This window comes from Melospiza georgiana, chromosome 11 (assembly GCF_028018845.1).
Source record: "Melospiza georgiana isolate bMelGeo1 chromosome 11, bMelGeo1.pri, whole genome shotgun sequence".
NCBI classification, from domain to species: domain Eukaryota; kingdom Metazoa; phylum Chordata; class Aves; order Passeriformes; family Passerellidae; genus Melospiza; species Melospiza georgiana.
The window spans coordinates 20,468,873-21,045,588 of record NC_080440.1 but is presented as its reverse complement, the minus strand read 5'-3'; the positions used below and the strand labels follow the sequence as shown (position 1 = coordinate 21,045,588).

At 47.1% G+C, this 576,716-nt stretch overlaps 3 protein-coding genes across 10 annotated transcripts; all 3 read right to left on the bottom strand.

Moving 5' to 3' along the window:
- Positions 1-157,570: 157,570 nt before the first annotated feature.
- ACAD9 (acyl-CoA dehydrogenase family member 9) lies at positions 157,571-171,875 on the bottom strand. Its single transcript, XM_058032200.1, has 18 exons — positions 171,794-171,875; positions 170,182-170,275; positions 168,760-168,861; positions 168,478-168,584; positions 167,639-167,739; positions 166,911-166,989; positions 165,828-166,002; positions 165,162-165,235; positions 163,889-163,964; positions 163,128-163,198; positions 162,679-162,798; positions 161,955-162,083; positions 161,119-161,198; positions 160,468-160,594; positions 159,683-159,760; positions 159,067-159,195; positions 158,261-158,333; positions 157,571-157,812 (listed from the first exon to the last, which is right to left on the bottom strand). Exons 3-18 carry the CDS (start codon positions 168,779-168,781, stop codon positions 157,712-157,714), a joined length of 1,542 nt encoding a protein of 513 aa, XP_057888183.1. The 5' UTR covers positions 168,782-168,861; positions 170,182-170,275; positions 171,794-171,875; the 3' UTR covers positions 157,571-157,711.
- A 7,213-nt stretch (positions 171,876-179,088) lies between these two features.
- IQSEC1 (IQ motif and Sec7 domain ArfGEF 1) lies at positions 179,089-480,174 on the bottom strand. Of its 8 annotated transcripts, none has more exons than XM_058032105.1 (16): positions 479,847-480,174; positions 421,234-421,263; positions 343,450-343,536; positions 220,647-220,926; positions 218,825-220,089; positions 206,111-206,272; positions 204,701-204,823; positions 203,782-203,948; positions 201,362-201,501; positions 200,075-200,104; positions 198,913-199,038; positions 197,474-197,573; positions 194,125-194,298; positions 191,265-191,441; positions 185,069-185,118; positions 179,089-181,708 (listed from the first exon to the last, which is right to left on the bottom strand). In XM_058032105.1, exons 1-16 carry the CDS (start codon positions 480,110-480,112, stop codon positions 181,670-181,672), a joined length of 3,216 nt encoding a protein of 1,071 aa, XP_057888088.1. In that variant the 5' UTR covers positions 480,113-480,174; the 3' UTR covers positions 179,089-181,669. The 8 variants fall into 8 exon arrangements, with proteins under 8 accessions (XP_057888088.1, XP_057888089.1, XP_057888091.1 ...); XM_058032106.1 differs by having other exon boundaries at positions 194,137-194,298; XM_058032108.1 differs by lacking the exons at positions 343,450-343,536; positions 421,234-421,263; positions 479,847-480,174 and adding exons at positions 318,511-318,555; positions 353,028-353,541 and having other exon boundaries at positions 179,089-183,648.
- Positions 480,175-528,266: 48,092 nt separating this feature from the next.
- Positions 528,267-576,458, bottom strand: NUP210 (nucleoporin 210). The gene is made up of 40 exons (XM_058031935.1): positions 576,307-576,458; positions 568,756-568,892; positions 567,903-568,034; positions 566,980-567,076; positions 565,339-565,489; positions 564,877-565,009; positions 563,966-564,124; positions 563,443-563,511; positions 563,039-563,145; positions 561,893-562,033; positions 560,570-560,707; positions 557,340-557,495; positions 555,568-555,766; positions 554,846-554,991; positions 553,732-553,953; positions 552,341-552,514; positions 551,171-551,363; positions 550,811-550,917; positions 548,580-548,684; positions 548,352-548,453; positions 545,550-545,678; positions 544,759-544,886; positions 544,070-544,205; positions 543,699-543,761; positions 542,599-542,778; positions 541,142-541,222; positions 540,780-540,911; positions 540,451-540,609; positions 539,831-539,922; positions 539,011-539,185; positions 536,161-536,336; positions 534,990-535,207; positions 534,378-534,514; positions 533,537-533,660; positions 532,492-532,638; positions 530,492-530,742; positions 529,643-529,862; positions 529,413-529,508; positions 529,207-529,287; positions 528,267-528,367 (listed from the first exon to the last, which is right to left on the bottom strand). Exons 1-40 carry the CDS (start codon positions 576,456-576,458, stop codon positions 528,267-528,269), a joined length of 5,646 nt encoding a protein of 1,881 aa, XP_057887918.1.
- Positions 576,459-576,716: the final 258 nt, after the last annotated feature.

Here is a 576,716-nt window from a genome sequence, read left to right as displayed (position 1 = left end):
GCAGGAGGTGGAGGCGACTCCTGAGCCGGACACCGTTTGCCTCATCTGCCTGGAGCCTGTGGAGGACAGAAAGACCTTCACAACCCTGGTGTGCCCAACGTGCAAAAGGGCCTGGTTCCACAGGGACTGCATCCAGGTAGGAGCCCTCCCCTCAGCCCCGGGGCACAGCAGGTGCTCAGCAGCAGCAGCAGGGCCTCGCTCACCCTGCCTCTGTTTGCCCTGCAGGGACAGGCCTTGTGCGCTGGTGCTTTGTATTTCCAGTGCCCCCTGTGCAGAGATAGTGAGGAATTCCCTTTTGAAATGCTCATCTTGGGGATCCGAGTCCCCTTCAGGTTGGTGTCCTTCTGCCTGGCCCACCAGGCAGGAGGGTGCAAGTGCCGTGCTGTGCCAGGCCCTGACCCAGGAGCCCTGGTCCTGCCCTGTCCCGTCAGTCTGGGCTTCAGCTTCACATGCAACTTGGAAAAGCTCTGGAGAAATAGCTGGGGCACCCTGGACCTCCGTGAGGGAGAGCAGCAGAAATTCATCATCTCTTCCTTTCTCCATCAGAGACCCAACATGGGAGGACAATGATGCCTTCGCAGATCTAGGAGTGAGGCACGGCCAGTGCAACGCCAGGGATTGCCTTTACCCTGGGGGCAGGGAGGAGGCAGAGGAACAGGGGTAAGTTGGGAAGCTGCACCTGGGGCTCTGCAGGGAACCTGTGTCTCGGCAAGGGCGAAGGTCTCAAAGCGGGAAGAACCAGAAGCGCTTGGCCAGACAACCACGTGCTGGTACACTTTGTTCTCAGTGCTATGAGCCTGTTTGCCTCCCCAGGCCCTGGCAATTGCTCCTGTGCTCCTCCTGTGCTGCTGAGGGCACACACAGGCGCTGCTCTGGCCTGAGGAACAGCACACAGAGTTGGGAGTGTGACAGCTGTGCTGGGCTCGGAACATGTATGAGTCAAAGTCCCCGGTGTCCCTGGGCTGGGGGCAGTGCCCAGGCTGGGCTTGGCAGAGCACAGCATCCACTGCTGGAGGGCTGGGGGCACTGCTCTGGCCTGGCCTGGCCGGGGCCTGGGCGATCTTTGACATTCCTGCTTGCCCTTACAGCCTCCAGGGATGAGACAGAGCTCAATGGCCCCAGGCCGGCCAGACAGTCAGGACGACAATCTGCTCGTGGCTGGTCAGAATCTGAGGCCATCAGCCCCAGCTCCCACAGCCCTGTGCCATTGGTGCTGGTTGCCCCGTCTCCATCTCCAGAGACGGGCAGCCACAGCAGGCCCCACCACGCAGCATGGCAGCAGGCACTGCCATCTTCCTCACTGGACACCAGCAGCATCAGCAGATCAAGGGCAACACGCAGCACGTCCCCTGACCCTGAGGACAGGGTCCATTCCAGACATGCTGGGCCCAGCCGCAAACGAAGCTGCTCTCGCCGGCAAAGTCGTGCCCAGAGTCCACCTGTCCGGTCCAGGAGTCGCCGTGACAGGAGCAGTGGGACAGGGCCAAGGGCTGAGAGGCCCAGGCGGAGGGAGACACCATCACCGACATCCCCCAGACGCAGGTGCTCCCGCCAGCAAGGCTGGGCCCAGAGTCCACCTGTCCGCTCCAGGAGTGTCTGTGACAGGAGCAGTGGGACAGGGCCAAGGGCTGAGAGGCCCAGGCGAAGGGAGACATGGCCAGAGCCATCCCCCAGACGCAGGCACTCCCGCCAGCAAGGCTGGGCCCAGAGTCCACCTGTCCGCTCCAGGAGTGTCTGTGACAGGAGCAGTGGGACAGGGCCAAGGACTGAGAGGCCCAGGCGAAGAGAGACATGGCCAGGGCCATCCCCCAGACGCAGGCGCTCCCGCCAGCAAGGCTGGGCCCAGAGTCCACCTGTCCGCTCCAGGAGTGTCTGTGACAGGAGCAGTGGGACAGGGCCAAGTTCTGAGAGGCCCAGGCGTAGGGGGACATGGCCAGGGCCATCCCCCAGATGCAGGCGCTCCCGCCAGCAAGGCTGGGCCCAGAGTCCACCTGTCCGCTCCAGGAGTGTCTGTGACAGGAGCAGTGGGACAGGGCCAAGGACTGAGAGGCCCAGGCGTAGGGGGACATGGCCAGGGCCATCCCCCAGACGCAGGCGCTCCCGCCAGCAAGGCTGGGCCCAGAGTCCACCTGTCCGCTCCAGGAGTCGCCGTGGCAGCAGCAGCAGGACAAGGCCAAGGGCTGAGAGGCCCAGGCGAAGGGACACATCATCGGGAACGCCCCCCAGACGCAGCCGCTCCCGCCAGCAGCGCCGGGCCTCGCCTCAAACTCTGCGGTCCAGGAGTCGCCAGGACAGGAGCAGGAGGACAGCAGCCAGTGCTGAGAGGCCCAGGCGCAGGGGGACGTGGTCGGGGACATCGCGCAGGAGCAGCCGCTCCCACCAGCGACGTCGGACCTCAACTGGGACCTCCAACAGCAGCACATAGCGCCGTCATCTTTTCTTTCTAGGCCGTGTGTTCCTTGCCGGAAGTGAAGGTGAGAACGGTCAGTGCAGGGACCCTGAGCTGTGCAGCTCTGTGTGCAAACCCGATTAGCTCTTGATGTTTCTACTGGCAGGAAGAAGTCTGTGCTAAATACCTTGATTTCTGTGTAACCGTGAAGTCAGTGAAAAGTCACTTAAGGATGTGGCTAATTAAAAAGGACTCTTGTTCCTGCCTTTACACTCCAACCTCAGATGTCTCCCCAGTGCTTACCCTTGATAATGAAGCACTCCTTAATGGGCTTGGATATGCTTTGGGAGACATTCAGAGCAAGGTGGCTCTTAGGGAAGCTGTGTCTGAAAAGGACGTGTGCTGTGTTGCTATCCTTGAACAATCTCATTTCAGTAAAGCCAAAAAAAGAAGAAAGAGAGTGAGACACTGCCTCAAGTGTCTGAAGACAACTTCTACAGCATTGCTGCGGATTTGAAAGAGGCCTTTCAAGGAACAAACCAGAATAGGCGGTATTTCCTCCGTCTATTCAGGTTTGTTCTTTGAAAGACCTTTGAAGAACAAACTAGAACAGACTGAGGAAAATCCCTGGGACAAAGAGGATGCACAGGACTCTGCCCCAGACCACCATTTGGGACCTTTGCCTGAGGACGACGCAACTCAGGAGACGAATTCTTTCAAGTTTTCCTTCTTTGGAGGCACAGAGGAGTTGGGCATCAAAGAAGGTAACAGCAGAACCCTTCTAACAGTGCCATTGCTAAGGAAGAGCTTCTGGCAGGCACTGTAGGGCAATATGGTGTAAAGAAGGTCAGGATGCAGGGGATTTTCAGCAACAGAAGTCAGTAATTAGGCAGAAGCATTTTGATCTTCATTTCTGCTTGCCGGGGCTGTGGTAGATTAATGAGAGGTGCCTCATGCTTCCATCTCAGGAATTCTGAAAGGCGTGCTTTGAGAAGGCATTGGGGTTTTGGCCGAGTGGTGAAAAAGCTTGTTCTCATGCCCTGAATTCCTCAAACAGGGAAAAAGGTGACACACCAGTCATATCAAGTTTCATAGGACCTCACAAGGCTTTTAAGGAAATGTGCGCTAATGTAGAGGGAGGAGCAAAGTCCGAGAGCTGGCCCCAAGATCCATGAACATTCTGTTTGTTACTGAATTCTACTCTTGGACCTTTAGAAAAAGGAAATGGAATGACACATGATCATTGGGGTGTCCTAACCTTAGGTAAATTGGGGCCGTCTGAAATGAAGATGAAACAACATTAACTCGAGTCCCAGTCATGTAGGAGAGAAAAGAAACCCCATGAAGTTATCCAAAATATTAAAAAACCCAACGCAACAGCACAAAGCAACGAGCCCCCCAGACTTGTGCTGAACTGAGAAGGTATTCAGTGTCTTCTGAATGCAATGAGAAATGTTTAAGAATACATAAGGGATCCCTGGAACAAAGTGGAAAATACTGGAGCAGAAATGTAGCTTAGAAAATCTGGCAGGGTCAGATTCTTTCCTTCCTAAATCTCTCTTCTCCACTGTAAGTATTTCACGTGAAAGGAAGAATTTTTCCTGACGGGTAGAGGAATAATCTGGTTTTGGCTTTTTTCTCTATTGGTGCTGTCATTGCAGAGCCTCACGCGCTTGGGACAATAAAGCCGGTAAAAGCCACGTGGCAAGAGGATCCACGTTTCCAGGACAGCAGTTCTGAGGGTGACGATGAGCCTGAGATGACAGAAATGGAACAGGACCAAGAAATGCAAGTTGCATTTCTCTTTGTTGTCTACATGGCTGTAGTAGTTGGATGCTGTGGGAATATTAATAGCAGCACTCAGGGAATGGGAAACTGACATTGCACACCTCTGAGCAATGAAAGTGGTCTTGGAAAACCGTTCATGCTGCACAGAGTCAAAACTCCCAGCAGCCCATTGGATGTGAATGTGAATATGGAAAGAAAGAGTAGAGCACAAGAAACTAACAGGGTCATTTTGGTTTGACCAACTCCAAACTGAGTTTGGTCAAAAGCCAAGACACAGTCAGTTTCCTATTTAAAAGAGGGTTTATTAAAATAAAAAGCTCTACTCGGTTCCTAGGGAATAAAGCTTTACAATGGATGCCATTTCTCTGAAGCACTAGAGGTTTAACTTGTGTTCATGGAATTTGATAGTACTATTTAGGATGCTCAAATCCCTTTGTCCTTTTCTAGGTTTCTTTTTTTTACCACGCACAGGAAGTGCTAGAGTTTTTTTTTTCTTCTCCAAAGATGATGAACGCCTTAGAGGTATGACAGAATTTCTTTACCATTTTTTATATTTTTTTTTCCTTTTAAACCCTTCCTGTAATTCAGTGAGGAGGAAAAAATGCTGCCTAGTTATCCAAGTTTTCTAGTCAAAATTTGCCACCCTCACTTGTGATCCAAGTTGTGGCAGAATCCTGTGAGAAAGTCCTGGCAAAATGAAGGTCAAGCAAATTTCTGGCTTTCTTTTCTTTCAGACAATTACCGAATAGGAATCTGGACTTTTAGAGTTTACCAAAAACTTAGTCACTTGACAGCTTACATAGACAGTTTGGATCCTTTCAGGTATTTAAATCATCTTTGTCTTTTTCCTCTCTTTCTGGTGTTACCGTTAGGAATGTTGAGTGTTCTTGTCAGCCACATATGTCCCTGTGGTTCTTTGTCCTAATGAATCTGGGGCTTTGTCTTCTGAATGCAGTCAATTTTGTGTTTAGAAACAAAGAAAACAACATCCAAAGGAAATATGCACAGTCCCCAAAACCTGCACAGGCCACCAAAACAATTGCTGGTTAGATTTTGTAGAATAGAATCGTAAGACAAGCATAAAGGATGTGCCTTCCACGAGATTGATTCCATAACTCTGCTGAAATGCACTGCTGTGTTCACACAGTTCCCGGCCTACAATCTTCCAGGCAGCCTGATTTACAGGGTGTGTTGAAATGGAGAGCTCAGGCCTCAGTTCTGGGGGTGCTGGTGCTGAGCTTCTAATGCAACAGCTGCAATTTCAGTGCAATTCAGATTGCAGCATGTTGAGGGAAAGTGCTGCTGCCTTTGATTGTTCTTAGCACACCAGGCTGCAGTAGGGAACATTTCTGCTGGAGCCAAGGTGTGGTGGGGGCAGGAGAATAGGAAGGGTGTGAGAATTGATTTCTGATTTTAGTGCTGTGTTGGACATGATTGTTAGAAGCAGCTGCACAATCACACGTGTTTAAGGCTATTAATTGGATGTTTCTTTTGTGCAGAGGGTCCGCAGTTATTTTGTAGATTAGTAGAAGTCAGTGAGGAAAAAGAGGGTTAGGAAGACAGACGTAGATTATTGCTTGAGGTGAGTATGGAACATCTGTTCCCTGGTAAGTCTAGGTGAAAGCTGAGCATGGGGAGGGATTGCAGGTATGAATGTGCATGCAAAATTAAGTCAGGACCTCGAGAAGAGATTCAAATTTGTAATGAACAGGGACGAGAAGTTTTGTAGTGTAGCGGTGTGTATAAAACATCATGTTGTGTGGTCCAGTCAGGTTAACCACTCCATCTTTGTGTGTTACAGGAGCAGCTTCTTAACTGTATGTAAGGATAGTGAATGTAGAGACTTCTCCTCATAGTGGATTCAGGAACTTCTCTTTAGAATTTGTTAGATTTTCATTGTTTTCTGGAACGCCAAAGGAAGCATTAGGATACCCTATAGGAAGTGCAAGCAAACCAATAAAGTTTTTACCGATTAGAAGCGAGTCCCGTTTGTTCCTTGAAAGTGTTGCCAGACAAGGTTACTTTGAAAATGCTTTCAAAGCTCTGACAGGGATCAATATCAGCAAAGCCTGTTAGGCCGTGTTTGGGAGCTGGGGCTGAGGCTCTCGTGCCCTGGGGAGCCACGGGAAGGCTCCAGGCCTGAGTGTGCGGCCAGGCCGGGGCCATTGAGCTGCAGCCCATCCCTGGTGGAGGCAAGGGCAAGCAGGAATGCCAAGGGAGCCCAGGGCCGGGCCAGACCAGGCCAGAGCAGTGCCCACAGCCCTCCAGGAGCGGACGGGCTCTGCCAAGCCCAGCCTGGGCACGGCCCCTGGCCCAGAGCCCCGAGGGGCTCCCTCTGGTAACTGGGCAGCCACGTCCCTGCCCTACTTTCTCCTCCCGTTGTCAGGTCGCACTGACACTCGGCCTGAGCCCAGCCTTCCCTTTTGGGGCCAAGGGAAATCTCTGCTCCTGCCTCTGGCACAGGGCGCTCTGCCAGCAGGTCAGGGAAGGAGACAGCCCCGGAGAGAGGCATGAGCAGTGGAGGAAAGCCAACATCACTGCAGTCTTGCAAAAGGGCACCAAGAAGGAGCCAGGAAACTGCAGGCCCATCAGCCTCAGCTCCATCCCCAGAAAGGTGACAGAACAGCTCCTCTTGGATGCCATCTCTAAGCCTGTGGAATAACAGGAATGGAAACCATGCTTGACCAATCCCCATGGCACCTGTGCTGCAGTGCCTGGTTGGGCTTGTGAGGGGAGAGCAGTGGTTGTTGTCAGCTGGAACTTCAGCAAGGCTTTGTCCCTGCCTCCCATAACAGGCCCCTGAGGCAGCTCAGGGACAGTGGGGCAGAGAAGTGGACAGGGGAGCTCCAAACTCAGGTAGCTGTGATCTCAGGGGGCCGTGCTGGGCCTTGTTTGCCTTATTCCCCAGGGTCCTGGCAGAAGGGACGGAGCGCTCCCTCAGCATTTGCTGATGGGACAGAACTGGGAGCAGGGCCTGAGGCACCACAAGGCTCTGCTGCCCTTCAGTGAGACCTGGACAGACTCGAGAGTTGAGCAGAGAGGAACCTAATGAAGTTGCACTGGGAAAAGCCTCTAGAAGAGCTTCAGGCTTTGTAATGACCAGGCAACAGAAGTGTTTTAGTAACGTGGAGTTTATAACGTTGTCTTGTAATGTCCAGTGAGGGAAACCACTGCTTCTCTGTATGTTATCCGACCAGTCCCTTGTATGTATGTGAAGAAAGTCTTTGAGAGAAATATGAAGGAGTTCAGAAACTTTCCCTGATATTATTTTGGATTTTCACGATTTTCTGGAATGCAGGGATAAGTGTAAGGATGCCAAAGAAAGGGAAGTGAAAGCAAATCAATAAATCTTTAAAAACTCAGAAGCCTCTCCTGTTTGTTCCTTGAAGAAGTTGCCAAACAAAGTCACTTTTGCAATCTTTTGAAATATCTTGCAGGAGAAAGCATTGGCCAAAAGTCCTGGTCTGTTTCTGAACAACAACTTGCATTTTGTGTTGATGCAAGGTCTGTACCAGGGCTTGATGCAATGTCTGTACCAGGGCTTGGGTTTTTGTGTGTGTATGCTTTGAATGAGAGTCTTTGCAGGACTATTAATAATTAGACCATGTACTGAAGAGAACATGTTACTGTGTTGTGCTGTCCAGTGCTGAAGAGGGTTGAGACAGAGCAGGTAGCTCTGTGTCTGTGTGTAACTTGCATGAGCAGCACAGGAGCAGTGCCCAGGGCCTGGAGAAGCAAACGGGTTCCCAGTGCTGAGGACAAGGTGTCCAGAGCTCAGGATTGTCTGGCCAAGCTCTTCTGGCTCCTTGTGCTTCGAGCCCTGGCCGGGAGCCCTGCAGAGCCCCGGGTGCAGCTTCCCAACTTCCCCCTCTGCCTCCTCCCTGCCTCCAGGGTAAAGGCACTCCCTGGCATTGCACTGGCTGTGCCTCCCTCCTAGAGCAGTGAAGGGATCGTTTCCCAGCCAAGGTGGCTCTGCCATGGAGACAGGAAAATGGACAAACTCCTGCTGCCCCAGCATCAGGCAGCTGCAGGGTGTCCCTGCCTGTCAGCCCCTGCCCTGCTGCCCAGAGATGCCACTGATTGTTCTAGAAGTCATGGATCTGGATTTCCAGGAGCATGTTTGCAAAGACACGAAAGAGAAAAACTGACAAGAATTGTTTGTGCTTCTCTTGCTGAATTTTTCCAATGTATTTTCTAGTAGGAAAGCACGGACCAAACTGGCAATGTTTATATAATGAAGGAAAAGCATCCTCCTGTATTTGACTTGAGTGGAGGACAGTTGCAAGCTCTCCTGTCAAATGTACACACAAAATTCTCAGTGCATTTTGTGTCTTTCCACTGAGTCAGTATCAAAGATGACCTTTTTCAGAAGTTTAATACTAATTTTTCCATTTATATGAAATGTGAAAGTTGTTAGTTCATAGGATGACAGATAACTGAGGTCTGGAGGCAGCTGTGGTGGTGTCCAGGTTTATCTCCAGTACCCAATGGTGATCAGCAGTAGCATCAAATCAGGTTCATCTTAGTTTTCTGCAGACAGATGTTGAGGAAAACATCAGTTCACCTAGAGCAGGGTTTGAATCCCTGCAGTGCAGCTGACTCCACACAGGCTCTCTGGGCCACCGCCTGCCAGGGGCAGGAGCAGAGATTGACCTTGGCCGGGGCCAGAGCCCTGGTGCGGCAGTGCCTGAACAGCACCTCCCTGCCCACAGTGCCACCCTGGCTGGCTGCCCCAGGGCCTGGCATTTGACCCTGCACTTGCTGCCGGATTCCCGGCCGTGCTTCCACCCTGAGCAAACGCTCGGACCCATCTCAGAAGCTCGGTGCCCGAGGGGGCCGCCACAAGTGGTTGCCAGGGACTTGAGGCCACGGCTGCCCCGATTTTGGGTACACGGCTCTGACGTCAGAGTGGCCATTGTGACCTGTGCCACCAAGGCCACAAAAGGGGACGCTGGGCTCAGGTCAAGCGTCAGTGCGACCTGACACCGGGAGTAGAAGGTAGGGTGGGGACGTGGCTGCCCAGGGACCAGAGGGGCCCCACACCTCGGGGCTCTGGGCCTGTGCTGCAGCCTCAGCTGCCTCTCCCTTTCCAGAATCAGCGGAGGAACAGCCAGGACACTGCGGTGTTCCTCAGCGCGACGACGGGAGGAGAAAGCGGACAGGAGCAGGGCTCACGCAGGCCTGAGCAGGGAGTAGAGCCTCGTGGTTCTGGGCCTGTTCGGCAAACTCCCCCCCCTTCTTTCTCCCCTAGACAGAGAGTATCTGCACCTCGCAGCGACAACGTCCCTCGAGGACTGCGACGCAGGAGACACGGCCGCCATGTCTGACAGCAAGCAGGAGGGCCCTGGTGCCAAGGAGCCAGGTGAGGACAAAGCAGCCCTGTGACAGCCTGGCCCAGGGGCTCTTGTGGCAGCAGGCAGCGTGGGGATGAGAGCAGAGGCAGGGGGAGGCAGGAGCTGCTCGGCCGTGCCGGGGCTGGGAGCCTCCTTCCTGCCCAAGTGGGGCCCAGCTGGGCCAGGGGGCAGCTCCTGGGACAGCCGTGCCCACAATGGCCCCTGCTCTGCAAGGCCTCCAGCCCTGCCCATCAGCCAGGCAGGGACAGAGCAGCCTCGGGGCTGATGCTGCTGCAGGCTCTGAGCCCCGCAGAGCTGCTCGTGCCCCGTGCCATTGGCTCTGTCCCCTGCAGTCTGCATGCTGTGTCGCCGTGCCGAGGCTGACCCGGACATGTGCGGTGACAAACTGCAGAAGGGTGGGCTCTGTGCCCACGTGTTCTGCCTGGTGAGTGGCTCCGGTGTTCCCTCCACCTTTGCAATGGGCAGCTCCTGCCGCCCTCTCCTCATCAGCTCCTCCCCTTGCCTGCAGTTTTTCGCCACTCTTCTATTTCGGCAAGAGAACTGCTACGATGGACTCATAGGCTTTCTCGCACGAGATCTCCAAATTGCGGCCTGTCGGGCAGCACAGAAGGTGAGAGCCTGACAAGAGCAGGGAGCTTTGTGCCTGGCGAGGTTTGCCAGAGCTTAGCCCAGACAGCAGGAAAGAAAGGCCGGCCCAGCAGCCGGGACAAAGTCTGGCTCCCAGCAGCTGTGGCACAGAGGCCCTGGCACAGGAGCCTCCCTCCTCCAGCAGGCGGCTCTGTGGGCTGGGAGCCGGCAGCGGCCACGTCCTGTGCCCTGCCCGGAGCCCTGCGGCTGCCCGGGGAGGCCTCGATGCTGCTGCTGCTGCTGCTGATGCGGCTGCTTGGCTTTTTCCAGCGCTGCTGCGTCTGCGGCCAGAGCGGGGCAACCATCATGTGCTGCACGGAGGACTGTGACAGATGGTTCCACCTGCCCTGTGCCAAGGAGGGCGGCTGTGTCAATGTATACATTACTCCGTTCAGGTACCTCATCTCTCTTTATGGTCACCCCTGGGGAATGATCCAGCATTTCTCACTTTCCCCATCCATTTTCCTCCAGGTCCTTCTGCCCTGAGCACCGTCCAGAGCAGGAGGTGGAGGCGACTCCTGAGCCGGACACCGTTTGCCTCATCTGCCTGGAGCCTGTGGAGGACAGAAAGACCTTCACAACCCTGGTGTGCCCAACGTGCAAAAGGGCCTGGTTCCACAGGGACTGCATCCAGGTAGGAGCCCTCCCCTCAGCCCCGGGGCACAGCAGGTGCTCAGCAGCAGCAGCAGGGCCTCGCTCACCCTGCCTCTGTTTGCCCTGCAGGGACAGGCCTTGTGCGCTGGTGCTTTGTATTTCCAGTGCCCCCTGTGCAGAGACAGCGGGGAATTCCCTGTTGAAATGTTCATCATGGGGATCCGAGTCCCCTTCAGGTTGGTGTCCTTCTGCCTGGCCCACCAGGCAGGAGGGTGCAAGTGCTGTGCTGTGCCAGGCCCTGCCCCAGGAGCCCTGGCCCTGCCTTGTCCCGTCAGTCTGGGCTTCAGCTTCACATGCAACTTGGAAAAGCTCTGGAGAAAGAGCTGGGACACCCTGGACCTCCGTGAGGGAGAGCAGCAGAAATTCTTCATCTCTTCCTTTGTCCATCAGAGACCCAACATGGGAGGACGACGATGCCTTTGAAGATCTAGGAGTGAGGCACGGCCAGTGCAACGCCAGGGATTGCCTTTACCCTGGGGGCAGGGAGGAGGCAGAGGAACAGGGGTAAGTTGGGAAGCTGCACCTGGGGCTCTGCGGGGAACCTGTGTCTCGGCGAGAGCTCAATGCGGGAAGAACCAGAAGCGCTTGGCCAGACAATCACGTGCTGGTACACTTTGTTCTCAGTGCTATGAGCCTGTTTGCCTCCCCAGGCCCTGGCAATTGCTCCTGTGCTCCTCCTGTGCTGCTGAGGGCACACACAGGCGCTGCTCTGGCCTGAGGAACAGCACACAGAGATGGGAGTGTGACAGCTGTGCTGGGCTCGGAACATGTATGAGTCAAAGTCCCCGGTGTCCCTGGGCTGGGGGCAGTGCCCAGGCCGGGCTTGGCAGAGCGCAGCATCCACTGCTGGAGGGTTGGGGGCACTGCTCTGGCCTGGCCTGGCCGGGGCCTGGGCGATCTTTGACATTCTTGCTTGCCCTTACAGCCTCCAGGGATGAGACAGAGCTCAATGGCCCCAGGCCGGCCAGACAGTCAGGACGACAATCTGCTCGTGGCTGGTCAGAATCTGAGGCCATCAGCCCCAGCTCCCACAGCCCTGTGCCATTGGTGCTGGTTGCCCCGTCTCCATCTCCAGAGACGGGCAGCCACAGCAGGCCCCACCACGCAGCATGGCAGCAGGCACTGCCATCTTCCTCACTGGACACCAGCAGCATCAGCAGATCAAGGGCAACACGCAGCACGTCCCCGGAACCTGAGGACAGGGTCCGTTCCAGACGTGCTGGGCCCAGCCGCAGGCGAAGCTGCTCTCGCCGGCAAAGTCGTGCCCAGAGTCCACCTGTCCGGTCCAGGAGTCGCCGTGACAGGAGCAGTGGGACAGGGCCAAGGGCTGAGAGGCCCAGGCGGAGGGAGACACCATCACCGACATCCCCCAGACGCAGGCGCTCCCGCCAGCAAGGCTGGGCCCAGAGTCCACCTGTCCGCTCCAGGAGTGTCTGTGACAGGAGCAGTGGGACAGGGCCAAGGTCTGAGAGGCCCAGGCGAAGGGAGACATGGTCAGGGCCATCCCCCAGACGCAGGCGCTCCCGCCAGCAAGGCTGGGCCCAGAGTCCACCTGTCCGCTCCAGGAGTTTCTGTGACAGGAGCAGCAGGACAAGGCCAAGGTCTGAGAGGCCCAGGCGTAGGGGGACATGGCCAGGGCCATCCTCCAGACGCAGGCGCTCCCACCAGCAAGGCTGGGCCCAGAGTCCACCTGTCCGCTCCAGGAGTCGCCGTGGCAGCAGCAGCAGGACAAGGCCAAGGGCTGAGAGGCCCAGGCGAAGGGACACATCATCGGGAACGTCCCCGAGATGCAGCCGCTCCCGCCAGCAGCGCCGGGCCTCGCCTCAAACTCTGCGGTCCAGGAGTCGCCAGGACAGGAGCAGGAGGACAGCAGCCAGTGCTGAGAGGCCCAGGCGCAGGGGGACGTGGTCGGGGACATCGCGCAGGAGCAGCCGCTCCCACCAGCGACGTCGGACCTCAACTGGGACCTCCAACAGCAGCACGTAGCGCCATCATCTTTTCTTTCTAGGCCGTGTGTTCCTTGCCGGAAGTGAAGGTGAGAACGGTCAGTGCAGGGACCCTGAGCTGTGCAGCTCTGTGAGCAAACCCGATTAGCTCTTGATGTTTCTACTGGCAGGAAGAAGTCTGTGCTAAATACCTTGATTTCTGTGTAACCGTGTAGCCAGTGAAAAGTCACTTAAGGATGTGGCTAATTAAAAAGGACTCTTGTTCCTGCCTTTACACTCCAACCTCAGATGTCTCCCCAGTGCTTACCCTTGATAATGAAGCACTCCTTAATGGGCTTGGATATGCTTTGGGAGACATTCAGAGCAAGGTGGCTCTTAGGGAAGCTGTGTCTGAAAAGGACGTGTGCTGTGTTGCTATCCTTGAACAATCTCATTTCAGTAAAGCCAAAAAAAGAAGAAAGAGAGTGAGACACTGCCTCAAGTGTCTGAAGACAACTTCTACAGCATTGCTGCGGATTTGAAAGAGGCCTTTCAAGGAACAAACCAGAATAGACAGTATTTCCTCCGTCTATTCAGGTTTGTTCTTTGAAAGACCTTCAAAGAACAAACTAGAACAGACTGAGGAAAAACCCTGGGACAAAGAGGATGCACAGGACTCTTCCCCAGACGACCATTTGGGACCTTTGCCTGAGGACGACGCAACTCAGGAGACGAATTCTTTCAAGTTTTCCTTCTTTGGAGGCACAGAGGAGTTGGGCATCAAAGAAGGTAACAGCAGAACCCTTCTAACAGTGCCATTGCTAAGGAAGAGCTTCTGGCAGGCACTGTAGGGCAATATGGTGTAAAGAAGGTCAGGATGCAGGGGATTTTCAGCAACAGAAGTCAGTAATTAGGCAGAAGCATTTTGATCTTCATTTCTGCTTGCCGGGGCTGTGGTAGATTAATGAGAGGTGCCTCATGCTTGCATCTCAGGAATTCTGAAAGGCATGCTTTGAGAAGGCATTGGGGTTTTGGCCGAGTGGTGAAAAAGCTTGTTCTCATGCCCTGAATTCCTCAAACAGGGAAAAAGGTGACACACCAGTCATATCAAGTTTCATAGGACCTCACAAGGCTTTTAAGGAAATGTGCGCTAATGTAGAGGGAGGAGCAAAGTCCGAGAGCTGGCCCCAAGATCCATGAACATTCTGTTTGTTACTGAATTCTACTCTTGGACCTTTAGATAAAGGAAATGGAATGACACATGATCATTGGGGTGTCCTAACCTTAGGTAAATTGGGGCCGTCTGAAATGAAGATGAAACAACATTAACTCGAGTCCCAGTCATGTAGGAGAGAAAAGAAACCCCATGAAGTTATCCAAAATATTAAAAAACCCAACGCAACAGCACAAAGCAACGAGCCCGCCAGACTTGTGCTGAACTGAGAAGGTATTCAGTGTCTTCTGAATGCAATGAGAAATGTTTAAGAATACATAAGGGATCCCTGGAACAAAGTGGAAAATACTGGAGCAGAAATGTAGCTTAGAAAATCTGGCAGGGTCAGATTCTTTCCTTCCTAAATCTCTCTTCTCCACTGTAAGTATTTCACGTGAAAGGAAGAATTTTTCCTGACGGGTAGAGGAATAATCTGGTTTTGGCTTTTTTCTCTATTGGTGCTGTCATTGCAGAGCCTCACGCGCTTGGGACAATAAAGCCGGTAAAAGCCACGTGGCAAGAGGATCCACGTTTCCAGGACAGCAGTTCTGAGGGTGACGATGAGCCTGAGATGACAGAAATGGAACAGGACCAAGAAATGCAAGTTGCATTTCTCTTTGTTGTCTACATGGCTGTAGTAGTTGGATGCTGTGGGAATATTAATAGCAGCACTCAGGGAATGGGAAACTGACATTGCACACCTCTGAGCAATGAAAGTGGTCTTGGAAAACCGTTCATGCTGCACAGAGTCAAAACTCCCAGCAGCCCATTGGATGTGAATGTGAATATGGAAAGAAAGAGTAGAGCACAAGAAACTAACAGGGTCATTTTGGTTTGACCAACTCCAAACTGAGTTTGGTCAAAAGCCAAGACACAGTCAGTTTTCTCTTTAAAAGAGGGTTTTTTAAAATAAAAAGCTCTACTCGGTTCCTAGGGAATAAAGCTTTTCAATGGATGCCATTTCTCTGAAGCTCTACAGGTTTAACTTGTGTTCATGGAATTTGATAGTACTATTTAGGATGCTCAAATCCCTTTGTCCTTTTCTAGGTTTCTTTTTTTTACCACGCACAGGAAGTGCTAGAGTTTTTTTTTTCTTCTCCAAAGATGATGAACGCCTTAGAGGTATGACAGAATTTCTTTACCATTTTTTATATTTTTTTTTCCTTTTAAACCCTTCCTGTAATTCAGTGAGGAGGAAAAAATGCTGCCTAGTTATCCAAGTTTTCTAGTCAAAATTTGCCACCCTCACTTGTGATCCAAGTTGTGGCAGAATCCTGTGAGAAAGTCCTGGCAAAATGAAGGTCAAGCAAATTTCTGGCTTTCTTTTCTTTCAGACAATTACCGAATAGGAATCTGGACTTGTAGAGTTTACCAAAAACTTAGTCACTTGACAGCTTACATAGACAGTTTGGATCCTTTCAGGTATTTAAATCATCTTTGTCTTTTTCCTCTCTTTCTGGTGTTACCGTTAGGAATGTTGAGTGTTCTTGTCAGCCACATATGTCCCTGTGGTTCTTTGTCCTAATGAATCTGGGGCTTTCTCTTCTGAATGCAGTCAATTTTGTGTTTAGAAACAAAGAAAACAACATCCAAAGGAAACATGCACAGTCCCCAAAACCTGCACAGGCCACCAAAACAATTGCTGGTTAGATTTTGTAGAATAGAATCGTAAGACAAGCATAAAGGATGTGCCTTCCACGAGATTGATTCCATAACTCTGCTGAAATGCACTGCTATGTTCACACAGTTCCCGGCCTACAATCTTCCAGGCAGCCTGATTTACAGGGTGTGTTGAAATGGAGAGCTCAGGCCTCAGTTCTGGGGATGCTGGAGCTGAGCTTCTAATGCAACAGCTGCAATTTCAGTGCAATTCAGATTGCAGCATGTTGAGGGAAAGTGCTGCTGCCTTTGATTGTTCTTAGCACACCAGGCTGCAGTAGGGAACATTTCTGCTGGAGCCAAGGTGTGGTGGGGGCAGGAGAATAGGAAGGGTGTGAGAATTGATTTCTGATTTTAGTGCTGTGTTGGACATGATTGTTAGAAGCAGCTGCACAATCACACGTGTTTAAGGCTATTAATTGGATGTTTCTTTTGTGCAGAGGGTCCGCAGTTATTTTGTAGATTAGTAGAAGTCAGTGAGGAAAAAGAGGGTTAGGAAGACAGACGTAGATTATTGCTTGAGGTGAGTATGGAACATCTGTTCCCTGGTAAGTCTAGGTGAAAGCTGAGCATGGGGAGGGATTGCAGGTATCAATGTGCATGCAAAATTAAGTCAGGACCTCGAGAAGAGCTTCAAATTTGTAATGAACAGGGACGAGAAGTTTTGTAGTGTAGCGGTGTGTATAAAACATCATGTTGTGTGGTCCAGTCAGGTTAACCACTCCATCTTTGTGTGTTACAGGAGCAGCTTCTTAACTGTATGTAAGGATAGTGAATGTAGAGACTTCTCCTCATAGTGGATTCAGGAACTTCTCTTTAGAATTTGTTAGATTTTCATTGTTTTCTGGAACGCCAAAGGAAGCATTAGGATACCCTATAGGAAGTGCAAGCAAACCAATAAAGTTTTTACCGATTAGAAGCGAGTCCCGTTTGTTCCTTGAAAGTGTTGCCAGACAAGGTTACTTTGAAAATGCTTTCAAAGCTCTGACAGGGATCAATATCAGCAAAGCCTGTTAGGCCGTGTTTGGGAGCTGGGGCTGAGGCTCTCGTGCCCTGGGGAGCCACGGGAAGGCTCCAGGCCTGAGTGTGCGGCCAGGCCGGGGCCATTGAGCTGCAGCCCATCCCTGGTGGAGGCAAGGGCAAGCAGGAATGCCAAGGGAGCCCAGGGCCGGGCCAGGCCAGGCCAGAGCAGTGCCCACAGCCCTCCAGGAGCGGACGGGCTCTGCCAAGCCCAGCCTGGGCACTGCCCCAAGCCCAGGGACAGGCGGGTGCTTTGTCCGAGGGCTGGGCCCAGAGCAGCAGAGCTGTCACAGCCCCAGCTGGTTCTGGTCTGCGTGAGGCCTGAGCAGGGCCCGTGGGTGCTCTGGGCTGCGCAGGAGCAGCACAGGAGCAGTGGCCAGGGCCTGGGGAGGCACAGGGCTCAGCCTCGGCACGGCGACACAGCATGCAGGCTGCAGGGGACAGAGCCAATGGCACGGGGCACGAGCAGCTCTGTGGGGCTCTGGGCCTGCAGCAGCTTCGGCCCCGAGGCTGCTCTGTCCCTGCCTGGCTGATGGGCAGGGCTGGAGGCCTTGCAGAGCAGGGGCCATTGTGGGCACGGCTGTCCCAGGAGCTGCCCCCTGGCCCAGCTGGGCCCCACTTGCGCAGGAAGGAGGCTCCCAGCCCCGGCACGGCCGAGCAGCTCCTGCCTCCCCCTGCCTCTGCTCTCATCCCCACGCTGCCTGCTGCCACAAGAGCCCCTGGGCCAGGCTGTCACAGGGCTGCTTTGCCCTCACCTGGCTCCCTGGCACCAGCGCCCTCCTGCTTGCTGTCTCAAAGGGCATCTGTCATCAGTCAGTCCCTGTCCCTTGAATGATGTGGTCACTTTGAGGTGCTGATACTCTCTGTCTATGTGAGCCCTGCTCCTGCCCACCTTCTCCTCCCCTTGTTGCATTGAGGAACACTGCAGGGTCCTCTGGCTGTTCCTCTGCTGATTGTGGGGTGAGGCAGGTGAGCCTGCAGGACAGGCCCAGAGCCTCGAGGTTTGGTTCGTGTTTTAACCTGCATGGATCTCCTTTAAACATAGGTGGAGAAGAAGGAGCAGGCATCTCAAGTTGCTTCAGTTTCTACCAGTAAAAGCAATGAGTTTGTACCTGCTACCAGCAGAAAAGACATGTTTTCCAATAGCCTATAACTAAAAATTTGCCTTTCCATTGAACCAGCACGAACGCATCAGGGATCAGCATCTATTGGCAGAACGATCACTTCTTTAACTAACTACTTACTACAGAACTACTAAAAACCACAACACTGCATTTACTAACGGATGGCTTCCATCGAATCTAAGCACTCAGCTCTCTTTATGAGGGGTATTTGAGGGACAACTGTAACAAATCCCATTATTAAATTCATAGCACTGGACAAAGGAATACCTGACTGCTTTTTAAGACTTTAATGTACTAGCAAAACTACACAGCTGAAACATTCAATTGTCAAAACTTTTAGAAGGTATTTTCACCCTCATGTTTCTGATGATATAGTTGAGATTATATAAATAATTAAAATCTGTATCTTTTCAGTTTTCCCATTCATGCCCTGAGTATTTTGGTACACCTTCATTTTCTTTTCAATTCAATGGTTTCCCTCCGGTGTTTTAAATCAGATGTTTTAATATTTTGCTATCTGTGCTGCCACTCCGTCGATCTACTGAAGAGGGCCAAGCAGTGCCAGTCTGCCGGCAGGTCCCAGAGATCGCTCCTTCGGGCGGCCCCGGGGCAGGAGCGGCCCCGGCGCTGCCATGGCCGGGCTCCCCTCAGCTGTCGGCACTGCCAGCCCGGCGCTGCCATGGCCGGGCTCCCCTCAGCTGTCGGCACTGCCAGCCCGGCTCTGCCGAGCGGCCCCGGCACGGCCATGGCAGGGCTTCCCTCAGGAGCTCGCAGTGCCAGCCCGGCTCTGCCAGGGACTCTGGCACTGCCACGGCGCACGGCAGCTCTGGCACTGCAGCCTCGGCCGGCAGCCAGCTCTGAGGGCTGGGACCCCGCAGCGGCCGCACGCTTCTCCCAGAGCCCGAGCAGCGCCTGCACGCTCCCAACACCGAGCCGGGAATGCGCCCAGGAACAGCGTGGGCTCGGCTCTGGGCACGAACCGCCCCGCCCCTCACACCCGCCCGCCCCTTCCCGCCCTCCGGCCCCGCCGCGCGGCGCCCGCGCTGTCATGGCGGCTCTCGCCCACAAGGCGGCGCCCTGAGCCCTGCAACGGCGCCGCCAACCTTCTGGCGCTCTGGAAGGCGCGGGCCGGGACCCGTTGCAAACTGGGCCCTACGTCCCATTTCCTGAAGAAAACATGTCCTGTCATGCCTGGCCTTTACACACTTCCAAGCCTGATCAACAGGAAGAGACGTTTAACCTGTGACACACATAGCAGCCTACAAGCTCGAAGTGATGGCCAGGGGTTAGAAAAGCAAAGTACTTGTTGCTAGAATTGTCTTCCAAGACTCCAGGCTGGGCACGTTTCACTGATCTCAAACCCAGAGGGAGGTTGACAAAGCTTGGGAAGAAGGATGCCCACTGATAGTGGACACAAAGGATGCAGAATTTCACTTGCTTTAATGTTTTAAAAGTTTAATAGTAATAAATTAGCTATAAAAATAAAAATAAAAATTAGAGAAAAAATAATTTGGACAATTAGAGGTAGGACAATAAAGGGCAATTAAAAAAGCAAAGAATTGCAGATGTCTGGGTGCTCTGCTCTGCCTCAGAAGACACCACTTTGCTAACAAAGGATTAACCCTTTACAGTAATAGCCTGTTGCATATTCATATATCTCATACATGATGCCAAAATTCTTTTCAAACAATGGGTGTTTTCTTGTTCTTGTCAACCCCTCCTTCATCTTGTAAATCAATTGTCTTGGTCCCTCAAAGTCTGGTTCTTCCCGATAAGGAGGCAATATTTCTTTCCTCAGAGTTTTGGTGTCTTGTTACTGTTATCTCTCCATGAGCTATTTAGAAAAAGTATCTTACATCACAGAGTTTCTGTAGCCTAAAACTATATTCACCACACTACTTTAAAAGTTTAGGATAGCACTACAAAAAAGGATGAATACAACATAACTTTCCAACATAACACATATAGTATTAATTTTAATATTTGCGAAAAGCCAATCATATAATATGCATTTTCCACACCTTCTCTGCTCCTTCTTCTTCTCAAAATATATTGTCAACCTGACTAAAAAAACTAGTTCGAGCCACGGTCAGTGCCTTATTCTGAAAACTTACAGCTGACTAAAAGGTTTAGTGCCTTACTGAGCAGGTTTGAGGCCCTGGAACTGGAGGGACAGACAAGTGATGAAGTGGGCAAAAGTCCTTCTGGAATAGAGGGGCACCTCGGGCAAGTCAGGCAACACCATGCATGGTGACCACCTCTGTTCCAAGGGAAGGCAGGATGCTTGCAGGCCTTCCCAAAAGCATCTCAAGGGAAGGTTTCCATCTGCCCTGCCCTGTTTGCTTGACTTTAGCTGAATCTTTCTCTCTCTGAAAGACAGGAAGCTCAGGTGTGTTAGGAGAACACTGTGAGCATTGGCAGAGGTGAACGGTCAGGAATCCGGAGGCTTGTGAAACTCTCTTCCATAGGGAGTCCCTTGTTGTATATTTCCAACAAAGCGCAGCTTAAATGGCAAGTCAGCGATTGGGGAAATGCAGCACTGAGACAATAAAGCTGTAACATGCCTTGTTTTGCGAGGGACAAGTAAGACAACCAATGTTCAAACAACACATACTGAGAAGATGAAGAAGAAAACCTAATTTTTCTAAGGTTTTCTAATGTTTATTTTCTTCTCTGTGCCTTTTGAAGACTGCCTATATCCTATTTTCATTGTTTTCTTTTTTCCTGTCTTGAGAATGAATTTTGCATTCTGGATATTTTAAGTCAGACATAAGAAAAGTTCCATATTGTTTGACAATCATGAAAAGGTAAGTTTAGAGGTAACATCCATTGTCTTTGATGATTGGATCAGACTCAATTTTAAATACCCTTGTATGTCCCGCTCATATGCAAAGATGCTAGATTAATCTTGGAAGGGCATTAAACCAAGAAACAAGTACTTCAAAATCTCAGGAGGTGGCTGCCATGGTGAGTTCCCAGATGTGTCACGGCCCCAGCCCCGCTCCATGGCCGGGTTTCCTGCTCACTTCGAGGTGCTGTTCCTCTCTCTGTGGAGAAAGTACAGGCCAGGGAGCTTGCAGAGTAGGCCCAGAGACACGAGGGCTCTACTCCCTGCTCAGCCCTGTGTCAGCCCTGCTCCTTCCCGCCTTCTCCTCCCGTTGTCAGGTCGCACTGACACTCCGCCTGAGCCCAGCCTTCCCTTTTGGGGCCAAGGGAAATCTCTGCTCCTGCCTCTGGCACAGGGCGCTCTGCCAGCAGGTCAGGGAAGGAGACAGCCCCGGAGAGAGGCATGAGCAGTGGAGGAAAGCCAACATCACTGCAGTCTTGCAAAAGGGCACCAAGAAGGAGCCAGGAAACTGCAGGCCCATCAGCCTCAGCTCCATCCCCAGAAAGGTGACAGAACAGCTCCTCTTGGATGCCATCTCTAAGCCTGTGGAATAACAGGAATGGAAACCATGCTTGACCAATCCCCTAGGCACCTGTGCTGCAGTGCCTGGTTGGGCTTGTGAGGGGAGAGCAGTGGTTGTTGTCAGCTGGAACTTCAGCAAGGCTTTGTCCCTGCCTCCCATAACAGGCCCCTGAGGCAGCTCAGGGACAGTGGGGCAGAGAAGTGGACAGGGGAGCTCCAAACTCAGGTAGCTGTGATCTCAGGGGGCCGTGCTGGGCCTTGTTTGCCTTATTCCCCAGGGTCCTGGCAGAAGGGACGGAGCGTTCCCTCAGCATTTGCTGATGGGACAGAACTGGGAGCAGGGCCTGAGGCACCACAAGGCTCTGCTGCCCTTCAGTGAGACCTGGACAGGCTCGAGAGTTGAGCAGAGAGGAACCTAATGAAGTTGCACTGGGAAAAGCCTCTAGAAGAGCTTCAGGCTTTGTAATGAGCAGGCAACAGAAGTGTTTTAGTAACGTGGAGTCTATAACGTTGTCTTGTAATGTCCAGTGAGGGAAACCGCTGCTTCTCTGTATGTTATCCAACCAGTCCCTTGTATGTATGTCAAGAAAGTCTTTGAGAGAAATATGGAAGAATTCAGAAAGTTCCCCTGATATTTTTTTGGATTTTCACGATTTTCTGGAATGCAGGGATAAGTGTAAGGTTGCAAAAAAAAAAAAAGTGAAAGCAAATCAATAAATCTTTAAAAACTCAGAAGCCTCTCCTGTTTGTTCCTTGAAGAAGTTGCCAAACAAAGTCACTTTTGCAATCCTTTGAAAGATCTTGCAGGAAAAAGCATTGGCCAAAAGTGCTGCCCTGTGTTTCTGAACAGCAACAAGCATTTTGTGTTGATGCAAGGTCTGTACCAGGGCTTGGGTTTTTGTGTGTGTATGCTTTGAATGAGAGTCTTTGCAGGACTATTAATAATTAGACCATGTGCTGAAGAGAACATGTTACTGTGTTGTGCTGTCCAGTGCTGAAGAGGGTAGAGACAGAGCAGGTAGCTCTGTGTCTGTGTGTAACTTGCATGAGCAGCACGGGAGCAGTGCCCAGGGCCTGGAGAAGCAAACGGGTTCCCGGTGCTGAGGACAAGGTGTCCAGAGCTCAGGATTGTCCGGCCAAGCTCTTCTGGCTCCTTGTGCTTCGAGCCCTGGCCGGGAGCCCTGCAGAGCCCCGGGTGCAGCTTCCCAACTTCCCCCTCTGCCTCCTCCCTGCCTCCAGGGTAAAGGCACTCCCTGGCATTGCACTGGCTGTGCCTCCCTCCTAGAGCAGTGAAGGGATCGTTTCCCAGCCAAGGTGGCTCTGCCATGGAGACAGGAAAATGGACAAACTCCTGCTGCCCCAGCATCAGGCAGCTGCAGGGTGTCCCTGCCTGTCAGCCCCTGCCCTGCTTCCCAGAGATGCCACTGATTGTTCTAGAAGTCATGGATCTGGATTTCCAGGAGCATGTTTGCAAAGACACGAAAGAGAAAAACTGACAAGAATTGTTTGTGCTTCTCTTGCTGAATTTTTCCAATGTATTTTCTAGTAGGAAAGCACGGGCCAAACTGGCAAAGTTCCTAAAACGTAGGAAAAGCATCCTCCTGTATTTGACTTGAGTGGAGGACAGTTGCAAGCTCTCCTGTCAAATGTACACACAAAATTCTCAGTGCATTTTGCGTCTTTCCACTGAGTCAGTATGAAAGATGACGATTCTCAGGAGCCTAATAATAATTTTTCCATTTATATGAAATGTGAAAGTTGTTAGTTCATAGGATGCCAGATAACTGAGGTCTGGAGGCAGCTGTGGTGGTGTCCAGGTTTATCTCCAGTACCCAATGGTGATCAGCAGCAGCATCAAATCAGGTTCATCTTAGTTTTCTGCAGACAGGTGTTGAGGAGAACATCAGTTCACCTAGAGCAGGGTTTGAATCCCTGCAGTGCAGCTGACTCCGCACGGGCTCTCTGGGCCACCGCCTGCCAGGGGCAGGAGCAGAGATTGCCCTTGGCCTGGGCCAGAGCCCTGGCGTGGCAGTGCCTGAACAGCACCTCCCTGCCCACAGTGCCACCCTGGCTGGCTGCCCCTGGGCCTGGCATTTGACCCTGCACTTGCTGCCGGATTCCCGGCCGTGCTTCCGCCCTGAGCAAACGCTCGGACCCATCTCAGAAGCTCGGTGCCCGAGGGGGCCGCCACAAGTGGTTGCCAGGGACCTGAGGCCATGGCTGCCCCGATTTTGGGTACACGGCTCTGACGTCAGAGTGGCCACTGTGACCTGTGCCATCAAGGCCACAAAAGGGGACGCTGGGCTCAGGTCAAGCGTCAGTGCGACCTGACACCGGGAGTAGAAGGTAGGGTGGGGACGTGGCTGCCCAGGGACCAGAGGGGCCCCACACCTCAAGGATCTGGGTCTGTGCTGCAGCCTCAGCTGCCTCTCCCTTCCCAGAATCAGCGGAGGAACAGCCAGGACACTGCGGTGTTCCTCAGCGCGACGACGGGAGGAGAAACCAGACAGGAGCAGGGCTCACGCAGGCCTGAGCAGGGAGTAGAGTCTCGTGGTTCTGGGCCTGTTCTGCAAACTCCCCCCCCTTCTTTCTCCCCTAGACAGAGAGTATCTTCACCTCTCAGCGACAACGTCCCTCGAGGACAGAGACGAAGGAGAGACAGCCGCCATGTCTGATAGCAAGCAGGAGGGCGCTGGTGCCAGGGAGCCAGGTGAGGACAAAGCAGCCCTGTGACAGCCTGGCCCAGGGGCTCTTGTGGCAGCAGGCAGCGTGGGGATGAGAGCAGAGGCAGGGGGAGGCAGGAGCTGCTCGGCCGTGCCGGGGCTGGGAGCCTCCTTCCTGCCCAAGTGGGGCCCAGCTGGGCCAGGGGGCAGCTCCTGGGACAGCCGTGCCCACAATGGCCCCTGCTCTGCAAGGCCTCCAGCCCTGCCCATGAGCCAGGCAGGGACAGAGCAGCCTCGGGGCTGATGCTGCTGCAGGCTCTGAGCTCCGCAGAGCTGCTCATGCCCGGTGCCATTGGCTCTGTCCCCTGCAGCCTGCATGCTGTGTCGCCGTGCCGAGGCTGACCCGGACATGTGCGGTGACAAACTGCAGAAGGGTGGGCTCTGTGCCCACGTGTTCTGCCTGGTGAGTGGCTCCGGTGTTCCCTCCACCTTTGCAATGGGCAGCTCCTGCCGCCTTCTCCTCATCAGCTCCTCCCCTTGCCTGCAGTTTTTCGCCACTCTTCTATTTCGGCAAGAGAACCGCCGTGATGGACTCATGGGCTTTCTCCCACGAGATATCCAAATTGCGGCCTGTCGGGCAGCACAGAAGGTGAGAGCCTGACAAGAGCAGGGAGCTTTGTGCCTGGCGAGGTTTGCCAGAGCTTAGCCCAGACAGCAGGAAAGAAAGGCTGGCCCAGCAGCCGGGACAAAGTCTGGCTCCCAGCAGCTGTGGCACAGAGGCCCTGGCACAGGAGCCTCCCTCCTCCAGCAGGCAGCTCTGTGGGCTGGCAGCCGGCAGTGGCCACGTCCTGCGCCCTGCCCGGAGCCCTGCGACTGCCCGGGGAGGCCTCGAGGCTGCTGCTGCTGCTGCTGATGCGGCTGCTTGGCTCTTTCCAGCGCTGCTGCGTCTGCGGCCAGAGCGGGGCAACCATCATGTGCTGTGTGCCGGACTGTGACAGATGGTTCCACCTGCCCTGTGCCAAGGAGGGCGGCTGTGTCAATGTATACATTACTCCGTTCAGGTACCTCATCTCTCTTTATGGTCACCCCTGGGGAATGATCCAGCATTTCTCACTTTCCCCATCCATTTTCCTCCAGGTCCTTCTGCCCTGAGCATCGTCCAGAGCAGGAGGTGGAGGCGACTCCTGAGCCGGACACCGTTTGCCTCATCTGCCTGGAGCCTGTGGAGGACAGAAAGACCTTCACAACCCTGGTGTGCCCAACGTGCAAAAGGGCCTGGTTCCACAGGGACTGCATCCAGGTAGGAGCCCTCCCCTCAGCCCCGGGGCACAGCAGGTGCTCAGCAGCAGCAGCAGGGCCTCGCTCACCCTGCCTCTGTTTGCCCTGCAGGGACAGGCCTTGTGCGCTGGTGCTTTGCATTTCCAGTGCCCCCTGTGCAGAGACAGCGGGGAATTCCCTGTTGAAATGTTCATCATGGGGATCCGAGTCCCCTTCAGGTTGGTGTCCTTCTGCCTGGCCCACCAGGCAGGAGGGTGCAAGTGCTGTGCTGTGCCAGGCCCTGCCCCAGGAGCCCTGGTCCTGCCCTGTCCCGTCAGTCTGGGCTTCAGCTTCACCCCCAACTTGGAAAAGCTCTGGAGAAAGAGCTGGGACACCCTGGTCCTCCGTGAGGGTAGGGCAGCAGAAATTCTTCATCTCTTCCTTTCTCCATCAGAGACCCAACATGGGAGGACAATGATGCCTTCGCAGATCTAGGAGTGAGGCACGGCCAGTGCAACGCCAGGGATTGCCTTTACCCTGGGGGCAGGGAGGAGGCAGAGGAACAGGGGTAAGTTGGGAAGCTGCACCTGGGGCTCTGCAGGGAACCTGTGTCTCGGCAAGGGCGAAGGTCTCAAAGCGGGAAGAACCAGAAGCGCTTGGCCAGACAACCACGTGCTGGTACACTTTGTTCCAGAGCTATGAGCCTGTTTGCCTCCCCAGGCCCTGGCAATTGCTCCTGTGCTCCTCCTGTGCTGCTGAGGGCACACACAGGCGCTGCTCTGGCCTGAGGAACAGCACACAGAGATGGGAGTGTGACAGCTGTGCTGGGCTCGGAACATGTATGAGTCAAAGTCCCCGGTGTCCCTGGGCTGGGGGCAGTGCCCAGGCCGGGCTTGGCAGAGCGCAGCATCCACTGCTGGAGGGCTGGGGGCACTGTTCTGGCCTGGCCTGGCCGGGGCCTGGGCCATCTTTGACATTCCTGCTTGCCCTTACAGCCTCCAGGGATGAGACAGAGCTCAATGGCCCCAGGCCGGCCAGACAGTCAGGACGACAATCTGCTCATGGCTGGTCAGAATCTGAGGCCATCAGCCCCAGCTCCCACAGCCCTGTGCCATTGGTGCTGGTTGCCCCGTCTCCATCTCCAGAGACGGGCAGCCACAGCAGGCCCCACCACGCAGCATGGCAGCAGGCGCTGCCATCTTCCTCACTGGACACCAGCAGCATCAGCAGATCAAGGGCAACACGCAGCACGTCCCCGGAACCTGAGGACAGGGTCCGTTCCAGACGTGCTGGGCCCAGCCGCAGGCGAAGCTGCTCTCGCCGGCAAAGTCGTGCCCAGAGTCCACCTGTCCGGTCCAGGAGTCGCCGTGACAGGAGCAGTGGGACAGGGCCAAGGGCTGAGAGGCCCAGGCGGAGGGAGACACCATCACCGACATCCCCCAGACGCAGGCGCTCCCGCCAGCAAGGCTGGGCCCAGAGTCCACCTGTCCGCTCCAGGAGTTGCCATGACAGGAACAGAGGGACAGGGCCAAGGACTGAGGGGCCCAGGCGAAGGGAGACATGGTCAGGGCCATCCTCCAGACACAGGCGCTCCCGCCAGCAAGGCTGGGCCCAGAGTCCACCTGTCCGCTCCAGGAGTGTCTGTGACAGGAGCAGTGGGACAGGGCCAAGTTCTGAGAGGCCCAGGCGTAGGGGGACATGGCCAGGGCCATCCCCCAGACGCAGGCGCTCCCGCCAGCAAGGCTGGGCCCAGAGTCCACCTGTCCGCTCCAGGAGTCGCCGTGGCAGCAGCAGCAGGACAAGGCCAAGGGCTGAGAGGCCCAGGCGAAGGGACACATCATCGGGAACGTCCCCGAGACGCAGCCGCTCCCGCCAGCAGCGCCGGGCCTCGACTCAAACTCTGCGGTCCAGGAGTCGCCAGGACAGGAGCAGGAGGACAGCAGCCAGTGCTGAGAGGCCCAGGCGTAGGGGGACGTGGTCGGGGACATCGCGCAGGAGCAGCCGCTCCCACCAGCGACGTCGGACCTCAACTGGGACCTCCAACAGCAGCACGTAGCGCCATCATCTTTTCTTTCTAGGCCGTGTGTTCCTTGCCGGAAGTGAAGGTGAGAACGGTCAGTGCAGGGACCCTGAGCTGTGCAGCTCTGTGAGCAAACCCGATTAGCTCTTGATGTTTCTACTGGCAGGAAGAAGTCTGTGCTAAATACCTTGATTTCTGTGTAACCGTGTAGCCAGTGAAAAGTCACTTAAGGATGTGGCTAATTAAAAAGGACTCTTGTTCCTGCCTTTACACTCCAACCTCAGATGTCTCCCCAGTGCTTACCCTTGATAATGAAGCACTCCTTAATGGGCTTGGATATGCTTAGGGAGACATTCAGAGCAAGGTGGCTCTTAGGGAAGCTGTGTCTCAAAAGGACGTGTGCTGTGTTGCTATCCTTGAACAATCTCATTTCAGTAAAGCCAAAAAAAGAAGAAAGAGAGTGAGACACTGCCTCAAGTGTCTGAAGACAACTTCTACAGCATTGCTGCGGATTTGAAAGAGGCCTTTCAAAGAACAAAATAGAATAGATGGTATTTCCTCCGTCTATTCTGGTTTGTTCTTTGAAAGACCTTTGAAGAACAAACCAGAACAGACTGAGGAAAAACCCTGGGACAAAGAGGATGCACAGGACTCTGCCCCAGACCACCATTTGGGACCTTTGCCTGAGGACGACGCAACTCAGGAGACGAGTTCTTTCAAGTTTTCCTTCTTTGGAGGCACAGAGGAGTTGGGCATCAAAGAAGGTAACAGCAGAACCCTTCTAACAGTGCCATTGCTAAGGAAGAGCTTCTGGCAGGCACTGTAGGGCAATATGGTGTAAAGAAGGTCAGGATGCAGGGGATTTTCAGCAACAGAAGTCAGTAATTAGGCAGAAGCATTTTGATCTTCATTTCTGCTTGCCGGGGCTGTGGTAGATTAATGAGAGGTGCCTCATGCTTGCATCTCAGGAATTCTGAAAGGCATGCTTTGAGAAGGCATTGGGGTTTTGGCCGAGTGGTGAAAAAGCTTGTTCTCATGCCCTGAATTCCTCAAACGGGGAAAAAGGTGACACACCAGTCATATCAAGTTTCATAGGACCTCACAAGGCTTTTAAGGAAATGTGCGCTAATGTAGAGGGAGGAGCAAAGTCCGAGAGCTGGCCCCAAGATCCATGAACATTCTGTTTGTTACTGAATTCTACTCTTGGACCTTTAGATAAAGGAAATGGAATGACACATGATCATTGGGGTGTCCTAACCTTAGGTAAATTGGGGCCGTCTGAAATGAAGATGAAACAACATTAACTCGAGTCCCAGTCATGTAGGAGAGAAAAGAAACCCCGTGAAGTTATCCAAAATATTAAAAAACCCAACGCAACAGCACAAAGCAACGAGCCCCCCAGACTTGTGCTGAACTGAGAAGGTATTCAGTGTCTTCTGAATGCAATGAGAAATGTTTAAGAATACATAAGGGATCCCTGGAACAAAGTGGAAAATACTGGAGCAGAAATGTAGCTTAGAAAATCTGGCAGGGTCAGATTCTTTCCTTCCTAAATCTCTCTTCTCCACTGTAAGTATTTCACGTGAAAGGAAGAATTTTTCCTGACGGGTAGAGGAATAATCTGGTTTTGGCTTTTTTTCTCTATTGGTGCTGTCATTGCAGAGCCTCACGCGCTTGGGACAATAAAGCCGGTAAAAGCCACGTGGCAAGAGGATCCACGTTTCCAGGACAGCAGTTCTGAGGGTGACGATGAGCCTGAGATGACAGAAATGGAACAGGACCAAGAAATGCAAGTTGCATTTCTCTTTGTTGTCTACATGGCTGTAGTAGTTGGATGCTGTGGGAATATTAATAGCAGCACTCAGGGAATGGGAAACTGACATTGCACACCTCTGAGCAATGAAAGTGGTCTTGGAAAACCGTTCATGCTGCACAGAGTCAAAACTCCCAGCAGCCCATTGGATGTGAATGTGAATATGGAAAGAAAGAGTAGAGCACAAGAAACTAACAGGGTCATTTTGGTTTGACCAACTCCAAACTGAGTTTGGCCAAAAGCCCAAGACACAGTCAGTTTCCCCTTTAAAAGAGGGTTTATTAAAATAAAAAGCTCTACTTGGTTCCTAGGGAATAAAGCTTTACAATGGATGCCATTTCTCTGAAGCACTAGAGGTTTAACTTGTGTTCATGGAATTTGATAGTACTATTTAGGATGCTCAAATCCCTTTGTCCTTTTCTAGGTTTCTTTTTTTTACCACGCACAGGAAGTGCTAGAGTTTTTTTTTTCTTCTCCAAAGATGATGAACGCCTTAGAGGTATGACAGAATTTCTTTACCATTTTTTATATTTTTTTTTCCTTTTAAACCCTTCCTGTAATTCAGTGAGGAGGAAAAACTGCTGCCTAGTTATCCAAGTTTTCTAGTCAAAATTTGCCACCCTCACTTGTGATCCAAGTTGTGGCAGAATCCTGTGAGAAAGTCCTGGCAAAATGAAGGTCAAGCAAATTTCTGGCTTTCTTTTCTTTCAGACAATTACCGAATAGGAATCTGGACTTGTAGAGTTTACCAAAAACTTAGTCACTTGACAGCTTACATAGACAGTTTGGATCCTTTCAGGTATTTAAATCATCTTTGTCTTTTTCCTCTCTTTCTGGTGTTACCGTTAGGAATGTTGAGTGTTCTTGTCAGCCACATATGTCCCTGTGGTTCTTTGTCCTAATGAATCTGGGGCTTTCTCTTCTGAATGCAGTCAATTTTGTATTTAGAAACAAAGAAAACAACATCCAAAGGAAACATGCACAGTCCCCAAAACCTGCACAGGCCACCAAAACAATTGCTGGTTAGATTTTGTAGAATAGAATCGTAAGACAAGCATAAAGGATGTGCCTTCCACGAGATTGATTCCATAACTCTGCTGAAATGCACTGCTATGTTCACACAGTTCCCGGCCTACAATCTTCTAGGCAGCCTGATTTACAGGGTGTGTTGAAATGGAGAGCTCAGGCCTCAGTTCTGGGGGTGCTGGTGCTGAGCTTCTAATGCAACAGCTGCAATTTCAGTGCAATTCAGATTGCAGCATGTTGAGGGAAAGTGCTGCTGCCTTTGATTGTTCTTAGCACACCAGGCTGCAGTAGGGAACATTTCTGCTGGAGCCAAGGTGTGGTGGGGGCAGGAGAATAGGAAGGGTGTGAGAATTGATTTCTGATTTTAGTGCTGTGTTGGACATGATTGTTAGAAGCAGCTGCACAATCACACGTGTTTAAGGCTATTAATTGGATGTTTCTTTTGTGCAGAGGGTCCGCAGTTATTTTGTAGATTAGTAGAAGTCAGTGAGGAAAAAGAGGGTTAGGAAGACAGACGTAGATTATTGCTTGAGGTGAGTATGGAACATCTGTTCCCTGGTAAGTCTAGGTGAAAGCTGAGCATGGGGAGGGATTGCAGGTATCAATGTGCATGCAAAATTAAGTCAGGACCTCGAGAAGAGCTTCAAATTTGTAATGAACAGGGACGAGAAGTTTTGTAGTGTAGCGGTGTGTATAAAACATCATGTTGTGTGGTCCAGTCAGGTTAACCACTCCATCTTTGTGTGTTACAGGAGCAGCTTCTTAACTGTATGTAACGATAGTGAATGTAGAGACTTCTCCTCATAGTGCATTCAGGAACTTCTCTTTAGAATTTGTTAGATTTTCATTGTTTTCTGGAACGCCAAAGGAAGCATTAGGATACCCTATAGGAAGTGCAAGCAAACCAATAAAGTTTTTACCGATTAGAAGCGAGTCCCGTTTGTTCCTTGAAAGTGTTGCCAGACAAGGTTACTTTGAAAATGCTTTCAAAGCTCTGACAGGGATCAATATCAGCAAAGCCTGTTAGGCCGTGTTTGGGAGCTGGGGCTGAGGCTCTCGTGCCCTGGGGAGCCACAGGAAGGCTCCAGGCCTGAGTGTGCGGCCAGGCCGGGGCCATTGAGCTGCAGCCCATCCCTGGTGGAGGCAAGGGCAAGCAGGAATGCCAAGGGAGCCCAGGGCCAGGCCAGGCCAGGCCAGAGCAGTGCCCACAGCCCTCCAGGAGCGGACGGGCTCTGCCAAGCCCAGCCTGGGCACTGCCCCCAGCCCAGGGACAGGCGGGTGCTTTGTCCGAGGGCTGGGCCCAGGGCAGCAGAGCTGTCACACCCCAGGTGGTTCTGGTCTGCGTGAGGCCTGAGCAGGGCCCGTGGGTGCTCTGGGCTGCGCAGGAGCAGCACAGGAGCAGTGGCCAGGGCCTGGGGAGGCACAGGGCTCAGCCTCGGCACGGCGACACAGCATGCAGGCTGCAGGGGACAGAGCCAATGGCACGGGGCACGAGCAGCTCTGCGGGGCTCAGAGCCTGCAGCAGCATCAGCCCCGAGGCTGCTCTGTCCCTGCCTGGCTCATGGGCAGGGCTGGAGGCCTTGCAGAGCAGGGGCCATTGTGGGCACGGCTGTCCCAGGAGCTGCCCCCTGGCCCAGCTGGGCCCCACTTGGGCAGGAAGGAGGCTCCCAGCCCCGGCATGGCCGAGCAGCTCCTGCCTCCCCCTGCCTCTGCTCTCATCCCCACGCTGCCTGCTGCCACAAGAGCCCCTGGGCCAGGCTGTCACAGGGCTGCTTTGCCCTCACCTGGCTCCCTGGCACCAGGGCCCTCCTGCTTGCTGTCTCAAAGGGCATCTGTCATCAGTCAGTCCCTGTCCCTTGAATGATGTGGTCACTTTGAGGTGCTGATACTCTCTGTCTATGTGAGCCCTGCTCCTGCCCACCTTCTCCTCCCCTTGTTGCATTGAGGAACACTGCAGTGTCCTCTGGCTGTTCCTCTGCTGATTGTTGGGTGAGGCAGGTGAGCCTGCAGGACAGGCCCAGAGCCTCGAGGTTTGGTTCATGTTTTAACCTGCATGGATCTCCTTTAAACATAGGTGGAGAAGAAGGAGCAGGCATCTCAAGTTGCTTCAGTTTCTACCAGTAAAAGCAATGAGTTTGTACCTGCTACCAGCAGAAAAGACATGTTTTCCAATAGCCTATTACTAAAAATTTGCCTTTCCATTGAACCAGCACGAACGCATCAGGGATCAGCATCCATTGGCAGAACGATCACTTCTTTAACTAACTACTTACTACAGAACTACTACAAACCACAACACTGCATTTACTAACGGATGGCTTCCATCGAATCTAAGCACTCAGCTCTCTTTATGAGGGGTATTTGAGGGACAACTGTAACAAATCCCATTATTAAATTCATAGCACTGGACAAAGGAATACCTGACTGCTTTTTAAGACTTTAATGTACTAGCAAAACTACACAGCTGAAACATTCAATTGTCAAAACTTTTAGAAGGTATTTTCACCCTCATGTTTCTGATGATATAGTTGAGATTATATAAATAATTAGAATCTGTATCTTTTCAGTTTTCCCATTCATGCCCTGAGTATTTTGGTACACCTTCATTTTCTTTTCAATTCAATGGTTTCCCTCCAGTGTTTTAAATCAGATGTTTTAATATTTTGCTATCTGTGGTGCCACTCCGTCGATCTACTGAAGAGGGCCAAGCAGTGCCAGTCTGCCGGCAGGTCCCAGAGATCGCTCCTTCGGGCGGCCCCGGGGCAGGAGCGGCCCCGGCGCTGCCATGGCCGGGCTCCCCTCAGCTGTGGGCACTGCCAGCCCGGCGCTGCCATGGCCGGGCTCCCCTCAGCTGTCGGCACTGCCAGCCCGGCGCTGCCATGACCGGGCTCCCCTCAGCTGTGGGCACTGCCAGCCCGGCGCTGCCATGACCGGGCTCCCCTCAGCTGTGGGCACTGCCAGCCCGGCGCTGCCATGGCCGGGCTCCCCTCAGCTGTCGGCACTGCCAGCCCGGCTCTGCCGAGCGGCCCCGGCGCGGCCATGGCAGGGCTTCCCTCAGGAGCTCGCAGTGCCAGCCCGGCTCTGCCAGGGACTCTGGCACTGCCACGGCGCACGGCAGCTCTGGCACTGCAGCCTCGGCCGGCAGCCAGCTCTGAGGGCTGGGACCCCGCAGCGGCCGCACGCTTCTCCCAGAGCCCGAGCAGCGCCTGCACGCTCCCAACACCGAGCCGGGAATGCGCCCAGGAACAGCGTGGGCTCGGCTCTGGGCACGAACCGCCCCGCCCCTCACACCCGCCCGCCCCTTCCCGCCCTCCGGCCCCGCCGCGCGGCGCCCGTGCTGTCATGGCGGCTCTCGCCCACAAGGCGGCGCCCTGAGCCCTGCAACGGCGCCGCCAACCTTCTGGCGCTCTGGAAGGCGCGGGCCGGGACCCGTTGCAAACTGGGCCCTACGTCCCATTTCCTGAAGAAAACATGTCCTGTCATGCCTGGCCTTTACACACTTCCAAGCCTGATCAACAGGAAGAGACGTTTTACCACCTATGTGACACACATAGCAGCCTACAAGCTCGAAGTGATGGCCAGGGGTTAGAAAAGCAAAGTACTTGTTGCTAGAATTGTCTTCCAAGACTCCAGGCTGGGCACGTTTCACTGATCTCAAACCCAGAGGGAGGTTGACAAAGCTTGGGAAGAAGGATGCCCACTGATAGTGGACACAAAGGATGCAGAATTTCACTTGCTTTAAAATTTTAAAAGTTTAATAGTAATAAATTAGCTATAAAAATAAGAATAAAAATTAGAGAAAAATTAATTTGGACAATTAGAGGTAGGACAATAAAGGGCAATTAAAAAAGCAGATGTCTGGGTGCTCTGCTCTGCCTCAGAAGACACCACTTTGCTAACAAAGGATTAACCCTTAAAAGTAATAGCCTGTTGCATATTCATATATCTCATACATGATGCCAAAATTCTTTTCAAACAATGAGTGTTTTCTTGTTCTTGTCAACCCCTCCTTCATCTTGTAAATCAATTGTCTTGGTCCCTCAAAGTCTGGTTCTTCCCGATAAGGAGGCAATATTTCTTTTCTCAGAGTTTTGGTGTCTTGTTACTGTTATCTCTCCATGAGCTATTTAGAAAAAGTATCTTACATCACAGAGTTTCTGTAGCCTAAAACTATATTCACCACACTACTTTAAAAGTTTAGGATAGCACTACAAAAAAGGATGAATACAACATAACTTTCCAACATAACACATATAGTATTAATTTTAATATTTGCGAAAAGCCAATCATATAATATGCATTTTCCACACCTTCTCTGCTCCTTCTTCTTCTCAAAATATATTGTCAACCTGACTAAAAAAACTAGTTTGAGCCACGGTCAGTGCCTTATTCTGAAACTTACAGCTGACTAAAAGGTTTAGTGCCTTACAGAGCAGGTTTGAGGCCCTGGAACTGGAGGGACAGACAAGTGATGAAGCGGGCAAAAGTCCTTCTGGAATAGAGGGGCACCTCGGGCAAGTCAGGCAACACCATGCATGGTGACCACCTCTGTTCCAAGGGAAGGCAGGGTGCTTGCAGGCCTTCCCAAAAGCATCTCAAGGGAAGGTTTCCATCTGCCCTGCCCTGTTTGCTTGACTTTAGCTGAATCTTTCTCTGAAAGACAGGAAGCTCAGGTGTGTTAGGAGAACACTGTGAGCATTGGCAGAGGTGAACGGTCAGGAATCCAGAGGCTTGTGCAACTCTCTTCCATAGAGAGTCCCTTGTTGTATATTTCCAATAAAGCAGAGCCTAAATGGCAAGTCAGCGATTGGGGAAATGCAGCACTGAGACAATAAAGCTGTAACATGCCTTGTTTTGCGAGGGACAAGTAAGACAATCAATGTTCAAACAACACATACTGAGAAGATGAAGAAGAAAACCTAATTTTTCTAAGGTTTTCTAATGTTTATTTTCTTCTCTGTGCCTTTTGAAACTGCCTATATCCTATTTTCATTGTTTTCTTTTTTCCTGTCCTGAGAATGAATTTTGCATTCTGGATATTTTAAGTCAGACATAAGAAAAGTTCCATATTGTTTGACAATCATGAAAAGGTAAGTTTAGAGGTAACATCCATTGTCTTTGATGATTGGATCAGACTCAATTTTAAATACCCTTGTATGTCCCGCTCATATGCAAAGATGCTAGATTGATCTTGGAAGGGCATTAAACCAAGAAACAAGTACTTCAAAATCTCGGGAGGTGGCTGCCATGGTGAGTTCCCTGAGGTGCCACGGCCCCAGCCCCGCTCCATGGCCGGTTTCCCTGAGGTGTCACAGTCCCAGCCCCGATCCATGGCCGGTTTCCCTGAGGTGTCACGGCCCCAGCCCCGCTCCATGGCTGGGTTTCCTGCTCACTTCGAGGTGCTGTTGCTCTCTCTCTGTGGAGAAAATACAGGCCGGGGAGCTTGCAGAGTAGGCCCAGAGACACGAGGGCTCTACTCCCTGCTCAGCCCTGTGTCAGCCCTGCTCCTTCCCGCCTTCTCCTCCCGTTGTCAGGTCGCACTGACACTCGGCCTGAGCCCAGCCTTCCCTTTTGGGGCCAAGGGAAATCTCTGCTCCTGCCTCTGGCACAGGGCCCTCTGCCAGCAGGTCAGGGAGGGAGACAGCCCCGTAGAGAGCCATGAGCAGTGGAGGAAAGCCAACATCACTGCAGTCTTGCAAAAGGGCACCAAGAAGGAGCCAGGAAACTGCAGGCCCATCAGCCTCAGCTCCATCCCCAGAAAAGAGGCAGAACAGCTCCTCTTGGATGCCATCTCTAAGCCTGTGGAATAACAGGAATGGAAACCATGCTTGACCAATCCCATAGGCACCTGTGCTGCAGTGCCTGGTTGGGCTTGTGAGGGGAGAGCAGTGGTTGTTGTCAGCTGGGACTTCAGCAAGGCTTCGTCCCTGCCTCCCATAACAGGCCCCTGAGGCAGCTCAGGGACAGTGGGGCAGAGAAGTGGACAGAGGAGCTCCACATTCACGTAGCTGTGATCTCAGGGGACCGTGCTGGGACCAGCCTTGTTTGCCTTATTCCCCAGGGTCCTGGCAGAAGGGACGGAGCGTTCCCTCAGCATTTGCTGATGGGACAGAACTGGGAGCAGGGCCTGAGGCACCACAAGGCTCTGCTGCCCTTCAGTGAGACCTGGACAGGCTCGAGAGTTGAGCAGAGAGGAACCTAATGAAGTTGCACTGGGAAAAGCCTCTAGAAGAGCTTCAGGCTTTGTAATGACCAGGCAACAGAAGTGTTTTAGTAACGTGGAGTCTATAACGTTGTCTTGTAATGTCCAGTGAGGGAAGCCACTGCTTCTCTGTATGTTATCCGACCAGTCCCTTGTATGTATGTCAAGAAAGTCTTTGAGAGAAACATGAAAAAATTCAGAAACTTCCCCTGATATTATTTTGGATTTTCATGATTTTCTGGAATGCTGGGATAAGTGTAAGGATGCCAAAAGTAAAGTGAAAGCAAATCAATAAATCTTTAAAAACTCAGAAACCTCTCCTGTTTGTTCCTTGAAGAAGTTGCCAAACAAAGCCACTTTTACAATCCTTTGAAAGATCTTGCAGGAAAAAGCATTGGCCAAAAGTGCTGCCCTGTGTTTCTGAACAGCAACAAGCATTTTGTGTTGATGCAAGGTCTGTACCAGGGCTTGGGTTTTTGTGTGTGTATGCTTTGAATGAGAGTCTTTGCAGGACTATTAATAATTAGACCATGTGCTGAAGAGAACATGTTACTGTGTTGTGCTGTCCAGTGCTGAAGAGGGTTGAGACAGAGCAGGTAGCTCTGTGTCTGTGTGTAACTTGCATGAGCAGCACGGGAGCAGTGCCCAGGGCCTGGAGAAGCAAACGGGTTCCCGGTGCTGAGGACAAGGTGTCCAGAGCTCAGGATTGTCCGGCCAAGCTCTTCTGGCTCCTTGTGCTTCGAGCCCTGGCCGGGAGCCCTGCAGAGCCCCGGGTGCAGCTTCCCAACTTCCCCCTCTGCCTCCTCCCTGCCTCCAGGGTAAAGGCACTCCCTGGCATTGCACTGGCTGTGCCTCCCTCCTAGAGCAGTGAAGGGATCGTTTCCCAGCCAAGGTGGCTCTGCCATGGAGACAGGAAAATGGACAAACTCCTGCTGCCCCAGCATCAGGCAGCTGCAGGGTGTCCCTGCCTGTCAGCCCCTGCCCTGCTTCCCAGAGATGCCACTGATTGTTCTAGAAGTCATGGATCTGGATTTCCAGGAGCATGTTTGCAAAGACACGAAAGAGAAAAACTGACAAGAATTGTTTGTGCTTCTCTTGCTGAATTTTTCCAATGTATTTTCTAGTAGGAAAGCACGGACCAAACTGGCAAAGTTTATATAATGTAGGAAAAGCATCCTCCTGTATTTGACTTGAGTGGAGGACAGTTGCAAGCTCTCCTGTCAAATGTACACACAAAATTCTCAGTGCATTTTGTGTCTTTCCACTGAGTCAGTATAAAAGATGACCTTTTTCAGAAGTTTAATACTAATTTTTCCATTTATATGAAATGTGAAAGTTGTTAGTTCAAAGGATGACAGATAACTGAGGTCTGGAGGCAGCTGTGGTGGTGTCCAGGTTTATCTCCAGTACCCAATGGTGATCAGCAGTAGCATCAAATCAGGTTCATCTTAGTTTTCTGCAGACAGGTGTTGAGGAAAACATCAGTTCACCTAGAGCAGGGTTTGAATCCCTGCAGTGCAGCTGACTCCGCACGGGCTCTCTGGGCCACCGCCTGCCAGGGGCAGGAGCAGAGATTGCCCTTGGCCGGGGCCAGAGCCCTGGTGCGGCAGTGCCTGAACAGCACCTCCCTGCCCACAGTGCCACCCTGGCTGGCTGCCCCAGGGCCTGGCATTTGACCCTGCACTTGCTGCCGGATTCCCGGCCGTGCTTCCACCCTGAGCAAATGCTCGGACCCATCTCAGATGCTCGGTGCCCGAGGGGGCTGCCACAAGTGGTTGCCAGGGACTTGAGGCCATGGCTGCCCCGATTTTGGGTACACGACTCTGACGTCAGAGTGGCCATTGTGACCTGTGCCATGCGACCAAGGCCACAAAAGGGGACGCTGGGCTCAGGTCGAGCGTCAGTGCGACCTGACACCGGGAGGAGAAGGTAGAGTGGGGACGTGGCTGCCCAGGGACCAGAGGGGCCCCACACCTCAGGCCTCTGGGCCTGTGCTGCAGCCTCAGCTGCCTCTCCCTTCCCAGAATCAGCGGAGGAACAGCCAGGACACTGCGGTGTTCCTCAGCGCGACGACGGGAGGAGAAAGCGGACAGGAGCAGGGCTCACGCAGGCCTGAGCAGGGAGTAGAACCTCGTGGTTCTGGGCCTGTTCTGCAAACTCCCCCCCCTTCTTTCTCCCCTAGACAGAGAGTATCTGCACCTCGCAGCGACAACGTCCCTCGAGGACTGCGACGCGGGAGAGACAGCCGCCATGTCTGAGAGCAAGCAGGAGGGCGCTGGAGCCAGGGAGCCAGGTGAGGACAAAGCAGCCCTGTGACAGCCTGGCCCAGGGGCTCTTGTGGCAGCAGGCAGCGTGGGGATGAGAGCAGAGGCAGGGGGAGGCAGGAGCTGCTCGGCCATGCCAGGGCTGGGAGCCTCCTTCCTGCGCAAGTGGGGCCCAGCTGGGCCAGGGGGCAGCTCCTGGGACAGCCGTGCCCACAATGGCCCCTGCTCTGCAAGGCCTCCAGCCCTGCCCATCAGCCAGGCAGGGACAGAGCAGCCTCGGGGCTGATGCTGCTGCAGGCTCTGAGCCCCGCAGAGCTGCTCGTGCCCAGGACCATTGGCTCTGTCCCCTGCAGCCTGCATGCTGTGTCGCCGTGCCGAGGCTGACCCGGACATGTGCGGTGACAAACTGCAGAAGGGTGGGCTCTGTGCCCACGTGTTCTGCCTGGTGAGTGGCTCCGGGTGCTTCCTCCACCTTTGCAATGGGCAGCTCCTGCCGCCCTCTCCTCATCAGCTCCTCCCCTTGCCTGCAGCTCTTTGCCAGTCTTCTATTTCGGCAAGAGAAACGCCACGTTGGAGTGATGGACTTTCTGCCACGAGATCTGCTAATTGCAGTGCGGCGGGCAGCACAGAAGGTGAGAGCCTGACAAGAGCAGGGAGCTTTGTGCCTGGCGAGGTTTGCCAGAGCTTAGCCCAGACAGCAGGAAAGAAAGGCCGGCCCAGCAGCCGGGACAAAGTCTGGCTCCCAGCAGCTGTGGCACAGAGGCCCTGGCACAGGAGCCTCCCTCCTCCAGCAGGCGGCTCTGTGGGCTGGGAGCCAGCAGCGGCCACGTCCTGTGCCCTGCCCGGAGCCCTGCGGCTGCCCGGGGAGGCCTCGAGGCTGCTGCTGCTGCTGCTGATGCGGCTGCTTGGCTCTTTCCAGCGCTGCTGCGTCTGCGGCCAGAGCGGGGCAACCATCATGTGCTGCACGGAGGACTGTGACAGATGGTTCCACCTGCCCTGTGCCAAGGAGGGCGGCTGTGTCAATGTATACATTACTCCGTTCAGGTACCTCATCTCTCTTTATGGCCACCCCTGGGGAATGATCCAGCATTTCTCACTTTCCCCATCCATTTTCCTCCAGGTCCTTCTGCCCTGAGCACCGTCCAGAGCAGGAGGTGGAGGCGACTCCTGAGCCGGACACCGTTTGCCTCATCTGCCTGGAGCCTGTGGAGGACAGAAAGACCTTCACAACCCTGGTGTGCCCAACGTGCAAAAGGGCCTGGTTCCACAGGGACTGCATCCAGGTAGGAGCCCTTCCCTCAGCCCCGGGGCACAGCAGGTGCTCAGCAGCAGCAGCCGGGCCTCGCTCACCCTGCCTCTGTTTGCCCTGCAGGGACAGGCCTTGTGCGCTGGTGCTTTGTATTTCCAGTGCCCCCTGTGCAGAGACAGCGGGGAATTCCCTGTTGAAATGTTCATCATGGGGATCCGAGTCCCCTTCAGGTTGGTGTCCTTCTGCCTGGCCCACCAGGCAGGAGGGTGCAAGTGCTGTGCTGTGCCAGGCCCTGCCACAGGAGCCCTGGCCCAGCCTTGTCCCGTCAGTCTGGGCTTCAGCTTCACATGCAACTTGGAAAAGCTCTGGAGAAAGAGCTGGGACACCCTGGACCTCCGTGAGGGAGAGCAGCAGAAATTCTTCATCTCTTCCTTTCTCCATCAGAGACCCAACATGGGAGGACGACGATGCCTTTGAAGATCTAGGAGTGAGGCACGGCCAGTGCAACGCCAGGGATTGCCTTTACCCTGGGGGCAGGGAGGAGGCAGAGGAACAGGGGTAAGTTGGGAAGCTGCACCTGGGGCTCTGCGGGGAACCTGTGTCTCGGCGAGAGCTCAAAGCGGGAAGAACCAGAAGCGCTTGGCCAGACAACCACGTGCTGGTACACTTTGTTCTCAGTGCTATGAGCCTGTTTGCCTCCCCAGGCCCTGGCAATTGCTCCTGTGCTCCTCCTGTGCTGCTGAGGGCACCCACAGGCGCTGCTCTGGCCTGAGGAACAGCACACAGAGATGGGAGTGTGACAGCTGTGCTGGGCTCGGAACATGTATGAGTCAAAGTCCCCGGTGTCCCTGGGCTGGGGGCAGTGCCCAGGCTGGGCTTGGCAGAGCACAGCATCCACTGCTGGAGGGCTGGGGGCACTGCTCTGGCCTGGCCTGGCCAGGGCCTGGGCGATCTTTGACATTCCTGCTTGCCCTTACAGCCTCCAGGGATGAGACAGAGCTCAATGGCCCCAGGCCGGCCAGACAGTCAGGACGACAATCTGCTCGTGGCTGGTCAGAATCTGAGGCCATCAGCCCCAGCTCCCACAGCCCTGTGCCATTGGTGCTGGTTGCCCCGTCTCCATCTCCAGAGACGGGCAGCCACAGCAGGCCCCACCACGCAGCATGGCAGCAGGCGCTGCCATCTTCCTCACTGGACACCAGCAGCATCAGCAGATCAAGGGCAACACGCAGCACGTCCCCGGAACCTGAGGACAGGGTCCGTTCCAGACGTGCTGGGCCCAGCCGCAGGCGAAGCTGCTCTCGCCGGCAAAGTCGTGCCCAGAGTCCACCTGTCCGGTCCAGGAGTCGCCGTGACAGGAGCAGTGGGACAGGGCCAAGGGCTGAGAGGCCCAGGCGGAGGGAGACACCATCACCGACATCCCCCAGACGCTGGCGCTCCCACCAGCAAGGCTGGGCCCAGAGTCCACCTGTCCGCTCCAGGAGTTGCCATGACAGGAACAGAGGGACAGGGCCAAGGACTGAGAGGCCCAGGCGAAGGGAGACATGGTCAGGGCCATCCCCCAGACGCAGGCGCTCCCGCCAGCAAGGCTGGGCCCAGAGTCCACCTGTCCGCTCCAGGAGTGTCTGTGACAGGAGCAGCAGGACAAGGCCAAGGTCTGAGAGGCCCAGGCGAAGGGAGACATGGCCAGGGCCATCCCCCAGACGCAGGCGCTCCCACCAGCAAGGCTGGGCCCAGAGTCCACCTGTCCGCTCCAGGAGTGTCTGTGACAGGAGCAGTGGGACAGGGCCAAGGTCTGAGAGGCCCAGGCGTAGGGGGACATGGCCAGGGCCATCCTCCAGACGCAGGCGCTCCCGCCAGCAAGGCTGGGCCCAGAGTCCACCTGTCCGCTCCAGGAGTCGCCGTGGCAGCAGCAGCAGGACAAGGCCAAGGGCTGAGAGGCCCAGGCGAAGGGACACATCATCGGGGACGCCCCCCAGACGCAGCCGCTCCCGCCAGCAGCGCCGGGCCTCGACTCAAACTCTGCGGTCCAGGAGTCGCCAGGACAGGAGCAGGAGGACAGCAGCCAGTGCTGAGAGGCCCAGGCGTAGGGGGACGTGGTCGGGGACATCGCGCAGGAGCAGCCGCTCCCACCAGCGACGTCGGACCTCAACTGGGACCTCCAACAGCAGCACGTAGCGCCATCATCTTTTCTTTCTAGGCCGTGTGTTCCTTGCCGGAAGTGAAGGTGAGAACGGTCAGTGCAGGGACCCTGAGCTGTGCAGCTCTGTGAGCAAACCCGATTAGCTCTTGATGTTTCTACTGGCAGGAAGAAGTCTGTGCTAAATACCTTGATTTCTGTGTAACCGTGTAGCCAGTGAAAAGTCACTTAAGGATGTGGCTAATTAAAAAGGACTCTTGTTCCTGCCTTTACACTCCAACCTCAGATGTCTCCCCAGTGCTTACCCTTGATAATGAAGCACTCCTTAATGGGCTTGGATATGCTTAGGGAGACATTCAGAGCAAGGTGGCTCTTAGGGAAGCTGTGTCTCAAAAGGACGTGTGCTGTGTTGCTATCCTTGAACAATCTCATTTCAGTAAAGCCAAAAAAAGAAGAAAGAGAGTGAGACACTGCCTCAAGTGTCTGAAGACAACTTCTACAGCATTGCTGCAGATTTGAAAGAGGCCTTTCAAAGAACAAAATAGAATAGATGGTATTTCCTCCGTCTATTCTGGTTTGTTCTTTGAAAGACCTTTGAAGAACAAACCAGAACAGACTGAGGAAAAACCCTGGGACAAAGAGGATGCACAGGACTCTGCCCCAGACCACCATTTGGGACCTTTGCCTGAGGACGACGCAACTCAGGAGACGAGTTCTTTCAAGTTTTCCTTCTTTGGAGGCACAGAGGAGTTGGGCATCAAAGAAGGTAACAGCAGAACCCTTCTAACAGTGCCATTGCTAAGGAAGAGCTTCTGGCAGGCACTGTAGGGCAATATGGTGTAAAGAAGGTCAGGATGCAGGGGATTTTCAGCAACAGAAGTCAGTAATTAGGCAGAAGCATTTTGATCTTCATTTCTGCTTGCCGGGGCTGTGGTAGATTAATGAGAGGTGCCTCATGCTTGCATCTCAGGAATTCTGAAAGGCATGCTTTGAGAAGGCATTGGGGTTTTGGCCGAGTGGTGAAAAAGCTTGTTCTCATGCCCTGAATTCCTCAAACGGGGAAAAAGGTGACACACCAGTCATATCAAGTTTCATAGGACCTCACAAGGCTTTTAAGGAAATGTGCGCTAATGTAGAGGGAGGAGCAAAGTCCGAGAGCTGGCCCCAAGATCCATGAACATTCTGTTTGTTACTGAATTCTACTCTTGGACCTTTAGATAAAGGAAATGGAATGACACATGATCATTGGGGTGTCCTAACCTTAGGTAAATTGGGGCCGTCTGAAATGAAGATGAAACAACATTAACTCGAGTCCCAGTCATGTAGGAGAGAAAAGAAACCCCGTGAAGTTATCCAAAATATTAAAAAACCCAACGCAACAGCACAAAGCAACGAGCCCCCCAGACTTGTGCTGAACTGAGAAGGTATTCAGTGTCTTCTGAATGCAATGAGAAATGTTTAAGAATACATAAGGGATCCCTGGAACAAAGTGGAAAATACTGGAGCAGAAATGTAGCTTAGAAAATCTGGCAGGGTCAGATTCTTTCCTTCCTAAATCTCTCTTCTCCACTGTAAGTATTTCACGTGAAAGGAAGAATTTTTCCTGACGGGTAGAGGAATAATCTGGTTTTGGCTTTTTTTCTCTATTGGTGCTGTCATTGCAGAGCCTCACGCGCTTGGGACAATAAAGCCGGTAAAAGCCACGTGGCAAGAGGATCCACGTTTCCAGGACAGCAGTTCTGAGGGTGACGATGAGCCTGAGATGACAGAAATGGAACAGGACCAAGAAATGCAAGTTGCATTTCTCTTTGTTGTCTACATGGCTGTAGTAGTTGGATGCTGTGGGAATATTAATAGCAGCACTCAGGGAATGGGAAACTGACATTGCACACCTCTGAGCAATGAAAGTGGTCTTGGAAAACCGTTCATGCTGCACAGAGTCAAAACTCCCAGCAGCCCATTGGATGTGAATGTGAATATGGAAAGAAAGAGTAGAGCACAAGAAACTAACAGGGTCATTTTGGTTTGACCAACTCCAAACTGAGTTTGGTCAAAAGCCAAGACACAGTCAGTTTCCCCTTTAAAAGAGGGTTTATTAAAATAAAAAGCTCTACTTGGTTCCTAGGGAATAAAGCTTTACAATGGATGCCATTTCTCTGAAGCACTAGAGGTTTAACTTGTGTTCATGGAATTTGATAGTACTATTTAGGATGCTCAAATCCCTTTGTCCTTTTCTAGGTTTCTTTTTTTTACCACGCACAGGAAGTGCTAGAGTTTTTTTTTTCTTCTCCAAAGATGATGAACGCCTTAGAGGTATGACAGAATTTCTTTACCATTTTTTATATTTTTTTTTCCTTTTAAACCCTTCCTGTAATTCAGTGAGGAGGAAAAAATGCTGCCTAGTTATCCAAGTTTTCTAGTCAAAATTTGCCACCCTCACTTGTGATCCAAGTTGTGGCAGAATCCTGTGAGAAAGTCCTGGCAAAATGAAGGTCAAGCAAATTTCTGGCTTTCTTTTCTTTCAGACAATTACCGAATAGGAATCTGGACTTGTAGAGTTTACCAAAAACTTAGTCACTTGACAGCTTACATAGACAGTTTGGATCCTTTCAGGTATTTAAATCATCTTTGTCTTTTTCCTCTCTTTCTGGTGTTACCGTTAGGAATGTTGAGTGTTCTTGTCAGCCACATATGTCCCTGTGGTTCTTTGTCCTAATGAATCTGGGGCTTTCTCTTCTGAATGCAGTCAATTTTGTATTTAGAAACAAAGAAAACAACATCCAAAGGAAACATGCACAGTCCCCAAAACCTGCACAGGCCACCAAAACAATTGCTGGTTAGATTTTGTAGAATAGAATCGTAAGACAAGCATAAAGGATGTGCCTTCCACGAGATTGATTCCATAACTCTGCTGAAATGCACTGCTATGTTCACACAGTTCCCGGCCTACAATCTTCCAGGCAGCCTGATTTACAGGGTGTGTTGAAATGGAGAGCTCAGGCCTCAGTTCTGGGGGTGCTGGTGCTGAGCTTCTAATGCAACAGCTGCAATTTCAGTGCAATTCAGATTGCAGCATGTTGAGGGAAAGTGCTGCTGCCTTTGATTGTTCTTAGCACACCAGGCTGCAGTAGGGAACATTTCTGCTGGAGCCAAGGTGTGGTGGGGGCAGGAGAATAGGAAGGGTGTGAGAATTGATTTCTGATTTTAGTGCTGTGTTGGACATGATTGTTAGAAGCAGCTGCACAATCACACGTGTTTAAGGCTATTAATTGGATGTTTCTTTTGTGCAGAGGGTCCGCAGTTATTTTGTAGATTAGTAGAAGTCAGTGAGGAAAAAGAGGGTTAGGAAGACAGACGTAGATTATTGCTTGAGGTGAGTATGGAACATCTGTTCCCTGGTAAGTCTAGGTGAAAGCTGAGCATGGGGAGGGATTGCAGGTATCAATGTGCATGCAAAATTAAGTCAGGACCTCGAGAAGAGCTTCAAATTTGTAATGAACAGGGACGAGAAGTTTTGTAGTGTAGCGGTGTGTATAAAACATCATGTTGTGTGGTCCAGTCAGGTTAACCACTCCATCTTTGTGTGTTACAGGAGCAGCTTCTTAACTGTATGTAAGGATAGTGAATGTAGAGACTTCTCCTCATAGTGCATTCAGGAACTTCTCTTTAGAATTTGTTAGATTTTCATTGTTTTCTGGAACGCCAAAGGAAGCATTAGGATACCCTATAGGAAGTGCAAGCAAACCAATAAAGTTTTTACCGATTAGAAGCGAGTCCCGTTTGTTCCTTGAAAGTGTTGCCAGACAAGGTTACTTTGAAAATGCTTTCAAAGCTCTGACAGGGATCAATATCAGCAAAGCCTGTTAGGCCGTGTTTGGGAGCTGGGGCTGAGGCTCTCGTGCCCTGGGGAGCCACGGGAAGGCTCCAGGCCTGAGTGTGCGGCCAGGCCGGGGCCATTGAGCTGCAGCCCATCCCTGGTGGAGGCAAGGGCAAGCAGGAATGCCAAGGGAGCCCAGGGCCAGGCCAGGCCAGGCCAGAGCAGTGCCCACAGCCCTCCAGGAGCGGACGGGCTCTGCCAAGCCCAGCCTGGGCACTGCCCCCAGCCCAGGGACAGGCGGGTGCTTTGTCCGAGGGCTGGGCCCAGGGCAGCAGAGCTGTCACAGCCCCAGCTGGTTCTGGTCTGCGTGAGGCCTGAGCAGGGCCCGTGGGTGCTCTGGGCTGCGCAGGAGCAGCACAGGAGCAGTGGCCAGGGCCTGGGGAGGCACAGGGCTCAGCCTCGGCACGGCGACACAGCATGCAGGCTGCAGGGGACAGAGCCAATGGCACGGGGCACGAACAGCTCTGCGGGGCTCTGGGCCTGCAGCAGCATCAGCCCCGAGGCTGCTCTGTCCCTGCCTGGCTGATGGGCAGGGCTGGAGGCCTTGCAGAGCAGGGGCCATTGTGGGCACGGCTGTCCCAGGAGCTGCCCCCTGGCCCAGCTGGGCCCCACTTAGGCAGGAAGGAGGCTCCCAGCCCCGGCATGGCCGAGCAGCTCCTGCCTCCCCCTGCCTCTGCTCTCATCCCCACGCTGCCTGCTGCCACAAGAGCCCCTGGGCCAGGCTGTCACAGGGCTGCTTTGCCCTCACCTGGCTCCCTGGCACCAGCGCCCTCCTGCTTGCTGTCTCAAAGGGCATCTGTCATCAGTCAGTCCCTGTCCCTTGAATGATGTGGTCACTTTGAGGTGCTGATACTCTCTGTCTATGTGAGCCCTGCTCCTGCCCACCTTCTCCTCCCCTTGTTGCATTGAGGAACACTGCAGGGTCCTCTGGCTGTTCCTCTGCTGATTGTGGGGTGAGGCAGGTGAGCCTGCAGGACAGGCCCAGAGCCTCGAGGTTTGGTTCGTGTTTTAACCTGCATGGATCTCCTTTAAACATAGGTGGAGAAGAAGGAGCAGGCATCTCAAGTTGCTTCAGTTTCTACCAGTAAAAGCAATGAGTTTGTACCTGCTACCAGCAGAAAAGACATGTTTTCCAATAGCCTATTACTAAAAATTTGCCTTTCCATTGAACCAGCACGAACGCATCAGGGATCAGCATCCATTGGCAGAACGATCACTTCTTTAACTAACTACTTACTACAGAACTACTACAAACCACAACACTGCATTTACTAACGGATGGCTTCCATCGAATCTAAGCACTCAGCTCTCTTTATGAGGGGTATTTGAGGGACAACTGTAACAAATCCCATTATTAAATTCATAGCACTGGACAAAGGAATACCTGACTGCTTTTTAAGACTTTAATGTACTAGCAAAACTACACAGCTGAAACATTCAATTGTCAAAACTTTTAGAAGGTATTTTCACCCTCATGTTTCTGATGATATAGTTGAGATTATATAAATAATTAGAATCTGTATCTTTTCAGTTTTCCCATTCATGCCCTGAGTATTTTGGTACACCTTCATTTTCTTTTCAATTCAATGGTTTCCCTCCGGTGTTTTAAATCAGATGTTTTAATATTTTGCTATCTGTGGTGCCACTCCGTCGATCTACTGAAGAGGGCCAAGCAGTGCCAGTCTGCCGGCAGGTCCCAGAGATCGCTCCTTCGGGCGGCCCCGGGGCAGGAGCGGCCCCGGCGCTGCCATGGCCGGGCTCCCCTCAGCTGTCGGCACTGCCAGCCCGGCGCTGCCATGGCCGGGCTCCCCTCAGCTGTCGGCACTGCCAGCCCGGCTCTGCCGAGCGGCCCCGGCGCGGCCATGGCAGGGCTTCCCTCAGGAGCTGGCAGTGCCAGCCCGACTCTGCCAGGGACTCTGGCACTGCCACGGCGCACGGCAGCTCTGGCACTGCAGCCTCGGCCGGCAGCCAGCTCTGAGGGCTGGGACCCCGCAGCGGCCGCACGCTTCTCCCAGAGCCCGAGCAGCGCCTGCACGCTCCCAACACCGAGCCGGGAATGCGCCCAGGAACAGCGTGGGCTCGGCTCTGGGCACGAACCGCCCCGCCCCTCACACCCGCCCGCCCCTTCCCGCCCTCCGGCCCCGCCGCGCGGCGCCCGCGCTGTCATGGCGGCTCTCGCCCACAAGGCGGCGCCCTGAGCCCTGCAACGGCGCCGCCAACCTTCTGGCGCTCTGGAAGGCGCGGGCCGGGACCCGTTGCAAACTGGGCCCTACGTCCCATTTCCTGAAGAAAACATGTCCTGTCATGCCTGGCCTTTACACACTTCCAAGCCTGATCAACAGGAAGAGACGTTTTACCACCTATGTGACACACATAGCAGCCTACAAGCTCGAAGTGATGGCCAGGGGTTAGAAAAGCAAAGTACTTGTTGCTAGAATTGTCTTCCAAGACTCCAGGCTGGGCACGTTTCACTGATCTCAAACCCAGAGGGAGGTTGACAAAGCTTGGGAAGAAGGATGCCCACTGATAGTGGACACAAAGGATGCAGAATTTCACTTGCTTTAATGTTTTAAAAGTTTAATAGTAATAAATTAGCTATAAAAATAAGAATAAAAATTAGAGAAAAAATAATTTGGACAATTAGAGGTAGGACAATAAAGGGCAATTAAAAAAGCAAAGAATTGCAGATGTCTGGGTGCTCTGCTCTGCCTCAGAAGACACCACTTTGCTAACAAAGGATTAACCCTTTACAGTAATAGCCTGTTGCACATTCATATATCTCATACATGATACCAAAATTCTTTTCAAACAATGGGTGTTTTCTTGTTCTTGTCAACCCCTCCTTCATCTTGTAAATCAATTGTCTTGGTCCCTCAAAGTCTGGTTCTTCCCGATAAGGAGGCAATATTTCTTTTCTCAGAGTTTTGGTGTCTTGTTACTGTTATCTCTCCACGAGCTATTTAGAAAAAGTATCTTACATCACAGAGTTTCTGTAGCCTAAAACTATATTCACCACACTACTTTAAAAGTTTAGGATAGCACTACAAAAAAGGATGAATACAACATAACTTTCCAACATAACACATATAGTATTAATTTTAATATTTGCGAAAAGCCAATCATATAATATGCATTTTCCACACCTTCTCTGCTCCTTCTTCTTCTCAAAATATATTGTCAACCTGACTAAAAAAACTAGTTCGAGCCACGGTCAGTGCCTTATTCTGAAAACTTACAGCTGACTAAAAGGTTTAGTGCCTTACAGAGCAGGTTTGAGGCCCTGGAACTGGAGGGACAGACAAGTGATGAAGTGGGCAAAAGTCCTTCTGGAATAGAGGGGCACCTCGGGCAAGTCAGGCAACACCATGCATGGTGACCACCTCTGTTCCAAGGGAAGGCAGGGTGCTTGCAGGCCTTCCCAAAAGCATCTCAAGGGAAGGTTTCCATCTGCCCTGCCCTGTTTGCTTGACTTTAGCTGAATCTTTCTCTCTCTGAAAGACAGGAAGCTCAGGTGTGTTAGGAGAACACTGTGAGCATTGGCAGAGGTGAACGGTCAGGAATCCGGAGGCTTGTGCAACTCTCTTCCATAGAGAGTCCCTTGTTGTATATTTCCAATAAAGCAGAGCCTAAATGGCAAGTCAGCGATTGGGGAAATGCAGCACTGAGACAATAAAGCTGTAACATGCCTTGTTTTGCGAGGGACAAGTAAGACAACCAATGTTCAAACAACACATACTGAGAAGATGAAGAAGAAAACCTAATTTTTCTAAGGTTTTCTAATGTTTATTTTCTTCTCTGTGCCTTTTGAAGACTGCCTATATCCTATTTTCATTGTTTTCTTTTTTCCTGTCTTGAGAATGAATTTTGCATTCTGGATATTTTAAGTCAGACATAAGAAAAGTTCCATATTGTTTGACAATCATGAAAAGGTAAGTTTAGAGGTAACATCCATTGTCTTTGATGATTGGATCAGACTCAATTTTAAATACCCTTGTATGTCCCGCTCATATGCAAAGATGCTAGATTAATCTTGGAAGGGCATTAAAACAAGAAACAAGTACTTCAAAATCTCAGGAGGTGGCTGCCATGGTGAGTTCCCAGATGTGTCACGGCCCCAGCCCCGCTCCATGGCCGGGTTTCCTGCTCACTTCGAGGTGCTGTTCCTCTCTCTGTGGAGAAAGTACAGGCCAGGGAGCTTGCAGAGTAGGCCCAGAGACACGAGGGCTCTACTCCCTGCTCAGCCCTGTGTCAGCCCTGCTCCTTCCCGCCTTCTCCTCCCGTTGTCAGGTCGCACTGACACTCCGCCTGAGCCCAGCCTTCCCTTTTGGGGCCAAGGGAAATCTCTGCTCCTGCCTCTGGCACAGGGCGCTCTGCCAGCAGGTCAGGGAAGGAGACAGCCCCGGAGAGAGGCATGAGCAGTGGAGGAAAGCCAACATCACTGCAGTCTTGCAAAAGGGCACCAAGAAGGAGCCAGGAAACTGCAGGCCCATCAGCCTCAGCTCCATCCCCAGAAAGGTGACAGAACAGCTCCTCTTGGATGCCATCTCTAAGCCTGTGGAATAACAGGAATGGAAACCATGCTTGACCAATCCCCTAGGCACCTGTGCTGCAGTGCCTGGTTGGGCTTGTGAGGGGAGAGCAGTGGTTGTTGTCAGCTGGAACTTCAGCAAGGCTTTGTCCCTGCCTCCCATAACAGGCCCCTGAGGCAGCTCAGGGACAGTGGGGCAGAGAAGTGGACAGGGGAGCTCCAAACTCAGGTAGCTGTGATCTCAGGGGGCCGTGCTGGGCCTTGTTTGCCTTATTCCCCAGGGTCCTGGCAGAAGGGACGGAGCGCTCCCTCAGCATTTGCTGATGGGACAGAACTGGGAGCAGGGCCTGAGGCACCACAAGGCTCTGCTGCCCTTCAGTGAGACCTGGACAGGCTCGAGAGTTGAGCAGAGAGGAACCTAATGAAGTTGCACTGGGAAAAGCCTCTAGAAGAGCTTCAGGCTTCGTAATGACCAGGCAACAGAAGTGTTTTAGTAACGTGGAGTCTATAACGTTGTCTTGTAATGTCCAGTGAGGGAAACCACTGCTTCTCTGTATGTTATCCGACCAGTCCCTTGTATGTACGTCAAGAAAGTCTTTGAGAGAAATATGGAAGAATTCAGAAAGTTCCCCTGATATTTTTTTGGATTTTCACGATTTTCTGGAATGCAGGGATAAGTGTAAGGTTGCAAAAAAAAAAAAAAAGTGAAAGCAAATCAATAAATCTTTAAAAACTCAGAAGCCTCTCCTGTTTGTTCCTTGAAGAAGTTGCCAAACAAAGTCACTTTTGCAATCCTTTGAAAGATCTTGCAGGAAAAAGCATTGGCCAAAAGTGCTGCCCTGTGTTTCTGAACAGCAACAAGCATTTTGTGTTGATGCAAGGTCTGTACCAGGGCTTGGGTTTTTGTGTGTGTATGCTTTGAATGAGAGTCTTTGCAGGACTATTAATAATTAGACCATGTGCTGAAGAGAACATGTTACTGTGTTGTGCTGTCCAGTGCTGAAGAGGGTTGAGACAGAGCAGGTAGCTCTGTGTCTGTGTGTAACTTGCATGAGCAGCACAGGAGCAGTGCCCAGGGCCTGGAGAAGCAAACGGGTTCCCGGTGCTGAGGACAAGGTGTCCAGAGCTCAGGATTGTCCGGCCAAGCTCTTCTGGCTCCTTGTGCTTCGAGCCCTGGCCGGGAGCCCTGCAGAGCCCCGGGTGCAGCTTCCCAACTTCCCCCTCTGCCTCCTCCCTGCCTCCAGGGTAAAGGCACTCCCTGGCATTGCACTGGCTGTGCCTCCCTCCTAGAGCAGTGAAGGGATCGTTTCCCAGCCAAGGTGGCTCTGCCATGGAGACAGGAAAATGGACAAACTCCTGCTGCCCCAGCATCAGGCAGCTGCAGGGTGTCCCTGCCTGTCAGCCCCTGCCCTGCTTCCCAGAGATGCCACTGATTGTTCTAGAAGTCATGGATCTGGATTTCCAGGAGCATGTTTGCAAAGACACGAAAGAGAAAAACTGACAAGAATTGTTTGTGCTTCTCTTGCTGAATTTTTCCAATGTATTTTCTAGTAGGAAAGCACGGACCAAACTGGCAAAGTTCCTAAAACGTAGGAAAAGCATCCTCCTGTATTTGACTTGAGTGGAGGACAGTTGCAAGCTCTCCTGTCAAATGTACACACAAAATTCTCAGTGCATTTTGCGTCTTTCCACTGAGTCAGTATGAAAGATGACGATTCTCAGGAGCCTAATAATAATTTTTCCATTTATATGAAATGTGAAAGTTGTTAGTTCATAGGATGCCAGATAACTGAGGTCTGGAGGCAGCTGTGGTGGTGTCCAGGTTTATCTCCAGTACCCAATGGTGATCAGCAGCAGCATCAAATCAGGTTCATCTTAGTTTTCTGCAGACAGGTGTTGAGGAGAACATCAGTTCACCTAGAGCAGGGTTTGAATCCCTGCAGTGCAGCTGACTCCGCACGGGCTCTCTGGGCCACCGCCTGCCAGGGGCAGGAGCAGAGATTGCCCTTGGCCTGGGCCAGAGCCCTGGCGTGGCAGTGCCTGAACAGCACCTCCCTGCCCACAGTGCCACCCTGGCTGGCTGCCCCAGGGCCTGGCATTTGACCCTGCACTTGCTGCCGGATTCCCGGCCGTGCTTCCGCCCTGAGCAAACGCTCGGACCCATCTCAGAAGCTCGGTGCCCGAGGGGGCCGCCACAAGTGGTTGCCAGGGACCTGAGGCCATGGCTGCCCCGATTTTGGGTACACGGCTCTGACGTCAGAGTGGCCATTGTGACCTGTGCCATGCCACCAAGGCCACAAAAGGGGACGCTGGGCTCAGGTCAAGCGTCAGTGCGACCTGACACCGGGAGTAGAAGGTAGGGTGGGGACGTGGCTGCCCAGGGACCAGAGGGGCCCCACACCTCAAGGATCTGGGCCTGTGCTGCAGCCTCAGCTGCCTCTCCCTTCCCAGAATCAGCGGAGGAAGAGCCAGGACACTGCGGTGTTCCTCAGCGCGACGACGGGAGGAGAAACCAGACAGGAGCAGGGCTCACGCAGGCCTGAGCAGGGAGTAGAGTCTCGTGGTTCTGGGCCTGTTCTGCAAACTCCCCCCCCTTCTTTCTCCCCTAGACAGAGAGTATCTTCACCTCTCAGCGACAACATCCCTCGAGGACAGAGACGAAGGAGAGACAGCCGCCATGTCTGAGAGCAAGCAGGAGGGCGCTGGTGCCAGGGAGCCAGGTGAGGACAAAGCAGCCCTGTGACAGCCTGGCCCAGGAACTCTTGTGGCAGCAGGCAGCGTGGGGATCAGAGCAGAGGCAGGGGGAGGCAGGAGCTGCTCGGCCGTGCCGGGGCTGGGAGCCTCCTTCCTGCGCAAGTGGGGCCCAGCTGGGCCAGGGGGCAGCTCCTGGGACAGCCGTGCCCACAATGGCCCCTGCTCTGCAAGGCCTCCAGCCCTGCCCATCAGCCAGGCAGGTACAGAGCAGCCTCGGGGCTGATGCTGCTGCAGGCTCTGAGCTCCGCAGAGCTGCTCATGCCCGGTGCCATTGGCTCTGTCCCCTGCAGCCTGCATGCTGTGTCGCCGTGCCGAGGCTGACCCGGACATGTGCGGTGACAAACTGCAGAAGGGTGGGCTCTGTGCCCACGTGTTCTGCCTGGTGAGTGGCTCCGGTGTTCCCTCCACCTTTGCAATGGGCAGCTCCTGCCGCCTTCTCCTCATCAGCTCCTCCCCTTGCCTGCAGTTTTTCGCCACTCTTCTATTTCGGCAAGAGAACCGCCGTGATGGACTCATGGGCTTTCTCCCACGAGATATCCAAATTGCGGCCTGTCGGGCAGCACAGAAGGTGAGAGCCTGACAAGAGCAGGGAGCTTTGTGCCTGGCGAGGTTTGCCAGAGCTTAGCCCAGACAGCAGGAAAGAAAGGCTGGCCCAGCAGCCGGGACAAAGTCTGGCTCCCAGCAGCTGTGGCACAGAGGCCCTGGCACAGGAGCCTCCCTCCTCCAGCAGGCGGCTCTGTGGGCTGGGAGCCGGCAGCGGCCACGTCCTGTGCCCTGCCCGGAGCCCTGTGGCTGCCCGGGGAGGCCTCGAGGCTGCTGCTGCTGCTGCTGATGCGGCTGCTTGGCTCTTTCCAGCGCTGCTGCGTCTGCGGCCAGAGCGGGGCAACCATCATGTGCTGTGTGCCGGACTGTGACAGATGGTTCCACCTGCCCTGTGCCAAGGAGGGCGGCTGTGTCAATGTATACATTACTCCGTTCAGGTACCTCATCTCTCTTTATGGTCACCCCTGGGGAATGATCCAGCATTTCTCACTTTCCCCATCCATTTTCCTCCAGGTCCTTCTGCCCTGAGCACCGTCCAGAGCAGGAGGTGGAGGCGACTCCTGAGCCGGACACCGTTTGCCTCATCTGCCTGGAGCCTGTGGAGGACAGAAAGACCTTCACAACCCTGGTGTGCCCAACGTGCAAAAGGGCCTGGTTCCACAGGGACTGCATCCAGGTAGGAGCCCTCCCCTCAGCCCCGGGGCACAGCAGGTGCTCAGCAGCAGCAGCAGGGCCTCGCTCACCCTGCCTCTGTTTGCCCTGCAGGGACAGGCCTTGTGCGCTGGTGCTTTGCATTTCCAGTGCCCCCTGTGCAGAGACAGCGGGGAATTCCCTGTTGAAATGTTCATCATGGGGATCCGAGTCCCCTTCAGGTTGGTGTCCTTCTGCCTGGCCCACCAGGCAGGAGGGTGCAAGTGCTGTGCTGTGCCAGGCCCTGCCCCAGGAGCCCTGGTCCTGCCTTGTCCCGTCAGTCTGGGCTTCAGCTTCACCCCCAACTTGGAAAAGCTCTGGAGAAAGAGCTGGGACACCCTGGTCCTCCGTGAGGGTAGGGCAGCAGAAATTCTTCATCTCTTCCTTTCTCCATCAGAGACCCAACATGGGAGGACGACGATGCCTTTGAAGATCTAGGAGTGAGGCACGGCCAGTGCAACGCCAGGGATTGCCTTTACCCTGGGGGCAGGGAGGAGGCAGAGGAACAGGGGTAAGTTGGGAAGCTGCACCTGGGGCTCTGCAGGGAACCTGTGTCTCGGCAAGGGCGAAGGTCTCAAAGCGGGAAGAACCAGAAGCGCTTGGCCAGACAACCACGTGCTGGTACACTTTGTTCCAGAGCTATGAGCCTGTTTGCCTCCCCAGGCCCTGGCAATTGCTCCTGTGCTCCTCCTGTGCTGCTGAGGGCACACACAGGCGCTGCTCTGGCCTGAGGAACAGCACACAGAGATGGGAGTGTGACAGCTGTGCTGGGCTCGGAACATGTATGAGTCAAAGTCCCCGGTGTCCCTGGGCTGGGGGCAGTGCCCAGGCTGGGCTTGGCAGAGCACAGCATCCACTGCTGGAGGGCTGGGGGCACTGCTCTGGCCTGGCCTGGCCGTGGCCTGGGCGATCTTTGACATTCCTGCTTGCCCTTACAGCCTCCAGGGATGAGACAGAGCTCAATGGCCCCAGGCCGGCCAGACAGTCAGGACGACAATCTGCTCGTGGCTGGTCAGAATCTGAGGCCATCAGCCCCAGCTCCCACAGCCCTGTGCCATTGGTGCTGGTTGCCCCGTCTCCATCTCCAGAGACGGGCAGCCACAGCAGGCCCCACCACGCAGCATGGCAGCAGGCGCTGCCATCTTCCTCACTGGACACCAGCAGCATCAGCAGATCAAGGGCAACACGCAGCACGTCCCCCGACCCTGAGGACAGGGTCCGTTCCAGACGTGCTGGGCCCAGCCGCAGGCGAAGCTGCTCTCGCCGGCAAAGTCGTGCCCAGAGTCCACCTGTCCGGTCCAGGAGTCGCCGTGACAGGAGCAGTGGGACAGGGCCAAGGGCTGAGAGGCCCAGGCGGAGGGAGACACCATCACTGACATCCCCCAGACGCTGGCGCTCCCACCAGCAAGGCTGGGCCCAGAGTCCACCTGTCCGCTCCAGGAGTTGCCATGACAGGAACAGAGGGACAGGGCCAAGGACTGAGAGGCCCAGGCGAAGGGAGACATGGTCAGGGCCATCCCCCAGACACAGGCGCTCCCGCCAGCAAGGCTGGGCCCAGAGTCCACCTGTCCGCTCCAGGAGTGTCTGTGACAGGAGCAGTGGGACAGGGCCAAGTTCTGGGAGGCCCAGGCGGAGGGGGACATGGCCAGGGCCATCCTCCAGACGCAGGCGCTCCCGCCAGCAAGGCTGGGCCCAGAGTCCACCTGTCCGCTCCAGGAGTCGCCGTGGCAGCAGCAGCAGGACAAGGCCAAGGGCTGAGAGGCCCAGGCGAAGGGACACATCATCGGGAACGTCCCCGAGACGCAGCCGCTCCCGCCAGCAGCGCCGGGCCTCGACTCAAACTCTGCGGTCCAGGAGTCGCCAGGACAGGAGCAGGAGGACAGCAGCCAGTGCTGAGAGGCCCAGGCGTAGGGGGACGTGGTCGGGGACATCGCGCAGGAGCAGCCGCTCCCACCAGCGACGTCGGACCTCAACTGGGACCTCCAACAGCAGCACGTAGCGCCATCATCTTTTCTTTCTAGGCCGTGTGTTCCTTGCCGGAAGTGAAGGTGAGAACGGTCAGTGCAGGGACCCTGAGCTGTGCAGCTCTGTGAGCAAACCCGATTAGCTCTTGATGTTTCTACTGGCTGGAAGAAGTCTGTGCTAAATACCTTGATTTCTGTGTAACCGTGTAGCCAGTGAAAAGTCACTTAAGGATGTGGCTAATTAAAAAGGACTCTTGTTCCTGCCTTTACACTCCAACCTCAGATGTCTCCCCAGTGCTTACCCTTGATAATGAAGCACTCCTTAATGGGCTTGGATATGCTTAGGGAGACATTCAGAGCAAGGTGGCTCTTAGGGAAGCTGTGTCTGAAAAGGACATGTGCTGTGTTGCTATCCTTGAACAATCTCATTTCAGTAAAGCCAAAAAAAGAAGAAAGAGAGTGAGACACTGCCTCAAGTGTCTGAAGACAACTTCTACAGCATTGCTGCGGATTTGAAAGAGGCCTTTCAAAGAACAAAATAGAATAGATGGTTTTTCCTCCGTCTATTCTGGTTTGTTCTTTGAAAGACCTTTGAAGAACAAACCAGAACAGACTGAGGAAAAACCCTGGGACAAAGAGGATGCACAGGACTCTGCCCCAGACCACCATTTGGGACTTTTGCCTGAGGACGACGCAACTCAGGAGACGAGTTCTTTCAAGTTTTCCTTCTTTGGAGGCACAGAGGAGTTGGGCATCAAAGAAGGTAACAGCAGAACCCTTCTAACAGTGCCATTGCTAAGGAAGAGCTTCTGGCAGGCACTGTAGGGCAATATGGTGTAAAGAAGGTCAGGATGCAGGGGATTTTCAGCAACAGAAGTCAGTAATTAGGCAGAAGCATTTTGATCTTCATTTCTGCTTGCCGGGGCTGTGGTAGATTAATGAGAGGTGCCTCATGCTTGCATCTCAGGAATTCTGAAAGGCATGCTTTGAGAAGGCATTGGGGTTTTGGCCGAGTGGTGAAAAAGCTTGTTCTCATGCCCTGAATTCCTCAAACGGGGAAAAAGGTGACACACCAGTCATATCAAGTTTCATAGGACCTCACAAGGCTTTTAAGGAAATGTGCGCTAATGTAGAGGGAGGAGCAAAGTCCGAGAGCTGGCCCCAAGATCCATGAACATTCTGTTTGTTACTGAATTCTACTCTTGGACCTTTAGATAAAGGAAATGGAATGACACATGATCATTGGGGTGTCCTAACCTTAGGTAAATTGGGGCCGTCTGAAATGAAGATGAAACAACATTAACTCGAGTCCCAGTCATGTAGGAGAGAAAAGAAACCCCGTGAAGTTATCCAAAATATTAAAAAACCCAACGCAACAGCACAAAGCAACGAGCCCCCCAGACTTGTGCTGAACTGAGAAGGTATTCAGTGTCTTCTGAATGCAATGAGAAATGTTTAAGAATACATAAGGGATCCCTGGAACAAAGTGGAAAATACTGGAGCAGAAATGTAGCTTAGAAAATCTGGCAGGGTCAGATTCTTTCCTTCCTAAATCTCTCTTCTCCACTGTAAGTATTTCACGTGAAAGGAAGAATTTTTCCTGACGGGTAGAGGAATAATCTGGTTTTGGCTTTTTTTCTCTATTGGTGCTGTCATTGCAGAGCCTCACGCGCTTGGGACAATAAAGCCGGTAAAAGCCACGTGGCAAGAGGATCCACGTTTCCAGGACAGCAGTTCTGAGGGTGACGATGAGCCTGAGATGACAGAAATGGAACAGGACCAAGAAATGCAAGTTGCATTTCTCTTTGTTGTCTACATGGCTGTAGTAGTTGGATGCTGTGGGAATATTAATAGCAGCACTCAGGGAATGGGAAACTGACATTGCACACCTCTGAGCAATGAAAGTGGTCTTGGAAAACCGTTCATGCTGCACAGAGTCAAAACTCCCAGCAGCCCATTGGATGTGAATGTGAATATGGAAAGAAAGAGTAGAGCACAAGAAACTAACAGGGTCATTTTGGTTTGACCAACTCCAAACTGAGTTTGGTCAAAAGCCAAGACACAGTCAGTTTCCCCTTTAAAAGAGGGTTTATTAAAATAAAAAGCTCTACTTGGTTCCTAGGGAATAAAGCTTTACAATGGATGCCATTTCTCTGAAGCACTAGAGGTTTAACTTGTGTTCATGGAATTTGATAGTACTATTTAGGATGCTCAAATCCCTTTGTCCTTTTCTAGGTTTCTTTTTTTTACCACGCACAGGAAGTGCTAGAGTTTTTTTTTTTCTTCTCCAAAGATGATGAACGCCTTAGAGGTATGACAGAATTTCTTTACCATTTTTTATATTTTTTTTTCCTTTTAAACCCTTCCTGTAATTCAGTGAGGAGGAAAAAATGCTGCCTAGTTATCCAAGTTTTCTAGTCAAAATTTGCCACCCTCACTTGTGATCCAAGTTGTGGCAGAATCCTGTGAGAAAGTCCTGGCAAAATGAAGGTCAAGCAAATTTCTGGCTTTCTTTTCTTTCAGACAATTACCGAATAGGAATCTGGACTTGTAGAGTTTACCAAAAACTTAGTCACTTGACAGCTTACATAGACAGTTTGGATCCTTTCAGGTATTTAAATCATCTTTGTCTTTTTCCTCTCTTTCTGGTGTTACCGTTAGGAATGTTGAGTGTTCTTGTCAGCCACATATGTCCCTGTGGTTCTTTGTCCTAATGAATCTGGGGCTTTCTCTTCTGAATGCAGTCAATTTTGTATTTAGAAACAAAGAAAACAACATCCAAAGGAAACATGCACAGTCCCCAAAACCTGCACAGGCCACCAAAACAATTGCTGGTTAGATTTTGTAGAATAGAATCGTAAGACAAGCATAAAGGATGTGCCTTCCACGAGATTGATTCCATAACTCTGCTGAAATGCACTGCTATGTTCACACAGTTCCCGGCCTACAATCTTCCAGGCAGCCTGATTTACAGGGTGTGTTGAAATGGAGAGCTCAGGCCTCAGTTCTGGGGGTGCTGGTGCTGAGCTTCTAATGCAACAGCTGCAATTTCAGTGCAATTCAGATTGCAGCATGTTGAGGGAAAGTGCTGCTGCCTTTGATTGTTCTTAGCACACCAGGCTGCAGTAGGGAACATTTCTGCTGGAGCCAAGGTGTGGTGGGGGCAGGAGAATAGGAAGGGTGTGAGAATTGATTTCTGATTTTAGTGCTGTGTTGGACATGATTGTTAGAAGCAGCTGCACAATCACACGTGTTTAAGGCTATTAATTGGATGTTTCTTTTGTGCAGAGGGTCCGCAGTTATTTTGTAGATTAGTAGAAGTCAGTGAGGAAAAAGAGGGTTAGGAAGACAGACGCAGATTATTGCTTGAGGTGAGTATGGAACATCTGTTCCCTGGTAAGTCTAGGTGAAAGCTGAGCATGGGGAGGGATTGCAGGTATCAATGTGCATGCAAAATTAAGTCAGGACCTCGAGAAGAGCTTCAAATTTGTAATGAACAGGGACGAGAAGTTTTGTAGTGTAGCGGTGTGTATAAAACATCATGTTGTGTGGTCCAGTCAGGTTAACCACTCCATCTTTGTGTGTTACAGGAGCAGCTTCTTAACTGTATGTAACGATAGTGAATGTAGAGACTTCTCCTCATAGTGCATTCAGGAACTTCTCTTTAGAATTTGTTAGATTTTCATTGTTTTCTGGAACGCCAAAGGAAGCTTTAGGATACCCTATAGGAAGTGCAAGCAAACCAATAAAGTTTTTACCGATTAGAAGCGAGTCCCGTTTGTTCCTTGAAAGTGTTGCCAGACAAGGTTACTTTGAAAATGCTTTCAAAGCTCTGACAGGGATCAATATCAGCAAAGCCTGTTAGGCCGTGTTTGGGAGCTGGGGCTGAGGCTCTCGTGCCCTGGGGAGCCACGGGAAGGCTCCAGGCCTGAGTGTGCGGCCAGGCCGGGGCCATTGAGCTGCAGCCCATCCCTGGTGGAGGCAAGGGCAAGCAGGAATGCCAAGGGAGCCCAGGGCCAGGCCAGGCCAGGCCAGAGCAGTGCCCACAGCCCTCCAGGAGCGGACGGGCTCTGCCAAGCCCAGCCTGGGCACTGCCCCCAGCCCAGGGACAGGCGGGTGCTTTGTCCGAGGGCTGGGCCCAGGGCAGCAGAGCTGTCACAGCCCCAGCTGGTTCTGGTCTGCGTGAGGCCTGAGCAGGGCCCGTGGGTGCTCTGGGCTGCGCAGGAGCAGCACAGGAGCAGTGGCCAGGGCCTGGGGAGGCACAGGGCTCAGCCTCGGCACGGCGACACAGCATGCAGGCTGCAGGGGACAGAGCCAATGGCACGGGGCACGAACAGCTCTGCGGGGCTCTGGGCCTGCAGCAGCATCAGCCCCGAGGCTGCTCTGTCCCTGCCTGGCTGATGGGCAGGGCTGGAGGCCTTGCAGAGCAGGGGCCATTGTGGGCACGGCTGTCCCAGGAGCTGCCCCCTGGCCCAGCTGGGCCCCACTTGGGCAGGAAGGAGGCTCCCAGCCCCGGCACGGCCGAGCAGCTCCTGCCTCCCCCTGCCTCTGCTCTCATCCCCACGCTGCCTGCTGCCACAAGAGCCCCTGGGCCAGGCTGTCACAGGGCTGCTTTGCCCTCACCTGGCTCCCTGGCACCAGGGCCCTCCTGCTTGCTGTCTCAAAGGGCATCTGTCATCAGTCAGTCCCTGTCCCTTGAATGATGTGGTCACTTTGAGGTGCTGATACCCTCTGTCTATGTGAGCCCTTCTCCTGCCCACCTTCTCCTCCCCTTGTTGCATTGAGGAACACTGCAGTGTCCTCTGGCTGTTCCTCTGCTGATTGTGGGGTGAGGCAGGTGAGCCTGCAGGACAGGCCCAGAGCCTCGAGGTTTGGTTCGTGTTTTAACCTGCATGGATCTCCTTTAAACATAGGTGGAGAAGAAGGAGCAGGCATCTCAAGTTGCTTCAGTTTCTACCAGTAAAAGCAATGAGTTTGTACCTGCTACCAGCAGAAAAGACATGTTTTCCAATAGCCTATTACTAAAAATTTGCCTTTCCATTGAACCAGCACGAACGCATCAGGGATCAGCATCCATTGGCAGAACGATCACTTCTTTAACTAACTACTTACTACAGAACTACTACAAACCACAACACTGCATTTACTAACGGATGGCTTCCATCGAATCTAAGCACTCAGCTCTCTTTATGAGGGGTATTTGAGGGACAACTGTAACAAATCCCATTATTAAATTCATAGCACTGGACAAAGGAATACCTGACTGCTTTTTAAGACTTTAATGTACTAGCAAAACTACACAGCTGAAACATTCAATTGTCAAAACTTTTAGAAGGTATTTTCACCCTCATGTTTCTGATGATATAGTTGAGATTATATAAATAATTAGAATCTGTATCTTTTCAGTTTTCCCATTCATGCCCTGAGTATTTTGGTACACCTTCATTTTCTTTTCAATTCAATGGTTTCCCTCCAGTGTTTTAAATCAGATGTTTTAATATTTTGCTATCTGTGGTGCCACTCCGTCGATCTACTGAAGAGGGCCAAGCAGTGCCAGTCTGCCGGCAGGTCCCAGAGGTCGCTCCTTCGGGCGGCCCCGGGGCAGGAGCGGCCCCGGCGCTGCCATGGCCGGGCTCCCCTCAGCTGTCGGCACTGCCAGCCCGGCGCTGCCATGGCCGGGCTCCCCTCAGCTGTGGGCACTGCCAGCCCGGCGCTGCCATGGCCGGGCTCCCCTCAGCTGTCGGCACTGCCAGCCCGGCGCTGCCATGACCGGGCTCCCCTCAGCTGTGGGCACTGCCAGCCCGGCGCTGCCATGACCGGGCTCCCCTCAGCTGTGGGCACTGGCAGCCCGGCACTGCCATGGCCGGGCTCCCCTCAGCTGTCGGCACTGCCAGCCTGGCTCTGCCGAGCGGCCCCGGCGCGGCCATGGCAGGGCTTCCCTCAGGAGCTCGCAGTGCCAGCCCGGCTCTGCCAGGGACTCTGGCACTGCCACGGCGCACGGCAGCTCTGGCACTGCAGCCTCGGCCGGCAGCCAGCTCTGAGGGCTGGGACCCCGCAGCGGCCGCACGCTTCTCCCAGAGCCCGAGCAGCGCCTGCACGCTCCCAACACCGAGCCGGGAATGCGCCCAGGAACAGCGTGGGCTCGGCTCTGGGCACGAACCGCCCCGCCCCTCACACCCGCCCGCCCCTTCCCGCCCTCCGGCCCCGCCGCGCGGCGCCCGCGCTGTCATGGCGGCTCTCGCCCACAAGGCGGCGCCCTGAGCCCTGCAACGGCGCCGCCAACCTTCTGGCGCTCTGGAAGGCGCGGGCCGGGACCCGTTGCAAACTGGGCCCTACGTCCCATTTCCTGAAGAAAACATGTCCTGTCATGCCTGGCCTTTACACACTTCCAAGCCTGATCAACAGGAAGAGACGTTTAACCACCTATGTGACACACATAGCAGCCTACAAGCTCGAAGTGATGGCCAGGGGTTAGAAAAGCAAAGTACTTGTTGCTAGAATTGTCTTCCAAGACTCCAGGCTGGGCACGTTTCACTGATCTCAAACCCAGAGGGAGGTTGACAAAGCTTGGGAAGAAGGATGCCCACTGATAGTGGACACAAAGGATGCAGAATTTCACTTGCTTTAATGTTTTAAAAGTTTAATAGTAATAAATTAGTTATAAAAATAAGAATAAAAATTAGAGAAAAATTAATTTGGACAATTAGAGGTAGGACAATAAAGGGCAATTAAAAAAGCAGATGTCTGGGTGCTCTGCTCTGCCTCAGAAGACACCACTTTGCTAACAAAGGATTAACCCTTAAAAGTAATAGCCTGTTGCATATTCATATATCTCATACATGATGCCAAAATTCTTTTCAAACAATGAGTGTTTTCTTGTTCTTGTCAACCCCTCCTTCATCTTGTAAATCAATTGTCTTGGTCCCTCAAAGTCTGGTTCTTCCCGATAAGGAGGCAATATTTCTTTTCTCAGAGTTTTGGTGTCTTGTTACTGTTATCTCTCCATGAGCTATTTAGAAAAAGTATCTTACATCACAGAGTTTCTGTAGCCTAAAACTATATTCACCATACTACTTTAAAAGTTTAGGATAGCACTACAAAAAAGGATGAATACAACATAACTTTCCAACATAACACATATAGTATTAATTTTAATATTTGCGAAAAGCCAATCATATAATATGCATTTTCCACACCTTCTCTGCTCCTTCTTCTTCTCAAAATATATTGTCAACCTGACTAAAAAAACTAGTTCGGGCCACGGTCAGTGCCTTATTCTGAAAACTTACAGCTGACTAAAAGGTTTAGTGCCTTACAGAGCAGGTTTGAGGCCCTGGAACTGGAGGGACAGACAAGTGATGAAGCGGGCAAAAGTCCTTCTGGAATAGAGGGGCACCTCGGGCAAGTCAGGCAACACCATGCATGGTGACCACCTCTGTTCCAAGGGAAGGCAGGGTGCTTGCAGGCCTTCCCAAAAGCATCTCAAGGGAAGGTTTCCATCTGCCCTGCCCTGTTTGCTTGACTTTAGCTGAATCTTTCTCTGAAAGACAGGAAGCTCAGGTGTGTTAGGAGAACACTGTGAGCATTGGCAGAGGTGAACGGTCAGGAATCCAGAGGCTTGTGCAACTCTCTTCCATAGAGAGTCCCTTGTTGTATATTTCCAATAAAGCAGAGCCTAAATGGCAAGTCAGCGATTGGGGAAATGCAGCACTGAGACAATAAAGCTGTAACATGCCTTGTTTTGCGAGGGACAAGTAAGACAATCAATGTTCAAACAACACATACTGAGAAGATGAAGAAGAAAACCTAATTTTTCTAAGGTTTTCTAATGTTTATTTTCTTCTCTGTGCCTTTTGAAGACTGCCTATATCCTATTTTCATTGTTTTCTTTTTTCCTGTCCTGAGAATGAATTTTGCATTCTGGATATTTTAAGTCAGACATAAGAAAAGTTCCATATTGTTTGACAATCATGAAAAGGTAAGTTTAGAGGTAACATCCATTGTCTTTGATGATTGGATCAGACTCAATTTTAAATACCCTTGTATGTCCCGCTCATATGCAAAGATGCTAGATTGATCTTGGAAGGGCATTAAAACAAGAAACAAGTACTTCAAAATCTCGGGAGGTGGCTGCCATGGTGAGTTCCCTGAGGTGCCACGGCCCCAGCCCCGCTCCATGGCCGGTTTCCCTGAGGTGTCACGGCCCCAGTCCCGCTCCATGGCCGGTTTCCCTGAGGTGCCACGGCCCCAGCCCCGCTCCATGGCCGGTTTCCCTGAGGTGTCACAGTCCCAGCCCCGCTCCATGGCCGGTTTCCCTGAGGTGTCACGGCCCCAGCCCCGCTCCATGGCTGGGTTTCCTGCTCACTTCGAGGTGCTGTTGCTCTCTCTCTGTGGAGAAAGTACAGGCCGGGGAGCTTGCAGAGTAGGCCCAGAGACACGAGGGCTCTACTCCCTGCTCAGCCCTGTGTCAGCCCTGCTCCTTCCCGCCTTCTCCTCCCGTTGTCAGGTCTCACTGACACTCGGCCTGAGCCCAGCCTTCCCTTTTGTGGCCAAGGGAAATCTCTGCTCCTGCCTCTGGCACAGGGCCCTCTGCCAGCAGGTCAGGGAGGGAGACAGCCCCGTAGAGAGCCATGAGCAGTGGAGGAAAGCCAACATCACTGCAGTCTTGCAAAAGGGCACCAAGAAGGAGCCAGGAAACTGCAGGCCCATCAGCCTCAGCTCCATCCCCAGAAAGGAGACAGAACAGCTCCTCTTGGATGCCATCTCTAAGCCTGTGGAATAACAGGAATGGAAACCATGCTTGACCAATCCCCTAGGCACCTGTGCTGCAGTGCCTGGTTGGGCTTGTGAGGGGAGAGCAGTGGTTGTTGTCAGCTGGGACTTCAGCAAGGCTTTGTCCCTGCCTCCCATAACAGGCCCCTGAGGCAGCTCAGGGACAGTGGGGCAGAGAAGTGGACAGAGGAGCTCCACATTCACGTAGCTGTGATCTCAGGGGACCGTGCTGGGACCAGCCTTGTTTGCCTTATTCCCCAGGGTCCTGGCAGAAGGGACGGAGCGTTCCCTCAGCATTTGCTGATGGGACAGAACTGGGAGCAGGGCCTGAGGCACCACAAGGCTCTGCTGCCCTTCAGTGAGACCTGGACAGGCTCGAGAGTTGAGCAGAGAGGAACCTAATGAAGTTGCACTGGGAAAAGCCTCTAGAAGAGCTTCAGGCTTTGTAATGACCAGGCAACAGAAGTGTTTTAGTAACGTGGAGTCTATAACGTTGTCTTGTAATGTCCAGTGAGGGAAGCCACTGCTTCTCTGTATGTTATCCAACCAGTCCCTTGTATGTATGTCAAGAAAGTCTTTGAGAGAAACATGAAAAAATTCAGAAACTTCCCCTGATATTATTTTGGATTTTCATGATTTTCTGGAATGCTGGGATAAGTGTAAGGATGCCAAAAGTAAAGTGAAAGCAAATCAATAAATCTTTAAAAACTCAGAAACCTCTCCTGTTTGTTCCTTGAAGAAGTTGCCAAACAAAGCCACTTTTACAATCCTTTGAAAGATCTTGCAGGAAAAAGCATTGGCCAAAAGTGCTGCCCTGTGTTTCTGAACAGCAACAAGCATTTTGTGTTGATGCAAGGTCTGTACCAGGGCTTGGGTTTTTGTGTGTGTATGCTTTGAATGAGAGTCTTTGCAGGACTATTAATAATTAGACCATGTACTGAAGAGAACATGTTACTGTGTTGTGCTGTCCAGTGCTGAAGAGGGTTGAGACAGAGCAGGTAGCTCTGTGTCTGTGTGTAACTTGCATGAGCAGCACGGGAGCAGTGCCCAGGGCCTGGAGAAGCAAACGGGTTCCCGGTGCTGAGGACAAGGTGTCCAGAGCTCAGGATTGTCCGGCCAAGCTCTTCTGGCTCCTTGTGCTTCGAGCCCTGGCCGGGAGCCCTGCAGAGCCCCGGGTGCAGCTTCCCAACTTCCCCCTCTGCCTCCTCCCTGCCTCCAGGGTAAAGGCACTCCCTGGCATTGCACTGGCTGTGCCTCCCTCCTAGAGCAGTGAAGGGATCGTTTCCCAGCCAAGGTGGCTCTGCCATGGAGACAGGAAAATGGACAAACTCCTGCTGCCCCAGCATCAGGCAGCTGCAGGGTGTCCCTGCCCGTCAGCCCCTGTCCTGCTTCCCAGAGATGCCACTGATTGTTCTAGAAGTCATGGATCTGGATTTCCAGGAGCATGTTTGCAAAGACACGAAAGAGAAAAACTGACAAGAATTGTTTGTGCTTCTCTTGCTGAATTTTTCCAATGTATTTTCTAGTAGGAAAGCACGGACCAAACTGGCAAAGTTCCTAAAACGTAGGAAAAGCATCCTCCTGTATTTGACTTGAGTGGAGGACAATTGCAAGCTCTCCTGTCAAATGTACACACAAAATTCTCAGTGCATTTTGTGTCTTTCCACTGAGTCAGTATAAAAGATGACCTTTTTCAGAAGTTTAATACTAATTTTTCCATTTATATGAAATGTGAAAGTTGTTAGTTCATAGGATGCCAGATAACTGAGGTCTGGAGGCAGCTGTGGTGGTGTCCAGGTTTATCTCCAGTACCCAATGGTGATCAGCAGCAGCATCAAATCAGGTTCATCTTAGTTTTCTGCAGACAGGTGTTGAGGAAAACATCAGTTCACCTAGAGCAGGGTTTGAATCCCTGCAGTGCAGCTGACTCCGCACGGGCTCTCTGGGCCACCGCCTGCCAGAGGCAGGAGCAGAGATTGACCTTGGCCGGGGCCAGAGCCCTGGTGCGGCAGTGCCTGAACAGCACCTCCCTGCCCACAGTGCCACCCTGGCTGGCTGCCCCAGGGCCTGGCATTTGACCCTGCACTTGCTGCCGGATTCCCGGCCGTGCTTCCACCCTGAGCAAACGCTCGGACCCATCTCAGAAGCTCGGTGCCTGAGGGGGCCGCCACAAGTGGTTGCCAGGGACTTGAGGCCATGGCTGCCCCGATTTTGGGTACACGGCTCTGACGTCAGAGTGGCCACTGTGACCTGTGCCATGCCACCAAGGCCACAAAAGGGGACGCTGGGCTCAGGTCGAGCGTCAGTGCGACCTGACACCGGGAGGAGAAGGTAGAGTGGGGACGTGGCTGCCCAGGGACCAGAGGGGCCCCACACCTCAGGCCTCTGGGCCTGTGCTGCAGCCTCAGCTGCCTCTCCCTTCCCAGAATCAGCGGAGGAACAGCCAGGACACTGCGGTGTTCCTCAGCGCGACGACGGGAGGAGAAAGCGGACAGGAGCAGGGCTCACGCAGGCCTGAGCAGGGAGTAGAACCTCGTGGTTCTGGGCCTGTTCTGCAAACTCCCCCCCCTTCTTTCTCCCCTAGACAGAGAGTATCTGCACCTCGCAGCGACAACGTCCCTCGAGGACTGCGACGCGGGAGAGACAGCCGCCATGTCTGAGAGCAAGCAGGAGGGCGCTGGTGCCAGGGAGCCAGGTGAGGACAAAGCAGCCCTGTGACAGCCTGGCCCAGGGGCTCTTGTGGCAGCAGGCAGCGTGGGGATGAGAGCAGAGGCAGGGGGAGGCAGGAGCTGCTCGGCCGTGCCGGGGCTGGGAGCCTCCTTCCTGCGCAAGTGGGGCCCAGCTGGGCCAGGGGGCAGCTCCTGGGACAGCCGTGCCCACAATGGCCCCTGCTCTGCAAGGCCTCCAGCCCTGCCCATCAGCCAGGCAGGGACAGAGCAGCCTCGGGGCTGATGCTGCTGCAGGCCCAGAGCCCCGCAGAGCTGTTCGTGCCCCGTGCCATTGGCTCTGTCCCCTGCAGCCTGCATGCTGTGTCGCCGTGCCGAGGCTGACCCGGACATGTGCGGTGACAAACTGCAGAAGGGTGGGCTCTGTGCCCACGTGTTCTGCCTGGTGAGTGGCTCCGGGTGCTTCCTCCACCTTTGCAATGGGCAGCTCCTACCGCCTTCTCCTCATCAGCTCCTCCCCTTGCCTGCAGCTCTTTGCCAGTCTTCTATTTCGGCAAGAGAAACGCCACGTTGGAGTGATGGACTTTCTGCCACGAGATCTGCTAATTGCAGTGCGGCGGGCAGCACAGAAGGTGAGAGCCTGACAAGAGCAGGGAGCTTTGTGCCTGGCGAGGTTTGCCAGAGCTTAGCCCAGACAGCAGGAAAGAAAGGCCGGCCCAGCAGCCGGGACAAAGTCTGGCTCCCAGCAGCTGTGGCACAGAGGCCCTGGCACAGGAGCCTCCCTCCTCCAGCAGGCGGCTCTGTGGGCTGGGAGCCGGCAGCGGCCACGTCCTGCGCCCTGCCCGGAGCCCTGCGGCTGCCCGGGGAGGCCTCGATGCTGCTGCTGCTGCTGCTGATGCGGCTGCTTGGCTCTTTCCAGCGCTGCTGTGTCTGCGGCCAGAGCGGGGCAACCATCATGTGCTGCACGGAGGACTGTGACAGATGGTTCCACCTGCCCTGTGCCAAGGAGGGCGGCTGTGTCAATGTATACATTACTCCGTTCAGGTACCTCATCTCTCTTTATGGCCACCCCTGGGGAATGATCCAGCATTTCTCACTTTCCCCATCCATTTTCCTCCAGGTCCTTCTGCCCTGAGCACCGTCCAGAGCAGGAGGTGGAGGCGACTCCTGAGCCGGACACCGTTTGCCTCATCTGCCTGGAGCCTGTGGAGGACAGAAAGACCTTCACAACCCTGGTGTGCCCAACGTGCAAAAGGGCCTGGTTCCACAGGGACTGCATCCAGGTAGGAGCCCTTCCCTCAGCCCCGGGGCACAGCAGGTGCTCAGCAGCAGCAGCCGGGCCTCGCTCACCCTGCCTCTGTTTGCCCTGCAGGGACAGGCCTTGTGCGCTGGTGCTTTGTATTTCCAGTGCCACCTGTGCAGAGACAGCGGGGAATTCCCTATTGAAATGTTCATCATGGGGATCCGAGTCCCCTTCAGGTTGGTGTCCTTCTGCCTGGCCCACCAGGCAGGAGGGTGCAAGTGCTGTGCTGTGCCAGGCCCTGCCACAGGAGCCCTGGCCCAGCCTTGTCCCGTCAGTCTGGGCTTCAGCTTCACATGCAACTTGGAAAAGCTCTGGAGAAAGAGCTGGGACACCCTGGACCTCCGTGAGGGAGAGCAGCAGAAATTCTTCATCTCTTCCTTTGTCCATCAGAGACCCAACATGGGAGGACGACGATGCCTTTGAAGATCTAGGAGTGAGGCACGGCCAGTGCAACGCCAGGGATTGCCTTTACCCTGGGGGCAGGGAGGAGGCAGAGGAACAGGGGTAAGTTGGGAAGCTGCACCTGGGGCTCTGCGGGGAACCTGTGTCTCGGCGACAGCTCAAAGAGGGAAGAACCAGAAGCGCTTGGCCAGACAACCACGTGCTGGTACACTTTGTTCTCAGTGCTATGAGCCTGTTTGCCTCCCCAGGCCCTGGCAATTGCTCCTGTGCTCCTCCTGTGCTGCTGAGGGCACCCACAGGCGCTGCTCTGGCCTGAGGAACAGCACACAGAGATGGGAGTGTGACAGCTGTGCTGGGCTCGGAACATGTATGAGTCAAAGTCCCCGGTGTCCCTGGGCTGGGGGCAGTGCCCAGGCTGGGCTTGGCAGAGCACAGCATCCACTGCTGGAGGGCTGGGGGCACTGCTCTGGCCTGGCCTGGCCGGGGCCTGGGCGATCTTTGACATTCCTGCTTGCCCTTACAGCCTCCAGGGATGAGACAGAGCTCAATGGCCCCAGGCCGGCCAGACAGTCAGGACGACAATCTGCTCGTGGCTGGTCAGAATCTGAGGCCATCAGCCCCAGCTCCCACAGCCCTGTGCCATTGGTGCTGGTTGCCCCGTCTCCATCTCCAGAGACGGGCAGCCACAGCAGGCCCCACCACGCAGCATGGCAGCAGGCGCTGCCATCTTCCTCACTGGACACCAGCAGCATCAGCAGATCAAGGGCAACACGCAGCACGTCCCCCGACCCTGAGGACAGGGTCTGTTCCAGACGTGCTGGGCCCAGCCGCAGGCGAAGCTGCTCTCGCCGGCAAAGTCGTGCCCAGAGTCCACCTGTCCGGTCCAGGAGTCGCCGTGACAGGAGCAGTGGGACAGGGCCAAGGGCTGAGAGGCCCAGGCGGAGGGAGACACCATCACCGACATCCCCCAGACGCTGGCGCTCCCACCAGCAAGGCTGGGCCCAGAGTCCACCTGTCCGCTCCAGGAGTTGCCATGACAGGAACAGAGGGACAGGGCCAAGGACTGAGGGGCCCAGGCGAAGGGAGACATGGCCAGAGCCATCCCCCAGACGCAGGCGCTCCCGCCAGCAAGGCTGGGCCCAGAGTCCACCTGTCCGCTCCAGGAGTGTCTGTGACAGGAGCAGTGGGACAGGGCCAAGTTCTGAGAGGCCCAGGCGTAGGGGGACATGGCCAGGGCCATCCTCCAGACGCAGGCGCTCCCGCCAGCAAGGCTGGGCCCAGAGTCCACCTGTCCGCTCCAGGAGTCGCCGTGGCAGCAGCAGCAGGACAAGGCCAAGGGCTGAGAGGCCCAGGCGAAGGGACACATCATCGGGAACGTCCCCGAGACGCAGCCGCTCCCGCCAGCAGCGCCGGGCCTCGACTCAAACTCTGCGGTCCAGGAGTCGCCAGGACAGGAGCAGGAGGACAGCAGCCAGTGCTGAGAGGCCCAGGCGTAGGGGGACGTGGTCGGGGACATCGCGCAGGAGCAGCCGCTCCCACCAGCGACGTCGGACCTCAACTGGGACCTCCAACAGCAGCACGTAGCGCCGTCATCTTTTCTTTCTAGGCCGTGTGTTCCTTGCCGGAAGTGAAGGTGAGAACGGTCAGTGCAGGGACCCTGAGCTGTGCAGCTCTGTGAGCAAACCCGATTAGCTCTTGATGTTTCTACTGGCAGGAAGAAGTCTGTGCTAAATACCTTGATTTCTGTGTAACCGTGTAGCCAGTGAAAAGTCACTTAAGGATGTGGCTAATTAAAAAGGACTCTTGTTCCTGCCTTTACACTCCAACCTCAGATGTCTCCCCAGTGCTTACCCTTGATAATGAAGCACTCCTTAATGGGCTTGGATATGCTTAGGGAGACATTCAGAGCAAGGTGGCTCTTAGGGAAGCTGTGTCTGAAAAGGACGTGTGCTGTGTTGCTATCCTTGAACAATCTCATTTCAGTAAAGCCAAAAAAAGAAGAAAGAGAGTGAGACACTGCCTCAAGTGTCTGAAGACAACTTCTACAGCATTGCTGCGGATTTGAAAGAGGCCTTTCAAAGAACAAAATAGAATAGATGGTATTTCCTCCGTCTATTCTGGTTTGTTCTTTGAAAGACCTTTGAAGAACAAACCAGAACAGACTGAGGAAAAACCCTGGGACAAAGAGGATGCACAGGACTCTGCCCCAGACCACCATTTGGGACCTTTGCCTGAGGACGACGCAACTCAGGAGACGAGTTCTTTCAAGTTTTCCTTCTTTGGAGGCACAGAGGAGTTGGGCATCAAAGAAGGTAACAGCAGAACCCTTCTAACAGTGCCATTGCTAAGGAAGAGCTTCTGGCAGGCACTGTAGGGCAATATGGTGTAAAGAAGGTCAGGATGCAGGGGATTTTCAGCAACAGAAGTCAGTAATTAGGCAGAAGCATTTTGATCTTCATTTCTGCTTGCCGGGGCTGTGGTAGATTAATGAGAGGTGCCTCATGCTTGCATCTCAGGAATTCTGAAAGGCATGCTTTGAGAAGGCATTGGGGTTTTGGCCGAGTGGTGAAAAAGCTTGTTCTCATGCCCTGAATTCCTCAAACGGGGAAAAAGGTGACACACCAGTCATATCAAGTTTCATAGGACCTCACAAGGCTTTTAAGGAAATGTGCGCTAATGTAGAGGGAGGAGCAAAGTCCGAGAGCTGGCCCCAAGATCCATGAACATTCTGTTTGTTACTGAATTCTACTCTTGGACCTTTAGATAAAGGAAATGGAATGACACATGATCATTGGGGTGTCCTAACCTTAGGTAAATTGGGGCCGTCTGAAATGAAGATGAAACAACATTAACTCGAGTCCCAGTCATGTAGGAGAGAAAAGAAACCCCGTGAAGTTATCCAAAATATTAAAAAACCCAACGCAACAGCACAAAGCAACGAGCCCCCCAGACTTGTGCTGAACTGAGAAGGTATTCAGTGTCTTCTGAATGCAATGAGAAATGTTTAAGAATACATAAGGGATCCCTGGAACAAAGTGGAAAATACTGGAGCAGAAATGTAGCTTAGAAAATCTGGCAGGGTCAGATTCTTTCCTTCCTAAATCTCTCTTCTCCACTGTAAGTATTTCACGTGAAAGGAAGAATTTTTCCTGACGGGTAGAGGAATAATCTGGTTTTGGCTTTTTTTCTCTATTGGTGCTGTCATTGCAGAGCCTCACGCGCTTGGGACAATAAAGCCGGTAAAAGCCATGTGGCAAGAGGATCCACGTTTCCAGGACAGCAGTTCTGAGGGTGATGATGAGCCTGAGATGACAGAAATGGAACAGGACCAAGAAATGCAAGTTGCATTTCTCTTTGTTGTCTACATGGCTGTAGTAGTTGGATGCTGTGGGAATATTAATAGCAGCACTCAGGGAATGGGAAACTGACATTGCACACCTCTGAGCAATGAAAGTGGTCTTGGAAAACCGTTCATGTTGCACAGAGTCAAAACTCCCAGCAGCCCATTGGATGTGAATGTGAATATGGAAAGAAAGAGTAGAGCACAAGAAACTAACAGGGTCATTTTGGTTTGACCAACTCCAAACTGAGTTTGGTCAAAAGCCAAGACACAGTCAGTTTCCCCTTTAAAAGAGGGTTTATTAAAATAAAAAGCTCTACTTGGTTCCTAGGGAATAAAGCTTTACAATGGATGCCATTTCTCTGAATCATTAGAGGTTTAACTTGTGTTCATGGAATTTGATAGTACTATTTAGGATGCTCAAATCCCTTTGTCCTTTTCTAGGTTTCTTTTTTTTACCACGCACAGGAAGTGCTAGAGTTTTTTTTTTCTTCTCCAAAGATGATGAACGCCTTAGAGGTATGACAGAATTTCTTTACCATTTTTTATATTTTTTTTTTCCTTTTAAACCCTTCCTGTAATTCAGTGAGGAGGAAAAAATGCTGCCTAGTTATCCAAGTTTTCTAGTCAAAATTTGCCACCCTCACTTGTGATCCAAGTTGTGGCAGAATCCTGTGAGAAAGTCCTGGCAAAATGAAGGTCAAGCAAATTTCTGGCTTTCTTTTCTTTCAGACAATTACCGAATAGGAATCTGGACTTGTAGAGTTTACCAAAAACTTAGTCACTTGACAGCTTACATAGACAGTTTGGATCCTTTCAGGTATTTAAATCATCTTTGTCTTTTTCCTCTCTTTCTGGTGTTACCGTTAGGAATGTTGAGTGTTCTTGTCAGCCACATATGTCCCTGTGGTTCTTTGTCCTAATGAATCTGGGGCTTTCTCTTCTGAATGCAGTCAATTTTGTATTTAGAAACAAAGAAAACAACATCCAAAGGAAACACGCACAGTCCCCAAAACCTGCACAGGCCACCAAAACAATTGCTGGTTAGATTTTGTAGAATAGAATCGTAAGACAAGCATAAAGGATGTGCCTTCCACGAGATTGATTCCATAACTCTGCTGAAATGCACTGCTATGTTCACACAGTTCCCGGCCTACAATCTTCCAGGCAGCCTGATTTACAGGGTGTGTTGAAATGGAGAGCTCAGGCCTCAGTTCTGGGGGTGCTGGTGCTGAGCTTCTAATGCAACAGCTGCAATTTCAGTGCAATTCAGATTGCAGCATGTTGAGGGAAAGTGCTGCTGCCTTTGATTGTTCTTAGCACACCAGGCTGCAGTAGGGAACATTTCTGCTGGAGCCAAGGTGTGGTGGGGGCAGGAGAATAGGAAGGGTGTGAGAATTGATTTCTGATTTTAGTGCTGTGTTGGACATGATTGTTAGAAGCAGCTGCACAATCACACGTGTTTAAGGCTATTAATTGGATGTTTCTTTTGTGCAGAGGGTCCGCAGTTATTTTGTAGATTAGTAGAAGTCAGTGAGGAAAAAGAGGGTTAGGAAGACAGACGTAGATTATTGCTTGAGGTGAGTATGGAACATCTGTTCCCTGGTAAGTCTAGGTGAAAGCTGAGCATGGGGAGGCATTGCAGGTATCAATGTGCATGCAAAATTAAGTCAGGACCTCGAGAAGAGCTTCAAATTTGTAATGAACAGGGACGAGAAGTTTTGTAGTGTAGCGGTGTGTATAAAACATCATGTTGTGTGGTCCAGTCAGGTTAACCACTCCATCTTTGTGTGTTACAGGAGCAGCTTCTTAACTGTATGTAACGATAGTGAATGTAGAGACTTCTCCTCATAGTGCATTCAGGAACTTCTCTTTAGAATTTGTTAGATTTTCATTGTTTTCTGGAACGCCAAAGGAAGCATTAGGATACCCTATAGGAAGTGCAAGCAAACCAATAAAGTTTTTACCGATTAGAAGCGAGTCCCGTTTGTTCCTTGAAAGTGTTGCCAGACAAGGTTACTTTGAAAATGCTTTCAAAGCTCTGACAGGGATCAATATCAGCAAAGCCTGTTGGGCCGTGTTTGGGAGCTGGGGCTGAGGCTCTCGTGCCCTGGGGAGCCACGGGAAGGCTCCAGGCCTGAGTGTGCGGCCAGGCCGGGGCCATTGAGCTGCAGCCCATTCCTGGTGGAGGCAAGGGCAAGCAGGAATGCCAAGGGAGCCCAGGGCCGGGCCAGGCCAGGCCAGAGCAGTGCCCACAGCCCTCCAGGAGCGGACGGGCTCTGCCAAGCCCAGCCTGGGCACTGCCCCCAGCCCAGGGACAGGCGGGTGCTTTGTCCGAGGGCTGGGCCCAGGGCAGCAGAGCTGTCACACCCCAGGTGGTTCTGGTCTGCGTGAGGCCTGAGCAGGGCCCGTGGGTGCTCTGGGCTGCGCAGGAGCAGCACAGGAGCAGTGGCCAGGGCCTGGGGAGGCACAGGGCTCAGCCTCGGCACGGCGACACAGCATGCAGGCTGCAGGGGACAGAGCCAATGGCACGGGGCACGAGCAGCTCTGCGGGGCTCTGGGCCTGCAGCAGCATCAGCCCCGAGGCTGCTCTGTCCCTGCCTGGCTGATGGGCAGGGCTGGAGGCCTTGCAGAGCAGGGGCCATTGTGGGCACGGCTGTCCCAGGAGCTGCCCCCTGGCCCAGCTGGGCCCCACTTGGGCAGGAAGGAGGCTCCCAGCCCCGGCATGGCCGAGCAGCTCCTGCCTCCCCCTGCCTCTGCTCTCATCCCCACGCTGCCTGCTGCCACAAGAGCCCCTGGGCCAGGCTGTCACATGGCTGCTTTGCCCTCACCTGGCTCCCTGGCACCAGGGCCCTCCTGCTTGCTGTCTCAAAGGGCATCTGTCATCAGTCAGTCCCTGTCCCTTGAATGATGTGGTCACTTTGAGGTGCTGATACTCTCTGTCTATGTGAGCCCTGCTCCTGCCCACCTTCTCCTCCCCTTGTTGCATTGAGGAACACTGCAGTGTCCTCTGGCTGTTCCTCTGCTGATTGTGGGGTGAGGCAGGTGAGCCTGCAGGACAGGCCCAGAGCCTCGAGGTTTGGTTCGTGTTTTAACCTGCATGGATCTCCTTTAAATATAGGTGGAGAAGAAGGAGCAGGCATCTCAAGTTGCTTCAGTTTCTACCAGTAAAAGCAATGAGTTTGTACCTGCTACCAGCAGAAAAGACATGTTTTCCAATAGCCTATTACTAAAAATTTGCCTTTCCATTGAACCAGCACGAACGCATCAGGGATCAGCATCCATTGGCAGAACGATCACTTCTTTAACTAACTACTTACTACAGAACTACTACAAACCACAACACTGCATTTACTAACGGATGGCTTCCATCGAATCTAAGCACTCAGCTCTCTTTATGAGGGGTATTTGAGGGACAACTGTAACAAATCCCATTATTAAATTCATAGCACTGGACAAAGGAATACCTGACTGCTTTTTAAGACTTTAATGTACTAGCAAAACTACACAGCTGAAACATTCAATTGTCAAAACTTTTAGAAGGTATTTTCACCCTCATGTTTCTGATGATATAGTTGAGATTATATAAATAATTAGAATCTGTATCTTTTCAGTTTTCCCATTCATGCCCTGAGTATTTTGGTACACCTTCATTTTCTTTTCAATTCAATGGTTTCCCTCCAGTGTTTTAAATCAGATGTTTTAATATTTTGCTATCTGTGGTGCCACTCCGTCGATCTACTGAAGAGGGCCAAGCAGTGCCAGTCTGCCGGCAGGTCCCAGAGGTCGCTCCTTCGGGCGGCCCCGGGGCAGGAGCGGCCCCGGTGCTGCCATGGCCGGGCTCCCCTCAGCTGTCGGCACTGCCAGCCCGGCGCTGCCATGGCCGGGCTCCCCTCAGCTGTGGGCACTGCCAGCCCGGCGCTGCCATGGCCGGGCTCCCCTCAGCTGTCGGCACTGCCAGCCCGGCGCTGCCATGACCGGGCTCCCCTCAGCTGTGGGCACTGCCAGCCCGGCGCTGCCATGACCGGGCTCCCCTCAGCTGTGGGCATTGCCAGTCCGGCGCTGCCATGGCCGGGCTCCCCTCAGCTGTCGGCACTGCCAGCCCGGCTCTGCCGAGCGGCCCCGGCACGGCCATGGCAGGGCTTCCCTCAGGAGCTCGCAGTGCCAGTCCGGCTCTGCCAGGGACTCTGGCACTGCCACGGCGCACGGCAGCTCTGGCATGGCAGCCTCGGCCGGCAGCCAGCTCTGAGGGCTGGGACCCCGCAGCGGCCGCACGCTTCTCCCAGAGCCCGAGCAGCGCCTGCACGCTCCCAACACCGAGCCGGGAATGCGCCCAGGAACAGCGTGGGCTCGGCTCTGGGCACGAACCGCCCCGCCCCTCACACCCGCCCGCCCCTTCCCGCCCTCCGGCCCCGCCGCGCGGCGCCCGCGCTGTCATGGCGGCTCTCGCCCACAAGGCGGCGCCCTGAGCCCTGCAACGGCGCCGCCAACCTTCTGGCGCTCTGGAAGGCGCGGGCCGGGACCCGTTGCAAACTGGGCCCTACGTCCCATTTCCTGAAGAAAACATGTCCTGTCATGCCTGGCCTTTACACACTTCCAAGCCTGATCAACAGGAAGAGACGTTTAACCTGTGACACACATAGCAGCCTACAAGCTCGAAGTGATGGCCAGGGGTTAGAAAAGCAAAGTACTTGTTGCTAGAATTGTCTTCCAAGACTCCAGGCTGGGCACGTTTCACTGATCTCAAACCCAGAGGGAGGTTGACAAAGCTTGGGAAGAAGGATGCCCACTGATAGTGGACACAAAGGATGCAGAATTTCACTTGCTTTAAAATTTTAAAAGTTTAATAGTAATAAATTAGTTATAAAAATAAGAATAAAAATTAGAGAAAAATTAATTTGGACAATTAGAGGTAGGACAATAAAGGGCAATTAAAAAAGCAGATGTCTGGGTGCTCTGCTCTGCCTCAGAAGACACCACTTTGCTAACAAAGGATTAACCCTTAAAAGTAATAGCCTGTTGCATATTCATATATCTCATACATGATGCCAAAATTCTTTTCAAACAATGAGTGTTTTCTTGTTCTTGTCAACCCCTCCTTCATCTTGTAAATCAATTGTCTTGGTCCCTCAAAGTCTGGTTCTTCCCGATAAGGAGGCAATATTTCTTTTCTCAGAGTTTTGGTGTCTTGTTACTGTTATCTCTCCATGAGCTATTTAGAAAAAGTATCTTACATCACAGAGTTTCTGTAGCCTAAAACTATATTCACCATACTACTTTAAAAGTTTAGGATAGCACTACAAAAAAGGATGAATACAACATAACTTTCCAACATAACACATATAGTATTAATTTTAATATTTGCGAAAAGCCAATCATATAATATGCATTTTCCACACCTTCTCTGCTCCTTCTTCTTCTCAAAATATATTGTCAACCTGACTAAAAAAACTAGTTCGAGCCACGGTCAGTGCCTTATTCTGAAAACTTACAGCTGACTAAAAGGTTTAGTGCCTTACAGAGCAGGTTTGAGGCCCTGGAACTGGAGGGACAGACAAGTGATGAAGCGGGCAAAAGTCCTTCTGGAATAGAGGGGCACCTCGGGCAAGTCAGGCAACACCATGCATGGTGACCACCTCTGTTCCAAGGGAAGGCAGGGTGCTTGCAGGCCTTCCCAAAAGCATCTCAAGGGAAGGTTTCCATCTGCCCTGCCCTGTTTGCTTGACTTTAGCTGAATCTTTCTCTGAAAGACAGGAAGCTCAGGTGTGTTAGGAGAACACTGTGAGCATTGGCAGAGGTGAACAGTCAGGAATCCAGAGGCTTGTGCAACTCTCTTCCATAGAGAGTCCCTTGTTGTATATTTCCAATAAAGCAGAGCCTAAATGGCAAGTCAGCGATTGGGGAAATGCAGCACTGAGACAATAAAGCTGTAACATGCCTTGTTTTGCGAGGGACAAGTAAGACAATCAATGTTCAAACAACACATACTGAGAAGATGAAGAAGAAAACCTAATTTTTCTAAGGTTTTCTAATGTTTATTTTCTTCTCTGTGCCTTTTGAAGACTGCCTATATCCTATTTTCATTGTTTTCTTTTTTCCTGTCCTGAGAATGAATTTTGCATTCTGGATATTTTAAGTCAGACATAAGAAAAGTTCCATATTGTTTGACAATCATGAAAAGGTAAGTTTAGAGGTAACATCCATTGTCTTTGATGATTGGATCAGACTCAATTTTAAATACCCTTGTATGTCCCGCTCATATGCAAAGATGCTAGATTGATCTTGGAAGGGCATTAAAACAAGAAACAAGTACTTCAAAATCTCGGGAGGTGGCTGCCATGGTGAGTTCCCTGAGGTGCCACGGCCCCAGCCCCGCTCCATGGCCGGTTTCCCTGAGGTGTCACAGTCCCAGCCCCGCTCCATGGCCGGTTTCCCTGAGGTGTCACAGCCCCAGCCCCGCTCCATGGCCGGTTTCCCTGAGGTGTCACGGCCCCAGCCCCGCTCCATGGCTGGGTTTCCTGCTCACTTCGAGGTGCTGTTGCTCTCTCTCTGTGGAGAAAGTACAGGCCGGGGAGCTTGCAGAGTAGGCCCAGAGACACGAGGGCTCTACTCCCTGCTCAGCCCTGTGTCAGCCCTGCTCCTTCCCGCCTTCTCCTCCCGTTGTCAGGTCTCACTGACACTCGGCCTGAGCCCAGCCTTCCCTTTTGGGGCCAAGGGAAATCTCTGCTCCTGCCTCTGGCACAGGGCGCTCTGCCAGCAGGTCAGGGAAGGAGACAGCCCCGGAGAGAGCCATGAGCAGTTGAGGAAAGCCAACATCACTGCAGTCTTGCAAAAGGGCACCAAGAAGGAGCCAGGAAACTGCAGGCCCATCAGCCTCAGCTCCATCCCCAGAAAGGAGACAGAACAGCTCCTCTTGGATGCCATCTCTAAGCCTGTGGAATAACAGGAATGGAAACCATGCTTGACCAATCCCATAGGCACCTGTGCTGCAGTGCCTGGTTGGGCTTGTGAGGGGAGAGCAGTGGTTGTTGTCAGCTGGGACTTCAGCAAGGCTTTGTCCCTGCCTCCCATAACAGGCCCCTGAGGCAGCTCAGGGACAGTGGGGCAGAGAAGTGGACAGAGGAGCTCCACATTCACGTAGCTGTGATCTCAGGGGACTGTGCTGGGACCAGCCTTGTTTGCCTTATTCCCCAGGGTCCTGGCAGAAGGGACGGAGCGTTCCCTCAGCATTTGCTGATGGGACAGAACTGGGAGCAGGGCCTGAGGCACCACAAGGCTCTGTTGCCCTTCAGTGAGACCTGGACAGGCTCGAGAGTTGAGCAGAGAGGAACCTAATGAAGTTGCACTGGGAAAAGCCTCTAGAAGAGCTTCAGGCTTTGTAATGACCAGGCAACAGAAGTGTTTTAGTAACGTGGAGTCTATAACGTTGTCTTGTAATGTCCAGTGAGGGAAGCCACTGCTTCTCTGTATGTTATCGGACCAGTCCCTTTTATGTATGTCAAGAAAGTCTTTGAGAGAAACATGAAAAAATTCAGAAACTTCCCCTGATATTATTTTGGATTTTCATGATTTTCTGGAATGCTGGGATAAGTGTAAGTATGCCAAAAGTAAAGTGAAAGCAAATCAATAAATCTTTAAAAACTCAGAAACCTCTCCTGTTTGTTCCTTGAAGAAGTTGCCAAACAAAGTCACTTTTACAATCCTTTGAAAGATCTTGCAGGAAAAAGCATTGGCCAAAAGTGCTGCCCTGTGTTTCTGAACAGCAACAAGCATTTTGTGTTGATGCAAGGTCTGTACCAGGGCTTGGGTTTTTGTGTGTGTATGCTTTGAATGAGAGTCTTTGCAGGACTATTAATAATTAGACCATGTGCTGAAGAGAACATGTTACTGTGTTGTGCTGTCCAGTGCTGAAGAGGGTTGAGACAGAGCAGGTAGCTCTGTGTCTGTGTGTAACTTGCATGAGCAGCACAGGAGCAGTGCCCAGGGCCTGGAGAAGCAAACGGGTTCCCGGTGCTGAGGACAAGGTGTCCAGAGCTCAGGATTGTCCGGCCAAGCTCTTCTGGCTCCTTGTGCTTCGAGCCCTGGCCGGGAGCCCTGCAGAGCCCCGGGTGCAGCTTCCCAACTTCCCCCTCTGCCTCCTCCCTGCCTCCAGGGTAAAGGCACTCCCTGGCATTGCACTGGCTGTGCCTCCCTCCTAGAGCAGTGAAGGGATCGTTTCCCAGCCAAGGTGGCTCTGCCATGGAGACAGGAAAATGGACAAACTCCTGCTGCCCCAGCATCAGGCAGCTGCAGGGTGTCCCTGCCTGTCAGCCCCTGCCCTGCTTCCCAGAGATGCCACTGATTGTTCTAGAAGTCATGGATCTGGATTTCCAGGAGCATGTTTGCAAAGACACGAAAGAGAAAAACTGACAAGAATTGTTTGTGCTTCTCTTGCTGAATTTTTCCAATGTATTTTCTAGTAGGAAAGCACGGACCAAACTGGCAAAGTTTATATAATGTAGGAAAAGCATCCTCCTGTATTTGACTTGAGTGGAGGACAGTTGCAAGCTCTCCTGTCAAATGTACACACAAAATTCTCAGTGCATTTTGTGTCTTTCCACTGAGTCAGTATAAAAGATGACCTTTTTCAGAAGTTTAATACTAATTTTTCCATTTATATGAAATGTGAAAGTTGTTAGTTCATAGGATGACAGATAACTGAGGTCTGGAGGCAGCTGTGGTGGTGTCCAGGTTTATCTCCAGTACCCAATGGTGATCAGCAGCAGCATCAAATCAGGTTCATCTTAGTTTTCTGCAGATAGGTGTTGAGGAAAACATCAGTTCACCTAGAGCAGGGTTTGAATCCCTGCAGTGCAGCTGACTCCGCACGGGCTCTCTAGGCCACCGCCTGCCAGGGGCAGGAGCAGAGATTGCCCTTGGCCGTGGCCAGAGCCCTGGCGTGGCAGTGCCTGAACAGCACCTCCCTGCCCACAGTGCCACCCTGGCTGGCTGCCCCAGGGCCTGGCATTTGACCCTGCACTTGCTGCCGGATTCCCGGCCGTGCTTCCACCCTGAGCAAACGCTCGGACCCATCTCAGATGCTCGGTGCCCGAGGGGGCCGCCACAAGTGGTTGCCAGGGACTTGAGGCCATGGCTGCCCCGATTTTGGGTACACGGCTCTGACGTCAGAGTGGCCACTGTGACCTGTGCCATGCCACCAAGGCCACAAAAGGGGACGCTGGGCTCAGGTCGAGCGTCAGTGTGACCTGACACCGGGAGGAGAAGGTAGAGTGGGGACGTGGCTGCCCAGGGACCAGAGGGGCCCCACACCTCAGGCCTCTGGGCCTGTGCTGCAGCCTCAGCTGCCTCTCCCTTCCCAGAATCAGCGGAGGAACAGCCAGGACACTGCGGTGTTCCTCAGCGCGACGACGGGAGGAGAAAGCGGACAGGAGCAGGGCTCACGCAGGCCTGAGCAGGGAGTAGAACCTCGTGGTTCTGGGCCTGTTCTGCAAACTCCCCCCCCTTCTTTCTCCCCTAGACAGAGAGTATCTGCACCTCGCAGCGACAACGTCCCTCGAGGACTGCGACGCGGGAGAGACAGCCGCCATGTCTGAGAGCAAGCAGGAGGGCGCTGGAGCCAGGGAGCCAGGTGAGGACAAAGCAGCCCTGTGACAGCCTGGCCCAGGGGCTCTTGTGGCAGCAGGCAGCGTGGGGATGAGAGCAGAGGCAGGGGGAGGCAGGAGCTGCTCGGCCGTGCCGGGGCTGGGAGCCTCCTTCCTGCGCAAGTGGGGCCCAGCTGGGCCAGGGGGCAGCTCCTGGGACAGCCGTGCCCACAATGGCCCCTGCTCTGCAAGGCCTCCAGCCCTGCCCATGAGCCAGGCAGGGACAGAGCAGCCTCGGGGCTGATGCTGCTGCAGGCTCTGAGCCCCGCAGAGCTGCTCGTGCCCAGTGCCATTGGCTCTGTCCCCTGCAGCCTGCATGCTGTGTCGCCGTGCCGAGGCTGACCCGGACATGTGCGGTGACAAACTGCAGAAGGGTGGGCTCTGTGCCCACGTGTTCTGCCTGGTGAGTGGCTCCGGTGTTCCCTCCACCTTTGCAATGGGCAGCTCCTGCCGCCTTCTCCTCATCAGCTCCTCCCCTTGCCTGCAGTTTTTCGCCACTCTTCTATTTCGGCAAGAGAACCGCCGTGATGGACTCATGGGCTTTCTCCCACGAGATATCCAAATTGCGGCCTGTCGGGCAGCACAGAAGGTGAGAGCCTGACAAGAGCAGGGAGCTTTGTGCCTGGCGAGGTTTGCCAGAGCTTAGCCCAGACAGCAGGAAAGAAAGGCTGGCCCAGCAGCCGGGACAAAGTCTGGCTCCCAGCAGCTGTGGCACAGAGGCCCTGGCACAGGAGCCTCCCTCCTCCAGCAGGCGGCTCTGTGGGCTGGGAGCCGGCAGCGGCCACGTCCTGTGCCCTGCCCGGAGCCCTGTGGCTGCCCGGGGAGGCCTCGAGGCTGCTGCTGCTGCTGCTGCTGATGCGGCTGCTTGGCTCTTTCCAGCGCTGCTGCGTCTGCGGCCAGAGCGGGGCAACCATCATGTGCTGTGTGCCGGACTGTGACAGATGGTTCCACCTGCCCTGTGCCAAGGAGGGCGGCTATGTCAATGTATACATTACTCCGTTCAGGTACCTCATCTCTCTTTATGGTCACCCCTGGGGAATGATCCAGCATTTCTCACTTTCCCCATCCATTTTCCTCCAGGTCCTTCTGCCCTGAGCACCGTCCAGAGCAGGAGGTGGAGGCGACTCCTGAGCCGGACACCGTTTGCCTCATCTGCCTGGAGCCTGTGGAGGACAGAAAGACCTTCACAACCCTGGTGTGCCCAACGTGCAAAAGGGCCTGGTTCCACAGGGACTGCATCCAGGTAGGAGCCCTCCCCTCAGCCCCGGGGCTCAGCAGGTGCTCAGCAGCAGCAGCAGGGCCTCGCTCACCCTGCCTCTGTTTGCCCTGCAGGGACAGGCCTTGTGCGCTGGTGCTTTGCATTTCCAGTGCCCCCTGTGCAGAGACAGCGGGGAATTCCCTTTTGAAATGTTCATCATGGGGATCCGAGTCCCCTTCAGGTTGGTGTCCTTCTGCCTGGCCCACCAGGCAGGAGGGTGCAAGTGCTGTGCTGTGCCAGGCCCTGCCCCAGGAGCCCTGGCCCTGCCTTGTCCCGTCAGTCTGGGCTTCAGCTTCACCCCCAACTTGGAAAAGCTCTGGAGAAAGAGCTGGGACACCCTGGTCCTCCGTGAGGGTAGGGCAGCAGAAATTCTTCATCTCTTCCTTTCTCCATCAGAGACCCAACATGGGAGGACAATGATGCCTTCGCAGATCTAGGAGTGAGGCACGGCCAGTGCAACGCCAGGGATTGCCTTTACCCTGGGGGCAGGGAGGAGGCAGAGGAACAGGGGTAAGTTGGGAAGCTGCACCTGGGGCTCTGCAGGGAACCTGTGTCTCGGCAAGGGCGAAGGTCTCAAAGCGGGAAGAACCAGAAGCGCTTGGCCAGACAACCACGTGCTGGTACACTTTGTTCCAGAGCTATGAGCCTGTTTGCCTCCCCAGGCCCTGGCAATTGCTCCTGTGCTCCTCCTGTGCTGCTGAGGGCACCCACAGGCGCTGCTCTGGCCTGAGGAACAGCACACAGAGATGGGAGTGTGACAGCTGTGCTGGGCTCGGAACATGTATGAGTCAAAGTCCCCGGTGTCCCTGGGCTGGGGGCAGTGCCCAGGCTGGGCTTGGCAGAGCGCAGCATCCACTGCTGGAGGGCTGGGGGCACTGCTCTGGCCTGGCCTGGCCGGGGCCTGGGCGATCTTTGACATTCCTGCTTGCCCTTACAGCCTCCAGGGATGAGACAGAGCTCAATGGCCCCAGGCCGGCCAGACAGTCAGGACGACAATCTGCTCATGGCTGGTCAGAATCTGAGGCCATCAGCCCCAGCTCCCACAGCCCTGTGCCATTGGTGCTGGTTGCCCCGTCTCCATCTCCAGAGACGGGCAGCCACAGCAGGCCCCACCACGCAGCATGGCAGCAGGCGCTGCCATCTTCCTCACTGGACACCAGCAGCATCAGCAGATCAAGGGCAACACGCAGCACGTCCCCGGAACCTGAGGACAGGGTCCGTTCCAGACGTGCTGGGCCCAGCCGCAGGCGAAGCTGCTCTCGCCGGCAAAGTCGTGACCAGAGTCCACCTGTCCAGTCTAGGAGTCGCCGTGACAGGAGCAGTGGGACAGGGCCAAGGGCTGAGAGGCCCAGGCGGAGGGAGACACCATCACCGACATCCCCCAGACGCAGGCGCTCCCGCCAGCAAGGCTGGGCCCAGAGTCCACCTGTCCGCTCCAGGAGTTGCCATGACAGGAACAGAGGGACAGGGCCAAGGACTGAGGGGCCCAGGCGAAGGGAGACATGGTCAGGGCCATCCCCCAGACGCAGGCGCTCCCGCCAGCAAGGCTGGGCCCAGAGTCCACCTGTCCGCTCCAGGAGTGTCTGTGACAGGAGCAGTGGGACAGGGCCAAGTTCTGAGAGGCCCAGGCGTAGGGGGACATGGCCAGGGCCATCCTCCAGACGCAGGCGCTCCCGCCAGCAAGGCTGGGCCCAGAGTCCACCTGTCCGCTCCAGGAGTCGCCGTGGCAGCAGCAGCAGGACAAGGCCAAGGGCTGAGAGGCCCAGGCGAAGGGACACATCATCGGGAACGTCCCCGAGACGCAGCCGCTCCCGCCAGCAGCGCCGGGCCTCGACTCAAACTCTGTGGTCCAGGAGTCGCCAGGACAGGAGCAGGAGGACAGCAGCCAGTGCTGAGAGGCCCAGGCGTAGGGGGACGTGGTCGGGGACATCGCGCAGGAGCAGCCGCTCCCACCAGCGACGTCGGACCTCAACTGGGACCTCCAACAGCAGCACGTAGCGCCATCATCTTTTCTTTCGAGGCCGTGTGTTCCTTGCCGGAAGTGAAGGTGAGAACGGTCAGTGCAGGGACCCTGAGCTGTGCAGCTCTGTGAGCAAACCCGATTAGCTCTTGATGTTTCTACTGGCAGGAAGAAGTCTGTGCTAAATACCTTGATTTCTGTGTAACCGTGTAGCCAGTGAAAAGTCACTTAAGGATGTGGCTAATTAAAAAGGACTCTTGTTCCTGCCTTTACACTCCAACCTCAGATGTCTCCCCAGTGCTTACCCTTGATAATGAAGCACTCCTTAATGGGCTTGGATATGCTTAGGGAGACATTCAGAGCAAGGTGGCTCTTAGGGAAGCTGTGTCTGAAAAGGACGTGTGCTGTGTTGCTATCCTTGAACAATCTCATTTCAGCAAAGCCAAAAAAAGAAGAAAGAGAGTGAGACACTGCCTCAAGTGTCTGAAGACAACTTCTACAGCATTGCTGCGGATTTGAAAGAGGCCTTTCAAAGAACAAAATAGAATAGATGGTATTTCCTCCGTCTATTCTGGTTTGTTCTTTGAAAGACCTTTGAAGAACAAACCAGAACAGACTGAGGAAAAACCCTGGGACAAAGAGGATGCACAGGACTCTGCCCCAGACCACCATTTGGGACCTTTGCCTGAGGACGACGCAACTCAGGAGACGAGTTCTTTCAAGTTTTCCTTCTTTGGAGGCACAGAGGAGTTGGGCATCAAAGAAGGTAACAGCAGAACCCTTCTAACAGTGCCATTGCTAAGGAAGAGCTTCTGGCAGGCACTGTAGGGCAATATGGTGTAAAGAAGGTCAGGATGCAGGGGATTTTCAGCAACAGAAGTCAGTAATTAGGCAGAAGCATTTTGATCTTCATTTCTGCTTGCCGGGGCTGTGGTAGATTAATGAGAGGTGCCTCATGCTTGCATCTCAGGAATTCTGAAAGGCATGCTTTGAGAAGGCATTGGGGTTTTGGCCGAGTGGTGAAAAAGCTTGTTCTCATGCCCTGAATTCCTCAAACGGGGAAAAAGGTGACACACCAGTCATATCAAGTTTCATAGGACCTCACAAGGCTTTTAAGGAAATGTGCGCTAATGTAGAGGGAGGAGCAAAGTCCGAGAGCTGGCCCCAAGATCCATGAACATTCTGTTTGTTACTGAATTCTACTCTTGGACCTTTAGATAAAGGAAATGGAATGACACATGATCATTGGGGTGTCCTAACCTTAGGTAAATTGGGGCCGTCTGAAATGAAGATGAAACAACATTAACTCGAGTCCCAGTCATGTAGGAGAGAAAAGAAACCCCGTGAAGTTATCCAAAATATTAAAAAACCCAACGCAACAGCACAAAGCAACGAGCCCCCCAGACTTGTGCTGAACTGAGAAGGTATTCAGTGTCTTCTGAATGCAATGAGAAATGTTTAAGAATACATAAGGGATCCCTGGAACAAAGTGGAAAATACTGGAGCAGAAATGTAGCTTAGAAAATCTGGCAGGGTCAGATTCTTTCCTTCCTAAATCTCTCTTCTCCACTGTAAGTATTTCACGTGAAAGGAAGAATTTTTCCTGACGGGTAGAGGAATAATCTGGTTTTGGCTTTTTTTCTCTATTGGTGCTGTCATTGCAGAGCCTCACGCGCTTGGGACAATAAAGCCGGTAAAAGCCATGTGGCAAGAGGATCCACGTTTCCAGGACAGCAGTTCTGAGGGTGACGATGAGCCTGAGATGACAGAAATGGAACAGGACCAAGAAATGCAAGTTGCATTTCTCTTTGTTGTCTACATGGCTGTAGTAGTTGGATGCTGTGGGAATATTAATAGCAGCACTCAGGGAATGGGAAACTGACATTGCACACCTCTGAGCAATGAAAGTGGTCTTGGAAAACCGTTCATGTTGCACAGAGTCAAAACTCCCAGCAGCCCATTGGATGTGAATGTGAATATGGAAAGAAAGAGTAGAGCACAAGAAACTAACAGGGTCATTTTGGTTTGACCAACTCCAAACTGAGTTTGGTCAAAAGCCAAGACACAGTCAGTTTCCCCTTTAAAAGAGGGTTTATTAAAATAAAAAGCTCTACTCGGTTCCTAGGGAATAAAGCTTTACAATGGATGCCATTTCTCTGAAGCATTAGAGGTTTAACTTGTGTTCATGGAATTTGATAGTACTATTTAGGATGCTCAAATCCCTTTGTCCTTTTCTAGGTTTCTTTTTTTTACCACGCACAGGAAGTGCTAGAGTTTTTTTTTTCTTCTCCAAAGATGATGAACGCCTTAGAGGTATGACAGAATTTCTTTACCATTTTTTATATTTTTTTTTTCCTTTTAAACCCTTCCTGTAATTCAGTGAGGAGGAAAAAATGCTGCCTAGTTATCCAAGTTTTCTAGTCAAAATTTGCCACCCTCACTTGTGATCCAAGTTGTGGCAGAATCCTGTGAGAAAGTCCTGGCAAAATGAAGGTCAAGCAAATTTCTGGCTTTCTTTTCTTTCAGACAATTACCGAATAGGAATCTGGACTTGTAGAGTTTACCAAAAACTTAGTCACTTGACAGCTTACATAGACAGTTTGGATCCTTTCAGGTATTTAAATCATCTTTGTCTTTTTCCTCTCTTTCTGGTGTTACCGTTAGGAATGTTGAGTGTTCTTGTCAGCCACATATGTCCCTGTGGTTCTTTGTCCTAATGAATCTGGGGCTTTCTCTTCTGAATGCAGTCAATTTTGTATTTAGAAACAAAGAAAACAACATCCAAAGGAAACATGCACAGTCCCCAAAACCTGCACAGGCCACCAAAACAATTGCTGGTTAGATTTTGTAGAATAGAATCGTAAGACAAGCATAAAGGATGTGCCTTCCACGAGATTGATTCCATAACTCTGCTGAAATGCACTGCTATGTTCACACAGTTCCCGGCCTACAATCTTCCAGGCAGCCTGATTTACAGGGTGTGTTGAAATGGAGAGCTCAGGCCTCAGTTCTGGGGGTGCTGGTGCTGAGCTTCTAATGCAACAGCTGCAATTTCAGTGCAATTCAGATTGCAGCATGTTGAGGGAAAGTGCTGCTGCCTTTGATTGTTCTTAGCACACCAGGCTGCAGTAGGGAACATTTCTGCTGGAGCCAAGGTGTGGTGGGGGCAGGAGAATAGGAAGGGTGTGAGAATTGATTTCTGATTTTAGTGCTGTGTTGGACATGATTGTTAGAAGCAGCTGCACAATCACACGTGTTTAAGGCTATTAATTGGATGTTTCTTTTGTGCAGAGGGTCCGCAGTTATTTTGTAGATTAGTAGAAGTCAGTGAGGAAAAAGAGGGTTAGGAAGACAGACGTAGATTATTGCTTGAGGTGAGTATGGAACATCTGTTCCCTGGTAAGTCTAGGTGAAAGCTGAGCATGGGGAGGCATTGCAGGTATCAATGTGCATGCAAAATTAAGTCAGGACCTCGAGAAGAGCTTCAAATTTGTAATGAACAGGGACGAGAAGTTTTGTAGTGTAGCGGTGTGTATAAAACATCATGTTGTGTGGTCCAGTCAGGTTAACCACTCCATCTTTGTGTGTTACAGGAGCAGCTTCTTAACTGTATGTAACGATAGTGAATGTAGAGACTTCTCCTCATAGTGCATTCAGGAACTTCTCTTTAGAATTTGTTAGATTTTCATTGTTTTCTGGAACGCCAAAGGAAGCATTAGGATACCCTATAGGAAGTGCAAGCAAACCAATAAAGTTTTTACCGATTAGAAGCGAGTCCCGTTTGTTCCTTGAAAGTGTTGCCAGACAAGGTTACTTTGAAAATGCTTTCAAAGCTCTGACAGGGATCAATATCAGCAAAGCCTGTTGGGCCGTGTTTGGGAGCTGGGGCTGAGGCTCTCGTGCCCTGGGGAGCCACGGGAAGGCTCCAGGCCTGAGTGTGCGGCCAGGCCGGGGCCATTGAGCTGCAGCCCATCCCTGGTGGAGGCAAGGGCAAGCAGGAATGCCAAGGGAGCCCAGGGCCGGGCCAGGCTAGGCCAGAGCAGTGCCCACAGCCCTCCAGGAGCGGACGGGCTCTGCCAAGCCCAGCCTGGGCACTGCCCCCAGCCCAGGGACAGGCGGGTGCTTTGTCCGAGGGCTGGGCCCAGGGCAGCAGAGCTGTCACACCCCAGGTGGTTCTGGTCTGCGTGAGGCCTGAGCAGGGCCCGTGGGTGCTCTGGGCTGCGCAGGAGCAGCACAGGAGCAGTGGCCAGGGCCTGGGGAGGCACAGGGCTCAGCCTCGGCACGGCGACACAGCATGCAGGCTGCAGGGGACAGAGCCAATGGCACGGGGCACGAGCAGCTCTGCGGGGCTCTGGGCCTGCAGCAGCATCAGCCCCGAGGCTGCTCTGTCCCTGCCTGGCTGATGGGCAGGGCTGGAGGCCTTGCAGAGCAGGGGCCATTGTGGGCACGGCTGTCCCAGGAGCTGCCCCCTGGCCCAGCTGGGCCCCACTTGCGCAGGAAGGAGGCTCCCAGCCCCGGCATGGCCGAGCAGCTCCTGCCTCCCCCTGCCTCTGCTCTCATCCCCACGCTGCCTGCTGCCACAAGAGCCCCTGGGCCAGGCTGTCACATGGCTGCTTTGCCCTCACCTGGCTCCCTGGCACCAGGGCCCTCCTGCTTGCTGTCTCAAAGGGCATCTGTCATCAGTCAGTCCCTGTCCCTTGAATGATGTGGTCACTTTGAGGTGCTGATACTCTCTGTCTATGTGAGCCCTGCTCCTGCCCACCTTCTCCTCCCCTTGTTGCATTGAGGAACACTGCAGTGTCCTCTGGCTGTTCCTCTGCTGATTGTGGGGTGAGGCAGGTGAGCCTGCAGGACAGGCCCAGAGCCTCGAGGTTTGGTTCGTGTTTTAACCTGCATGGATCTCCTTTAAATATAGGTGGAGAAGAAGGAGCAGGCATCTCAAGTTGCTTCAGTTTCTACCAGTAAAAGCAATGAGTTTGTACCTGCTACCAGCAGAAAAGACATGTTTTCCAATAGCCTATTACTAAAAATTTGCCTTTCCATTGAACCAGCACGAACGCATCAGGGATCAGCATCCATTGGCAGAACGATCACTTCTTTAACTAACTACTTACTACAGAACTACTACAAACCACAACACTGCATTTACTAACGGATGGCTTCCATCGAATCTAAGCACTCAGCTCTCTTTATGAGGGGTATTTGAGGGACAACTGTAACAAATCCCATTATTAAATTCATAGCACTGGACAAAGGAATACCTGACTGCTTTTTAAGACTTTAATGTACTAGCAAAACTACACAGCTGAAACATTCAATTGTCAAAACTTTTAGAAGGTATTTTCACCCTCATGTTTCTGATGATATAGTTGAGATTATATAAATAATTAGAATCTGTATCTTTTCAGTTTTCCCATTCATGCCCTGAGTATTTTGGTACACCTTCATTTTCTTTTCAATTCAATGGTTTCCCTCCAGTGTTTTAAATCAGATGTTTTAATATTTTGCTATCTGTGGTGCCACTCCGTCGATCTACTGAAGAGGGCCAAGCAGTGCCAGTCTGCCGGCAGGTCCCAGAGGTCGCTCCTTCGGGCGGCCCCGGGGCAGGAGCGGCCCCGGCGCTGCCATGGCCGGGCTCCCCTCAGCTGTCGGCACTGCCAGCCCGGCGCTGCCATGGCCGGGCTCCCCTCAGCTGTCGGCACTGCCAGCCCGGCTCTGCCGAGCGGCCCCGGCACGGCCATGGCAGGGCTTCCCTCAGGAGCTCGCAGTGCCAGCCCGGCTCTGCCAGGGACTCTGGCACTGCCACGGCGCACGGCAGCTGTGGCACTGCAGCCTCGGCCGGCAGCCAGCTCTGAGGGCTGGGACCCCGCAGCGGCCGCACGCTTCTCCCAGAGCCCGAGCAGCGCCTGCACGCTCCCAACACCGAGCCGGGAATGCGCCCAGGAACAGCGTGGACTCGGCTCTGGGCACGAACCGCCCCGCCCCTCACACCCGCCCGCCCCTTCCCGCCCTCCGGCCCCGCCGCGCGGCGCCCGCGCTGTCATGGCGGCTCTCGCCCACAAGGCGGCGCCCTGAGCCCTGCAACGGCGCCGCCAACCTTCTGGCGCTCTGGAAGGCGCGGGCCGGGACCCGTTGCAAACTGGGCCCTACGTCCCATTTCCTGAAGAAAACATGTCCTGTCATGCCTGGCCTTTACACACTTCCAAGCCTGATCAACAGGAAGAGACGTTTAACCACCTATGTGACACACATAGCAGCCTACAAGCTCGAAGTGATGGCCAGGGGTTAGAAAAGCAAAGTACTTGTTGCTAGAATTGTCTTCCAAGACTCCAGGCTGGGCACGTTTCACTGATCTCAAACCCAGAGGGAGGTTGACAAAGCTTGGGAAGAAGGATGCCCACTGATAGTGGACACAAAGGATGCAGAATTTCACTTGCTTTAAAAATTTAAAAGTTTAATAGTAATAAATTAGCTATAAAAATAAGAATAAAAATTAGAGAAAAATTAATTTGGACAATTAGAGGTAGGACAATAAAGGGCAATTAAAAAAGCAAAGAATTGCAGATGTCTGGGTGCTCTGCTCTGCCTCAGAAGACACTTTGCTAACAAAGAATTAACCCTTTACAGTAATATCTTGTTGCATATTCATATATCTCATACATGATGCCAAAATTCTTTTCAAACAATGAGTGTTTTCTTGTTCTTGTCAACCCCTCCTTCATCTTGTAAATCAATTGTCTTGGTCCCTCAAAGTCTAGTTCTTCCCGATAAGGAGGCAATATTTCTTTCCTCAGAGTTTTGGTGTCTTGTTACTGTTATCTCTCCATGAGCTATTTAGAAAAAGTATCTTACATCACAGAGTTTCTGTAGCCTAAAACTATATTCACCACACTACTTTAAAAGATTAGGATAGCACTACAAAAAAGGATGAATACAACATAACTTTCCAACATAACACATATAGTATTAATTTTAATATTTGCGAAAAGCCAATCATATAATATGCATTTTCCACACCTTCTCTGCTCCTTCTTCTTCTCAAAATATATTGTCAACCTGACTAAAAAAACTAGTTCGAGCCACGGTCAGTGCCTTATTCTGAAAAACTACTGCTGACTAAAAGGTTTAGTGCCTTACAGAGCAGGTTTGAGGCCCTGGAACTGGAGGGACAGACAAGTGATGAAGTGGGCAAAAGTCCTTCTGGAATAGAGGGGCACCTCGGGCAAGTCAGGCAACACCATGCATGGTGACCACCTCTGTTCCAAGGGAAGGCAGGGTGCTTGCAGGCCTTCCCAAAAGCATCTCAAGGGAAGGTTTCCATCTGCCCTGCCCTGTTTGCTTGACTTTAGCTGAATCTTTCTCTGAAAGACAGGAAGCTCAGGTGTGTTGGGAGAACACTGTGAGCATTGGCAGAGGTGAACAGTCAGGAATCCAGAGGCTTGTGCAACTCTCTTCCATAGAGAGTCCCTTGTTGTATATTTCCAATAAAGCAGAGCCTAAATGGCAAGTCAGCGATTGGGGAAATGCAGCACTGAGACAATAAAGCCGTAACATGCCTTGTTTTGCGAGGGACAAGTAAGACAATCAATGTTCAAACAACACATACTGAGAAGATGAAGAAGAAAACCTAATTTTTCTAAGGTTTTCTAATGTTTATTTTCTTCTCTGTGCCTTTTGAAGACTGCCTATATCCTATTTTCATTGTTTTCTTTTTTCCTGTCCTGAGAATGAATTTTGCATTCTGGATATTTTAAGTCAGACATAAGAAAAGTTCCATATTGTTTGACAATCATGAAAAGGTAAGTTTAGAGGTAACATCCATTGTCTTTGATGATTGGATCAGACTCAATTTTAAATACCCTTGTATGTCCCGCTCATATGCAAAGATGCTAGATTGATCTTGGAAGGGCATTAAAACAAGAAACAAGTACTTCAAAATCTCGGGAGGTGGCTGCCATGGTGAGTTCCCTGAGGTGCCACGGCCCCAGCCCTGCTCCATGGCCGGTTTCCCTGAGGTGTCACAGTCCCAGCCCCGCTCCATGGCCGGTTTCCCTGAGGTGTCACAGCCCCAGCCCCGCTCCATGGCCGGTTTCCCTGAGGTGTCACAGCCCCAGCCCCGCTCCATGGCCGGTTTCCCTGAGGTGTCACAGCCCCAGCCCCGCTCCATGGCCGGTTTCCCTGAGGTGTCATGGCCCCAGCCCCGCTCCATGGCTGGGTTTCCTGCTCACTTCGAGGTGCTGTTGCTCTCTCTCTGTGGAGAAAGTACAGGCCAGGGAGCTTGCAGAGTAGGCCCAGAGACACGAGGGCTCTACTCCCTGCTCAGCCCTGTGTCAGCACTGCTCCTTCTCCTCCCGTTGTCAGGTCTCACTGACGCTCGGCCTGAGGCCAGCGTTCCCTTTTGGGGCCAAGGGAAATCTCTGCTCCTGCCTCTGGCACAGGGCGCTCTGCCAGCAGGTCAGGGAAGGAGACAGCCCCGGAGAGAGCCATGAGCAGTTGAGGAAAGCCAACATCACTGCAGTCTTGCAAAAGGGCACCAAGAAGGAGCCAGGAAACTGCAGGCCCATCAGCCTCAGCTCCATCCCCAGAAAGGAGACAGAACAGCTCCTCTTGGATGCCATCTCTAAGCCTGTGGAATAACAGGAATGGAAACCATGCTTGACCAATCCCATAGGCACCTGTGCTGCAGTGCCTGGTTGGGCTTGTGAGGGGAGAGCAGTGGTTGTTGTCAGCTGGGACTTCAGCAAGGCTTTGTCCCTGCCTCCCATAACAGGCCCCTGAGGCAGCTCAGGGACAGTGGGGCAGAGAAGTGGACAGAGGAGCTCCACATTCACGTAGCTGTGATCTCAGGGGACCGTGCTGGGACCAGCCTTGTTTGCCTTATTCCCCAGGGTCCTGGCAGAAGGGACGGAGCGTTCCCTCAGCATTTGCTGATGGGACAGAACTGGGAGCAGGGCCTGAGGCACCACAAGGCTCTGTTGCCCTTCAGTGAGACCTGGACAGGCTCGAGAGTTGAGCAGAGAGGAACCTAATGAAGTTGCACTGGGAAAAGCCTCTAGAAGAGCTTCAGGCTTTGTAATGACCAGGCAACAGAAGTGTTTTAGTAACGTGGAGTCTATAACGTTGTCTTGTAATGTCCAGTGAGGGAAGCCACTGCTTCTCTGTATGTTATCGGACCAGTCCCTTTTATGTATGTCAAGAAAGTCTTTGAGAGAAACATGAAAAAATTCAGAAACTTCCCCTGATATTATTTTGGATTTTCATGATTTTCTGGAATGCTGGGATAAGTGTAAGTATGCCAAAAGTAAAGTGAAAGCAAATCAATAAATCTTTAAAAACTCAGAAACCTCTCCTGTTTGTTCCTTGAAGAAGTTGCCAAACAAAGTCACTTTTACAATCCTTTGAAAGATCTTGCAGGAAAAAGCATTGGCCAAAAGTGCTGCCCTGTGTTTCTGAACAGCAACAAGCATTTTGTGTTGATGCAAGGTCTGTACCAGGGCTTGGGTTTTTGTGTGTGTATGCTTTGAATGAGAGTCTTTGCAGGACTATTAATAATTAGACCATGTGCTGAAGAGAACATGTTACTGTGTTGTGCTGTCCAGTGCTGAAGAGGGTTGAGACAGAGCAGGTAGCTCTGTGTCTGTGTGTAACTTGCATGAGCAGCACGGGAGCAGTGCCCAGGGCCTGGAGAAGCAAACGGGTTCCCGGTGCTGAGGACAAGGTGTCCAGAGCTCAGGATTGTCCGGCCAAGCTCTTCTGGCTCCTTGTGCTTCGAGCCCTGGCCGGGAGCCCTGCAGAGCCCCGGGTGCAGCTTCCCAACTTCCCCCTCTGCCTCCTCCCTGCCTCCAGGGTAAAGGCACTCCCTGGCATTGCACTGGCTGTGCCTCCCTCCTAGAGCAGTGAAGGGATCGTTTCCCAGCCAAGGTGGCTCTGCCATGGAGACAGGAAAATGGACAAACTCCTGCTGCCCCAGCATCAGGCAGCTGCAGGGTGTCCCTGCCTGTCAGCCCCTGCCCTGCTTCCCAGAGATGCCACTGATTGTTCTAGAAGTCATGGATCTGGATTTCCAGGAGCATGTTTGCAAAGACACGAAAGAGAAAAACTGACAAGAATTGTTTGTGCTTCTCTTGCTGAATTTTTCCAATGTATTTTCTAGTAGGAAAGCACGGACCAAACTGGCAAAGTTTATATAATGTAGGAAAAGCATCCTCCTGTATTTGACTTGAGTGGAGGACAGTTGCAAGCTCTCCTGTCAAATGTACACACAAAATTCTCAGTGCATTTTGTGTCTTTCCACTGATTCAGTATAAAAGATGACCTTTTTCAGAAGTTTAATACTAATTTTTCCATTTATATGAAATGTGAAAGTTGTTAGTTCATAGGATGACAGATAACTGAGGTCTGGAGGCAGCTGTGGTGGTGTCCAGGTTTATCTCCAGTACCCAATGGTGATCAGCAGCAGCATCAAATCAGGTTCATCTTAGTTTTCTGCAGATAGGTGTTGAGGAAAACATCAGTTCACCTAGAGCAGGGTTTGAATCCCTGCAGTGCAGCTGACTCCGCACGGGCTCTCTGGGCCACCGCCTGCCAGGGGCAGGAGCAGAGATTGCCCTTGGCCGTGGCCAGAGCCCTGGTGCGGCAGTGCCTGAACAGCACCTCCCTGCCCACAGTGCCACCCTGGCTGGCTGCCCCAGGGCCTGGCATTTGACCCTGCACTTGCTGCCGGATTCCCGGCCGTGCTTCCACCCTGAGCAAACGCTCGGACCCATCTCAGATGCTCGGTGCCCGAGGGGGCCGCCACAAGTGGTTGCCAGGGACTTGAGGCCATGGCTGCCCCGATTTTGGGTACACGGCTCTGACGTCAGAGTGGCCATTGTGACCTGTGCCATGCCACCAAGGCCACAAAAGGGGACGCTGGGCTCAGGTCGAGCGTCAGTGCGACCTGACACCGGGAGGAGAAGGTAGAGTGGGGACGTGGCTGCCCAGGGACCAGAGGGGCCCCACACCTCAGGCCTCTGGGCCTGTGCTGCAGCCTCAGCTGCCTCTCCCTTCCCAGAATCAGCGGAGGAACAGCCAGGACACTGCGGTGTTCCTCAGCGCGACGACGGGAGGAGAAAGCGGACAGGAGCAGGGCTCACGCAGGCCTGAGCAGGGAGTAGAACCTCGTGGTTCTGGGCCTGTTCTGCAAACTCCCCCCCCTTCTTTCTCCCCTAGACAGAGAGTATCTGCACCTCGCAGCGACAACGTCCCTCGAGGACTGCGACGCAGGAGAGACAGCCGCCATGTCTGAGAGCAAGCAGGAGGGCGCTGGAGCCAGGGAGCCAGGTGAGGACAAAGCAGCCCTGTGACAGCCTGGCCCAGGGGCTCTTGTGGCAGCAGGCAGCGTGGGGATGAGAGCAGAGGCAGGGGGAGGCAGGAGCTGCTCGGCCGTGCCAGGGCTGGGAGCCTCCTTCCTGCGCAAGTGGGGCCCAGCTGGGCCAGGGGGCAGCTCCTGGGACAGCCGTGCCCACAATGGCCCCTGCTCTGCAAGGCCTCCAGCCCTGCCCATGAGCCAGGCAGGGACAGAGCAGCCTCGGGGCTGATGCTGCTGCAGGCTCTGAGCCCCGCAGAGCTGCTCGTTCCCCATGCCATTGGCTCTGTCCCCTGCAGCCTGCATGCTGTGTCGCCGTGCCGAGGCTGACCCGGACATGTGCGGTGACAAACTGCAGAAGGGTGGGCTCTGTGCCCACGTGTTCTGCCTGGTGAGTGGCTCCGGGCGCTTCCTCCACCTTTGCAATGGGCAGCTCCTGCCGCCCTCTCCTCATCAGCTCCTCCCCTTGCCTGCAGCTCTTTGCCAGTCTTCTATTTCGGCAAGAGAAACGCCACGTTGGAGTGATGGACTTTCTGCCACGAGATCTGCTAATTGCAGTGCGGCGGGCAGCACAGAAGGTGAGAGCCTGACAAGAGCAGGGAGCTTTGTGCCTGGCGAGGTTTGCCAGAGCTTAGCCCAGACAGCAGGAAAGAAAGGCTGGCCCAGCAGCCGGGACAAAGTCTGGCTCCCAGCAGCTGTGGCACAGAGGCCCTGGCACAGGAGCCTCCCTCCTCCAGCAGGCGGCTCTGTGGGCTGGGAGCCGGCAGCGGCCACGTCCTGTGCCCTGCCCGGAGCCCTGCGGCTGCCCGGGGAGGCCTCGAGGCTGCTGCTGCTGCTGCTGATGCGGCTGCTTGGCTCTTTCCAGCGCTGCTGCGTCTGCGGCCAGAGCGGGGCAACCATCATGTGCTGTGTGCCGGACTGTGACAGATGGTTCCACCTGCCCTGTGCCAAGGAGGGTGGCTGTGTCAATGTATACCTTATTCCGTTCAGGTACCTCATCTCTCTTTATGGTCACCCCTGGGGAATGATCCAGCATTTCTCACTTTCCCCATCCATTTTCCTCCAGGTCCTTCTGCCCTGAGCACCGTCCAGAGCAGATGGTGGAGGCGACTCCTGAGCCGGACACTGTTTGCCTCATCTGCCTGGAGCCTGTGGAGGACAGAAAGACCTTCACAACCCTGGTGTGCCCAACGTGCAAAAGGGCCTGGTTCCACAGGGACTGCATCCAGGTAGGAGCCCTCCCCTCAGCCCCGGGGCACAGCAGGTGCTCAGCAGCAGCAGCAGGGCCTCGCTCACCCTGCCTCTGTTTGCCCTGCAGGGACAGGCCTTGTGCGCTGGTGCTTTTTATTTCCAGTGCCCCCTGTGCAGAGACAGCGGGGAATTCCCTGTTGAAATGCTCATCATGGGGATCCGAGTCCCCTTCAGGTTGGTGTCCTTCTGCCTGGCCCACCAGGCAGGAGGGTGCAAGTGCTGTGCTGTGCCAGGCCCTGCCCCAGGAGCCCTGGCTCTGCCCTGTCCTGTCAGTCTGGGCTTCAGCTTCACATGCAACTTGGAAAAGCTCTGGAGAAATAGCTGGGGCGCCCTGGACCTCCGTGAGGGAGAGCAGAAGAAATTCATCATCTCTTCCTTTCTCCATCAGAGACCCAACATGGGAGGACAACGATGCCTTCGCAGATCTAGGAGTGAGGCACGGCCAGTGCAACGCCAGGGATTGCCTTTACCCTGGGGGCAGGGAGGAGGCAGAGGAACAGGGGTAAGTTGGGAAGCTGCACCTGGGGCTCTGCAGGGAACCTGTGTCTCGGCGAGGGCTCAAAGCGGGAAGAACCAGAAGCGCTTGGCCAGACAACCACGTGCTGGTACACTTTGTTCTCAGTGCTATGAGCCTGTTTGCCTCCCCAGGCCCTGGCAATTGCTCCTGTGCTCCTCCTGTGCTGCTGAGGGCACCCACAGGCGCTGCTCTGGCCTGAGGAACAGCATACAGAGATGGGAGTGTGACAGCTGTGCTGGGCTCGGAACATGTACGAGTCAAAGTCCCCGGTGTCCCTGGGCTGGGGGCAGTGCCCAGGCCGGGCTTGGCAGAGCGCAGCATCCACTGCTGGAGGGCTGGGGGCACTGCTCTGGCCTGGCCTGGCCGGGGCCTGGGCGATCTTTGACATTCCTGCTTGCCCTTACAGCCGCCCGGGATGAGACAGAGCTCAATGGCCCCAGGCCAGCCAGACAGTCAGGACGACAATCTGCTCGTGGCTGGTCAGAATCTGAGGCCATCAGCCCCAGCTCCCACAGCCCTGTGCCATTGGTGCTGGTTGCCCCGTCTCCATCTCCAGAGACGGGCAGCCACAGCAGGCCCCACCACGCAGCATGGCAGCAGGCGCTGCCATCTTCCTCACTGGACACCAGCAGCATCAGCAGATCAAGGGCAACACGCAGCACGTCCCCGGACCCTGAGGACAGGGTCCATTCCAGACGTGCTGGGCCCAGCCGCAGGCGAAGCTGCTCTCGCCGGCAAAGTCATGCCCAGAGTCCACCTGTCCGCTCCAGGAGTTGCCGTGACAGGAGCAGTGGGACAGGGCCAAGGACTGAGAGGCCCAGGCGAAGGGAGACATGGTCAGGGCCATCCCCCCGACACAGGCGCTCCCGCCAGCAAGGCTGGGCCCAGAGTCCACCTGTCCGCTCCAGGAGTGTCTGTGACAGGAGCAGTGGGACAGGGCCAAGGTCTGAGAGGCCCAGGCGTAGGGGGACATGGCCAGGGCCATCCCCCAGACGCAGGCGCTCCCGCCAGCAAGGCTGGGCCCAGAGTCCACCTGTCCGCTCCAGGAGTGCCTGTGACAGGAGCAGTGGGACAGGGCCAAGGACTGAGGGGCCCAGGCGAAGGGAGACATGGTCAGGGCAATCCCCCAGACGCAGGCGCTCCCGCCAGCAAGGCTGGGCCCAGAGTCCACCTGTCCGCTCCAGGAGTGCCTGTGACAGGAGCAGTGGGACAGGGCCAAGGTCTGAGAGGCCCAGGCGAAGGGAGACATGGTCAGGGCCATCCCCCAGACGCAGGCGCTCCCGCCAGCAAGGCTGGGCCCAGAGTCCACCTGTCCGCTCCAGGAGTCGCCGTGGCAGCAGCAGCAGGACAAGGCCAAGGGCTGAGAGGCCCAGGCGAAGGGACACATCATCGGGAACGTCCCCGAGACGCAGCCGCTCCCGCCAGCAGCGCCGGGCCTCGACTCAAACTCTGCGGTCCAGGAGTCGCCAGGACAGGAGCAGGAGGACAGCAGCCAGTGCTGAGAGGCCCAGGCGTAGGGGGACGTGGTCGGGGACATCGCGCAGGAGCAGCCGCTCCCACCAGCGACGTCGGACCTCAACTGGGACCTCCAACAGCAGCACATAGCGCCGTCATCTTTTCTTTCTAGGCCGTGTGTTCCTTGCCGGAAGTGAAGGTGAGAACGGTCAGTGCAGGGACCCTGAGCTGTGCAGCTCTGTGAGCAAACCCGATTAGCTCTTGATGTTTCTACTGGCAGGAAGAAGTCTGTGCTAAATACCTTGATTTCTGTGTAACCGTGTAGTAAGTGAAAAGTCACTTAAGGATGTGGCTAATTAAAAAGGACTCTTGGTCCTGCCTTTACACTCCAACCTCAGATGTCTCCCCAGTGCTTACCCTTGATAATGAAGCACTCCTTAATGGGCTTGGATATGCTTAAGGAGACATTCAGAGCAAGGTGGCTCTTAGGGAAGCTGTGTCTGAAAAGGACGTGTGCTGTGTTGCTATCCTTGAACAATCTCATTTCAGTAAAGCCAAAAAAAGAAGAAAGAGAGTGAGACACTGCCTCAAGTGTCTGAAGACAACTTCTACAGCATTGCTGCGGATTTGAAAGAGGCCTTTCAAGGAACAAACCAGAATAGACGGTATTTCCTCCGTCTATTCTGGTTTGTTCTTTGAAAGACCTTTAAAGAACAACCCAGAATAGACTGAGGAAAAACTCTGGGACAAAGAGGATGCACAGGACTCTGCCCCAGACGACCATTTGGGACCTTTGCCTGAGGACGACGCAACTCAGGAGACGAGTTCTTTCAAGTTTTCCTTCTTTGGAGGCACAGAGGAGTTGGGCATCAAAGAAGGTAACAGCAGAACCCTTCTAACAGTGCCATTGCTAAGGAAGAGCTTCTGGCAGGCACTGTAGGGCAATATGGTGTAAAGAAGGTCAGGATGCAGGGGATTTTCAGCAACAGAAGTCAGTAATTAGGCAGAAGCATTTTGATCTTCATTTCTGCTTGCTGGGGCTGTGGTAGATTAATGAGAGGTGCCTCATGCTTGCATCTCAGGAATTCTGAAAGGCATGCTTTGAGAAGGCATTGGGGTTTTGGCTGAGTGGTGAAAAAGCTTGTTCTCATGCCCTGAATTCCTCAAACAGGGAAAAAGGTGACACACCAGTCATATCAAGTTTCATAGGACCTCACAAGGCTTTTAAGGAAATGTGCGCTAATGTAGAGGGAGGAGCAAAGTCCGAGAGCTGGCCCCAAGATCCATGAACATTCTGTTTGTTACTGAATTCTACTCTTGGACCTTTAGATAAAGGAAATGGAATGACACATGATCATTGGGGTGTCCTAACCTTAGGTAAATTGGGGCCGTCTGAAATGAAGATGAAACAACATTAACTCGAGTCCCAGTCATGTAGGAGAGAAAAGAAACCCCGTGAAGTTATCCAAAATATTAAAAAACCCAACGCAACAGCACAAAGCAACGAGCCCCCCAGACTTGTGCTGAACTGAGAAGGTATTCAGTGTCTTCTGAATGCAATGAGAAATGTTTAAGAATACATAAGGGATCCCTGGAACAAAGTGGAAAATACTGGAGCAGAGATGTAGCTTAGAAAATCTGGCAGGGTCAGATTCTGTCCTTCCTAAATCTCTCTTCTCCACTGTAAGTATTTCACGTGAAAGGAGGAATTTCTCCCGACGAGTAGAGGAATAATCTGGTTTTGGCTTTTTTTCTCTATTGGTGCTGTCATTGCAGAGCCTCACGCGCTTGGGACAATAAAGCCGGTAAAAGCCACGTGGCAAGAGGATCCACGTTTCCAGGACAGCAGTTCTGAGGGTGACGATGAGCCTGAGATGACAGAAATGGAACAGGACCAAGAAATGCAAGTTGCATTTCTCTTTGTTGTCTACATGGCTGTAGTAGTTGGATGCTGTGGGAATATTAATAGCAGCACTCAGGGAATGGGAAACTGACATTGCACACCTCTGAGCAATGAAAGTGGTCTTGGAAAACCGTTCATGCTGCACAGAGTCAAAACTCCCAGCAGCCCATTGGATGTGAATGTGAATATGGAAAGAAAGAGTAGAGCACAAGAAACTAACAGGGTCATTTTGGTTTGACCAACTCCAAACTGAGTTTGGCCAAAAGCCCAAGACACAGTCAGTTTTCTCTTTAAAAGAGGGTTTTTTAAAATAAAAAGCTCTACTCAGTTCCTAGGGAATAAAGGTTTTCAATGGATGCCATTTCTCTGAAGCTCTACAGGTTTAACTTGTGTTCATGGAATTTGATAGTACTATTTAGGATGCTCAAATCCCTTTGTCCTTTTCTAGGTTTCTTTCTTTACCACGCACAGGAAGTGCTAGAGTTTTTTTTTTCTTCTCCAAAGATGATGAACGCCTTAGAGGTATGACAGAATTTCTTTACCATTTTTTATATTTTTTTTTCCTTTTAAACCCTTCCTGTAATTCAGTGAGGAGGAAAAAATGCTGCCTAGTTATCCAAGTTTTCTAGTCAAAATTTGCCACCCTCACTTGTGATCCAAGTTGTGGCAGAATCCTGTGAGAAAGTCCTGGCAAAATGAAGGTCAAGCAAATTTCTGGCTTTCTTTTCTTTCAGACAATTACCGAATAGGAATCTGGACTTGTAGAGTTTACCAAAAACTTAGTCACTTGACAGCTTACATAGACAGTTTGGATCCTTTCAGGTATTTAAATCATCTTTGTCTTTTTCCTCTCTTTCTGGTGTTACCGTTAGGAATGTTGAGTGTTCTTGTCAGCCACATATGTCCCTGTGGTTCTTTGTCCTAATGAATCTGGGGCTTTCTCTTCTGAATGCAGTCAATTTTGTATTTAGAAACAAAGAAAACAACATCCAAAGGAAACATGCACAGTCCCCAAAACCTGCACAGGCCACCAAAACAATTGCTGGTTAGATTTTGTAGAATAGAATCTTAAGACAAGCATAAAGGATGTGCCTTCCATGAGATTGATTCCATAACTCTGCTGAAATGCACTGCTGTGTTCACACAGTTCCCGGCCTACAATCTTCCAGGCAGCCTGATTTACAGGGTGTGTTGAAATGGAGAGCTCAGGCCTCAGTTCTGGGGGTGCTGGTGCTGAGCTTCTAATGCAACAGCTGCAATTTCAGTGCAATTCAGATTGCAGCATGTTGAGGGAAAGTGCTGCTGCCTTTGATTGTTCTTAGCACACGAGGCTGCAGTAGGGAACATTTCTGCTGGAGCCAAGGTGTGGTGGGGGCAGGAGAATAGGAAGGGTGTGAGAATTGATTTCTGATTTTAGTGCTGTGTTGGACATGATTGTTAGAAGCAGCAGCACAATCACAAGTGTTTAAGGCTATTAATTGGATGTTTCTTTTGTGCAGAGGGTCCGCAGTTATTTTGTAGATTAGTAGAAGTCAGTGAAGAAAAAGAGGGTTAGGAAGACAGACGTAGATTATTGCTTGAGGTGAGTATGGAACATCTGTTCCCTGGTAAGTCTAGGTGAAAGCTGAGCATGGGGAGGGATTGCAGGTATCAATGTGCATGCAAAATTAAGTCAGGACCTCCAGAAGAGCTTCAAATTTGTAATGAACAGGGACGAGAAGTTTTGTAGTGTAGCGGTGTGTATAAAACATCATGGTGTGTGGTCCAGTCAGGTTAACCACTCCATCTTTGTGTGTTACAGGAGCAGCTTCTTAACTGTATGTAAGGATAGTGAATGTAGAGACTTCTCCTCATAGTGCATTCAGGAACTTCTCTTTAGAATTTGTTAGATTTTCATTGTTTTCTGGAACGCCAAAGGAAGCATTAGGATACCCTATAGGAAGTGCAAGCAAACCAATAAAATTTTTACCGATTAGAAGCGAGTCCCGTTTGTTCCTTGAAAGTGTTGCCAGACAAGGTTACTTTGAAAATGCTTTCAAAGCTCTGACAGGGATCAATATCAGCAAAGCCTGTTAGGCCGTGTTTGGGAGCTGGGGCTGAGGCTCTCGTGCCCTGGGGAGCCACGGGAAGGCTCCAGGCCTGAGTGTGCGGCCAGGCCGGGGCCATTGAGCTGCAGCCCATCCCTGGTGGAGGCAAGGGCAAGCAGGAATGCCAAGGGAGCCCAGGGCCGGGCCAGGCTAGGCCAGAGCAGTGCCCACAGCCCTCCAGGAGCGGACGGGCTCTGCCAAGCCCAGCCTGGGCACTGCCCCCAGCCAAGGGACAGGCGGGTGCTTTGTCCGAGGGCTGGGCCCAGGGCAGCAGAGCTGTCACACCCCAGCTGGTTCTGGTCTGCGTGAGGCCTGAGCAGGGCCCGTGGGTGCTCTGGGCTGCGCAGGAGCAGCACAGGAGCAGTGGCCAGGGCCTGGGGAGGCACAGGGCTCAGCCTCGGCACGGCGACACAGCATGCAGGCTGCAGGGGACAGAGCCAATGGCACGGGGCACGAACAGCTCTGCGGGGCTCAGAGCCTGCAGCAGCATCAGCCCCGAGGCTGCTCTGTCCCTGCCTGGCTGATGGGCAGGGCTGGAGGCCTTGCAGAGCAGGGGCCATTGTGGGCACGGCTGTCCCAGGAGCTGCCCCCTGGCCCAGCTGGGCCCCACTTGGGCAGGAAGGAGGCTCCCAGCCCCGGCATGGCCGAGCAGCTCCTGCCTCCCCCTGCCTCTGCTCTCATCCCCACGCTGCCTGCTGCCACAAGAGCCCCTGGGCCAGGCTGTCACATGGCTGCTTTGCCCTCACCTGGCTCCCTGGCACCAGGGCCCTCCTGCTTGCTCTCAGACATGGCGGCTGTCTCTCCTGCGTCTCTGTCCTCGAGAGACGTTGTCACTGCGAGGTGCAGATACTCTCTGTCTAGGGGAAAAGGAATTGGGGGGAGGATTTTGCAGGACAGGCCCAGAGCCGCTGCCGGCTCCCAGCCCACAGAGCTGCCTGCTGGAGGAGGGAGGCTCCTGTGCCAGGGCCTCTTTGCCAGAGCCACTGGGAGCCAGACTTTGTCCCGGCTGCTGGGCCGGCCTTTCTTTCCTGCTGTCTGGGCTAAGCTCTGGCAAACCTCGCCAGGCACAAAGCTCCCTGCCCACCTTCTGTGCTGCCCGCCTCACTGCAATAAGGAGATCTCACAGGAGAAACTCCACGAGTGTAACGTGGCGTTTCTCTTGCCGAAATAGCAGACTGGCAAAGAGCTGCAGGCAAGGGGAGGAGCTGATGAGGAGAGGGCGGCAGGAGTTGCCCATTGCAATGGTGGAGGGAGCGTCCCGGAGCCACTCACCATGCAGAACACGTGGGCACAGAGCCCACTCTTCTGCAGTTTGTCACCGCACATGTCCGGGTCAGCCTCGGCACGGCGACACAGCATGCAGGCTGCAGGGGACAGAGCCAATGGCATGGGGAACGAGCAGCTCTGCGGGGCTCAGAGCCTGCAGCAGCATCAGCCCCGAGGCTGCTCTGTCCCTGCCTGGCTCATGGGCAGGGCTGGAGGCCTTGCAGAGCAGGGGCCATTGCGGGCACGGCTGTCCCAGGAGCTGCCCCCTGGCCCAGCTGGGCCCCACTTGCGCAGGAAGGAGGCTCCCAGCCCCGGCACGGCCGAGCAGCTCCTGCCTCCCCCTGCCTCTGCTCTCATCCCCACGCTGCCTGCTGCCACAAGAGCCCCTGGGCCAGGCTGTCACAGGGCTGCTTTGCCCTCACCTGGCTCCCTGGCACCAGCGCCCTCCTGCTTGCTGTCTCAAAGGGCAGCTGTCAGCAGTCAGTCCCTGTCCCTTGAATGATGTGGTCACTTTGAGGTGCTGATCCTCTCTGTCTATGTGAGCCCTGCTCCTGCCCACCTTCTCCTCCCCTTGTTGCATTGAGGAACACTGCAGGGTCTTCTGGCTGTTCCTCTGCTGATTGTTGGGTGAGGCAGGTGAGCCTGCAGGACAGGCCCAGAGCCTCGAGGTTTGGTTCATGTTTTAACCTGCATTGATCTCCTTTAAATATAGGTGGAGAAGAAGGAGCAGGCATCTCAAGTTGCTTCAGTTTCTACCAGTAAAAGCAATGAGTTTGTACCTGCTACCAGCAGAAAAGACATGTTTTCCAATAGCCTATTACTAAAAATTTGCCTTTCCATTGAACCAGCACGAACGCATCAGGGATCAGCATCCATTAGCAGAACGATCACTTCTTTAACTAACTACTTACTACAGAACTACAAAAACCACAACACTGCATTTACTAACGGATGGCTTCCATCGAATCTAAGCACTCAACTCTCTTTATGAGGGGTATTTGAGGGACAACTGTAACAAATCCCATTATTAAATTCATAGCACTGGACAAAGGAATACCTGACTGCTTTTTAAGACTTTAATGTACTAGCAAAACTACACAGCTGAACCATTCTATTGTCAAAACTTTTAGAAGGTATTTTCACCCTCATGTTTCTGATGATATAGTTGAGATTATATAAATAATTAGAATCTGTATCTTTTCAGTTTTCCCATTCATGCCCTGAGTATTTTGGTACACCTTCATTTTCTTTTCAATTCAATGGTTTCCCTCCAGTGTTTTAAATCAGATGTTTTAATATTTTGCTATCTGTGGTGCCACTCCGTCGATCTACTGAAGAGGGCCAAGCAGTGCCAGTCTGCCGGCAGGTCCCAGAGGTCGCTCCTTCGGGCGGCCCCGGGGCAGGAGCGGCCCCGGCGCTGCCATGGCCGGGCTCCCCTCAGCTGTCGGCACTGCCAGCCCGGCTCTGCCGAGCGGCCCCGGCACGGCCATGGCAGGGCTTCCCTCAGGAGCTGGCAGTGCCAGCCCGGCTCTGCCAGGGACTCTGGCACTGCCACGGCGCACGGCAGCTCTGGCACTGCAGCCTCGGCCGGCAGCCAGCTCTGAGGGCTGGGACCCCGCAGCGGCCGCACGCTTCTCCCAGAGCCCGAGCAGCGCCTGCACGCTCCCAACACCGAGCCGGGAATGCGCCCAGGAACAGCGTGGGCTCGGCTCTGGGCACGAACCGCCCCGCCCCTCACACCCGCCCGCCCCTTCCCGCCCTCCGGCCCCGCCGCGCGGCGCCCGCGCTGTCATGGCGGCTCTCGCCCACAAGGCGGCGCCCTGAGCCCTGCAACGGCGCCGCCAACCTTCTGGCGCTCTGGAAGGCGCGGGCCGGGACCCGTTGCAAACTGGGCCCTACGTCCCATTTCCTGAAGAAAACATGTCCTGTCATGCCTGGCCTTTACACACTTCCAAGCCTGATCAACAGGAAGAGACGTTTAACCACCTATGTGACACACATAGCAGCCTACAAGCTCGAAGTGATGGCCAGGGGTTAGAAAAGCAAAGTACTTGTTGCTAGAATTGTCTTCCAAGACTCCAGGCTGGGCACGTTTCACTGATCTCAAACCCAGAGGGAGGTTGACAAAGCTTGGGAAGAAGGATGCCCACTGATAGTGGACACAAAGGATGCAGAATTTCACTTGCTTTAAAATTTTAAAAGTTTAATAGTAATAAATTAGTTATAAAAATAAGAATAAAAATTAGAGAAAAAATAATTTGGACAATTAGAGGTAGGACAATAAAGGGCAATTAAAAAAGCAAAGAATTGCAGATGTCTGGGTGCTCTGCTCTGCCTCAGAAGACACTTTGCTAACAAAGGATTAACCCTTTACAGTAATATCTTGTTGCATATTCATATATCTCATACATGATGCCAAAATTCTTTTCAAACAATGAGTGTTTTCTTGTTCTTGTCAACCCCTCCTTCATCTTGTAAATCAATTGTCTTGGTCCCTCAAAGTCTAGTTCTTCCCGATAAGGAGGCAATATTTCTTTCCTCAGAGTTTTGGTGTCTTGTTACTGTTATCTCTCCACGAGCTATTTAGAAAAAGTATCTTACATCACAGAGTTTCTGTAGCCTAAAACTATATTCACCAGACTACTTTAAAAGATTAGGATAGCACTACAAAAAAGGATGAATACAACATAACTTTCCAACATAACACATATAGTATTAATTTTAATATTTGCGAAAAGCCAATCATATAATATGCATTTTCCACACCTTCTCTGCTCCTTCTTCTTCTCAAAATATATTGTCAACCTGACTAAAAAAACTAGTTTGAGCCACGGTCAGTGCCTTATTCTGAAAAACTACTGCTGACTAAAAGGTTTAGTGCCTTACAGGGCAGGTTTGAGGCCCTGGAACTGGAGGGACAGACAAGTGATGAAGTGGGCAAAAGTCCTTCTGGAATAGAGGGGCACCTCGGGCAAGTCAGGCAACACCATGCATGGTGACCACCTCTGTTCCAAGGGAAGGCAGGGTGCTTGCAGGCCTTCCCAAAAGCATCTCAAGGGAAGGTTTCCATCTGCCCTGCCCTGTTTGCTTGACTTTAGCTGAATCTTTCTCTCTCTGAAAGACAGGAAGCTCAGGTGTGTTAGGAGAACACTGTGAGCATTGGCAGAGGTGAACAGTCAGGAATCCAGAGGCTTGTGCAACTCTCTTCCATAGGGAGTCCCTTGTTGTATATTTCAAACAAAGCAGAGCCTAAATGGCAAGTCAGCGATTGGGGAAATGCAGCACTGAGAAAATAAAGCCGTAACATGCCTTGTTTTGCGAGGGACAAGTAAGACAACCAATGTTCAAACAACACATACTGAGAAGATGAAGAAGAAAACCTAATTTTTCTAAGGTTTTCTAATGTCTATTTTCTTCTCTGTGCCTTTTGAAGACTGCCTATATCCTATTTTCATTGTTTTCTTTTTTCCTGTCTTGAGAATGAATTTTGCATTCTGGATATTTTAAGTCAGACATAAGAAAAGTTCCATATTGTTTGACAATCATGAAAAGGTAAGTTTAGAGGTAACATCCATTGTCTTTGATGATTGGATCAGACTCAATTTTAAATACCCTTGTATGTCCCGCTCATATGCAAAGATGCTAGATTGATCTTGGAAGGGCATTAAACCAAGAAACAAGTACTTCAAAATCTCGGGAGGTGGCTGCCATGGTGAGTTCCCTGAGGTGTCACAGTCCCAGCCCCGCTCCATGGCCGGTTTCCCTGAGGTGTCATAGCCCCAGCCCCGCTCCATGGCCGGTTTCCCTGAGGTGTCACAGTCCCAGCCCCGCTCCATGGCCGGTTTCCCTGAGGTGTCACGGCCCCAGCCCCGCTCCATGGCCGGTGTCCCTGAGGTGTCACGGCCCCAGCCCCGCTCCATGGCCGGTTTCCCTGAGGTGTCACAGTCCCAGCCCCGCTCCATGGCCGGTTCCCCTGAGGTGTCACGGCCCCAGCCCCGCTCCATGGCCGGTGTCCCTGAGGTGTCACAGCCCCAGCCCCGCTCCATGGCCGGTTTCCCTGAGGTGTCACAGCCCCAGCCCCGCTCCATGGCCGGTGTCCCTGAGGGCTGACAGCCCCAGCCCCGCTCCATGGCCGGGTTTCCTGCTCACTTCGAGGTGCTGTTGCTCTCTCTCTGTGGAGAAAGTACAGGCCGAGGAGCTTGCAGAGTAGGCCCAGAGACACGAGGGCTCTACTCCCTGCTCAGCCCTGTGTCAGCCCTGCTCCTTCCCGCCTTCTCCTCCCGTTGTCAGGTCGCACTGACACTCGGCCTGAGCCCAGCCTTCCCTTTTGGGGCCAAGGGAAATCTCTGCTCCTGCCTCTGGCACAGGGCGCTCTGCCAGCAGGTCAGGGAAGGAGACAGCCCCGGAGAGAGGCATGAGCAGTGGAGGAAAGCCAACATCACTGCAGTCTTGCAAAAGGGCACCAAGAAGGAGCCAGGAAACTGCAGGCCCATCAGCCTCAGCTCCATCCCCAGAAAGGAGACAGAACAGCTCCTCTTGGATGCCATCTCTAAGCCTGTGGAATAACAGGAATGGAAACCATGCTTGACCAATCCCATAGGCACCTGTGCTGCAGTGCCTGGTTGGGCTTGTGAGGGGAGAGCAGTGGTTGTTGTCAGCTGGAACTTCAGCAAGGCTTTGTCCCTGCCTCCCATAACAGGCCCCTGAGGTAGCTCAGGGACAGTGGGGCAGAGAAGTGGACAGAGGAGCTCCAAACTCAGGTAGCTGTGATCACAGGGGGCCGTGCTGGGACCAGCCTTGTTTGCCTTATTCCCCAGGGTCCTGGCAGAAGGGACAGAGTGCTCCCTCAGCATTTGCTGATGGGACAGAACTGGGAGCAGGGCCTGAGGCACCACAAGGCTCTGCTGCCCTTCAGTGAGACCTGGACAGGCTTGAGAGTTGAGCAGAGAGGAACCTAATGAAGTTGCACTGGGAAAAGCCTCTAGAAGAGCTTCAGGCTTTGTAATGACCAGGCAACAGAAGTGTTTTAGTAACGTGGAGTCTATAACGTTGTCTTGTAATGTCCAGTGAGGGAAACCACTGCTTCTCTGTATGTTATCGGACCAGTCCCTTGTATGTACGTCAAGAAAGTCTTTGAGAGAAATATGAAAGAATTCAGAAACTTCCCCTGGTATTTTTTTGGATTTTCACAGTTTTCTGGAATGCAGGGTATGTCTAACACTGCAGCTGGTGGATGGTTTAGCTTCAAATTTTCGGATGCTCAGAATTTAAACCAACCTAAAGAAACATGGACCACCCTAGATTCATCCCTGAATGTGAGTGAATTCTCTCCACAGCATTACAGTCAATGTATCGGCACAAATATCACGGCACCAATGAAATTACCCACAGGAATATTTTTGATTTGTGGAGACAGGGTGTGGAATGGTATACCAGCTAAACCACAGGGTGGACCCTGTTTTTTGGGAAAATTGTCATTGTTTCACCCTAATGTATCCTTGCTAATGCAACTGAGTCAAAATTCAAACAGGAAAAGACGCAGCATACATGACTTAGACTGCAGCCAGATAGGAGATCCACAGTTTTGGGGTACATTCAAACAAGTGGTGGTTTCAACTATCTTGCCAAGACGATCTGCCAGTAAAGCCATGAATTTAGCAAAACAATTAGGATGCTGGGCAAAGGATGAGCTGAACAAGACATCACAAATTCTAGATATGCTAACCGCAGATGTGCAAAGTGTTAACCATGCTGTTTTGCAAAATAGAGCTGCTGTAGATTTTTTGCTCTTAGCACAAGGGCATGGATGTGAAGAGTTCGAGGGAATGTGTTGCATGAATCTGTCTGATTATTCGGTGTCCATTCACACTAAGATAAAAGAACTGCAACAGGGACTTCACAATCTCAAGGAAGAAGAAGGTTTAGGAATTGACAAATGGCTTAAAGGCTTAGGACTTGGACCATGGCTGAGGAACCTTGTGATCTATGCTATAGGACTACTGGGTGTAATTTTACTGTTCTTGCTTATTTTGCCTTGTATCTTTAACTGTATTCAAAACATGGTCAGCCGTAAAATAGCAAAAACTTGGCAGACTAATCTCCTTGCTCAAGAAGAAAACGGGGAAAATGTGGAGAGTTTTATTAATAGTTGGTTAGCTGAGAAAGGCCATACTGACATAATGCCACTGGTTAAGCTGAGAGAGGGAAGTCAGCAGTCAGTAAGCTGAAAGGAGAAGTCAGCAGTCGGTGACCAATGACAGGCAAGGACACAATGCCCTTGCCGCAACATGAGGATAGGAAAGAGAGATTCTCCCTGAGAATATGTAGAAAGTATCAAAAGTAGAACCATAAGATTGCAGAAGTAGACGTAGTTGCTGATATGTAACTAACCAATCCTGAGCTCAACTTTTGCAATATGTATGAAGCTCATTATGAACTGTATTTAACCTGCTGTACTAATCAATAAAATTGGGCCTGTGATGATCTAATTGATGTCCTGGTCTCCTTCCGTCGACAGGGAGAAGCATAAGGAAGGGAATACAGTGTTTAAACCAATTGGGAATTACAGGGGAGGGGAAGAGGGTAAACAAACCAATGAGACCTCAAGGGATACAAAAATGACAGGGAAGTTTCTGGAGAAAGGGGCAGGCATGAGGAGGGATTGACATTGCTCCTCCTAGGAGAAGGAACAGGGAACGTTGAGGAACAAAGGGCAGGTCTTTGGGAAGATGGAAACCCAGGGCAAAACCAACAAGAGAGGTGCAAAGGAACAATCCATTAAGGATAAAATATGGTATAACAATAGAAGACACTGGGAGGGGGGGGTGGATTTTAGAACTGACCATTGAAACTGAATTGCAGTTGAAAACACAATAGAGACACACCGCAACACCCCAGTGTGCTGGTCTGTTATTTTACAGTTTGTTCTCTGTAGTAAGTTTTAAATATTCCTTGTTATATGTTTGTAATGTTTCATTCCACTTATCCCACTTGGTTTCTCTGGTGGTTCAGTCCTGAGTTGTTTATTCACCAAGTATATGTCAATGCCCCTGTCCATCAAAGACAGCACAGCCTTTTGTTCTGGTGTGTACCCTGTAGTTCATCCCTCCCTCAAAGCAAGATTGGATTTCAAGGTTTGCTCCTTCCCCTTGTTGGTTTCTATTGGATAGCCCTTGCCCTGCACTCCTTCCCCAATGCCTTCCCCTTGGTAAAAGGTTGTGTCACTCCCCTTCTTCCCTCCCTTCCTTAAAAATCAGTGTTTTGCCCTCAGTTATTGTCACTTGTCCCTGACTCCTCTGGTGACATAAACCTTCCTTAGAACTCAAACAAGTGATGTCTCTCGGTTCCTTCGCCTCGGTCCCTCGTACTGGGTTGCTGCTGTGTCACCCGTGCCACAGGTGTCGGCTGCAGGGAGCTGCGAGCCCCTGTACGCACCGCCAGCCGGGAAGGTCCCTGTAGGGATCCAGGGGCAGCCTCTCTTGTGACTGTCCGTGGGACTCAGGCAGTGAGCTGGCCAGAGAACATATTGCCTGTGGCTGCAGCCACGAAGTTACACCCCAGTGCACAAGGGAAGAGCTAGAGATGGCACCACTCTGGACTTCTGCCATGCCCTGGACACATCAGCCCTGCCCTGCATCCTTGTCCCTCCTTTGGTGAGCTATGGATCTGATGGAGGCACAGTTTGGAGAATGAGCAATTGCCTGGCTGGTCACATCCAGGGGGTTGTGGTCAATGGCTCAGAGGCCCGATAGACGTCAGTGACCAGTGGTGTCCCTCAGGGTGACAGCAGAAGCTCCCTGGAGACTGGGGACTCAGTGTCCTGGTGGTGCTGCTGGACAAGAGAGCTGGAGGGGCCTCCAAAACAGAACTGTTGTGATTGCCCAAGTCTTTCAGACTTGCTCAGTGAATGAGCAGCTGATTGAAGTGAAAAGATACTGAGAAACCACACAGTCCCTTCCCTGGGAAGAAACGTCTCCCCATCCAAACTTCCTCTCCCTGTCTTTATCCCACTCCAAGAGGAACAGACATGTATATACATCTATCTATCTATCTATCTATCTATCTATCTATCTATCTATCTATCTATCTATGTCTGTCTTAGTTATTTAACTATCTAGCGATCTAAGTACCTCCCTATCTTCCGATATATCTACCCATCTATCTATCTGACAAAATAATTTCAGCTTTAAATTAAATCTCTTTATTTATCCTTATCCTATGAAGTAGTGTTTAGAAAGAAGTTTTATTTTGTACAATTACATTGATTAAAGACAGTAAATAACAGATCATTTTAAGCTGTCAAATATGGAAACTGCAGCAAATTCCTCCCTGACTGACAGTGATGAGTGCCTGCTGTCAGGGAGGGATCAGAAGGTCCTGTCCAGAGGGTGGGAGCAGATGTATGCCCTCTTCTCCAGGATCTGCTTTGCAGCTTTTTTAATGCAATCATCCCGGTTTTCATCGGCATCTCTGGAGAAAGAGAGAAAAGTCATCTAAGGGAGCATAAAGAGCCGTTGTAAATTTCTTTCAAGAAGTGGTTTTGAGTACAAATGCAAGAGTGAGTGCCAGGAAGAAACTGAACATTGTCTTCTGAAAGAGATTGATTATTACAGACTGAGATTCGCAGAGCCAATGCACAGCTGGTCAGTACATCCCAAAGAGTCCAAATCCCTCATATCTATCAGTCACTTGACAGGAGTCTACACATAAAATATAGATTTTATATTGCTCAATAAAGAACCCAAGCTGTTTTCTTTAGCAATGAAGTGAAGAGACTCTTCTCAACAGGTTCCGTCTGTGCTGCTTGTTTGAATTAAAAGCAGAGAAAAACTCTTCTGTTGGTCACAATGAGACAGAGTAAAGATCCATTCTGAATTAGGTGAAGTGTCTAAGAAAGGTGAAATGTCTGTGAGACCAAAGCTGAAAGAAAAACTCGCATGCCGAGACAGCAAGGAGACAGAGAAAGAAAAACTGAGAAGACCACAAGGTCGATTTGCCCCCGACTTAGAAATTCCTTTGATAAAGAAGAACTGGTGCTAAATTTCACGCGGAATGAATATGTATGAACTTATTGTGAAACTGTATGCATATGCCTTTGGAAGGGGGATAAAAGAAGACCTGAGGTCTTCAGAGGTACGCATGCCTTTTTGGGGGCTTGCGTCCGGCGCGCATCATAATAAAAGCATACCGGGCTCTACAACTTTTACAAAGTTGTGATGTTTCTTCTTTTCTCCGCAAAACATTATGGCAAGCCAGGCAGGAGTTCTCTGTCCCCGCAGGGGAAGGGGGGATAGACGGACCTCCAAGGCGCACCCTAGGATTTTTTCCTGTGGGGCTCCGCTCGTCTCAACTTGCCACCTGCGAGGACAGACAAGGACCTGCTGGCCTGCGGAGGAAGATACGGTATGTACTGAGATGCCCCTGGGGGAGGGAAAGGAGAGCAAGGGAATAAACCACCCAGAGACGTCTGGGTTCAGCTGATAGAGCAGCTGTATTAGAGACGGAGTTCATCGTTCTGATAGAGCAGACCGCAAGCGGTTCTGGGGGTGAGCCGGGTGAACCCGTGTATGTGTGTGTTGGGGGTTCATTGTTCTGATAGAGCAGAACTGCTAGAGGCTCTAGGGGTGAGCCGGGTGAACCCGTGTATGTGTGTTGGGGGTTCATAGTTCTGATAGAGCGGAACTGTTGAGCCTGTGTGTGCTTTGTATGTGTGTGTGTGATGTCCGGACGCTGTGTTGCTGTATGGTTAATGTGTGCATTGTGTGGTCAGTGCACTGTGTTTCTAATCGTGCAAGTGTATAAGTGTATGGTGTATAAAAGAGAGTAGATCTACAGTGCCGTACAGTGCGGGGGGGTGAGTACTACCCGTGTTTGAAGCAGCTGAGTAAAGCCTGAGGCGCCGCCTGCAGCAGGCTACGGGGGCAGGGAGAGAAGTGCCCTGCGGAGAAGCGAGTGGAGGAATGTCAGTGATGGTATTTATTGTGTTTAAATGTAGTGATTTGTGTAGATTTAGTACATTTTAACCGTGAGTATGAGCTCAGAGAGTTCCTTTGCCTTGGATGTTTGTATTTGATCTCTAGACTGTGTGCTGTTATTTTGATTGTGTCCAAGAAAAATTGATGTGAGTAAATGCTGAATTATGGTATGCTCTGTTGTGTTGAGAAAAGTGAGCACTTTGAGAGATATGCCCTTTCCCAGTGATTTTGTGTGGTGATTTTCTTCCGCTGCATTGTGGTAATTTGATTCTCAGATTGTATAGTAGTGTTGGTGAGATTTTAAGCTTTTCTTGCAACAGGAGTAGCATTTTACATAGGAGAACTATAGTACAGTGATTTATGCTTAACTACGATAAAGCGAATTAAAGGAATTCCAGGAATTCTCCCCCTCACAGCAATTCAAGTCTTGGCTCTAGTGAATTTGAGATAAAGGGGGGGTGTGGGTGCATGTGTCCGTGTCTGTGGGCATATCAGAGTTTCGGCTGTGACTAGCACAGCCTTTTTGCAAAGCAGTAAAACAAGTGTAAGTAGGCACAGTACTTAATTAGATTGTGCAAGAAGAGAACTAGAAAAGACATATTTTGTTTGATCAGAACATAGTGTCTATGTCATGTTTTTGATTAGCATGCTGTGTGAGGTGACAGTGGCTGTCCCCTGGGCACAGGGACAGCTCTGGCTGCCCCGTCTCCCCAGGGAACACGGGAATGGCCTGTGAGCAAAAGCTGGATGTGCAGGTATTATTGCAGTGCGGTGTTTATGAGAATCACTGGTATTACTGTTTTGCTGACAGGGCACATGCCCCGAGTGTAAATTAGAGGTTTCTGGTCAAGCGGATTCAGAACCTAAGGTCTTAGAGCTTGTGTGGGAGAACCACATCTGATACCTGCCACCTGGAGCTGTGTGTATAGGAGGAAAGTTGAGAAACTACTGTGAAAGTCTGTAAAAAGGTTTGAGTGGAAGCGAGATAGGGCAAGGAGAAATAAATAATGAGAACTGACCGGAGCAAACAGGTTCCTAAATTAGCCCCTTTTGGGAGGGGCTCGCCGGGAGGAGGTTGCCAGTAAGAGCAGCTCAGAAAATAAAAAGATTTATAATACTTCATTGCTGTTAGTACTGTTTTATAATAGGAAGATAAATGGATAAATGGGATAGATGTTTTGTATGCTGAATGTCTTTTTCTTTTAAGAAATCACCCAGAATGAAAAAGAGACTGTAAGATCAGACCGCCCTCTGGTCTTGGCCCTTGAAAAAGGAAAACAAGGCAAAGAGAAAGCAAATCAAACATGTTGTTCAGCATGCAGCATAAGATAGCAACGTATGAAATCAGGCAAAGATTATCATGCTGAAATGCAAAGCAGTCTGAGAAGGCATACTTGTGCAAACCTTTAAAGTAACATGTGTACTATGTGTACCTAAAAGCTTTTGTACAATTAGCCCAATTTGCTAAACATTCTCAAATGAGAAAGGTTACTCTGGAGGCAAATGATACAAAGAGGTTAGGCTTAACATTAACAGACACTGAAATTAAAGACATTAGTAAGGAAATATTGGAATAAGTAAACAAGTTTTCAAGTAAACAAGTTTTCAAGGGTATGGGCCTCTGCTGTACCAGGGAGAGTGAAAGATGCTCCCCCATGAGCATCAAGCTTAAGGAAAGAACACAACTAGTGAGAACTGAGTAGTACCCTCAAAAGGAAGATAAGGAAGAAATTAGCCAAATAACTGATAGTACTGGATTAAGGGCTGTCAATAAGATAACACAGAATTTATACCCTGTGGTAGCAAATCCATATACCTTACTAACTTGTTTAACATCTGAGCTAACCTAGTTCCCTGTTTTAGGCCTAAGAGATGCCTTCTCTTGCCTCCCTATCCACGAAGCCAGACAGAAAATTTTTGCATTCAAACACAAGCTCACATAGTCCGTGTGCCTGAAGGCTTCAAGATTCCCCACTCCGATTGGAGAACAGCTTGCAAAGACCCAGAGTCCCAGGAAGCTCCACAAGAGGAAAGGAGGCTGTTGCAGTATGTAGACGATCTTCTAGTAGCCACTCGGACGAGGGAAGCAGGAGAAGCCTGGACGGTAAGCCTTTCGAATTTCCTAAGACTCCAAGGACACAGAGTCTCAAAGAAAAAGGCACAGGCAGTGAAACAGAAGGTAATCTACCTGGGGTAAGAAGTGAGTGCGGAGCAGCAGACTTTAAGGCAGGGAAGCCATATGCCAAACCTTGAAACCCGAGACAACGAAGGAACTCTGAACCTTCTTAGGCATGGTAGGGTAGTGCCAGCTGTGGGTTTATAATTATGGACTGTTCGCCAGACCCCTCTATGCTCTTATTGCCAATGGAAACAGATCTCCAGTGGACAAAAGACGCCACACGGGCCTTTCACCAGCTAAAGAGTGCCCTCATGTTGGCTCCAGCTTTGAAACTTCCAGACATAAGTAAAGCACTTTTTCTATTTTTCCACGCAAGGAATGTCCCAGGGAATATTGGCTCAGGACTTGGGTCCATATCAGAGGGCAGTTGCTTACCTCTCCAAGCAGCTAGATGCAACAGCCAAAGGATGGCCAGGTTGCCTCAGAGCTGTAGCAGCAGTCCTGCTGAATATTCAAGAGGCACGCAAGTTTACCCTGGGACAAAAATGGCTGTGCTAGTGTCCCACACAGTGTCCGCAGTACTGGAAGCAAAGGGTGGCCTCTGGCTTTCACCACAGAAGTTTCTGAAATACCAGGCCATCATGGTAGAGCAAGATGATGTAGAGATAGTGGTGACTAATATTGTAAACTCAGCTTCTTTTCTCAGCGGAAATCAAGGAGAAGCAGTACACCACGATTGCCTGGAGACCATTGAAGCTACCTACTCCAGCCGCCCAGACCTAAAGGACACTCCTCTGGACGATGCAGAGACCTGGTTCACTGACGGGGGCAACTACATTGGCAATGGGAAGCGACATGCTGGGTATGCAGCGACCACCTACAGAGAGGTAATCGAGTCTGGACCCTTACCAACAGGTACCTCTGCGCAGAAGGCTGAGATAATTGCCCTGACCCGTGCCCTGGAAAGGGCAAAAGGGAGGAGAATAACCATCTACACAGACCCAAGGAATGCATTTGGAGTCATACATGCACATGGAGCCATCTGGAAGGAGACGGGACTGCTGACCTCACAGGGAAAGAAGAGACAATCCAGCTGCTGGAAGCAGTTCAGCTACCTGAAAAAGCATATTAAGGCACACCAGAGAGTGAGCTTAAAATTGGAGGAAAGAAATGAGCTGGCAGATGGAGAGGCAAAGAAAGCAGCAAAGGGTGAGGTACAGATTTTCCTCGAAGGTAAGCCATAATACAATAATACTAATCAAAAGAGATGTACAAGTGCAAGGGGTGGGCTACCATTGAAAGAGAGCTAGCAATCCCTTCCCATTTTCGTGGTTACAAGTGAAGGAAGGGCACTGGAAAGCACACTAGGGCCGAACTACTTAAAAGCCTTTTATAGAGTGTGGCTCCTTTTTCGAAATGACTGAGGCTGCGAGTGATACAGAGTGCATTGAAATGAAGTGTTGACTTTGAAGCAGTAATTTCCACAGGCTTTCTAGAACACACATCTGATTGAAACAATCGTTGTATCGTTGTCAGGAATTTATATGCCACCTATCACTCAGGTAAGCCGACAATGTGATCCTTGCCTCCAGACTAACCCCAAAATACCCCCCCAGCCAAAACTCGGTCAGACTGGGAGAGGCCATGGGCCTGTACAGCAGTGGCAAATTAACTTTTCAGAACTCCCAAGGAAAGGGGGGTATCAGTATTTACTGGTATTGATAGATACATTTTCAGGGTGGCCAGAAACATTCCCCACCAGAACTGTCAAAGCTCAAGAGGTGACCAGATTATTTTTATAAGGAATAATACCATGCTTCAGAGTTCCAGCTACGATATCCTCAGATAAAGAATCACATTTCATTTCCAAAATAGTGCAACAGATTAGTAGCCATCTGGGCATAGATCAGGAGCTTCACACCCCATACCACCCCCAATCAAGCGGCCAGGTGGAGAGAATGAATCATTTGATTAAGCAGCAAATCATAAGACTGGGGCAAGAAGTTAATCTACCCTAGCCCAAGCTCTTCCACTAGCACTATTGCAAATTCAAACTAAACCCTGAGCTAAAGGAATGCTGAATCCTTTTGGAATGCCTTATAGAAGACCATATAGAATAGAAGGGTAATGTCCAGAATGTCCATCTACATGGTGGCATTAAGCAAACAGCTCAGAGTAATTGAGAAACATGTGGCTGGAACTCGGAGCAGGGAGTTAGATAGCCTGGGGATGATGTATATGTTAAGTCTCTTACAGAGAAGACTTCAGAACCACAGTGGGAGAGACCACTGCAAGTACTTCTCACCACCTTCACTGCAATCAAAATCAAGGAGCAGAATGCCTGGATCCATCACTCTCTGGTGAAGAAGGTCCAGAAGCCCCTTCAGGAGTGACACCAGGAGACAATGAACTGAGACTAAAACTTAGTTGGGCAAAATGAGTATATTGCGGTCGGGAGTAGTTCATACTTTAGTTTACAGAATTGCTTTGTATGTAATTATAACTGAAGTTTTAAAACTAGAGAGTACCTCTATCCAAAGCAATGCTGAATGGCCTTGGTCCCAGGCATTTAATCAGTATACTGGATCCATGGGAAAACCTTCTGAGATAAAAGATTTAAACATATCTACTGTAGTAATCCACGAGAATCAGGTATGTGAGGAGCAAGAATGGCAGGAACAGGAACTGTGGACACTTCAAAGAATCTGAGGAGAAGAAATCAAAGTAAAGTGCTGGGTCATCAATAGGAGGGCTTATGAGAGACCAGATGTAATTAGTGTCTGAACCTCCCCTGGTGTATATGAACACCAGGAAGTCTGTGATAGCCTAAGTGAATCAGACTGTTGGTGTAATTTCACCTTGATACAGCCTGCAGAAGTGACCTGCCTTTGAGCTCAAATTACTATTCAAAGTGGACACTGCACTTTTTACCACAGCAGGGCCTTATACACCCCATACTAGTTCAGACTCTACCCAAACTCCAAACTTGAACCTAACGTAGTAAAGAATGTGACTGAACAACAGCTATTATTCAATCCAGAATGGTCTCTCAAACATCTAGAGCTGATAATGCAAATTAACATCTCAAAAATCCAACCAGCCTGCCCATCTTTCCTAAAACTTCCTTTGAGGGCTGGACAACATGGTTACAAAAACAGGCATATCTCAGGAGCAGAACAAGAAAGGAAGGAGCCAGCTCTCCTGGTGCTTAAAACCAGGAACACCAAGAAATCAGTTTCCGTAAGTCATTTTCTAAGCTGGTTGGCTGAACACCCAGGCAATGGCTGGTAAAGGGTGTTGAACTGCAGCATTATTAACCCAAGCAAGGAAGGTGATTTTCTTTATTTATAGCTATCCCTTTTCCTACTGAGATTTGGATCAGTGATTGTCCCAGTCTGAGGCGGTTGGATTCTGTTTAAAAGAGGTAGAGAGAGACACCCCCTCAGAGCTCAGTAGCAGGCTGTAGGATTTTGAGCATCACTTTTGTGCTGAGTGTTTCAAGTAGCAGAAACCTGATCCCAGTTTCTTCTGAGGCGCTGCAATGAATTTAGGCTCTTCTCTCAGACTTCCCCTTCATTATTTACTTGAGGCTTGGACCTGCCCTGAACACCATCCACAGCTTGATCTTAGCTAGGGGCAAGGTGGGTGAAGTTTTGTAGACCAGGAGAGACATTCCTGCTTGCCACACATCTGGGAAATCAGGTGCTTTGGAGAGGGAAGGAGATTCCCTGAGGTCTCTACATTTCAGAACAAACATCTGCCTCAAATATGACCTAAACCTCTGTCAGATACGCTTGTGAAGTGTGTCTGAATTTGCAGTGTGAGCCCCTCTGGCAGGGAGGGATGGTCATGGACAGAAAGCAGTTCCTGTTCCCCATAACAAACATCTAACTGGCATATTAGGGACAAGATTAGGAGTTTTAAATGGAATTGATTCAGAAATACTGGTGAATAAACTGGCCACTGCAGCAGGTAGCCTAACAAAATTGAAGCAGCCTTTATAGTAATCTCTATTGGCATTAGGAACTAGCCGGTGACAGATTTCAAAAGTACTGCCAAAGTAAGGAAGTATGAAAAGGCCGGGGACCAAGACCACAAGTTGATAGTAGAAGCACTTAGTATAGTTCAAGATAATGTGTCTTTAGCTTTCGGTTGTATACAAGCACAGTTAAGGATATAAGCAACAGCAGCTCTGATCATATGAGAAAGGGGTGAAGGTAATTTTCCAGCTGAAATTCAAGAAATTGTGTGGGATAATGCAATTGATATTGAAAGGAAGTTTCAATCCTGGCGGACTATGGTGAATTTCACCTATGATCCTGTTTCTAATGTGGCAACTGCCTTTGTGCTTACCATACATAATGCCACTGTTTATGTTATCCATCCCATCGTTGCCCTAGAATTAAACCATGAAAAAACAATACTCTATCCTTCAGAACATAGAGTGTGGGAGCGAAAGATGAATGGAAAGTGGCAGACAGTAAACTTGGAATCCTGCATTACTAGAGAACAGATGGGATTCATTTGTGAAAGCAATACTATTAATGTGCAGGATGCGTGTTTGGACACTGAACAGAGTATTTGTCACTTTGAAATTCATCCAGTCACTGACCAGAAAACTGTGCTCGTATATACTGGAAAAGGGTGTATGCTTGAGAACTGCTTGTGCTGCTGTACAAATTGATAGCAATGATGTTATTCTGTCTAGTAGAAACCATTCTAATCTCTGGTTTTGTAATTTTGTTAAGATTATTGGGTGTGATTTTTCGTATTTAGTACCAGTAACATCCCACCAGCTGATTTAAGCCAATTACACAATGTATCACAGACTACCACCTACCCCTATTGGGATGAACCTTACATTGGTAAAACAATTAATTAAGCACCAAGACCTATTGGAAGGCTTGAAAGGAATCCAAGGAAGTGGAAAGAAAACCTTAATTACTGTCCAACATGATACAAAGGAGATAAGCAGAGTTCTACAAAGAATAAAACAAAATATGGATCATCACTGGTGGGATGTGATCTTTGGGTGGTCACCAACTGCGAATGGAATCTTTAATAAGTTGTGCCACCCCATTGTAGTTTTACTAATATTAGTTGGGATAAGTTTAGGATTATCTATTACATTGTTAATTTGGAACTGTAGAATGCTACAACAAATAGCTGTACTAACCTCTTTGTCAAACGTCATGGTGAAGCGTTAAAAGACACTTACTGTAGTGGAGGTTTACCTTAAGTAAAAGAATTTGCTAATTTCCTAGGAAAGGGGGGAATGAGACAGAGTAAAGATCCATTCTGAATTAGGTGAAGTGCCTAAGAAAGGTGAAATGTCTGTGAGGCCAAAGCTGAAGGAAAAACTCGCATGCCGAGACAGCAAGGAGACAGAGAAAGAAAAACAGAAAAGACCACAAGGTCGATTTGCCCCCGACTTAGAAATTCCTTTGATAAAGAAGAACTGGTGCTAAATGCAACGCGGAATGAATATGCATGAACTTATTGTGAAACTGTATGCATATGCATTTGGAAGGGGGATAAAAGAAGACCTGAGGTCTCCAGAGGTACGCATGCCTTTTTGGGGGCTTGCGTCCGGCGTGCGTCGTAATAAAAGCATACCGGGCTTTACAACTTTTATAAAGTTGTGAGGTTTCTTCTTTTCCCCGCAAAACAACATCACCCTACCAAAAGTTTCATAAGTCTGTGAAAGACATAAGACCAGAAAAATGATTCCATTTTATAGTACTTACAGTCTTCTAATTCAGCCATGGGATAATTAGGCCATAATTCATTACACCAAATAACGGTATAAAGCACTGGAAAAGAAGTTATATTTAAAACTAAGTTTTAAAATAGTGAATGAATTTCATAAAGAAAACCACGTTTTAACATTGAACTGGAGAAAATTTGCTTGTGCTGAAACACCACTCTTCCCATGAAACTTTTCATGAGGCAATAAATAAGCACTGTCCTGTCCTGAACTGTGCTGCCCAAACACTGCTGAGAACTTGCTGTGCCTCTGCCCTGTGCCCCTGGGGCTGCTCTTGGCCAGGCAGCCTCAGTGGGAGCCAGCACTGGCTGCAGCCCCAGTGGGCCCACCAGGACAAGGCCCAGCAATTAAGAGGCCAATGAAAGCTCAGGGCAGCAGCAGAACCATCAGCAGAGTTCTTTGGACAACCATGGATTGGCCACTCCTCGACAGCAGCATGACTACGAGTCAGGCCAGCAATGCTATGGAGCACAGTTATAAGAAAACTGTGGAGAAAAATCAGCAACTGACCGTCTGATCTCATACAGCTTGCGAATGCCAAGATAGCAGCCTAGCAGCACAAGTGGCACAGTGCACACTATCACCACTGTGCCTATCATGCATTTCCTGCGCACATCCTGGGGGCAGACAATTCTTGGGAGGCGCACTGGATCCGGGCCATATATTCCTGCTTCAGTGATAACGTCTGTGGGAGCAATGGGGAGCGTCAGCCCGTGCTGTGCTGCGCTGCTGAGCTGGCAGCACGGTGGATGCGGGCAGGACGTTCTCCGTTTGCCCCAGAGCTGGGGCCTGCAGGCACCTTGCCGCCCCTTGGCACAGGCTGTGCCACCCAACAAAGCCCAGCAGGCCGGGAGGAGAGCCCGGGGGCAGCGCAGCTGCTTGGGCAGTGGCTGCTTGGAGGGACAGGGGCCAAAGCCATCCCTGAGCAGCCACTGCCAGCCCTGGCCCTCCCTGCCCCGTGACAGCTCCCCCAGCCCCAGGGCACAGAGTCAGGCCCTCTAAAAACACAATGGAGCCTTGCTCTCTCCCTCTGCCCTTTCCCCACCATGGTCACCCCATGCAGTCGCTCCCAGGTTTCAGGACATGTCCCACATGGGGGGACCCCAGCAGAACTGCCCAGACCGGCTGAGCCTGGCACAGCAATCACCTTCTGTGGCACTGTCTGGCATCTCCTCACTTCCTGTATCAGTGGCTAGCACGGGTACATTGCGTCCTCCAGGATGTGCAGCCTTCAGGAAAGACTTTTGGTCCATCTCTGGAGAAAGGAAAAGGGAGAGCTGGATCAGGTGGAGCCACTCCCCATGGGGGAGGTGGCATCTTCAGGAGATACCACTTGTGAAAGACATGGATAAGGACCATGGAAAGGCCAAGGCTCTTGGGGCTGCCACAGGACCCTCCCTCCTCCAAAGATCTGCCACTCCGGATCTGCCCAGAGAATGGGAAAACCCAGGCTCATGGTGCAGTTTGAACTCCCTGTCAGTTGATGCCCAATGCCTTCCTGCAGAGGCTGGGGAGAAGCTGCAGCCAGGCCAGGCTGGCAAACAGCCCTGCAGGGCGTGGAAGCAGCAGCGGGGCAGCGAGGCTGCCATGGATCCCTTCTGGCTGTGCCGGGCACGGCGTGTCCAGATGTGCAGCCAAAGCCCCCGGCTGCTGAGCCCCAGGACAAGGCTGAGGGAAGTGCACCTACAACGGCATCTCTCCAGATCAAGCAGGATTTGGTCCAGTTGTTTGGATTCCTCCATGGGCACATTCTGTTTTGTAGGTTTTTTCCTCCCTCTCAGAGCACCTTAAGAGAAAGTATTTTTATTTCACCAGGAATAGATCCCACAGATGCAGGGCTCAGCTCGTGGGGTCAGCAGGGACACACTACTCACCCCTGCGATGGGAGCTGGGCTTGTGTGCAACATCCACCAAAGGACCTGGGAAGATCCTCCCTGCAGACACACCTGTAACTCAAGAGCCACAGAAGCTTCTGTCACCTGGTTCCTGCCAGGTTGTCAATGATTATTCTCTCAGAACATACCTGCAGAAGCTCCGAAGTGCTCCAAACCATCTTCCATCCCAGCTGCTGGCAAAGCAATGGCACCACTCTCATCTGGAAGGGAGCACAGACCAGACCCATTTCCATGGTGTGCTGGGATCTCCCTCTGCCTATGGGAACTGGGTACTGCAAGGGGATCGGGTAAGGCTGTGGGAGCCAGATGTGAATGGACAAGGCCAAAGCTGCACAGGGGCCTGGGGAGCTCTGGGCTGGCTCCTGGTCACTCTGCACCCTCTTTGCAGGGCCTGTCTGACATCCCTGGAGGGCAGGCACTGACGCACAGCCAAGATGGCAGCTCAAGCCTCAGCAGGGCTCAGGCCCAGAGGGACACCAATTACCTCCTGTGACTGTGCTGGGCATCACCTCCCTTCCTGCAGCAGAGGCTGCCAATGAGCCCCTGCTTCCTGCAGGAAATGCTGTTTTCGGCACAGCCTTTCGGTTCATCTATGGAGAAAGAAAAAGAGACAGCTAAATTAGTTGTGTATGTTCCCCTTTCTGGGAGGTGGCATCTTCAGGAGGCACTACTGGTCAAACTGATGGATAAGGAGCAAGAAATCGTAAAAACTTCTGGGATTGGCCAGGATTTGCCCTTCTCAAAACTGCTGTCATTCCTGATCTCCCCATGGTCCAGGCAATTGCAGGGGATCTCAGGGCATGTATGAACCATGTTGCGGTTTGAGCTCTCTGTCTGCAGATGCCAAATACCTTTCTGTGGAGGCTGGGGAGAAGCTGCAGCCAGGCCAGGCTGGCAAACAGCCCTGCAGGGCGTGGAAGCAGCAGCGGGGCAGCGAGGCTGCCATGGATCCCTTCCCGCTGTGCCGGGCACGGCGTGTCCAGATGTGCAGCCAAAGCCCCCGGCTGCTGAGCCCCAGGACAAGGCTGAGGGAAATGCACCCACCACGGTGCCTCTCCAGGTCACTCATCACCTGGTCCAGAAGTTTGGCTGCCTCCAGGGATTTCTTGTCTCCTGTCCCTTGGTTCATCGAACTAGGAGGACCTTAATAGAAAATTGTTCCATTTCTGCTTCCTGCCGGAGTGGCAGTGAGGGCACCTGGGTGATTGGTGCCCTTCCAGGCACTCCCTCGGCTCTGCCTTCCACTCAGGAGCAGGGCCAGGGGGAGCTCGTGCCTGCAGTTGCCCCACACTGGGATGGAAGGAGCCCCTTGCAGGGCAATTGGGCAGAAAGGACTCCCTGGAGCTGCCAGAAGCTCCAAACACAGCCCCAGGCAGGGCCAGGGCTTGGTAGTTGCAGCAGGAGCAGCTCAGGCTCCCTGGGGCCGGCAAAGGAGCTGAGAAAGGCTCAGCCCCGGGGCACAGTCCTGGGCCCAGCCCCTTCCCTCTCTGCTCTTCTCTGTGGCTGCACAGAGCACACGGAAGGACACAGTGGCGTTGCACACGGGAGGAGGATGGAGAGATAAATGATCCTTTTTCTCAATGACAGCGATCCTGGGGGATTTTGCAGCCTGCATTGCTGCTAGTAAAGTGCAAGGTAAAGAAGCAAAAAGGGCCTTTGCTAAATATCCGCAGATGTTTAATTCAGCCAGGCGGTGAAATATTCAGGTCCCAGAAACAAACACACAGTGGGTCCAGCTTTCTCTCTCTGGGGGCCCGAGGCCTGACGTTGGTCTCAGGGCACTACAAAGGGCCAATCAAGGAAATGGGAGGCAATGGCTCAGGAACATAAGAACAGTGGGGGGAGCCAATGGGGTGTAACTTAGGGGATACCCCCCAGGGCCTCCAGAGTGGGATCGCTCAGGCTCCAGAAGGGACCAGGGAAAGGTTACTAGATTCCTTAAACCCTGAAATGATATTAACCTAAAGGGTTCATGAGTGACCTCTTCACGCATGGACATGGATAATTTTGTCAGGAAAGGTAAAGAGAGAATTTACCTCCAGCATTCTCCAGGAGTTTCAAGCTATCATCCGATTGGGCATCCAGATAATCTATGACGCCATCCCAATCTAGAATGGAGCACAAACAGACCCATTTCCATGGTGAGCTGGGATTCCCCTCTGCCTTAGGGAACTGGGCACTGCAAGGGGGTCGGGAAAGGCTGTGGGAGCCAGATGTGAATGGACAAGCCCAAAGCTGTACAGGGGCCTGGGGAGCTCTGGGCTGGTCCTGGTCACTCTCCATCCTCCTTGCAGGCCCTGGGACACATCCTGGGAGAGGAAACAGGGCCAGCCCAGGGCCCATGGAGATTCTCTCCTTCCCCCAGAGGAAACCCTCCCTCAAGGCCTGGGGAAAACCATCCCCAGCGCTTCCCGGGGAGCAGGGAGCGCTGTCCCGGGAAAGGGGAGCCAGGCTGCCGGCTCACCTGCTCGCCGCGCTTGCAGCGGAGCAGCCTGGGCAGCCCTGGCAGGCAGGGCCACGGCCAGGAGGAGCAGGAGGAAGAGGCGCAGAGCAAGGGCCATGCTGCCTTGCCCTCTGCCAGTCCCGCAGCTCTTGCTGCCACCGCTGTCCTGACACCGCTGTCCCAATGTCAGCACCACTGCTGCCACCGCCGCTGCTGCTGCCGCAACAGTTGTGCTCAAGCACTGACTGCTCGCTCCTTGTGCTGCTGTGCAACCATGGGGCTCTGGCACCTCTGTGACCTCAGAGCCTGCTGTGACCTCATGGCCTTAGCTATACCCCCAGATTGCACCCCCACCAAGGGGCCAAAGCGCACACACAAAGTAGAAAAATTCCAAAGTTCAGTCATGAGGAAGACCACAGTCTTCCGCCTCAGAGATCACTAAGACGATCACTGTGCGAACACCACAGCAAACAATGCATGCCCAGAAGGACCTGGATCTGATTACCATGCGAGGCGAGGACAGGAGGGGCCAGGGGTTGAATATGCATGGCAAGGTTATGCAATGTAATGAACATGGAACATCTTTGAGAATGAAGATGTGGGTCAGACTGAGGCTCAGGGCACAAGTTTTCACGAGAGCTATCTCGCTTGTGTCGGCTGCTGACAATACGTACCCACTTCATAACTTCATCAGACTGTGGAGTCTAATTATTTTGCATATCGCTTCAAGAGCACACAGTTTTCAAAGACACAGGGCCTTGCAGGTCTGAGATTACTTTAAAAACAAAAACAACCTTTATGTGCAACACCTGTGTATCAAAACTTCACAATACAAATAACAAGCTGATTTTTGCTGTTAAGGGGATAAAAAAACACCAAAAACCAATAGCAAAACTGTGACCAAATAGAACAGGCAAACAAAACAACCACCAAGAAAAAAAATCAAAACCAACAAAAAATCCTCAAAAATCCAGAAAAAGATAAAAATCAGGTGAAGGAGGCAGAGATCCAAGAGCAACAAATGGGCAGAGGAACTACAGGACTACAGAAAGGACAGATAATAAGAAAGAAGAGATAATAAGTGGCTATGGCACCAACGCACCCAGGGGATCTGAGATACTGTTCTCACCCTTCTGAAAACTATCTGAAACCAAAATAAACTGAAAATCAATGATTATGACTGTGATCATGGGAACCTCCATGTTTAGCTCTAATAAATCCATTGTGTGTGAGTTCTGTTTTCCTTGTTAAGTCACATCATCCTGCAAGGGGGCTTTTCTGTCCAAAGAAAGACACTGCAGTGGAAAAGGTGGCCAACTGGAAAACATAAGGAACAAGAGCTACAAATAAAGTACTTTTCAAAATATGTTGTTTGGTAGGTTTGCTGTTTGTTTATGGGGTTTGGGTCTGTCTTTGAAAGCAGCCCCTTAGATGTTAATGCTCACACAAGTCCTTTCTAAAGGGCTGTCTTTGCAAAAACCCTTCCAATTTGGTGATGCAAGACAGAAACAGCTTCCCTTGGGCTACAGCTGGAAGGCTTGGAAATGTGTTCCAGAAACTCATGACGGGACAAAGTCTGATTAACACAATTTAATGTCATGAAGTGCAGGATTGTGAAATACCAAGCTGTGTTATGTGTCAGGTACATATAGGCAACGTATGTATTTGTCATTGTGATATGTGGGGAAACCAACCATGGGACAGTTATAAAGACAAATTCTAACAATAACTGAGGAAAGTAAAGCATGGGAAAAGGCCTTTGAACCTATCTTTTGTTCGCAATTAACCTTTATGAGTCTTAAGTTGATTTAGGAGCATTTGAATTAAAGCATTAAGGATGTTCCTGTTTGACAGGAACTTTCTGCTTGTAGCTAAGCCTTAAAGAGTTTTGCAATATTAACCTTTTAATTTTAGCATAAATTAAGTATAATTTTAGAATATTGCTTGTTGTAAGGATCTTGGAAACTACAGCTTTAGAATATATAAAAAGGAAGAAGGCTTATCTCAGGCCTTAACAAAACAGAGAAAAGCAGCTTGAGAAAAGAAGATGAACATCAACTCAAGGATTAATAGTTTTGACCAAGGGAAGCTGGACATCACTGTGATGTGATTTATAGTCCTTGCAATTAAAAGTTGGACACACATCTGGAGACCTGGACCTCACCAGATGGGATACTTCTTCCTTATTTCGGAAACCGGACCACCACCACCTGGGACACTCCTTTTCTGGGATACATCCTGAGAAGAACTAAATCACAATAGTGTATAGAATTGTGACACAAAATTGGGAATAAAAACTGCTGATGAGTAAAAATTGAAATAGAAACTCTTGAGAAAGCTTATGAATACCCCTTTTAAATACCTGTAAGCCTCAACTATCGGTGGGCAGTGGGAGGGAAAACTTCCCCCACTGTACCTACCACTGTATTGCTCATACTTTACCATATTATTTAATAAATTGATTGCTGCTTGAATATTGGCCTAGTCAAGCTTCACATTTATAACAAGGTGTAAGTTATCCAATAAAATAATTACAGTATTTAAATGACAAGCAGCGGGAAAGGGCTGTGCATTGGAATGACAGGAAACAGACACATAGGCATGATAGAGAAGTGTCCCAGCTGTTATGTTTACCCAATCATCCCATCATAAAATAACCAAACAATATTAAAAATAGTAACAAGTTTAATTGAATAGTTAAATAAAAAAATATATAAAATTGGATACAATATAATTTGATTAAAATAAGGGATAATTTGGTTCCAATAATAGTGCATAAGCAAAAGATAACCGTGGGGTACGGAGTGCAGGGCTCTTGGACCCTTGCCACATCACATACAAGCTTGCCAAGAGATAATCACCCTTATATGCCATGTGTCAATACCATCTCTTCCCATTTTTGGTTTGTCATATCTCTATCTCTGCTTTCATTACCACTTTTACCACGCATGCGCCACTACTCGGTTTGGTGGTCACACAAGTCTTTGGGGGTCGTCACTGATGAAGGCTCTGTAGTCTTCTTCTTTGTCCTTTAATTCATCTTTGGGTTACACATGCGCATCAAGCCAGTACAATATAAGCCAAGAATAACATATCACTATATCTATATAACAAGGCAATAAATCCCTTATAATTAGCAATTTCTGGGACCCAACCAGGTTTTGCTTCCTTTCTGCTCATTTTTAGAAACTGTATCTTCAGCTTCTTTCCTCCTGTCCTTGTGAACATCTGCCGGGAGGGGGGTAGTGGAGCCCCTCCTCTCCCTCTCTTCTCTGGCACTACAACTTTAAACTATTTTATTATTCCTAAATATTGATTACTGTATCAATATTGATTACTGTTTCAATTTTCATCAGCACAAATCACACCTATTTATCACACCAGCCCAACCAGACCAGAAGCACTGGGAGCACAAATGGACACAGCCAGGAGGCCCAGCAGCTCATTGCTGAAGGTCCATTTCATGCAAGAGCTGACAATCAGAATATTAAACAAAATAGAAATAAAAGGGTGGGAGGAGGCAGAAGTGAGGTGGCCTCACAGGTTCAACTCTGCATTCTGCTTTTGTCACCAGCATTATCCAAGTTCCTGTACTTTTTTCCTGGAGAATTTGCAGTCAACAGAGCTTCAGTCCCTTTCATCAAATCAGTCTTAAGGCCAGCTTCGGGCTGGGTCATTCATTTAAACTCAAGCACTGACTGGGGTCCAGGCAAAAAAGAACATTAGCTGCAGGCCACCCTTGCAGCTTTTCATATTAATGAGCACAAAGCCTTTATTTCTGCAAACTCAGGGATGCTGGGGGGATCTTTTCACCATCAGGCCCAGGTAGACGTCTTGGGATCCTCCAAAGGAACAGAGCCAGCCCCCTTGAGTGGGAGAAGGCACGACCTCAGTTGCAGCCCCGGGTGCCTCCTGTGGGCCAGGGCACGGCCCTGGCTGTAAATGTGTTGGGCTGCAGCACAGGGCCAGGGCGGAGCTCAGCAGCCTCATCAGAGCCCAGGGCCACGGCCCTTCCCTGCCGGGCCCCGAGCCTGGCCCGGCCCGGCCCGGCCTGAGCAGCCCGGCCTGGCCCCAGGGGATGGGCTCTGTCCGCCCGCTGTGCCCGCAGGCCGGGCCCAAGGCTTTGCAAGAGGCTTTCTCACAGCATTGCAAAACCTCGGCCAAGTGACCCTTTGCTGTGCTGAGAAGAGTAAAAAACCCCTCAAATGTAACCCCACTGCACACCTCATGAGGAATCCCTGCACACTTTAGGAGAGGCCATCAATACTCCTTTGTGATTCATGAGTGACCCCAGCATCCCTGAGCAGGGACCCCAAAATATCCATGCCTGCCTCATGGGGCACAGGCCCAGCTGATGCCAGGGAAGGAAATGTGCCCTCAGCGCAGGGACGCTCAGCATGGGCTCCCCCAGCCCTGGGGGCCCTGCCGCTGGTCACAGCAGCCCCTGCCTGGCTCCTGCCTGCCCACACCGTGGGCATCCACGGCTGCTCCTGGCCATGGAGTTTGGCCTGTGCTGCTGCTGGGTGGGCTTTGCTGCTGCTACCACCTGGACAGTGAGGTTACAGCTTCATCTCTTTATTGCAACAAAAAAGCTGGGCAAGGCTCTGGAATGTAGACGTGGCGTGGGGGACAAAAGCACCTTCAGTGTCATTTGGAAGACAGGTCAGATGATTTTGGGAGGAGGGGGATGTGGTCGTCTCAGCTGGGTACGGAAGCTGCTGAACTGGTTTTGGGGTCGCCGCACAGATTGGGATGCACTGGAGGATGGTGAAGGCATATTGGTGATCCCTGTGAGGAGTGGAGGAGGCTCAGGGATTCCTGCAGGGAGTGGAGGAGGCTCAGGGACTCCTGCAGGGAGTGGAGGAAGCTCAGGGATTCCTGCAGGGAGCGGAGGAGGCTCAGGGATTCCTGCAGGGAGTGGAGGAAGCTCAGGGATTCCTGCAGGGAGCGGAGGAGGCTCAGGGATTCCTGCAGGGAGTGCAGGTGGTACTGGGATCTCCACAGGAATCGGCTGCTTCCTCCTATATGGCAGCTGTTCTGGAGTTGTCTTCTGAGAGCTTTTGTTGGCGCTACCCAGGTCCTCACCACTGCTGGAGGAGCTGCTCAAGGTATCTGGGGGTGAGATCCTGTCACTGTCCTTCCGCTACTGTAGAGAGGTGTGACTGTGGAGAGAGGAGGTGGCTGAGGCCCCAAGTGCCAGGGGCACACAGGGAGCCTCCTGCACAGCAGGGCCCAGAGCTGGCAAGGCTCCCCAGCACGGCTGGAGCTGCTGGCACAGCTTGGCCCAGCTGCACAGCTGCCCCTCAAGGCCCTGGCGAGCAGGGCACGGCTCTGGGCAGGCTCCCTGGCCAGGAGCGGGCCCCAGAGCGCCTCTGCCTTTCAAGGGCAATCTCGTCCCTGCTCTTTCTCCTCCCCACCATGCTTTGCCACTGCCCTGTGGCCCTGGGGCTGCTCTTGGCCAGGCAGCCTCAGTGGGAGCCAGCACTGGCTGCAGCCCCATCGGGCCCCCCAGGACAAGGCCCAGCAATGAGGAGGCCAATGAAAGCTCTGGGCAGCAGCAGAACCGTCCCCACCATTCTTTGGACAACCATGGACTGGCCACAACTCCACTGCATCCTCACTGGAAATGTTCCCTGCCTATGAGAAGCATTTAAAGGAAGCTGTTTGATGTAGAGATGAGCACAACTTACTGTTTCTTTTCCTTCTACCACTGGAACCCAGCATAGCACAGCACCATGGAAATTGGCACAGTGAACAGTGTCACTACCATGCCAATCATGCAGGAGCTGCGCACATCCTGGGGGCAGATAATTCTTGGGGTGTTCCATGGATTCTGGGTGTTTGTGTCTGACTTGCCAAGCACTTCTGTGGGAGCAATGGGGAGCGTGAGCCCGTGCGGTGCTGCGCTGCTGAGCTGGCAGCACGGTGGATGCGGGCAGGACGTTCTCCGTTTCCCCCAGAGCTGGGGCCTGCAGGCACCTTGCCGCCCCTTGGCACAGGCTGTGCCACCCAACAAAGCCCAGCAGGCCGGGAGGAGAGCCCGGGGGCAGCGCAGCTGCTTGGGCAGTGGCTGCTTGGAGGGACACGGGCCAAAGCCATCCCTGAGCAGCCACTGCCAGCCCTGGCCCTCCCTGTCCCGTGACAGCTCCCCCAGCCCCAGGGAACTGACTGACAAAAACTCTACAGCCAGCAAAGAGATTGTCTCAGTGATTTCTGCTTTTCTTCCCTGCAGCTGGTCTCAGAAACATCCCTCACACTGCTCTAAATGCACACACATGGGCTGACCAGCCCCTATGCCTTTCCAGTCTGCTCTCAGAAATTTTTCAACAAATCCACCAATAAATTCCAGGTTACCTCTGTGAATTGCACTCTGCAGTTTCCTTCATTTTTTTTCCAATAGCTGGAAGTTCCTGCATATGGTAATGGTCTTGAGGATCTCCAATTCTTTTCAGTAATTTTTTTGTATTGAGACAGATGAAAGAGCCTTATTGGTTTTAGTTTTTGCAGCACTGGTTTTTTTCTTAGAGTGATGGTTTACTTATTATCTACATGTAAACTTATTTTTATTTATGTTTTTTTTTGTTTCCCATGCAATTATTTTGACAATATGTCATTCACTTCTTAGGTAATGTTCCGTATATGAACCCCCCAGTGTGTTTGCTGCTGCAGTCTCCTCAAAATTCTCCTGGTAAAACCTTCAGAGGCTAGTTCTCTCCCATCCAGTAGTTTCCACTTACCTTCCTCCAATTTTTCCCCAATCTTCTCATAACTTTCAATCTCCTTTGGGGGGAGGATGGAGGAGGGTCATTTGGGACCTCGATCCCTTTGATCTCCGGGGTACTTACCATCATCAATGCTGCGGTTTTTGCCTCCTGGTCTGCCAAGTGGTTTCCCCAGGAACTGCCTGATGTCCCTTCACATGGACAACCGATATTTCCTCTGGCTCCGTTATCGCTTCCAGAATTTGCCGGATCAATTCCCTGTGCATCAGTCCCTGTCCCGGGGTGTTGATCGTCCCCCTTTCTTCTCAAATTTTCCTAAAGGTGTGAACCTTCCCAAAGGCATACCTAGAGTCTGTAAAAATTGTTCCTTTCTTTCCCTTCAGTTCTTTCAAGGCTCTCGGAACTGCATACAATTCACAAGCCTGTGCTGACCAACCCGCGTTCAGGAGGCCTGCTTCTGTCACTTTTCCTGTTTGCCTGTCGACGACTGCATATCGTGACTTCCTTTTCCCTTCAATCACTCTGCTTGAGCCATCTACAAGCCCTTTTCCTCCTTCGTCTAATTCCTCTTCTTCCAAATCTGCTCTTTGTCTGCAATTCGACTGCTTCCACACAATCATGGATGAGTTTTTCCGAAGCTTCCCCAAACAAAAACTGAGCCAGGTTTTGCGCGGTTGATGTCCGCAATTCCAAGTCCAGTGAGTGAATCAAAGTGGCTTCATACTTCAGCAATCTAGCATCCATGAGCCATTTATCTGCCTTTTGTTGTAGTATGCCCCGCACATTGTGCAGTGCAAATACTACCAAAGGTACTCCAAAAGTTACTTTCTTGGCTTCCTCCAGCAACAATGCTACAGCTACGATCGCTTGCAAGCACGCGGGCCAGCCCCTGCTTACAGGGTCCAAAAGCCTAGACAAGTAAGCACCCGGTTTCCTGACCCCTGCCCAGTCCTGTCTCAGCACACCATGTGCTGTGTGATTGCTCACATCCATAAACAACTGGAATGGCCATCTCACATCGGGGAGCCTCAGCACTGGTACTGCTGTGAGCACTTCCTTGACTCCCCTAAATTCTTCCTCATCCTTTTCTGTCCATTTGATTCTGTCCGTGGTGAGATTTTCATACAAAAACTTCACCTTCTCACTCTATCCTTCGATTCCACTGCCGACAATATCCCAACAACCCCAGAAGTTGCCTAACTTCTCTTTTTGTCCATGGGGGTGGTAGGGCAATAATCCCCCAACCCTTTCAGGATCCAACTTCTTTTTCCCTTTTGCTATCCTATGTCTCAAATATCTGACCTCTGGCTCTGTGAACTGCAACTTTGACTTACACACCTTCAATCCTTTTTCCCCTAAAAAGTTCAAAAGTTCAATGGTACTTGTCCTCACATCCTCCTCCCTCAGACCTGCAATCAACAAATCATCTACATATTGTAGCAATTGTGTTCCCTCTATTGGTACAAAATGACTCAGCACTTGCTCGAGTGCTTGCCCAAAAAGTTTGGAGAATCAACAAAGCCCTGAGGCAACGATGTCCATCTGAGCTGCTGCTTTCTGTTTGTTTCTGGGTCTTCCCACTGAAATGCAAAGTAATCTCTGCTGTCCTCTGCTAAAGGACAGGTCCAGAAAGCATCTTTCAAATCGATCAGACTGTACCATGTGTCCTCGGGAGAGATGTTATTCAGCAGGGTGTAAGGATTTGAGACTGTGAGGAAAAGTGTCTTAGTCCTTTGATTCACAGCCCTTAAATCCTGCACTAGCCTGTGGCTACCGTCCGCTTTTCACACTGCCAAAGTCGGGGTGTTGTGTTGGGGCATGCATGGCTCCAACGTTCCCTTTTTCATCAATTCATCAATCACCGGTTTCAGCCTCCTCCTCCCTTCCATGGGGATTGGGGTACTGTTTGACCTGAATGGGGTCTTCTGGCCTTTCAATTTCAACATGGATTGGCTCTATGTCCAACTTCCCGGCCTCCCCCTGGACATACCAAACCTGTGGATTAATCATCTCCTCATCCTGGGTGGTGAGTTTATACAATCTCACTTTGAGCTGGGAATCTTGCACTGCTAAACCCATTTCCAATGCCACCATCAAATACCACCCCACCAAATTAAAGTCTGCATCTTTTATCAATAACATTTTTCCTTTACACTTTTTACTTTCTGTCTCTATTTCAACATTCTTTATGATCGGAACCTTAAAAGGTTCCCCTTTGCTCCAATTACCATCATTGCATCATCGCTTAGAGAGCACCCTCGCAGTAACTGCTGCACCATGGTCCGTTCAGCCCCAGAATCTACTGAAAACCAAATTTCCTGCCTTTGAGGTCCAACTCACAATTTTATCAAGGGCTCCCTTGGTGTTCCAGACCCCAAACTGAGAAGCCCCTGACACCCCTAATCTTCCTGAAACATAGTTTGATCCTTGACCTTGTTGGGACAATTCCTCTGAATGTGTCCCCTTGGCTTGCAGTAGTAGCACCTGAAGTCCTTTTTCTGGCTGTTTGAACCTTTTCTTTGGGAAGGATTTTATTTCTTCACCGGCACTGTTTTTGCCAAGTCTCTGACCTGTTCCTGTTCTTGTGCCTCCCTCACTGCAGCCACTAGCACTTTCGCCTGAATCTTTTGCTTTTTTTTGTCTCTTCTAATGTAGATTTTTCTGGGCTTCTCAGAGCAATTCCTGCAGTTCCCTGTCCTGCCATCCATCTATCTTTTCCAATTTCTTCCTTATGTCTTCCCATGGTTCACCACAAATTGGGTCTTCAGCAAGACCGCCCCAATCGGAGATTCAGGGTCCATCCCGGAATACATTCTCAAGCTCTTTCAGAGCCTTTCCAGCCATTCCATGGGGGTTTCATCTTTTCCCTGGCATTCCCTGAGTACTTTGCTCATGTTTTGTCCCTTTGGCACTGCCTCCCTGATACCTTCTATTATCATATTTCTCAAGTTTATCCTTTTCTGCCTCCCTTACTCCATTTGGGCATTCCAAGATGGCCACATCTAATCTCCTCGCTCCCCCTGGGGATTCCTGTTCTCCCAATCCCTGATCACGGCTTGTCTGATCATTTCTCTTTCCTCATTGTTGAACAGTGACCTCAGGATTGCACTGAGATCCTTGTACGTGTAGGTGCTGGTTCCTAGAAATTCATCTAGTCGTTCTGCCACCGCCAAAGGATCATCCATCAACTTCCCCATCTCTTTCTTGAAAGCCCTCACATCCCCGGTGTCGATCGGTGTATGTACGAAGCCAATAACCCCTGGAGCCGTCGGTACTTCCCGTAAAGGGAAGAGTCCAGGCTTTTCCTCGTCGTCATCACTATCTCCAGTGGTTGCCCTCCTCATCCTCCACCTTGTTCAATGGGCCGGAGGAGAGTTTGCTTTCTTTAGGGAAATTATCTGTTTCTCCTTGATTTTGGGAAGGGTCAGTGGCTGGGACTGCTCGCATGGGAGTGGAGGCGCCAATACCTGCTCACATGGGAGAGAAGGTGCCGCGGCCATCTCCGGTGGGAGCAGCGGTTCCGAAGCCTGTCCCCGTGGGATCGATGCCTTGGGAGGCAACGTGGGCACCTGAGGTACCTGGGCTGGCACGGGTTGGGGCGAAGGGACAAGGTAGGGCGGTGGAAGGTTTTCCAGCAGTTCCCACTCCTTGCCCTGGTTTGCCAAGCATCTGAGAGCTCTGATTGGGTGTAGTCCCAAACAAGCGTATTTCCACATCTCAACATACTCAATTTCCTCAAAATCCTTGAAAGTGCCCAACACCGGCCAAACCGCATATTTTGCAATCTCCTTTCCCCCCCACTTTTCCATACAAAAATGTATCATCTTTTCCTTGGACTTTCCCACCCTCCTGGGGCTGTCATCCCAGTGTTCTAATATCCATCCCAATGGGCTTCCCCTCAAGATTACAGGCATAACCTTCCCGGGATCTTGGGGAGGTTTTTCCTGGGGCTTTTTCCAGCACTTACACTTTTTCAATCCCATTTTCCCAAAAACCCCGTTTGCTAATTTTCTCACCTTGTGTCCTTCAGCTGGGATTCTCAACGTGAGTCCCAAGTCTTTGTCCAATGTTGATTTCCTAAGTCTGTGAAACACTACTACTCAGCCACATGGAGAACCCTTCTGCGGGTCTTTTGACTGGTATCAAGCTCTCTTACCTGATTCTCTAGATCAGAAGGCAGACTGGCTCCCAAAATATTTCGGGAACGTTCTTTCCCCTCCTGACCCCAACCATGATTGACCCCCTGAACTCACAATAAGTCCCAGGTCCCACGTGTGACAAGAAAAAGCACTTGCTTCCCCTTTCACCAACCACTTTCCCCGCCGGAGAGGGGAACTGCAATTGTGGTATTCACACTTGCTTCATGATAAAATCACGTCTCACACACGCTCAATCACACCCCGCTCAACCACATGGTACTCACGATTCCTTTTCCCAGGTGGATTCCTTCCGCACGTCAATTTTCTGAGTGAAGAAAAAGCACCACGGCCTTGGAGATCCCTCTTCGGATCGTTCTGAATTTCCAAGAGCTCTGGGCTCATTTTATCCATCTTTGGCTGTGGTTCTGGCTTCGGTTTGGTATTTGATTGGTATCGCCGGCCAGGGGCTGTGTACAAATCACAAATGGGACAGGACTGCTGTGGAACATGCCTTGAGCTGTTTAATTTTTCAGCATCAGTCTCATTACATGGTTATGACAATGGGAAGATGCCACCAGCTCACATCCCAGGCAGCAAACAAAGAACTTAATAAGACAACTTACTGTATATGTTTTTTGACCAATCACACAAAGCAAAAACATATTGACAGTAGTTCTATCCAACCACTATAAGCACACGTACCTTTGGTTAAAACAATGCTTGCTTATTTCGAATAAAATACCTGCTTGTAAGCCTGAAAACACAATGCACAGAGCTCCATTATTAAGCTTAAACTTTCTAATATCTTGTTAGATAAACTTTTCTGTAGCTTAGAGAGTTATTCTAGACAAGCCTTAATACACAGACCATTGTTCTATTTGTCCTTGCCTTTCTACTTTTCAAATAATTTTGCTGCTGACCTATCTAGTGACTGCTGCTTAGGTCTAATCACAGTTCTACTGTCTCTGAGGCCTGCCTTTTGCAGCTTTCCCAGAAGCCTTTAATTTTTGTGGATTCCCACAGATTGGTTTTGTGAACTCCCAATCCCATCACCCTGCTGATATCAGCGGGGAGCCTCCTGACAGGAAAGGGGTGCCCAAACCCAAAATTCAAATCACATCAGGGTGGCCCTAATTGTTATAAATGATCAATTGAAAGTCAAATTATCAAAAAATGCATAAAGATTTATTTATCTTTTTCCGCAACCAAAATACGGTCCTCAAAACCACCACAGCCAAAGAGCCTGGGTTGAGCTCTGGGTGAACATGGATCTAACCTCTATCACATCAGATTCCCCCTTGTTCACAAGAGCCGCCTCTAGCAAGGATGTTTTATACAGTTTATTGTGCCAGAGGTGAAGGAGTTCAAGTTTCTTTTCTAACTCTGCATATTCATAGTTGGCTGTTTCACTGTGCAGAGCCGGACAAAGGCTGTCTCCTGGCTGATAGCCAGCATTGACTGAGTTCAGGGAAGCCATGTATTCACATAAATCTTCATGGGGTCCCTGCCTATCTTGATGGATGTTATCAACAGGGCGATGATCACTCTTAGGCGGTTTCCAATGGCTCAGGGTGGTGCTAAAATGCCGATCGTTATCCTGCCTCCTTCAGGAATTTCAGAGTTTAAATAGATGTCTGCTTCTTGGGCTGCCTGTGGTCAGAGACTGGTTTGGATTTCACAATGTTTATAAAATACAATCTTTTATAGCATGAATTATTTCTAACATATATTACATTGCTGACGGGACGAGCCTTGGCTTGTCTGGCCCCTGCAGCTGAACTAAATAGCAGCAACTGTGATGTTCCACCCCAGAGACACTTGCGGCCAGCTGGATGTTGCAGCTGGGCTCGTGGGGACAAGTGCAGACATGCCGGGACTCCGGTGCCAGCGGGATGGAGCTTCCTCCCCTGGAGGGTCTGCTCCTCAGGCTTCCCTCTGCCAGAGAAGCTTTAAGGCGGTAGTGAAGGAAAGGAGTCGGTTCTGATGGAGGGTTTTAATTCAGAGCTTTATTCTGGCCCACAGGCCACTGAATCCAGCAACTTCTCCAATGGAACTCCTGGACCACATGGTTACTCGCCCTTTTGCCCGAGGGAGTGGAGGAAGGAAGGGATAGGGAACCCACCAACCTGAGACAGGAGAGGAGATCTCAAGGGACAAATGACACCTGGATGGCCCAATGCCCCCCCCACCCCGGGTAGAGGGCATCTTTTGAATCTGCCAATCACTCAATGCCCTTCTGGAATTGCAGGATTGGCAGACAGTGCTCAACAGGGGTCAGGGTGGGAAAAGAAGGGGTGATGGACACACCTGGGAGGGAATCTTCAGGGGAGAAACCCGGGGTTCTGGGGTAAACCATGAAATCACACTGCAACACTCCTGGAGCACACAGTCTGTTATTTGCAGACTTCCCTGCCCAGCCAATGAATCCTCTCAGGGCCAATTGCTAAAGGACACAACTACCAAAATACAGGTGCCACATAATCACCCCAGCACTAATCCAGCACTGCTTTGATGGTGCCCAGGAGCACAGAATGGCTTGGCTTGGAAGGGACAATTAAAGGCCATCTAGTCCAATGCCCTGCAGTGAGCAGGGACACCTTTAAGTAGGTCAGGTTGCTGAGAGCGTGAGCTTGAATGTCTGCAGGGATGGATGTCCACCTCTCTGGGAAACCTGTGCCAGGCCTTCCAGACCTAGTGTAAAAAATGGGTTTCTTTTGTCCAGTCTGAATCGACCATCTTTTGGACTAAAAGCATTCCCTCTCGGTCTGCTCACAAAAGGCTCTACTAAAAGTGCTGTCCCATCTCTTTTACAAGCCTCCTTAAGGTACTGAAAGGCAGCAATCAGGTCTCCCTGGAGTCTGCTCCCTTCCAGGCTGAACGCCACCAGCTCTCCCAGCCTGTCTCCAAAGCAGAAGGGCTCCAGACCTCAGAGCAATTTGTCCCTCCTCTGGACTAGATCCAACAGGACCATGGCCTTCCTGTGTGGGGAGCCCAAAGATGGATGCATTACTCTGTCGTGGTACAGACAGAGACAGTACAAAGCAACACACTCCGTTTCCAGAAGGCTTCAAACACTCTTTTTATTCTAGCATGCATGCTCGTTCTACATTCTTACAAAGCTCATAATTTGCATTTTATTCACTGGTCATGAGAGACAAGCAAGGTGCTTTTTGAAATAAGCAGTTACAAGTTACACTTATTTATCCTTCTTTCTTTTTCGGTTTCTATGTCAACAACCTTGGTACGAAATCCTTTCAGGGTAAACATGGATTTTCATGTCAAACTTCTCAATGACTCACAGAGGTTGATGTAAAACCTCTTCCAGAGTACTCCACGAGGGGTGTCACCAAAACAGAGGGGTGGAATCACCTCCTCCAAGCTGCTGGGCACTCTCCTTTGGATGCACATGGCTGGCTCATGTGCAGCCTCTCATCTAGCAGCACCCCCAAGTCCATCTTGGCAGGGCTGCTCTCCATCCCTTCATGGCCCAGCCTGTGAGATCAGCTGGGCTGGGACTGTGTCACAGCCCTTGCACAGGGCAGCTGGGCAGGACGAGCTCCCTGCCAAAGAAGGCAGATCCCACTCCCCACACAACTCCACCCTGGCCATGAGGTCACAGCAGGCTCTGAGGTCACAGAGGTGCCAGACCCGGTGGTTGCACAGCAGCACAAGGAGCGAGCAGTCAGTGCTTGAGCACAACTGTTGCGGCAGCAGCAGTGGCGGTGGCAGCAGTGGTGCTGACATTGGGACAGCGGTGTCAGGACAGCGGTGGCAGCAAGAGCTGCGGGACTGGCAGAGGGCAAGGCAGCATGGCCCTTGCTCTGCGCCTCTTCCTCCTGCTCCTCCTGGCCGTGGCCCTGCCTGCCAGGGCTGCCCAGGCTGCTCCACTGCAAGCGTGGGGAGCAGGTGAGCCGGCAGCCTGGCTCCCCTTTCCCGGGACAGCGCTCCCTGCTCCCCGGGAAGCGCTGGGGATGGTTTTCCCCAGGCCTTCAGGGAGGGTTTCCTCTGGGGGAGGGAGAGAGAGCCCCCACGGGCCCTGGGCAGCCCCAGTTTCCTCTCCAGGCATGTGTCACAGGCCCTGCAAAGAGGGTGCAGAGTGACCAGGAGCCTGCCCACAGCTCCCCAGGTCCCTGTGCAGCTTTCGCCTTGTCCATTCACACCGGGCTCCCATGGCCTTACCAACCCCATTGCAGTGCCCAGTTCCAAAATGCTTTGGGACATTCCATAACACCATAGAAATGGGTCTGATGTGTGCTCCCTTCTAGATGAGCATGCTTGGAAGGTTTCTCAGGCACCTTGGCTCCATGAAGATTTCCAGCCTCTAAAGCCTCCTGCAGGTTTGTTGTCAATGTTCCCCTCAGAGGATAATCCTTGACAACCTGGCAGGAACCAGGTGACAGAAGCTTCTGTGGCTGTTGGGTTACAGGAGTGTCTGCAGGGAGGACTTATCAAGCTCCTTTCCAGGTTGATGCACACAAGCCCAGCTCTCATCACAGGGGTGAGTAGTGTGTCCCTGCTGACCCCACGGGCTGAGCCCTGGCATTGAGGGATCCATTCCAGGGAAATGCAAATACTTCTCTTAAGGTCCTCTGAGAGGGAGGAACAAACCTGGAGGAGACAGTAAGTCCCTAGAGGCAGCCAAACACATGGACAGGATCCTGAGTGACCTGGAGAGGCACCGTGGTGGGTGCATTTCCCTCAGCCTTGTCCTGGGGCTCAGCAGCCGGGGGCTTTGGCTGCACATCCGGACACGCCGTGCCCAGCACAGCGGGAAGGGATCCATGGCAGCCTCGCTGCCCCGCTGCTGCTTCCACGCCCTGCAGGGCTGTTTGCCAGCCTGGCCTGGCTGCAGCTTCTCCCCAGCCTCCACAGAAAGGCATTGGGCATCTGCTCACCGGCAGCCCAAACTGCACCATAGGCCCCGCACATCCTGAGATCTCCTCCAAATTTTCTGGTCTCCAGACAGATCAGGAGGGGTGGTGGTTTGGAGAAGGGAAAGCCCTGGCCCATCTCCAAAGTTTCATTGACTTCCAGAAACTTATGAATGTCTTTGACAAATATTCCTGCAGAAGAGGCCACCTACCCACTGGGGAACAGCCCCACCTGATCCAGCTGTCCATTTTCTTTTCTGCAGAGATGGAAGGAGAGGCTGCGCAGAAGGCGGCATTTCCCGGAGGAAGCAGTGGCTCACTGACAGCCTCTTCTGCTGAAAGGGACGCGATGCCAGGCACAGCCACAGGAGGTAATTGCTGTGCCTCTGGGCCTGAGGCCCTGCTGAGGCTTGAGCCGCCCTCTCTGCTGCTTGGCACTGCGGGCACAGCCCGGACAAGACGGGCACAGCCCAGAGGAATTGTCCCGAGCAGGCTCAGGGCACTCGGGTACTGAGCTGTCCTGCTGGGCTCCCTCCGTGGGAGACACGTCCCGAAACCTGGGAGCGGCTGCACGGGGTGCCCATGGTGGGGAAAGGGCAGAGGGGCAGAGCAAGGCTCCACTGGGTCCTGACAGGGCCTGGTCACGTGCCCTTGGGATGGGGGAAGCTTTCCTAGTAGTAGGAGGGACAGAGGTAGTAGAGGGAGAAATAGTTGTGGCACTGCCTGCTGCAGTTTTCCCCAAGGATTTAGTGAGGGTTTCCGGTGTGGCACTGGGAGAGCCCTCACGGGCCCTGGGCTGCTCCAGCTGCCTCACTAGGGATATGGCACAGGAACTGCAAAAAGTGTGGAGAGTGACCAAGAGCTGACCAGAAGTGACCAGAGCTCCCCCGGCCCCTGTGCAGCTTTGGCCTTGTCATTCACATCTGGCTCCCACAGCCTTACCCCACACTTCCAGTTCCCTAAGGCAGAAGGGGATCCCAGCAAACTATGGAAATGGGTCTGATCTGATCTGTGCTCCCTTCTAGATGAGCATGCTAGGAAGGTTTCTCCAGCAGCTTGGCTCCATGAAGATTTCCCTCTTAACCCTCCTGCAGGTTTGTTGTCAATGTTCCCCTCAGAGGATAATCCTTGACAACCTGGCTGGAACCAGGTGACAGAAGCTTCTGTGGCTCTTGTGTTACAGGAGTGTCTGCAGGGAGGACTTTTCAGGCTCCTTTCCGGGTTGCTGCTCACAAGCCCAGCTCCCATCACAGGGGTGAGTATTGTGTCCCTGCTGACCCCACGGGCTGAGCCCTGGCATTGAGGGATCCATTCCAGGGAAATGCAAATACTTCTCTTAAGGTCCTCTGAGAGGGAGGAACAAACCTGGAGGAGACAGTAAGTCCCTAGAGGCAGCCAAACACATGGACAGGATCCTGAGTGACCTGGAGAGGCACCGTGTTGGGTGCATTTCCCTCAGCCTTGTCCTGGGGCTCAGCAGCCGGGGGCTCTGGCTGCACATCTGGACACGCCGTGCCCGGCACAGCGGGAAGGGATCCATGGCAGCCTCGCTGCCCCACTGCTGCTTCCACGCCCTGCAGGGCTGTTTGCCAGCCTGGCCTGGCTGCAGCTTCTCCCCAGCCTCCACAGAAAGGCATTGGGCATCTGCTCACCGGCAGCCCAAACTGCACCATAGGCCCCGCACATCCTGAGATCTCCTCCAAATTTTCTGGTCTCCAGACAGATCAGGAGGGGTGGTGGTTTGGAGAAGGGAAAGCCCTGGCCCATCTCCAAAGTTTCATTGACTTCCAGAAACTTATGAATGTCTTTGACAAATATTCCTGCAGAAGAGGCCACCTACCCACTGGGGAACAGCCCCACCTGATCCAGCTGTCCATTTTCTTTTCTGCAGAGATGGAAGGAGAGGCTGCGCAGAAGGCGGCATTTCCCGGAGGAAGCAGTGGCTCACTGACAGCCTCTTCTGCTGAAAGGGACGCGATGCCAGGCACAGCCACAGGAGGTAATTGCTGTGCCTCTGGGCCTGAGCCCTGCTGAGGCTTGAGCTGCCCTCTCTGCTGCTTGGCACTGCGGGCACAGCCCGGACAAGACGGGCACAGCCCAGAGGAATTGTCCCGAGCAGGCTCAGGGCACTCAGGTACTGAGCTGTCCTGCTGGGCTCCCTCCGTGGGAGACACGTCCCCAAACCTGGGAGCGGCTGCACAGGGTGCCCATGGTGGGGAAAGGGCAGAGGGGCAGAGCAAGGCTCCACTGGGTCCTGACAGGGCCTGGTCATGTTCCCTTGGGCTGGGGCAAGCTTTCCTAGTAGTAGGAGGGACAGAGGTAGTAGAGGGAGAAATAGTTGTGGCACTGCCTGCTGCAGTTTTCCCCAAGGATTTAGTGAGGGTTTCCGGTGTGGCACTGGGAGAGCCCTCACGGGCCCTGGGCTGCTCCAGCTGCCTCACTAGGGATATGGCACAGGAACTGCAAAAAGTGTGGAGAGTGACCAAGAGCTGACCAGAAGTGACCAGAGCTCCCCCGGCCCCTGTGCAGCTTTGGCCTTGTCATTCACATCTGGCTCCCACAGCCTTACCCCACACTTCCAGTTCCCTAAGGCAGAAGGGGATCCCAGCAAACTATGGAAATGGGTCTGATCTGATCTGTGCTCCCTTCTAGATGAGCTTGCTAGGAAGGTTTCTCCAGCAGCTTGGCTCCATGAAGATTTCCCTCTTAACCCTCCTGCAGGTTTGTGTCAATGTTCCCCTCAGAGGATAATCCTTGACAACCTGGCTGGAACCAGGTGACAGAAGCTTCTGTGGCTCTTGTGTTACAGGAGTGTCTGCAGGGAGGACTTTTCAGGCTCCTTTCCGGGTTGCTGCTCACAAGCCCAGCTCCCATCACAGGGGTGAGTAGTGTGTCCCTGCTGACCCCACGGGCTGAGCCCTGATTCTGTGGGGTCCACTCTTCTGACATGCAAACACTTCTCTTAAGGTCCCCCAAGAGGGAGGAACAAGCCTGGAGGAGACAAAAAGTCCCTGGAGGTATCCAAAGACCTGGCCAGGATCCTGAGTGACCTGGAGAGGCACCGTGGTGGGTGCATTCCCTCAGCCTTGTCCTGGGGCTCAGCAGCCGGGGGCTTTGGCTGCACATCTGGACACGCCGTGCCCGGCACAGCAGGAAGGGATCCATGGCAGCCTCGCTGCCCCGCTGCTGCTTCCACGCCCTGCAGGGCTGTTTGCCAGCCTGGCCTGCAGCAGCTTCTCCCCAGCCTCTGCAGGAAGGCATTGGGCATCTGCTGACAGGGAGATCAACCTGCACTATGGGCCTGTGATCCCCTGCAATTTCCTGGCTTCTGAGCACATCTGGAGGGGCAGCTCTTTGGAGGAGGGAGGACCCTGCAGCAGCCCCAATAACCTGATCTTTCTCCTGAATCTTATCCATTACTTGGACAAGCAGTGCCTCCTGCAGATGCCACCTTCCCATTGGGGAACAGCCCCCCTGATCCAGCTGTCCCTTTTCCTTTCTGCAGAGATGGAAGAAGAGGATTTGCCGAAAGCTCAGTTTCCCGGAGGAAGCAGGGGCTCATTGGCAGCCTCTGCTGCAGGAAGGGAGGAGATGCCAGGAACAGCCACAGGAGGTAATTGCTGTGCCTCTGGGCCTGAGCCCTGCTGAGGCTTGAGCTGCCCTCTCTGCTGCTTGGCACTCCTGGCACAGAGCATTACCTGACTCCCTTCCAGTGCTGGGTTCACTATAGAAGGGGATCCCAGCACAGCATGGAACGTTTCCCATCTGTGCTCCTTTCTAGACTGGGATCCTGATTTGCATCATTTGGGAATAGTGGTAAAGCACGGCATAAGGATGTTGGAGCTTGGTGAAGGTAGGCTACCAGCAACCCTTCCCTAACAGAGTAATCATTGTCCAAGTGAAATCCTCGTCCAGAGTAATATTCCTGTGTCATTCTCCTTAAGATCCCCTGAAGTTTGATGGATTTTGGGAATCCTGGCCTCCAAATTTCACCTCTTGTGCCCAACAGTGATCCTACAGGATCGCTGTCAGTGGGAGGAAGGAGCATTTATGTGTCTATCCTCCTCCCGTGTGCAATGCCAGTGTGTCCTTCTGTGTGCTCTGTGCAGCCACGGAGAAGAGCAGAGAGGGAAGGGGCTGGGCCCAGGGCTGTTCCATGGGGCTGAGCCTTTCTCAGCTCCTTTACCGGCCCCAGGGAGCCTGAGCTGCTCCTGCTGCCACTGCCAAGCCCTGGCCCTGCCTGCGGCTGGGTTTGGAGCTGCAGCAGCTCCAGGGAGTCCTTTCTGCCCCAATTGCCCTGCAAGGGGCTCCTTCCATCCCAGTGTGGAGCCACTGCAGGCACGAGGTGCCCCTGGCCCTGCTCCTGAGTGGAAGGCAGAGCCGAGGGAGTGCCTTGGAGGGCACCAATCACTCAGGTGCCCTCACTGCCACTTGGGCCTGAAGGAGAATCTTCAGCAGTGTCACAGGAGCCGTTCTGTCCTGCCTTTGCAGATGAATCTGATGATGAAGATTATGCTGATGATGAAGATTATCCTGATGATGACGATGATCTGGATTCCCAACCCATACCCATTACTAATCCTCTGGGAGATGGTGAGGGTTGGTCAGTGCCTTTCCCTTGGGAGAGCTGCCAGCTCAGAGCCCAAAGCTCGGCCAGGGGGGCATCGCTGCAGGTGCCAGGACAGAGCCATGCACGTGTGTGCCCTCGCCCTGCGCGATCCCCTCACTGCTCCTGCGGCTCAGTGGTGCCCGTGCAGCTGAGCAGAGACGGCAGAAGCTTCTGTGGCTGTTGAGTTACAAGGGTGTCTGCAAGGGAGGGCTTTTCCAGGTCCTTTGGTGGATGTTGCACACAAGCCCAGCTCCCATTGCAGGGGTGAGCAGTGTGTCCCTGCTGACCCCACAGGCTGAGCCCTGCTTCTGTGGGATCCATTCCTGGGAAATGGAAACATTTCTCTTAAGACCCCTGAGAATGAAGAACAAACCTATAGGAGGTAGTAAGTCCTTTGAGGAATCCAAACATTGGAACAAAAACGGAGTGATGTGGACAGCCAGCATAGTGGGTGCATTTCCCTCAGCCTTGTCCTGGGGCTCAGCAGCCGGGGGCTTTGGCTGCACATCTGGACACGCCGTGCCCGGCACAGCTGGAAGGGATCCATGGCAGCCTTGCTGCCCCGCTGCTGCTTCCACACCCTGCAGGGCTGTTTGCCAGCCTGGCCTGGCTGCAGCTTCTCCCCAGCCTCTGCAGGAAGGCATTTGGCATCTGCTGACAGGCAGCCCAAACTGCACCATGGGCCTGAGATCCCCTGCAATTTCCCTGTCTCTGGGTAGATGCAGAGAGGCAGCTGTTTGCAGGGTGTAGGGCACTGGAGCAGCTCCAAAACCCTGGGCATTTTCCTTGTTCTTGTCCATGCCTTTGACAAGTATTGTCTGGAGCTGAAGGGCACAGCAGAGAAGGAATTATGTCATGCAGGCTCAGGGGTTTGGGTACTGAGCACTCCTGTGCCAAGGGGCAGCAAGGTGCCTGCAGGCCCCAGCTCAGGGGGAAACGGAGAACGTCCTGCCCGCATCCACCGTGCTGCCAGCTCAGCAGCGCAGCACAGCCCGGGCTGACACTCCCCATTGCTCCCACAGATGCAACTGGCACCTCAACACGTGCTGACAACACCTGGAGAAGAGTTTTCTGCTGGGGAGCATCTTGTCTGATCAAGTGGATGGCCATCGTGGCTGGTGCAGCACTTTTCCTGTTGATTTGCTGTGCTGCAATCTGGTATTGCTCAAAGAGAAAATCGTGAGTGTTTTGTGATTCTCTACCTCAAACAGTTTCCTTTAAAGACTGCTCATAGTCAGGGAACATTCCCAGTGAGGCTGCAGTGGAGCTGTGGCCAGTCCATGGTTGTCCAAAGAACTCTGCTGAGGGTTCTGCTGCTGCCCAGAGCTTTCATTGGCCTCCTCATTGCTGGTACTTTTCCTGGAGGCTCCGCTGGGGCTGCAGCCAGTGCTGGCTCCCACTGAGGCTGCCTGGCCAAGGCAAACCCCAGGGGCACAGGGCAGAGGCAAAGCACGGTGGGGAGGAGAAAGAGCAGGGACCAGATTGCCCTTGAAAGGCAGAGGCGCTCTGGGGCCCGCTCCTGGCCAGGGAGCCTGCCCAGAGCCTGCCCTGCTCGCCGGGGCCTTGAGGGGCAGCTGTGCAGCTGGGCCAAGCTGTGCCAGCAGCTCCAGCCGTGCTGGGGAGCCTTGCCAGCTCTGGGCCCTGCTGTGCAGGAGGCTCCCTGTGTGCCACTGGCAGCCGGGGCCTCAGCCACCTCCTCTCTCCACAGGTGCTCCTGTGCATCTACAGAAGAGGAGCCTAAAACCTCAGTCAAAGTGCTCCCCACCTGTTATCCCACCTGTCCACGTCTGCCCCCATCTCCCCTGCCACAGCTTCAATCCCATCACAAGGCCTGCCCAAAACCCACCCCTCCTAAACGAGCCCCTCTGCCCCAGAGCCCCCTGGTCCTGGTCTCCAGCCACAACTGAAGCTGGGCAGGCCCTATCGGCCAGGGGAGGGATTGTCCCCAGTTTTTTGTTCAAATAAAGTAATGGAGATGTCACAGCTCTGTCCAGGTGGTAGAATCAGTAAAGCCCACCCAGCAGCAGCACAGGCTGAGCTCCATGGCCAGGAGCAGTCGTGGATGCCCACGGTGTGGGCAGGCAGGAGCCAGGCAGGGGCTGCTGTGACCAGCGGCGGGGCCCCCAGGGCTGGGGGAGCCCATGCTGAGCGTCCCTGGGCTGAGGGCACATTTCCTTCCCTGGCATCATCTGGGCCTGGGTCTCGTGAGACAGATAGGGATATTTTGGGGTCCCTGGTGAGGGGTGCAGGGGTCCCTCATGAAGAACAAAGGAGTATTGATGGCCTCTCCTAAGGTGTGCAGGGTTCCCTCATGCGGAATGTAGCAGGGGTACACTTGAGGGGTGTGATAAATGCGTATTTCATGATTGGCTTTTTGCAAATATTAAAATGAATATTTTATGTGTTGTGTTAGAATTTAATGCTGTATTAATTATCTTAATTAGTGTGGTAAATATAGTTTTAGGTTAAAACAAAATGTTAGAATAGAAACTGCACTATGTAGGATACTTTTTTTCCTAAAAATGTACTAGCACTGAGATAGCAGCGACAGGACACCTAAATCTTTCAGAGAAAGAGAATTTATTGCTGCCTCACACAACCAAGGCGACACCATTAGGCTTATGAGGAAGAAGTTGATGATGACCAGACAGAATCCTGTGTTTGAATGGAATTTATGCATCATGTACGAGATGTATGAATATGCAACAGGTTATTGATTTTAAGGGTAAATTTTCTGTTAATGTGGGTCCTTTTTCGGGCTTATGCTGCCCAGAAAATGGGTACCCAGACATCCGTAACTCTTTGTTTCTATTGACTCCTATTGCCCTAATCCAAATTGTCCAATTTATTACTACTCTAATTGTATTACTATTTTTATAACCATTTTATTATTATTACACTTTTAAATTTTTAAAAACAAGTGCTGGGGCCCAGGCAGGGAAGGGCCGTGGCCCTGGGCTCTGATGAGGCTGCTGAGCTCCGCCCTGGCCCTGTGCTGCAGCCCAACACATTTACAGCCAGGGCCGTGCCCTGGCCCACAGGAGGCACCCGGGGCTGCAACTGAGGCCGCACCTTCTCCCAATCAAGGGGGCTGGCTCTGTTCCTTTGGAGGGCACAGCTTGGATCCCCGTTACCTTTGGGAACCTGCCGGGAAATGTTGAGGGGCAGAGAGTTCCAACCCTTCTCACTGGGAAGTGTGCCTGATGGTGTGGGGATTTTTAATTTTTTGCCCTCTGAATTTGTGTCCTGGTAGAAGGTTAAGTTTGCTTACTCTCAGTAGGGCCCTTTTCTCCTTGGTGGTCAGTGGGGCTGCAATGCAGCCAGGGCTGAAGGAGGATCTCTGGCCGCTTGGGCCATGGTTGTGGGACACCTTGGCTTCATCCTTCCTTGGGCTGTGGTTTGCAGTGGTGCTTGTGCAGGCATTTTACAGTAACTGGCTTCAATTTGTTCCTCTTGTCACCAAAAATTGAGAATAAACGTCTTTAACACCACTGTAGTATTAAGAGGCAGGCCTTACTTTCTTGAATTGCTGGATGCACAGGCCATTGGGATCACAGGGCCTTCTTGGTGGGGTCTTCAGGTACCCTGGTGGCCACTGAAAAAGGAAGCTGATTCTTCTGGAAAAAAGATTGTTTCTCATGTGTGGAAGAGAATAACCTCTCACTTCCCCATCCCTTTCCATACAAAGTTATGCAGGCAAGTGCATTCATATGTCTCTATCTGACTTGTCTGTCTGTCTATCTATCTATCTATCTATGTATCTATCTATCAAGTTTATCTATCTATCAAGTTTATCTATCTATCTATCTATCTATCTATCTATCTATCTATCTATCTATCTATCACTATCTAACTATCTATCTATCTATCTTAATAATTATGAAATATTTCTATGCATGATATTTTGTTTATTTGTAAACTATGACACATCTATTGAGAGCTGGAAAACAATACCATCCATCTTTGATACAGCAAAGTTGGGTTTAGGAGCAGACATGAACTGTGATTTCCTTCTTGCTAGATATGTGCTGGCTTGTTTAGATTGACTTTGAACTGAAACCCTGCAAAGCTGGGAAATGACTGGTGGCCATCGCTCTGATATCCTTAAAAGCCATTTTTTCGTTTTAATTTTTTCATCTTTGCTGGTTGGTAAATACCTATTTTCCTTAAGCTATGTACTGGCAATATTGGAGGTAGAAAATAACATAATAGTGCGTATTTTAGGTACTTGATAGTTTTCTTGTGAAATTTTATGATACTATCTCCTGCCTAAAACTGCCTCAAAACTAAACCAGCAGGTCAGCTACTGAGCACAACTTACTGCATAGATGCAGCTCATGTTGGTACAGTGGAAGTGGCTTTTTGTTCTTCTGCATGTGTATGAAACACTACAAATTGAAAGGCTGCTTACAGAGGAAAGAGCCTTGTTTAGTGTAGCCTGGACTTTGGGAAGGTGGTAGCTGTTAGATCAATACCCAGCAAACTGCCTACATTATTTTTTGTGACTACTCTCTCATTATTTTTGCCTGGCTTCTTTAGGAGGTTCATTTTTCATTTAGAAATGGCACAAAAAGACTCAGTGTGCTTGTGGAGCCAGTGCTGTCACAGGACAGATGGAGCTGGGACAAATGGCCCATTGATTTTGATCTCAACCAAAAGCCACCTGAGCTCCTCATGACAGCAACCCCGTGGACTGGTAATGGATCCATTAAAATTAACTTATCACAGAGCTTTTAACTTGATGCTCTGACATATGGAGCTTGTTCAGTTCTGCCATGGAGGAAGGTAGTTTAAAGACAAAGAGGTTTGGCAAGGAGATCCATGCACAGCAAAACTGTTTTTATTTTAGCAAATTAAGTATCTTAGGATGTAAAACCTCAACCATACTCCAGTTTTATTTCTCCATTTACCCAAATTCTTGGTCTTAATTCCTTTGTCAGTAGGAAAATATGACAGGGAAGTGTAGATCCTCCTTTTTTTCTTGAGCTGGGCAGCTTGTAACCTTGCCTTCTCCCACAAACAGGAACAGACAAACTGGAATTTTGTCATGAAACCATATTTTGGAAAGTTTGCCCTGTGTTTGTTTTCGCCCAGAAGTAACTGAGATTCGCTGGAGTATTTGCAAGCCATAAATGATGGATTTATTGTGGTTGCAAGAATCTTTCATATTTTACAACTTCTCTGCTGCACAAGAGCCTGGCACTTGCAGAACTCTTGCCCCATGCACTTCTCCAGTGCTTCTTGCAGAGAAGCTTTGGGAAGCACTCAGGATAAGTGCCATGTTCATGTGTAGTTTATGGAGCCCACAGGACAGGGAAATGTATTTGCAGTGTGCACTGGCTTTTATTCCAAAGAATTGTCATTGCTGTGGGCACTGGCTGTTATTCCAACACCCGTGTCATTTATTCTGCTGGAATCCTTGTGAGAAATGTTGTTCTTTGCCACCGAGATTTTTAGCTGGTATCTTTTTATCTCAAACAGCCAGAAGTTTTCCATCTCACTGGTTTCTGATGCTGGTGTTTCCTTTCCAGTCTGTTGTTGGCCCACAAAGATGCTGCTTAGATTCTGCAGACCCCATGCATGGGTACCAAGCTGAAAGTTTTCTGCTGCTCCACAGCAGCCCAGTTATCCACACGTGGGCCAAGAGCAGCTCCAGAAGCTCCAAGGGATTCTAACAGATGAATTTGAACTGAAACCCTGCAAAGCTGGAAAATGACTGGTGATCCTCACTCTGATGTCCTTAAAAGCCCTTTTTTCATGTTAATTTTTTTCATCTGTGCTGGTTGGTAAATACCTATTTCCTTAAGTTATGTGCTGGCAATATTGAAAATAGAAAATACCATAATACTGCATATTTTAGATACTTGATAGTTTTCTTGTGAAATTTTATGATTTTATGAAGGCAGGGCTGGTTCTGAAGTAGAGGGTCTGACCCTGCACCCATCTTTGCATGGCAGCAGCTTGTCCCACACTTTGTGGAAGGCACATAACATGTGACACTCTTAATTCAGCACTGGCACAGTTGGTCTTACAAAGCTCTTTAAAAGAAATCAGCCTGGGCAAAAAATTACTTGTATTTTAGTTGGTTGGTTTTTTGTTTTGTTTTTGTTGTTTTTTTCCTTGGTTCTTTGCTTTGATGCTCAGAGATAATGGAGGAAGGGGCAGATTTTCTGTTCCACTTGTCTGTCAGTGTGCAGGGGGTGAGAAAAGAAGATCAGTTTTTCACCAGCTGGTTTAGGAGCTCTAAAAGCAATTGTGATGTCCCTAATCAGGGCCTGGGGGCATTGCTAACAGCCCGAATTGTCCCCACCTGTATTCCCCTCTTTACCACAATGCTGTGTTGATCCCAAGCCTTGTACCTCGGCCTGATGGTGCAAAGATCCCCCCAGCATCCCTGAGTTTGCAGAAATAAAGGCTTTGTGCTCATTAATATGAAAAGCTGTATGGGTGGCCTGCAGCTAATGTTCTTTTGTTGCCTGGACCCCAGTCAGTGCTCGAGTCTAAATGAATGACCCAGCCTGAAGCTGGCCTTAAGACTGATTTGATGAAAGGGACTGAAGCTCTGTTGACTGCAAATTCTCCAGGAAAAAAGTACAGGAACTTGGATAATGCTGGTGACAAAAGCAGAATGCAGAGTTGAACCTGTGAGGCCACCTCACTTCTGCCTCCTCCCACCCTTTTATTTTTATTTTGTTTAATATTCTGAGGGCCAGTTCTTGCATGAAATGGGCCCTCAGCAAGGAGCTGCTGGGCCTCCTGGCTGTGTCCGTTTGTGCTCCCTGTGCTTCTGGTCTGTTTGGGCTGGGACACTTGTCCATCATGCCTCTGTGTCTATTTTCTGTCATTCCAATGCACAGCCCTTTCCCACTGCTTGTCATTTAAATACTGTGATTATTTTATTGGATAACTTATATATTGCACTTCATGACAATAAATTGTGTTAATCAGACTTTGTCCCGTCATGAGTTTCTGGAACACATTTCCAAGCCTTCCAGCTGTAGCCCAAGGGAAGCTGTTTCTGTCTTGCATCACCAAATTGGCAGGGTTTTTGCAAAGACAGCCCTTTAGAAAGGACTTGTGTGCATTAACATCTAAGGGGCTCTTTCAAAGACAGACCAAAACCCCATGAACAAATAGCAAACCTACCAAAAACTGTATTTTTAAAAAGTACTTTATTTGTAGCTCTTGTCTTCAATGTTTTCCAAGCTTTTCCACTGCAGTGTTTTTCTTTGGACAGAAAAGCCCCCTTGCAGGATGATGTGACTTAACAAGGAAAACAGAACTCACATACATTGGATTTATGAAAGCTAAACATGGAGATTCCCATTATCACAATCATAATCAATGATTTTCAGTTTATTTTTATGACACATTATTTCAGAAGGGTGAGAACAGTATCTCAGATCCCCTGGGTGCGTTGGTGCCATAGCCACTTATTATCTCTTCTTTCTTATTATCTGTCCTTTCTGTAGTCCTGTAGTTCCTCTGCCCATTTGTTGCTCTTGGATCTCTGCCTCCTTCACCTGATTTTTATCTTTTTCTGGATTTGTGGTTGTGTTGGTGCTGGTTTAGGTTTTTTCATTCACTTAACAACAGAAATCAGCTTGTGATTTGTATTGTGAAGTTTTGATACACAGGTGTTTCACATGAAGGTTGTTTTTGAAGTCATCTCAGACCCACAAGGCCCTGTGACTTTGAGAACTGAGTGCTCTCAGACAGCAAATTGTGCATGAATAGGAAACTTGTAGTTCCTGTCTCCATTACACATGACAAAATGTAAAGTGGTTGGAATGATACCAATCCCAGCCTTTATTTTGCCTTCCTTTGCTGCCATGCATAAAACTGTGTCAGATTCATCAATGAACTGGGTTCTTCCAGGATGGGGCGTGCAAGGATGATCCCTCAGCTCGTGTGTGGACCTGGTGTGCACCAGGCCAGAGATGTCATCCATAGGCAGCCCCTGTCTGCAAAGAGAACAGGGAGCTGCAGCTCTGCGGAACTCAGGGCTTAGGGAGCAAACAGCCCAAATCCCTAGTTTATAGCTGGTACTTGTCTGGAGTGGTTACTGCTGAGAGATTTTGATCTTCCTGCCCAGAGCTGGAGAACAAGAACCCTGGCTGTTTGCTTTAGCTGTGAAGAGACTCTTTTCAACAGGTTCCAGCTCTGCTGCTTGTTTGAATTAAAAGCAAAGCAAAGCAAAACTCTTCTGTTGGTCGCATCAAACCAATATAAGTTTCATGAGTCTGTGAAAGACATAAGAGTGTAAAAATTATTCCATTTTATAATACTTACAGACTTCTAATTCTACCATGGGATAACTAGGCTATCATTTACTATATCAAATAACTGGGAAAAGCACTGGAAAATAATTGTTTTTAAAACCAAATTCAGAAAAAGTGAATGAATTTCATAAAAAAGAAAACATGTAGAAATAACACAGTCATTTAAGCTTCTCAAAGCCCTTTGATAATGAAGCCCTAATGCCCAGTCATGTGCAGTGCAGCCTGAGCTGTCCCTTTGAGGCCAGAACTGCCCCAGGCCCATGGGGTCTCTCTCCCTCCCCCAGAGCAAACCCTCCCGCAAGGCCTGGGGAAAACCATCCCCAGCGCTTCCCGGGGAGCAGGGAGCGCTGTCCCGGGAAAGGGGAGCCAGGCTGCCGGCTCACCTGCTCGCCGCGCTTGCAGCGGAGCAGCCTGGGCAGCCCTGGCAGGCAGGGCCACGGCCAGGAAGGAGGAGCAGGAGGAAGAGGCGCAGAGCAAGGGCCATGGTGCCTTGCCCTCTGCCAGTGCCTCCAGTCTGCCTGGAGACAAGTGCCACATTCCCTCCTGTCAGCAGCTTCCCAGCTGGAAATTTGGCACCTTGGGGAGGCCATGGCTAACACAGTCCTTTGGCTTCATAGGAAAGGTGAAGCCTTTACTTCACCTTTTGCTCTTCATGTGCAATTTAAGGCACTGCTTCCTCTTGTGGTCCTCAAAGGACACAGTGAATAAAACAGGAGGGAAAACCACCCAACCTCTTCAATGCTTGAATTTGTCAAAGGAAACCTTGAGGAGCACAGGGTGGGTCTGTGCTGCCTGACCAAGCCAGAGCCCTTCCATGATGGAGTGGCTGCCTCAGTGCACAAGGGAAGAGCTAGAGATGGCACCACTCTGGACTTCTGCCATGCCCTGGACACATCAGCCCTGCCCAGCATCCTTGTCCCTCCTTTGGTGAGCTATGGATCTGATGGAGGCACAGTTTGGAGAATGAGCAATTGCCTGGCTGGTCACATCCAGGGGGTTGTGGTCAATGGCTCAGAGGCCCGATGGACGTCAGTGACCAATGGTGTCCCTCAGGGTGACAGCAGAAGCTCCCTGGACACTGGGGACTCTGTCCTGGTGGTGCTGCTGGACAAGAGAGCTGGAGGGGCCTCCAAAGCAGAACTGTTGTGATTGCCCAAGTCTTTCAGACTTGCTCCGTGAATGAGGAGCTGATTGAAGTGAAAAGATACTGAGAAACCACACAGTCCCTTCTCTGGGAAGAAACATCTCTCCATCCAAACCTCCCCTCCCTCTCTTTATCCAGCTCCAAGAGGAACAAACATATATATACATCTATCTATCTATCTATCTATCTATCTATCTATCTATCTATCTATCTATCTATCTATCTATCTATCAAAATCAATTCAGCTTTAAATTAAATCTCTTTGTTTATCCTGTTCCTATGAAGTAGTGGTTAGAAAGAAGTTTTATTTTATACAAGTTACATTTAGTAAAGACATTGAAAACATGGTTTTTATGTGTCAAATTCTGCAACTGCAGCAAATCCCTCCCTGACTGACTTTCATGAGTGCCTGCTGTCAGGGAGGGATCAGAAGGTCCTGTCCAGAGGGTGGGAGCAGATGTATGCCCTCTTCTCCAGGATCTGCTTTGCAGCTTTCTTAATGGAATCATCCAGATTTTCATCGGCATCTATGGAGAAAGAGAGAAAAGTCATCTAAGGGAGCATAAAGAGCTGTTGTAAATTTCTTTCAAGAAGTGGTTTTGAGTACAAATGCAAGAGTGAGTGCCAGGAAGAAACTGAACATTCTCTTCTGAAAAAGATTGATTATTACAGACTGAGATTCACAGAGCCAATGCACAGCTGGTCAGTACATCCCAAAGAGTCCAAATCCCTCATTTCTATCAGTCACTTGACAGGAGTATATGCATAAAATATAGATTTTATATTGTTCCATAAAGAACCCTGGCAGTTTGCTTTAGCTATGAAGTGAAGAGACTCTGCTCAACAGGTTCCAGCTCTGCTGCTTGTTTGAATTAAAAGCAGAGAAAAACTCTTCTGTTGGTCACATCAAACCCAACTTCTTTTGATCACTGTCTGAAAGACAGAAGAGTGTAAGAATTATTTTATAGTACTTACATTTTTCTAATTGAGCCATGGCATAATTATTCTTGAAATACGCTTCTGTGCAGAAGATATTTGTAAGAAGCACCTGGAAAAGGAGTAAATATGATTTAAAAAATAGTGAATGAATTTCATAAAGAAAACCATGTAGAAAAAATACAGTAATTTAAACTTCTCAAAGCCCTTTGATAATAGAGCCCTGATTCCCAGTCATGTCCAGTGCAGCCTCAGCTGTCCCTTTGAGGCCAGAACTGCCAACGCTCAGGGCTGGGATGAGCCTTCACCCAGAATTGGCTCCAAGACTGATTGGGAATCAATCCAGAACAGGGCTCACACAAAGAGCAAAGTTTCACGGCCAAATCCAAACCTTCATAAGGTTGGATTTGTTTTAACACTGAACTGGAGCATATTTGCTTGTCCTGCAACACCACTGTTGCCATTAAACTTTACATGAGCTACAAAATAAGCATTGCCCTGTCCTGAACTGTGCTGCCCAAACACTGTTGTGCTTATATGTTATTATTAATGATTATATGGAAAGAGCTTGGGAAGAACTGCATGGTGTTAACAGATTTGAGAGAATGTGCAGGGTTGTGGTGAGGTTCTAAATGTCTGTGTATGTGTTAAAGAAGTATTTTAAACATGTTGAGAGTGTGCAGCTCAACAGGCAGAGCCCCTGAGAGGCTTCTGCACTCTGGCAGGTTTAGCCACATTCTGCTGCACTATTATGGGAGAGTTTGCTCTAATTGCCCAGAGATGCAGCCTGCCTGCTCCCAGGAGCACAGCCTGAGGGGGAATGGCTGCTGCTGAGGGACACTCACCTCGTGGTCGTGGTTCCTGAGCCCGATGCTGATGGAGCGGCTGGCCCGGGAGATGGCTGCAGTCATTGCATACAAATTAATCACCACATCTGCCACTCTCTTCAGCACCAGCTGCTCCTCCACTATTGTCTGGGAGAGGGAAAATCATTATTAGCTTGTGGTTTGTCAGTTCAAAACTTCAACCAAATATCACTGTCCGTACTCCGTGTTTAGGTCCAGCTTTACTCTGCATAAACAGGTTCTAGACTAGGTCAGAAATTATCAGTTAGTTTTGGGCTTACTAAGCTGCACCTTTTAACAGTCTGCTTGTAAAACTGTAATTCTGATGTGTGCCTTAAACCACTCTGCTAAATGCCTGCAACAGCAGGATTTGTGCTTATATGAGGAGAAGAAAACAAGCAATTCCCTGAGGGTGCTGGTGCTTTGGTTTTGGCTCTAACAACGTAACTTCTCCATTACACTGAGGTACAGAATGTCAGTGTGCTTTCTCACACCCAGTGAGAAGGTGTTGTGTGAAGGAAGTGCTGGTCCTGCCACACTCAGTCCCCTACAGGTTCCAGTGGGGCCCCCAGGATAAACTATTCAGTAACAAAGACAACAGTTTATAAATAGTTACCTTGCCAAACCTACTTAGCAGGCCCCTGACTGTAGTTCCAAAATAATGAACGTTTTCTTCAAGTTTCTTGGCATTCTCCTGTAAAACAGAACACAAAATAGAACAATTTGAGTAGTCTTATAACAGGAAAGGAACATACCCCCATCCCATTTAAAGAGGACACTGGATTTTCTCATTTTAACATTCATCCACGTTGCTGCTGAAAGCCAGACAGGCACTATTTTTTCTCTCAAACATCCATTAAAATTTTCTGGAGTTTACTCTTGGTAACTTTCAATATAGGCTCACACTGACAAAAGTAACTAACAGAACAGCCCATGAAAAATATACCTTATATTTTTGCTATTAACAGAGCATTCATTTTTGGTCATAAAAACCTTTTCCTAAGTGATTAAGCAAGTATGTGTAGGTGTAATTCACAGAAATTCTTACCTGGAACTCTGTTCCAATTAAACAGGAAAAACTCCTGTTTTGTAACTAGCCTTACAACAAAGGGCAGCTATTACAGACACTTTAATATGGTGAAGCCTCAATTTATACAAATTATCTAAATTTGTTTGGATCTAAACCTGGATTTGGTATACACACAGGCTTAGAGCAGCCTTCATCTTCTCTTGATTCCTAGACAATAACCTGTAACATCCTACCCTGTCATGGTGCCAACATCTGCTTACCCTGGGAAATCCCACTGCCCCTAAGCACACATTTTGGTTTGCAAAACAGGAGAGGAAATGTGGCAAGCAGCAAAGGGAACACACAGGAGAGCTCTGCTGCTTGGCCCTTACCTGGAGGCTGGGGTGCACCACCCCATGGTGACCTACAAGCCCCAGATCCACCTTCCTGCCCAGGCTGTCCTGCAGCCTGGTCATGAACTCCCCCAGCGCCACTCCCACGTTTCCTTTCTTGATTGCTCTGAAATGATGGGGAAAGAATGGCTGTTAAAAATTCCAGGAGATTCAGACACAACCAGTTGGAATTCCAAATGCTTTAGCAAAATGCCTGCAGCTTGTCCATGAATTACCACGTCCTGATCCATTACTGCATTACTGTGAAGTCTGGAGAACAACTGTGGAGCCTCAAGAGTCGTCAGCTGCTCTCAAAGACACCCACAAGGAGCTCCAGAGACCAGTACTCAATATGCACAACGCAGCTGTTGTGCCAATACAACTTCATTCAGACACAAAATATTCATTACTGGTCTTGAAAGAAATAATTACTGCTTGTGTAAAAGTCCAAGATAAAATGCATTAAATGCTTCAACTCCTAAATCTATGAACCATCCCATTAAAAAGACAAAGAGCCCCTGTGACACTGAACTTTTACAGACAATAAATATAAAATACTGCAGGTTTTCCCTGCAGTTTCTTCTCTCATCTATAAAGTTATCTGATTCTGTTTAGTTTATTTAAATCTATTAACAATAAATAAGAACATACTTAATTTTGTCAGTTAAGATCTTCCCTGCATGCTGCATGCCTGTCAGTGCAATGTACATTCTCAGGATTTCATTGGTTCCCTGGAAAAAGCAGAAGAGAAAGTGAGACAGGTGAGTAACCAGAGTTTACAAGAGTGAGTGTTTTCCAAGCAGGTCTGTTGTGCCCCTGTGCCCTTCCCACTGCTGCAGTATCACATGTTGACTCTCCTCACCCATAAACTGCTGCCTTTTGCTTTATCTCAGTTTTAATTCTGATTTCATGGGGCATTGCAGAAGTCAAGCCCCTCATCATTAAACACACAAATATACCCCAATGAAAAAGAAACCAGACTAAATGCATTTTGATTAAAAATGTTGTGCACCGTTCCAGTGAAGGAACATTTGAACAGTTGTAGAACTACTCAAAATGAGCTGAGTTAAAATCAAGTCTGGCAATGACTCTGATGTGCACACGATGGGCCACTGACAATCCAGCTTGGAAAGAGAACAAGCTTCAGAACCAACCCTTCTTTTAATTTACATGTCCTTCAATAAGTTAATTAAATGTCCAAGTTATCTTTTCTGAGTTTCCCTGCTTCACTTGTGAGAAGCACACAAGAGGAAAGGTCACTGCTGTGACTCACACTGTGGTCAGTCTGTAAAAGCCATCATAGCTTATTTTACTACAGGGAACTATTACTGATATTCCAAAGAAAACAAGGTTAGTCCTGCAGTCTTACTGTACAGACTTTGCAGCTGAAGGAACAAAGTCCTGATCAATCAAACCTGAGGTTTCTGCTCACCTTTACAGGAGGTGTGAGCTGCAGTCTGCAGTGAAAAGGGGATGCTGGTACTTGCCTCAAAGATGAGCAGGATCCTGGTGTCCCTGAGGTAGCGCTCGTAGGGATAATCCTTCATGTAGCCAAGGCCCCCAAGGATCTGCAGAGCCTCACTCACACAGGCCCAGGCACCCTCAGAGCTGAACACCTGCCACGGAACAGGGTTTGACCAGCGGTGAGTCCATAATAAATCAGCAATAAACACAGGATGCCCTGCTCTGGGGTTGTACCCACAGGACACTGCTGCAGTGTTTTCTGTGTTACACCAGTCCTGGAGCTGTGTCCCTGCAGCTCAGGGGTTTGCTGCTGCCAAATTCAGTGATGCAACCACAGGGCACTCTCCAAAAGGGCACATTCCAGGGACAGGGGCACCCCACACGGGCAGAGCAGCTGCTTGGCTGGAGCCCAGAGCAGGAGTTCTCTGCAGTGACCACGAGGGACACCCTGGCAGCCACAGCCTGGATATTCCAAGGGTTTGTTGTGCCACCAGCTCCCTGGGAAAGCTGGCACAGCAGCAGCCTGGCCAGTGTAACTGAGCGTCCCTGTGCTCGTGTGAGGCCTCCTCAGACCCCAGCTCAGAGGCTGTGACATTCCCAACCTCCTCCCTGCAGGTTTTGTTTTGCACAAGTGTGAGCCTGTGGGATACAGACAGAACAGCACCTGTCATTTCCCCTGGCTGCAGTGCTTCTGTCATCTGTCCAAATGCAGCCCTGAGCCCTCAGCCCTCTGCCAGCCCTGGGTACCTTGACCATGGCAGCCTCCACGGAGCAGTCAGGGAGGCCTGGCCTGTCCATCATGCCTGCAGTCAGGTAAGCCATGCTCTCCATCACGTAGGCTTTCACAGCCATCAAACAAAACTTCTCCTGCCACACAGCAACGGGAGGAATCATACAGAAATTCAGATGCAAAAGTCCACAATCAACCTTCAAACTTTAAAAAACCTGCAGTTTTTATGTGTTTTACATCATCAAATTAATCAATCAGTAAAAAGTACCACTTCAAAACAACAATAAATAGAAAATACTTTTATACATTTATCATTCTGGACATTTCAAAGACTGGTGTACAGAAGTCAACACCAGGTTCACAAAAATTTCTAGCAAATCCTTTAAACGAATACAGCCAAAATACCCCCGATGCAATCTATGTCCTGGCACCTAGCATAGAGATTTAGGTGTTTCATTTTTGTTACCTGAATTAATCCAAACTGGCTGAGTTTCTTATTGAATTGTTTCCTGGTGCAAGCATACTCTGATGTCAGCTCTTTAAAGAAAGAAAAACAAATCAAATCTCAGAGGGGCTGTGACAAACCCTTCCAGCTGCTGGTGTCCTTCCCTGGATGGTGACACTCCAGTCCATGCCCAGGAGCCCCCTGGCTGCTCCCAAGCAGCACTTTGTGAAAATCACCCTCACACTGATGGTGTTGATCAAGTCTGGGACCAGCCTGTCAAAGGCTTTTGAACCAGAAGTGTGAACTTGTACTCTTAGGGAAGTAATCAATTTTGGTGCTAATTGATTAGACAGACTTCTGTTACTGTTTTGGTTAATTATTGGCAGAAAGCAGCTTTAGTCCTAATTACTGTGTGCAGCTGTGAGCCAGTTATTCAGGTGGGAGGTTCTAGGGGAGATTACACCTTCTAAAAACAAATAGTACAGAGGTTTTTTTCTTGGGAAGAGCATTTTACCTCAGGGAAGTCCGACAGAGGCAGTAACCTCCCCCTCTATGAACTGAACCTACACTGTACAAAAGGAGAAAAACTTTTATTTCAAAACCTCTACCAGCAAGCTTTTAGTAACTATTTTTCAAAACCATATTTGAGTGTTTTAAGGATTTCAAAGTGTGTTATGACAAGGTCAAGACTCCTGTTCCCACTCTGAATGTCCTGCATGATCTGCCTCAGGCAGAGCAGTTTCTGCTGGCACCCAGCCATGCAGAGCACCCAATTCACCCACCTATCAACTTCTTAATCATTCCAGCAGATGCACTGCCCATGCTAAATCTTCCACTGTTGAGGATATTCATGGCAACCTGGGAAGAAACAGATGGGGTTCAGGCCACACTGTCCCTAGGCCACGCTGGTCACTGCTTGGGTGTTCCCTGGATTTCACTCCTCACTGGGACACACTGCCAGTCCTGGGAAGTGTCCTCACACCAGCCACCACAGCTCTCAGCATCCCAAGGAAAATGCTTCAAAACTGGGCTTTTCCTGCCACTCATTACATCCAATTTTATATCTGAACTTGGAAATAATCTCTATTCTAATTACATGAAGGTAAAATGTAGATAAAAATGCATTTATCTGCAGCTGGTAAATAACATTTCAGCTGGACAGCACTGTTCCAGTTCATCAGATGAAGAAAACCACAATATTTCCCCCTGCAGCTGACCTGTGATGGCTGCTCTCTGCCTCAGATGCCTTTCAGCAACACATCACAGAAGGGACAAGAATGGAGGTGTAGAAATGAAATACAGACCAATAATGTACAAAAATAGATTCTGGAGTCTGGTGTCTGCACTGTTGTTTCTCAACATGGGTGACTCAGGTCAAAGCCTGTTAGGAAAGAAGTCACTGTCCTACATTTTAACTTGTCAGAAGACACCATAACAATCTTCTTTTAATCTCTACTACATTAAGGGAAATTATTTCATTTGGCATTTAGGCCTGGACTTGCCTGCTACAGCAGGAGTAGGAAATGAGCAGGAGTAAGAGCAGTTTTGCAAATGCCCAGGTCACACTCTCAGAGAAAGGTTACACAGCAAGGCCATGTGTGGTTTTCTCTGCTGGGGTGCTGCCAGCATTTCCTTGTGCCACAGTGCAGCCCTGGGGCAGCAGCTGCCAGCCAGGGCACCTTGGAGCTGGGCACGCCCCCAGCACTCCCTGGGCACTCTCTGCTCTGTCTCCCTTCCCTCAAGCTGCTGTGGAACCAGCAGAGGACCTGTCCCCCATTGAGGGCAGAAGGGCAGCTGCAGTCACTCCCTTTTCTGAGGGGACACAACCAAAAACAACCAAAAGCCCAATAAGAAGAAGAAAAACACAGAAATCTGAGGTGATGGCACACTGTGCACTGTGCAGTGACACCAATTTACAGATCAGTGGGGGACTCTGTCCTCCTGTACCCTGCAGTGTGGCAGTGCCCACACCACCCACGAGGAAACTTCAGCACAGGGGCAAACAGCCTCCCTCAGGCTTCTACAAATCACCAGTAGCAATTCTCCACTGCTTACCTTAAATCCCTCTCCAACTTCTCCAATTACATTCTCTATAGGCACTTTGGTGTTTTCAAAATGCACTTCACAGGCTGAAACAGAGAATTGACACTTGATCAAATATGACACAGAAATATTTAAAAGACATTCAGGAACTTAAGTTACTATTTGTAGCAAGAAATGAAGTCTTCCTAATGGATTGCTTATGACAGAATTATACATGCTTTGCCAAAGAAGTGAGAATGTGGGAAAAGTTGAAAAGTTTTACATCAATTACTGATGTAAAATGTTTAAAATGTTATGAATAGACACTGTGTAAACAGAGAACTACAGTTTGGTCTTTATTTTTACTTCTAAGGAACTGACTGAACAGTCACCAAGATGGTGAAAAGATGTAATCATTACAAAGCTTAGAAGAGCTGAAGAAATTGGACTTCTAGATAAAATCTAATGGTCACTGAATCTTCTGAATGATTTCTTTCACTGCACAGTGAATTAACTCCACAAAATGGATTTCTTATTTCAGACCCTGTGTCAGGAAGGACTCCTAGGAAAAGCCAGCTAAAGAAACATGAAACTTAACTGTAACATTGAATAGGTATTGATTTGCCTCTGAATTCAGATGATCAAACCAAAACAAAACTATTAAAACAATTTCTGCTAAAAACTTCAGGTGGCTCTTACTGTTGGAGCCTCGAATGCCCAGTTTATCCTCGGGCTTGCCGTGGCTGACGCCGCCGAAGTCCCGCTCCACGATGAAAGCTGTGATTTTATCCTTCACCTGCCCGTCCTTGTCCACAACCTCTGTCCTGGCAAACACTGTGAAAATACTGGCCAGGCCACCATTGGAGATCCAGACCTGTTTTGAGAGAGGGAAGATGTGTAAGAAGTGTAACTGTGCTGATTTTGTGAGCACAGCTCTCCGGGGTTTTGTAACAGGCTGAGCAAAGAACAGAGTGCTGAAAAAATTGCTGCTCCTTCCCTTCACTTCTAATGAGGGTGAGCACATTTCTGAGGAGAGCTGACCACACATGCTAAGTTTAGAGCAACTTTAAAACCAGAATGTAGTATCAAAATGCATTAAATTAAAATCCACAGTGCATTTCCACAAACGCTGGTGCCTCCTGCTGCTGATGGCACGTGAAAGATACAGGGGCAATGCAGACTGGACAAAGCCTGTGCCCAAAAATTAACTCTGACGAGAAATTCTCTGATCAGCCTCTCCCCCAGGGTGGGTCTCTTCACATCACAAATGGATCAACAACTACAGAGCCAGTCTGCAATGCATCCGATACTGCTGCACCCAGGACATCTCTGATTTCTTCAAAACTGGCTTTTGTCACTGTTTCCTTTAACAGAAAGGTTCCAATTAGACCTATTTCTAATTAAATATCAAGTTTTCTTTTAAAATCTAGCCTGAAGAATGAAGAGATGCCAAATACAGGTTTAGGCTCCCTTTTACCTAAGCTGCCATGGAAGGGGCTGATTTGCCAACTAACCAACCCTCCCTGAAGCTGAACACATAAGTGGGCAATAGAGAAGAAACCTGGGGTAGTTTTCTATTTTTCTTACCAGGAGTTTAATGCAGTAATTCTCTAACAATAATTTTCTGTTCCTTTTGTGCCTAAACCAACAAGGGTTATCTTTCTGACAGGGTTGTTCTCCTCTAGCTTGGAAACCTCCCAATTCCAGACTGATGCAAAAGTCAAGGATAGTTCCTACACTGGGAACAATGTCCTTCCCTGTTCCCAGTCTGTGAGTGGGTACCTTGGAGCCATTTAACAGGAAGTGTTTCCCATCTTCACTCAGGGTTGCTCTTGTCTGGATGGATGCAGCATCACTCCCACTAGAAAACAAACAAGTTATTAATGTTTAAAGACATAAACATGCTTTAAAAAAACAAAACTGCATATTCCCCCTCTTCCCATTCTGTGAAAAGGAGCCAGTCTTAAATAGCAGCATATCAATTTTGGCTTTTAACTAACTAGATTGAACAGCTCTAAAAGTTACCTGAGGGGACAATTCTTATCATACCATATTATCAGGGTTATGACCTGACCAGAATGTGCAGAATGGCACAACAGCAACATTTTGGAACTACACTTTGAGATATGTGAATACACAATGAGCCTCTCACTTAAGTGACGCCAAAAATTCTTCCTTTTGGTTTTGGTAGCTCCTTCAAAACAGACTTTTATATTTTGAACAAGAACTGAAAGCATCCTAGAACAGTCACAGCACATTATTCCTGACATAGCACAAAGCATCCTTTCAATTCATGGAAAAAATTAAGCAAATGAATTCCTGGGATGGGAACAATAAGAGTCAGGGATTTCATGGACACTGCCAAAAGCAGCACGTTGGGGAAAGAGTAATGGGAGTGTTTCTTTAAAAACGAAAACTAAACCACAGATGTATATACTGAAAGCATGGGCCCCAAATAATGAAGATCAAGGTGTGAAGCAGTGCAGGCAAGGCAGTGAGGGGAGCAGCACCTGCCAGGCTCGGTGAGGCAGAAGGCAGCAATGTGCTCCCCCGAGGCCAGGCGGGGCAGGTACTTGGCCTTCTGCTCCTCGGTGCCAGCTATGAGGATCCCCTGCAGAAACAAGCACAGGAAACTTTGCAGCATCACCCTGGGGAAAAGAGAGGGAGCTGAGAAGCTCCAGCATGTTCAGAAAGCTTCATCTGCAAGTATTATGGCACAGCAAGACACAGTTTAATAAACATCAGACTGTATTATTTTTCAGTTGTTTTTCATTTCAGTATTTTTTCATTTGCACTCTGTGCTCAATTCCACGAGGAATTTTCTCTTGCTATAACAAACTGAGTGTGGTTTCAAGCTTCTTTCTGCCATCCATCCACCACTTAAAGGTAAAAACCTATGGCTGTATTCAAGTTCAAAACTGACACACTTGCCCTCAGATGAATTATCTCCTCTAGGCCCCCCAACACGCAGCCCCAGCCAGCCAAAGTTGCTCTCTTCTGAATTCTTTCCTTCCTCATCACCTGAGCCTCCCTGATGTTCTACCTCAATTCTATTTATTCTAGCTACTTCAAACAAATTTGGTCAATTGGACAAAAAAAAAAATCACCACTTAGACTCATTTAAAGTAGTTTTCCTAAGAATAATTATCCAAATAGTAACTTTCTTGTCTGCTTCCTATCCAGCCTTTCTGTCTCACACTGAACCAGTGGCAGAGGCTGCTGGGGACACCTACAACCTGATTTATGCTTCCCCAGTAACTCTGATTTGCTCCCTCCAAGCCCCACATTTTTCACTTCACCTTTTCTGTGCAATCTGAGCAGAATCCTGGCCCCAGAGCAGCAGCATTACCTTCAGCCCAATGGCCTGATGAGCTGCCAGGGTCACTGCAATGGAGCCATCCAGGGAGGTGATTTCTCCCAGCCGTGCATACATGGTGTTTGACAGGCCCAGCCCACCTGGAACAGGCACCAGGTTTTATTTTAGTGCATTTTTTGTGCCCCTCTCCCCCCCAAAAAAACCCACTTCAAATACAGAAATACAGGAATGCAGCAGCTTTAACTGGAGAGCTACAAAAGTGGCACAAAATGCACCCCTAAATGCTCTGGGTGCTCTTTTGTGGCATTTACTCACCATATTCCTCTGGAATCTGCATGCCAAACAGACCCAGGTCCTTCAGTCCTTGTAAGGTTTCAGGTGGGATTTTTGCATCTTGATCAATTTTCTTCGAGTCCACTGCAAATACAGAATTTTTCTCATTTAACACTATGATTCCCAGTGCCCCAGGATTCCCCCAGCAGGGCCAAGGTCACTCATGAGACTCCTCATCCTCAGCTTCACAAGAATTTCTTCTTTCTAGCTTCAGCCTGACTCTCCTGTTTGTCCTTAGAACATTCAGGAAAAAGACTTGGAAGTGGGAAAAACCCAGCATTTATTTCATTTTCTCAAACATTTCTACTGGTTCTGCATGCCAGCAGATTCCAAGACTGTAATAAGCAAAGCATTTCCAGGATTTTCTATCTGAACCAACTCTAGGTAGTTGAATACAAGAAAAAAAAAAAAAAACCAACATAAATGAGGTAGTTAGAGAACCTTGCTCTTAGGAGTTTTTAGATTCTTGGGGGATTAAGAGAGCTGTTCTGTACCAGGGCAGTGAAAACAAACAGGAATCCTATTTTCTCCAGACTCTGTAATTTGACCCTTTTATTCCTTCCCTAAACTTCAGGCTGTTTACTCCATAAATCACGTTCCCTCACAGAGGTAAAGAATTAAAAAATGTAATTTGAATAAATTCTTTATTTACTTGTCAGTGAGCAACACTACAATTTTACAGTTAAAATCACCTGGACCTCCCAAATTGTGACAATCACTGGCTTCTCCAAACTCCTGCAGTGTTTGGAAAACCTCTGTCAATGGGAAGTCTGAGACAATGCTATTTAACTGCCCCAGAAATTGCTGTCTGTGCCAACCAATATTCTGCAATTGCTCTGGAATTGGCTTATCCATGGCAGCACTAATGGAAGGAACACCCTGCAATGCTCTCTGGAATGCAGATGGGTAATAAGGCCTTTCCCAAACAGAATTATTACTCTAATGCTGAAAAATCAGAACTGCTTTTGATTTTTCCTAACTCCTCAATGAGCCAGCAATTTTGAGTATCTCTGCTGCCTCCTGCCACTGTCAGTTTTAGCAGAGTAGGACAGTTTAAAAGTTCTAGGAGTCAGAACTAGGAATAAAAAATCACAATATATTAAGTGGTTAGAAACACAATTCAGCTGAGCTAAAACCAATTTCAAATCCTATCTTTATCCCAGAATTCTTTTACATCCTTGGCTTTTTTCCTGTTTTGGAGATTTAATTCTTCTGATCAGCACCGAAATACTTCCCAAAAAAGCCATAAATGGACATGCCACAGAATCAGCATCACTATGTGAGCAGCAATAAATGCATAAACTAAATTAAATGTTTTAAGTGTAATAATCTTATTCAACTGCTATAGCTAAATCATTCTGTAATTACTAAATCACTTGCATGGATAAAAACACAATAATATACCTTCCTCATTGAAGAACTTTTCAACAGGCCCCACAAACTGGTTGATTTCTGCCAGTTCTTCATTGCTAATTTCTGGGTAAGGAAAAACTTCTTCCTGAAATAGGAGAATTATTTAATAACTTTTAATACACGAACCATGCAGCTGAAATAAAAGTCATGGGAGACATGCTTTGCAAAGACTCTAAAATACTGTGCAAATTAAGAATTGTGGAAAATGTTCTACAACAGAAAGAGAGCTCCTCAGGACCCAACTTTATTACCCACCAAAACCAGACCAGAGGGTGTTACCTGAACAACAGAAATATGAGGGAGAAATTGAGAGATCTTTTAAGAACTACAAAGACCCAAAAATGCTTCATTGCCCACGAGCTTCAACGCTATTTAGGGATTGATAAAAAATGAGTTTAATGTTTACAAAGCTCAGCCTGTGAACAGTGTCCCTTGCAAACACCCAGCACATTTCACCTGTAATGTCTCGAGGACAAAGGTGAGTGAGTCCCACCACTCCTTATCATCCCAGGGTGTTCTGGCCACGAACTGGGAGCAGCACAGCCTGACAGGTTTGAATTGGTAAAAAAATCCGGGCAAGGAACACAAGGAGTGGGAGGCTACACTTCTGATTTTTACTGCCTTTCCCCTTTCAAACAGAAGAATTTATCTCTGTTCATAGAAATCTGTTCGTGATAATCTGAGTAATAATATTAGCATCAAAAATTGAGGACCTGGGAAATGCTAGAAGTTTTCAGAAAGCTGTTGTATTGAAACTTGAGAGAAAAAACACCCCAGACATATCTGAAGAGGGGTTTAACACAGTGGAGCCTGAGCGCTGCCTGTTGTAACACCTTACCTGACAAGCTCTGCTGCAGGAGACTTTCCTGCTCAACTCATTTCAGTGTATTTGAGTTATTCCTTCTTTTCCTTTACTTCACCCTGCAATCTCTGATAAATGCACACTCTAAGCCTTACAGTAACAAGCTCTGCTTTATACAGCGTTCTGTCTCAGACTTTAACTTCTTTGTCCAGTTAAAGGCACCACAAGAACTTCAATCTTTCCTATCAAACCTGTAGGCTAAGATTTACATGAAACTCTACATGAAGCCTCGATCCTTAAGTACAACCAGAGGATGAAGCGATCCAGGTTTAGCGGCGTGCCCAGAGTGTGCCCAGCGCCACGCGTGTGTGCGGTGACCTGCAGGGCCGGCAGGCACAGGGGGCTGCGGCTGAGCTCTGCTCTTGGCCTGATGGTTGTTGGGGTCACTCTGAGCCCCATCGCGGGTTTTGTGTGCAAAGGGTCCCTTCAGTTAACCCGGCTCCAGCTGAGGGCACCGGGACACACAGAGACGCCTCCCGTCCCTCCGGAGCTCTGCAGAGACCCATGGGCTGCGGGACAGCCAGGCCGGGGCCGGGCCCTGCCGCGGGCTCACACCAGGGCCCGCAGGCCCGGGCTGGGAGGAGCAGCTGGAAAAGGCCCTGGCGGCGCTGCGGAGGTGCCCAGGCGGGCGATGCCCCCGGTCTGTGCCAACCCCTCCGCCCGCCGGTGAAAGGGCAGCGACCCCCGGTCACGGCCGGCCCCGGGCCGCCCCCATGGCCACCCGCACGCCCGCGGACCCACCTTGCGCAGGGTGCCGAGGAACAGCTCCTTGGCGAAGGCGCGGCGGGGCGCGGCCGTGCGCAGGCCGCGGGCTGAGGGGCCGGCCCGGGGCTGGGGCTGGGGCCGGGGTCGGGGCCGGGCGGCGCGCAGGGCCCGCAGCAGCAGCAGCACCGCGCTCATGGCCGCGCTCGGCGCTCCGTGACGGCACCGCCGAGCGCCCGGCCCGCCCCGGGGCGGGACACGGCCCCACCGCCCCACCGCCCCACAGCCCCACCGGGCGGCGCTTGGCTCGCAGCGACCGCGGGGACAGGGACACACCCCATCAGGGCTGGTCTCACCCGGGCCCGCAGCTCCGGGGCCCCGCGGGGCGGCGCTCGGCAGTAACGCCGCTCACGGCTTCTCCCGCCCGGCCCCGGCCCCGGTTCGGGCCGCGGTGCCCTCCCCTCCCCTCGCCGGCCCGGCAGCTCCTGCCTGAGCCGCACGGTGCCCCCAGGAAACAGCTCCTGGTGCGTCCAGGGTGCCTGTGTCGCCTTCCTGAGGCGAGAGCTGCGGCGCAGGCCAGGCAGGGAGCAGCACCACAGGCAGGGAGCGCTACATGCCCGCCTCCAGTTGCGGGACACGCTGAGCTGCAAACCCAGCGCGTGGAAATCGCCCCAAAAATCTCCTAAATCCGAGCCTAACTCCCCTGTTCCGTGTGTCAGGGGCCGGAGCAGGATGGTGTGGGCAGCTCCAGCTCTCCCCGCACTCCTGCAGGCTTTTCCACACGTAAATAAGTGTCTAAGTCCTATCTGCTCACTGTGCCCTGCGGAGAGCACTGCCCTGCACCGAGCATTCCCCCCTCCTCTTTCGCTTTTCCTGCCATCCCTCTGGCAACAGGCTTTGTCTTTTTTAAAAACCTAGGTGCCAAAGTCGTGTGAATTTACTGATATTCAGTGAAATCTGGCTGAGGTGCACTCGCTGCTCCCCTCCCGTACGAGCGGTCACGGTCAGGTCTGTGACACCGTCACCCCACAGCCGCTGCCTCACCTGCAGGTGCCTGGGACTCCTCACCGGCACAGAAGGGCTTTCTGCGTGCTAAGCTTCGTTTACTCAAGGGTAGAATTAATTTATTTGAACTATTTCTTTCAGATAAAACAAGCCCTCTAAAAGCTGCTGCTGCTGCTCTCTCATTTTACGCATATCCATGTCCACCTGCCTTCCCTTTGCTTTGGTCTGTGTGGAGCTGCAGGATGTGACAAAGTGGCATTTGCAAAAAGAACAAGTAAACACAGGCTTAATGAACTCACTTATTTTGCTTGCTTTGCTTATGACTCGTAAAATGAAAAACCTTTAATCTTGTGACCCAGATAAATTGCCATGTTGGTTGCCTCTCGACTGTACTGCAAGTAGGAAACAAGAAGGGCTGAGAGTGAGGGATCAGGAAAAGGTAAGGATGTGCTCAGCTCTGGTTAAGTGACATTGTCCTGCTTCTTTTCATTTTGAAGGGTAGAAATGCAAGAGGTGATGTGTGATCCTACCAGGCAGGGAACAATGGGTGGGGAAGGCTGAGCTGGGTGCAGCACTTGGCAATCTTTGGGGTGCAGTGCTGAGGTGCCAGTGCCTCCAGAGGGTATCCACAGGTGGTTGATGGTGTGGATAGAAGGGAAAAAGGGTTAATGGGGCAGAGCCACACCATGTCCCTCTGAGGGTGGCACTGCCACACCAGTGCCACATCCCAGCTCTGGGCAGGAGAGGTAAAAAATGATAAAAAATGAGGTTTTTTTATCTTCCTGGAGGTCAGGAGAGGTGTAGGTCCCACAACACCTCCCAAACTGAATATCAGGGATGAAAGGGCTGAACTGAGGCCACCCTCTCCTGAGACAAGTCAGGCAGGTTCTGGTGATGTAGGGGTGATGTGGCAGCTTGAAAGAAAGGATAAACAGAGCTTGAAGAAAATGATCCAAAGAGTGAAAACAAGGCCGGGCAGTTGGGAAGCACAGGGAAAAGATGCCTCATCAGGAAGTTCACAAGAAGTGAGGCAGCAGCCAGCACACCCCACCCTGTGTGCTCACTCAGCAGGCATGAGGATGGCATTGGGAGTGTATCCTAAATAAATAAACACCTGGGGTTTGCAGTCACAGGGGGTGATATCACACCCACAGCACGAAACTGCAGGTGGGCCATCACTGGCACAGAGAATCCTCTGTCCCTGCCCTGGCATCAGGGCTGCCACACCACAGATCTTGTCCCATCCAGTGCTGTGTGTAACCACAGCTCTTGGGACCTGCAGTTTTCTGCAGAATCCTTCCACCCTGACCTGGCATATCTTCAGATTGCCTTGCACAGAACTGCAGCATCTACTGAAAAAAAGAAAAATAAAAATCAGTATTTTTGTCTTTTGCTTCAGCAACATGCCCAACCTCTTCCTTTCCCTGCTTTTATTTATGATTCCTCTCTGCTGTCTCCGCCACTGAGGTATTCATCCACGTGTTCCATCATCTCAGATTGCCTTCCTGTGTCAGCTAATCCCTCAGCTGTTACAGCTCCTCATAGCTCACATTTTGTGAACCACCACAACTCCCACAGTGATGTCCATTGCAGCCCATTCCACACAGAAGTGGAAGAATTCCTTCCGGAGAAGGAGTGAATTAATGCAAGAGAAGTAGAGATCAGTAAAGGACTACAATAAAATTACCCTTCAATTTTCCTTTTTATTCTTCCATATTTTTCCAACAGCTGCTTAAAAACTGGTATTCAATAATAAAATGACCTGATAACATTTAGCTCTTTGAGACATAGATATTTTATTTACTGAAAAAGTGTCACTAAATTACTTTACAAAAACATTCACCAGGCTTTGCAACACTTCCAGGAAAATATATAAAATAAAATACATAAAATTTCTCCTCTCTTTATGCAATCATTGTTTGCTCCTGACAGATGGTATGAAAGTTTTGCTCTTGACATCCATAATTATCTTTCCCACAGGCGTGTGCTCATTGATGATGTGCTCATTGCATCACCTCCTGGCTTGGAATATTTTTTTAAAAAGCTGATTCACAAATGAAATCCTGGGAGAGGTGAGGGCAGGAACTGGTATTTCCACTTTTGCTCCTGTTACGTGCTGTGCAAGTGATGTGATGTGTTTGAAACGCAGATGTTAACATGGTCACTGTGTAAATACATCAATAAATTTGTCCAAGCTCTTGTCCATCCACGCTGACTGGACTGTGGCCATCTAAAAAACCATCTGAAAAATAAAGATACATTCTGTTAGTGAAAGGGATTCCTCACAATGTCAGGTGGCACTTGCAGGGAAATTGCCCATCAGCTTTGCCATGTTAGATTAAAAGGAAGCACTAAATTGCCTCATGTTTTGAAATATTGATATTTTATTTCACAGCCAAGTAAGATTTAATTTTTCAAGCAAGGGAAAATGGGCCAAACAATGTATTGGAATCAAGTTTCTAGCTCAGTGAGGGGAGATAATCTGAGCCCAGTGCAGGAGGGAAGCTTTGCTGTGGGATTGCACCCCAGGATTGCAGGCCAGCCTGGAGAGCGCTGCCTGCGTGTCACACACAGGGGACACTGATGAGGGGCAGCTATAAAAAGACCTTGCAGTAACTGCATAAAGCACATCTTGGCACTATTAATGAACACAGAGGGGAGATGGGTCACGGACCTCTGCCAAAAATGAACTTTCATTGCATTGTAATGTTGGAGAGAAGGAAGGAGCTCCATGAGCTCAAGAACATTTCACTAATAATTATTACTATGATGTTAATTATATTTATTATTTGTACTATTTATATTACATAATTTAAGTATTTATAGTATTTACATTAAATAATTTAATTACTTATATATTTATATTACTAAATTAATGATTTAATTATTAGTCCAATGAGGCATCTGCTTCTCCCTTTTCACATCTGGGAAGAGAAAGAGATGACCCAAAATGCCAGTGCTTTTTCACCAGCTTTTTTTCAAAGTCATTTCAAATTCCTGCAGTCAGAGGAATTGCTCAGGACATGTCCCCTGTGGTTACTACTAAGATATAGACAGGTATATAGATATGTATGTATATATATTTTTTTTTTTTTTTTTTTAATGAAGCTATGCTGGCAGTCTGGAAATTTGTGAGCAGGGTCATGGAATATTGCAACAGCCCAGAAAGCTGCATGTTGCACTAGCAGAAAAAAAATAGGAAGAGCAAAACCAAAGTTTCCTCCTCCTTTAGGCATAAAACACACAAACAAATTATTTTGAAAATGTACAGACTGGCATAGCAGAGGAGTTACATCATCAAGGACATTTTTAAAGCCTGCTGAAATGCCATGAAAATTCAGGGCTATAAACACTTGGGATGCTCCAAGTCTGAACTGGAATATTCAGTACATTTCTCACTGGGCTGGAAAATGTTGTTGCTCTTCCAAACTCAGGGGTTGAAGGACAACAGAAGCATCTCAAAATCTGGTGAGTGCAGGGGTCTGTTTGGTTGGTTGGTTTTTTGGGGTTTGGTTGGGTTTTTTTGGATGTTATTTTTAATTACAGCAGAGTCATTTTTTGGAGCCTGGTGTAAGGGCTGAGGCAGAAGCAGAGACTCGAGGCTACCAGCAAGATGGCAAGGACAATATCAAGGACGAATCATTAAATAAAAATGTTCTTTCTTGTTGGAGATGGACATAAAGAAATACCAGCCAGCAAAGTGAAGGAATAATCAGCCAGGAGCACAGGGGGAGCTGGTGGAGGGGGGGATGCTCAGGGGGTGGCACCTCCCTGCAGGGCCCACACTCAGCTGAGCTCTGCTCCTATTAAAACCACTACAAAATCAGACTGGCAAGGAGTGAATGGATTCATTTCCAGCCCTGGATCACTCTGATCCCACTGCTGAGTCACAGAACTCCTGCACAGTCCCTGCTTTTCCCACCTCCCTGGACACACACCCAGGGCCCATCTCCTCATCAGAAACCAGCACTGTGCTGTGCCAGAGCTGAGAAACTGCAGAGAACAGACATTTCCATCATGCACTCCTAATACTTCATGTGCCTTGGAATGAATTCTTCCTGCTCATCTTGTTAAAGACAGATTATTTTTGCTTTGCTCATTACACAGACCCGTCTAAAGCACTGTGTCCAAGTATGAAAAATAAAGGAAAGCTCCAGTGGTGCCATTTCCCAGCAGAGCTGATGGATTGCACTCTCCTGTGGCTGCTTTCAGCTGCTGTGTCTCCTGGACCATGCTGCTAATTTCACAAGTCAGTTACTGCAAAATGCTAAATAAAGGTTTTGGTTTTTTTTATTTTATCCCTAAAGATGCATTTATTCACATGGCAAAAATGATAAATCTAAAGATTTGGAAAAAGTGATGGCTTCAAGTCAGCATCACCCACACAACGTTCATTTAAGTCTTGCTTAGCTGAGGAAGTACTTCCAGCAGAAATATTAATTTAAGATTTTCCTAACTTTCATGACCAGCCTCATCCTGCAGTTGATTTACTTCTGCTGAGTAATACAGGATTTGGCTTTAATTCTTGAAATAATAGGAAACAGAAAGAAGGCCTACTAAAAAAATACACCTAAAATGAAATTTTTGTGGAGTTTAGATATTTCTATTAGATTGGTTGTGCTATGTTCCCTTCCAGGAATTTCATGTCAACAAAATACAGCAGCAAAAATCACTAAGTAGGGTAAAAATCCAGAAAGATTCCTTTGGAAAAGGTGTATTTAATGCAGCTGTAACACAGGGTGGAGATTAATAAAACACTACACAACTATTAAAATAAAATAAATAGATGCTAAAATACCATACCTGTTTTTATGAAACTCTGAATGAAAATCAATCATTAAAGCCAACTGGAAAAAACAAAGTTAAATAGAATTCATTGATTGTTAAGTCAACAAAAATCTGAAGAAAAATACAGATAAAACATTTAAAGTTCTTTATTTTGGTTTTTTTTTCTGTCCTTTTAATCTTGCATTCCTTGATTTCAACTAAAAAATGCAAAAAATATCTGGGAAAGAACCTGTTGTTAAAAAGTTGCTGTCTAGAAGAGCTTGAGAAGTTGTTTATTGCATGACAGCTCATTCCTGCAATCTGTGTGTGCACTGCTACGAGCAGACCTCTTCTCAAAATCTACTTAAATTCTACAAATCCTAATTTCTAAACCAGGAATAGAAGCATCGGTGAAGAACAGCTCTGCAAATTCTTCTACTTGCACTAGAGGATGTTTCTATAGCAGAGGCACTGGGCACCTTCAGAGGGGTCCCACAGCTCAGAGGGTGGCACAGAGGATGATGGTAAGTGGGTACTTACCTGTCAAAAAATAAATCATTGATGAAGATGCACATCCTGAAATTACAGCCCTCCAGAAAGAGGTCATGGTTGACTATTCCCACAAAATAATTCAAGAACCTCCTAAAATTCATAGGAAACAGAAGCAAACACAGTGTTTAGTTTAATTGACAGCTGAGCATTAGCTTGGCCAGGCTGTCCAGAGCACACTGGAAATCCCCTGGAAAGGCTGGAAGTGCACCAAGGTCGGGGCACAATGGGATATCCCACAGTGACTGTCAAACTGGAACTGCAGTTCCGATGCTGGCAAGGCCACGTGTGGCAAAGGATCCTTCAGGGCTGAGACACACAACTGAGACACACAACAAACAGAGGACAAGGAGTGACTGGGCAGTACTTACTCAGTACTTACTCAGTGCTGGGCTGAGGGCTCCAGAGGCACTGCCAGCTCCTGGGGGTTCCCCAGAGCAGCAGGACCTGGCCCTGGCAAGGACAAAGCTCCAGCCCTGGACAGGAGCTCCTGAGGCTGCCTGGGGTCAGCTGCACACACAGCCCTGGGCCAGAAGGTCTCCAAGATGGGTTTGGGAAGTGTCCACCAGGGCCTCTGCAGTGCCTGTCTGCACCTCTGGGTGCTGGATGGAGTCACTGTCCCCCTGTCTGTCTGCACATCTGGGTGCTGGAGTCACTGTCTCCCTGTCTGTCTGCACATCTGGGTGCTGGATGGAGTCACTGTCTGTCTGTCTGTCTGCACATCTGGGTGCTGGATGGAGTCACTGTCTCCCTGTCTGTCTGCACACCTGGCTGTTGGATTCATTGCTCTTTAGTGACTCTAGAACTGTTTATTTCAGCACCACCACACCAATCCAAGCTGAGTGAGGATTCCACTCACCACCTCCTCCACCTGATCCTCGGTTGCTGGCCCCTCTGAAGTGAGCAGCACAAATCCCCCTGCCTCAGCAGGACCAGGATACCATTGGAAGGAATTTCCTTCATTTCAAATATGAAGAGCTGAAGCTCTTGGATTGCATGAAATGAGAAACAAAGAGTTTTAAATGATTTATTTGATTTCTCCACATGATCACAGTTATAGTTTTACATCAATAGGGTCTGTTACTACTTACAAACAGAATGCATATTAAAATGAAAGCACTCCTTTCTTCCCCAGAGTTACAAAAGGGGTCTCGAGCCTCCCCAGAACAGAAGCTTCTTGTAAGCATAATGATTTTTGAAGTCTTTAACAGTCTGCATTCAAGACCTAATTCTAACAGTTTAATACAACTCAAAGCTGATTTAAGTTCCTAGCAGGAGATAGGCAACCTCAAAGTGACTGCAGACTTATAGTAATGCTAATTTACACACTATGTACAATTTAGAGAATTCTCTATTCCCCCTACTGGTCCCATTTTCACCACCCCCTTTTCTCTTTTCTCTTTTCCAAATTGAATCTTGTTATTGGTTCCACTTTTCTTTGAAATATATACACGAGAATCCATTTTGCAGGCAAGAAGTGCGATGGTATTTTACAAGGGAACAGTAAAATGCATGCTTAACTGCAGAAAACACACAGCTTCATATGGAACAGCAAGTCAACATCTAGAGATTCAGTGTTTAAATATCTGCTGACTGTCTTTCAGCTCATTTTATCAAGAAACAAGAGGCTTCTGCTGCATGCAGTACATGATGGGAAAATCATTCTACACTGTATGTTAGACTCTTTTTTTTTTTTTTAGCAATACAAGACGCACATTATATTAGGATGAACTTTGATTTTTTGTTTTTTACATTGTTTTACATTTCATTCTTAACTTAAAAAAATAAAAACCCCAAATATATATTTCATTGTTGTCCCAGAAAAGATTTTTTTGTTGTTGCCACACCTTCATTCTTTACATTTCCCTTTCATTTGTTCAAATCAGCAATTACTGCTTTGCCACATCGTTTATGGGAAGAGAGAACCACGGCCACTCTGTGCATTTCTGTACCAGTTAGTAATTGGCAATGGCATCTAAGAAAAAACCCTCTCCATTCTACTGCTGTCTGCAGGCTGAAGAATTAATTTTAATTCATTTTCTTAACCCCACCCAGTGTTAAGTGCTGGAATTCTCCTATTCTAAGCATGACCCACACTGCTCTAAGCAACTGTCGATCAAGGATGGAGTCAGAGAGGTTTTACTGTGACCCTAAACAAGCAGCAAAGGTCTGGAGACTTGTGCTGACACCAAGACACATTTGTTTGGCTGGAGTACATAGAAACACACAGTCTAAGAAACAAAACAGAACAAAACTAGGGGGAAAAAAAGAGTCAAGTCCACTGTTTCTCCTCCTTGGCTTGAAAGAACAGAGTTTCCAAATGCTGTGCCCTCAGGTGACCAGTTTTGGTTTCTGGGATCTGTGATTTCACTCCCTGCATGCCCATGGGACCACGTGGAAATGTTTCTGTGCATGCACGTTTGTGACATCTCCTCAACACTCTGGTTCACAAATACATTGATTGCACATGGAAAATCAGTGGGCAGGCAATAAACTGTGGCTCACTCTTCAAGCACAGAATATTTATATGTAACTCTAATTTAAATGAATGAAAGGGCTTTTTAAACATAAAGCAAATGCAGATCTGGGAGATTTAACATCTTCAGTGTTAACACAGTGAGTCAGATTTTCCTCTCCACTACTACTGCATATTCTGCCTTTATTCCATATACAGAATTTTACTTCCATTATGCCTCTGCATCTGAAACAAGTATACAGACTCTGTCACCCAGTGAAGAGGAGCTTTCTTACCTCTGTTTTAGTTAAAAGATGCAGTTTCTCAGAGATGTTTGCACTTAAATGGTTCTTCATCTTTTCTGGAACAACCTATAAATTACAGTTAGACTCTACTATTGGTACAGATGTATGAAGAAAAGTCTACATATTGAAATATGTTATCACTTTACTTCAACTAATATCAACAGGAACACTGATATATTTTGCAATTATACAATATGTAGAGTGTAGCCTCACACTAATAACATTAGATGACATGCAGACAGTTCTACTTTCCCTTATAAGAACAGTATATATTTTTTAAACTGCAAGGAACAGAGCCTCAGGGGACCCAGGTGAGCTCTCTTAAGGTAAGCTGCAGAATTTAGAATAGAATGAGTGACACAGAAAAATAAAAATCATTTGTTTTCTTTTCATGGAGATCATTTTGAGGAGAAGGAGCAGAAGGGGAAAACATATTGCACATGTGTGAAGCAAACGTGGACTGCTGGAAACAAAAGGCTAAACTCTAGATTGCTGTATTTGCTCTCTGTGGAGGTGAACAAAGTGCTCAGTTTGCAGTTTTGCTGGTATTGTGGTATCCATGGTATGAAAGGGGAAAAAATGACTGAACCTCTCCCATCCTCCCCACGCTAGAGATGCCATGAGCAAGCCAACAGGACAAGTCACTCTGCTGCTCCCATGTCCTCCCGGTTTGGGACACTTTTATTCCTGTTTGTTTTCTGTTACACACAAACCCGACAGGCTGGAGCTGTCATTACTTTTACCCATCTCTGACTGGAACATTTGCTCATCCTCTTCAAGGTTTGCTTTTAGGCTGGTACAGTTTTGCAGTTGTGATTCCTTTGTCTCTACTGTTTAGGTGTTAAGTCCTTGCAGTGGCTCAAAGTGCTGAAACTACAAAGTAGGCGCCATGGATAACTTTGTACAGGATTTCGGGATACAAATTGTAGAGAAATTTGCAAATTGTTTGGTTACAACACATAAGCAACAACAGCACAGCCTATTTTTATGTCATGTCTTGCAACTAACTGGACTATGGAAGTGAGGGTTTGAGCATAAACTCAGCCTGCTGAGTGCTGGGTGCTTCAAACTAACAAATGTGATGAGTAAAAATGGTAAAGCCACTTCGTTGCTAGCACATGGCTACATGGAATTACAGATTTTTAATTTTTTTTTTAATATATATATATATATATAAAAACCCTATACTAAATTCTAAAACAAACCTTCAAGTTTTAGAGCACTTCCACTGGAAACACTCTGGACTAGAATTCAGCTTCGCTGGGGGTAAAAATGAGCAATTATGGTGAAGAGGAACCAAAGCAGCTGAGAAGGATGGAGGTTTGCCATTTTCATGTTTGAGATGAATGTTTTTGCAGTGTTTACATGCACCTGGCAGAACTCTTCCCGTGTGCTCGTTCAATCCATATGCTTACAAAAGAAATGTGGATCATGTAAATTCACAGTTATCACAGCCTTTAAAGTGTCTAAGAACTCGTGTGACCAATGCTTGGAGGTGCCCCCTGGTACGTGGGCACCCTCCATTGCTACGGAATAATTACTGCATCTTAACGAGTTTGCTTACCTGAAATAGCAGAGCAGCTCTAATACTGATTACGTATGATATCATCGTGTTAATAAAATAAGGATTTATACAAAGCAGTATTGGACTACAACATTTAAATGCTATGTTACTTGGCACATTTAGTAATGATTGCTTAGAAATCTTAACAAGTCCAGGGGACTTTTGATGAAAATATTGAAATGTTTGAAATTGGTTTCTAACGTTTAATGTTTTTGGTCTACTCTTTCATAGGCTATTCATCTATTATACTGTCCTATCAAGTAAGTGGAATTCCTTGTAAAGTCTATATTGCTAGTTTTGTGGACTGAAAAAATTTCTTTCCAAGCACAAATGTTAACTATACAGTATATATATATATATTTATATGTATATATTTATATTATATAAAGTTTACTTACGTACTTTCATCAACCATATCAGGTCTACTTATTTTTTTTGCCCACTGAGAATAAAAGAGCAAGAATGCAACACTTGGTTCTGTCTGACTTTTTTTCCCTGTTTTTTTTCCATAGGCTAGTTTTTCATTACGTGTGTAAAATTGTCCAGGGGTTTGGTGTAAAAGGTAGCTTTCCTCAGATTCAGCAAGCAGCACGTTTTCAAGGCAAGTTTGGAAATAAGAACTAACCGGGTGGCGGTGAACATCTATCCAGTAGATAAGTAAAACCAGTATGGCCTGGGCTAACCGGAATTATTTTATTTAGTAACAGCAAGCCTTTAAGCTCATTAAACGGCCTGGGTAAAAACTGCCGGTGTGATTTTGTGGCTTCCCGTGAGTGCCTTTGCAGCTGGGTTTAGAGCTAGAGTCTCGAGGAGGGTCTGTGGCCTAGACTATGGTGCTGATGCCGCTGTGCTTGGGCTTGCTGCCGGCGGCGGCGGGCGGCGGGGGCGGCCCGTGGTGGTGCGGGGCGTGGTGCGGGGCGTGGTGCGGGGCGTGCGGCAGGAAGGGGCCGTGCCCGTGGCCGTGCCCGTGCTGGTGGAACTGGTGCGGGTGCGGGTGCGGGTGCGGGGGCGGGTGGTAGTGGTGGTGGTGGTGGTAGGGCGGCGGGTTCTGGTGGCAGAACTGCGCGTGGTGCGGGTGCGGCGCCGCCGCCGCCTCCGCGTGGCTCTGCGAGGGCGGCTTGCCCCGCTTGCCACCGAACAGGGACCCTAGGAGTGAGGAGGAGTTGGGCATAGTCTGGTGAGGGCGAGATGGACACTCTCGGGTTGATGTAGCTCTTCGGCGCATGTGAGGACTGCTAATGATGGACCCCTAAAAAGAAATTAATAGAAAATAAAAATTAAAAAAAAAAACCTTGAAATGTTCGAAAAGGAAATTAAATTAAAAAATAAATAAAAAAAAAAAAAAAAAAAAAAAGGAAAAGTTCACACTGACCCCAGAAACTCCTCCTTTAGGGTTCGCATGGGTGGATTATGTTAGAGAGTTCTAGGGGAAATTTTATCTCCACCTTCCCTAAGTGGCCAATGGGGCCCTCGTGCCCTTCTTAGGGGGTGTTAAGCATTGAGCGGTTTTCTCTCAGTATTTTGACATCAAGAGATATGACTTCAAATAAAAAAAAATGTCAGGGAGAGTAACATGATATAAGACCTACAAGTGTGTTTTTAAAGCAAAAACACATTTTAAATACTGCAAAAAATACCATACTTGCTTTTTTACCACAAAAAAAAAAAAGAAAAGCGCTACATTAAATGCAACCTAAATAGTTAAACATACAGCAGCAAATATTACAGTTACAGCTCAGGTTTTAAAATGGTATTTAAATCTTTCTTTATAGCAGTTTTCCACTACTATATGTGACAGTGCTGCTTCTCAGGCCTACCTCTGCATTTTGTGTTAAATGGAACCACACCATTTTTGCCACTAAGATTTCTATGTGCTTGTATTATCCTGACCTGTGGTCCAACATTCTCTATTATTTAGCCTGGAATTTAGTTGCTGAAATTCGGGGTTTGTATTTTTAAAGAGTTATGGGACACAACAGTACTTAGGCAAAGTGTGCTAGATTTAAACTGTAATCTACCTAAAAGCAAACACAAAAAAAAAAAAAAGAAAAAAAAAAAAAAGAAAAAAAAAAGAAAAAAATCTGCAAGCTGAATTCAGAGACATGAACAGTATATATAAATGGTTTGAAGATGAATGAAATCTCATGAAATCCACATTGAATTCACCTATCTGAATAATTTTTTTATCCTCCCATGCCCTATCTGTGCAATTCCATGGTGTCATGACTGCATACATATAGCAATTGAACTTGAAAATAAGCAATGGGGATGGTTGAGCATGACAGTCAATAGTTGTAGCTAAATATCAAACAGCAAGAACAGTGTACTTGGTAACAAAGAGCAAGTGGGCTTTTAAGCTGGGACCAGACTGAAATGGTGGCAAAAGGACACATCATATCCATTTAACCATGCTTGCAGGAACAAAGGGAACAAGGTTAGCTCAAACCAAAAATGGCATTGCTCTAAAACAAGCTGTCAGTGCTTTGTAAGCTGGAAGAATACAGAGTGAATAGCCTAGGCATGCATTTTATTCGTGGCAGGCAGGTTATATATATAAATATATATATATGTTAGAAGAAAAAAGAGCAAAAAAATATGTATGTATATAAAAGAAAGGTTTGAAATGCACATCATCACATCCAGCTAGACATCAGGAACTTCCTACTTACTTCCATATTGCTGTCTAGCGATCCTGCACTGCTGCGTCGCCCACGCTTGCCTGCCCAGGACATGCAACAGCAGAGATTAGAGACTGCGACACGACCGGCGCCAGGAGTGCGGCCCCACAGCGTCAGGGCCAGCAGGGACAGCAGCTCCCTGCACTGCCTGCGGCTTGGGGGCACTGGGAATTTGGAGAGGTGGGGCTGGTGCTGGGAATCACACGAGCGGGGTGTGATGTTGTTGGCAATTTGCACGATTCTTAGGTATTTGGGCAGCTGGGTTTAGTGCTGCGCTCGTGATGCGGAGCAGCAAGGATTTAAAGGGTTTGGTTTCCTGGAATCTGATGGGCCAGGAAGGTTTGTTTTACTTTAAACATTGAGATACAGTTGTGGAGTGGAATTAACTTAAATGCAAAATTTAACGTTGAAATATTCTGAACTTCAGTGTGGGGCACTGTGAGGGGCATCAGTTTTATCACTTAATCAGTTTTATCACTTCATCGGTTTTATCACTTCATCGATTTTATCACTTCATCGAATTTATAATTTCAATTTCAGCTTTGAACCTCAGTGGATTTCATACAATCTTCTTTCATGAGGTTTAAAAAAAAAAAACTAAACTTAATTTTGGTCAGTAAATCTGGAATCTGTCTTGACATTATGGCTAGATTTTGTTTGTTTAGCTGTGCAGTGCTTTATCTTTAAGCATGTTGGATTTGTACTCCAACCGTCTCAAATTGCAAAACCTTTTGCCTAAACCCACAGGTGAAACTCCAGACTGTTTGCCTAAAGAGCCAGAAAACCTTAGTGGCTGTATAGGACACAGGATCTCAGATTTTCTTTCTCACTTCACAGCAGAGAAAATAGCATCTGGCTGCAGTGGAAATAGAGATTTTTAGAAAACAGCTTGTGGAGCTTTGCTTTGCAAAGTCTCAGAATGCTTTCCTGGCAGGGTGTAGAAACAAAGCTGAGTTTTGAGGAACCCTCCTGGTGCTCAGAGCTTCCCTAAAATCTGCAGGGCTTTAGAAACCAAAGCTTTCTCAGCACTCTCTCCTTGTTTTCCTGCAAGGCCAAATATCAATCTCCACCCTGCATTGGCACATTGCTGCCTTCAGAATCTTCTACTCTGAGAGGCAGTTTTGGGGGAGAATGTGAGGATTGCAGCATCACTGAACCAATTAATGACGTACCCTAATCACAGACACCCCAAAAGCACCTGGGATCAGAACTAGGGAGCAGTGGAACTGCTCATAGAGCAATTCAGACTACCCAAAGGATCAGGATGATCAAAGACTATCACCTGCTGGATTTCTAAGCACAACGTTGACCGGGCTGGTCACAGGACACTGCCCTGAAACAAGTTTCTCTTAAGAGCTACAGTTCCAGGCTACTGGAATGTTTTCACTCCTTAAAAAGAGTTGCTACCCAGTAGAACCCCCTCTGCAGTGACATTAAATTGAGGGGAAGGTGTTTGTGGTGAAGGTGGTGTGTTTGATTGTGAAATTCTTTGGGATTCGGAACAATTCCCCTGGATGGGCTCTTTGTCAAAAGCTCACTGCTTCATCTCCTGCTGCAGTTTTAGCCTCAGCCAAAGCAGAGCTGGATTATCTTATGAGCCCCCCAAGAAAAACTGGGTTTGTTCATCCCTTATTTTGACTCCTAGTCAGGTATATTTTTCTGCTCTGATAACAGGATTAGTAGTGATTAACACTCCGACCACTCTTGCTGATGCAAACACACTGCGGCAGCCACCTCGGAACTTAGCAGTCAGGGTTGCAAATAAGACTGAGAGCTGACACGGGGCATTAAACGTGGCCAAAAATGAAGGAGAACACAACAAAAAAATCCAATGCCTTTTGCATATGGCAGGAGTCACAGTCTGATCAGATAACCATGGACACAGTAAATACGGACAGAGAGCGACAGATGGAATTTTGCTCAGAGTAACTCCAGGGCAAAGTAGTACTTGCAAAGCCAAGAACAAACAGAAAAATCCTCCTTAAAATGCCTGTAATTTCCCTCAGATAGGCACTATTGCTGTACAGAGGCTTGGTTCGTTTTCCTAAAAACAAACTGAACCCAATTCTGTGCTGACATGCAGTGTGATGGGTTTACTCAGTAAATCCCCTGGAGCATTCCCCCTGCCAATGTGTGTTTATTCCAGACAGTTCCCTGGTCTCTGGGATGGTATCCCATCCCAGAAATGCCTCCCTGGAGATCTGGCCTTCACATGCATCTCAGGGAAATTCTCAACTAGAATTGCATCTAAGCATGTACTGGCAGGAAAATTAGTAGCTGTGGTACAAAGCAAGGTGGTATTTATCAAATCTGAAGATTAGTTTTGCTTAATATATTATGTTTACTTTAATTTTTTAAAGCTGTTAGAGTGGACTTTAATTTATAAAATTAAATTTCAATTAATTTAACCTTATCTATTAGATATCAATAGTTCTTGTAAGAAGTATCTTTAACTTACACAAGTCCACATACGAACATATGTCCCACACATGAACATGCATTATACAGGGCCAAGAATATTTCAAATTTATAGTAGAAATATGAAGTGATTACAAGATTTTTACAAACTTAACCATGCCAAAAGAACATTGAGCTTTATTAATAAAAGCCATTGCAGCTTGCAGGATGGATGTGTGCTGGACACATCACAGGATGTGTGGTGATCTCACAGCTCAGGCTGCAGATCAGCTCAGTACATGGAGATATTTCTCACTGCAGCTCTATAGCTCTTGAAACTCTTCTGGGCCAGTGAGATAATTGATAGCTAAACACTATCAATGATTTGATATTATGATTTGGCTTTGAGTGACTTGGGGGAAAAAGCCTGGAAAAAAGTTTTAAATTAAACTGCTCACTCCAGTCATTAGAGAGACCACTTTTGAGGGGGAAAGTACTCTTTGTCACATTTTCATCTTGTTTCTGTGTGGAACAGGTAGAATCTTAAGATCTCACACTGAAACAGAATTATTTAATCCTGGAAATACTTTTTGTTTGGTTTGGTTTTGCAGTAATCTTTTTTGGTCTGTGGCTGTTTCAGACAAGCCCAGCTCCCAGAAATAGGAACCACTGTGCCCTCCTCACCTGGGCAGCACTACCTGGCTGTGCCAGCTGTGGAGCACTGGGGCAAACAACAAAATTGCACTTTTTAAACCAGCTCAGGGTGTAAATATTATTCCCACCTTACAGGTTAGGGATGTGGGAATAAAGTTTGAATTGCACTGTAAACTCAACGTAAAAGCACTGGGTCCCCTAGCAACTCAAAGTGGCTGGAATTCAAATTAAAGAACCTAAAATCAGTCCAAGGGGACTGTTTCTGGGAGAAACAGAATGGGAAACACAACCAGTCCAACCCTTCCTGCTCTGCTTTAGCGACCAAATCATTCTTCCTGTGGAACAGGGGCCATGGGGGAACATCACACTTTTCCCATCTTTCTGTAAACTCATAAAACTCAGCTTTAGATGAATTAAATTTTTTTGTCTGGCTTCTAATATTTTTATATAAATTAAGAATTTCAAAGTCTGGAACAAATAAATTCAGTTTTTCCTTGACTATAGCTCAAGAATGTTCAATAAAAATGATACATTTCTCTTTAGAGAAAAATAAAGCCCTAAATATTTTTAACATATTTGCATCTTGAAACACTTGGATGCCACATTGTATTTTATATTCCATGGAAAGAACTGGCAAGGCATGGAACCATTCTCAGGAAAGGATTCCTGATGGACGAATCCTGCTTTCTGTGCATTCCCAGCTTAGGAGCAGAATCAGTCAGGGTATCAGCATTTGTTAGATCTCAGAAGCTTCTGAACTGACACTCAGAGAAATTTAATCACTTTCCAGAGCCTCCATTTACTGGCATGTCTGGGGGACAGCAATAGATTGCTTTCCTAAATAGCTCTGTCAAGTACCTGTGCAGCCAAATGCTGTCCAGTCACATTTCCCTTCACTGAATAAACAGTTAAAATTTTGAGTTTGCAGTGTTCACTGGACATTTACCTGCCTTCCTGCATAAATATGCAACCAGGCCATTTTCTCATGTTTGTTAGATTTATTTCTGATTCAATGTAGAAAGGGTCTCTCTAAAAATCCACTTTCCTACAGGCCCACACACTCCTGCTCCTCCTCATTGTTCATCCTGTGCTTCATCCACAAAAGGATTTGAGGCAACCTAACTCAGGCCTGTTTTAGAGAAGCAATTTAATATGGGATAATCACTGGGTGCAGTATCTTCCTAACTGAAAGAGATTTCTTTGCTTTTCTATGGATCACCTCTCCCACATTAAAAATAAAATTAGCCTCACATGCAAGCTATTCCCTGAGAGAAGGCAGGGGAGTTATGGATCATCTCCCTGAAGTCACTCCACCAAATAACAAAGCAAATAACAGGCTGGTTGTTTCTCAAGTCAGTTGCACTGCACAAGACCAAACAGAAGCTCTCCATAATTTTCAGCTATTTCAAGTTAAAATTAAGTTTAGTTGGGTTTAACAAACTCATTGATAAACCCTGCAGTCTGTGAGTGATTTCTACATTTTGTCATGGAAAAAGGTTATTTTCAGTAATAAGCATGCCAGTGGTAGGCATGCCCTGTGAAATGTGTTTGTGATTACAGATGCTGGTTTGTTGAATTAAACCCATAATATGAATTCAAATACATGGCAGTGTTTGAAAGAGAGGGATGAGTAATTCTGATGGAATGAAAAAATTAATCAGAAATCACATTTAGGGGTACAGATACCCACTGAACTCACATATTAACAATATGGTAGTTCTCATTCTAATGAAATAAAACCAAAACAACATAAAAGGATGATGAAGAATCCTCAAATCTGAGAGATAAGAGTGGTGAAGACTAGGGCTTGATCTAAAATCCACTGGAGCCAAGCAAGCACCAATATTCAACTTCAGCCTGATTTTGGATCAAGGGCCCAAGTCTTTCTAATGAAGCACATGGAGATGTGAGTATGAAAGCCTAAACAGAGAAGAAAAGAATTGAAAGAGCTCACTCTCTACATATTTGTATGCACATACATATACCCACAAAACACAGGCTATCATTTCAATTTACAACAATTTTATTTATTGCAGCATACCTAAAATCTCTTCTTTAGTTTAAAAAAAAAAGGAAATAGGTAAGTAGTGTCTACTACCAAAGACATACAGAATACTGAAATTATGACTACACTGTACATCATCACTGCAACTGAAAGAACAAAGCAGAGTATGCAACACAGCCTATGAACTAAAAAACAAATAATTAAAAAAAACAGAGTTGCTACTACCTCTGGAAGTAGAGATAGAGATTCACTTTCTGAATAGTGGACATAGTGTTCAGATCAGAGTTCTTGTCAGTGACAGGACTCTTTAACACTGAAAGATTACATGGCTATGCCAGGTGTGAGGCAAACCATCAAATAAAAACATGTCCAACTTCCCCTGGCTTGCTCTGGCTAAAAAAAAAAATCACATCACCACTGCTTTCCAGTCTTTAATCAGTTAATAAAATTTCAAACACACCAGTGGCTTTGTGGGTTATCAGCATCCTTGTCCACTAGGACTTCCTTGGTTCTATTGCCAAGAGTACTTCACAACAACCTCTTTTTGCAAGAATTAGGAACTGTGTCTGAGTTACAGAACAAGAAAGGAGCATCGGGGCACACTGGTGCTACACAGCTCTAGAGAAAATTTAGTAGGGCTTCACTCAATTTCATTCATCCAGGTGGTGACACAGGTACACTTGAGCACAGAATACACAGAAAGCGCTCGTTACACAGAGACCAGGAGCCTTCCTTCCCTTTCTAGGCCTACTCTATGAGGGGCAAAAAGCAAAGGAGATTAAAAAAAAAGAAAGGAAAACTAAGTGAATTACTCCTAGCACGAGTCAGTCACTTCTGTTTTATTAAAAACTTACAATTTTTCCTCTGTCTTCACTGTCCTTTAAAAGTTCCTATAGCAACCTAGAACGGCTTAAATGCTTTCAAACAGTGGCCGCTTAACAGAACAAAGGTAAAAAAAAAAAAAAAACAAAAACAAACAGAAATTACCCAGGAGCCGGGGGGCAGTAAGGAGCTATCTGGAAGTGTGAGATCCCACCAGGGCTACGTGTGGAGGCCCAGAGCGAGCTGGGCTCTGCTCTGCGGAGGCAGCTGTGCATGCAGAGAGGCGGGAGGGGCAGGGGCAGCGCTTACCTGCTTCGGACAGGTCCCGCAGGGAGGAGCTGAGCGCGCTCCGCTTCAGCCCCTCGCCGCCCGCGTAGCTGTCATCCAGGCACGGCCGCGGCAGGCTCCCGTTCCCCGACTCCTTCTTCAGGCTGGAGCACTGCGACATGCTGGGACGCACCACGCCCTTCTGCTTCTCCAGCTCCGCTGCAACACACAACACACACGGGGGTTTTACATTGCTGGTTGTGGGCGTGAGATGCTATGAGTAGATAAGCTGCACATTTTTTTAAAAGGTTGCAGAGTTCACAGGTAGGGCCAGTTGCTGCCAGGGTGGCGTTCTAGCTGTTTGTTGTTGTAATCACCTGTCATTTTTGTTAACTACCTTGATGGTTAAGAATTCCCCTTTTGTCGAGTGACACCCTGCTGCTTCCTGGAGGATGGCACCCTACGGCCAAAGCCCCCACCTGCCCGTTTGTGGGTCACACACTCCTCTTTCCACTGCTCCCCCAGTTATCACGCACCCGGGAAGCTGGGGCTGACTTTGTGTGTGACTCACTCTCACACACACAACAAGACAACAAAAGGTACCTTTTATTTTCACATCACTTATTACAAGTTTAGTGTTACTGGCCAGTCCGGTGCTATTGGATATCCTCCCACCTAGCTGTTTTGTCTAACCCCAGATGCTCTTGGGCATACCTTTTACCACACCTCCTGGTACTTTGTTGAGACAGGACTTATCTGCTCCTGTATCCACCAAAAATTCAAATTCTTCATTTAGGGGTCCCACCTCAAAGTTTACCAAGGGCTCCTCTAGATGTTGTATCAGGTGCCCTAAAGCGTAAAGCCCTTGACACTCCTAATTGTCACCTCTAAGAACCTTCTCTAAGGCTTCCTGTTCCCTGGCTGTTGCCTCATCGATACTGAGCTTTTTACAAACCCTCCTAACGTGTCTGGTCTCTCCACAATAATAGCAGCACCTTTTGCTCAAAGAGCCTTGAGGTCTCTCCATCCCTCTTGTACCTGGCAGTACTGGCCTATCCTTGCCTGTTCCTGGTGGTGGACCTGCCCACTCTCTTGTTAACCTCCGAGGGTGGAGAGGAGGAGACCTCGGAGTTGGCATGCAAATGACCTGAGAACCAGCATGCAACAGGAGGGACCCCTCACCAAACCTAGCCAAAAACCCCTAAAAACAATGAGCCAACACAAAATGGATGAATCAAAGCAATGTCTACACGTGAGGAACAGAATTCAGTAACCTAAAGGATGTTGGTTAGACAGAGGAGCTCAAATGTTAAAGCAGAAAACAGGGGGTCTCCTGATGCTCTTGTGAGGGTGGAATCCCCAGCCCAATCTGCAGAGACAGCTGCACTCTTTCTCCACCTCTGTGCCACTCCTGGGAGCAGCTGCAGTGTGAGCAAGATCTGTCAGTTCTCCCCACCTGAGCTGATTTTTAATAAAGGCATTTAAAAGGAGAAAGGTCTCCTGCCCTATTTATTTCATGAAACAACCCAGAACAGCCCTTGAGACTTAAACTCTAAAGAATTTAGAGACTTTAGAGGAGCTAAGATTTTAGTTAGATAAGCTTTACTGGAGTCAATTAAAATAAAGGGGTAGGCCTTGATGAAGTTAAGAGTTAGTAGTTAACTAATATTTGATTACTTGTCAGCACAATGTTTGGTTAGCTGGGTTTGTAATGAAGAATATAGAAACTGATAAATAGCTTTCAGGAACATAAAACAATTGTGGCCTCCTCTGTTCTGAAACCAATTGAAGACAGGAATAGGAGCTCTACCAAGGGTTCATTTGTCATATTTGCACTGAAAAGGTAGAAAGGTCAGAACGAGGAAGACTTCATTTACTTCCTCATATTGGGACCCCTCCCCATGAAAGGGACCACCGACCCATTTCAAGGAACAGACTATGAATGCTTAATAGCTTTTGAACTAATTACCATGGGAAGTGGGAATGGGATGTACCAAAGTTACGAATATGCATTTGTATTTTGGGTATTCAATGCTTGTATAGATAAAAGGACTCTGTAATCACCTGTAAATTGCAGTGTGCATTTGGGAGCTATCCCACAATAAACATTCACTTTCTAACTTTAAACTGTTAGAGAGTTTTGTCTGTCACAGTTGGATATTGGTACTAGATCAATATCCATATTTTTAATAAATCACCCTGTGCCCAAAGGCAGCTTCACCCCTCTGCCCACAGCTGGATGTGGAGCAGGGCCTCTTTTGGGAAAATGGGATAAAATTTAATCTTCAGACACTCTCGGGACTACAAGCAAAATCTATCAGTTTGGAGCACAACTTCCTTATGAACTTCAGGAATTGCAACACGGAAATGAAGAAAAATTCAATGAAGCTTATTGGAAGGGCCATCATTGGGTATTTCAGTGTGAGGCAAATTGCACCTAAAACTCCTGCTGTAATTTGTGATATAAATCACAGATCTCTCTCTCTGTCCACATTATCCCTAAAAGTCTTACTGGAATTTATAGTACAAATCACAGATCCATCTTTTGTCCGTCCAAATTTTTCCTAAAATTCTTGCTGTAATTTATGCTACAAATCACAGATCCAGCTTTCCTCTGTCCATTGTTATTTGCAGCTTGTCCAAGATAAATTCCACTGCAGCTACACTGCAGTAAATATGAGTCAATGAACTCAGCTGGGGCTTAAGCCATTATTGGCTTTTCCTCCTTCTTGAGACAAAGTCACAGAAAAACCCACATAATTTTGAACTTTTAAGGAGTTCCAATGTGTTATACAATTATACTTTTTATTAATGGTAATTTTTAATTTAAAATTTAAATTTTCCAAGGGCAGTATTAATTTTTATTATTTTGATTAGCTGGAAAATACTCCATTATATGTACCTTTGTACTTACACTCTATTCTGTGCTTTTCCATTTCTTGAACTTCTGCAATTGATTCCCTCAAATCATCTGTAAACTTCTTCCTGTCCTGAGGATTTGGTGCATTGAAATTTATGAGTACTTTGATATCTGCTCCTGGAACAGCTGATGTGAGCCGAATGCCATTGGGATAATCTGAAAGAAAAAGGCAAAGAAAACTAAGCTCTGATTACTACAATTACTTTTCTTTTAACAAAAATACCCACCAAAACTGAAAGCTTTTAGTAATATTACCACAGAGGATACAAAGTCAGAGAAATAGAAGTCTGACAGCACAAAATTAGAATAAAAATCCCTAAGGTGCATTGGAACAGCTTAACTGTCAAATACTGAACAAATATTGAGAGATATCTTTATGTAGCTGCTACCCTTAAGGTAGCAGCAATATGCAATATATATCAAAAACAGTAGGAAAAAAAGCAAAAAGGGGATAATTTTTCTTTCCCATGACCTACCTTACCCACTTGTGACCAAAGTTTTGCTGAGTGTAAAGGCTACTTGAAGACATTTCAAATGCTACAAATTGTCTTTTAACTCACCCTTTGCAGGAGGAGAAACACACAAACAGGTACACATTTAGTATCTCCTATTGGATTGTGCTCCCTGTACATCCTACTTTCCTTTTTTTTCTTTTAAATAAAATAAAAAGTACCTGTGAAATCATACACTGAAGAAATAAAAGGACTGATTTGTTTTTTCCACCCCTCTTTTGACCCATATTATGGACTTCTAATAATGAAAGGCAGATATTTCAGAAAACTGTCTTTGCCTCTTTTCTAGGTGTACTTCTGAAATTTTAACAGCTGGTCAAAAATATCTCCTGGTTGAGACAGAAGGTTCATTTACAGCAAGATACTCAGAATGAAAATATGTTCTGCTGTAGAAAACAAATCAGTCTTTGCTTGAAGCACACACCTGGAGCAATGGGGTGTCAGCAAACCTCAACCTGTGCATTTTAACACAAAGTTTTCTTTTACTCAGCTGCCTTGCCCTCTGGGTTTGCTAAAGCTCTCAAATATTTACTTCAGTATTTGAGCCCAAGCTCAAGGGCTCCCACGTACTAAAACCTCTCTCAAGAGCCAGCAGATGAAGTGAGGCACTCCCCTCCCTCAAAGCCCTGAGGTTCCAACAAGACTTCAACTATTGAGAAACCAGTGCACGTGCTTGGCTTTTTTAGGATGCATTAACTCTGGATTTTTTAGGGGACCTTCACTTTGGCTTTTTTAGGGTACATTCACTTTGGCTTTTTTAGGGTACCTTAACTTCCAGATCAAAGCTGCAACTAAAAGTGAAGCAAGTCATTTACAATCCTCAGGGAAAACAGAGCAACTGCCCTGAGGTCCTGAGGAGAAGAAGGGAGGAAGTATTTGGGAGTTTTGCTGGGGTTTGCTGTCAACACCTCACACAGAAGAACAGCCAAAAGGTCCCAGTGCTGGGCAGGCTCAGGTGGGATGTTGGGAACATTGGCACAGGAATGCAGCAAGCAGCTCTGCACCACTCCAGGGGAAAGAATAAAAATATTTACAAAACCAACAAGGAAAGCTGGCAAGCCCAAAGTCACCAGGGCTGCCCCCACACAACGAGCCAAGAAGGAATTTCCATGTAACAAACACATGGATTTTATTACCAGAGGGACTTCTCTGCACTGTGTTCATCAAGTATCAGGAAACCCTCACATCAGTATTTCTTGGTTGCAGTCACACTCTCTCCTCAGTGATCTCCTCCCCCTCTATATTTTGTTACTGATTTTGACTGAAAATGGAAAATATACTTCCCATATGGCCTATTTATTTACCAGAGATATGTGGCATTGTTTTCCCTTTTGCAGCTCATCCATCCCTCAACATAATTGACTTCTATCATTAAAAGTCAATTTTTCTATCACCAGTGCCAGTCATTTGTTCAACCTCACCAGCAGCCAAACCAGTATTTTTGTTGCTTCTGTTTTAGCAACACTGACTTTTATTCCCTTGAAACCAGGGAACAGCTGCTCCACACAGAGTTACTGATGGCTCTGGACAAAACAGCCCAAAGCTTGCTGGGGACAGGGGAAACCAAGAATATTGAATTTTACAAATCAAAGGGGACAAATACTTCTCTTTCTCAACTGGAAAATTGTGCATCCCACCTGAGAGGCACCAATATTAGAGTGCAGTCTGTTCACTGATTCACTGCAGTGAATTCAGAAGCCCTCCTGAAGTGCCTCAGTTAAAATGCCTCCAGTTCCCTGGCAGGAATCCAATCCTTTACTTCTTGTTTCACTATAGATATTTTAAAATTTATTTGATTAGTGTTTCTACTTATCATGCTTTATTTTTAAAATGTATTTTATTTAACATGGCATCAGAGAATTATAAATCCTTCTATTTTTAGTAGCATCCAGGATAGATGTATTTGGCCTTCCCCTCCAAAACTGAATTTTATATCATATAATGTGCTCACAAGAGAGAGAGAATGCATGTGTAAGCACAGAAAGGATCTGTGAGCTACAGTGAGCTGCTGTGAGCTCTTCAAAACCTTCCCTTTGCACTCTCCAGAGGCTTGCAGTAACAGCAATGGATTTTTAGGAAGCACATTCTCAAGGACAAATTAAAACTAAGAACCTTCCATGACAGAACAGGACAGGAACAGCTCACACTGGGCTGTACCCAATTTATCAGGGGTGAAGGATGGTCACAAACCATGAATTCAGTCAGGCTGTGTCCCTACGTACCATACCAACAACTCTGCTATGCTGTCACTACTGACACTGTATTTGGGCTTAGAAACAGGATTTTAGAAAATTATTTATGTTTTTGTCTGCTAAGAAGCACTAAACTTAAAAAAATATTGGACTGATGCAGATTGTAAGAGACATAAACAAAAGGTTTCAGAAAATGAAAGCTTATGTTTTATATTTAAATTTGAAGTAGCATATATTATCTAGGCAAAGTTAAGCCATAAATCAGGAAAATAAATTAAATAGTGTTTTGAATTACAGATACCATTTAAAGAGTCATTATTTATTATCACTCAGTTCCAGCTAATAGTACCACTGACTCAGCAACAGATGGGTTTTTTTTTTTCTTGGCAATCCTTTTATTCTTTACAAGTAATCACAAACACATTTAGGGAGATTTGGCTCCTGACTACAACCAAAAAACTCTGGTTTATATACTGACAACATCTTGTTTTAAATGTCAGAACAAAGTCAAACTCAGAGCAATTTTATTCCTAAACTCAGATCAAGTCCTGTCCATCCCTTTCACTTACACCATTTTTGTTTTATTTATGAACAAAGTGGTCTTCTAAAAAGAGAGGAAATACTTACACTGGTTCTCAAAGAGAAGAACTTGCATTCCATAGAGGGAAAAGGACTGTCGAAAACTGTACGTAACAGAGTTCTTCTTCTTCTGAAAAATCTTGGTCACCTGAAAGGGATCAGATAAACAAAGTGAAATACTCATTCTACCAAATGTGCCTGTGGAAAATTATTGCTCTGAAGAATTAGCATAAGAGAAAACATTTTATTTAACAGGAAGTTATAAATCTGTCAGAAAAAATGCAGTTGTCATTTTCCCCCTTTTTTTTAAATGCAACTGATGTATTTAAACTCCTGCTACTGAAAAAACCAAAGCTCTTCAGCATCATCTCTCTAAAGCAGAAGGCTTGATATTTTATCCAGACACAAAGCCTTTGTGTTCTCTCTCCTCCAGAACTCTACTTTTTCAAATTCCAAAACCTTTGGAATACTTTGGATGCATCCTTTCTGTGCTAGCAAGAAATGAAAATACATTTAAGTTATCCTTAAGCCCCCCAAATTTAGGTGCTACCACACTCACAAATTTGGTCCATATTATTCCCCAGTTTGATGGAACTACTGATATCTGAGTAAGTAATGAAAAATAGCAGAAAACAATGTTCCATCAGTTTCCACTCAAGCTCCCATTGACAACTCCTAGGTTATACTCAGAAGCAAAAGGATTAATGTTTTTTATTTAATTCCTGGTTTTAAAGTCTGCAGGTAGGCAAAAAAAAAAAAAACAAAAAAAAAAACAAAAAAAAAAACAAAAAAAAACCAACACACAGCAAAACTGTGTAGATGAGATGTGCCTTTTCCCTGACAAAATATGAAATATTTGCTGTAGTTCTCAGTTTTCAGGTAACAGCCAAGTGCATTCCAAATGGAGTGCAACAAATTTTCCCATTTTTAAGAGTAACTCAACCAAATAATTCCAAGCTGTCCTGAGTTCTGTGTGTCTGCTTTTCAAAAGACTGGGTCAAGTTAAAGTCTGTGAAGGTAAATGCACACTAAAAAGTAAAGTCAACTGTAAAATCTATTTCAACAGAGCCTATTCCTGTTTCAATGCACAAACAGGTCTGGTTCACAGAACATCTGGGGAACACAAAGGAGGATGTAATTTTGGTTTTCCACAAGTACCTTGAACTCATTATTCATGGAATAAATAATGTCTCTGTTTATCCTTTAGGACAATGGGTGAACTGGAGGTGAGGTTTTTTTCTCTGTAGTAAAAGCTACTGCATCAAATATCTTCTTGCAGAGTGTAGCCATTAATGAAAGACTTCAGTTTAAAAGCAAATTATACAGAATTTTTAAAATTAAGATACAAATCTCTTAATCATCCCAGGATTGTTGGAATAGAGGATAACAGACATTTATTTTTAGCAATGCTCATGTACTTAATTGCCAGTGATTTCATGGAGATAGGATTTCTGAATACCTCATTCTCTCTGCCTGCAAATACATACCACGAGAAGATCATTAAATAAAAATATTTCTCGTTGGTGCAATCCAAGCTTCTGAGGTTTATTTGGATCTGGAACTTCAAACAGCCTACAGTAGCAAACAAGCCTCCGGTGGGGGAGAGAGAGCACCTGCAATAATACAAAAATTCATGGTTCATATAACAACTTCTAGCCAAGAAAGAGCATTTTTATACACAGAAACTTTTTTCCTTAACACTTCAAATATTTTTACCTCTAAGCCCATTAGACCTTTTCATCAAAGGACCAACAATAGGAACATAAAGAATTTATGCCACAAACTTGCAGGACATTCAAACTTCATCAAAGTTCCTTCCACAAGCATTTTTATTATCATTAGAAGATAGGATGCAAAGCAAGTTTAGCTTTTGTGAGATGCTGTGAGTTACTTTTTGTCAGCCAACAAATTAATTCAATTTGCTCATTCCCTAATACCAAGAAAATGGTGACATCAGGACAAAGCAAATGCATTTTCTATCTGTCTTATTTTCTCAAGCCAGCAAGAAAATCAAGACTGAGTTTCCATTTTCTTATTGGAAATGTCTGCTGAAGGTGTCTCTGAAGCTGACAAGTGACACTTAATTTCTTTCAAATGCAATGATGAGATCTTGTTAACAACACCTAAAAAAATCCATAAACTGGTGCACTATAAGAACAGTTTATCTTTATTACTGACCATGCCTATAACTTAAATCTGGAATCAATATTTTCAATGTTCATCTACCATTCAGAAGTGAACTTTAACTGGCAGTATTTTTCCAGAGTATCATTCAATTCTCAAATGGACCAGAAAGAATAAACACACAGCTCAGATGGGAAGGTGAGGTGCAAACGGTGATTTTAATTATTTGTTTATTCCTTACTGGCTAATTTCTTCAGTGATGATAATATTTCAAATAAATAAAAAGTGTAATAAAAGAAGACCCTTGGCAATAAATTAAGCAGCCTCTGGGAAATAATTTTTTTTAGAAAATCTTTATACTTTGGAGTGTTTTTACTATAACACAACAAAAATTTTGCCTGAAAGAACATCAGTAACTTAAAATTTTATTTTTAAAATGTAACAAAATGCCTTGTTTCCAGTTTAGGAAAATGCTGCCAGTTACAATGACTTTAAATTTTGAAGGAGTAGGAGAGAAATACCTACACAACCAAGTCCATGGTGCAGAGATCCAATCTACAGTAGAAAGACACATACAAGTTGATTAAACTTCAGAGAAACACAGAACTGTATCATAGCAAGTAAATACGGCACGCTCTGACTATGACTAAATGCCTATAAAGTAAAAACAAATAGAGCTATCAATAAAGACTCTTGCCTGTACCCCTAAATTCCTTGCACACAGTTAAAAAGTCTCCCACCAGAAGAATCCTTCAAGCTAGGACTTCACCAAGGGCATTGTTTTCTTAATCCCATTTAATTTACAAGGTCAGGATTAGTTTTAGGATTTGAATTGCCACATGTCTGAATAAAAAAAGAAACATGGAAAGAAAACATCTCCCACAGAAGCCTATATATAAACTTAAATCCCCAATTACAGAAACAAAGTTTCATATTAAGTGCATGAATACTGCCTTCAGAATATTTATTTCCCCTTCCTCTCAAAAACAGATACAATCTTTTATAAAAATTTTGCTTTCTTTCCTCTGCTTCTTCAAAGAGATCTCCTCAGCACATTCTTTACTGGAAACAGACCAAAATTAGATTTTTGGTGGGGTCCCTCATTCCCTTCCCCTGACTAAGGCCTGTCTGAGAAGAGATTACAGTTCAAAGCCCTTTAACTGTAATAGGGAGAATCTTGAAATCCAGGAGGCAAAATGCTGTGGCCTTTTTTTTCTCTCTCCTTTTCCAAGAGATGCTTTTATAGAGCAAGATTCATTTATATAGCAAAATATTTCAGGACTTTTCCCAAAACAATCCTATCTCTGGATGCTCAAACCCAGCACCAGAATCCCTGGGACCTGATTTCAGATATGTCCTGAGATAAAATGACCCCATCCATGTCCCCTTACAAATGCCAGGTCATGGAGGAAGCTGAGCAGGTGACAAAGATGCTGATGTGAACAGAACTTCTCTGTTACTCTTGTAAATGATGGAGCTGTAACTGACAGTGCGCATTTTGAAATACAGTTCTCTACAACAGCACATTACCAAAGCACTTTGATTCTTTAGAAATAAACAAGAGAACTGCCTAAAATGCAGATATTTCAGAATTGTAAAGCTTCACAATAACAATAAAGGGTTTTAAGACTCCTAACATCATCATGTCACCCACGACTGCAAAACCAAAATTCATGCGCATGGACACTCCAGAATTTAAGTCAGCCTTACAGGGAATGATTGTGACAGTTCCTGCCCTTTGCCATTTGTGGGGAGCAGCCCAGCTCTGGTGCCCTGCCCTGCCCTCCCCGTGGCACAGCAGAGGGCACTCACCGGTTTCTTGCCCACGATGAGCTTCTCCACCTTCTGCACCTGGGACACGTGGTCCTCGTTGGTCTTCAGCTCGCGCTTGCGGATGCGCTCGTAGATCCCGATGAGCATCTCCCGCGGGATGTCCTCCCCATCATCCACCCCTGCAGGGTAAGCTGCTGTTAGCAGGGAGGGGAAAATCCTGCCCCTCTCCGCTTTCCTGCCCTCCCAGTGCTGCCTGTCTGCCTGCCTGGATGTTTGTGCTGGCTTCTGCCAGCCAGCTCCTCCTGTGCATCCTTGTGCTGCCTCAGCCATGCAGAAGAAGTGGTGTGAACGTGATTTAAACTGTGATTTTGGTCCAGAAGCTCACTGCCCACACACCAAGACATTGATGGAGATAACCCAGGTTTGGGGATTTTTTTGTTTTAAAACTCCATCTAGAACTAAGATATAAAAAGGCTGATTTCCTAAAGTGTTGGGGAAGATAAAACAGGAAAGCCTTATAAATATGATTGTCTGGCAAAAGATTTTGAGAATATAGAAACTATAAGCGAGACTGAAATGAAAGCAAGCTTTGAGATACTTTAGGTATTGAACAACTGAAAAACAATGGTGTGGCCAGCTGAAGGTGATCCCCTTTTGATGGAACAACACCCTCTGCCTGCAGACAGGTCCAAGGGTCAGAGCAGACCCTACAGCTTAACAGAAGGGGCCCAAAGAGGAGTTTTTAGGGTTTAAAATGTAACACAGTATGGTAATGAAAAGATTCTAATAGGCTGTATGTAAATGCTATATAATTTGTATATTGTACTGGATTGGTTAGTGAGAATCAGAATATTCAACACAGAAGAAGATTTATTGTATTGGAACGGGAACCTCACTCTCTTACGCTTTTGCTCTCTTACCCTTTTATGCTCTTATCCTTTTTACTCTCTTACCTTTTTTACTCCCTTACTCTCTTCCCCTTTTACTCTCTCACCCTCTCACCCTCTCTCCCCCTCTCTTCTCTCGGGCCTGCTCTGAGCTGTGGCTGCAGCTCCCAGCAGGGCCCTGCACCCAGGCCCTGTGCAATAAACCCCAAATCCCAGCAGGGCCCTGCACCCAGGCCCTTTGCAATAAACCCCAAATCCCAGCAGGGCCCTGCACCCAGGCCCTGTGCAATAAACCCCAAGTTCCAGACCTGGCTGCAGAGATCTCTCGTCTCAGTCTGTCCCAACCATCTTACCCCCTGATGCTCTCACACTAAAGGATTTTTTTTTTCTTTCACACCTCTGTTTGGTATTAAAGCTGCAATGAGTTAAATTCCTTTTCAGACACTAAAATCTCCATATGACATTCTCCTAGGAATAAACCCCTGGGAGGAAGCAGAAGAATAATTTCATTTTGCCTCTGTCTCTTACTCAAGATTCATGAAATAATTTCCTATGTGAGAAACGTATGAATGCATTATAATTGTTTAGTCAATATTTCATTTAATATTTCAAAAAGAACTAGTTTAATCTGGACAAAATAGCCCAGATCCAATATTATTGTTTAGCACTGTGTGATTATCATTCTAACAAATGCCACACCAATGGCATGAATGCTTGATCCTGAATTTTTAATAGCAATGGAAGGAGTCCAATTTCACTAAGTGACTTAAAGTTGGGTTTTCTAGGGACAGAGAGAAGCATGTCTCTTTTTTAAACAGGTTTTAAAGCAATAAACTCTTATCTCCCCTTCAGAAACAAAGATAGAATACTTTGTCACCCCAGTGCAACAACGGCTTCCATAAAAAATACAGTGATAAAATACAATTTGTTTGCAGATAGAAGCAAGCAAAACCCCCTCTGTTCTGTGCCACATGGCCAAGCCTTCCACATGCCACCCTTTGTGATGCAGTGATTTACTGCAGCAAGGCAGCCTGATACAGAAATGCCTGCAGTAACAAGAACTGCTGGCATGCATGCTGCAGTCCAGAGAGAATGTGCTGTGGCTAACTCCACAAATGTAACTGCAGCATTATGCCAAGAGATGCATATCAGGCCTTTGGAGTATTTGTGGATTTTACAATAAAATCTCAGCACTAACTTAAACTTTAAACTAAGATGGGACATCTGCTAAGCACAGGTTGTTCACTGCTGCCTTATATAAATCTCAGGGAATAAAATCACCAACCAGGACTTAGACTTTCAAGATCTGAAATTCCAGAACACCAAAAGTATTTTGGTTTTACTGGTCCTAAAATGAAAGGTCCTGACAATACATCCATCCACTCAAGAAAGACAAAAATGACAAAATATGACACAATTAATTCTATTTTGCCATTACAGAAACGACTGAAATCTGTCCAAATGGCAGCCAGGTGACAGCAGCGTGAGGTTGTTCCCAAAAAACACAGAGTGTCCCTGCAGGGACAGTGCCAGGGAGAAGCTTTGAGGAGCTTTGCCCTGAGGCTCTCTTACCCCTGAGGTTCTTGATGAAGTCCTCCAGCTTCATCTTGCGCTCGGGTTTGACGTTGGGGCTGTACATGTCGGTGTTGAGCAGGATGATGGCGAAGGCCAGGATGAAGATGGTGTCGGGGTTGCGGAACTGCCGCACCACGCCCGGGTTGCAGATGCAGTAACGCTGGCTGGGAACACCAGGGAGGCTGTCAGGGCTGGGAGGCACTGCCCAAATGCACAAATAACCCACCTGCTGCACTCCAGAGCCTCAGCAAGCTGCTGCTCCCTGCCCAGACACAGCTTTAGCTTTCCATCCACAAGTTTTCCTAAGGCAGTCCTTGAACGTGCAAGGAGTTTGGTTCTCCTTAACTGTAACTTCACTTACTACAGTAACTTCTGTATCCTGTTTTTTTTCAGTGATTAATACCCCAATAGCAGCTAAGAACACAGCATTGATTTTGGCTTACTGCCATGTGGTGATTTCCAACTTATCCTGCCCTGGATACACCTCTGTCAGTACTGATGAGTGACTCCTCTTTCTCCCACTGCTGTTGAAGTATTTAATGAAGAGTCAGGAGTATACACACTCAAGAAAGTACATAGGCTTTTAATTCTACTCATATAAACTACTAAATCTAAATATATTCTTAGAGATTTTCAAAAATCCTCGAGTATCTTTTCAACTGATGCCAGAAAGAACTTCTGAGAAAGTTCTATTAATACAAATGCCACACGTGAACAACACCAGCAAATGAAACTTCCTATTCCATACTTAGCAACCTCCCCTCCCAAACAAGACATATTTGAAAGTGTTTGTACCTCATGATGACACTGAAAATAATCAGGAAAGTGACTTGGATAAGCCCAGGTTCCCCAGTTCTGCAGTCTGACTGCAAAGCAGCAGATTTCTGGGGACTGAGGGACTTATTTCACATCCTACCTAAAAGCTTCAATGAGCCGCTCCACCTTCTGGGCTTCTCCTTGGACACGGATGTGGGCCTGAAATTTCCTGAGTGCTTCATCCAGCTCCATTGTGGAGAAGTCCATCTCATCCACCACACAGCTAGGACAAAAACAGACGCACATCATGTCTCCTCATTTCTATCAACACAGTACCAAAGGGAAGATTTTGAAACAGAAAAAACTTTTCAACTTTCTATCTGACGGAGATTCTTGGAATTGTTTTTTAAACTTTCAGCAGCAATTGCAATAATTGCAGGTAAGCTGTGAAGGGAGGTTGAAAATAACAGATCAATGAGAATGTGCACATGTGAACAGACCCTTGTGTTTTTTAACTGAAGAGCCACAGGAATGACAAATGTCTGATCATTGTAAGTGATGTACCACTGCCACAAATAATTATTAGTTCTGTGCTTCCAGGCCAATCAACTATCACAATGCCTCCAACAATAATAAATAGTTTATACTGCTCAAAATATCATATCTCAGACAGCCTGCAGCAAGCACAATAATCTGTACCAAATGGCTCTGTGTCTAGGAACATTCTTAATTGCAGAGAGAAAAAATAACCTTGTTTGGATACTCTCCTATTATTACTGTAATTCTCATCTCCCCATCATTTGCCATGACTTTCAGTTAACATTTGTGGAGAAATAATTATTTTCTTGCTCTGAAAATACAGTGCTGACAAAAAATAAAAGGGAACCATTTTAATATAATCAGCAACATGAACTATGTCATTCTAATACTTTGTTTAAAGACTGCTTTAAAATCAGAGGCTTATAAATTTCCTTTAAGCTTAGCTTTTAGTTTTGAAATGACCAGACATGAATCACTGCAAGCAACAGCACTGTAATGCAGAAACCACAGAAAGCACCATCCACTTTTAAAAGCTTTTTCTTAAATGTATAGATATACAATGACAAGTTGCAGAAGCTCATGTTTTTCTTCCAGTAACACTGTAGCTAATGTAGATTAACAGCAAGCTATTTATTCCCCTTGCTGTTGTATTGCACTAAATAGTTATTTGGTTTGTTGTTTGACAAGGGATTCTTACACCTTGCTTTTACTATTTTTCCTTTTATGCTAAAGCACAATGAAACAACGAGCCTGGCATTTCTCACACCCTTTCCAATCCTCACCTAAACTTTATTACCAGTTCTGCAATAATGCTCACAGGCTTCCCATTATTGCAAGTTCTGTTAGAATGTCAAAAGCCCTTTTCCCCTTCCTGGTGTAAATGGTGTTTTCCCATTCCAAGGTGTGAAGCGCATGTGCAGCCTCCAAATGAAGCCCAATTAAGGAGGGGAATGAAACAGCATTTCTGTGGCCTGCAGCCAGCAGGTGCAGCAGGGAGGGCAGGGCTCGCCCTTGCCCAGCCAATACTCACTCCAGCACGTCCCTGTTGAACTGCTTCTGCCGATTGCCCAGGAACTCTCCGATCATCTGCCGGCTGAGCCCCTTCCGCTGCAGCAGGAAATGCGCGACCCCCACGGGCGTGTCGGGCACGAAGCCGCGCTCGATCAGGTACTGCACTCCCTTCTCAGGTTTTCTGGGGACAAATGACAGTGCAAGAGTCTGACTTCCCTTCCATTCCTCCTGAGCACATCTGGTTCAAATTCCACACCGGTTCTGTCAATGGCGGTGAATATATTCAGTCACTTCTAACCAATGTCCCAGCAGGATGGGCTGGTGGAGCTGCAGGAGTGTCCAGCTGAATGCATTGCTCACTGCTAAGAGCTGACAGCTTTGAGACACATCTTTGCCTGTTTTCACACATTCCCTGCTCCAGAACCCTCTCAAGGAGAACCTTTGGATGCAAACAGCCTCCCTGGCCAGTGAAACAAAGCCCAACACCAGTACTAAGAGCTCCTGTTGCTGGGAGAGAGGCACAAACTGAACTGAAAAGCTGCTGCTGAAAAACAAGAAACAAGGAGCTCTCCTGACCTCCCCCTGCCTGCTGGCAAAAGTTAAACTTAATGAATAAAAACATCTGAAGTGGTGTCACTTGCAAGCTGAGAGAACAAAAAATAAGGGGGAAAACTATGGCCAGTCAAGCAAAAAAACTCAATTAAAAATGGTGCAACTCTCATCTAATTGAGACTTTTGGTTCCTTCCTTTAACACACCCACTGCCCCAGATTTCCCTCCCTCAGACAAGCACCTTCCCAGTTTCTGCAGTGTTTTACATCACTTTACACAGCTCCAGATTCAGCTGTAACCACTTTCACATCCCAAAACAAAGCAAACCAAAGTAATTTATTTTAACTTATTAAGAAGTGTGTGCTGAGGAGGAGGGTTGGGACAGAGCTGGCAATAAAAGATATTGCTTATAAAGCCAAATGCTGCTTTATTCTCAAGTGCTGCAAAATCCCCTTTAGAGCACAAACTGTGCACTGCATCATCCAGCAGTGCAATGCAGCAGAAAACCATCATTGCTATTAAAAATATTCAAGGAGAATCTTTACAGAACCAGTAATTCCATCAGCAGGTTTATTTTTTTATGGAATTATGCTATAATGTCCACCTGTAAGAGTGGGTGGTTTGCAGCTTGCTGGATGACCTAAAAGACATTTCCTTTAAGGCAAGCAAAATCAATCAGAGAGGACAAGGTGACCGTGCTATTTTTATGCAAGTTTGATCACACAACCATAACCCTTCCCTTGTTTTAATTGCAAATAACATTGCTAAATACATCATCATTCAGTTCTCCTACTCTTTTACATTCCATTATTATACACTTAATACCCTATTAAGAATTAGACAGATCAGAGAAATATATATAATTTAATCAAAAGGGAGTTCTCAAATCTCAATTTCTTGCATCAGGCTTTGTGGCTCTTTTCATCTGAAATAAGATTACACACACGGTCATCTTCTAAAACTAATCTCCTTCATCCCAAAAAGTCCCTTTTCTGTAAGTAATGTAATTGCTATGTTCATATGCTTTTAAACTGTATTTCAGAATCCTTAATCTTTCTAAATTTAAATTCACAGCACTCAACAAAAACAGGAACAGTTTTCCCCATCCCCCTTGTTAGTGAGCTGCACTTGTCCAGTAAATTCAGAGAGATGCAAACCCAGGAGAGCTCCTCTCCAGTGACTGTCAAAGTAGAAAACAGCACTCAAACCCCACAGCTTAATCCAAAGATCACCTTTCCCTGACAGATAGAATGGATCATTACTTACTGTACTAAAAACCAAGTTGAATTCCTAACACCTGCATAAGCCTGAACATTTAAAATCATCACAAAGATAAAATAATTACTTTTTTATCAGCCCCTCTCTGGTTGTATAATTTTACATAAGTCAGGGTTTGCTTTTTCACCTAAGAAGCTTTGCCCTGGTTTGGTAATATGAAGTCACTTGATTCCAATACCCTTCAAACCAGGCTAGATGAGTGTCCAAAACAGAGTTAAAAATCCATTTACAAAACACTGGAAGCCAAGAGCTCTTTTCCCATCAATGCTGGAGTGAAATATCAGGGAGTTTTGCAGTCTGGGATTATTTGAAAGCAGTCTAGGATTATTTAAAATACTCCAGTTTGTTACAAAAGCTGTAACCTGGCAGCAATAATATGAAAATAACACCTGAAGCCCCAGGCTGCAGGAATGAAGGCTGCTCCTGCCCTGTTTGATCAATCACTGGTAAGGCAGGCAGGCTCAGGGTTTATTGCTGCTTAAGCTCCTTCCCACCTCCCACCAGGAGGGACATTATCCTATTCACCAGGAAAAGTACTTACCAGAAAATGATGACTCTTCCAAAGTGTTCTGAAGTGCTGTATTTCCAAGGAAAATTTACTTCAAAAGTGAAGTTAACAATAGGTTCAGAGAAAAATGCACTCAAGGGGGCCTTCCCTTCTGCTTTTAACATAAGCAGCATTTTGTCTCCTTTCAAAGCCAGAGAAACTGAAGAACTAAATAGGATAATGGAAATTTAAGTCACCTCCAACACCAGAAATTTCAGACACCACCAAGTCTGAAGGAGTTGCTCCCTAAATGCACAGGAGGATGGTAAGGTTGTGGTGCTGCTCTCCAGCAAAGCACCAGAAACTCGTTTGCTCCTTCCCAAGGTGTTTTTTTTCCCCACCAGGGACCTGGCAGGCTGTGGGGAGGCCAGGTGTGAACACCCCCAGCAGCAGCCAGGGATTCTCTGCTGGCAAACCCAGCTGTTCCAAACTGAACACACCTTCCTGTTCACCAAAGCCTGGCTCTGCCAAGTGTCTGACTGGGTGCAGAAGGGAGGGACACAGGGTCAGGATGGAACAGGACAGGACACCTGGATAGGTTATCCTCCTCTCTGTCTGCTCAGAGTTGGGCAGAGGCTGTTTTGTACTTACAACTAAGAGTCTTTTGTGATTAGGAAAATTCCCACTGACGGCTTGTTAATTACACAGACCAATAACAGACAAGATAAGAAATCTATAAATAGCAATGGAGGAAGCAGCAGAAGCAGAGCAGTTATTTTCAGATTTGAATACATTAACTAATATCAAAATAAACCCTCTAACATGAGCACCTTGCATAGCTGATGATGTAGTTATTTAGAGAACTTTTGATATTTACAAGGTTGCTTCCAAAATAAGTTTAAAAAGGTCTTCTGTCTCAAAAAAACCCAACAAAACAACCTAAATGAAACAACCAACCAAAAAAAATCACAAGGATCTACTGAAAGAAGAAGAAAAAATCAACACCAGAAGATGTGCAAAATTTTTTCATAAAATTCTCAGAGGTTGATCAAAGGACTAAGGATCTTGCCAGAAACTGATTAATAACAAGACATTTAGGCTAGTTTAAAGTGATTTCTAAGGGAAATAAAATGATGGAAGCATTAATGCAAACTTCAAAATAACAGATCAAGCCAGTATATTTTAAAAAGCTCATTTCTTAGAGAGTACTGGCCAGATCTAGAAGGGCTCAAGACCTGCCAGAGTCTGAGAAGGGAGGCAGAGACAGCTCCTCCTTGGAAGAAGGGTAAAACCTTATTGACTTCCTATACATATCCAAACTGTTCTCCTTAAATTTTCAAGAAATACTGCTTTTACAAAAACACTGCAATGATTCTGACAAATGAATGTAGTGGAGGAAAAGCTTTTATTTGGATTCTGGATGGGAAGAGGGATCAGCACAGGATGCCCTGGTGCAGCCAGTCCTGGGGCAGGACAATCCCAGTAAGCCCCAGTGCTGAGCTGGTGAGCACTGCAGTGGCACTGCCTGCAGGCTCCTCTCACATTCCTGTGGCTGGTTTGGGGCTTCTGACAAACTGAAAGAGGCCAAAAAGGTGTTTTGGGGTTGGGTTTCTTTTTTGTTTCTTTTCTTTTTGTTGTTGCCTTTTTTTTTTTTTTTTTTTTTTTTTTTCAGCATGGTTTGGTGGTTTGGTTTGGCTTGGTTTTTATTATTATTTTTTTAATCCAGTCAAGCACTCCCCACAGCTGCACCATCACTGTAGTATCCAAGCCACAGTGTGGATCAAGTGCCTGTGTCCACAGCAGCCAAGAGAAGGAGAGGAGGAGTAACAAGCACTGCCTGGAACAGAAACCTGCCACAAAACCACAGCACTAAGGTGGACAAAGCCTTGCCCATTCCTGACAAGCTGAATATGTAAAGCTTACAAACACCCTAAACCACATGAAATCTTTGTATTTCCTTTTACAGCTCAGCCAGTAAGAGAGCTGTAAAATGAGAGATTAATTAACAAACGAGCATGGGCCATTTCCAATAGCCAGCAATGCCAGAAGTACCATCTGAATTAAAGCAGGGATTTATGAACAGTGTAAACAATCACAAGCACACTGCTCTGACAGCTGACTGAGGGAAGGGGGCAAAGCCAGCTTGCTGAAACTTCTGTAACTCCAGGATTTCTGAAGGCACACCTGTGTTTGTTGGTTCCTTGTCTCTGCTACAGGGAAACTGAGACGATTCGAAAAGGAGCAAACCAGAAGTACAGAAACATTTCCTAGAGGCTGTTAGAAACTCACTGCAAACAGGAACACTTCACAAACATACAGCTGCCAAAGAAATCTTTTCATGTCAGAGGTAGAGTGTTTAATGCAGCTATGATGCCAGCCCTCTGTAAAAAAAGAATAAGAATAATAATAATAATAATAATAATCTCGCTTGCCTTTGATACCAGCGATCTCATTTTGAAAATATTTACAGTTGTCACAAAAATAAGCATTACTTCAACACTAAAAAACAGGGATGGCTTTTTTAATGCAAGAACCTAAGACTTTTCTTAGAATCATTGAAGAAGTTAAATATTTTTAAATAACCAGGCTGGCAATAACAAGCTAGTTGAACATTCTCCTTAGTCTGGCACACAGCTCAGTTTTGTTTCTATGGTTGTACTTTTTGCTTTGCTTTTGCTGAAGAGCCCACTGGTGCTGCAGTGAAGCCAAGAGAATCTCTAGGTCTATTTTAATCCTTCTGGCTAAGAAGGAAAAAACCAATATCCTTAAAATACTGCCCAAACTAGTGCCAAAACAACTTGTCAGAGTTCACTCCACAGTGAGGCAAAAGGGGATTGAGAGGAGGAAAATGAGAGAAACTGAGTGGGAACCCTGAGCTGTACTTTTCTCAATTGCACAACTATTCAATGAAGAGAAAGAAAAACTGGCTGTAAATTGCATCTTCTGGTAATTACAAAAAAAAAATCCCTGGGTGAGGAAAATAAGCCAGAAAAGAACACATTTCTCCCTTCTGCATCTCATGGAAACAGGAAGATTGCTATTCCCATAATTTGGGCAGGAGCACCACAGTTTGCCCCCAGTGGGGATGATTTCTCCCACATTAGGATATTAATTCTCTGAAGTTCATTGAAGACCTCCAACCACAGATGGAAAGGTCAGGGCACACTTGCAATCGCACCAAATTACCTGGAGTAACTTCTGTTCACAAAAAGTTAATTTCCACTCATGCCACTAAGGAAAGAATTCACCAGGAAGTGATCTCAGTGCCTGGTTCTGTTTGGTGGGGGAGCAAAATAAAGAGAGGAAACTCTGTTGATGTATATTTTCATGAAATTGGGCAACTGTATTACATGATTCTACCATGACTTTCTGCCTGGCCAACCACTTTCTTTATGGCATAATTTCCTAACAAGGTGCCAAGAAATTATACATTGAACATTATTACTGCTACTGAATGTTTAGGTTGGTCAGAAAAGTTATTGCCTGAATCAGAGCTGATTATAAAAGGGTAAAAAGTGTATCAAAGGGCAAAAAGCGTATCAAAGGCACCTAAATGCTCCTGAGCAGAAAGTCTGGCTCATTCTAATAAAGGAGGGGAAATGGAGTTTAAAGGTGTTTCAGAAAAAGGATTTTCCCGTGTAAGAAGCATCATTGCTGAGGAACAGAGCAGGCAGCACAGTGGAGAGGCACAGAGGCACACCCCAAGCACTCCAGTGCAGTAGCTGGACATGTCCTTGCTAGTGAAAACAGCCCTGAGTCATCCTCCCAGAGCATTTCCTGCCTCCTCATGATTCCCTCCCTTGGCAGTGGGCAGCCTGCTGCTTTGTCCCCCCACTTCTTCCTTCCTCACAAGAAAGGAGGCAAGAAGAAGGAAATATTTTAGTTAAATTACCCAACCAAAACACTCTGTGAGGTTGTTCTCACCTCCTCTGACCCCGCTGCATTTCTCACAGAGCAGGGGCAGGAGTTTGTAGCTGCCAGCAGAGCAAAGCACATTCCACTTTGGGACAAGACATATGGAAAACTGGCTGCCTCTCTCAGAGCTGTGTGCCAGGGCTGAGTGTTGCCCTCATGTTTATGCAAGTGTTGTCAGGAACAACACTTCAGGATGACTGTGTCCTTTAAATTAAGGAACAGTCCCTGTGTTTACGTCTTCTCGTGTCCCTGCCCTATATCCTCCTTCCACACCTCACCACACTTACACCAAACAGAAGCACTTCAGCTTCAAGTCCTGCAACTCTGCTGAGTAAAAATGGGAAACTCTGTCAGTCAAATTCCCTTTGAAAGTGACACCTTTTGTGCAATACAGTTTAAACATCTTCTGATTTGCCAATTACAACCTACAAATTCCCAATCCAGTTGGTAGATATGAACTCTTACACAAGAAAGCGTTCATTGGACCTTCCCTTTTCCTCAACTCTTTTTCCTACACAGCCTTCCCATGTCTATGCCAGCTGTCCCCTGCATTCCTGCAAAGGCAGCTGGTCACATCTGTCACCCTCAGCATTTGACCGCTGGAGATGTTTGGACAGAAGGAATTCCAATTCAGGCACCTGGAGCCCCATCAGCCGCTGTCTGGAGCTGCTCAGCCAGCGAAATTCCTCCATTCATGGGCTCATTTTCCAACAGCAGGCACGCAGGCATTGTCAGAGCTCAGCTCCCATTCCTGGCACGTAGCAGGGAGGCAGGAGTGTGCCTGGAATGTTTAAGGGCAGCAGGAGCTGGAGGCAGGGATGAGGTAATGGCTCTTGCAGGGATCCAGGGCCACTCACACTCAGCTATTGCTGCTTCCAGCAAAGCCACATTGGCTTCCAACATTTGGGACAGTTTGTATTGCCTTTTAATGGCAATAAAAGGAATCCCCATGCCCATATTTGAACCCAGTGCTTCAATTTACCATTGGTTCTACATTTCAGCTGGTTTGGATGGGATATAATTTATGCTAATCCAAGCACTTGTTTTGGAAAAGAAAGGAGGAAAAATGGCTCCTCCGGGAGAAAAGATAAAACATGCACAGAACAAAGCAAAACACACAAAGCTTTTTTTTTCTTTGGGTGTTCTCACTTAAGGCTAAATGTTTTTAGAAATAATGAGAGTCATACTAAGAACATTCTTCTCCTCTTACTAACTCCTCGGCATGTTAGAGGACAAGTTACATGGAGCGCTTTGATTTTAATTTTTGTTGGAAGCGACTGCGCCTGAATAATCTGCAGTCCAGATGTTGCAACAACAGTAAAGTCCCTCTTAGCACACACACGAGGACAGCAAATGGCTCTGTTGTGAAATCCTGGCCAAGCCTCTTCTCCTCCCCCTTCCTCTTTCTATCAAATCATTCAAAAAAATCATTGAAGATATTAGGGATCAGCTGGCAAAATAAAAGAATTGGTTCAAAGGTGAGGAGAATGAACTCAGTTTGATTTGATTACACATTCTCCCTCCTACTCAATCTGTATTTACAAAGTTCAGAATCATTAGAAATGTTTCCAATAAGCTTCCAAATTCACATTGAAAGGAGGACGGTCCAAAAGCACATGTTTAGAGACCAGATACTAGAATGGATGAGACTGACTCTAAGCAATACAGAAGTATGTTCAGCATCTTAACTGAAATTCATTATGAGCATGATGGGTGTAAATTGAGAACACCAGATTAGTGCACTTATTACAGGAGTTAAATTAATTACTACTTGCAAAACTGTTTTTTACAAACCAAGTAAGCAACATTTGGAAACTTTTAAGGATTTCAAATAGAAACCAAGCTTGCAGCACCTTCTGAGTGTGACAGTATGCAGGAATCCAAATTACCTTCAGTCTCTACCTGGAGATGGAAAATGATGGAAACCTTATACCTCTGTTGAACAGTTAAAGCTGCTTTCATGGAAAATGAAAAATGTGCCTTCTCTCAATATTATTATTGTGTGCCTCAGATTTCCAACAAGAATTTATCTAGAAACTGTAATTTGTAATATTGTCTTTGGTATAATCCCACCAGCACTCAGCAAATTCCACTCATATCTGCTTAGTAAAATAAAAAAAAAACCTTCTTAAATTAATATTCTGGGGAATCCAGAAATGTTGGGAAAAGTCTGCTCCTGGAATTAGTATCCAATTCATATCAACAGTGGGTTTTAAATTGGAATAAAATCCTCCCCATTGAGCAATAAAGGAAGCCAGTAGGGCTTTCAGGGCTAACGATGAAACATCATTGCATATTGCAAACAGATACTGAAGCCTTTTTGTCTCTGTCAATAAATCCTTCAGGAGAACTTAGAAATAGCAGGAACCTTGATAATGGCCTTTTATAAAAGAAACTACAGCAAACCCTTCAGCACAGAGCATTGTAATGCACTGAGGACACATGGGGAACAGTTCTCCATCTGCCACTGCCCTTTCCAGAGAGGAAAAGAGGACAAAAGAAGGGAGGTGGAGGGTGCAAGGAAACTGGGAAAATTTATTGTAAAATTATTGCTGGCCCAGGCTCTGTTCTAGCACTGTAAAGTGGTGTCACGTTCATGTATCACCAAGAAGTACATGTAGGATTAGGCTGAAAAGCCTTAACTATGCCCTGGCATCAAGCTCAGAGCAGTGAAACAGCCCCTGGGCTGCACTTTGCTGCCTCTCCTCACCAGCAATGTCAGCAATCAGCACCAGCAAGACTGGCTCCCATGGCAAGGAACACAATGCCACAGGAGCCCTGCCAGATGGGAGGACCATTTACAGTGCCTGCCAACAGCTGATATCCCAAAGGAGACACTAAACATGACTCCAGGCTCTGCTAGATTAAAAACTGAGTCTGAGCTACGCCAACCCTTATCTCCCATCTTCTGCAACACCAGGCATGGCTGCAACAAGTTTTCAAACCACTCAGATGTTGTCCCCATTTTGCTGACACAGAAGGTGTTTGTGCCCTGTGCCCAGGAGTGCTGAGCAGGCACTGCCCTGTCCCTGTCCCTGTCCCTGCCATGGCCCTGCCCGGTGTGCCAGGGGACACAGTGACCCCGGGCAGTGTTGGCAACAAACACACCCGGCAGCCACACACCCCTGTCACCCCCCTGGTGGCACCAGGCTCTGTGGCCATCCCCGTGCACAGAATGCCAGCCCTGCACTGCTGACCCATGGGCAGGACACATCTCACACTGCTGAGGTTAAACACTTGTCATTAATCTCTCAGAACCATCAGTGCATCAGTAGCAGGATGGAACCTGAAAATCCTACCAGAATGGGGTGCAATAACTGGTAAACCTGGTATTTCCAGCCTGCAGTGAAAACAAACAGGAGAATGAAATCACAGCTCTTCTTTCTTTTTTTTTTTTTTTTTCTCCTTGTTTTTGTTTTTAAAGCAGCAGTCAAAAGGCCTCTTGAAGCCTTGTTTATAAGCAAACCAGTCTCGAAGGCTGGATTTGCATTGGCAGGATTTGCAGCCTGCAAAATAAACCTTTCTAGGTAGTGTTTTCCTTCTGCCTGTGAGGGAGGAATGGTTTCTAGTGCATTTCTCCCAGTCCACATCTCTTTCCAGCTCCACTGAAGAAAATGCCCAATTCAACACAGCTGGCCTGCCCAAGGCTCCCTGGGAGCTGCTGCACTCTGGGCATGCACCTGCAGCCCTTCCTTTGGGGAGGAATGAATGGAACACACACTGCCAGGGGGAATCACTGCTGCCATTCACGGCCACGGCAGGGCACAGAAGCTGTTACTCACTTGCCATTCCTTTGGCAGAAATCATTCCATTTTGGGAGATACTTTACCTTCTAGCTTAGGGGCTGCTACAAAATGCCTTTGAAAAGTGCAAGTACACTTCTTTAATCAACACTCAGGTTCCAAATTGAAGGCCAAGTTGCACTTTGAAAAAAAATCTGTGATCGAGTGATGATCACGGAGCCACAGAATGGTTTGGGCTGGGAGGAATCCTAAAGATGGTTTCTTCCAAACCCTCTGCCATGGGTAGGGACACCTTCCCACAGAACTCCCAGAAAAGTGATTTTCAATTGCCTATAATTTTTTCCCAATGTTCTGTGTTGTCCATTCTCCTGGGAGCTTTGTGCTCTGATGTTTTGCATCTATCAGTGATTAAGTGAACTGACCACCAGCTGTGCTCAACTTTTACCCCACCCATAACTGCCTATCCTAACAAAGGGCCTCTGATAAGAAAACTGTCCTTTGGCTTCTGAAAATTGTTATTAAAATAGGAAAGCCAGAAAAGCTAAAAATTGAAATTTCAATTAAGATGATAGTGACTTTCCATGCTTTTAAAATCCTAATCCTTTTTACCACTTCTGCTCAACAAAGCAGAAGTATTTGCTACAATTTATGCACTTCTTTAAGGTTCTTAATTCTCTGCATTTCAGCCAAGCTTCATGTACCACAAAGAAAGGACATTTGTTAATTAAGGCTTGGGATCTTAATTTGCAAGAAAGATTTCAAAGACATGATGAAATTAACCTGAACTCCTTGTAAAAGACATGCCTAAAATTTCCTCTGGTAGATGCAGACATTTGGAAAAAAAAAGTTGCCTTCTTGTAGTAGCTAAGTTCAAAGCCACTTCTTTCAGTGCTTCCTCCTGGGTGGAGCACACATCCTCCCAGCAGCTGCTGCCAGTGCTGCCCCTGCTCCCTCATTTTAGGATCATAAATCTGTTGTGGAGATAATGTGGTGAACAGACAGTGAAGTGACTCTGCTGCACTGACCTGGCCACTGCACTCACCACTCACCTCCAGATGCAATTTGCAATCCCACCTGATGCACTCCCTAGAGACTCCTGAGCTTTCACAAGAATGAAGCTTTGAAGGTGCTCCAGCTCCAGCTCCGCAAACGAATTTACAGATTTATGTACCATCACACTCTATGACAGTTCAATACCTGACACTGCACATTATGGAAAATGTCACAATCCTCAGACTTGAAGGGCCACAATCAAAGCCCAAGACATGTGGGATATGTGGGGTATTTGGGGACTGTCTGAGGAATCAACAGAATCACACTGACTTAGCAGAAAGTAATGACAATCTTCACTTTGCTTTCAATGCTGGAGATAAAATGCAGTGGAGAAAAGGAAATCACACAGAGCAAAAGATGCACTCAGAGGTGCTGCCTGGAGTTCTGCAGAGTCCTGTCCTGCAGCACTCACTGCTGAGGAGCTGTTCATCACCTCGGAACAATACAGAAAACAGGTTTATCTTAGTGCAAATCTGTGCAGCAAGGTCACTTTGATCTGTTTCAAACAACTGCCTCTATTCTTGTCTGTTCCTGATGTTTACTTTTCACTTTCAGCCTCCCACTGACGTGTCACTAGCAGCACCTGACAGCTTCAATGCTCTCATTCACCCCTGCATGCTGCCTGGGCACTTTTTCCATTCACTTTTTCCCTACACCCTCCTGCAGCTGACTCAAAAGACTCTTACCAAGCCTGAGGCTCACTGAGCATTGACTGCTCGAGGCTCAATTGCTGTGCAAAACTCAGGCAAACACCAAGTGTTAAATGTCAGCCAACAGCACCAACACCTTCCTCCCCACCTGCCCTGCCAAGGATGTTATTTTCCAATTTTCTAAAAAAGAGCCAATTGCAGTATTTTCCTACCCATTCAACCTCACAAGCAGCAATCCTATGACTTGCATAATTCCAATTGGCTGGAAGCTCCCATAAAGGCATTTTCACACAGATTACAAACTAAACCTGGAAGTGTTTACAGCCAAACTTGGGGCTGTAATGCACAGCTCATGTGATGGCAGCAAAAAGCTTTAACTTACTACAATGTTAGAACAAATACACGAGGAACCACCAACCTATCAATCCAAACACATCAAAGCACTGCTATCTGAAAAGGAGGCCTGAAATCACTCAAGCCACAGAGAAAACATAGGAAAACTATTAGTCATAGGCAGAAATACAAATTTTGTCATAGTTCTGTGATAAATGATAAATATTCATTTAGTATAAAAAAATATTCAGTGCATTGGCTTTTAGCATCACAGTTTTAATGAAATCTACTGAACAAATTCCAGGCCCTGCCAGTGTTAAACAGGAAACTCCTCATATGCTGCATGTTGTTTCTAGTTCCTATCCAATGAGTTTTACAGCACCTACATGTTTAGGGCAGGAAAAATCTGAATTTTTTATAACATAACACAAAAAAATGGATCAGGATCAAGCCACCATATTTTTCCCCAAGAAGGGAGTTGGATTAATCTTCAATAATTTACTACCATTCCTACACCCATAATTACATTTTTTCTTTTTCTCCTGAAGCTGTTAAAGTATGAAGACATCAACTTAAACTTGAGCATGAACAGTCACCACAAGCACCTTTTTATTCACTGCAAGGTCAGTACCAGACACCAGCCTTACCTTACCTGTTACAAGAAGAATATTCCTGGCTCATTCTCAGTGACACTGAGAGGAAGGCAGGAGCTGCTGTACTTACTTGTTAAAAAGATTCAGCCCAATCCTATAATGGCGTTTCCTGATAACATCGTTACTGAAGGCAGGGGAATCCCAGCTGTTTCGAGTCTCTTTGTGGTAGGTTTGTTTGCTCAAGGTTTGCTCCCTTAGGCTGTCCCTAGAAGAGGATTCCGAGCTGCAATTTATTGTATCATTGGAGTTGGAAGTGCTGTTGATGCTGTCGTTGTCTCCATCAGAGTAATCAGACTCTGATTTGCTTTGCCTGTTTGCTGTGCCATTGATGGCCAAGTGACTGTCTATGGGCCTAGCCCTGTGCCTGGCCTCCTGCTCCTCCCGGGTGATGATCTTGGCAGGAATGCTGTGAGGGATATGTTTGGGGCTGCCTTGCTGGCTGGGGATGCCTCGGTCGTACGCATTCTGTCTCTTTAACGAGCCCCTCTCCGAGCGGTCGCTCAAGTCCACGGAACTGTCACTGGGCGGCTCGATGGTGAGCAGGGGGAGGTGATCCATCCTCATCCTCTGCTCCTGGCATTCCAGTGATGGGGTACTCCTGCAGCTCGTATCAGTGTCTAACTTATCGTCTTTGTGGGTCATGGACCAGTACTCCTGGGAAGAGTTCACGGAGCGGAGCCTCAAGTCCGACTCCGTGCTGGACGGCCTGTCCACGGACTGGGAGAGCGGCAGGGGTGGGGACAGCTCCTCCTCGTCGATGTACAACGTGACATCGCTGTAGGACGCCGTCATCTCGTCCAGCTTCCTGTGATCCACGTTGTGCATCGCTGCTTTGCTGGGGGCGCAGCTCTCCCTCTCCATCTCCCGGCTCCTGACCTGCTCCGCGCTCTGGATTTCATCCGCGTGCAGGCTGCGGCAGTTCAGCGCGTCGTCGATGGATTCCGCCAGGGATTTCACCTGCCTGGAAAAAGCATCCTCCAGTTCTGTTATAGCATCAGAGAAATCAGTGGACGCCGCCGGGGACTTCATGGTCGCCGTCTCCCCGAGCTCGTTGCACTCCGACGGTACCAGGGAGCCCAGCTTTGACCCATCATTCGTAACAGAAACTTGCTTCCCCTCGAAGTAGGAGCTGTGGACTTTCTCAGGTCCTTCAAAGGAAAACTGCATTCTCATATTGGACAGGACGATGCGCCTTGACATGCGGTTCTCGGACATAGAACTGCGCAGGCGCTCGAAGTTCTTGTTCATCTGATACTGGCGGAAGGCGGTCTGGATGGTGCGGGCAGCATGTCTGGTGATCAGACGGCCCCCATACTTCCGTTCCAGCATCTCCACCTGCCAGGGAACACACGCACCCCGCGTCACTTCGTGCAGCTCGGGACAAGGGGAACGCCTCACAAAAACATTTCACTCTCGTAACCTCTTTAATAGACTTTATATGTATTGGTTTTGAAAGTAAAAACTCAAAATTCCAATGATGAACAGAATAGTTATCTGCAATTTCCACCATAAAATACAAAAGTATATTAATTCACCTCACAGATGTAAGAGAATATCAGTTGCAATAAGTTCTTCCTTCCTTTCTGTGACAACAAAAACACCTGGGTTTCAAAATGACTCATTTTCTTAGAAAAACATTTTGCATGATTACATTCTAATACACTCCTGGAGCATACAATCTCAGTTCCAAGAACTCTTTTTACTTTTAACAGTATTAACTGTTAAAACTACTAAATCTTAATTAAACCGTTAATATCTTTTACACTTTTCTCTGGGAGGTGGGGAAGGCGTATGGGACAAAGAACAACAGAGTTAAGAGTCCCAAGTGAAGTGATGCTAGAAAAGACTTCTCCCAATTCACAGACACACCCGAGGCAGCAGAGCACAAATACCTGCTTATCCTGTAGGTCTGAGGAGAGTTCATAGCTCTCGGAAAGCGACCGGGACCGTTTGATGGCCTCCTCCTCGGCCTGTTTGCGCAGGATGGAGGCGGAGTGCTGCAGCTTGGGCCGGCGGGCTCGCTGCTGGCCCGGCGCGATGGAGTAGAGCCCGTAGGGGTGCTCGTAGTGCTCGGGGCTCAGGGCGGAGCTGTGCGTTATAGGGCCCTGCGGGTATCCGGACGGGCTATCCAGGGACGTGCCGGTCTCGCTGCTGGGAGCCTCCCCCTCAACGCTGCACAACGAGAGAGAGAGACAGCAAAAGCCTCGGGTGAGCCCAGCACACCGAAATTCTCCCCAGCAAACAGCGCAGTTCTGCTTTAGTTTCAGTTTGTGTAGGCATCCAGCAAGTTTTGCTGTTTGCACGCAGGTGTTTCAAGTAATGTGGCTTTCATGACAAACGCCTCAGTTTTTGCTGCAGTTTGTGCTGCAGTTTTTGCAAGTCTCAATCTGTCATGCCCATGACATCTTTAGAGCATAAGTCAAACAGGAGAATGGAGGCTTCAAGCATTATTTAACTTTATACACTAATTTCTAATAATATCCTGAGTAAGTCACTCTGTAAAATGAATGCAAACTTCTAATTTCTTAAAAGACTGCTTATTTCCAAGCCTCTCCATTCAAAATGACAGATGCTTATTTATGCCTCTCTTTGCTTTGACCAATTAAAGCAATATTCTCTTACCTTTATATTACAATTTGACATAAAAGGATTACTCTCATGGAGATAGGGATTTAATGGATCTTGAGAGCTATGATATTTCTAAAAACTGAAGTTGGGAAAAGAATTTGCAAGAGAAATCTCATTTATTTCCCTGCAAGTGAAAGATTGCTCCCATGGGATACTTTTGGTAGGTTTTGGAGTAAAAGCATCCCAAGGGATGGTGTTTCTAGCTAATGAAAGCAACTTGGTTTCAGATGAAGAAAGCTCAATAGCACCCATCTAGCAAAGAGACTACATTGTTTTCACACAAATGCTGTTATTGCCAAGGAATAAAGGAAAGGAAAAACACCTTTTCTATTAAAAGGGATGCACACAATAAGAAACATTGTAAAACCGAGCCCTAGGTGTATTCTGAAGTACTGATGACTAACAGCAATTTGTATTTGGGTTGTATTTGCAGGAGGGCACGCTCACATTGCCATACATGCACTTTCACTCTTCCATCTTTTCATGTTTCACACCAATATTTACTGTCTGTCTCATCCTGTGTACACAGAACATTGACAGAAAAACGATTTATTTTTTTTCAATTCCTGAAAAGACTCAGCAAACACTTCACACATGCACCAACACAAGCAGCACTTCCCCTACCTTTTGTTTTAGGAACGGCACATCCAAACTCCAAAGAAATAAAACTCCACATTCCCACCACACCCTGTATTTTTTTCCTTCGTTCATCTGTACTTAAAAGCCAAAGCCCTCCTGTTGTCTCTCAGCTGTCCCTTCAAAAAGTACAGAGCAATTTCTGAAAGAATGTTCTCCACCGACTGAAGAGCTGAGGGTTAACCCCGGCCAAACTCTCTCAGCTTGAACAGTTTGTACTTTTTAAAGGGAAGGAGAAAAAAAAAGCCCCTTAGATTTCTTAAAATGCTTCTATAAACATTTAAACTGAAAGCAAGTCCTCTCTCTTTGCCCATCAAAATATGACTGAAACCAAAAGGTATTTTCAAACATACTTAACCCAGGCTGGAAATACTTGCAGTGTGCACACATTGCTTTTTCCAAAAAGGAAGCTGACAGGAAACTAATCCCTTTCCCTCCGTGATACAGCTGGCTTTCAACTTAAAAATGATAAACTATGCAGAGTTCTGCAGTGACATTGAAACTGTGTAAGCACCCGCTAAAAACAAACAGGTCATTCTCTCTGAAGCATCCATTAAAGACACGGTATGATACTGAGCTGCTTCACATTCTCTTTTAAACACTGAAATTCCTTCCTCTGCTCTGCCAGCTGTGAGCTGTGCTATTTTGGACAGCACATCCTAGCTGCAAGTTTATTTGTGAGTACTTTTCATACAAGCATGGCAAATTTGTTTTTAACAGGAAGGCTGGAATTATCTTCTTCGGTTCTGTTGACATTTTCTGCCTTCCTCACCCTTGCATTGTGAACTATTTAATATCCCTTCCATGCTGATTATAACCTCCTGTTGACATTTTAATAACACTACCTTCCATGGATCCCTTAACCTTTTCCTCAACAAAAAGGGCACTGCCCTAATCACAAGAAGTTGGAAGGATATCTGCCCAGAGTTCTGACTAAAGTTAAGGGTTCCTTCTTAATTTTTAGTTTGCCTTTTGTACTTTTTCCAGGTATAAATGTGATGCTTGACTGACTGTAATGCTCGCTCTCATTTTGCTCATGGGCCTATTCCCTGCCACCTGACCTTTGAAGCATGGAAATAATTACATTTACAACAGGCACAACAAGAGCTCTTCCAAGCAAACACACGTGCACAGGCTTTAAGGCTTTCCCCCATTCAGCTCTTCCCGGCCTCCCAGGAGCAGCTGAACCTCCATATGAATTATTTCATTAAAGTGAAACTTCACTGGCCAAGAAAAGCAGCTTGCTTTCTACTTCTTCTACTTTACATATGTTTGGAGAAGAAAAACATGTCAACAAATATGACTTGTGCGAAGCTGCAAGGATGGCAAGTTGGCTTGCTGCACGGAGGGAGCAGCACAGAGCCGGCAGCAGGGCTCGCCGAGCCAGCTCCCAGCAGGCCTGGGCCGCTGCAGGTTATCAGACATGCAACAGCCCTCTGCAAGAAGGCTGGAAGGGCACTCTGGGGATCTCCAGAGGTGCCAGCCTGACCTCAGCGCTGGGCAGGTCACAGGGCAGGTCACCCTGAGTGTCAGCACAACCTGGGGAGCAGGGCTGGCCAGCGTGGGGCTGGGAAAGGCAGGTCCTGCCTGACCGACCTGCTCTCCTCCTGGGACAGGGCGAGCTGCTTCAGGGCGAGGACAGGCTGTGCATGTCACCTGCTGGGACCTCAGCAAAGCTCTGGCACTGTTCCTGCCAGCCCTCTCCTGCAGAAACTGGCTGCTCTGCACAGGTGCTCTGCTCCCTGGGGGGGACAGTTTAAAATCCGGGTGGATGTGGCACCTGGGCACACGGGGCAGGGGTGGCCTTGGCACTGCTGGGGGATGGTTGGACTCGGTGGCCTGGGAGGGCCTCTCCGACCCAATTCTGTAACCCAGACTCAGAACAAGAGCAGTCACTGCAGGGTTACAGGGGTGGTTTTTATCTGTGCACTCACTAAAACTGCCAGCACACAAAAATGTCGAGGGCTCTGCTCCTGGCTTGCAGTGAGAACCAGGAGAAGTCTCCCTGGACTGAGGGGGAAGCTGAGACACCTCTGCAGCCCTGCTCCCCCTGCACACCCTGCACACACTGCCTCTCTCCGATGCTGACACATTAAGGACATCAAGCACACTACAAAAATGGACACTGTAATACTGTTAATTACTATTACTTAGGCTTTTACTATATATACACATACATATATATTATATTAAAGAAATGTTAATTAAAAATCCCAGCTGGAATTAGGAACTGCTTCTTAATAACGGTCTCCAATTTGAGGCATCTGCTACCTACCAGACACGTCCAGTACAATTACTGATAATTTCATTGTTAAAAAAAATATTCTGGTGGAATTAATTTGGTTTATCTCCCTGCAATGTGCAACTGCATATTACTAGTGAGCCCAGCAATCTGTTGAATATTCTAATTGTGTGTTATTAGGAGAATGCAAAACAGCTGAAATTAACCTAGAAGTCCAACTGTTTTATTGCACTCCTGTTTCAGCAGAAAATAGACGTTCATTATCTGCCAAGCCAGAAAAAGTGAAAGGTTGCTTGCAAGAATTTTACAAAGAAGCAGAGAATGGAACAGCTGAAGAATGAAAATGAAATATTTAAAAATAATTAGTATTACTAATATGACTTTGCATGAACAAAAATTTAAAATAGAGCCATTGAAAAACTTTATACAACTAAATAACTTTTTGAAACAGTTGCCAGCACTGACTGAATTAGCATTTTGTCAGAAACTGAAAATTTCTTCCTGCATAAACCTCACCTTATAATACTGTTAAAAAAATCCAGAGTGACAAAAAGGGGAGGAGCTGCTGTTGCTAGGAAAAGGTCCTGATTTTACAGCCATTTCCCACAATTCAGGATGAGTTCCTTGCAAGAACTACCTCATCAGAAGAAGCTCAGTCTCCTCTCTCCCTCTCCAGTTGTGTGGTTAGCCATGACCAAAGCAAAACATTTCCTCTGCAGGCATTTCAGCAGCACAAGCCTGGCAGGTCTTTTCTTCCCTGGCTCTCACTTCACACTTTCAGTTATTACTTCTAATCACAAAGGCTGTAATTAGCACCAGTACCTTAAATCCACTACCATATTTTAAAATTTTAAAACAGTAACATATTATTCATGATGTTTGACTATCTACTGTCATTCTTTATTTTTCATTTTTATATTCACACCTTCCTGTTCCTTCAAATCTTGCCAAACTATTAGCAAAGAAAAAACAAAACAAAAAAAAAAAACCAAAAAAAAATCACAAACCAGCAAACAAAAAAAAAAAAAAAAAAAAAACAAACACAAAAAAGACAATATTTTGAAAATAAGAGAACTTCAACATTTGAGCTTAAAATGGAAATCTTAAAAAAGACCTGAATTCCAGAAAGGAGCAAACCCCAAGCTTTTCCATGAGTATGGATTTATCTGTTCCACTGACTAATGGCAAAATGACCAGAGGAGCTGGTTTGGATGCAGAGGCACAAGAATTTATCTGCCAGAGAATTTATACTATGAAAGACAGACATTTGATAACCAGAAAAGCAGAAAGTCCCTTTCCTCCTGAGGCCCAGAACCTTATCTTTAACACTTTGTGCATATAAAAAGGAAGTATATAACAATACCATCACATGCAAGCAATGATTCAGTGCTGCCTCTCACCCCAGAAACCCCCCAGTTTCAAGCAGTCAAGTGTCCCTGTGCATTTTTAGAACTAAAATATGAAGATAATGGGAACATATGCTTACAGAAATCACCCAAATGTTCAAACTGGTTTGCTGTAGATTTAGTTTGGAACAAAGAAATGAAACATGTTTCTAAATAATGCAAATGCCAAACCCAAACTGCATGCAACATTCTAAAATAGAAGAAGATCCTCCCAGCAGAACAGAGCAATTGCTTGAGAAGCTGTTTTACAATGAGCATTCTCTGAAATCAGAATTATTTTCATCACTCTTTCAGAATGGACTTTCAACAGTGTACTATAAAGACATGAAATTGAAAACAGGCCCTAACAACTGGATAGTACACACATGAGAACCAATCAGCATTATATTAATCCTGTTAAAAATTTGTTTTGGACACAAAGAGAAGTATGGCAATATAATAAGTTTGTGCTGTTACATCTTTAAAGATTTTTCCATAGCATGAACACATGGGTACACTGAATAAATTTCTTTTCTTCTACATTGTGGAAAGGCAGCATGAGTATTACAAATACAGCAATAAAAACATGCTCAGCTTAAAATTCTAGTCAGCACAGGGTGATAAAGGCACTCAGCTTGGCCATGACAGTGCAAGGGCTCTGTTCTTTGGGAAGCAGGGAGGTTTTAAAGCACGGCTGTGGTAGAGCAGCCCTAAAACTCCAGGTAGTCAGCACAGCCTGAATTAAAATGGAGATTAATGAAGAATCGATACTTTATTTTATTTGTTGCAACTGTGAAGCATTTGCATGAGTGGTTCTTCGTGAAATTCCTCAGCCAAATCATCCTTCTCTCACTTGCCTGCTTTTCTATGGATTCATATAATTTATTTCCCTCTTCAAGAAAAATGCAATGTAAAGCTGGTTCCCTTGAAGTCACACCTACTCACAGAACAATTCAGCAAACTCATCTTCTTCCTTTGTTCCAGAAACTTTTCTGCCCATAAACACCAACATATCCACAGCTGAAGTATCCAGATACCTTCTTGGGACTCTGCCTTAGGATTTATGAGATGGATTTAAATGCAAACCACAGAGTGAAGCTTTTTGCATTAAAATCTCATTTCATAAACATCATTTCCAGTAAAACTTCTGCCTCACTCAAAAATAAATATTCTGTATAAACAGGTCCAAATGCCCAGGGAGGAAGAATTGCTACGCATCTGTTTTACACCAACCATCTCTTCAAATGTGGAGGTTAAAACCAGTCAAACTGTGATCTTAGCTCCTAATTATAGATTTCCACTTGAAATAGACCCAAATTCTCTACCTAGCCCAGGGAATGCAGACCAGAAGTCGCCCCTGGAACCAAGTGGGTAACAGAGAGAAGCAGGATGGCAGCTGCGGCAGCAGCTGGTGCGGCCAGGCACTTCCAGCACGACGGCTGAAACAAACACTCAAATAGCAAAAATGTTCAGGCCAAATGTGGCCATGCCACATAGGAACAAACCTCTCCAAAAGTCAATGTCTTGCACATAACTTTGCCTTTACAAGTGCAATGAAGCCCTGGTCTGAATGTATGATTTTAAATGACAATTGCCAGCAGAACTCTGCTCTCCAGAGCCGTGCTCCCCACACCACCTCAGCTCACAGAGCCCTCCTTTGGCACAGGGCACAGCCCTCTGCTTCAAAGCTGCCTCGTGCTTCAGTACCTGTGCTGCTGTCTGCCACAAACCAGGAGTGCATTTAATTAAAGTTATGATGTGTGTGCACTGTATTGTCTCCAATTACCCACCAAACATTCTCCATTAATTCTCAAAATGCACAACTGGCCATATGTACTTCACACAAGCCATGGTTTAGCATTTTCTCCACCCCCCAATACAATAATCCCCACTGGAGTGAGAACATTTGAGCAGAAGTTTATTATTAATGCAGTTTGAACTAGAACCTAGTCCTTATTGCCATGTCTGGTTTGTGCTGTCTAGTAAACAGAAGTCAATTATATTAAGAACTTACACAAATTCCTGAATTCAATAAGCACAATAGCATTAACAAACCAATCTGCCTTCAAATACACCCTGCCAAGAGTTCAAAGCCATTATGATGGACAACAGCATTCACAGGCAGTGACAAAAGCTTTGATCCAGCAGAGAAATATTGACCAATGTGTTTTAGTTCCAATGCACTCTCAATTCAGCTGTTTCTGCTCTAAACAAATGAAACCTTTGAATGCACATCAAAGTAATGTCCCAGGTAATTCATCTGACTGAAGTCAAATATCATTGCAAGAAAAATCCAGACACCATTTGCATGTGTCTCAGAAGCAAACCCTAACAAAGCAGTCACTTATTCTGTAATATTCTGTGGTGAGAGTGCCAATAAGAGCAGCCTGGGTCAAACAGTCTGAGAGGCACTGAGGGAGGGCAGAGCTCCACAGGCAGGTACCCCTGAGTGCCTGCAAACCTGCAGCTGCTCCCTGCTCCTGATTCCCAAAGCACACAACAACCCCAGCACCCCTCCCCGGGCCGCTGGCAAGCTGTAATTCTCACTGAGCAACCCCGTAAAAGGCATTAACAAAAACACTCTGTGAAAAAGGGCATTTTGACCCACACTCTTAGATGCCATCAGCAGCAGCAGAGAGCAGAGTGAAAGATGAGAGGTTATTCTCTCCCCACTGAAGCAGAATGCAGGAATGAATGCACTGCATCTTCTGACACGGAGATGGGCAGCAGTGAGATGGAAATAGAGCCAGACCACCCACCCATTTTAGGCAGCAACACAACAGGGTTAAGAACTAAGAATATCCCTTTGGGAAAAGCTTATTGAGACCATCTTCAGCTTCCAAGAGCACAAGGAAGGTTAACCAGCTCTCAGATCACCTCTGTCAAACAGTGGCAGCATACTGACCATCAGACACAAGAACGTGCAGAAGGATCCACCCAGCCAACCCTCCCCAGTGCCATTAAATGCCTGTGAACCTCCCTGCTGAAGGCAAAGCTGTACTTTATTGTCATTATTTAGCAAGAGTAACAAGGGGACTGGCAGCACCAACAGAACCTGGGTACAGCTTACAAATGTTCACTTCTATCTCAGGTGAAGTCAGCCAGCATCACTCGCTGTCCATCTGTGTTAATCATCACCCAGTGTATGTTTTTTCAGCAACAACTCTAAAAAATTGATATTATCAAAAGATGACTATGGGGTGATAATTTGAGGCTTGTGGTTCAAACCAGCCCAAGTTTTAGAATTTTTTTTATGGCCAGTTCTTCTTCTTGATGTGTCAGCATAAAAATTAACATCTGAAAATGTCCTATGTGCTTCAAAAGGATGCTTTGTTTCTTACATAGTTCTTACATAGCTTTCTTCTAAAGCTAACTATTTTAATGTAACTGTGCTGTCTGTGGGATGGATCCCTTAACAAAATCTGTGAAGGTTTGCCTCCCACTGCAGACTTTGTCCTGTCCCTGCTAGGCAAACTTTTACACAACATGATAAGCTTGAAAAATTTGTGGAGTTTCTCAATGCAGCTGTAGTAGAATTTGACCTCAACTATTTGCAATTTATTTAGGTACACCATTCAGCAGCAGAAATCCTCCTAATTTAGCAAACCCACACTATATATGACAGGGACTGAAGATAGCAATATATTAGCACACATTCCACTGTCTATATGACACACCCTTCAGACACTGCTAAGCTTAAAAAGGAAGATTTAGTGTGTGCAGCTGAAAAATCCTGATTTGCACACACAGCTGAAGCAGCATTTGATACAGTGCAAGAATCCTGGGTGTCCTGTGCCAGCCATCCTCCTCTTTCACCTCCTCAGCTGTTGTGTCGAGCCTGTCCCAGGAAGGGCTGAGAGAAGGGCTCTGCTGCTGGGCAGTCAGGCTCTGGCAGAGAGCAGCACTGATTTCCTCTTCCCACTCAGGTCTCGGGGGATAAAACTCTTCTTTCCCCTCTGCTGTTCCATGTGTGATAGAAACATGAACTGCTTTGAAGATGCTTAACAAAATCCTGTTTAATGACCCAATGTTTCAGGCCCAGAAATGTCATACCTGGAACATTCTAGTTAAATAGATAGTTAAAACTATCTCAGATCAAATCTAAATCAAACTAATATAAATCGAATCAGTAAAACAAAAATTAAATATCAATCAAATTAGATCAGATATAGATCAAATAAAGTCTAACACTTGAGTCATTTTAAAGGTTTGCTCCTGCACTATTTGAATTGCTTACAAGTACAACACAGTACAGAGCACTGGGAGCAACTCTGGAGCAGACCAGTCCTTCCCAGTCTGTGAGGGAAATTAAGAAGCAGCATAAACAAAGAGCATGAGAGGGTCCATGCAGCAGAAATGACAATAAACCATCTTTCTGTACTGGACACTGCCTTGAGTAAATATTGAGTAATAACAACTGTTTTCATTTAGAGCATATTTTAACTTCTGTAGCAAATGAATGTTGTACAAAAGGATCTATTTAGAACAACCAAAGGATTTCCTTACAATGACTTATTATATATTGTTATTATCTAATAAGTTGTGCTTTCAAACAATGGCACTGATGAACATGAGATACCTTGCTGTCTCTCTAGGATTTAAGAAATTGTTGGTCAAAATTATCTTCTTTAAAATCAGAAAGGGATTGTTCAACTTTCTAGTGGTTGATTGACTTCCCTCTGTAGTTACAAATAAAACTCAAAAAATTACAGAGTAACATACTTTAAAAGGCCAATCCAAAAGGAGGATGGGCTGTTATAAGTCTGATCAGAGAAACCTCACACTGATCTAAATGAATCTAAAAGTATCTATAATATAAAAGTGAATCTGAAAGTATCTATAATATAAAAGTCTCACTCCATTTTAATCACTGCACAAACCCTCCACTTTGCCAACTTTGCTGTGCCAAGTCTCAAAAAACAAAAACCAACCCAAAAAGAGAATGAAACCCTACCAGTTTTCTCTAAGGGAAAACAATGTAATTTTGAAATGCTGAAGTGCAAATGGGCATGGGAAGCTCTCAGGCAGGAGAGGACAGGACGAGCACACAGCGCTTGCTCCTGCTGCCAGGGAAGCTCAGGGTGTTGTTACCCAGCAGTGAGAGCAGCACTGGCCTGGAGCTCTCTGCCCACACCAGGAGAGGTGGTGTAACTCACTGCAACAGGAGCACTGCTCACCTCTCTGTAATCACAGGCATCCTCATAAAAGGGAGATTTTATCCTCTGCTGCACACCCAAGGTTTAGATCAGAGTGTACAGAACACAGTGGCTAAGGAAACCAAATAATGGATTTTTTGTTGGGAGTATGGGGCTTGGTGGAAAAGACAGTGTTGTAGATGATCCTTAGGTTCAAGGCAATGTGTTCAAACAGAAGGTTTTGCAGACACACTCAAAGATACCACACATAAATCTTTACTCTTGTAGAATTGAGACCTCAGAAGATTGCTCATAACCTCTAAATCAGCCAAAGAGCTGACAGATGCTTTTTCTCATTCACAAACTTCCTTCCTTTCACATTTCCCCTCCGTTGTGCTGAGTCTATACATTTTACAGCTCTTTCTCTGTCAGAGAGGAATTAGGAGAGGCTTTCAATAGAACTTCTGACTCACGTCACTGATGACAGAGTGACACAGGTAGCAACTCCAGCCTTGGAAATCTTTTACTGCACACACAGAGGAGCAGCAGCTTCTGGGCTGTGCAGGCCATGTTGGAGCTGCCCAGCACTGCTGGCCCCCAGAACCACCAATCCCCTGCCCTGCCTTCAGCTTGGAGTTGGACTGAGGATCCCTGTGGGCCCTCCCAGCTCAGGAATACTCTGGGACAGTGTCTGTGATGGGGCTGCAGCTTGGCTTAGCTGGGGCTGCACGTGAGGCTGCTCAACCCCAACAGGAGTTGTCTAAAATACACAACTTGGATAACTCCTGGTCATCTGTAGGCTCTTCATCACAGCAAAGTTCACAGATCTTTCCACAATGGAAAAGTGTCTTTCTGGACAGGGGTAGAAGCCCAGTTCCTGAAAACAAGGGTCACCACTTTCTGAAATGAAAATGTGATATCGTGCAAAGACAGATTTTGAAAATTGCAACCAAAGACAGTGAGAAATGGTCTTGTGTAACACACTGCACTGTGGTAGGAAAACCTGGAATACTTTTCTTCTAGGCTAACCTAATCAAAAACATCTTAATGACTTCTTAATAACACATAAAGAATCCAAGTTTGCATCACATTGTCATCATTTGGGACAAGTTCCTTTAAGTGCAGGTAATCCTCTGTTCTCTCTCACTTCACAAGGCATTAATGACTAGTATTAACAGGAATCTATCAGCTGTAAAGTCCCATTCTCTCAAATCCAAGAGAATTAAAATCAGCTCCTTCTTCAGTTTCTACTGATGCTCGACATCACTGGTATCTTCTAAATAAGACTCAGGGAGTAAAATACAAGAAAAGAAAATATAAAAAATAATAATGAACTTCCTTTCATGAACCCAAGAACAGCTGACATTATCTAACATTTAACACCTTGTGAAAAGGTCACCTTGAAGCACAAGAATCCCCCCAGACACCTCTAGAATGGAAATTCAACAGCCAGTTCACAGCACATTACTACAATGAAGAACCACACAGAAAGAAAAATAGTTTTATTCCTGATTGAGAACACAGAGTGATGTCAGATTGAGAGAAAACCTATTCTTAGGCTGCAGCATGACCAGAGGGTCAGGGATTTGTGCAGGCCTGCTCTCTGCACTCAGATCCCTGGAGCTGCAGCTGGGTCAGGAACACTGCTGTCCCTCTGGTTTGAAGGATGACTTCCTGACACAGCCCCCAAACCAGCAGGGACACCCAGTCTGTGGTTCTGTCTTTAAAGGCAGGACAGCTCCCCACTAAATCATCCATCCCTTCCCATGGGTGTACCCCAGGAATTCACTGCCATGCCTGTCCCAGCCTGACCACGACAATGGAATAATCTCTCCTGTGACCACTCCCCCTCCAGGCTCCCAAAAAGCATCACTGCACTCAGCTAAACCCAGAGCAGCTCCTGCTGCCGTTTCCAGCTCTCGGTGTGACCTGAGATGGAGCTGGGCCCCTTCTGCTGTAAAGCTGGGAGTGAAAATTCAATTAAAAACAAACTGTGAGTGCTCCTGTAGTGCAGAGTCAGGGCTGGCTGCAAACATTCCCTGTGACAGAAAAGCCTTCAGCTTTGCCTCGTGTGAGGATGACTGGAAAGGTCATGGATATATTAACAAACACAAGGAAGTTGGTTTTCTTTTTCTGTGTTCATGACACATCCATCCTTCTAAATCTGGTGAGTTTTAAGGGCCACTTTTTGCAATTTTTTGGACTAAATAATACAAGCATCCCTCAAAACAAGCTCAGGATTCTTTTTCTCTGGCCATGCCCTGTATGTAGCCACTGCTGTAAATGCAAGTCAGGTCATGGCCGTGGCATTTTGTTTGTGCTTGCACAGCAGAAGGCAACTGGGAATTGTGTCCTTTGTTCATAAGCACAAGTTTAACTGGGATGACACTGAACTACTGAGAGAATCTCATTAACAGATATAATACATCAATTTCCTGTACTAAAGGCTATCAAAGCCATCATTCTAATTTTCTGCTTCTCTCACAGAGACTAAACAGTTTGATTTTTTTATCATACCAAAGCTTGTCTTTTTAACATTATTTTTATTAAAGACATCTCTACAGTTATTTTATGAGAACGATTCTAGTCCTTTGTCTATTGTAAGCAAGCAAAAGGATTTATTTAGTTAAATTTGCATTCCCCTTTAACGTAATACTGGGGCTTTGTGCTACAGTGGATTAAAGCAGCATCTGTTCTTCTCTGGAAACCTGGAGTCAAATCACAGCACTGCAGTGAAGTTGCCATCTCTGTCTGTACCCTAAATGGAACCTAAATAAAATTCAAATGGATTCCCAGAAGACACGAGAAGGGCTGTGTAAGTAAAATATTTTTGATTAATAATCTTGCTAAAAAAGTCCATGATCAGTAACTGGTTTTGCATAACAAAGATTCATGAATTAAACAAAACCTGTATTTACATAATTTTTGACATTAAAGGCAATATACAAGATACTAAAAGTGAACTTTTAGCCCCAAACACAGGGCTGATTCTGCTCTTGGAACTACACAGCCTTCTGAGGCAACAAAAATAAAGCAGCAAGCTCAGGAATATAAATTTGGCTTGTGGCCTGTACCCTGTTTAAATACAAATGACATCTAAACAAAGCATGGTTCACAAAAGCAATGCACCAACACACTTTCCCCCCTAACTCACGAGCCACCTCCTCATAATTCCAGTTGCTCTGTGGGTCAGGCAGTGCCTGGGTTAGGGGCACATCCTCACAAATTTAATTTGTAACAAACAGAGCAATCAGGGCTCCACCTTGGTTACAGTTTCTGAGTTCTCTTGCAGTTCTGTTATTAAATAAACATAAAAAGAAATAATTGATTGACAGCTGCTGTGATTCAAATAGGCCTGACTCTGAAATTAATGATAAAATTACCATTGGGTCTAACAGAGGAATAACCATGTAAACACTGAAGGAGCAAAAAAAATTGCATCCTGAAAGACCGTTATGAATTATGGTAAATCCTTGCAGTGAAAAGGCACAACAACCCAGGCTTGGGCTGTGGTGCTTCACAATTTTTTTTTTTAAATCCAGTATTCAAAAATACCTTAAACCCTCCTTTGCACCTCTCAGAGTCCTGCAGGAGCTGGAAGCTCCTGGCTCACTCAGAAAGCAGCTCCTCACTTCCATCACTTGTGTCCCAAGGATTTTTTACTGCACTTTGGACGCCAGTGGTGTTCAGCCCCAGGGAACAAACTGGGGTGTGTGAGCAGCTGTTTAACACCTCCAGGCAATGGCACCCCCCACCAGAGCACTGCCTGCCTCTGGAGCAGCTCTCACCATCCATCTCCTCCTGCTGTGCCCAGGGCAGGCACGGCCTGCAGGCATCCCTGGAGCCATCAGCCAAGGGTGCTGATCAGCTCCACCACTGAGGGATCTGCCCCTCTGCAGAGCTGGGGCCCTGAACTGACATCTGCAGAACCCAGGGAACACATCATGGGTGTGAAGGTAAAGTGTTGTTTCAGAGGAGCTGTTCCACCCACAGTCCTTGCGCTGCTCCTGAGGCCCTCAGAGGCACAAACAGCCCCAGCCTCCAAGCTGTGGAGGAGTTTTCTCCTCATGGAGACCCAGTTTTGGGAGAAACACTTTCTACAGCCATATGAACAGATCCTCTTGAAAGATTTTTCATTTTGCAAACATGAAATGGTCACAGGGTGAGAAAACCGATGTAAGGCCATGAAATCCTAAGAAATCACTTCCCATTTCTCCAGAGGAACACCCAGCAAACCACTGCTGAAGGCACCAGCAGAGAATGTCTCCTTGCAGGCCCTCCCTGGAGCCAGTCCCTGCAACCTTGCAATACAAGACTCCTACAAGAACAACAAATCAGAGTTACTGTTCAACTTGGTATTTGCACTTTTCAGTGCAAAAACTGAATCCTTGGGCTTCCTTGCCTGAAAGCTGCCAATAATTCCATGAAACTGAACTGCAGGTTGTTTATTAACTGCACCAGGATTCCCAGAGGGCTTCTAAAGGGGCAAAGAAGCTCAGTGCTGTTGATACTGAATGCTGTTGATGCTGTTTTCACTAGTCAGCTCCAGTATCTTGGATGATAATGAATTATTTCAGATTGGTAGAAATAAACAAACAAACAAAAAAAGGATGATAGATGACTTCTCATGGGAAACCCGAACATTTGAGCTTCTATTTAACCAGGAGAAAAAAAGCCCAGCTGACTACTTTGTAACAGTACTCTCAATATCTTTCAGGAACTAGAACAGGACATCTCAACAGCAAAACCAAACCTGGTACAAAAGTAGAACTAAAATGGAAAATTGGTCATTTTATTCAGCATGGCTGTAGTTCTCCCAAAGCACCCGACAGATGTAATGAATTCTGTGTTTATATGAAGGATATCTGCCACAAGAATAGACACAGTTAAATACAACCATCCAAACTAAGTGCTCAGCAATTCCTCTTTTAGCACATCAGGCAGAATAATCAAGTTTAACTGAAAGGAAGTGCATAGCAATGTACAAATGGAGGAAAAAAGTCTGAAACAATGATGAATAACAGAACGCTACTGTGTAATAGGCAAATCTGTCACTAAAGTAACTGTTATGAATTATGTTTTTAGCAAGGCATGCAAAGGTAACATCATTTATGCAAACATTGCCAACTCCACACAGGAAACTTACATTATTCTTTTCCTTAAGGATAAAAAATGGGCTGAAGGATCATTAAATGTATGACTAAACTGTACTATGAAACACTTCTCTTTATAAAAAAATATTTTGACTTTTTTTTCTAGAAAAGCAACTGTTGCATTCATACATAGTTACACTGAATCCAGTCATTTCCTCCTTTTATATTTTTCCACACATGCCCACACCCAATTTAAGATGTTTTCTATCTTTAGCTAAGTTGAATGCTCTTTTACAGTCCAACAGCTCGGCATTTGGCCGAATCACTTCGTGGAATGAACTTCCACAATGCACGGGAGATAAATTCATTCTGCAAGTGCACTGCAAGTGCAGGATAACTTTTTTAGTTTATCATAAACCCACACACAGCATCACACCAGAAGAAAACTCGTTTGTGCCTGGAGTTTTCAGGCAGCTCATCAACAAAGCTTTGCGTTGCTGTACCTTTGACACACATTATTTTGGTAGTTAAGAACATCCTTACAACAGGGACTGTATGTGTTAACATGACAAACCCCACTCTCTGTTCCTCCTGTGGCAGTTATTCAAGTATCTGTTCTTTAAAGGCCTTAGAATGAAACTATTTTTTTCTTGTATCTTATTTTCTGGCTGCGGGCAGAGTGGCGAATGTTGATTTACCCCTGTGAGTGTGACACACCTTCCCATGCAGCCAGGGCAAGGCCAGGTCTCCGGCCAGCCCCAGACACCGGGAACAGCCTGTACCAGAGCTCTGCAGTCAAACTCGCACTGCTTTGACACAAATCATGTGATTCCCGGCTCTCTCCCGAAAAGCAGTGTTTACACATCGGTGTCTGGAGCGGCACACGCCAGGTCAGCTCACAGCCCGCTGCCACAGCTGCCGATTTATGGCTCTGCCTGTCACCCACAGCCAGCGCAGCGCAGCGGGGCCGCCCGGGACGCCGCGTTAAACCACGGAGATGATTTAAGATGATTTAACCCTGGGCTCCTGCAGGGCAGCCAGAGCCTCCGCCTGTCCCCGCTGCCGAGCCAGGACACAGGGAACGAGCTCCCGATCGCCGCGACCCAGAGACATCCCGGGGACAGCGGGGGCGACCCAGGGACAATCCCGGGGACAACTTGGAGGACCCCAGGGACAATCCCCAGGGACAAAAGGGGTGCTCCCAGCCCAGCAGGACCCCCCAGTCCCATCCTCCCGCACCGCCCCACAGCGAGCCCGGGCAGCGGCGGCGTTGGCGGCGCGGAGCCCTTTGTGCGGCAGCGGCGGCGCGGGGCTCACCCCCGCAGCCCTCGGCAGCGCTCACCAGCTGTCCAGCTCCAGCTCCAGCAGCGACTGGGTCCGCTCCGAGCTGCAGTGCAGGCACCACATGGCCGGGCCGGAGTGTCGGGCGGGGAGCTCCGCGCCACCATAGCCGCCCCTCGGCCGCCCCGCCCCGCGCCCGCTCCCCTCAGCCGCCGGCGGCGGGGCAGGGAAGCGGGCAGAGCGCACGCGTGGGGGCGGGATTCCCGGGTAAAGCGCGGCTGGCAGGGTCCCGGCACTCCAGCAGCCCGCACACCCCTCACCCTGCCCCGTGCGGCTCCAGCGGGCACGGTTTTCCAAGGGCTGCTCTCACACCCCTCACCACGCCCGGGGGATTTTCGGTGCCGCTCCAGCGGGCACGGTTCTCCAAAATCCCTCACACCAGCCGCCCTCACACCCCTCACCCTGCCCGAGGGTCTCTCGGTGCGGCCCCAGCGGTCACTGTTCTCCAAGGGCTCCCCTCACTCCAGCAGCCCTCAGACTCCGCACCGTGCCCCGGGGCCCCTCGGGCCGGCTCCGGCGGGCACTGTTCTCCAAGGGCTGCCCTCACACCCCTCACCATGCCCGGGGGATTTTCGGTGCGGCTCCAGCAGGCACGGTTCTCCAAAACCCCTCACACCAGCCGCCCTCACACCCCTCACCGTGGCGGGGGGCCCCTCGGGCCCCCTGACAACAAAATCGCGACCACCCTTCCCACAGCTTCATATCCTATAATAACACAACAAAGCTCCGCTAGCCAAGCTCTGTAGTTTAGGGAAACTTTAGTCAGGAACTGAAAGCGTCGCTCTTGCGCACCGGGTGCGAGGAGGAGCACGGCGCAAAGATGCGCACACGACGTATCTCGTATTGCTACATCCCATGAGGGCTGATCACGTCTTTCAAGGTGGTGAAAAGAATCGAGGCAATTTTAGTTAAACCCCCTTAAACATTTGGATGGAGTGTGCATTTTGCATAGTTTCCTAAGGAAGCGTTAGGCATAGATTCCAATAAGGCTGGGTTTAACTAGCTTTCAGTGAAACTCAAACACGTTAAGGAAGGACACACCTACACCGGCTGTTTTCATAGGAATGTCACTGCAAGACTCTGACCAGAGACTATTTACGCTGCAGTGCCTGCTTTCAACATCTAATGATTATCCAGACAGCCTCTTCCCCGAATGTCTGGGATCCACAACAACCCCACGTTTTTCTGGTCCTGACTCAATGCCTCCTGCATCAAGCTTCGTCTCTACTTGTAAACAGACACAAATCCAAAGCAGACACAGGCAGTTCCCAAAAGTCAACTTCTACGGAAACCAGTTTCCATTTAGGAACCAAGTGCAGACAGTTTTAGCGTGGGCTGTGAAGGGAGGAGACACTGGAAAGTGTGGCTGGAAAGCTCTGACCTCCAAAGCAGTCACAGAATTTTCTGAAGAATGTGCTTTTCTGAAGCCACTTCAAACACAATCTTCCTTCCACAGATATGATCATGCTAGATCAGCAAATAACCAAGCAATACAAACACATCCCTTTCCAAACACTGCGTGGATAGTTGTTACAGATGGCTTCCCCCCCCCCCATCAATGTCAAGCATCCAGAATTCTCAATTTAGTTTTGACCATTCAGGTACAAAGTTTTTGTTAAGTTATTTTTTGCTTGAATATGTTGTTAAAATTTAATGTAGAGATTTTAAATGCCCAAATCATCTACACATTTAAGATCTCGTATGTATTCCAACGAGGGGAATTAAACACAGAAAAACAAATTCTTGCTGCACTACGCAGACAACATTGTGGTTTCTGAGTTGAGGCAGCCTGTTGCCGTTATTTTTGGAGGGATTTTTTTGTGAATGTTTCAGCATTCCAAATGCATTTTAATTCAACCTTAATCAATAATGTACATTCAATTTTCCCTCAGGTAACAGTAACTGTAATCCACACCACACAATCCACCCTGTCTCAGGTGGTGATTTAGCAGAGATCTCTATGACTTCTTAGGACAATCTTTGGTGGCACTTGCTAAGTTTCTTTGCCATCCTGATGGCAGAGGTGCTGAACACACAGAGCTGATGTTTCAGGCTCCAGAAAACAGGCGTAGGAGAGGCTTTTCTATCAACACAGAGCCAAACGTGGGCTTCTCCAGCACTTCATTGATCTGCACTCTGCATAGGAAGCTTTGGCAGAACCAGTAGGATGTATGTTCTCTGTTGTCCTCCTGCTGCTATTTTGGCACCGAACTAGTGTTAGAGCTGCCACTAAGATATTGTGGAAATTTGTAGTGCAGTGTAAAGAGATCAAAGAGTGACTTTTTATGTCCTACTATCCTTATTCCTGGCAATTTGTTGGAGCACAACTAACAGCCCAACACAAAGTGATCTTTGCTCCGTTAGATCGACTTGACTTAAGCACAAATGAAGGAACTGGGAAATCTCTCTGAAGAGGAAGTAAACAAAGATTTTAAAGTGTGATTTTACACTTTCCAGACCAGCCCAGAAGTTTGAGGGAAATAATTGTGAAGCAAGTGGGCTGGCTGACCTTGGGAAGAGCTTATTGTGACAAGCAGCTCACTCATTGCAGCTGCTGCTTCGTTCACTTTGGACCACTGCAGTTTCCAGCCTGTTGCCCAACAAACGGCACTCTCAAACTACAATATCTCAGCAGTGAATGACTCCCTCAGACCATTCAACCCTCCCTGCTAAAGCTAAACCTATTTCATTTCTAATACAGAAATAGAATTAAACCTTAGATTAAATGCAGCACTGAGATTTTGGTTTATCCAGTAATTTACATAAATCACTGCTATTTAATGTGTTAATGACTAAAACAAAGTTTGTAAACCCCCAGAGTGCAACAAACTCAATTTGTAATTATGAGCACACAGCAATTTGTACAATATGCCATCTAAATCTACAGTAATTATGACCCTGCTTAAAGGGTAATTCCCACTTTAATCACATTTAATACACCATTATTTCCAAGATCTGAGAAGGCTGAAAAATAGGCATTTGTTTTGCATTTTGCTTGAATACAAGCAAAGGGTTACACAGGCAAAAAAACCCCAGAAGAAACTGCTAGGGCGTAGTTTTCTTCCTGCAGAGTATAAATACAGCCATGCAGCATTGTACAATAAACTGCATATACAGGTCAAAATACCTGTTATTCCTCTCACAGTGGGATTTGAGGGGATATTAATGAAAAAAATATGCTAACCCATGTGGATCCTCAACATCCTGCCTCCCATGGTGAATTCTCTGTTCCTCATGCTCTCCCTCCACCCATGCTTTATCTGTACACCTAATGTAAACCTAAATAAAATAAGTATTCAGTAAAAAAGTTTGGGATAGATCAGTTTCAAGGATGTACAGCACAATCCTCTTTCACATTGTTCTCTTCTGGTGCACAGTGAGAATTATCAGTGAACAGTAATCAATGCTCTAACCATATAAAACATTACAATGTTCCCACATGACCTGGAATGACATGGGAATTCTCAAGTATGCCAGGGAATTCTTCAAAAGCTAACATGCTCCTGTACTCATCCCAGTTTTGTGTCCCCGCTAAGTGGATTTATCTTTTCTCATACACATTTCTGCATTTTCCATGGCTCTGTACTAGATTATTTCATTTTTTAATGCCAACACACAAAAATCAGCATAAAAACAATAACTATAACTTCAGTTCATTTCTTCAACTGAACTTATAAAGCCTTTAAACAAACACATCTGGGAAAAGGCTTTATGCTGTCAGTTGCTACGGAGAAGGCAAAACAATGAATCTTTGTACTCTTTTTTGCTCTCCAAAGAACAAATCCTAAGTCTATTTAAGGCAAAGGAAATCTTCACTGGTTTCCAGGGCTTGGACACCCCAAAGTGGTGCTTTTTTTCCATGTATCTCAAAGCCCCTCACCTTTTCAAAACCTAAACAAGTTTATTGCTGTATGAATGATGGGAATACTGAAGCATAGTGATTATAAACCGTAGCAGAGGAAAATTAGAATAACTTCTGTCAGTTGCCTTGCAGATCAGTGGGAGAACTAAAAGTGAAACAGATCTATCTACATGCTCTGCTTCTTTATCCCCTCCCACAAAACAAGATGCTGCACTCTACAGTGGGAGGAAATATCAGTCTGTGTTGTTTGCCCTCAAAAGAAACCTTGCCAGAGAAAGGCTGTGCTCTCCAGCAAAGTCTCTCCATACCCTGGCTAGAGGATTTGGTTAAGAGCAGCAATTTTGGAACAAAGAAGGAAATTCCACATGATAACAAGGTTTCAAAATGCTAAATACACTGATTTACCAAGGCTGGCGCATGCAAACCAGGCAACCCTGCAAACTACAGCAAGTTATGAAGCACATATACAAAATCACAGTGCTGAGAGAAACAATGCCTAAAGAGGCTTAGACTGCAGTCAAACCATTAGACCAGAGCCAGGATTCCTGACTGAAAATTCCCTGCTGTCACCACTCTGACCTGGTTTTGTCTCTCAGAGTCAGTAGTTGATCCTACAAACCCTCATTTGTGCTAGAAGCTATTGTAAACTGTATTAGTGGTGCACTATAACACTGCCTGACTATTTACATCCGCGGCAGCAACACTGGGGAAAGTAACATTAGGCAGAGCTTTTTTGAACATGATTTAGGTTTGTCTCTCAGACAGCTCTGAATGCTGCTCACGCTGCTTCTGAGCTGATGTGTTCATCCTCTGGCCCTGCCTCTGCTCCCCATAGTGCAGCTCACAGCAAGACACAGTTTTGGTTTTCCACAAAATCAATCCATTACTAGATAACTGCATTTCATTATAACATTATCAAGAGATTTAAAATTTCTCTTAACAGATCCACAGGCACATGAAACTTTTTTTTTTTTTGTACAAAAACCAAATACCTCCCTTTGAAAAGAATTTAGCAGAGGCCTTTCTGCAGCTGTCACTGTTGCTGCCACTCACCCCAGCAGTGAAACGATACCTGAGGAGCAGAAGCTGCCAGAAAGGTCAGTCAGCACTGAGGGGCAGTTCTTCAAGAGGAAACATTTCTTTTTCATAAATCCATGCACAGAAGGAGAGTGGATGCTTGGAAATCCCCCAAAGGCAGTACAGAGGCTGATAAGGAGCTAGAGAGCCCCCTTAGAAAGAAGTTCATCTGGAAGCCAAGAAAGCCACTCTGTTCACCAGAAATCGTAGATGGAATAAAAGGGAAAGGGAAACTCTGTTCTGAATTTGTGGGGCAATAAAGGCAGGACTCTGTACCAGGAATTCAAGGTGATCGCAATTATAGTTCTGCTGATACCATTATGTGTATAAAACTCCTTTGTTCCTTCCAATAAAATATGTACAGGGGTGGCTCCCTCATTCTCCTCACGTGGAGTGGCACTTTCTCTGTGGAATCCAGAGTTGCCACAGCCCAGGACACACCCAGACATTTGCAGCACCAGGTCACAGGGTTCCTGTGCCTGCATGTTTGGTGCCACTGCTGAGCAAGGGTGGTGGGCACCCATGGGGAAACTCAGGGAGTAAGGAACATATCCTGCTGCTCTAAACCAGCAGGCCTCACAGAGGGAAAGCTGAAACCATGGATTCCCCCTTCCAGAATGTTAGTCTTAATAAAAGCCTGAAAAAGTAATTGTTACTGAATAAAATACCTTGCAATGAATTTGGACAGAAAACACACATTGAGATGACACAAATAATGCAGGTGGCTAATACACTTTGGGTTAAACCTCTTGAGTTGTGTAAACCAACTGAACCCAAATCATCCTTTAAAAATATTCCATACCAGAGGTTCCTCAGAGCTTCCTCTTTTTTTCTGCTTTCATTCAGGGCAGTAATAATATATTTTCTGCAAGAAGTATTTCTTTGGGATTAATTAATGGCAGCCAAGATTAAACATTGTCTAGTTATGCTTCATGTCATCAACATCTCAAAAGCTCTCCATCCCCAAGAAAAGCATGATTATGTTTACTTGATATTTAATGTTTTGGGGTTTTTTCTAGTTTGAACAATTCATACATTTACTGAGATGTGTGAGCTTCAGTGCACACACTAAAATCAAGCAGAAAGACACATGACCGATTTTAACATTTTTTACTAATATTTTCTACTTCTACAAAATACAGAATTGTGTTTCTTTGAACACATATGTGAAAATAATTACAAACCCCACAGACAGTGGCCGAAGGCTTGGGAACATAATTACTACTTAGCCTTAAAGTAAATACTGGAATGTTGCTACTTCAATCCTGGACAGAACTGTCTCTCCAGCAGCATTTGTGACATCTGGCTCAGGATAATGTGCTGCTCTCAGAGATCACGCGTGCCGTGTGTGCCATGCAGAAGGACATATTTTCCATGAGTGCCTTTCTGCAAGCACCATTCGAAACCAAGGAATTTTTCTACTTGAAGCTCAGACTGTGTTACACTTGTTTATTTTAATAGCAACTACCAAGTTTAAACTGTCAGTAAAATGACAGGCATCGCTGCAATTCCCATATATAAATCATAATTTTTTAAAAAATTAGCAAAATCGATTTTTAAGGTAATCACTTTTTCACTAACTGCATATTTAAACCTGTGGGTAAGAAGAAGATTATAAGGAAGATCTTACTATTTACCTAATGAAGTTAGATTTAAAGGCATTTCATGGAAATATTTTCATGGTTTCTGTATTAGTGCATGGCTGTGCAGTGCAACTACTTTTAAACCCAGAAAAATATTTATCTACACTCCCATTTTGTCAAATCCATCAGCATTGAGATGCACTGTAGTACTCAGATAGAAAACTTGATTAAAACTTGATTAATTTTAATTTTTAAATATTAAAATTAATATTTATGGACACTTCTTTTTGGCATTGCACATCCCTGAGCCAATCCTGCAGGCGGCTGTGCCACCACAGGGTCCCTGTGCACACAATGCAGCAGAGGCCTCTGCTGAAGCTTTCTGCAGAGCGCAAAGGGTGGTGGCCATGGCAAAGCAAACCAACAAAGCGACATTCCCCAGCAGTGCTCATGCAGCAAAATGAGTCCTGGGCTAAGGTTACCTCTGCAGACACAGGTCAGGGAACAGCTGTGTGTGTGTGACACCACTGTGCCAACAGAGCTCAGCCCCCACTCACCGACATCAGGCCATGGACCACACTCAAGAACTATCAAAACTCAATCCTAGCTGAAAGTAACAACAAATATTGACCTTTTCCGTGGTAATCTTTATAGGGAATAGAAACTCTAGTGTTGTAAACAAAAACAGGAATAGAAACAAGGACAACACACCTTGGAGAAACACCCACACCAACACGGAATGAAGAGCATAAATAAAAGGAATAATTTTGTTCCTGCTTCCTGGCTGGAGTCTGGAGGGTAGCACAGCAAGTTCCAGTGCCCTCTCTATAGAACATGCTGAACTCTCAGAAAAAAGGCTGGGCAGCTCAAGCTGCTTCCACAGGGAGACAGGGCACCTCTCCTCATCCTGCCCAAGCTCTGGATAAAATCTGGAATAAAAAAACAATCTGGATAAAAAAGCAAAGGGTCCCTCTTGCCTTAAGGGGAGAACAGAATGGTTTCACTGAATGGCACACAGAGAGGGCAGCCTGACCCCCTCTCCTTTTATCTCCTCTGAAAGGGTATTTCTACACACCACCAACACCACCTGCCCCACAAGGTATGGGGTAAGGTACCTATACATAAACCAAAGCATATTTTAAATCACTGCCTCCAAAAGGCAAAAATGGCAAAAGAAATCCCATTTTTCACACCCAAAACAGCAGGGCTGAGACAGGGCACCTCTCTGTGCCCACTGGGCTGAGACAGAGCAGCAGAGTGTGCCCACTGTTCCACTGCTGCTCCAGCCAGCTCCCCATCCCAACCATAACCTGAAAATACACCTACTGTCCATCCCTGTAAACTTGGGAAAAGAGGTGAGGTGTAAAAGGGTAGGACAACATTGCCTTATCTTTCCTTCCACTGTTAAACCAGAAGGAAGAAGCAATCAGAAAATACCAACTCTAAATGGCACAGCTGCATTTTACACGCCATGCATCAGGGATTTAGAGACAGGGCATTTACAGAGGGATCAGCCCAAGCCAAGGAGACAGGTACTTGTGTTTGGCACCAGTCCTGCTGAGTGTGCAGGTCCAGAGCACAGAGATACACACGTGACACCTTCACATTGTCTTCTCTATCACACTGACCTACACAGCGTGTAAGGCAAAAAAGGACCAGAAAAACCCCTCTTTCCAAGTCTTTGGTGATTACATTTTGATTACAATTGATTACATAACCGATTACATTTGCCAATATGTTAAATGGAAGAAGAAATGGGTGTCGCCAGTGTTAGATCTGTGGGGGAAACACCCAGATTTGCCTTAAATCTCTCCTAGGCACCATTAGCAAAATACCAACAGAGAGAACAATTTGCACATGGGTATGCACAGTAGATCTTCGTTCACAGATGAGCAAGATCTATATTTTATTCCTTTTGGAAATGCATAACTCCTGAATTTTACAACAATAATTGTACTTTGGCACAACTGTATACTGACACTGAAGACATCAGGGTGCTGAATTTTCATCTTTTAAAATTGTTACTTATTGCAGTCCTTGTTTTCAATCTGGATAAAAGAGCAAAGGATCCCTCTTGCCTTAAGGGAAGAACAGAATGGTTTCACTGAATGGCACACAGACAGGGCAGCCTGACCCCCTCTCCTTTTACCTCCTCTGAAAGGGTATTTCCACACACCACCAACACCACCTGCCCCACAAGGTGGGGCATAAACCTAAGCATATTTTAAATCACTGCCTTCAAAAGGCAAAAATGGCAAAAGAAATCCCATTTCTCACACCCAAAACAGAAAGGTTATTTTGCAATAAACTATAGCACTGAAGTGAAAATTCACTGAAGTGAAAATTCACTTTTAACTTTCAATTGACCTTTTGTCCTGTCACAGAAAACATTTAATGAATTAAGTCTCATCTAAATCTTAGACAAAAAGAAAATGAAAATCCATTATGTTAATTAATTACACCATACAATTAAGGGTGGGTATCCTTTCAAATCCAAACAGTTAATTTACAACTAGAACCACCCCAGGTGCCCTAGGAAAAGCTGCCAACCAATCTAGAGATTAGGAAGAGGAAGTAATTTGAAATGTGAATTCATTGGCTTTACCATCCCATGTTCTTTCCTCCCCACACCCCCCAGTCTAGGTGGCCATGCTATGAACTTCCAGTTTGTATCTTGGCAAATAAAACTACTCTGAGGCAATAAAAGAGACAAAGAATGCATTGTAAATGGATGATCTTTGGCATCCACCAAAGATTACTAAGTGAATCAGTTTATATTAATGTTACTTATCTTCACCAATGTGCAGGAAATATACTGTGGACTCAAAGGGACTCCAATCTCTGCTACTACTCCTCCTCCTACTCTTCAGCACACACAGGACTGCAAGAGCACTGGCAATTTAATCAATTTGTATTTTGTGTTATCTGACCAGAGAGATTTCCTCCTCCTCTAGGGTAGGATTTATCCTGGTGCGCTCAAAGCTCTGTTTGGCGAGAAGCCAGAAAACTGAATTACAAGAAACACTTTATTTTGTTGATGGGATTGCAGACAGGTGACTGGGGCAGAGCACAGCCAGTTCCTGGTACCAGCCACCACAGGCAGAGGATGATGGAGAGGAGGGATACAGTTCCAGTCAGGGCTGCTCTGTGGAAACCACAGCGGAAAGCTTTCCATCCTCATGAGCCTGGCAGGGGCTGGCAGCAGAGCTGGACAGGGAGCAGGCTGTTTCAGAGAGGGGATCCATCTAGAATCCTCTGGGGGCTTCTAGTACAAACAACGTTTCATGGCCTGTGAATCTGAGCTCCTATCCCAAACCAAAGTTAAGCTAAGCTTAAGGTGCAAACTTGGCTGTGGATGAGAGACCCCAGCAGGGGAAACCAAAGAGGTGACACAACCTAACACCAAAGAGGTGACACAATCTAACACCTAAGGGTCACCAAATCCCTTATCAGAAGCGGCAGGTGTTCAGTTCCTGAACAACCATGAGGATAAATTTTAGTCTTCTAATTCTCCCCTATGAATTCCCCAGCAGTGCCAGAGAACATCACCCAAATGTGATGTACAGGCCCCTGTAACCATGCACAAGCCCAGAGGGACATAAAAAATATTTATAGTGTCAAACCTCCCATCACATTCACCATGAGCATTGCTTTGGGCCTGAAGCCTGTAACATAAAACCAGCATACTGAGGATTGCAACCCCATTGCAATGAAGGAAACAGTGGAGGACCAGCACTTTCATGTTTAGTTGTCAACTAAAAACCCCAATGTTTAATTCTAGGAAGAGAATTCTGACTTGCTAGAGATAGAAGAAAAATGGAGATAACTGCAGCTCAACAAGAAGTGTTGGAAACCTGTTCCATTTCCTTGATTGGATCACCAGCTTGGATATTATGCCATCTTTCGTTTAAATTATGAATTACAAAGTAATTGAAATGTGAAGTATTGCTCAATCAGTTTAAAAATTAATCTCAAGAAATTCAGGCATACTTGATTTACAATTATTTTTCTTCCTACCAAAAATACCAGCAAAATCTGAAAAATTAAGAACTTTTAATCTTACAACTTTGTATCTGATATTCTCAAGTGACAACACAAAATCCTCCTGTTTTTACAGGGAGATGAGCACAACATTTAATTGCCCAGGCAGTGGAGGGTGTCCAAACTGTATCAGGTGCTTGCTCTACAGCCATTCCAGGAGCTTCTCTCCCACATCACTCCACAGGCTTTTGTTACCCACCACAATGAGTTTCAACAAGTAACTTAAAACTGGCAGCAAAGATGCACCTTTATTTACAGGGTTCTCTTTCCACGCAGCGTAGACAAAGCACCTGCCAGTGCTCAGCAGAAATGAGATCATCCATTTTGCTTTCAGGTTGCCAGCAGACCCTGTCCTGAAGTTCTTTAGTGATGTTTTCTTACACTTATTTTATATTAAATATCTACTTACAGCATATTCTAGCTATTGAGGATGAGAGTATTGATAGCAGGAAGGTATTGGTTGTGGTTTGTAGTTATTTAGTCATCAAATTAGCTTTCACCAGTGGAGAAATAAAAAGTATCCCTTTTTCTGCTGTCCCAAAACCTCCTCCATAACCCAGAAGGAATGAAACAGCCAAACAGTCCAAGCTGGAGTTATTTCCAATGGATTCTTTTTGAAATTCCCAGCAAAATGCACATTCTGAACAATGTAGAAAGATCACCTGATAGACAATCCAAAATCCTGATTTTTTTTCCTGGAATGGATACTGCCAGTGGCACCAATGGAGCTATTCCCAAGAGAGGAGGAGTTTGAAGTTCCTGCCCTCAGCATTCAATGACACAGAGCTGAGAGCTGGGATCTGGGCTTTGGTTAGGTCTGAAGAAGGCACTCACACTGCCACGCACCAGAGCAGCAGCTCAGTTCTCTGTGCCAGGGCTGTTGGGAGCAAGCTCCAGTTGAGGATTGCTGAAAGGAAGAGGAACCATTAACACAGAGGAAAGGTGACCCTTCCGTGCTGTGACAGAATATTCAGGGCTGGCCTTCATCTACATCTCCTCTGAAACACAACCTTGAGAGCTCTGACAAAAACCTGCCTGACCACAGACCTGCATTTACCCTCCCTACAATGCAAACAAATGCAAGTAGAGCAAAAAAGAACCCCAAACATTCAAAATGAAGCACGCTGAATTCAAGCCTCTCAAGCACCCACAGCAACAATATTTCATGCAGAATCAAAGACAGACTTTAGAGCGGAAATCTTCTGAAAATCCCTGCATATGCTGTCCAAAGCATAATGCTACAGTGATGATGGCACATACACCCTTCAATTATTTCACTTCTAAAAATGAAGGATTAATTATTTTAAACCTGATGAAGACCAGATACTTCTGCAAAGTTTTCAAATAAAAATAACTTCTTGTCTGTGATGAATTTTATCACACTAAGAAAATTACCATAGAAAAATCTCAGGAATTCATTATTTACTCAGACTAATTCCAACTGCCTGCCACATTTTCTCCATCCAGAATAGTTTTCCATAGAAAACTCAGCTCTGTACTGAGAGGGCTCCACATGCCCATGTCCTCACACAAACTCCACAGAAAGCATTACATGAGCTCATCGACAACTGTGAGATAAGAACCGCAAAAGGGAGGCAATAAACGCTCCAAAAAATTCAGGGGGTTTTATTTTGGATAAGATTTCCCTGCATTTATGCTCCCAGAACATGCTGACTCACATGTACAGCTGGAGCTGGCAGAACAGCATCTCCCTCGGAGGTGACAATTCCCTCTGTGCTTGTGAAGGAAGCAGAGAAGATGTGACTGCATGAGAGGAAAAGCAGCAGAGTTTGGAGCTAACAGCAGCTAACCAGGCTGTCTGGATGTGTGGTCACCACAGGCAGAGCCTGAACAGCTCTGCTGGAGGAGAGGGGTTTGGCAAAATCCCAGATGGGGAACAAACGCCTGGAGCAAGTCAGGCTCTGCGAGGGAAGCACCCAGAAACACACGGAATGTTCCGAGTCTGCACCACTCAAAACACAATTTAATCCATTTACCAAAGCCATTAGAACGTTTCCCTCTGGGTAAAAGACAAAGGCACAAAAAGCATCTCCTCTTGGCTTGTTTCTATGAAGTGTGGTCAGACATACTTGCATCAAGAGGCCAAACAAGAATGAGCATGAGGCTGAAATTAAGTCTTCCTGGCTGCTCTGGTAAAATAATTTAGGATGTAATTTTTATTTTAATATACGCTGTTAGTTGGTGCATTAGCCATGTTTTGAAAGTTTTTCTTCTCTGCACCATTCTCTCTTTTTGGACCCCAGTGGGTTTATTAGAACCAAGCCACCCAGACTCTCTCTGCCATGCTGTCAACACAGCAGTTACATAAACCTGATCCATTTAATTTGTTATGCTCAAAGCCCAGCTACTGCAGCCAGTTTGGAAACAATGCTAATATTCCATGGGCTCAGAGGACAGGCACCATCAGCTCCAAGGGAGCAGCCTGCCCAGCAGCTGCCACAGCTCCCACTGCCTGCCGTGGGAAGGGGGGAGGATGCTGATCCTAACCATTCTTGTTCTATTTATGGCTAAAGCACAACATACATCAGGTACAAACCTCAAATCTGTGTGCAGCTCTTGGGAAGTGTTCCTGAAAAGCTGTAAATCTAAAGCTCTGTAAGTAGAAAGCAATCTCAAAAATGAGTGAAAGTTTGCTGGGAGAAACAACCTCTTCATCTGATTCTTTTAAAATGGTGCAAAATAATATGGGTTTTCCAATTAGTTATATTAAAATAGATAAAGATTATGATTGGCAATAAAAGGCTCAACATGGATGTACAATTTTGGTTTGCAGCATGGAAAGGCTGCAGTATAAATAATCCAAGTGACCTTTCAGGTTGAACCAAGCAACATGGTGCCATAATTCCTCATGCAGGATAAAACCACCACAGAGCTGACAGTGAGCAGAATAACCTGAGAGGTTTGAGACAGCTGCTGGAACAAAGACTCTACTGAAATAGCTCTGTATTTATACCCAGCTCCTAGAAGAACATAAGAGATAAAACTCAACCACCTTTGCTCGATGAAAGAGGAAACAATTTAATTTTGAGAGGCACGTCTATCTCTGCTGCTTTCTGTTCATGTAAACCTGGCACTTTGCATTAAAATCCTGCAGCTGAGCAGACTGGTTATTATTTCACCTGACACTGCTAAAGAGCATTTAGGTCAGTCTGCACAAAGAGCCAGACCTTTCCTGATGCCAGTTTTCAGCACTGTTGGACGCTGAAGGGTTTTGTGATGAAGCTGTCACGTTCCCACCTGGCAGAATTGAAGATCAGGTGACACACCACGCGTTTTGCTGACGTTGTGCTGGTTTAGGAAATGAAGAGTCTATCAATATTTGCTTTGGGAAACGTTTCTCCCCAAATCTCTCAGATGCAGCTTGCTAGAACTTCCTCCTGCTGGCAAGAGAGCACGGTACATTCACTGCCACAATGATGAAATGAGGTCCCTTCGTGCTCACAGACAAATGTGCATTGAAGTCATCCTGCTGCAGTGGGGGGAAACACGCAGCAGCTTTCACAAAGCCTTCCCTGAACAAAAGGTTTAAACATCTTTAGGGACTTTGCCTTACCCTGAGATGGAGAGGGTATTCTGGTTGCATGAATATATATATGGATAAACAGGATTTTTAGGGCATGAGACCCCCAGAAGGTCATTATCAACAGTATTATTCAGCTGTTTTTTCCAATATGGTTTGTTTCAGAGTTGCTCTTGATAAACAGATGAATAATGAAAGAGGTGTGATCCTGCTGAAGCAAAAGTAAATGAAATGAAGGCAGAAACACTGGAAAATGAGACAAAAAACCACAGTAAATGCATTCAGCAATGTCCAACACTTTTAAAAACCTTGATAGTTCCACTGAAACCGCAGTGGCTGCTATCAGCCACCAGCTGGGAATCCCAACTGATGAGAGCCACAACCACTGTGCTATTTTGTTCATATTTTCCAAACAACAGACGGAAAAGAGTGAATTTCAGAAGATTAATAAACACGTCACGTTGTAATTATTTTGTTCCTTCTGCATGTAGTAAAAGCTAATGTTTTTTTTTACTGCATGTTCTAACTCAGATTTTGTATTTGCTATATTAAGGCACTCTGTAAGGAAATATAAAACCTACATTCATGCCTTATGTGCAAGCCTATTTTGTTGAAGGATTTATAAATATTAACAAGATAAAATTTACAAATGCAAAAGACACCATTTGCAGCTGTAAATGTTTAATTCTGAGGGAACAGGAACAACATTTTCATCTTCATGCAAGTCATGAGCTATATTAGAAGAATTCTGATGTACAAGTGTTAAAATAGCAGGACAAGCCAGAAGTGATGAGAGGTGATTCAAAGTCTTTTCTGCTACCCCTTCTAGTCTCAGTTCAATATATATATTTAAAAGATCTGCTTGGTATTGGCAGCAATCTGGAAAGTGGAAGCCCAAATGATAATATTAGTTTTATTAATTCAATATCCCCTTCCTCCAGGTCAGTGGTCACTCAAAGTCAACATTTTAGATGTTGACTTGGCTAAATGGGAAGTTACACCACAAACTACTAAAATCTAAACTCCTTATGAATAATACTTCCAGCATGGCAAAGGGATAATGGAAGACCTTTGTAATCACTGCAAAGAGGACTATTTATTTTATTTATTTTATTTATTTCTTCACTTTCACTGGTGTGAGGTGAGGGGAGGGTTTTATTCCCTTGCAGCTGTCACTTAACACAGAAGTAAAGAAATGACAGCACAGAAAGAAGAATGCAGCGTAGGAGAAGAGTCCCCACAGGCTGTGACACAGAGTAAGCACCACAAAAAGCAAAGCCTTCAATGTGAAATGGGAAGGAAAAAGAAAATTCTTCCCTGTAATCAACCTGCCATTCTGCCTAGGCCAACTCCTGCACCATCAGCAGTAAATACCTGCTGATTTGACACATCACCCAACTGTCATATCATCTCTGAAGAGAATTTGTTGATGAAGGTGTTTTCCAGACCGGTAAATAAACAACAACATCACAACCTATTTCTCAGGTATAAACAGCCAGGCAAAGGGAAGATGAGCTGCATATTGTGCTATTAAACTCTTTAAGTATAATTTACAGCTAATTGCCTTTCACAGTGGGGGAAACCCATCCCTCCCCAGCCAGCTCCATGCTTGATTTTTTATCCAGCTTCCCCAGGCTTTAATTGCCTGCTCAGACTGGGAGGGGAGGCTCCAGCAGCACCATCAGCAGGGGCAGCTCAGCAGAAATGTGCAGTTTTAGTGCTTTGCTGCAGGCCAAGAGTTCCAGGGAGGGAAAGCCTCATGTCTTCTCCCCCTCACTGAATACTGGTGCACCGTGGTAATTACAAAATACCACCAGAGAGGCCTTGCAGTCTTTTTCCAGGTCCAAAAGGCAGCTTTGACTTTTTAGTTCACAAACAGAAAAATTGAATTATGGTGTTCTAACAAACATTGCAACTATTAGGACTGCATTTATGAGGTGATGGATGCCCAGAATCCAGTTGGCTCTTTGGCTTCAGTCATTTCACCACAACACAAAATGCTGTAGTGGGGTCTGGAAACTGCTGGAATTTCAGAGTCCTCTTGGCCCTGAATTACCCATGGTATTATTCTTAAATCTTTCAAGAGTAAATAACCCTTTATTGATTAAATTGCTTTTAAACCCCTGCTTTAGTCTCTTGATTTTAGGTGTGTACATGTAATTTTGCAGACAGACACAATATGCTTGGGTTTTTTTATCTCTACAGAATGTACTTGCTCTCAAACCCCAAGGGTGAGGGCACCGAGACAGCAGTGCAGGCCAGGATGCAACAGCAGTTTTAAATTATGCTGCAACTGACTTGAGAGCAGCATGTGAAGCAGTGTCCTTACAACAGCTGAAAGGTCTTTAATGAATTCCAAAGCAAAAACATTCACTTCTGAATTTTCACTTTAGCAGGTGCCCAAAATGATGCAGTGCACACTGTAAACAGTTCTGTCCTGTAAATGATAACAAAGAGAAATCATTTACGAGACAACCACACTCCACAATATGTGCTGTACATCACACACTGCAGGCACTGCTTGGCTATTTCAGGAAATGTTCTTATGCTCACATTTTCTCCTTTGGCCCATGTGGACAGACACAAACATCTCCCAGCTCTCAGCAGCTCTTCACCTGCACCAATTCCCCACAGCCCCTGTGCCTGTCCTTACCTCCAGGTTGTGTTTATCTTCAGGTCAAGCCTATGATAATAAGCAGCACTTTCTGCTTCAGGTTTATATTGTTCATCTACTTCTATTATCTTCAAAACAAGCTGTAAAAGTGCATTTAAAAGCCCTCACCTCAAATTTATTTACACAGCATGGATATACACTGGAGTAGAAACTGAGCAAGGTCTCATCTGGCTTTCTGGAAGGAACAATAAAACTGCCCAGTCCCCAGAGTGAGATTAGGTTTTCTTTATGATCCTCTGTCTAGGAGCTGCTCCTGTTTTTACAACCCAGCACAGTGAGGATGAGATGATTTTGGATATGGGCATTGCCACATGTCAACCCATTCACAGAAGAGCCAATTTCAGTAAAACTGAAATATCTCCTATTCTTTGCCCTGACCCTCCCTCCCACCTGCATGAAATAAATTCTGTGGGAGCCAATTCATGGTTCAGGGGAAGAAAAGGTCACATCTCTGTTTTGAAAGCCTTTCCTGGACATCCTCTCCTCTCTACATGTGTTGGTATTTTACTCTGCCTCGGAGGGGCAAGGGGAGAGCTCAGCTGGCCAGAGCAGGGTGCTGGGGGTTCAACCCCTGGGTGGGCCATTCTCTTAAGGACTTGGTGGTCCCTGTGGGTCCCTTCCAGCTCAGAATATTCTGTGATTCTGTGTGAATCTGTGAATCTGAGCCAGGTTTCTGTGAGGGACAGTGGCCACTTCCTCACCAATGCTGCAGCAGCTCAGCAGGACAATGCCCAGGCAGGGAGAACAGCTCCAGGTGCTCCAGGCTCCTCCTCAGGGAAAGCACAACTTTTTCCCCATCCGGCAGAGCCTGCAGTAATTTCAGGAATCAGGAGCAACAATTTGATCCCTTTCTGCCTTGCTGCCATGACCCAAAGATGCTCACAGCCTGGAAGATGCTCTGGGTGTCCAGAGCAAACCTCAGCCACGCTGAGCCCTCTGTGGGTCACTCCAGGGCACACGTGGGTGCCTGGGGCTCCTGGGTTTGCCCTGTGACACAGGCTGGGAGCAGCTTCCAGGGTGCTGATGGTGCCCTGGGCAGGCTGACCCAGAGCAGAGGCTGGACAGAGCTAAAGAACAAAGCAGGGATTTATTAAAAGGCCTCCATGGATGCACCTTGGGCAGCGCAAGAGCCCAGCCAGGGCTGCACCCAAGATGAACCAAAATGGTCAGAGATGGGCACAGGGTCTCTCACTGTGATCAGTTCTGCTCCATTTGCATGTTGGGGTTCATTGTCCAATTACATCTTTAGGTTATGAAGTCCTATCCTGCTTGTTTTTCTCTCTTCAGTCCACATTGTTTGTGCTTTTGGGGCTGAGATTGGGATCATTTGTCCTTGGTGCCCAGCTGGAGCAGGAATTGTTTTGTCTCCCTGCTCTGTGCACAGAGCTCCCCATCCCCTGATACAAAGCCCAGACCTACACACTAAAGCAGCACAGAATGTGTAAAATATAAAAGCTAAACCTGAGACATCATTTTCCCCCTGGAAAGGACTCCTCCAGCCAGGCAGTCTCCCTGAACTTGTTATGCAACAGGCCTACAAGCAGTTCATTCAGCTCAGCCTGAGGATTACTCTGGTTCAGCTGGACACTTGCAGCTTAATCCTGGCCAAGCCACAGAGTGTGGCAAAGCATTCCTGGGATGTGCTGACGGGAAGAATCTGCGGCCAGAAGCCAACCAAGTATGTAAACTTTCAGAAAGCAGCATTTCCTCAGACACTCAGTGTCCATTCTCCACTCCCCTCCCAGCAATCACATCAGGAACTGTCAGAGCCCAGCTCGCTCCAGGAAAAGCATGGAAGGTGGCACTGCAGCACTATTGCAGATGACAGCTCAGGGTCAGCAGCAGGCCACAGCTGGAGGGAGCTGAGAGAGGAGAATCTCACAGTGCCGGCACTAAAAGGGCTCTGCCTCAGATTTTACTCTCAGTTTGCTCTGAAGCAAAGCAACAGTTCTGCTCTCAGCGAGTAAGGACGGTGTTGTCTTGGCTGCCTGTCCATGTAGGCACATTTAATTATCACAGATCCACAAAAGAACCAATTATGTTCCAAATTAAACTCCCTCTCTTGTTCCTGCCCTTTAATGTGCTGACAAATAAAAGCATGAAATGATTTGTATTCATCATCAGGATGGCTGGGAGAGGTTCAGAGCTTGCAGATGTAACCAGGCCAGGAGAAAAATGTTTGTGCTCAGGAGGGAATTTTAATTGCAGATGTTTTGCACAAGGTAACGAGGGACCTGTGTGCTGAGGCTGCAAGGAAAAAATACTCTGAGGATTCTCTTCCAATTGAAACTAAATTTATAGAATTTTTAATTATAAACATTAAATTAGGATTACATCACCATGAAGCCAATACCTCATCCCTCTTGGTGATGGTGATCTCAACCACAAAACTCACTACTCCACCCTGTTTTGGCAAATTAAAGGAAGCAGTTGTTTGGAGCATTTTATGAATATTGAAAATGTATTTCCTCATACTCTGGCTAAAAGTTCCTTTTTATTTTTTGATAAAAATGAAGAGAAAGAGAGGTTCGGGTATTAGAAAAATGCATTTCAAGTCCTCTAAGGACGTTTCTGGAACCTTACTGAGAGGGATCAAACCTGCATTTGTAAAGTCCTGCTTCAGATCTCTATATTGAGAAATAAACATATGTTATTCTAAGCAAAAATTCCTCCCTCTAAATTTAGAGTTCCATAAATGTGCAGTGCTTTGGCAGCCAAACAAAACAGGTATTTTCACACAAAGAAACCCTTCTTGATTGTGTTACAGAGAGAGCCTTGGCAGGCAGGAATCTGTAGCAGAGCTAAAACTGGTCCTGCACTGAAGGGAAGCTGCCTGGTGGCTGCTCCATGCTGACAAGGCAGCTGTGCCATGGGGTGGGAGGTAAAGGCTGCTTTAAAATTAATTGTTTGGCGTGGGAGCCAGGCCTGCAGATGAAGGGAGCTGATGTGCCCTGGTGTAGAACATCCCCTGGGGGTTCTGCTGACCAGGGGCAGCCCAGGCTGCTCCACAGGGGCTGCTGGGCTTTGCAGGAGCATCATGGAGCTGTTTCAGCTGGGAACACAAAAATGTTTGTCCAGTTAAATAAAGCTCCTGTCCAAGAGCAGCTTTTGTGGTTTCTTCACACGCCTGGGGCCACACGGGATAAAACCCTGCCCTTGTTTCAGAGCTGCAGTGCTGAGCTGAGCTGCCCCAGCTCAGGAACCCCCCAGCAGTGACAGGGACAGGAATCTGCTGTTTCTGCACCAAAAGGCTCTGCCACAGATCCTTTACATCAGAGTGTCTCAGCTGGCCAGGCCTGAGCTCAGCCAGGCCCAGCAAGGCTCTCAGAATTTGGCAGATGAAGGTCAGACTCAGAGGAGGGAGCTGGATCCTGCACAGGCATAATTTAGTGTCACAGAAATGCCTTCCAGAGCTGTCCTACCATTCTTCAGCTAATAGGGTGGCTATTTAAAGAAAGAAGGCTCTTTGCAGTGCTCAAATCATTTGGAACACGACTGCTGTGTGACCAGCTTTGGTCACACATTTTTCTATTCTTATTTAGGGAACCGAGACCATCTAGTTATTTCTGCTCAACTGAAGGCATCAATTAAAATATTCATTCCCATTAGCTCTGATTCTCTGGAACACTTGCAGACAGAGTACCTGCCAGAACCAGACCACAGCCAGCAAAATGCTCAGGAAGGGCTGAATAGTTTGGTATGAAGTCTCAAGTATTTTCATTTCACTTCATGCCCACAAGCCTTTCTTTCTTTTACATGACAATACGAGGCAGTCTCAGCTCTATGCTGTCAGGACAGTCACAAATTAGTGTCTCTATGGCTGGTGAAACAGTGCAGTGACAAGTACAATCAGGCAAGGCAAGCTCTCTCATTAAATGTTCAGATGCATGGAAACAGCCAGGCACTTTTCCCTCTAGGATCTGCAGGAGTTGAAACACACCAGTCTGAAGCTGTGAAAGATCACAAATGCACATTTAAGAACTCCAGAGAAGTGTGGGAGATGCCCACCATATCTCCTCAGAATGTCACTGGTTTTGTCAATACTCAGGCTGCTCACAAAATAAATTGGGAGGTACAAACACAAAGCATCACACAGCCAGTGCAAATTCCCCTTCTCCAGGAATGGCTGCATTTCCTGGCAGACCGTGTCTGATGGCTTAAGGACTCAGATGAGCTCATTATTTGGCCATTATTACCCACTGCTCCAGATCAAACCCCCCCAAAGTCCCTGTTCCTCTCCCCAGCTTTTCCCAGTGAGGTACCAGAGGTGTGTCCCAGCTGGCGAGGGTCTCTGCTGCCCAAAGGTTTCTGTCTGCACACAAACCAAAGGGTTCTGCAGACAGAAACCTTTGGGCAGCACCTTTCAGCACCCACCAGCCTGAGGTTTGCCCTCTGCTGCTCTTGGTACAAAGCCACAAATCAGGGTTGTACCTTCCTATGCTTGAAAAGTGTGAAGGTTTCTCCCCTCAGATACACATCCTTGTCTCCTGTTCTGCTTTCAGCTGCCTCAAACTGCACCTCCCACCCCCCAAATTCAGCACTGTTGGGTGAGGAGCAGGTGTGCCCTGGGGGAATGTTCCAAACAGAGCTCAGCAGGAGCACTGACCCAGCCAGGGGTGCTGCAGGGCAGCATCCCCCACTCGTGTCCCTCTGGGGCTGCTTGGGACCAGTCTTGGTGCCCAAACCAGCCAAGAAACTTCCCCAGGGAAGGACCAGCCACGTTGAACTCAATCCTGAAAGTCTAAAGTCAGACAAGTTATGAAGGGGGGGAGTAACAGCACAAACCTGGGGAGGAGAAAACATCTTCCAAGCCAGGAATTGACAGAAATCAGTCTGAGAGCATCTCACTGGGATCTCCATGGAGGCAACTGCAGAGAGAGCTGGTCCTGCAGAGGAGCTGCATATCAAAATGTGGATTTTCTCTGGTGTGCCTCAGTAACCCCATCACTGCCCCCTGCAAAGGAGTTGCTTTGGCCTGCATTTCCTGGTATGATCCCAATGAATCTTCCTCAGGTGCAACACTGGAGAGAGCAGACCAACCTGCGCAACCTCCTGGGCAGCTGGAGAACTGAGATCAGCTGAGATCATGAAAATGGCACGTGTGCAGGAGTGCCACACCACCACATCTACTATATTTGTACATTTTTAGAAAAAAATTGTTACATGGCATATATCTTTTCACCCTATAAACTATGTATTTACAGCAAAAAAACCCTTTTTCAAAATTCTAAACCAGAGAAAAAGCATAAAGCCAAACCTATGCCTATAATGCACATACTTTTAAAAAAGTGTATAGAAAGCATTAATATTTGATTTTCCACATGTGACCTACTATTTCACATTTTACAATTTGTTACTCCAAGTAACCCAGCTCTATTAGATACAAACCTAAATTTAATCCAGAGCACCCAGACAATCACTACACAGCCTGTGAATCTGAGAGACAGAATTTACTCAATTCCATTTTAATTTCTATTGTGTGTGAAAGTGTTTAGAGTGTGAGCCTTGCTAAGAGATGACAGAATGTCATTATACAGTGATTCAAATGCTTTCAAGACTGCTAAGAAACCTCCACTACAATGACAGGCCTTGTGAAGTGCTTTAGAAATGCTGTTTCATCCTTTCCAGACGGGTTTAGGATAAGAAAATTCATATAAGAAGATGATATATTTCCAGCACACAGGTTAACCTTTAAACTTGCTGTAATCATATTATCCAGAATGGGATCAGACCTGCAGCACTGGCATCACATGGTCCTTCTGAGCTGAGGGTTTGTTCTGTTTGCTGTGAGAAGCAGAGAATCTGGGAGGGCTCTCTCACGAGATGTCCCCGTTCCCCTTGTCCAGGTCCTCCTCTCGGGGGCTCTGGAATTCCTCAGCCAGGCTGAACATCAGCTTCCTTCAAAAGCACTGAGCTCAGGAAAGGGGAAACAGCCTTACTTAGCATTCATGTGCCAAGATAAATAAGAATGTCAGAGGAAGTGAGCGTTTTAGAAGATTGGGTAAACACACCCTGCGAGGGTGGCTCACTTTTCCTAGAATGTTCAAACACCCACACGTTCTTCATACCAAAATATCAACTGGGAATGAAATCTCTTCATGGCACAATTCCACTGTGATTACAAGCAAACAAAGGAGTGCAGCCTGTGCCCAGGATCACATTTGGCTCCCAGTAGACACAGTTTCTTTTCCCCAGAGCGAGATTTCTGGTCCCACCATGATCTGTGTGGCACCCAGAGACAGCTCTGTGCTCTCCAAAACATCAGCCAGCTGAAAGTGGGATTTAGCACAGAGCCAATCTTCTCTGGTTCAGCCAAGAAATAAGTCAATCCAGGCAGTAACCATTATATACAGCTTTATCTACTGAATTCTGAGCAACAGATAAGGGAGACAGAGCAGCACCATGATGATAAATCAAGGTACACAGCTCCCCAGTTTTCTTTCAGAGAATAAATGAATGAATAATCTCATCAGAGACTGCCCTACTCCAATACCAAAGTGGAGACCTGAAGAATCCTACCAAAGGATATCCTTCAGAAATATATTTATATATATATATATATATCAAGATTGTGTTAACCCTGGGTTTGAATGCTGCTTTCCCATTTACAGACAAATAGTTTCCAAACTGAAACAAATTAATAAAACTCAACTTCCTACATGTCTCTGCTGCCACAGTTGCGCTGTGAGCTGCAGTTCATGCTCTGAGCAATGAGAGGCTCCCTGCCGAAGCTTCCAGGGCAGCTCACAATGGCAGGGTCAGGAACTGAGTGTGCCAAGGCAGCTGGAGAAGGGGACAGACCTGGCTGTTCACAATCCAATTAAAATCTAATCGTGAAGAAAACAATTCTCATTTGCTGCTTTGGTGCACAAGCTGGATTCCTTGGAAGAAGCCCTGTTTGGCTCCATAAGGAGCCAGCTCATCAGGCAGAAGCAGCTGGGATCTGCTTGGCTGGTGCTGGGATCCTTTTTCAGCAGGCACAGCGATCAGATGAGGTGCTGCGAGCAGAGGATGATGTAACCCTACCCAGAGTGCTGTGGGGAGGCTGGAGCCTCACACAAATATCTGGAGCTCACCGGAGAGAAAAGCTGGCACAGCACACACAGCACCAAGTGCAGGCTCAGGGCTCTCAGCCCTGCTGCTGCTCCCGACCTCCAGCACCAGGTCTGCTCCGTTCTGCCTCAAAGCAACCAGCAAACCCTGCTGCTATTGACATGCAAACATGCACACCAGGCATTTGCTTTATTTCAGCCCTCCCAGACCTGACACTGCCTAACAAACAGCTTGTGCTGGGTGCAGAAAGCTCAGCAATGTGAACTGCTCCAGTTTTGCCCCTTTTGCATACAAACACTCTGTATTCTCCTAGAACTGACAGCTCCCTCATCCACTTCCACTCATGGCTGAGCTTGGAGCCAAACAGAAGTTGCACATAAATCTCCTCTTAGGTTTTCCTTATCTTTTTACAAAAACAGTGGCTGTGAAGGCTGAACGGGAAAGCTGGGGCTGGGCTTTTGCTCAGTGCCCTACAGGAATGGGGACAGGAGCAAAATCAAAGCTCCTGCAGATCTGTGCAGGCTGGGGCAGAGGGATGCAGCATCCAGCCAGGGACTGCTGCTGCTCAGAACTGCACTGGGACTCAGGGGGATACAGAATTCCAGCCCTCGTCGGGCTGTGGAGCACCTGAGCCAGCACCTGGGAGGGAACAAAGTCCTCTGGTGTTCTGTGCCCTGCCCAGCACTGAGCCACGTCTGGAACAGGAGCTGTGTGAGCTCTGTGGGCTCTGTGCTGACAGGGTTGGACATGGCCAGCTCAGTCCTGCACAGCCACCCCTGGGAGCTCCTCAGAGCGGATCCCTCTGGAATCCAGGCTGGGCACCTGCAGCACCACCTGCTCCCAAGGCTCCCTGTCCTCCCTGGCAAGCTGGGCCACCCCACTGTTGGGGAAGGTGAAACAGGAAAGCCTTCTAAATATGTGCTTGGCAAAGGATTTTGAGAATATAGAAACAATAAGCGAGATTGAAATGAAAGCAAGCTCTGAGTTACCTTAGTTAGTGAACAACTTGAAAACAATGGTGTGGCCAGCTGAAGGTAATCCCCTTTTGATGAAACAAGACCCTCTTCTTGCAGGCAGGTCTAAGAGTCTGAGCAGACCCTACAGCTTGGCAGAAGGGGTCTAAAGAGGAGTTTTAGGGTTTAAAATGTAACACAGTATGGTAATGTAATGATTCTTATAGGCTGTATGTAAATGCTGTAGGATTTGTATATTGTACTAGACTGGTTAGTGAGAATCAGAATATTCAACAGAGAAGATGATTTATTGTATTGTAACGAGAACTTTGCTCACTTACTTTTATTCTCTTACTCTTGCCTCTTAGCTCTTGCCTTTTACTCTCTTATGCTTTTTCTCTCTCACCCTCTCTCCCCCTCTCTTCTCTGGGGCCTGCTCTGAGCTGTGGCTGCAGCTCCCAGCAGGGCCCTGCACCCAGGCCCTGTGCAATAAACCCCAAATCCCAGCAGGGCCCTGCACCCAGGCACTGTGCAATAAACCCCAAATCCCAGCAGGGCCCTGCACCCAGGCACTGTGCAATAAACCCCAAATCCCAGCAGGGCCCTGCACCCAGGCCCTTTGCAATAAACCCCAAATCCCAGCAGGGCCCTGCACCCAGGCCCTGTGCAATAAACCCCAAATCCCAGCAGGGCCCTGCACCCAGGCCCTTTGCAATAAACCCCAAGTTCCAGACCTGGCTGCAGAGACCTCTGCTCTCCATCCATCCCCACCATCCTATCCCCGTCAATCCTACACCCCACACTCCTGGCACACTCCTGGCCCTCAGGGGCTGTGCAGGGTGAGCAGAAGCTCTGGATGGTGCTAAGCCAACACAGCCATGGAGGGAAGAGGTGAAGGGAGCACCAGGCAGGAGCTCTGGGGAGAGGCAAAGTCCAGGTGGGTGAAGAGACAAACAAATGGCACTAAAGAGGAGTCCATGACAACAGGGACACAGCAACCACAAACAGGAAAGGAAGGAGGGAGAGCAGGGTGAAATTTAACCCCACAATGATTTTCTTTGGCTCATTTCCTTTCCAGCCAGCCTTCCACACTTGGCTCAGCAGGTTAATGTTACCATCACTGATCCCCCAGCAATGCTTTAGAAATTCATGTGTGCCACTCATTTAGGAGCATAAGGGCCCATGATAAGTTCCTCTCTGGGATACAAATGCCTTATGCCCTGACACCTAAACCAGGGTGCTGCTCTGCCCTTCCCATTCCCCACCTCATCACTTCTGTTACTGATAACAGAATGGTGTTTTATGTTTCCATTGGGCTATTCATCACGTTAATCAAGAGATACAAAGCATCATGGTTACTTTAACATGTCCCACAAATAGTATCCAACTAGTAAAGTCTGTTTACCAGGAAATATTTTCCTGAGGCCCTTTGCTGGAAAGAAACACATCTGAGGCCACCCCTCTTTGGCAGCAGCTATCAAACAAGGAAAAAGAGAGCAGTGTCTAAAAGGAAATACATTTTTTTTCCCCTTTTGGAACTGAATCCAAGAATATTCTCTGGGTGAAGCCCCTGGAAGGGGTACACAGCTGAACCAACAGCCTTCACTGCACACTCTGAGTAACACAATAAACACACACCAGGCCATTTCGCCAGCCACACTCTTTGATCCCTGCCTTCTCCTCTGCTGATTGCTGCCTTGAAGAATCTCAATTGATCCAAATCTTGGCCAAAATCTTAGGAAAATACTGTTGGAGTGGACAACATGGGTATGAAAGGCTCTGCCTGGAGCCCAAGGAGTTGTTCACAGCCCACCCCCTGAAATATCCAGGGTTTTGTCCTTCAGGGTGATCCCACCACAGCTGGGCTGCTGATGCCTTCTGCCTCTGCACTGTGACTTCAGCACTGCACTAATGCCTGAGAAAACTGGGAGGACTGGGAAAGATCCTTTTCCTGAGTGTCCTTTCCCTGTGTGCAGCAGATATTGGTTGTTTCCAGTGCTGTTGGTGCTATTTTGACTGCTGTGCTCACTATGGGACTGCAGGGCAGTGCAGCTGAGCTCCCCTGGGTTTTAAGCACACCAGAAGGAGCAGGGTGCAGTCAGTGCTGTCACATGGAACCCGTGATTACAGCCACCCCAGTTATCCTGTCAGCTCTGCAAGCACTGAGGGGAACTCACCTCGAGAGCTGCTCGTGCCCAAAAGAGCCCAAAGTGTTTGCCAGGGGCTGTGCTGGGCACATCTCACGTGCACACACACAAACCACACCTGTACAAATGGACCAAGCCCATGAAACTGATCCTGCCCAGCGCTCCCAGGCTGCTGGCAGAGCACAGAACTGAAAGGAAGGTTTCTAAAACCCAACTCTGCCTCTAATATCAACTTTCCCCTGCAGCTGAACAAATCATTCTCTCCTTTCCTCTCCCTCAGTCTTTCCATCTGGAAAATGAAGACATTTGCATCTGTGCTATGGGTACCTGTGCTGTGCATTTCAATCAGCAAATGTTTATAAAAATCATTTCAGGAGGAAAATCTACGTAGTTCTGATTTAATACCTTTATTTATGTTTTTGTGGAGCAAAACAAAACCCAGCAAAGCCCACAAACCCAGGATTGTTCACCAGGGATCTGATTCATTGTCCATGGAATTTATTTTCCTTAAGGTTGTGGCACAGGCACCTCAGGGCTGATATTAAATATGAAGGAGTTCTTATTGCAGCTCCAGACCTGCCAGCTATCACAACAGATAAAATGGTACCAGGCAGCAGATTTACCTCTCCTCCCCCTCCTCCAAAGCACAGCCCAGTCCTGGCCCTGTGGGTGCCTCCACACTGAGCAGGGACTGCAGCTCCCACATCAGCAATTCCTGCTGGAAAAGGTATTTCCCCCCCGACAGCATCTCCTTGGTCCATGTTCCCACTGCCCACATCAGAAAACTTCTGAGTGCCCAAAACTCTTCCTAAACTCCAGGCTGCTCAGTCCTCACATGTACACAGTCTGTGAATTTTTTTTTCAGAGACCTAAAGGAACGAGGAGTCTGGATTAAACTGAATTTCAGTAGGATTTTTCACACTGGTGAATGCAGCTGTTGGAGGAAGCAGCCAGCTAAGCTGTTTCTTGCAGGAGGCACGGACATACAGTTTTCCCTTGCTGAAAAGCAATTTTTTTTTCTTCCACGTTGTTTCTTTTCCTGTCATCTCCCTTTTCATGCTTCAGGAGGCGAATTTGTTTTTCACCTTCAGGAGGTGAATTTTGCAATGGGCACAGCACAGCAGCCTGGCAACCTTCTGTGCTTTGCCAAATCTCAATTCCTGCTTCTGAAGGAGTCCCCTCTAACCAATGCAGAGACTGCTCCTGGGAGAAATCTCAAAGCAAAATCCAACTTTCCTGCTGGGCTGTTCCCTTTCCCCAGAGCTCCTGCAGGGTTTGGCTTGGCTGGGAGTGGGACAAGCCTCGAGCCCCTGCCCTCCAGGAATTCAGCATTTCAGCAAGAAGGACCTCAGGGCCCCCAGTTTCCCCCTCAATTTGTGAATGGAATACCAAACTTTCACACCCAACATGCACAGCCTTTACTGTCCAGGTTACAGAAAAGCCAAAAACATGCTCTGGATCTTCAAATAACTGATCAGGTATAACTACAAGCACTTGTATATCATTATCTATCTATCTATCTATCTATCTATCTATCTATCTATCTATCTATCTATCTATCTATCTATCTATCTGTCTGTCTATCTATCTATCTTTGTATATATATATTTGTATATATATACACAAATATATATATTATATACAAGTATATATAATATATATTTTAATATATAATTTCAAAATGCATGACTGCAATGCATTTTTAAATTATATATTTATGCATTATATATAAATATGCATTTATAAATTCAAGACCTCGATTTTTCCTTAGGCTGCAGACCAGTATCTTTTGGTACCATTTAACTGACAAAGCCCCTGTTTTAACTTATTTATTTTAAAAAATATTAGAAAAAACCCCCTAGATTATTGCTTTCAAATGGTACTGTGTTTGAAACCAAATGATAGCTTAGTGGGGGGGAAAGGTAATTTTCAGTGGTATTAAGCAGTATTTTTCTCTTCCTCAAGCACTTTAAAAAGCACAAAGCAGAGTTTCTCTCTTGCTGGTGGAGCCCTGGGTGCTGCAAACAGATGAGGTGAGTGACCCATCCCTCAGGAACCCAGCACAGACCCTGGCAGGCGCTGGTCAAAGTCCTGCCCTGGCTGAGGAGAAGAGCAGTGCCCACATTGCTGGGCTGCCCAAGGAGAACACAGGAGCAGGGGAGAGCTCAGAGCTGGTGTCCCTGTGACCTTCTCCCCGTGCCAGTGCCTCAGCCCAAACAGCCCTTAAGCCACCTGGCACCTCCCAGTCTGCCTAAAGACCCCCAGATTTCCATGGCACTGCCAACCCACCCCAGACCTCTGCCCATGAACCCTCACTGTGCTCAGAACTCAGCTCCAAATTCCCAGGGCTCGTACCCAGCCCTGCTCCACAGCACAGAAACTCTGCTCCATTCATGTCAGTGAGCCTATGACAGGCAAGGGCATGTCCCATTCTGCCCCTGAAGATCCCATAAAACAGCACTCTGTGAATTTTAACTTTAACTCAGCTTATGCCTTCAGGGGGTTTTTCATCCCTTTACTTCCAGCTGCGTGTGGCAATTAAAAGCTCCATAAGATCACCATGTCCCAGTCAAACTGCTGTGCAAAGCCTGACAGCATCAGCTGTGATCCCGTGACTTTCTGACGAGCAGCTCCTCCAGACCTTGGGTTTTTAATGGGAATTTGAAACTTCTGCCCGGAGCTGAGCTCGGATTCCTGCTGCCCTGTTCCAGACATTCCGCGTTTCAGGGAACACGGGCAGCCCAAAGTAGTCCCACCTAACTGGTACCTCATTAAAATAAAGATATATTAATCTACTATCACTAATCTAATATCTCTTAAACCCAATGACTCTGACAGGAATTAGAAAAATTGTTGTAAAAATGTATTAAGCCCAAGAAATGTATTACATGGACTAAGAGCTATAAAAAACAAATGAAGCCCCCTAAATCCCAGCCCTTACATAAGGAGAGAGCACCTATGGGCAGTGCCAGGGCTGTGCTCGGGGAACTCTGCTGAGAATCCATTCCCATGTCTGTCCCATGGATCTGCACCTTCCCATGGACAGCACAGCCAGAGATCGATTTAATCCACCTGAACCACACTCATGGTTTGCATAAACCCCTCCTTCCCCGACTGCATGGATTGCAGCGATGGAACCGAAACACTCTGCTCCCTCTGCCGTAGGATTGTTTATTGTCCTGATGATTTATTTAGGGGCACATACACAAAGAAGAATAAATACATCCAGCAACAAAATCAACAGAAATTCACCCGAAGGGATTCAGGGTGGGCACGGGCTCGATTGACTAAATGCAAACAAGAAACCCGAACCTCCAGCCTGGAATCAATGCCAGCAATCTACATAACACAGCACATCAGCTGCGATGATTAACACCCTTATTTTTCTGCTGAGAACTTGATATGCATTTATAGGGATGAAACGCGACATTCCGTTAATTCCAGCGAGTTACATGAGTAGCTCTGCCTTGAAAAGCCTGGCTCTCTGTCATTACCGGGGAAGCAAAACCTTCGTACATGACTACTTCAGGCATTACAGAAAGCCGTATAATTAGAAAATGTCATCTGCTGCACCCGGAACGCCGGGGCTCGCCTCCCCCAGCCCGATACACGCAGAAACAGAATTTATTCCCATTTCCCCCCGCCGCCAGCCCGACACATTGAATCATGCCCGTAGCGAAGCTCCCGCTGCAGCAACTTCTGCAGTGCATCACCATCCACCGCTCACCCACCTCTGCCTCCATCGCTCCGCGGGCTGCGGTGCCCGGGCAGGCACCGCCTGGGTTCCGTGCGCGGGGGATGCTCCCCGGGAGCTGCCCGGGGCTGGCCGGGCTCGGCTCGGCTCGGCTCGGCTCCCGTGCCGAGCATGGTGCGGGGCCGGCCCAGCCCAGCCCAGCAGCTGTGCGGGCACAGCCGCACTCGCTGCAAGGTCAGCGCCCCGCCAGCCCTGCAGCGCTGCCGAGCGGCTGCCAGAGCCCGAGCTGAGCCAGCGCCGAGCCCGGCGCCAGGTACCGCCGGCCCAAAATGCAGCGCTGGTAGCCTTATTTTTGTTATTATTGATATTATTATTATTATTATTAGCAACTCGCGGCTCGCGGTCTGCAACGATACCGGCGATGCAGAAGCGGCAGAATGCCGTAGCGCAACTTTCACGCCCAAGCAGAAAGTGTTTTGTCTCCTGACTGTAATTCTATTAATGATTATTTTTCCTGTGGATTGTTCTCTTAAACCCGGCTGGAGCAGGCAGGAATGTATCAGCCCCTGCCTTGGGCAGCTCAGTGCAGGGCACACTGGAGGAAGGCTCCCACCCTCCTCCCTGTCAGACCCCCAGCCTGGTCTGTTTTACACTCCCTCTCAAAAATGTGTGGGTCAGGCTTCTCCTCCCCCCAGGGAAAGCAATTTTACCCCACCTCTCCTCTCCTGCAAAGCCATCTCCTGTACCACTGAAATTCCTGTGTTTGTGCTGCTGGGGCAGTTCAGTGCAGCTTGAACCCACCCCCAGATGAACACCAACACCCGGGTGTTTCTGGGTGCAGGGCAGCCCTGAGAAATTTAGGGTTTAAAGTCATGGATTACTTAAAAACTAACTCTGTTTTTGCTGTTTCTGGTCAAACTTGGGCGAAGTTTTCACATGTGCTCTTTAGCACAGCCTCAGCACAGACTCTTCCAGTGATGCTCACCAGTTGTCATGGTTCAAACAGCAGCAAACTACACACATGTAATAAAACAGTAAACCAAGGTCTGTCCAACCACCTGCCAGATCTTTTCCACTTTCACAGAGAAATCCCTTGAAAAGGAAATTTTTTGAACAAGAATTTCTCTGGAGTTTTGCAAAAGGGGTGGCAGGTCAGGAGCTTGACTTTAGGAGTAAAATCCACAGAAACAGCATCTGAAGGACTTCATGCAGCCTCTCCTACCTGTCAGACATCTGTGCAGCATCTGTGTGATGATGCAGCATCCTACTGACTGCCTCTAGCCAGGGGTAGGGAAGTGCCCTGTCCCTGTCTGGGACACAAATACCACAAGTTCAGCTGGGCTGCACTCAGAGCCCGAGGCTTTTACAGCCCTTTTCTCAAATCTGATAAAGGGTTTCTGTGAACTGCCTCAGTTCTTACTTCTCTGATGATAAAATCACGGCATTTCATTCAGCTCTGTTCGTCTTCTGGGCTGGCATCACTAATGGTGACTTTCAGAGCCACTGCAGGGTACTGGAAGCTCTTCCAAGGGCTGGGGAGCTCGGCAGAAAGGTGACTCAGGACTGACAGAGGAGGTGTTACCCTCGTGACAAACCCTCCCCTGGTGACCAGGGGCTGCACCCAGTCCCAAACCCAGTCCCAAACCCAGTCCCAAACCCAGTCTCAAACCCCTCTGGCTCATCTGCTGGCTGTTCCCTCTCCTTCCCTCATTGTTGTCCTGGTCCCTCCTGAGGGACAGGACATCTCTCCAGTTTGCTGTCCCAGGGATGCTCCTTCCCACACGCCCATCTCCTCGAGCTTTCAGCTTTCCTCTGCATGGAGTGGGTGCTTCAGGAGATACAGAGGATGTTTCATCCCTTTAAGGAGAAATGTCATTCCATTGTAGGAGAAATGTGGTGTTCCAGGGGCCTGGAGCTGAGGTGTGCATGGGACAAAGCCTTGGCCACCAGATGGGCTCCCTGCAGGGCCATGGGAATGGGAATGTGGCCCCACAGAGCCAGGAGGGAGGGAATTCAGCTGGGAAGGGAGGTCCAGAGGGTACAGAGGGAACAGGAGCAGCTCTGTGTGCTGGGCTCCTGTCTCCTCACCCTCCTCAGGTGCTGCTCTGGCAGAGCCCAAGCCCCCAGAGCAGGCAGGACCCATCTCCTGTGTGAGTCCTGCTGGATGGGAGCCCCTGCTCCAGAGAGGGGATCTGGGATCCCCTTCCTCATCCTGGCCGTGCAGTCTGTCCCTGAGAGCACACAGCTCTCCCTGCAGGGTTCAAGGTCAAACACAGCTGCCCAAAATCTCAGACATCTTCCCAGTGACTGAGGCACCTCCTGCATCCTCCTGGAAAGCTTCCCAGTAAAGAGGGGGGGAAAGAACAGCAAAAAAACCCTAAAAAATCTGAATGTGCTGCCTCTCCAAAATCAGAGAACTATCAATCCACACCAGAGGTCCTTACCAGCCTGCTTCAGCTTCCCCTGAGGAAAAACTGAAGATGATTTCCACTGTCGTCTGTTCAGCACTTCTGAGATTTTCAATGCAAAGATGCTGAATAAGTGCAAAATGTTACTGAAATCCGTGTTGGTAAGAACAAGTTCCATCACTGCTGCAATAATTAGAATAAAACCCAAGAGTACCAAGGCTGCAGCTGGAGCTGGAGTGAGCACCGAGCTGGCTGGGCTGGCTGGAGGAAGGCGTCCATCCTCCTCCTCCCTCAGAGCTGCAAACCTGATCCCTCTCCACTCTGGGAACAGCTTGGTTCTTGCTGTTATTTTTGCTGCACTGCTGAGGCTGTTTGGGAGCTGGAGGAGGTCATTGTTTCGTAAGAGCTGATTCACTTCTCCTCATGTTTGCACCCTGGAACCTCACAGGACTCCGTGGGCTCAGCCCGATTGGAAGCACATCAGCTGTGATGTCACCACGAGGATTTTGACCTTCAGAGGCAGAAAAGCTCCCAGAGTGGAGCTCAGACACCTGGGATGAGGCACAAGCCACGGGAAAGCCAGGCAGAGCTGAGGAGCCAAAAGGGCTCTGGGCCCAGGAAGGGCAGAGTTTGCAGAAATCCTGATAAAAGTTGTGCAGTGACACTGGAGTGGCTGCTTTGCTTTTAAACAGCATCATTTGCACGTTTACATCAGCTAAAAGTCCAGCACCTTCTCAGGGGAGTTCTCCCTCAAAGGCAAAGCAGACAAAGCTCAACACCACGCAATTCTGACATCACTTTCCTTCACTCCTGGAAAGCCAGAGAAATCCTAACCAGCATTTATCAGAATCACCCTTGTCCTAAAGCAGCCCACAGACAAGATAAAAGTGTCAGGAAGCTTTGCCTTGACTGGCTGCAGATTGCAAACTGCAGCTGAAAGGGCCTGAATCAGTCAGAACTGTGCTTCCTCCCTGCCCCTGAGCTCCCACAGCTCCGGCTCAGAGCTGCCATCCTGTGTGCCTGCCCTCCAGGGTGTGGGACATGGCAGGTTTGGCATGGGCCAGGATTGGGATGGGCCAGGATTGGGACATGACAGGTTTGGGATGGGCCACTGAACAAAATCCCCATCCCAGCCCTCCAGCCCCCGTGCACAGACAGTGTATTTCACACAGCCTGTGTATTTCACATTTATCACAGCCTAAGGACACAATTCCCAGCTCCTCCCCAGCCAGAGCAGGTTCTGTGCCAGCCCTGCTGAGGGCCAGGGCACCTCCTGGCCACCATGGCTGAGTGAGCCATTCCAGCAATCCCTCTTTCCTTTGTTTCCTTGGGAAAGCTCAGCCCAGCACACGGCACCATGGTCAGACACTGCCTTGGTTCTGCAGCCCAGAGGAAAACAAAACCCTCCAGCCCGGCCTGTCCAGCTCAGCACTGCAGGGCTAGGATGGATTTAATACCCTGTATTTGTGTGTGTGTCCTGAGCTGTCCTGGTCAGGATGGTTCTCCAGCCCATAAATACAACTGCAAAAGGTCTTGGAACCTTCATGAATTCAGAAACCTTCCCTCCACCAGCATATTAATAAAAGCAGATTAACTCAAGCAAATGTTACCTGCTGGGTGCAACAACTGTGGCCTCTGAAAGTTATAGGGGTCAAAATGAAATCACTCCTGAGCAGCTCATTTGCACTGTGATTTTTTCACCATCATCTCTCAGGATTTAATTTTTTAAGATAAAGTCTTTTTTTTTTTTTTTTTTTTTTTTCGTTCTGGACTAGTGACTGCCAAAGCAGAGCTGAAGGTAGCACCTATGTGCTGACACCCACAGTGCCATTTCCATCACCTTTAGAATAATGCCCAGGCAAGAGGTAAGAAATCACAGCACAGAGGGCTGGGAATTAGAGGACAGAGAGCAGCTTCAGCTACATTGCTGGCAATAATTTAGCACAGCAATGGAGATATGCAAGAACATCAAGGCAGATGATTTCATTGCTGCTGCCTGTGGAAGCAGAGATGAATCCACAGCTGAACCTTCCAGCTCATCTGCAAAGAGGGGAAACTGCTGGGGACTGAAACAAAGCTCAGCTGGGCCCTGTGAAAACCTGGGAAATAGAGAAATATGTTCCCTGTATATATTTTAATTTTGATCCTGGCTGTTTTGGAGGCAGAACAGCAGTGAGTGAGTGGCTGTGGGCAGCTCCACGCTGGGCTGGAGCTGTGCTGCTGGAGGTCCCTGTGCTGCTGGAGGTGCCTTTGCCCCTTGCTGTCCCCTCCTGAGGTCTGAGGCTCTGCAGAGAGGGGCTCTGCAGCCCCTGAGATGGGATCAGACATTCCCCACTGCAGGAAGGAGCTGCCAACCCTCAGAGCACTGCTGAGAGGGGCACAGCCCTCGGCCCTGGCTGAGCTTCACAGATGGGGAAGCACAGGAAAAAAAAAAGCAAAAAAAACCAGTCAGAGGCAAGAATTTTGGTTAAAAATGAAGAATCACTGCACACCCCATACATTCATTAAAAATAAACCCCAGACAAGTGGTATCTCACATGCTGAGCAGCCTTAGCAGTGACAGTGAACAATCCTGGAGTTTGTTCCTGCTCTCCTGCTGCAGGTTGGTAACTGCACTCACAGACCCTGCAGCACGTGTGGGGCATCTCCAGGGATGGGAACAATCCCTGCCCCCTTTGTTGGGAATGCTGCTCCCTTCCCAGAGGAGAGATCCCTTTGTTTGTGTGTGGGTGAAGGCATCAGCTCCCCTCAGAATGAGCCTGCTGCCACAGGCTCCTGTGCCATCCCTTCCCTGGCCTTGCAGGGACTCTCTCTGTCACTCTGCTGCCGTTTATTTGATAGATGTTCATTCCTTTAGCGAGGCAGCCTCAGCCATGTTCTCCTTATTTCCCAGCTGAAGTTTGATTGCTGGCAGGGCACACATTGAGGGGGGCATGGGGACCATGGGGATGAGCCTGACTGCAGTCACTGCACTCCAAAATCAGAGATCACAACCAAACCAATCCACCCAGGAGCAGCACACACTGCACAGCTGGGAAATCACAGCATGGGGAAGCTGAAACATATTCAAACGTTGACACAAATATATTGGAGGAAATGCATCAAAGAGTTGGCTGATGACACTCTCAGGGCAATATAAACTGGGATGTAATAGAAGAAAGAAGTTTTTTTTACAATGAGGGTGATAAAACATGGGAACAGGGTGCCCAGAGCAGCTGTGGCTGCCCCTGGATCCCTGGCGGTGCCCAAGGCCAGGCTGGACACTGGGGCTGGGAGCAGCCTGGGACAGTGGGAGGTGTCCCTGCCATGGCAGGGGTGGCACTGGAGGGGCTTTGAGGTCCCTTCCCACCCAAACCAGTCTGGGATTCTGTGAATTAATACTTGCATCATGTTTAGTGCAAGCAGAAATAGTTTCTAAATATCCAAGCTTTGCAAGGATTTGACCTCCGCTATTTGTTTGATTCCACTTTGATCTTCCTTATTGAGACTGATCACCCTGAGCCAACGCTCCCTCCTTCCTCCCCTATCCATGCACCACATCCCCCAAAGATGGGCAGGTCCAGGAATTTGGGCAGGCCCAGGAACCCTTCCCACCGTGCCAGTTTTGAGTCTCCCAGCCCTGCCCTGATGCTCCCCAGCTCTCCCCAACTCCAGAGCTCATTTCCACCAAACCCTGGTGGGTTCTGCTCTGTCCCTTCCCAGGGAGCCTCTCCAGGACCCTTCCCTATCACTGAATTTGCTCCTGGCTCCTCATCTCCCCTCCCCAGGGCCTTGGGAAGGTTCTCAGCAACCTCCTCTCACCTACTGCACCTCAGGTGCTTCCCAGTTCCTCCTGCTGTTCCTGAATTCCTCTGCACTCCCGCCACAACCTTGGCAGCTGCATTTGGAATATCCTGACCATGGTTATGTTCAATTCCTTACTGAACCAGGGGCTGTGATTTGGCTGCACCTTGAGGGGCTCCCAGCACCAGGTGAGTCAGGCAAACCCTCTCATGTCTTGCTCAGGTAAAGAGCCCACTTGCACATGACCATTCCTCAGGAAAACAAGATGAATTTGGTCCCTTTTTCCCAGTCTCCAGTTATTTCATGTTTGCCTTTTTTCTCTTCTACACTTATGGCCACAAAAGAGCAAAATCTCCATTTAATTTTTAAGACTTCTCCATATTTAACTACAGTTTGTTAAGCCTTCCCAGCACAGGCTGCTCATTTGTATCTCCTCAGAACTGGTCCAAAATGCAAGTCACAGAAAATCATCCCCAGGACCTGTAGCCCATGAATATACAGTCGTGACTGATATAAAATTTTAATACTTGACTGTGACTAAATGAGATAAGCATATTACAAAGAGAGAGGTTCATAATAAAATTCATTTTCCAAGGTCCATTTTGCAAAAAGCAGCTCATCTCTTTCTCACAGGGAACAGCACTTGGACTTGAAAAAAGCGTTTTGAATCTGAATCATTGGGATTTGCTTTCTTTGTTATTGAGATTTTCAGGCTTTTTTTTTTTTTTAACTAATTTTTCAGAAAAAATGAGACTCAGATGTAGAACAGCCCAAAGGAAAAAAATGCAGAAGGAAAATATTGGCCTAGAATAAAAAGGAAATTGGATTTAACAGAAATTTTTCTATGTTCTTACAAGGAGCAACAGCTGGAACAGAGGTGCTGGGGGGCTGTGCTCAGGTGAGAGCCTCTCACTCAGGTGTGCTCAGTGCTTTGAACTCCACCCAGGGATCAGTGGAAAGTGTAGACCTTATGTAGACTCAGGATTAAAATCTCGTGGGCAGCTTTTGCTTTGCTGGACAATTCTGTGGATTTTTTGACTGGACCAGAGTCTTGTATAGTTCAAGGAAACCACATTAAAAGATAAATATTATGAAGAAAATAATTTCAAATCTTTTCTTCCCCTTTTCTGCAGATAAGACACACAAGATGGGGCAAGGTTGAGATTTTGACACTGCTCTCAGCTGCTGCACAGTGACAAGGACAGGAAGATTTCTGGCTGAAAAAACCCAATACCCCCATCCATCCCCAAACCCTCCTGGCTTTTAGGGAAGATTTTTAGGGTTTTGGTTGGGTTATTTTGGGAGGGGGGTGTTCAGTTCCCCACTGGTCCCTGGCCCTGCCCTCACATGGGTCCTGCCCCTCATCCAGGACCAGGATCTCCCCTTTCAGAGCCCTTTGGAATGTGAGCCATGAGGTGCCCCCGTGTCAAGGAGCCATCAGGAGCCAGCCAGAGCTGGAAATGGAGCCCTTGACTTTCAATCTGGGTGTAATAATTTTTATTCACTTTAAAACCCCCTTTTCTCCTCCTCCCCAGTAAAGAAGAGAGGGTCTGTTTCCATCATTCCAGAAAGGAAGAGAGGGAAATAGGGCTAAAGGAATCTGTAGGAAAATATTGGAAAAATATTTATAATACTGGAAAATATTGGAAATATGGGAAAAATATTTATAGTTCTACTTCCTGTCTGCTAGGCTTGCCCAAACCTTCTCACTGAGCTGCTTTCCCCGCTCCCAGCACAGACCCTCACAGGCCCAATAAATGCACAAGTTATGAGCTGTAACTCATTTTTAGAAACTTGTGACTTTCAGTGCCTTACAATCACAAACTATCAGACAAATCACCCAAAAAAGAACATTTCCATCAATGTCAACATTGCCTAAAGGAGAGATTTAACAGGCAAAATGCTCCTTCCTTCACCTGCCCCTCTGAGCTTTCTGTCTGATGGGCTTTTACCTGCAGGCTCCTCCTCCCACTCTCTCCCAGAAGATGAAGACAAGAACTTGATTCATTTTTCAGATAATGTGTTAAAGGACTTGATCTATAAAATCAGAGATCTTGTAGCAGGTGCAACACAAATGTGGATCTTCTGTGCTACTGCTCTGCCCCATCTCCATAGATGGAATGAGGTATTTTGGAGCAAGAGATGAAATTTCTTTCCAAAGCCTTTCTCTTCTCTTCTCCTCTTCCTTTCCTTTCCTTGAAATTTCCTTTCCCATTTTCTCTTTCCTTTTCCTAGGACTTTACTCCTCAAATTAAAGAGCAGAAACAGAGGAAACACCTGTGGGAGTTGGTGTGGATGTACAGGTACCCCTGCACAGCTCCTCCAGTTCCTGAGGGGTTTTTTGGAGTTCCCTGGCAGTTTTCCCACAGCAATTAAAACCCCAGAGAAACAGATAAGGCAGGATGATGCTGCTGTGGGGGTTTTTCAAGTGTGTCACAAACCAGAAGTTGTAAAAATCACGTGAGGTTGGGGAAGGTTTTGTTTCTTTTTTTCAGTTGAACTGTCAATCCAAGATCAGGGACATGAGGAAAAGCCTGGGAGTGAGGCACTAAAAAACCTGAATTCATTGATGTTGGAGTGCCAAGCAGAGGTTCCTTGCTCTGGAGTCACACCCATCTCACCTGCTGTGGAGCCCTGGAAAATGAGAATTTCAGATTTCTGTGCTGCACAGAAATCTCTGCTATTCTGACCCCCATGAGAACACTGCACTGACCTGAGGCGATGGAGAAGCTTCCAGAATGGAATGGCAGAACTGGGATTGTGGGTGTGGAGTTTGGATAGAAGTGTGTGATATCACGGGGTGGGAAATCAGAGTTAAGGGTTTAGAAGACAGTAATGGATATAAAGCAAGATGGAGGTTTTAGAGTGGAGCGCAGTCCTTCTTCATCTTCTCCCTCACCTCCTTCTCCATGGGTTTGGGTGGTTTCGTCTAATTGGATAAAAAGTCCAGGTGTTTGGTTATTGGGTTAAAAGTAAAAATGATTTAGGTGTCATTTCTTAATTGGACAGTTTATCCTTAAAAGGCCTTTTAGAGAGGGAGATGGGGCTCCATTTTCAGTTTGTTGGAGTGAAGTGCTGCAGAACTCAGGGTTTGTGAGACTGTGACATAAGTAAGAACTAACAAACATCTGAGCCCCAACAAGAAATTCCGTCTGGTGCATTTAACCCTGACCCTGGAAGAAAAAGAAGATAAAACCCCAGGACCTGCCAGCTGCCCAAGGGTCTCAGCAAGGCCCCTGCACCAGGAATTCCCTCTGGGAATGCTGCCTGCTCCTGATTTAACTTCACCCCACGTCTGCCCTGCTGAGGGACAGGGCTGAGGCGTCTGTCCAACCCAAACGTGAAGAAAAGCAAACCCCACCCGAGGAAATGCAAACCCCACCCGAGGAAATGCAAACCCCACCTGGCTGCCTGAGGAGTGGGAGCCTCTCCGTGAGCAGCCCAGGATCCCTCCCTGAGCCCCACAGAGCAGAGGAAGGGTCAGAGTGGCCTCTCCAGTGCAGCCTGGGGTGAGAATATGGGCTGGAAATCCAAAATCAGCATGGCCACAAGAGTGCATGAGCTGGAAGTGAATTAAGACAGAAATGAAAAGATTTCTAGCTCTGTGAGCAGCAAAATGTCAAAATGACTGAATTATGAGGGAAAAAACATACAACATCCTTGCTTGAAGTGGAAGGGATTAGTGCTGAAAGGCCAGAAATTCCCACTCCAACCTCAGCTCCCTGGAACTGCTGCTTGTCCCATGTTTATCCCTCACCCAGAGCCCCTGCCCCTCTCACCAGAGTCTCATTCTCCCCCTGTCAGTGTGTGCAGGGCTCAGGGATCTCCCACTCCTGATGAGCCCTTGGGCCACCAAAGCTGTCACCCCTGCCCCAGGAACCACCCAGCACCAGCTCTGACAGAGGGCACAGACAGAGCTGCACTAAAAACATGTAAAAATCAATGTATTGTGAAAAGAAAGCATAGGCACAGCTGACTTTCAAGCTGCTGCAATTTTACCAAAGAGTAGCTGCTCTTTGGAAATAAATGCCAGTGTGACAAGTGGGACAGGAAAAATAACATTTTTCCATTTCCCTCTCAATGAGTGTGCTTTACAGTTCATCAATCCAGCATATGCACAGCTCTTCCCAGGTGTAATTCTGATTCAAAAGATCAATTCCTTAAATTGATCTGTTAGAAAAACTGTTTTATTGTTTTACCAGCCCTTTCTCCCCAAAATGAAAGAAACCTGGGGCTACACACAAACTCAGGAGAGCTGGAAATAGAACTCTTCACTTTCAATCGTGGATATGATAATCAGTTCTTATTCACTTTAAATAACCATTTTTCTCCCCCTCCTAAGTAAAGAAGAGCTGGTCTCTTTCCACGTTTGCAAACAGGAAAAGCTAGGAGGCAAAGCTAAAGAAATCCATAGGAAATATCAATACTTGGAATAACTTTCCTTTGCCTGTACTAGTGGGTCTGTGTTTGGCTGTATGACTGCTCAGAGCTTTGGTGAGTCAAGCAAAGAGTTGGATCATGAAAAATGCTTGAGATACCCAGCAAACAGGAATTTATCCTTTAGCTGGAACCAGGTCAGCATTAAAAACCCCTCCTGCTAAAATGCCAAGTGCTCAGCTGAAGGATGGAAACACAGAAAGAATGGTGCTAACTCACAGCTCCTAAAAATAGCTGTATTTTTAAAAGGGTATTTATGTGGAGATAAAGGCAGGGCTGGGCTGCTGTCCTCTCACTCTGTCACTCCCTGCACTCTGCCCCAGCCATCACCCAGACCTGGAGGGATCCTGCAGCCCCAGCCCTGAAGGACAGAGGCAAAGCTCCTCCAAAGGCCAGGGCTGCAGAACACGAGGGCAGCTTTTCTGTTTCCATTTCCAAATGCTCTCTCCGTGCCTGTGGCGAGAGCTGAGCTCCCAATTAACCCCCCATGACCTGCACCTCCATTTCTGACAGAGAGCAGAGCCAGAGCAGCACTGCAGAGGTGGGCAAAGGGAAATGGCTGCATTCAGAGATGTCCCTGGGCAGGGCTCTGTGCTGAGCTGCAGCCTGAAGCCATCCCAGCCAACGAGCAGCATCCACCTCCCCTCCCTGCTCTCCAGACAGCTTTTCCCTGGGGCATGAACTGGCACAAACAGCACCCTGGGAATGTTCTCCCAAGAAGGAACTGTGTTGTCTTATTTATCAAAGGTTCTATTATCACTCTGGTGTAAGGATTCTGTACCACCAGAGTTTCATACCTCCTCAATGCATTCTGTAAGCAGCTCCTCTAAGCACTGACTGCTCCTGGTCCTTGCAGTAACCATCTGACTCCCGTTCTCACCAATCCACTCTTTTATAACACTCTTCTTATTGGCTACAGGTGTGGCCTGTTAACATCAGGCCTGCTCCTGATCTTTAGTAATTGGTTCAGCTGCAACTCTTTAGGGGATAAGATTGCATTCTGTACCACCTTCACTTACCCATCCTGTATCCCCGTACAAAACTGCTCTGCTGGATACACTGAGAGGGGGAATCAGCTTGAACTCGCTGTGGGAGGAGCAAGGACACAGCCCACCTTGGGCAGTCTGGGGCTCAGTGCTCCCAGTGGTACCAAACTGCCCAGGGAGAGGGGCTGTGCCTCTCTTTGTAAAGAGTTCCTGATGTGAGCAGTAACAGCCAGCAGAGCTTAAGCCCAATGTTGAAGTAAAACAATTATTTTTTACAGTTAAGATATTCAGAATGAATCATGAGGTATGAGAAACACCTGCCCGTGTTCAGTGATGGAGACCTGTGGCACCAAAAGCTGAGGTAATGCTGGAGGAAATCCCCTGGGCAGCAGGGCAATGGAATGGGAGGCTCTGAACCAGCACTCTGCCCACAAACTGGGCTTGTTTTAGCCCAAAATGGGATTCCTTTGTACTTCTGCAAAGCAGGTGCACACTCTGCCCAAATCCCAGCTGTCTACGTGATGCCATGGTGGGGCAGAACATCAATTTACACAAATACCCAGAACATGCAGGGGTCAGGTCCTTGCAGGGTGTGCCCAGCACCTCATCCTTCCAAGCCAAGTGTGATGTGCAGGTGTGTGCCCTACAGAAACCCAGGAATGCACAAACTGCACTTTTGTAATTTACATTTATTCTAAATGTGCAAACTTGTAATTTACATTTACTCTAAATGTGCAAACTCCCACTGCCCAGGGGTGGCAGGAGGTCCTTCCCCAAGAACTCTGAAGGCATTTTTATCATATCCACCAAAGCTCCATCTGCCTCTCACAGCTTGCTGAGCTTTACAGAACCAGTTCCTTGGGACAGGACTCCCACTCAGTGTGGGCTCCAGCCCCAGTTACAGATTCTCTGCTTTACATTCACCTATTCCCTATTAAAATTAAGATTACCTGTCAAAATCACCTATTAGCTCATCACCTATTAAAATTTGCACATTGTTTGCTGGGACTGTCCTGCCCAAAGTGCCCCAGAGCTGTCACCTCTGGCCCTGTGTGTCCCCACAGACTGAACAATGATTGTGGAACAGAATATTGACATTTCTGTGGTGCAGATCCTTGCGACTCCACTTGAACTCAGCTGCTCTGCAGGAATTCTCACTTGCAGCCACGTTTGTGGAGCTCTCAGAATTCCACCCAAGGGTTTGGAGAGCACTGCCTTGGACACCTGGCACCCTGCACAAACCCACAGCAAGCTCTGAGACACAAGTCCAGTCTGCTTCCATTCAAGTCCATAAATGCCCCATCAATTACAGAGCCGCCCAGCAGAATTAAGTTGCATTTTGGCTGTTCCACAGCTCTGTCAAAAATCAGTAGCAGGTTCCCACACATTAGCAATTGTCTAAATCATTCCTCTCTCCTCCAAGATCAAAATTACATTAACTTGCACTGCTCAGGCTTCTGTTTTCCCCATCCCCATAAAACAATTAATTACATGTTGGAGAGAGTTCCTTGGCCCACTCTCCTGAAAGCTTTTGTATTCAGTTTATCCAGATGTGCTGCTTGGACAGGTGCTCTTTGTCTTGTGGAAAGCACAACAGAAAATATTACTCTGTAAGAAGTGACAACATTTCCTCACCTGCCTTCCAAAGCACAAGAAATGAGCTGAATTCCCCTTTTCTGCCTTTGGTGACAAATTTACCAGCTGCAATTAATGCCATTCAAATTCTTTCTGCATTAATAACTCAAATATTGCCCTGTGATTGCTGTGGCATGGATTTGCAATGCTCTGCTTATCACGGGGAGCAGCTCCTGGATGATGCATGCCCAGAGTCACCTGCCTCTCCTCCACGTGCTGCACTTGGGTTTTTATAGGTGCTCACATCACCCTGAGCCACTTAGATAACACAGCAGCTTTTATTTGATCACAGCAGAGCCACTGCTGCTCAGAAATTAATAATTACCATTCCTCAGCCCAGGTTAATCCCTAACCAGAGCACTGCAGGTCACAAACCACCTGATCCATGTGGGTTCCTGGGATTCTGTCTCAGAAATCTGAACTTGAGACCATTCAGATGCACCAAGACTTCAGGGCTGGCTTGTGGCAGAGGAAATAAAACCCTCCTTGCACTGATAAATCAGGATTTGTTTCATTATTATTTAGATCAGATGACAAAATGAATGGTGGGTTGAATTTTAAGGGAATTGAAGCAGTAACTGGGTCTGTTCTGGTTCAAGGGCACCAGAGGCTCCATCCCTGGCTGAGGACAGAGCAGCTCCCTGGAGCTGGGGAGGATTCCTGGTGATGGCAGCACCTCCATCCCACTCCTGGGGCTGAGCCACCTCTGCTCCCACACACACATCCCTCCTGAAATCTTCATTCTTGTGTCCCTTTTGTTCCACTGGAACACCAACTCCCTTTTCCACAAGAAAACAAGGAGCACTGCTTGTACAGGACACACACTGTACTGTTCAAATTATCATCTCATTTTTTGCATCTATGTTCCAAAAAGTTGCCTTTCCCTGCACAGAACCCCCTGAATGCCTGATAAAGCAGTGCATTTTTAGCTTTTCTAATTTTCCACGTGCATCAACACTAAATGGAACCTTCTGCAAGAATTAAGCCTGTTTTGTAGCACTACATTTTCAAGTTCTCAAGGTCTCCTGAGTGGGAGTGAGTGCAGAACAGAGGATTTTCCACGAGACCAGCAGAGCACTTTAATGGGACTTTAGAAGGCTGAATAATTCCCCCAGCCAGGGACACTGGGGGCTCTGAGCAGGGCTGGCTGTCTCCTTCAATTATCTGTTCAGCTGTGGCATTTCACACTTCATATTCCTGCTAAATAAAGAATTTCCCTTCAGATGCCACAGCATCTTCCTTTAATGGCACAGCTGATGCACTCACTGCATTTTTAACTAAAACAGCCCTGAACCAACACTCAGCCCTCTTCAAACCTATCAAAGTTCACACCTGAGCCTCAATTTTTGCCTTGAAATTTTTTAAAGATTTTTCTCCATCTCAGGAGTTTCAGGCTAATTCATTTATGAGGATAAACATGAAATATCCAGCCCTGAGAGCGGGCAGGACAGACAGGCTTTGCTGAGGACTCCAGCACTGAACTGAATGAATTTGATCCCACTCTGAAACAGTAAAACTTCTTTTGAAGTCTTGTATTTGCTGTTTTATCTGTAAATACCCATTGATACATACATATAATGCAGTTCTCCCTTACCTGGGCAGGCAAAGTTTTGTACTACAGGTTGGATAAAATATTTAAAGTGTAAATATCTTTCAGATCTTCATACTTTTTTTTTTTTTTTTGTATTTCCAGGAACAATTTCACTAGCCAGATGTGTGATTGCCTGAGTGTAACTGTAATTGTTACCTCTGTAAAGCAGAGTAATTGCCTGTGGCTCCTGTTGCAGCTCTTTGCCACCTGAGCACACACTCCTGAACTCCAAACCACCCAAATATCCACATTATTCCTCCCTGCAGTGAGGCCCAGAGGAAGGATGACCTTCTGCAAAGCAGTTGGTGGCAAAGGAGGGCAGCTTGGCTCAATGATAAAGACTCAGGGCTTAAACGATTCCCTTCAGTCCCTCAGGAGATCTGAGCTCTCCCCAAACCTCTCTCTCCTCCCTGCTCCAGGTCCGGATTTCTTCCAGAGCCTTGTTCCAAGCTGACATTGCCTCTTCCACTCCTTGGTGCTCTTTTCCTCTCCACCTTTTCCATTCTCTGTTAACCCCCAGTGGAGGAATAACCTGAACCCTGTGGGTGAAAACATTGACCACCCAAATTCCAGTCAGCCCTGGGTCTGCTTTTGCTCCCCCTGAAAATGCAGAGGGAAGCCTTGCAGATAACATTTTAGAGAAGGGCTGAGAGGGAAAGGAGAGGTGTGGAGTAAAGAACAAAATGAATTTCCCTGTGCTGCCCAACATGTGCCAGATGCAGTTCCCTCAGGAACAGGCCTGGATGTGGGGCAGGCTTGGGCAGAATCCCAAATCACACAGAGGTTTTATGGCCTCTGGCATCACACAGTGAGCCCTGAGTTAAAGCTCCCAGGCACAGACAGCACGTGCAGCTCTCCCTGCAGTCTGGAGAAACCCAGGGCTGAATTCCCAGAACTGCCCTGCCCTGCCCCATCAGGCAGTTCACTGCTCTATCAAATACACTTCTGGCTTCATTTCAGCCCCAAAGCTGCTAAAAGTCACCCCAAACCCAACAGAGAGCAGTAGCTGATGAGGCAGAAGCAGAATCCCAAATCTTCATTGCTGCCAAAACATCTGCAGCTTCCTCACATGAAGGTTTTGCAAGCTTGCTCACCATAACATAAAGAATTTAATAGCCTAGAAATCACATAAGATAGAAAATCACTGCTTTATTGTTATAGCATAAACAATCTCTGCAATCCTACCATCTCTGGCTGCATTTGGATGATTGTTTTCACATCACATCTGGAGCTGTGGCACTAAGGAACTGAAAGCCCACGTGGTTACAGGAGCTGACATTTCAATACTGCCTTGATAGAATTTCCAAACTGCTCTTTGGACTCTCCAGCTGTGCTTGGGAATACTGGAGGAGGAAGGAGGGACTCTTTGAAGAGGGGAACAGATATAAAACCCATGCAAGGGCTGGGAAAAGCAATTATCTCAATGTCTCAGCTGCAAAGTACCAGAATCATTTTTTCAGGGGGAAAACCTATTCAGGCACTGCGTGGGTTAAAAGGAGGATTATTAAATAGCAGGGAAATTAAAGCAAAGGCAAGAAAGAAATGTCTCTTGCAGGGTTATCTCCCAGCCCTGGGAGCCTCAGGGAGAGCTGAAATCCTGCACAGCACCAGAGATTAAAGGGGAAGGTTTAGCACCTTTTGTTGCTCAATATTGATCTGGCTGAGCGCTGAACAGGGGTAATTTTCAGCAAATGACTGTCCTGAGCTGCAGAACACAAAATGAGGGGATGCACACACCTCCTCCTGCCTGCCCACTGCCTTTGTTCCCCACAGCCCCCGGACTGATGCATTACACAGCTAAGCAGATGCTAAAACTGGTTTTAATTTTGCCTGGAAGACAGATTGCTGTGTGCGGAGTGCTGAGGGGAGCAGGGTTGCGTTTATATTGAAATGATGGAGTGAAATTCAGCAGCTGCCCAGGCAGTCTGTCAGCCCCTGTGCTACTGCAAGCAGCCAGGAAGTCAAACACATGCACAGCTTTCCTTTCCACAGCCAAATTAAAGAAAAACAATCAACAAACCAAGCCCAGAGCAGGAGGCATCACGTGCAGAGCAGCCAGGACCCCTTTTGGGAAGGGAATTATCAATTCACATCACTCTGTCCACCTGCTAACAGGGCTGAGCACTAGAAATGTAAAATAAGTGGAGCTGCTTGGTGTTTGAAAGGGGAAACAGGGATGGGGGACAGGGAGAAACTGAGGGGGGGAATAAAAAGCAATGAGATTTCCAAAACTCACCCATTATTCCCTGCAGGTCAGCAGAAAGCAAAGTGCTCCTAGGAGAGCTCTTATTTCCATTCCCTTCCTCTATCAAGTTCTTAATAGATTCAAACTTCAATTTATTTCTTTTTTTTTTTTTTTTTTTAATTTTTAATTCTTCCTTCAAAGGCAATTTTGGGTAAATAATTCAAAAGCCTGTGAGCTGTGTGGCTGCAGCCAGGCTGGGGAGGCAGAGCTGGAAAGCTCTTTGGAACCTCCTGTCAGCTTTAAACATCACGTCTGAAATTAAGCACGTTTACTATAATTAAACCAGATTATCAGCCACCTGTGCTGAGGGCTTTAGCAAGGTGCTTGGCCAGGGCACCACGCTCCATCAGAGCAGCAGAGGAGTGAGCACATCCACAGGAGGCTGCGGATGCAGAGGGGAGAGAGGGAACTCAGCTGGCAGCTCCTGGAATTGCACAAGGTGCTGATTTCATCGAGGTCTGAGTGTACCTGGGAGGGAGAACAGCCACACACAGAGCTCATCAGCCTCAGGCCCACTGCTGGGCAGCCCTTCACAGGCAAAAACTCCTTAAACATGCCGAAAACCATCCATTTTTGTGGCCTACATCATATAAGTGTGTATATATATATCTATATGTATGTGTGTGTGTGTGTATATATATATACATACATACACACACATATATATGTATATTTATGCATTACATACAATATAAAATACATATATTACATATTTATATGTGTTTTCTATAAGTATATATATTCTTTTTAGCCCAACTTTGGAGTTGCTTTGTCCTTGAACACCCTGGTTTTGTGACAAGCCAAGGTGAGTTATTTGGAGTTATATCCTTGAACACCCTGTTATTATGTCCTTGAACACCCTGTTTTTGTGACAAGCCAAGGTGTTTCCTGAGAGCCACCTCTCCCCTCCCAGCCAGGTTTTTGGTGGTTTCAGGGACTGAGGATCTGCTCCTAAACCTGCTTAGAGGAGCTAAGCACCACGGCACAAAATGAGGTTTTCTCTCCATTAGAGCACCCAGCTGGGAGGTTTGCTGAGGCATTCAGCACATCCCAAATCCAATTGCTTAAGCAGCTTTGCTGGGATCTTGTCTGCTGCACTCCCTGTGCTCCTGCCCTGAGCCACACAGGCACAATCAGAGGGTGCAGAGGAAAAGCTGGAAAAGCTTTCCCTTGGAGCAGGGAATGTTCCTCTGGGACAGCACCCTGAATTGAATCCACACCTGGAATGCCTGAAAGCTAAAAGAGAAAAAATCAGCAGAAGAGAGACAGCACAAAATTGGCCAAGTGTGTAGAAATTGTTACCTGCAGACAAGAAAGAGGATTTTCTACTCATCCTGTTAAAGCAGTTCCTCCAGCTTTGGGCAGCCCAATTGGTTTCTGCTGGTGTCTGCCCAGCTCTGCACAGACAGAACAGACCAGACCACAAACTACCTCATGTGAGAAATATCTCATTGCTACTGGAGCAAGAGCTGCAATGTTTGCTTTATTTTGAAAATAAAGATAACTGAAAACTGTAGCAGAATGATTCCAAGAGCCATCAGTTTGAGGGCACACTGTACCATTTTCCAGGTTCACTGGTTTTCTCCTGAGAGCAAATGTGAAATCCTGGTTGAGTTAGTGGGAGTTTCCCCTCTGACTCTCAAGGGCATCAAAGCAATCCCTTAAATTGCATTTTCATTCACTTGAACCACATGTAAATAACAGGTTTGTTCAGAGATGGACCTGACAGAAGAGTGATCACAGCAGCTGTCAGGAGCAAAATTCCTCCCTGCTCCTCATTCCCTGTGCAGACACAAATAGCATGGACAGACTTCACAGGGCACCACAAATGTCCTGGCAGAGCCCTCCAACCTTGGCATAAATGTGCAAGCCAAGGAAATTCACACAGATTTGTGCAAGTTTCAACTTTAAAAGTGGGGATTGGTTGATTTTTGTTGGGGTTTTCCCCCCTTTTTTGTGTTTGGCTTTTTTTCTCAGTGTCAAAGCAGAATACTGCACCTTTCCAACACAAACCCATGAAACAACCAAACCAGCACTTCCTCAAAACATTTAACTCAGTTTCTAATTTAACCTAGGGCTTGATCTGAAGTTTTGAAGGTATTTTGAATACTCTGCACTGTTTGGAAATGGCATCAGTTTGACCTCTGCACTCCATGCAATGTAAAATAGATCACAGGAGAGCACTGATGCAATCCCCAGCTTCTGTCCAGACCTCCTGGCCAGACTTCCCAGAGCTCAGAATCTCTTTCTGTCTTGCTTTCTGCTTATACGCAAACACTGAACCACAGTGTTTGGGGAATTTGAAGCAAGAGAAACTCCCACCATGCTGTCTTCCAGAACTCAGAGAGGCTCTAAACATCAGGAATTAGAAATCTAAGTCCTCATCTCCATGAAAGAACTCACTCTACAATATTGAAGATTTTAAAAATAGACAATTAAATCAACACATCACCACATCCATTATCACGGGCACAGGATACCAGACTGGTTTGGGATAAAGGGATCTTAAAATCATCTTGTTCCCCCCCTGCCATGGCAGGGACACCTTCCACTACCCCAGGTTTCTCCAAGCCCTGTCCAACCTGGTCTGGAATATTCACAAGCTGTTTAACTGTAGAATACAATAAAAAATAACCCCAAAGACAGAAGCTGCATTGCTGTATTTTTGTTTAGCTACCAATGATGATAAACTTTACAGCCAGGATGTGCTTCAGCAGTGCTGAACATCAAAATGGTTTGAAATTTGTATTGATCATTCTATGAAATCACACAGGCTTTAACTGCCCACAGAAACAGTAGAAGTAAACATTAACATTATCCTCACTGGGTGCCTTTTATTCCTGCCCTTTTCAGGGCACCTTGGAAACTCCAGCTGTAGGAATGGATGGGAAGGGGGTGCTGAACAAAGCAGCAGAACCTGTGCTCTGGGAAAGCTCCCTCCCAGCCCAGCAATCCTCAGGAAAAGTCAATGGACAAACCACATAAATATTTGATAGCAACATAACAAACTGCCTCAATACTGCAAGGGTGAGGGGAAAGAATTAAAAAATCCAGGGCACATGTGAAGCTCTCTGGTAGATAAGTCATGTCCTGATATCAGCCATCTGGGATCTGAACCCTGGAGCTGCCCCTCAGCTGGACAGCATTTGTTGCCTGAGCTGGTTAATTAGAAGGATCTCCAGCTTGAAGAGGAGAAAACACTTGAAAAATATTTGCCAAAGAACCACAAGCCTCAGTTTGAGACTTTTCCAGAGCCTGTCTTCCATTCAAGAACTAACAGAGTTATGTTTATTTGCATGTGAATTGATTATATTAAGGCTTTTGCAGCCTCTGCAAGGAATTACTTTGTGACACATTGGTTGGAGGGGGAAAAAAAGCTTCAGCAGCAGCAAATTCCCCAGACAAACCACAGATTCATTCAACAGAAGTAATTACTTTAGCAAATGTTGGTGGATTTTAATGCCAAGAGGAGGATTCCAGGTACTTTTAAAGCTTGTCAGCCCAGCTGATACCCAGAAACATCTTTAGTCAGTGTGATGTAACATTGACACAGCACTTAATCAGAAAAATAGGCTGTTTCTCCAACAAAGGGATTTTAACAAATGCCACATTTCATTTTTATTAATATATTCCAAGCTGATGTCATGTGGTCTCTAGATTTCCCCTGGAGATACAGATTTGAAAAGTCCAGAGGGAAATGATAATTCTGTACACTGCTTTGTTGACATATGAGCTCTGAAATTACCATTGGAAAAAAATCCCAAGGTCTGCAAAGATAATTTCACAACCCAGAGTGCTCCAAGCCCTGTGCTGAAGAGTTCTAAAAGCTTTTTGAAAGGAAAGTTATAAAGAATGTATGACCAGCACAGATTTGGGCCACTTTTTAAGGCCATTTTTTAAAGCACTGAGCAAAGTTCATCTCCCTTTTTAATGAACTCCGACTGTTTGGACAAAATGTTTCCCTCCCTTCCCTCCCAGCAGAGTCAGACACAGTGAAATTCATCTTCTGTGCTTTGATAGACGTGAAAAATTAGAGACAGAGATGGAAAAGGCCGAGACTTCCTCCAGGTCTCTTGTTTTCTTAGCAGTCCATCTGTTCCAGACACATCTGGACATCAGCACCCCAAGGACACGGATGGCTCCTTTCTCTGCCTTCCCTGAGAAATCAGGGACACAGCTCCTTTATTAATGGCATCATTAGGCAGGGCAGGGAGCAGGCACAGAGCAGGACTGAGCTCCCAGTCAGTGGAAGCACAGGAGCCCTGGGAGCTGATGCTCGGAGCACAGGGCAGGTCAGCACTCACCCGGCTGGGAGGGACAGCGGAGCAGCGCTTTGTCATTCCCTCAAAGGGGAACAAAGTCAGGGAAGGTTGTCCTCTCCTCTGCTCAACTTATTTGTTTGCACTTTGGAAAGCTCATCTTTACCCTGCCCCAGAATTCCTGTGGAGAATCAGAGAGCCCGGGAACTCACTCCTTCAGAGCCCAAATTCAGGTCACTGACAGCCACCCAGCAGCAGATGAAAATGGCTATAAAATTATTGTATTAATGTCCATGTCTTAAAGGCCTTCTGAGTGCTCATCTCCAGGGCTTCCTAATTCATTATCTGAACTACTCAATGAACACACCCCAGCACCAAACCATCGACACCTCAGTGTACTTAAAATACAAACCAGGGGATTTCTCCTCCTCCAAACAGCTTCACACCATTGAGCACTCAGTAGGTACCCTCGGGTGCTCAGAGCTTTCCCTAAGGCTCTTAAATGCCTGAAACACACTTTTCTTCAAAGTCAGAGGAAACGATCAAATATTGATACAAAACTGTAAGCCTGCGAAGCTCATTGAACAATTGAACAATGCTATGAAACACAAAGTATCAGATACAGAAATAGCTTGCAAAAGGGTTTTTTGGGTGTGGTTTTTCTTCCCTTGGGGTTTTTTGGGGTTTTTTACCTGGTTTAAGGAAGCAGCTGAACAGCCACATGCCTGCTATGTGATGTTTGATGTCCGAGTCCTCCCTGAAGAGCACTGGGACTTGTATTAACATGGAACCACAGAATCCCAGACAGGTTTGGCTGGGCAGGGACCTCAAAGCCCATCTCATTCCACCCCCCTGCCATGGGCAGGGACAGCTTCCACTGGACCAGGCTGCTCCCAGCCCTGTCCAGCCTGGCCTGGAACACTGCAAATGTGCAATTTTAATTCTGGATATCTCTGCATGAACACCCAGCCCCATCTTTGCTTGAAAGGGCACACACAGCACAGGCATTCAGTGGAGTCCACTCCCAATTTCCATGAAAACTCCAGTGTTTCCATGGTTTGGAGGAAATGGCCCTGCCAAACTATTTTTATGTGGATTCTTTTCCTTATCTCTGACCATGGATTGTTACAGTCACAAACCAGCGTGTGGGGACAGAGAACACAGGACAGCACAGGCACAAAAACATTTACAAAGTGTCATTTACACCCTTTCCAGCATAATTTTTCACTCTCCATCCCATTGTTATTCCTGAGGAATACCAACAAGACAGGCATTAATGGGATTAGTCTCCCTTTAGACCTGGATTTCAGCTACTGTGCAAAACTCAAATCATCTGAGCAACAAATCTGCTCAAGCACTTAGACTGTGCAGGTGGAATAACCTGCAAAATGCACTGGTTCCAGAGCCTGGAAAGAGGAGAAACAACTTGGGACAAGTCTTTCAAGAGGCTGCCTTTATGGTTTGTGTTCTTCTGCATGTGTTTGTTTTAAAGAAATTAACACTGGAAATTTTAAAGAATTAACCTTTGGAAAGCAGTCAAGTATTTATCTGCATTTGATGGCCCCTTTCCTCCATGAGTGTTTGCTACATTAACTTGAAAATACAGTCAGTGAAATTCTACCATCAGGTCTTTGTGTCCATGGCCAGAAAAGCCTCACAGCTGAGCACTCCAAGGCCCCTTGTGGAAAAGTGCTTAAATTCAGGGCTGTGTGCCCACTACAGCAGCAGGGCTAGGCTCTCCTAAAGAGTCAGATTAAGCAGTGTGCCTGGCTTTCACTAATTTTAAAACAACAAGAGATAATTTCAAATGGGTAACAATGTACCGAATAGATTGATCTGCCCCAATCTCATTGATTTGGTGAATAATTCACTCTTGCTTAAACATGGAAGAGGATTAAGCCATACAAAAATCTGCTGATACAAACACACCTACCTGTGCAAAATCCCTGTGCAGCAGTTGCAGGTCCTTTGTGGACACCCAGCAGTTCCAAGGAAATTGGAATTGAGCTTTAACCCTAAGCTGAACACACAAGACTAAAAATATGCAATTTAACACATAATGTCTCCTAATTTTATTGTGAAACTTCTGTTAAACCAGCTTCTATTTCTTAGGAACACAATAAACCCCACAATAGCAGCCTGGGGGCTGTCTTGATGGGTTTTATAAAGGCTTTTTTATGACTGGATCTGCCAATAGCTATTTCTTCTGTGCCCTTCTTCCCAAAGGCAAGCAGGGCTTGCTCTTAGATAAGAGGATCCAAAGCAAAGTACAAATGTGCCTTTTATCTTCCCAGAGGCATCAGCAGCTCAGCATCTCCTTCCCACAGCTTCCTCTGAAGCTGCCTGGATCCCTCGGCCACGGGAGCGCTTCCCAGCTGGACCCTGAGATAATCATGGAATCATTTCCCAGCATCACAGAGCCCCAGAATGGCTTGGGTTGGAACAGACCTTAAATCTCACCTTGTTCCACCCCCTGCCAGGGGCAGGGGCACCTTGAGCTGGGCCAGGCTGGTGCCTCCGGGCTGGCAGGGCTGGCCCTGGGCACTCACTGCCCCAGCAGTTCTGAGGGGAGAAAGAGCCAGGAACCATTGCAGGGTCAGAGCTGGGACAAACCTTCAGAACACCTGAGACAAAGAGATCCTCACCAGAGCTGTGGGCAGCAGAGGAGCCTGCAGCCACACTGTGCTTTGAACAGGGACATGTGCTGTCCACAAGGCTTGGAACACATTCCAAAGGCTCCTGAGCAGCACAAAGGTTGCACTTTCCCCGGCACTGGGCTCCCTGTGGGCTGAGCCTGCCCAAAGTTTTGGAAATGCCTCTTGCTCTGGCCCAAGGAGGCATCCAGGCTGCAGGCAGAAGAGCAGGATCAGCCTGTGCCCTGTCATGGGGGCACAACGTGCTGGCACTGCCGAGCTCTGAGCCCGGGCTGTCCCCAGCCCTGCCCCTGCCCCGCTGCCGGCACTCTGCGTGTCTCAGGTGCTGCAGGAGCACACACCACCTCAGCTCAGCCTCAGTGCTCCAATTTCCTAAATCCTAATTTCTTAAACCTTAAAACCTAGGGAGTGCTGATTTCCAAGATCTCCTTGGAAAGATGGCTTTACTTGCCATCCAAACACAGTGAAGTGGCTCTCAGGAAGGTGAATGGTGACACAAGCGTGGCTGCGATTCAGCCCTCAGTGTCCAAGAGGACTCCCGTGTTAGAAAACCAATTTATGTGAAAATAAATGGCTTTCAGGAGAGCTGAACCAGAATGCTCTGTGTCAGGATGTAATTCCCCTGTGTAATTCCCAGCCACAGAGCTCTCCCTGTGCAGAGCAGCCCCATCAGAGCATGAAAGTGGCCCCCTGATGCCATGCAGGAATATCATTCCTTGCTCTGGTACCACAGCTAATGAGAATTCATTGAATGCAAAATGCCATGCACACTGCTGAGACTTTTCCAGAAGGCCAAGGCAGGTGTGACTAACTCAGGAGCATATTTAATTGTTAATTGATCAGCTTGCAGCTCCACACCCCATGCAGCACCCTCAGCATGGAAATGCAGCAGCTCAGGCTGCCCTGCCTTGCCCACCTCCAGCTCTGCTCAAGTGTCATTAACCAGCCAGCAAATAGGAACGTGAGGAGCTTTGATTTTATTTTAATTTATTTGTCTGTTCCTGCAGTTGTCACGAGAGCCTCATTAAGCAGCTCTGCCAGCCCTGCCTCCCCCAGCAGTGGTGAGCACAGGAAACCCCCCAGCAACCCAAGCCCTCTTCAAACACCTCACACCCTCGATCCCTGTCAGGCAGTTAATTATACCCATGAATTATTGTCTCTGCTAAAGATGACTGAACGTGTGACACTTTGCTTACTGCATGAATTCCTGCTGGTTTTATGATTACTGTCAAAGAAAATGATTAATAGGTAGACATTGCATCAAGGACAGCAACAACACAGCAAGAATTAGAATCTATACTTGTATAGCAAAATTAATTCCTGTAAGGAAAGGAATAAAACTTTTACCAGGCATTTAGGCAGAAGACAGTTTCCTTAAAATAATTTCCCACCCCCGTTTTCATACTATGATCAATCCCCAGCACAGATGTTACTGACATGATTCATAAGCTTTACATTGATCAGTACTTACCAATTCCTAAAACGTCATCTGACTCCTTCTGGAAAATGCATGATCTTGTTAAAAGCAGATAAGCTCAGAGCTTTATGTTCTCCCTACCTAATTTGCTTTGCTGTCGACAGTAAAGATAATTCTGTTCAAGCCGAAGAGCAGGGAATGCTCCCATTTAATTTATTTCTTTGTACATTCAGAACAAAAAGACCCAAGCTCATGGGCTACTTCAGGAGTTAAAAAATATCAAAACTACAAACAACTGAGTAATTGAAGGACAGCAGCAGCAGCACCCTTTCAGAGCAAAGCCTGAATGCCAATTTCTAACTCAGTCTGAGGAGACAAGGAGCAGCAATGGAAGCAGCAAAAATCTCAAACTAATTCTGCCCAAAAAGCTGCCATGGATATTTTTACCACATGCCTCACCTCCAGCAAGCACCGAAGTACAAAAAGCTGCCTTGAACAGAATGAAACTCCTCTACCACTAGACAAACAATTCTACCAGCTCAGTAACCCATGGTTCTGCTCCAACAGGCTCTTTGGAAAGGTCTGTGTAAATAAATAATAAAACAGGCTGTTAACTTCTCTGGACTGCCCTGGATTAGGTTTCTGACGTCTAGGGTTTCAGTGCATGTCATCAGACCCTGCACCCTGCAAGCACAGAGCCTTGGCAGAGTCCAGCCCAGGGCTGCTGAAAGTTTGAGCAAAACTTGATGCAGTAATTTTAATGCAAAGACATTAAAACTCAAAAGAGTGCTGGAAGTTGATTTAATTTTGAGCTACTTAGCTAAGCTGGCTTCTGGTCCTTTCACCTTTCCTTTCAATGGAACAGCAGAACCTTGGATATGCAGCTGGTGTGGGCAGGGAGTGAGGGCAGCTCCAGCCCTCACCCATCCCTTCCACATTCCAGAGTCAGGGATTGGGGGGGACCCCTGGGGGTCATCCAGTCCAACCTCCCTGCCCCAGAACATCTCCTGCAATTATCTGAGCTGCCCTAAAATCCCCACATGGGAGTTCCAGTGCTGCACTGGCAGTGCCTGTACAGGGCAGCCACCCTCACCTCGAGGGTTCTGTACAAAGAAACACTTAAATACCTGCAAATATTGCAAACTCTGGTGCTTTACGGCAACCCTCAAGCAAGGATTAATCTGCAATCACCTGCTGCCTCTGCCAGCCCCTGCCTGTGCATTTTGAGCTTTTATCAATAATAATATAGACTGCAAGACAAGAAGAACACACAGAAGTAAAAGTGGGAGCATTTTAATGAGTGCTCATAACAAAAAAAAAGGCAGGAGGAGCTGATGAAGTTCTGGCCCTCTGCTCTAAGAGGGCTGTAACCCATAACCAGCTGAAGCTCACTGAACCTAAACCAGAAAGCTCTCATTTACATGAACAATCAGATTGAAATAACCCAGCCGTGTAAGCACCCACCCACCCTGCCTGAACACAAGCAACATGTAAATGACTTTTTAAAAAAAAACAATTCCAAGCAGAACCCAGCAGTGTAATTCTGCCCTTGAACAAGCTGCTCCAGGTAGAGGAATTGATGCCACGGTGATTCCCTGCAGCTGCCTGTGCACAGACCAGGCAGAGCAGGGCAGACACTCACCCAAATAATTTTCATTTTAGGATGCAAAATGCACAGGACACGCTCACACACCCCCAACACAGCGTTCTGAGGACATCAAGGTGGTGCCACCCTGGCCATGATTTGTTCCACCGGCACTGGGAGTGCATCAGGCATTCCCCAGCAGCGTGGGGCTGCCAGGCTGAGCACATCTCCCAGCAGAACAAGGCTTAGGGGACAGCAGAACAAAAACAAGGGGACAGCCACAGCCCCACCACACCCAAACAGGCACCAGAAAACCATCCCTGCCTGAGGACTAAAGCTCTGAGATCAGTAACAATGACTTGCATTTGGCTTTGTCTTGTAGCTTCTCAAGTGCAGCCTTTTGCAGTTGACAAAGAAACCCACGTAGAAGCTGAATACAAAGATAGACAGGTTGTGGAGATAAATGTGGATATAGCTGTGTTTGTGGTGCTGGCTTTTCTTTTTAATCTTATAAATGAATTTTTAGTAATTCTCATCGGTGTTTAAGCCATAAAATAGCTACAGAAAATCACACTGGTAACATCTGATCTTAATGAAAGGCGCCAACTCCAGTGCTCCCCACTGTAACAATACATAACAGATATTCTCCTTATCCAGGTGAGCTTCACAAACATTAACCCTGGAGGTGCCAGGAGGAACAGCTGAGGTGGGTGCTGGAGTTGCCATCACAGAGGAAAACTGACAGGCACAAATGAAATATCTGATTATCTACCCCATTATCTCTGCTCACATGTCAGCTGCTGATGTTTGCCCACGAACTCCAGAGCAAACTGTGCCCAGCCCTGGCTCCCAGCCCACACTTTTGCACTGATCCCAGTGTAATTTAGAGCAGTCTGGGTGTTCAGAACATTTATGAACAACCCTCTGCCCAAGTTACACTAAATTTTATGTGCTCCAAGCTTCCAAATTTTATGAGCTCCATCCCAAGCACCCCAGCTCCAGTAGCTGCCCCAAAGGCCAACAAAGCCCAAAGGGGACCCTTTCACTGCTCAGGGTGTTGGTTTTCTTTGATGAAATCACTGCATTGTTCCATCAGTCTTCAGGAAAAAAAAAAAAAAGTCCAAGCAGACAACTAAAAATAAAGTATGACCAAACCAAAATGGAAAATGTTTGTAGCAGAAGGAAAATGAGGAAAGAAACTCCCAGACAGCTCAGACTGAGGACTAATTCTTACTTTTTTCCAGATGTGTGGAGCACTAAGAAGTAACTATTGACTGTTTTCCTCCATTACTTGCACTAGAAGTGGAAGATGCAAGCTGAAAACTATGTGTTACCCTGCTATAAACCCTGTAATTTATTCTCTGTGGGCTGGGATGTGCTGATTCAGATGGCTCCAGTCTCCAACCACTAACCCCCTGCTCAGAGCTGGCTGGCACAGAGACCTCAGCAGGGATGAGCCATTCCCCACTCAGGGTCTGCTCCAACACTTGTTCCTCTGCCTCAAAACTGCCAGGACCGTACAAACAACAGGGCCAACCTGAACATATGGACAAACAATTCCCTGATTGTGCCTTTGCCTGTCCCCCAGCCACGGGGTCACTGAAGTGCAGCTGTAACAGAAATAAAAGGTGAAGGAGCTTTCCCAGTCCTGCTCCCAGGCTTTGCCAGCTCCCTGATTTTGGGGAAGTTTTCCCCCTGTAAGTATCACAAGTGGGGACTCCCAGAGGAGGAGAGCATGGCTTCTTAGTGCCACAGCCCCTCACTTCAGAGGCTTCAGAGGAGTGGAAGGGCAGGGTCACCCTCGACACAAACACTGGGACAGTGACAGGGCAGCATGGAGAGTGAGGAACTCTGCAGGGCTGTGGTGACAGGACAGCCACTGCCACTCGTGCACCTCCTCAGGGCTGGCACACACCCCTGATCCCATCCCAGAAACGTGGGAGACAGAGCTCTGGGCAGGAACACTGAGCAGCCTGGTGCAGGCAGGGACTGCAGCCACCAAGGAGAGCCCAAACCCCAGTGTGGCACGAGCCACTGCTGGGCAAGGGAAGGGACAATCACCCTGCATCCCACCAGTGCCAGGACAGGAATGACAGCTCTCCCCTGGGGCACTGTCCTGGGACTCAGGGATTACCCTGTTCTCTGCTGTAGGGCTGCCAAATCCTGCCCCTCTTGCCCAGAGCAGCTGTGGCTGCCCCTGGATCCCTGGCAGTGTCCCAGGCCAGGCTGGACGGGGCTTGGAGCACCCTGGGATGGTGGAAGGTGTCTCTGCCCATGGCATGGCTGGCATGGATGAATTTTAAGGTCCCTTTCAACCCAGACCATGGTGGGGTTCTCCCCTGCTGTGCCTTGGGAAATAACCTGGCAGTAGTGAGGCTTCCCTGGCTCAGAGCAATGAGCTCTGCAAGGACACAAGTTCCACGTTAAGTGCAACAAGCTCAGCTTTGGCACAACAGCAGAGAAATGCCTTCATCTTTTTAACTTTTGCAACTGTGCTCTAGGAGCTGGCCAACAGCCCCCAGCAGCAAAAACGCACCATTATTTTTAGGCAGTGCAGTGTATTTCCACACTGCTCTCTCCTAAGTTGATTCCAGCACCCCCAGGACTCCCTCAAGCCTGAACCCTTTTTTGTGTTTGCTCTGTAGGCAGCCATGGCCCCACAGGGCTGGGCACAGACAGACCCCACAGACAGCCATGGCCCCACAGACCCCACAGCCATGGCCCCACAGGGCCGGGCATGGACAGGCCCCACAGGGCTGGGTACAGCCATGGCCCCACAGCCATGGCCCCACAGGGCTGGGCACAGCCATGGCCCCACAGGGCTGAACACAGCCATGGCCCCACAGCCATGGCCCCACAGGGCTGGGCACAGCCATGGCCCCACAGGGCTGAACACAGCCATGGCCCCACAGCCATGGCCCCACAGGGCTGGGCACAGCCAGGCCCCACAGCCATGGCCCCACAGGGCTGGGCACAGCCATGGCCCCACAGTCATGGCCCCACAGGGCTGGGCACAGCCAGGCCCCACAGCCATGGCCTTACAGGGCTGGGCACAGCCATGGCCCCACAGCCACGGCCCTACAGGGCTGGGCACAGCCATGGCCCCACAGGGCTGGGCTCAGATGTGGCCCCACAGCCATGGCCCCACAGGGCTGGGCACAGCCATGGCCCCACAGGGCTGGGCACAGCCAGGCCCCACAGCCATGGCCCCACAGCCATGGCCCTACAGGGCTGGGCTCGGACGTGGTCAAGGCCCGCAGGCCTCACAGCCCAGAACAGGCAACAAAGGCTCAGTCAAATATGTTTTCCTAAAGCTGCTGCAGTCCAATGCAAATAAGATCAACCCTAAAGCCTCATTTTCCTTTTGGAGTGGGGCTGTTTTCTCAGGCAGGCACAAATGCCCTCATTCATCAGGGCTGCAGGACAAGTGGCCCAGTGTGTGCAGGCAGGGACGGTGCCCAGGGTGGGCAGGGAGGATCCCAGCAGGGCACAGCAGCACCCAACTCCCTCTGCTGCTCCACAGCACTGCCAGGCTCGCTGGAACCTCCAGCCAGGGCTGCACAGGCTCCAGAGCTTCCCAGAAAAGAGAGGAGACAGAGAGGGAAGGACTGGGATGGATGAGAACCTGAGCCCCAGGTTGGAGTCTCCCAAAACACATGAATAGTTCCAAGGTCTCTGAATTGTGTCACAAAAGCAGCTTAGGGTGGTAGAGAACTTTTTCCACAAAGGAAAACTCATTTTTTTTTATTCTCTTTACCTTCTTGGTGTAGTTGCCAAAGAAAGATAGGAACTGTCAAAGCAACCAAAAACATTCATTGAAAATGCTCTTGTTACTCTGCATCTCACTGCCTGTGAGAGCCACCAACAGCAACTTAGGGTGGTAGAGAACTTTTTCCACAAAGGAAAACTAGTTTTTTTTATTCTCTTTAACTTCTTGGTGTAGTTGCCAAAGAAAGATAGGATCTGTCAAAACAACCAAAAACATTCATTGAAAATGCTCTTGTTACTCTGCATCTCACTGCCTGTGAGAGCCACCAACAGCTCTATAAATAAGCCCTGCCGTGAATAACTCAGCTAATATTCAACCCACCCTACACTGCACTAAGGTCACTGATGAAATAAAGAACTGGCTGTTTACAGGACATCACAGTTTGCATGTCAAACTTCAGGAAAATCACCACACCCAGGCCTCTGAGGAACTTTTAAAGTTTAGTTTTCCTCAGGGCTAAGGGGTTTGCACAGGACTTGTCTCAGGCAGTTCCAGCAGCACCGAGGCTGGGATTAACATCTGGGCTGCAAAGACTGCACTCATGTGCTTCTTTCAGGCTTTCCCTCTACTTCTGGTTCTAAACCCAGATCATAAATAAAATTATTTTTATCTTAATCGAATCCTCTCTTGGGGATTATTGCCAGTTTCTATTATATTGACTCTGCTGGGAACTAAGGGATTTCTTAGCTTTATTCTGGTACCCTGATGATAAAAAGCCTTCCACAGTCTCATTCTGAGTTGTAATGAGAGTCCATGCAGGAATTCAGGCTCTGTAAACTATTTCCTCAGCCCGGAATAATTATGCAGTGTGAAATGCAGTAATTACTTGGATTACACGACCTCTCCAGGGGACCTGGCATGGCCAAAGGTACCACTTAGCCCACACAGCTGTGTCCCCCCAAGAAACCAAGGCCTGGGACTGGGAAACTGTTTAGAAATATACAAAAAAATCGCCGTGAGGATGCACAATCATCAAGTGTCTCTCATTCCTGCCATGAGCTCTGCTGGAATCCTGGGCAGCTGCTCCTGGCAGGGAGCAGTGTCCAACACCCCGGGCTGTGCCCAGCCAGGCTCAGCACCCACAGCCCAGCCCCTCCTGCAGCCCCTGGCATTGCCCAGGTGGGTTCACAGACCACTCCAGCCTGGAGGCAACAGCCACTGAACCCAGGGGTTTATCCTGCCCTAAAAGCCACCTCCTTTACACCCCCCCTTCCCTGCAAGTGATGCTTACAGAGTGCCAAGAACAGCTGCTCAACCTCTGGATTTGGGAGACAGGACAAACACAAAGTTATGACAGGCAAGCATTCAGGAGTGAAGCAGAATTTTTGAATTTTCACTTGCTAAAATAAAGTTTCTTTCATATTCCTATTTTCTCCTGCTTGCAAATGAGACAGAAAACTACATTTTCCTGGAAGATTTCTTTGTAATAACCATATAATTTTCTTTCTGCACATTCAGTATAAGTCTGAGGAAGAAGAATTTACCTTAGCAGCCCTCACAAGCTGCTGAGAGTTAACTCTGCAGGGAGCAGAGCCCAGCAGCAGCACGGGCGAGCCCCAACACACACACCTCTCAGCCTCCCAAAGCAAAGTTTTACAAATGCCCCCGTACCTGATGGTCCTGACCGAAATGCAGTATTTCCACATCAGGTTCCACATGGCACTGCCATCCCCCTTCATGGCCTTGCCCGTGGTGTTTGCAGAGAGAGGATCCCAGAGCCCAGCACGGGCTCGGCAGCGCAGCAGAGCCAGCCCAGCTCAGGCAGCAGCCCAGCTCTGATTCACCCGCTCCAAGTGATTCCTCCGACCTCCACTCAAGTGAACTCCCAGGGAAGGCAGCTTTCCCATCTGAAGGCTCGGGTTACTCCTTTCTCCGTGATTTATAAGATTCGGTGTTTACATTATTCGCAAGCCAGCAGAGATTATTAGAGGCTGTTCAGAAAGCTCCGTGTTACACTCGCTGCTCTGAGCTGCCAAGTCAGAAAACTCTACCTAGGCAGCACCTGCAGAAAGTTATTCCCATTTATTCCACTTCAAAAACCCCCCCAGCCCAGTAACACTGCCCTAGAAAATCCCTTATGAGAGCTATAAGTGCTAACCCAAGACATGCTCTATCAAATGCCTCGGACTGGAGGAAACCTCAGCTGTTTGCAGAATTTTCTGTGTACTGTAATAAACTTTTTGGTGCCAAAAAAAAAGTAGTGAGTCATTTTCCAAAGCTGGATTTGAAGGCATACGAAGAAGTCCTGGCTTTCAGTGCTGAGTATCAGCTGTGACACTCAGCCTGGAAATGACAGCAACAGTAAAATGGCAAGATCTGACTAAGAAGAAACTCCACCAACAAAAAAAATCCCTGAGAAAACCCAAGAAACTCCCAAATCAACCAAAAAACCACCCCAAAATAGATTATGTATGTGGAATCCTTTTGCTGTGCTGAATAAGTTCAAACACACAGCATTTATTGCCAAAAGTTTCAATGAATTGAAGCCCCAGCACACACTCAGGTGGCAAAAACTTTCAAAAACAGTATTGTTACTGTTGTTGTAGAGACCAGCCCTTTAAATCTTGCCCTGGCATCTCCAAGACCACCCTGCAAGTCAGAGCTGCTGCTCCGACAGATTAAAAGTTCCCTGAGCCTTTGCTCAGCCCACACTCCCTCCTCTGCCCAGGTCAACAGCACCATTACCAGGGGCCCTTCTGGACATCAGATACATGTTTATATTATAAAACTTAATTAAGCAAGAAACCAAGTTCATGCTGTTTCTTCACAGAGCAGAATAAGTCCGTGATTAACTGTCTGTTTGCTGTTGCATAACTCCATTTTCTCTTAGGCCATTTTGCCCAGGGTCTCGTGACTGTTCCCACTCTTTGAAATACATTCTGCTATGGGAGCTCCTGATAATTGCTCCTGGAGCAAGCTATTGATGGCTGGTCAGGAAAAGTCACACCAAGTTCCACAGCACACTGTACATTTAAATCAGCTGCCTTAATGAAGGAAAATTACATTAGAAAACTTTTATACATCTGTTCCTAACATAATCACAGAAATACATTTCAATGCTGGAAAAAGCTACGTAAGTTCAGGCAGCCCAGCTGAACCCTGTCCCTTCCCTAACTTCAGAGATGAAGTGCCTACAGGAGAGATTTTCTGGATTTTGTACCCTGTACACTTGCAAGATTTCATGTGGCATAAATAAACCCATTATATGAAGAGAATTAAAGCAGTAGTTTCTTTCCTGTGCAGCACAGAGGTATCAAAGAGCACCCTCAGCTGTGGCAGCTCCCTCCCTCCCTTTGAGCTCAATCCTGAGCCCTTGGTGTAATTGATGTATTTAGATTACACCCTCCTTGATTCCCCTGCAGTCCCAATATTTTGACAGCACCAACATCTGCAGGAATAGTGTTTTTATCTGTCTCTAAAGATAGATTCAGTGGAAGAGATCTACAAGAGAGCAGCGTTTTCATCACCTCCTTCAGCCATGTTTCTAAATTTTATGCACAACCAGCGACCAAAGGAATTAAAACAACATGGGAACATCATGGGGCAGAGGTGAGATGCTGCAGGGGACTGGTTTTTGATTTGGTTTGGTTTTTAAATCATTGCTGCAGCACTTCCCATGAAAACCAGACCATTAAATAGTGTAGAGAGTATTTTAGCTCCTGGGCTGAGCTTTTCCACTGATTTCCCAGAAGACCTGGACAAATCCAAGTAGCTTCTCCTCTAAGCAAGCAGGGAATATTATTATTTTTGTTATTATTATTATTATTATTATTAAGAAATAAGAAATACATATAATTTAACACACACCCAGAAAATGCTGCACACTGTGCAAAACACACCATGAGCTAATATAAGTCATAGCTCAGTTCTGTGATTAGATCTCTGCTGTGAGAAAGTGCTATTTTTTCTGCTGCAAATATGAAGAAAGGATTGGTGTGAGATGCTCCTTGGGATGATATTTGAGGGGAATATTCAAGCCCACAGCATCCTGCAGAGCCCAGGGAGGGCAGAGCCTGGCTGGATGTGCCAGCAGCACCAGGGAATAGCTGCTGATTGCTGTGAGGAACTGGAGATTAATAGAACGTGTTTCTGTCTCTCATTTTCTCTAAAAGCAGCTCCTCTGGGGTATCATCACCAAGGAGGTCCCAGAAGGGATGGCCAGGAGGAACTGGGCACATGAGCTGTTTGTCAGTAGCCAGAACAATCCCACTGAGGAACAGAGGAGCTTTTCCAGGAGCAGTGGCACACTGAGGCCCTTTTGTCTGGGCTGTTTACTTCCCTCTCTTTTGTTCCATCACCGTGCCCCAAACAAGGCACACATTTGCATGCCAAGTGATTTCACTGTTTGGAAGCCTTGTTTGCCTTCCCTTCAGGACAACCAGGATGAGCCCCAGCACTGCAGGGGCCGTGTCTGCCCTGGACATGGATTTTCCATTTTGTGCACCCATCACCACCTCTTGTCACCACTGCAGTGACACTGCCCCCCACACTCACACAGGTTGGGCTGTTTGGAGCTGCCTGCCTGGGCTGTTCCTCCCCTCTGGGTGTGGATGAGAACTCCATCACTTATCTCTTCCCCTTGCAATAAAACAGATTCCATTCGCAGCACATCACTGCACCCACCCGAGCTCAACTCCCCGCACAGATTTACTCATTTTCTGATTTTCTTTCTCCCTGAAAACCTTTTTGCTTTGCCCTGCTTGCAAGAACCCACAGCAGCTCTCCCTGCCTGCAGCCCTGTGTGTCTGGACCCATGGCAGTGCCCCATGGAACACAAACTCTTGGGTCCTCCCAACCCACAACAGGAAGGTGCAAGAAGTTCTGCCTCCTTCCAAAATTTCTTCCCATTTCAGGACTGTTTCTGCCAAACCCAGCATCACTAGTGGCCACAATGGATGCCTTGAACCTGGTTGTTGCTGCCTGTAAATCAGGGAAAACACTTTGCATCTCTTCTAGGAGGAAATCTTTAATTCCAACAGCCACAACCACTGACTCAGAGATGATGCTGTGGCCTTTGGGAGCTGGAGGCAGCTGAAGGTGGGTCCCCCTGAGCTGCAGGGTCAGCAGAAAGGCTCTGCTCAGCTGCTGGGGCTGCAGGGGAGCTGCTGATGCAGGAAGGTTTGCAGCAAGGCAGCCTGGAACACCAAGACAGACACACAGCTTTGGTTCTGCTGACTGCACACAGGAGCAGGGACCTGCTGCAGGGCAGGAAAACAGTTGGAAGAATCAATATCACAGAAACACTGGGAAAAATTCACCAAGTTTGTCAAAGCCCTCAACTTGGCCACTTTCAAGCACATGCCACCCATTTTAGGGACAATAATAGGATTCTCCTAATGGTTTTGATTCTTGAGGGAACCCAGAGCAATGGAGAGCAGTTAGAAATCCCCAAAAACCCCAGTGCTGGGGGGTGGGGAGGGAAGGAAAGGCAGAATAGAATCACAGAATCATTTGGGTTGGAAAAGCCCTCAAAAATCATCGAGCCCAACCATTCCTCAGCCCTGCCAAGGCCACCACTGATCCACGTCCCCAAGTGCCACATCCACAGATCTAAATCCCTCCACAGATGGGGGCTCCACCACTGCCCTGGCAGCCTGTTCCAACCCCTTCAGTGAAGACATTTTTCCTGATATCCAACCTAAAACCTCCCTGGCACAGCTTGAGGCCCTTTCTGAGGAACGGGAGGTTTTTAATCTATTTTCTAATTTTCACACTGGAAACAAAGCTGCTGCAGGCAAAGACACCACAAGGGACATAAATCACTCCAAGTATTTAAAAATGCTGGAGCTGAGGTTCCTTTACAAGTTGGAGGTGGTGTGTTACTTTTAAATGCTATTAATAGAAAGGCAGGGCTCAATTTGGAGTCTCACACTCCATCACTCTCCCCCCTCTGGAGATCCACTCCTGCTTGGCAGCAGGGCCTGCAGGAGGATAAGCAGAGCTTGGTGGCTACAAGCAGGGAGAGGAGCCCAGAGCAAAGCAGCAGCCAGGACAATGGATCTGGTTTGGATCTGGATAAAGCTGAGTGCCCTGGATGGCAGCATCCCCTCAGCCACGGTGTGTGAGGTGATCAGGGCTGCCCCTGTGCCCAGGCCCAGCCCAAGTGAGCTCAGCACAACATCCCTGCCACAGGGAGCCTGCCCTGCTGCAGCCCTCAAGGGGGAGGAACACGATTTGCCTGGATTTTTGAAGCTTTACCATGATGAAATGGTCCCAAAGCAGGATTTGACAGCATTTCTGTCCTGATGTATGTTACATTTGTAGGTCATTTGACAAAAGGAAAATGTGACTGCTGGAGCTAGCCTGGTTTGGGTTGTCAGTGCAGTCCCAGACCTATTTTTAACTTAGGTAGCACTCCCCTTATACAACAGCTATTACCAATTAAGGATTGCAAGGAGTCGTACAAATAGATGGAGTTTAATTTTTTCTCTAAAAAAGCATTCTGGCTTTTTGGACTACTTGGGGCATCTTTAACTCTTCAACCTGCAACAAGCCAACATTTTGACTTAGGAGGTTTTAATAAAATATCTTCACCATTATTTTCTTCCTAGTCCTTGCTGCATTCTCTTCCATTGCCTTTGAAACCTCCTTTGCTGATTTTTCACAAACATTCCTAAGGAAATGCAAACCCTGGTGTTTCCTGGGAGCTGACAGCAGAGACATGCACATGCCAGTCCTGCTGGGGAACTAAGCCAGCCTGGACTTGGCATTTTGGTAAAGGGCATCTCCCCTCACCCCCAAAGGCTGGAGGGTTTGGGACCCTTGGCAGAGGCCCCAGCACCCTCCAGGCTGCAGCTTCTGAGAGACTCCTGGGATGTCTCCAAGCCACCACCGGGCTCCCTGTGCTGTGACTCAGACTTGGACAATGATCAAAGGGAACTCAGAAAGCTTCCAATTCCCCTCTGCAGGGCACCAAGCCAGAGGCACAATTAAAATGTGACTGCTCCAGGGGCTGCCCATCAGCTGCATCCAAATACAGGAGAGACTGGAGAGGGAAAGAAAAGCCTGGCAAACTCTGAGTGCTCCAGGGACCCAGCTAAAGAGCAGGAACCCCCAGCACAGGCACCCCAGTTCCAAAAAATCCCCACCAAGCTGTCTGTGGAAGGTTAAAATCTGTGCAAGAGTGAGAAAGGGAGAAGCTGAGGGCTCACAGATGGTTCCTGGGTGAGAGGGAAGGGGGTGGAGAAATGGAAAGTTTTAGGAAGCCTGGAGAATTGATGTCATGAGGACTGCAGAGAGGCAGGGGAAAGGTGGGAAAAGGTGGAGGAAAGGCAGGGGGAAAAGGCAGGAAGGGAAAAGGGAGGGAAAAGGGAAGAAGGGAAAAGGGAGGAAGGGAAAAGGGAGGGAAAGGCAGGAAGGGGAGAGGTAGGAAAAGGCAGGGGAAAAGGCAGGGGAAAAGGCAGGCACACACACAAGGAACTGCCAGGTCTGAAACCCAGTTTAACCCAGTTCCAGCACTGGTCCAGGGAGGCATCACAGCCCCACAGATTGGTGCAGGGTTTGGCTCAGCCGTGCCCAAATCCCACAGCTCACCTCAGGGAAAGCAGAGGGGTACCAGGCACACCAGGAGTGTGGATTTCAGGCATGAGAGCAATGAACACCTGCACAAAGACTCCTTCAGACACAGAGAACAATTAATGACATGGCAAGGAAGGCTCCCACCAGTTTAGCAGGTATTTGGTGTATATTCATTGAAATTTCTCAACTTTGAATCATTTCTCGAGCACAGAGAAATCCTCTGATGGCTTTTAAGGCCTTTTTGCTACTTTGTGTGTTTATTTGAAGGTTTGCTCCTGATAATTTTTCTGCTGACTGTGGGAATACTGCAGTGTGTGCTGTTTGCAGCCTGTGCTTGCAGAGGGGGTGGATTTGGGAGGTGGGGGAAGCTCTCAGCTGCTCTGCAGCTGCAGCAGCCTGGCCAAAGGATCCTCTGGAGAGGGAGCTGCTCCAGAGGCACATGACTCAGCCCTGCTCTGGATGAAGTCACTGTCGAGTGAAAGCAAACTCTATTTGTTTCTACCAACATATATGGTGAACTCCAAATGCAAGTTCAAGGCAGAGCTCCAGTAATTCTCCCCACCCACTTTGCTTTTGTTTGGGATGCTGCAAAGGAGCTCGGTTTAAGTGACAGCAAGGAGATGAACAGACCCACTGACATCACTGCCCAGCACTGTGCAAAAGCACTTCCCTGCCCTCATGAACCAGAACTTCAAGGATTTTTCCCCTTACTCCTGTTCCTGAGGTCTGTAATTAGTATGCAGCCATCACCTCCAGGAACGTGGCATTATAGGATTGTATACAAGTTCTTCCCCCTTCATTAAATCTGTTTTTAAATCATGAATTTAATTATGTAGTGACCCATGGCCAGGGAGTTTTTTACACCTTTTTTTATGCTGCCTTCCCCTTAGAGAGAGCAGCAGCATGCTCTGTGCCAGTCACCCAACACATCTGAAACCACCTCCCACAGCCCCAGAGCAGAGTCCACGCTGGCAGCACCAGGAATGAGGAACAAAGCCTCTCAAAGCACATTCTTTGTAACAAAGAGTTAACCCAAAGGACAGCCCTGACACAGATCACTTCAAGCCCGTGTGCTGCCTCTGGAACAGCATCTAAATTAAGGCTGGCAATTCCTTTCATGGCTTCAAATGCTACACATTTTTCTAGGATAAGAGAGTGGGAGAGAGGATGAGCACAGAGCTGCAGGTGCCCTGCAGAGTGCAATATCAGAGTGGCTTCAAGCAGCTTCTGACACTCAGATACTCTGATATTCCAGGGTGGCAGCAGTCAGCTGCTCCTAACAAGCCAATTGATGAAAGCATTTTCATTTTTAATCAACACTGAAACATCCTCATGGGAATGAATCATACACCAAAATACAGACCTATTTTGCCCAGAGATGGGCTCAAGCACATGAATCACCCTATCCTGAAGCAGGGTGCTGGAACTGTGAGTCCCAGCTGAAGGGTGGCAGAAACAATTCCAGCTAATCCCTGGCTTCAAAGAGGCAGCCAGCTCTCCCTTTGCTTATTCCACTGGGGTGGCTCATTACAAATGGCCCTAATTGCTCTGGAAGGGACTCGTGCCTCCTTTAGAGAGACCAAACCCATGAAAGAAAAATTGAAAATGACAGGAAATAATTTAAAAACAGTTTTGTTTGCCAAACAAGCCATTCCAATAAAACAGCCTCTACAAACTTGGCACTTGCTTTCTGTTTTTTGAAATCCTCCTGTTTTAGCCAGAAGAGAGAAGACATTCTGGGAGGGAAGATCTGCAGATTACAGCTGCCCTCGGTGCCAGTCACACATTTCCTCACCTTCTGCTTGATCTTTAATGCAATGCTAATGGTAACAATTTCTAGCCTGGGCTATTACCCACCAGCTGGCAGCAGCACAGCACGGAGCTTTCCCCCCTGGCTAAGGAAAATCTTCACTTTCACTGCTAAACCTGGACTCACATGGCTTTATAATAATCCTGGAAGTAAAGCATGAGACGTTCATCCTGCCAAGCCCGCAGGAACCTGACAGTGATTTGCTCATCTTACACTTTAATCTGCCACAGAAACACATCTCAGCACCTCAGTGCTTGTATTCAGAGGGCACCAAAAGCAGCCCTCAAGTGAGGGGCTCTGACCAAAGTGCACTCGGTGTTACTGGCAACTGAAGAGCACTGAAATCTCATTTTCATGAATCACTGAATTACCAAACATTTCCTGGAGCAGGTTTCTCCTCCACTCCCCCGAGTTTGCTTTGTGCAATTTGCTGACACTTGGATAAATCAGTTTAGCTGCTGGTTTACAAACACATTACTGGAGGCACAAAGCACTGTTACCTTGCAGTAGCTTTGCTTTGTGAACATAAATGGGATGGGCAAAGTCCTGGTTGCTGCAGGTGCTGCCAAATTCAAGGAACAGGCTGCAAGTGTGGTTGGTGAATTTCTCCCAATTTCCCCCTCCCCTGGCTGTGCTGAGAGAACCAACTCCAGAGAGGCTCTCTGTGTACACGTGGTGTCTGCCCTTACCTGGCATTTCTTTAGGAGTGCCACATGCCCAGCTTGCTATTTTGGAGCTGGATTTTTTACCCTGTATACATAAATAAACTTGAAAACCTGTCCTAGTTCTCCTTTCTCCCATCACCCAGGCTCAGTGTTTGCTTGCAGTGCCCCAGCTGGCACTGCAGCCACAGCCAGGGAGGGGGAAGGGATCATTTTCCTTGTCCTCCATCTCTCCCAGCCCACAGACCCCCGTGGGGCCACCACAAACCCCAACACACCCCGCACAGAATTCTCTTCAAGCCCATGGATTTCATTTCCATGGAAATGCACCCCGGAGCACGATAAGATTTTACCAAAAATCACAATTGTCCAGGCTAGGCAGCAGACCCAGAATCACTGAATTCTGGCTGGAAAAGCCCTCAAAGATTGTGGAGTCCAACCATTCCCTCAGCACTGCCAAGACCACCCTGTGACCCATGTCCCCAAGTGCCACATACATGTGTTTTCTGAACATTTCCAGCAATGGGGACTCCAGCACTGCCCTGTTCCAGTGCCCGACCACCTTTTCCATGAAGGAATTTTCCCAATATCCACCCTGAGGGTCCTCTGGCCCAGCCTGAGGCCGTTCCCTCTGCTCCTGTCCCTGTTCCCCGGCTGTCCCCTCCTGGCAGGAGCTGTGCAGATCCACAAGGGCCCCCCTGAGCCTCCTTTGCTCCAGGCTCAGCCCCTTCCCAGCTCCCTCAGCCTCTCCTGATGCCTCAAAACCCTTCCACAGCTCCATTCCCTTCTCTGGACATGAACCCACAAGAATTCCCTGAATAATAAAAGCTGGAAAACACAGCTGGACATCCCACCATGGAGCAGCAAGTCACAGCTTCCAAAGCAACCAGGAACATTTTCCACAGCTCTGAGCAGTGACTGCAACTGAAAATCAGAGTCAGGCAGTGCACAGAAGGAAAGAGCATGGTCACTCCATGGAAATGTTACCCAAGTCCTGCTTTGGTTATCTGTTACTTCATTTTATACACAAAAATAGGAAATATACACACAGGGCACACGCAAATCCTCTCCATTGCCCCTGGGCTCTTTTCCAAGAGCATTTAAAACAATTTACAATCACTAATAAAAAGTAATTGAAAGTTTTTTCTTTTTTTTTTTCAGATGAACTTCCTTGCATTTAAAGTTTGTTATTCTGCAGCACCTGCTCTTCACACTTGTTTGTGCTTTAACCAACAAATTATTTTGTTTCAAATGTGGGGAAGTCACAACTTTCCTTCAATTTTCTTTTCTTCTCAAAAAGATGAGAACAAAGTGCCTCTATGTGATGCTGAAGTGCTTAAGGCCTGGTTTTAGTGCTGCCCATGCAGACAGAAGATTCAAGCCCATCCAGGCTGTGATGGCAAGTAAATTAATTCTCTGGAAGGAAATAAATGGGCAGCCCTATTGCAAGGGTTTCCATTAGGAGATGTAGAATAAGTCCCCAGTAAATTCATTTGCCACAAAGCTGGGATTTCGCCAGGAACCCAAGACAGAAAGCTCGAGTTCAGTATTTATTTGTGTCAAAACAGTCTGGCTCCATTTCTATTATTTTATATGGTTTCTCAGCAAGGAAAACATCACAATGGGCTGGGACTAGGTTGGGAATTCTTTGGCTTGGCAGTGGAATCTGTGAAAAACTCCAAGGAGAGGAGAATAAAGCTATCTTTTGAAACTTCACAAGCCAATGGTCACAGATGAGGGTCCCGTGTTGCTCAATGCAGAAAGTGCGGGGCACCCCCAAACCTTGAAAAAGATTGGAACAGTTCCCTTTTCCAGCCTTCAGTCGCTGCATGAAAAATTCAACTGCAATTAGCATTTAGTACAAAGCACTTTCTGTAGGCTGACAATAGGTAGCCAGGGCAGAAAGTGTACGTAAGGAGAACGGAATCCTGGTTTAGAGAATCGCACGGGTTTTGTTCACAGCCAAGGGATCCCCACTTTCCCCCCAGAAAATTCAAACCCATCCAATTCCCTCTGCTCAGCACCATAAATCAGAAGCAAGGAAAGCGAAGTGTAGATTAAAAAGCATCAGGGTAAGTTCAGGGACATGTTAAATGGAATTGCTTATTTTGCTGTTCCATTAAATAGGCAAGCTCAATGCATCTGACACCCAGACCTATTCTTTAGGATCACCATTCACCATCAATCATTTAAGCTGGGTGTCAGACCTGTCTAAGTGAAGTGCCCACTGCTCTGAATGACTCTGATGTGCACTTTGTGCTGGGAGGGAGAGGAAAGATGAACTGTTATATTGCTAAATATCTCAGGGAAATAAAGGGTCTTCTCTGAGTTCCATAAATTCCCATTTCAATTAATCTGCCAGTGTCGTGTACAGTGTGGACACTCCAGCACGAGCCAATGTGCCTAAGGATAAAACAGCAGGGAGGAAAAAGTCCTGAGTCTTAGGTGATGTGACCTAAAGTAGAGGTTAAAACCAAACAGCACCCTCACCTTCACATCTGCATGCACAGAGACAACAGCAGCTGATAATTAAAGCAATTAAAAAAAAAAAAAAAAAAAAAAAGAAAGAAGCAGCTTTACAATCTTTGTCACAAGTTCTCATTAATTGCCTACCACTCCCTTCTCCCAGGGAGCACAACGGCGAGGAAAAACCCTGGTGGCATCATGTGCTGAAGAGCATTGCAGAGTTAACGTTTTCTTACCTTTTATAGAAACCATGGAGAGGCTGGAGACATAAAAACTGCCAGTAATCCAAGCAGAAGGCCTTTAACTTCAGCATTTTCCAGCACTCCCGCCGCCGCGGTCTGCGGCGGGCTTTTAGCGACACAAGACTTTTTCGTCGGGGTTTGAATGAGTCAGGCGCGGTGTCCGTGCCCCATGGCGGGGCTGCGGCATCGCCCGAGCCGGGGCAGCGCCGGCGCCGCTCAGCACCTGCAGCCCCCGGGCCCCGCTCGTACGAAGCGCCGCCCGCACAAAGGGCACCGGCGCACGGGCGCCCCGGGATCCCGCTGGCCGCTGTCTCAGCACAGCCCCCGCTCCTGCCGGGATCACCGGTGTTACACAGAAATCCCACTGCTGCTTGCGGCCGCTTTAGGCCGTTCTGAGGGCCCCCCCGGACTAACAGCGTGGAGAGATCCCAGCTGCGGGCTTTGATGGAGCCTTGGAAAGCATCCTTAGAGCTCCCAGAACTTCGGAAAATGCAGGCAGTTATCTCGATGGGCTGTGACACCAGTGCCCGGTACCCAGAGCGGAGCTGTGATCTCAGCACACGGGGCTGCAGGCGTTTGCCCTTTTCCCTGGTTTTCCCCTTTCCCCCCCGCGTTAATCAGCTCCTCCTGTACCAGCACATCAGCTCCATTGTCTGCGGCACCTCGGGAGCTGGGGGCTTCTCGTGAGGGGAGGGGAAAGGAGCGGAAAAAAAAAAGGAAAAAAGCAGAAGAAGAGGAAAAAAAAAAAAAAAAAAACCAAAAAGAAAAGAGAGAGAAAAAAAGAAGAAGGCAGGCAGGAGCTCAGACCCTCCCGCTCGCACACCAGATTGTGCTTATCTGCTTCCCAACGCGCTTTGCCAGGGAGCGCAGGGGGAGGACGAACCAACCCCGACGCGCGGGGCGGCAGCGGGACAGCCCCCGGGGCGCGGGCACGGACGGACGGACGGACAGACGGATAGAGAGGCAGGCGGACAGACAGACAGGCAGCCTGCCGGCGGGCACGGACAGCCCCTCCGGGAATCCCGGCCGAGCATCCCGGGGGATCCCGGCAGCCGCAGCCGCTCCGGAGCCACCCCCGAGCGGGGGCTGGGACTGCCCGGGCTGGGATGGCAGAGCAGCAGCGTTTGCTACCGAAACCCCTGCCGGGCAGAGAAACGCGGGCTGCTTTTGTTCTGAGAAAACAGGAGCACAAATCTTTAACAATTTCTATATTTTACCATGGCCCAATTCTACCAACTCCCTCCCCTCCCCCTCCTCCTTCTTTCCTCTCTATGTGAACTGCCACGGGTGAGAATCCTGGAATGGAATCACACAGGGCAGAGTTAGATTAGAGATTAGGTGGGAATTCCTCCTGTGAGGGTGGGCAGGCCCTGGCACAGGATTCCCAGAGCAGCTGTGGCTGCCCCTGGATCCCTGGCAGTGTCCAAGGCCAGGCTGGACAGGGCTGGGAGCAGCCTGGGACAGTGGGAGGTGGCTTTAGGGGCTGGGCTTCAAGGTCCCTCCCAACTCACATCAGCCTGGCATTCTGTAAATCTCCTGGGATGGGAGAGACCCACCAGGATCATTGATCCAGCTCCTGGCCCTGCACAGACACCCCAGCAATCCCGCCCTGGGCACCCCTGGCACTGTTCCTGGAGCTCTGGGGGCTGTGTCCATCCCCTGGGCAGCCTGGGCAGTGCCAGCACCCTCTGGGGCAGAACCTTTCCCTGATCTCCACCCTAACCCTCCCCTGACGAGCTCCAGCCCTTCCCTGGGTGCTGTCCCTGGTCAGAAATCAGATCTGTGCCCATCCCTCCCCTTCTCCAGGCTCACGGGATACTCTGAGTTAACAACAGCACAGAACTGCTCCATTGCAACACACACGACTGGCACACAACAACTTCAACAGCAATTTATCTTAAAAAAAAAAAAATTAAATTGTGGCTGTTGTTAAATAAGAAGTGTCCTGAGGGAGACCAATGCTGGTGTGCAGTTTGCTCTAAGTTTACTCTTGCAGCAGCTACAATTTGGCTGTTTCTGGTTCCATTTCATTTCTGAAAATCCCTCACAAGAAACATTTAAGCTACAGCTTGGACTGCTGTCAAACAGGTACAGAGGGACTTGAGAGTTCAACAGTCACAACAACAAAACCAAGGGCAGAATCTGACTAAATGCTTCAAAACCACTCTGGCACTTGGACAAGTGTTTAAAACAAAACCAACAAACAACCAACCAAACAAAAAACCCAAACAAACCATAAAACGCCCCCACAATCCCATCCCTAAAATGCCACAAGAATTTTAACACTGTTTCAAAAATATGCAGAGAAAACCAAAGCCCTAAGCCTCAACCTGAGGCTCTTTCCCATGTGGACCTATCTAGTTCCCCAAGTGCCTGGATAATAAGCTATATTTAGGGATCTATATAAGCTATATTTAGGGGTTCTGGTTTTCCTCATTGTCACTGTGCAGTTACAGAAGTGCCTTGAATCTTCTTAGAAAATTGCCCTGTGTAAGTTTAATTAAATGAAATTATAAATATATGGGAGTAAGAACTGGCAGTTTCTTTAGTGCAGCAAAGAAATCAGGGGCTTATGCTTAAACAGGGTCACACTTTGTGTGGTATTTCCCTAAAAACACCTTATACAGGACAGGGAAGGTGGTGGGAATGACCAGAACATGAGAAAAGCAACTTGGAGTGAAAAAATATGTTTGACTGGGGCCTTTCAAAAATATATTTTCTTGTGAAGATTCTCTTTCAAGTACCTCTGTCTGTCCTTTCCTTGTGCTGCCTGCGCTTATTTGCTGGGATTTCTTTCAGAGCTGTACCAGAGCTGGTGAATCCTGAGCAAACACAACTGGTTATCTGTGAGAAGCAACATCCCCCCAACAACACAAAACACTGCCCAAATCCAAGCCCATTTATCATCCTGGACTCATATTCCCCTGGGCTTCATTAGCTTGGCAATTTTCAAGCCACTGATGCCATCACGGTGAGGATATTTAGATTTTCTTATCAAAACTCTTTCATCCCAGCTTTTCATCCCCTGTTCTCCTGGGTGGTTTTATCTAAAGAGGAACTGAGGGAAGGCCCTGGAGACCCAGTGGCTGCTGGTGAGCCCCAAGCTCCTGGCACTGCCTCCTGCCCTGGGTTTGGTACTGCCAAGATGGCAACAGGAAATCCTTTTTCCTTTGTTTCCACAAAAAAAAAAAAAAAAAAAAAAAAAAAAAAAAAAAAAAAAAAAAAAATCAGCACAAGAAAAAAAAAAAAAAGAAAAAAATGAAAGAAGAAGAGAAAATTAGTTTTCCCTGTTGTAACATTTTTGTGTCTGGACTTTTTTACATTCCAAGGAAAAAAGAGGAAAAAAGAAAGAAAGAAAAAAAAAGGCTACATCCCATAATCAAGGGCAGCTATTCCCAGGATCAAGGAAAAAGGGGAAAGCCAGCCCAAGACAAGTAAGCTCAGGAGACGCCAGCCAAAGGCTCAACCCTGAAATGAGACTTTTCAGGAAACTTCCCCTTTGTCTGTTCACATTGCAAAGCAATTTCTTTCTCAGCATCATATCCTTTCCAGAAAAAAAAAAAAAATCCTATTTATCACCCTAATTATCTATTTCTAAGCAGTGGGCTGGAGCATAGGAGCCATGTACCCATGGATTTCCTGACAGCACCCAGCCCGATTATCCCACCCTGCAGAGAAAATGCTAATGAGGACTTTTGCAAATGAAAAGCCCCACGCTCTCAACACGTTCTTCATTTTCACTTGTCTTCCAGAGGAAAACAACAAAGGAAATTAAGCTTCACCTCACGCTCAGCCGGGATGTAGAACTGGTTCTTTCAGAAAGGCATTTACCGAAACCTTTGACTTGGAATTCCCAGGCCTAAGACAAGCAGGGATTTTTGGATGTGCTGCAGCTCCAGCACTGGAGCTGTAAGCAGTTTGCTGAGAATTTCTGCAGTCACTCAGAGTTCAGCCTTTGACAAGGCTTTCAAAAACAGCCCCTAAAAAAAGGGCCAAGTGGAAATCGAACGTTGCGCCACCTCCTTTTTCAGGGGTGGTTTTCTTGCCAACCCCTGGAGCTCTGAGGCTGAAGGAAAACAATCCACTGAGGGATAAAATAACCCCAGCATGAAACCAGTGCCTGCTGGAGTTCCTGGGGTACTGCTTTCAAAAGTTGGGCAGACCAGGAAAATTGACTTGTCTGGTGACAACCTTTCACAAAGTACTAATATTGAACTGCTGTTATTTACTTAGTTCAACTTTTAGAGTGATATGCCAGGAACAATCCTGAAAAATATTTCCCTTCCCCAGATAAACAGTGTATGCCCCTATTTAGGTGGAGCATAGAAATTGCAGTAGTTCAGTTGTTTTCCACAAGTCTTTCAAGGGTGAAATGCTCAACTGGCCACACACAAAAATTCATGGTAGCCACTTGTGTGTTGTGGAGTTCAGGGATCTCACGGGACCCAGCCAGTGTGGATCCCATATTCATCCATGATACCCTGCACACACCACAATAAAAATGGGGGGAGTACAGAGCAGGGCTACAAACCCAGGGTTTGGGCTAGCAAAGAGATGCTGAAGTTCCTCCTGGAAGGTTGGAAGGCCTCACTGCTCACAGGACACCGCAGCACACAAAACAAAGTGTATTAAGTGGCCTCCACGCCAAAGCTGGGGGGAAATTCCTGGGCTGCACAAAGAATGAGGCAAATGTTGGTGTTCAGGGCTCTGGCAAAGCAGATGTCCCTCCCTGCCCCTTGCAGGCATTCCTGGTACCACCCCCGGAGCATCCCTGCCCCGCCAGGACAGGTGGGAGAGCTCACACAGAGCCCTCGGGCTTGGGGACACCCTGTGACAGCCCGAGGTGTTGGTGACAAGCTCTGCAGGGATGCCCAGAGAGTCAGGACATAAATCCAGGTCTCTTCCTTCCATATTGACTTAAAGGGCAGCTCTGCTGCCTAGAAACCTTCCAGAAACTCAAAACAAAGTTCTCTGGCTGCAGACAGCTGTCAGAGTTCTGCACTCCCCCGCAGACGAATTCTCATCACCATTTATAAAATAACCTTTATTTTTGGTTATTAAGCCATTCAGCTGCCAAAGTATCCATGCAGAAGGGTAGGAAGAACTTTGCTGTTCTCTTAATTCTCTTTATCCTGACTGTCCCTTCTGCACATCTGTTCCCTGGGCTCACACAACCACTGGCTGATCAATTTGCTACAGAAGATGACAAATCCGCCCCAAATATCTGCAGAGCTAATTTAATAAATTTTTGGCTAATTTGGAACAGGCCTGGCAATTCACCCCTCCAGAAGGGCCACGTTACCATTTAGATACTAGGAAACAAAATATTTTTAGATGCCATCTGAAAGCTGACAGAGGCCAACCCAAAATATCCGGAATAAATCCTGTCAGGCTATGAAAGAAATTGTGCCAACCAACATATACACAGATATAATATGCCAATTTTTACATATTTTCCTCTTTATAATGGACAGAAGCAAGATATTTACATTAACCTTTACTCTTTCCAGCACTGAGTGGTTCACTGAGGGGAAATGTCCCTTGTGATGGGAACAGGAAATTTGCGAGCAGGTAAAATGCAAAAAGAGTGCCCTGACTAGGAAATACCTGACAGGACACGGGGCTGTGTTAATTGGTACATCCCATTTTCTGGGCTGTTCAAAGGCCAATTTGCTCAACAGGCTCATGAGAACACATCGAGGAACAAGAAGCCTCCATTATCTTTCATTGTACTTAATAAATAATGGCCTTAATTCTGTGTAATTACAGCTCCAGAGCAGGCTTATTTGACCTGCTGAAGTGGACTGGGTATCACGTGCTCTTCCCTCTATAACTATTTAACACTGAGAAAAATTCTCAGTTTTATCTGATAAAATCTCAACAGTTTTCTTCAGTTCCTCCTCTGTGATTGTTTCGCTCCAGATTTTTAAAAGTCCACAAAATTATTCAATTTGTAGTTAAAGAGTGGCATTTTTACATCCTTGTCTGGGATTATTTCAGCCCAGTCCTCAACATTCAGAAGGATTTACTGCATGCATCTAATTCTTCCATATTTCTCACTGATACCCTCCTCCCATGGAAAAAAATACTCCGTGGAAGAAAAAAATTGCAATAAAATCTATTTCCAGCCTGCAATAAAGGTGGCAGCAATACCTGGCTCTGGTAAATCCCACCCCAGCATCACGGTGCTGTTGTTAGAACAGATTTGCAGGGGAGCAGAGCAGGGGGAAGTTGGGATTTTTCCTGCATTGTCCTGCCAGACAAAGGCCCAGTGTTCCCATCACACTGGCAATGGGACAGGAGTACAGTGGGCACTGAACGTGGTGCAGTGCTGCTGTGGGAGGACAAAGGGAATATCACAGCACAGGGGGAGGCTGCTAGGAAATGGCAACAAGGCAAATGCTTCACTTGCAGAACACTTTACACTGGGTAAGAATGGAAGATTAATTGCAGAGGGGCCTTAATTTGAATAAGGTTAAACAGAGCAGCTCCCACCGTTGTGTTCAGGCAAGGTTCAAATGACATCATGTGGGAAAAAGTCACATCCTCAACCCAGAGCATCTCCAAAGGAAGACTTGTACCAAACCAGCTGCTGATTTGAGAGGGAGGGACCCTGCCCCAGCTTTATCAAAGGAATTCTGTGCCTTTGATGCACTTTTCAGTGTGTAGGGATGAGAATAAAATATACAAGGTACCCATTTGATATGCAGTGTTAACAGGGGCAAACATTTCTTTCTAAATGGAGTGATCAAAGTGAAACCCCAGTTCTGGCAGTGCCTCCTGTGACAGAGCTCCCTGAAGGGTGGGTGCTTTTATCAGAATGCTGAGCGACAGAAACACCAGTGACATCCCCACACAACTGTCCCCAAGGCAGCACAGAGCAGCCAGGACAGGACAGGTCAGATATTGGCAGCAGGAAGGTTGTAAAAATCTGAGAGAGAGGTGCTTTGTGCACAGACACACCTTCTGTCCCTCCCCTTGGTGCTCCTCCCAGAACAAACCCAGGCTTGCAAGCTAGAGCTGAATTTCAAGTGGAAATCCTGGAAAGGAGCAAATTATCCACTCTTAGGAATATCCAGCCATCAGGTCAGTGCCTTTGCTGGCTGGGCTGGGCCAGGTGAAGCTGTGAGATGAGCAGCTGGTGCAGAACAGGGCATTTCTGTCAGCTCAAACCTACAGCTAGCAGCTATGATTGCTACAGTACCTGAGTGGGTCAGTTGAGACGCTGCTTCCTGTCTCCAGGGAAGTCCTGAGGTGACAGCAAAAGAATAAAATTATGAAGCATTAAATTAGGAACCAAATTAAAGCATGAACTGTTCAAAAATTCTATGTCCTTAAATATCAATGACTTTACATTCTCTTCTTTCTTAGTGGCATTTCAGAGTGCTTAGCATGCCATTAAACACGAGAGTAAATAAAAATACGCAACCAAAAAACCCATCACCCTTTCCTAGATTAGAGAAGAGGGAATATTAGAGAAACATTTGTCTGAATAAGCCACAATCTGATCAATTTTCAATATTCTAAAAGCGCTCCATCCTTCTGTATCTGAGTGACTTTTACACTCTGGGGCTTTCTGCTCTCTGCCCAAAAAGGCACCTGTGGAGTTGTCCTGCAGAATTATTGCAGCACAGAGTTCAGGTAATTGTAGGAACTGAAGAAGTTCTCTGATTATGCTGACTTTTAAGCAGCAATATTTAACATGCAGTGTGGTGTAATTACCCTTGCTCTTTCTGAGCATGACTCCAGGTTTATTATAACAACATTATATATATATATATATATATATTTAACATGGGGTTATATTTTGAGGGTGAAGCCAGTTTTTTTCACAGGCTGTAATAAAACATCAGCCAAAGCCCCATAATTTTTAAATGGTTACTTACACTCATCCATTTCTATCCCTTACACAAATGGCCTTTGCTCACAGAGCCATAAACATGTACAGTCCATGGAGGTTCATAAAATTCACATTAGAATTGCATTAATTATATTTACAGCGGCCATTCATAGATCAATGGCAAATCTTTGCTTTGAATCCCAAGATTCCTAATTTGCTTACAGAAATAAACAGGGTGGTGTGAAGGGAGGAACCCACAAAAGCAGCAAGAATTAGCTCTACAGAAATGGAAACAAACCATATTGTCCAAATAGCTTTTAATTAAAGCACTAAAGCTTGAAAATAGATCTGGGGAGCTTCTGCCACCCTGTAATTTGTTTGCTTCCCCAGCTCAGGGTCTGTGAATGAATTTTGAGGGGGTGGCTCACATATGCCAACCTTGTGGCTGGGTGTTGGTTTAACCACGGAAAAGGGTGAACTTCATTTACTTATAATTCAGTTTCCTGCTTCCCTGTGTGTGCTGTGAGGTGCCAGCCTGCTCACTCAGTGGAGCTTTGCCTTGCTTGTAACCCAGACTCGCAGAAAAAAATCTGCTGGGAGCAGTTTTGGCCCTTGGTGCTATGAATAAATGTTTCTCAGACAGTGTCTTTGTGCAGCAGGGCTGTGCTGTGCATACTGAGGAGATGCTAATTAGCAGTGATTAGCCCCAGCCCCAGCACAGCCCTGGTGACACTGAGCACTCCTGACCTGGGCACTCCTTGCACAGCCCCCAGGAGCAGGATCACAGCTTCATTAGGAACCCTGGCTCTCCTTCCTGCAGTCAGGCATCCCAGGTACTCCCCAGCACCCAAACCCCCAGTCAGGACAGGCACATGTATTTCTAGCTATAAATATAACTATTTTAATATGTAAAAATAATATATTAATATATAAATAATGTATTTTAATATATAATAAATAATGTATTATGTATATTATTATACATTAAGGGATACTATATAATATATTAATATATAGGAATATTATATATATTTAAATTTATATAAATACACCTGAGAGCACAGCTCTCAGCAAAAATGCCCCTCTTAGGGTCACAAGCCACAGGCTCATCAAGGCTGGGAAAGCCCTCCAGGATGACTCTGTTCCCCTGGCACTGCCAGCTCCATCCCACCACGTCCCCTCAGCACATCCAGATGTTTTCTGAGCACTTCCAGGGGTGCTGATGCCAGCACTGCCCTGGGCAGCCTGGGCCACTACTTGTCAAACCTTTTAGGGACGAAATACTTCCTAACATCCAACCTAAACCTCCCCTGCTGCAACTTCTATATGGTTTTTTTTTGGGTGAAGATCAGATATAGGAACAGTGGCAAAGACAGGAGAAGCTTCTGGAGCTGATGTGGAGAAATTCCCTGGATGAGACAGATCCCCACACTATGGGGAGGAAGATGGAAAACAAGCCCTGCACAGGAGGGCTACACCCCCAGAATTGTTATAGCCCAGCCTTTGTACCTGGCCACCCAGCCCAGACTCAGCCTGGCACTGTGGAAAACCTCAGGAGCAGTCTGACAACATGAAAACCAACATTCTAGCGGCCACAAACTCTCCCAGTAGAAACAGGAGAAATCAAATTTAAATTCTACCAAAAGATCTGGATTTAGGGTACAGAAAGTTAGTTAATTCTTATTGAATTTACAGAATAGTATAATCACATCATCACTCCCCTTCTTTCTTCCCAGCTAAAATCCCATTTAAGTCTTTTGGTTTCTTTCCAAACTGCTCAAAGATGGAAAATTAATTAAAAACATAAAAATAACCCAGATTCTGAACACAATGTCATTAAAGCTGCAGCAAACCAAACATCTCATTGCACATGGGGTCACTTCAGGGATGACAAAAATATATCTCATTTAGGTTACTTCAAAATAAGGTTTGTTAGTTTTGTTCTGCTTTTTAACAAATTGACTGGATGGGAAAATAAAATACTGCTGTGAACAAAGTGAGCTGGAAACTCCTGTTTACTCCTAATGAGCACTGGCTCAGGACATTTGTAGCCCAGAAAGAAGCACAGACAATATCTAATAATGAAGCCATTAAAAAGATACTGTTAAATATAACAGGCTTGTCTATATATGTATAATTTCCATTGGTATTAATAAAGATAATTATAAAAATTCCCAAAGTACATTAAGTGCAGAACTGTGCCCAAGGCTTTGAGTGAAAATTGAGCTGAGACAGAGCACAGACTGCAGAACTGCCTGGAATTCTCAGGGAATGCTCCCAACCACCCTGGGGGCTGTTTTGTATCTCCAGTTGGTTTCCATGGAGTTTGCAAGGTCCTTCCAGGTGTGCAGTGAAGGAATCTGCCCCAGTTCCACCGTGACTCAGCTGAACCGTGCGCATTCCTGGCATTTCAGGGAAAGGCGGAAGGAGGGTGGCATCAACTGGAACTAAACTGGGCACACACAGGGATTATTCACTGCTAACGTGGTCAGCCTGGAACCTGAGGAATGTGTGCAATTGTTGGTAGTAACAACTGCTGTCAAGGCTGAAAGGATTATCCAAAGTATGGATATCCTCAGCTCCTGGGTGAGGAGCTTGCCCAGAGCTCCCAGCTGTGTCCATCAGCACAGGAATCCTGACCAACCCACTTCTGCAGTGCGTCATGCAAGAGAAAATACAAATATTTCCAAGAAGCCATTGGTCTAAAATCCAGACAGTAGGCTTTGGGTATCCACAGACAAAAACTATAAACACAATTCTAGTCAAGAGTTCTGTCCTGGAGCACAAAACAAGGCCACAGGCTCCAGCTCTTGTTATTGGCACTGTGTGGTGAACAGAGAGCATTCCCAGCAACTGGGTGTCTAAAAGACCTTATTCCACAATGGTTTAGCAGATTGAAGGGAAACACACAATTAGCTCTTGGCATCTTGAGCCATGATCCAAAGCTCTGGTTTATTTTGCTTCTTTTGTGATGAACGAAACTGGTTTTTGTAAATACAAAAATCAGTATGACTGCAGATTATTTTGGAAACAGTCCAAGATGGAGCTCCTTATATTGTGTGACATAGAGAGGGTAGGGGATGAACAGTGCAGAAGTGAAAACCTCCAGAGGTGTTTAGCTCAGCAGTGACAGCAGACAAGGAGTGTTACTGATGTGGGACTGCTACAGAGCCCCCCAGCCTCTCCATGTGCAGCAGGGACAGTGGGAATCACTGAGGGTTTGGAAGATGTCCCTGTGACTGCAGCAAGCTGCAAAGTGACAGAGCCACCCAGAACTGTGCCCTGGCTGAGGTGGATGAACAGGGACAGTCACTGCACTGCCCAGCCCTGTGCCCACGCTGCAGCCTTGGCTTCACCTCTCCTGAGGGAGGGCAAAGTTCTGAGGAGGCTCTTGCTGGGCTGAGGGGATAATCCTGGGGGAGTCCCCACTCTGATGGCTCAGCCCAGCTGCCCGCCCTCCTCAGGGTCCCCTGGGCAGCCCCACCCTCCGGGCTCAATTTGCCTGGATAATGCTGAGCTGGGGCAGCAAAGTCCCTTCCCATCAGTGCAGATGGCTGCAACTGCTTCATTAGCTACTCACCAGAGGACAGAGGAGACCCCAGCACTACTCCCTTACTGCTGGCAGAGCCTACAAATAACCACACAGCACAAGCACACATCGTGCGAGCAGCCAGAAAAATATCCAATTTGAGAAAAGCCAAGATATTCTTCTGGCACAGAAACGCACAGTGGTGACAGATGAAATAATTGCAGTTGAAGCAAACCCCCAGCTTGATCCCAAATAAAGACTGCTTAAATATATCATCTTTTGGCTAAGAAGGGAGATTCACTTGGAGCATCAGAGTACAAAGATATGCTGTCTGCAGACAGCAGCTCAGAGGGGTGTGAGGGGAAAAGGCAGCTCTGAGCTCTGTCGGAGCCTCAGTGCTCGCAGCACTATGTCCCTCTCACACCAAGGGAAGGAATGCAGAATAACACATTAAATATTTAAGACCCTGTCTGGGGTGTTGCTCAGCGAATAATTGCTGCTGCTTGGCACAGTTTCTTCCCAGGAGCTGGCAGCTCACGGAAGAAAGGGAAACCTGCTCGCTGCAGGCTGATGCTGTGATGCTCCACATGCTCACATACAAAGGAGGACTAAACTATTTCTTTGTATTCCAAAGTGCAGCTTCACTAAATGGAAATCTTCAGCCTTGCTTGAGGATGGTCTGGCACAGCATAGACCCCAGTGTCACTGCTCCATTTGGAAGGAAAGCCCAAAGCGTCCAATCCCAACAGGCAGAAAGGAGAGGACAGAGGGATCATCCTCAGCCAGGACACCCCATCCCCCAGAAAAAAACCCTGAAATTATAATCCAGCCATTCAAAGAAAATCATCCCTTCATGTCCCTTGGCAGAGATCTGGGAGGGCTCATTCCCAAAACCCCACAGGCCCTGAGCTCAAGGCACCCAGGGGAAGGCAGTGCAGCTCCTGTCACACTCCTTCACTTGACCTCCCCAATAAAGGCTCAGAAGGAGCAACCTGAGGGCAATTCTCACTGGGGATCAGGAGCAGAAGCTGCTGAAGGGCTTGGTCTCCTCCCAGAGCTCAGAGGGATCTGAGGGAGCCCCGCAGCGACATCGCTCTGGCTGGAGCGGCCTTCACCAGGCCTGCAGCCATGGCCTGCAGTAATGAACCCACATTAACAATGGCAGTCAGCCCGGGCACTGCCAGGGGCCAGGGCACTCCTACCTTCCTCTTGGCCTCGGCCTTGGCACTGCCAGGCTCCCAGGGCACTGCTGCCTTCCTCTTGGCCCCAGACTTGGCACTGCCAGGGGCCAGGGCACTGCTGCCTTCCTCCTGACCCGGCCTTGGCACTGCCAGGGGCCACTGCCAGCCGTGGGTGCTGTGGTGCTCACTCACCCTCCCTGCCAGGCCAGCGTCCCTGGGCCACCCTTTTCAGGGACAGAGCAGGGCTGGGGCACAGGCAGGAGCTCCCAGAGAAGCTGCAGTGGCTCTGGCAGCTGCACCAGCACATGCAGTGCAGCAAAGCTGCCTCGGTGCAGATGTAACAGTGGAACAGCCCTGCTCCAGAGGATCCTGCAGGATTGTCCTGCCCCTCTCCTGCAGGTGAGTGGGGCAGAGGGAATCAGCACTCCATTGGGAGCAGTCATTGGACACAACCTGTAGATACACCTCCAATCCAGCCTTTCTGCTGGTCAGACAATTTAAAAGCTGCGCTTAAAGAGCTGGCACTGCTCACCTATGGAAAGGCAGCTTTCAGAGGCCAGGGCCTTGAAGGATACCATGGAAATTCCTGCCTCTCATTTTCTCTTCTCATACATTTTGTCCCAAATATTTTCATGAACCATTTAGACAAGGGAGTATTTAAACACGTGTTTAATGCTGCTCTTAGAAATAAAAAAGCTTTCCTTGCTTGGGGCTGAAGTGAATTGCATTCCCAAAGCTGGGAATATGCTGGACCCCTGGCTGGCTCTGAAGTGCTCCCAGCACTGGAAATGGGAAGCAGCTCCTGCCTGTCCTCAGAGTACAGCTGGTTTGCCCAGGTCACTCACACACAAGTGTGCCAAAACACTCATTTTTACAGCATGCTTTCCAAATCAAAATACAATCACAGCATATCAGCATATCAAAGAGATTTTAGATCTGTAAGAAAAACAATGTCCAGGAAACAAAGCCCAACATCACCCTGAAAGCCAGGAGGAAATAGCTGGACTAGCAAGGCTCAGCTGGCTTCCTTAATTTCAGAACACTCTGCAAAAGTGAAATTGAATTTCTGTGCATGGGCAAGAGAATTACATTAACTAAAAGCCATTTGTGCTTGCAAACTTGGGACCTGCATTCCTAGAGCAGTCTGCAGGAGTAACAATGCAGAAGCAGAAATGCTGTAATTTCTGTTTTGTAGTAACACGCACCCTGTACAGTGAAAATGTTCCTTGAAAAATTAAATTCCAAAAACTGCCATTAACTAAAATAACTCCAACAACAACACCTAGAGGTTAATGGCCCTGATGTTTAGGATTTCACTGCTGTGACTGCCTGGTGTTCATGCAGCCCAGCCTTCTGCTGGGTTTTCCAAAGGAGCTGCAAGCCCCCAAGCCCTGAACTCTGAGAAGAAAAATTACTTTATCAGGGGCCCACTCCAGTGACAAGAAGCAGTTTAGAATTTATTATCTGCTGAACATCTACCCAGCATTGTTTTTCAAGGTGCTATCTTGCCAGAGGAACTGATTTCATATTAAAATATTGCAGTGATGTGGTTTTGGCTTTGTTAGAAGTGAAGCCCATCATTTAAATTGCATTTATTCCCAGAGTTACACAAAGATCAGATGTTTATTAACAAGCTTCACTACTATTTGCAGCTCAAATTTAGAACCCTGAAAACAAAACCAAGCTGTACATGTGGCATGGGAATTGGGGTTTTCCAAAGAAGGAAGAGAAGGAGCATGGTGATAGCAGCAGCCAATTGTATATAACTCAGTTTGATGATATTAAAGCTTCCAGATCTATGTTTAATCCCCTGTGAGGCCAAGGTCCAGCTTGCTAATGTAATCTGAGAGCTGAACTGTTTGAAAATATCTTGTTCAACAACATGGTTGGACAAACTTGCTCTTCACCAGGAGGCCTCACTGGTGTTCCTGGCCAGCAGCAGCTTTCCCTTTTTGTTTGAGCATCTTCTGCACAGAAAGTGATGCTTGTGAGAGCCACAAACCCCAAAGCACTTTCACATTATGTGTAAGGTTCCCTGATGGCTGTAAATGGAGCACTGGGAGTACCTGAGTTTGGCTAACTGCTCTTCTCTGGGTGAGCAAATCCCAGCCAACAGCCCAGAGAGACACCCTGCACAATTCCCCACCCAGGGACCACAAACATGCCAGGCCCCCAGGTATCCTCCCATGGCATTGGAGACCACCCTGCTGAAAAACAACAGAAAACAAAGGCTGGGGAGTACCCCTGACATGGAGGTGTAATCTGTGTTTGAATCCCATGTGTCCTTTCAGCAGCTCTATCGCTGCCCTCCAAAAGCAGCTCCTACAGCTCTGTGCAAGTGATGCAGGGAGGATAAACCCTCCCCAAGGTGAGCACAACATGAACACACCCCAGCCTGGCCCCATCCCATCCCATCCCATCCCATCCCATCCCATCCCATCCCATCCCATCCCATCCCATCCCATCCCATCCCATCCCATCCCATCCCAAGGCAGACTCACACAGCATCACCTGAACTCAGCCTGTCGCTGTTGCTGCAGGTGCTGCAGGTGTGTTGAGGCTGCACACTGTGACAGCTCCTGCTGGCACTCAGGGCTGCCTCAGGGACACATTCATTTCCATTTTTCCCCTGGTTTTTCAGCCCAAGGTTTGTTTCTCACCTTCCCATCAGCAGCCCCTACGTGCCCAGGTCAGAGTGGGATCTGGGGCACGTCTGCAGCTGGAGCAGCTCCCTGCACTCTGCATCCCACAGGGACAGAACAGGGCTGGGCAGGAGATCCACAGGCAGCAGAGCTCAGCCTGCACTGCCAGGGCTCACCCATCACCTGCCATGACAAAGCCACTCGTTCCTGCAGCTCTCCAGAACCATCACATTGCCAGTTCAGCATTCACATGACTCCCAACCTGTTTCCATCCATCCCCTCCCAATCAATGAATATTCCCCTGCACGCCAGTGCTGCTCCTCTGTGCTCACCCAGCATTTCACAGGAGCAGCACATTACAAGATTCTGTGGATCAATGAGCATCCCTCTTTTGTTTCCCAGGAAATACACAGAATTACACACGCTGCTAAGTGCATTCAAAGACCTACAATCCATATGCTGCTTCCCTATTATTCAGCAAAGCTGCATTTATAATCTTAATCCCATCATTTCTCAAAAGGAAAATTGACAGAGATATTTCAGATAAGTAGATTCAATGGCTTAAATTCTAGTGCACTCTCTCAGTCTGTCAGAGGTTATGATGCTTCTTTTTAAAGACAGAAAACAACTTCTTCATCACTCCACATGCACAGTCAATGTTTCAGTGATCCCACTCCTCTGCAGGCTCAAACCTACAGGCTGAAAGCACGGTTAGATTTTTTTAAAAAGAATCATTGCCTTCTGGAAGCAAAGGCTTACAAACCTAAGTTAAATAACATGCAATTAGCAAGCTAGCACAGAATCCAAACCCAAACCCAAGTGGAGCTATGTCAGCAGGTCTGTAGCCAAACAACAAAACGTGGGGTTAGTGGTGTGTGTGCTGGGAAAGGGATGGGCAGCTACAGAGCAGCTCCTCAACTGAAACAGGATTTTCCAGCAAGTAAATTGGCAGTTTACTTTTATCAATTTACAGTAATAATAATTCTCACTGCCCTGTATTTTGATATTAAAACAAACCAGTTGAAACCACAATAAAATGACCATGGGATTTAGACAATTCAAGAGCTCCCCAGTGCTTCCCAAACTCATCCTAAATTCCAGTACTTACAGCAGAACAGCTCAGGGTGCCTTTGCACCCATGAAAACTCCTGCAGTTTCAGTGCAAACCCAGAAATCAGGATGTGCAGCCCTAGGTGCACCCAAAGGTTCTGGCTGTGCTTGGATGCAGCTGGATGTGTTTGGAGGCCAACCCTACCTGGAAAATGCTCTGTGTTCATACACACACACACACACACACACACACACAGAGTGCTGAAATTCTATGGAAAAACCCTCAAAACACAAGGAATATGGAAGGAAAATGTCAAAGTAAACTTTAAATGAGTCTTCCCCATTTCTCAGTTTTACTCAAAGACCATTTTCATCATTTACCTTTCCCACAGCAGAGAATCAGATGGAAGAAACACCTGGCAGAAATCTCCCATCTGCCTGGAGGAGGCACCACTTCACCTCCAGTTTTGACCTCCACAGCCCCAGGTTTTCCACTCCAGGTTAAGATAAAGCATCTGACATGGACACTACCAAAATCTGCCTCCCAAATGCTCCTGCTCCTGACCAAGGTAACTTTGGGCTTTCTGCAGAGGGCTCAGTGCTGTGGCCAAGACAGGTCCTGTAGTAATTACAAATCCTCTGAACAGAGAGAGACAGAGCTCTCCCAGGATTTTAGAAGCTGTGGGAAACTTAGAGGAAAGAATTCAAACAATTATTATGTCTCTTTCTGTAACCATTGTTTACAGATATGGCTCTCCAGAGTGTGCTGTTCATAGTTCACCAATAGTGTGACAGAAGATTCCTAAAGGCCAATCAGGTCTTAGTCCACCATTGTTTCTATAAGAACTGCAGATTTCTAATAATCAGGTGTCTTTTCATGCCTTCTGATGATGGAGTCTCTGTATTACCTTTGGCTGTCCCCAAACCCCTTCGGTGATAAGGTCCCTAAAAGGAACTTGAAAGCCAAGCTCAGCATCCATTTGGCCTCATGTGGAATGAAGTCACAGACTTCCTGCTGCTCCACTACACACCTGAACCTTTGCCTCCCTTCAGGGCTCTTTGATCATCCTTCAGTCTTTGATGAAAAGCATCAGATGAGTTGATAATGCCTATTTGTTGCTTTCAGCTTTACTTCTAAAAGCAGAGGCTGTTTCCTGCCTTAGCCTTGGCTGTTTCCTTCCCTCCACCAAGGGAGGAGCTGTTCCAACCCAAGGACAGCTCCTGTCCACGTCTCCCTTGGAATCCAGCATAAAAATAAACACAAAACTTCCAGTGAGCTCCCTCAAATCAAAAAGAAGAACAATTTTAAAAGATGACTCAACACTAAAGTTACAAAGTGTGGAAGAGGTTTTACAGCCAACTTCTGTGAGCCATTGAGAAGTTTGATAAGAGGATCCATGTTTACCCCTGAAAGAATTCCTACCAAGATCGTTGACATAGAAACCAAGAAAGAAAGAAGGATAAATAAGTGAAACTTGTAACTGCTTATTCCAATAAACTCTTTGCTTTTCTCTCATGACCAATGAGCAAAGTGTAAAGTTATGAGCTTTGTAAGAATGTAGAACAAGCATGCATGCTAGAATAAAAACAGGGTTTGCAGCCTTCTGGAAACGGTGTTGCTTTGTATTGTCTCTGTCTCAACTACAACAATAAAGAATGTCCTGGTGAGAAAAGTCCTGAAGAGCTCCAGGCGCGAGGAGAGCACCTCAACCCCAAGCTGGATGCTGAAGGCACCTCCAGCACTCCAGAGGGTGGTGGGCACAGCTGAGAGTGACCCTAACAAAGGACTGAGGTGACTTTAATGAGAGCAGCCTGAGCCCAGCACACAGCCTGGTCTGTCAGGGCCATCAGCCTGGGCAGGGACGGCGCTGGCAGAGCCCCCGAGCCGGGGACAGCTCCTGATTAATGACAGCCCCGGTTGGGTGACAGGGCAAAATGATTGGAGCACCATTGCCTGATCAAGATTAATTATCTCCCCACCCCAGCCCCTGGCAAACGCGTGTCGTAAAGCAGCAATTACAACTAATTGAATGCTCCGTAAAAATGAATTTAATCAGAGAGAGCAAGATGGATTTCAACGCTATCTCATTTTCAGGTGTGCAATGCTCCAGTGATTGGCTTGGAAAAAAAAATTCAGAGGTGAATGAGATGTGACATACTTTCTTTAGGATAAAATGCTTACATTAACGGGTCATAAAATGGGTTGATTTTATGCATTTGTTCTAGGAATGCATATGCCAAAGATCATTACAGGCCAAAGAGCACACAAATAACATAAAAATAGCTAAATACTTGAATGGCTGCAGAACAGGGAGGACTTGCTTGAAGCACTAGAAATTAGAAAGGGACATATTTTCATTATATTGTTTTGTGCATTTTCTCTTGAATATGGGAAATAAACATAACTCAAAGGAAACAGCTTTTGGTTATTTGAAATTCCAACTTCCCAGCTTGTTTAGCAAATAAAGACAATTATTTAAGATTTTCTCAAATCTCAGGTCTAAAGGGAAAACAGCAAAACCTGTTTTTTACAGAAACAACTGAGATAAAACATGAATGGCACATAAAGGTGTTAGCTGGGCACAAACAAGGTGGCCTTGCTCATCAGAATTCATAGAATTCACAGAATGACCAGGTTGAAAGAGACCTTCAAAGTCATCAAGTCCAACCCATCCCCAACACCTCAACTAAGCCCTGGCACCCAGTGCCACATCCAGGCTTTGTTAAACACACCCAGGGATGGGGACTCCACCACCTCCTGGGCAGCCATTCCAGAGCTTTATCACTCTTTCCATGGAAAACTTTTTCCTGATACCCAACCTGTATTTCCCTTGGTGAAGCTTGAGGCTGTGTGCTCTGGGTGTGTCAGTGCTGCTGCAGACAGAGCCCAGCCCCAGCTGAGCACAGGCACCTTCCAGGAGCTGCAGAGAGTGATGGGGACACCCCTGAGCCTCCTTTTCTCCAGGCTGAGCACCCCCAGCTCCCTCAGTATAGGGGCTGTGGAACCATCCCATACCAGCACATTTATTTCACAGAAACTTTAACACCAAATGTTTGCCTTGCACTCACTATGGAACCAAAATATTTTGGGTGGGGCCTGAGCAACCTGCTCTGGGGAAGGTGTCCCTGCCCATGGCACAGGATGATTGCTCAGGTCCCTTCCAGCCCAGCCCATGCTGTGATTCTGTTTCATTCCCCATCAGCTGCACAGTTACTCTCTCCTTCTGACCTTGCAGCATCCCAAACCCAAATCTGGCTGGCTCTGAGGAGTCCCTCCCATCCCCAGGAAGGTCCCCAGGGTCTCTTTGGAGGGTCAGTGCCTGGACAGCTCCGGGTCATGGCCAGGGAGCCGGGTGGTGGCGGGGCTGAGGAAGGTCAGCTCAGCTCATGGCTGGGAGCAGGAGGCTGGAGAGGATCCAGACACAGCCAGAAAAACTCTCCCTGAAGTCATTAATGGCATTTCTCCTCGTGGATGGACTCGGTGCAGTTCTGCCTCTCCTCATCCATCCATCTGTGGCAGCTCAGCACAGGAGGGATCCCTGATTCCAGTGAGGAACTGGAGTCCCGAGCTCCCTGCCCCGACCCTGGGCTCTTCCTGAGCCCCAGAGCCCCTTCCCTCTGCCAGAAGGGTGAGCAGGGGGAGAGAGGGGGATAAACACCCAGGCAATAGGATAAAACACCCAGGGAATGGAATAAAACACCCAGGGAATGGGATAAACACTGAGGGAATGGGATAAAACACCCAGAGAATGGGATAAAACCCCAAGGAATGGGATAAAACACCCAGGGAATGGGATAAAACCCCAAGGGAATGAGATAAAACACCCAGGGAATGGGAAAAACCCTGAGGGAATGGGGTAAAGCACCCTGAGAAAGGGATAAACAACCAGAAAGTGTAATAACACCCGGGGAGTGGGATAAACACCCAGAGAATGGGATAAAATACCCAGGGAATGGGATAAAGCACCAAGGGAATGGGATAAAGCACCAAGGGAATGGGATAAAACACTGAGGGAATGGAATAAACACTGAGGGAATGGAATAAAACACCCAGGGGATGGGATAAAACACTGAGGGAATGGAATAAAACACCCAGGGGATGGGATAAAACACCCAGGGAATGGGATAAAACTCCAATGGAATGGGTATGAACACCCAGGGAATGGGATAAAACACCCAGGGAATGGGATAAAGCACTGAGGGAATGGAATAAAACACTGAGGGAATGGGATAAAATACCCAGGGAATGGGATAAAATACTGAGGGAATGGAATAAAACACTCAGGGAATGGGATAACCCCCCAGTGCTGTTCAGTCCAGCCCCTCCTGGACAGGAGCCTCCCATCCTTGAGCAGCTGCTGCAGTTAAAAGAAAATGAGAAACCCACCTGAACCACAGAATCATTGAGGTTGGAAAAGGCCTCTTAAGATTCTAAGCCCAAATTTCCACTCAACACCCCCATGACACTAAACCGTGTCCCTAAAAATGAGGGGAAAGGCTCAGAATGCCAAACACCTTGTAAATTTAACTATTATAAATTACTTCAGTAGATGTAGCACAATAAACCTGGATTTTCTGCTGATTTTCAGCAGATATGTTCATCTAGCAGTAATAAAATCTATAGAATCATATTGTTTCATACCTTTTAATAATAAATTTCTTTATTTGAAAACCTACTGGCCTAGGAGAGGTGTTGCTGTGTGTCTCTCCTGTTCTCAGAGCCCTTCCCAGCCAGCCACCAGTGCCAGTGGGATGTTGTTGGAGAATTTTGCTCAGACATGGCTTAAAGAAAGAGGCCATGAAAATATACAGCTGGTGGAAAAGTAAAAGGCAGCTGTGAAGCAGCAGTCCTCAAGCCCGTTTCTGTGGATGGCTAGGTTCTTGGGCACATTTTATAAACAGCAGGATTCTCAGACAGCCTTCTCATAACAGGCAAACATTCTGTCCTCGGGAACAGACATGGAGGTTGAGAACCCTTCATATCAGGGTGAGAACAAAAACCTTGGTTTCAATAAACAAACCACAGGTATTGAAAACAAAGGGAGGGGTTAATGTTTGCTCGGTAGCCTATCGTGAGCTCGAGTTTTGCAATATGTATGATCTTAATTAACACGGTTATAAAAACGTGCCTTTGGATCAATAAATTTGGAGTCGACGCTGGTCAACAAGGATGGGTCGTCTCCCTTCGCTTTCAACAGGATGTGAAACAGCTCCTGTGGCTTCTCCTCTGCTTTAAACACAAACCTTCCCTGGAACACATCCTGCATTGCACTCCAGACAGGTGGGGACACAACCAAACAGCCTGTTTAGCGTAATAATTATAAAATTTAGAGACATTTATGGTAACAGTTATAAAAGATATAAATGACATTGACTGTAGGGCATCCTGGCATATATATCCATAGATATCCATAGATATCCATAGATATCCCATCTCCAGTGTTCATAGGGTGCAGAAGGACATCGAGCTGGCCTCCTCCCTCCTGTGCAGCTCCTCGGACCAAGCCAGGCAGGAGAGATTTACCGGGAAAGCTTCGGGAAGGCTGCATTGGAGCTCCCTCTAGCCCCCACGCCAGGAAATTGTCAATTATTGAAAATAAAAAATAAAAATAAAAAAAAAATTCCAGCAGCACCCGCACGCAATCCTGGCACAACACAAAGGCAGCGAGGGCTCCCACAGATGTCGGGATTTGTGGGTTTTGGGGTCGGATTTTCTGAGGACTCCCCACTCCGTTCCAGGTGAAAAAGGAATTGGTGCTGCACGTCAAATGGGACATCTGGGAACTGAATATTCCAGAATGCAAATGTTCCTTTTCTTCTTGCAAAACTGTGGCTCAGGGGGTCCCAGAGGGGCTCAGCCTTTCCAAGCAGGGAATTCCAAGTGCCCACCCCTCACCAGTGACCTCAGGTGCTGTCCCAGAGCTGCTTCATCCCATCCCTGACCATCCCACCCCACTCACTGCCATCCCTGGGCACTGCTCAAGGAAGGAGCTGCCTTGGCCATAAATTCCTTTATAATTCCAGCTCCCCACGGTTCCTGAGCTGCTGGGATGGTGGCAATCTCTGCTCCATGGCACAGCTGCTGGCTTGACTAAGGGAGCATCTGAAACCTTGACTGCAGCCGTGCTGAGATCAACACCCTGCTGCATTTTCCAGGGGATAACTCCTTCTCCTACATTACACAGCATTTCCCTTCAGCTAGTTAAAATCTACTTTGAGGGATGAATATCTTAATTCATCTCAGCTGAACTGGTTTGGTTTGGGTTGGTTTTTTTTTTTTTTTGCTCCATCTAGTGGTGCACAAAAATCCATCCTGCTCCAGCCCAGAGTGTCCACACACTGCTCTGAGCTGTGTCAGGGACTTCCAACAGCTGTTAAAGGAGAGAAAATAATACAAGCACAGAGAATAACAGCAAGGCAGTGGTTGCTGTGCAAAGCTGGAGTTTCACCCACCTATTTCAGGCAAATTCTATGTAAGAGCTGAATATGTTTGCACAGGAGAACTCCACACTGCAGAAGGAAAACAAACCAGCCTCATCCTAAACAGTGCCAGTGCCTCAAGGTGACAAAGGAGAAATTCCCCATCTGAACTCCCTCAAAGCAGCAGCTTTCTTGAAGCCCTCTGAGTTTATAGAATGGAGAAAATAAGAAAAAAATAAGAAAAATGCCATTTCTACTTTGTTTCCCATCCCAAAATGTACAGTAAGACAGTCCTCATTCTTCACAAAAACAGTGCAAATTCACCACGGAAGGAAAATTTTTCTGCTGGTACCTTTCCCTGTTTTATAATAGCATGCAGCATTTTAGGTCATCTACTTCCAACTCTGGTTAGCTGAGAGAGCCCTTACCAGCCTCTGCTGCTAAACCCAGGGATGCTCAGCATGTTTTATTCAGCCAGCCATGATTTATTCAAGGAGGGAAATGTTTACTCCTGCATTTCTGGCTTCCACTGCAGCAGGGAAGGGCAGCTCTCTGTGTGCTCCTGAAGAGAAGATGCCACAATTCAGGGGCACTACAGCTCCAAACTCAAACTGTTCCAAATCCCAGCAACCCCTAATGAGCCTATTTCCCCTTAATTGGAAAACTACTGGATAGAAACACCCCATGCCAGTGTCCTGTGACAGCCAATAATGCTGGGCAGGCTTTGCCTTCATTTTCTCCTGAGCCTCATCATTAACTGCAGCCACTTCCAGGGTAATCAACGCTGGCCCTGCAGGCTGGGGGTTGAATTTGCAGGGTTAAATCAGCCTTGCTTCTTTGCTTTCCTTTGCACAAATAGATAAAAGGTACTCATTGAAAGATTGGACAAACCCTCCCCTCTGCAAGGGAATAATTACAGTGATCCAGAGTTCAGCTCACTGAGGAGAGAGTGGTAATCACTGTTTACATCTGGGAGGGAGATAAGCAAGTCAAAATATCAGAAATTCCTACTGTTTCTATCTTTGTGAAGCAACTCTGAGAAACTCTTAATTACAGAGTCAAAGACCCAAATGCTGAGCTGTGTTCAAACATTTCAGTGTTTTGCCCTGCCCAGTAAACATCAGAAGAATATATTCCAGGGAATATAATTCCAGATATATATTCCAGGGATATAATGAACTGCAGTCAGCCACTACACTATTTTTTGCATACATTATTTTGACATTTTACAGTGGAAATGAGTATTCTTCCTCTATATTGTAAAAAAAAGCAATTAAGAAATGTGAAACTGAGAACATTCAATACCAAAGAACAGCAGCAGCCACAGAGTGTGAGCAGTGAGCAGAAATGATGCAGAGAAACTTGCAAAATCATGAAGGCAGATTATTCCTGTGCCAGTAAATCCCTGCCCAGGCCTGGACCCTGCACAGTCACAAGGGAAGCACAAGGGAACATTTCACAGCAAGGACAGACACACTGGATCCAACCTCACAGAAGAGCAAATAACCTGGATTCTGGTTTTTTGGAGATTCCTTTAGGGAGAAAAAGCACATTGTAAAGATGAGAGAGAGAGCCTCAAGCTGCCTTCACAGTTCTTCCATCCTTGATCCTGGTGATTCTCCTTTTATCCCATCCTCAAAGCCACACACAAGCACAAATAAATTCCTGCTTTTCCCCCTGCACCAAGCCACCTCTGCCTTTACACCAGCCCCAGACTGTGGGGAGCAATATTTTACCTCATGACAGCAACAACAGATTGAAGAACTTTTCCCCCCTCTCCCAGTCCTTCTTTCCCACTATTTTCAGGGTAGTAAATGCCACTGCAGAGAAATTCTGTTCCCTGCTGCATCTGCTTGCCCTGGTTGAGTTGGAAAACCCAACCAGCAGAAGTTCTCTGGTTATTTCAGAGCCACAGGATGCGTCTGGAAAGGCGCAATCAACCAAGAGCCTTGTGAGCAGTGGGGACTTGCACACCCATGGGCACAATCTCATTTCTCCAGCTGCAGCCATGGGGCTGTGCAGCTGCAAGTTCATTCCTTCAGTGACAACTGAACCACAGCTTGGAGAGAAACATTTTCATTGAGGAGGCAACAGAAGCACGTGAGCAGCGACCTCTGGTTGATCCAAGCCTTGCACAGAGGCCAGGGAAAGGAGAAGACAGAGCTCAAAGCAGCTTAGGGTGGAAGCTGGCATGGAGAGAGATGTGGTGCCACCACAGAAATGTGCTGGCTGCTCAGAACCAGCAGCAAGGAAAGGAAGAAGGGCTCCTCTCCAGCAGCAGCATCCATAAAACATCCCATGCTGGTGTTTGCCCCACCTTGAAACAAACTTAAACCTGTCGCAGACAACTTTTATGAAAACTCCTTTCCTTAGGATTTTTCCTCCTGAGGAGCTGGGAGGCCTCAGGAACAAAATGTAAACATTGATTATCTGCTGCTGTGGAATGCAACAGGTGCATCTGTGATTGGTCTCATGTGGTTGTTTCTAATTAATGGCCAATCACAGTCAGCTGGCTCGGACAGAGAGTCTGAGCCACAAACCTTTGTTATCATTCTTTGCTATTCTATTCTTAGCCAGCCTTCTGATGAAACCTTTTCTTCTATTCTTTTAGTATAGTTTTAATGTAATATATATAATAAAATAATAAATCAGCCCTCTGAACCATGGAGTCAGATCCTCATCTCTTCCCCAATCCAAGAACTCCTGTGAGCACCATCACATAAACCAGCCCAACAGAGCCCTCACAAGAGCTGCCCTCCCACCCCACATCTGGCAGAGAAAAAATCCCCTTGGGCTGTGCCCTCCACACCACACAGCAACAAAACTCACACTACACCTCAGGGCTTATGGTACCGTTTATTTGAGCTCAAAATCAAGTGTGCACTGGAGGGATCTGTCCACAGCTGGCGTGTGTCCTCAGCTCTGGGCAGGAGGAGAGAGCTGTGGGGAGCTGGAGAGGAGGCAATGTCAGACTGGCAGCACGGGGTCCCAGGGCAGTGCCAGTCCATGCCCACAGAGAGGGAGGAGAGGAGCTGGGCACAGGAGCAGGGGCTGCAGCAGAGCCCAGCTGCGCTGTCATCTCGAGGAGGGGCTGCTAGAGCCCGAGGGTGGGCAGCAGAACTGGTGCAGGACACTATCTTCCCTGCCAAGGAGGGGGCAAGAAAGAAAAGAGACAGAGGAAGAGAATCACAGGGAGCAGCATTAGGAAAATTCAGCTTGAAATCGGTTTGATTTTGTTTTCACATTCACAAACACTGTGAGCTGTTTGTAAGCACCACCCAGTTAACCCATTTCCATCTCAGAGACAGGACTCTCCACAGAGGGAAGAACAACCCAAGGAGCCAAGGCCAACGCTGATGACTTAAACTCTGAGAAAAACACTGCCTTGGAAGGGCCACTTCTGTTTTTCCCATTAGAAAAATGACATTAGGCTGTCACTTACATACCCAGCCCAATGTGGCCACAGCCCCTTCATTTTTAACACGCTCAGAACTCCCCACAGGTATTTCCACTGCCCACATTCTGCTGGAAATGCAGAACAGATGCATCCCCGCAGTGAGGGAGGCTCACACAGAAACCCTGGTGATGACCAGGTCTGCTCTCCACCCTTCCCTCCCTCCCTCCCAGGGGCAGGAAGAGCTCTGTCTCCAGGAGGAGTTGCCAGCATCATGAATGGTGCCACCACGAGGCAGGAGCGCTTTGGAATACCCACATCTGTAATGCTGGAAGTGCTTTATGGCAGGGAAGGAGATGCTGGCCTAGCAGGAGGCTCCAGCCACGTCTGAACCAGTGACACAACCACGAGGGGCCACTGCCTTTCAAGTAAAGAACAGGCTAAAGGAGGAGGATGGAAAGGAACACAATGAAGGGAGGAAAACAAGAAAATCCCAAACCAAATTTCAGGCTGTTCTGCCAGTTCTCCCAACTGTGCTCAGGAGCACAATCCACCATTTGCACTCCCTGCATCACGTAGGCATCAAGTGGAAAATTACAAGTATTACTCTAATTATGCCAGCTTTCCCTTGCCATAGGGTGTGAGCACAGATGCCTTATGTAATCAGCTGAACCTCACACTGACTTGGGGCAGGATTTGGCCACAGTTTGGATCTGGTTTGCTCTGTCCATCTGCATCCTGCCTCTCTGGGCCACGTGCTGCTGGTCTGGGCTGTGCTGCTGTCACTGCTTTGCTCAGTTTGAAAATTAAAATACCACCAAGCTTTTATATCTCTGCATATTCTAGAGAGAGCTTAAACATGCTGAGGTGTACAGCTAGAAATTAGATCCCTATTCAACATTTTTTATGGTAGAAAATGTTAATGCATATTATATATGCAATTATGTATGAGATGCCATATCAGTGCTAGAAAGAATTCTGAAGTGCAGCTCTTTCAGAGATGTCCTTACCTGGGACTAAGCACTGACTGGCAGCTGCCACAGGGCCAGGGGCTCTGCTGCGTGCTGGGGGATGTCTCTGGAAGTGTTTGCAGGGAGGACACAAGAAATATTTGCTTTGTGTCCCAGGGAAGACAACAGTGCCCAGCAGTGGGAAAAAATAAACTGAGAGTTGCAAAGTACATTTATCTACAAAGAGATGTTTTTTGTTGTAGGGGTGGAAGCTATTTCTCAGTTTTCCCTGGCTGTGCTAGAGTGCAAAAATTCCCACTGAGCTCTTGGGAAGAGCTAAGGAAAACCAAACCACTCCAATCCATGATGGAAGCATCTGAAAGCTCAGCACTGTTGCAGGGGAGCCTCTGTGTTAACCAGTTATGGTGGCAAAACAGCTCCAAAGCCTCCCAGGGGCTCAGACAGAAAGAAATAGCACAACCAATCCTTCTATCATCGTCCACACTGTGGTTTGTTGCATGTAAGCCAACATTACCTGGTGAAACAAAGATCCCACATTAAAATTTCACACAAGTACAGTATTTTCAGAATGATGGTTTTACCTCCCAGAGGTGCTGATTAAACATTAAGCAGGCAGAGACTGCAAGAAAATGATGGGATTTCTTTGGTACTATAACATCCTTTGCATTATCATTTTGTTTTCACAGGTCTCACTGGGGAAAAAAAAAGAAAAGAAAAGAAAAATCTCTAGCTTCACGATTTAAAAAAATGGTCTTTGGACATGATAAGGGCATCTAATTTGAGATTAGAAGGATGGAAGGTAGGGTGGATGGAGACAGGAATGAGTGACAGCCAACATTTGATGCAAATCAGAGCGAGGAAGTTACAGTTATGAAAAAACACATCAGATGGAAAGATGCTCAGACATCAGTGGTAAGCAAATGTGTCCACAGTTGCAGTTTGCACACATCAGCCTGTTCCATACCCACACAGGGAAGCAGACAGGAACAGGGCTGGATATCCCCAGCAGGGGCACTTCTGTACATGGAATTTTCTGTGTGTGAGGCTCCTGCACAGACGGGCTGAGGGTCTGACTGAAGTGTGTCTAAAGAGGTGTCACAAAATCCCAGACTGGTTTGGGTGGGAAGGGACATCAGAGCCCCTCCAGTGCCATCCCTGCCATGGCAGGGACACCTCCCACTGTCCCAGGCTGCTCCAAGCCCCAGTGTCCAGCCTGGCCTTGGGCACCGCCAGGGATCCAGGGGCAGCCACAGCTGCTCTGCCCACCCTGTGCCAGGGCTGCCCACCCTCACAGGGAGGAATTTCCTGCCCATATCTGTTCTAAACCTACTCTCTGTCAGTTCAAAGCCATAGAAAGCCTGTTTAGAAAATGCTGGGAACCAACTTCCTCAGGCAGGACACAGAGCTGATGAAATCCCCCTCCTGCAGATCCATTTCAGCTCTGGGCTTTGCCAGCTCCAGCTGTGAGGCCTCTGAGATGCTGATGCGCCTGCATCAAACCAGAGCCTCAGCAGCTGAAGTACAGGACTACCTGGATTTCTATTTTCTGGGTGTTCCACACTCCCTTTACTTTGCTCTTCACACAAGATATAAAATCTGCATGTCGCAGACATCTTTTATGGAAAATCCTTTCCTTAGGATTTTTCCTCCTGAGAAGCTGAGAGGCCTCAGGAACAAAATGTAAACAATGGTTATCTGCTGCTGTGGAATGCAACAGGTGCATCTGGGATTGGTCTCATGTTGGATGTTTGTAATTAATGGCCAATCACAGTCAGCTGGCTCGGACAGAGAGCCGAGCCACAAATCTTTGTTATCATTCTTTTTCTATTCTTAGCCAGCCCTCTGATGAAATCCTTGCTTCTATTCCTTTAGTATAGTTTTAATATCATATTATATATCATAAAATAATAAATCAGCCTTCTGAAACATGGAGTCAGATCCTTGTCTCTTCCCTCATGCTGAGACCCCTGTGAACACGGTCACATCTGCATTCCAATGACCTCTGACAGACCCAGGGCAGCTCCTGGAACCTGCAGCTTCCAACCAGGGGCTGCTGTTTTCAAAGCTCTACTCGGGAGGCAGGAAGGGAAGGGAGTCAGAGAAGCCAAGCTACAGACATTGCTGGTCTATTTTTTAATTCCCAAACAGAAATAACCCAAAAAGAGCAAGCAGAGGAGGCATATGGGCTAACTGGAACCCAGACAAGCATCTAGCTGGAAGGACACAACAAGCTCAGGCTTCCCAAGACTTCCCCTGTAATAGGAGAATGCAAGATAACTTGTGTTATTTCTGTCTCTTTTGAGCATTGTAAAATGAGTGAGGGATTACTGCAATAGCTGCAGTTATTAAAAATGCATTATTTCCCTATTAACCATTCAAAACAGATGCCAAAGATCGTCTCGACCAGAAATAAAACTGCTGGAGTGAATAAAACATCCAGCAATTAGCTAACAGCAAATCAGAGATGCTCCAGATTTCACTGTAGTGCATTCATTAATTGCTTCTTTCAGAACAAATTTAATTTTTAATTCTGGGCTACAAAATTAATCCCTCAGTGTATTTTCTAAATAAAGCCTCAAAACTGCAGCCAGACCAAAGCATCCACGTCTGTTAGTTTTGTTTCTAATGATTTCTATTTATAAACTGATAAATGGGAAGACTAAAAGCTAAATTTAATGCCATCATGTGTATGAAGAAATGCAAAGCCCAATCCTGTTAGAGCTCTAGCAGCTCATTTTCATTCACAGCAAAGGGATCCCCATGGACAGGTCCTGCACAAAACCAGGTGCATCATTTGCACTTGACTCAGAGATCACAGTTGTGGTGATGGCACTTTGGATATAACAACTTCAGAAATTGAAATTATGGGCAAACCAAACCAATTCCTGCCACGAGGACGATGGTAACAGCCTGGCTCCAGCACAGCAGCACATCTGTGAGCAGGGACAGCATAAACATTGCAGTGTCATTTGGAATTAAATCCCATAGACTGAAATATTGTGGTTTGCAGCTCTTTTAATGCTTGCCAAGAACAGAGTGCTGTGGGGTGCAGGATGATGTGGTGGAGGTGTGCACAGTGCAGTCCCTGCTCAGAGCAGGTGCAGCCAGGGCTGTCCCACTGACCTGAGCACGGCTGGGGACAGAGAGCCCACACCCTCTGCTGGCCTCTGCCCCAGCGTTTGGCCAAGACCATGGTGAGATTCCCTCTCCCCCTACCTTGTGTCTAATTGAATTTTCCTTGCTGCAGTTTGGTTTGGTTGCCTCCTGTCCCTGGGAGAGGCTGGCTGCAGCTTTTCCATATTCCCCCTGTTCACAGAGCCCCAGGCTGGTCTGGGTTGGAAGGACTGAAAGCCATGGCAGGGACACCTTCCACTGTCCCTCCACCCGGCCTTGCACACTGCCAGGCACCCACAGCTGCTCGGGGCTCCTGTGCCAGGGCTGGAAATCTCTGAGTGAAGAATTTGCCCTGGTTTCCACCCAGAGCCTGCCCTGGCCCAGCCTGGGGCTGTTCCCTCTCCTCCCATCCCTGTTCCCTGGAGCAGAGCCCCATTTCCCCTGCATGTCCCCTCCTGGCAGGAGCTCTGCAGAGCCACAAGGTCCCCCCTGAGCCCAAATTTCCTTGATATTTCCTTGAAACAGGGCCAGGGATCAGCTCCTTCCACACCCCCAGCCCTGAGCCATCAGCTGGAGGTGACACAGCACTCTGAAACTGCTCAGGCTCTGCACCCCCAGAGCAGGGAACTCCTGTCCTCACTGCACAAAAAACCCTGAAGAAATTCAGAATTTTCAAGCACAAAGTTAAGCTGCTCTAGGCTTTAATTCCACAAGAAATATCACTGATAAAAATAACACCCTGTGTGGAGCAAGACACTGAGACATTCAAGGAACAGCTGGTTTTCCCATCAACATCCCAACAGGAAGATCCTTAAAATTAAAGCACTATCAACTAAGGACACAGGAAAACTAAAAGCCTCACTAAAAAGCAAGCAGGGAATCTAAGAGTTTTCAGGCCCTGCTCCTCACCAAAGGAATTTGAGCTGTCTTACAACTCAACTATGGACTCACTACCACCAAATAAATGAAGGGCTCTGATGGGAGAAAAAAAACCAAACACACAAACAGATGCTGCAACACAAACCAACAGGGTGAATCCAAGCATGCATGGATAGAGGTAACTAGGGGATGAAATATTCAAACCAGAAATATGTTTATGCATTTACAGATTTAGGATTCATTGTTTGCTTTTGTCTTTCCTTATTACCCGTGCAAAGTGATTTTGATTTTTCAGCACCAGGCTTCCAATATTTTGATATAAATATTATTCATGAGCTGGCAATTATCACTAAGTCGATTGCTAATAGCAGAAGTAAAAATTCCAGACAATATTTTCCATGGCATGCACAGTTTTTTAACAGTTTTCACATTTCCAATGGCTGAGATTAGCTGCCCTCTGATGCTTCTCTAAGATGTTACAATAAACACTGGCATTGACAATAAACTGTACTATGGGATGTAATTGCTGCTCTCTGCATTGGATCAAAGAGAACACATAGATAGTAAAGGCATCTATGTTAAAAGAAGCAATATGAGCTGGAAAATGTGTCTTTTTGATGTATTCAGGGCCTGGATGTGTTTTAAACCCCTTTATTTCACTCAAATCCAAGGCAGTGCTGAGCCCTGGGCAGGTCCATGCCTTTAACCTTCAGAGGGTTAAGCACAGGGATGAATTCCTCACCTACTGGCAGGGGTGAAAAAAAAGAGTTGCTAAGGAAAACACCAATATCCTCCATAAATTATATAAATATTTCAGTGTATTTCACGTGGGAGCTCAGCCTGCACCTCCCTTCTCCCTGCCTTTGCAAGGTAAAGGGGGATGTGCCCTTAAAGCACATGGCACTCACTTTACAGAGTAATTCCAGAGTGCCTGAGAGAAGGACTCACTGCAGTGATGGGTCTATCCACAGCTACCCTACAAGACCTCAAAAATATTGGATATTTGTTCCAATTTTTTTTTTTTTCCTTTTAAAACTTAAGCAACTATTGCTTGTCTCATGCCAAGTGGCAGCACCAGATGTCCCTCAAAGAGCAGCAGAGGGTGGAGCATGTCTACTCTTACCTGTACTCTGAGTGTGTGGCAGGGACAGCTAGCTGGGAATGGTACAATGGAGCTGGACAGCAAAACTGGTGCAGAGTATTTAAAGACCTACGACACAAGGAGAAACACAAAGTCAAACCAGCAGTGTTGAGAAAGGGGCTCTTGAGAGGAAGGCAGGTGCTGACAGGAGAACTGGAAACTCAGGAGAGCGGGGGCTGCAATTTGAGGCACAGCTGTGAGATCTGGATGCCAGGGGACACGGGGAACGGTGCCAGGGTTAAATGCACACACCACAATGATGGGGAGGAGCTGCTGCAGTGAGGAGTCAGTCACAGGTTTGCTGCAGGGTTAAGATCAAATGCCAATTGAAGGCCTGGGGTTTGCCTTGCCAGGTGGGAGGGAGGCAAAGCTGAGACTCTGAGGGTTGAAATCCCTGTGGAAATGAAGCTTTAGGCTGCACCTTACTCTGCACCAGTCAGGCTGTTCTCTGGCCATGGAATTATGGATGCACAGTGCTCTGCATGAGGAGGGACAGTGCAGTGGACATGGACACAAAGCTTTCTTCAAGCCCAGCAATGAAAAACATACGGCAAAACAATGTGAAAGAACCCAAGTTTCACCCGTGTTTTAAGCAATATTCAGACCTGTGCAATAGCAGTTTAATTGTTCAAATTTGTTCATTTGTTCAAAGCACAGAAAGAAAACAAAAAATCCTTCACAGCACAAAGATATTCTGCAGCCCAGATCATTAGATTGGTGTTGTTTCACTAAAACAAAACCAGACAAGAGGTTTCCCCCTCTGAAGGAAAGCTTGGGAAATCTTTAAGCAGCTCACAGCACACGTCCCTGGTTCCTGGTGTTTGTGCCAGGAAACATTAAACACGGCTCAGCACAGCAAGTCTTCCACAATAAATCCACCTAATCAAATTTCTCAGGACACAGCATTCTTCTAGGAAATCATAAAAAAATAATCAATATCTCCTAGCTCTTTGAGCGGACGAGGGAGCTGTTAAATTGAAAATCCTCCTTTAACTTGTGAGCATGCAGCCTGACAGTTAACAGAGGGGGTGTGTGTGTGCTTGTGTACACAAATGCACTTTTTAACCCCCATCTTTCTCTTGTGTTTTGACAGAAGTCTCAGAAGATTGATTTTGATTCTTCTGCATCCCTGAGGCTTAAAGTGAATCCTGTGAGGTCACTTTCTTACGAGATCAAAGAGAGCAGTTAAGCAAAAAGAAGTCAGGCTTTGTTCAGGAAGGAGTAAGTTACTAATCCTTAGGAAAAAAGGCAAGGTCAGCCCGTTGTGATTCCTGCTGCCAACACTGTGTCAGCAACTGCATGGCCAGGATCAGCTGGATTTCTGTCCAAAGGTGGTAACTCCTGTGAAGTGCTGGAGCTTTTGGAGATGTGGCTCAGCCCACACACACCCCAGTGTGGGATCTGACACCTCACAGGGCTCAGGTACCCATGGGGGCACCTTCAAACCCCTTGGGAACGCAAAAAACCCTCAAACCAAAGATGGAGAACAACACTGAAAGCGTTGATGGGCTCCATCAAAGCAGCCAAAGCTGATTTTCTGTCAGGAAAAGCACACAGTGCTCCACACGAGCTGCTCCCCTCAGTCCTGGGGCAGAAGGGCAAAAGTCTCACCCTGGGCAGGGAACTGTTCTCATGAGGAACCTGCTCCTCCTGGCCATACCTGGTTCTTCCAGCAAAAGCAAAAGAAGAAAATGCAGGAAATCAGTAGGAGAGTGCTCCAGATTCCATTCCCACCACTGTTCTTTTTCTACACAGAAGTCTCTTTCTTCAGAGAATTAACCAGTGAAATATGAAAGAATATGAAAGAATCTCTCTGGATTCAGCTCTGCTCAATAAAGCTTTTTGAACAGAGCGTGCTCCTGGCTCTTCCAAAATCATTCTGCCCTCAAGGCTCCCTGAATATGTCTTGCTCCAATATTCCTGGGTTCCAAAAGAACCTGGACAATAAAGAAGGTGGTGGAATCTTGTCACCGTCACATTTTCTGAAAAATCCTCCTTGCCCAGGGTTCTTCTCCTGGGAAGCTGAGAAGCCTCAGAGAAAAAGGAAACAATATTATCTCATTTGCTTCTCCTGTGTTTGCTGCTTTGGAATGTGGTCTGGAGATTGTTTATCCAACAGGTGCTTGTTTGATTGGTTTCATGTGAATTGTTTTTACTTAATGGCCAATCACCATCAGCTGTGTTGGGACTCTGGAAGGAGTCACAAGTTTTCATTATTATTTTGTTAAGCCTTCTGTCTGTATCCTTTCTCTATTCTTTAGTATAGTTAAGTATAGCATAATATAATATAATATAATATAATATAATATAATATAATATAATATAATATAATATAATATAATATAATATAATATAATATAATGTAATATAATGTAATATAATGTAATATAATGTAATATAATGTAATATAATGTAATATAATGTAATATAATGTAATGTAATGTAATATAATATAATATAATCATATCATATCATATCATCTTTCCTCCTCTCTCCGGGGACCCCAAAAATACCACAGAATCTGAAATGTAAGGAACTCATACAATTTTGGGTCTGTGAACTAAAGTTTAGAATTAAACACAGGATTTGATTTGAGAGCTTGGAAAAGGTTTTTAAACTTAGGTGCTAGAGGTGAGAATGTGGATTTATAGTTTGAAGTAGAGATATGTCAAGTAAAGGAAAGTTGTAAAGGAAAGTTTAGAGTTTTAGAGTTTAGGATATAGAAAAAACAAAGTTGTTACAGAGGTAAATAAGGAGATTAGAATGCAGTACTGCAGGGTTGTCTGTCATAACATGATTGGTTAAGAAAGTTTATATTGTAGTATGGGTCTGTAAGGTGAAATATTTAAGGACTGGGTTAAAAAACATAAATATCTTTGTTAGTGGTGTTTTATTAGTCAATAATTCCTTAAAAGGTCTTGTCACTAAGGGTTTTGTGACCTTCTGAACTGTGCTGTAACAATGTGAGCTGAACTCAGCCCTCCTGCCTACATAGAAGATAAGAAAAATAAACCACATCATCAAATACAATTCAGAGGACTCATCTCAAATTCCTTCCAAATTTCCCCACGAGTGAATTGTCACAAAGAGAAGCTCTCCCCCTGCTCTGGCTGTGGTTTGTGCTCGCTGTGGCACAGCCCTGGGCTCAGGAGCTTCCCAGGAGCAGCAGGAACGCAGCATTCCCATCCTGGGAGCAGCTGGAGCTGCCCGAGGATGTCCCTACCCCGCCACAGGTGAGGAGGTGACACAGGGGACAGGGCTCAGCTGAGGCTGGCACTGAGGGCCACCAGGTCCCTGCTGTCCCACACAGCAGGATGATGGATCCTCAGACAGCATCCTGGGCCCACCACAGGCAGAGGAAACACAAGGTCTGGGCTCTGCTCTGAAGTTTGAAATTCAGAATAGCTCAACTCTGTCTGGGCTCCTCCAGATCTCAGTGACTCATGGCAGCCTGACAGTGATGAGGCTCAGGCTTTACAGCCCCTGACTAATGCTCATTCTACCCAAAGCAATGGGGTAAATCTGCCACTGCAATTTAAGACTGACATGTGGCATTTTGTGCCTTCAGTCACCTGCAAAACAGCACTTGCAGTCATCTACCCCTCTGTAATATACCACAGAATGTTTACAGTTCCAATCCCTTTGTTTGTTTGTTTGGTTTGGCTGGAGGTTTAATTATTTTTTAAACTTCACAGCTATATGTTGCAATCAGCCTTCAACACAAGTTTGCATTCAAGCTAGAATTCATTTGCTAATTTTTAACACCTAAAGACATCAGAAGAAATCCATTTCAATCATTTGGAGGAGAATTAATCACTGCTCCTGCTCACAGTCTCGCAGATTCTCAGCCCTGTGAAGATTAGTTTCCACATCTGTGGCTGCTGTTCTTCAAAGGATGATTTAGGATTACAAAGAGAGCACGGGTACTTCAGCACCAGGACAAGACAAATGACAGCTGACAGAGGCTGCTGCTGGTAATTCCAGTTTCTGGCCCATTGCTGCATGTGGAAGTTTGGCCATTTCCCATTCCCAGGCCAAGCTCCTTCCAGCTCTCCCCTTGTGACATCAACCCCTGTGAATCCCTGCACGAGGATCTTGGCAGAGCAGAGTAAAACCAGAGCCAAACCGGACCCAAACCTTGGACATCTCATTCCCCCACAGAGCAGGAGGAGCCCAGCTCCTAACAGAGCCCACAGCCCCCAGGCTGTGCCTCCCACCCTCTGTAAACCCCATCATGTTTGCCATCAGAACCCACTCACTTTAACAGCACTCTCCTGTCCAGCAGCAAACAGAAATGACAATTCTTTTTAATCTTCTGGTTTTAGAGCCTTAGAGCTCAGATGTACAAATAAAAAGAAATCAACTACTGGTCATCACATAAAGCCAGAACTATTTTTATTTTTTCTTTCATTTTCTCTTGCAATCCCCCACAAGCCTCCCAAACTCAGCAGACAATTTTCTCAGTATTGGTTTTTAAACAACCTGGCAGAGCTGAGCACGAGGCCATTAACCTGGAATTGCTTTTTCTCTAACAGGTTATCCTGTGCTCTCACAATGTGCTCAGAGGCAGCAGATGCACCTGGCAGGTTTGGGAGCCTGGGGGCAGCTTGTCCCTGCCCAGGACACCGTGGTGGCACAGGACATCCACCCACCCCTGCTCGTTCTGCTGCTGTGGAATTCTCAGCAGAATTATTAAACCATCACTGTCTGAGAGCCTCTTCTTGCAAGAGGTTCCAAACCCTGAGACAGAGGGGAATGGGAGCAGGAGCACAGCTGGAGGAGCCTGTCTGCAGTTAATGATGTGGCTGATGAGAGGAGCTGCTCAGCACCTCCTGCCCTCTGCTGCTGCCCTGGCTCCATTCCCCATTCCTCCTCTGGTCTGGAACAACAAGCTGTTCCCCTCCATCTGCCAGGATTCTTCCCTTTCTTCTGGCACATTTTCCCATAAAGTTCACATTGCAATGAGAATTTGGAAAAAACAACCCCAACAGGGGCTGCTGTCCTGGATGGCTGTGTGCACCCATCCTTCTGAAATCAGCTTGGGAACAGCATGAGGGGCAGACAAATCCATCCCCTGCTTCAGCCCATTCCCTCCACGTCAGCTGAGGGAGCCAAGAACGGTTTGTTTGATTGGATCTATTAAAAAGAATATTTGCATTTCCCAGTGTTTTATCCTGTTGAAGAGTAACATTATTTTACAAGTTGAAATTTTCTTTCTCAAGTTGATCCAGAGTTATGGCAACAGCTGAGATTAGAAAATACTGTAGATAGAAGCTAATAAAGTCTGTCCTGTTTTTGTTTAATAAATCCAACCATTACTTTCATGAGGAGCAACATTTGAAATATAATCAAAGGATACCCAAAGAGGTGATGAACAGTAAAAGTCATAACAATACAGACCCACATCAACTCCAGCTAAATGCTTACTATTAACAAGTTTATTAACCTGCCAGAAGGGCTTCCAGAATGAAAATCCTGTCCCAGGCCACAGGACAGCTTTTGGAAAGCAGAGAAAGCAGCAGGAAGCTTTCCAGGGCAGCTCCCACTGTCCCAGCCCAGGTTTGACTGCAGCTGTGGCTGTGGCCACTTCAAGGTGATTAAGGACACGACACATTCCCATTTCCAAGGACAAATTCCTACTGTTCCTTGCCCAAAATACGCAGGGCAGTATGCTTTTGGTTTTGGAAGCAGCACTGTGAAACCTTCTCTTCTTTGCTATTCATTTCACCCCACTGCATGTCCAGCACTCTGCAGCCAAGCACATCACAGAGAAGCTGTGGTGGCACACAGACAATATTATGGTTTTTTCCCAGTGTTGTTATTATTAATTAATTTCCTGGCATGCACTCTTTTGGATGGCAGCCCCACGACATTAAATACTGCCATTGCTTTTATGGTTGCATCCACAAAACCCTTCCAGTTCACAGCAGAGACCAGCACACACTGCAGGAGGAGCACAACTCCTCCCTCCATTGCCTGGGCACAGTGGGAACGTGCCCAGGGATTGCTCCTGGAGCAAATCTTTGCTTTGCTCTCAAGGAGCCCAGGATGGCTCTTTGGGCACAGCTCCTTGGACACCAAGCCCCAGGGAGGCAGCAGGACAGCTGCTGGCAGGTGAACACCAGTGTCATTACTCTGCAGGAGTTTGGGAGCCAAAAACCTCACCCACACATCACAAGCAGCACAGCCATATGCTGCAAAGCTGCTCTGCTGGCATCTCCCTCCTCCCATTGCTGCCTCCCCTCCATGCAATAGCCAGAACCTGGCTAACAGCATTCCAGAATTCATTTCCTCTTCACAGGAATGAAAGATGTTTTCACCAGCTACAAGGATGCTCAACAAAAGCTGCAGTTCCAAACGAGCAGCACACACAGTCCAGAGTACAGACCACTAAATTTTGTTCCAGAATTCATCAAATCTGGTTGTCACCAGAATGATTTAATAGCAGGATTTGTACCCGGCACAGCAGAACTGCAGACTGGGAGTTCTTGTTGGGAATAATGCTTCCCTTTGTGCATTCCCAGCTCAAGTGCCCACAGCTGGATTTTTCAATGGAATCATCAGGCACACTCTCACTGACCTCTCCTCCATCAAAGGGCCTGTAAATAATTATCATCTCCTGGGAGAATGGAAGCACCACAGGCCCAGCATACTAAACAAGGAACAGCCATTATTTTGTCCCATCCTAGAACACAACACTTATTAGCATTACAGAGAATTAGAAATAATTATTATAAACTTTTTTAGGTTTCATGAAAATGCAGTACCAGCCTACACAAACAGGCAGGAGGGATCCTTCTGCATCCCTGCACAGTTTGCTCCAATCCTGGGTTAGCTGGAACTAGGGTGAATTTAATTAAGACTATTAATATGTAGATGCTTGTAATTAGAAAAAAATCCTTTTAAGTCTTAACTAGAACCCCATCTATGGCACAGGGTAATGTAGAATAATTCACAGGACTCATAAGATGCACTTGTGTCAGTTGTTCCCATTGGGAGCTGTCAAAATTTGTAGGAAAAACCCCACACAGTCCAAACCCAGAAATTAAGAGCAAAGAGACATGAGAGAAGGAAAATATCTTTTAGATTAAATGAGAGTGTGGATATATTCACCACTTCTTTTCTGTATGTCCCACATGATTAAATCAGGCCCCAGAAATCCTCAAGAAACTACAACTCCCATCACAGAACACAGGCACATCTATAATTTCACAGAGCAATAACACAGCAAACCCAAAGCTGAGCAGTGCCAGTTATACATATTGGATTTGCAGCTGATGAAAGAGGCAAAATAACAAAGTACAAAGAATGAAATTACCCAGATACAGCAGGAGAGATTTACAGCAAGGCAAATCCTGTTACTTAAAACAATGCTCCAGTGACATATGTTCTATTCAGTGCAGCAGCTGAAAAAACTGCTTTCACTAATCCAAGTAGTGTGACACTCTTGTTCAGCTTTTCTTAGAACAGCAACAACCAGGCTTTCAACACTTAAAGATGAAAAAGATATTTTTATCTTTAAAAAGATACTTTCAATGGCAAAGATCTTTGGCATGTATATATATACATATCACAAGAACACTGACAGAGTTGTTATATGTAAGGTTGCATCTGAAAACTTACTCAGCATTGAAGGACTGGTGTATAACAGTTTAACAAACATTTTCAGTATTGAGAACCCATCATTTTTAAAGAACATGAAGATTTTCTGTATACACGTGTTCTTAAGAGTAAGTTCTTTAAAAAATTCCCAGCTTACATTTTCCCCTTTCCAACCATCAGCATCAGCTCTCTTACACAGGAGTTAAAACACAGAATTATAGTAGGAGGCAGAACCCACATCTTGTTTTGTACAGCAACGTGCTGAGGTGGGTACAAGATACCAAAGGTGTAAGCAGCAAAACAGGAAAATCCTGCACAAGATGGGTCTGTAAATAAGACTGCAAACTCATTGTTAAATACAGCAACACACAGGGATTGAATATCCCTTACCCCCCTTACATGATGAGCACTCTGTGAAATCCATTCCCTGCTGAGAGTTACAGAATCCCCAAATCCCAGGACCCAAATTAAAATGGAGTCCAACACAACCAGAGCTGTTCTCCCATGGACACACACACAGCAGGATGTTTCAGGCTGATCCATGCATACCTGCAAGGCTGCAGCCTGTTCTCCAAGTTTACTTATTTCAACTTCCTACAAAATGCTCCGCATTTATTTTGATTTTAAAACATTTCAACTTTACCATTCACCCCTTCAGCACAACACAAAAAGCTGAAGGAAACTCGAAGACATATACTAATATTCTTTTGTTATTCTATTGGAGGAGCCTGGTTTTGAATGGTTTTATTTACTCCGCCTGTGTGTGGATGGTGCTGCTGAACATGGAGCAGATTTACTCAAATCAGGCTGCTCAGAGGCACTGCTAAAATAACTGGAAAAGGCTGGGGATGACAATTACATGTGTTTCATGCAGCACCCTCTGGAACCCCCAAATTTAACCCTAAAGGGATGGATGGTTAACCAGGGCTCAGAACTGCAAACAGAGGTACAGCATCTCCAAGCCCCTGGACTGGGAGTGACAACAAATCCAAGGGCCCATTCCTGCCTGGTTTGTGCCCATTTTGGAGCAAATCCTGTGTGTCCCATCAATTCCTGCCTGGTTTGTGCCCATTTTGGAGCAAACCCTCTGTGTCCCATCAATTCCTGCCTGGTTTGGTCCCTTTTTGGAGCAAACCCTGTGTGTCCCATCCATCCCTGCCTGTTTGTGCCCATTTTGGAGCAAATCCTGTGTGTCCCATCAATTCCTGCCTGGTTTGTGCCCATTTTGGAGCAAACCCTCTGTGTCCCATCAATTCCTGCCTGGTTCGGTCCCTTTTTGGAGCAAACCACCTGTGTGCCCCATCCATCCATGCTCCAGACTGGCTGAGTCCTGAGCCCCAAGCCTCAGGCTCAGCTCCCACAGGGGCTCCTCAGCCCACAGCAGAATCAGCTCCTGTGTCTGCCCTCAACCCTCCAGAAACTGCTCCAGGGAATGATAATCAATGAATGTTTCATCTTTATGTTTTTATCAGCATAAAGGTAACAGCAAAACCACAGGGAACTCTGCCTCCTCGGTCTGACACTGCTCAGGGCTGCACTGCACATTCTGCTGTTTGCATTTTATTTCTGCTCTGAAAAGACAGATTGCACTTTAATATGACAAAGCATTCCAACAAAATGGAAGAGAGATCCTTGACTCATCACAGACAGAATTCCTAGCACCCTGCATTGCTGCTTGGATGCAAAGTGAAGAGTTTCCTCATTTTTTCCCCCTGCTAAACACAGACTACTCACTTTATGACACTGTATTTTTAAATACCCACATGCACAATCATCATCATCATCATCTAAACACATTTAATATACAGAGCATTTATCTACCAGAAAAGGTAACACCCTAAAAATGGTTCGTGGAAAGAAACCTACACAACAATAAACTGATCACTACTCCCACTTCTGGAATCCTCAACACAGAAATCAGAGGGGTGACAACAGATGAAGAAGGAAAAGGTACTCACAAATAACACCTTCTGCAAGCCATCCTGGAAGGGGGGTGGCCTTGGAATTTATATTTTCTTTCACGCAATCTGAGGTAGAAAAGCTCTTTCTCAAGGAACAGGAATAAAGTAAAAAAAAAAAAAAAAATCACATTCACAGCTTTTGCACGCTCATTGAGGCTTAGCCACGGTGGAACATCACGGATAAGTAAGCTGGTGATGTAACCAGCATCAAACACTGCATCAGATAAACCCAAAGGCTCTACAGGGTTATATTTTGCAAAGCCAAAAGGTTTTTCCCAGAGAGGAGGTTTAGCAAGCACAAACCAGCCACGCTGTCCTCACATTCCTGGTGGGCTCGCTTTCTGCTTGCAGGAAAAGTCCCAGAGCTGTATTTATTATTCAACTTCATCACCAAGGAGGAACAATATGCTTTCTCATTTGCTATTTAGACGGAAATATCAAAGCACCAAATGTTGCATTTTCGAATGCACCATCTCTGCCTGCTCACTGTAGTACAGTCCAAACCAAGAAAAGGCCATTGGTCCTTTTATCTCCATGGAAACAGCAGCATCTGTGAAGACGAACGTATTCCCTCTTCACTGCAAAGTCAATTTATAGTCACATACTATGACATAAACTGATAAGACAGCAAAGCTAATCAGCAACCAGGAGAAACAGCAACCTAAACATGAGATTAAGCTCTTGCTCAAGAGGATATTCCTCTGTATACAGCATTTCTCCTGTGAAAATTGCAGAATTAAGAAGCAAATCAAGCTGTTCCTGAGAGCTGCTGCAGGTTGGGGATTTGTGAACTTCCCAGTTTGGCTAATGAGGAGAGCAGCTGAATATTTTATACTATTAGCTTCTGGCTTGAAAATCTAGTTAAATCCTACTAAATGGGAAGAGATTTAAACAAAGTTGCTCTTTGCAAAAAAAAAAAAAAATTACTGAAGAATTATTACTCCAGTGTTACCTTTTCCCTGAAGAAGAGCTGTCATCTTTAATAGCAACAGCAGAGTGAGAAGTTTCATAACTCTACAGGCAACAGCCTCCCCATCTCCCCCTTTTTAGCACCACCAGAGGTGCAAACACTTCAGCACCATCCTGCTTGTGCTCTACAAAACTCCCCTCCAGGGAAATGATCATTTCTGCAGGCCTGATGAGTCACCTCTGCTTGATTTTATTCGGTGGTACTTGTAAAAGAGAAAACCAAACTGAAACCCAAAGCAAGTTGTTCAGCTTTGCTCCTGCCCTCCTCCTGCCCAGCCCTGATGCTCAGTGCTCAGCCCCGACGTTCCCAAGCAAAGCTCCCTCCCTTCCCTCATGAATCAGTGCAATGACCATCTGCTCACATTATTAACTTAAATATGCACCAGAACACGCTGATGAGGGCAGCTCATTTGCCATGGTCAAGTGATCAGCTCCATGGCCACTTGTCCCATTTCCAGAGGGACGGGGGGCGGCCAAATCCTCCCGATGCACCCACACAGCTCCCAGGGCTCCAGGGGAGCAGGAACTGCCAAAGATGCTGCAAAACTTTAAAAACAAAAATAAAAAATCGGGGAGGCAGGAGATCTTTGGTCCAAACCAATCTGCAAATGAATTAGGGTGACCTAACTGCAGCCTCACTGTACCTGAAGGAGCCAGCAAGGAAGATGAACTGTTTTAAAGGGCCTGGAGCAATAGGACATGGGGGAATGGCTTCGAAGTGACAGACAGAAGGGATAGATGGGATATTGGGAATTAGGAATTCCTCCCTGTGAGGGTGGGCAGGCCCTGGCACAGGGTGCCCAGAGCAGCTGTGGCTGCCCCTGGATCCCTGGCAGTGCCCAAGGCCAGGCTGGACAGGGCTGGGAGCAGCCTGGGACAGTGGGAGGTGTCCCTGCCATGGCAGGGGTGGAATATGGTGATTTTTGAGGTCCCTTCCAACCCAAACCATGCCCTGATTCCATGGTTCTGCCTAGCAGAGGTGCACTTTGGTTTACAAAAGTAAATTTGATGATAATTTGTAGAATTCTCAGAGCAGCCTCAAGTCACATCAGCATGTGCTGGTGCCATGGAATGCACTAAGAAACCAGAGGGGAAGCAAAGGCCCCAAAATTCCTCATTCTCCCACATAAGTGGCATGTAGGGCTTGGATCCAGCACCAACAGGTGCTCCAGCAGGATTTCTCCTAAGAAAACTCCATAAATACCCACTTGATGTGGTGCTGCCCCACCCAGCAGAGCGAGCTCCAGGGAATCCTATCACCACATTTCTCTTCACAGAGAAAAGCAAGGCACAATTCTTCCCAAGGATTTCTGAGATTCACATTCTCTGAACCTCAGAGAAAGGGAAAACACAATTCTTATCACTTGCTGTGCCTGCGTTTGTGCCACAGTAGAATGCAATATGGAGATTGTTTACCCACAGTGATGGTGTTTTGTCTCCTTGGCCTGTCAGGGCCAGGTGTGTGTGTGGGACTGTGGGCTGGTGACAGCCACGAGATTCTGGGCAGTGTGAGCAGAGTGGAGTGCTGGGCAGATTCAGTTTAGATGAAATGTATATAATATAGTATAATAAATTATTCTGATATCCATGGAGTCCTCCTCATCATTCTCTCCCTTCATTCGGAGTCACCTTTGATTTACAATAGAATCCAGCCTGGTGTGCTGTCGTGGGTTGACAGCCTTTATCCCAATATCGTGTGTTGTGTCTGGCAGCTGTGCCTCTTCTCTCTTCCCCCCCCACCCCGGCCGTCTTGCTGCGGTGGGGCGGGGAAGAGAGGGGGGGAGTGTTTGACCAGGCCTTTTTGGCTTTTGGCTTTTAGCTGCTTGGCTTGGCTAGCCGCTTTGCTTGCTTGCTTTCTGCTTTTTGCGCTGTTTTTTTTCTTTTCTTTTGTTCCCTCTTTCTTACCCTCCCCTGAAGATACTGGACCGGTTCCGGACCTGACCTGAGACGTCCAGGACACCTGGAGCTTGCAAGAGAAGCTTGAAGCCCTCACCATACACAGTCTGTTTCTTTCCTTTTCTTGTGTTGGGGAGTGTTCTTTTGTTACTTGTAAATAAATAGGTTTTGTTTTCCACTTTGCTCCTCCGAGAAATTCCTTCCCGAACCCGGTGTTGGGGGAGGGGTGGTTGGAGGTTTGTTTTGTTTGGGGGGCTCCCGTTTGGAGATTTCCCCTAATTTGTCCTAAACCAGGACATGTGCCCATCCCCAAATATCTCTGTTGGTGCAGTTCCCAAATCCTTCCCTGGGAGTTTGATCCTATAACTCCAGCCCCACGGGCTCATGGAACAGGTCAGGCTCCAGAGCACAGTGTCTCCACGCCACACTGGAGAGCTGGATTGCAGCAGCCATACCTTGAACATAGATATGAGACCCTGGGAGGCACTGACATGATCACAGGTACCTGTCAGCTTTCAAAGTTGAATTCTCTTTTGCACAAATTAAGGGAATTCAGAGAAATACAGATTTAGATGAGTGGCTTTTTTCTGCTGCACAGCCTAAAGGCGTCTTGCCTTCCAAGGAAGCTTTATAATGATTCAAATACTGCTTCATTTTTAGCAGATACCAAACACAGAGTGCTGGAAAAGTACAGTTTTAAAAGGTGCTTGTGTGTCCTGAACTTGGACATCACAGCCACCAATACATCACATAAATGATGAATGCCTGCTAAGGAAACAACACCATTCCATAAAGAATCCCATAAAACAGCTTTCCAAGCACTGCAAGGTCAAGTACCTCAATCACCAGCAGCATATGAGGAAGAGAATAAACAGGCCTGGCAGCTTGGTGCATTCTTCTGCTGTTAATTCCAGTTTCTGCAGACGTCTGACAGCGCACAGGTCAAATGAAAAGTGAGGAATGACTTACCCAGGTATACAGAAAGGGGCTCCCTGGGTGATAATCAATCCAGTTCAAGGAGGACAGGGTAACAGGAAGCTTTTCAGTGCATGGCATTGTTGCTTGTGTTTGGGACAAGCTTTCAGTTCAGTTCTTGGCTTTGGTTTGATGTGTCTGGATAAAATAACTGAAGAAAAAACTATCTGGCTCTAAACTCACCTAAACTCCACAGTTCTATTCAAGATAACAGAGTCATTTGCATGATTTCTGTTAAACACTGGTTTAGCCAAGCTCAGTCTCCCTCAGCTCTCCCCTGGAACAATGGGAGCTGGGCTGATGAGTAAGTGTGGGATAAAGCCTGCCCACGGCTGCGTCTTAGCAGAATGAACTCAAATGTTCCACAATTGATTGAATACTACAAAGTGAGGAGTTAGTAACTGCACAGGCTGTTTAGCCTTAGCTTTTAACTTTAAAAAAGGCTTTTCTTTATCAAAAAATGCAGTAAGTAGGGCAGAACTGGGGACACTGGGGCTGAGTCCTCCCCAGCACTACAAAGCCAGCTCAGCAAGGCTCTGGTACAGTCACTTGATGTCACTGTGTGAAAGGAACTGGACATAAAATGCCCAAGTCATTATCCCAACCACTGCACAAGCCACAAGCACTAAAGACAAGGGCTCTGATCCCACTGCAGAGCCTGGGAAGAGCTCCACAGGGCCCAGCACAGCCAGGCTGTCCCAATAAATGCCCAGTGGTTCTGAGTGCTCTGAACACTGATCCCTGCCAGCATCAGCGACCTGCCCAGCCACAGAACTGGCTGTCCCCAAAACCCAGTTTTCTCTGCTGAGATTCCTCTTCTGTCCATGGCTGCGAGGAATAAACAATCACCTGAGCAAAGTCAAACATTGTGTGTTTCAAATGAGGGCCTGAATTTATCTTCAAGGTTTTGAGACAGACTCAAAAGCAAAGCCATTTGTTACCAGTTTTTGCGTTTTCCTGTTTATTATGAACATGCTGGATTGGGAGGCTTGGCTATTGATTGATTCTAGAAAACCAAAGGCAGTTTGTGGTTGGAATTCTGGGTGAGGCCACAGGGGACAAAGACACAGCCCTGTCCCTGCTCAGGAGATCTCAGACCCTCTACTCAAACACAGGATGGATGCTCAGCTCCTCCCCACTAAACCCCAAATAAAACCTCACCCTGCCTGCTCCTGACACAGCCCCAGAGGTTGTTATTTTGTTCAGAAGCAGAAGTGGCTTCATGAACGTTCCCCTCACGTGTCACACACACACACAAAGCTCAGCACCATGGGATTCACAGAGAAACCTGGGAGCTGAGACCATTTTTACAGAAAAACTTCCATTACAACCTAAAAACTCCCCCTCATTCACTCTCCACCTGAGGCTGAGCTGTGTGTTGGAGCAAGCTGGGCTGCTGAAAGGTGTCCCTGCCTGGCAAGGGGTGGGACTGGATGGGATTTAATGTCCCCTCCAGTGTGATGGTGTTCTTGGATGAGGGAAGGTTCTTGGATGAGGGAAGAGATGAGGATCTGACTCCATGTTTCAGAAGGCTTGATTTATTATTTTATGATATATATTACATTAAAACTATACTAAAAGAATAGAAGAAAGGATTTCATCAGAAGGCTGGCTAAGAATAGAAAAGAAAGAATGATAACAAGGGCAGCTGTCTCGGACTCTCTGTCTGAGCCAGCTGACTGTGATTGGCCATTAATTAGAAACAACCACATGAGCCAATCACAGATGCACCTGTTGCATTCCACAGCAGCAGATAATCAATGTTTACATTCTGTTCCTGAGGCCTCTCTCAGCTTCTCAGGAGGAAAAATTCTAAGGAAAGGATTTTTCATAAACGATGTCTGCGACACTCCAGCCCAAACCATTCCATGGCTCCAGGCCTGAAATCCTGGGCCTGTGGAGCTCCGTGCAGCTCCTGAGCAACAAGGCTGCCACAGGATCCAGAGCACTCCTCACCACGGCTGCTTCCAGCCCCCTGAGCCCCAGTTATGTAATTACACACTGCTCATTCCTCTGGGCACTTGTACTCTAATGCACAAAATGTGTCTCGGAGTAAGGGAGAGAAGCCCAAGGGCTGCAGCAGAGCTGCTGATGGCAGGAATGTGATGGGAAGGACCCAGCCCTGTGCTCCCTTCCCTGCAGCCACGTGTGCCCCCATGGAACATCCCCTGGCCATTGCTGCACTGGTAAAATATTGAAGCTCAAAGCAAAATAAACAGCTGTAGAACTGCCAGGAACGTCTCAGGCCAGAGCACAGTATTTTCATTTTCAGTATTTTCATTTTCAATCACATTTTGAGATGTTTCTCATGAGCGTTTGTAGTTCTGTCTGAAGCCTCTGAATTATTTTTTCCCTACTGTTTATTTTAGCAAGATGCCCCAAAGCTTTCACTGGAAGCTGCTTCTAATTTTCAGCTTGGTTGTTACTGATGAGTTGATTCACATTTGCTTGTGTTGAATTTCCTCTGCAATAATTTTGTCCCTGTATGTTCTGAGCTTTATATAGATGCTAAATGCATTTCTCTATTGTATCTTGTATCTTACATGCTTTCCATTTACCCTTAGTATAGTTAGAAGTGGTTATTAAACCTACTCCTTGACCAAAATGAGGTCTCAGCTAAGCATCATTTCAGTGGCTGCTGAATGAATTTTACTGTCTCTCATTACACACACAAAAAAATCCCTTGCAAGTATTAAACAATGCTGGCAGCAGTCAGAGTTGCGGAAAAATCTCTGTGTTATCACTGACAATAAATCCTTTTTCAACTTCTACCCTGACATTACTATTAAAACACCATTTGTTTCCTGCTAAACAACCTGAGCCCCAAGTAACAACTTCCTTTTAAGAACTCTGCTAAAACAAGGCTTTAAACAAGTATTTATATTTCCTCCCACCATGCAGAACAACTGCTTTTAAAAGGAAGCCTTTGAAAAGTAAAAGTCTTTCCCACCCAAATTCAAATAATTTTGCAGTCTTCAGTCAGTCCTAAAACAAACTTCCACTGAAAATGCTAAAATGCTTTGTAATAAATTGATCACCTTAAAAATTTCTCTGTTTAGATTTTATGTGACAGCCCTCAATTCCCCTTTTGGCACCTCTGGTTTGTGTAGTTTTGCCCTGTTCTGGTCATCCAAGCTCCTCAAACATGTCACTCTGGAGAAAGGATCACCTCTTTAAGGAAACCTGAACGCTCAAGTAAGAAATTGGTACATTTTAAGGTAAAATGTTAAACCTTCACATTCTGCAGGCCCTGAGTACACCCCTGACCCTTCACTGGGTAACACCTTAACTGTCCTAGACTTAAAGGCATCCCACAGATTTGTTTTCTCTGGGATATTTGGTTCCCTGGCAGCGGCAGGAAATGGAACAAGATGGGTTTTAAGGTCCTTTCCAACCCAAACCAGCCTGGGATTCCATGAAAATGCCACGAACAGAGAACAAATAAAGAAGTCTATAAATTTACAGCTTGTGCATGACTGAACAACAAAATACTGAGGAAAAGCCCAGGCCTGGACTGTTTCAGACACAGGCAGTGCCAGCAGCAGCAGCAGCAGGAATCCCTGGAACAGGCTGGGAACAGCAGGGACAAGGAGCCAGGAGGGGTTTGGGCTGCTGAAAAACCAGCAATAAATAATCTGCATGGAGTCCCCACTGCAATGGGGAACTGGGAAACAAACCTGATGCTGCAAGCCTGGGAAAGGCTTTTAATTATATATAACTTATAACTGTATTATATAACTTGTGTTGCAGACAACTTTTATAAAAAATCTTTTCCTTAGGATTTTTCCTCCTGAGAAGCTGAGAGGGGCCTCAGAAACAAAATGTAAACAATGGCTATCTGCTGCTGTGGAATGCAACAGGTGCATCTGTGATTGGTCCATGTTGGATGTTTCTAATTAATGGCCAATCACAGTCAGCTGGCTCAGACAGAGAGTCCGAGACAGCTGCCCTTGTTATCATTCTTTCTTTTCTATTCTTAGCCAGCCTTCTGATGAAATCCTTTCTTCTATTCTTTTAGTATAGTTTTAATGTAATATATATCATAAAATAATAAATCAAGCCTTCTGAAACATGGAGTCAGATCCTCGTCTCTTCCCCAATCCAAGAACCCCTGTGAACACCATCACAAACTTGGGTTAATTTGATCTATATTTCTTCCCCTATTCATCGCAGAAGTACAAAATACTTGTTGAGATGCATTTGTTGAGATGCATTCCTTCATCCTCAGGACAATGGAGCTGCAAAATCCAGGATGGATGCTCCTGCATGGACCTTTCAGCTGGGAGGTGATGCAGATACAGCCCCAAAGAAGGGCCAGCACAGAGCAAACCTTAATGAGCAGGATGCAATTAACACCTGCTGCTGGTCTGGTCTCTGAGTGGAGCCATCTCTGCCACCAGCAGAGGCTTCCCAAGCATTAGGGAATTAATGGGCAGTGTGATCATTAATCACTGCAGAGAGGTGAGGGAAGCAGCCTCCAGCCCAGCATCCCACGTGTCACTGACCCTGCAGGTGGCTTTGTCCTTTAATGTGTTTTTCTAACCTAACCCAGAGTGACAAAGTCATTTACCCAACAATTAGCTAAGCCAGAAAAGCAGCCAACTGGGCTGCAAATAAAAGATAAAAGAAGTTCAGAAGTGTTTCCTCCATCCTTGGTGCACATTAATCATGTATTTTATTCCTAGCTTTAAACTCTGACTGCAGCTGCTGTTCAATGGGTCTTACATAACGCGCTGACATTAAATTTATTTGTTTCATCTTTTCTACATAAAAATAAGCTGGGATTTTATGATTATTCCTTTGCATTTATTTTCTGTGAAGGCATTTTAACTATTTTGTCCTTAATTGTTGTAATAAAATCCAGCTTAAGCATTTTAGATGAAGCAAAAACCACAAATTAAGGATCATTAAATTATTTTGGCAACCAGACTCATGGCAGATTCCACAATAAGAGGCTGAATTTCCATTTTAGTAACAAGACTAGCTGGAATATTTGTGCCAGAATTATTAGCTAGATGTTCAGCAGATCAATTTTATTAATTAAACAGGCAAGACTGAAGACAACTGATGTCAATAAATCTGTCAATATGTTAATACAGACACCAGTGTCACCTCTCTCCACAGGGTAAATACAAACCTAACCCCAGATGGGTATTACATGGATTCAGTGCTGAAATGTAAATTCACTACAGGCTTAAAGGAGAACATGAGGATGAGATAGAGAAACCCCAGCTGAGGTCTGGAGTCACCTGGTTCCCCAAGGGGCTCCTCTAAGTCAGGCATTTGCTATATTTGTTTGTAAAATGTCTTTTAATCTTACAGGAAGGTCAGCAAAAGGATTTTCTGAACTGGTCACGTGGAGTGACACCAGTTTGGTGCTGTTTGCTGATGCTGGGTCACTGAGCCAGTAATTTCAAATAAGAACTTTTCAGTGGGATAATCCCAGAATCACAGGATGGTTTGGGTTGGGAGGGACCCTAAAGCCCACCCACTGTCCTCGTGGGCAGTGGCACTTCCCAGTGTCCCAGGTGGCTCCAGTGTGGCCCTGGACACCTGCAGGGACCCAGGGGCAGCCACAGCTGCTCTGGGCAATGGGGAATGAATTCAGAACTGCAGGAATGCAGGAGCAGAACACCTCAGTGCAAGGCTGCACCTGAAGCTGTTACTCACAGAAGGAGAGCAATGGGATATCCAAAGGGGATTTCCTGGGAGAAAAAGCCCTGTCAATAATACATAGAGAACACACAGAGAGAACCTGTGTGATGGGCAGGAAAACCTCTGGAGCAGCTGCATGTGGAAAAGCATCTGGAATATTCTCCTCATCTGTTACCTGCAGATAAAGCAGGGGACTGACACTGCGCAGCTGAATCTGCAGAATTATGGCAGATTTTAGACAGGAAATTTTGGACAGTTCTAAGACAACAGAAATTTTAAAACCCCACTTTTATTGCCTAAAACACTCAAAAGCACCGATATTCAATGTGTGCTCTCAGTCCCTGCATTCTCCTGCATGCAGAGTGGTTTGAGATGAGTCAGCTGAACACGAGAATCCAAACAAACATGTGCCTGAGCACGTGCTGCCAGAGCTGCAACAACAAACCCACAGCAAACCCTCTGCTCTGAGCCATCCACCCAAACAGCTCCCCCTGAGCCCACCCCACATCCCAGCCCACATCCCAGCCCACAAACACCCCAGTATCTCCTGTCCCTGCCCCTGGGTCCCACACACTGAACTCAGCCTGGGCTCCAGGGACCGGGGAGGCAGCAGCAGCAGCCCTGTCGCAGACATCTTTTGTGAAAAATCCTTTTCTTTAGGATTTTTCCTCCTGAGAAGCTGGGAGGCCTCAGGAACAAAATGTAAACAATGATTATCTGCTGCTGTGGAATGGAACAGGCAGATCTTTGATTGGCCCATGCTAGATGTTTGTAATTAATGGCCAATCACAGTCAGCTGGCTTGGACAGAGAGCCGAGCCACAAACCTTTGTTATCATTCTTTCCTATTCTATTCTTAGCCAGCCTTCTGATGAAATCCTTTCTTCTATTCTTTTAGTATAGTTTTAATGTAATATATATCATAAAATAATAAATCAAGCCTTCTGAACCATGGAGTCAGATCCTCATCTCTTCCCTCATCCAAGAACCCCTGTGAACATGGTCACACAGCTCATGCTGAGCACAGCTCTAATCTAAAGGCATTTCACTCTCAAAGTTTCTTTCCACCAGCATTTCCCCCCTACACACTAATACATTTAAAAAAAAATATTTAAATTCACTAACACCCTTCAAAAAATTTAAATTCATTGACACCCTTTAAAAAATTATTTAAATTCACTAACACCCTTTTGGCTCAAAATTATGCAGAACTGTGGATAGTGGTAACTCTTGGAATATTTTTGGGTTTCCCACTCTGGTAGAGGATTCCCTTTGCCAATCCTCTTGCTCTTCCCCAACTTTTGTTCATTTTTACAATGCAATTTATGATTGGGATAAAGTTTTCATGCAAACCACAACTCCCAGCACTACCTGACATAGGATTATTTTTTTCCACCAGAACTCTTCAGTTTAATAATAATTTTAATACAACTTTAATAGTAAGTTTTGTTCTAAACCAAGCATGTAGATGTCAGTGCTGGTTCTCTGGAGCTTCCAATACAGAATTAGGAGGGCAGGAAGAGACCTCCAAGACCAAAACCCCCCATGCCTATTTAGCCAGGGCAACGTCTGCTCCTTTCTTGAGCTCCTCCAAGGATGAGGATTCCACCACTGCCCTGTGCCAATGTCTAACTCCTCTCTCAGTGAAGAAATGTTTCCTGACATCCAACCTGAACTCCCACTGGCACACCCTGAGGCCGTTCCCTCTGCTCCTGTCCCTGTTCCCTGGGAGCAGAGCCCGATCCCCCCCGGCTGTCCCCTCCTGTCAGGAGCTGTGCAGAGCCACCAGGGACCCCCTGAGCCTCCTTTGCTCCAGGCTGAGCAACCCCAAATGTCTCCAGGCAGATTATTTTGATGAATGAAGAGCAAATGAAAAACCAACCCTCCATCCTCTCCAGGTGTCCAGATTTGCCAGGACCCCGTTGGGGGCTCAGAGACCCTGGCACACAGCCCAGAGCACCTGGGGATTTGATTATGACCCCTGGAGCAAGTTACCAGCTTTGTATGAGGACCTGAAAGTCACAAAGGTTTGAATAGTGTAATAATACAATTAATACAGGGTGAAAAGGTAGATTTTAGGATTTTTGGTATGGGGGTTTTGGGGACAAGAATGAGGAACTTGGGTGTGTCCAGCCTTTCTTCTTCTTCTTCTTGGTCTCCATTTTCAGCAGTGATGCTGGCACTTTGGGATTGGTTTAGAGTAGAAGTGCACTGTCTAACATAGGTGATGGGTATTGGGAATTAAGAGTAAATATCTTATAGGTAGTTTGTAGTATAAAAGGACAACACTGCCCTGAGGGTGGTCAGAGTGCCTGTGGCTGCCCTGCTGAACAGACCTCGGCTGGGCAGAAATAAAATTGTATAGATAAGAATTAATAAACAACCTCAAGACCAAAAACTGACAAGCTCTGACTCGTTCTTCGGACACGCGGGCCGACACAGAGACACCCTGCACATCTCAGGGCTGCAATTAACAACCAAACTCTGAGACCTCTCCAGGCCCTGCTGCACTTTCCTCCACAAACCAACCCTTGTGCAGCAGAGCTGGGGGTGCCAGCAGCAGCTCCAGCCTGTACACAGCAGGCTCTGTGCTCCCAGAGCAGCACAAAACAACACAACACAGCACAACACAACACACTCTTACAGACACAAACCCCCTCGAGTGGCCTTTGCCAGCTCTGCCTGCTGCCAGCAGCTGCTGCTCATCCCAGAGCCTGCTGGGTGCCAGCCACGCTGGGAACTGCTGACCTTGGGAATGCAGGGAGGTGCCAGAATAATCCCAAAAACCTCTGCACACCAGCTTTCTTCAATGCATCAGCTATTGCAGCTCTTTTCTATTCATAGCTGCACAGCTCTCTTTGGTTATGCATATTAAAGGCATACTTAAGGAACTTAAATGACCTTCCAGACCAACAAAAGCAATTAGGACAGCTCCTAGCAAGCCTCTGCTGTTAAACCCCCAGAAATGGGGAAGCTGCAGTGAAATGTTCCCATTTCAAACTGAAATTTGAGATACTGAGCAGTTCAACCAAGGGCAGCATCTTGAAAAGTTTGCAGGTACAGGGTTGAACCATGGAAATTTCTGTTATTATTCTTTTATGTGCAGAAATGGTTTGAAACAATGCCAGAAATCCTGATACTATGCCAGAATAATTAATACAGGAGCAGTCCTGTGTGTTTATCCCATTTCAATTCTCCTCTGCAGAAAGCAGCTACCAACAGTACATACTACAAGAAATGATTTTGGGAATTAAATATAAAGTGCATACCAAATTTTGACTCTAGTCTACATATCAGAACTTTTTTAGGGCATAATTAATAACACAATTAGAATATATTACTGTGATGTTTATTCTACTTGTCATAAAATTCAAAATAAAAACACTTTCAAAGCAATTCTTATATAAAGTGCACAATTCTATAGGAGTAGAAATCATTGAAATATTATAATGAATTCTAACCATAAGCTTCTTGAACAGCAGTTTGTCTAAAGCAATAAGTCCCTTTCCCATGCAAATATCTGGAAATAGAACAGCAGGTTATGAAACAATTTGTTGTCTATTTGTGTTGTGGATCACCAGAGAACACCCTGAGCAGGGACCACACTGTAGGATTGATGGGGAGCAGAGGTCTCTGCAGCCAGGTCTGGAACTTGGGGTTTATTGCACAGGGCCTGGGTGCAGGGCCCTGCTGGGATTTGGGGTTTATTGCAAAGGGCCTGGGTGCAGGGCCCTGCTGGGATTTGGGGTTTATTGCAAAGGGCCTGGGTGCAGGGCCCTGCTGGGATTTGGGGTTTATTGCACAGGGCCTGGGTGCAGGGCCCTGCTGGGATTTGGGGTTTATTGCACAGGGCCTGGGTGCAGGGCCCTGCTGGGATTTGGGGTTTATTGCACAGGGCCTGGGTGCAGGGCCCTGCTGGGATTTGGGCTTTATTGCCAAGGGCCTGGGTGCAGGGCCCTGCTGGGATTTGGGGTTTATTGCACAGGGCCTGGGTGCAGGGCCCTGCTGGGATTTGGGGTTTATTGCACAGGGCCTGGGTGCAGGGCCCTGCTGGGATTTGGGGTTTATTGCACAGGGCCTGGGTGCAGGGCCCTGCTGGGAGCTGCAGCCACAGCTCAGAGCAGGCCCGAGAGAAGAGAGGGGGAGAGAGGGTGAGAGGGTGAGAGAGTAAAAGGGTAAGAGAGTAAAAGAGGCAAGAGCTAAGAGCTAAGACGTAAAAGCAAGAGTGCGAAGTTCTTGTTACAATGTAATAAATCATCCTCTGAGTTGAATATTCTGATTCTCACTAACCAATCCAGTACAAGATACAAATCCTACAGCATTTACATACAGCCTATAAGAATCATTACATTACCATACTGTGTTACATTTTAAACCCTAAAAACTCCTCTTTGTGCCCCTTCTGCCAAGCTGGCAGGGCCTGCTCTGACCCTTGGGCCTGTCTGCAAGCAGAGGGTGTTGTTTCATCAAAAGGGGTCATCTTCAGCTGGTCATGCCATTGTTTTCCAGTTGTTCAGTAACTAAAGGATCTCAAAGTTTGCTTTCACTTCAATCTCGCTTATAGTTTCCATATTCTCAAAATCTTTTGCCAGACAATCATATTTATAAGGCTTTCCTGTTTCATCTTCCCCAATACCACACCATGGGGACACACTTCAGCTTGGTGATTTGAAAATCCATGCACAAAATATCAGAGCAGTACTCAACTTCACCATCTATTATTATTGAAACAGCAAACCAGGAAAAAAACCCCCAAAACCAACCAAAAAACAACAACAAAAAAAACCCAAACAAAACCACACACATACTCAAAAATCACCAAAGATCCCGACAAGAACTAAGAACTTTAATTTTTTTTTTTTAAAGTAACAAAAATTCAAAGTTCTTGACCTTTGTTTCTGATATGGGCTCTCAGAATAAAAGTCTTGCTAAAGCAGCAGCTCCTGAGAATATCTCAGCTTGGCAAGGTCAGCATTGTCCAGCAGACCCCACCTCTCACAGAGCGCCCAGGGAATGGGACAGGAGGGAAAGAAATTGGGGCTGTTTGGCCTGGAGGCAGCAGCAGCTTTGGGGCACCTGGGAGGAGGTGCTGAGGATGGGGATGGGACAGGAGCCAGGCTAGGACAGGGAATTCCTGACTGAAAATTCCTTTTTTCCTCTGAGGATGACACAGCACTGGAAGAGAGCCCCGGGGCAGCTGTGAGACCTTCAGCTCTGAGGGTTTCAGGATCTCCCTGGACAGCCCTGAGCAAATTGCTCCAGCCCCAGGCTGATCTGACTGTGAGCACTGAGATGCTGCCCAAGGTCACTTAGACTGCACACTCTGCAGTTTAATCACATTCTGATACTCCCCTGTGCCCAAGAACTTCCAGCTCAGTGAGTCCCCAGCCATGGGAGCAGCTCAGAAGTTAATAAGCCTGGGTACATTTTTCATCCATGACTGTCTTTGAAATCTGAATGGACTCAGTATCAAGCACCTTCTGGGGCAGAGCATTGCAAAGTTCCACTCTGCTTTACAAGGCAAAAACATTTCTATTTTCTTAAGGAGCCTCACTTTGAGCTCAGTAGCTGTGGTTCCAGGAGAGGGTGAATGGCTGCTTCTCATTCTCTCTCTAAAAGCCTCGTTTGAGAGCTTTGCCCACACAGTTGCCCTTTGCAAAGGAAAAGACCCAACAAAATTGTATTTCATGGCAGGGTCAGTGTTTTCCTTCCTCACAGGAGGAGGAAGATTGAAGGCTCCTGGATCAAAAAGCTGAAAGGAACTTCACCAAGCAGATTATTGGGTTGTAACCTGCAGACAGGAACACCTCTGGGCTCCTCAGGGCTCCCCTGGGCACAGGGACAGGGCAATGTGCCACTGCCACCAGGCAAGAGGGACACAGATGGCACTGGAGGCAGCTCAGAGCTGCAGCAGGTAAATCTGTTCTGTCTGCAGAGCTGAACTTCAGAAAATCATCCCTGTTAATCCCAGCTCATCCAGCCACAGTGGGACAGGGTTTTTCTTTTTAAAAATGTATTTAAAGAGGTTTCAATGAATGGTTTTGTTGCTGGAAGAAAAGTTAATTGGCTTCCAATTTAATAAATAATAAACTAGAACTTTCTTGCAATGTTTGCTCCAGAAAAATAAAAATTTTAGCCTAACTTAAAATACAACCAAAATTAAAATCTAGAATTAGCTGCAAATATATGAGACCAACCAGCAGTAGTTTTCTGACAATGCTGATACAATTATGATGGACTATCCAGCTGGTTCCTGGCCCTCAGCCTCATCAAAAAGCTATTTCTTAGTGGTAGTTTTTTCTTTATGCCTAAAAATAATCGAGAAAAAAAAAAAAAAAAAAAAAAAAAAAAAAAAAAAAAGAAACAAATTCTTCATATTTAGCTGTGTATTTCAGATAAGAAAGTGGAGCTGTGGCCTTGTAGGCTGCAGGCTTTGTGAGAGCAGCACTTTCCTGTGCCTTTGGATGGGCCCAAACTGAGAGCTGACACACTTAGGGCTGGATGTTCAACTCAAAGGACTTTTAATGTCTGAAGACACTCTAAATCTTTCAGTGCTGAGGAAGATTACAAAGATACATGTGGATTGCTTATATAGGACAAAATCAGCATTTCCTAAGGCTGCTGGGAGAGATCCATGGGCAGAACAAAGGCAGCAGCTCCCGAGGCAGCTCAGCAAGCTGAGAAATCCCACAAAAAGCCTGTTCAGAGCCACAGGGAGGGGAGAGGGCTGAAGGTCGTGCCTTGAGAGGGGTGGCAGAGCAGGAGGAGTGGGGTTTTCCTTTTAAATCAGCCCTGCATGCCCTTCTTCTGAGGGGCTGCATGAACTGGGACACAAAACCCCAAGTAAACACAGAGAGAAAGTTTCATCAGCCAAGGCTAATGGGGTCAGCTTAGGCACAAGAAATGATCTACATCTGGAAAGCTTCCCAGTTTGGATTTAATAGACATGGGTAACACAGGCAATTTTTAATTTTTTAGCAAACAGCTGAATATCTAAACCTACAGACTCAAACCCAGGCTCCTGCAGGCAAGAGAAGCTTTCTGGAGTGTTTGGTGCAGAGTCCAAAGCCTCACTGCTCCAACCCTGGCTTGGTGTAAGTATTTTGGATTAATGGTTGGACTTGATCCTAGAGGTTTTTTCTAACCTTAATGATGCTGTGATTTCCTTAGTGATCTGTCATGAGACCTTTTGGGAAAAATCTTGCTGGGGTTGGGACTAAATTTCCAATCCATCCACCCATCCATCCATCCATCCATCCATCCATCCATCCATCCATCCATCCATCCATCCATCCATCCATCCATCCATCCTCCCTAAGCCACAGCAGGTTTGCCTCTGTGAGACCAAAAGGGGAGCTGAGAGCTGTCTGAAGCACAGCCATCCACCCTGGGAGAAGGTACCAGCTGGTCAGCTTGGGCAAGAAAGGCAAAAGGAGGAATGAAGGCAAAAGCAGAAATGAAGGCAAAAGGAGAAATGAAGGCAAAAGCAGAAATGAAGGCAAAAGGAGAAATGAAGCCTGTGCCATCAAACCTGACATGGCCACTGAACGTTCTGCCTGCTTGAGTTTGGGCAAGGCTGGTTTTGGCAAATGAGGAAATTGAAATGCCAGGAGTGAGTCATCCCTTGTAAGCAGAGCACAAGAGACTTGCCAGCAGCTCTGAGCTGATCTCTGCTTTCTCAATGTCTGGTGAACACTTCATTACCAGTCTGGGGAGCTTCTCCAGAAGGTATAATTAGAGGCACAGATATAAGGGAGGCTTTAAAAATAAAAATAGAATGGAAGCAAGTTATTAATGTAGGTGGTTCAGATTTTAGTCTTTAATTGAAACTGAAGGTTAGTGTATGTGAAATAATAAGTCTTGGAACTCCCTATAGTGCTATTGCTATTCCATGACAATAAAGTGGGAAAAACAGAGGGCTGCACTTTAATCCAGGGCAATGTGTGTTCCAGGAATAGTCATGGTGCAGTAATGTACAATTTTGTTGAGGGAGCAGGTCTGCACAAAATGCAAAATGATTCAAAGTGCAGAGGCTCTGCTTTGCCACAATCCAAGAGGAATCACGGGAATTGCCAAGGTGGGAAAACCCAGCTGCAGCCCTGGGGCAGCTCTGGGGCACCACAGGCACTGCCAAGGGCCAGGGAAGCCCCAGTTCCTCCTCTCAGGAGGAGAGATTCCAACCCTAATGCTTCCTGTGGCAGTGAAGGGATGAGTTCAGCACCTCGGGAAGGGCCAGATGGCCATGGAACGACTCAGGGCAAGGACAGAAACGGGCTCAGAAATGGTGTCTGCTGCAGGCAAACCCCAGCATCCTCAAACTACAGTATCCTCTGCTCCTGAAAAACCCCAGCATCCTCAAAACCACAGCATTCCCTGCTCCTGAAAAACCCCAGCATCCCCTGCTCCCAAAAAACCACAGCATCCCCTGCTCCTGACAAACTCCAGCATCCTCAAAACCACAGCACCCCTGCTCCCAGAAAAATAGAGCATTTCCTGCTCCTGAAAAACCACAGCATCCTCAAAACCACAGCATCCCCAAAACCACAGCATCCCCTGCTCCCAAAAAAACCCAGGGCAACCCTGCTGCTCCCAAAAAGCCACAGCATCCCCTGCTTCCAAAAAACCCCACAGCATCCTCAAAACCACAGCATCCCCTGCTCCCAGAAAAACAGAGCATTCCCTGCTCCTGACAAATCCCAGCATCCTCAAAACTACAGCATCCCCTGCTCCCAAAAAACCCACAGCATCTCTGCTGCTCCCAAAAAGCCACAGCATCCCCTGCTCCCAAAAAACCAGAGCATCCCTGCCTCCTGACAAATGCCAGCATCCTCAAAACCACAACATCCTCTGCTCCTGAAAAACCCCAGCATTCCCTGATCCCAAAAAACCAGAGCATCTCCTGCTCAAGACAGACCACAGCATCCCCTGCTCCCTAATAAATAGAGCATTCCTTGCTCCTGACAAATGCCAGCATTCTCAAAACCACAGCATCCCCTGCTCCCAAATAAACAGAGCATCCCCTGCTCCTGAAAAACCCCAGCATTCCCTGACCCCAAAAAAACCACAGCATCCCTCCTGCTCCCAGAAAAACACAGTATCCCCTGCTCCTGACAAATGCCACAACATTCCTTGCTCCCAACAAACCACAGCATCCCCTGCACCCCAAAAAACCCCAGCATCCCCTGCTCTCAACAAAACTGATCATTCCCTGCTCCTGACAAGCCCCAGCATCCTCAAAACCCCAGCATCCCCTGCTCCCAAAAAAACCCCAGCATCCTCAAAAACACAACATCCTCTGCTCCTGTAAAACCCCAGCATCCCCTGCTCCTGACAAACCCCAGCATCCTCAAAACTACAGCATCCCCTGCTCAAGACAGACCACAGCATCCCCTGCTCCCAAACAAACAGAACGTCCCCTGCTCCTGACAAACCTCAGCATCCTCAAAACTACAGCATCCCCTGCTCCTGGTAAACCCCAGCATCCCCAAAATCATCCCTGCTCCTGCCCAAGCCCTGCTCCCTGTTCCTTGTGCAGCAGATGGATGCTGAGCGGGGCCGGCTCTGTGTGAGTCACCCATGAGTCAGTTCAGTTCTCACCCGCTGCCTGCAGACACTGATACAATATGGCACAAGTCTGCCTGGGCTGGGGTATTTATAGCAGCCTGACTCACTGCCTAATGAGAGCTGCCTCGCTGAAATTAAACGTTTGTGGTGTGTGCACAGGACCCAGCTCGGTGCTGGAGCACCGGAGCCTCCACAGCCACACCTGAGCCCGGACGGATCCAGAACCTCAGCCCTGCCCTTAATGAGCTGAGCCTTGTCGCAGACATCTTTTATGGAAAATCCTTTCCTTAGGATTTTTCCTCCTGAGAAGATGAGAGGCCTCAGGAACAAAATGTAAACAATGGTTATCTGCTGCTGTGGAATGCAACAGGTGCATCTGGGATTGGTCTCATGTGGTTGTTTCTAATTAATGGCCAATCACAGTCAGCTGGCTCGGACAGAGAGCCGAGCCACAAACCTTTGTTGTCATTCCTTCCTACTCTTAGCCAGCCTTCTGATGAAATCCTTTCTTCTATTCTTTTAGTATAGTTTTAATGTAATATATATCATAAAATAATAAATCAAGCCTTCCAAAACACGGAGTCAGATCCTCGTCCCTTCCCTCATCTGAAAACCCGTGAACACCATCACAGTCCCTTGCCTTCCTCGTGGCCACAGCTTCTCATGTGTGTTTGCATCACTTCAGATAAAACTTCAGAGCTTTTGCTGTTTCATTACTCTTCAAGCAGCTATTACCCAGAAGCTTTATTTTGGGAACACAATCCATTAACAACACCAGAGCTGGTTTAGGATCAACCTCTGTCCAAACTTCTTGGGGGCAGGAAAGGTGCAAAGCCAAAATTAACAAAATTGGAATTTTTAACAAACATAAAAGGATGAAAAGGACCAAGCTTTAGGCAGGAGCTCATCCTTTTTTCAGTGCTTTCTACCCCAAAATATCACAGCCCAGACTTGTGACCATGTTCACAGAGGTCTTAGGATGAGGGAAGAGATGAGTATCTGACTCCATGTTTCAGAAGGCTGGATTTATTATTTTATTATATATATTATATTAAAACTATAGTAAAAGAATAGAAGAAAGGATTTCATCAGAAGGCTGGCTAAGAATAGAAAAAGAAGGAATGATAACAAAGGCTTGTGGCTCAGACAGAGTCCGAGCCAGCTGACTGTGATTGGCCATTAATTACAAACATCCAACATGAGCCAATCCCAGATGCACCTGTTGCATTCCACAGCAGCAGATAATCAATGTTTATATTTTGTTCTTGAGGCCTCTCAGCTCCTCAGGAGAAAAAATCCTAAGGAAAGGATTTTTCATAAAATGTGTCTGTGACACAGACTGATTAAAAAAGCTGATGGTAACAGTATTTCCCTGCACGGGGTTACACAGCATTCTGATAAACAAACAAGCAAAAAGTGGAACCTGTCATAACTTGCATGGGATCACTTTCTAGATGAAAATACCACCTGTAAATGGCAGCTTAAAAATTTGCTTCTAAATAAAAAGTATTTGCATAGTGTGTGTCTGTCTAAATCTTAAGGGTTCAGTGAACATATTAGATAACTTAAATGTAGAATTTAGGGCAAGGTTTGAAAGTTTCCAGTGGCAATAACTCAGCTCATATAATGCAGGACCGTTCCATCATGATGATCCTTGCTATAAGAGGTTAATAAAAATCTGTGACTCCATTTTAGAAAGAATTGCTGTACATAAAACTATGAAACCTCAGAGATTAAGAGGTGAATGAGTTGTCTAGAGACAGAGCAATTCAGCATGATGGTAATGCAACTGGCTGGCCAAAAATCCTGCCTTTAGGTGGTGCAGTCCCTGCAGATGGATGGTGTAAGGAGAAAGGCTTGCAGCAAATAGAATACACATAAAATCTGTCTGGATGCAAAGGTAGAAGGTTTTGGAGTTCATCTTTGGGGTTTTTTTTTTGTTTGTTTTGCTGGTTTTTTTTCTGTTTTGTTTTGTTTAATAGCTTAGAGATGTCCAGCACAAAGCCTATCTCCCCATGTCCTCAATGTGGTTATTTTTGGTGTTCTCAAAATTAGAAACGTGGTTATGAAGGGGTTTGCTGCTTCCACTCTACTCCCACCCTCCCTTCTGCTGCTGCTTGGAGCAGGATCAGATGTGGAAGCATTTTGTTCTAACAGAAGCAATTCCCATACCAAAGTGCCTGTGGAGGTTTTTACAAGTATTCACTTTGCTGTACTTAAGAGTATGAAAATGTCAGATATTTTCAAACCAGAATGAAGCAAACCAGTGAGATCCCACTGCATCAGAATAAACTTCTATCCCTGCTACCAGAGATCCTGAACAAAACAGACACAGCTTCTCAGGAGGCTCAGGGAACTGCTGAAATGCTATTTCCCCCCTTTTCAGTACAAAAAGCTGCTGTTAAAGCAGTTATTTTGTTCAGCTGGTGATTGAAGGCTATTCACCAAGCCCATGTTCTTCAGAAGTTAAACAACCTGGCAGGTTTCAATAATAGATGTTTCAGAGGAATATTGTCATCATCTTCTAAACATTTCTCTTACCTATAGCAGAGTTTTTTCTTCCCCCACAGAAAGAGATCTTAACACAGTCTATAGAAAATATTTCAGTCCACTAGTTAAAGTTCATTCTAAAAAAGAATGCTAGATATTCAGCAAAACATCCAAATGTGAACCTTCAAAGCCCAGCCTGTTTAACTGAAGGGTATTTATGGTGTGCATATGCTCCACGATCCCAAGGATCCTATTAAACTTTTTATAAGTTGAGTATTCTCTTACACAAAGCATCTGCTGAAGGGAGGCAGATGAGCAGATTGTTTTCTCCTAAAAACAATGCTGCTTGAAGCACCACTCCATCAGAAATAACCCTGCTGGTGAGTCAGCAGATGAGTCCCTTGTTTGAGGAGTTTTGCTAAGACAATGCTTTGAATTAAATCATTTTGTCCCCACAAACGCCGTTCTCTCACCAGACACCTTCTATTAAATCCCTGTGGTTCCTCAAGGCTGGAAGGGGATGAAGGCAGGGCAGAGAGATGATGGATTTGGAGAGGCTGGGATGGCATTTCCCACATTTTCCACGGTTCGTGCAGGATCCAGGAGAGGGCAATGTCTGCCTTCGTTAGAGATCCCTGCTCTGCCAGGGGAGCCGGGAGCCGGAGGGGATGAGAGCAGCACCGGCAGGGAAATCACAGAAACATCACAGAAACCCTGGGAAAGGAGCTGGGGCGAGAGGGACCCACTCAGCTCCTGCTGCTCCATCCCAGCCCCGGCACCGAGGACAAACCCACCCAGCAGGGCAGCACCATCCCTGCTCCTGACAGGGCACCAGACACCACCCACCCACAGCTTCCAAACCCAGATTTTAGCTAACTTCACACAAAAACCTTCTAGAAGTTATGCCCACGTCCCTGCAGCCCAGGGTTTCTCCTGGACATGGCCGGAGACCATCAGATACAGGGCAACCCCAACATCTAGGAACGATTGGCAGCTGACTCCATGGACTCAGAATGCTCAACAAATGCTTTATTAAAACCATATATTTCATTAATACTATATTATAACTATACTAAAGAGATACTGTATTATACTATACAAAAACACAGACCTGTGACTGTCTGAGACAGCCAAGACACAGCTTTGACCCAACAGGCCAATTGATATAAACAGCCATCACCACACTCCAGTTAAGAACTCCCTTCAGGTAAACAATCTTCCTAGCACATTCCACATGTGCAAAACAACAGGAGCAGAGGATAGAGATAAGAATTGTTTTCTCTCCTCTGAGGCTTCTTGTTGTAATTCCCGGGAAATTTCCTTGGGAAGTTGTGCCTGCCTGCTCTCTATGAAGAGAGCTGCAGCTACTCAGAGAACATCTACCAACAGCTTCCAAACCCAGATTTTAGCTAACTTCACACAAAAATCTTGTAGAAGTTATGCCCATGTCCTAGCAGCCCAGGGTTTCTCCTGGACATGGCCAGAAACCATTGGATACAGAGTGACCCCAACATCTGGGAATCACTGGCAGCTGACTCCATTGACTCAGAATGCTGAAAAAATGCTTTATTAAAGCTACAGTATATTACGTTAATACTGCATTATAATTATACTAAAGAGATACTGCATTATACTATACATAGATAGATACTAAAGGAACATCTGAGACCATCAGAGACAGCCAGGACTCAGCTTTGACCCAACAGGCCAATTGATATAAACAGCCATCACCAGACTCCAGTTAAGAACTCCCTTCAGGTAAACAATCTTCCTAACACATTCCACATGTGCAAAACAACAGGAGCAGAGAACAGAGATAAGAATTGTTTTCTCTTCTCTGAGGCTTCTTGCTGTGATTCCCAGGAAATCTCCTTGGGAAGTTGTACCTGCCTCCTCTCTAAGAAGAAAGCTGCAGCTACTCAGAGAAAATCTACCAACAGCTTCCAAACTCAAATTTTGGTTAGCTTGACACAAAAACCTTCTGGAAGTTACCCCAGTTCGCTACCCCAGCACTCCTTTGAGCCCTTGTGGCTCTCACCAATGCCCAGAGAAACACCAGGAAATTTTTCTTCCTGTTCATCAGAAACCAGCAGGGAATGAGCAACAGCATCTACTTTAAAATTCCAATATTTTCTGGCACCTACAAGCTCCTCGTGGTGAGGTAGGACAGACCCAGAAAGCTGACGCAGGTGAATTGAGCTCATTCATTCACCTCCCACCATTTTCCAGGACCGGTTTGGGCCTTCTCAGACACTCTGAAAAGTTTTTAGCATGGCAAAAGTGAGTATATCAAAACTTTGCTTCAGAAACAGTAGGGTCTGAGTGATGATTTTATGAACTACAGTTGGGAAACTTTTAAGTCCATTCAGCAGATAATTCTGCTTGAATGTGCTGTGAGAAAAAAAAAAACTGAGGAAATTAGGGAAAAGTACTCAAGTATTTATGAAAACGCCTAGAAATTCAAGGGATTTTAGAGGTATAAAGATCTAAATGTTTTCAAAATTCATACAACTACAGGACTCCATCAGTAAACCTAAGATCAGAACCAGCTGTGGGAGATGCAAAGGAAAAACTGTTCAAACTCTTATTAAAATAAAGAAGAGCAGCAGATCCAGTTTTTGACCTGATGGATGCCAAGAGCTGCAGTGTTGGTCCAATTCCTGATTAAGCTCTGCAAACCAACCTTTATGCTACCTTTTCCTTACGGAAGAATAGTCCATACATCAGTACCAGCAAATTTTGTCAGCCAGGGTGGTTTGTTTGGAGTTTGGTTTGGAGGGGATTTTTTTCATTTTGTAGGGGTTTTTTGAGTTGGGTTATTTTGTTTTGTTTTTTACAGCCTCTGAAACCCAAACTCTCCAATGTGTGACTGCAAGAGAGTGCTGAGAGCTGCCTTGAGACACCCCAATTGCTGTAACTGCATTATAAAAATCGATCCCTTTTCACAGCACAATAAACCATTACCATGGTGCCCTTGATGCATTTCAGAGGCTGAAAAAAGTGTTGTAAAGAGTGATGAACTTCAACTCCTTGAGGTAATAAGTTGTTGAATGCAGCTACAATGTCCTGAAATTCAGCAAAACTTCATATATCAAATGTGTCAACCACACATACATCAAGTGTCCATCTTCATCTTCACTCACTTATTTCTAATGGCACAAAATATTTCAGTGTTATTTTTTAAAATTTGCTTCCCAGGACAGAGAAAAGACTACTGCAGTGGAAAAGCATCATTTCATTAGCAGAAATAGGTATGAATTGGCAAAGGTAAGCAGGGACTGGATGGAAATGGGGCAGTTTGAAATTCTAAGACAGCCTTGGCACAGGGAAGAATCCTTGTGAGCTCCAGCCAGGAGCAGGGAAATGGGGAACTTCACACTCAGTCCTGAGCTGGAGTTAATGGATATGAAACAATGAGAGTGAGCCATGCCTTGTTTCTTCTCTTTGGAAAAGGAGCCTCAATCCATTGCCAGCCTGGGAACTGCCCTCAGACACTCTGCAGCTGTGGTGAGCAGCAGCAAACACTCGTTCCCTGAAATGTGCAATGAGCATTCACTGGTGCTCTGGCAGCAGCACCTCCCAGGCTTCCGCCACGGGAATATGTGTGCTGGATCATCCAAAGCTGTCAGCTCCCTTTCACAGTAATGTTTTCCATAAAACACCATGTCTTGACCAATAAATGGCTTTAGTTAATGCCATTGACCCAAACTCCAGTTCTATAAAATTTCAGTAAAGCTTCTGTGCAGCTGAACATAATTTAGAATTCATCATTCACTTCAAGTATTTAAATCAAGTGTGTGAAAGTAATGAAGCTGAAGTGTTTATTTTAATGCCAAGTTAGACAATATGAATATTCCTCAGAGGGTTTTCTGAGCAGGGAGATAAAAGATGGAGAGCAAACTGAACGAGAACTGACCTGTGGTGTACATAACTTAAACTTGTGGTTTTGACATGCCTCAAGTATGTAGAGCTCCCCAGAATGACACTGAGAGGAGCAATAAGCAAAGGGAAAGAACAAGGAATTTAATTGGATAGAAATCTCCATCACTCCACTGGGTACAGTTGTGGGAATTTCGGGCTTCTGACCCAGCTCAACATCCATCATAATGAGACAGCAAAAGATAAAATAACATCAAAAGGAAATTACTTTGTGCCATCTTTTCCCAAAAGCATCACAGAGCCTCCCAGCCCTCTCAGGGGTTTGCTGGTTTTACTCATCTCCAGGAACTCAGAATTTTTGCTGGTTTTACTCATCTCTAGGAACTCAGAATTTTATCTCCCCAGCTGATGCACATGGGAAAAAAGAGATACCAGTGTGTGAGCCAGATAGGATCACTGCTCCCACAGAACCTTTCACAGGCAGGGTGAGCCCTGCAGTTAGATGTGCTTCTGCCCAGAAAGAGAAGTTTTACACAAGAGAATACAAACTGCTTGGAAAATATCTGAGAGGTGTGGGATCACTGACCTTCATGTCCATCCATCACACACTAGAAAGTGCTGGGAGAAGCGTGGCTGATACCACAAGGTTTTTCTCCAATTTTAAGTTTTTCCCCAAACCATGCTGGTTATGGCTCACTGGGGAAAAAAATCACCTAAAAATAGGAAAAAGTTCTTTTATGCTGCTGTTTTCCAGCCAATTCCTTTGGAGTGTGGCCATCTCCCTGTACTAAGAAACAAAAGAGCTCAGCTCAGTGCATCCTCAGCTCTCCAAATGTGCTGCTGGGACAGGTGATTGACTTGAAATACTAATGCTGCCTCTGGCAAAGATTTCCATGGGCAAGAGAAATATAGATCTGAGCTTTTAATTACTCCCTTCTTGTATTATCAGTTTTTTATACCAATTTATATAACAGTGAACTACACAGAAATATTACCAGATGAAATATAATAGCTATACAAATTCCTGAATTCCTATTTAGCATTAGAAATCAAAAGCTTTTTTAGAGGTTATGACAAGCTCAGCCTAACTAGGCATGAAATAACAAAGCATCAGGGGTGTTTAATTTTATGCTTTAATTATTTACATTATGTTGGAGTTTTTTACATTTTTGCTGATTTTTTCTGCCTTCTCAAGTGCTTTCAGTGGTTCTCCAACTTAGAGCACAGGACAGAAATGCCCAGATGGCTAAGGCAGCACCACTTTGTGGCTCCCAATCCATACAGACCAAACTCCAGCTGCCTTCCCTGGGTCACTCCTCTGACAGCTTGGAAGTATTAAGCTCTTAATGCTTCTTTTCTTAAGCCAAGTGTTCCTGCATTGTTTGGATTTTCAATGACTGTAATCAGCTCATGTAGTGCTACAAATTACACTTTTCTACAGGAATATTCCTCATAAATAGGGGTTTTACTGCCTTCTCTCTGGAGCTGGCTGGCCACCAGCCAGGTGGATAATAGCTCTCACAATGCTTGGACAGCATGGGGGCCTCCTGCTTCCCTTTGAGCCCACTTTCCATCATCCAAGTGCTCTGGGAACCCAGCAGTCCTCTGGAGGTGTGGGAGACATGACCCCCATCAGGTTTTTGCCACACCATTGATAAGCTGATATTTAAGCATCAAGGTGACAAACTTCTTAAAAATCAACACGAGAGAAACATTTTTCCAGATTCTTTCTTTGGACATCACTGGCACAATCAAGTCTAGAACTGGAAGATGTTGCCCCACACTCCACCTGCAGCTGGTGGGACAAGGTGCCAACAAAAATGTTCAAATAATCACCTTCAGATCAACACCTTTATTTGTTTCTCTCTCCAGATAAGCTCCAAACCCTTTTAAGACTGGTCCAGGGGAGGGCTGCAGCCACTGCCCTGTGCCAGGAACAGGAATCTGAGGGGTTTTCTCTGCTGGAAGTGAAACCCCTCCCTGTTAATGCCATTAATTAGGTGACTGCTTCAAGTGAAACTTGGATCTGGCTCACCCAGACAAAAATCTGCTCTGAGCAAATTATCTGCAGGCAGATTTGTTACAGACCAGCGCTGGACTGCTGCACCCCAGCTCATTAGCAGATGCTGATCCCACTAAGTAATTAGCAGTTTCTTTAGCTCTTAATCCTGCCCTGACACATAGCAGAGGGAAACATCCATGGGAAAGACAGGCAGTGGTGGGTGCAGGAAGGAAATTCAGTGTAAATCCGAGCCTCATGGCTGAGCCTGGGGTCAGGCTGGGCCCTTGGGAGCTCTGCAGAGCAGGGCCTGGGAGAGAGGGACAATCCTGTCAGGGCCCAGTGTGGAGGGACATTCCTGCCAGGCCTGGGAGAGAGGGACATTCCTGTGAGGGCCAGGTGTGGAGAGACATTCCTGTCAGGGCCCAGTGTGGAGGGACATTCCTGTCAGGGCCCAGTGTGGAGGGACAATCCTGTCAGGGCCCAGTGTGGAGGGACATTCCTGTCAGGGCCCAGTGTGGAGGGACAATCCTGTCAGGGCCCAGTGTGGAGGGACATTCCTGTCAGGGCTCGGTGTGGAGGGACATTCCTGTGAGGGCCAGGTGTGGAGGGACATTCCTGTCAGGCCTGGGAGGGACATTCCTGCCAGGCCTCAGTGTGGGGAGCTCTGCAAACCCAGCAGGTCAAAAACACCTCTGTACCAAGGACCCAGGGCCTGCAAGGGGCTGGTTGGGTTAATTAGGGATGAATTAATTAATTGTGGCCTTCCAGTGCCTGAAGGAGCCAATGAGGAAGATGGGCAGAGATTGGGACAAGGGCCTGGTGTGATAGGAAAGGGGGAATGGCTTCAAATTGACAGGGAGTAGGTTTAGATGGGATATTGGGAATTAGGAATTCCTGCCTTTGAGGGTGGGCAGGCCCTGGCAGAGGGTGCCCAGAGCAGCTGTGGCTGCCCCTGGATCCCTGGCAGTGCCCAGGGCCAGGCTGGACAGGGCTTGGAGCAGCGTGGGATAGTGGAGGTGTCCCTGCCATGGCACTGGATGGGCTTTAAGGTCGTTCCAACCCAAACCATTCCAGTGTTCTGCAACCAACACAGAAAAAAGTTGCTTTGCAACTGCTCCAAAAACTGTGAGATTTTCAGAACTTCACAAAATTTTATCAGCTCTGTCTGGGAATGTGATTGTGTTCACAGAGGTCTCAGGATAAGGGAAGAGATGAGGATTTGACTCCATGTTTCAGAAGGCTGATTTATTGTTTTATGATATATATTACATTAAAACTATACTAAAAGAATAGAAGAAAGGATTTCATCAGAAGGCTAGCTAAGTTAAGAACAGAAAAAGAATGATAACAAAGGCTTGTGGTTCAGACAGAGTCTGAGCCAGCTGACTATGACTGGCCATTAATTAGAAACAAACCAACATGAGCCAATCACAGATGCACCTGTTGCATTCCACATCAGCAGATCATTATTTACATTTTGTTCCTGAGGCCTCCCAGCTTCTCAGGAGGAAAAAATCGTAAGGAAAGATTTTTCATAAAAGATGTCTGTGACAGGGAAAACTCAGAAAATTCACTAGACCAAAGCCGAGGCAAAACTGCTGGGCAAACATCCTAGGTGCTCTACAAAATGAAACATCCTGCTTTAAAAGAAAAAAAAAAAAAAAACATTTAAAAAGAAAAAAAAATTTAAAACTCCAAAGCAGCCACAGTGTGGAAGGGAGTTTTCCCCTGTTATCTGAGGGAAAGCCACCAGGCTCTCAGTAGTGATGGAGACTCACAAGTTTAACAAGGCCTGCAGGATGCAGCTCCCCAGGAATCCAGCAGGAGGAATTCCTCTGGGCTGGGACAGGAACCATCCCTGGCCACTGGCCTGAAATGCTTACAGCCCTTGGGAATTTCCCACACCATGACACAAACCTCACACTCCTGAATCAGCCCCTTAAGCCCTGTACACGCAGAGAACTTCTGGCTAAACACATCTGCAATTAACTAATTACAGCTAAATTTAGCATGTAGGTTAAAATTCCTGCTATAAATGCAAAATCAACTGAAAACCAAGAAACCCCACTCATTGGTTGTGACTTGTTAGATATTGATCAAGAGTTCCCTGTTATTATTCACTCTAAATGGTCCTATGTCCAGTAATTTGTGATAAAATCAGATTCTTGAACTGTTCAGTGCCAAGAACAAGCTTTAATTAATTTAAGGAACAATATTGCCCAGCCCTATTGCAGGCACCCCAAAAGAAAAGTCAGGTGGGAACTGTTCCCATCTGCCATAAACCAGCTTAACTCACTTGCACAGATAACTAAATTTTTTCCTCATCAAATGATACTGGTGAGATGATTTTTTTTAATTTTAAAAGCAGTCAACCAGTGGTACTTGAAGCCAGTTTCATTCAGACAAAACAAGTTCCTATAAATATTAATGCTGTTGATTTTATACTCCATGTAAAACAAAGGTGCTACCTGCACTTTCAAAAGCAGTTCATCCAATCAAGTATGCTGTAATTGAATAATTCAGCTTTAATAAACTCTCCCTGAAGTGTACCAAGTAACATAAATCTCAATGCCCATCCTCTCTGTGCGAAGAGACTGTGAGTCTTTCCTACCTCCCTCTCTGCTTTCCATCAGTGTTATCAGCTCTCTATGAAAGGGATCTATAGCTTCCTCCAGTCAATTTTTCCCTATCAACTTCTCTTTCAAGAGCCTTAGAAATTCCTAGAAGCAGTACAATAATTCCTTCCATTTTCACAGGCACAGCTGAAACAACCACAGGAGTGTTTATCTTGGAGTTACACTGAAAATTAACTGAGGAGTGTGCAGCAGGAAGGCTTCAGATGGAGATAATCAATGCAAAGGCACTGGAAGTTTAATCATTGAAATAATAATTTGTTGTTATCTGTGTCCTGTCAATACCGGTGGATGAAGGCAGGTGAAGAGGACCAAGGTGTGTTTTCCAAAACAATCTGAAAATCATTGAGAAATTAATGATAAAAACACCCAGGCATCCCTCACCCCCAGCTGCCACCCATCTCCAGTAATTTTAAATGTTAATTGATTTTCAGAAGATGGCAATCTTGCAATCATTGACAAGTTTTAGATACCTGTCACTGCACTCTTTTCATTGATTTGATGCACAGTTGACCCCAATTATTTATTAACTCGAGTTCTACTAACCACAGGGCTCAAAAAGCTGCATTCTTGAGGGAAGCAGGAAAAGAATCCGAGTGCCAGTGATCTGACATTATTTATTCATAGGTCTGCACTCACACACACTCTGTGAGGCACCACTGATCTCCAGAGTCAGGTTTAAGTGGAGTCATCTTCACCTAACCTTGTGCAGAGTCAGGGAAACAGCAAGAGCCAGCCAGGGTGCAAAAGGGCAGGAGAAGAGCGGAGTGATGAGCAAAGCTTCATCTTACAGCACCTCCAGAAGGGACAGCACTGCAGCCTGCAGGGAAAAGGGAAAGGCAGGTCCTGCCCAGGGAAAGCCATGGTGAGAAGAACCCAGGCACAGCAAACCCCTGCACACAAATTAGTGACAGGGAAACAGAACTGTGCGTTTGCCACGCAAAGGAGGAGAACTCAGAGCTGCTTGTTACAATAGCAAACAAGGAATTGGAAACACATCATCTTGGACTATGAGACAGCAAAAGGGAAAAGCAGGAGTTTGAGTCCCTGGAAAGCTTCAGAGGCTAACAGACACCTCCAGAAATCTGGAAATGTTCAAGAGAATTTTAAAGAGATGGTACAGGTCAAACTACAGTGAGTTTTCCCCATCCTTTTATGAAGTTAAAAACCATGATGTTTTCAAATAACACCATTTTTATATACACCAAATGGATTTTAAAGTACTCCAGGAAAATGAAGTTCACTCTTATGTTCAAATGTATTTTTCCAGGCCTCCAAGAAGCAAAACCATATCAGTTCTTATAAAATAAGTTTTTCCTCTCTTTGATGTTTTCTACCTTCCCCATGCATACATGAAGCCCAGTGTCACCCCTGGCTGTCCATTCCCAGCTGCTCCCCCTGGATCTTTAGCAGGAGGGAGTGGTGCAGCCCTGCCCCTGCCCTGGAAAGCAGCACAGCTCTGTGCAAGGCAGGGAAAGGGAAAGCAGGGATTTGGGACAGTGACACAGGGGACAGCTGCCACCAGGGCTGTGTCACACTGAGTTACAGATGTCCCCAGATGCAGTGACACCCCCATGGTGCCAGGCAGGGGATACCTAACTGTTGAGTTTGTGAGATTTTCAGGATGAGGTGAGAGATGAGAATCTGACTCCATGTTCTCAGAAGGCTGATTTATTATTTTATGATGCTACATTATATTAAAGAATGCTATACTAAAACTATACTAAAGAAAGAGAAAGGATACAGACAGAAGGTTTAACAAGAATGATAATGGAAAACTCGTGACTGACTCCTCAGAGTCCAACACAGCTGATGGTGATTGGTCATTAAGTAAGAACAATTCACATGAAACCAGTCAAACGTTGACCAGTTGGTAAACCATCTCCAGACCACATCCCAAAGCAGCAAATACGGGAGAAGCAATCAGATAATTATTGGTTTTATTCTTTTCTGAGGCTTCTCAGCTTCCCAGGAGAAGAAATCCTGGCAAAGGGATTTTTCAGAAAATATGACAGTGACACCCAGCTGCTCTGGGAGCTCTGGTTCACCCATTTTGCCAGAGCCAGGCTGGATCTCCGAGGTCACCTGGACACTGCTGCCCCAGGGTGGTGGCACTGCTCAGGGGCAGACAGGGTGTCCCCACTGACTGAAACCAAGCTGCCCGCTTGGACTGCCTGCCAGCCTGGGATCAGCTTTTTGTGTTGCTCCTCCAGAACCCCTGTGAAAAATGTGTGTTTTATGATTGGCTTTTTGCAAATATTAAAATGAATATTATATGTGTTGTGTTAGAAACTTGTGCTGTATTAATTTTCTTAAGTAGTGTGTTAAATATAGTTTTGGGTTATAACAGAATGTTAAAATAGAAGCTATGCTATGTAAGATACTTGTTTTAAAGAAAGGACTTGCGCTTAAATATAGTGCAAGTCCTTTCTTTAAAGGCAGATAGCAGTCACAGGACACCAAAATTTTTCAGAGAAAAAGAATTTATTGCTCTCCTATCAGAAGAAACTAACTTCTTCCTGCCTCACTCAGCCCTGAAGACACCGGTTAGGATTAAGAGGGGGAAGTTGACGATGACCAGACAGAATCCTGAGTTTGAATGGAATTTATGCATCATGTATGAGATGCATGAACATGCAACAGCTTATTGTTTTTAAGGGTTAATCCTCTGTTACCGTGTGTCCATTTTCGGGCTTATGCTGCTCAGAAAATAGGTACCCAGATGTCTGTAACTCTATCTTTCTATTGTCTCTTATTGTCCTAATCCAAATTGTCCATAATTTTTATCACTCTAATTATATTGCTATTTTTATAACCATTTTATTATTATTAAACTTTTAAAATGTAAAAAAATGAGTCATGCTCACCCTACCATCCTTACAAATCCTCTACATGATGGAAGAAATCAACAAACCTGATCTAACCCTAAAAGCCATTGGTCACCAATGATACTGACCTCAAAGATTTAACATTTGACTCCTACATAATCCCAACAGCAGACTTGCCCTTAGGACATTTTTCCCCACTAGAAGTCAACCACCATGTTGTCATCCCTATTTTAAAAAATTTATAAAAAAGGGATTGGTGTTTTTCTCAGTCCCAAACAGCCCTCTGCCTTTGGCAGCTGCACCTCCACCATGGCATCCACAGGAAGGCAAAACCCCTGCATGTTTTAATTGCTACATTGGTAACACTAAAGCAAAATCCAGAGTTTACCAGGCCCTTTTCATATCTAAAACTTGTACTTGTCATATTATACACAGTAGGAGAGGCTTCCAGCCTTTCCATATTCTAATGTGATGAATCACAGTGTGCTACTGAGCTACTCTCAGAAGTAATCTAAGCTTTAGAATAAAATCACTGACTACAGCAGCCTCAAGAAGAGAAAAAAGATCAATAAAGGAGATTCACTGGAAAATAAGCTTCTGTGAATGAGGGTGAAGCAATCTCATGTCAAAAGGAGCAGATCTTTCATGTGTTGTGTGTCTTTGTAACAGGTTACTTTGAACTGAGCCTTTCTAGGAAGGCATCAGTAGCAGAATTGAGGAACTTCAGTGACCCCATGACAGGCTGGCTGGGTCCCCACTCGTAGGCAGCTTCTCCAGCATGGAGGAATGCAGCCTGACCACACTGGAGTGCTGGAACAGGCAGGATTGGACCTGGGACATGAGCAGCAGGGCTGTTTTGACTCGGGGTCAGGGCTCACTGCATCCCTGCCTCCATCCCACGTTCCCCTGGCATCACTGCACATGGACAAGGCTCCCCTGAGCCTGTAAACACACCCAGGCTGCCACCACGCGAAAATCAGACTTGACAGGAACAATTCTTTGGTAGAAGCTGAAAACCAAAGGGGAGAAAAAGCCCAAACCAGCTTTGATCACCTGATTTTGTAGAGCTGAGGTCTGATGTGCCCTGTGGGATCACAGCCCTGGGTGTCAGGGAGCAGTGCAGGTGCCACCTGGGAGGTGACAAACAGGAGGAGGCAGAGACAAAGCAATGATGCTCCTTCCAGGTGAAACACCCAATTCCCAAAGGAGAGACTGTGATGATCCATCAGAAAAAAAGAGAATTCAATGCAATGGCTCATGCTCCAGCCCTCTGAAGCAGGAATGGAGTGAGAACAACCCATCAAACCCACAGCAGGAGGGGCCCAGCCTCGGGGCTGGGGTCTGAGGAGTGGCTCAGCCCCAAAACCTGCCAGGTCTGGGTTTGCCAGAGTCCTGCTGGAACCCCAGGCCCTCTGCCACTGCTCCATCCCACAGCTCCTGTCCCTCTGCCACTGCTGCATCCCAGAGCTCCATCCTAGAGCTCCTGTCCCTCTGCCACTGCTCCATCCCCACAGCTCCTGTCCCAATCCTGCATCCCAGAGCTCCTGTCCCACTGCCACTGCTCCATCCAGAGCTCCTGTCCCTCTGCCACTGCTGCATCCCAGAGCTCCTGTCCCTGGGTTAGTTTTCCTTGGATGCAGTGAAAGTGCACAGCCACCTCCTCACTTCCAAGGGATCCATGAGCAGCCATCCCTTGGACAGCCCAGAGCAGGCTGGGGCTCTGTCTGAGCAGGATTTTATCCTGGGCACATGAGATGCTTCACATTGCTGCCTCCTGCTCTCCAAGTCCACCCCAGCACTGCCAGGTTACAGATTCCCAAACCACATTTGTGTCAGGCAGGGCTAAAGCTCAGTGCTGGAATTCAAATTCCAGAGGAGCCCATTATTCTGAGTGGGTTGAGGCACAGGCCAACCAGAAAGTGAAAATTAGTCTAATGGCAGGGAAAGTGTTTTCATTAGAGAAATGCTTCTAGGAAAGGAGATGGGCTGAAATGAGCTGGATGATTTGAAAGCCTGTTTCAAACTTATTCAAGTTTCTTGGATGGCTTATTTTTCTCAGCTCTATCACATCACTAGAACAGTAGGATTTAATTTTCTTTCTTTTTTTTTTTTTTTTTTTTTTTTTTTTTTTTAACATGTTATTTCCTTACTTATTTCCCTGAGTTTTATGAAATTGGTTCTGTAACAGAGTATGGCAGGTCATTTCTTCCCTTGGCAACCAGCACAGGAGTGGAGTCTGCCCCTGTTTTGGATCTGAGGAGGTGCCAGTGCCCAGTTCTCATCCCAGCTCTCATCCCAGCTCTCATCCCAGCCCTTCTCTCCCAGTAACTCCTCCAGCTCTGACGCCAAAGCTTCACTATTGAACTGCATCCATGCTAATTAATTCTAATTTTAGTGCCACCTCTTTCTGACCACCAATAAATCCATGTTGCTTTGTAACCCAGAGCTGGGATACGTTCCAGCATGACAGAATTTGGCATTTTAAAAACCATTTCTGTACCTCCATCCCCTGTCAGTACCCTCAATGTTTGGCAGATGAAAAAAAAAAAAATCCACCTGTGTGCTTTAGGGTCAGGTAAAGCCTGTGGGGTGGCAATTCCCTTCTGGACCTGCAGGCACTGCAGCCCAGCCATGGCCTTTGGGGAGGGAATGGCAGAAGGAACAGAGCTGGAACAATGAGCTGGAATTCCTCGAGGGCTCAGCCACTGGAAATGGCAATTCTGCTTCAAAAAAACCACACTCACTGAAAAATCCTTCCCTTGCTCCTTGTGTGGCTTTTATACCAAGACAGAATTTTAATTCTAATAGCTGAACACCCTTTCTTTTCTTCTTTGGAGCCTTTTGGAGATCAGTAGTGCAGAGAGATTGTTTTATTTGACTGCAGGCTGTTGTCCAACTATTCGTCAGACATTTTCTAATCTAATTGTATTTCAAAGAGCTGCCAAAAAATGTGTTTTATTTAATTCAAGCAACAGATCTATGGATGCTAAACGATGCCTTGCTCAGAATCCCTCTGTGATGACAGCTATCACCTGCTGCTTTCATGGGAGGCAGCACCCACCTGGAATTTGGGGTTATTCCTGAGGAAATTGTTACAGCTGGTGTCAGACCAGGCTGACATGGCTTCAGCTTCCATACCCTCAGGCACCTTCCAATTAGAGTCAGGCAGAGAAGACCTGCACTAATTTGAAATACAAACCAATAAATAACTGGGGCTGAGTGGGGGAGCTCAGCCTGCTCACAGCAGCCCCACTTGTGATGCTCAGCTCACCCAAAGGCTGCAGAGCCCCTGTCCCTGCAGCTGGAATTCTGGAATTAAATCCCAGCCTCTCCTGCTGCCCTGGTCCAGCTGGGATTCTCCAGGGCAGAGGAAGGATGCTGTCTGGATAACACAGGAACCTGGATAATACAGTAATAACACAAAGCACAGTAAAAGTATAATTGTATTAAACACTTAAGACAGACTTAGAGCATGATACTTGTCCCACTTACACACATTTCCAACCTAAGTCACTACTCTGTAAACAGAATTTTGATTAATCCCACTGAGAATTCTCTCCCTCTGATGTATATTCTGCAGCTCTCTATGACATTCCAAACAAACACTCACAGCTGTTATATTTATATGAGGAGAGCTCAATTATTTATCCTGCTCAGCCCCTACCTCACCTACTTTGGTGGATGAAACCCAGAATACCTGACACTGCAAACCCCTCCTTTTCCAGCTGCACATCCCAGAGCAGCTGCTGAACACCCACAATGATGAACATGCAAATCTCTCTGTGTTCTGTCTTTTTCATTCAAAACAGCAGCATGAGACAAGGACAGGAGTGGGAAATGCTGCTGCTCACTGGTGCAGGATTTGCCAGGGGGGTTTAGTTCAGTTTGTCCCTGAGGAGGTGACATGAACGGGGTGCTCAGTGTGCACACACCCCCGAGCCTGGCTCCAGCTCTCAGCATCTTCCTGGGGAGCTGAAGGAATCCTACTCCTCACAGCTCTGGGAATCCCAGGGAGGAGACCCCACAGGCTCTCTGGGCACTGCCCAGGGCAGAACTTCTGGGATCAGTTCAGGAATTGCTGGGCTCAGTCCCTGCCCATCCCATTCCCACACGCTGCATTCCCCTGGCAGCAAAAGGAGAACGTTGCCTCCACTGTAAAGAAGGAAAAAAGAAAGGTCTTGTTGTACAAAAATCTTATTGTAAAGAATAGTCTTTGTTTGCTAAGTACAATCAAAACTGAAACATTTGCAGATTAATAAAGGCTCTAATTAATATGCTTTTAAATCACTGCATGCTGAGCTATTGTAAGCTTTGCATTTATGGGAGATTACCCAGGCAGGTCTCATTACAGAGGAAATCAAACCTTAATCTCCAGCCTGCCACCACAACATCACCCTCTCTCTGATTTAGCTATTTATGGGATAAAACCCTTCCTCTTGAACAGCAGACAAGACATTTTCTTTGAACCTCTTTGCAGCTCCTTGTAAACTGAAGAACATTCAGTCCCTCCTGAGTGTTTTCTGAGAAATAACAGCACTTCATGCTATAAGAGAGATGGAGGTGACCAGGGTTAACAAACACTCTGGTGAGAGAATAAAATGAATCAGGGACAGGCTTTTGTCTCTATCAAAAGAGTTCTGATCCTTCTGCAAAAGGACAACAGCTTTATTTGAAGCAGTTTATTTCAGACAAAAATTATCCAGATATGCTCAAAGTCTCCTCCTTCCCAAACTTGTTTTTGGGAAGGCAAAAAGGGATGAGGATGATGCTGGGCCACAGTTTTAGAAGTCTAAATTGAGGTAAGTATTTCAATTTATGCTGCTTTTAGGCAAAACTGCCATTTTCAGTGTAAGCTGTGCTCCTGATCTTTACCTGGAGGAAATGTTCTGGCATAAGTCTTGAGGGAAAAATGCAGATTGCTGTGACTTTGAGATTAAATCTGGGTTTGGCAAAGAAGACTAGAGAGAAAGACTCATGGGGCTTCCAGAACCAAGCACTTCTTTTCTAGGTTGGAACTTGGGCATCCTGAACTCACACCAATCACTGCTTCCCTGTGTCCATAAAGGATCCCAGAATCTTTCCCCTGGACTTCTCCTCCCAGGTAAGATGGGGAAAACCTGTCCCAATTTTATAAAGCTAAGTAGAGCAGTGTTTATAAAGCCAGGTACAGCATGCAGAGAGATCCACCGTGCCGGTGGCAAAGCACTCACAGGATTAATTCAAGGTATTATCTTTTTTAAAATATTCACTGTCCCCTGGATGGAAACTCCCAGACAGTTTCAGCCCAGTGGATCTGGGTCTGAAGCTTCTCCAAGGCCTGGTTTATGCAGTGGGCCATGCAGACAGGGCATGGCTCATTCCCCTGCACTAAATCCCTCCTGGCTTTGAAATGAGCCACAGAATCTGGGGCTGCAGCACCAAGTCAGGGTGAGGGTCCCAGCTCACCAAGGGATTTGAACACACACAGGAATTATGTGTTTGCATGAAATCTTCATGCACCTACTTTTGCAGAAAATATCTGTATATTTGCCAGCATGGCTAAAAAGTAAATAAATACTGTGACCAGGCTGTAATACCAGAGGCTTTAGATACTCCATGGCACAGCTGTGAGCTGACCCATTTTCAGGCCTCTAAAGCTAAAACTGCTTGGCAAAGAGGCAGAAATGTGTGCAGACATATCCTGCAGCAAAGAAACAGAATGACCCTGGTAAAAAATATCTGCAGCCCAGGAGGAGAGGCTGAGATGCAACCCTTGTGGCAGGGGAGGAGAGGGTGCAGCAGTGACACAGGCTGCAAAGGCTCAGCATCCTCACTGTGACCGTGTTCACAGGGGTCTCAGGATGAGGGAAGAGACCAGGATCTGACTCCATGGTTCAGAAGGCTGATTTATTATTTTATGATATATATTACATTAAAACTATACTAAAAGAATAGAAGAAAGGATTTCATCAGAAGGCTGGCTAAGAATAGAATAGGAAGGAATGATAACAAAAGCTTGTGGCTCGGCTGTCTGTCCAAGCCAGCTGACTGTGATTGGCCATTAATTAGAAACAACCACATGATACCAATCACAGATGCACCTGTTGCATTCCACAGCAGCAGATAATCAATGTTTACATTTTGTTCCTGAGGCCTCCCAGCTTCTCAGGAGGAAAAAATCCTAAGGAAAGCATTTTTCATAAAAGACATCTGTGACAAATCACCTGGCTGGAACTGCCCAGGGCAGGGGGAATCCCTGTCCCTGCAGGTGTCCAAAGCCATGGATGGAGATGTGGCACCTGGGGACAAGGGGCAGTGGTGGCCTTGGCAGTGCTGGGGGAATGGTTGGGCTCTATCCTAGAACCATTAAAGCTGGCAAAGCCCCCTGTGATTCTGCTGTTCCTGCAGCTTGGGGTTTCATTGTGAGCTCTGACAAAGACCTCTGCTGCAGGGTCACATAATCCAAGATAATCCACGCCAGGATACTGCACCAGAACACCTCCCTTCAGTGCCAGAAACTGAAACCCCAGCAACCCCAAAGCAATCCTTCATGCTGGATCCCATCAGGGCCCTTGGCCTTGCAGAAACACAGAGCTGCTGGGCCAAGGAGCTTCACTGCAATGTGACAAACACAGCTGTGAACAGAATTCCCTTGTGGAGCTGTCCCTCTGCTTTGAAGCCAAGATAAAATTATAAAATTTTATAAAATTATAAAATGGACTTGATCATCCTTGTGGATCCCTTCCACTTCAGGAATTCTAATATATATATATATATATATATATATATATATATATATATATATATATATATATATATATATATATATATAAATACATTTATATGTATATATATTATATACATATATATGTATTTATATGTGTATATATATATGTGTGTTTGCATGTATTTATATATATTTATATATATATAAATATATATCTTGTCCAGTGAAGAACCATCAGTGGTGATGAGTCTGAGCCAGCCTGAATGAAGCACCTGGAGACCAGGATAAACCAGGACTGGGCCCATTGGAAGCAGGGTCCCTCCCCAGGCTGGGCAGCTCCAAGTGCTGCAGCCCAGCCCAGGACAGCTCTGCTGATCCCGGGTCCCCCAGGGCAGCTCTCAGCCCTGCTGGATTCAGCCCTGCTGGATTCAGCTCCCTGAGCTCTTCCTGCCACGCACTCTTAATCCCCTAAGCCTCCCCTGAATGCTGCTCAGAGCCTAATGACTCTTCCTGATCTGCTCTCCCTCATTGCTAAAGATGGAAATTACTGAGCAGAACCTCTGCCACGGGAGCTCATCCCAGCTCAGGAACCAGGAGCAGCTCCTGGGAAGCAGCCACAGGAGTGGTGGGACCTCCCCAGAGCCTGCCCTGTGCACAGTGACCAGCCCAGACTGATGGGATGGCTCCCAGATCCCACGGAGCGTCGCTGAGCCACAGCCCAGGAACACTAAATTCCCTCCCGTTCCCTCTCAGGAAGACCAAATACTCCTGATGGTTTGCACTGAGGAAGCAGCTGCCCTTCTGTAGCCCCACATTTCTCCTCTCAGAGAAAACCAAGGCACAATTCTTCCCGAGAATATTCCTGGGTTTCACATTCTCTGAACATCAGAGAAAGAAAACACAATTCTTATCATTTGCTGTGCCTGTGTTTGTGCAAAAGCAGAATGCAACGTGGAGACTGTTTACCAAAAGTGAGGGTGTTTTGTTTCCTTGGCCTGTCAGGGCCAGGTGTGTGTGTGTGTCAGGGGAGAGTCATGAGATTCAGAGCAGTTGTGTGCAGGGCTGAGTGCTTGGTAGGCTCAGTTATAGATGTATAGAATAATCTAGTATAATGAAGTCATTAATTAGCCTTCTGATACCCATGGAGTCAGATGCACCATGGGGCCCTCCCAGCATTGCCACCCCTCCTCCCCAGAAGCTGCTCCCATTTGGAGAGGGCTGCCAGCAAAACCACCCTGGCAGGAGACACCTCCTTTAAGGAGCCTCATCCCAGAGCAGCACTGAGGGGCCCTTGGCAAAAGGACTTTCCAGAGGAATTGGGAGGATACAGGTGGCAAAGGTGTCCATCACACAGCTCTCTCCAACAAAGAGAAGACCACTCTAACCTCAGCCCATTCCCAGAGCCAAGGGTTTGGTCACCAGTGGGAAATGCTCATGAGACACCCACAGAAGGCAGCCTGGGAAAGGGGATATGGCTTTTGGGGTTAATCCAGGAAAAACACCAGAATTGCATCTTCCTCTTCGAGCAAAATAGAGAAGGGAGAGTTTAAAGCCTCTCTGAGGTGAAGCAGCAGCTTTTAAGGCTGAAGCATCACAGTGACAGCCCCTGTGCCCACATCCAGCCTCAAATCCTCCTGGCACAGGGGAACAGAAGCCCTGGAATGCACCAGAGATGCAGCAGCTCCTGCCCTGTCCTGGAGAGACTCAGCCTGACCCAGCACTGCTGAGGGAATCCCTTCACCCTGCAGGAACCCCAGCTCCTCCTCCCCATGTCCCAGGGTGACGTTATGATGCTTGTATCCCCATTCATTTGTTCTGTTCATGCTGGATATTATGTTCTGTGCCTTCAAGACTGGCTCTGAAGAGTGGAAGTTTTGTTTTGGTTTCTTATCAGCCTGGCGGGACACAGAGACAGGGCAGTACATGGTGCTGCTTTTGCTTTTTTGCTTTCGCTTTTTGCTTTGCTCTCTTGCTTCTGCTCTGCTCCTGCTTGCTCTTGCTTCTGCTCATTAGCTAGTTCAGCTAAACAGTCCACATTTCTTGCTGGACTGTTTCTTCTTTCCTTTTATGAACCAACTTGAACCTGCTCGGGACTGGGGCCTGGGAACACCGAGAGTTTGCACCTTGTGGCCTAGCGGGGCCTACTCTGGGCAGCAGCTGCCCCAGCACAGGAGGGACTGAGAACAGAGCGACCACCCCCGAAAGAGACTTTCTGATTTTGTCATCTTTCTCAGAGCGGTGTCATCGGGTATTGTTCATTTTGTGTGCTGGGGGGTGCTGTGTCTGTTAAATAAACAGGTTCTTTCCACTTGTCTCTGAGGAATTCTTCCCGAACCGGTTGGAGGGAGAGGCCGTGTGCGTTTGCTTTCTAGAGGGGCCCCCTTTTGAGATTCTCTCCCAAATTTGCCCTAAACGAGGACACTCCAGTTTCTCAGGAGCTCTCCCAGCAGGAGCAGATGCCAGGTGTGCTCTTCCACACATCCCTCAGCAGGAGGAGCCTTCCTTTGAAATCACATTGCTGCTGTTTGTTCGGCTCAGTTGTGTCCCAAAGAGACACAAATATATTGTTCCAGCCTCAAGGTTGCTCTCAGCAGCCTTTCACAGACATTCAGAGCCCAGCAGGGCAGGCTTCTCCTGCCACAAAAACCCTGATCCCAGCCAGCTGCTCCAAGGATCACTGATTTTCCTCATAGATCACACCAGGAATGCAGGATCTCCCTGCAATCACAGCCCCACTTCTGCCTCACACACAGGCAAGCTCTGGCACCATTCCTCAAACTTTCTACATAGAAATATGAATTTTGCAGCTGAAAAGCAGAAGGTCCTTGGAGGTCTGAGGCTTCACCTGGACCACGAGCAGTGATGCTGTTAACACTGCTCAGAGGAGCCCAAAACACATCCAGGTGATCCCTGTGGCACTCAACAGTTTCAGAACACCTGAATGAGTCCCACTCCCCTTAATAACAATCTCAAAGTCACACCCAGGCAGGTCAGCATCAAGGGCCACATCCTGGTCCCAGTGGCTCAGGAATTGCCCCCATGAAAGCAGAACTAATTCAGCAAAGCCATTCAAGCCCCACACAATTATTTTAACAGATTTGGCAATGTCCATGCAAGTCCACAGAGCTGATCCTGCCTATCAGTGGCAAAAATTGCAAATTCCATCCTCTAATTTAATACAGACACTCCAGGGCACAGGGGCTCAATCAAACAATCCTCACTTCCTAAGGAAAATACCCTGGCTGCTTTCTCCATCAAAGGATTGCATTTCCCAGCACTACAGACTGCTGCATCCACAGGGAGGAATGTTTTTCTTGTTTCATTGATAGACTATCTACAAACCCACGTTCACAGTGCTCAGGTGGCTCTGAGAAAACACAGGAAGATGTGACAGAGGCAGGAGAAACACAGATTTTCCCCAACAGCACCCAGAGTATTTCCCACGAGCAAAACCTGAACGTTCTCTCACATTTCAAATGTCTGTGAATATGAGAGAAAAAGCATTCTTGGGAAAATTTCATTGTTTTTTTTTTAATATCATTTTTCTTATGTTCAACAGCAAGAAAGAAAATTTAAATATTTAATTCTTTTCTTTGTTTTCCTTTGTTGAAGGATGGGAGAGAGGGAGACTTCTCCCAGTAACATTCCAGGTTATTGCGACGCTAATCCCAGTTATAAGCAGCAGGTAGATGAGGCTGCTGCACAAGAGCTGCAGGAAAAGTCCTCAGAAATTTTGTTATATTTGCTATCAGCAAAAAACAGAGCAAAAAACACTTCTCCTACCTTGCATGAGTTTGATATCTCAATGTTTTTCTTCATCCTAAAATTACCTTACTGATTTTTTTGCATTAGGATTGCTGGGGTTTTGTCTACCCATTTTCAGCCTCAAAATTAACATTTCCATATATTTCTTTGGGCAGTGGTGCACAGGACTAAAGAAAAGCAGTAAAACTGAAGGACTCTGGAGCTCCAAGCCCCTGTAATCTTAAAATTACTCATTCCCAGAGCTTCTCAAAATCCTTCAGATCCTCTGAGCTCAGAAGCTCCTCTTCTGGATGGATGGAAGATTCATGGCAGTGGGATTTACAGCACTTGGCTCCTGGAAATCAGCCCATTTATTCACCATAAGAGAAATTTAGGAGCTGCTCAACACCTGATAGTAGCAGCACAGAACAATTTAAGAGAATTAAAGACAATTTCTGTATTTAATTAAGAACCATCCAGGCAGCTGAGAATTGCACAATCCCAGAAGATCAATGGTGAATTTTGTATCTCATCCTCTGCAAAGATCAATGAGGCCTTTGCAAAGACCAGGAATAGTTAAATTTAACATAGAAGAGAAAAATATGGGGAGAGAAAAATATTTTTGTAATTTCTGCATTCAGTCCCAAGTGTTACTCATTTTACATAGTTATAGGAATGTTACTTTTGTGCATTAAGATTGAGATACCCAGAAATAAAATCTATTTTGCATAGGAAAGTCAAGAAATGTTCTGCTGAACCCTACACAGGGTTTTGCCCTGCCTACATCTAAATATCATCTCCATAAAACCTTCACCTTTTCTGCTTTTACAACCAACTTCTCTCAGCCACATCCTTTACATTCTCAGCTGTGCACAGCAGCTCCCAGGGCTGCTGGGTCATTCTGCACAACCTTCCCCTTGGCTGATGTGAGACAGGGAAATCATTTGGTTGCCAAGTCTCTCTCTTGCTGAAGCCCATTAAAGCCGTGTCTCCGGGAGGGAGAACACGTTCTCTGCACAATCCCTTGGAACTCAGAGCAGTTTCAGTGTTGTACCATTAAAATCTGTATTATAATAAAGGTCAACGCTCATTTTAATGCCATGAGCAGGTGGTGATGTCCACGTTGTGCTGCACACACAGCAGGTCACTCATTAACACCCCACACTCCCCAGCCCTGTGCTAACAAGCCCAGCCTGGAGCATTAACCATGTCTGGAACAGCTTCTCAAGCACCACAAACAGCACATGAAATATCAGTTTGTGCCACCATTCAACATCACTGAGTTCATTTGCTGTGGTTTTTTTAGCTGCAGGGACCATTTCTCCTACTAACGTGCCTAAATGTGAGAAAAAAATGCTGCAGCAGCTGAAACCCTAACGCATAAATACAGCCTGTTTTCCTTAAATATGTACTTAGGTTGTTTTCTAGACAATTAAACTTCTCAGAGGAAAGTATCAGCTGAAGAGAGCAAATATATGAATGATATCCAGTGCAAAAAATGATGACTAATGGAACAGAATGGTGTAATTTCAAGAGCTGTACTTTATAATCATCATTTTGAGCAGAGCAGGGAACAGTGCTACAAACCACAGGGTACAAACCCAGCACTGCTGCAATCAGCTCCTGCTCCTTCAGAGATTCTGTAGCCTTGTGGAGCTGACAAGTTTTTAATTCATTCTTCCCATCTGAAAAAAGAACAACCCCAAAGCACAGTTTATCACTGGTGCTATTGGAGGATTTGTAGTCATAAATGCTCCACTCCAAGGTGGGCAGGCCCTGGCACAGGGTGCCCAGAGCAGCTGTGGCTGCCCCTGGATCCCTGGCGGTGCCCAAGGCCAGGCTGGACACTGGGGCTTGGAGCACCTGGGACAGTGGGAGGTGTCCCTGCCATGGCAGGGGTGGCACTGGAGGGGCTTTGAGGTCCCTTCCTACCCAAACCCTTCCATGGAACTGCCTCCAGCTCTTCCTGCATCTGTGTCCTGCTCTTTAGCTGGGTTTGGCTCATTCCCCATGGGACATGGACCACTCCAATGGTCCCCTGTCTTCCTGGACCTCAGCCCTGTGTCAGAACAGACTCCCAAAGCTCTGGAGTGCAGAGCAGCCCCAGCACCCCATGGCTTTCCTCAGGGGAACGCTGCCACACCACCCATCTTCAGAGGGCAAACCCCAGGGGAGGGCAGAACGTGCCATGAGGCCTGTCCTGAGAGATCTGGCATCTTCACAAAGTGCTGAGACAACCTGAGGAGGATGGAGAACATCCCTGAGAGGAGATTTGCTGCAAGGAACAGAGCAGCACGTGAGGAGAGCTCCTGAGCTGCCCCTGTCCCAGACTGCAAGGCAATGTGTATTCTATTTGCCATCTGTCAGAGGTGGGGCAGGGATCTTCTGTTCATTGGGCAGTTCTCTTTATCTCCTCCACAAACCCATCCTCCTTCCAGGAGATATTTTCTGTTAATGGGCCAGTGAGTGTCCCTGCAGGGCTGATAAAATTCCATCATCCCATGGGGAGAAGCTCCACCCAGGGGAGGAGCCAAGCATTCCTACCTGGATCCAATCTGAGGTTTGGGACACCACGGCAGCCTTTGCCCGCTGCATTCCCAAAGACCAGGCCCATCTAAAGCACCACTGGAATTTCAGAAGAAAACTCCCCCCTTGTGCAGGATCCCTGCTGCAGCAGAGCCACAGCTGGCACTGCAGGAGGGCTGAGCCCCCATGGGATGGGGCTGGGACACCCCCTTACCCACAGGGGGTCAGGGCATGCTCTGACTCTGGCAGTGTTGTTTTGTTTTACTGCATTGTTGATTTTATTTTTATTTTCTTCCCTAATAAAGAACTGTTATTCCTGCTCCCATATCTTTGCACGAGAGCCCCCTCTTAATTTCAATTTATAGTAATTTGGAGAGAGGAGGTTTACATTTTCCCTTTCAGGGGAGGCTCCTGCCTTCCTTAGCACAGACCTGTCTTTCCAAACCAAGACAGCCCCTCAATCCTGGGAAAGGCTGGCTCCCATCCTGTGGGATGTCTGTGCTCAGACACAAACCCTGCAAGGCTGCTGGAGTTTTTCAGGGCTGCCTCCCTGGGCTCAGCCCCTTCCCAGAGGCACCCGTGGGTGGAACAGCTGGAGTCTGGCTGCTGGACACTGGGAGACGGCACCCAGCAACCACACAGCTGAAGGGTCATTTCCCCTTCTCAGGGTGTGGAAATCAGCAAAACAAAACCTGCCACAGACATGGAAGGGTTTGATTTGCAGCCTTGGAAGAAGCTTGGATTGATGTACAAATACAGTACACAGATATTAAGCAGAAAATTGTAAACTTATATTTCTATAGTTGTAAGAAAGAGTATGCCTTAAGTGTGACAGTGTTCACAGGAGTCTCAGGTTGAGGGAAGAGATGAGGATCTGACTCCATGTTTCAGAAGGCTGATTTATTATTTTATGATATATATTATATTAAGACTATACTAAAAGAATAGAAGAAACGATTTCATCAGAAGGCTGGCTAAGAATAGAATAAGAAAGAATGATAACAAAGGTTTGTGACTGACTGAGACAGTTCGAGCCAGCTGACTGTGATTGGCCATTAATTAGAAACAACCACCTGAGACCAATCACAGATGCACCTGTTGCATTCCACAGCAACAGATAATCAATGTTTACATTTTGTTCCTGAGGCCTCTCAGCTTCTGAGGAGAAAAGATCTTAAGGAAAAGATTTTTCATAAAATATGTCTGTGACACCTTAAGTAAGTGAGAAATTGTACTGATAAGATGGTGAAGGGTTTGTAGTGCAGCAATGTAACAGTATAGAGTAATAATTTTAAGTTATAATAAGAATTATTTAAGAATTTAAAAGTTATAATAAAAGCATATGTGTAGATGGGAGACAGAAGCTCATTAGATGAAAGTACCTGCAGTGCAGCAAAATTAAATAAAGGTGATAAGTTAGAAAAGCAAAATAAACCTTGTAGCATCAATTAATTGGATTAGAAAGTTCTGTATTGCCTTGTAACAAAGAACTTGTGACTGCTCTTGAGCTATGGTCCAGTGCCTGCTCCTCTAAAATCTCACAGCCTCTGAGACTGATATTTGTCTGAGCAATAAATCATTTCTAGTCTGATGGTGGTCCCACCCCTTCACTAAAAGCAGTGATAACAATATCAGGGCTCTGCACTGGGGTCCCATCCCAGAGCATCCCCCCCATGACCACGGGATCTGACAGCCCCAGGTGTGCCTGAATCCCTTTGGTCACACCAAACTCCAGTGCCCATCAGGAACAGGATAGATTTGTGGTGCTGGGCTGCAAACTGGAATAAGAGCCTTTAAAACATCCCTTCCATCCCCACCAATGAAGAATCCCTCACTCAGGCCGGCAGCAGACTGCTCATGCATAATTAAACAGCCTCCTCCAGTTTCCAGCAGGTCAATGAGAAATCTCCTACAACCCTCAATGTCAAGTGAATGGTGCCACAGGGGCAAGAGGAGCTGAGCTACACAACTAAAGCAAAAGCAGCAAAAACTAAAAATTAAACCAAATCATTCTATAGAGGAAACAGAAAAATTACTTCCGATGATTATAGTTTTGTGTTTCAAGTGAGTGAAGGGTTTCTTATGACACTGCAGGACTTCTGGAGGGGAGCAATGGCACAGCTGGGTGGGAATGCTCAGTGCAGGGATGCTGCTGGCACAGGACTCAGAATCTCCAGGGAATCTGGCAGAAAGGCAAAGATGCTGGTGCCACCCAGACCACACCAAACTCAACCTCAGCCATCAGGGTTTTGCTGCTTTTTCTAATTAAAAAAATAAAACCAAAAAGCCCACACAAAACCAACCCATCAACAAAGAAAAAACAAAAACAGCAAATAGAAAACCTAAGTTAGAAGCTTTTTCTCCCAGTTTCAGTATTAATTTGAAGGAGGAGAATGAGGAGGAAGGGGAACAGAACAATTTCCTGGCACATAAAGTGGCTGATTTCTGCCAAGCAGAACTCTGCCTTCCCACTGCACTGCCCAGCCCTCAGTGCTGCCCTGAGCTCTCAGATCCTGCCTTGAGCTCCAGCACTTGCCAGGGCTCAGCCAGTTTGACACACCAGGCTTCCTGCAGAGCACACAGCTTTGATAACACATTTTAAAGGCTCAAAAAGGAGAAAATGCCACTTATGGCACTTTCTCTTCTCCTTGCTGGGGACTCCAGCCCTGTTTCCCTGGCAGGGACTCTCAGGTTCTGGTTTTTAAGCACCACTGCCAGGTTGGAACTTCAATCATCTCAGACACATCTGTGGAGTAATCTCAGTGTAAGTCCACACCAGCCCTCAGATCCCTCAGATATTTCAATCCCTTCTTGGATCTGGGATTCCCAGAAGCCCAAGGAAATCAAATCCTTCAGGAGCATGGCAGCTCTGCCCTCCTCCAGTGTTTGCCTCCTGAAGCAGGAGATGCTTGGCCTAATTTCACTTTTATCCCATTCCATCCATCATCTCATTGGCACAAGCTCAAGGCAGTGCTTGAACAACTCCATCACAGATAAAGAAATGCAGTGTTTCACTTTTTTTTTTTACATTTGTGTGTAAAAATGGAAGACAAAACTCTTCTTGCCTCATGGCTTGATGAGAGCCAGTGAAGTTTGTGCCACACTAACAATTAACAACTCATTTCCAAAAGGAGCAGCAAGTCCTCCCCAGCATCCCCAATGCATTTCCACCTCACAAACCCAAGCACAGGCACAGCTACCTCATCCAGCTCACTTTTGTGATGACACAGGGTTTTTAAAGATCGATGCATTTCGAGCAACCAGGGCTGCATTAAATTATCCATCAGCCCTCCCAAGGATCCCTCAGTGAGCAGCTCCCTCCTTGCAGGAGAGCTCAGCCCAGCCAGGACTGGAGGGTTAAATCAGACCTGGAGCAGTTCAGTCAGCACTTCCAGACCCCATCAGCCCCTCCAAACCCAACCAAACCCACCCCAGTGGTCTCTGACCCTGGCCCTGGGGTGAGCCCATGTGTCACCGTGCTCACAGGGGTTCTGGGATTGGGGAAGAGATGAGGATCTGGCTCCATGTTCAGAAGGCTGGATTTATTCTTTTATTATATATATTACATTAAAACTATACTAAAGAATAGAAGAAAAGGTTTCCTCAGAAGGCTGGCTAAGAATAGATAGGAATGATAACAAAGGCTTGTGTCTCAGAGAGTCTGAGCCAGCTGTCTGTGATTGGCCATTAATTAGAAACATCCAACATGAGACCAATCCCAGATGCACCTGTTGCATTCCACAGCAGCAGATAACCATTGTTTACATTTTGTTCCTGAGGCCTCCCAGCTTCTCAGGAGGAAAAATCCTAAAGAAAGGATTTTTCATAAAAGTTGTCTGCAACACTGCACAGTTTGTGTGCAGGACGTCTGTCACTGACAAATTTTCTGGAAAATCTTTTTGCTGGGATCTTTTCTCCTGAGAGAAGCTTCTCCATGTTTTGCTGCTTTGGAATGTGATTTGGAGAATTGTTTACCCAGCATATGAATTGTTTTTACTTGATGACCAATGACAGCCACCTGTGTCAAGGCTGTAAGCAGTCACAAGATTTTATTATTGATTCCATTCCTTTCTTTGCTTGCTTTCTGATGTCTCCCCTCTCTTTCTTTAGTATAGTTTTAGTATATAATTTTCTTTTAATATAATATGTATCAAAAAATAATAAATCAGCCTTCTGAAACATGGAGTCAAGACTCTCATCTCTTCCCCTGTCCTGGGGACCATAGAACACCACCACAGATGGCTCCATGGACACTCAGCACTGAATGCTTTGCTGTAAATTCAAGTTTTGCACATGTCTGAATAGCTCTGTGAAAAGCAGGAGGCAGAGCAGCCCCACCTGGGCAGGTAAAAACCAGCAAATAAGGGAGATTTCACCAAGGGCAACACTGATTCTCTTGTATTCCCAGAAAGGAAAGGGAATTTCAGCAGACAGCAGCCCATGAATGGACCTGGAAATTGCATCTCCATCAGAAAGAAAATTACTTTTAAGCTTATTCCTTAGCTATAGTGCAGATTTTGGTGTTGGCCACATTTTTTACTGTTATATGTTATGGAAAGAGTCCTGCAAACCACATTAGAAGTGTTTACCCAGGTTTTATTGCTTAAAAATATGATTTAAACAAAGGCAACAGAGAAAATTGAAAGGTTATTGAAGACATCTGAGCCTTGAGTATTAGTTTGCTTACACAATTTCTGGCATACTTTCATTTTCTTAATCTTATTGAAAGTACAGTAAACACATTTCAGGTAACAGCTTTTCCTACAGAATTACTGCTGTTCCTTCACTTCAAAACACAGGACCTTTAGATATAATTTAAAGCATTATTACTAGCATTCTTGTATTCATAATGAAAGTGATAACATTAAGACTTAAAATTTTCATTCTACTGTTTGCTAGCTGCTCCACATGACTAATAACTTCTATTTCCTACACAAAGTACAGCAACTTTGGGGCTCTTCATGCACCATGCTCAGCTTCAGTATCATGACCATAATTTCTTGAAAAGAAAAATACAATAAATGGTGCTAAAAAAATCCCAAAACAGTCCATTGATAGTTCCACCACATGAATATTAAAGGAAAAATATTTTTTGAGACTAATTAGGAATCTTAATAAGTGAAAATAAAAATATGTTATTCATCCAGTTCTGTAAGGAAGTGCCTAAAGCATCAAAACCATTCTCTAACACCACGACATCCCACCCATATCATTCCCAAATCCCAGCCCACCCCCCATGGCTACAACAGCAATTCCTTTCACTTTGCAGAAAATGGGACAAAGCAGAGGAAAAGGGCTGGCACAGCCCTTGTACAAAATGACACCAAAAAGCCATTTCACATATTCCAGTATCAGTTCCCCCCCATGCACTCAGCATTTCAAAGTGGGAGCTGCGCTTTTGTGACGTTTCCAGACTTTTCAAAGCAGCAGATCTGTGTTGCTACAAGCAGGAGCTTGCACTGAACCAGGTCCTTCACCAAGGAATGAACACATTTCCCCCTCCCAAATCCAGTTATGTAACAGGGCACCAGCCAGCAGCATCATCATTATCGACTGAGCAGAGATCTCTGGGATCCTGAGATGGGAATTAATTATTCACAAACAAGTCCTCGTTAACTAAAGCCATTATTACCCACTTACACTGGAGAGCTGGGGTTTAATAAGCAGTGTAAGCAATGCAAATGGAAAATTACTCAGAGACAGCTCAACTCTGCCTCCAGAGCCAGCCCAGCTCCTGGCAGGACTCACACTGGGGGAGCTTTTCCCAAACCCACCCCAGGGAGGGCAGCCAAGGCACTTCCACAACGAGGATCTCTCACTAAAGGGAAAATCAGGAGCTCTCTGCATTAAAATAATCTACAAAAACCTCAAATGTACCACTGTGCCCTGAGCAGCCTGGTCCAGGGCAGGTGTCCTGCCCGTGGCAGAGGGGTTGCAAGGTGAGATTTGATCCCAAACCAGTCTGGGATGATGACTCAGGAAACAATTCTGAGAATTGCTTCCTGAAAAGCAACAAGAAATGCTTATTTAATGATTTCTGAATGTAAGTGGTCAATATTCATTCCAGATCTCCAAAATCTCACAACTGCCAGCTTCAAAACGTGTTGTTATTAATTAGCAGCTATCACACAAGAGCCAGGGAAATGGGGGCAGATTGCAGTGCTGGATAACCCCCTTTCCATGGCATTGTTTCATTATTCATCAGAAGGTGAGGAGCATGAGGCTTGTTACTTGATCAAGCAGCAAGCTTCTAAAAATATTTTCAGTTCTATTTATTGGGAACTTGCTTCTATTTTTTCCCTTAGTATAAACCACTTGGATGGAAAAGTGCAACACAAGCCTGCAGCCAGTGTCACAAACATGCCAAGGAGGAAGGAAAAGCTCAGAGTGATCATTTGTGTGGCAGAAACCCCACAACCTTCAACAGGGAATTGAACTCTTTATCCAAACACAATCCCTAGGAAAGGAAGAAAGTGAGATTCCCTGCCCTATCTGTGCCCACCACAACCCTCCCTGGTGTTCTCCCTTCCCACAGCTCATCCCCAGCAAAAGGAGGGAATTATGGAATGTAAAACCACAGGATATCCTGGAAAGGGCCCACAAGGATCCCTGAGTGCAGCTCCTGGCCCTGCAGAGCCCTGCACGAATCAGGACATTGCTCCAGCACCAGGATAAACTTCAGCCACGGCTTCTCTGGGCTGAGCCTCTGTGCAGGCAGCACCCTGAAAATGGGCCCTGCCAAGCTGAAAGGGACTGCAGCCATCTCTGGAGGTGTTTTAGTTAATGAGGAGCCTGAGGAGTCACCCATGTGTGCTTGGGGACAGACACTTAGGGATGGCACACAGGAGAAACTGATTCACAGCAAAGTCAGTGCTGGGGGGAGGAAAAGGGAAACAGAAAAGCTGCACCTCCAGCCTTAAGTGAGACCAGAAGGAAATCAGTGATGGGGACAGAACTGTGACCTGCCACAGCTCTTACAGACCCTTGGGACAGGTTTGTGAAATCCTCAGAGCAGTACTGACACAGTAACTTGAGCCACGTCAGGGAAGAAGGGCTTGCATCGTACTCCAGCTCATTGCTCAAAACAAGCAGAAAGCCCAATACTGGTGAGAAATCACTCTGCTGTACCTCCAAAGCACCTAGAAATCACTCTGCTCTCCCTCCAAAGCATTCCTGCTTTCCCAAACCCACCACAGCCCCCCAAGGAGAACTCAGTGAGCAGCCAGGAGCTTTAAGCACAGGAGTCCCACAAGGCAGATGTGACAAAACCTGATTAACCAGAACAAGCTGGGCTCCTGCCCCAGCACAGCTGCTGGGTATTTCTAATAACAAAACCATCAGAAAAATCAGAGACCATTTCAAGCACAGAGAGGAGCAGTCAGGGCAGGTTTTCAGCCTGCACATCCAGCTGATCCCTCATAACTAATCACAGGAACAGGGACTGAAAAGGGACAATGAGCTTCCAGCCAAGGTACAGCAAGGGGGAAGATACATTTTAATAAAATTCTATTAATTCAGCAATAAACAGACATTGTTTTATTATCTAATAACACATAGAACATATTTTATATATCTATGTTCAGCATATGTAACCCAGCTAAAGCTGTACACTCCTAGGTATTCATATGATGACCCCAGGGATTTGTTTTTGAAGAGATTTTCTTAGGCACTTACAAATCCCTTCATTTTTAGGCTGCAGATACCCAGAGCTGCTTGCTGCTTGCCAGTGGCCATCTGAGCCTCCAGAGTCACTTGGAAGATGCAAAATTTTTACTTAATGTTAACATCTAATGAGAAATAGGGAGAAAGAACAAGACACTTCAAATAAATAAATTCTGGCTTGGTTTTTAGCCAGTTCCTGAAGTTGTTTCTAAGCCAGCTTACAGCACACAAATTGAATGAATTTTTGCTGCACAGTGCCTTTTTAAGAGTGAGGAACATCCTTTATCAAACTATAAAAAGCAGCAATAGCAAACTCTGCTGTGCTTATCTTATCACTTGACATATCAAAATACCCACTTAGCATCAGCACAACAGACAAAAGTGTCCGCAAAAGCAGAATTCTGCTCTGTGCTAGGAATACTTGCCCTTATTTCAATGGCAAGTCTCACTAACAGCAAACACTCTTAACTGTGTGCCCTTTTTGAGTGTTTGTGGCACTGCAGCCCTTCCTTCCTGCAGTGAGAAGAAAGGTGAGATGTGAATGGGATTTAAGTGCAGTTCAGTAAATATTTGGCAAAGGCTGCTGTTCCTCATGCATTCAGCATCATCACTTCACACCACAGCTCCTCAGGGAGTGTTTGGTCAGGACTGCCCAGGGACACACTTTGGAAGGGAATTCCTAATGAGCAACTGCATTCCAGCGCTCACATCCATCTGCTTTCATTAACCTTACAAAGGAGATGATTTATTCATCATAAAGATATTAAAATGCACTAAGCCTTCTCTTATCTCGAGGTATTTGCCATTGTTTTGTACAGAAAATGGCACTTAGGAGGCTGTTTGAAGTCACAGTCGCTTCTTTTTAATTACAGTTTACAGTTAATGGGCTCCTAGGGGAGACACTCCGAGGGACTGAGGCTGGACCAGGGCCCTGAGAGGGCACAGGCCTCACCCCAACAACTGGCAGTGAAATCCCCCCTTCCCCATGCCCTCCCTTGTGCCTGGTGACCTCCAGCCCCTCCTGCCCTGAGCAGAGCCCTGGGCTGGGTCACAGCCCCCAGTGCTGCTCAGGAACCCCAGGACAAAATCCCCACTTAACATCAGGCAAGCTTAGTTAAAACCAGCTCACCCAAACTTTGAATCACACAGTGCTTTGAGTTGGGAGGGACCTTAAAGCTCATTTTGTTCCATGGCAGGGACACCTCCCACTGTCCCAGGCTGCTCCCAGTCTCAATGTCCAACCCTTGGGCACTGCCAGGGATCCAGGGGCAGCCACAGCGGCTCTGGGCACCCTGTGCCAGGGCCTCAACACCCTCACAGGGAGGAATTCCTGCCCAATATCCCATTTAAGCCTCTCCTCTTTCAGCTTAAATCCATCCCCCCTTGTCCTCACCACATTCTGTGGTCCTCAGTGGCACTGAGCTGATGTGGAAGTTACCTGAGGTCATCAAGTTATCAATGGCCATCAATGCCAAGTTTATAATTTCCTGCCAATTTGCTTTTTCCTGAACATTTTTCCATCTTCCCACCATGGACACCCTGCACTATTTCATGCTCCACTTGTCCCTGTAAGTGCAGGCATCTTTCATTATCATAGATATTGAGGTAATAGAATGCTGATATTCTGGGCTATCTTCTTCCCAAATACCAGCCCAGTAAAATGCCTCTTCTGGAGACAGAGTTTAAAAATCCTATTCATTTAATGTGCACACACACACAAAAAATCAGTGTTCACCTTTCTTCCTAATTTAAGGTATCTTCTGTTTTGTCCAATCAGTTTTTTCTGCTTACTACAGCCTCAGTTTAATCACTTGGTTAAATTATTGATCAATCAGCTGAATCACAGATATTTTACAGCACAGGACCCTCCAACAAGCTATTCCCAGCCCTCCAGGGCAGAGCAAATCTTCAAGTGATTCCTTAATAGCTTTTTGGATTCAGCTGTGAGTTCAGGGACAGAGAAAAAACAAATTGGAAAGAATATTGGAATTCCTGCCCTGTTGCTGCTCTGGTGGAGCTGTGGAACAGCTCATCCCTCTGTGCCCTTCACACTGCTCTGCCGCCTCCTTTTTGTCCCCAGTTTGCAACCTCACCCTTCTCTAACCTACCAATGCCCAGAGGAGAGGGAAAAATGTTTTGTGATTCCTGGGAACTGTGTGGCTTTGAAGCGATTACACTTGGGAAGAGGAGAGAGGAAGGGCTACAAACACCTGGTTTGAAATCCCTGTCCTAAACATCAGCCCCACTCTCCTCTCACAGCCAGCTCATCCCAATGCCCAAAGCAATAAGGAGCTTCAAGATACTTTGGTTCTGATGGCAAGAGACTATCCCAACTATGGTGCTACAGCTGTTTTCCTAATTAAAAAAAAAAAAAAAAAACAAACCCAGAAGCCAACTGTGACAGTGTTCACAGGGATCTCAGGATGAGGGCAAAGACGAGGATCTGACTCCATGTTTCAGAAGGCTAATTTATTCTTTTATGATCTATATTACATTAAAACTGTACTAAAAGAATAGAAGAAAGGATTTCATCAGAAGGCTGGCTAAGAATAGAAAAAGAAGGAATGATAACAAAGGTTTGTGTCTCAGACAGAGAGTCCAAGCCAGCTGACTGTGATTGGCCATTAATTACAAACATCCAACATGGGCCAATCCCAGATGCACCTGTTGCATTCCACAGCAGCAGATAACCATTGTTTACATTTTGTTCCTGAGGCCTCCCAGCTTCTCAGGAGGAAAAATCCTAAGGAAAGGATTTTCCATAAAAGATGTCTGCAACAGCCAACCACAAATGAACCCAGACACAAGAAGCACAAGTCTGTCCCAGCAGATTTCCAGGAGAATTTTCCCCTGACACTGTGCTCCCACCTCCAGGGAGCTGCAGGAACAAATCCCCAAATAATTGGGATTTCCAGCTATTATAGACTCCCTGAGTTAGCAGTGCTGCTTTTCTACCCTCCAAGGTGGTGCAGGCCATTTTTAATCCAGACCCGTCTACACAAATCACCCATCAACCCCAAGCAGGTCATTCCAACTCCATTACTGGCACCCCAAGCTCTTCCTTAAGCTTTTCACAATAATAAAGACACAGAAAACCAATTTCTTGGGCTGTTTTTTTCCCCCTCTCTTTCCATTTCTACAACTTTTAGAATCAATACTTTCTCTCAAGGAGAACAGCTGTTAAAATTGAGTGTTGAGCTCACCATCTGTGAGGTGGTTCTCTTGAACAGAGAATTTCTGAGTGTTTGGCTGATGGTTCCTGCCAGTGCTGCTCACATTTGCAAGTGCTTGCATGCAAGACAAAATGAACAAAGCCCAACAGAAAACCCATTCTGTTTTCAATAGAAATTACTGACTAAGGTGGTGCAACAAGACTTCAAGGAAATATTCTAAATCTGGAAACCTAAAAATAATCTCTCCACTCTAAAAAGGCTCCACCATTCAAACCCTTCTGCTTTCACTTCCTGGTGTTCCAAAAAGCAAATCCACATCACAGCATCTCTCAACACCCCTATTTTCATCTGGATTTTTACCAGCAGTTCATCTGAGCATCACTTAAGTGCACATGAAATGTTAATGTGAAAGGTGCTGTGTGTGCACTGCAACTGAAGGGTAAGAACTCTACAACTCCATTTTTTAAACTTGTTCCTCCCCAAAAATAAGCACAAACGACAAGCTTCTGTTTCCTAATGAGAATTATTTACAGCTGCATGTGGTCCATGTGGCTTGGGCAGATGTTTGACCTTCATCAGACAGGCAGGAGTTCATTTGCTCTTCTGATGCTACAGGAGAACAAAGATGCTCCAGCCAGAGATCCCACAGCACTTGGGGAATTTATGGAAGGAAGGATGAGTTCAATTGGAAATAGCCCACGGGGGTCAGTGATGGCTGTCCACTGCTCAGTTCTTCCATTTCAGAGGAAATTTCCTGCCCATCACACTCTGCACTACTGTTAGGAGAAAAGAGGACAAAGCAAGAGCTCAGGGTTTCTATGGCAGGAGCCAGAAATGAAAACTCCTCTTTTGCAGACCTGGTTAAGGATACTTATTTTCTGCTTGCATAATTTTATTCCCTAATATTGCCCACTTGTAGCTGGCACTGAGAACAGACAAGTTTCTGGAATCACGTTGTCCTTTCTGAATAAAGAGCCAGTAATTAATTTACAGTCCTATTGTACCTTTCTACCCTCCTCCTATTGTTAATTATCCACTGCCTAATAGCCTCCTACATCCTTTCAAGGAGTAGGTATCAATTTTGCCACTGGCTAAGTGCAAAAAAAAAAAATTAAGAAATAATCAGCTTTTATGATTCCCATCTAATCCTACACCTTTAGGATTGACCTGTTCTGGCTGAGAAACAGCACCAGGATATTTGGCCTCCAAGTGATAATTAAAAACCTCATTACTGAACCCCATTAAAGACCTCCATAAAAGCCTGGAAGTGGCTGAGGGGAGGGAGGGCAGAGCTGGGGAGGACTCAGAGCCCCAACAGCCCCTGGATTTGTGTGGCAATCACAAAACTCCCTGTTTGATTGTGTACACAAGGAAGCTGATCCCACCCAACTCTGCAGGATGGGCTGTGGGATTTGGGGGTTATTTCAGGTTGTAGTTTTAATGGTTTGGTGTAAATTAGAACTGGGGTCACCCTTGGAGGGCACAAGGTAAAGGAGGACTCACTGAGGCTGAGAAGTGTTCAGGACTCAGCAGCACTAAAACTGAAACACATCTGGGAAATCTCTGCCCTCAAACACTGCCCTCCAGGAGGCTGAAGGTGAGGAGGACAGTCCTGCTCCTCCTACACCAGGTCTGTCAGTCTGTCTGTCAACAACCTCTCCAAAATATAGACACAGTGAGGCGAAGTGGAGAGTAACCCTTGGGCTTTTCCTCCAGCCTTGCTCAGCACACGTTGACACTGCTTCTACAAAATGAATTCAAATAAAAAGGAAAGAAAAATATATTAAAGCTTCCACTCTTTTTGCCTCCACAGTTCCACTAACAAACACATACATATGTCTGCATCTGCTGTGGAGCTGAGGAAATTAGAACAATATTCTTTTTGGTGTGATTAAGGTACATGGAGTAATATGTATTTAAATGCCTTAAGAATTCTCAAGAACTTCTTTAAATACTTAAGTCATTACCTATATTTAACACTGACATAAACCAGGACTGCATCTCACTAGGACTTAAGTCAGCTATTTCTTATGAATCTGGATTTGGAAGAGTGAGTTCTTTGACTTTCAAACGAAGGTGAATCTCCAGAAGAGATTGGTTTAGGCTGTGAAGGGAGCTCTGTGTTATAAGTGCTCTTTGCCTGGCTCCTCCTCAGCACCCCAAAGCAATCCACACAGAATTTCCCTCCCCAGCAGCGTGCACACCCCTCAGTGGTGACAGCTTTTCCCAGATCTCTTCTGTGCTTCTCCAAGCTCTGTCAGCAGGCAGTGAAATGGTTCTGGTGCCTAAATCCAGCAGTGCCAACTAACTCACGGTTAAATTATCTTTGGAAGTGCAGCCCATTTTAGAGCCATGGGATTGGCAATTACATTGCAGGGCACAGCCACAGCTCTTGAAGGACCAAGGATTATTAATGGCAGATGAGGAGCACAACCAAAGCAAGGCTCCAACACCCTCCTGCCGTGTCCTGGCTGCTCCTCACTCCTCCGGGGCTGTGCCTCAAGGCTGCTGTCCCCTGGCAGGGGCAGGAGGGGATTTACCAGCAGCTCCTTTCAAAGCCAACAGCAGCAGAAAGAGAAAATGACAAAAAAAATCAAGAGCTGCGACAGCCCAGGCAAGCCAGGCTTATCTCAGCACACTCTGAGCACGTAACAAATGACAATGGGTGAGCTGCAATGCTCATCTTCATTGCAGAGTGGAAACTTCCCTCATTTTATGCATCAAAGCAGAAGGGTTATGAGAGGGCCAGCAGCTGAAATGAATTCTTGCTGGATTTCTGATATTTGTTTGAAAACAAAGGGATGGTTTTTACCCAAAACAGAATAATGGTAAGTCATCCTAATTCATGCACGTGATGGGTTTGCAGGATCCAGAAAGGAAGGATGTGATGGACTGCGGTCTAAAGTTCATTTTAACGAGAAATACACTCCAATCTTTACCACTTCTAAATTCTGAAACATCAAATTTCCTTTGTATAATAAACAAAAATAACTGAAGAAACGGAAAGCCTGAGGATACCCAGAGAACATTTGCTAACTGTGCTCTTGGAACACTTCCAAACGTGGCTCTTGAGTGCGGATTCATCAGAGAGAACCATACACAAGGCAGGGGAAAGAAAACTTGACCAGGAGCAAGAGTCACTTCCTGCTTATCCTCTACAGACTTGTTGTATGGTAAATGTACATAAATGTACAGTATTTCATCCAGCTCTATTAATTTTAGCTCAAACCTCTATTTTTCTGTACAGATACTGCTTCTTGAATTAAAATTCAGAGGAGGAAATCTTATTCCCCTGGCACAATTAATTATTATAAATAAATTACAGGGGTATCCCAAGTAATGTGTTTGATTTAATCAACGAAAAGTTAATGAGGCCAAATTGATGCAGAAGTTAGGCAAGACTAAGCTGACAGGGATTTAAAGATCTGTTCAGCTCCTGAGACTGCAGGATCGATATGGGATTTGAGCAGTGAGGGAATCCATTAGGAGACAAGGGAAAGGCTTCGCTTTCTGCTCCTCCCTCCAGAGGACACAGCTCAGGATGGGGCAGAGCAGGGAGGCACTAAAGGCTGCAGCTCCCACTCTGGGGGTTTTACTAAAGAGCTCCCAGCTTACAGCCCTCACTGAGCTTTAATAACCAGCAATCTCCAGCAAAGCCTCTCTTTTACTGCCTTTTGTTCGTCTCTGAGAAGGGACAAAATCTACAGCTCCACTTGAAAACCCAGCTACAACAACATCAGCATAATCTGAAATCAATACAATATTTGGCTGCTACAGTCACAAATGCAAATGAAGCTTTAGCCTTGACTCCAAGAATTTATAATGCATTTCGTGGAAACCTGAAATTTTCTTTCTGTCTTTGTGTTTTTAGTAATTGTTCTCAGCTTCCCCAGCACACAGTTTGTTCACTTCATCTTCCATTTATTGACAATTGCACTTACTGGAACACTCACAAAAGCATCATTAAAACATCTCAGACAAGGAACTAGATACCTGAATCATGGTTAATTCCTAATCCAAGGACCATTCTTGAACTATATGGAGGCATAAAACTACCTAAGATACAGATTAGGAAAGCAAAAAATAAACAAGGGCTTGAAAGTTATCAGACTATTTTCACAGACCTATTTTTTTGCTGCATATTTTCCTGTTGGATGGAATTGATCTAACCATGACCACCTACACAGAGCAATGAGAGCAGGAAGAAAAACTGGGCAAGTTCTGCCTTTTATTTAAATTGTTGGTGTGCAGAGCACTACAGGAAAATTGCTTTAGCTTCAAGTCCTATCTAGAATGTCTCATACATGAATTCTTTTCAAAGAAACAAATTATGTGCAAGGAAGCAGAGACTTTTTTTCCACCAGTGCATAGAGGCAGCTCCTCAACAGAAGTGCCTGTCTCCTACTCATGATCCCAGCAGTTTGCACATGGATTTCCAATAGCTGCTGCAGACTGTTTTCAATGTTCTGCAGAGAAAATTAATTCTGTTCCTGAAGTCAGGTTTTACTCCTGTCCTCACAGGGCTCTGTGAATTACACTACATCTCCATTACAAATAAATGCATAAATAGAATAACTACTTTAAACCCATAAGAGAGCTTCAGACCATGCCCTGTCCCCCTCTGGAACTTTGCTATGGTGGGGATGGAGTTGGACTTTGAGATCCTTGTGGGTCCCTTCCAACTCAGGATATTCTGTGATCCCAAGGGATTCTGTTGGATTTGCTGTGTGCCACTTCTGTTTTGCAGGACTGAGACCCCTCAGGCAGCTGCAGGTGGCTGAAGCAAGGAGAAATGCACAGATCAGGGGAAAACCCTCCAAGAACATTACAGAGCACACAGAAAGTACAAAACACCCCACATTTCCCCTTTCTTTATACTCCCATTCCAACCCCAAGATTCACCCAGCTTTTCCTGTGAATTTTAATAGAAAAGAACAAAAGCAGCCCAAAGAGAATGGCAAAATAATGAAGGAAACTCAAAGTGCTTTATAAATTCCAAAGAGCACTGCAGGCCCTGGGCTCTCTGAATTGAGCTGTGCACACATGTTGCTCATTAAACAGCCTTATCTCACAGATAACCAGAGCAGCCCCTCCAAGAAGTGGGGATAGAAATGAGCTGCACTGAATTAATGTGAAGCCACTCACAAAGCTTTGTCCTTATGAGATTGCAAATTCAACAACCGCCGGCCCGTCGGGAGCTCTGTGGAGCACAATCAGCACAGGATCCATAAATTACAGCTGTCTGTTCCAGGGGAAATAACTGTGGGCAAAAAGTTTGCATGTGCTGCTTTACCCACCTGGGTGGCATCCAACATTAAGCCAGACTTGATCCTACTTTTCAGTGGAAAAAGCAGAATTGCAGCAATTCAAAAGTCAAACTATTAATAAAATGTATGGCCTGATGCAAAAACTTCATCTGTTTGCAAACAGACACCTACCTGTGTTTACACAACACCTGCCAAAAAACCACAAGATCCCTTTTTCCTCTAATTCATCCATTCACAATGGTCTTGGACTTCCTTGAGGATTGAGTCTGAGGGATTGGTATCAAGGGGGTGTCTCAGGTTTAGCTGGGTGTGAATTCAATTATCATCTGTCAGAGGTGGGGCAGGTATCTTCTGTTCATTGGGCAGTTTTCTTTATCCCTCCCACAAACCCATCCTCCTTCCAGGAGATATTTTCTGTTAATGGGCCAGTGAGTGTCCCTGCAGGGCTGACAAAATTCCATCATCCCATGGGGAGAAGCTCCGCCCAGGGGAGGAGCCAAGCATTCCTACCTGGATACAATCTGAGGTTTGGGACACCACGGCAGCCTTTGCCCGCTGCATTCCCAAAGACCAGGCCCATCTAAACCACCACTGGAATTTCAGAAGAAAACTCCTCCCTTGTGCAGGATCCCTGCTGCAGCAGAGCCACAGCTGGCACTGCAGGAGGGCTGAGCCCCCATGGGATGGGCTGGGACACCGCCCTGACACACAGGGGGTCAGGGCATGCTCTGACTCTGGCAGTGGGTTTTGGGTTTTTTTAACGTACTATTAAATTTGAATTTTTAGTTTTCCTAGTAAAGAATTGTTATTCCTATTCCCATATTTTTACCTGAAAGCCTTTTAATTTCAGAATTATAATAATTCAAAGGGAGGGCTCAACATTTTCCCTTTCAGGGGAGGCTCCTGCTTCCCTTAGCCAGCACCTGTCTTTTCAAACCAGGAGAGGGGGAAAATAGTTTGAGTTCATGCAGGACATTTTTGTACAAAACACTGGTGGTGTTGTGGCTGTGACAGAATCATTTGCAGCACCCAAAGGCAAAGTGATGAAACATCATGAAGGGCCTGAAGATTCTCAGTAAGAAATCCAGAAAAGCAAAAATCCACATAAAGCACAGAATTATGGGCACCTTTTGAACACCATCAAACCACAAACACATACCCCCTGCTCCGCAGCATGTGCAGCTTAAACTCCACAGGCAAGACACTGGGACTGAAATAAAGAAATCTGGTTGGCTCTATGTTTCATACAGTTTTGGGGGGAGAAAAAGGGATTTTTTTTAACATGACAAATGTATCATCACTGTTAAAGATGCCATAGAAGCAGTTCTGACAATTTGATGAATGCATCACTGTCCTTTCATTCTGAAATTCAGATTAAATCTTAATTTGAAAGCCACTGGAAGCTCCACAGCCATCTCAACTACCAGAAGCTGTTTCCATATGTTTTATTTCTGTTAACAGCAATAAAACTAATTTAAACTAACATCAGGAGACTCATCAGGTTCCACTCTACTGGAGAGGGTCAGCCTGACATTTATATAAAAAAATGTATTGGAAGAAAATTTGGGAGGTTTTAAAATTACTAACAAGTGATGCACATTTTAAGGACTGGTGATAAAACTGTAGCAGAGTCATTACGGAATGATTAAAACCATCCAGAAAAGGCCATTTTTACATATAGACACTGAGTCATTTCGAAGGCACAGCAATACATTCCAACTTGAAAATTAGCTTTACAAGTCCCTCTGTGTTTAATTGTACTTTGCAGGTTCTCAGGGAGGAGGCTGAGTCACGCAGTTCAAGCAGATTTTCCTGGAGTAAAACAAAACAAAGAATTCCTAAAACTTTGCATCCTGCTGGACTCTCTGTGCTGCTGCCTCCTGCAGCTGGTCAGGGTCTGTTTCACACCAATCCTCCCCCTCCACCAGCACAGAATGAGGCTGACCCTCCACAATTCCCTCCTGCTCTAAAGTAAATTAGACAATTACTGTTCCACTTCATCTGATGTGCACCTTTACCAGGAATCAGCCTTTCTGTGAGATCCTCAACTCCACACATTTCCTCCATCTATTACAGACTGGGGGGGAAAAGAAATCACAATTTTCTTTTAGTTCAGCTAAATAACTCAGCTGATGTTTTCCCCATAATTAGTATTTCACCTGCCCCCTTTTTTTTATTTCCTTAATTTTAAATTAGCCTTCAGATTTTTACTCTTCCTGGGCCTATTTCATAGCTCCTCCAAGCACACCACAACTTTTTGGCAACAGCCTTGGCACGTCTCAGCTCAGGAGCCATGAAAGCCTCTCCATTTATGCAGTTTTGTTCCAGCTTCCTTCATCCTTGTTTCTCCTTTAAAAGCACACAACTAGGAAGGAGCAAGTGGAAAGAAACAAAACTCCTAAAGGTGTTGTTTCTGAGCAGGTTTCAGAGGTTTGCTCAGCAGAGCTGCTCCCTGAACCCCTCTGCTCCTCACTCTGCTCAAATCCTCCACTCTGGTGATTTTCAAACACACAGGGAAAAGGAACATCTGCTACTAAAGCTTGAGACAATCCCTGCAAACTTTGACAGGATATCCTGCACAGACATCTCCATTGTGGCTGTCACTTCACACCACTAAATATCAAAATGCCTTGTAAAACAAATTGCATTTTCTCCTGGAAACATGTGAACAAAGACAGCTAATTAAAGCAGCTCCTCACACTGACAGCTCCACATTGTGTGTGTGCACTGCACCTCAGAATGCAAAGTGTTCAAAGCCATCTCCCCATTTTCACAGATTTAACAAATACCTCAGCCTGGCATTCCCCAAAGGGAAAGCAATGTGAGTTTATTACTGTACAACTGTATTATAAGCAGAAAGAATTTTAAGGGCTTGTACAACAGGATAATTTATGATTTTTTTTGTCACAAAGAGAAAGCCAAATGAAAGAAATAAAGTCAAGGTGATTTTTGGTTGTTTTAATGTATTATTTGGAATCATATTGCTTTGCTGTGTCAGCCTTGTCTGTGCACAGATTCTGTGTTTTCTGCATTTCACAGCACAATAAAACATCTTGTGGATGCAATTTCCTCGTTACAAGCAGCTATAAAGCCACTGCAAACAAATCCACCAGGGCAATATCCTTTGCAACTGAGCAATAGTGTAAAATTCCAGGGCATCACTTGTATTGGATATTCCATTCCAGCATGACAAACAGCAGCTATTCCAGACCAGTCTCTGGGACAAGAGCCCGACTGCACTCACCCAGCTGGGAGAGACCAACATCTCTGGCTGCATTTCAGGTTATTTGGAGTGATCCTTTCACATCTTCAGTGTCAAAGACTGAGACTCAACCAATCCTAGCCAACACTTTCATTTACTGCCCACAAACACAAACCCTTCTGACTTCACTCAGTCTGTGCAGTCAACACTGGGACAGGACATTCCATCCCTGCCTTCCACCTGCTCCTGGCTCCTTGCACCCCTTGATTCCATGAAACCACTTGGCTGGCCAGCATTTGCATTTGCTGCTATTTTGCTGATGCCTCTGTGAGCAGGAACAAAGATCTCTCCAGAGATTAAGCACTATTCCCCTGACTGATCATTTCATTTGAGATAATTACATTTCATCTTCATTTGCCAGAAAGAAAGGAAAACAGTGGGAAGCAAATTAACCACAACATAAAGATTCTGCCCAAACATCAACAGAGCTTGGGGAGCTTTTGCTCAAGACAAGACCACAGTGACCAGGATGTTGTGCAGGCAGAAACACAAAAGCATAGCCTCAGTGACATTTCCCCTCAGAGAAAATGCAGTTTAAGAGGGGGGATAGAGAATTTACACTGATTGCCTGCTACTGCATCAGTCTGGTTAAAATCAGGCTGCCAGAGAAGTCTGGAGCTGTCTTGGAGCAGCTTGAGCTCACACTGGGTAACACAATTAATTCCCTGAACAGCCTCAGAGCAAGGTGGGAGCAGCACCCAGGCCCAGCCTGGCTGCCCCAGGGCTCTGTAGGACACAGGGTGCTGGGTCCCTGTAGGATTGAAGGGGGTAGGATGGTGGGGATGGATGGAGACGAGAGATCTCTGCAGCCAGGTCAGGAATTTGGGGTTTAGGTTTATTGCAAAGGGCCTGGGTGCAGGGCCCTGCTGGGATTTGGGGTTTATTGCACAGGGCCTGGGAGCAGGGGCCTACTGGGAGCTGCAGCCACAGCTCAGAGCAGGCCCGAGAGAAGAGAGGGGGAGACAGGATGAGAGGGTGAGAGAGTAAAAGGATAAAGAGTGAAAGGCAAGAGGGCAAAGTTCCCGTTCCAATACAATAAATTTTCTTCCGTGTTGAATATTCTGATTCTCACTAACCAATCCAGTACGATATACAAATCCTACAGCATTTACATACAGCCTATAAGAATTACTACATTACCATACTGTGTTACGTTTTAAACCCTAAAAACTCGTCTTTGGGCCCCTTCTGCCAAGCTGTAGGGTCTGCTCTGACCCTTGGGCCTGTCTGCAGGCAGAGGGTGTTGTTTCATCAGAAGGGGATTACCTTCAGCTGGTCATGCCATTGTTTTCCAGTTGTTCAGTAACTAAAGTATCTCAAAGCTTGCTTTCATTTCAATCTCACTTATAGTTTCCATATTCTCAAAATCTTTTGCCAGACAATCATATTTATAAGGCTTTCCTGTTTCACCTTCCCCAGCAGCTCCCACCAGCCCAGCCCAGCCAGTTGGAATGGGCCCATGGGGCACTGCCAGGTCCCAGAGGGGCACAGGCCTGGGCAGACCCTTCCTGCCAGGTGGGAGAGGCTCTGGCAAACCCTTCCAGCAGTGCCCTGATGGAACACCCAGTGCAGGACAGAGCCTGGCAGGAGCCAGGGCTGGAGTTTGGGTTCCAGGCAGCACCAAAGCAGAGCTGAAGGCAGGGGCTTTCAGCTGTGCCTGGGCACTGCCTGAACCCCCAAACACACTCCGCAAGAGAGGAGCTCCACACACACATCATTGGAGCAGCCAAATCCCTCAGGAGGCTCAGGGCCACACTAGAGGGATCACTGAGGCTGAAACACAACCACACTGCTGGAAATCCTCATGCCAGGGGCTTTACTTCAGTTTTCAGCAGCTGACCAGCATTGGTCCTTCCACAGCCTGCCAGCTCATGGCAGCTCTGCTGGGAGCCAAAACCCCAGGGAGAGAATGCAGTGATGCCCACAGGCATCCCAGTGCAGCCTGGGGATCAGATCCAGCTCAGTGGCTGTACACTGGACAGATTCCACCTCACCCTGCACAGCCTCCAGCCCACGTCCACACCACACTGATCCTGAACTCTGCTGAAGTCAAAAGCACCTCAGAGGATCTTTAATCCCTTCCTACAGACTTCTGACTGTTCTTCAGCTCACCTGCTCCTGGGGATAGTCTGCACACCCGGGGGTAAGAACTGGATTTTAATTCTGCAAGGGAAGGTCCTGCCTTGCCTTTGGGGTTTTACAATAAATAAACACAGTGCCTTAAGATGCAATGTCCTGACAGTCCCAAAACACACTGCAGGAATGATGGTGAAGCCGCAGTCAATATCACGGACCTCATTATCACTGATCAATAGTCACACTGCTGGAGAAGGCTGCTGCTCAATGGCAATGCTCTCATGAATATGGAACACTTTCAGATTCCAGGATGGAGTTTTCACTTCTCAGTCCTGTTCAGAGCCCTTTTGCAAGCTCTGCAAGCTTGGCTCAGCCACGTGTGCAGAGAGGTAGGAACAAAAACCACCCCGAGTGTAAAACAGCAAGGGAGTAAGATGGAAGTAAAGTATCTGATAATTACATGAAATTCTACACATTATCTGATCCTTCCAAGTGCAGAATGAGCACTGCAATAATGAGCCAACGAAGCTCTCCCTGTCAGGTGAAGAAGAGGAGACTGCTAAGAAAGCCAGAACCAGCCCATGGATGTCCCCTCAGCACAGATGCTGCCCCAAACGCAGCAGCTGGCACACAGCTCCCAGGAACTGGGATTGGGAGCACCAGGAACTAACCATCAATCTTTTGTAATGATCCAAACTAATCCCTCACTCCCAAATCACACTGGAGACAGAAGCATTCAGTAACTTCTCAAGGGAGAAGAACCTTTACTCAAAACACCAATGGCATGCTAAGCACAAACAATAAAATGCCCACATTAAAAAACAAATCTATTTCTATTTAATGCTTTTAAATAAACTATTTTCTTAGAACAAAGACATCAAGATGATGCACACATACCTGAGGCTTCTTGAGCTGTCACCTTCAGACCTGTAAAGTAAAACACAAATACTTAGGACACAGTTATTTCCAGCATTTATCATTCAAAAGCCATGTACCTTCTCAAGCATGCTCTCCCTCTGTACTTCAGTGAGTGTCTCTAGGGCTTGTTGTACTTTTTCTGCTAATAAGACATTTAGAAAAAAAAAAACCAAATCCACTCAGGCTTCGAGGAAATCTATTAGAAGTCAAAACCCAGTTAACAGCTGAAGTCAATAACTGCAATATTCAAACAGGTGACACCCTCTGAATCCTCAATAAAGATCTTCCTCAAACATGCACAGAAATTTATTTTCCATCCTTGTTCAAGTGGGAAGCAACACTCTGACATTATTCTAGAGGCAGATTATTTTGTACATTTTAACTTTTGTCTTCATCTCTTCTTCACACTTCAGCTGAAAAGGTCACAGGCAAATAGTCCTGGAATCAAACACTCAGCTTATCAGACACTCAGAAAGGGCCAAGGTTGACAAATAAAGGTAATTTAATATCATTAAAACCTCATGCTTCTGTGAATTTCAGAAATGTGCAAAAAGGAGGGATAAGATGTCTTAAGCTACAGAGAGGCAGGTTAAAGGTGAGATAATTTCATCCATCAAACATGGAACCAAGCCTCTCCTCTTTCCCCAATATTTTTAAGCAAAGAAACTTAATTCAGGATTATTCACACTGAACAGGATTTCTTCTCCAAGGAGGAATGGGAACATAATATTCACATTTCAGGACCAAACAAAAATCCAGAAGAAAACATAGAACCATTTGCCCAATTCCTTTCCTCCCTCACTCCCAAAGCTGCCTCCCCAAAGACAAGGGGAGAACAGGTAAGAACCAGTTGTGTTTAATAGACACAACAACTTCCGAGCAGTTTTCCCAATGCAGAAGTCCCACGAGGCTGAGCTCAGCCCTGCACTCCCAGGAGTAATGAAAACATTAATGAATGTTTAGGTGCCACCTCCCCACACTCAGCTCTCAGCAAATTCCATCTGGCAGAGCACACACCTTATTGGGAAAGATGTTCCTGTAATTGCTTCTGCTTTCAAGTTCCCAAACACAGAAGACAGCAATTAATGGCTTCATTCCCTGCCTCTCCCCTGGGCTGGAATAACAAACTCATCCAGCAGGGAGAACATGTCCCAGTGCTCAGAGCCTGCCAGTGTCACTGGGTGTCACCAGGCACCCAAATCCCCAAAGTCCTGCAGCCCATTCTGCTCTCCCTGGAGCCCCAGGATGTTTCCAGTGGGGTGAGGGGGATCTCAAGCTGATCACCTCCCAGCACAGCCCAGAAAACAGGCAAGGGGGTGTAGGGGGATACAAGATAAGAAAATAAATGTAGTATAGAAAGTAACCTTACCCCATTAAGGAGTTGCAGCTGAGCCAATTATTAGAGATTGGGAACAGGCCTGATTTTAACAGGTCACACCTGTAGCCAATAAGACTGTTATAAAAGAGTGGAGTGGTGAGAACTGGAGTTAGCTGGCTGCTGTGAGGATGAGTCAAAGCCTGGACAAGTTGCCTATGAGAAACATCAAGGAGGTACAAAACTCTAGCAATATAGAACCCTTGCAATGTAATGACAACAAAGGGGGCCTACAACCCCCACCACCCCTTCTTTACTTTCAGGTTTCCAAGAAAAGCTGGGAAATTTCTCAGCTGCTAAATTGGCATTTTCAAGGGTAAGACTTACTGGGGTAAATTCTGAAGAGTTGTTCAGAGCTGGTCAATTTTGCTCGGGGAATGAGTAATTGATGAGCAGAGCTGAATGAACACAGAGCTGAAAGAAACCACTGCTTGTAGTCTGAGACAAAGCATTCGATTTTCTTTGAGCATTCTTTGAGAGGCAGGACTGGGGATCGATATTTAATGTTTCTGCTCACACAGGAAGCATGTGCTGGGCTCTGGGTTGGCTTTTTTCCTTTTGACCCACTCAAAAGAAATGATACTGGCACAGCTGAGACAAGGAGAAAAGTGAAAAGGCTTCTGACAGTATCTTGCATTATTTATTTCAAGGTAGACCTTAAAAAAAAAAAAAAATTTAAAAGCCCACAATATAGAGAATATCTTCTGTGCTGTAGTACTTGGAACAGCACAGATTCCATTTAGAGATCTGAGTTGTATCACTGATGAGATAAATGTCATACAACGGTCTGCAAGATTTCTCCCCTCAGCCCTGGATGGTTTCCAAGATTTCATTTTGAGTAGAACTAAATATTACAATATTACACTCCTATTGAAGTACAAGTTTGCCTTCTTCCTGACCCCAAGAATTTCATTCTCAGTAGGAAATACAGTGAAATACATCCTTTTTGAGATTGTTATAGCCAAGAGAAGCAGAAATTACTTTCCTACCAGTAGTAATTACTGTAATTTCATTGCAGACAGATGCCAGGAGGAACAGGTACCACCATAACAAACCTTGAACCAAAAATAAAATGTAAAGAAAAACAAAACCCCCAGCACCTGAGGTTTACAGAGGGCTGTCAACCCTCTGTAAGTGACCATTAAAATCCTGAATGATTTTTGAGTTTAATTAAGCACTGCCATCACCATCTGTCAGTCCATATCCAAAACATGGATATTTCAGAAACCAGCTCCACTCCCACCACCATAAGGATTTCTCTTTGTCACCACTACCCTCCTATAAAAACCCTATGCAGGAGAACAACAAACCAACTATCTTGGCTTCCAGTTGCTGACTTGGTTGGCAATTTTCCAACAAACCATCCATGGTGGAAAGTGTCAGCTCCTAAAAACTGGAAGCCATTTACAGGAATAACACAATTTCAAAGAAAACGCTGGGAAAAGCACAGGATGGAAAAGCCCTTCAGACTGGGAATGTGTGAGGTTCCAGGTTCCTCTTCACTGAGGGGACAGGAGGGCCTCAGAACCCCAGCAGCAGCAGCAGAGCTCCTTCAGTGGCTTTACCTCATCCCAAAGATTTCTGTTCACACCAGCAGGAAACGTTCAATTCTCATTATTCCCCCAAGAGCCATGATAAACAAGCTGAAAGCCCTGTGGCATCTGATTTGTTGTTTACACCTAAAGCTGCACTTAGAGGGGAACAGCCCAAGGTAAATCTGCTTCCAAAGGCAGCTCCAGGACCAGCTTTCCTCTTGCTCTCTAATGAGCAAGAGGAAAATGATTGCTCTAATGAGAGAAATCATTTTCCACATTAAACACTGCTCAGAACCAAGGTGTGTGATATGGACTGAGATACACAGCCACCCCTGCAACAACTCCTAGCTGAGCAGATACCTTATCTGGGCAGTGAGTTGTGGCAATGTCCTGTAAAAGAATACAGCAAGTAATTTTAACAGTTTTGAGACTCTGTTTGTCTAGGATTCGTGTTTGGGGGTGCACAATGTGGTACAAAACCAGCCAAAAGCAGAAGTGAAACCTTTCTGTAAGAACCCACGAGTGGACAAGGCTTTAAATAGTTGACAGAGCCACCCCTGTGGTAGGAATCCCACTCAAGATCTCACCTCCTTGGAGCTGTCACCTCCATCAGAATAAAAAGAACTGGGGAAAAGCCAAGGCTTCTAACAGCATGACAAACATGCACTGAATAATAAGACTCCACCTGAAATGCATCTTCTCACAAGCCACAGGAACTGATGCTTCTGTGGGAGACTTGGAGTACACAGTGACCACGTATTACAGAGCATTCCAATTCCATTTTTCACAAAAGGAAAAGATTGAACTGAACCTTTACACAGCACTACAAGGATCAATGCATTTGATTAAGCCTTGCTTTGAGCACAGAATGTGCCTCAAAACCAAAACTGCACCCAGCACAGGTTGTTCTTCTGTAGTGTTTGAAATCTTCCAGCATCTGTAATGCAGAGGAACTGATTACCTTCAAGGGAGAGAGCTCCAGAGAGAATTCATTGATGGCCACAGAAATTTTACTCCTGGTATGAGGAGCAGGGAGCAGTGTGGGGTTCCTGCAGGTGAATGTTCTGAGCAGCATTTCAAACCCAGGCAGATGTTGCCAGGAAACCTCCAACCCTGTCTAAAGGCTATTAGAGCTTTCCAGGATTGTTATTTGAGCCTGCTGGGTGTGAATGATGCTCTGTGCCCCTGTGGATCCCAGCAGATGTGCAAAGCTCTGCCAAGGAAAGCAGCACTTTCCTCCCAGGAGTCTGGGAAGAGCAGGCTCAGGAATGGAGTCAGGCTGGAATAAAACCTCCCAGCTCAGCCACTGTCCTGCCCTCACACTGTGGCTGCATTTCTGTGCACAGAGAAAAGCAAGGCTCAACTTCCCAAGGATATTTCCTGGGAATTGCAGCAAGGAACCTCAGAGAATAAAAAAACCATTCTTATCTCATTTGCTACTCCTGTTGTTCTGAACATGTGGCATGTGCTGGAAGATTATTTACCGGAAGGGATGGCTTGGTTGGATTCTGGGGATGGTGTTTTGATTCATTGACCGGCTGGATCCACGTGTGTGTGTTGGGACTGTTGGCTGACAGCCACGAGTTTTCAGCAGTTAGTTAGAAGTATGATATAGTACAGTATATTATCTCTCTAATATAGTTGTAATGTAATATAGAATAGTTTTAATAAAGAGAGTATTCAGCATTCCAAAGCCTTGGAGTCAGATGCCAATCATTCCCAGAGTTGGGCTCACCTGATTTTACAATATTACACCCCTGCTTAAAGAGACTGGATGAGCACCAGAGCACTGCCAGCACTGTATAAACTGGGAGTTGATTTGGAAGGGACTTTAAAGCCCATCTGCTGTGGGCAGGGACAGCTCCCAGCAGAGCAGGCTGCTCCAGGGCTGTCCCAGCCAGCCCACACCCCACAGACACAGGCAGGGGAGATTCTCTGGAGGAGCATCGGGGGGTCAGGACGGATGGACAGAGACAGAGATCTCTGGTGCCAGGTTGTGGAATTTGGGGTTTATTGCACAGGGCCTGGGTGCAGGGCCCTGCTGGGATTTGGGGTTTATTGCCAAGGGCCTGGGTGCAGGGCCCTGCTGGGATTTGGGGTTTATTGAACAGGGCCTGGGTGCAGGGCCCTGCTGGGATTTGGGGTTCATTGCACAGGGCCTGGGTGCAGGGCCCTGCTGGGATTTGGGGTTTATTGCAAAGGGCCTGGGTGCAGGGCCCTGCTGGGAGCTGCAGCCACAGCTCAGAGCAGGCCCGAGAGAAGAGAGGGGGAGACAGGATGAGAGGGTGAGAGAGTAAAAGGGCAAGAGAGCAAAGTTCCCGTTCCAATACAATAAATCTTCTTCTGTGTTGAATATTCTGATTCTCACTAACCAATCCAGTACAATATACAAATCCTATAACATTTACATACAGCCTATACGAATCATTACATTACCATACTGTGTTACATTTTAAACCCTAAAAACTCCTCTTTGGGCCCCTTCTGCCAAGCTGTAGGGTCTGCTCTGACCCTTGGACCTGTCTGCAAGCAGAGGGGATTGTTCCATCAAAAGGGGATTACCTTCAGCTGGTCATGCCATTGTTTTCCAATTGTTCAGTAACTGAGGGATCTCAAAGTTTGCTTTCATTTCAATCTTGCTTATAGTTTCCATATTCTCAAAATCTTTTGCCAGACAATCATATTTATAAGGCTTTCCTGTTTCATCTTCCCCAAAAATTTTCCTTCCCAAGAACTGTGGCCAGTAAGGCCCTGTATGTTGGGTGGAGTCAAAACATTCTACTGGGCTGAAGACTTGAAAGAAGTGTGGTAAAAAACCTAGGAAGAACTGCCCAGTCAGTAGCATTTTAACAAGGTGACTGTCAGGATGAGAAAAACGATGAATTTCACCACTAATTAGGTCCCTTCAGCAAGATTCAGTCATTATGCACAACAGGGTGAACACCTCTTCATCAACACAATTAAACAAACTCACCACAGCCTCCCACAAAATTCCAACTAAGCTATGATAGTACCAACCTCATACTAAGGTCTCAGGACTTTTGGTAACTTCAAGATACAAAAAATGTGTATCTCTGGTCTTATTCCATGTTTTTAAACACTGGCTGGATGTCATGATGAATGCATCAAAAGCCTTCTGGTTCATTTGTCTCACTGTTCCACACACTTCAGCTCACTGGGCACCAGTCCACTGCTCCCACCCTCAAAAACCCCATAAATACATTCTGAGTGCAGAGAGCAGTTTAGATGTCATTTCCCACCACCAAGCTGAAAAAGAAGTTTCCATCAAGCCCCAAACAGATTTAAAAGTCACATCACCAGTACATCCAAGCTAAATTTGGGCTGCTGCTTGGCCCATGATCTTGTGGCAGCTCGAGCATGAAAGGACAGCACCTCCCACATGGATGGCATCATGCAGAGAGTTAATGTGAGCTAAACCTGTGAATCACCCACTGCAGAATCCAAGGGCACTTATGTAAGGAGCATTTCAAGGCACCATTTTGAACAAGAGGTCCCCTGGCAGAGGGGATGTGCCCAGTCCCTGCTGTGTGCTATGGATAACCACAGGTACTGCTGGAAGGGCTCCCCCAAAACCCAACAATTCCCAGGAGCTCTGCTGGGCTGGGGTGGAGGGTGCTCTGAGCTCTGGGTTACAGCACAACACAAGACTGACTGCTTAAAATGAACCTGTTTGCTAAATTGACTGGATTTTAGACCTACAGCCACCAATTAACCATGTTCAATGAGACAGCACAGTATTTCACCCAGAACATCGTTAATCACATTCGTTTTGTCCTTATTTTCTCCAACTCCCATTAAAGAAATGAACTTTTTAGCCATCTTAAGTGACAGTTAATATTGCATGTGCCCTTTTTTTAACACAGATGTGCTGTGTGAAGATTGTGTGCACTCCTATTTCTGCAGAGCACCTCCAGCCCAGCAGAATCCCCATCCCAGCTCTGGGAATGCACTAATCACGTGGCAGTGACCACAAAAAGTGACCACAAAAACTCTTCAGTCCTTACAAAGCTGTTACACAGGTGAGAAAATAGCCTTTTTTTTTTTTCTTTTTTTTTTTTTTTTTACCTTTTAAAGTGAATTCTAACTGTAATCCTGGCCAGGAACACTGAAAAGAGCCACAGATCCCATTTCTGTCGTGTTTGGGCCCAGCAGATACATCCCAGCCCACGAGAGGCAGCAGCCCCTTATCTCCCGCAGATAACTCGCTGCATTCTCCACTCCAGCCTGGCCATCTGGGCACAATCCTGGGCTCCAGGGAGCTTGGCCTGGATGACCTCCAGGGGTCCCTTCCAACTCGAGCCATCCTGTGATGCTGTGATAAATACCATGGAAATGCAGCTCCTGGCATATGGGCTCCATAACAAGCTTGTTATATCCATTCCTGGACTGCTTTCAGCCACTGCTGTCCAAGAAATGTCCCTTCCAAACTCTCAGAGATCTCTGAGGAGGCATTTGCAGGAGCCCAGCTCGATGTCCCTGCCCAGTCCCTGCCATATGCTCCGAGTGGAGCAGAGCCCTGCCCACCTCACCTGCAGCCAGCAGGGGTTTGCAGTAACCTGGGCTCTCCTGGTGCCTGGAAATGGTTTGGAGGAAGAGCCAAGCAGGCAGTGCTGGTGCTGCCAACCTGGTGCTCCCCACTGGGACCATCTGTGAGCTCAGCAGGGCAGAGCAGCTCCCCAGCAGGACAGGGGCAGCCTGGAGCTGCCTCCCAGAGCAGAGCAGCCCCACAAACTGCTGAGCACACGGGAAATTTGGGATTCTGTGCCTGAGCACAGAGTGCTGCTGGCCCTGTGAGCAGGGCAGGGATGTGCCATTGCACACCCAAAGCTGCTGTGCTCTGAACACAGACAGGCTGGGACGCATTTGGGTTCTGCCCAGAGTGTTGGGTGTCTGTCATTATAGTACACAAAAAACACAAGCGCACACTGCTGTTCTCAAGGTGAAGGAAAAAGGGGAGTTTATTTTCTGATTCCGACATTTATAGATTCCCAAAAGTGGCAGTGGATTGGATGGTGACAGTGCCACCTCTCCAATGACACTGGTCAAACCAACAGTCCATCAACTTTCTCCTCCTCCATAAAGAAATGCAAAACAATGAGTTATTCACAGAAAGTGTGTGAGAAAGTTCACTACAAGAATGTCAACATCAGAAGGCTTAGAAAATCTTAAAAAAACAGGGTGACAGGAGTCCCCTCTGGAAGGTGGAGCAGAACCAGCAGCTGCTCTGCCCCGAGGGGCCTGGCATGTGTCACAACATTGTCACCAATTCTGCCCTGCTCTGCCCTCAGCACAGCCCCTCCAGGTGCACAGAAAATGGGATTGTGATCACTGGGATTCCATTCCACTGGGATGGAAACACAGCCAAGCAGAACACACAGGAGGAAGCTTTGCTGCCCTCCTGCAGCAGATGGGGACTTTGGGGAGTGGAGGGTCTGGGGGATGAAGGGCTCCAGTCTCGGGTTGCTGTTGTTAATTGCTGCCCTGAGATGTGCAGGGCGTCTCTGTTTCAGCCTGCGCATCCGAAGAACAAGTCAGAGCTCTTCACTTTTTGGTCTTGAGGTTGTTTATTAATTCTTATCTATAAAATTTTATTTCTGTCCAGCCAAGATCTGCTCAGCAGGGCAGCCACAGGCACTCTGTGTTGTCCTTTTATACTACAAACTACGTATAACATATTTACACTTAATTCCCAATACCCATCACCTATGTTAGACAGTGCACTTTTATTCTAAACCAATCCTAAAGTGTCAACATCACTGCAGATAATGAAGAACAAGAAGAAGGAGAAGAAAAAGAAGAAGAAGAAGGACTAGACTCGCCCTGATTCCTCCATCTTGTCCCCAAAACCCTCATACCAAAAATCCTAAAATCTACATTTTCACCCAGTGATCATTTTGTTATTAGACTATTCAAACCTGTGTGGCTTTCATGTCCTCATACAAAGCTGGTAACTTGCTCCAGGGGTCACAATCAAATCCCCAGGTGTTCTGGGTTGTGTGCCAGGGTCTCTGAGCCCCCCGACGAGGTTCTCAGCAACTCTGGACATCCAAGGGGATGTGCTGAGTTCTGACACTCCAGGACAGCCCATCCCTGCAGCCTGTGCCTCTCTCAGCTCCTCTCATCCATCCCTGCAGCCTGTGCCTCTCTCAGCTCCTGTCTCACCCATCCCTGTGCCTCTCTCAGCCCCTGTCTCACGAGATGAAGCCATTAGGCTGCACAGAGCAGCCAATTGATGATCTCAGTAAGAGCACTGCCAAAGGGCCATATGGAAGGGAAGAAAATATTTCGCTTCGACAAGCGAGGGGTGATCTTAAAGTCAGCACCAGAATGAGGACCTGAATCTCAAGTGGTAAAATATGAAAAAAAAAAATCCTTGGTTTATGAGCTCTGAAAAGCATTTTACCTCTTTTCCTTGCTCCATCTCTCCTTCAATTGTTTATAATTTGGAACAGCTTTTAAGAAAAAAAATTCAGAAAACTGAATATTTGAACTGAAAGGCTGCCTCCACTCTGTTTGAGAAATACCTCATTCTTACTCCATTTATCATTTTACAAGTGAGTCAATTCCTTATTTTCCCCTGCAGCTGAAAGTTTCCAATCCAGTTATTTCTGCAGCTTTGACCTGCAGCCTTGTCTGTCCCTACCCCAGCTCAGGGAAGAGCAACTTCCCAACCCAAATTCCTTTAAATGAACCTTTCCAGCTCAGTTCATTCACTGAGGTGTGGAGTGGCTTTCTAACAGCTGAGGGAGAGAGCTGCAGTTTAACCCTACAGGTACTGAGGAGCTGCACAGGAAATTTTTCATATCTTGCTGCACATCAGAAATCTCTTCACCACTTATTTTCTGCAGAAGGACAAGGCAGGATTAAGCAGCATTAGCTTGTGGCAATCACCTGTACTGAATGTGGAATATCGAATACAGAAGGCATTATTTCAGCTTCAATTAAGGGGGAGCAGAAGTGGAAAGCCACAGCACAGGATTATTTCAGATCTCTTTCCATTTCCAGGTAAGGCTTTACAAAGAGAGAAAAATCTCTCTTAAAATGGGGTTTAAACAAGCAGCTCATCCTTTTATCTGACATTCAGAAAAAGTCAGGCTTTTCAACAATCCTGGCTCCAATTATGGTCCCTTTTAGAGGTCCTTCCAACAGCAGCTAAATGGTTCTCAGACTATGAAGATACTCACAGCAGAACACTTTGTCATCAATTCAGCCTCTCAACACGCAATCATCAGCCATAAACATTTAGAAAATTATCGAATCAAGTTTCATCTTTCATTTGTATCGAGTGCTTCTATGTTCCTTAATAAAATCCTCTGCCTGCAGAGGGTTTTTGTCAAAATGTGCTGTGGATACAGGCAGGATCAGAGAGCGAAAGGCCAAGAGCCTCCAACAAGAACGAGACATTTTCTGCACATGAAATTTATGTCCTTAATCCTCAGGCTTGGAGACCATTCAAGCTCTCCCCTGATCTTTCATACAAGACAAGATCTATGTTTATTCCATGAGGAGAAGGAACAAACAGTGACACTGATGGGGACAGCTGCCATCAACCTTGCACCCCAGGAATTCATTCACTGACCCAACAGTAATTACAAAACCCAGCCCTGGAAACCTCCCTATGCAATTTCAGCTGAGGCACTGTATGGATGAAATTTTCAGGGTAAACTACACCCAGGTCCTGTTTCCAGGGGCACCAGCTCCTTAAATTCCACACACATATTTTTGAGAAGTCTGAGTGATTTGCCATTAAAACAGCAAAGATATTTTCTAGAAAAAATTGATGGTGCTTCTAGAGAGCAACCTAAATGGAACACAAAGATGTACGAAAAGGGCTAAAGCCTCAACAAAGTCACCCTCTGGACTGACCTCACTGCCTGCACTGGCAGGGCTCAGGATGGTGCCTGTGACGGTGTTCACAGGGGTTCTTGGATGAGGGAACAGATGAGGATCTGACTCCATGTTTCAGAGGGCTGATTTATTATTTTATGGTATATATTACATTAAAACTATACTAAAGAATAAATGAAAAAGTTTCATCAGAAGGCTGGCTAGGAATAGAATCAGAAAGAATGATAACAAAGGTTTGTGGCTCGGCTTACTGTCCAAGCCAGCTGACTGTGATTGGCCATTAATTACAAACATCCAACATGGGCCAATCCCAGATGCACCTGTTGCATTCCACAGCAGCAGATAACCATTGTTTACATTTTGTTCCTGAGGCCTCCCAGCTTCTCAGGAGGAAAAGTCCTAAGGAAAGGATTTTACATAAAAGATATCTGTGACAGGTGCCAAACATGAAGAGAACCAGAAACACTTGGAGTCACAAGCCTGTCCTTGGACTGGCTGTGCCCTGCCTTGGGAAGGGCCCTGTCACCACTCAGGACAGGAGCTGCAGGGCCCCACAGATATTCCCGGTACATCACACAACCCCAGAATGGTTTGGGTGAGACTGGATTTTAAAGCCCCTCCAGTGCCACCCCTGCCATGGCAGGGACACCTCCCACTGTCCCAGGCTGCTCCAAGCCCCAGTGTCCAGCCTGGCCTTGGGCACTGCCAGGGATCCAGGGGCAGCCACAGCTGCTCTGGGCACCCTGTGCCAGGGCCTGCCCACCCTCACAGGGAACAATCCCTTCCTAAAGGATGTTTAAGTCCAATCCCTTTGATGACTGTGTTCATCTGCCCCTGCAGCCAACCTGAGCCCCTTGGGAACTCCAAATGCCACAGGAGCTCTGCTGCCTTTGATGTAATTCTTGCCTCCAATTAAGACTAAATTAGAAAACCTGAAAAGATTAAGACAAAACCAAGTGTGTGTTCTACTGCTATAACTCACCAGACAGACTGCATAAAGAATGGGATTTAAGTCTTCAACTTGTTTTATTTCAACTCTCAGTTAAATCTGTAGAAACACTGTAATTTGTAACTATTAAGTCTGCATGCAGAAGCTACAAAAACACCCAGACAATGCCATAGTCAGGATTCTTGGCTTCTCTCTGGATGCCTGGAGGCTTCAGTTTCAATTATAATGGCTGTACTTACAGCTAATGGTTTTCTTGCTATTAGTCAGCTTCCATCTGTCCCACAACCTGCAGTGGTAACTGGCACAGCCACCCCCATATAAAATGTCCTTCCTCTGAGAATCTGGAGGTTACAGGTTTTTGAAATTATCTTGGCACTGAATGGAGCAACACAGCCCAGTTCTTCACTTCTGAAAATGCCTTAGAAGGGTTTTGGAGGTTTTTTTTTTTTTTTGCTTTGATTTTTGGGATTTGTTTCAGTCAGGTTTTTTGATTACTTTTTAAGGGGCTGAGTGGGGAGAGGCAGTGTTTAACATGGTTTGTGAGGCGGCTTTGCTGCTTTCTTAAAATCAGTCCTCAAACACAACCTTCAGCACCATCCCAACTTTCAGGGAGAGTTTTAACCACTAATCCATTCAGCTTTTAGAAGCTTTACTTCAAATACCTTTTTTATCCCCCATAAGTGTTACTCAAACATTCCCTGAGAGATCCCTGCACAATCAGCTCTACCTGGTTTTCCCTCAGTTCACAGTTTGGTGTTTTCAATTGCCTCTTGACATTGCCACATCTTATTTTTGTCCTTTAGGTCAAAGCACTCTCCAGCAGCTCACACTGACCTGGACACAACTAATGAGTCTTCAGAGGTTTTGCTGTTGAATGAGAGTTTTTTGTGTTTTATTGTTTGTTTGGGGTTTTTTTTGTGTCACTGTTCACAGTAACATATTTCACTCTTGCTTTTTGGTGGCATAACCACCTTGAGTGAAAGCAGATCCTGTCCATCTCCACTGGCCCCTGGCAAGAAAACATTTCACAGTTCTGGACCTCTGAGCTGAGTTCTCTCTGCTCAAAACCACCTCATAACCTTTTACATTGCTCCTATTAAAAAAAAAAAAAAAAAAACAAAAACAAAAACAAAAAACAAACAACAAAGCAGTACACCAGGTTGCCCAGGATGTCTGCCCTGGATTTGTCTTTACAAACAAACTCTAGGTTGGCTGATAAATGAAACTGGACATTGAAAGATGAACAATGGGGGAAAAGCCTAAATTCCATAAGAATTAACAACTAAAAGGGAGAGTTATACATTAGAGGGAAATCTCTGGTATCAGGTGTTTTGGGAAATCTGTACCTCTCAAGTACCTCAGCCAATGGGGAAAGAGAGAAGGGAAATGGGAAATTAGGATAAAAAAAGAGGCTGTGTAGTCCAAAAAATTGAGAGATCCCAGGGAAATGCCCCATGGCCTTTCCCTTTATTCAAATAAAGTCAAAGGACTCCTCTGTCTCCTTATGGGACATAAATCCCTGGTTTTTGTGGATTAATTTTCCTGACACATCCCTCATAGAGAGAGGTACAGATGCCCAGTTCCTACAGCAAGTCAGGCTATTCCCACTGCAACCTTCTCAGAATTATTTTTACTGCCAAGACATTTTGTCTCAGCATTTCCCCTTCTCACAAGAAGCATTTGTTCACTGCAGAGCTCTGCAGCTCCAGGACATCCCAACCCCAGTATCTCACAACTGGAGATACCACAGCTGATGCCATTTGTCCTCCTCCTTATCTTCCTTCACCTCCCCCTGTCCTTGAGCTGGAATAATGTGAAGTTTCTCTCTGCTCCCCTGCCAGGTGACCTCTGGAGCACTGCTGGGCTTGTCTGAGTTCCCTCTGATTTATGGACAAGGGCTCAGGGTCCCTCAAGGGCTCAGGATCCCTCTCTGCCCTGCCCCAAGCATTGACAATTCCCCTGCTGCCATTTTTGGTCTCTCTGTGCTCTGCCCCATCACACAAAGCAGGGGTTGCTCTCACACTGCAAACTCACACCTGCCCTTCAGCAGGAGCACACAGCCCTGGAAAAGCTTTCCATGGAAATAAAACAGGGGTGGGAGGGGAAAAGCAGCTGTAGAACCAACCCCAGGCACCCACCAGGCACCCTCCAAGGGAGCACTCAGCTGGCTCTGTGCCTCCTGCTCAAAACAACACAGTGTGGGTTTGTTTGGCTGTTGTCAAAGAAGTCTATAAACAAATGAATTTATTTTTAGCTGTGCTTGAGCTGCCAGCGAAATTTAAACAACACCCAATGAGTGGTACTGGCACAAGGCAATGAAATGATGATAACATTTATCTGGCACTCAATCATTAATTGCTTAAACAGCTTTGCCTTCTCAGGGGTCAGCTCTTAGCATGTGTAAGAAATTTAATGCCTTCCACTCTGTAAACCAACACTGAAGTTGATATTCAGTAGGTGCAGAGCTGGGGGAAGAGCATCTTTTTGGATGCTCATCCATCAAGAGCCAATTTTACAGCACTCTGCCATTACAAAAGCAATAACATTCCACTCATGGAAACAGCTGAGCTCAGAGATCAAACGTGGATGATACTCCAGAGGCTTCTTTACATAGATATTGAAATTTAAGATTCCTTTCCTTTTACAATAAATCAACAGTCCCCACCTGAGCAGTCACTTCAGTTTGTGAAGTGATTTTGATGGATCACTGCTACCTGGAGCAATGAGTTCCCAAACGAACCTGTCCCCATGGAAGGCAGCTCTGTGGGCAGTGACTCCAGAGCCCCTGCAGATCCTGGCACTGGGGCCCTGCTGACCAGAGACCAGGAGAGCAGAGCTGACAGGACAGGCACATCTCAGTGCTTGGAAACACCTCAGTGCCTGCAGGCTGTACAAAGTCTGTGCTGCCCAAGCTGCCCACAGACACCTCTGCAGCTCCAGTGCAGCCCCTCAGGACAATTCCTTCCTTAGCAGGCACCGGGCAGCCCCCATGCAGTGGCAGAGACTCCTGTGCAGAGGCAGGGACTGGGGACAGGACATTTCTCTGTGCTGGAGCCTGTCCTGCTCACTGCAAGGATGTAGAAGTTGGGCCACCATCAGGAGCTGCAATTCCTACACAAACCCAGCAATTCTCACTCAAACCTCGCTGGTGCTCCTGCTCATGCCAGCAGCAAGGACAGGGTGATCCCATGGCAACATCAGCACAGACTGTGCCAGTTCTGCTGAGAGCACTTGGCCTTTCCTGGGGCTGCTGAAGCTTCTCCTGCTGCATCCTCATTGTTACAATTATCTGAGCTGCTCTGAGGAGCTGGGAACCTGCCCATTACTGGTGTGGCACAGACACATTTTATGAAAAATCCTTTTGTTAGGATCTTTTCTCCTGAAAAGCTGAGAGGCCTCAGAAGTGAAATGTAAACAATGGTTATCTGCTGCTGTGGAATGCAACAGGTGCATCTGGGATTGGTCTCATGTGGTTGTTTTTAATTAATGGCCAATCACAGCCCAGCTGTCTGGGACTCTGGTCAGTCACAAGATGTTCCTTCGCTTTCCCTTTCCTTTCCTTCCCTTCTCTCCCATCCCCTCCCCTCCCCTTCCCTTCCCCCTTTCCCTGAAATTTCCTTTCCTTTCATTTTTCCTGCCTTCTGATGAAATCCTTTCTTCTATTCTTGTAGTACAGTTTTAATATATAATTTTCTTTTAATACAATATATATCATAAAATAATAAACCAGCCTTCTGAACCATGGAGTCAGGATTCTCATCTCTTCCCTCATCCTGGGACCCCTGTGAACATCCCCACAACTGGTGACCCCCAGTGAGGAACATTCCCACAGTGGTGGCTTGGAGTTTTTTAACCTGAAACAGACTGATGTGTTTGGGATATTATCCATGGAAATTTCCATGTTGGAAGCACTGAACCTGCCCATCTTCTTTCTTGGCAATCAGTGGAAGGTTAAAAGGCAGTTCCTGATGAAATTAGTCCCTGTTTTAGGTGCTAAGAGAATAAAGATTGGCTGTAAATTGGATAAACTGACACCATTACAGATACATTCCATTTCTCAGGCCATGCCCAGTTTTACTTAATTCAGACTAAGACAAAGAGAAGACTCCACTAAAAATTTTATGAAGTAACATGGTATGAAATGTTCACAGAGTGGGAAGATTTATCTCCACTTTTTCACTCACAGCTAAACATTCTAACACAGGTTGATTTTATCATCTCACTGAATGTAACTCTAAGCTGGGAAAATTACACTGACATCACTGCTAACTGCTGGAGGAAACTACAGAAATGCTGAAGCACTGTCGTAGTTTTATCCCAATTTCTCAAGCAATAACAGCAACTTGAAAAGCCAAGAAAAACAGTATAAAGCTTCACCTGAACAAACATCAAGGCAAGGTCTCACCACGGGAAAATCTGCCCCATTCTCCAGGTCAGGTTTAGCAGCAGGTACCCCAAGTTCAGTCTCTGGGAGAAGAGACCAGCAAGTATTCACTAAAACTGGGACTTTTAAATGCACTGATGGAGCCTTGAGAAAGTGGTGCCTGATTCTGGTTATGTTCAGTGACTCCAAATTGGTCCAGAGATGAGAACATTCCAATAGAAGCTCATGTAATAAACACTGGTGAATTTTCAAATAGGACCCAATGACTTAATGTGGGAAATAGAAAAGGTAAGAAGACTTCCAGAAAGCTGCAAGAGCAAAAACAACAGAAAACTTAGAGCCAGCTACAGCTGCAAAGTCTGAAAGTAGAAAAGTTACAGCAAGCAAGGACATGAAACAATAGCTTGAGTTTTAGGCTTGGCTAAGATAGACCTTGAGACTGCAGAAAAATATGCTCAGCATGATAGTAGAAGGTTTTAAGCTTAATAATGAAGCATTGTGTATTGTTAATAGAAATAAAACTACCAACACTACTTCAGTAGAGACATTCCATTCCTTAACATCCTCTTTACAAAGTTTTAGCACTTTAAAAGCAATTCCAAGTTATTCCAACTCCAATTCAGCTCCAACAATCTCCATCATTACTTTCTTCACTGCTCCCAATGATTGTTCCAAGTGTTTACAGCAAATGGAAAGGCTGTGGTGGGTTCCTGTAAACAACTGAAAAAGCAGGATGCTCTCTTTTTGTCACTTCCACAGAATGGGAATGGCACAGTTTGAGAGCTTGTTTTCCATGCTCTTTGTGAAAGGTGCCTTGTCACACACACACCCACAATGTTATTAAGGCAGATGATTTCATTCTTGACATTTAAACTTTAAAAATTAAGCTTGTAAAAGACTTGGGATGTTTTGTTTGTGCCTTGTAAGTTAATTCAGAGCTGCAGGTGATGGCTGAGGATGTGTGAGGAGATGAGTGCTCTGAGTAAGATCAGTCACAGGCAAACAGCTCCCTGAAATTCCCAGAGCCCATTAGAGACAAGGCATAATTTCCTTATCAAGGTTGGAACACGTCATTACACTGATGTTTGTTGATCGTTTCTGCTTTCATTTCAATGTGCACAAATGAATCCCCACACAGAGCAATGTTAAATTCTAACATATAATAGTGCTTAATTGCCTTTACCCTGAACAGAAAGCAGCACAGGGGCTGCATTCATCACTGTTTGTCAGGTAGTCAATAATACTGTAGAATTCATTTTAAGAAAATAGACAAGCTATTCTATTAAGTGTTGATCTTAAATTTCCAGTATTTAAAGGTTCATTTTTTGCATCCATGCAAACAATAATCTGAACAAATGAGTACCTAGCCAGTAATTTGCATCCCTCTCAATGCTTTCTTGTATTTATCATCTATCTGCTGTTCAACAAGAGGGCTTAGAGGAAAAGAAAACCACAAAAAGAACATTGCAGAGGCAGCAGGGCCTGCAGGCTTCCCTGTGGCTACAAATCCAAAGCCCTGCCAGGACTTCAGGGGGGCAGGGAAGGGGTTAAGTCACACTTCTGCCTTTCTGATCACCAAATTCTAAATAAGAATTCACAGATTGTCTTATTCTGAAAACAACTGACTGAGCTTGAATATGTTTTATTTTCTCTGTGGAATTTGTGCAAGGTGAGCAGGGCAGAGCCGGGAGAAGCTGGATCCCAGCTCAGGATCCCATCAGACTGCACAGACAGCACAGGGAGATTCAGGGATGCTTTTCCAGCTGAGACACTTCCAAGAGATACCAAAGCCAGGATGTTTTGGTCCAGATGTTTGCAGAGACAGCTCAGCCAGTTGTGCTTTCCTGCAGGAGTGAAAAGCTGGAAGGGGAAACTTCAGTACTTGGGTACGGATGGACATTGAGGATATTGGGGAGAGCTCAAATTCTGTCACTAGGTAAAACCATTAGCAAAGATCCTGCCACAGAAATCTGCCACTTAACAAGGGAAAGGCTTTCAATATCCCATGTACAGGAATTGTATAATTTACACCGCCCTTACTCCTCAATTCCCCAGTGCAAAGAGTTTACTCTCAGGTAGTTCATCAAAACCTGCAGAGCACCTGAATTGTGTGTATAAGGTCAAAGGACAGCAAAAATCTGCATTATTCTACAAATTACAGACATGACAGCCTCAAACACTGTGGCAAATATCAGCTTTTAAACTCATTTCTGCTCATTTCTCATTCTATTCCCTTCTTCCACTCCCAGGCATTGCTGAGCCACAATTCTCTGTGCAGTTTGGAGACACATTTGGATTGCAGCCAGCTGGATCTCTCTTTAAATGCTGCTGGTGCCTCATCTTTGGCTGTCACCAAACCACCTTGACCATTCCATCCTGTGCATTTCTGCTCCCACACCTGCTCACATGGCTGCAGACCAGAGAGGAACAATCCAAACTGTTCACTGGAAAACTGGCACTGAAAAAGAGCCTTGAGAAATGCTGCAAAAAAATTCCTGCTCAACACCTGCCCCAAGGCAGCTGCCTCCAGGAAAACATGGCTAGTGGCACAGCCAGGAGCTCCCCTGCTTTCTGTCCTATGAAACTTTGGTGAGAAAACAAAAATAAAAACCCACCTGGATGTGCTGGCAGCATCAGGATGCTTGTGTGCTCAGAGGAGCTCTGGAGACACCACAGCCTGCCCATCCCTGCCCAAAATGGGGCTCCAGACCCTGCCCATCCCCGCCCAAAATGGGGCTCCAGACCCTGCCCATCCCTGCCCAAAATGGGGCTCTAGACTGGGCTGGCAGTGGGGTTTGGTGGCAACAGCTCTTTACTCAAAGCTCAGGAAAGTAATATCAGTGAAATCACTTTAGAATTTAACCAAGTACCTCCATAGATTAAACCATTCAGCTGAAATAAAGGTATAAAGGTGAGGGGATTTCTGTGTCAGCTGTGGCAGCACCAGGCTGCTGAAAGGCTGTTCCTTCAGAAGGAAAGGGAGCCCCTTCCTCTGGGCACTTGGAGCTAAAACCACCACTTGAGAAAGAACCCAGCACACATTTGAATATATTACCAGGAGCTCCCTTGAGGAACCTTGTTTCAGAGGGGGCAGCTCAGATCTTCTGCTTCTTTGGGCTGGTTTCAGACCAGACTCCAATGCTGCAATGTTCCTTTGTTGGAACTGCACTAGAAGAAGTCAGAGCTCACACTGGACTGTCGCAGACATCTTTTTGTGAAAATTCTTTTCTTTAGGATTTTCTCTTCTGAGAAGCTGAGGCCTCAGAAACAAAATGTAAACAATGGTTATCTGCTGCTGTGGAATGCAACAGGTGAGTTTGTGATTGGGCCATCTTGAATGTTTACAATTAATGGCCAACCACAGACCAGATAGCTCTGACTCTCTGTCCGAGCCACAGATCTTTGTTATTCATTCCTTTCTATTCTTAGCTAGTCTTCTGAAGAAACCTTTCCTTCTATTCTTTTTAGTATAGTTATAGTGTAATATATATATATATCATAAAATAATAAATCAAGCCTTCTGAACATGGAGTCAACATTCTCGCCTCTCCCCTCATCCAAGAAGCCCTGTGACCGCTGTCACACTGGACTGTCATTCCCACATGAGCCCCAAAACTGAGCCCTCAAACCCACATTCCCAAATTCAGGAGAGGTCAGAGCCTGGCTTTGTTCCAAGCCCAGCTCCAGCTGGAATCTGCACTGAGAGGATTGAGCAGAACCTGTTCAAAAAGGCACCAGGTCAGCCTGGGCTGGCTCTCACAACACCCAGCCCTGGAGCAGCACTGCTGGGGACATTCCTGGTGTTGGGGGTGACTCTCAACTCCCTGGGACAGAAATGTTCCCATTCCCCAAGCAAGTGCCAAAGCCATCAAACAGCACACAAAGGCTGGCAAACAGCAGAGACAGTGAAATAATGAAAAGGTAAATCCTTGCTACCAGCTCCAAGTATTCAATACCTCTCTTTTAGAATGAATTTTAATGCAAGACAGTTGGAACTAAAGGATAAAAGTGATCTTGATATGAAATGAATATGCAGAAACGCCATTTATCACTCACCTACACTTACAATAAGGCCCAATTATTACAATAATTAATATCCCATTTTCCAGAAGTTCACAATGCCTGCTCAGGTGAGCAGCAGCTGCTGCCATCAGCCCAGAGCACAGCAAAGTAGGAAGCCAGAAGTAAAAAATACTCTGAGAGTGATGCCAGGTCCCACTGCTCCAGAGCATTTTCCTCTGGAGGCAGGAAAGGCCAGTGCTGCTGCTAAACACAAGGTGTAAATGCAATAAACATCACCAGCAGCACAGGTGATTTCCTGTGGAGTATTTACATGAAAAATTTGCCACACTTCCTATGCCAGAGAAGGTTCTTACCTGTGGGAAATGGATTTGTAGAGAATTCTCAGGGCCTGACAGAAGGCCCACACAGTATGCAAAATATGAGATAAGAAATGCTGACTTACAATTGCCATGGAATACAACAGATATTGTTAAGAGAGAGCTAGAGAAAACAGAGCTAGAAAAAAGTTTCAAAAATTGGCCTTACAAATGAAACTAGATACTTCAGAGAAATAGAACTATGAAAGATGCATTGTAGTAGGACCCATGAGGGGTACTTTTAGATGATTGGCTTTAAGGTACCTACAGCATGGTGTGGCAAAAAGCTGATAGCCAAGAAATGCTTATTGTGTTTTGTAATTAAGAAATAGTCAGCTTCTGATTGTGATAGCGTGAATTATAACATCTGCATTGTCTCACCCTTCTCATGAGACTGGAAATGGAATAAAAGGTTTTAAAACATCTCTCAGTCACCCTGGCTCAGAAAAGAGAATTGTCTGACACTTACCAAAGCCCAGAGAGCCCCACTCACACCTTTCCAGCTTTACTGCTGTGGTGGAGACAGAAGAGAGGTGAAGCTGAACTGAAGTTTGCTACAAATTGCTTCCCCTACAAAAAAGGGGGGGTTCTGAACCTGAGGGACTGCCTCACATGGGTTACTGAGACCCCTGTTTAGGCCTGTGGGATGGAAAGGGTTACACAACAGTTCAAGCAGTAATTTGTGTGACAGCACTGCCAGAACCCTTCATGGAATCACAGGACAGCTGGGGTTGGAAGGGATCTTAAAAATCCCCTAGTTCTGACCCCCTTGCTGTGGGCATGCCAAACACGGAAAGCATTTCTCTGTTCCTAATAAACACTCACTTCAGTGAAAGAATTAAGGCATGATTTTACAAACTTGCAGAAAATAAAGACCCAAAACTCTCTGTCCCGCAGTAATTCTGCACCTTAATCATCAGTCTGACACTCGTGGCAGCAGAGCACAGTGTTACCCCCATAAAGGCCCTGTCACAGAGAGATTTCCCCTCTGGGGCTCCACCTGGAGCTGCCCCAGTGCTGGTCCAGCCAGGGCTGCTCCCAGCTCTGTGTCCTGCACCACTGAGGGATGCTCAGCTCCTCAATCAGATCCTGCCCATTCTCCTCCCGTCAGCCATGGAAATTTACCTCCCAGCCCAGACTAAACTGCCTCCAACACAGAGAAAACTGACGAGGGCAATTCATTGCAGCAGGATTTATCACAGGTCCTGACGCTTCCCAAGATGAGTCACAGAGTGAAACATGGCAGCCAAACTCTCCATTTGCATTGTGGAAGTTATCCATCAGGAAAACTGCCTTATTCCAGGCCATTTATGAGTGGTTTCATAGAAAATGCCATTGCACTGGTGTCCTTAGAACTAGTTTTTGTCAGGGGCTAAAAGCTTCAGGTATTTGAATCCATTTTGAATCCAAAGCTTCAGGAATTTAAATCCATTTGTGTTTGGAAATGGCTTTTGGGCATTTCAGCCACAGCCAGAGCTGGTGTCAGGGCTAAAGGCAAGAGGCACTGCAGCTGGAAAACCTCCACCAGCACCAGGAAAACTCCTCCATCTCCAATTAACGCTCAGAGCAGTCAATAATGATATTGCTGGAGATCTGTAGTCAGTTATGTCACCAAAAATTCATCAAGCTGACTCAAAGTGCTTCCCAGCCCCTGCAGCAAGTGGAGCCCCTGTCCCTCCTGCAGCTGGCTTTCCTGGGAGAAGGAGGGGCTGGAATTTGTCCAGAGCCAGCAGAGGGGGTCCAGGGCAGCACCAGGAACACGGCCATGCCTCCATCACCCCCTCTGGCCAAGGTGCCAACCCCAGCAATAACAACAACGGGTCACAAGTCTCTCCCTGGCCATTTTGTCTCATCATCCTCCATCACTCAATGCAATTAGGAAATCAGCCACAGCACCTCCAGGCTGATGCATTTCCCACTGAAACTCTGGGCACAGAGTCATTATTTCCAAGGCAGCAGCACCTCTGCATGTGATTTTTCACCTGTGATCTGTGTCTCCTGTCTGCATAACTCACTCAGCTCCCAGGGCTTCAGACCCAAAACAATTCAAGGTTGGTGGCTATTTTGGGTAAGTGCTGAGGAGAGTTTTGCTACAACCATAAGTAATGTTCTCTGTGTCTGCAGCAGACTAATTTTCTGCTTTGGTTTATCTCAACACCATAACTAAACCCAGCCACACAGAAGCACAGAAGTTATTTATCACACATGGAACATTTCAAATAAAAAAACACTTCAGATTTATGCACAAAGCTGAAGCATTTTTTTCTTTTGAAATAATAGCAGAAGGTTTGTTGGTTTTTTTTGGGTTTTTTTTGAGACAGAGAAGAGCAAATTTGGGGGTTTTTTTTACTTTTTTTCATTGCTGGTGGGGTTTTTTTTTTCAGCAGCAGCAGAGAAATGTAAAACAAGTTTTCTCAGCACAGTACAGATGCAAAACCCAAAGGATGCTGCCCCTCCTGCTCACCTGACAGAGACTCTGTAGAGGAGCTCAAGGACAAGAGAACATTTCCTCACCTTTGCCAGGGAATGTCTTGGCTCTGCATCCCCAGGCTCTGGCTGCCTTTTTGCCTCTCCCATATTCTCTCAAGCATTCACTTCCCTGGGCACTGGTAGAGTCACCATCCCTGGGAATGTGCAAAAAGCCATGGATGTGGCACCTGGGCATGGTTTGGTGGTGAGCAGGGTGGTGGTGCTGGGTTCATGGCTGGCTTGGGTGATCCTGAAGGAATTTTCCAGGCTGGATTCGTGCCCCTGTGAGTGGAGGGCAGGACAGTGTCTGTGCACCTGCAGTGCCAGGAGGGGCTGGAAGTGCAGAGTGTGAACACAAACACCAGTGCTGCTTTGACAAAGACATTTTCAAATGAATATGTAGATCATCCCAGGCTTCTAAAAATACCTGGATACTTCTAAGCACAAGCTGAATGCATGAAATGAAAGTCTGATTTATCAGCAGTACTCCCACAGTCAGCACATCTACTCCATTAAAAATCCAGCTCATACATCAGTGTCAATATTATCAATGTCCTCCATAACTTAAACAGTTCATTAATTACCCTCACAGAAAATGATCATTACACAAAAGGCAGGGGCTTATGGTAACCATTGACCCCATCAAGACTCCTCATTTTGTCTTCACAATTCTGATGACAAGAGCAGCCCTTGCCCTGGGATCAGGTATTAATCACTGATCTATTCTAAAAATTAACTTTCTATTGAACACTGATGGGCAGTAAATAGCCTTGTATGGCTTAGCTGCAAATTACTGCTGTACAGGAATATTCTGATTTATGCCCCAGTAGTGCAGCTGGATTGGGTCATCACTAAACTCTGCTGCTGCAGAACATTTTCTATGAAACACCCAAAATTGTACCTCAGATCTGTACAGGAAGAGGAAAGACACCCAAGTTCTGATCCTCTTGATAGCCAGGTTTTTAATATATTCCCAGGGCAGAAAGGAAAACCTGAGCCTTCCTTCCAGGGCATCTTTTGGGGAATGCACTGCCTGCAGCAGAGCCGCAAATCCACAGTGTGACCGTGCTCACAGGGGTCTCAGGATGAGGGAAGAGACCAGGATCTGACTCCATGTTTCAGAAGGCTGATTTCTTATTTTATTATATATATTATATTAAAACTATACTAAAAGAATAGAAGAAAGGATTTCATCAGAAGGCTGGCTAAGAATAGAATAGGAAGGAATGATAACAAAGGTTTGTGGCTCGGCTCTCTGTCTGAGCCAGCTGGCTGTGATTGGCCATTAATTACAAACATCCAACATGGGACCAATCCCAGATGCACCTGTTGCATTCCACAGCAGCAGATAATCAATGTTTACATTTTGTTCCTGAGGCCTCCCAGCTTCTCGGGAGGAAAAATCCCAAAGAAAAGGATTTTCCATAAAAGATGTCTGCGATACCACGGGGCCTCCCTCCAGGAGCAGGTACCGGGGCACTGGGAATAACCTGCTGCGTGCAGAGGGAATTCTCAGGAGGAATAAGTACATAAATACACATTATAACATTTGCCATTCTCAGTTAAGCCCAGGCGTGACTGCAGAGTCCCTGCAGGGGGAGGATCCTGAGGTGCAGGAAGCTCCTGGCTCCACCCAACCTTGCCAGGGAGGCTCTCCCTGCCTGCTGGCACTGCAGGGAATGGAACAGGGCAAGGAAACAGCTGGGAATCTGAGCTGTGTGCTGGCACTGAGGGCAGGGCTGGCACCCCACAGGAGTTTCCCTCACCCCCCTGCCCAAGGGATTCTGCTCCTGCATCCCACCAGGATCAATCCATCATACCGGGCTGGGCTCCATGGAATCATGGAACCATCCAGGGGGGAAAACCCTCTCAGATTGAGTCCAAACATTAACCCAGCACTGCCAAAAATCCATGAGCTGTGACCCAGCACCCCCCAGGAACAGGATAAACAATCCCAACAGCACAAGCAGCACCACAGCAGTTTTCCTCTGAAAAATCAAACAGGATCAACTTTTCCCTGAACAGATTTCCAGTATTTGAAGCTGAGTACTTCTGGTGAATCCTGCAGAGATTTTACTGAGCTGCTCACATCCCCAGGGGTCCCTTCCAGCTCAGCATACCCTGTGAGATGGTTTAAAATATCATCCTTTGGGGAGCAGCACGAGGAGGAACAACAGGAGCAGGAGCCCAGCCCAGAGGGAGACCTGGAGCTGCAGGAGCAGAGAAGGAGCTGGAAAAATTAATGAGGAGCAAAATCCATCCCCACAGCAGCAGAAAACCTGGGGGCCCTCCCTGTGAGCTGGGAAAACTGAGCAAGAAGAGCCATGAGCAATGAAGAGTCCCCCAGCAATGATCCATCAGAGGGGCAGGAGGCAGCTTTAGTTAAGTCACTTGTGAATCCTAGATTTTTTCCAAATATATATTTAATTACTGCAAGTCTCTATTGTCCATTTTAAAAAAGGAACAAGCAAAAAAAAAAAAAAAAGCCAAATATTTCTCCCAAAGCAGAGTTTCAAGGAGTTAGTCTGTTATTTAATTAGAAACCTGCTTTGCTTGGGAAACAAAAAAGCTGTCCCCCTCACTGCTCAGGGAAGGGAGGAAAAAACCATATTCCCTTATTATTTCCCCTTCAACACAGCTAATTTACATGATAAAGAGATATTATTTCAGGTGAGCAGTAAATTAATTTCTAGCAGACAGCGAAAACCATTAGATTTAATCTCAAAACCCACGACCCGTGATTTCCTCTCCGTTTTAGCACAGGAGGAAAGCTGACCTCTGAGCAAACAGAGCAGAGCAGCAGAGCTGCACTGGGGTCTGCCTGGAGAGAGCAGAGTCTGACATGGGGAGGGACAATCCCCACACACCCCTGGGTCAAGGACACAGCCCTTTGTGTGCCAAGGAGGCAATTTAGTACCACAAATAAGAATAAAATCTGCTCTCCTGCCACCCCAGCAGTGCCACTGAATGAGGCAATTTAGCACCAAGAACAAGAATAAAATCTGCTCTCCTGCCACCCCAGCAGTGCCACTGAATGGCCATTTTGGGATTTATTCTCCACCCACAAGGGCTGCGCAGGAATTGCTCCATCCAAGGAGACAGAGCCCTGTGTGAGAGGGACTGGATTTACATCTGTCTGCTGCAAATCTGACACCTCCTCCTGGAAAAAACACCTCAGAAATGTGTTCCAGGACAGATTTAACAGCAATCTGTCCCAGTTGAGACATATTTTGGGAGAATATGGCACATGGATGAAAAACAACTTTACCAGAAAAGTTATGGAATAGATTAAGAACATTTTACAGCCAGTATTGAACATGAGATATTCTTTTAGCCATGTGGCCAAGAAGCTGCTTCTTTCCCAGGCAATGCCAGTCCCTTTTCCACGTGGCACTCATCATTGACATGACCAAGCTTCATTTGGGATGATCAGCACGGACTCCTCAGACCCTACACACACAAAACACTGAACTGAAAGACAAATTCATGTTTATCCAGCACTCACAGGCACTCAGTACCTGACAAGAAGTTTTCAGAAAACCAACACCTACAAAGTTTACCATGTCCTCATCTCACACTGCTCATTCCGTTTTTTTCTCCCCTTCTTTTTTGCATTACAGCTACACTGCACCATACATTTATAGCTATTGCATTATATTCATACATGAAAGTGCCAGAAGTTCTGCAGTGCATGTTTTTAGGCAGAATTTACAGCACAAAACCTGACCACCAATCACTGTCAGCACTCAGGAATCTGCCCCATGGGAAAGCAGTGTGTAATTAAATAGAGATTTACCTGGCCCTTCAGCTGGCCAGCAGTGAAGTCAGCACAGAGCCCAAATAATCTGCTTTAGAGTAATCTGGTGCATGTCTGTGGTAAAAAGTCAGACTTCAGACCACTTCTACCAAATCCCAAAGACAATTCCGTGGGATGATGTTTATAGTGTTTGTTATCACTGTGTTATTAAGCATCTAATTTTCACCCAATTACTTTTTTATTAAATTAATATCAATTGCACCAGTTGGCACTAATTATATAAGTCATTATATAAATTATATAATTTCTAGTGTGGTATAAATTAATAGCAACTAAATAAAGCAGTATTTATCCCCATCACTGACTCCAGGTGGCTGCCCCCAGACAGGGGGTTCAGGAAGCTGTTGTTTAACATTTCCAGTTTCACCAAGGGCTAAATGAAGTCTCAGAGTTGGTGACCATGGTTCACTGAAACCTGTTTTCCTCTTACTTCATATCTTTAATAATCCCATTAAGAGCTCTGCACTTCCCTTCCTCACTTCCTCCAGAATTAATTTTGTTTTAGCAAACTTATGTTCATCAGTCTTTGTTGGTTACTGTCACATTTTCTGAAAAATCTCCTTGCCAGGATTTCTCTCCTGGGAAGCTGAGAAGTCTCAGAGAAAAAGGAAAACTATATTACCTCATTTGCTTCTCCTGTGTTTTGCTGCTTTGGAATGTGGTTTGGAGATTACCAACAGGTGCTTGTTTGATTGGTTTTCATGTGAGTTGTATTTATTTATTGGCCAATCAGGGCCAAGCTGTGTCGAGGCTCTGGAGAGTCACAAGTTTTTCATTATTATCTTTTAACCTTCTGTCTGTATCCTTTCTCTATTCTTTAGTAGAGTTCTAGTATAGTATTCTTTAATATAATATAGATCATAAAATAATAAATTAGCCTTCTTAGAATATGGAGTCAGATTCATCATTCCTCCCTTCAAAGGGGGTCTCAGAAAATACCACAGGTTATCTAAAAATTGCCTACAAACCCCCGAGGGACACACCCTGCGGAGAAGATCCAAGGAAGGGCACTCCGGGAGCATCTTCCAGCAGCTCAGCACACACAGAATGGGAATTAACCCACTTGAACCAAGCTGGCAAGTTCTGAATCCTACGCCCTGCTCTCCTCACAAGATGGAGCAGCTCTGATGCGGTGCCCAGTCTGGCAGTGCTGAACAATTGCCCTGTTTCAATGTCTCCTGCATCCCCTCTGCTCACCCAGCAGGAACAGGGAGCCAGAAGAGCCTCAGCTGAGAGCCCAGGTGTGGAGGATGTGTGAGGGATCCTCCAGGATCTCTAAACCACAGAATGGGATGACTTTCCCCCCCCTCCATATCCAAACTAGACCAACACTATCATATATAAACTAAAATTAGCATTGGCAATGTGAGAGATCAGCACCAGCGAGTGAATTTGTGCTCTCCATTTCAGACCCCTCCATAAAGATTGAATGGAATAAACCACTCAAACACCACAAGTTCCCACTGTGCCCTGGCCACGAGGTGCACACTGAGAAGCCCAGCAGGCCAGGAGCTCACAGTTAGCTCAATATTAACAATTAATTGCTGTTGTCCTCCTTCTCACATGACGGTGTCACCGAGCTCTGGTTACTGCTGTCCCTCCTGCTGACACACTTCCCAGAGATGGGTAAGGTCAGATAAAGGGTGGGGAAAAGGTAATGGGTGAGTGGGATGAGAACAGCTCCAAGGGACTCAGTTCCTCCTACAGAAACCAACTGCGCTTGTTAAAAAGCAGCAATTTGGGAAATAACATTTGGAAATGCTGGGTGAGCAACAATTGCTGCTCATCAGTGGAAGAACAGCACATAAAACAGAGCTTCATCTCAGAAGTAATTCCTTCACTGCTTTTTAAAAATTTACTTTTAAGTTCCAGGAAGTTTAAATTTTGAAAGGCAGAGGAGACAACTCTCTGTGTTTATACATAGTCAGCACTGAGACTTGGAAAGCCCCTAGGAGGAAGATGCAAAACCATCCCTGATCAACCTCCTCCTAAAGGAGACAGCTCTGAGTGGTTCTGATAGAGCTTCTCCAGGGAAGGTCTCAAAGTCACATGTACAAATGTTGTATATTTGGCTCTACAACTAGTTGGGTGTTACTCAAAACCGATGGTCCATCATCCCCCCCACACTTCCTACAAGTCAAATATTTTCTCCAAGAGAAAGGGAAGAAGAGTTTAAGCATCTTCACAGTACTGTCAATGCACAATGTGCATTCTTTTATTAAAAACTGGTATGATGAATTTCAACCACCAAAGTGGACTGAAAAATCCAAATATTCTTTGTTTTAAGTCCTAAGGCTTTGAAGCTTCTGAGAGGTAGAAAATGCAGCAGCAATCACTTGTGTTTGCAGTGTGTCTCAGGTAAGGGAATGAAAACTTTGTGGGAGAAAAGTGCATAAAACAGACAGAAATGTAAACCCTTAGAAAAAACAAACCAGAAAACCTCCATGACTATAACAGAAGGTTTTATTGGATTAAATCCACCATGAAAATAGGATTGCTGGGTTAACATATCTATCCATTTATGCTGAGAGAGAAGAGAATTCCTCTTCCCTCCCATCACTTTTGACAGCACAGAGGAGAGAATCATTTCACTTGCTGCTGACAACCAAATGGTGCTAAGGATGAGATGTGGAAGCACTTGAAGTGCTTTAAGCTGAAATTGAGCTGGTACCACTCACAGTAGCTCTGATCAAGGCTTAGAGTCTTCTGCCTAAAGAAGTTGCAGTAACAATTCCTAAAATTGAGCTTTGTTTTCAGGAACTTTGCATCCTCCTTCTTCCAGCAGACACCAGGTGTTTTAAGAGCCCTTCTCCCAAAGAGCCACCACCCACTCCAAGCCCCAGGAACTGGAAATGTGTTTGTGAGCAGGTCCCTCTTGGTGATGGCCATTCCCATTTGCTCGCTGCCAGCAGCTGTGAAAGGATCAGCTCTGCAGGAATTGGGGTCTCAACCAGCTCAGACACAACTTCCCAGCCCGCTACCAGAAACATTTCTTTTATTGTTAAACATGCAGCCAACACTGCCTTTCACACCTCTGCTGAGAAGGGCACTGGCTAAACTGCTCTAAACTGCATTTTTACAAATCAGGCCCCTACAAATTACACATAGGTGGGAATATTCACTTTAACTCTGCCCACAACATTAACTAATGCTGCCCATAAAGACTAAACGTGCTTTACATGCTCTTAAGCACCTCTGCTGTTCATCATGTTACTAAAAGCTGTCTTGGACAGCAATTCCCCTTCTGCTCTAAGGAAGACTCTGTCCTTGGAGCCAGCAAAACAGCAGCACTCAGACTGCAGAAGCACATTTATATCTTTGATTGCACAGTTAACTCCCAATTTGTTTCTCTAGTTTATTTCTCTGTAGCTTTTATAAGTAAAAGCCAGGGCTCTGAGGTGTAAATTGCCAGTTAATCACATTCAGGGATTATGGTACAACCTAATAAGGAACTGCAAACATCATTAGGGTAAGGACTACCTGTGCAGACTGCTCCCACACCATTGCTGCTCCTCTGGCAAGAGCAAGAAGGGTAAGACTGCTCAAAAAGAGCTCAAGTTTTTATTTCCACAGGCAATCATCAACAGAATTGCTGCTCAAAAGTTGTCTTGGGGGCAAAACCCCCCAGGTTAGTCTTGCTTGGTTTTATTCTTAAACGTGCAGCCAATGCTGCCTTTCACACCTCTGCTGAGAAAGGCACTGGCTAAACTGCTCTAAACTTCATTTTTACAAATCAGGCCCCTACAGATTCCATATAGCTGGGAATATTCACTTTAACTCTGCCCACAACATTAACTTCACTTCAGAACGTGCACTTTGGAATAAAAAGAGAAAGAGTCAGTATTTGAGCAGGTTACTACTACTCCTTCCTACTATGTGTAAGGCCAGAACCTGCCAGCCTGTTCAGCTACTGAATATCACCTGATCAATACCAGAGAGCACCTGCACAAAAGGCATTGTTACATATCCTGGCGTGGAAGACAAGGATTGGGGAATAAAGTTAAGTCATTCGTAATCATCCAAGTTATAAAATATTAGGATGTAACTGTCTCAAATGCAAGCTTAGAAGGCTGAGGAGAAAGACCCAAAACTCTTCAGAAGCAGCAGAATTTTGTGTAGTATTTCAGTGCAGTTCAATCAGATTAAAAGCCCATTTGCTGTGCAGTGACAGCTGCAGGAATCCCACCAGCTCAGGGGGCTCTGGACTCTGCTCCATTGTTTTCTGCCAGGACTCCAGAGGAGGCAGCACAGCTGAATTTCCCTCTGCCCTCCCTCCAGCATCCACGATTGCGTTTTTTGCTTGTGTGCTATTTTTAGGTTTGAAGTTAATCCAGCTCTGAGCTGCTCCAGCAGCGCCGTCTCCGCTCAGCCTCCGCACAGGAACTCCAGACACTGCCACAGGGAAGCTGTGCCCAGGCAGCAGGGAAACCCACACCAGTGCTGCTCACGAGTGACTGTGCCCGAGGGCCTCTGCCCCACCAGGCACTCATGGCTGCAGTGCTGGGCACGGGGTAATGCTGTCCCCGGGGAAGAGATTTCAGCTCAGGGCGGAAATTGTTGTCACCTAAACTCCTGTCCCAGTGAAGAGCTCTGGTCTGGAGTTTCACACTGATATTCCAGTGTGGGATTTCCATTCTCTGAAAAAATCCCTTCGCCCAGGATTTTTCTCCTGGGAAGCTGGGAAGCCTCAGAGAAAAAGGAAAACAATTCTGATCTCATTTGCTTCTCCTGTGTTGTGCTCATGTGGAATGTGTTTGGAGATTGTTCACCCACAGGTGATTGTTCCATTGGGTTCTGCTGGGAGTTGTTTTCACTCTTTGGCCAATCAGGGCCAAGCTGCGTCAGGACTCTGGAGAGAGTCACCAGTTTTCGTTATTATCTTTTTAGCATTCAGTAAATATAATTTCTGTATTCTTTAGTATAGTATAGTATTCTTTAATATAATACAATTTTATAAAGTAATAAATTAGCCTTCTGGGAACATGGAGTCAGATTCACCATTCCTGCCTTCATCAGGGCATTCCCTGCACATACAATAATTCCAGCACCAACCAGAGCTGTGAGGACAAGCTCAAGGCACGTACTGCTAAATGCACAGACAAGCCTTGCAAGGCAGAGACTGCCAAGGGGAGTGGATTGTTCCATGGGAACACTGGGAATTGCTGAATGACCCAGCAGAGCACAATGCTGGCACCAGCTGGCAAATGGAGATTCCTCAAAGGAGGATGAAGCAAATTAATTTTTCCTCTGGTTTAAGGAGAATGAAGATACAAAGTACACACTGCAAGAGATAACTCCAAATGCCAGGTAAAGGGGCAGGATTCTAAGGCTGGGCTTTTAAAGTCAAAGCCTGTTCTGAGATGGTCAAGCCAGTGCTATGAGTGCTAGAACAAGGGGAAGGGCTTTGAACTTTAAAAGTCAGTTTACATTGGATATTAGGAAGGAATTCCTCCCTGTGAGGGTGGGCAGGCCCTGGCACAGGGTGCCAGAGCAGCTGTGGCTGCCCCTGGATCCCTGGAATTGTTCAAGGCCAGACTGGACACTGGGGCTTGGAGCAGCCTGGGACAGTGGGAGGTGGGCTGTACCTGGGTCATATTTTAGATCCTTCCAACCCAAACACTTCCATGGTTTTGTGATTCTGTGTTACATTCTGTTCACCCCAGGAGCACGAGAGGAAAGGCAAGAGGGAGAGGGAAGGTGAACACTAAGGCACTGTTAAACCAGGGTGCTTCACCCCCCTTTTTGTGCTGAACAAGTACACATATGGCTTTCCACGAGTTTCATAACCAAAATCCTGCACACATTTCACTTCCTACTTCAGAAAAAGACACAGAGCCTAAGGGAATGCTGCTGCAGGAGAAGGGATGGAACTCTGAGCTTCATTCCAGACACTCCATCCCTGGGTGCTGCCTTCACCCATCTGGGGCACCACAACTGAGCACACTGAGGCATGAAAACCACATCCACGACTGGGGTCTTGGCTTGTAAATCCAACAGATGACTCAAAATTGAGCTAAAGCTGCAGTTCCAGGTCCAGCTGCTGAAGAGGCACCAGGGCTGCCCTTCCCATAGCTGGACCCAAAGCAGCACCAGGATGAAGAGCCCACAGGGGTTGTTCTGAGCAGCTGATGCCCTTCAAAGAGCTGTGCCAGAGCTGGATTCAGGGGCAGAGGATTTCACCTGCTTGTACTGAGAGAGACTCAAACTCTGGTACCACCCAAACACTGGCTGGCTGGGGTAGCTGTGCTCAGGCAGGTTTTCAGTGTAACTCCTGTTTTTGGGGAAGGGTCCCTCATGGCAGGCTCGTTATTCCCAGCCTGTTCTGCAGGAAATGCTCCCCTGCAGGAGCTGCTCAGAGCAGCTGAACCAGGCTTTTACTGCTCCACCCAGGGTCAGGGTTCTGAAAACCACAAAGCCCAGAGCTCCAGGCACGCTGCAGCTGCAAAAGGCATCCCAAGGGGAACGCAGGACTGCCACAACAAGGCTTCCACCACAGCTTTTTCCTTGGAACCAGCCTCAGCCCAAGGCTGGTTTTGCTGCTCTGCCTATGGTTACGGTTACACCTAGGGTTGTGGTTCAGAAAACCACCAAGCCAAGAGCCCTCATCCAGCACAGACAGCTCTCAAACCCTCTGAGCCAAGGCACCAACTCACTGCAGAGGGGTAAAAGTGAGCCACAGAAATTCCAGTGGATTCTAAATGTGCCTAAGCTCTCATCCTAAACGTCCTTCCCAGTTCCTTTCCCACATCTCCTGCCTCCCAGGCATTTATCCAGTAACACTTTGAGGTGTTTCTCCCACGTGCTAAGGCAGAAACAGAATTCCATCAAATCTCCCTTCCAGAAGGATATTCCAATGGCACTTTCTTCTTGTGGTGATGAGGAAAACCATCACCTAAGGGACTTCCACACAGGACCACAGCTGAAAGGGATATAAAAGCACACCCTGGACCCAAATCTTTTCCACTTTTTCTTAGACTACACCTCAGTGAAGTAATTTTTTCCTACTATGAAGGATCAAAGGAGATACAGCACCTCCTATTACTCCAAGTACCATTTAAACTATACCTGTATAAATAAAATTGGATTATATTAAGAAAATTTAAATTGTTTCAAAATGCATCCAATTTTCAGCTTAAAAATCAAATCCCACTTTATACAATAACTTCAGCTATAATTATACAAGGATATAGAAAAACCACAGCCATTTGTAACAAAAAATTAATTTTTTTCTTCCCTCCATCACCCTAAGAATATTGTGGCAGTAGTTTTGATCAGGAATACCAGTGTGTCCCTGGAACAGGTGGAGGAACAAAGCTGGGAAACAGCCCTGCTAATCTGGTATTAGCAGGGATTTCTTAAAAAGAAAAACAATTTATGCATGGGTTTAAAGATTAAACAGAATTTTATGATGAGAGTCTGTTCAGAGACTGTTCAGGTTATGTTTTCTTGTTTTATTTTAATAAGTGAGGGGGAGGGTGGGGAAAGAATTGTAGAATGGTTAAGGTTGGAAAAGCTCTTTGAGATCATTGAGCCCAACCATGAAGCCAGCACTGCCAGTTCCACATCCTCTTTAGCTCACCTTTACCTTCAGAGAGGCTAAAACCACAAACACACTCAAAGCTGTTCTTTTCCTGAGGACAGCTGAGCAGTTCATCCACCAGCTTAGAAATGAGAGTCTGGTTCAATGCAGCAAAACTTCAACAGCTTGCCAAGGTTGCTTTTAGGTTTCTCTCTCTTCAGTTTCTTTAAACTCCCACTACCACCAAAATAAAAATTAAAATAAAATATAACCCCTTTAAGTTTTTGGGAAGAGAAGGTAGATTTGTTATCAGCTACTGGGCAGACTTCTACCCTTCCATGCTCCCAAGGCTCTGTTACTGCTCATCCAGGCACAGCTTAAGCACATGCAAAGCCCTGGCTCAGCCCTCACGTTGGGCACACACAGGTACAGCCACAGGGGAGCTCCTGTGCAGACACAGCCTGGGAAATGGGATCAGTCACACCTCATTGGGACACAGCCCTGTGACAAGCTGAGTAACAGCTGGAGATGGACACACATTCCCTCCAAAGTGTAATTACAACAGGAGTGCCCAAAGTGCCACAGGAAGCTCGCTCTTAACAGCCACCAAATCAATTTAAATTGCCCTGGTTCCACTTGAATCACAGTTATAGGCATTTAATTATTCTCACCTGATGCAGAGCTTTGCACAGGTTGCAAATGATGGTATTTAAATAACTTTAACTGGTTCCCTGGGAGCTGCTGGTGAGCTGAGGGAGCCCAGAAATGGGGCAGGGTGACATAACCCAGGAGCTCCTCACGTCACTGCCCCTGGGAGCCCTGCACACATCCACTGCTGCGACCTGGATCACGCTTAGGTCATAAACTGCTTGGAGATCACCTGAGCCAGGGCATTCCAGGGCTGCTCCAAAGCTGCTGAGTGAGATTTATACCCTGGGGTGGGGCCCAGGGAAGAGAGGTGACAAAAAGATGCCACCAGCTGAACATTGGCACCTGATACCAAACACATGAACTCACTTTATTATGCTGAGTACTTAATAAAAGTCTATCTCAGCAAATAAAAAATGAGAATTCAATGCTGTCCCATTAAGGAGTTATTTGTATTTCAGCTGTAAATGCTGCTCTTGCTCATGCTGCTGGTAAGGATTTAGTGATTTTTAAAAACTGCACTAACCCCAGTGCTTCTGCAAAACTGATCAATTGTGCCAGAATTTAAGAGCCCTATCTGTTAAACCTGAGCTTTGCAGTGAGGAAATCAGTAGCTTCCCTAGAAATCCATTAACCTGAGTCCCTGTCCTCACAGTCCTGCCCTGAACATGGCAGGGTTTTGGCAAAGACTTTAGCAAAACATTCTTCTTCACAAATACAAACACGGGCCAGTCTCTCACTTGGGGCACTTCACTGCAAGCCAAGCATTTTCCCCCAGAGAAGCATGAAAATCTAGTGTGTGCCACAGCAAAATATATCAAAAACACAGCCTGAAAACATCCTCTCAATGGGGCTGGGATTCTAAACCATGCCTGCAGTACATGGACGTTCAAATAGTCAATATTGTCAGATTTGACAAATATTCCCATTTCCTCTCCATAACAATCTTTACCCTCTTCCTTCCCCAGTCCTTGACTTGTGCTTTGGGAGGTGGCTGATCTCTCCAGCCCCTATCACAGCAGTGTGGATCTATCTCATTTCACTAATTCCAGGATGTACTGAAATGGCAGCAATCAGGAAACAGGGCAACCCCCACTAAGGGAGAGCAGTGATGCATCTGACTCCATTGATATCAGAAGGTTAATTAATTACTTTATTATACTATATTATTCTATACTGTATTACACTATATCTAAACTGAAACTGCACAAGTCCTCAACTTAGCCCAACTGCCCAGAATCTCGTGCCAGTCCTGACACACACACATGGATTTAATTGGTCAATGAATCAAAACACTCACACCAGAATCCAATTACCAGTTCCCTTCAGGTAAAAAATCTTCCACAATGCATTCTACTTCTGACCAACAAGAGGAGCAGCAGTTGAGATAAGAATTGGTTTTTCTTTCTCTGAGGTTCAGAGAATGTGAATCCCAGAAAATATCTTTGGGGAAGTTGTGCCTTGTTTTTCTCTGTGAAGAGTGTCCTAGGTTGACTATATGATGCTTTTATCCCCAATTGTCTGTTCTGTTAATAAGTTTTGTACCTTTAAGCCTTGTTCCAGGGACTGAAGGGGCGAGAGAAGAAGTGCACAGTCTGGTTTCAGACACTGCACTCACTCCTCCACATTCCTGCTCCTGGCTGTGGTCTGCGGATGGACAGACAGCGGGACAGAGCTCTCCTTTGCTTTTGGTTAGTTTAGCTAGCTGAGGCAAAGAAGTTCCTTGGACTGTGTTTTTTTTCCCTTTTCTTTGGCCCTGTTTAACCTGCTCTGGCCTGAACACCCAGGGGAGCACCGGCAGCTGCACCTGAGGCCCACCAGGCCAGGCCTGGCCTGCGACAATTCCAGCACTGAGGGACTGATCAGAGACTGAGTGAGCTGAGCTGCAACCCGGGGAGGGGTTTATCATCTCTTTTGAAGCAACAAGGAGTTTTATTATTTAATATTGTTTAGGTTTTATTGTTTAATAAACAGGTTTCTTCCACTTTTCTCCAAGGAGGTATTTTGTCCCAGACCGGTTGGGGAGAGGCGCCAATTGAATCTGCTTTCCCAGAGGAGACCCTTTGGGGGTTCTCTGCCAAATTTGCCCTGAACCAGTGTCAGAACTCAGTGCATCCCTCCGGGTGTCCAGAGTTGCTGAGGACCCCACCAGGGAGCTCAGAGACCCTGGCACACAGCCCAGAGCACCTGTGGGTTTGATTATGACCCCTGGAGCAAGTTACCACCTTTGTATGAGGACCTGAAAGTCACAGAGGTTTGAATAGTATAATAATAAAATTATCACAGGGTGAAAAGGTAGATGTTAGGATTTTTGGAATGGAGGTTTTGGGGACAAGATGGAGGAACATGGGCATGTCCAGCCTTTCTTCTTCTTCATGGTCTCCATTTTCTTCAGTGATGTTGGCACTTTGGGATTGGCGTAGAGTAGAAGTGCACTAACACAGGTGATAGGTATTGGGAATTAAGTGTAAATATGTTATACATAGTTTGTAGTATAAAAAGACAACACTGCCTCGGGGGCAGTCAGAGTGCCTGTGGCTGCCCTGCTGAACAGACCTCGTCTGGGCAGAAAGAAAATTTTATGCATAAGAATTAATAAACAACCTCAAGACCAAAAACTGAAGAGCTTTGACTTGTTCTTCAGACGCTCGGGCTGAAACAGAGACATCCTGCACATCTTGGGGCTGCAATTAACAACTAAACTCCAAGAAACCGGGACAAACACAAAGGGAAATGTGGCTACGGACAGCTATGGACAGGGAAGTCAGGAGAGCTTCTCCTGCACGCTCCCCACGCAATTATTTTAAAATGCTTGCCCAGCTGCCAGCTTCTCCTCCTGACAGCTGGCCCGGGCTCCCTCCTGGCCACAGCCTGGCTTCCCTCCACAGGAGATTCAGCCAGAGGCTGGAGAGATGCATTTGGAACAGAGTGCAGAGATTTGGAGCTCTTTACAATTGGTTTATTATCCTCTCTCCTTCAGTTCTAGAGTGCACCAGCTTGCTTCGTGTCTGCTGAACGCTCTGCACAGGAAGGGAAATAATGGTGCAGAGCCCTCAGGCAGATGAACAGGGCAGTGCCAGCATTTCTTGGTTGTCCCTGGAAAATGCACATCCTAGCTCAGCAGAACCCTTAAATGCAGTGCTTCCAGTAGTCCCACTGACTTCATTAACTACCTGTGTGCAGTTTAAATGTTTCTGAAGGATTAGCAAAGCTTAGCCCTGCCTGATGCTGAGCTTCAAACAAGTTTGGCAGGACAGAAACAGAACACTTGGAATCAAACTGTTAAAGGAACTGCACAGGAGCATTTATTCCTAACAAGCCACGCTTGAACTTACAGCCTGCAATTCATAAACCCCAGCTCCTTTAAAGCCCTAAGCAGTTATCTTCACAGCTCTAAAAGAAATACAGAAGAGTGGTGAGGTCAGCCCCATCTTTTGAGCATTTTACTCCCCAGAAAAGCCCCTCCAGCAGAGCAGAGCAGCCTCAGTTTTCCATTTCAGAGTGTATTAAATTATTCACACACCATCCCAGTTTCAAAGACAAAGTGGGTTCCTAAACACATTTCCTAGGCCGGTTAATGCTGGGTAATTTGCAAACATCCATTGTGAGATTCCAGCACAGCTACACAGGCTCCTACATCAAGGATAAACCCCTGCTCTGTTCTATAAAACAGCTCCTCACTTCCCATCTGCAGCTCTTGTAAGGAACAGAAAAGTCAATCATGACACTACTCCTAAAATTCCAAGCAAAGCCATGCAGGTTTGTATGAAGAGCCCATTAGTGCCAGGCTCCAAAATGTCCTTTTCATGCTCTGAACCACGATCTGCTTCCACACTGCTGACACTCAGCCTGCTGATCAACCCTGAGAATTTAGATAACACCCTGCAGTGTGCACTAATTACCTCAAGCATCAATTACAAGCCCAATAAAGCCATTTGCAAGGAGTGACAGTCAGGAGCTTGCTAGGACTTGATGTCATTCAGCATTATTAAATTTGAAATCCATCCTCATCCCGTGTTCTGCAAGCCAGACCAGAGCTAAGCAGATTTACCACGTCAGGTTACACTTCATGGCCCTGAAACACACGATCTGGAAACAGGAGCAGGGTCTATAAAAAGGCACATAAAAGCAGCTCATAATCTACCAGAACACACACAAGATAAGAAAAGAATCATTAGTTCAATATCAACACTGTATTTCAAATTTGCTGGGGTAAGAGAACTGTAATCTCTTCCAAATAAAGCTAAGTCAACATCTACAAATAAAAGCTACTATATTTATTTGATATCATATTTATTCTCTTGATCTACCACACGTGGTTTTCATAACATGTTACACTTGTAAGAGCACAACCAAGCCTGAGAACAGGCATCAGTGCATGACAGTCTCAAAAAGATCAGGGAAAAATGACCCAAAAACTTGCTGTGAGGGCAACCTTTGAAAACCAAGTTCACATCTAACAGAATCAGAAGAAATTAAGAATTAGAACAAAGTGTCAGAAGAAATTAAGAATTAGAGCAAAGTGTCCTCACATTATCTGTTTGGACAAACAGATGTTATTTGGCCCAGTGCTTGTATCAGCAGCAGTCTATAAACCAAGCCCAGAATTTCAGTGCAGAAAGGGGATCGATCCCTTCCTGAGAGGCAGAAATAACCAGGTGTTTGAGGGAGGGAATGGCAATGAGAACAAGAGCAACAACCTGGGTTAATGGCATCATCTGATGCCTGGAGAGGCTGCCCAGAACACAGGGCAGTGTTAAAGAAATAAAGCAGGGATTTATTAAAAGGCCTTCAAAGGATGCACCCCAGGCAGTGCAAGAGCCCAGCCATGGTTACACCCAACATGGACCCCAGGTCATGAGTTTTCACACTTTTATAAGTTTTGGTCCATTTCCATATTGGGGTTAATTGTCCAATTCCAGCTCCAGGTGAATGCAGTCCCACCCTCCCAGTCTGCTCTCCTCAATGTGATGTTGTTTGCACTTTTTGGGCCCAAAGCTGTAATGGTTGGTTCTGGGGCTGGGAAAGGATTGTCCTGTGTGACTGAGCTCTGAGGAGAACTTGCTCACACTTTCCATGAAGTTCAGAGTTACACATTAATGCAGGACAGAATCTGGAAAATATGAAATCTAAAACTTAAGGCATCAGCACCTCTCAGAAAGTGAGCAAGTTTTCCAACAGCCTCATCTTTCACTGGGGTGGGCACAAATCCAGATGTAAACAAAGCCTGGAGCCCCCTCTGATCCTCTCCTCAGAACATCCTCCCAGCACTGGGGGCAGGAACGCAGTAGTAGTTTCTGACTTGGGATTAAAAATACCAGAGGATGCGTTCCAAGGAAGGCAAGACATTTAGTCACAAACCCCTTTTAATTGCATTTCACGTGGCATTTACAGTTGGGTTCTCTGAATCCCTTTTTAGGAGGGAGGAGAGGAAAGAGGGGGAAGTCCTGTGTTTTCCAGGCTGGCTGTTCTGGGAGGATTTTCTTCCCTTTCCTCCATGAAGAACAAGCTCTTCATTAATGCCAAGGATCCAGGAGCAGATGGTTCCAGCAGCCAGCACTGCTGCTATAAGTAGGTTCTCTACACCCACTCCATGGAACTGGAATTTCAGCAGCACTGAAATGTGAATTCACTGCGATGTGAATGGCAGAGCTCCCTCAGAAGTGTGGCACAGCCCCTCCCAGCTGCATCCCACGGATCAGGGCCAGATCCTGCCAGCCCCAGCACTCCTGTGACAGCACAGGGAGCTGCAAGTCAAACAAGCCACTCGTGGCTACTCAGGAATTCTGCTGGCAGCTCCAGAAACAAAGGAAATACAGGCTCAGCACTTTAATGAATATCCTGATGCTTTGTCAGCAGCACTGGCCACTGAGAGCCCTGGCTAAACCTGCCACGCTTCTTAGTGCCTCAGGTTGATCCATTTACTTAATTATAAACAAGAGATCAGACAGCAATTCATTTTGCTTTGTGGGGAGGTGGGGGTTTTTTAGTTATTTTGTTAAGTCATTAAGCCCAAGTTACAGCAAACTTTGTGCTGTGCCCTTTTCTACTGCAGTGCTAAGATTTTTCTCAGAATAACCCAGTTGTGAATTTCCTTTAAGTTCATTGTTGTATAATAGCAGAAAATTTCTGAATTAGAACAGCAGCTACCCACAACTGCAAGCAGCTTCTCTCAAGGAAGTCTGTCCACTTGCTGCATCTCACCAGATTTCAAAATAAAGGAAACATCAAGAAAAGACAGTTCTGAATACACAGAGCTGCCAGTGTACCTGAAAACACTATGTCAGTTGTAAAGTGTTCTCCAAGGGGAAAAAAATAAAAAAAAACCCAATACCTTCAACTTGAAGTATTTAAATACCCAAAAGCAGAAGAAAATCCAGCTGGTAAATAGCTGCTGTGCAGGAAGACTGTTAAAGGCTTTCTAAAGTAAAACTGTATTTTGATAATTCCTGAAAAACCCAGGGTTCAATGGACTGCTTAGTCAAATACACTGTAGATATTACATTAAAATATATATATTTTTAACAAAAACACAAATATCAACATGAAATCTCACTGTAGCTCATTTTCACTGCCTCAACTCATAAGTTGTGCCGTATCATTCCGGTTTGCAAAGCTCTAAAAGTCTTTATTTATGAGAGGAAAAAGAGCAGCTGGAGCATCCCCACCCTCCAGCCTCTGACCAAGGCAGGCTTTGTGTCCCAGCAGAGAAATGACACAGCCAGAAACATCCAGAAATACAGTGAGGATGCCTCCAGGCAGCCAAAACACTTCAAGCTCGTTTTTCAACCTCACCTTGGTCAGAACGAGCATCCCCAGGCAGCACAGGGAGTGCAGAGGGATGGGATGGGAAAAGAATGCTCCAGGAGAATTGAGAATGCTCCAGAACTGAGAGCAGGGAGAGGTGTCCCAGGGAGACACAGCTGATTTCCTCCTTCAGCACTCCCCTGCTATATTTAGCACAAACTCAAATTGTGCAACCACCACGGAATATTCTGTTGGTGAGGAAGGACAAAAGGATGTCAGCGGCTGTTTCGTCACATTTGGTTGACTGAGGTAAAATAAAGCACAAGGTGTGAAAAGCCATCAGAACCTGAGATTTTTGGTGAGTTTGAGGGTTGGGTTGTTTTGTTTTGAGGTTTTTTTAGTTGTTGGTTTGGTTTGTTCACTGTGTTTATTGGGTTTTTCAAAGAAAAACTAACCCATAATGGGAAGGCAGATTTTCCAAAGTATAAATTATTGTCCACACTACTTTTATTAAGGGAAACAGGATTTTTTTTTTCTTGCTATCAAAGCAAGTGAGTGAGCAGGGCTGGGGTTTTTCAGTTGCCTTAAGTAAGGCTGCAGTGATGAATTCCTTCAGCTCGGTCTGCAGCATGAAAAATCACATTGTCAGAGGTGCAGAGCATAACCCAGCCACCTCAGCACAGCCTTCTCCCAGAGCTACCAAAGCAGCAAACCCCACAGCAAGGGTTTACACAGCAATACCATCATTAATATTTAATGAGTGGTGCTGTGCAGCTGCCTTCTGCTGTTTGGAACCCTGTCCTACCAACAGGAAGCTTCAACGTGGACTTTGATGCTCACCAGTGGATTACTGGTCACAAGTAAATAAAAATATCTGCAGCTCCGTGGGTAGTGAGACATCAGAAGAATTAGACGTTGGTGTTAAGTTTGGAAATAAATGTAAAGAACTCACGTCCCCATGAAGGAAGTGGAAAGAAAAGCCTGTACAAAATTGTCATGTGAGGCCAAGCTAACAGATGGACCCCAAATATAAACTGCTGGAGGTTAGAAAAGCTCAGCAAAGCCAATGTTAAATCTGGAGGGGTATCTGCAGTGCTTCTAGAGGAGCTGAGCAGAGCAGGGATGGCAGGAATCTTCCCAAAGCTCTGCTCTAAAGGAGGAAATTCCCCAAGAGCCCCAGGGCTTACAGCAAGAGCCTCAGCCTTTCTATCAGAGAAAGGGCTTGGTCAGTGGAAAGAGAAATTCACCACAAGAACAAAGCCACTCACTCTCCAAATGCTGCCATGCAAGGGGAGATCGTAAATTAGGCAGATAAATAATTTAGTCTGCTACCTGCTCTGTTTGGGGATGTGGTATTTTGAGACAGGATTTTTCTTAAACACTGAGGAATAACAGAACAAGTTGCTTTTCTGGGCACCCTGTGCCAGGGCCTGCCCACCCTCACAGGGAGGAATTCCTAATTCCCAATATCCCATCCAGCCCTGCCCTCTGGCACTGGCAGCCATTCCCTGTGTCTGGTCCCTCCATCCCTTGTCCCCAGTCCCTCTGCAGCTCTCCTGGAGCCCCTTTGGGCTCTGAGCTCTCCCAGAGCTTTCTCCTCTCCAGGTGAGCACCCCCAGCTCTCCCAGCCTATGTTCTTTACAATTCCCATTCCAATTCTCCCCCAGGAGCTCTGGAGCAGCTCATGCATTCAACCTTTCTTTGTTCACACCTTCTCAAGTGCATGGGCAGAGCACCAGAACCTCAACACCTCAGATCAAACACAGAAATAGCCAAGAGGGGAAGAGATGGGGAAGAGAGGGGGAAGAGAGGGGGAAGAGAGGGGGAAGAGAGGGGGAAGAGAAGGGGGAAGAGAAGGGGGAAGAGAAGGGGGAAGAGAAGGGGGAAGAGAAGGGGGAAGAGAAGGGGGAAGAGAAGGGGGAAGAGAAGGGGGAAGAGAGGGGGAAGAGTTCCCAGCTTTGACAGCATCCCAAGCTTCCCCATCCCCAGGCCCTGCTGTTGATTCTGGCTGTTTCCACATCCCAGACAACACAATTATTGCAGCTCAGAACTCTGACTTCTTTCAAACAGACAGCTAATTAGAGACTTGAGTTCCTCCATCTCCCAGGAATTGAACACATGGAGATCAAGCCACCCCACGCTGACATTGCTGCTCAGAAACAAAAGAAACCTCTTTCAGTTAAAGAAAGATATTCTTGACTCTGAGCAAGAATTCTGGTAAAACTCACTCCCTGAGTAGCTGGCAGAAAGTCAAGAAGCAGCACACTTGAGTCTTTGTTGTTACTTTCCCTGCCTTACAGAAAATACTGCAATTGGTGAAGGTGATGTGCAGTGGACATGAGTTATTCAGGCAGATTTCCTGCACAGTCCCATCCTTTGGGAAGGAGCAGCTCTGGGGCAGTCAGAGGATCCCCACCAGCAGCAGCTCCTGCCCTGTTAACTCCAGCAGCCCAAACCAGCACTCAGCACAGGCAGCAAAGTGGAAATCCTGTGCTCAGCTGAGCAGGTGACATAAATTTGAGATATTTTGTTGGCATTTCAGCTACCAAGGAGCATGATGGCTTACAAATTGGCTATTTGTCTCTAAATGCTCTTTCTAGGTCCTTTTTTAAGGGTTTTAGAGGAAAGCTTGAAGGGTTTGGCTCAAAAGGCTTGGAGTGTTTAGTTTGTTCCAGTCCATAAATGTCCCTGGGGGAAAACAGAACCTGTTGTGATTACTGGTCAGTCTTCTGAGGGCTGGAATCACCCCCAAAATCAGAGCTTATCACACCAGTTCCATGGCATTTATTGTTACAACAGCAGCTGCTGAACAGCCACTTCACACAATCTATTCCTAGACAGAATACCAGAGCATAAATCAGCATAATGCACAGAGACTGACCAAGTTGCAGACCTGCATGGGCTGAATTGTTAAACAAAGCTCTGGTGACCTTTGCCAGGTGCCTTTGTAAGGGTAGTTAAGTGTGTTGGTGATGCTGAGGTTCATTGCATTGTTAGCATGAGTGAAGTATATCCCAAATTAAATCACATTAGCTGGAAGAGGACGACTCCTCTCATTCTGAGATGATCAATGATTTCCTTCACTCCCAGCAAGATGACTCAAACAGCCTGAGAGGGTCATGCCATGCCACACAAAACCCCCTCTGCTCCTTGCTCAAAGCCTGGGAAGCACTTATTTAAAGGCAAAAAGGCACTTAAAACAAGAGCAGCGTCACAGGAGCAAAGCTACAGACTCAGACACACACAGCACTCCCTCAGCTCAGACCGGCTCCTGATTTGCCAGCAGTTTTCCTTACTCCAGAGTAAAATACTCCAACGAGGCCCTAATAGTGCCCACAGCCCTCAGAGCCAAGTGAGGCCAAGGAAATAACAGGTTTTTCATGAGCAAGTGGAGGTGAAGATCATGGCTTGTGTCAGCAAGTTCTGGTGATGTATCACATTACATAATGAGGAAAGCTCAGTGCTGGGAAGCACTTTGCTCGAGGAGTTACATAACTCTGCAATGTGCTCTAAAGAATTCTCCTTTCTTGCTTTCAGAGCAAGCGAGAGAGAGGGCAGAGAACCCTCGTGCCCCTGAGCAGGAGCTGCTCTGATCAGATGCATTCGGGTGGAGATCAGATCACTGGAGGAAGTTGTCAGATGGGTGACAAAAAAGGCAGGTGAAGAAAAGAAATTTCAAAAAAAAAAATTAAAAAAAGCCCTCCCAGCACATAAAAACACCCTGTGAGATGAGAGCCTGCCTGGTGTCTATTCTGGAGCACCAATAGCAGCAGCAGGCTCTCAGTGATCAGCTCCAAGACAGGAACATTTCTACCACCCTAAAGTTGTCACTACATTGAAGGAGAGCAGAGAGTAGGAAAAACCACGCAAACCACGGAGTTCTCTCTGCTTTTCCAAGGACTCTTGGCTTCCTCTAAGGTGTGGAGTCCCCCTGGCGACCCTGGGGTGTCACTGATGCCCTTGGACAGCCCTGAGCCTGCCCAGGCTCCGGCACAGCCCTCTGAGGGATGGGTGCTCACACACTGAGCTCCTCTGCAGCCCCAGAGCTGCCCCAGGAACAGCAGCAGGGCCAGGGGGGACACAGGGACACTGCACAGGGAGCACAGCCTGCAGGGATCCCGGGGGGCATTCACGCCCTCTGAACAGAGCGGGACACAATTCCTTCTCTCGCGTTTTTCCCGGAGAAGCAGAGAGACCTAAACAATTCTTATCTCATTCACTGCTCCTGTGTTTTGGAACATGTGGAATGTGTTGGAAGATTATTTACCTGAAGGAATTTGCTTGACTGGATGCTGGTGTGAGTGTTTTGTTTTCTTGACCAATCTCTGCAAGCTGTGTCCTGATGGTTGGTCAAGACAATCAGGAGATTTGGTTTTGTTGGGTGCTTGTGCAGTTTCAGTTTAGATGTAGTGTAATATAGTATAGAATAACAAAGTAATTAATTAGCTTTCTGATATCATGGATTCCTCCTCATCATTCCTCCCTGGTAATCCCATGCCCCTGGTCCTGCACCCACCTCCCACCCACCCTAATGCTGCACAGGACTGCACTGCTGCAGCACTTGTGCAAACCAAAACCCCATTTAATCACTGTGCTCTGAAGAGATTGCAGCAAATCTCCTTTTTAGGATTAAAATCAACCTGTGCTGCTCAACACAGGATCCAGATCCAAGCCCAACCATTCACTTTTTTAAGCACCAAAGGCCAGGAAATTTGTAAGGCACAACCCTGGCAACTGGGCAAAGCAGGAGCAGAAATTCATTTCCCTGCCTCCCTCCTTCAGTTCCAGTCACCTGCACACCAGGCTCTGATTAAATATTAAACCAGCACTAAGGTGAGCTCCATCTACAGCAGGACATGGTCACAGGAGCCTGGCCTGGGCCTGGCAAGCTGCATGCCACTTGAAATAAATATGAGCAGGAAGATCTCTCGACCTTTGATTCAAAAGGCTTCTCCTACCTTATGTGAAGTAGTTTTTATCACCCTTTCAGAATTTCCTTGCAATGCAAGCCAGGAGCAGCTATTGAATTCCATGCACAGTCTCAGATCACTGCCTTCAAAGTTTTCCTCCCAAGCCATTTGGAAATAAGGTCACAGGTAAGTTCCTTCACTCCTGACCCTCCTCCCTTCCACACCTGGCACTTTCATCTCCAAACGCTTGCCTGGCACAGCCCAAACACAGCCCACTGGGCAGGGGGGTGCTGCATGGCAGCACTAACTCTGGTGTCACAACCTCAGCAAACCTGAAATAAAGTCAGCTTCCTCCCTCCCTGAAAGACAAAGTCATTCTCTCAACCCTTGACAACCTCAAGCACTCAAGAAGTGGTGGACTCAATTAAAAGCTTAAAATAGAACCAAGCCTGAAAGCTGAACATAGATTCTTTTTTTTCCTTATTCAGATCTAGCTGGTTCATTTGCATTGGATCCCAGCCCCCCCTTACACAGCAGGGCCTCATCTTTGGGTCTCAGTCAGGGAGATCAGCACCAGGAAAGGCTGTGCTAAATGAAGGGGAAAATCCTCCAGGAAGGAGCCATGGGAAGGGTCAGACATCCCCACTTTGCCTTCCTGTAACGAGAGGCTGCTCACCTCTGTGGCACTGCACACCCAGGTTACGTGCATGAATTGAGATACAAGAGGATAAAGGTTATTTTTGCCTTTAAAGAGATCAGGACAGAGGGTTTGGTTTTAGCAGTGAAAACCAAGAGTCATGCTGAGGGTTTGAGAATGCCCACCCACAATCCTGCCTGGGTGAAGCAGAGAGCCAGGCAGGATGAACAGGCTAAAGGAGATTTTCTTTGGAGTGCACTCAGCTTCTCCAGCTTGAAGCCAAAACCAAATTCTTCTTCTGCCCTGGGCTACACAGAAGGGTGGAATGCAAGGAAAAGTCAAAATGTACCTGTTCTCCACAACACAGAGCCATTAATCAGAACTCCCAGCAGCAAATAAAACCCCCAGGGGAGATTCCTACCACTGTGAGTTCCTTCTTTGCTGTCACTACAAGGACTTTCCACACAAACAGCCCAACCTGCTCACAAAGGACAGCACAGCACGAGCTGGAGAAAGGCAGCCTAAACCTCAGGGAACACAGAGCACACAGAGCCCAGGTGATGGTGCCACTGGATCCTGCCCCTCCAGCCAAGAATTTAAAATAATGATCTGTCAGGGTGCTTTGGGTTTGAACAGCAATGCTTAAATGGCCAGAGGAACACCTGCCTGCTTCCCAAGGCAGCCAGGAGGGAACAAAGGAGCACCAAGCAGAACCTTTCTGAGCCAGCTCCTGCTCTGAATTCCCTGGCAGAAGGAAGGTGAAGGGCCAGGTGAGCATCCAGGATGGAGAAGGAGGATGGCTCAGGGCTCTGCAATCCCCTGAGGTCCCTCCAAAGCCAGCACAGCACAAAGTCCCAGCTGCAGCACAGGAGGGGAATCCCACCTGCAGCCCGCCCTGGGCATGGGACTCAGGGCAGCTCACATCCCCTGCCCTGCCATGGACCTTCCCCTTCAGTTCCCTGCTCTGAGCAGCAGCTCCAGCACAGCACTGAGGAGAGCACCCCCAGAGCAGACCTGGCAAACAACCCCTGCACCAGCTCTGGGTGCACCCAAAGGCTCAGTGCCCTGCCTGCCCTGCCAAAAAACCATGCTAAAAGAATATTGTTATCTACCACAATCCATTACAAGTGAGTTTGCTTTCTTATCATTTGTCAAAAAACAAAAAATCCCCTTAATTCTAGTGAAGTATAACTTTCTAAATTCAGAAAACCATACCAGGAGATCAAGGCTGCAGATTGATGGGACCTGAACTGGAAGCCAATCATTTGTCTGCAATGACTCACATGCATCCCTGACATTTCACTGTATTTCCAGGACCATTAATAGCACTCAGAAGACAAACAAACAAGATTTTATATTCCCCACGTGTGAGCAGAGAGACATCACATTCACAGAAAAAACAAAATGTTGCTGCAGTGAACCTCTAAAATTGAGGCAACCTGGACCAGTCAAGCAAAGAGAGGTTGTGCCCACCTCCCATTAAAGGATTTACTCACATTAAAGGATTTACTCCCATTTAAAGTGTCCCATTCCTCACCTGTGACCAGCCCCATGGAGGCACTGAGCTCTGCTGACCCCCATGTGCTGCTCAGCCCTGCCCAGCCCCAGCGTTGCCCTGAGCTCCCCCCCCGGCCCTGGGAGGGTCCCACCAACCCCTCCAGGGACACTCAGGTCCCATTGACACCTCCCTGCTGAAGGTACCACCCCACAGATGTGTCTCACTAACTCAGTGATTACCAGCAGCTGCTTTGCTCTTGAGATGCAGTCAGAACTTCAGGGAGATGATTCTTTGGTGACACAAGAGCTGGCTGGCCTCAGCCCCCTCCTTGTCCCACATCACCCTGTGTGTTTCCTTCTGCACAGGGCCCACGTTTTCCCAACTCATCCCTTTACCACTTTTCTTGTTGTCCTTGATGTCCCTGGCCAGATTTAACTCCAGCAGGGCTTCAGATTCCCCAGCAGAATCCCTGTCTGAGGACAATCTCCCTGTGCTCCCCCATAGCTCCATGTTCCACACCCAAAAGCAGCAATTAAAAGCTCCCAAGTCACCTGCAGTCGTTGTGAGCCGGGAGAAATCCAGCAAAGATGGAAAACCCTGACAAACATCAACTCCCAGCTGCATCCCAAACCCTGCAGAAGGCCAGGAGATTGCTTCCCCACCTTCCCCTGCTGCTTTCTTTGCCTCATTACAGGATGAAGTGAATTCACATTTAGCAAATCTGAATTGCTGTGCTGCAGTTACAGATGTATGACATGCAGGCTTTTGTCTCCACTTGTGTTTGCCGGGGAAGTCTGACTAGAAATCTTATTAACATGCAAATAATGTATATTATATTTCAATCAGTCGCTATAGAGAGCTGCTCAGTGGCAGCATTTTTCTTATCTAGCCCAGCAGTAGCACTCACTCAGTCTGCTCAGACACCTCGCAGCAGAATAATTCCTTTCCTGCGAACGTTTTAAAACGGCACCACTTGAAAAGAAACTTTCCCTCGGCACTTCAAGACAAAACTTCGCTCATGAATCTTCAGCTGCGTTCGCGGCAGCCCTTCCGCCGTCTGGGGAGAGGCAGGAGGAGCGGAGGTGTTGCCACTGGAAACAGTCCCACGCTCCAGATGTGGCTCCGCAGCTGAGCAGGGAGAGCGGAGCCAGCAGAGGGAGCACGGCCCGGGAGCGGCAGCGAGATGGGGATGGGATCGGGATGGGGTCGGGATGGGGTCGGGGAGGGATGGGAACAGGGATGGGGTCGGGATGGGGATGGGGAGGGATGGGGACCAGGATCGGGATCGGGATCGGGACAGGAATCAGGACAGGGACCGGGATGGGGATGGGGACGGGGACCAGGATGGTGACCGGGATCAGGACCGGGATCGGAACCAGGATGGAGATGGGATTGGGATGGGGACCGGGATGGGGACAGGGACCGGGATGGGGACCAGGATGGGGACAGGATCGGGATGGCGACAGGGATGGTGATCAGGACAGGGACCAGGATGGGGATGGGGACTGGGATCAGGACCGGGATCGGAACCAGGATGGGGATGGGATTGGGATGGGGACCGAGATAGGGATGGGGATCAGGACAGGGATGGGGATCAGGACAGGGACCAGGATGGGGATGGGGTCAGGATGGGGACAGGGATGGGGACCAGGATAGGAATTAGGAGAGGAACCGGGATGAAGATGGGGATGGGGACGGGGACCAGGATGGGGACTGGGATCAAGACTGGGATTGGGACCGGGATCGGAACCAGGATGGGGATGGGGGAAGGTGATCAGCACAGGGACCGGATCGGGACCGGGATGGGGATCAGGATCAGGACCGGGATGAGGATGGGGAGAGATGGGGATGGGGAGGGATGGAGGCTCCCCCATGGTCACAGCTCCACACCCGACAGGACACAACAGCCAGGAATAAAACCCGCCAGTCGGGGGTTCTGCTGGCAAAACTGCTCTGTTCTGCAGCACTTCACCCTCTTCAAAAGTTTTGGCCATTTTGCAGCAGACTCAGTTGTGGAGCCAGGCTGGCAGAGCTGGGGGTGCTCACCTGGAGAGGAGCAGCTCCAGGGAGAGCTCAGAGCCCCTGGCAGGGCCTGAAGGGGCTCCAGGAGAGCTGGAGAGGGACTGGGGACAAGGGATGGGGGGACAGGACACAGGGAATGGCTCCCACTGCCAGAGGGCAGGGCTCGATGGGACATTGGGAGGGAATTCCTCCCTGTGAGGGTGGGCAGGCCCTGGCACAGGGTGCCCAGAGCAGCTGTGGCTGCCCCTGGATCCCTGGCAGTGCCCAAGGCCGGGCTGGACACTGGGGCTGGAGCAGCCTGGGACAGTGGGAGGTGTCCCTGCCATGGCACGGGTGGCTTTGGATGATTTGTGGTCCCTTCCAACCCAAACCAGCCTGGGATTCATTCTCTGATTTTAACATTATTAGTTTTTCCTGCCACAAACCACACAAACAACATCATTAAACTCAAACAAGTTGGTTTAGAGCCACGAGGGCACCCAGGATTTTAAGAGGCTTGTTTGTCTCAAGTGTGCTGTTTCACACAAGCATTTTCAGCCCAGCTGAGCAGCCCATTAGGAGAAGATCATTAACTCTGACTTGCCCAGCTGTAAAAGAGCCATCAGTCCCTCTGCTCCTTGTGCCAAGGGCAGGGAACAGGGCAGCAGCAGGGACTGAGAGACACCTCCTGCTCCTGTCCTCAACCACAGGGCAATGGCCATTAACAGCAGCAATTCCTACCCACATTTCTGGGCAGCAAAACCATCATCTCCCACTGTAGCTGCAACAGCTGAGAATTCCAGTATTTCAGGAAATGCTATGAAGGATCTGGAGAGGAATTCCTAGCAAGGAATGTGGGAAAGAGAGCAGCCCAGGGACAGGTACCCAGCAGCCAGCAGGATGCACCATCACATCCATCTCTTCCAACCACGCTGCTCTGCTGCACCACAGCCTGCTCACACTGTCTCCATTTCCAATTGTACAATTCTGCTGAGGAAAACAGTGCAATTAGGCAGGGAGACGGGCAGAAAGGAATTATGACAACCTCATTCACGGGCTCGCTGAGCTAAGATGAAAGGCAGGAACACTGGCAGGTACAGCCTGGAAGTATCTGCAGGCTGCAAAACACACCAAAAAAAGGTGCAATTAACATAATAGAGAGGGCCTGAGTCGGAATGATGGGATCAAATTAGAATAATGCAAGTGTGGGCTGCACATCGGGAATTACTTCTGACCTGCAAAATCCACTTACCTAAGCAGCTTCCCACACACCTCCTCGGGGCCTGGCATGGCATGACCTCCCTGCACCTGCACGCAGGAGCCTGGGGCAGAGCACAGGGAACAAACCCCCTGGGACAGCTGCCTGCTCTGGGGACAGCTCTGGGGACAGCTCTGCCCAGACTGGGGATGGCAACCCCAGCTGAGCCCCCAGAGTGGGGATCCAGCCCCAGCTGAGCCCCAGAGTGGGGATGGCAACCCCAGCTGAGCCCCCAAACTGGGGATCCAGCCCCAGCTGAGCCCCCAGAGTGGGGATCCAACCCCAGCTGAGCCCCCAAACTGGGGATCCAGCCCCAGCTGAGCCCCCAGAGTGGGGATCCAACCCCAGCTGAGCCCCCAGAGTGGGGATCCAGCCCCAGCTGAGCCCCAAACTGGGGATCCAACCCCAGCTGAGCCCCCAGAGTGAGGATCCAACCCCAGCTGAGCCCCCCGAGTGGGGCAGCTCTGCCCAGAGCGGGGCTGTGGCCCCAGCTGACCATGAGCTCCAGGCACATTCAGTGCTGCTCCGTGGCTCTGCAGCACAGCACAGGCACCAGCCTGAGCAGTGCCAAGCAGGGGCTGCTCCTCCTGCCCTCAGGAAATCCCTGGAGGGAGGCTCAGCCTCTGCACCCACTCTGGGCTCAGCTCAGCACCCCTGACCTGCACATCAACAGCCAGCTTCTTCTGCTGGGTCTAAAAAAATCAAATGAAGCTTTTTGAGATGCTGCTGGCAAGGAGGATTTAAGAATTTACTATTTCAATGTTAATAATTTAGTCCCCTATCAGTATGCTGTAGGAAAACACCTTGAAATGCCTGGCTCTTTCTCTTTCAGAGCTCTGTGATCTGCTCTCAAATCAGCTCTTCCTCAAGACACTTTTTTGGGTGTGCTGTATTTTGCTTCAGGTTTTCAAAAGAACTGCAACTGATTTTTTTTTTTTTTTTTTTTTTTTTTTTTTTTTTTGCCAGAACACACCTTCCCTAAGGACTGAAGGAGCCTTGTCCTCCTGAGCAAAGAACCAGAGCAAGGAGGCTGCTGGGTCCAGAAATGTGCACGTCTGTTCCTCAGCCCCTCCCAAAGGTTTGTCACTTGGAGGGGACAAAGCTCAGCATCCCCAGCCAGCAGGAAGCTCAGGAGCAACACTGACCCCAAAACATTGCCTGGTGCACCAACCCAAACCTGCCAAGTTCTACAAGAGGAGCCAAGGACAGAGGTGCTGCAGTGAGAGCCTCCTTCCCCAGGCGCCATCCTGCTCCTCTGTGCTGTGGTTTCTGGTAAAACCCAGCCAAGAGTGGCACCACAGAGCAGGAGAGGCTTCCCTGCCCTCCTTGGGTGGGGACAGTGCCCTGCTGGGAGCTCCACACCTGTGTGTGCACAGAGCAGCACATCCAGGCTGGCCTGGAGGGAGGGAGGTTCAGACCTGGCCCTCAGGAATCTCACCAGGCCCCAGCATCCATGCACATTTCCAGATCTTTGCCAGAAGTGCATCTCTGGAAGTGCTTTGCAGTTTCCTCGAGAGTGAATTCACAAGGAAGGCCATCAAAGCAGCAAGGAGCACCAAAATGCACTTTGTTCTCAAAGTTCAGAACACAACTGCAAAGTTGGGAGGCTCAAAAGCTGTGCTCTGGGTCAGCACAATGAAAAGCTTCATCAGAGGAGGATTCCACATCCAGTGAGTCCTGGTAATTCTCTGGCGCTGCTCTGCTCTAAATGGGACATGTTTACTTCAAATTTTGAAACCATCTTTAAAGCTATTGTGTTACAGCATAGGTTACTTTCTGCTACACTGGTTTTCCTCTCCCAAAACAACGCCCTATTTCTGCTGTTCTCTTTCTGGACCATGTTGTGCCTCCCCCCTCTGACTTCCCAGGAACTTTATTGATAACCAGCAGTCTGCTCTGTCATCCCTGTGCTCCTGGCATCCCCTCCCTGCCTTGGTTTATTGATTATACAGCGCACATCAGCTTGCAAATGAATTTGTCTTTATGTGTTATCATTTAGCTGAATGTTTAGCAGATATTAAGTACCAGAATTTGCCAATATTTCAAAGATCTAAAATAATTTAGCTGAGTTTAGTTAGCAAGTTCACATCTTCTTACACATCCTCACACTATTGATTTCCTGCAGCCTGCCAGCAGCACAAATGCCTGTTCTAAGGGATGCTCCCCCCTGTGCTGCTGTCCAAATCACAATATTGACCCCAAAATGAGGGCTTCAAAAGCAAAAGCACTCCCTTTGGTGTGAAAGCCTCACTCTCAGGGCTCAGCAGTCCCACTGTTCCAGTTATGGATTGAAAATGAAGCAAACAGGGTTCTTTTAAGTTATTGGAGGTGCAAGTTTCCGCCCAAAGCTGGAATCACACCATCCCTGCCTGCTACAGGGCTGACAGGACACACAGCACCCTGCAGGAATAGCCTGCTCACCCTGGCCTCCGCCTGTGCTTCCCTCGTGGATGCATTCCTCAGCAGCTGAGCCAGACAAGCACACGGGGGGCATCCCTGTCAGAACTGCCCTGGCACCGCAGACTCCAGGCACAAAGCACGCTGGGGAAACAGGAGCCAGCAGCAGCGCTTCCTCTCCATCCCTGCTGCCAGGGAGGCAGAAGCTGCCCAAGCAGGAGGCTCCTGGAGCAGCTGCTGGGCTCCTCCAGCGGAGCACACAAACACAAACACGCTGCTGCTGGAGCGCGGGAGGGAGGGAGATGGGATTTGCGTCATTCACACAGCCTGTCTCAGCAAAGGACATCTCTGGAGGCAGAGAAAACAAGCCCTGCTGGTCTCTACACTAATGCAGAGTCTGCTGCTGAGGCTGTGCAGGGCAGCTCAGCCACAGGCCAAGTCACAAGCTGCCTTATGTAGGGCACAAGGAGCCTTCGCATGTGACTGTCGCCAGAGCAACAACTTGAGCTGCTCCCAGCACACCTCAGAGCCCAGCGGCTCCCAGACACTCTGGGGGTGTCCCACAGCCCCAACCCGGGGCTGCCATGGCCCAGGGAACAGAACCAGCCCCAGATTCAGTTAAAAATAAATCAGCCAGGCCAGGTGCAGAACTCAGAGCCGCAGACACAGCCCCTTCCTTCAGCCTGTTCTGCCTCAGCAGACAGCTCTGCTCTGCCTCTCAGCAGGCACCTTCTCCGTGGAACAGCAGCACAGTTTTCAACTTGATTAGGATGAGCACAAACATCCCTCCCTAACCTGCGAGGGGCCAGTGTTGAGTTCTCAGACACACAAAACTATCCCTGTATAGATGGGAGAAAATGCAGTGCATTTGGGTTCACACCCCCCAAAGAAGTGCATTATTGAATTACACCGAGGAGCTGAGCTCTAGAAGCTCTCGCTCCTTCTCAAACATTAAATGAAATGGATTCACTCAACATTAGTCTTATGCAACTCAGAGTTAAACACCTTAATGAGTTAAACACCTATTGTTATGTTCCTCATGCTGATTCATCACACCTAACAAAGCCTCCTTATCAACTATTCTCATTTCCACCAGTGCATTGTAATGTTGATTTGCTCTCAGCAAATCTTTGTAAAATCAGTGAGACCACCCCCAATCCTTTTTTGGTCTGTCCTTGTAGGATAAGCAGCGCACCTGCACCTGCTCACCCAGCCCTCTGCTCCTCCCTCCCTTCTTCCATCAGCAACTGGCACAAAAGAAACTTTTTTTCCCACTCTGGGATTTTCTGGAAGTGCATAAACCAGCTTATTTTTATATATTTATATACATATTATTGGACTGAGTTTCTTTCTTCCAGAAGTTTATCTCAGGGCTCATTAACAGTTCCCCTCCTCACAAGCTACAGAATTTCTATAACCACACCAGCTTCTCCAAATTATTTAAGCTTTCACCTGTATATCCCTTCCATTGTAAGAACTGAAAACTTTTAGGACTCATGGGGATTTTGTTGTTTAAGTTGTCGGATTTCTTTACTATATTTTATTAAGACCTAACCATAGCCATATTATCTAAATAACTTTTCCATACTTCCTTTTATACAATTAACCACATCTGGCAATATGGGAGCCCTGTCAGGGAGCCACAGCCTCCTCACACAGGTGGAGGTGCTGCAGGACAGGAGGCCAAGCAGTTTAGAAAACTTGTTCAAGACAAGTTCTAAAAGCCCTGGTGTGTTTGCCTAAGAGAAGCCCAGTTTCCTTTAAAAAGGATTCCATTCTTTTTAGCTTGGAAGTACAAAAGTGTCAGGAGGAGCAGTGGTCACTGCCCATTTCAGCATCACTGGCACCTGACACTGAACTTCAGCAAACAACTTCAGCAATCCTCATGCCCACCCACACATCCCCCAGGTGAGTGGGACAATTGGGTCAGGGGAAACTGAGGCTGAGCTCCTGAGAGCAGAGCTCCAGAGCCCTGGGACCTGCAGGCTGGGCTGCCAGAAGCTGAGGGAACCGTGGGACTGGGAGAAGCCTTTAAAACAAGGGCATTATTCTCTATTTTCCAGGTTGGAGACTTCCTCCATCTTTTGCATCCAGCCAGAGAACGAAGTGAGGCCACGAGTGGCTCCTGCCCCTGCCCTGGACAGCATGGGGCCTCAGCAGCCACAGCCCAGCCCCTGTGCCAGGCCCACGGCTGTGACACAGCCACCCAGCCAGCCAGCCAGGCAGGGCCAGAGCAGGAGAACAATTCTGGGGGGGGAGAGGGGACAGCAGGACTGAAGGTGGCCCTGTGGCTGTGGCTCCCCAGGCAGGCACGTGGGCCAAGGGCCCGGCCAGCTGCACAGGGCTGGCTCCCAGCTCCCCACTAAGCCCCCAGGCTATGCCTCAAAGCAATACAACTCTGCCATAAATATCCCAGATTAATTCTGATCCCAGCATCAAATCCACTTAAGAGACTTAAAAGGCTCCGAGTGCCCAGAGCTGCCTGCCCAAGGAGGGCTCTGCAAATGAGTCCTGGGCTGCAGAGGAGAAATATTATCAAACAAGGCAAGCCATTTGTACAATTTTTGGTAATGTCGTTTACAAGAGACAAATGGGACAAGATAGCTGAGTTGACATCTTGTACTACAAGCACAGCCACAAAAATCCTTGGGTACTGGACATGGAGGCACAGGATAGGATTAGTGTAAATATTCCATGTTTTCTGGAAACACCTCTTTCTCCTTAAGGGATTGACTGATTGATTGATTGATTGATTGATAAATGACAGCATGCTCTCCAGTTTATTAAAGGAGCTATTTACTTTCAGAGAGACATCTCTGTTTATAAAAAAGACTAAAGTGATTACCCCAGCGTCACAGAAAAAGAAGCCCTGTTATCACTAATAGCAAGAAGGACGCTGGGGAGGCAGAGCCGCTTCCCTTCCCAGTCTGCTCCCGTGGCCAGGGGCAAGGCTTGGGAGCCGGAGCAGGCAAAGGGGACACTGAGTGACCAGCGACCCTTCTGAAGCCTCCCCAGCGGCACCGAGCAAACGCTGATCGGAGCGCCAGCACCGCCGGCTCCGAGCGCAGCAGCGGCGGCAGCGGCGCTTCCCCCGTGCGACGGCAGCTCCCGGGACATCCCCGCCCGGCACCGCTCCCCGGAGCGCGATGCTGCCGAGCCCAGCGGGGCTGCCCGAGCCGCTGCCCCGGCCCCGGCAGCTCCCGAGCGAGCGAGCGGCGCCTCCGGCAGCGGGACGGGCACCGCGGGCACCCCGCTCGCTCCGGGGCTCGCCCTCGCTCCGGCGGTGCCGGATCCGCATCCCGGGGCTGGCCGGGAGCCGCCGCGTCTGTGTTTATAAACCTGAGGAATTCGAGCGCGGCGGATCACAAACAGCCCATTGTGCTGTGTCAAGCAGCGAAGTGGGCTCGTAATCCCATGCATGCTTTTCCCACTCCGCTCCGGGAAAGCCAAGCCTTAAATAGTTTTCCAGAAGTAAAACACGCCCGGAAAGCGCCGAGCTCAGTTCTTGCTATTCCCGAATCCCCGCTGCTTCGGAACCGCGCAACTAAGCGGCTTTCGCAGCGCTGGGGAAACGCAGACGATTAATTACAGCTTAGAGAGGCTGGAATAGATGCGGCGGCCGGCAGCGAAGGCGGCCCGAGCGGGGCGAGTGGCGCTGGCCCGGGCCAGCCGGCCGGTGGCGAGCGGCCAATGTTTACTGACCCCTGGCCGGGTCACTTTCGATAGCGGCCGGAGCCGGGGGCCGCTCTGGGCAGCGCCCGGGGCATCTCCGGGGGGCGGGCGGCTCCCCCCGCCGGGTACCCCCGCGCTCGGAGCGAACAGCAGCGAACACGTACGGGGAGAAGGGCAGGGCTCGCCCCGCTGCTCCCAGCCAGCGAGCTCCGCCACCGCGGCTCTGCCCGGGGCATCCCCCGAGCGCCGCGGGCGGACAGCCGTGGGCACGGCCGGCGCGGCAGCCGGGGAGCCCCGGCCCGAATCCCCCGGGAGCCCGGCCAGGGAGCGAGTGAGACACGGGCACCGAGGCTGGGGCCACCCTGCGCAGCCCATCGCTGTCCCCCGAGCCGCCCGGGGCACAGCCCGCAGGGAGTCCCGCTGCCGCCAGCCTGGGGCGGCCGAAGGCGGGAGGGGAAAGGGAAGGGAAACCCCGCTAGGGAAACCCCCTGCGCGAAAAAGGGGCAAAGAAAGGCGGACAGCGCTTACTTCTCGTGCCTGGCGTTCTCCTGGATGGCGCTCAGCACCCCCGGGGGCGCGGGGGGGACGCCCTGCTGGAGCCGGCATGTGGCCAGGTGCCGGTGATGCTCGTCCTGCAGGCAGGCGTTTTCGTGGTACAACTTGGCCACTTGCTGCTCCAGCTCGTCTATCCTCCGCTTCTGCTTCTCCAGCAGCTCCTGCTGCGTCTCGATAATCTTGTTCAGCTCCTTCAGGTACTCGGCCGCCTTGCTGGGGTTCTCGGCGGGGCTCTCCATGGCCGCCCCGCACCTCCGCGGCGCGGGGGGGGCAGGCGCCGGCCAGCGCGCTCCGCTGGCAACTTAAGCGAGAGGGGAGGAATAAATAGCCCGGCGGGGAGCGGCGCCCCGCGGCCCCGCGCGTCCCCTCCTAGAGCCGCGGCTGCCCGGGCGGGCGGCGGCCCCGCGCCGCCATTGCTGCCGCTCGGCCCCCGCCGCCGAGCGAGGGCAGGGCCGCCGGCCGGGGGAGCCGGAGCCGCCGCCGGAGCCGCCCGGAGCCGCCCGGGCCCCGCCGCACGGCGCTGTCCCCGCGCCCGTCCCGCCCTGCCCGAGCCGCAGCCGGGCTCGCCCGTCGCCTGGCAGCGCCCGCGCCCCCGCCGCGCTCGGAGCCGGGCATGGGCAGGGGCGCGGGCCGTCCCTGCGCCGGGCCCGCCGCTCCCCGCCTCCCCCGCCGCCGCCGGGATGCGCTTAAGTAACGGCGGCCGCTCCTCCGGGGGGCCGGCGGGGGATCGGCGAGCGCCCCATCGGCGCACCGCATCCCCAGCTCTGCATCCCATCCCTGTATCCCGTTCCAGCATCCCATCCCTGTATCACATCCCAGCATCCCATCCCGCATCCTATCCCTGTATCTCATCCCTGTATCCCATCCCCGCATCCCGTTCCTGCATCCCATTCCAGCATCCCATCCCTGTATCTCATCCCTGAATCCCATCTCCAAATCCCATTCCCGCATCCTATCCCTGCCTCCCATGCCCGCGCCCCATCCCGGCGCGGCTCCGGCCCCGTTCCCCGCGGCGGGAGAGCCCCGGGAGCGGCGCGGGAGCGCTCTCGGGAGCGGGGCCCGGGGCGGCGCGGGGAGCAGCGCGCTGTGCGCCGAGGCGGGCGGGGACCCGGCCTGCGGGACCGGAGCTGTCCCTGCCACAGCTGGGGGGGGGCAGCGGGGGTGGCCCCCCGAGCAGGGCGCCCCGGCAGCACGCCCCGAGTCAGGCAGCAGAGCCCTCCGCCTCTCCCGTCAGCATCCCTGGCGTTAAAACCTCTGTTGGTGAAACGCTGCTTCCCGCTAAGGCTGCGCCAAGCCAAGAAAAGTTGCTGAGGTTTTGGGTCCTGTATCATCCCAAGTGTGTGTTGGGAATGCTTGTGAGAACCGGGAGTAGGAAAGGGAAACGGGGAGATACTGCAGGAAGAAGATAGGAAGCTGAAGACGTGATTTTCTCCTCCCTTCCCCTTTATGTCTCCTTATTTATTTTTTTTCTAATTTTTCTACCTTTTCTCTCCATTTTTCCACTTGCCAAGTTTACGATTAATAAAATGTTCTTGGAGGGGTTGTTCTGCTGTCGCCTGACTCCCCGACCCTCGGTGGTGGAGTCAGCGCTTCCTCACCTGTGCCAGGACGCCCTGTGCTCCAGGAGCGGGGCCGGGGCCGCAGGGCGAGGGGAGCTGCGGGCTCGGCCTCGAACCCTTCGGTGCTCCCAGCGCAGGCTGGCTGTCCCAGCTGCTGTCCCTGTCCCCAAGGGGAAAGGGCCATGAGGGGAGGCTGCAGCCACAGCCAGACCCCTCTGACAGCTCCCAGGGCCACTCTGGCTTTAGGCAGAAATAACTTCTGGCAAAAACTTCCTTTTGCTCTGACACGAGTGCACGAAGGGCTGTTGTGACTGCCGAGGTGACTGGAGCACGAAGGACTAATTTCCAGTCCTAGTGGGGATCCTGACTTCACAGACACGTCTTCAGCTGCTCTCTGAAGAGACCAAGGCTCCTTCCCGGGAACTTTATTAGTATTTTTCATTAGAATTCTTGAAAATATTTCTTTCCCTAATACTATTAGTTCAGAATGTATTTGCTAAGGTGCAGTTTACTCTGCTGTGCGTGGAAAGAAATGCTTATCATGGTATCTCACAGAGGCAACCTGCACAGTAGCAGGCAGCCAGAGTATTTGTCAGGGGTTAAATCAATAAATAAAGCAAGTGAACTTGCTTCTTATATGCAAGACAAAATGCAAAGTAAGACACTCAAAACTCATTAAAGGATGTGCAGACAATAAAAGCTTATTAAGCGTTTCACAGCAAGGGCAGTGGAAGTGGAGCAGCACAGCTCCTACAGCGAGATCTGTTTGAAGCACCCAAAAATTCCCGAGTTCGCAGGACCCGTGAGCACTGCTGGGGAGGCAGGAGCCGCTTTAAGCTGACAGTTTTCTGCTTTCTTGTCCCTAGCAGGGAAAAGGCTCCGTTCCCGCCCGGAGAGCTGTGCCCGTCTGCTCCCTCTCCGCAGGAAACCACGAATTACCCTGATAAATACATTAAACCCCCAGACATGCCCTGGGGCTGGCACCTGGAGCCTGCGCCGTGCTCCTGGTGTGTTCTGGATGTTGCTGCTGCTCAGCGCTGAAAGAGAGAGGAGGACTCTGTGCCTCAGGGATGGTCTGTGCCCCTCCAAAAGCCTGTATGCTCCACCAGGCTCTGTGAATTAACAAGGAGAGGTAAACTTAGAAGATAAGCATATTCATAGAATCAATAATGTATTCACTCTCTATCTGTGGAGACACAGATTGTAAAAGCAGACCCAGCTTGTTCAGATTTGCTCAGTTAGAAAATTAAGTGACATCAAGCCTAACCTTTTAAAATATGAAAATCATCAAAATAACATTCTTATTACTTGCTAACATCCTACCTCAGACAGTCCTTTTCCATAAGCTACGCAGCACATGGTTAATTCTTGCCTGGGAAAGTGCCAAGGAAGATTTAAATATGAAAGGGAACGTTGCTCATTCAGTAAGTAGGATTCTCTTACTCATCTCTGGCAAGAGAGAAGTCACAGAGAGGTTGGGGCTGGAAGGGACCTCTGGAGGTCACCCAGTCCAACTTCCCTGCTAAAATACCACATCACCCTTTGGGAAAACCTTAGAATGTCTTGAGTTTTGGTGTTTTCTGGCAAATCAATACCCTGCAGAGGATTCTTTTTGAGTGTTCAGGGTCTGGTCCAGACTCAGAGTCACATCCCTGGTGCCCACAGGCTCATGGGCTGTTTGATGCCCACCAGAGATCAGGCACAATCATGGTCCTTGAGCTGCCAGAGCTGGAGGAGGGTTTGGACAAGGCTCTCAGGGATGCCCAGGGTGGGATTGTTGGGGTGTCAGAGCAGGGCCAGGGGCAGGGCTGCGTGATCCCTGCGGGTCCCTTCCTGTTCTGTGTTTGCCTGTCCTGTTCTGAGAGCCTGGCTCTTGCCCTCACTGCCCAGCTTGGGTGGTTTGTCAGAGTTAAATTCATAGTTCTGTGTAGAGGCTGAGCACGAAATGTCACTGTTTCACAAATGGTTTGGTGTGGCTAATAATGCCGTGGGTGAGCAAACAGCTGAAATAATTTTTTTCAAAGGAAGATAAGACCAAGAAAATGCCTGTGATACATATTTTTCTATGTAAAATTAATTAGGTCAATGTAATATAAAAAAACAAGAATCCAGAAGTCATGCAGAGATTTGTGCTCAATCCTAACTCTGCCCTCCATCCCTCTCTTTTAAAATTCTCTTCGAAGCCTCTTCTTTCTTGGTTGCATTTCTCTCCTAGCTCCCCCCCAGCCCCCTGAAATCTCTGCCTCACTTCTTGGTTCTGCTGCTGTGTTTAGTCACTGAGGAATGTTATCCTGCTGTTCAAGTTTATCCTGTTGTTAGAATTTATATGTAGGTCACAGAACTCACAAATGGTTGAGGGTGGAGGGACCTCAAAGCCCCTCCAGTGCCACCCCTGCCATGGCAGGGACACCTCCCACTGTCCCAGGCTGCTCCCAGCCCTGTCCAGCCTGGCCTTGGGCACTGCCAGGGATCCAGGGGCAGCCACAGCTGCTCTGGGCACCCTGTGCCAGGGCCTGCCCACCCTCATAGCCAGGAATTCCCTCCTAACATCCCATCCCAATGTCTTCTCTTTCAGTGTCAGGTCCTGGCCCCTTTCCCACCCTGCATTTAACGTGTGTGTCCCCTCCTGGTGTCCCAAGGTAGGACAAAAGTCCTGCTCTCATTCTGGGCGCTCTCCACACACCCAGCAGTGCCTGCTCCTCTCCAGTGGAGCAGGATAAGTGTTATCCACTGGATAACATCAGGAAAATCAGCATTCTGGGGGCGTGTTTGCTCCATTCTTTGGAGGTTCCTGGGGGAAAGAAGGAAATAGGAATTCCGCTGCTGACCAGGACCATGAACCCCATAAAACAATAATGCCTGGGAGATGAGACCTGACTCTGAGAGAATAAATAAGAAAAAGAATTTCAGCCATAAAGACCTCAAATCTTTTAGGAACTATGATGTTTCTGGTTTTTTCTCTCTCCTGGTTAAACATAACCACTTTTAAGACCTGATATCTTATTTCTCTTAACAGTTTATTTGATTTCTACTTAAGGGCATGAAACTTCCTCATACCTTTTCCTACCCCAAATCCTTTTCATTATAATCTCTGGTAAAATACTATCATAGTACACTTTTTTTCTTAGTTCAGTGGAATGCATTTGGGCTTTATCTATGTACCTCAATCCCTCCTCTATAAAGGGAGAATACCTGGCCCACTCTCAGGAGCCTCCTGGCTTATTCCACCCCACAGTGCCCATCTGGCTTGGATGGCACTTGGAGAATTAGGCTGTTCTTACCCTGACCAGCTCCTAAAGCATTTGAAATATCCCAAGCTAAGCATGGTAAAATCACAGGCCATATTTTAAGATATCTTCACAAGGCAGCAGAAAGTTCAATTTTAATTTTCTAAGTCTGATCCTGAGTGGACTGATCATTACTGTTTGTAGGAATTGCCTTTTGATTTATGAAAGAAATTATAAATTGGCTCCTCCAGGTTCTGTAGCTGAATCTGGAGGTTTGCCTGCAAAGTGTGGCCCAGAACTAATCCATCTAAGTGTGCAGCTTTAACCAAGCCTTCATTCTAATGAGCCTTTGACAAAAGATTTCCTTTGTGCTTTTGTTGATTTCTGTGATTTCTGCTTCCATATCTTGTTTTGGTAAGTGATATCAGGGAATGTTAGCAGGCAAAAACCAAATGTGTCCTCTTGTGCAAAGTCCTTGGGAAAGGACTGTGTCCTTGAGTCCTGGAAAATAAAAAGCACTGTTAATGGAAGGTATCAAGCAACTCAAACATAAAGTGATAATTTAACAGAGATAAATAATAACCATATCAATACATCTCTAATATAAAAGGGACACATTAGCTAGGAATGCATTGCTTCTTTGGAGAAAGAGGAAAGCTCAGTGCTGGGTTTTAAAGGAATGGGTGTGCTGGAATGGCTCCCAGCTGTCCCTGGGGAGTGGCAGTGGCACCAAGGGCAGGGCTCACACAGGACCTGGCTGATACTCGGGGCTCTGGGGCTCTCCAGAGGAAAATCATACAAGAACAGAACAAATCCTGCTCTGAAATTGGGAAGTAATTTTATAAAAGGGACTAAATGGAACTTATAACTCTAATTTAGCAATAAATATAATGAAATTTGGAGTAAGGTGTTAATTGAAGAAGTTATTTTATAAATGGTGCAGAAATTTTTTTTGTGGTGCTTGAGATGAGATTGAAGCCAAACCAGAGCTGGAATCAAGGCCACCCTTTATGAACACATCATATTTTAAGTTGTGGGATAAACTGTGACTGGAGGAGATGAATTCTTGCTGTGGCACCAAGTACGTGGGGCAAGAGCAAAAAAATACCAGAAGAAAACACTTCCTATCTCATAAATGGATAAAACACAGGGACACAAACCACAACCTTGGCATCAGGGTGGGAAGCTGAATCCTGAAAGAGGAAAGGAAACAAATAAACCCATCCCAAAATACAGCTTCAGAAACTCCTTGAAAGCAAGGAGAAGCGCCAATGCTAAAATAGCTGATTCCATGTCTTGTCACCACTCCTTGTGGTTCCATGATTTCATTGCAGTGTTTGTGAGCTTATAAAGCAATAAAATATCAAAAAGCAGCATTTCAGTAGAAAATAAAAACCCAAACCAAAGTTTTCATCAAGTGATTTCTGAACAAAACCTTGATAAGCAAACTTGCTCATGGAAATCTGTCAGAGGTTTCCGTGTGTGTTTAATTGGGTTTTGTTTTAAAACATCATTTAAATGATTAATTACCTCAGTTGCCAGAGTCAAAGTCGCACACTATTTTCCATTTTAAGATTTTTATTCCATTTTGATTCCATACATTTCCATTCTCATATTTTTCTGTGCTTTAATTGGTCAGAGTCAGTTTTTCCATGCTTACCATATCCATGCTTAGACTGAATTATCTTGGCAAATTTCAGCAAACCCTGCATCCAGAATAAGATTATGAGGAAACATGAAAATCAGATCATATTCCATTCTTTTTTAAACATCCATGGGAACAGAAATTAGAGAAAGGTCAGACTAAGCAACTGTGATAAAGTACAAAGTCTTCAGAAATACGGATTTCTTTTCACGGAATCATGGGATATTTCAGAAACTCTCCTGAGCTGGGAGGGAGCCACAATTCACTCCTGACTCTGCACAGACTCCCCAGCAATCCCACCCTGTGCATCCCTGAGAGTGTTGTCTAAGTTCTCCCACTGGCATTTTAAGTTGGGCACCTCCACTGGTGAAAACCAAAGATTTTTATCATTAATTTCTTTTTCCCTTTTCACATCTGTAACTGGCATGTTGCTCCCAAGAATGCCAGGAACAGAAAGTCACTTGGATGGCACAGCAATATTTTTTACCTTAGGAAAATAATTCTGCCTTCCAAGAGAAGTTTAAATTAAAAAAAAAAAAAAGGGTGAGACATCTTGAAAAATCAGTATCTAATCATAATTCCAGCATGTATCCTGTTCATTCCATCTGAATCCAATGGATAAAATCACAGTTTGAAAGCAGGGCACACCATACTGTTTATCTCTTTGACATCAAGAAAACTTGAAGGAAAAATACCCTATTTTACTCATTTCACATGAACTGCATGCAGCAGCCTATAAATTCTGCAGACTTGGGTTCCCCACCTTTCCTGCACTCAGACCACCTTTTGTTGGATATATTTCTGTGGTTTTAATGGTGATGTGGAGAATTTTGTCCTTTTTTCCAATTGTGCAGCACCCCCAGGACAGCTGCACTATCTGCTGATGAGATCAGCACACAAAAATACAACATTTTAGTGTATCATAGCAGGTAGAAAAGGGCAATGTTAATTCAGGCAGTCATTAACTAAAACAGGGCATGAGCTAATAAAGCTGTGCAATGATTAAAGGGGTATATTTTTGATCCTGTGGTCATTAAGGTATGTTTGTACCAGTGCAATTAGAGCAGCCCAGGTTTGCTCTGACTCACTGTTTTTATCGGTCTGCAGTTGTTCAGATTTCCACCATATCCTTTTGTTCTTGAGAGGAACCCATAATATATCACTGTATATATAAATATACACATGTGAAGAGAAGGAGAAATAACATTTCATTTGTACAAAAGGAGGAAAAATCGCCCCCCAGCTTTATCGCTGACAACAGCTGAGGGAAATTTAAGTTCTTTCATTTTATTTGCAGCAAGGCTTAAAAATAGATTTGCAAATTCAGACTGGAAACTCTTCTATCCTTTTCCAAAAAAGAAAGGCACATCACAAAATGGACAAATCAATTCCAATTGCTTCTTGCCCAAAGAAACAGCACTAAACCTCAAGGTGTCTCAGGTAAAGATTCCAAATCAGGAAATGAAAAGCTGAACAAGAAAACGCTGAGGTCAGGCAGGCTCAACCTTTCCTTATCCCTTTTTATCCCTTCTCTTTCATGCTGCTGTGAGGCACACGGAGGATGGGAGGTGCTGGATCATTAGGAACAGTCTGTATTTACAATTTCAGCCTGGGAGCCTCAGCCAGCCCTCCAGAGCTGACCTGGTGTGTGCAGCCCCAGCATCCCTCCCTGCCTCCCTGGCGCTGCAGCTGCCTGGGGAGCTCCAGAGCCAAGAGTTCACTCTGCTCAGCTGGGGAAGCTTCAAGGGGAACATGGTTATTTCTGTCCAAGCTTACATGAAAAAATGTGTTTGCCACCTCCTGATTGCCAAATATTGCCTTTTTCTGGTCTTGCATGAGCAAGGGCAGTGAAATGCTATGAACAGAGGGGGAATCCAGCCCAAGGGGATGTTGGCCTTATGGAGAATGTAGCTTTTGTTGCACATTTCCTGTTACTATTAAAAGCTCACAATTAAAATGCTCCCATGGACGTGGTGCAGCCCCAGCCTCTTGGCGGTTGGTCATACAAACAGAGCTCCTCCTGTGTGTCAAGGTTTCACTTGGATCAGGACTCCTGAAAAGCATTGATCCCACCCTCTTTAGAAATGCAGTAACTTCTGGAAGCTTTTCCAGCTGAAATGCTTAAAAAAAAAGAAAAGAAGAAAAAAAAGTCCTTGCTTTTGGAAGCTTTGGGGTTCTCTCAAGAGGAGGCTCTATCACAGCCTATAAAATATGTTACAGGGAATGACAAAGCAGCGTGGCAGCAAAGTGCTCAGTGAACACTTTGGAGGGGGATTACAGACTGGCAGGGGGAACAGCTTTGCTAAGCCAGAGGATCTTCCAGAACTGACCCTGCCAATTGAGTAGCTGCAGGCAAAAGCGACTTGATTCACTCTAAAGATGAATTGGAATTCTACACGAAAGGAAAAGTGAAAAGGGAAAGTGCTGCTGCTACAAAGAAGAGATGGAGATGTAAGTTCTGGAAATGCAGCACAGAAAGAAGGAGCTTCATTTCTCATAAGTCTCTTTGTGCGTGTTCCTTTGTCAGAATTAATCTGTGTGATTTATCCAGAGGAGAATAATGATCTGAACCATCCCTGAGAGCAGCAAAGTGTTAATCAGCTCTTTGGAGCCTTCCCCTTGGGCAGGCCCTTAGAACACAAGGAGAAACTCCAGATCAAACAAGTCCTTAGTACAAATGACAAATGCAGCTTAATCCCAGTCCCTCCGAGGTTTTAGACTTGTTAAAAACATGGAATGAGCTAACTGGGAGCTGGTGACAAACTGCTGAGGGCTCCCTGAACCCCAGCTCTCTCTCTGAGGGCTCCCTGAACCTCAGCTCCCTGAGGGCTCCCTGAACCCCAGCTCCCTGAGCGTTCCCCTGAACCCCAGCTCTCTGAGGGTCCCCTGAACCCCAGTTCTCTCTCTCTGAGGGCTCCCTGAATCCCAGCTCTCTGAGGGTTCTTGTGAACCCCAGCTCTCTGAGGGAGCCCCTGAACCCCAGATCTCTGAGGATGTTCCTGAACCCCAGCTCTCTGAGGGCTCTCTGAGGGTCGCCTGAACCCCAGCTCTCTGAGGGCTCTCTGAGGGCTCCCTGAACCCCAGTTCTCTGAGGGCTCCCCTGAACCCCAGCTCTCTGAGGGCTCCCCAAACTCCAGCTCTCTGAGGGAGCTCTCTCCAGGTGGGTCCCCAAGGAACAGCAACCCCACAAAGACAATCTGCCATGCTTGGGCTCCTCAGCTGCCGGGTGTGTGAGGTTTGTGCTGCTCAGGCAGCCTTGGAGAGGATCCCTGGGAGGCCACACACGGTGGGAGGATACACAGAAATGCAGGGCCTGGCTGTCACTGAGGGCCTGAGGGCCTGGCTGCCACTGAGGGCCTGAGGGCATGGCTGCCACTGAGGCCCCTTGGGACTGTCCTCCATCCCAGGCAGGCAGAAGCTGTGGAGATGTATTTTTGCAACATCCAGGGCAGAAAAGGTCCATGAAGACCCAGATATCAGGGAAGAATGAAATGGGATCCATCTGTGTTTCCAGCCAGGACCAAACCCCAGCAAAATCTGCAGGATCTGACCTGTGGGAGATTCCTCCCTTCCTGTGTGGGACCCTCTGTGTTTGTGACACTGCAGGGCTCAGCCCCAAAGGGAGGGAGAAGGGAGGCATTGAAGAAGTGTCTTGGCTTTTAAAACCTCTGTCCCACTCTTCTGAATTGGTATTGATTCCGTTTTCTTCTTAAAATTTTGATCCTCAAGCTGCTCAAGACACTTTCTTTTCTCTGTGTGGACAACAAAGTGAATTTCTATCTTCAGAAATGCCTTCTTAGCAGAGAAGGTGCAGTTTAAATTATGTGATAAATCTGATCCATTCCCACATGGAAAAGCTAATCCTGATCCCTATATAAAACCTTTCAGTGTACTGAGCTCTGTGTTCCACTGCCCCATGTAACCAAGAAGTATCCTCTGTGTCTTGAATTAATTCATGTGAGTAGCTCTTTACTGAAGCACACAAGTGGCACTAATCAAATACTTTGGGGTGAGTGATCTTGAAACCTATCTTTGAGGAATTCTATGGCAGGGCTGGGAACTGGGAACTTGGTTTTACTGTCAGTGATCCAGCATTTTAAAGTCTCTACTGCATTTACTTGCTGAGTTACTACAGGAAAAAGATGCATTATTAATGTTTGGCTCTGCCTTTCACCTGAAAAAGATATTTTCCAAAAAGAAATGTAAAGAGAATATCTCATAATTGTGTTTGTATTACTCAGATCTGTTGAGGAACATAGTTCTGCCATTACTTCAATGTGTGGCCTGGAAAGACTTTCACATTGCAAAAAATTCACTTTGCAGCTACATTTTCTCAAAAACTGGCTGTCAAAAAGTCATCCCTGTGTCATTTCTGTGTTTGATGCTGGCTATAAGCTGACAGTTGAAATAGATCTCGAGGAATTTCTGATGTCGGATGAAATAAATGCATCCTTGGAAACAAAAAGGGCTTTCAAAAAGGTGCAGCTACGACTGGGAGCAGGTTTCAACTCATTCCTTTTTGGCTTCTGTTATTGTCTGTTGGTTTTTTTCCCCTTTAATCTCCCAGAATTTCTGCCACTGCCTTTGCCACACTTGCTATGAGGGTGGGCATGGAGCATTTCCCCAAAACAAACAAAGCAAAAGCAGAGCTCAGAAAATCACACAGGCCTTTGCCTGGGTGTTCATTCCCATTTCAGAGAGCTCCTGAGAAAAGGGATGTATCTCTGTCATATTCAAACTCAGAAGTGAAGCAGACAAAGCCTCATTCTGCTTGCTGCATCCACAGCAGTAACCTGACAAGAGATTTTTTTTCTCATTTATTTCATCTTTTTCCTTCCTTTCTGCCCCTCTCCCCCCTCCCTCTTCCTTTTTCTTTCCCTTCTCCCCTTTCCTCTTCCCACTTTTTTTTTTTTTTTAATTTTCCCTTTTATTTTGCATCAGAAAGGTGCTGATGACATTATGCATCAAGATTGCACTTCAGAGCAGTTACAGAATCTTGTGAACTCAAGGTCAGTAAAATTGTAATTCAGACACTCTGCTCTTCATCTTGCTCTGTTTGGTGCAAAAGTAGGAAGAATTCTTGACAAGGTCTGCACACCCATAGCATTCCTTCTCAGCTGATGACAGGGAATGTGCTGCTTGGTGAAACACTGCATATCAGCTCTCACAGCATCCAACTGGCAAAGGAAGCAGGCCCTTGTTATGCAAAATCCTTGTTTGTAAACAGTGTTCTGCCTTTAAATTGATTTTAATGCTCTGCCTTGGAGAGCTCCTGCACTGATTTTCCCAACAGAATCCACCACAAGGGCCATCTGGTGGCAGCAGCACATTGAATCTGCACAAAACCTGGTAGGGAATGATCCAGGGGTAAATTTCCAGTAGAATGCAAAGGGCTCTAACCCTGCACTTCTCTTAAGGAGAAATGTGCTGTAACACACTCTAGGCTGGAAAAATTCCCACAAACTTGGAGGGAAAATATAACTTGTTCCGTGGCTGTCATCCCAAGATGAATGTCAGTACAGATATTAGAATGTAATAATTTTCTATTTTATATTAAAAATTTAAATTGTTTCCCTTCCTGTCCCTGTCCCTGAGCTGTCCCCAGACAGAGAGTTTTGCTAATGGACTCCTCAATGCCTTCTTGCAGGGAGGAACATCTTTCCCTTACTAAAGGGAAATCCCATTGCAGTGCTCAGTGCTGTAGAGAGGCTCATTTGGTACCCACAGCTTTTTACAGATACTCAAAACCTTCAGGTTTGGGAGCCAAGACTTTAATAAATTTCATACTTGACCTATCATCGCTTCACAATTATGGAAAGGTGAAAAATCCTTTGGGAGAACTATTTGAGATTCAGCCTCTCAAGGTAAATGTAAGGCTTTTTTCTGTGGGGATGTTTTCCTGGGGTATTTTGGCCTGTGCCTGTGCACATCTGGCAATGGAGTTTCCTGCAGTGAGGTAAATTTGGGGTGGTACCAGTGAGGTGGATCTCAGACACAAGTTCCATGTTCTGTTCTTAGCACTGGGGGGTGCTCAGGCTGGGGCACACAGATGCTGTGTGGCAGCCTCTCATCTCTCCCCAGATACCTCCAGGACCAGGGAATCAGGAGGATTTGAAATTGTAATCAGGAGGATTTGCTCTCTCGCTGTCCCTGGAAGGCAGCTCTGGAGGCAGAGGTGCTGACTCAGGAGCAGTGTTTGGTGCTGGGTTACAGCAGAGGAGCAGCCTCAGTCCTGTGGGAGCTCCCCTGATACACAAACCCCCTGAAATCATCCCAGCAAAGCACCTTGGGTCACCAAACAACACTCCATGGAGAAGATAACCTCACTTTGGATTGAAAACCTCCCGTTCTGGCTGGAAACATTTCAATCTGCAGAGCCAGCATTCAGCCTATTCCATCCAGCAGCTTTTTCTTAGGCAGAGTGGCTGCTGGTGTCACACCAAGCTGTGTCACACCCAGCTGTGTCATACCAAGCTGTGTCACACCCAGCTGTGTCACCTGCCCTGTGTCTGTCCCGGCACTCACAGGGGTTCCAGCCATGGCCTTGGTCCTCTGAAGCCGCCTGAGTTCCCAGGGCTGACCTCTGTGCCACACCAGAGATTCACCCCACCCCTCCAGTTTGTCACTGGGGGGACCAGGTGACCCCTTCCAGCCATGCCCACCCTGGGGTTATGTTCCTGACTGCTCAGGACAAAGTGCAGCTGTATCCCAGTCTGCCAGCTGTGTGCCCGGCCCCATCCCTAGGTGATATTAACTTCCAGCTTTCCACGCCATGGTACAAAGCAAAAGTGGCTCAAACATTTGTGTCTGGCCCAAGAACATCAAAGGAAATAGAAGCGGCCTCCAGCATTTTGTGGAAAATTGAAGGTGAAAATTATTTCTTAGTCCCATGCTTTTATGGATTCAAAAACAATCAAAAAAGGATGATCATGGACAAGTGTGATGTAAAAGACAAAAAATAATCTATGTAAAGGATCAGAAACCCATCCTGGATAAAGCCTCTTTCAGTTGCTGAAACAACAGCAAGGGATGAAGTCATGCTGGATGCCTCAACAAGTGCCTGTTGTGCTGTGGTGTGAATCACCCTCAGAGGCAGGAACCTGTAATTTCCACATGCAGAATGTCCAATTTCAATGCAGTGAAAAGTGAGAGGGAGGAGAGCACCCCGGGCTGAATCACTCACACACCAAAGTGCCAACAGGTACTGGCAGGTGAGTCACCAGCAGGGCTGGGGCTGGGGCTGGGGAGGGTCTGCTTGTGGGTACCTGGCACAGAAAATATCCTTGAGACCTCCTGGCTCAACTCCCCATCCCTGGGCACCCTGGCAGGGCCAGCAGGCTGCTCCAAGGGCAGCATCCCCTGCTGGAAACACTCCTGGGGCAGGGAGGGAGCAGGGAGGGGGCACTGGAACCCATCCAGTCCTGCTCCTGCACCCTCCCAGCCTTGGCTGTCCTGGTGCTGCAGCTCCCCCCACTCCAATGCCAGCCATGGAATCCCTGGGCCAGTAAGGCTGGAAAGGACCTCCAAGGTCATCATGTCCAACCTTGGATTGGGCATTCCATGGCCTCTGAATCACACAATGAAGTGCCACACCCACTGTTTGTGGGTTCGGTCCATTCCCACAATGAGGTAAAGCCTTAATTTATGTGCAGTCTTGTGCTGATTTTCTGAGCTGAGAAAGCTGAGAAAGTCACAATGCTGCAGGGAATACAGGATTTGCACAGCACTGCTGAGAATGTCTATGGCCAATGAGCACCAGCACCAACACTGAGGGATAGGGCAGGAAGGGTGAAATCCCCATGCCAGAGAAAAGAACAAGGTGTAAAGACTAGGACAGCACAAGGAAATCCCAGCATTTTTAGGAATTTAGGCCACTGAGGCTATCTCCTGAAAGTTTTTGAAAATTTAAAAACTTTTGAAAGATTTCCCTAGGTGAAGATCCAGAGCTTCATCCTGTGAGGTCACTGAGCCATTAAACTGTTCCTGTGAGAGAGAATTCCCTGGCTGCACCCCCCATCTGCCATTCGTGAGAGCAGGGGAGCCAGGAGCTGCTCCTGCAGCCCTGAGTGAGGAGCCCAGGGGTGCAGCTGTGTCCCAGCTGTGCTGCCAAGACACATCCATCCATCCATCCATCCATCCATCCATCCATCCATCCATCCATCCATCCATCTATCATCCATCCATCCATCCATCCATCCATCCATCCATCCATCCATCTATCATCCATCCATCCATCCATCCATCCATCCATCCATCCATCCATCCATCCATCATCCATCCATCTCCACCCACCCATCCATCCATCCATCCATCCATCCATCCATCCATCCATCCATCATCCATCCATCCATCCATCCATCATCCATCCATCCATCCACCCATCCATCCATCCATCCATCCATCCATCCATCCATCCATCCATCCATCATCCATCCATCCATCCATCCACCCATCCATCCATCCATCCATCCATCCATCCATCCATCCATCCATCATCCATCCATCCATCCACACATCCATCCATCCATCCATCTATCATCCATCCATCCATCCACCCACCCATCCATCCATCATCCATCCATCATCCATCCATCCATCATCCATCCATCCATCCATCCATCCATCCATCCATCATCCATCCATCCATCCATCCATCCATCCATCCATCCATCATCCATCCATCCATCCATCCATCCATCATCCATCCATCCATCCATCCATCCATCCATCCATCCATCATCCATCCATCCATCCATCCATCCATCCCTCCCTCCATCCATCCATCCATCCATCCATCCATCCATCCATCCATCCATCCATCCATCCATCATCCATCCATCATCCATCCATCCATCCATCCATCCATCCATCCATCCATCCATCCATCCATCATCCATCCATCCATCCATCCATCCATCCATCCATCCATCCATCCATCCATCCATCCATCCATCCATCCATCCATCTATCCATCCATCCCCTCTGAGGGGCTCCTGGGGAGAGCTTTGAGTACCAGCAGAGCTCTTGGTGCAGGGTTTAGCAGCCCCAGCTGTTCTGCACCTCCCAGCACTGATTAAAGGCTCAGGACTTTCCCTTCTGCTGCCTCTGCTCGTCCTCAGCATCTGAAAACCTCCAAGCCCTCCGAGAAGAGCTCTGAACTTTTCTGTGATGAAACCTCTGGTTTTTAACACAACATTTTAGCCATGTCCCTGCTGATCCTGATCCTGCTGCTCACACAGACACACTTCTGTCAGGGCTGAAATAATCAATTATTGGGCTTTATAAGCTGTCTTTGAGGTAAGAGACCTCAGTTCTGCTATAAATAGTTCCAAAGCTGACCATTCCTCATACACTGCTGTATCCATAGCAATTCCAAGGGACTGGAAATCACCTCTTCATTCTTATTTTTAAAATCATCCATATAAAAGCTCTTACACCTTTTTAAAAGCATGAAACTATGGCTTTCTGCAGAATGGTTCCTCTACCTGTTGTAAGCAGGAAATGTCTTAGGGTGAGAATGTGTAATATTTATATGTTTTATTAGGTGAACATGCCAGATTCTGAAAGTCATTAAATGTTATATGTGTGATATGTATGAATAATTTGACCTAACTCACTACTGGCATAAACAATCACAACAAATGAGTTTGTTGTATTGTGCAGTTTGACAGAGTAAGGTAAAAAATATTTCCACCTGAGCAGCATCTCTTAGAATTTTTACAAAGCAGTAAATCTTCAACAATCTGTGTTTTTTCAGTGGACATTTTCAAGGGCCCCATTGTGGCAGGAAATGCTAATGTTATGAACTGATATGCACTGACATTACTCATGCAATGGGCTTTTAAAAACGTAATTTAACATAATGGAAATCTCCTAGAAAGGTAGATATTAATTTTCAAAAAACCCTGATCTTCCATTTGAATTAAATGCACACCAGTTCATTCCTCAATGTGTAATGCAAACTTCTATTTAGAAGACAGATGCCATAATTTACCCAGTGCAGAGATCCTCAGCTAATGTAACACCTCTGTTTCAGGCAGCAGTAAAACTGTCTTAATTAAGGAAATGCCAACAGATTAAAATGTTCTCATGGTTCATAAAATATTTTAGAGGGTGGCTTGGCAGCATTAGTACAAATGTTGTGCAGCCTGGTGTGTTCGAAGCTTATGCTCTGCACTTAAAAGAAAAAAGATGCTGTGAACCATGGAAAAAGATGGCAATGTCACATTTCTATTGCCATATGTTGCTATATGCTGTTATTGTGATTATTTAGGGGTTACAGAGTGAGTTCCTATGTGGTCACATCTAAGGATCATCACTGAGTTTCTGCTGTGCTTTTACATCTCCAGTAACTTCCAGCCAGTGAAGGAGCAACAGCAAAAATTCATCTAAAGGTAAGGATGAAACTGGAAGATAAAAGGAGCTGAGAGAGGGCTGAGTGAAAGAAAGAAAAATTCACCATAAGAGGGAAAAGCTTTCCTTCAGTTCAGAGTGCAGTGAACGAGGAGTTTGCAGGAGATGAATCCACAGCACAGCACCTGACCTGACTGTAAATAATATATATTCACATGGGCCAAACTAATTTCATTTAAGCCACAGCTGGTAGCAAAAAATCTACATAACTGGGGGCTGTTGCAATCAGCACTGAAGTTTTGAGTGAGCAAATCAATTAATTATGCATCGATTTTCCCAGGCATGTTTGTTCCAGTGGTGCACAACTGCCAGCTTGGCTCCGGAGTGCTGAAGCATCTGTTGAATATTTCCATCCAGCTCCTGAACACCAGCTCAGTGCTGCCTTCCTGGCTGCAGGCACCAGGGCAGGGGAGGGAGCAGCTGTGTGCAAAAAGCACAATCCCAATGTGCCTGCAGAGTGCTGGGCTCCAGGGGAGGGAGGGCACCTTGTCTGTTTGCATTCAGGCAAGAATCATAATAGGGGCATCTATTAATTCAGTAGAACAAAACAGAGAGAAGGGAAATATGTGTCTTTTCATGAATTAATGCTGGATGTTGCTGACTAAAGCAGAAAGGAAGTGGAGATAAGTTTTCCTTCTTATTTCTGAATTTAACAGGAAAATCTGTTTGCACTTACCCATAAGCTCACACACAGAGTTCTGTGTTCCATGAATATAATCCTGAGAAACACAGCTCCCTTTTGCACGGAATCTGTCAGATCTCATTGATTTTAACAGTTCCTGAGGAAAAGCAGCTCCTTGCTGGGCACAGAGTGAGTCCTGTCCCAAAGCATGGGCTGGAACCTGAGCACAGGGCTGCTGAAATAAGTACCTGAGAAGCAGCTAAAGATAAGGGAAGTGAGTAAAAACATAAACTAATGGGAAGTGATGACTGAATAGGGATAGAATAAAGAAGCTAAAACTGATGTGACGTTTGAAAATGAGACTTCCTAGTTAGGATTCAAATATCTGTTACACAGAGTTTAATGAAGTTTATGCCCTGGCAGTGCTGTATAAATCTAGAGCAGAAGACAGATTTAATCCCAATAAATATTTGTCAGGGATTTAATGTAGGAGATAATATAACAAGCACTATTAGACCTGGCACTGCAATTTCCCATTTTTACCAAGTTCTGTGGCTGCAGGGCTCAGTGGCTGGGCTCAGGTTTCTGTTCATGGACCCCAGGCAGGCTCTGGAGCTTCTCTGGGGTTCTCAGCTCCTCTCTCCATGCACTCTGAACCAGCTTTGCTCCCTCCCTGCAGAGATGGCCACTGGAAATGCTGTAACAGGGAGATTTCCATAACCTTCCTTTTAACAGAATAGGCTAATTTGACCTGCTGGTTCTGTATGTTTTTTCTATTCAAGAGCAGAATATCATAATCAACCTCCTCAGAGTCCAGCAGCTGCTGCCAAAACCAACTTCCTTTGCTGAGAGAGTGACCCACCCTGGTCCTGCAGCCCACTTCAGCCAGAATCTCCAAATGGTAGCTCAGGGAATGCCTGTCCTCCACTTCCCATCTTTTGTGCTTGGCAGAATGAAAGTAAGATACATAAAAAAGGGTTTGAGCTCTGCAAATGTGGGGAAACTTTTGTTACACCTAAGAACTTGGAATGAATGAGGCATCACTGAATTTCTTTTCATTTATACAGATTAATTTATATTCTGTGGTTGGTTAGTGAGTTGGTGTTTGAGGCCTTCGTGTGCAGTCTGTAGCAACTACCACCACACAGCAGATGGAAAATGCTTTTCAAGAATACCCTGCTGCTCTGTCCTCAAAACTTTAGATTTTCTAGGTCATTATAATCATTCCTGTGGCAATTAAAATGCTGGGATTCAGGTACTTGGTTGTTGGGGTTTTTTTTGTATTTTTTTAACACAGTAGTTCTCAATTAAACGGAATCATTAATTCTTCAATGTTTAAAACCTTTTAGGTGTCAGAGCTGAGAGAACACTAAAAAGGGTACATTTCATGGCTGAAGGTGGTGGCTCCAGTGCCATTTATTTGAGGAGCACATGTAAAATGAATATTTCCAACATGGGTGGGCCAGCTCATAAAATTTCTGTTGTTTTCACTTGTACATAGTAAAAGTTGGGTTGGAGACCTTTTCATGCTGGGTTTTGTGTCCACTCATCAGGTGATGTTTTCTGTCTAACAATGGGAGGAAGTGAAATAGAAGATGTGTTATCATGAACTAGAAGTGTTTGGGAAATTCATGCCAGGTTTCATAGGAAGATAAATCACACCCAGACCATCCAAGCCTACATTTTCCACTGACAGGCTATCAGCATCCCAGGAAAAGTGAAACCACTGCTATCTGTTAAAAGTAAACCCACGTTTTTATTAGTCCTTTCTCTAGAGATGTAACTCAGCCTTGCCAGGATTTGCAGCTGTGTCAGAGGCAAAGTCAGACACAGAAAAGCTAATTCCTGCCCTCAGGACAAGACAGCCTTGGTAGAGCACAGGGAAGCCCACTTTTCCTGTTTTTTACAGGAGAAGATGGAATGTTGCTGTGTCCCTGCCTCTGGCAGCGGTTTGGAGCCCGTATCTGCAGAGGAAGGATGTTCTGAGCCTCGGGGGGCTGGGGCCACATCCCCAGGGCTTCCTGAGGGGTGAGCAAGTGAAGCAAATGGCATTTCCCTCCCGGAGCTGGGGTTGGGGCTCAGCAGAGCCCCCAGGCAGGGGCAGCTCTCCAGGATGTCCCCAGGGTGTCCCCAGGGCTGTGGCAGTGCCAGGCTGGCTCCTGCAGAGCTGTCCCTGAGGCCTCCACACCGAGGTTTTTCATTGAAACTGTTTGGACAAAGAAGGGATTGGAAGTTCTGGAAACCCCTCAGATGTGTGGTGCTGCACTTGCTGCCCTTCCTCTGGTTGCTGCTCTTGGCCTGCCCCAAAGGTCCCTCACATTTTATACTTCAGCAGTTTCTATCAGAATTTTCTGTTGAGCTGATGGGAAAGGTTCCCCTTCTCTGGCTCCAATTCCTTTACATTCCCTCTGATCCTAAACATTTCCCCTTTTCTTTCCTCCAGCAGGATGAAACTCTGACTTCACCATTTTTCATGGTGAATGGGGTGGGAGGGAATGGGGGCATTCCCAAGGAATGGTCTGGAATTTGGGTCAATTCTTTTTAAAGCAAAAGGATTCCACTTTAATTCACACTCTGAACTGAATCAGGATCTCACACATGGCCCAGAGTACAGCATAATTATGACTAAATGTGGTCCTCTTGCTCCAGTGAAAATTGTGGGTATTTCATTACACAGTGAATGTTTATCTGAATTCTCACAGCAAAAGACAGATCTCACTTGAGAACTGGAGATACTCACTGGAGTAACACATTTCTCTAAAAGCTGTGTGTAAAGAATAATCAGGCCAGAGCAAGCAGGCTGCCATGGGAGTGGGGATGTGTTGCAGCATTTTGACTACACAGCTTCACTCCTGGAGAGAATCAGGCAGATTAAGAGGAATTTTTAATGGATACAATCATTGTTTACAATTGTTTACAATGATTAAAGTAATAACTTCAAAGAAAAGGTGTTGGGATGAGGCTGTGCCAGGGTCCCCTGGCACCCAAAGGGGGGACAGAGCCCATGGGAAAACAGGCAAATGAGAGATATGATCTGCAATTCCCTGGAGACAGGAGTTTTGCTTTCCTGAGAGGCCCAAGTGTAGCTTTTCCAACCAAAAATTAATAGTTTTAATGACTTCAATAAAAATTAAATTCCTATGGAGAAAGAAACACCAAGTGTATTGTATAATCAAGGCTATCTTTTTGAAAAATCTGTTTCCCAATCTGTGAAATGCCTAAATACTGGAAAAGATAATTAAGAAATATAATTCATACTTACAAGGGTTATAAAAGGCATTGGAGTAATTTAAATTTCAATCTCACAGTTCAGCAAATGCACTCAAAAAGCTACAAAAGAAAACATCTTGGATAAAAGGTGACAAGTTCACGGTGTCATCATTAAACCCAAACGTGTCACAAAGCAGCACAACAAGAAAATTCAAGTGCAAACTCAAGAGAAAGAGAAATCGCTTTTTGTAGATAGCTTAGTACAAAGCTGTCACAACAGTTCCTTTGTTTAAAAAATAATCTAAGAAATATGAAGATTCCAAGCAAACCTGGAACAGCTGATATGAAAACCACAGTTTGCCTGCATGCCTGAAGGGGAACACTGGGAGCACCAGTGAGGATATTTCAGAGCTGGAGCAGCCCCACCCTTGCTAGCAGAGATAAGGGGAGGGCCAGAGCTCTTGGGTCAGACTCACATCCCTGCTAGAATTAAAACTTGCCCTTGTTGCTAAAAACCAGTTTAAACCCAGAGATAGAAATGGCATTTTGTCCGCCAAGAAAGACATTACGTCTAAGGAGTCAGGAAGAATCCAAAGAAAGACAAAACCATATATATGATCATAAAACGTCCTGAAAGCTCAAATTATACCAGATGCATATAAATTAGCAATATTACTCAGATAAGACATTCTTTAATAAGGGAGATAACACTATTAGTGTAATTACTGACTGCCTGGTCCAGCACTGGGAAAGAATTAAATATATTACACTTCTGGATAAAGCCAAAGTAATTATGAATTTCCAACTTGAAGAACTGTCTGGTGGCTCTCTTAATGAGTCCAGTGCAGCAACTCCATCCTGATACCAATGCTGCTCTAAGCCCCAGTAATCACTCAAAGAGACAAGAAATTCCCAGTTTGCCTTTTGCTCCTCCATCTCTGCCTTCCTACCCCTCTGCTCTCCTCACTCTCTGCAAGACAAGCCCAGCTCAGTGGCATCAGTGATGGACTGACAAGCCCTGGGAGCAGGACTGACTCCAAACCAGGGCAGAGAAATCTGAGAGCTTCTTCCAGGCTCTCCTGGCCCTGCATTGGAATAACCTGGAGTTCATCACTGCAGTTCTTTTTGCCTTTCACACACTGCTCTCAATCTTTATGAATTATGTGGGTTCCAGGTGTCCCTCAAGCTTTGGCTTCTCATGCAGTGGGGCCACAGTGGTTGTGTTTCCCTCTCTTCATGGCTTTGCACTGATGAAGTGTCCCTGTTGGTGGTGACTTACAGCCTCTGCCATGCTTGGCAGATTTCCTGTTGCTCCATGTGTTATTTGTTATCAAAGGAAACTGCAAATTTTTCCAGGTGACAAAGCTTAGAGAGCAAATCTGCCTTCTCTGTGCTGGAGCCAAGGCATTTCTGTCCCCTGCCTTGTTCTGCTTTCAATGCAATAATATTTTTGTGAAGGCACGGAGCAGTGCAAAGACGGAGGAGGGATGCAGAGGTTGGGTGGGAACCGATTTGTGCTGGTGGAGCTTTCGGGAGCTGCTCAGATTTTACCTGCACCCAGCATCAGTTCCCCCTGTCCCCCCAGAGGGTCTCCTTCCGCCTCTGGAGGGCTGGAAAGAACATCTGAAAGGTCTCTTTGAATCAAGAGCAGCATTTCACAGACCTTCCCTTCACCTTCCCAGGGTGTCCTGCCCCTGAGGAGTGGAGCCTCCAGCCTGGCAGCCCCTGAGTGCTGAGCCCTCGCCCCTCACCCAGGGTGTCAGCAACGCTTCCAGCCATGGGCACCATGGACATTTTATGAGAAATCCCTCTGCCAGGATTTTTCTCCTGAGAAGCTGAGAAGGCTCAGAAAAAGAAATGTGAACAATAATTATCTGATTGCTTGGAATGTGGTTTGGAAGCTGCTTTACCAGCAGGTGCATCTTTGATTGGTTCCATGTGAATTGTTTTGAATTAATGACCAATCCCAGTCCAGCTGTGTCGGGACTTTGGCGTGTCAGGGGTTTTCATTATTCATTCTTTTCTAGCCTCCTAATGTCTCCTTTCTCTTTCTTTAGCATAGTTTTAGTATGTCATTTTCTTTTAATATAGTGTGATATGATATGATATATGACATGAAATATAATATAATATCATATCATATCATAATCAGCCTTCTGAGAACTTGGAGCCAATTCTCATCTCTCACCTCGTCCCGGGGACCCTCACAACATAAGCTGAACAATGACTTGTAAGTATTGTCCAGTGTAATTTGTGCCCTTTCAACTGACTGGACTTTCACAGCATTAAAGTGCCGTGTTGTGATATAGCAATGCTTAGTGCAAGCAAGAAAATGCTTTAAGTAGATAATAAGCAGAAATATTATAGTAAGGCTATGAAAAGCAAGTAATAAATGACACCATTATGAAGGTTTCTTTTTAGGTGAACAGAGAGGGGGAATTGTGGGAATCCACAAAATTAGAAGTTTTTGGGAAAGCTGCAAAATGCAGGCTTCAGAGACAGCAGAACTGTGATTAGAGCTAAGCAGCAGCCATGAGATTGGTCAGCAGAAAAATGATTTAAAGTGTAGAAAAGCAAGGACAAATAGAACAATGGTCTGTGTATTAAGGCTTGTCTAGAATAACTCTCTAAGCTACAGAAAAGTTTATCTAACAAGATATCAGGAAGTTTAAGCTTAATAATGGAGCTCTGTGCATTGTGTTTTCAGGCTTACAAGTAGGTATTGTATTCAAAATAAGCAAGCATTGTCTTAACCAAAGGTACGTGTGCTTATAGTGGTTGGATAGAACTACTGTCAATATGTTTTTGCTTTGTGTGATTGGTCAAAAAACATATACAGTAAGTTGTATTATTAAGTTCTTTGTTTGCTGCCTGGGATGTCAGCTGGTGGCATCTTCCCATTGTCATAACCATGTAATGAGACTGATGCTGAAAAATGAAACAGCCCAAGGCATGTTCCACAGCAGTCCTGTCCCGTTCGTGGTCTGTAAATAGCCCCAGGCCGGCGATAGGCACTGGCTGGGTCTTTATTCACTCCAACTTTACTGCAGTTATTTTTCCCATCCATAGAACCCCATGCCTGGGACTCCTCCTGGCAGCCCAGAGGCTGTGGTGCCCAGACAGCACAAAGGGAAGTTTCTGTCATGGAGAGCTGCAACAAGCTCAGAGAAAACTGAGGAGACAGAGTGATGCCCTCTGGAAAGAAATCTGACAGAGAACATTATTAAAGCATCAACACCCCCACAGTTAAGAGTGTGCAAACCTCAGAGGGGAAGGGGGCAGGAAAGTAACCTCAAATCCCTTCCTTTGGGCCATGGAGCTGCAGACACTGAGGATGCTTTGCACCAGCACCTCCTCTTCCTCCTACCCTCCCTGTCACCTCTCAGAACGCTGTGCTTTGTCCCTGGCTCTCTGTGCTGCACCCAAAGGATCAGGAAAAACTGAAAAACTGAGAACTGATTGCTGCCATGAACCTCTGGGAATGAGTTCATTCCTCACAGCAGCACAAACCCATCTGGAAAGGTTTCCAGTGCACAGCCCTCTGTGCTGGAGATCCCTCCCAGAACATGAACCCTTCTCAGCACTCAGATCTCTGCTGGGCAGATCAGAGATCACCCACAGGCACCTCAGGAGGCCAAGGGTGCTCTAAAGAACTGGAACACCTTGGAGGAGTAGTAAAGAAGAATCCATTTAATTACTGCTTTATAGAAAATTAATAATAGAATATGCTTGAATAGTCAAGTGTCAAAAGATCATTTTGACAACTTATCCATGTACTTATAGTCATCTGCAGCCCTACTCTCAGGTATTAGATGCTAAGGGTGGCTTTGATTTTGTCACTCAGTGACTGAGACATCTGGCACACTTCATTCCCCTGACTCCATTTCTTCTGGGAAATTGTAAATCTTTTGACAGAAAGTGCCTGACAAATCTAGCTATTACTTCACACAAGTAGCCTTAGCTTCCCCTACTCTCTGAAAAGAGTTTGGAAACCTTTCTTTAAAAATAAATCAGATGCCTTCAGATTTTTCACACTGATTTATGGCATTATTTAATGAATTATAGCAGAACACGAAAAAGTTGTTTCAGAATGCATTTTTACCACCAGTGACTTAGGTTATTCATGTAGAATTGTCAGAGAAATTCATATGGTCAACTGAACCCTTGTTGTACCACATAGGTCAATCTCCTGCTTTGGCAGCCAAGCAGAACCTGATTTTTGAAAACAAATCACCCAGAGTGCTCAGTTCACCATTACCAGTTGTATTATTTTATTGTTCGTGGCCCCTGACCACTTGTGTTAGGAGTCCACTGTGGTTTGCTTCAGATATTTTGGATTTTAATTCCAGTGTAATAGAGCAAACAACAACACTGGGACTTGAAAATAAGCACCAGTGGAAGAAGCAGCTGAATCCAGCACTGGACTGAGGACAGTGTGGGGCAGGACCTGCTGTTGTTTCCCCCTGGTTACAGTTTGTCATCAAAAGAAAATCCTCCCTTGCCACTGGACTGGGCAGAGCAGAGCCAGGCCCTGTGTTTTGGGATGGGAATGTTGAATCTCCCTCTCTTTCCAAAGCTGTGCCAAAGGGTGACCCCATCCTGCAGCACCCCAGCCGTGCCCTGGTACAAACCCCAATCCCTGAAATCCCTGCAATGCCTGCAATGCCTGCAATGCCTGCAATCCCTGCAATCCCTGCAGTCCCTGCAATCCCTGCAGTCCCTGCAATGCCTGCAGTGCCTGCAATGCCTGCAGTCCCTGCAATGCCTGCAGTCCCTGCAATCCCTGCAATCCCTGCAATCCCTGCAGTCCCTGCAATCCCTACAATGCCTGCAGTCCCTGCAATCCCTGCAGTCCCTGCAGTCCCTGCAGTCTCTGCAATGCCTGCAATGCCTGCAATGCCTGCAATCCCTGCAGTCCCTGCAGTCCCTGCAATCCCTGCAATGCCTGCAGTCCCTGCAGTCCCTGCAGTCCCTGCAATCCCTGCAGTCCCTGCAGTCCCTGCAGTCCCTGCAATCCCTGCAGTCCCTGCAATCCCTGCAATCCCTGCAATGCCTGCAATCCCTGCAATCCCTGCAGTCCCTGCAATCCCTGCAGTCCCTGCAGCCCAAGGGCCAAACCTGAATTCTGCATCCCCGTGTGCCAAACAGCCCCAGAGCCTTCACCAGGAGCTTGGCAGCCCCAGAGTGGTGGAATATTTTTATCACAAGGGGTAATAAAGAACAAAGGCCATAGCCTTGGCAGATCACAAGTGCTGATGCCCCATGGAGAGCAGGAAACAGACTGGAGAGGGTTTGGTTTAATCAGGATGTGCAGCCCTTTGTTTCTCATGCCATTAACCTTTGCTCTTTTTATGGTGCAAAGTCTCTGGTGGCAAAAGCCTGTCATATTAATGTTTCACTTAGATTTTCTATCCCTTTATATACCTGAAGTTACTAAATGCGATTCAGTTTAACATAAAGCACCTGAGTAAAGAGTCTGCCTCCAAGAAAATCTGTATTTACGCTATTGTCCCCCCACCTCATAAAATAAAAACTCCAAAGAGAGGAGAGAACTTTCCTTTTCCTCTCTTTAACAACATCCTGAACTCTAAAATAGTTAAGTGATCCTCCATTTCCTATGTAATCACTGGCACTAAATGAATTTATCCTTATACATCCTGAACACAGATTCCTATACTCATATTAAAATAAAGATTTTTGTGGTCTCTCATTTCCATCCTGCCATTTTTCTTTTGCCATAATAAGTCAAAACAAAGGACAGCAGATTTTCTGCCTGTTTTCTCTTTATTCATCTTTCCCTTCCTTGGGCTCCACACGCCTGACTGCAATTCCACAGCCCCTGCACATCCAGGTGCCTCTCCCTGATCTCCTTTGAAATTTTTTAAGTCCAAGGGGATCACAGCTTCTGGAATTAGCTCTGGTCCTAGGCCAAAAACCTTCTGGTCTAGACCAAAAATATTGGGAATTGGGGCTTAATTTAAGAGATTATATATTTTCAAAAGAGAATATATATTTAAAGAAACATATATATTCTTAAAAGATTTATATGATATGATATATGATATATGATATATGATATATGATATATGATATATGATATATGATATATGATATATCATATATGATATATGATATATGATATATCATATATCATATATCATATATCATATATCATATATCATATGATATGATTATACATATATATTTCAAATATGTATTCTCTTAAGGAGAAAATACATTTTTAAAGAATTTAAGAGAATATATCCTCAAACTCTGTCTCGCCCAGACAGCTGCTCTTTTGCTATTTGACAGCAGCATTGGCTCCAAATTCTGCCTCCACTGCCTGGGCCCTACCCAGGGACACCCAGAGCTCAGGGCCCCTCTCTGTCTCCTCACCTGGTGTCACCCACGCAGCTCTTTGAAACCGAGGACAAAATAAATAATAATTTTCAGAGAGACAAAAAAATTAAAAATGCAATGTGCAAACCCTCCAAACCAGAGTTTTCTACCTGGCCCACAATGACTGGAAGGTGCTGCCCCATTCCATGGCTGAATATTTCCCTTTGATGCAAGCCAGGAGCACAAAGGTGGCACATTTAAAATCCAAATTCCCTCTGTCAGAGGTCACATCCCCCATGAACCTGGGTTTGCTCTCGTTCAGGACAAACAGAAACCTCAGCCCCCATGAGGGTCCCAGGGGAGGGAGGAGAGCAGGTTCCACACTGAATCCTCATGGGATTTGGGAGGATTTGGGAACAATTTCCCACTTTATTTCTGAGTTGGCTTCGGATCCTTTCTGCACCAAACACAACAATCCTGAATCTGGCACTCAGGAGATGACGTTTGGAAGGATCTCCACAACTCCAGCTTATTTTTAATAGAATACAAAAGATAAAGTTTAAAATGAGCTCAGCACAGTACCTGCAGGGAAAAGGCACCACGAAACAAAGCCAGGAGCTGGCAGCACCCCAGCTCTGCCTTGGCCCTGCACAGCGAGGGAGCAGCAGCAGCAGCTGCCAGCCCTCAGCAGAGAATCACTGATGAGAAACTCCCAGCTCCTCCTCAGTACGGGCTGACTTTTGTCACTACAGCGAAGTTCCAAGCTGCAAATCAAGTGTCACAGTGGCAGACACAAAAACCCAGGGACAATAGCAGCTAAAATCTGTCGCGTTTGTCCCTCCCTCAGTCAAGATGCTTTTTGGCAAGTGGCTGCTGTTTACTCCTGACTCCTGTTTCCTGAAGCAGATGAGCAGCCCAAGGCAGGAATTTCAGTTTTAGAAGGCTCAGGGAAGCAGGTGGAATATTTATAGCTTGTACCATCATTTCCAAGTGTCCCTGGCCCCTCTGATGTTAACAGGGCTGCAGAGCAGGTCACAAAGGCTGGATGCCCTGTTCCCCTGGCATTCAGCCTCCTCTGGATGTTCTCCTTTGTAACAGGGATCTCTTCTTCAATTTGCTTCTTAAGACTCAAATGCCTAAAGAAGAGCTTGAACCAAATGATCGCTTATTTTTAATCAAATTATATTGTCAACATTTCAAGTGTATCCGATTTTATATATTTTCGAAACTATTCAATTAAAATTGCTGCTACCTCTACTATTGTTTGGGTTTTTTGATGATGGGATAATTGGGCAAATATAACAAGTGCCTCATGGTACAGGTGTTTTGTTAAAACTTCCACCAAAGCTCCCATCTGAAGGCAGAACAATTGAATGCCTCTCTTTGTTATTCTGTTTCATCTGACAGAATCCTGCCTGTCACCTAGCTGTCACTGCCATGACCCCACACTCACTGCTGCATTTGGGATGGGATATTTTTGCTATGAGTCCATCATCTGAAAAAGCTGACCTTTGGCTTGAGGTGCTGCTTTTGGGAAGGGTCTCTTTTGCTTTTCCTTGCTGTAGGGCTGCACTGAGATGGGGATGGCACCCCTGGTCCCTGCCCTGATGTCCCAGCTTGGATGCAGCCATGGTTACCCAGAAAATCCCACCGCAAGAGCACCATGCAGGAATGAGTTGTCCCTGGTGCTGCAGCTCTGCCAGCAGCTGCCAGGCCCTGCTGCTCTGCCTGGTGCTGCTTTCTGCCAGCAGAGGGGCAGACAGACAGACAGACACGGTGGGTGCTGAATGCTCAGCCCCTGTGGGAACCCAGAGCATCCCTCTGGCTGTCCAGGATGGCCAGGACCCTGCCAGGGGGCTCAGAGACCCTGGCACAGAGCCCAGAACACCTGTGGGTTTGATTATGACCCATGGAGAAAATTACCAACCTTATGTGAAGATCTGCAAACCACAACAGTTTAGGCAGAATAATAGTGAAGTTATCATGGGGTGGAAACGTAGATTTTGGGGTTTTGCTATGGGGGTTCAGGAGGCAAGATGGAGGAATCTGGGCATGTCCAGCCTTTCTCCTTCATCTTCTTGGCTTCCATCTTCTGCTGTGATGGTGGCACATTTAGATTGGTTTAGAGTAGAAGCTCACTGTCTAACATAGGTGATGGGTATTGGGAAGTAACTGTAAGCATTGTACAGGCAGTTTTTAGTATAAAGCCATAACACTGCCCTGGGGGCAGGCAGAGTGCCTGGAACTGTCCTGCTGGATGGACCTTGGCAGGACAGGAGAAAATTTTTTATAGATAAGGAAGAATAAACAACCTTGAGACCGAGAACTGAAGAGCTCTGACTCCTTCTTCAAGTGCCAGGCTGGGAAAAGAGACTTTGAACAATCTCAGGGTCACTGTGAGCAGCAGAGATCCCAAACAGCCCCAGCAGTGCTGGCTGTGCTGGGGGTGCCAGCAGTGGGAGGCGCCCTGGTCAGGGCAGTGCCAGCAACAGCTGGGCACATCTGGTGCCTGGCAGCTGTGAGTCCGTCCCTGCCTGTGAATCAGCGATTCCATGCAGGAGGATTCTCCCAGCCAGGCTGGATTCCCTCCCTCCCTCCCAGCACTCCCTGCACTGAGGGGCTGCACTGCAATCCCTCCTGGCTCTCCGCTCCCCAGCGAGCTGCCTGACGTGCAGGAGAGCAGGGCTGTCATTTTTTATGTTCTTGACATTCTCTGATAGGCTGCTATCGAGGCAGGCCATACATTTCTAAAGATACAGGGCTGGTTTGATCTCCTTCCAGTGTTTATCGTTAGGAAAGTGAGGTTAGGAAGAAACTTCCATAATTCTGACACATACCAAAAAATTAATCACAACCAAAGCACACAACAATTACACCCAAAATCAAAACATAGGAAATATAAGACCCCAGAAAACTACGTTGAGGAAATGTCTGGATAAACATCTGCAAATGAGCATGGGCAGGATGATGCTTTCACTTGAAACAGCTCAATCAGAATTGATGAAAACATTTCCATTTATTTCAGTGAGAAATTAATTAGAATTCCAGCAGCTTTGGACAGGCCTCTACAGCTAACTGAGGCTGAGAAGTTGCTGTTGTGTGCTGACCCATGTAGAATTGTGTGTTACAAATATATAATAATTATTATTGTATGCATGTGAAATATAGATTATTGTATATAATGATGTAATTAGTATCAAGGTGCAGACCAGAACATGAAACCTGCTTCTACCTCAGAAAACCTGTTTATTCTGTTCTTTTCACCCTGTCACAGTGGACAGGAGCGTGTGGCTCTTTCCCTTCCCAAATCTCAACTCTAAAACAAATCCCAGGCTCTTGGTTCCAAGGCTCTGCTCTAAGAGCAGGGAGGTGAGAGCCATGGAAGGTTAATAATTTATAAGAAATGTTTCAGTGCATGAGCAGGGTTTGTGCACACTGTACCTGAAGGAAGGATCACCCAGGATCTTCTCACAGCTCTGGGTTTATGTGACAAGTTCAGACATGGACTTGGAAATGTCATGTTATAAAAATGTCAGTGATTAACTACAATAAAATGAAAATGTGAAGGGCCTTTTCTGTCCAGGCCAGGCTGGGCAGGGTTGGGAGCCCCTGGGGCAGGGGAAGGTGTCCCTGCCATGGCAGGAGTGGCACTGGGTGGGATTTGGGGTCCCCCCAACCCAAACCAGTCTGGGGTTCTGTGAACGAGGGGGCTCCACTCAGCAAAACCCAGCTCTTCTAAGGCTCTGCCTGAGCTGTGTGGGCACAGTGGTGGGACAGGAGCAGAGGGACAAAGCTCATGGATTGGCAGTTCCAGTCTTGGTTGCTGAGGAATTCCCTTACTGATTCCCAAAATAAGCATGCTCTCTCTGAGAAACACCTTGATTTCAGTCACCTATCCTCATTACTTTCCTTTCTAGCTCTTTTCACTGAGATACTAATGAGAAAACTACATTTTCCTTCATGCATTATAGATGCTTTAATGTTACTAAAATAAAACTCTAAACAAAAAAAAAAAAATTGCAAATGGGAAATACCAAATTATGAGTAAGTAAGAACACTGTGGGGAAAAATAGATCTGGAGTTCCTGGCAGCTCAGAGTAAAGCATCTGATGGCAGACTGTGTTAAGAGGAGATCCATACCCATGAAATAGGGAGCAATTATTCCATGTTTACTTGGTGGAGGAAGGGCCTTGTTTGGAGTGCTCCATCTGGGGTTTGGCTGTGCAGAAATCATCACTGCTTAAAACACTGCTGAAAACATGCACTGCTGGGAATCCTAACCAGGGAAAGAGCCTGGGCTGTGCTGGAAGAGCCAAGAACACCAAAGCCAGGTTTTCCAAGCACTTCAGTAAATGCAATATTGATTGTTCTACATGAGAGTTTTGTATCATACAAGAAAATACAAGGTGGATTCAAGGCCAACCCCTCCAAAAGCAGAAAACCTCCTCCCTTCCTCACCTGTCTGTCCATGAGCTGAGCAGAGCCAGGGACCCCTCAAGGTTCCAGGACATCTGGGACACCCATCAGACCTGCTCCAGCGTGGGCACCCCACACTCCTTGCACAGCCTTTAAGGGTGAGCTCAAATAAAGCGTTTTAAATAAAGCGTCTCTAAAGAGCAGTGTAGCTTTACCTCACCCTCCTCTGCATGGCAAGCAGAACTAAATGATCATTCATGGTCTCTACAGCCCTAATGTTTATAGAATCACAGAACCATTGAGGCTGGAAAAGCTCTCCAGGATGATCAACTCCAACCTTTAGCCCAGCCCTTCCAGCTCCAGATGGAGCCCAACCCAGATGAACCAAAATTATGATTATGGAACCCCCTAGCAGAAACTTGTCATTGATGAAAAGGAAGAAAAATGCAAATCAAACAGGAAAACTAATGAAGGTTATATTACATTAATCCTAAATAAGTGGAGAAAAGGCCAATGTAGTGATCCCATGGAGATCAGAGAGTGCTGACACCTCCTTTGGTTTAACATCCTGAAGAGGACACGAGTCCTGGCTCCCCTGATGCAATGAGCCCACGTGGCTGAGCTGCAGCCCCAGCTCTGGAGCTCCCAGCAGAGCTCAGGGGCTCTCTGGGGGTGCTGGGCTGGGCATTGGCACTCCAGGGTCAGAGCTCAGTGCATCCCTCCGGGTGCCCAGAGTTGCCAGGACCCCGTTGGGGGCTCAGAGACCCTGGCACACAGCCCAGAGCATCTGGGGATTTGATTGTGACCCCTGGAGCAAATTGCCAGCTTTGTATGAGGACCTGAAAGTCACAGAGGTTTGAATAGTGTAATAATAAAATGATCACAGGGTGAAAATGTAGATTTTAGGATTTTTGGTATGGGGGTTATGGGAACAAGATGGAGGAATCAGGGCGTGTCCAGCCTTTCTTCTTCTTCTTCTGGTTCTCCATTTTCTGCAGTGATGCTGGCACTTTGGGATTGGTTTAGAGTAGAAGTGCACTGTCTAACATAGATGATAGGTATTGGGAATTAAGTGTAAATATGTTATACATAGTTTGTAGTATAAAAAGACAACACCGCCTCGGGGGCGGTCAGAGTGCCTGTGGCTGCCCTGCTGAGCAGACCTCAGCTGGGCAGAGAGAAAATTTTATAGATAAGAATTAATAAACAACCTCAAGACCAAAAAGTGAAGAGTCCAGACTCGTTCTTCAGTTGCACGGGCCGAAACAACACCCTGCACATCTCAGGGCAGCAATTAACAACCAAAACCTGAGACTCCAGGAGCATCTGCACAGCCTGAACTTTCCCTAACCTCAAAAAAGATTCAATGCACTTATTAGCAGAATAATTCTAAAGTTCAAAGAACAACAAATACCAATTCATCCTACTGGCTTTGTAAATACCTTGTAATTAAGATTATTTGTTGCTTGCATGCTTCCAGAGCAGCTCTGAGCAGGGATATTTCCCCTGAAAGGCTCAGGGCTGTCAGCACAGCACCAGGATGTGCTGGCACAGGGACAGCACAGCCATAATGACACTCCTGACAGTGGCACTGGCACTGTGGGCTGGGGTGGCAGGCAGGGAAATGTCCCCAGTGCAAATCACCTCCAGAAAGCTGCAGCAAGCTGTCCCCAAGGGCAAAAAAAAAAAAAAAAAAAAAAAGAAACAAAACAAAAACCCAAAGTTAAACTGGTTAAACTGGAGTTGAACACCCTGCAGGTGATTGTGTTTGCAAACCAATCCCTTGTGTCTTGTCTTGCTGAGCCCAGCTGGATGGGGGCACCAAAGGAGAAATTCCTCTGGGTCTCACAAGGCTGAGCCTCTGAGCAAAATTTCTCTGCAGACATTCAGGTGCTGCCAGTGAATAAATCTGGGTAACACCAGCCTTTCCTTCTTTCCAAGGAGGATCCCAGCCTCCTTCTCTCCATAAGGGGAACAGGACAGGCTCATCAGCTTCCTCTGCATCACTGCCAGAGACTGGGAAGCAATTCCTACATCCACATGGATTCAGCTCTTTGCTTGCTGGGGTGGCATTCTGCACCTCCCCAGTTTGCCAAATTCAATATACAGACATGCCATGGCTCCTAGACCAGAGGACATGCCCTATATCCCTGCAGCCTGAGACTGACCCCAAGAGTATATCTGGAAATGGGATATTTAACTATTTTGTGTCTCAAGGTCACAGCATTTAGTTTGAAACACTTTTCATCAACTGCTCCAGAATTTCATTTATTTTTAAAAAATTGTTTTCTCTTCATATTATCATTCCTATGCAGGGCTCTAAAACTTATTTTGTGAGATTCCAGCCAGGAGGTTTTATCACTGCCTTACAATGAGCCAGACTTTTACCCTTCGTTTAAGGTTACTTTATCTGTGCCTGAGTATTTACAACATCCACGTGGGAAGCAAATATTTTCCGCCAGGGTCCTTTTCAGCAGCTCTCCCCAGTGCTGGAATTATTTCCAAGGTTAGCAGAGATAACAACTCCCAGTCTAACAATAGCAAGGCAGGCTGGAGCTGCTGGCAGTGTCTGCAGGGCAGAGCCAGGCTCTGGAGCTCTGTGTGTGCAGCTTGTCCCTGTTTCTGTCCCTGTTTCTGTCCCCGTCCCTGTTTCTGTTCCTGTTCCTGTCCCTGTGCCTGCTCTGTGTGACACAGATCTGTGTGAGGCTGATGGGGTCACAGTGTCTGCACCCCAGACGCCCACACTGCCGCTGGGCTTTGCCAGCAGGAGCTCCAAGGGTGGGATTTTGTGTCACACTGGGTCAGAACCAGGTGTCCCACACAGACCCAGGTGCTGGGAAGGATGGAAGTGTGACAAGAAAGTCTCACAGATATGAGTGCTTGGCAGAAAGATTTTTAAATGTGGAGTCTGATGAAGGAATAGAGATGGAAGCAAGTTTTGATAGAGAAGAAAAGAATTGCTGAGCCAGTCTTACTGGATAACCAAGGAAGTAAAGGGTGTGTGAGTTAGAAGGGGTTTTTATGGCCCAAACCCACCTCAAACAAGAAGATGTTTTTACCAAGCAGAAAGACAGCACAGGCAAACAAGTCAGCAAATGTTGCAAGTAGAAAAAAGGTCTCAGAATTTTCCACTGCAAAAAATCTGAAAAACAACTTCTAGCTTAAACTGTAATGTACTGACTTTTAGTGATTGGAGGACAGTAGCATGAATATGGTAATTATAGTAGTTATGATAGCCTATAGATAAAAGTTAAGGTATAGATTGGTTCTGCTGTATGAAGATGCTCAGCAAAGAAAAGTGTGTAATGCATTGTAACCAAAACCAAAGGGTCTCCAGGCCTGGCTGCAGCTGGAGCTGACAGCTGTGGGCACGGCTCTGCCACCCACAACCCTGGACTGTTGTAACCTCTTGGATACAATAAACTGCATTTTGGATACAATAAACTGCATTCTGGAGAGCCCCTGGAGTCCCACATCCCTCATTTAGGCTCTTACACCCAGGTACCTGAGCTGGCAGCCAAGCTGAGGGGTTCCCATGGCCCAGCACAGAATCCCCCAGCACCAACCCCATGAGAGCAGCACTGGTGGCACTGCTGTGACAGGGACAGCAGCTCCCACCTCCCTTCTGGCAGGAGGTTCAGGTGGGACACCAGAAACCAACCCTGAATGATGCAAATTCTGGACAGAGTTCTGCATTCCCAGTCAGATTAACCTCCACAAGCATTTTACCAAAGCACAGCTGGTGTGGGTTTGTTATCTGTTGGAAACAGATCATTCATGGTCCTTCTCAGCAGTGAAATCAGAGCCCAGCTTCCTCCTCCTCCTCCTCCTCCTCACTGTCCCCTGGCTCTGTGCACCCAGCATGTGGCACAGGCTGGAAATGCAGAGATCCTGGGCACCAAACCCTGAACAGCCACAAAGAGTTTAGCTGCATCTCCTCCTTACCATGCACCAAACTGGGGAACACCACCAATTACATCCCCACTGAATTTACTGCTAACATTAACTCCACTCTACCACACACTGGGGATCCTTTTCCATTGCTTCTCTTCCCTCTGCAGACAAAGCTGCTGTACACTGCTATTATTATCAATTATTAACTCTAACAATATAATATAAACTCGGATAATATAATATAATAATAATAATAATAATAATAATAATAATAATAATAATAATAATAATAATAATAATAATCCTCCAGGATTTATCTATGTTTTGCCTTTTTTTTTTTTGTTTTGTTTTTTTATTGTTGTTGTTGTTGTTGTTGTTGTCCTCTCATCCAAATGGGGAGAAAAAATGCACAGACAAAGCACCAGCCCCACCCTGTCCTCCCTCCTGGCTGGCTGCAGCCCTGAAGTGATGCTGCTGGCTCAGAGCTGTTATGTAAGAGCTGCTTGCTGGGATTTCTGGGCTGTGCCCTGTCCCTGTGCCCAGGGTGTGAGCAGGGACCTTCCCTGCCATTGTCCCCTCTGTTTTCAGTGATGACTTCAGTACTAGCTGCACACTGAGCTTTGTGTAGCTCTGCTTCCCTCATTATTTAACTATATTGCTTTATTCTTGCCTAATTGTAATTGCCTACATTTTTAAAAAATAATAATAACAAAATTTTGTCCTGCTTTTTCCCTGTAGTCCACCAAATAGCAATTTTCTGCTGGATTAAACATCTCAATATCCTTCAGGAATATGTACACATCAACTAATTATTAGAAAAAAAAGATTTGTTGTTTGGGCTTTAAACATAGCAGGAAGCTTTTGAATTACAGACTAAAATTTTAGGCAATTAAAGAATTTTTCATGGATCTCCTTCTCTTCCCAAAGCCCTGATCTAGTACATAACAGCAGCATGCTGAAAAGCTTATGCATTTGAGCAGAAAAACTTTAAATGGAACTAATTAACCAGGCATAATTTTAGATATATATTTGAGTTCTTGGATGAATCAGGCACAACATATTTGGTTTCTAAATCTAAATAAATGGGGAAGAAGCCAGCACAAAGTAAACACACATACCAGTTTATCCCAGATAAGAAGTTTTGATGCTTAAATGGCTCAATACTTAAATATCACTGTGAAAAGCTGTCAAACATCAGATTTAGAAACATATTTTCATTTGAGACACACAATGCTGCTGGTGCAGTGTACCCAGAGGAATCAGTCCCATTCCCAGGGTGATGAGCTGCCCTGGGTGAGCAGTGACACGCTGAGCCTGCGGCGCAGGGAGAGCAGATCAGCACCAATGCCCCGGGGCCTGGCACTGCCCTGCCCGTGTGCCAGGCTGGGCTGCACCCCTGGGGTGCCAGGGCTGGGCTGGCCCGGGCACGGAGCCCACAGACAAAACCTCCTGCTCCTCCTGGCCCTGCAGGGCTCCGCTCTGCACAGCTCAGCACGGGGAAAGGGCAATTTCCTGGACGTGTGTTCGCATGCTCAGATGGGGCTAGAAAATTAAAATAAAATAAAATAGAATAAAATAGAATAAAATAGAATAAAATAAAATAAAAAAAAAATAAAATAAAATAAAATAAAATAAAATAAAATAAAATATAAAATAAAATAAAATAAAATAAAATAAAATAAAATAAAATAAAATAAAATAAAATATAAAATATAAAATAAAATAAAATATAAAAAATATAAAATAAAATAAAATATAAAATAATTAATAAAAATAATAAAATAAAAATCATTATTAAAATAATAATTTAATATTAATATTAAACTATTGTTGTTATTACCATTATCATCATCCTTATCACCATCATCATTATTATTATCATTATAATTATTATTATTTAGCCAGGCACAGTGAGTAGGGCACTGCCAGAGCTCCAGTGCTGCTCCTGGAGCTGAACTTCGGCACTTTCATGTGGAAGTTGGTGTTTCATCTGTAATAATAATAATTTTTATTATTTTATTTTATTTTATTTTATTTTATTTTATTTTATTTTATTTTATTTTATTTTATTTTATTTTATTTTATTTTCAGTTTGAAATGGGTTTATTGACCGCTGGCAGGTAAGGAGTTTCCTCAGTGGCTCTGGCCATATTTCAGCCCTGCAGGTGCATTATTCCAGGGAGCTGCTCGGAGCTGTGTCCCTGCGTGGCTCCCCCCTCTGCCAGCGTTCCCGTTTGCACTCCTGCTCCTCGGTGTGATGGTGTCACTGAGCTCTGCTCTCACACAGGTTCTATTTTCAGCCCTGCCTCTGCCCTGGCAGGGCCTTGGACAAATCATCTCTGTGTGCTGCAACCTTCCCAGAGATGATAAGGATAATAATTCTGATTTATATCACACGTGGATTCTCAACAATAGAGTTCAAAACACTTCACTGTTCTATATCAGCACTGAAATAGTGCTGTGGGCTCCAAAACAGTCCCTCCTTCCCTCCTTTCAGCTCCACACAAAAATCCAAACATGCAGGTCCTCAGCTGGGGAGCTTTATAGGTTTTGTTATTTCATAAAATGTAACTAACAGAATATGCAAATATTAATGGTTACTTTATGGGGAGGGCAAATAATTGTATAAAACAGTGGGGAGATGATGGTCTGTAAAGTAAAAGAGTGAAAAGGAGGGAGAAAGAGCCAATTCCATGAGGGATCATGAGTGAAATCTAATTGTTCTTCTTGGGGATACACTTCTACAAAATTCACCTAATGCAGTACTGCAAGATAAACTGTGTTACAAGCTTGGTAAGCCAAGTGAAAGGATATCAGGAGCAAACAAAACCTGCTTCAATGCCTGAGACAAGGCTCTAAGCTCTCTTTGGACATTGCTGAAATGAATTCTCATGGTTTCATGTTTAAATTCCCATTAAATTAAAAATGAGAAGCTATTTATGAACTTTGAATAAATGCTTCTGCATTTTTACCAGTGACCAGGATCCAAGGGACAATGCAAATTCCACAGCTGCAGGCAATCAAGGCACCAGCAGCAAATTTGTCTCCTTGCACATGTAAATCCATGGAATGCACTCAGTCACCAAGTGTACCCACAGATTTACACAGTCACACTAATCAACATATACTGGAAAAAAAACCAAAACAACAAAAACCAAAACCAGACTAAAACTTTATTCAGGAGCATTTGTAGATGAGCAGCTGCAGAGTTGCAGACTCCAGGCTGCAGGCTCTGAGGGAGGACACCCCTTCTCCTTTTCTCCTTTTCTCCTTCTCCCTCTTCTCCTCCTCCTCCTCCTCCTCCTCCTCCTATCCATCCCTGGAAAGCAAGAACAGCTTTCCACAAGGGCTTTGCCACCTTGGGAGGGTAACACTTGAATTCCTGCTGCAGACCATGGACCCTCAGAGGCCCAGAATGGTTTGGGTTGGAGATATTGGACTAAGGTATTTTCTGACCCAGAGATGGGGTAACTGAGAGGTGTTTAAAACACTTTTATTTTATTTTTAGCCTTATCTGAAGGGTGAGGTAATACAGATGTTATCATTCACGGTATTACAATTAGAAGCTAACTATTCTTTAATTATAACTCATTATAAGTATTTTTTGGCTTATTAGTTTTTGCTACACTATGTTGTGCTTCAAAGTCAATTATTTTTGTAGATCTACTCTTGTAGATCTTGCTACAATGCATCTTTCATACTTTTGTTTCTCCACAGCATCTACTCTGATTTGTGAGGCCGTCCTTTGAAACTCGTTTCTAGTTCCATTTCTGTCCCAACAATGTCACAGGAGGAGACCCCAGAGCTCATCCAGGGGGCTCCAAGCCCTGTCCAGGCTGTGCACAGCAGCAGGGACTGAGCAAAAGGAGATTATCTGAGAGTGCAGGCACAAACCAATGGAAAGGCTGCTCAGTTAGGAGCCTCAACAACAGGCTAATCAAGATGATAAATTCCTGTGAATAGATCATTCAGTCACTCACAAGAGGTACAAGCACACCAACATCTCTGTGGATCTGAAGCATTCAAAGAACAGTGACTTAGCAGTTACCTGTTCTCACAGACAACATTCCTAACATTCATTAGCACTGAAAGTATTTTAAGTTAGTTTTTATTGCTCGAATTCAGCTGCATAATGTGCTGGGGGTTTGAGCAGCTGCAGGTGCTGGGAAAAATATTCACTTTAAATATTTTATTTATCTGCAATGAAACAACCTAAAAAATTAATAACAGACTTAGCACAGCCCTATCTGTTCAGGCAGATGGAATGAGAGACATTTATAATGATAAGAGAACTCCTGAAGCACAACTGAACACACAGTGCTGGAGACCTGGTGTTTAAGAACTTTATGGTCAGATTCCAGCAGCAAAACCAACTGGCTCACACAAAGATTCACCACTCAACCTGAAAGATGATGCAGAATTTAAGACAACTTGCAATTTTTAAGTTAGATTACTCACAGGAAACCTTCCTCTCCCTCCTTGGTGTCCTCTCCCAGAGCTTTATTCCACACATGCAGGCTCTCACAAAACTGGGAAATGCAGACATAATTCCCTTTGCCAGTGTCACTGTGTTGTGCAAACCTAGTGATGCAGTGAAAGTTGTCTCCTAATTCTGTGTCTCATTTTCATGCATTGCCCAACACCTTCAGTGCTGTGCTTTGGGGCTTCTTCTCAGAAGCCCTGAATTTATTTCACTTTCAGAGATTTTTGCCTTCTCATGTACTTTTACCTAAATGAGAATTCTTTAGGAACTTGCTTTAGGAGATTCTTTCCTCTCTCATCAAAGGTTAGCTCCAGCTATTTCTAAATTTTGGCTTGTTAGTCTTAACTGGAACTATTCCAATCCTCCACAAGCCTAAAAGTCTTCATGAGCCTAAGAGGCAAAAAGCTTTGCTTTCTCTTGCAGAATTTAATGTGGAAAGATGTGAGCTGTACAACTAGATTATTCATATTTTACAGAATCATAGGACCAGAGAAGAGTTTGGGTTGGAAAGGACCTTTAAAGGTCATCTAATCCAAATCCCTGCCATATAGCTTATAATATATAATAATATAATATTGTATCATGTAATGGCTTGCCAAATCATATGAAGAAACATTTTTGTGAGTGCTCTACCAATTCAAAAATCTCAAAGTTGATATGAACAATTTTAAAAAGGGCCAGACTGAGAGTTCTGTGGAAGCACAGCAGGTGACACAAGGCATTTCCCATGGGGTTACCAGTTCCCTGGAGCAGGAGGTGCTGCTGCTGGACTCTGGGACACCACAAAGCTCCTCCCAGTAAAACACAATTGCCTGATTCCAAGCTCACAGGGCTCCAAGGATGTCTCATTTAGACATTGAGAGCTTGCTTTCTGCTGCTGCCTGCCCTTTCTAGAGCCACGGCTGCCTCAAGTCCTGGTTTTACTGCTGATATTGTTTCATTTGACAAGAGGCTTCACCTTGAAGATTGTTCAGCAATAAGAATGGAAAAATAAATATTTAGGGTCCTATTCAACAGTGGGTTCTATATATAAAGTGGTTTATTTTGTTGCTGAAACCAAAGAGATTTTACCCACGATAGCAATCACTAATCATAACAGCAGGATGCTATTTGAAGATAAGCCCACATGCAAAAGCCAGAATGAGCTGTGACACATTTACAATAGCATTCACAAAAGGCTTTCTGCTCTGTAATTCTGCCTGCTTTGTTGTGGAGCACACTCAATGACTTTTAAAATGACATTTGACAGATTTCATGAAAATGTGTTCATCCCAGTACACAGTCCAGCTCTGTCAAAATAGCTGCACTTCCACCTCCGGGGCAAATCAACCAAAGCCCAGAGAAAGCTTCCTTTAGCAAAATGTTAAACTCCTCTATTGGGGTCTGAATGACAAGGTGTAGTCATTGAACGAGGCTGCAGAGATATTTGATCAGTCTGGAGGACACAAAGCCATCACTGCTGGGCTGTCAGAGTGTTATTTCCTAAATGAAGTGCTATTTGCCAAAAAGCCTTGGATTTACAGGGTTGGGGAACCAGGTGCTGCTGTATCATTAGATCAGCTCACCTGCTAAGGCAGAGGGAAGAGTGCTGCTGACAGGTGCAGGAGGAGCAATGCCCAGAGGATGAGAATTTGTGTACACAGAGATGCTGAGCTTGGGCAGGAGGCCAGAACCAGGCAGAGCAGAGACCAAAACCCTGCTTGGTTTGGAAGGAAAACAGCTCCTCCAAGGGCTTCCTGAAATACCAGACTGGGCAAGCACTGATCTCTGCTCTCAGGGACAGGAGCAGGGAAGGGCTGGAGCTGTACCAGGGGAGGCTCAGGCTGGAGATCAGGAAAAATCCTTCCCTTCTCCCCAGAGGGTGCTGGCACTGCCCAGGGGATGCTGGCACTGCCCTGAGGCTGCCAGAGCTCAGGGATGCCAGGGGTGCCCAGGGTGGGACTGCTGGGGAGGCTCTGCAGGGCCAGGGTTGGGCTGGGGGATCCTTGGGGGTTCCTTCAGCTCAGGATGTTCTGGGATTGTGTGAATATGATTTTTATCTAAGTCACATGTCTAAAGTTCACCCATATCAAACATTCCACAGTTAAACTCTGACCTGGGGCAATTTCCAAGGGCACAAACAGGCTGCCTTTCCCTGCCCTCCTCTGTTTAGGGGGGAAACTTCACTGTCCAGTCCAGGGCTTTCCACACCATCCACTCCTGTGATCCACTGCTGGAGCAGGATTCCCCTGGGGAAATACTACCTTGAAAACACCTGATGTGTTGCTACCCTGCTTTTTACTATGTCTCATGGAACAATAGCTTCTCTTATGTCAATCCTACTGCTTGGTAAGTCACTGCACTGAAGGTGTATTTACAGCTGTACCCAGCTCTCCAGCCCTGCAGGCTGGTCAATCACCTGGGGCAAGGACACAAAGCACTTCAGACCTTTCCTAAACAGCAACTGAAAGAGTCAGGATAAAAGGAGAGAATATGATGAAGCAGAGGGAGTGATTTCTGCCATCGCTGCTGAGAATGTGAAGCTGTGATTTGCTAAGTCAGATCATGGAGTGAGCACTAACAGGGACCTGTGACCTTACAGCTCAGCACTGCTTTTTAACTTACTCATCATTCTGACATTTTGCACTGTCACTGTAACCCCAAATACAAAAATCAGTCAGAAGTGTGATCTGTACCTTTGTGCTTTCAGAAGCACATTCAGTAAAACTGGGATTAAAATGAAATTTCTGTATCATGTTTAATGCTAAACTACATTCTGCTCAACCAGCACCCCCAAGACAGCACTGAGCAAATTGTTAATAATTGAATGAAATAATTTGAGAGTGGTAGCAACTGCTGTCTACTTCTTCAATTACCTCAATTCATCAATCTCTTCCTGCTGAAGGAGGTAGAATCTCATACAGAGACACAAAAAAATCACACAGAAGTCACATTTTTTGTAGTAGGGGAGGAACATGGAAACTGCAGCAATGGTGGTGATAATTTGTGTAACACAGGTTCCTAGAGCCCAGCATGTCAGTGATGCCTTATGAAAACAGCACGCCCAGAACTAAGGAGTCAGGCACCAAAAAACCTCAGTAACAGCAACAAAACCCCCACAAAACACTCCAGCTGACCTTTAAACATCTCCAGCAGACCAATATTTCTACAACACTATCAAAATAATCCTTCAGTTCAGCTGCTTATTTGGAATCCACTTCTGGCATTGCGAGGAGGATGTTTAGCCTTCAATGTTTGTGGACTTGCTGAAAATACTTCTTTGTTTGGCAATTTTATTAATTTTCCTTCCATGCAAGAACCAGCTGGCAGAGAGAATGCACCAGCTGGGGTCAGATGCTCAAGACAACAGAGTTCTTTTTCCTTCACAAGACATCCTTAATTGTGCTAGAATCAAAGGCTATTTATTTCTATTGGCCAGTCTTTACTCAGCATTAAATGAAATATTAATCCAGCAAATTAAGAAACCCTTAAATATCCACCAGGACATGGCCACAGCCTCAGATCCAAGGATGACCAGTGAGCTATGAGGAAAGAAAGTTTGGAAAGATAAAAATGCACAGGAGCAATGGCAAAGCACTGAGCCCAAATCAGCTTTATTGGCTGTGTGTGGTGGCTTGTCCAAACTCAGTGTGGCAGGAGAGCTCAGGAGCTGGGAAAGGCTGGATCAGAATACTGAAACTCCAGGATTCTTAATATTCTTCTAAGGAGAGCTTTGACCCAGCTTCCACTAAAGACAAGCTGATTGGCTTTTATAGTAAAAGATAATTGAAAGCAGCCCCTTCTATTATTTTTACAAAAAAAAAAAAAATTTAAAAAGCATTTTTGGTGAGTTAGTACTTCAAATAAGCTTAGCCTGTTCAGTGGTCTGGTGCCTTCTTAGCAACATTTTGGGAGATGTAGTTTCTTTGTTATCTTTGTACATTTTGAGAAATAATTCTTTTGGTGCCTCCTCTATTCATGACTCACTCATAATAACACAAGTGACTCATGCTGTCAAATTACAAGCTATTACTTTGGAAAATTATTTTTTCCCCTTCCTTTTGGATAAAATATGACAATTGTCACTATTTTGTTACTAAGGACAGCTTCCTACTACTAAAGAGAGTCTCAGAACTTTATTTTCTAAGTAAAGCATATGCCACAAAAGACAAAAGCATCTCCCACCTCTTGTCTCTCTCACAGATGAACTCATGTGAAATAGAACAATTATTTAAAACTAGTTCCAGAACTTCCGAGCTTGTTGATCAGTAAACTGAATTTCAATCACCAGATTTTATCTAGACAATACTGCTTTTGTTTGATTTAAAGATGGTCCCTGTAAGCCATTGGCACGTGCTGGCCTAAAATTATTATTACCCTTGGCACAGGCAGCCTCAGGTTCTCTCTCCATTGCAGGGATTCTGGTCTGACTCTCCAGGGAAGTTTTGTGGTGCCTTCCCACCCAAAGTGTGAAAGGATGTCCTAGGTGGGAACTGGCTTGCTTGGAAATGAAACTAAAAAATGAACAAAATGTCACAAAAGAGACCTTGGCATATCCATAAGCACAACAGCTTGAAATAAATTTATTTATGCTAAATGCAAAAGTAAGGCCTGGGATAAAGCTTTGAACTGAGCAGAATGGGAACAGCACTTTCAAACACAACGTGGCAAATGAGGAGTGAGAAGGGAAGGATGAACGATTGGGTGAATTGCAAACACGTACACAAAGTCTGCTCCATGGAAAACACAACTGCAGCTCCCAATCTGTCTGGGGATTATGGCAAAGCACTGAGAGGGAGCAGCACGCAGAGCACAGCACCACAGGCTGTGCTCAGGGCTGCAGATGGGGGAAATGGCAGGAAATAATTTATTAATATTTATTAATGCCCTCTGGAGCAAGGCACCTGCAGAGGTGAACACAGCACCTGGGATGAAAACTGCTCTGGACATGGAGAGGACCAGAGGTGAGAGGGAAGATGTGGAAAGCAGCTCCTGCTGCTACAGCTACACCTCAGTGCCATGGTGAGAAATGTGAATCAAAGAGAAAAATTAGTTTCCCATTCTAGTTTTAATTTTCATGAGAAGGTCCTGGGAAACTGTGTGCCAAATTTACACAGAGAAGTTGTCTCATTGAAGTTAACAGAGGAAAAGTCAACTCAGCTTTATTCAAACTGAAAATAAAGCAGAGTTTTTTGAGTTTTGCCAGTAAAACAAATAAAAATTAGAATATTTAATATCACCCAAAGACCTAATGTCAGATAGTCATCACTTCCTAAATGCCTTTTGTCCCAGCTTAGGAATGGATGCATTTCCTACAAGCACAGGGGCTGTGCTGTGGAGAACACAGGCTGGAGTTCAAGGCCAGCTATAACCTTAAACCTGAAACTGATACAAGGAAGAAACAGCTGAAAAAGGAATGGTTTTAATCAAATCACCAATACTACACAGAGTTAACACAGAATCATAAAGCTCAATACACAATACCTCTAGTTGCCTTACCTGAATTTATTTCACTTTCAGAGACTCCTGCCTTCTCATGTACTTTTACCTAAATGAGAATTCTTTAGGAACTTTTCCTCTCTCATCAAAGGTTAGCTCCAGCTATTTCTAAATTTTAGCTTGTTAGTCTTAACTGGAACTATTCCAATCCTCCACAAGCCTAAAAGTCTTCAAATTACCAATAATTAGCAAATTACCAATCAAATCACCAATACTACACAGAGTTAACACAGAATCATAAAGCTCAATACACAAACAATACCTCTAGTTGCCTTACCAGAGAAAAAACATTTTAAAAAAGAGGAATTAACTAACTGGAGAGCACCCACCTTGCCTGTTAACCAAACACCATCTGTCTCCAGGGCTGCTCCAAGGAGAGTTCCTTGGGGAGGATTGCTGCAATCCCTGGGACACAATGAGACACAGCTGGGTCTCTATCTGGGGAAACTGGGATGGGGAAACTCCCCAAGCTGCCTGGGGAGCCCTGGGCTGAGAAATGGTCAGAGATGTTCATGAATGACTGAATCAACAACCAAACAGAAAGGTAAGAATGCCTTGCAGGGGTTAGCCAAGAGTAGACTTTAATCCTTCATCTAAACTACAAAAGGCAGCTAACATGGTGCCAGGAAAACCTTCACACCCTTCATTATGGTGTGAAGCAGCACACCATAACCCTGGCTGCCCATCAGGAGGAGCCCTTTGCTGAAAAGGTGTGTGCAATGCTTCATTCATCATCTGCCTTGCCTTTTAAAGGGGGTAGATGGAGAAATAAAGATTAGGCTGTGTTTGGGATGTTGTGTTAGGAAGCAGATTGGCTTGAAGAGCAATATTGACTTAGTCTTGCTCACCTGAATCTAAGTGAGCAATTCCTTGGGACACACCTGCTGATCAGCTGTTGGCAGGCAGGGATTTTCTGGGTGCAGGAGTCAGCCTGGCACAGCTCAGACATTTCAACTCACACAAGGCGTGGACCTTGGGACAGACACATTCCCAGCAGCCCTTCTCCCTCTCAGGGGAGAAAACTGTCAGGAACAAGCAGTAAGTGAACAGGGAGGCAAACCAGCATTAAATGCTGATTAAATAAAAAAAAAATAATAAATCTTTACATTGGCAGCAACCTACTCAGAAAAATGTATATCCCCACATGCCCCTGGCCCCAGGAATGGCCCCACAGGTCAGGTGAGCTCCTCAAGGCCAAAGCCTGGCTGTTGCTTGCAGGAGGTTGGTTCCTGAGTCATACCAGTTCCCTACTTCATTTTTATTTTTTTTCCTCGCCAGGAGACTGCAACTACTTGCCTAAAGAAAGGAAATAAACAGCGAGCATTTGCTGAAGTACTCCCACCACTTGGAGCAGTTTGTTTTTCAGAACATTCAGTGCCAGATTGCTGAATGGGAAAGAGAAACAACAGGAGAGCAAAATCTCTCCTCTAATCATTTCTGAAGAGCTTATCAGAGTAGCACTGAGACATTCACAGCCCATTGGCTTCTTGCTGAATGCAAGTGGAAAAAAGATCACATTTTCCTTTAAAACCCAAATGAGCAAAATGGGAAGTTTGAACAAACCTGGAAAATTGAGAGCTGCTTCTACAGTCATCAGTGATTTCATCAGGAATTGAAGATACTTAATGAAAACTGGGAGAAATCCCTGACAACAAATACTAGTTGAAAAACTGTCAAAATATTTAAAAACATTACATTGTTAGCAGAAGAGAAAATTAGGATTGGAGAATCGTGATTGCAAACACTGAGGAGCTGTAAGAAGTGAAGTTCAAACAACAGCCCAGTGCTAAATTCTAAACAGCCAAACCACAGAAAATTCCATCAACAGCAAAATAAAGGAATCTTTAAAAGCTTTATTAAATAATACAGATTTAAATAATATAGTCCAGTGCTAGACTCTGAACAGTCTGGCATACTGTTCATACTGTAACATACCACAAGAAAATTCAAAACAAAGGAGTCTTAAAAAGCTTTAATACAGATTCAAATGATTATCTACATCCAAACTGACCTTTTTAAGTAGTACTAGCACTTAAGGCACAATTTCTCCAAAACTAGCCAGTAAGTTGAACAAGACTCAGTACAATTCCATGTAACAATCCTTTTGTTTTTAACACTGTGAGAAACCAAAACTCTATGCCATGCACTGGGTTTGCATTCCATTCATCCATTTGCCTGCACAGTTCTGCACACAAAGTATTTTGCATGAACTATTTTATTATTTCACTTTCCTTATGGTCCTCAGGAAAGTTCAGACAGCCAGAATATTATTCACAGTTAAAATTGGGATGCTTTTTGTATGTAAACAGAACCCTTATCTGATAGCTGCAAACCCCTGCTTACAAATAAAAGCTACTGGGATGTGATTCTACTCTCAAAATAAAGGATTCCTAGCAGAAGAAAGGTGCACTTGTAAGGCACATGCTTTCACACTCCCAGTTCAGAAAAGTGCTTACAGTACCAAGGAATACTGCAGTTGTACCCAAAGGAACTCACACTAAGTTCTGGGTTTATTTTCTTTTTTTCCTTTTCTAATCGTTGCTGTAAAAAAACTTCTGAATTATTCACAGTTGTTCCAGCATTCCTCATGCTAAACCTGCATGCTGTGCTGGTGAATCCCAGTGTAAGGCTAAAAATAAGAACATTATCAGTGCAATACATTCCTGAGTTTTTGGAACTCAAAATAAAAAACAGTTCTTCGAAACATACAATCCTTCCAATTTTTGGCTCATATTTCACTTGTTTTTTTAATTTCCCTTTTCTTAAAAAAGTTAATTGGAAAGAAATCTAATTTTTTATAAAAAGTAAATAAAAAATTGTTATCAGTCTAACTTAGATATAATTTCTAGTTGCTTGAAGAGTGCAAGAAAGCCAGACTAGCATAAACACTGCTTTTTGTGCAGGCAGCAAAAACAACAGATAAGCTTTTGAGAACTGAAGCATTGCCATAAAAACAAACTCAAAGAGCCCTAAATGGTAAAAAAAAAAATAAATAAATTAAGGAGCCAGTTCTATTCCAGAGCAAACCTGAATTACAGCCCGACTGCTGAAGCTCGCTAAGGCACTGGGTTGAACATTTCTTCTCTCTGCCGTGAGGAGGAGCGGGGCTAGCGAGAGGCGTAACCCGCGCTCCAGAGCGGCGCCGCGGGGCTGCTCTGCTTGCTGGAGGCCTGCGAGCTGAAGGAATGTGCAGGTGACACGAGGGAGCCTGGAACACGGGAAGGAGAGCACAACCATCAGGCTCGGGAATGGTGGGAGAAGGAACAAACTGTAGCCATGATATTTTCTGAAAAATTCCTTCCTTAGGATTTTTTTCTCCTGAGAAGATGAGGGGCCTCAGGAACAAAATGTAAACAATGGTTATCTGCTGCTGTGGAATGCAACAGGTGCATCTGGGATTGGTCTCTGTGGTTGTTTCTAATTAATGGCCAATCACAGTCAGCTGGCTCGAACTGTCTCAGTCAGTCACAAGCCTTTGTTATCATTCTTTCTTTTTCTATTCTTAGCCAGCCTTCTGATGAAATCCTTTCTTCTATTCTTTTAGTATAGTTTTAATATAATATATATCACAAAATAATAAATTAGCCTTCTGAAACATGGAGTCAGATCCTCATCTCTTCCCTCATCCTCAGACCCCTGTGAACACCATCACAATAAACAACTGCTCTTGCTCATCTGCTGAACACTGGCAATGAACCTGATGATCCATGCCAAGTGAAATCAGCCCTGTAGCTCAGTGCCTCTTGAAAAGTTATCCTGCAAGTATCAAAAGTTTGTGGCTCCTCCTGTTCAGGACTCAAGTCTGAGGGGAGCACAAACATTTCCCCTCAGCAAATGACACTCACTTGAATTTGCCTTATTTTATCTGAATCACCAGGCACTTGTGATTACAACCAGGCCTGCAGCTCACTGTAACTTTAACACATCAGCAAGTATGTGAATTATTTTTCATTGCCACTCCTGATTACAGACCTTCCTACATTCAATTCCAGTGCAATTGCCAGACTAATCAATGAATTCACTTCTAACTGGGTGACAGCTGCTTACTGTTAGGGGTGTGCTGAAGAATTGTCCTTGGGTGGAACACTGGCTGACTGTGCTGCTCATTCGAGAAAAATGCATGGTAGGCTGCAAGACAGTTGAAAAACAAACCAAAATAATTTCACATGGCAATTATTCCTTTTTATCTTACAGCTAACACGCTGTAAGAAGGTATAGAAAAAAGATTATTGTGCAATCTTTCCTTCTCTTACCTATGATCATAACAGCTGTCCCTGCTAGGAGTGCAAAAAGTGTGAAGATCATCACCTGGTAAGATTCAACAAACTGCTGGAAGAGAGTGGCTTCATCTGCAGAATTGATCAAGAGGAGGCAATATTGAGTAAAAAGGAGCATCTTCTCCAATCTGCTTTAAGAGTTAACCTCATAAACATCAGAGAAGCTAAAGGTTTCTTCGGCATGCAGAGTGCAGAGCCAAACTTACATCTGATGGGTGCAGTGGTCCTGTCAGTCAGGTAGATCACTGTCACTGGGATGGTGATGGACTGGTCTGTCATGGGACTGGAGACAGTCAGAGTGGTGGTCAGGGAGCCCTGGCTGGGAACTCTGGGATCAGCCAGGCTCACAGTGTACACCACGTAACTGGGCAGCCCATAGGACTTCTCCTTCTCCAGCACCTTCACTGCTGGGGACTCGCATTTCACCTGCACAGGGAACATCCAGCCTGGAACAGACTGCTGGGACAGCACAGCCCAGCTCCCCTTCCAGGGCAGCTGCCACCAGTGGGGGATTCCACAGAAACACTGAGCAATTCACGCCCCCAGAGGAGTCAGGTGCACCCTTACAGGGACACCTGCAGCATTTCCCCCTGCCCCTTCCACAGGTCTGGGCCAAACCCCACAGACCCTCAGTTGCCTGTGTGAGCTATGGGCACTCAGTCACAAACATACTTGGGCCAGACTCCCCCTGCCACAGGGGTCAAGCAGGTTTTTGCTTCCTGACCCATGAGCTGGCTCTCACGTGCCCGGCTGCAGGCCCAGGTGAGCCTGACACACCTGTAATACCCCAAGAACCAGGGCCAGGCTGCATGGGCCCCTGAGCAACGCAGTGAGTGAGTGGCATCCCACAGCAATGCACTGAAACAGGATGAGCTTTAGGGTCCCTGCCAACCCAAACCATTCTGGGATCCTGGAAAAGTGAAAACTGAGGAAGAATCATCATTCCAAGATGAGCATTTCCAAATCATCTCAGCACAAATCTTGACACGGCAAAGATGGCAGGGAGTGCCTTGCCTGCGGCAGCTCAGAATGCTTTCAGCTGGGAGCACACTCACCTCCAGGCTGTCCAGGATGTCACTGGCACCAAAGACTTTCAGCACGGAGCTCGTGTCCTGGTTGCTGAGCAGCATCTCGGCCTGGTCAGCGTAGAACCAGCGGTTGAAGGGCAGCTCGGCGCCCAGCTGCTGCCCCGGCCCCGCGCGGCCCCGCAGCGCCGCCGTCACCCGCAGAGCGGCCCTGCCCCTGCTCAGGTGCTTCAGCTGCTTGTCACTGAGGCTGTGCATCCTGATGGAGCACGTGTAGTGTCCTGCAGGAACGAGACAGCCGCGGCTGCTAGCTGCTCACCTGTGAGGGCTTTTCTCCATGCACAGCGAGATTGCTGGGACATCTTTGGAGAAAAGCCAGGAAAGGTGGCAAAGCTCAACCAGCAGTGATGAGGAGAGCACAGATGGATTGGGACAGTGGGGCTGTGGAGTCAAACATCGCAATCCCAGCACTACAACTACAGAATTGTTCCTTGTCCCAAACTGAACATCATGAAAACAACCACTATGCTGGTAAATTCCAGTCACATTTTATTCTAATATGTCACTGAGATTCTGTCACAGACAACTTTTATGAAAAATCCTTTCCTTAGGACTTTTCCTCCTGAGAAGCTGAGAGGCCTCAGGAACATGTAAACATTGATTATCTGCTGCTGTGGAATGCAACAGGTGCATCTGGGATTGGTATCATGTGGTTGTTTCTAATTAATGGCCAATCACAGTCAGCTGGCTCAGACTGTCTGTCCAAGACAGCTGCCTTTGTTATCATTCCTTCTTTTTCTATTCTTAGCTAGCCTTCTGATGAAATCCTTTCTTCTATTCTTTTAGTACAGCTTTAATATAATATATATCATAAAATAATTAATCACGCCTTTTGAAACATGGAGACACATCCACATCTCTTCCCTCATCCTTGGACCCCTGTGAACACTGTCACAAGACTCAGTTCCACTTTGAACATAACACACTAACACTGAAAAGCTTTACTGAAAACAAGATTGAAAATCCTATTTCATATTCTTTTCAACTAGTGTTAAAATTTTAGCCACCTACCATCACCAAGTCTGTGAAGATGTAGTTTATTCATAAAAGCTCCTTCAAAATGTATATATCCACCATGTTTCTAGTCTCATAAGGGACCAATTAATCTGTTATTAGCAGTAAAGGTAGTAAAATCTTCCCAGAGAATGGAAGATAAAAAGCATCAGTAACAAGGAGAACTTGCCAGGTGCGTGTTTACCCTTATTTTCTTCCCCTAGCTAAGTAACAGAGGTATATGCAGGGCAGGAAGGGGGTTTACACAACAGGTGCTGGGATGAATCTAACCGATAATTAATGTTCTTTACTTAAAGTCCATGGTGGTTTGGTGCTCTTCTAAATCAAGTTACACTTTCAAAACATTAACACATTTTATAGACTTGACAATTTTATTTCCACCTCCACAGTGTCTGGCAATTTCCCCATTTTAAGACCCAGTTCATGATGTTTTGGGAGTACATTCCACTTTTGGAATATTTGTCACCTGAGTGCTCCTTTGCTTCTTTTACTTCCTACAAAAACTCTGCAAAACATCAAGTGGGCTGCCAGTCACTTCTGGCTTTCTCTGCAAACCAACACAAGATTTTGTCACAGGCAGAAAACCCACTGAAACAAGAAGTGTCCATGTGAGCAACTCACTGAGGCCTGAGCTCCTACACAGCGAAGCCCAGAGGCTTCAGAAGGAAAGAGAGCAGGTTTATATTGGATGTTAAGAAAAAATCCTTCCCTGTGAGGGTGGGCAGGCCCTGGCACAGGTGCCCAGAGCAGCTGTGGCTGCCCCTGGATCCCTGGCAGTGCCCAAGGGCAGGCTGGAGCAGCCTGGGACAGTGCAAAGTGTCCCTAACCATGGCAGGGGTGGCTCTGGATGGGCTTTGAGGTCCCTCCAACCCAAGCCACGATGCTGGGATTCTGTGGAATCTGCTGGAGCAAAGAGCTTGTGTTGGTCTGCAGCGTGGCATCTTGTCACATCTTACCTGAAACTGCATCAAACCCAGGTTCTGCCACAAAAATATCCTGTGCTGGGAAGTCAAAGGCATCACTGTTGAAATCGAGATGGCAACTGATAATGGACTGGGGCTGTAACTCAGCAATGGCTTCAGTCTGAGCAGGTGAACACTCCCCTAGGAGGAAGGAAACAATCTCTGATTAATTACAAAATAAAATTGTAACTAATTAAGTTGAATTAATTAAAAGCAAAATCATGACTTGAAGTATTGGGTTATTCTACCACTTTCTGAAATAGTTTCACAAGTATTAGAGAATCTTAAAATCACTGGAAATCACAGACAGCTGCCCTTGCTCAGGGTTTAATCCCAAAGAGACAGCAATGAAAATTTTATATGTTGTGGGGTTTTCTTGACAGGAATAATTTATTTACAGGAAAGAATAAGCTGCAGAAAATTTTCTGTTCAGATGTCTCTTGAATAATTTATATGATCCTAGAAGCCTTGAGTTAGATTTTAGTATCTGGTGAGATGATTTTTTGGTAGGCTAATAATTTACACATGGCAAAATAAAATACTATTGGAAGAAGTGCTAATTGTTAAGCTAGAAGCCAAAAGGATCCATAATCACACAAAATACAGCACATTAAATAGAGGACACAATATGATGCTTAATCTTTGTATTGATTCTAACTGGTGGTAAGTTCTGTGAAGATTTAAGGATGCTAACTAAGTAAGAAAATCTAACGACTCCAAGAAGGCAACTGCAATTAAACATATAAGCAATTAGCTGATTGCCCATTAACTGTTGTTGTTATGATCAAAAATGGTGCCTCTATTGAAATCTACTGGTTTTGTTAGTTGTGAAATATTAATGGTGCTGCAGAACGCCTTCCAAATTCTGTCCCATGCCTCCTAGAGCTCCTGGGACTCCAGAAAGGCATTTGAGATTCCTTGTTACCCTGAGGATCTTGTTACCCTTAAACAACAAACAAAAACCCCATAACACAAACCAAAGCATCATGAATCCACAAACACACAATAAACCATCAGCATAAGTATTTTTTAATCATACCTTTCAAATTTTTGTTTGTTTCTCCAATTAAAACTATGACTTTTGAGGCTGCTGCTCCCTGCAAGCTTGCCTGCATGCCACTGACATGCATTGCTGTGGTCCTCTGAGGTGCATTAATCAAGATCTGAAAAAAGGATGAAGCACATGGTTACCAAAAACTGCTTCAACAAATAAAAATTAAGGCAAAACCAGACTGGATTGGTTGTGAAAGACTCCGCCAGGTGATGTTTTTCTTTGAAATCCCACATTTCTCTAATATTAGAAACTGTCTTTCCAAGCAATTTAAGCTAGCAAAAACATTTTGTCTCCCTACCCAACCCCCAGAAGTTAATATGCATAAAGCTCTATGGCTAAATTTAATTTACAAAGAAAGTCTAGTGCTTATGCTGGCTGATGGAGTGGATTGTGTCAACAGTACGACTGCATGACAGACAAACAAAATAATTTAATGGAGTATTTCTGATCAGTGATGCATGGCACATCACTTGAGCAAGTTCTTGCTGGCAACTCATCCTGCAGTGAAGCTTCATTCTTAACAGCAGCCCTACTCAAAAACTGGTTAGCACCTGGAAACAGCTTAGCCAACAAGGGAATCAAAATGTTCAATATGAGAACAGTAGAGGTGAAAAATCAAAATGGCTATGCTACATTTTCCTCCTTAGCACAGATGTTTTAAAAAAACATGATGTTTTTGGCCACATACCAAATACTTCCCAACCATCTCTGCATTTCTAAAAGAACATTTCTAAATATTTATAACAAAATAAAATTCCACAGAATACAGTTTGGTGAGGTCCAGCCCAAACAAACCAATCTCAGCAGGAACAGAGCAGTGCCTCACCTCTCTGTAGGTTTTCAGTAACCCAGGGATCTCATAGTAGACAGTGACCACCCCAGAGTCCCTCGCCAGGGCCACGCCAGTCTTGGGGTCCACGAGAAGAAGAGCACTTGAGGAGGAGCTCCACACACCTGGCAGGCCTGGAAAACACCAGTGTGAGGGGCACTGCTCACACCCTGCTGCCAACTGCAGCCTTTCCTGGGCACTGGTGTCTGAGAGTGCCACTGCAGGCAGGGCACACCCTCCCAGTGCCCAGGAACCACTCTGGGGTCTGAGAGTGCCACTGCCCAGCAGCTATTCTGACACAAGCCCAGTAATACCAACAATCAAACACAATGAGTGAAGGTAGGCCTGACTCAGCAGGAGTCCCACAGAACCAAGTCTTTTCAGCCAATGGAGTAGAAATGTCTGAAGTGTGATGATGCTCAGGAATTCAAAACAAGAGATGTACTGCATGGTGCAATTAAAATTAGAGGAGTTGATCAAACCTATTTTTATCATTAACAGGAACAGTGACATTTGATTCTGAACAAACATGGTAAATGATGCATTTAGTTTTGCTGAGCCTGGTGTCCCATGGAATGGCTGCTAACCCACAGAGCTGAGGCCACTCACCTTCCTGGGCTGTCAGCAAGGTCCTGAGGCACAGGACATCGCCCACCACCACGTCTGGGAGCTCTGGGAAGATGGCATGCTGCACAGGCAGTGGGATGTAGTCTGCAGTGCCACTGTGCTCTGCATCCCACACCCTGAGCAGGGTCAGCCCCACGTTCACAGTCCTGACCACAAAGGTGTTGTTGGCAGCTCCCTTGGCGATCTGCACAAAGTCGTCTCTGCACACAAACACAAGTGCTGCTGCATCAAGGGGCCTGGCAATAGCACTGTCTCTACAACGGAGAGCTAGAAAACCCTTCAGCTGGCTGATTGTTTTCAGGAACAGTCATCTGATAGAGTCCAGCAAAGTAAGGAAATGATAAAAATTATTTAGGTGCCACTGAGGCAAATTACAGTTCTCAGTTCACCACGATACTGAGGAAATACCAAGATCGTAATTAAGCATGAAAACTACTTCTTAATTGTGAGAATTGTAAGGCTTTAGAATGACATCATCTGTCTCTTTTCCCTTTTCTCAAGGGACTTAAGAAGCCAAGAAATTTGAACACCAATATGCAACTTCCCAGACATAATGCCATTGGATGGCCAGTACTGGTATTCACCCAAATTCAGCAAGGTGCTCTGCAGAAAACAAACCATGTTCCAGTACAGCATTAGTGGTACTTTACTGAAGACCACAGGAGGCTGCTTCACAACATTTATTCTGTGAGGCAGAGACCAAAGGCCTTTTGAGGCTTGTCCCTGCTGTGGGAAGGCTGCACAAGCCTGTCTGAGGAGACAGCCCCTGACCCAGAACGTTCCTCACCTTACATAAGCCCTCAGTGAGTCAGTGGAACACAGCACTGGCAGAGGCAGATGCTGATGGATCAGTTGTTTCTCTGGGCCACTGCTGCATGCAGGGGGATGATTCAGAGTCACTCAGAGCAGAGCACAGCTCCTGCAGGCCCCACTGGGACCATGCTTATGATCTGGGCAGCTTTCCATGGCTAGGGAATATCGATTGCTAACTGCAACTCTCCTTCCTGCCACTGCCTCTGCAGAGACAAAATCCTTGCCTTGCTAATCCCAACCCAAGCTGCATGTTCACTTGATATCTCTGGAACCATCCTTGTTCTATGTGTGTCTGGCCTTTCTTTGCCCTCTGTAATTACCCCCCATGACAGACACCCACCTGTTGGTGGCAAAGTTGAGCACAGCATTGTGTGCATGGAAAGTATCTCCAGAGTTATCATGGAAATGGACTGTAAATGTCAGTGTCACCCCCAGGGGCAGGGCCTGCAGTGTCTCTCTGTTCTGGGTCAGCAGAATGGGCCTCATGGAGATCCTGAGGTAGGAGATGGGGCAGACCTGGAAAAACATCAGCAGTGAGAAGCAAAGTTAAATTGCTTTTTATGATACTCCTGTAAAAACAATCTAAAAGAGTTCTTTTTATGTAAATATCCAGAGCTGCCTTTATGAGCCATTTGCATTTAGCCACATGCCGGGACTGACACTGCAGCTGTTGTTACCAGTATCTCCATTCCACAGCCTCAGACTCTGTCTAGTCCAGCCCCCACTCCAGCTGGGTTACCCAGGGCCAGGACCATGTGCAGGAGCTCCTGCACATCTCAGATGGAGACTCTACAGCCTCCTGCACTCTGTGCTCAACAGCCACCCCAGCAAAAAGTGCTGTCCCATGTTCAGACTGTGTTTCCTGTGTGCTCCCCTTGCCCTGCCATGGCTGAGAAAAGCCTGGCTCTCTCTGCTTTGTAGCCTCACAGCTGGTATTTCTTATCCCTTTTTTCCTAGTACCACTGGGAACTGAAACAAGCAATAATCATGTAGGAACATACATCACACACACACTTCAGAGAACACATTACCATCCTATCAATTCAAACTGTTCAGAAGTAGCCCCATGTCCTCTCTCCCAATAACTCCTGAAATAAAAGGTGCAATTCATTGCCCAGCTATTAGAAGGGCCCCTGACAATGCATGAATGAGGGGATGGAACAGTCACTGCTGCCCAGCTCCCCTGCAGCAGGTGAGAGAGCCAAGCTGTTCCAGGCAGAGCTGGCAGCTGACAAACCCTGGGGGCTCAGCAGGCTCAGCTGCTTCCCCCAGTGCCTCTCCTCAGCCAAGACACAAGTTGGGAACTGCTCTGGACTCCTCAGGAGAGGCTGCTCCATTAACCATATGTGCACACCCCCACATTTCTGCACTAACACTCCAGTCAAAAAAGGCTTTCTGAAGACAAAGACTTGACAACCCAATATTTTGGCTTTTAAATAGCATATTACTATTCTTGATTAACTTACCTAGGTTAACAAGCAAAATTACCCAACAAAAATAATTACTTCTGCTCTTTTTGTTACAGCTGTTGGAAAATAAATAATAGAAGGGCAGAGGAAGCAAAACCCCACAAGTATATAGAAAAAACTATTTTAAAAGAAGGCCTCAAGCTTATCTTGTAGAAAAATCCCTTTATTTTCCTGACCTAAGAGGCTCAGCTAAAACGTAAAACTCTGCAATCTGAAAATGTACATGTCAGAACTTAAAAAGGAAAGGACAAATTTGGCCTCCAGCAAAATACATCTTTGGTGAATCCAAAAAAGAAAAAAAATGAAAAAAAAAAAAGTGGCTGTAACATCAGTATATGCCACTGTCTGCTCCACGGGCTGGTTTCATCAGTTAAAACCTCTGTGCATACAGATCTCTGCCCAACAAGCTGTGGTTACAAGCCAACAAAAACCCCATTTCCCTGACAGATTATCAAGCTTGCTTTACTTTAAAATCTCAGCAACTATCCCACAAGGGACAACTGCTAAATTTAATATTGATGAAAACAGCCTTTTACTGTTAAAGCATCTCAGGTTTTGATGTATTTTTTTTTAATTCAAGAAAAAATAAAATAAAATAGTGAGTGCAGCAGGTCCAGGCAAGTGCTGAGCTTGGTCCCAGGCTAAGCTCACTGGCACTCCCTCTTCCCCCAGACTCCCTGGCTTATGTAAGAGCCCTTCTCTGAGCCAAGTTCAAGGGCTCAGTGTTAAGTGATGCTGCTGCAGCAGTTTGGTTCTTAATTGTGTACACTTGTACACAGACAACACCAGATCTTATGAAAGAAGGACAAAGTGAAGGAGAGAGCTTTGCCTTAGAATGACACAACAGATTCAAGCTCATCTCCAGCTCAGTCACAAGTTCTCTGACATGACCTTTGGCAGAACCTCTCAAGCTCTCTCAGCTCTTCAGCCATAAGATGAACTGTGTTACCTCATGAGGTTAAAAATATCATTTCCATAAAGGCACTACAGTTGTAGTAAGTACAGGAAAAATGAGCTGTACAAGGTGCTGAACTGAGTTCTACTACAGAGAGCTCTGTTTCACCATCCTGTGTACAGGACAAACTCACACAGGGGGATCTGACTTCAGTCCCACTGGGTGCTGGCCAAATGGCATTTGAGCCACCCCAAACTCATCAGACATCTTTCACTTGCCAAAGGGAAGAAACAAGGTCACCAGTAACAGAGCTGGAGAATTCACTGCCACCACCCCACAGCAGGGGTGGTGGCAGTGACACTGGGCCCCCATTTCTTGTTTCATTCCCCACCCAGGAGGACAAATCCACACCCTGTCCTACAGGAAAAGCTGAACACCATGGGAAATACCAAAATTCAAATTAAAAAATCCACCAAGCCCCTTCACAGTGATTACAGGAGCTAAACTTAGAAATAACTTAAAGCACACAATTGTACATTTTTCTCCTTTAGCTGGGACAGTGGGAAGATGCTGACAGTAAAAAGGGATAGGAGGAAGGGGAGCAGTGGCTCATGCTGCCAGATACAGGAAGTTCTTGGCTCAAGGATTTTTTGAACAGAGATGATGGGCTTACATTCCCTGGTGTCCCATGGTTCAAAGCTCAGAACTGTTCATTCCTACACTGCTCATTTTTCAGATGTGAAGTTCAAGAAGTGCAGCCAACAATCTCTGTTGCAGTAGTGAAGAGGTACTTGAGGAAAGTGCAAAGGAAGGGAGCTGACAGTACCTTCACAGCAGCTATGATGGTCTGGTTGATGCCAAACAACTCCTGGGAAACCACTTCAATGGTCGAGGATCCGATGGCAGAGCCAGAGACAAGGAATCCTCTCTCATCAATTTTCACTACAGGGACTTTGTCTGGCCCATCCAGGACACGGTAACTCAGGGAGGCCACTCGGTCCCTGAAGTAAAACACAAAGCAAGGAACCCCTTAAATGTGTAAAACCGTAGTTAGGGTCTCTTCCAATACAAACCATTCTGTGATTCCATGAAACTATGGTATGGGCTCCCTCCCCCTAAAATGTAAATGTCTCTAAAGCTTTGCCCTCAGTGTGTGTCCTGCTGTGTCTATCTGACCATTATTATGCTGGGAAAACTACATTTCAAGCCTGGTATGAGTCTAAAATGTCAGTCTTTGAAAACAGATTATGTAAAAAGAATTTCTCATTTGGAAATGACATTTTAATCTGAAAATCCAGCCATAACCTCTGTGTGCAAAACACACAGAATTATATTCCACAAAGCCTCAATCACCCATCAAAACCTCTACAGGAAGCAGGCAGCAGGATACAGCTTTAACTGGCTCAGCTGCTTTTAAAAAAAGGATCTGAAAGTTCCCAATATTGAATGAATTTTCCAGCTACAATCTAATACAAGATTTGACAAAGCCCAAGAGAACAGTAAGATACCATGAGCCAGCAGGGAAGTTGTGCATTAAATGGATGAACAGCGTTACTGAGAGACTGAAACAGCTCCCTTAAACCCAACTGCCCTCCAGTTTGGATAAAGGGATGACACAAGCCACAGTATGGAAACTGAGCACTGACCTGGTGGTCAGAAGTTTAATGAAGGAATTTGGTGACATGAGGATCTGCTCTGCTTCTGCCTCTGGAGTGATTAGATGAAGTTTTTCAAACACCTGGAAAATAAGAGGCATTTTGGCCCACTGTTGTGTGCAGACAGTAATTTACTTAATTTATTTCATCTTCAAAACAAACAAACACGAACAGAGCTGTAACATTCTTTCTTCTCTTGTATAATATATATGGTAAAACAAGACCACTGGACATGAATATTTGAGAATAGGAGAGCCAGTATCTTCTACAAGTTATTCTGAGAGTATTTATTTCCAGGGCTATGGCTAAACTGGACTGTAGTAAGTTCAGGAATTTTCTTCATGAAAAAGAATTTTCTTCAGCATGAAAACAGAAGATTTCTCAAGGGAAAAGGTGTTGGGAGCCCCATATTCACCTGAGTTAGACTCCCCTGCTCCCATGAGCCCATGAACTGAATGAGCCCCAACGAGGAACATTATACAAACAAGAGTAACCACTCAAACCAAAGCTGGAGCTACTCCTGCATTTCAAATACCTGACTTCAAAGACAGACTTCAGCCCAGTTCTGAAGGAGACACTTCAACATGAACTGTGTAGAAAAATCATCCTACCTGAATCTGGATTTCATCGGACAGTTCTCTTGCCATGTTGTGGAACTGGTTGGCTGCAGCATCCAGGACCTTCACTACAACTTTCAGGCCTGTTCTTCCCTTCACTCTGCCATAAACATCCACTGCAAAGTTGTAGTTGGCAGGAAGCTGAAAAGCAGCCTTGGACAGGAGAAAGGGATTAAAGTTGGACTCATGGAAAGCCCAGACATTGGCACCAAGGTGCTGACAACTGATCCTGGGTATTGAGGCAGAGGAGGCAGCAATATTCCCTGCACTGCCCTGATGTGGCCCTTTCCTTTTCCCAAGCTGCACACGCACACACACTTTACCTCACTGTGCCTTGTCCTGACATCCAGAGTGTCCCTCTTGGTGACAGACCAGTGGAAGGTTAACCCTGGCACAGCGTTGCCAAAGGAGAAAGGAGTCTGAGTGCTGGTGATGCCCATGACATAAACTGGCATCTGGAAAGAGAGAAACCAGCCTGCTTAGGTAATGCCAGTATGCAAACCAAACACCTGCCCACAGCAGAGAGAATTACATTTAAAATTCACTGCTCAAGGGATGGGGTCTCTGATGAAGAAGATGGTTCCTCCCAGAGCTGCAGTGCTGTCAGCACACAGTGTGACAGCAATGAGCACAAGCTGCAGTTCCAACACATGAACGGACAAAAGCCAATCCCAAACCAGCTCACCTGAGTACCAGCTTTCATTCGTGTGATGGGTGCCCGAATTCTCACAGCTGTCAGCTGCACCACCTCAACTTCCACCTTGTCCTGGCAAGGAGGAAGGGAAGACACTGTAAGCACTTGTCAAACAGAAATCAGATTTCACTTTTAAGCTCTATAGCCACTATTTTGCCATTATCTAATCACTGCTGCTGTGTGATTAGCATGACTTGTCAGAGGAAATACAGATGGACAAATTCAGTAGGATTGTAAAAAACTAAAAAGGATTAAATTTTGATTGATAACCATTTAAAAATGCTCCCTAAATTGAAAAGGAATTCTGCACAAAATTACTGATGACATGAATGATGGAACTGAAAGGTGAGAGACAGCAGCAGACAAGATCACAGGGAGAGGAAGAAGAAGAGGGATGAAGAAACCCAGGGGTAAGACATGGAGAGGAGTTAGAATGAAATGAAGATTATAGAGCACTAAATGGGCCAACTGAGAATAAAAGAATGATGTTTGACTCTGATATCTCCTCTGCATGTATCCAGGCATTCTTGATAGATTTTATTCCTGCTATATACTGGGGAGGAAAGGTCAGACCTGGACCTCACTGAGCAGCAGATTGACCTTTCAAGTTCACTTTGCCTCCTGTCACACCATTAGGGCAGACTGCTGTTCATACATTAAAAAGCAGAGATTTCTTGATATTTTATTTTTTAAAAAACTCACTTTGTGTCTTCCTGGACTGTGCTGACACCTTTCAAGCAGCAGCAGAGCTTTGTGGTTCACAGCAGCTGTGCTGCCCTGAGCTCAAAGGAAGAAGTCATAAGATCTGGCCCAAGTTCTGCTGCTCTGAGTCTCATGCAAGTCCCAGGGCCTTGTGCTCCCTTGCAGGCCTGCCCACCTCCCCCACACTCAGCTGCAGGAAAACCTAAGGACACAGATTCTGAGGGAATATCAGGGATTTACTGCTTGCACCTCACACAGATGGGCTCAGACCACAACAAGGGGTGACAGTGTTCTATACAGGCTGCTGCAGCTTAGGAGGCAATGGGTGGGTTTTTTTCAGCAACAGCTGCCTTCTGGATCCTCCTGATCTAAAAGGGCATGGAGACAAGGACAACCTTCTGCTGTGCTGGAAAGGCTTCTCTAGATGGGCTTTTCTGGATGCACTAACCAATCCTGAACCTCACCAATCCTGAAGATACCAGACTGGTCAAAAAGCCCCCCTGGTTACCTGTGAGACTCTGCTTTAAGGCACAGCAAGATTTAACCTGTATGTTCAAAGTACCACTGTGCCAATGCCTGTGTAGCTCACAGGCCAGGGAGGAGGAACTCTGAGTTGTCATCTTCAGGAAACAAGAGAAGTGCACGAGGTAACATTGCTCATGCAGAAAGACTCAGTGTCCCCTTTCAGGGCCAAAGCCACGAGTCAGAGAGCCCCTGTCAGCCCCCAAGAGCACCACAAACATTACCTGGGACACGGCCACAAGCTTCTCTGTCTCTGCATCAACAGCCTGCAGCACTCCTGTCACCACCCCAGTGCCAGTGGCCACTGCTCTGACCAGCCCAGAGCTGTTCACTGCCGCAATGTGCTCGTTGTCAATGGAGAAAATGATGTTGGAGAGAGGCTGGGGGCCTCCCTCAGCAGTGATCTGTCAGAACAGCACACAGAACAGCACATGAACCCTTCAGACAGTTCTTCTGGTCACTACTACAGGGCACACCCTCCCTGCTCAGCACCACAGCGAATTCAGTGCTGCCTGCACCTTCCCAGGACAGCTCCAGGACTATTGCCCCTGCTCCCAGCAGGATGTCAGCCTGGGGAATGCGTGAGCTGAGCACACAGGTGAACCCTGTGCCTCACAGAGCGCCACAGGCTGATGCCACCTCCCCTCCAGAAAGTGTCAGTAAGCTTTACCTCCCCTTCTCCTCAGCACCCTGGTGCAGAGCTCTGCTCTGTGTTTCAGTGTGCACAACAAGCCCACTATGCCTAACTTCATGGAGCTGGCAGATTTACTCATGCTGTGCTGGTGTTTAACACCAGAAAAGCTGACACTCAATTGACAAAAGCAAACACAAATCCTTTGATCCAGCAATAGAGCAAAACAGAAGCTGGCTCAACAATGACACTGTTCATGGAGTACTCATCACAGAAACACAATGGGTTGGGCTGGGAGGGACCTCAAAATTCATCTTGTTCCATGGGCAGGGACACCTCCCACTGTCCCAGGCTGCTCCAAGCCCTGTCCAGCCTGGCCTTGGGCACTGCCAGGGGTCCAGGGGCAGCCACAGCTGCTCTGGGCACCCTGTGCCAGGGCCTGCCCACCCTCACAGGCATCAAAGGCTTCCCAATATCCCATGTGACCCTGCCCTGCAGAGGGGTTGAAGCCACTCCCTGTGTCCTGTCACTCCAGGCCCTTCCCAAAGTCCCTCTCCACCAATCCTGTCAGTCCATTCAGTGTGAATGCAGATAAATGTCAAGTTGAGTATCTACTGCTGAAAATCCAGTCATGAAGATTCATTTTAGAACACAAATTATAAAGTAAATAAAATATGTAAGAAGATGGCTCACCTGAATCATGGCACCAATAATTAGGGTCACTTTCCTTGGCAGTAGTCTAAATGGGGCAAAGACCTAAAAAGAGAAAGATGAATACCTGTGTTCAGGATCCTTCAGTCAGATAAATTATGCCACAAAACAGTACAAGTGCACAAGTGTACAACTGAGTCTTTAGTTGCTTAATCACAGTAAATTGAGCATGCAGAAATTTAACTCATCATCTGCAGTTAAACAACACTGAAATCTCACTGGCATTAGGTCAGCTTCCAGACAGAATGAATTTTATGGCAAATTGATTATAATACTGTAACCATAATTTATGCATTCCTCTTCCATTGCAGCACAGACTTTCTTTATTGCATTTCTTATCTGAAATTATTTACTTCAATCTGCTGTGGAGCAGAGTTGATTCTGTGTCCTCTTCTGTCAGCCACAGCTGCCATCAGGCTCGTCTGCCCAATGGTCATGCCACGCACCAGGAAAGCTGCAGTGTGCTCATCCAGAGCCTCCCTCAGGGGGCTGCAAAGAAATCCATCCAAGACATAATAAATCAGTGAGTAAATTGCAAATAGCAAAGCAAAGGACTCATTTAGTGCCCAGCAGTTTTACTAAGTGACTCTGTCTGAAGCAAAGTTAAGGAAATTATCACATTTCTACACATGATGGCTCTTTGCAACCAACCTGTGCTTTATTGTAACATTAAATACCTGAAATGAAAATGAAACAAGTAACAGACACGGTGAGTTTGGTAACATCAGATGGGCCTTTGCACAGCACTCTTCACCTGACACTATTTGCCAAGTCACTGCTTCCAAGATGCACAATGCTTCATCAGTCTTCACAATGGAGGAATGCAGTCTCTTTCATCAGCCAGCAACATTCAGGCTGTTCGTTCAGGCAATTTCCCTCAAAAATAATAATCTTTAACCTTTTACCAGGCAATTAAGACTTCACAAAAACAACATAAATAGAATCTCAGTCATTGTGTATTACTCTGTCTTTAACCTAATACCTTTATTCATTTTTTGCCAATTCTTACTCACAGATTAATTTTAAAAATCCATTAACTTACGCAAGTGAGACAAGCTGAGATGCTGCTCTGAGACTGAGATCCATGACTGGGAAGTATTTTGCTGGAAAAGGTTTCTTTGAATCATCCAGAACTCTGACATAAGCCTTAACTGTTTTTCCAATCTCCACCTGAAACAGACACATCCAGTTCATTCTGCCTTCAAAGCACTCTTATTTATTAGCATAAACATTTTCATTTTATTTTGTATTACACTTGTAGTAGGGTAGTGGAGATGGAGCCCCAAGGTTAGACTAGCACTAATTTTAAAGACTAATCCCTGCCAGCTAGAGTTAGTGTCAGATGAAATGAATGAACTCAGGTCTTTCAGCTGGCAAGGGCATAATTAAAACAACCAGAAATATCAACACTTCTTTTCTTTAAGGCGCACCCAAACTGGCAAGAGCAAGGAGCTGGACTTTTTTCTGTTCAGTTTTAAAACCTGACATACGGAAAATGACCTTGGGGCAAAACCCACTCCTAAAAGAATTGCTCACATGCACTTTAAACAGGAGGAAATGTAAATGAGCATGTCCATATAAATTATGGATTAATATTGCTGTGTAAATGCAAAAGTTGAGATTGCTGCCACACAGAACTTGAACAGATACCTGATACTGTGAGACACTTATAACCTACAGGGATAAATTTGGGAGGGAGGAACAAAGACACAGGGAGGTTGTAGTTGTTTCTCTGTTGCAGCATCTTGTCCATGTCTGGTCTGTGTGTTCAGGACCAGCCCAGGGAGTCAGGGCACATGGATCAGCTCCTAATGCTGCTCCCAAGGCACTGACCTTGTCAACAACTCGCACGTACAATTCCTGGATATCAGATACATGAATTTCAGCTTCAGCTGGGGCAGGGAAAGCCAGACACAGGTCATGAATCATTACAGTCACTGATCCTGGGAGCAGGGGCTGCACCTGCAATGCCAAAAGAAAACTGCATTATAGCACTTCTTTTCTGTTGTTCAGAGGATAAAATTTGTGCCACTTTCAGGGCAGAAGCAGTTGGATGAAGAAATCTCCAAGCTTAGACACAGAGAATTCTTCCACCAAAATAAAAATCAAGCTGTAAAACGGATGTAAAAAGTATCATGCTACTGAGCTAGTGCAAACAGCCCCCAGGCACCAAGTGAATTAACAGCTCTTCATCTGGAACAGTCTGACATCCTGTTACTCTCATGCCAGCAGGAGAAAAAAACACACAAATCATTTAGAACAACAAAACTTTTCTTAGTAGAGTGAAAACCAAAGTGATAAGCTAAAAAAAAAAAACAAAAAAAACAAGGACATAGATTATGCCTGTATTGCTTCCTGTAAGATTTGTACTCTACTGTCACTGTCAGTGCTTTTTATCTGAGCAGCCAAAACCTGGTGGTAGATCCTGTCAAGTAAGAGGACAGCTGACAGATCAGGTGTTTCTTTAATAAAACTATTATGCCATTAGTTTTAAAGAAAAAGAATGTTACATTTCTCAACGGATAAAGAGAATAAAACAATGAAGAAAGAGACCTCTGATCACAAGCACAAGCCCTCAGAACTAAGCACCCATCCCAATGTCCCCTCTCCCAAGGCCATGCACCCGCACCTTGCCCACATCAGCTCTGCAGTTCTCCTGCAACTCCCTGACCTTGTCACAGACCTCAGGACAATCCCAGCTGTTCTCCCCCCTTTGGCCAGGGACAGCAGTGCAGTTGGGTGTCCTGTTGTGTGCTCTGAACACGGGGAGATGGCCAGGCCCCCCCAGTGCAAAGGAGTTCAGTGAACTCTCAGCACTGCCCAGCAGCACCACAGGAGTCAGCAGCAGAGCAGTGGGGAAAGCTGACATTTTGTTCTGTGAGGGCACTACTCCTGTTTCTGCCTCAAAACAAAAAGGGATGTGAAGTTTTAATAAAGGTCAGCTTCCAGAACAGCAGCAGTTCCCACAGAGGGTGGCTCATACAGGAGATGTGGTCAGGGGAGGGAGCTGGAATGGAGTTCAGCTGGGCTGGGAGACAGGGAAAGCAAACAGGGCAAAGGGCAAGCAGGGCTACTGCAACTTTTAAAATGCTTCCTGTCTCAGCCACCCCCGCTGTTCTCCTCTCCCATTAGGTGTCCAGTGGCTCCCAGTATCCAGGGATATTGCACTGGTGACCACTCTTCACTCCTCCCCTGCTACCACCTGCCCACGCCCAGAGAAGCTGCTGTGTCAAAACCAGAGGGAGAGAACAGAATTCCTCCTTGGCAGCCCCGCTGAAAAGTCTGGGAATCACTGCTCCAGATCACATGAATTTAGTTTCTCAGAAGAGTTTACTGCCAACTCATCCTCTGCCAACTTGGCTGCACTGGTACCTGCCATGGCAGAGCCTGACAGAGCCTGCTGATTTCCCAGGCCATTCTGCTGCTTCCATGGAAAACCAGGGCTGCTGCTGGGATTTAACCCAAGCACAGCACACAGGGCTAACAAACCTGCCAAACCTGTGTGGGGCTGCATTTTTTAAAAAATGTGTTTAAAGTGGACTTTTCTCTCCTTTAATCTGACAGGCAGTTAAATCTCGTCCTACACTTCACAAAGCCTATCATGCTGTCACTCCTCCACTCCTGAATTCCAGACAAGAGCACTGAACCTATCTCATGTACATCAGTTAAACCTATCAGGGAGACTTGACAAAAAAACTATTAAGAGTATGAACAGTGTACTATGTACAAAAAACTCCTCATCTCTTCTACTTTTTTCTCACCTCCGTGCCTAGTTGGAAAAAATATTCCCACTTCACACTTGTAACAGTTAAGAGACAATCAAAATGTTTCACAAATTCTTTTGATATTTTAATTTGCACCTTAGTTATCATTATTTCACTAACTTTATCAGCATTACTTCTCAAAAGGCAAATCTGTAAATTATAAAAATTATATCTGTAATTTATAAAAACCACTCTTTAGAGCAACTTGCTTTGTTTCAAGTTCTTGCCTAATGGAAGCAGCAATGCAAACTACTGGTGTTCACTGCAGAATGCATTTCATATCCTGGGCCTGATGCAGTCAAGTACACGTGCACTTTAGTGGCATCTTCTAGTGGAAAAGTGCATTAGAAACTTCATATGGAGATCAGAATAAACTCTTGAATAGATACTTATTCACAAAATCAGGATGTAATACTGTGAGTAAAAAATACCCTGAAACAGCACTATAGGATTAAAGAATTTGAAGCCTTCAGAACTACTGGCCCACAGCAAATACTCCAGTATTACTTTGGAAACCAATTCATGTGTAGCTTCTGAATAATTCTGTCATGTTATTCTTCGTGGTGTGTTTGTGAAGTCAGGAACATTTTACTGCAAAGTTGTAATGGATTAAGTACTTGGAACTGGCTTTTATCTTGTACAGAGAACACAAGTGAATCACAGCTGTAATGAAACAATTTCCTGTACCTGAGACTATACCTGAAAATGTCAGTGCAAAGATCCCCCTGCCCAGCTGTGACAGGCAAACACATCCAAAATGCAGCTGCTGCCTCTCTATCCACACCTGCTGCAAAATGCCCACAAATGCTGAAGCTGCAGAACAATAACCTGCTTGCCAAAAAGGTGTAAAACCCCAAAACACTGCACTCACCAAAGCAATGCCTTGAGTCTCCTCATGTGTCACTTTTACAATATTTGGTACACTGGTATTAATGAAAAAATATCCAGAACCTTGTTGGATGAGAAGTTCTGCCTGCAAAACCAGAAAAGCATCCAGAATTAAGATTGTATATTTCTAGTAAAGCTGTCTCCTCCCACACCTTCTGTAATGTGTGATGTTTTCCTCCCAGCAGGGAAAAAGCAGCAGAGAACTCCTCACCTGGACGTCAGGGTGGTTGTAGATGGAGAGCCCAGTGGGGCTCACCTTCACATCTTCCACGAGCATCAGTTCAATGGTGGCAGGCCCTGGGAGCACAGCTTCGTGCTGCAAGAACAATGGCAGCAGTTTCAGCAGAGGCACAGCCCTGCCAGAGTCCTGTGTGTGCAGGCAGGATGTTTAAAGCAGGCAGCCAAAGCTCAGGGCACAGGCTGAGGGATGAGATGGCCACAAGAGCAGAGGGCTCAGTCAGCCATCCTGCACAGGGAAGGGCATCCTCAGGGCTGGGCTGCTCTGCACCCCTGGCCAAAGCAGAGCACAAGGGCCCAGGACTGCAGGGTCAGTGAGGGATGTCTGACAAGCACAGACAGGATATTAACTCCGAGCCATGGCCTAAGCTCATACAGAATGATAAGGCAAACACACAAAGTTTTCTAGCTCTAACTCATCTTTTCATGATTCTTCTTAGCAGGCCACCAAGAGAAATTTTTCCTTAAATGTAAGTACATAACACTGGACCAAATGCAGTTTTAATCACTCACCCAATAACAACATTAGCTCAGAAAAGGAAAAAGGTTTCTAGAGGAAGTCACTACTCTGTACCCATTTCACCTCATTAGTAGAATTATTTTCTTGATGTAGAAAGGATGTCATCTTTCCCTAATGACATAATAGGGTGTTCCACTTAAACATGAAACTACACTAAAGAGATCTTAATATCCCATCTACTAGATTTTTGTTTGGTTTTGGTTGCAAGAAAGGAGAATGGGCAGGTTTGAAAGCAGAATAGAGCAGCCCACTACTGATGGACTTGAAAAATGCAGCCAGGTCACCTCATTTAAATCAAACAACTCATGAGCCCCCAAAGTGCAGCAGGACTGGCATCAACAGCCACCAGAGTCCTCCCAAATTTAAACACAGAGAATAGAACTTAAGAGAACTCCAATGTTCTCTGAATTCAAGGCAAAGTTTAGAGCATTCACTTTACTAATTATTTCTAAAAGTAAGAAAGAATTTGTAATATTGGTTTAACAAAGCAGAGCACAGTGAACTACAGAATTATTGTAGAACATCGAGTATCCATATTACAGCTCAATTTCTAAGAGAAAAAAAAAAGAAACACAACCAAATATCTCAAATAACTTCAGCAGCAAAGTAACTGTGTCTCTGCAGTAATTCTTCAGGGAAAATGCACCTACACCACATTTCCCAACAGAAGAAGAGTGGAAACCACACAGAAAAGGCAAGAACCAAGTGGCAAAAAGGATCACCTCTCAAATAATTTACTAAGCAGATGCCACACCTGGGCCATGCTGAGAAGAACCTGGCTCACAGGGTATTTCACATTACTGGTGCCCATCTGCTACCTGCTTTGAGTTAAATCCTGTAACCTCTCCTTGCATATTTTACTTTTTGCCTCAAGCCTGTTTTCAAGGCACTGCATATATCTCAAACCCACTTAAATCTTGTTTAACAAGATTAAATAGAAATTCCAGTTAGGAAGCAGAGTATTTTAAGAGAAATTATTGCACGTGTCAGGTTATTCCACAGGCTGAAACCTGCCCATATATTCAGCTTACAAAAATGATATGAACAGAAAACTGCCATCCGTTTACACCTGCCCTCTCTGTTCATCATCACTACCTTTTGCTGTTTTTCTTCCCTAGGTTGAGTACCTACACACAAAGTATTTCAGGGAGTGGCTAATGAGTTGTAAAATGAGAGCCTGGGCTTATGGCTGGCATTGTACAATGGAGGAGTCTCTCAGGAAAAAGAAAAAGAGAGCATTAGTCAGAGCCCAGACTAACATATGGTCCATATGAGGAATTCGTCAGCTTTTGCTTTGCTCATGCAGAATTCTCCCACCCAGCTTTGCAGGGGCAATAATCCATTTGCTTTCCCCAGTGACAGCTGCACGAAGCACATGGCTGCTTTAGTGAAGGACAAGCAGCAAAGATTCACCAATTCATTTAAAAACCCTAAACTGAAACAAAACCAACTGAAACACTTCTCAGTAATGCCCTTGCTCACATGGTTAAAAAGCTCCCAAGGACTTGGACAGATTTGATATGGATAGCAGCACTTAGTGCAGAGGCAAGCAGGCAAACCATGAACCAGTATCAAACCTCTGCAGAATGAACCAGACTGCACCAGGGAGCTGCCTCATTTGCACAGTGCTGTATGTGGAGGAAATAAAGCCACAGGGAAATGGCAAACCCCCCAGGGGCTGTTACCGGCATTTTGGCTCTGGCTGCCTTCAGGTGAGGCTGCTGGAACCCAGTGGCAGTGGCAGAGATGGCAGCAGTTCCAAACTCACGGTCAACTACCACAGTTTGCAAGCCTAGAATGCAACAAAGAGGAAAAATACATTCAGTTCCTCTAGGATCATTGTCATCAGACAAGAACTTTCTCTCTCAGACAGGTTCTAGATATTGGACTTGGCTCCTTTTTCTCACACACTAAAAATGCATATTGATGTTAAGCTGCAGTATGACTGTAGATTACAGGAACTTCTTTAATCAAGATGAGACATTGCCAAACAGATTTAATCCTGACCTTCAAACAATGAAATGCTCATTTCAACCCACTCATACCGTGCATTTTCTTCTGACCATTGTCCTCTTCCTTCAGAGTCAGCTCCATTGGCAGCTCCAGCTCAATACGAGCAATGGCCTTATTTGTGGATTCCCACACAAGACTAAGAGAGCTGAAGTTATCAAATTTCCTGCCCTGCTGGTCATAGGCAGCCAAATCCAGTATTGGATTACGGTAATTGGAAACAGGGACCTGAAAAACAAGGAATATTTTGAACTGAACAGATACAACAGGATTTTTTAATCATTAAAGGAAACGTATGCTGAGATCCATGAGGTTTGTTACAACATCAATACATGAGGAATGTTCATTAAAAGGAGCCATCAGTGCAAGGCATTAAGCTGTGCTCCAACAGCCCTGAGATTATCCCACCTGGTCAGAGCATGGTGCTGCTAACACCAGGTGGGTTCAAGTCCTCTATGGGCCATTGAGAGTTGGACTCCATGACCCTTGTGGGTCCCTTCCAATTCAGAGCGTTCTGTGAATCTCTGCACTCTAAGGGGGTTTTACTGGAGCAGGGGTTTGGGGTTTTTTTAGCCAGTGAATTACCTTAAAACAAACAAACAAAAAACCCCAAACCAACAACAACAAAATTGAACCACAGCTCAACAAAATTGTTTTTAGAATTCAAACAAATCATGACAAACACTGCTGTTTGTTAAAGCTCAAAATTCTGGTGTTGCTCTGGTGAAATGCATTAGCAACAGCAGTGCACCAAGGCAGGCTGACACATAATGGAACCAGAAAAGCCAGTGAGCTCTGAGGTGGCTAATAATACACAAAAGTCTCCTTCTCCTCTTGTTATTACATGGAAGCTCTTTAAAATGATTCATTTTAGGGAACGAGGATGACTTTTACATTTGCCTGGGAATATTAACATGACAAAACGTGGTTTACTCAGCAGCCAACATGTGACAACACCAGTTAGGAAGAAAAACAGAACAGCAAAGTTCTTTATGCCTAATAATCCACACATATCCACTGTATATTTACTGCAGGACCCCCCCAGCCTGCTCTGTGCAGGAGCTCCCAAGGGCACCAGTGTGGCCACAGCTCCAGTTACTGCTCCTCTTGCAGCAGCTCAGATGCTTTGTTTCACACATGGAGCCCCAAACGCTGATTTTTCAGCTGTAAGAACACCTTCTTCTCCTGCCACTTCCCAGGCTTACCACTTGCTTGTTCTGCTGGAGCAAAGGGCAGGAGAGATCCAGCTGAGGGCTGCCATAAACAGGAATCAAAGTCAGCCGGGAAGGGACAGCACAGACAAACTTCACCACAGCAGGCTCAACCACTGGGAAAGGGTTGGTGACTGTGGGCCTGTTCCCAACTGTTAAGGTAATAACCTGAAAACAGCAAATGAGGAAAGAGTTGAGCTCGGGCATGCTGTATTCTGCAGGTCTCAGTTACACTGCGATATCAGAATGAAAAGCAAAAATATGATTCTTGGGGACTTACAGCACTATTAAAACACAGGAAGACGTAAAAGGGGCAGCATATTTCAAGAACAGGTCTTTATCTCTATGAAAATACTGTCCCTGGGAACCCTTCCTAGGTGTTCATGTTCATCACTATCAAATTTGATTCAAACAACAAATCTCTTGTAACTGAAAAAGGAAACAGCAGGTGTTCTTGCAGAGTGAGAACAGAACAGCCCAAAGGCAACATTTATAGTCACTTCAGTGTGTTTAAAAACATCTCATATTTTATTTTCCACTCCTTTCTTAGCCTTCAGCAAAGTGAAGTGCATACAAAACCAGAGAAGGCTGAGGCAGCTCTGGGCACCTGCCCCATCCCCCATGCACTGGTGCTGGCAGAGCCATGCAGGTGTGACCTGCTGGGGACAGCCAGTCCTGCACAGACCTGCACAGCAACACCAAGGCTGCTCCTTTTGAATCCGCACTTACAGAAACAGCTCCACTTTGGTGAGTGGCCACTGAGCAAAGCAGAGGAACTTGGAAGCCCAGCCAAAATGCTTAGGCCTTGCAGAATTGCAGAGGAAAACATTACATTGAAGCTAAAAGCTTCAGGGGCTGAGGAGGGTGAGTACAGCAGGAGAAATCACTTCTGTATGTTGGTGAGAATAAAACCAGTTGGAGAATGAGCATGGCCATGTTCACCAAGGCTGCACAGAGAGCAGAGCAGTCAATTCCTGTGGCTGCCATTTGATAGAATAAACAGAATTACACTGGAAGGTAACACAGTTAAGAGAAGCAGGTCAGACAGAGGAGCCAGCCTGCTCAGTAACTTTCTGCTCTGATCCTGTTCATGCAAACTGAACCTGCACTCATCAGGATGTTCAAGGCATCCCACAACATAAGGCTTCCACAACTTGGGTTTATACTGCAATAAAATCCATCATAAACCACTTTTTAACATAATGTTGTGAAATGCTCCCTCTAAAATGTGCATCATAATGCATAAACAATGTACCTACCCAAGTTCTTTACTGGCTCATTATAAAAGCATCTAGCTACCTAACAGGCATATGGCACCATAAATCTGTCTGGAGGCAGTTACCAGTGCCTGGTGGAGGGCAACAGCGAGCTCTTCTGGCACTCACCTGCTCTCCCAGGCTCCTGCACAGCACCCTAACCCAGTGCTGGTTGTTGTTTCGAGGTGTGGGAGGCTCAAGTAAAGCCAGGGCAATGCTTTCTGCATCCTCAGCAGCAACACTCCTGAAGAACTTGGAAGGTTCTTGGACCCACGGCCTCGGTCCTCCTTCAAACAACATATCCTTAGAGGAACCCAGAGTCACTAAAGCGACAGATGGTGGATCGACAGCCTGTAATAAAATAATTAATTAATTAAAAATTAATCATTTACACCGTTTGGTTGTGCTCTACAAAATAAACCTCCTTCTGAATGGAACAGCTCTGCTTGGATAAGGCTGTGATTTCTCCCATGCAGTGGTTTGTCAGCACACTTAGTGAAAAACAGAGCTGCACCAAAATCCACAAGGATTCTGTCCAGCTGGATTAGATTCAAAGGAAGCCACGGATCCAAAGACAAGTTTTAGCTGCATTCTTATCACATCTCTCTCATGAAGAACTACAACAAAAGAGAGACCCTTAATATATTCTTCTGAGCACAGAGAGATAGTATTCTGCTACACTTTTAAATAAGTATTTAAAATGTATGAAAGTATGTGGAATTGTACTTTCACTTGACAGTGCTCTCTCCAGAACAGTTCTGTGTATGTAGTTATTCTCCTACACAACTTTTACTTCAAACCCATCTAACAAATTTTGCACTGATGTGCATCCCTGGGACAGCCAGGGCTGCTCAGCACCACAGCAATTAACCTGACATTTAGCACACAAGAACCATTTCCAGTTTGTTTTTCACAACATCATATTACATCATTATAACCAGCAATCTGTAGGATTTGCACTAACATTTTTTCCATATTGAGGGAAAGCTATGGTGAAATACTCAGACTTCAGCCTGCAGTCAGTGCTAGGCCTCTGCAGATGAGCTAACAAAGCAGCCTCTTCTGCATTTCCATCTATTGACCCCGGACTCAGCTGCTTTCATATTTCCTTCACTGAACCAGCCAGTGGTGGAATGTGAACCCACCCACCTCAGTTTATCCTTACACAAGCAGTTCCCTGTCATGCAAAGGTGTCCCAGTGCTGGAGCCTGGATCTCTCCAGGAGCAGAGGAAGCAGACTCACTCTCAGTGGGAGATAGGCGGCGATGGTGATGCTGGCACTGAGGCGCACGCGCCCGTGGGTGTACACAACCACCAGCCTGGTGTAGCCCTGAAATTCAGCCTTCACTCTCACTCCACTGCAGAAATCAGCAGTTGGCTTAAGTCTTCCTGTCAGATAAATTAAAAATATACAAGAGCTTATTTGGAAAGAAATGCCCAGGCATGTTCATCAAATTCAACACGGCTGTTTGGAGGAAGCCTACTAGAAAGATGGAGAGAACTTTTTACAAGGACATGTAGGGACAGGACAAGAGAGAATGGCATCAAACTGAAAGAGAGAAGTTCTAGATGGGATACTGGGAAAGAATTTTTGGCTGAGAGGGTGGTAGGGCTCTGGCACAGGGTGCCCAGAGAAACTGTGGCTGCCCCTGGACCCCTGGCAGTGCCCAAGGCCAGGCTGGACAGGGCTTGGAGCAGCCTGGGACAGTGGGAGGTGTCCTTGCCCATTGCATGGGGTGGGACTGGATGAGCTTTTAAGCTCTCTCCAACTCAAACCATTCTGCAGAAAAAAGCAAATACATCCTCAAAATAAAACTACTTGGACCCCCTCCCCTCTGAGGTTTGGCACTTCTGTGGGGATCCTGCACAGAGCCATGAATCAGTGATCTAAGGGAGAAGTGTGACTTGGGAGAGGTGTGACCTGCCACCAATTTAACCTCCAGCCCAGGGATGGAGTTAAAGCACCTTCAAGTGGGCTGAACACGCCGGGGTTCTCCAGCTCCACCACCAGCTCCAGCTGTGAGCAGTCACTCATGGGGAGCAGCTCCTCCCTGTCCACGCTGGTCCGGCCACTGATCCTCAGGGGCAGCTCCAGCACCTGCCCCACGTGTGCCTCCACCTGGCAGGGAGCGAACTCCATGGCGCTGGGCTGGCTCACGTACACCTGCAAGGACAGGGCTGGCTCAGGGCTCTGCTCCCACAGCAGGGACACGGCTGGGTCAGGGCTCTGCTCCCACAGCAGGGACACGGCTGGGTCAGGGCTCTGCTCCCACAGCAGGGACACGGCTGGGTCAGGGCTCTGCTCCCACAGCAGGGACACGGCTGGGTCAGGGCTCTGCTCCCACAGCAGGGACACGGCTGGGTCAGGGCTCTGCTCCCACAGCAGGGACACGGCTGGGTCAGGGCTCTGCTCCCACAGCAGGGACAGGGCTGGGTCAGGGCTCTGCTCCCACAGCAGGGACACGGCTGGGTCAGGGCTCTGCTCCCACAGCAGCTTGGGGAGCTCCCTTCTACTGCTGCTCCTGTAACACTGCTGCTTTACAGATTTTGCAGTGTGGACAAAGCTGTGTGCTATCTCCAGGAGGTTCCATCACCAGCTGGGAGAGGTTTAGCATCCATTAAAGAATCCACAGATTTCATAGCAATCACTGTGATCAAAGCTTTTATTTGCAGTATCTTTAACTACTTAATCTTCTGCAACTGGCTTCAGGATACCAAACCATATGGGACAGAGTTAAAGCTGTAATCTGTGTGGATTAACTACTCCTAAAACTACTACTACTAAAAACTTGTTCACTGAGGTCAGTAAACAGAACTCTGAAGAGCTGTTCCACAAAGAAAGCAGCTCCTAACACAGGAAAAAAGGCATTCAAAAATAACCTATTCAGATTGTGCAATACACTGCTCTGAAAGCTCACGTGGACAGAAGGTTTCTTTCTATCTTCAGGCTTTGACTTATGTTTGAGGATAAGAAGTTTTAGCTAAAAAAATCTTCATTCCTGTGTCTCCAGCTGGTAACTGCTGCACTGCTAAAAAGCAGCATCCTGGGTCGTTCACAGAATTATTTCAGAGCAAGTGTGTAAGCTACATTCTGAACAGGTTTTAATTAATGTCATACCCTTCTCTTTGGGGCCACCATATGTACTGTTCCTGCATTCCCCTCACTCCACACCACACACTGACCACCATGACTAAGAACAAGGGATGGTCTGCTGAGACATCACAATATTCCTCTTGGAAGCTATAGTTTTCATTGCCATTTTCTCCTAATTTTCCTATAATACTTTTTTCTCTTGGCCAGTTCAGGTATCTGCAGTCAGTCTGCAGCACTGTGCTCACTTCAGTTACTTCTCCAGACAGAAATTTCCTTGTACATCCTGATAACAACTGTCACCCTTTGGTATCAAGGGAGGACACCCACCTATCACCCTATAGAATGAATTTTTAGTTTGGTTTGTCTGCTTAGATGGCCAGGCCTGGAGTCAATTACCATTTCCTTCTTGCACTTAAAACTTCCAACAGGGAAAAAGACTTGCCAAGGAAATCAGGAAGGGGCAAAAATGGGAGTAAAGTTAATGCACTGGACAGTGCTGGATTCCCTGAAGCACAAACTGAAACTAATCCCTTACCCTGCCACAGGGCAGGAATTGGAAGGGGAATACCTATGGCATTCTCAGTGCCTTGGCTGTTCCCAAAAGCCATATTCAAGACCAATCACTGAACAATGAATCTCTCACCTTCATTTCTCCATAATGCAGCGGATTCCGCACGTCCAGTGCCTGAATGATGCTGAGCCCAGGCTCGCTCCCCGTGGTCATCACTCCTTTCACTGTCACTGTCCCTACTGCAGGGTTAGAAGAGGACCAGCTGAAGTTGCCACTTCCACCCTGAGCCTGAAATACAGAGGGGAAAATCTTTCAAACATTTACTCAAGTACATGGCTCTCAAATTCTGCAGCTTTGGATATTTTGCACGAAAACCAGGAATGCACTGAGAACAGGACATACAAATAAAATAACATCTCAGAACTTCATAAGCAAGAGAGACATAAGATTTCTACCCTTCATTCCTTTTAATTTCAGCTTTTCACATGCCAAAACAAATGTCAAAAGTTCCATCAGTGTAAAACACAGGTGAACACTGGAGCTATTTTTTGATGTATATTGTTTTAATTTCTTTAACTTCCTCAAAATTTCCTTTAACCTATTTCATAATTAAAAATGAACAAGGTGATAAATCTTGTCTAGAGGGACAGTGTGGAAAACAAACAAATGTAAATTATGCAGGAACTTAGCTAGTAATTTTTACCAGGGAAAGAGAACAAAAAGAAAATGAAGAGGAGGGTAATTTCCCTTCTTCCTTCCTCTGAGCATGTGCACAACCTGATTACAGAAGCACACAGACAAATTAATAAACAGGTAGTGGTGTGTTAGAGGAGATGCTTGGGATGTGGTGAGAAAAGCTCAAAGAATCCAAGAGCTCAGGATATTTGTAAAGGTATTTTAGCTGAAACAGGGAGATGAGCAGAAAACATAAAACAGAAGTACCCAATTCTTAATAACTGTATGAGGGTCCCTGGATAAACCCCAGCCACCTCACTACATTTTCTCTCTCTGGCAGTCAGTGTGAACTGAGGAGAGGAAGGGTAAAGCTGCTTCCCCTGCAGCCTCACCACCACCCAGAGCCTGGCAGGGAGCTCCACAGTCACTGTGAGCAATGCCCTCCCCAGAACCTCCTGGTGCTCAGCCTCACACAGCTGGCACCACACCTCTCGTGCAACAGAAACCACCTCATTAGCACCAACAGGAACAAAGCAACCCCCAACAAACCAGACAGCTGCCAAAGGAAAGCCTGCCAGGCACTCTGATACCATCTGGAGGGAATTACTTCAGCTATAAACAGAATTTGGCTAGATCCAAAAATCCCTTTCCATTTATTTTCAGAAAAACTTTATTCACCCATTTGAAATAGCCTGACTGAAGCTATGGAGTGGGAGGCAAACTCTGATGGAGAGGCAGGAACAGTTGAGCTGTGTGAATGCTGCTGACCAGTGGTATTGTGGGATGGAGAGACCAGAAGAAAAGTCAAAGTTTCAGCAAAATTTAAATCTTGGGAGAGAAAAGTTTCTGTTTTTATAGAAAAATATCAAAGTAAGAACAGTGACACAATTATTGCAGTACCATGAAGGAATGTTCTCTAGTGAAACACTTCATTATATATGCAAGACAAGGTGAGAACAGAACTGTGAGAGAGGTAGGAAACAAAACCACATTACCTTTCCCTTACAGGGAAAACTCCAGCAGAATTATGAAGCACTGAAAATGCAGATTTATTACTAAGCATTTTTACCACACTCTGCTGGTGTGGTCAGGAATAGCACAAAGTAAAGCAAACTAATCCCACAGAACACACGAATAGAAATGCAGGGCTTAACTCAATGGAGCTGGCCTTTGATTTCCACTGGAGAATGCAGTTTAATCCTGTGAGACTGATTCTCTCCATGGAGTCACTGAATCAATAAAGCTGGAAAACACCTCTGAGATTATAAAATCCACCACAGAACCACATCCTCAGGTGCCACACTCCAGGATTTTTGAGCCCTTCCAAGGATGGTGACTCCACCACTGCCCTGGGCAGCCTGTGCCAGTGTTTGACAACTCTTCCTGTGGAAAAATCTGTCTAACATCCACTCTACACATGAGGCTGTTTCCTCTCATCCTGTCCCTTGTTAACTGGGAGAAGAGCCTGGCACCAAGTGTCCTGCTGCCTATTTGGATATGGTTTACTTAACACAGATCCAAAAGTGAGCACCACCTTATGCTAAAAGGGAGAGGCAGGAGTTGTGCATCCAACACCTGAGTGCTGGGTCTGGGTATCACTGGCCTGGGATAAAAGTCTGGGCTGAGAAAGCACAACTTTCTTTTGCCTACTTAGATTGGAGATACTGGGTACTGCAACAAAAACCATTTGCTTCATGAAGCATAAGGAATAAGTGACAGCTTGGGAGCAAAGACACAGCTAGTAAACATGGAAATCATCCCTTCTGTAAACGAGCTGTGGCCTTTGCCTCCCTGGAACTTAGTATTAGGAGCACGAGGTGTGTGGCCAGTGAGGAATACTGATGTCCAAAGCTGGCAGAGTGCTGCTAATTAATCTTGCCATGCCCTTTTTGCAGTCACTTCACACTCCCATTCATATTTCCGATCCCTGCCAGCAAAGGGCAGCCTCTAATGATCTCTGTGGATCTTTGGATATAGGATGCTCCTGGAATTCCAAACCATTCCAGGCACAACTGTGTGGTGCATGCATGAGGGAGAGAGGAAGGGAAGACAAAAGGTGGAGGTCAGTGGAGTTTTTTATGTTTGTTGGTTTCTTGGTGCTTTTTGAACTGCATATTAATTCCTAGGGTATTCACACTTTTTAAACGTGATTCTTTCGCTACGAGCTTTTTTCTTGGGAAGCTGAAAGGCAGCAAGAGGCTTCAGAGAGAAGAAAAACAATTCTTATTTTGTTTCTTCCTGTGTTGTGTTCATGTAGAATGTGTTTAGAGATTGTGTACTCAAGGTGATTGCTTGATTAAACTCCAGTGTGAGCTGTTTTAACTCATTGGCCAATGAGGACTCTGAAAAGAGTAATGAGTTTTCATTATTATATTTTTAACATTCAATAAGTATCTTTTCTGTATTCTTTAGTATAGGATAGTATTCTTTAATATAATATAGTATAATAAAGTTATAAATTAACTTTCTAATAAGATAGAGTCCTCCTCATCGTTCCTTCTTTCATTGGTAGCCCTGCATTTACAATAAATTCCTGTAACCAATGTCCCATGAAGTTCCTCCAAGTTAGATTCTGGATGCCACCATGCCTAAAGCATCCAAAGTCAACCCTAGCTCAGTGGTGTCATGCCCCAGTGTGCCTGCCTGAGCTGCACTCCCTGCAGCTGGGAGTGTATTCTTTGGCATACCTGGATTGTGTACCGGTAGACTCCTGCTCTTGGCTGCCAAGGAAACATCAGAATGCTGGGTACAAGAGATATTGGAACATAGATCTCCACATCCTGCTGGTTTTGCACTGGAACTGGTAAGGTATGAACACCTCCATCCTGCAAAGTGCAACAGCACAGTGTTATAAATGGCATCACAGAGCTTCCCAGAGTTAATGTTTAGTCCTTAGGTACAGACAAGTCCTTGAAAACACCTCAGAGAGGAAGGAAAACTATTTAGGACCATTTATGAACAGGAATTCCTAGTGAGCAAACAGCTCCTGGCAGCAAGGTGTGCCACTGGATTAAATGAGTACTAGTGAGTTCTATGAAGATCCAGGTGCCCACATTAATTTAAAAGGCAAGAAGAAATACACTCTTTCACTGCTCCTGTTTTGAGACCTCATTTGGAGAGCCAATCTGGAGGCTCAACACCTACATTTACTCTTTGCTCATCCCACTGTGTACAAAATTCAGCCTGAAAGAGCCATTGCTCAGCCCCCCCAAACACTGGCCTTCACAGCTCTGCTGTCACTGCAGTGCCACAACCCTCTGGCACAACACACTGTTACTGCAGTTCTGAGCCTAAAACAGCTCTCAGGGGATGCCTTTCCACTGAAGAGAACATTTCTGACACAGAAAATGACCGTGGCTTAGCACACTGAAGGAGCTACTAAATCCTGCTCAAGGAATCACTAAAATGATTTCACAGCAAATGGGTTGAAGTGTTGAATTTTCAAGCAAAAGCAACTCACTTCCACACCACGTGCCCTAGTTAGCCATACATTCAGCAGCCTGCCCAACCAGCAGAAAGTTAATGAATATTAATTTGGAGAAATGTGCAGGCTGATACATTTGGCAGATTGTCATTCCAGAGTTTAAGGTCACTTACCAATTGATAGCAAACTTCCCCAATGTAACTGACTGCAGAACAAGGCCAGGGTATGAGTGATGATCCTACCACAATAAAGTGTAAAATTCCCTCAGCCTGTGAGAGGCCCCTTGCCCAGCACAAGGATCTGCCACGAGAAAAGAAATCAGTGCTGTGCACCACTGCCTTAACAGGAGTTTGCCACATGCTTGGGAGCAAAATCCCACAGTCTTTAATTTAAGCAAATCCTCTGTTGACTCAATTGACAGTTTCCATGAAGAAAGGATTTTAGAATTTGGCTCTTAATCTGTTCAAACAAAGACAGCTCAGCCCCATGTAATTCTTAGGTTTCCTTTTGCTAGGAAGTCACTACTGCACAGCTCAATTATTTTTAGGCCTACCAGTGAAGCAGAGGAGTTTTCACAAAGACACACCTGATCAACTACTGATGTCAGTGCAGCATCAATCGTGGTCTGCCCCGCCTTCACAGCCCTCACATAATGATAGGACCCATTCAGAGAGGACTGCAGCACCTCAAAGTGTTCTTTGGACAGCTCTGTAGTAATTCGGATATTCTAAAACCAAAACATGAAACAGAAATTGCCACAGGTGACTGACATCAATGGAGGACAGAAAACCCTGAACACACAACAGGTCAGTGAGCAAACCACTGTTTAATAACACAGCACAAAGACTCGCTGCTGGAACTGATCAGAACTCTCCCCATGCAAGTTTCAGTCTTTCAGTAAGATTTTACCTTTAGATATAACATTAACTCCACAGAAAGTTTTTTCTTAAACTATCAGCAACATGTAATTTAACATTAAAGTACCCATATTTATACCACTAAATAATTCATATTTTACAGTATTCTTCTAATCTTTTCCTTCTTCACCACAAAAGAACACATTAATATACTGCCTCAACAGCACACTGCTGAGCTCTAGCTCAAACTCAGATCTGTATCCCAAAAGCAATTGTGGGTAAATAAAATAATATTCCCCTAGCTCCAATACTCTGAAAAGCAATAATTTAATAATTTTATTCTTGTTTCAACTGAACTATTTCAATTTCGTTTCTTTTGCAGTTTTTTAATAACTATGTATATTTGCTACCTAGTATATAGAATTTAGGAAGTAGCTCTTCCCTGTGAGGGTGGGCAGGCCCTGGCACAGGGTGCCCAGAGCAGCTGTGGCTGCCCCTGGATCCCTGGCGGTGCCCAAGGCCAGGCTGGACACTGGGGCTTGGAGCACCTGGGACAGTGGGAGGTGTCCCTGCCCTGGCAGGGGTGGCACTGGATGATTTAAGGCTGCTCCAAGCCCCATCTAACCTGAAAGATTTTGCCCAACTTCTATTTTTTCTATATCACTTAAGACTCCAACAATTTCGCATGAATCACCCAGAATATTTTTAAAAAATAACAACAACAAAACAAATGGAAAAAAAAAAAAGAAAAAGCAAGAAACAACAAGCTTTACACTGTCCTGTCTCAATGTAAATAAGAAACCACTTAAATAATTTCAAAGCAAGTTGGGATTTAGGAGACAGTCACTGAAAAGTATCTAAACATTTCAACTTACATCAGATAAATACACCTTATTGCTTGATTTATCATACACGTCAACTGTAATTTCATAAAGTCTGCCCGTCTCCAGGACCCATCTGTCACCTGGATGAACTGTAAATCCTGCAAAAGAGGAAATATTGAACTGCACAAACCAACAGCCTCTTTATCTAATGGAGAAAAGCATTTTGCTTCTGGTGCCCACACACTGCAGACGAACATTCATTATTTTAAACTGCTGACTACAGAGATAAAAGAAAGTACATAAAACCCATTTCACATTGAGCTACTTTTATGAATAAAATTACTTTTCTGTGAAAACTAACACTGAACGGAAGCGTGGAGCTACGGCATGAAAATCAGCAACAAGGCCAGAAATTGCACTAAGCAATGAGGCAGAGTGCAGCAATAAATACCAACCCAAATATGCAGGAGGCACCACACAGACAGTGCTGTTGGGCAGCCTGGACACGCCCTGCATGCGGATACCTGCGGGCTCAGTCAAGGAACACACGGCCTCTGCACAGGACCAGCTTCCTCCTGGGACTCCTCTGCCTCTGGGGCCATTGTACAGCTAATGCACACTGCAAATAAACATTATCCCCACTCCACTGCAAGGCAGTGAGCTCTTTGGAGAGAACTCACTAGAGAATATAATGACTGAAATATAAAAATTAAATAAAGCCCCATACATTTCTACAGTGACTAAGGGGAACAGACATGATTTAAGTGATCTTTTGCCAACTTAATTTGTTAAAACATTCCAAGGCATCAGACAGCTCTGCTGAGACTGAATTCACAGCAGTGCTGCTTTCCATGGCTCCTGATTTCCAGACTCTCAGCACAAATGAGGATAACTCGATCTTTCTGTGTTGCCAAGGGTGGAAAGCTTGTCTCCCTGCCACAGAGTGGTGGCTGGAGAAGCATTCCTGAGGAAGGATACTCTTGTGCACCAGGATGATGTTGGTTTGGCCCTGCTGCAACGCAGTCACAGTGGATGTTGCCTGGTCCAGCTTGGCAACTGGCCGGGAGGGATCTCCCTTGGGATGGAGGATGTTGTTCTGGAGCTGCAGCTCGTACTGCTCTGATGGCATTGCTATTTCTGGAGGTGAAACAAACCAGAGGAAACAATAAAAGCAGGTGTGGCAGTGTTTAGCTGCTGCTAATTATTGCTGATTATTTTTTATTGATGCCTAGTGCACATATTAAATCAATATTTTCAGTGTCTTGTAAAAATAGCGCTTCTGTCATCACATCAACACACACACACACAAAAAACAAGCTTCTTGGCAAATTTAGTATCTGTGAAACTGCAATTCTCAACTAATATCATCTCAGTATTTAGACCTAACATTTAACTGATTTCCAGCTCCAAAAAAAAAAAAAAAAAGAAAAACAGACAAAAGGGAGAAAAAGAAAAATGAGGGAAAACTCAAGGCACTGCATTTTGAAACGGGCATAAAGCCAGCTAACCCACATTTATAAAGGCTTCACTTTGTGGAGCAAATCCATTTGCCAATAAAACATTTTCTGTTAGAAAAGTTACTAATCTAAATTTGATTTAAGTAAGAAAGTCAGTCAGTTCCTTAGTGACTGTCAACATATAAAATGACAGTGCTAGCTCCTATTTTAAGTTACCCTTGTCTCTGCATCCTTGACAAATCTGCAAGAGTATACTCTTAACAGTCACAATTTTTTTTTTGACTGAAAGAACTAAGCAGCTGTATCACTGTGTGCCTTAGGAAAACAGTATTAAACATTAACAAAGCAGTTTAAACACAATTAAAAATATCTCAGCAGTTAAAAATTCACACAGAGCATTAAAAAATAAAAATAAATGAGAACAGAACAAACCTGTGATCTTCCCTTGCCTCAGTTTCTGAACTCTGTACTGAATTGATGTTCCTACCAGAAGATAAATGTCATATGCTGGATTTAAAAGGATATTTTCCAAAATAAGTAATCTGACTTCCGCAGGCTGTACATCCTGTTGATGGAGGGGGAAAGAAAAGTAACCACATTAAAAGCAGCTCATTTGTTTGAAGGAGACCATGCAGCAGGAACTTAGAAATCTGGAAGTGAAAAACATTATTTGCTGCAATTGGCTCTTTAGTTTCATCTCAACTTTTGTCACAATAGGGCAATGCAAGGGACAGTGACTGGGACAGAGATCTGCTCTTTGCACACAGTGCAAGAATCAAGAAAAAAAATCATGCCTGTATGAAGATAATTTTGGAGAATACAGAAAAATTTGAGACAGATGCTCATTCAGACATTCAGAAATCCATCTTCCCTACTGACATTCAGAAATCTTACCTTGTAGATGCTTTCCTGAAGTCTTGCCTTTAATTTAGAACTCCCTGTTTTCATTCCAGACACCAGAATGGTATCTCCTTGCTTGGCAACTTTTTCCATTTCCAATATATAGGAAGGTGGGATGTAAGTGGATTCTAAGAACTTGAGTATACTAAAAGGTGAATCACAAAGTGAATAAAAAATTGTTAAACAACCTTTGTAAACCCACAGAGAAACACCACCAGCATCTACTCCCAGCCACTTCCAATTTTAAGCCAATTTAAGATGCTTGCCTGGGACCAGATATCCAAATTTTACTCATTCTTTGAGGTATCTGCAGCTAATTTCTGTGACAGATAAGTTTGTCTGAAGCTTGCTTGTGAGCTATCAGAACACTGCATATGTTGTCTACAATGACCCCTCCAGTTTGTTCAGTAGGTGAGACTGCAAAAACTCTCTACGTTGTTGAAGAATTGATGTGCAAGACCCAAAGCTCATGTTTATAAAAGCAAACCCAGAACATAACTCTGACCTCCCTCAGGAAGCCAGGATGTATTTTATAAATGACTATGAAAATCATCTACAAGCAGAAAACTTGTAGTAATTGTTAGAAATTTCAGTGAAAAGGGACAGAAGAGAGGGAAGGAATTTGCAATGAATGGGCAAATGACAGGAAATTTTGGGAAAAGGAGCATGTTTTATAGGGTATCACCTTCTCTATGCACATGATCTGCTTGGCTTCATGTGCACTTTCAGAGTAAAACCAGTAGAGCCATATGGAGAACATTTATGGATATTAACGTTTTCATGACAATTTATGATTTATTTCACAAAGCTGTACCACCTGTAGAACATTCTAATGCTATCATAGTTATGCTAACAGTAGAGCATATATCAATATTACTTTGGTTAAAATGACATCAGCAAATACTTATACTGAAAGAAAAAGCTCCATATGTACCAGGACTTGGGATATCCAGTCCCACTGAGCCATTCATTCTGGCTCTCACTTGTACCTGCAGCTTCAGGTGTATTATGGGCTTAGCAGGCTTTCCCCAACCAATGCTGCTTCTCTAAGGCTGCAAAATCAGTTTGTGTTTGCCCAGGGGCAAAGCCTTGCTGGCTCCCCCCACTCCACTTGCAGTGTATGAGGAGACAGAGTTTGAGGATGGAAGTTGGCTGTAAACCATTGTGCTCTGCAGGAGAACTGGTTTCCCCACAAGGAATCCTATTTCAACACCAGAACTAAGTGTCCACTGACACCTGGAAACTCTTAACGTTTGGAGAGCTCCTTTCTGAAATGGAAAGGGACTTTTATTCCTTAAAAAGCTAAAAATAAAACTCTGCTAAAATCCTGAGATAACAATCTTACTGATAAATCTTCCTTTTGCAGGAGATGTTCCAGCAAGATCAACAACTGCATCTGTTTATTTCTAACTATTGCATCAGAGCTACCAGAGCTACTCACTAACACTATCAGTTAAACTAAACAGAAAACCAAGTGCCCAGGCTGTCAAGTAGCTTAAAAAAACCCAACCTGAAACAACTGACCCTTAACATTATAATTTTAGGCATCAGTTCAATAAACTGCCCAGATGTGGGGAAATATTTTTGGCACATCAGACTGAACAAATCCTTTGAGAGCAAAGGAAATGACTTTACCGTAGAGCGTTGTGGGAGTCTGAGAAGCCATCGGCCTCCGGGTCCTTCACCACTGTCCAGTCAAACACCAACCCTGCCAGAGTGCTGAAAGTGTTTCCTACAAATCAAACAACCAGATGAAAACAAAAACAGAACAAGCATAGAGTCTCACTGGAACACAAACCATGACTTATTTCCCTGGGAAATTTCTCTATTTTATCCCTGCAAGAAGAACCCTGAAGCACCCTCGAGTTTGCACAACACCAAGCCACGAATCCAGCACTACACATAGGATAAAAACATATTTACTTTTCACTATTAACATATCACCATACTTCAAAACATTCATGGTTTACAAACACAGGTGGGATGGGCACAGTAAACAAAACAATTAATTCCACTTTTTATAGCAGCTTGACACATTATTTCCCCTCAGTAGTTATCCTAAAAATCCCTTGCTTGGAGTGCTATGTGTGCACAAAACTTGATTGTTGAAAGCATGGAATTCTTAGCAGATCATGGCTCTTTTTCTGATGCGACAGACTACAAAAAGCATTAGTTTTCTGCTCCTATTAAATAACAATGCATTCACAAATGCACTGACTCTTGTGATCCTAAATGGTGTGTCCAAAAGGTGAGCGTCTGTGTAGTAATTAAACAGATTGAGCAATAGGCAATTGGTCTCAAACATCACCTCTGAACCTCCTGTCAGATACCTGACTGTTCACTAAAACATCCTTTTGCAAAATTCTTTAGACTACCTCAGCTCAAAAGAAAAAAAAGAAAAGAGAACAGACAACTTCACAATGTATTATCCAGAGAAACTCCTTCAAATTCTCCACTTGGCTTCTAACAATCAACAGTGTGACAAATAAAGCTAGTGCATCTATCAGACAGCTAGAACTTTTAATATAAATTTAATTTCCTACAAGCAGATCTCTTACCTTCTGAATCCAAAGCATGAATTTTGAGCTCCAGTGGTGAATCCTCTAGGTAGAGCTCTCTTGTTGTGGACACAATTTGAATGCCATGAATTAAATCAACGATGGCGTCACAGCGAATCACTTGTCCAGTCACTTGAAGAGACATCAGAAAGAGCACAAGAAAGCAAAACACTGCATGCACTCATCAAGAACAACAATAAAGTCAAGATGCACCTCAAATTTAGCCAGTGACACAAGACACTGACACTGAAGGAACTGAAACTTGGTCATGACCTCCATGAAGAAACTCGTGGTCAAACGGTGGCTCAGAAAGCAAGAGAAGCAGTTCCCTTCCTCACTGGACTGCAGAAACTCTGATCTCCATCTGCACTGACAGGTACAGTGGGAGCTGTCTGGGAGTGCTTATGCAGGGTTGCTACAGTGCTCTCATGGCCCACAGACATCAATGGCTGTTACCCACAGACAATAAACACCCATAAACTCCTTCAGTTAGTGACTGCACGGCATTGGTTGTGCCTTTCTGTCACTATGAAAGCTAACCAGGTATATTGTATGACAGACACAAAATGTGTATGATTCCGCCTTTTTTGAATGTCAACTATCCAAATTTGTGTTAGTCATTTTTATTAAACACTTTTTTATATTTCAGTCTCCCCCTTGATTTGTGGATTTTGGGGGGGTCAGGGTGCATCATTAAAATCATTAACACTTCTCTTAGGCAAACAGAAGTTGAAACCCACACCCATGGGAAGTCTAAAATGACTGTGCATAGGAACTGAAACGTGCCTGTACACCCCCTTTGTTCCCTGAGGTCGGCAGGATGCGCGGAGAGGCGGGGGTTGCTCAGACTCACGTGTGTCCTCGGCAGAGATGATGGTGGTGAGGCGCGTGGGCTGCGAGGAGCGCGCCTGGACCAGCGCTCTCTGCGAGCAGCGGACGCCGGCCGGGCCCAGCGGCTCGATGCTCGCCACCTCCGGCCGCGTGGAGAACCTGCGGGGGCGGACTGTCAGCACTGCGGCTCGGCTCTGCCCCCAGACCGCCCCGGCCATTCACCTGGGACGGGCTGTGTGCTCGGCGGCTGCCTCTGCGGGAGCTGCATGGCAGCGGCTCCTCGAGGACCCCAGCGCAGGGAAAGCCCAGGCCAGAGGCAGGGCAGGCAAGCTCGGCATTCTCTGCACCACGGAATCGAGCAACCTTCCCCTAAGCCCATGGAGCAGGGCATTACTTAGTGGAGCCCAGCTCTCCCTTCCAATGCGCCAAAACCGTCAAGATAAAACAACAACAAAAGTCGGAGAGTTGTTAAAAACCAAGCCTCTTGAAAGAAAATCTGAGCTAGCAGCAATACACATCTGAGGGGGTACTGCAGTGAAAAGTTCCAGCAGCCAAAGCCCTTGCAAATCCCTCCAGACCCTCAGCCCTGTGCCCGAGCCGGTCCCAGCTGCTGCTCCCCGGGCAGCAGGGAGGGAACAGCCCCGGCTGCGTGCCCGGGATCCGCTCACAAGGGCCCTTTGAAGGATTAAAACAATGAAAGCAAGCACTGATGGGTGACAAAGCTGCTCGGGAATTGCTTCTCCGGATGATGACAGCAGCTCTGATGAAAACGCTGCGCTATCTGGTAAATGCAATCTAAACCGGGCACTGGACCCCCCAGTAAAGATGGGGAAGCTGGATGGGGTTGGAGTTTTTCTCTAGAAGATGTACAAAAATGCCCACCTGGGATGTGTGGGGAAAATTCTCTAACCGGCAAGGAGCAGGATGGGAGCTCCAAACAAACAGTAATGTCATGTATGCCTGAATCCCCAGATACAGATTTCACCTCCTTCTCTTGCCAGCACAACCAACAAATCCACACCAGCGAAAAACTGAATTTCTCCTTGACTAAAATCCTATCTATTGGAAAACAACACATCACACCACACTCAATTATCTGAGAGTTAACAGCTGCAGCCCAGGTGAGCACAGACCTCTGCTGTAGCCACTGCAATAAAACTGCAAATCCTGTTTCAAATCTTAAGCTCCCAAAAGTATTTTGCTTGCATAAGGAGTAGTTTTAGAGGATTTTGAAACAACAATACCAACTGCTGACCCAGAATTTCAAAGTACTTTATCTGATCAAGGAAAAAACAGCCCACAGCAGTATGCAATGGGCAATTTAAACACCAATTAAAAGCTTAAAGCTGAAAATTGTTTGTTTATATCTAGTCTATGTACCTAAACAATGTACACAAATATGTGCATATTTTTTATAGTAGGTTTTACACTGTTTCTAAAATAACATGATTTTCTGTATTAGTAGCACACAGCTTTACTCTAGAAAATTAAAATATGTTTTAAAGATTAAAAGTGAGCAATTAGTTATTTTCCTGTTGTTCTGTTGTTCTCAGGCAACCATGAAAGAGTTTTCCAACACTGACAAGTTTCTTTAAACAATATTAGCATTCACCACAAGTAAGGCTTTTCCTGTACTTGCCTCGCTGGCTTTTGAAGCTGAGCATGTGCATTTGACTTAGTCTGCATGCAGGTATTTTTAAATAAGTATTATATGTAGGAAATTGACTTTTATTTAGCTCTTTACACTGCTTAATACTCTCTACCATTAGATTTTTTGTTATTAATTTGAGGATTTTGCATTCTTGCAGTCTGGTATTGATTGTGTTTACAACACAACAGGGGTTTCACTGTGGTTTGTATTTGTTCTTTTAATATCTGGCTATGAATTGTAATACAAAACCACTGTGGTTTGCACTAATAGCAGTGTTGTAAAACGGAATCTAATTACAGGATACTTTTCAGACTAGAAAAAGGGAGGAACAAAGATGACAACAATTAAATTTTAACTGTAAACATACATACACTCCCCAATCTTAAAGGAACTTTCAAGCTTTTACAGCTAAAAGCCAGTCACTGCAGTAGAGAAACTGAGATTAGCCACTATTTGGCTTCTAGTAGTAGTTTAGGAGGCAGAATATTAGCTGAATGTCTTTTTTCTAGTACAAATTTTACTCAAGTGGGCCTTTCCGAGGCTTGGTTTAGTATTGATTTATATTTAAGAACAATCTGCACAAGTAGTATTTTTTCCAGCAGAACACAGGAAGTATCTGATGACCCCTCTATCATTCAGCAATATCAGAAGCACATTCTGTTTACAGCTACCTGGATGCAGGGCCAAGCACAGAGAGGCAAAGGCATTAATCAGCCAGGCTGGGGATTACAGCAGCACTACGCTGGGATCACTACTGGCTCCTGGATGGGCAAGAAAAAGAAACTTCAGCTTTAAGTGACAAAAAATGCAATTTATATCCCCTGCCAACTACAGCAGCTCTTCAGCAGCGTGTCAGTGTGTGACATTGAGAGCTGGGCTTGTCAGAAGGCAAAATTAGATCCTGAGAAGCCAGCAATGGGAAGCATTTCTGGCACTTGCTCTGGATCCCATGCCAGCGCCTGTAAGAAACAGCAAGGCAGGGAGGAAGCACTTGAAAGAAGAGTGAGGAGGGAAGGGGAAAAAAGCTCACAAAAGTCTCCAATTTGTATTTCCTTCAGAGTAAAATCCTAGTTGCAGAGGAATGATGAATGGCAACGGCAAAGAGGCCGCCAGTCCTCCTGGCAATTCCTGCTTCATTCACCATTTCCATCCCCCTCCAGGGCCCCAGACACAGAAACAAGATTGTATCCACACATCCACCCAAGCCCATGCCTGTGTTCTTCATTGACTGGTCTGTAACACCACATGTCAATACCTCAGCAGATTATACTTCATTTATTTATCAGCTGGTTCAAAGATCAGGCACCTGTTCCTGTTTCTCTCCCTGGCAAGTCACTGTTGATTCTCATTGCTCCAGTGTTTTATACTGTTCTGTCAGCTCCTCAGACTAAACTCAGCTGACTGAGTCAGCAAAAATCCACCTCTGTGGAGCTGCACCACGACTGTCAGCTGATCTGATAATTTAGAATTTTATCAGGCATTTGGGCCAGAAATTGGGTAGTAAAAGTCTCCAAGAGTTTGGGAAGATTGGCCTGACCAATACACCAGGGACATTATACAGTCACTCTTGGGACTAAAAAATGAGCAAAAGTCTAAACCATTTATTTCATGGGTGTTGAGCAATGAAATGTTGGCCAAAACAAACAAGTCCCTAATCCTTCTGTCTGCCTTAACAGAACAGGTGATGCTCAGACTGAGAAAAAGCTTTTTTCAACAGTAAACTTGCACTGATATTCACACATCACCTAAGGGAAATAATATTATTTCTTGTGCCTCCTGGGCTCTGTGAGAACACTTCTGCTACAGACTCACACCCCCTGCTCTGGTTCTGCGCCAAACTCTCAGGTAACACACACACCTGAGCCACAGCAGCACAGCCCCTCTCACTTTACCACCCAGCACACCTCAAACCAATTCTGAGCTCCTGCTGGCACTGCCAAGAGCCTGAAGCCTTGCTGGGAAAGCACAGCCAGGTGAGGCAGGCAGAGGGAGAACATCCTGCTGCACACTGCAATGTCTGGCAAGAAGGAAATGCAGAGCAGGTGAGAAATAGCAAACATTTAAGATGTCACTTCACAATATGGAAGTTAACAGTATCTCTGTGAGATACTGTTAACACAAAGCATTTTTCAGCGAGAGTCAGTCAGGTTTTTTTAGACCTGTGGTAAAACAGGTGATCCAGGAAACAACACAGCTCCCAGACTGCCAGGGATGAGACTATTGGTCTTGGAGCAAAGCAACAGATCTCAATGAAAACTACTGATACAGTGTTTTAAAAGCACACAAGCCAGCACATGGAGAGTAAGATCCATTTACAACAAAACCACAACAAGGTAAGGAGCCAGAAAATGAGCTTTGCCAGCCAGCCACTGCAGCAGCAGCAGCACTGTGCAGTGGGTTGGGGCTCTCTGGGCTCTCTGTGCATCCCACAGCTCCAACACCCTCAGCCACAGCATCTCTCCCTTCACCACTGTGCCACCAGCTCCTTTCCCACAGCAATCACCTCAGTGCAAACCCCTCAGTGAAGCTTCAGGAGCACACACAAGCCTTTCATTAAGGTGGCAATAAACTCCTCTTCCACTCCACCAGCCCTCACCATGTATCTCAGTTCTACACTCAATGGAAATAATGAAATATGTAAACATATTTGTACACTGCAGATAATTTCTGCTACAAACACGCAGCCATGGAGAATACCTTGGGGGGAAATGGGTTTTTGGTGTGTGTGTTCCCCTCCTCCCCCTGACAATGTTATTGTGGTATGACAGGTTTCAAGGAGAAAATTCTGCTTCTGAAAGCTTTCATTCTTTCAGGTGTAATTTATGGATTAAGGTAGTTAAAAGACAAATACAGATGCAATATAAATGCTAAATATATCTGCACAGACTGTATTTTATGCCTGAAAATAACACCCTGTACAATATTTACAGATGGAACTATTGTGTGCTTTGAAAACAAAGCTTTTTCCCAAAAAATAATTTTAATATAAAGGCAACCCAAACTCCAGAAGGCATGAGCATCTTGAAAATCAGAAAATACTTTAGAGCCACTCTTGTAACTTTACCACTACTCCCAGTCTGCTGGGATGATGATAGAATTTGACCTTTTCCCTCTCAATCAGTGGAATTCTCAGACACCACTACAATCACTTTGAAAATATCCTACTTTCAGAGGTAAACTTGAAGGCTGAAAGGGAAACTGGGGGAAAAAAAGGTCACAGCATGCTACAGACTGATCTTTCAGGAAACTGGACACTTGCCTTTGAATTCTGGACGCTTGAGATGAGTAATGCAGACCTTCAAAAGGTGTCATTTGCTATCAGATGATGCTGAACAACCAGAACAGCCCTCACAGGCCACCTCTAACCCCACAATCTCCCGTATTACAAACCCCCAGTCCCCTCTCCAGACACAGAGGGCCTGAATCTGACCACTTCCTTTCAAATCCTTGCTTTCACGCACACACACACACCCATCGTTTCTCAAGCCACTGCATTTGGTACTTCCTAAACTGCTCAGCTCAACAGCCCCTGTCCAGGAGCAGCTCCTTGAGAGGAACAGGAACCCTGCCAGCAAGGGGCTGTGCTGCTGCTGCTGCTCCAGACACATTTCTTCCTAACCCCCCCCAGTTCCAGGCCTGTGGGACAAGGAGGAGGAGGCAGAGAGCCCCAGATGCAACTGCAGCCTCTGCTCAGGCACACACAGCTCCTGCTTCCCTCCAGAGGCTTTGCTGAGCACACCTCGAGTTTCACAACCCACATCCTGCCAGGCCTGGCAAAGCAGAAGTGAATAAATGCCCATTTACAAGCCACAGAAAATAACAGCACACACAAGGTGAATCAGGTGTAATTTCCTTAATTCCCAACCAAAATTCCTCTCTGAAGGGCAGAGGGAGAGGATGGAAAAGGATGCTGAGGTCTGTCTGCATGAGGGATGTGAGTCATTGCTGCAAACAGCACCAACAGAACATGCTCTGAAGTGCACAAAAATCACCTCCATTAGAGACACAACTGTGAGTCAAATCTGGCATTTCTCTGGAGAACAATCTTACTTCTTTTCATCTGCAGACTTCAGAATGAGATTAGCAAAGATCTCCGTGCTTCTGACAGCGGGATAGCACCTGGCATGTGCAGGAATGGCTGCAGCCAACCCAGCCTTACCTCACAGCTCACTGGCAAACAGGAAAGGGAGTCTGTACTTCCAGATTTTACCCGTGCTTTTATGAGTTTTGGGGTTTAGCTTTATGCAATGTACTTTACCTCACAAACCAAACCCTCTTAAAGGCTCAGCAGCCTTCAAAAATTCGAGTCCAGAAAGAGAAAAAACCCACAGTTGTGAGATTTTCACTAAAGCAGTCCATTAAAAATTAAATTACATGACCACAAGCAGCTCATCTAGGAACTTTCATTTTGTTGACTTCTGGATGAAATTAATTACTACCCTTCTGCATAAGTACCCTCAAATATATCAATTGTAACAGACCAAAGGTTTGTACCCAGCCCAGACACAAGAAATATACAACAACCAAGCAAAGAAATGCAGAGAATGAAAATGCAGCCCTTTAAGATGCATTTCAGTAACTGCCAAACACAAAACTGAAAACTGCTACACGCATCCATCTGGCACATATGGAAGTATCATCCTAAATGTACCTCGACTGCTGCTTATTTTTCAGGTGGGTACCTCCTGCTCATTACTGATTAAGTTCCTATTCTGGAGCTCCACAGAAAGGACAAGGAGTTGGCAACATTTATTTAACACGAAGACCACCGTGAGCTTTCTAAATGTGCACATGCTGAGGGACTTGCCCTCAGCCTCTGTGCCCAACCCTGCCCAGTCCTGCTCCCTGTGCGAGGCAGGAAGGGGATCCCAGCCAGAAGTTCCTGGAGTACATCCCACGTGCTCAACACTGAGAAAACCGGGAAAGCTTTCACTTTTAAAAGTCGACTTCACTGTCCCAGCTGAAGTCTTTAGGGTGCTGTTACCTACACTTAGAGCAGCACTGAGAGGCTCCCGACTTAGCTACAACTCATTTATGTGCACACGCTGAGCTCAAGGCTGCCAGGACCCCCATTACCGACTAGAGAAAGGGCATTTCCACACCAGGAGCAGAGTTCTGGGTGCTGTCCCTGCACACGCGGGACTGTGGCGATGTGTGTGTGTGTGGGGTGGCACTGTGGCTCTGTGTGTGTGCAGGGTGGCACTGTGACCATGTGTGTGCGTGTGGGGTGGCACTGAGGCCCTGTGTGTGTGGGGGGGGGGGGGGGTGGCACTGTGGCTCTGTGAGTGTGCAGGGTGGCACTGTGACCATGTGTGTGCATGTGGGGTGGCACTGAGGCCGTGTGTGTGTGTGTGTGTGTGTGTGGGGTGGCACTGAGGCCGGGGGGGGGTGGCACTGTGACCGTGTGTGTGTGTGGGGTGGCACTGTGGCCATGTGTCTGTGGGGTGGCACTGCGGGAGTGCAGGGCAGCAGGGTGAGCACACGGGCAGTGTGGAGGCAGAGTGGGCACGGTACGTGGAGAAGCAGCTGGAGCGTTTGGGGGGTGTGGGGTACAAGGAGAAGCAGGTGGACACGTGTGGGGTGTGTGCACACGGGGTGTGAGGCACATGTCGGGCACGGAGCCATGGCGGGAAGCTTCCTTTACAAGCAGGGACCTTCTGCTCAGGGCCCGGCCTGCAGACACTGCCCCCCTCCAGCGGGTTTAACCCCCACTGCACAAAACAAACAACCTTTCCCCTCAGGGATTATCTCCATGTCTGCTCCCGCACTGCTGGGCCGCCCAAACCCACCCGCAGCGAGGTAAAAGCGGTGAGAGAGGGCCCGGCTGCCCCGGGAGCCGTCAGGCCCCGCCGCGGGCCGAGGAGCCGCCGCAGGTGCCGGCGGGGGGAGAAGCGGACAAAGGGCGGCGGCACCTGCACTCACCATCGGTAGCAACCCTCGCTGGCCTCTAGCGTGAAGTTGACGCGCGTGCCGCGGGTGAAAGGGAGCAGCACCTTGGGGGTGTTGAGCTTGGAGGAGGCGGCGAGGTGCAGCAGCAGGAGCAGAGGCAGCGCCCCGGGCGCGGGGGGAGCCATGCTGCGCGCCGGCGGGACCGTGCGGGGCGCGAAAGTGCGGCGGGAGCGGCGCGGCGGGGCCGGGCCGGGCCGGGCAGGGCGGCCCGGGGGCAGGGCCTCCCCCCGCCCTCCGCCCCCCGGGGCCGCGCCGCCCTCCCTCGGGGGAACTCCAGCGGCGCCAACAGCGAGGCGCTGGTGCTTTGAAAAACCTCCTTTCCTCCGGGCCTAACCACAAGCATCTCCTAGGAGTCGCGCTCCAGACCATCCCCCGGACAGGCT

Excerpts from the sequence above, each read along its gene's own strand:
- ACAD9 (XM_058032200.1), bottom strand. The coding sequence starts at position 168,781 with ATGCAGATTCCAGAGGAATATG. Across the intron at positions 163,965-165,161 it reads AAGTTGGAGAGGGATTTAAG|GTTGCCATGAATATCCTCAA; the intron begins GTAAGCAGTGGA and ends GTTTCTTCCCAG. Across the intron at positions 161,199-161,954 it reads GGATCCTGCTCATCTTTGAG|GGAACCAATGAAATCCTGAG; the intron begins GCAAGTACCAGC and ends TGCTTTTTCCAG.
- IQSEC1 (XM_058032107.1), bottom strand. The coding sequence starts at position 311,377 with ATGCTGAAGTTAAAGGCCTTCTGCTTGGATTACTGGCAGTTTTTATGT. Across the intron at positions 220,927-311,300 it reads CTCCATGGTTTCTATAAAAG|CGTTGAGGGGGAGGCTCCCA; the intron begins GTAAGAAAACGT and ends CTCGTTGTGCAG. Across the intron at positions 185,119-191,264 it reads GCGGGACCTGTCCGAAGCAG|GCAAGCGTGGGCGACGCAGC; the intron begins GTAAGCGCTGCC and ends TGTCCTGGGCAG.
- NUP210 (XM_058031935.1), bottom strand. The coding sequence starts at position 576,458 with ATGGCTCCCCCCGCGCCCGGGGCGCTGCCTCTGCTCCTGCTGCTGCAC. Across the intron at positions 563,512-563,965 it reads CATCATCCTGGTGCACAAGA|GTATCCGCATGCAGGGCGTG; the intron begins GTATCCTTCCTC and ends CTGAGCCCGCAG. Across the intron at positions 529,863-530,491 it reads ACATCCTGGACAGCCTGGAG|GTGAAATGCGAGTCCCCAGC; the intron begins GTGAGTGTGCTC and ends TTCCCTGTGCAG.